At 41.6% G+C, this 562,048-nt stretch overlaps 4 protein-coding genes and 3 long non-coding RNA genes across 15 annotated transcripts; 5 read left to right on the top strand and 2 right to left on the bottom strand.

The window, feature by feature from the left end:
- Positions 1 to 35,211: 35,211 nt before the first annotated feature.
- On the bottom strand, positions 35,212 to 40,014 carry LOC104636548 (putative G-protein coupled receptor 141). The gene is made up of 2 exons (XM_010303737.2): positions 39,915 to 40,014; positions 35,212 to 37,098 (listed from the first exon to the last, which is right to left on the bottom strand). Exon 2 carries the CDS (start codon positions 37,077 to 37,079, stop codon positions 36,216 to 36,218), a length of 864 nt encoding a protein of 287 aa, XP_010302039.2. The 5' UTR covers positions 37,080 to 37,098; positions 39,915 to 40,014; the 3' UTR covers positions 35,212 to 36,215.
- Positions 40,015 to 54,780: 14,766 nt separating this feature from the next.
- GPR141 (G protein-coupled receptor 141) lies at positions 54,781 to 74,640 on the bottom strand. 2 transcript variants are annotated; one of them, XM_010300489.2, is made up of 4 exons: positions 74,563 to 74,633; positions 64,156 to 64,256; positions 60,485 to 60,673; positions 56,411 to 58,083 (listed from the first exon to the last, which is right to left on the bottom strand). In XM_010300489.2, exon 4 carries the CDS (start codon positions 58,078 to 58,080, stop codon positions 57,136 to 57,138), a length of 945 nt encoding a protein of 314 aa, XP_010298791.1. In that variant the 5' UTR covers positions 58,081 to 58,083; positions 60,485 to 60,673; positions 64,156 to 64,256; positions 74,563 to 74,633; the 3' UTR covers positions 56,411 to 57,135. The 2 variants fall into 2 exon arrangements, with proteins under 2 accessions (XP_075601578.1, XP_010298791.1); XM_075745463.1 differs by lacking the exon at positions 60,485 to 60,673 and having other exon boundaries at positions 54,781 to 58,083; positions 74,563 to 74,640.
- A 453-nt stretch (positions 74,641 to 75,093) lies between these two features.
- LOC142600773 (uncharacterized) lies at positions 75,094 to 85,321 on the top strand. Its single transcript, XR_012834333.1, has 3 exons — positions 75,094 to 75,186; positions 84,518 to 84,638; positions 85,216 to 85,321. It is a non-coding gene; the product is annotated as an uncharacterized LOC142600773 (long non-coding RNA).
- Positions 85,322 to 86,863: 1,542 nt separating this feature from the next.
- LOC142600508 (uncharacterized) lies at positions 86,864 to 89,574 on the top strand. Its single transcript, XR_012834030.1, has 3 exons — positions 86,864 to 86,906; positions 88,960 to 89,019; positions 89,513 to 89,574. It is a non-coding gene; the product is annotated as an uncharacterized LOC142600508 (long non-coding RNA).
- A 2,243-nt stretch (positions 89,575 to 91,817) lies between these two features.
- On the top strand, positions 91,818 to 93,694 carry LOC142600772 (uncharacterized). The gene is made up of 3 exons (XR_012834332.1): positions 91,818 to 91,880; positions 92,165 to 92,214; positions 93,632 to 93,694. It is a non-coding gene; the product is annotated as an uncharacterized LOC142600772 (long non-coding RNA).
- Positions 93,695 to 144,740: 51,046 nt separating this feature from the next.
- On the top strand, positions 144,741 to 457,920 carry ELMO1 (engulfment and cell motility 1). Of its 8 annotated transcripts, none has more exons than XM_075745465.1 (23): positions 144,741 to 144,914; positions 146,014 to 146,084; positions 194,366 to 194,515; positions 207,399 to 207,439; positions 208,501 to 208,573; positions 224,247 to 224,297; positions 233,859 to 234,028; positions 247,467 to 247,502; positions 255,207 to 255,306; positions 260,915 to 261,066; positions 261,933 to 262,011; positions 265,885 to 265,935; positions 267,459 to 267,581; positions 268,933 to 269,064; positions 292,369 to 292,473; positions 306,401 to 306,509; positions 351,660 to 351,796; positions 428,763 to 428,926; positions 434,507 to 434,619; positions 442,567 to 442,674; positions 446,251 to 446,333; positions 451,931 to 452,008; positions 456,593 to 457,920. In XM_075745465.1, exons 3-23 carry the CDS (start codon positions 194,438 to 194,440, stop codon positions 456,791 to 456,793), a joined length of 2,184 nt encoding a protein of 727 aa, XP_075601580.1. In that variant the 5' UTR covers positions 144,741 to 144,914; positions 146,014 to 146,084; positions 194,366 to 194,437; the 3' UTR covers positions 456,794 to 457,920. The 8 variants fall into 8 exon arrangements, with proteins under 8 accessions (XP_075601580.1, XP_075601586.1, XP_075601581.1 ...); XM_075745466.1 differs by lacking the exon at positions 144,741 to 144,914 and adding an exon at positions 145,159 to 145,458; XM_075745468.1 differs by lacking the exon at positions 144,741 to 144,914 and adding an exon at positions 145,250 to 145,413.
- Positions 457,921 to 478,826: 20,906 nt separating this feature from the next.
- Positions 478,827 to 560,916, top strand: AOAH (acyloxyacyl hydrolase). Its single transcript, XM_075745462.1, has 22 exons — positions 478,827 to 479,001; positions 479,432 to 479,586; positions 493,717 to 493,812; positions 498,310 to 498,370; positions 499,480 to 499,579; positions 508,346 to 508,405; positions 514,303 to 514,373; positions 516,681 to 516,741; positions 517,247 to 517,317; positions 518,545 to 518,593; positions 519,028 to 519,076; positions 520,231 to 520,325; positions 528,904 to 528,995; positions 531,390 to 531,472; positions 538,041 to 538,077; positions 539,103 to 539,177; positions 545,530 to 545,702; positions 548,478 to 548,536; positions 548,620 to 548,679; positions 550,289 to 550,385; positions 554,117 to 554,193; positions 560,278 to 560,916. Exons 1-22 carry the CDS (start codon positions 478,877 to 478,879, stop codon positions 560,404 to 560,406), a joined length of 1,875 nt encoding a protein of 624 aa, XP_075601577.1. The 5' UTR covers positions 478,827 to 478,876; the 3' UTR covers positions 560,407 to 560,916.
- The last annotated feature ends 1,132 nt before the right edge of the window (positions 560,917 to 562,048 follow it).

Here is a 562,048-nt window from a genome sequence, read left to right as displayed (position 1 = left end):
AGCGCAGGTCTGTGACCACACCAGTTCAGAACAGAGTGTCATTTTTCAGATACAAGCTTGTATCTCAGCAGCCCCAAAAATTCACAGAAGGTGAAGGTGATGTTCATTTACACAGGTAGAAAGCACAATTGGTCCAGAATATGGTGTGGATATTTTCATATATAGATAAACTCTTAAAGGCATCCCAGCTGCTGAGAATTTCCTGTTGCTCCTGATTTATAAATCGCCTGTGCTTCCAATTTACTTCTGAAACCCTGCCCAGGCATACTAAGCGCTCTTATGTGCATCTGAAGATAATTTGGTTTCAGTGAATTTCTTGTCACCTTTCTTAAGCTTTCTGGGACTGCTCACCAAAGCATGACTTGCAAAGCCCCTACTAAAGAGTTAATTTTGTTTCCTGAAACTAATATGAAGAAAGAAGTAGGGCAGCAGCACTTAAAGGAGCTAGAATAGATGTTCTTTCTTGCTGTTAAATCATCCCAAGTCAATGGATGTTCATTCTGCAGCAGCGTGAATGAGGCAATGTTTCCACAGAGCTGCAGCAGTTTTCAACACTGAGATTGTGCTATGCCCTAGCAGCTTGGATTAGATTGATTAGGTGGCAAGGCAGATCAGAATCTTCTTTCAGATCAGAAATAATGCATTTATATAGCTAACACTAGATCACTTCCTACACTTTTTTACTGGAAAACTCTAGCTTTGGAACTGGTATAAACTCTGCATTGGCCTGCTTGGAAGTAGGGGAGTACTCTTGAATAATCTTTCTTTTCCTGCATGAAGTAGGAAAACAATTTTCGAAACCTTAATAGGCTTACAAAGTTAGAAAGAGCTACAAAAGATATTTAACCCACCCGCCACATGGAAGTTAAAGCCCCAAAACATAGGCTATGTTTTTGGGGTTTCCTTTGCAGACTGCTAAATTCTTTATCCAGACTACTTTCTTCACAAACACCCACTTTTTTATATATTGGGGGGGGGGGGGGGGGGGGGGGGGGGGGGAAGTCTTGAAGAGAAACACTAGAATGAGGTAATGCTTATGTATCAAATATTAAAAGGCTGACACAGCCTGTTCTTTAACCGCTCTGCTAGAATGGGTTAGATGTATGCTTTAGATATCACAAAATATTTAGTGTAAAGGGATCTCATTCATAAATTTGGTATTTTAAAATATTGGACTTAAAAGAAGAGGTTGATTTTCACTGCACCCGTCCCCATCAACACATTTGAAAAATTTAGAAGCAAGTAGTAAATGAAGATTGGAGTTGTGTCATCTGTCTGCTAATCTTCTTTTTCTGCGGTTTCATGCTGTGCGTCCCTCTTTTTTTTTTTTTTGATCGTCAAAATTTCAGTGAGGAATTAGGTCTACCTATTACTCTCTAGCAATTGTTGGGTAAAGGTATATACCTGATTGGGGGTGGAGTAGGAAGGAAGGGAAATTAAGTAGTAAGAGCCTTGAATAGCGAAAAATATTTTATCCAGCTTTTTATCTTTAACCTCTTCCTTTCTATATGCTTGATCACATTGTACTAGTGTGAAGTTATTTGGGGAGTAACAGTCAATGACTCTTGGTCCCTGGGATGATGTTTGACACTTCGTATCTAGAGAGACATGAAAGCAAGACCTTGATTGGAGGTTGTACCTGATTTCCATGTCGCCTTTTTTCCTCCCAAAGAAAGGACTTTCTTCTCTCAGAGTGTTTTAGCTGCCAACTTAGGCAGTTTCAGTGCAGCTTGTTGATTTTATATGATGTTCTTCAATAATATATACTATCAAAAACCTCTGCAAGTCTGCACTTTCAGTGGAACAAGTATAACAAAAAGATGATTAATATAGAGCATATAGTTTTGTAAAATTCTTAATTAATTTAATGATGACATACCTAGCTTATCCAGACCAGAACTTTTGGTGGTCATTATAAAAGGCATTAGATTAGGAATTTACTGTTGTTTTTTTTTTTTTCTAAATCAAAACAATTCTGTAAGTATACTGAAAATATGCAACAGATATACCAAAATGGGTTCATGATGAATGACTACATAATTTTTCTGAGTAACTTTAAAACTATTTCACTCTATTTTGTGCATACCACTTGATTTCAGTTCTGCTTTTTGTCATGAGTTGTTAATGCCCAGAGCAACTTTGTTTCAAATGACTAACACTCTTTCACAAAGTAATGAAAACCAGTTGTAGACATTGCTGAGACTTGTAACCCTTGAGACAAACCTAGAGATGAGTTTTCCCTGCAAGCCGGTCTTTTTATGTGCCCTAGTATGAGCTCAGATGCCAGTGCCTATGTAGCTGTGATAACTACCTGCTAGTAAACACACTGGAGACCTTAATCACCTTAATTTATAATCTCTTGTGATCTTTTCTGTAGCTGTACAGTCCACATGCATGCTGGTGCTGCAGTTTATTCAATCTGTGCCTTTTGCTTGCTAGATTTCCTGGTTGTGTCCTGGTGTTCCTCCTGCCTCTCTGCCTGCATTCACTCTAGGATTGCTCATGATGAGAGAACGTCTGACCTTCCCAGCTCTTCTGCAGAACTGTTCTCAGCCTGGCAGTGTAGCCGTCTGTGTAACCTGAAAGCTGTGTATGTGTGTCAGCCGTAAGTAGACTATGGATCTGACAGCAGTGGAAGACCTTTCTGATTTCTTGTATCATTGTGGGAAAACAGAAAGAAACTATGTGAAACGGTGGACATTTTCATTTCTTGAAAACAAAAATAGCTGTTATGGTTCAGAAAGTTACAAAACTGAAGAACGTGGTGCTTGCTGCTGCAAGTGCAGATCTCCATTGCACAGACTTGCTGATGCACTAGTTCTGTGTGGTAGAACTACATTGATAAACAAAGAAACAGCATAAAATAAACTAATAATCTAAGAAATTTCCCATAAGGACTTAATGTGTCACACGAGCACGTGTGCTCTCAAGGTGAGAGCAGATGACTCCAAAAACAGGCAGTTAGCTTCTAGGTGGCAGTCCAAGACTACTACAGGTTACAGTTGTGGAGGTTTGAGGAATAACTAATATTAGTTTTGCCCATAAATGGTAACTAACATAATTTAATTGACAGCTTGCTTTCAGAGAATGACCTGGTTCTGTCAGTGGCAGGTATGTCGCCTTAATTTGCCCTACATGAATGATAACCCTAAAGGATGTTACTAATTAATACATAAATTTTGGCACATTTTGTACCACAAAAGAAAGGTTCATGAATGCTAGCATAGAATATTTAGAAAATGTGCAGATGAAAAGGAACTGAGATAATCCAGTGTTTTAGAAGTCTTGATAAATATGAGCATTAATCCTTCCAAGCAACGTGGCTATCACCTCTGGGACTTGGTGCCCTAGAGCAAGAAAAATCAGGGATGTTTTATTCTACCTTACTCTAGGATGTCAAAAAGATGTGAATGACAGCATGGTTAATAGTTGTGGATATAGTACACATGATGATATATTTTTCTAATTCCTGCCTTTGTTAAAGTTTTATTTGAGTTTGGTAATTTGTGTATAAATATTTCCATGTATTTGTCATTCCTTGTCCGTATATTAGTCTGCCTTTTGGGTCTATGAAATATATTCAGCATCTTACATACTGATTTATAGAATACTAGAGTATAACATTGGGTTCATCCCTTGTAGCTATATAATATGTGCCCACCCATGAACACAAGAGTTCAATGAGATATAATAAGTGTTTTTCAACAGCTCAAGTAGTCCTCATTAAAGAAACTAGTAATTCTGATCTGGATCATATCTAGACCAGCTGAAAACAGACGTAGTTTACTCTCTGGCAGTCTCAAATACACTGATTCACCAGATCCATGTACAGTTTTCCATTAGTCACGTAACCTGGTTAGGACTCTACTAAGAGAGATATAGAGAAGATTGGTCTTTGCAATGGGATCTGGAAAGTGTAGGAAAGTAAAGATAAATTGACTTGAAGCAACTTCCTGCATACTGAAGAACAAAACCCATGATACCAGGTAACAAAGATAGATTGCAACTGAGGTTCACATAAGTATTTTAAATCAAAGTTAACTGGTAAAGATACAGAGGTGGTTTCTAGTTTATCAAATCTAAAGATCTTCAGAGGCTAGTTTAAGGACCTCCAGAATAGTTAACATGGCTGGACTGAACTGACCTCTATATTTTATGAACTCCAACTCGTAAAATCTTGTTGCATGTTTCTGTTTTGGGAGATCTTCATCTGCAGAGACAATCTGAACAGGTATATGTGAAAAGCTTTAGTATATTCATGCTAGTACATCCCAGCAGGGCAGAAAAAATAGGGGATCAGACAATTGCGTCATCTTGATACATTAAGGCAAGCACCAAAATATGCTTGAGGAAAGGTTTAGGGTTTTAGAGAATACCAGACCTGAAAATATGATGGAAAACTACAAAAATACTTGAATTGTGATGTAGTCCAAGCAGAATATGTTGTTAAATTCCAGTCACGGGACAGGATAGTATCTGCACAGCCGTATTGGTTCGAAAATTTTGTAGTATATGAATTACTGTTTCTTGCTAAGATAGGAGCGGAAATTAAACAGCACAGTAAAATAGCCACTAAAAACTTTGCCAGAGACTAATTAAGGTATGTTTTTATGGCCATAATTAGTAAAATAGTCCAGCAGTTGGAGCACGATTTGGCTGCTGTAAGAGTTTGTTTTCATTTTGTATTTAAATTCCCTACTAATTGGCACTATGTGGTCATTTAGAAGAAAAAGTAAGAAAGATAGTGGGTAGTTTATTAACAGGAAGAACACACAAGGCAGAGACAGTTGAACAGATCACATTGAGAAGGCTAAATCTAAACAAAATTTTGTTCACTTGTTGTGACTCTAAAGAATGTACCAAAGCAGTTGAAACTTTTTCAAGCTGCACTCATTCAAGCTTATGTAGGAAAAAAATTATGCTGATTTATTCTCTTTATTGACTCGTTCAGACACTGATCCAATTGTTGCAAATAAAAAAGACTTTATCTTTCTAAACAATTTGCTGTATATCTGTTCTAAGATAATAAAATTATTAGGAACAGAAAACAGGTCTTGATATAACGTCTGCAGTCATTATAACATTTACCCAAGCATAGCTTTCAAAAATGTACCCCAGTCCTTAGAAGACTGCTGGTTAGAAATGGTGAATGCCGGTGTCATATTTGGAGACATTTTAAATGTTTGATTGTGTTTCAGGTGTGGCTTTAACATTCAAGGCTTTATGCTGGTTCAGCTTGTTTAATGGATGCCAAGTCCTGGCTTGTACGCAGCATGTGTCTGCATATAGAAGTACTGTACAGTCCAGCAGCAGCCAAGCTTTCATCTGGCATAAGCCAGGCAACACTTTTTTACTAAGGGCTTTGAGTGGTTAAATGACATGTGCCTCCCCAGTATATGAAAGAAGCATGAGATAAACCACAAGTGATCATTTCTGTCATATATTCCTGTGGATGGGAATAGATGAAGGGTCCTACTGGAAAAGGGTGATATGAGACGAGCCATCCTTCATGATGACTTATTCAGTTTGTGAGCTGCATCTTGGGTTTCTCCTGGGTTTTCCAATATAACATGTGCTAGAGGATCAGAAATCACCTCTGAGTCATCTCAAAACCAGATTCGCCTCTGCAGTCATGGTTTCCTTCCTGTGCTCCAGCCGTACACAGTGCATACGTCCACTTCATGTGCACAGGAGTTGCTCTTGGTTGTAAACATCGCTATTGCACGCAGCCAAAGTGCCAAACGCCCTGCCAGTCCCACGGGCCCGACACAGCAGTTGGAGGGATAACAAACTTGGTTCCCCTATACTGGTCTTGAATACAAAGATAGATAGGAAACATGTATACATGCATTTGTATATATACTGCAAACCCAGTATGTGAAAATGTACAAAGTAATTCCTTGTTCACAGATTGCTAACAGCTATGCCATCACATATGCTGTTCCTAGTACGGTGGTAACATGTCCTAACAATTTTTTCCTGAAAAAAGATTTCCTGGGGGAAGATGGTCCAACAGTAAAATAAAGTAGCTGGAGATCCATTAGGGAACCAGGGATTTATATTTCAGAAATACTGAGAAAAGCTTATTTTAACTGCTTCCTGCTTTTTTTTTAACACTGTAGTTTCTATTCACCACTTCCCTTTTCATTTCCTTTTTTTAACAAAAAGTCAGCTGTTAATCCCAGTGAGTTATCCTTACTGATCAAATTTGATGGACTTCCAGACTGAAGATGATGAATTTCAGTCTGAAGCCCAACTGAGTTTATAACCTTTTCTCTTTCAATGCATGTTTTAGTTCCAGAGCCCCATGTGTTACTGATAACACAGTACAGAAATATATAAATGCAATGATATGGTCATCGTACCTAGCTGGGAGAGTTTTGCTGATAATTCATTTTAAGTTATTCCCTCTCCTCTTCTATACGTACAAAATTATCATGCTGCAGGCAGCTGTTTGATCCTTAAATAAGAGCAGTTCTAGCTTTATTTAAATTATGAAACAGACTATAAAAATGGTAATCTTGTTAAGAATAAGTAAATGATCTTTAAGGTATTCCCAAGCTGACATATTAGTTTCAGGTTTTTCCTCTGTAAAACAGTACAGTACTGTTATACTGTACATGTGTGTCTAAATTCAGTATTTTATAACTACATGTTAAACAGAACAGATCTATTTGTTTTACAGAAGTAGCCATAAATCTAGTTTTACCTTCAACTTTGAGTGCATACACAGATAAAATTAGTTTTAAAATCTGATTGCACACATATTTCACCTAAATTTGTTCAATGTTCTCAATTATGTCCAGTTAATATATCTCATAGCTACTTGATAAGTTTTCATTAACTCAAGTTCAAAACTTCAAAACTTTTCCATATAAGTCTACTGCTAATTCTACTTTCACCACTTTGCCTAAAGTTTCAGCGTCTGAAACACACAAAGAAGCAGACAGGCACTTTGGTTTCAAATGGCAGAAGTAGATTTGTCTCTTGTATAAAAATTCCGATAGCTTTTTCTTTTTAATGCAAGTCAAGTGGTGTATATAGAACAATAGAGCCATCAACATACCTAGAATTTTAAGCAACACACTTTCTGGAGCCAGAATATTTTTTCTTCTGTGTTTCAAATTAATTTATAATTACCATGTTAAAATATAAATGCTGTATTCCAAAGTAATAATATGTAATGTCATCTACAGACCTAGTGTCCTATCACATCACTCAGCTTCACGTGTTTTGCTTCACTTGTATGATCCACATCAGACAAGAGTGGTGGCAATGACCTGATAAGTTCAACACACCTTAATCTTGGATGGTTGCTTGAAAGAGAATATTTGATGTCAAAAACAGCTGCCTGAAGAAGAATCTGAATTACAGAAATTTCTCTTTGTTGAAGGCTTCCCAGTGACTTGGCCACATAGCTAAACTGAAATGTTCCGTACGAGTTTTAAAATGTTTTGTCTGCGTGTGCGGAGGAAACCCAGCAGTAAAACACGACCATAGCAGCAAGTTACAGTCATACTGAGCAAAAACACACAGAGACGTCTGCTCAAGCCAAGGGAAAGCTCTCAGATTTTCTTGTTTTCCTTGTAATGTCTGTCCAGCATCAATTCTATATCATCACACTCTGGTTGCATTTATACTGCTGAATTGAACCGTGCACATGAATAATCCCTAGCATTGGGCTTGATTAGTAAACCTGTAAACTCTTAGAATCATCTGTAAATTTGGTGAATGGTCTCAGGAAAGTATTTATCCCTGGCAGCCAGCACTTTCCCTAAACATCTCCTGTGCATGCTGTGAAAGTTGGGGTGTGCTAGGGACCACTGCTGGTTACTACTATGGACGTGGCCATGCTCGCTTTGACATGGTACCCTGGCAATGTCTCAACAAGCCTCAGTTCATCCTCTAGGTTCTGCTGGACATAATAATGACATGCTACAAAACACCCAGGCCTTTCTTTTTCAACCTCAAGCTGAAGAAAGGCATGGGGCTGGGAGGATGGCTGCATTTCTCCCAGCCAAAGAGGGTCTGAGACAAGAGTGAAAGGAGTTCAGCTCCAGCTGAGACCCCCTTGGGGACCACAGGAGTGGAGGTTCTGAGTACCATGTCCTGTTTTCTCAAGACACTGAAGACAGCAATGGTGACGTTCAGGAGAGCGGAGGGCTAAAACCTCAGTCAACTGCAGGGTGGCATATATGAAGTCACTGTGTTGGTTTGCAGCAGGTCTTCAAGTCTGAGGCCTGGTTCGGGAGGAGGGGTTCCCAAATACGTAGTTTCCAGCCCCCCTTTTGGCTGTGTGTCATCCTTCTCCAGCAGCATAATGCCAACGTCCGAGAATGACCCAGGTGAGGGGCCTTTCTCTCACGTGCTGACATCCTGCTCAGACCATCCTGCTCAACAAAAGGAAAGCCTGAGGCTTCCTCTGATATGGGAAAATTGAGGTTTACACCTTAATTTTTCTTGTGGGAGAGAGAGGGGCTGAATACTGAGGAGGTTTAGAGACAGCTGCCTTTAGATGTGAGGCAGTATATGCAGAGGCAGGGAAAGTGCTGTAGCAGATGGGAGGGTGGAAAGGGGGAAGTCAGCAGCTCCTCCTCAACTGAGAGTCTCCTATGGCAACAGCAGCAGATAAAATAGCATAGCCAGAGCTTGCCTGCTGACAGCCAGCCGTGGTCCCCACTGGGACCTCTGCTCCCTATCATGCTTCACATCAGGATGGCAAGCACAATAAAGTGGTTACAGCTGCCAGCTGAGATTGACTTTTGGCAGGCACATAAACTGTGCATGGGTACATGCTACCCCTGAGGCAGTAACTTTCATAGCCTTGCTTTGCATGTGGGGCTTCCAGGGCTCTGCCACACTCTGGCACCCACCACAGACCACATCCTTGATCATAAAAGGCATAAAAGGCATAAAGAGACCAGGACATAACAAAATAAGGAATACAGCCTGGCTTCATTTGTAGAGTAAAGCCTGGTTGCCTAGGGAATGTCCATCTGTCATGTGCAGTGCTGAAGAATGGTTCACAGGTAGAGGAGATGCAGGTACAGGTCTACACTTTGAGAAGGTCTGTATGTACAAGGTCTGCTAAGGCGGAAAGCCAAATCTAATCATTTGCAAAAATGTGAGCAGGATGGTTGCAAAGCTTTGATGGTTTGGTGCAGTAATTTATTTGAGTGCTGTGGTGAACTAGCTCTACCCCTGAACCAACTGCACCAGATGGCCTCATTTCCTTTTCTGTCACTAGGTCTTGGGAGGTCAGTGGGGCTGGGATGTCTATGCAGGTGTTGGAGGTCCCAGATTCTCCACTGTCATTTTTCTAGAAGTGTGGTGATGGTACACAGTCTTCACCACACTGTTGTCCAACCTGTGCCTCAGAACTTATCACTTCATGGTTATGCAGCCAAAGCAGTGTCCTGCTGCACCAGTAAAAGTAGAATCATGTGAAGCAGGATTTAATTAACACCAGCTTGTTTTCAGCTCAAATATCGGCACACTAATATAACAGAATTGGTAATAACATATAAGCATTTCTGAACCCAGTGGCCCAGTAAAAAGTCCTACTGCAACCGCTAGAAGCAGGTGTTAGTGTGTCTTATGCTAACTGCACAAGGGTCCAGTCCTAGTCTGTTAGTTTTGTTGTCAAAATGTTATGAAAACTTCCTGTGTGAACCAGAGTTAGATATCAAATGTCCCATGTTATGACATACAGTCTAAGCTTGGAATAGGAGCAAAGTTTAAAAGTGGCCCCATGTATCATTCTTCTAAGCATTCCTACCATGGAAATCTCTAATTTCCTAAATTATATACCTATATTCAATCACACCAGTTATTTACCCAGATGTGTATTCCTCTGAGACCCTGGAAATCTGCATACTGTGACCACGTGGCACAGGATCACAGTGGATAAGCAGCATCTGCTATAAAGTGGCTCTCAGACCTCACACACACAGATGTCTGTGGGTGAGGAGAGGATGCCATTTGAGCCTTTGGAGAGTGTTGCACTCTGCTTGCAGCAGAATGGTGGGTATAGCTGCTGACAGTGTCCATGAATCTTCCCTGACGGTCCTTGAGGCGTGCATTTAATGTTTGACAGATTCCTTGCAGAGAGCACCAAAAGGAAACAGGAATTACACTGCACAGTTGGAGAGGCTACAATGAGCAAAAGACTGGTCAGCCTTGACAGCGTGGACTTGAGTGATACCCTCTGTTGTGATGTGGTCTGTTGGAATTATCCACTAACCAGTTGCACACTCACCAAAAAGAAACAGGGGTAACAAGAGGCCATCAAGTTATCACAACACTGTTCTCCACCAGGATGGGCTCCCAGAAGGTGGTGTTTTGGCATGCAGTGATTCACATGTGGAGGTCAGCATGGAGTTACTGGCAGGAACAGCTAAATTTGCATTTTATGTAGAACTCACTTTTGCTAATCCAAAAGTAAAATGATTTATTTTACTAGTAAAAAAAAAAAAAATCCCATTAAATTTAAAATTTACTCAACAAATGCATTACCACATGGCACAAAAGCACATAATGGAATGATCTGCAAGATACTGGAAACTGCATCTGCCATTAAAAAAATAAGCCACCTACCATGGATCAGCGAGATCATTTTCTTCCCTCCTAGCTGGTGGGACAGTCAGAGAACTCACTGCACAAGCCATCTTCACCTGCACTCAGTTTTAGAAAGCCAGGAAGTCTGTTAAGCAGCTTGATTTAGGCATGAAATAATTTCAATGACTGAAAGAAAAATAATTCCAGGAGCTCTATTGGTTGCTTAAAAGTCTTTGCCTCTTCTCCCCTCTCCCCTCACTTTTCTGGGTCTCTTATTCATCTGGTAACAAACAATTTCTTTTTATTTTTCTGTCAGCTGGATTTTGACATGATATCAAAAAGTTTTATGTATTCTTTGAATCCTTTACAGGGAAAAAGCTTGGCTTCTGAAAGGTAGATAAGACAGAATGCACAAAGTAAATGCACAGCTTGGGATAATGTCAGTCTTTTACCTCCATCCATGACCAGAAAAAGGAGGTAATTCCGTATCATTCACTCACTGTCTGATTCACCAGTGTGCAAGAAATATAACTTAACAGCGTGGTCATTCAGTAGAGACCTTAGCAACCTCAGCAGAGCAGCTTATCTAATCAGCACACACCCTCCCTCCCCCTATTTCTGCAGAAATTCAAAACATCATCTAGGAAATTTCACTTCCTCTGCACATCATGAAAATATTAATTCTTTCTAACCTGTTGTTGATAGGGTTTGTAATTCTTAGCAATTAATGAGCAATTTATTATTAATTAGTATGTGTTAATTGTGTAATCTTCCTTGCAAAAAAATAAGTGTTTCGAGCAGGTTTTTGCAGTATTGTATAAAAATCTGACAGTGACAGTTAGGGTGCATCATCTGTAGAAGTCACTGATGGGTTCCAGGTTGCTTTAGGCACTAACTTTCTTCATGCCCGGTGGAGGCTTATTTACTGCAACAACTAAATGTCTTGAAAAAGAATCTGATGATTCATCTGGCTGTTCAAAACAATCCAAAGGACGTCATTTGTACCTCTTCTCAACCACAAAAGAATGAGTAGACAGAGGGCAGATTACAACTGAAGTACTCATTTCTTGTCTTGAGGTCTGCTTTCCATCATCTTAAATTGATTAGGATAATTTTATAAATGTTTGTTTGTTTGTTTTGATGAATTTTAAAAATGTACATGTTTATAAACTCAAGTAACTCAAGGTTACATTATCTTTTTAGTTTGTGATTTGCTACAAGTCTTGCCTTAGGTATTTGTTTTTTCAAAATCACATAAAAGTATGCTTCTGTTTCATTATTTTTCTTACTTTTTAAAAAAAATGCTACTGTGGAATTTTTTTTCCTAATGGAGACATTTCTGTTGAGTTTGCAAATTCAGAAATTAAGGTTAAAGCTGACACTTTGGGCAGCAAGCTGTGGAAAAAATGCATAGCCAGTTGTTGCAATTGTTAAATGGTCTTTTGAGACATTCCCAAGGTAAACTTGCTGTGTGCTTTTGGTTTTAAAGTTCCTTATGAATAATGGGTTGTCTTCTAAAAATACATAGAATTGAGTATCGCAAACATTGAAACTCCCAGTTTGGTGAATTAAGAAAGTTATGTTTACTCAATTTATCCTGGAAACAGGAATCTGTGGTAACTATTTGTTCTGTGTTTTCTTATTGGTCAGTTGTTTCTGACTCTAGAATTGCTATACAAATAAATATAGTAATATATAACAATACATATTTTCAATCCATACATAGCTGCCAGGGAAAGTAAGTGAATCCCAAATGAGATCTTGAAAAGTACTGATTTACTTGAAATAAAGTTCTCACCGCAAAACAAGAATGCCAGTTTAACTATAACCAAAATTCACGAGAATATGGGGTACTGCCTATCTAATATGTATCTTGCATAAATGAAAGATGTACATGTAATCCTCTTTAACATGAATAACACTCAGGACTGGACCAACTTACAAAACTGATGCTTCTTTTCCTACGCACATTTGTGTTAAAGTCTGGACAAATCCAAGAACCTCAACAGATGAAATTAAGAGCAGTTAAGAAAGGTGAATAAGTGCTCACTACTGCCCAGTGAACGCTGGCCACTCTGATTTCATACCACGTATTGGGTCTGGCTGAGATGGCGCTAATTGTCCCCACGGCAGCCCTCGTCACGCTGTGCTGTACTGGCAGCCAGCGAGGTGTTGGTAACACACCAGGGTTTGGTCACAGCACCAAGGCTTCTCTCCAACATCCCCCCTCAGCAGCAGGCTGGGGGTGGGCAAGAGCTTGGGAGGGGACACAGCCAGGACAGCGGACCCAAACTGACCAAAGGGGTATTCCATACCGTATGACGTCTGCTCAGCAAGAAAAGCTAAGAGAAAGGAGGAGAAAGGGGGGGCATTCATTATTATGATGTGGGTTTTCCGGAGCAACTGCTATGTGTACTGAAGGCCTGCTTCCTGGGAACTGGCCAGACATTGCCTGCTGATGGAAAGTAGAGAATAAATCTTTTGGTTTTCCTTTACTTCTGTACACGACCTTTGCTTTTGCTCTATTAAACTGCCTTTATCTTGACCCACAAGGTTTTTTCCATATTATTTTCTGCCCCCTCCCAGTCCTGCTGCAGAGGGGGGTGATAGAGTGTCTTGGCGGGCACCTGGTGTCCAGCCAAGGTCAACCCACTACATACCAGAAGAGGCAAATTATGTTTTTTCATGGAAAATTGCATACTTTTTTACTTTTGTATGAGACTCGAAAGATTTAGTAGTGGATTGATTATTCACCACTTTTCATGTCTCTTCTTTTTCACCCGACTCTGCGTACAAAGCAAACATAAATTTTTGTGGCATAGACAGCTATACCATCAGCATCTTTGACCTGCTTTTGATTAAATTTGCCAGCAGGTACGACTACAGATTAATTTAAGGTGACCTGGAAACATCCAACACTGAATTCTTATACGATGTGGTAATGCTGTAAATCCTGTATCATACATTTAAAAAAGGCAAATTAATTTTTTCACTGGCAAGCGGCATACCTGTGGTTAAAACTGAGGGAAGATACATTGTGAAAGGTGTAGCATAATATGAATGTAGCATTCCCAATATTGATACAGAGGAAGATTGTATATGAAATTTGTATATATGTGTACCCAGTCAGAATGTAAACCTACAGTAAGGAAGCCATATTATTTTTCAACATTTGAAATTAATTCAGAAAAGCAGCCTTGAATTTTCTACATTTTTCAGTTATGTCATGTTCTTCCTTCCTGTTGCTAATTGATAGCTTTCATCCCCGCCCCCCCCCCCCCCCCCCCCCCCCCCAGTCCTTTGCTGGAGTTGAAATACAAATTATTGCTTTAATGAAATCGTTTATCCTGCAGGTTTCACAAGTGTGTTCTTTGAAATGATTAGAGAATTCAAATGTATACACTTTAAAATAACTGCTACAACATTGTCCCTTGCAAACAAAAAGGATAAACTTGCCAACAAATGCTAACAAATGCTAACAAATCCTGAAAAGGAATCGTTTGTAATTTCATAATGTAGAGTCAACATTCATACACTTTTAAGAACAAACATCTTGGAAAACCTGTGTTCATGTTTCAAACTATATGCATATCAGGAGTCAAAAGTAATTATCATGAACACTCTATTATATAAACGAAATAGAACTATTTGCAATCCATTAGAATCATGATTAGCACCACTTGCAAGCTTTCTCTGTACTGAATCCATCAATCATTTTCAGATAATTGAGATTTTCATCAATGTCATCTTAACAACAGATGAAGTAACTAAACCAATTAAATGAGCCTGCTATGTCTCAGAATGAAGGTAGATATGTTTTGATCATCTGCTGCCACAATAGTTGCCAGAATTGCTAGAGATGCCTGGACCATCATGCAGCAATTCAGCTGTGCAACGCGTGCATCATAAGTCCATTTCAAAGGTGAAAAGGTGTCTTTTGAGGGCAGCTTTATGGGTATGCAGCTTATTAGCACCACAAGTTCATCACAAAGTTCAGCTGCATCACCATTAAAACCCCATAAAGGCATGCTTGGAAAACATCTCTTTTTCTTGGTGCTGAAATGTCATGTAGAAATCCTAGAAGTGTTACTCAAGCATTAGATTGATTAAACAGTGGATGGGCTAAGCAAAGTTGTGCCAACCACAGCAAGAAAGCTTTTGCACCTAAAGATATGTTGCCTGATATTCTTGTCCTTTAAATGGTAAATGTCTGTCTCTGGTATATATTCAGACCTGCCTGAGCTCCTCAAAATAGTTTCAAACCAATCGGAGATTTCATTCACTATTTGAACACTGTTTCAAGATGCTCGTGCAACTCTGGGAATTAGTTCTCAGCTGTAATGGAGTACAGCACTGAAGCTGACTCTATTACTGTGCCATAACATGCTTCTCACCATGGTTTTTGTAAGGATACTGTGACATGCGGAAAGCAGACTCCACAACTGGGAAAGTTGTAAAGTAGGTATGTTTATTCAGTGCTGGGCAGCACGGGGGGTCATCCCACCAACATCGTGCGTGCCTAGCCCAGTGATTTGCTCTGAATTTATACGCTTATATGATTGCATAATTACAAGATTTCATAATATACTTATACATATTCATGATACATTTCCGTCTCATATTAAAATTAGCTTTTCCCCGACTCCTCCTCCTGGCGCATGCGTAGTGTCGTCTAGTCAGGGTGGGCAGGGGTCTCTGACGATGAAGTAAATATCATCCCCTTCATAATCTTTCGACCTTCTCTTACGCAGGTGCAGTACTTTCCCTGATCCTTTTCCAGACCGCAAGGTTAGTTTGTCTTGTAAGATGTTTCCAACTGCGTCAGGGATTCTGTCCTTGGTTCTTCCTCTCATCATTGTGATATGTGTAAACTATTCTTTAATCACCCTGTTTATTTTAAGTTTACTTGTGTGGGAACAAAGTTCGTGCCTCCCTTATCTCAACTGCACCAGCTCAAAAGTAGTAAGACTGACTTGTCATCCAGAATCTGGGGTAAGACAATAATTCCCTTTGAGTTAGGGATCTGTTGAAGATCCTGTCAAGGATGATCAGCTTCTATGTTCTTTGTGTGTGTTCAATATTGGCTTCTCTGTGGCATTAGCATGGGAGGTAAGACTTTACCACTATGGAGAACAAATAGAAAGACAAGAATATATTCTCAGTAAAGAAATAAAGCAGAAAATTATAAAAGGGCAGAAAGACAAATTTACTCCTGTAGATTTTCCAATTAAAAAATCCTTTCATCAGCTCTGCTGCCTTCATTTACTGCATAGCAAGAATGAGAGTGCTTTACCAAGTTTGTTTTGCATGGACTAATACTTGACTGATTTCAGACATTTCAATATCTTTGTGTTTTCAACTACTAATTGCTTCTCTTAGTTCTGTGTGATCATCCTTGTATCACGCTAGGAGGCTTCGTGTTTACACTCATGCTGTACGCATGTTCTCATGCATTAAGGTCTCAGATTTAACAGTAAGTTGTAGACCCAAAAGGTTCCTTTATACAAGCAGGAAAGTTTACCTGATGTTCCATGAAACTCAATGTGGGGAATTTTTAAATACTATATTATATTATAAAGTTCCCCCTGTGCCAAAATTGAAGTGATTGCTGATGTTGGCCATGCAAGGGGGTGCGGTCAGACAGGCTCTGTCAGATCCTGAGCCACTTCTGCATGCTAACCCAATGGTCTTGGGGCAGTTCCTGGTCCTTTAAACCAGAGTGGTCATGAGTGGAATATGGATGGTATACCTCAAAATTACGTGATAGTGAGACACAAGCCTGGGTCTGGCAAAGAAGAAATAAACCAGTTACTGTTCCTTTAATCTGTCTCTCTCCCTGCTATTCAAAACCTACTTGTATGATGTTCATTGTATGAAGCTTCTTTCCTGATTTGATCTTTCCTTTAGAAAAAATTCAGTTGTGAAAATGGACTAATGTAGGGCTCCCATAAACAACTCAACAATTCCTGAGGGGAATAGCACCTGCGAACTTTCTGCCACTATCTCACTAAAATGGTGACTTACAGTCTCATGAGTCCTTCCCCAACATCAGGCACCCTGGCTTTGTGAGTTCTTCTTCCATGGGGAGGAAGGTGAGTAGATTTCTTCTACGCATGTCATTCAGAATGTTAAACATTTCCAAACAAAAACACATTATTTTTTAAAAATTCATTGGACAAAATGAAATATTTCACCTATGGCTGCCCCAGTTCATCCTGCTCAGTGTTTGTACTCTTTTTTATTTATTTTTTTTATTATTTTTTTTGTTATTGTAAAAGTAGGAAACAGTAAGAACAGAGAGTTATGTGATGTGGTTAATACCAAAGTCTTGTGGTTATGAATCATTTCAGAAGTTCTAAAAAATTGATATAGTCTATCCTGGTCTGCTTGTAAATTGTGTTAGTACCTCAGCAGAATTGGATCCTGAAGAGAAATATGAATGGTGGAGGAGTGGAGTGAGGAAATGGTGACAGCTGACAGAACAGTAATGAGTTTGTACAAAAACTTCACACTTACTTTCTCCTACTGTTCTGAAGTGATAGACATGTGATATCATATAAACAGCCCAGCAGCAGTGCAGTTATCACTGCTTCTCTCTTCCTGCACTCACTCAGATTCTTTCTTTAGAGATGTTTTGTCCTTAAAATAAGAACCAACTGGAAAAAGGAAGGAATAAACCCTTTGGGGTTTTTTGGTTGGTTGGTTGGTTCGGTTGTTTGTTTGGGTCTGGTTTTTGGTTGGGTTTTTTTTGTTTGGTTTGGTTTGGTTTGGTTTAGTTTGCACTGTTTAGGTGGATTCTTCAGATATACCTCAGGCATTGTGTTAAAAATCTTTATTACATGGTATATAATTAACATACACTTCGGAATAATGTCCTTAATAGAACTTTCTCTTGGATTTTTGTGTTCTATGATGCTTCCTTCTGTCATACTCATATTTTCCTACAAGAGTAGGGATTTTGTACTAGCACATTTAAGACAACACTTGTACAACCGGTTAGAGTGGTTTAATGCAAAACTAGCCTGCCTGCAAATTGCCACCACACCGTGTGTCGAACCTTACCGCCAGGCTGTCTATTGCCCGAATTGGTAGATTTTATGTTAAAGTAATGTTTCTCCGGAGCTTTAGTTTTATGCTAACCTTAACTTCTGCGTTTACCGAACTGAGTGGGATGTCCTGAGTTTATTCCCCAGAGCTGAGTGCGGTATGGAAACCTGTACTGGCAGCAGAAAGCCAGCAGGTGGCATTAACTGCATTGGGAGAGTGTCGGAGAGGGCGACCTCACAGCGGTTTCATACATACGTCATGGATGTCACTCCCTTCTATGGCAGGACTGAAATTATCCTTTAAACAAAAGACATCTGAGGTCAAAAAGTAATAGTGTTAATAGTAAGAGGAAATTCGTAATCATTTTTTTCCCTGTAAGCTAAGGTAATTTATATATTTATCTTTCAGATGATAACACAGTAATTTCAACATAAATAAAACCAAAATAAAATAACAAAATGTAACTACCGTGTAAACTCACACATTTCTCACCATTCCTTTTTCTGTCCCAGAAGAAACTTATTTTCAAATGTTGTTTAAAAAGGTGTCACAGAGTGGCAGAGTCTCTTGTTTTTGTGGGGGAAACATTTCTTCTCCCTTTCTGCCTTTTTTTTTCTTTTTTTTTTAAGACTGTATGTTAAATTTTGCTTTTCTCATTTCTTGATCTCTTTCTCTTTTGAGTTTGGATTGTATTTTTATCATCCTTTCTTGTCTTTCAGGTTCTAGAAACTATGTTGCCTCACTGGATTTCAAGCTGGGTAGTTATAGTTCATGTCCACATACTTCTTCTGAAGTTTTGTTTCAAGTCAAAGAATAAATTATAACTGAAAGGAGGGTTTGCTTTTTAAAGAAAATTGATCTATAGCCTGTTTTTAACTATAGGTTCCGGTTTCCATTTAAATCTTTATTCAAGACTCACTGAAATGCTTCTTTTACTAGTAACTACTTTCTGCATAACCATGTTTTCTGTCATCAATCATATTGTCTGTTCAGCCAGAAGGGAAAAATGTAAAGAATTATAATATTGCAGTAGCATTGATGTGCATTCTCCAAGCTTTAATAGGGTAAGTGTCAGCACTGCTGCACTTAAACATCATCTATTGCAGCAGTACTGAAAAGTGGAGGAAGACGACAGCCAAGTTAGTTGACATTTATGTATGTATCTTATGCATGATCAACTTAGTATTTGCTCCCAACTGAAAGCAAATGTATATAAAGGAGAGCATTATGTAAAGTGAAGATTACTACTCTAAACACATCACTTACTAATCTAAAATTATGAATGGAAGGCTACCTTTCTGTGAGGAAGGATAGAAAGACATGTAGACATGAGAATTCGCTGTGTACTTTTCTGGCTGATTAACTTATCATTTTGAAGGAGACATGGGGCAGGGAAGAAAGAAGTTCATGAAGCAGCTCAACGAAGCAGCTCAATTACAACTCACCTCTGAAATGGGAAGCAGCTCAATTACAACCCATCTCAGATTCTCATCTCTGGGTTTGGCATTTGCTTTTATTTTTAAATATAGCGATGTCAGTAGCAGACTGGTTTCAAGCATACTCTGCCTCTACCTGCTATGCAACTTGTTCTGTGTTGTGATTAATGATTAATATTGGAGAACCTGAGACTAAATTACTTCTCTCCACCAGCTTTGCTGGTACTTGATTAATACCAGTTATGAATTCTGCATAGCTCCTTTCAAAGAGCTTGAGTAACTCAGATCATTCCCCACAAATTAATCAGCATTGTACTGCCCAGTGTGGCTCACCTATTGTAAATATTTCCAAAAGAATATAAAAAGATCTAACAAGGCCATGAAAACTGAATTGTAAAGCACTGGAAATTAGATCAGTTAGGTACTTTACAATATTATAGAGTCATAGAATCATTTAGGTTGGAAAAGACCCTTAAGATCATCAAGTCCAACTGTTAACCTAACACTGCCAAGTCCACCACTAAACTATGTCCCTAAGCACCACATCTACGCGTGTTTTAAAGACCTCCAGGGATGGTGACTCAATCACTTCCCTGGGCTGCCTGTTCCAAGGCTTGACAATCCTTTTGGTGAAGAAATTTTTCCTAACATCCAATCTAAACCTCCCCTGGCGCAACTTGAGGCTGTTTCCTCTTGTCCTATCGCTTGTTACTTGAGAGAAGAGACCAACACCCACCTGGCTACAACCTCCTTTCAGGCAGTTGTAGAGAGGACTAAGGTCTCCCCTTGGCCTCCTTTTCCGCAGGCTAAACAACCCCAGTTCCCTCAGCCGCTCCCCATAAGACTTGTGCTCTAGACCCTTCACCAGCTTCAATTGCCCTTCTCTGGACACTTTCCAGCACCTCAATGTCCTTCTTGTAGTGAGGCGCCCAAAACTGAACACAGTACTCGAGGTACGGCCTCACCAGTGCCACGTACAGGGGGACAATCACTTCCCTAGTCCTGCTGGCCACACTATTGCTGATACAAGCCAGGATGTTGCTGGCCTTCTTGGCCACCTGGGCACACTGCCGACTCATATTCAGCTGGCTGTCGATCAATACGCCCCAGGTCCTTTTCCACTGAGGAGCTTTCCAGCCACTCTTCCCCAAGCCTGCAGCATTGCATGGGGTTGTTGTGACCCAAGTGCAGGACCCAGCACCTGGTCTTGTTGAACATCATACAGTTGGCCCTGGGCCATCAGTCCAGCCTGTCCAGACCCCTCTGTAGAGCCTTTCTACCCTCAAGCAGATCAACACTCCCACACAACTTGGTGTTCCCTGCAAACTTACTGAGGGTGCACTCAGTCCCTCTTGCCCAGATCATTATAAAGATATTAAACAGAACCGGCCCCAGTACTGAGCCCTGAAGAACACCACTTGTGACCAGCTGCCAACTAGATTTAACTCCATTCACCACAACTCTCTGGACTCGGCCATGCAGCCAGTTTTTTTACCCAGTGAAGAGTACACCTGTCCAAGCCATGAGCAGCCAGTTTCTCCTGAAGAATGCTGTGGGAAACAGTGTCAAAGGCTTTACTAAAGTCCAGGTACACAACATCCACAGCCTTTCCCTCATCCACTAAGCAGGTCACCTTCTCATAGGAGATCAGGTTGGTCAAGTAGGATTTGCCTTTCATAAACCCATGCTGACTGGCCCTGATCTCCTGGTTGTCCTGTACGTGTCACATGATGGCACTCAAGATGATTTGGTCCATAACCTTTCCTGGCACTGAGGTCAGACTGACAGGCCTGTAGTTCCCTAGATCCTCCTTCTTGCCCTTCTTATAGATGGGCATCACATTTGCTAACCTCCAGTGATAGGATGATAGAATCATAGAATGGTTTGGGTTGGAAGGGACCTCAAAGATCATCTAGCTCCAACCCCCCTGCCACGGGCAGGGACACCCTCCACTAGACCATGTTGCCCAAAGCCTCATCCAACCTGGTCTTAAACACTTCCAGGGATGGGGCCTCCACAACCTCTCTGGGCAACCTGTTCCAGTGCCTCACCACCCCCACAGTAAAGAATTTCTTCCTAACATCCAATCTAAATCGACCCTCCTTCAGCTTCAATCCACTACCCCTTGTCCTGTCACCACACTCCCTGATAAACAGTCCCTCACCAGCTTTCCTGTAGGCCCCTTCAGGTACTGGAAGGCTGCAATTAGATCTCCCTGGAGCCGCCTTTTCTCCAGGCTGAACAACCCCAACTCTCTCAGCCTGTCCTCATAGGAGAGGTGCTCCAGCCCTCCGATCAGCTTCGTGGCCCTCCTCTGGACTCTCTCCAACAGCTCCATGTCTCTCCTGTACTGGGGCCCCCAGAGCTGGACGCAGTACTCCAGGTGGGGTCTCACAAGAGCAGAGTAGAGGGGCAGGATCACCTCCCTCGACCTGCTGGTCCCACCTCTTTTGATGCAGCCCAGGACACGGTTGGCTTTCTGGGCTGCAAGTGCACACTGCCAGCTCATGTTGAGCTTTTCATCAATCAATACCCCCAAGTCCTTCTCCTCGGGGCTGCAACTGGGACCTCCCTGGTTTAGCCAGAACTGCGGGTAAATGATGGAAAGTAGCTTGGTGAGCACTTCCACCATCTCCCTCAGTACACCAATATGCATAACGGGAAGTGCAGAAAGCGTGGGTGTTTAATCTGGGAGTATCAGAGGGGTGACTTACCAGTTTGGTTGTTGACCCAAGTATGGATGGAGATCAGGTGGGCAAAATATTTCCCTTATATTGCCAGAGGTATATGTATTTTCCTCATACTGGGTTCCAGAAGTCAGACAGGATAAGGCAGATATCTGGACTCTCTGAGTAGTGATAAAGACAGATCGGTGAGTTCAAATGTTAATTCTCCTATTTATCTTAAACACCTATTTTTGAAAGGGATGGACTGCCTGCTGAAAGTACCCATCTCTTCAAGATGACTGGCTTAGACTATACAGATATCTTTTGGGTGGCCACAGCAGCAATGAGTGACTTTGTGACGAACGGGAAGTTTAAACAGTGGAAACACAAGGAGAGATAACACCAACCGCAGAGTGATTCATTACAGCCAAGTGGAAAAAAAAATTTGTAACCTTCTCTAATCTTCTTTAAAAACACTCTGTTAAATGTTATGCACTGCTACTGTTTTTCAGTGTGTGTTTTTCAAATAGTAGATTACCTGACACAATTGGTTTATGGTAGCTCCACTGGTCTGAGGGATATTCTCAATTCCAGGTGTTTTTTAGTGGTGTGTTTGTCTGAGGAAGTGCCCAGGTGTCTGTGAGGCATAGCGAGAGGCAATCTGTTCAGAGGCAAGCTCAACTCATGGTGAGGAACCTGAAAGACCTGGGTGCTCTTTAAGAGGGACTAAAAATGTAGGAAGCACAGAAACTATCCAGACAAGTTCAAGAATGTGACTTGGTGGCTAGGCTATTGCCGAGGAAGAAACACATAGGAAAGTGTATAAGAGGCTTTCTGAGAGGCTGAAAAGTGAGCAGGCACATCTGAGCATGGTGAAGAAGGAAGGGAAGACAGTGCTGATGAGTAATCCCACTTGAATCCCGCTTGAGTCTTTCATGGCACCAAAACCAACAAAAAACATCACGATACCACCAAGTACCACAGTTCTGTTAGATTTGAAAAGAATTCTGTCAAGAAGGCTTCTAATGATGGCACATTTTGAGTCATCTAACATAAATGATTACGGTATCAAACATACAAAGAGGTTATTGGAAAATGTGTCTGAATGACTTAATAATTACATTGTTATGAAAGCTTCATAATGTGGTGCTCTTCATGCTGTCACAGCTATTGCCTATGCACATACAACATTCTGCACAATAAAACTAGTGTTAGAGTGACAAAGCTGAAGACTTTTCTTCATGTGACATTACGGGAAAAGCTACTTGATAAAACAGAAGTTGAGTCAAAAGAAAGAAGTGGTTATGTCCCTGGGTTTCCAGTTGCTACAGTGGTTGTGCTCAACCTAGGTACCTTTTTAGTGAAAGAATAGGTGTCATCAGGTGCTTAAGAGAAAGATGGCTGCATGCTGGACTACAGATAAATCCAGAAATGTTACACTGTATCTGCTGGAGATTTGCTGCAGGGCAGCAGATATTTCTTCGCTACTGAAATTATTGTGGTGGGAGAATTTGTTGCTAGCTTTCCTCCTCATCACTGAATCAAGTTGTGCTTGCTCCACTTCTACATTACTGCCAGCTGCGTTCAAATTGACAGAAATTAAATCTTTTAAGACATATCTGTGAGCTTGTAATTTCCAGCAAGATCACCAAACTGCCCATATTTTCCTTAGACAAACTTTGTTTCAGCATCTGGTTGACTCAGTCAATCTTCAGCCAAAGTTGGTTGGCTGAATTTTTTTGTCTAGTTGTCTGAACTTGCTTCAAAGGAGATGCAAAGTCGGAATCAGACATACCATCATGACACTGGCAGTTTTAGAACTAGTGACTAGCTATGTTCGTGTTAGAGACCTAACAGCCTTCTGTTCCAGATCAGATTTGATCCTTGCAACAGCATGTTTCATTTACTGTGCAAGGTGAGCACACATCTGAGAAGCTTATAGTACAGTCAGTATCTTCCACAGCACAGATCCTACAGCACAGAAGTCCTTGTGATGTTCTCTCTGCTGCTGTCACCAGCCATGTCTGACAGAACTGTGAGGACATCTTGCTTTTTCCAGTCTCAGTGGGTCAATATTAACCAATAACCTTGACAGTTTCAACATGCCTTGCACTCACCATTGCCTGTTCTTCCAATACACAGTCCCCTGGGGTTGACTGGGGCATGAAACAGTATGAAACACTATCAGCCCAAAGCAAGAGGTTGACCTACAGATGGCCCTAAAACTCTTCTAAAAAAAACCTTTGTATGGGCTTTTGGAGGTGGTTGTTGATGTGGTCTGCTCATGTAATCTACACTAGTTCAGGATGTTCAATAATGCTGCCTGCTTCACATCCTGAACAGCATCACTTCTCTCCCTGTAACAACTAAGTGATCAACAGTCACTGCCACGAGTAGGTCTATAGTCTGCTGGCCACTATACGTGAAAGATGAAAAGAAACTAAAGACAAAGACTGATCGGGTTGCTGCGAGAAACTCTGGGGCTTCAATTCCTGGTGAGAATTTGCTGGTAGGTATTTGATTTCTCTGTAGCTCTCGGAAAGTTCTGAAATCATTTTCTCTACAACAAAAATAGGGATTTTGTTCTTGCCAGTAAACTATAGTGGTGTCTTGGGAGTCAGTGAGATAAGCAGTGTTAATACTTTGTGCCATTTACTCATTGCTGACACCATCACACTTACCAGGAAGATTGGCTGATCACTTCCTTCCTGATGTAGAAGACATGAGATCCAGTCCACCCAGCTTGCACCTGTGCTATACACTTAGTGAAACAGTCTTGCAAAAGGTCTACCTTCCCTGAACAATGAGTGGGGAGAGGTATGTGCTTTGGTACACGATGGGTAAAACTTCTCCACCTCAGAGCAGATACTAGCAAATTAACTGATTGGCATATTCTGCTTTACTTCTTTCAAGACATAGGTCTCCTTTCTGAGACCCACCAACTTCACATGTAGAGGATCTCTATTGGGTCCTGGCATTTTGATGAACAGGAAGAGGAGCTCTAAGCATTAGAGAGGAAAAATTAAGAGCATTAGAATAGGACATGGATCATTACTGGCCGCTTCTTCCCATTGCTGGAACAGAACAATCATGCAGCTAGAACTGCTGAGACTTTGGTTCATACTGAGGCAGCGCTGAGCTATGCAAGGCAGAACAGTGTGATACTAGTACTGCACATGTATCAGTAATATCCATGCCTAATAATAGTTGTTTTCCTCAGTATCATTTAGAATCAAACTACTACCATAATGCTGATACACAACACAAGAGAGTTTGGCAAGAGAAGAGGGGAAGTTCTCTACAGCTCTGATGGATGGGGGCAAGTGATGTTAATCCTGTAAAAAAGTTTGCACCATTAATTCCATTGAGTGTCCTGAAGACTTTTTTTTAATGTGCATTTCCATGGTGCCCACTGGTTTATTTAAGGACATGTAGTAGCATACTCTTTTTAAGAGTAATGCATCACAAAGTGACAGGACATTCTCACGGTATTGTGGTGTGACACAATTACACCTCAGTTCAGAGGTTAATGCGTTCTTTCCTCTGAAACCTTACACCGCTTTCAAGAGGCATACCCCAGAGCAAATAACATGGTGTTTTAATGATTGCAAAACTGAGTCCTTGCATCATTGTCAGGTCTATTCGAGATATGCCACCAGTGCTGATATCTATAAAGTAGAATTTTCCACTTCACAGGGACAGAAATGTGTTTGGGTTGGTGCTTAGATACTGCTTAACTTAGGGTTAAATGCACTACTTTGCTTTGCTAACGACTATATCTTTGAAGAAGAGCCGAAAGCCTGATAAAAAGCATGCTTTGCTAAAGAGCATCCTTGAAGAAGAGCTGAAAAACTGATAAAAAGGAAACATCCTGCCCCAGAAGGCACCAAGAGCTGGGTGATTGCCAGAGAGGCCTGAAGTCAACAAGAATCAGCAGTAACCAGGGGAAGGGAAAGGTGGCTGGGGGAGTTCATGTCCACCCACCCAATTAGACTATGCAAATTGCCCCCCCCACCCTCAAGGAGCATGCGTACTAATTTAAATATGCTTGACCAATAATAGATGATGCAGTAATTAATCACCAATTAGTGTAAATGTAGGTGAGTTTTTCTAATCCTGTAACAAGATAAACGGGTGGTAGAGTCTGTGTGTAGTGTGCTAGGTTTGTGGAATTACCACCTAGCACCCATCTCCGCACAGACATGAAATAAATAAAATACCTCTGCTCTGTGTGTATATAGGCATACTGCACACTGGCTAAAAGATCCCACTTTTGGGACAACAGTGCCTCTTCTAAATCTGTGTAGAAAAGGTTTTTCAGGTTACCAAATATATTAATGGCATATCTTGGCTGCTTGAAGTCCTATCATATTTTTTTAATATGCATTCACATAATTATTTTTCTGATTGGATAGCATCCATCTCATTTAACTCTCTGAAAGTGTATTTTGTTGGTTCTGCTAGCTGCTTATTAACTCATATTGAAGTTTTGTGTAACTTTGATAGATGGGAAGCCCTATGGACTCTCTTCTGTCTTAGAAACTTAGCAGAAAATACCAAACTCTAGCTCACCTATGTGCTAGAAGAGTGTTTCTAAAGTCCAAAGATCATGGCTTTACTGACTGGTAGCTGGCAGAACCTGCACATATTAGGTGACTTTTCTTTGGTCAGATGACATCCAAGGCCCTTACCCCTCCCTGGTGCTTCACGTTGCTCCCATACCATGATCCCCCTTCCCAACCCGGCACATCGCTGCGCTCTGTGGCTGGATTACAGAGTGATATTGCTGGGGTGGAAGTGCCTCCATGATACTTCAGCTGTAGCCTTCTCTGATGGCAGCAGCTCAGGGAAACGTCGGCATGATGAGACGGTCCGGTGGCTGACAGCCTGTTACCTGCTGGCAGAAAAGCCAGGATGCTTTGATCAGACTCCCACTGGCTCATGCAGTGTGGGTGTGCAGGAAAAGAGGTGAGCTCAGAGCTTTTTCCCAGGAGATAGCCACTGCAGAAATAGGTGTAGAGGATGTATTGCTTTCTTATTCGATTATTATTCTCTCTGATCAGACAGGATCTGATTAAACAGATTTTATTCTGTCTGATAAAAACAGAAGAGCATTCCTTTTAACTGAATTCCTTTTCAAGCTCTGTGAGCAGTAGTAAAAGAATAATTCCAGAAGAAAACTAACAGAATTGGATATTGTTATACTTAATAATAGAGATATTCTGATTTGGGGTGACTTCAGAGAGAAATTCTAGTTCTGCAAGTGCCATCCATGGTTTTGGTCTAGTAAGACTCTCCTAAAAATGCCTTTCATTTTTCCCTAGCATTTCATCTTCACCATTACTCTGTGTTCCTTCTTATTTCAGCCACCTCTGTTTATCAGCCAGCAATGGTTGTTTTTCTTTGACACATCAAATTTTGTTAGCTTGCTTCAGAGACACCTTTTTGAGCTGCCTCTTTTCTCTGTCTTTTTATCTATTTCTCTCCTACAATGTCTTAACTTCTTTGTCATTTTAAATAATAAATAAGCAAATCATTATGAGTTACACATTTCCTTCTTCTCCCATTCTTCCTTGCATTGTTTTATCTTGATTTATAATGGCCTGAGTTTTGCAATCGAGCTGTTTCTTTTTTATAAAACCTAAGATTGTATTGTTGTCTCAGTTTTGCAGACTTCTCAGAGTTCTTTCATTTCCTCTATGTGGTTCTAATCTTTGCTCTACTGCTTTACAAGCAGATACTTCAGTTGTGAGATTATTTCATAAATGGTTCTTCTATTTATACAGAATGTGCTGTCAGAGGAAGCCACCACCAACATTGCTCAGATATTTCAACAAAAAGCCCCTCCTTTGGCACAAAGATTGTCTCGTGAATCAGAGTGCTGTGTCCATTCCATGTATACAATACGGGTCTTAGAACGAGGCTATCGAGGTGAGGTGGTTGCATGGTCAGAGCCTTCTTAAACTGTAGATGCCCTGTCTGTGGGCAGGCACCAGGTTTTGTAAGAGTTTTTGTTACCTAAATAAGCTTTACAGCTGTTTAAAGCTTCTGGAAATTAATTGTAATAATTGTGGCATAACTTTGGCTTAAATCAGTGGTTTTCAAACCTTATACTCTCTAGCCCCCTCTAGATGGCAACACGTCAAATAAGTCAAGCCTTAGGGTCATCAATAACAGACTAGCTCAAGTCTAGAAACCTAGAAAAATTACACTAAACTTTCTGGTGCTCAGTGAGTTAGTTTTCCCACCCACGCACATAAAAACAGTATTTCACTAAACAGATGAAAAAAACCAGACAATGAGGAGATGAAACATGTGCCATATGATACCAAACTGCTCCTTCCTTAAAGGGGAGCAAGAGCTACCTGCGAAGAGGTCTTCATTCAGCTATTGCTGAGGAGCCACACACTAAATCCATGGTAAGTCATCAGTTGTGACCATCTATTGTCACACAAAAGGTGTGATGTAAATTGTACAGAGATATTTTGATCATCAGTTTATGTGTTGCCTAAAATTTTAGGAAGTTGTAACTAACTCAGTAGTAACTTTTGTGGATGTGAATTTCAAAGAAAGGGGAAAGTTTGAGATAAAAAAGACTGGCAGTTTCAAGAGCCATTTGTCTGAAAATATATTTCTCCTTTGAAGAGTTCTAGGAGTTAGGAGGAAAGATTATTAGGAAAAGTGCTTTTTTACAGATAGAAATGTTTTTAGGGCAACTTTAGAGGGTAGCAGTAGAGCTAAAGCAGGAGAGCGTGTGCTGGTTTTGGTTGGGATAGAGTTAATTTTCTTCATAGTAGCTGGTATGGGGCTGTGTTTTGGATTTGTGCTGAAAACAGTGTTGATAACACAGAGATGTTTTCGTTACTGCTGAGCAGTGCTCACGCAGAGCCAAGGCCTTTTCTGCTCCTCACACCACCCCACCAGCAAGGAGGCTGGGAATGCACAAGGAGTTGGGAGGGGACACAGCCAGGACAGCTGACCCCAACTGACCCAAGGGATATTCCACACCATATGATGTCATGCTCAGCATATAAGGGGCTGGGGAAGAGGAAGGAACGGCAGAACGTTTGGAGTGATGGCATTTGTCTTCCCAAGTGACCGTTACGCATGCTGGAGCCCTGCTTTCCTGGGGATGGCTGAACACCTGCCTGCCCATGGGAAGTGGTGAATGAATTCCTTGTTTTGCTTTGCTTGTGCATGCGGCTTTTGCTTTACCTATTAAACTGTCTTTATCTCAACCCATGAGTTTTCTCACTTCCACTCTTCTGATTCTCTCCCCCATCCCACCGGAGGGGAATGAGTGAGCGGCTGCATGGTGCTCAATTGCCAGCCGGGGCTAAACCACAACAGAGTGTCTGGTGACTTACTTTGCACAGCCTGTTTACGGGACAGGCTCCACCAGCCTGTGCACATCCTGAATTTGTTTCTTCATTTCCTCCATCCATGATACACAGGCAATCACCTGGTTAGGTTAAGCTTTGGGAAAGGAGACTGGTATGACAATGCCAGGGAGAAAATAAAGTGTGGAGCTTGTGAAGGTTCCCCTTTATTTCCAATTGCTTTTGTAATTTGGGGGAGAGGAAATTTTATTTCAGTGGGTAGCCTTTTCAGATGAATCTGCTGGTTTTCACACTGCAAAATTTTAAAAGGGGTTTCCACAGAGAGAGGATATGAAGATGAAAGAGGAAGAATTGCTATAGGAAGAAGTTTTATTAAAAACTATGGCTGAAGGATTGTTTATCACATCTTTGAGTAAACGTTAGTGGTGTACTGACAGAAAATGTGTCACTGGATTTATTTAGCATGCGATACTTCTGCCAAGCAGAGTATGAAATGAAAGCAGCATGTATTTTTATGCTCTTGTTTAATATCATATAAAGACTCTACCTTATCATAGTGTTTTTTTAATTTTCTTGTTCGATAGATTAATACAATTTATTGTCATGGGGTATTAGAACTTACACTATGTTTACGCAATGATAGCATGTCTTGGGTAACACAAATCAGCCTTCCCAAGTATTCAAGAGAAATCGTGAATGAAAGAATCAGCATGCAGGGCAAATGTCTTCTAGTCTGTGTCCTGCAGCCTTCTTTCCTCGGGAACATTCATCATCTCCCTCCTTGTTTGCTAGAACCTAAAAGCAGGCAACTACTTTCTTGTTAGTGCTAAGGCAGAGCACTGAGAACCACCATCACAACCTTCCTTGGCAGAGAGAAAATTACTTCATGTGGAGCCCAACTTTCCCCTCTTCTGCCATGTATAAGTCTGGTGCTTCACAAGCAACATTCACTGGTTTGTATGTTTCTACATGTACCTTAGTGCTCCTGTGTGGTTTTCCATAAATGATTATATACATCTACTTGTTGTGGGAGAGCCTCTGCAGGTGAGGGGGCCATCTCAGTCCCAAGTGGGTCAGAGACTGGGATATGAGGGGTGTGCTTGAGGGTCTAAAGAAGCACAGGGAAGATCAAGGCTACCAAGGAGCTGATTTCACTGAGTGCACAATGAATGTGTTTGCTGAGGATTTCACATCCTTTTGGAGAGAAGTTCCTGAGATTGTTTGGGAGCATATCTGACAGATCAAAACATGAACCCTTTCAAGAGTCCAGGTAGAAGTTGTAGAGTCTAAAGATTCAGAAATGGGGTTGATCAGTGCACCTGATTTTGTGCTGTCAAGACTTTTTCTCTTTCTTCCCTAGAACTCCCAAGAGTTTGTATTCTCTATCTGTTCAACACAAGAAATCTTACAACTGAGGAATAGGTGAAGCAGTTCACTGGCAGGTCCTTGCCTTGCCTGTTGTTCCGTTAAGATAATGATAGGGAGTAGATGACCATGAGCAATTACACTCATCAATGACAGCATTTAGAAATTACATTTTTTGCTATTAACTTGCCATTACATCTATGGTTTCTGTAACGCAGCTCTTTCATGTTGTACAACATCAGCGACTTCCTCCTGAGCTATTGCTCCTGCCCTTTGATTGTCAGTTTGGTCACAAAATTGTCAGCTGATGAACGAAATATCTCTGTACAATTTATGTCAGACCCTTTGTGTGACAGCATATGGTCATGACTTACCATGGGTTTAGTATGTGACTCATCACCAACAGCTGACAACAGTGTGGTAAAGAAGACATGAAGAAATTGTGGGGTTTGCTGGCCATTTGTAGCTTTATTGTTGGGTTTTTTTAATTCTTTTTTTTTCATGTTTCTGTGGGTTTAATTTTGGCTGATATTTATTCTTTGTGTGACAATCATTGCTATAAATGCTGCCCTCCTGTAGCTTTTCTGCAATGTTTTCATCCATGTGCTTACGAATAAAGTAATTTTCAACACAAACCTCCTTTCCTAAGTTTACCCACATGTGGTTCTGCTCTGTATGCCAGAGAGCTGCTCCATGGCTCATGGTGGCTCTCAAAACCCCAAACTGGAGCGTATATGATAAAAGGCAGTGTGGTTTTATGTTTAGGATTGCAGTGGAAAAAATCAAGAGACAGTTGTGAAAATTGCTGTTCAGAACAAGGACACCCTGATGCGCGTGAATCCTAGGCTTAGGGACTGACCCCTTCTTAGCAAAGTGCCACCCTGAAACTCAGGGTATCAGGATAGCCAGGACAAGGCATTCAGGCTCAAACAGTGAAAATACAAGACAGATTACAGCTTTAACCCTGATTTCTGAGCAGAGTACGTGACCTGAACAATTTCATTATTCATGGTGACAAAGTTGGTCTGTCTGTATGCCACACGCACTCTCCAAGTGTGCCATCCCCACACCATTCTCTCTGCGACCTCTCACAGATCACTTTCTTTAGTTCATACTTCTGTAACTGCAAAGGAAATGATCTTCAGCTATTGCAGACAGGAGAATGGGGATTGTAAATTGTAATGAGCTTCCTGCTATGTATGGGTTTGGCAGCTTGAACCATCTGAGGCAAATAGCATTACTTGATCATCCTTTCTTTTTCCCCACCAAAATCTGTTAGTGCTCAGAATGCCAGTGCTTGAGTAGAGAAGAAAAAAAAGGGAGGGGGAGTGTGTCTTTGTGTCCTAGTGATGCATCCGTTCCTTCTGCTTGCTTACAGTGAGGGGCATGCCCATCTGACAGCATCATCAATATGACCTTTCTCTATAAGGAGGCAGAAGGAACAGATGCATCAGAAGGAAATGGAGACCTTTTTTGCCATTTAAGCATTGCTGTTCTTGATACTAGCAGATATGAATTAAAAAAGTTATGCCCCTTGTGCATTTTGCCTCTGCGTGGGCTCACATCACCCTCAGCACTGTTTAAAAGGATATGCCTGAATTAGGTAGAAACAGGCCACCTATAGTAGCACCGTAGTTGTGACAGCACTGAACACACTAGTTTTTCATGGTTAGAATCCTCTTGCTCCACCTATAGCTTTCTATTATCAAACTAGCTTAGGAAGTCAGGTGTGCAAATGGGATTTTGCTTTTGTTTTGTTTGCCTGCTCTTTTTATGCTGGACTTCATGTAGAGAACAACAGCGGAAGACACATTTAGCAGTTTGATATTCTTTTCCTCAGAATGTCTGGGGATTTTCCCAGTGTTCATTTGATGGCATTAAAAATGAATGGGATGACTAAATGGTTTACAACTTTACATATTCAGTTAACGTGAAAGCAATTACTAATGTGTATAATTATCTCCAGAATTACTTGGATCATGCAAATGGCATTCAAACTAACCATTTTTAACTGTTTTTCCAGGGGATGTGTCATTACATAATTCACAGTAAGAATAGTACCCTACAATCTGAGCTCAATATTATTGCCCTTTCAGAATTTACTTCTCAGATTATCCTCCTGGAGAGTTATAACCTTCTATTTTAACCAGCTTTTAGAGTGCTTCCAGACCTCAGCAGGGGTCTGGGTATTGAATACAGCTTATTTCTATCACTTTAATGTGAGTCTTAGATGTAACAACACTGGGATCAATGCTCAATCCATTATCCTCTGAATTAAGAGAACCATACCAAGACCAGTGAGTGGTTTGACCTCACACGACTGAGCCCTACTCAGTGAGAGAAGTTACAGAGAAAATGGTGAAGCATAAAAATTAAAAAAAAAAAAAAAAAAACCAAGGAGCTTAGATTAAAATACAGGAAAGACAGATCAGTGGTGAAGGCCAAGCGGCAGAGAGGAGTGTGGTTCATAGGTAGCGTTAACAAAAGTGACTGCTGGGTGGAAGAAGGAATGGGGATGAGGTACGACCTGGATGGTACAGCAAGCACTAGAATGAAGTTCTACCAGAACCCTTGGTGCAAAAACTGTTGTAGTTTTTAATAACTGTGAGAAGAAGCTGAAGCATAAGATGCACTTCACTTTCCATATTTTCCCTCATTGCAATGATTAATAACAAAGGTTGTTGGCTGTGGCTGCAAGGAAAGTCCACCACTGATGCAAATTTCAGCTACATACAATTTTCTGACAGCAGAGGTGCAGGGGTCTCACCGACAAGGGGTGTGTGGTGGGCTGACCCTGGCCTGCAGCTGAGCACCCACACAACTGCTCTCTCAGTTCCTCCACTCCCAGCAGGACAGGGCAGAGAATAGGAAGAAAAAAAGCAAAATTCATGAGTCGAGACACAAACAGTTTAATAGGTGAAGGAAAGAGAAAAAGGCAAACAACAAGCAGGACATCGCTTATCTCCTATCTTCTTCTACCTTAGTTTGCACTGCTGAGCACACAGTCACATGGTATGGAATATCCCTTTGGCCATTTCAGATGAGTTGTCCTGCCTGTGTCCCCCACCGGTGTTTTTCCCACCCCCAGCCTACTCACTGTGGGGCAGAGTGGGAAAGAGAAAAGCTTTGATGCCATGCAAGCAGTAGTCAAAACACTATGTGTTAGTAGTCAAAACTCTGCATGTTATTAGCACTGTTTTAGCCACAAATCCAGATCACAGCACTGTATGGGCTGCTACGAAGAAAGTTCACTCCACCCCAGCCAGACCCAGTGCAGCGTGCAATCCTGTGGTACCCAAGCAAGGCAAGCAGAGCAGGTCCAGTGACAGCCAACAGTCAGTGGTTACCAGACAACCGTGAAGGGCAACACAGCTTCAGCATCACACCAGAAAGTCAAATCAGTGAGTCAGGGTTATTTCAGCAAGGTACACAGCCAGGCACAGGTGAAAAATGTCAGGCAAAAGCCAAAGGCAAGGCCAAGGCATGATTTGTTACCACAGCTGAGCACATGCATGTAATTTCCCTTTCCCTCTCCCAAACTTGCACACCATGTTGCTGGACTGCCAGATTATCAGCAGACTCATAAGCAACACCAGATGACTATGATGTTTAACAGGGAAGTCATCTTGGAAACACTGGTCAGCGAGAATAGGCAGTGACATAGGACACCTCTTCAATTAACAGATTTTAAGTAGCCACAGGAGTCCGGTAACAAGAAGGAAAAAACAGTGTACTTGTTGCCCCACCTACAGCTTGGCCAGTTTTCCTAAAGACTTTGGTGGATCCAACTTACACCGACTCTTTCTGGTGTCAGAGGTGCAAATGGCTTCTTTGCAGGCCCTGCATCTTCCCTTGTTTTTCTTAAAACTCTCCTGAAGTACCAGAGCTTTATTTAAGCTTTTTCACTTTGAGGGGCCCGGGGCTCTCTTATCAGCTACGTATGCTGCATCCTACCTGGAGAAGGATTTTAAAAGCTGCTGGTTTGGGAGCTATTCACCCATTTTAGAATCTGTCCTTTTGCATTTCATCTCTGCTGTACTGTATTGTATCTCTAGCTGCTGTCTTTGAAAATCATGGGCTGAGCAGACTGTACTGTATGAATAGGAGCAGACCTGGTAACACCAGAGGCAGCCATAAGGGCAGGATTTTCAGAAGACTTTAGGACTTGCTGCTGGTCCCCTGTACACCTCCCACTTTTTAAAAGAGGCAGAAAGAATCCTGGAACCGTAGGGAGTTTTCAGCAACGTTTTTTTACAGAAATGGAAAGGCAAAAACATTTATTCAGGATTGACAAAGTAGGTGTAAGCTCTTTTGTTCAAAGAAATACTGTCAATCTGAGGCATCACTAGCATTAATTTATAGGTATAACTTTTTAACCCTCCCAAAACAACTTTTGACCTGTTTGAATGCAGGGATCACAGCAATTCTGTAGCAAAGATTGCCAGAATAAAAAATATGGCAACTTATGGGGCTATGAAGGAGGAAGCATACCCTTGTGTGCCTCCTGGGAGTCTGGGGTGGGATAAATCTGGCCTCAAGCTGTTGGGATGCAGTAAATGGAAGTGGGGCCTTTGGCAGAAAGGTTAGAGACCTTCTGCACTCAGCAGAACAGGCAGAATGTGATCATTAAAAAAACCTTTTACATAATGAAGATAAAACAGAGATTCCCAGAACGGATGTGGTTCCCAAAGAATATAATCTGTATAATGGAGAAAATACATCCTCCAGCACAAGTTTGTATACACATACATGAGCATATGTTGAACTGTTTAAACACAGTTCAGTTAGTTTATTCTAGTTTTGCTTTGTTACATGTGCAAATGGAAAAAATATGGCATCTGATAATAAATCAACGGGCAACTGAAAGTGACCAGACATCAAAGGGGTTTTGAAGGCTGATAAAATATTTCCCTCTCCCAGAGAGCGGCTGATCCTTCATTAAAGGACCAGACCCCTCAATTTGAATTCCAGATCCAGTTATGGGACCACAGTAACTTGTACTTCTTTGGCTGCAACGAACCTAAGGGATAACAGCCACAGATCCAGTCCTGATGGAAGAGTGACATAAGGCAGAAGTTTTGAAACTTACGGCTTGTTCTGCTCTCACTCACTCTAAATGTGTAATTACCACAATTCAGTGAGCTGCTTGTGGTTTTGGAATGAAGCAAGTAAAGGTGAAGTTGTCAGAATGATAAGTGTTTTCATATCATTTAATTTAATATACACTTTGTGTAAGTGAAGAAAAGAAGGATTCTGCTGAATTATGCTACTACAATATTCATACCCTGTTTCATACCTTGAATACTTTTTATTTGAATAGAGATTATGTCCTTTCTATCTAAAATCACTGGTACAAAAATCCCGTAAAGGAATTTCTTTCTCCCCTCTCTTCCCTCCAGTATCACAATTGCCAGAAGTTGCTAGACCTTCAGAGTGGGCACCTTATTGGCCACAGTGGGTTGTTGTTACTGAGACACTTTGAAGAAAAAATAGAAAGGAATGGATACTCATGCTGTAATTGTTAGAGAGGGACAGCTGAGGAAAATCTTAATGAAGCTGCAGAATATGACTCTTAGGTCAAAGAGGAGAGTAACACTCATGAGTCTGCCTTCAAGAGAGACGATAAAATCCAGTAGCTTCTGAAAGATGGATCTTGCTGGTCTGCAGAAGGCAAACAGCTCTACAGACCTATACAGCCATGCTGAAAACTTAGCAGTCTCCCTAGCTCAGCAAAGTCCCGACACTGTTTCCTGCCAAAAGCCAGTATTGGCACACTGCAGCTGGATTGCCTGGTAGTTCATGGTTCAGTGGGCTATTCCTGCTATGAAGCACAACATATCCAAGCAGCACATTGTTGTTAAAGCTAAAAAAACTTCGTTGTATGGGAGTAGTTTCTGGTCTTTATCCAGGTTGTAGTTTTGGATGTAGTATGCTCTGAATACATGATGAGGCATAAAGCACGCTAATGTTACCAAGATGAAGAAGAAACTCTTTGCCTGAGCCCTGAATTCCACGTGGGAGTTGATGTCAGGCCAGTATTTCACAGCCAGTCTATAGATCACAGACAACTGGATTACTGTGAGAACAGCACAAACTGTCACCAAAATCCCAACCAAGCAGTAGTTTATGATCACCATGGGCGGCTCCTGTATCTCCTTGTGGAACTGAAAGCATTCGGAGGAGTTATATGTCTTAGAGGTGCCATAGTACGAGAGAAAAACAGGTGTGATCACCAGCACTCCCACCAGCCAGACAGCAGCCACCCAGGTTGTAGTGTAGCACTTCCTAAGCTCGAGTTGGAAGAGGCGTATTATGATGATAGCCACGTAAAACGCAAAGGTGGTGTACATGTGGAGGTAGATGATGGCGCTTGCTAACTTGCAGGCGAACCTCCCAAATTTCCACTCCCGTAAAATGTAATAGCTGAGGCGGAAGGGGATGCTGAGTAGCAGAAAGGTGTGCAGCACCAGGAGGTTGATGATGATAATGGTCATCATAGATTGTGATCTCCTTTGAAACAACTGATGGGACATCATGATGACCCCGAGGGTGCCGCCAGCCAGGTTGATGATGTACAGGGCCATAAGAACATTGTGGAACCTGTCTGAGGTGTACGGCAGCATCTCGTTGGAGGAATGGTTCTGCTGGGTTATGCTGCTGTTAGGCATCCTCCTCTTTCAAAGGTTACTGAAAGTGAAAAATAGGAATTTTTAAAATAGACATGTTTTCTTTGTTGCTTCCTTTATTGTTAACTATAGAATTAATGAAGGGACATTTTACTGAATTGTGTTTGAAATGGTGTTATCCCATGTAGTATACAACCTCATATCTGTTGTCATACTGTATATGACAGCAATAACCCATGCCTCTCAGTGTTAAAACCACATTTTATATAATTATGAATGACTTCTTAATTTACTAAACTGCATTCTAGGATTTTTTTTCAATTATTTGCCTTTAGATTCATCCGTTTGAAATAGCCAAGACACTGTTTGTAAATTATACAAGTTTAATCTGCACTCATGTTATAAAGCTAAAATTGAAGGTGGGAAAAATACTGAAATGTGAACAGGTTGTATCTATAATGTCTGGATACTTTATGAAGACACCTGAGTGATCTTTTTAGCATCTTGCTGGATGGGTGCAGAACACCCATCAGAAAGCAACAGTTTCAGTTTCTAAATGCATAGAGCACATTGAAAATAAAAATATGCAGATGAAAATTCAATTTCTTCTTGCTTAAGCTCCAAGTCTTTTTGCTACAGAATTTCACCTGACCTACTCTACTAGGAAAAGCTAAAAATTAATTCAGGAACAATCTTCTGAAAGATATGCTACTACTGACATTTGTTGAACATAGCCACATACCACTGCATTCTTTTTTTTTAGATTTAAGGCAAGATGTGGACTGTTCAGTTGTTTGGGCTTGCATTCAGATTTCTGTACAAGTATACAGGGATAGCATGCAAGGGTACATGCATACTTTGCTAATGAAATCTGACCTTACCTTACAAAGAGCTTCAAAAGAACAAAATAAGAGCTGAAAAAGGGTCTCAAAAAAGAAGCATTTTCTCTCTGATTCCTTTGAAGTTTGAAATCAGTAAACTTATTTTAATCAGCAGTTATTAATTTTGTTGTGTTCATCTGTAAAATGATAGACTGCAACTGCAAAACATTTTCAGACAACCTTCTTATTTATGAAGCATCAAGCAAAGCATATTTACAAGGCCATTGGAGTGTTATGTCCAAGACTGATATAAACCAGTTCACTTGCTTTTAAAATGCATAATCTTAGAAACATTTAAATGGTTAAAATTGTATACCTGCCTAATATTCCTGAGACAGGCATGAGAAATTTTCTTGCCCAGAAACTTTGCTGTAAGAAAAGTTTCACAAGCTTTAAGAAGATGACTTTCTGCTCTTGACACATTTTCTAATGTATGCTGTTAATATTCAAACTGGCTTTAAGAAGGTACAATCTTTTTGTTGTTATAAACAGCATAATTACAGCCTAGATGCCAACATTTTATATTACTCAGAAACAGATTATGTTTTTTCACTATTTACAGAAATAAAATACTTAATTTTTACCTTATAATCTCTTATTTTTGTGACTTCCCCCTTCTTTTCTTCCATTTCATACATCCTTAGCATACAACACATATAACCAGCGTGAAAAAAGAGCCTTTGGTGTTACTGTTTGACTGAGAATGGTCGAGGGTTTTCTCAGCCCACATACAGGAAGGCACAAGCCTTTTTATCTTCCTTCACTGCGATAGCAATCATCGCACACGTTCAACATCTAACGCTATTTTGTTCATGCAGAGACAACTGCCAAAAAGCTGCTGATCTGTCAGAGACCATTGCTGTGTTCAGACACGTGGTTGAGATCCACTCATCAAGACTACTTCTGTCCACAACTTGGTCAGTCTTAAAACTCAGATGGGCAGTGATTCCCTGAGTTGTACAACTACTGCAAGTTACTGGGTTTTGCTACTAAGCAAGCAAGAAGTGCCACTGGTCAAGTGAAGAAACATGCAGCTGAGCAGAGGATTTTTGATTATAAATGTACTTTTCCCCTGAACTTGTTTTATCTTTAGTAATTAAGCTAAATGTGCCAGAATAACAAAGTGTTTAGCAGAGTTAACAAAAGATTTCACTCTAACATGCTATCTTCAAGAATTCAGAGGAGATTATTCACTGTTTAAACATTATAAGTAAAATCAGCTTCAGACATATGTGAAAAGCAACTTAAGGGTTCCTGCTGTTAAAAAATGACATGCAGAGGCCAGTGGCACTTGAAGATTACGCCTGAACTGCAGGCATGAATGCTGCCCCCAAACCATGTCATTAGTATAAGGTAGCTTACTAAGAAGAGGAAAACATTGAGTCAAGACTCTTCTAGAGACATTAAAAATCAGTTTCTTGACTAGAAATTAAACAGAAAAATGTTAGCCCAGTTTATTTTTCAATTAGAGTTCTAGACCACAGTCAGAGTCATCAGTACTCAAGCACAAAAGGACAACGCACAAGGTTTTGTGAGCCATAACATAAAAACAATATTCCAGCAGGGCTGAACTAGCATTGCTCCTGCCACCCTGCAGTCATCCTCTGCTGTGTATATGAGGATGGTTCCCTCCAAGAGGCTTCTCTCCTATTATTAAGTACAGTCATTAGGATGAACTAGATGTGAAAGAGAACTACTAGAAGTAAATAAATACAAAGACTGAAAAAAACAAGGGTGCTAAAAGTCAGGGAGAGAAACAGAAAGGGTTGTGAGGGTGAGCAAGAGGGTAGAGACAGCAGTCTCTGAGACATTCTCAGGATAAACTCTGAAAGCTTTGAGGCAGCAGTGACCATCTCATCTAGACCAGGATTCAGAACAGGAAGGATGTCCATTTTGGAAACTGCACATACTTGTGGGCTTGGGGTAAGAGAAATAGGCGATTGCTCCATCAGACAGAGCACTGAAGGAAAACTGCTGCATGAACAATGGTACTTACCAGGTGTAGTTCCAGCGTCACTTAATCCCACATAAGGACAGGCGGCTGCCTGACATGGTAGCAATGGTGTTTGGATGGCAAAATGATCAGCTGGTTCTGCAGAAGTGCACAGGAAGCTGGGGAACACCCTGGGTGTCAGATGCCAATGGTTTCAGTGGGTTAAAGTGAAACTACATCCACAGCCTCTGAGTAAAGCAGGGAAATGTCTGCACCCTTGTGCTCTCTCCACAGGACTTGAAGTGATCCACAGAGCCAGAACCACCAAGTAATATTGCAGAAGACACGTGAAGAAATTGAATTCCTGAAATGGCTGCTGTGTGACAGGCAGCACTCCAGACAGAGTCGAATCAGGCTATGAGATTAAGAGCTTTGCACACTATTATTTCTTGAGTCCAGTCTTTCTTCAGCTGTAAAGTGATGCCAAAACCCCTTCAAAGGTGTTGCATAGATAATTTTCTTGTTACCTTGGGGACAGTGTGGTTGGCAGACGCCAAAACTGCTGGGGCTCAGGAATGTCTCAATGTTTCATACCTCTGAATCACTTTGGCCTTGAAATGTTCTTTGCAGGTTGTATGTTGAAGCTGTTCAGTATGTTAACCTTTCATCTTCACGTTCTTCTGTAATCTAGGACATAAGCTTTAGGTTAGTTTCTCATTTGCGTACAAAAGGAAACTGAATCACATCAACCTGTTCAAATGAACTTTTAGATCTTGCTTTTGCTTCTTACTTCATCAGCACATAGTTCACCTTGACCAGTGGTGAAAATAAAGGTTGAAAGAGAAATGCATATGTACACATTCAGGTCAAGACTAGCATCACAAATAGATTTTCAGCAAGGAAAGAACCTGGCATGTCTGGTTCAACATTAGAGGAAACAGAAGACAATGAAGAAAGATGAAGGTTTAGATTATCGAGAACAGAAAATGAAACACAAGAAGTAATAGCTAAGAGAAGAGGAACAAGGATGTTCGAAGATGGGATGAGTCTCTCTGGAAGTGTCACTGACTGTGCCTGTGCATGAGTGTAGCAGAGTTCATTTAAGCAGGGGCTAGATCTGCATTAGAACTCTAAGTTCTTTATTTCATTTTATTTCTGCATGTTTTCCTCTGCTTTCTGTGTCACTTTGTAAGAAAATGTTATGCTTACCGGCCAGTATAATGGCAACCAAAGTTTTGCATATGAGCTTGAGACCTCTTTTCTATCTAGGAACAGCCATAAAACTGCGCTACCTTGTGTTACTGGATAGGTTTTCAATTTTAGCTACTTCCTACCTAGGGTCATAATTGCTGATAATGTCAATTATTTTTTAATATTAAACCCTTTATTCCTAGTTACTTATAAGAACTGAGCTACATATAGGCCAGAGTCGTAAACAACAGTAAGACAGGGAATATCTGTGTTATGTTTTAACATACTGCTTTTTCTGTGATTGCAGATGCAATCACAGTTCTTGCAGTTTCACTCCCACTCTTTTGGACATGAGTCACAGGTACTGGAAAGTGAGCAAATCATAGTCCATGGTTAGTGAACTTGCAGGATAATCCCTTTAATTTACCAATCCCACTCACCCATGCAGCATGAAGAATTTAGTAACTTCAGCCAGTAAATGATCAACAAGGTAAGCAGGAGATTTGAAATTCTTGGACTAATCTTCTACTTGGTTGCAGATTTGCTGAGAGGTTTCTCAGGCTTTGTTTGTCAGGATGGAAGAGGCTATCATCTGGCTTCTCTGTTTATTAGAAATAATAATATACAGTTGCCTCAGTCACACCTACTTAATATGCCTCAAAATTAGACATTATGCTTTATATAAGTAGAAGTAATATATACAGATTTCTGTAGAGGAATTTGGCAGAGTATATTACAGGCAGGCTATGACTTCCCTTTTGAAAAAAAAACCAAACCTGTTATTTCTTGGGTTTGGTGCAAGGAGATGAGATTTATTATTACAAGTTCAGGAACTTGTCATTATTCTCCTGTACTGGTACATACCAGTTTGGTAGTAAGTTAGAAGATATATGAAGTAGTTATGTCCTATTATTGGTCTAGTTGCCCTCCAACACCTGTAGAGGCAATTAAAGTTGTTGCTGCTTTAGGTTGTTCCAGAAAATTGGTAATGCTGGCTTTAAAGTGCCGTTGTACTTGGGAACAGCTGCAGAGAACAATATGTGAGCCAAGGATCTGGCAGTGACAGCATAACCTTTTCCTGATCCAAAACGCTTCCCTTTCTGCTTGAACACACAGCCACCCATCCTCCTTGTCAAACTTAATTCCCTTTGTTTTCAATCCCACAGCCTTTCTCACAAGTCTCCATTTCTAGGGATAGCCCTACACAATGCTAATTTACCCCGTTTGTCACATTCTTCTGCTTGATAAAAACAGTCACAGCCACAGAGCCCGAATTCTTCTTTTCTGATACTAATATGCAGAATCAACAAGCCTCTGCAAGAATGAGATCCTTGCAACACACGTTTACTTGACGCAGAGTTGGGCAAGGCTTAATGTTTATTAAACTAAAAAGCAATTAGAAAGCAAACACATAAGCAAAATACCTTATGCAGGAAAGCAGAGATCCTCATTGCATAGACAGCGGTTTTCAATGAATTACGGAAAGCACAGAGGGTGCCCAAAACACAGAGGTGGTACTTTCAAGGTGGGGTAGGGGAGTTGGTTTTGGGTTGTTTTTTTGTTTTGGGTTGTTTTTCCGAATTCTCATGGATCTTAAACTCCTAGAGATCTTGCAGCTGGATGTTTGTGACCATGTCCCACAAAAATGAGCCTTACCTTTACTGAGGAGTGTTTCCTATTTTTCAGGAAGAAAGGTGGGTGCTCATGTTCTCGGTGGAGTTACAGAGAGAGCACTAGAAGGCAGGGACTAGGACTCTGAAAATAAAACGTGTTTGCATTTGTCAGGAAATTAGTTTACAATTTGATGATGCTGGTGTCTAGAGGCCTATTGCCCACTTTTGTCAAAACACACACTGCCAAAAGCACACCTACTAAAAAATTAATGACAAAAGAGGATTTTGAACTATTGAGAACTTGAAGTGTCAGAGATCAGCTTTCTAGAAACCAAACACATGAGCAAATCTGAAAAAAAATGTGTTATCATTTATCCTATGGGATATCCTATTTATCCTGGGGAAATCAGTATCAATAGTGTGAATTCTGAGATATAAAAGAAATTAAATATCAGTATAAACCAGAGGACCTACAGCATGTCCAATATATAGTGGCAATATATCATGCTGATCTCAGTGGCGAAAACTGCATTGGTTTTGAAACTAGAATATTTTTTAGCTCCTATCACTAAATAGAGATTTGAATACAAAATCTATGCTGCAGACTACCAGCCTTTTCCGATTTAATTTCCTGTGGGATTTCCAAAGACGCTTAGAGAAGCAAGAGTGAGTTTGAAATTTGAATATTTCAGCTAGTGGATTCCACCACAGAAGCTGCTTCCTTCAAGTCTCTGGAAGAAAAGACAGGGTTTGGAAAAACCCCACAGTGGGGCAAATCCACAAGCAGAGGAAACTCCAAAGCTGAGGTCATTTGTGCAGTGAACTAAGTCCTGTATTTACAAAAACTGACTCTCTCACCCTCAAAGTGCCTTGTCCATAGCATGGCCATCATTTGCAGAAGAAAATACAGCAGAGAAGAAAGCAGTTCTGCAACATTCACTGACAGAAGTGGTTTGGGAAGCAAAACATTGTGCGGACAAGAATAACCTGGAGGGATTTAAAAAGAGATGCTCTTCATGTATTTAAAGTACACCCCCTCTCTGCCCTGCCTTGGAAAAAGTTCTGTTGACGTCTTCAGAGATGCCAGTAGCAGCCGGGAACAAATCGATGTGCTGGCTAGTCCATCACCCGTGGTAAGACCAGCAGTTCCAGCAGACCCGTACGTTTCTCAGGGCAGAGTTGTCATTTTATATTCTAATCGCAAATATCACTGGCATCTTCAGATCTGGAAACTCAGTGGTTTAATAAAAGACTGTCACAGTTACCAAGAAAACACCATCTCTGTTGGGGTCTCTGTGATTATACTCTCTCTAGGCCTCAGGTTTCTTTCGGGTCCAAAGGACCCAGTTCTTCCTGTTTTCAGGAGGAGGTTGCAGACCCCTTGAATGACAACAGTGATTACACCAGCTGCTCTGACTTACATCCAGGCCAGCACTTCTAGTGTTATGATAATATGGTAAGTAGTGACTGCAGCTTCCTTACAGAAGGGTATTTCTTTACAGGAAACAAAAAATGGCCTTTAAAACGACACACATTTAAAAAGCAGACTCTATGCCCAAAGCAACTCAGAAAGGCTTTTTGCTCACTATATCAGATAATATCTTTAAAATTCTATATATATTATATACATATTATTAAATAATTTAGCCACATTCCGCATTTGGAAAATGAAATAACAATGTCATTTCTGTTGCCTTTTTGCTAATTGGGAAATCTCTGTGCTTCCATTATACATGCTGTTTGCAGGAATGAAATAAAATGAATGCCATGCCGTATGTCTGTTTATACCCCATACTCTCAACACATGGTAAAGAGAATATGTGCAACCAATCAAAATGCTCTCATACTAAAATGATCATGATCCTAAGTACCATCAAACTGTCTACATCAATTCATTCAATAGCTTTCACTGTTTCTTTGTTTTCTCAGTTCAAGGATTTGAGCAATTACTGTAATTGTAAGAACATTTCTACCCTAAAGCAGAGATAGGCCATGCAGCTAATTAACATACTTTAAGCTAACTCTATGAAAATGAAATATGTGATAGGTTCCAAATGAACCGTTTAGCAGAGTCCTGTTGGACTTATCTTTCCATTGTAACAAAAATAGATTGTAGAACAAGAGAATAGGATGGAGGGGAACATTTAAAATGAAGTGATTAACTTAATTGCTTTTCTTTGAACCACCAGCAGTTCTTAGAAATGAAGGATGGGAGAAGACTTTGTTAATGCAGAAGACACAAGGAGGAAATTATTTCTGTATGTGCAACACAAGGTTACTTTATAAAATCTTGTACTCAACCACTAATCATTTTTGAATGCCTGAAACTCAAATGAGTAGAAAGTGTCACAAACTTGAAGCCTGAATTATGCTAATACATCAGTGGCCAACTGAAAAGAGGCATGGAGAAAGGGAGCCTAGAGCAATGACCAAATCCTTCCATTCCTAATATTGTCCCACTGTAGGCGATCATTCTTGGCTTCAGAGAGATAGGAGAGGGCTGCTTCTAAAAGCAGAAGGGAGTCTCTAGGATTCAGCAGTTATCTCCCTTTGGGGGTGGAGGCAGCTCTGCTTCTGGTGCTTTTTCCCCACTTTCCATAGGAGTGTGCAGGGGTTATTGGGTGGCCAGTGTTCCTGAGCTCCAACAAGCCTCTTCTCTCTCTGCTTCTGGCTTGAAAGTCTCTGAGCAAATATGGTGGAGAAGACATTAAGAACCTGCTGCTTTTCATCCAAAAATTTGGTAGGGGAGCATCCCCAGATCCAAAAAACCCTTTAAATCCATGCAATCCAGCACAAATATAACACTTGCTAGTGATGTGAAGGTAAGACAGAGGCCTGTAGATGCAGAGGACAGACTGCTAGAAGCACCATAGATCTTGAGCCCAACATGAGGAATCAAAACCCCAACATGCTTAGACTTGGAGGGGAATGCTCAGCCCCAGAGATAAGGCCTAAAATTGGACGTAGAAATGTTCTTAGCGTTAGATAAGACAGCTGAGAAACACTCGCCAATTTAAAAAAAAGGAAAAGGTAAATCAGAATAAAGTTGAATAGCAGGGGTAGGAAGAGCGAGTTTGCTGTTGCTCAGTAAAGCAAGTGAAAGGAAACGAGAACTTTGTCTCTTTCATACCTCCATACAGCAGGAGGCAGGGTTTGACAGCACACGCGTTGGACTGATGCATGGCTGAACAGGCTTCTGTGACAGTACTTGTATGGAGGCTCATCCGGGGGGTAGATATACATTCTGGCAAGAATTAAAAGGTGAAGTTAGCGTCCTACAGCTGCCTTCCAAGGATGACGGGGCAGGCGGCTGTTTCCCCAGGGTTATCACTGACCCACGCTACAGATTTGCTCCCCAAAGTGTTTTACCTGCAGGATAACTACAGCCGCACATGCTTGCATGAGGAGATTTTTCCATGGTGCAAGTACCACACTCATTTATGTACTCCAACCACATGTAACATCCCTTCAGTGGCTATTTACTCACTATGAGAAATAAGCTCAGGGGGGAAGATTTTCTTTTCAAGAGGTCATACATTTCCTCTAAGCAAATTCTGACCTCCTTGGAGATTTATTTTATTTAAATCTGAGAGAGAAAAAGTTGCCTCGAATATGATTAATAATTTGATCTAAAGTGCAAATTAAAATCAGGGAGGGAGTTTACCTACACATTTCAAAAGTACATAGATTTATGTGTTTCAATTGTACATTTTCAATGTACAAAATAGCGGAAATAAGTTTAGTAGCAATAAGTGTCTTTAAAAACATTATATTTATCTGTAAAGCTGAAAGCCTAATTCATCTAAAAATTTGAAGTTAAGTTCCTTTGCAGCAGAATGTGTAAACTCTCAAAAATAAATCCAGGGATTATGTCCTTAGTTCAAAGGAGGACAGTGAAAGAGGCAATTAATTATCTTATTTCTTCTTCTTTTTCACTAAACATGGTTTTAGGCATGACTTTCAAACTGTTGTTAGCCAGGATCAATCAGCTGTTACCTTTGAGAAGCTAAAAATGAATTGATTTAAAAGTTGCTTGATAGATTGTCCTGATACTTGAAAATCCTCCTGATTAAAAAAATGAATAAATAACATAGGTTTTTCCTGTTTGAGCCTTGGGGATTTTTTGCTTTTTCATGTTCAAATTTAACAATTTGAATAAAAATAAAGTTGTATCAAAATTCAATTTTATTTTCTAAACTAAAACTCCTTGGTGCAATCCAAAACAGCAATTTAAAGATTTTTACAGTCTTTTAACTTCTTCTTTAAAAATGTTGCTTAAATTTGGAAGTGTGGTGGGTTGACCCCTGCTGGCAGCTAAGCCCCCACCCAATTGCCACCCCCCAGATGGCAGAGAAGGCCTTGGTCCTATGCAAGCACGACTCAGCAAGAGCTAAAATGCTGGTGTGTTATCAACACTGCTTTGGTCACTAATGTAAAGCACAGCACCATACGGGCTGTTACGAAAAAAATTACCTTCATCCCAGCCAGACCCAGTACAGAAAAGAAAAATGCAGGTTTGAAGCATACAGTTGAAATATTTGGAAAATGTAATAAAATATGAGTCTTTTCAAAATGAAAGCTTTTGTTTGGAAAACTTAAATATATATATATATTCAGAAAGCTTTTCTGGAATATGGATTACGCCAGAAAAAAACATTTTTTTTGTGGTGCAGTTTTCATCTGAATGGACCATACAGGCCTATTGTTGTCTGAAGAACTATTTACTTAATATTTTCCCAAAAGCATCTGTCTCTAGTGGCAAAAATCCCTCTTACTGTTTGTAGAGGAAGTCAGAGGCAGAGCAGGGTGAGTTATGATGACCTGAAATGGCTTGGTCACTGTAAGATGGGGCATATGAGGTGAGCGAGGACCTCAAGTGTGAGAGTCAAACACAGCATTGAAAGACCAGAGAAGAAGATCTGGCAGGAATAGGTGGCAGTCAGCTGGAAGCAAAGCTCCTCAGTGGTGGATCTGATACCTTTCAACATCCTCACCACGACCTGCGTGACAGGGCAGAGCTTTGCGGGTAACACCAAGACGGGGGAGCAGCAATAGGCTGGAGGGCAGGGCTGTGGTTCAGAGGGACCTCAGCAGACTAAGGGGATGGCCAGCAGGAATCTTATGAGGATATTAATAATAATTTAAGAGTGGAGCAGCTGTGGGCCGGGAGAGTCCAGAGAAGGTGTTTGGATTCTCCATCCTTAAAGATTTTCAAAGTGCAGCAAGACAGAGTCATGGGCAGCCTCATCTAACTTTGAATTTAGCCATGCTTTGAGTAGGAAACAGGACGAGATGACCTCTAGAGATCTCTTACAATCTATTTTTCCCTATGATTCTGTGATTTTAACTCGTCTTAATACCACAGAGCTGAACATCCCTTCCACATCTTTACTTCCTGTTCACAGCTTTGTGAAGGTTCAAGTTACTAAATCTGGTTACTAAATATAGTAACTAACTTGCAGCAGTTATTAATGTGGAACATTTAGTAACACAAATCTAAATTACCATTCGATCTTACATACATCCTGACCTCCAGAACAAGATTTTGTCCTTGCTTTTATTTTATCAGCTCAGGGGTTTTCTGTTATAGCAAAAGTACCCTTTGACATTAAAATAAGTGAAACCACTTTGGTCCAACATAATTATTTTTTTTTTTATTTTCACTTCACCAATAACTGCAGTGGTTTCACACTCCTACACACTTTTGTAAAAGGTGTTGTTATGGTGATGTATTTCAGATGTTGTATTTTTCCACATGCCTCTCTTACCACTTTTTTTTTGTGTCCCTTGTATAGTTCAATATGCTCACAAGTGACCAGTTTGGGGTATTTAACCAAGGAAGAGCTGATATTTTTCTTGCAGATTCATTTTTGTCTCACAGCTTGGCTTTACTTATTAGTCTGTGAACTAACTGCTTACTGTCTAATTTCACTTGTCATGTTTTTTATCTGTTCTTGTAATTCTGCTGCTTCCTGTACTTCACATTCATTGGGGTGAAAAGTTTGCTGGTGCTGTTTTCCAACCTTGTTTATCCTCCACACTCCACTGTTGCATTATAAAGAGCTCCATCTCTCCTAAAGCACCCGAAGAAGGCTCAGCCTTTCAAATTGCTTTATTGACTCAACATTAATACTGCTCAGTGAAAGAGGTATCGTCTTGGGTTTGCAGTCTGCTGTTAGTTGCGGACAGAATGAGAACTCCACTTTCACATGTGATTATTTTTTGGTTATTTTATTCGTGACTGAGTTTCCCAGTTGATTATTGTTGAGACAACGTAAAATGCATGAAAGTGTGCAATATCCACTCAGCAGCCCTGAAAGGAGCATATTCTTGAATATCAGAGCAGTGCTACTGTAAATTGCCTCTTTATTTATTTTAAGATTGCATACAGAGGAGATAACAGCAGAACTGAGACTGTGCATATATGTGGGTTAGATCAGTAATGAGAAACAGCTGCACTAATTAACTCTGCTCCCTAATGAAATGGAATTAATGCAGTAAAAGACATTTATAATAAAGTCTATACAAACCCAAAGCATATCAGTTTCTAATTCCTTCACTATAGCAGGGGGACATAAACAATATCATGATTATATGTTATCATGGAACAGTAATCATTGACAGGGAGGAAAAGGGACTTTGTGTTGGCAGGCTGAGGTTCTTCCAGTTTCCACCAAAGAAAACCATAACTTCCTTCTCTCACCCCTTCCTCTCCTCCAGACATGCAAACTTGTAAATTAGTGAACTATTATTTCTCACTTTTTAAGTTAATTTTAGAAAAATACTTGATACATTAATTTGCATGTGTAAATTCCTTAAAATAAATTTAAGCTTAAAATGTAAGCTTAAGTAGAAGGCATAAAGCAGTATTTTTTCCCACTGAGCTCACAATTATTTTCGTGGTTGAGACAATGGTGACAAGGGCTGTTGACACTTCCATTTTGCCCTGTAACATTTCAATCAACTTACTTGCTGGTCCATCTCAGGGACAGTCACATCGTCTCCATTGTTGCCAGCTGAATGTTGACTTGACCATGCCTTCTTGTCTCAGATGTAAACCCACATTGTTCTACCTGTCCGGCCTGGGCTGCCCATGTTTCTTCATCCTGCTGGTGAAAACAGAGGTCAGCTTTGGGGTCTGGGGTAGCTATTGGTTGTCCACTGACCATGGACTCTGGCGACAAAAGGCTATGTGTCTGTACAGTCTATGTGGGTGAAGGTTTCTGAGGTTGTGGGTGAATCTCATGTAATGGAGACCCAAGTGCAGGCTTTGTTGCAGCCTCAGCTGTAGTGGCAGTTCTCTGGAGCTGCATGTGCTGTGGGAATGGGTGGTGCAGCAGGAATGGTCAGCAAAGAGACCAGGTCCTCCTCAGTCATTGGGCAGTTGATGATATCTGATGGAAGAGAGGTTGAGGTGAGCCCACACCTGGGATCTGTCCCAAACAGAGCTGAGTACAGTGTACATTTTTTTCCCAAGTGGTGAGCTGAATTCTTAGCAAACTGCACAAAGCAGATTCCCATAAACTAGTCCCATGAATTGTTGTCTGCCATACACTCCATGAGCATCTCCTTAATATTTCCATTTGGATGCTTTGCTAGCTCTTGGCTTTTGGAGTGTCCTGGTTTTCCATGCATCAAGCTGAGCTGAGATCACAAATACTTTAGTTCTTGCATGACTTCAGTAATGAATTCCATTCCATCATGACCCTGCAATACAACAGGGACTCCAAAAATGAGAAAGATGTCAAGAAGCTGTAAAGCCACCTCAGCTGCTTTTTTTGACGTAAGTGGATGGAGAACACAAGATTTGATTATGCAGTCCTGGTACACCATTATCCACTTCAAGCTGCCTAGACACATGGTTTGCATATTGATAAAGTCAATTTGCTCCCCATGCTAAGTGGTCCTTGTTCAGAACAGACCGGCCAGCAAACTGTTCCAAGTGGTGCCTTCTTTTTTCCTGGAACACTACGCAGAACGATTTGAAGAGCTCAGCATCATCTCTGGTGATGTTTGGATACTTAGATGACAAGTGTTTCATGACATGGTTGCGGCCACCGTGGCCAGTAGCCATATGTGCTTTTTTGATGATAATTACATGTATCCTCGATGCTCACATAATATGTGGGAGATTCCTCTTTCATCTGCCTCCTCTTAATCAGCTTCTCAGTGTCTCCACATTGTAGAATTTTGTATCTGAAATGAGGGAAATATCAAGCGGTTTATTAGCAATAACATTGTGTATCTAAATTTGGAAAGCAGCGATGTAGAGCTAAAAAACCAGAAAGAGCAGGTTTTCCATACTTACTTTGTAAGCAGAGAGCATTCATCTTTTGACTTTGACTTGGTATTCTGTTTTGTCTTCTTTATTTCAGCAATTTCAGCAATTTAGTTGCACAATACTCTGCCTTTGGGATCATTTACTTGGAGCATTTATTATACTTTTTGTATAGTCCTTCTTTAAATTTAACTTCAAAGTCCTGAGGAATCTTCAGGAATGATTACTTAGCAAGTAGAGAAATCTGATTGAATTTCCTCCTTTTATGTGCAATGCTCTGGCGCCAATTTCTGATGTATGCTACAGTCATATTGTGTAACCAGTCATTTTGCAAAATTACTAAAATCTTCAGCCATTTTTCAAAATTATTTCCAGTTATTTTGCAAAATGATAGAAAATAGTAGACAGGTATTATGCAAAATACCTAATCTCTAGTTTTTTTAACTTACTGGCTTAAAAGACAACAGAAAGAGCTGGTTTATTTTCGAAACTGTTCAAAACCACACAATCTATTGCAGAACAAGCTGCATGTTATATTTTCTAAAATAGAGACTCATATGAGGTCAACTTTATTTTGTAAAATTTGCAGCTGTTTTTAATTTTCTTCCCATTGGATTGGTATTTGAAACACTTGACCTTTCCTACCAGAACAATAGTGACAATAGTTCACATTTTGTGAAATGCTAGAAGCCATTAGCGTTTCACGTGATGTCCAAGTAAAGAATGCAGTCCAATGGTGTAATAAAATGGCCATTATTTTCTGAAATGCCTAAACCCAGTCATTTTACGTGGCTGAAACAGTCATTTCATGAAAGAACTGCAAATTTCCAATCTTTTTTTTTTTTTTTTCCTGCCCAAAATATCTCCTTTCACAGTATCATCACAACATATACAGATTCTATGCTGTTTGAGTTTAAACTTCTGAAGGCCAGTTACCTGTAGAGGTAGTTTTAGCTTACAAACTTTCATTATGTGAAACTTCATGATGTCTTGAGGAGATCCTGATTCAGCTGCTCTTTCTGTAGCAGAGGACAGAAACTGGGGTCTGTCTCCATGCATGTGGAGTTCTCCCCCATTCATGTTTCTCCGCAAGCAGCCCCCAGACTGGTGAGGCTTTTCTGCTCTCCAAGGGTAAGATTCAAGGTTGTCTGCCACAGGATTTTCCACCAATGCAGATACAGTTTGTATTGCCCTTTCTTATTTTCTTATTTGCTCCTGTGCTTTTGTAGCATCTGACTAGTGGAGTCTCTGTAAGGTCTCACATCCGCTGAGGAAAAGCATTGGGGAGACAAAGTCCTACCTGCAATTCTTACATGTCTCTGTTGGAGACCATGGTGCCACCACTAGTGTATGCCTCCCCCCTCAGCCACAGGCAGGTTGTTGTGTTCCTCTGTGCTGTAGACCTCCAAAACAGATGAGAGGCTGTGAGCTCTTTCCCAAGAGTCTCCTTCCCTTAGCGTGCAGCCTCTGTCAAGCACAAGTCAGGGTCTTGCTTCCCAGGTTCAGATGAAGCATTTGGACATGCCATTAAATTTCTGTGCTAACATCTGTCTTGCCTCTTTTGTTGTCATTGGGCATGTGTCCCTTCCTGACCATGACCCTGCTATGGATGGGGTTGGCTGTGGATTTGATAGCTGAGCCCTCAGTTGGTTGTGTGTTACCCTTCCCAGCTATGGGACTTGCACCGTTTCCATCAGCAAGACCTCAGAGTCAGGTGAGCCCCAGCCACCACATGGGTAGCACACAATTCATTGAGGGCAGAGCTACCAGAGCTGAAGAGCAAAACCAGCCAGGTACTCCCAAACTGGAGGCATTACTGGGAGAAATGGAAATATTACTGGTTGAGAGACAAAGCAGCCAGCTGGCCTCGCCAAAGGAAAGAGGATTATATATTACATACAGGTATACTTCAAGGAACGGATACTGTATATTATCTTTATTGGTATTTTTCTTTTCAGCAAAAATCTGGCTTATTAAGCAACTGTTTGCAAGTGAGGAAAATTACCTCCCTGAGTACCAGAAAGTTTAATTTATTTCTTTGAAGTTTCTGGCTGGGAGGCCACACTGGTGTTTTATTAATGACCCCTTGCCTTTTGAAACCAGACTTTGTTTGCAATTAGGTCCTAGCCATGGGGTTTACGTACAGGGGAAAGTGCACATAAAGTCCTATTTCCCTGAGAACAGCAGAAATGAGTGGCTGTATGGGTCAGAAATGTCCAGTCCTGCAACTCCATTGAGGTTTCTGTTCAGGAACTGCTGCCTCTGCGACCTTCTGGGGTTGCCATGCCCATCTCTGCCCATCCCTGGAGAGAGCATCAAGTGCCTGAATCCCTTTTCCTGGCCTGAAGCTGTGGAGGTCCCTCCTTCCTCTACCAGCACTTCTAGTCTAAGGCACCCTGGACCTTTTGGGAGCACGTGGAAATGGAAATGAGAAGTGATGTGGAACCATGGAAAACTGCCTGGAAAGGAAAGATCTGGATCCTAAGGGGAATTAGATGGGTAGGTTTACAGCCTGATAAATGCCCTAAATGAGCATTGCTGCAAAAAGCAATCTTGCTGTATTTATCCTTGCATTGGTTCAATTTTGCATGGCTCCCTAGTGAGCCAGAGAGGGAGGTGATACAGATGAAAACTATTCAGTGGAAGAATCCCAAATGTATGGAAAGAGCAATGTGGGAGAGGGAACAAGCAGTGGTGGAGGGCAAGTTTGCGCCCGTCAGAGTGCCACTTTTTGGCAACTTTAAGAGTTCAATAAGCAACATGACGTGAAGGCGAGAGACATGGTCTATGTCATCTTGCCACTATGTGGCAGAAACACACTGATATTCTGCTCTCCTATCCTCATCCCCTGTCACATTGTCCAGGTCCTATCCTCTCCATGTCCTGCTGTAATACAGCTTTTTGTGTTCTCAGGTGGTTGTTTTCTAATCCAGAACTATCCAGAGCCAACAAACTCAGGGTCTCCTTTAAGCCCATGGTGCCTCTGACCAAGCAGATGATGGTAACTAGAAATTCCCCCTTCCTCTATAGATCATCTCTCACATGTCAGCAGCTCCCCATCACTGCCTCTGCCATCCCCACTCGCAGGAGCCACTTGGCTACATTTTGGATGCTGCTATGGCCTTTACGATTTTGTTATCAGGAGTTACTTGGGCTCTTCTCCTTCTGTGGCACTGCCTGGCAGCACCTCCACCCCTCCTCAGCCCTCCTGGGGGAAACGAGCAGGGAGGGTGCCTGGGAGGGTGGGAGAGAGCAAGAAGCCAGGGAGGGGCACCGGCTGGAGGGAGCAGCAACTGGTCCTCCCTGCAAGCCCTGTCAGCACCCTCGCAGGAAGCATCACCTGTGTCACCACCTGGCAGGGCAATTCCTGTAAAAGCCAGTGTTAACTGAGCCTTCGTTCTCTGGCAGACGCTGACACTCACACAGTGAGACAAGTGGCAGATGTAAAGTTTGCACAGATAGTCCCGTAAAAAGCATCACCTGGTGCTGAATAGTGTCACCAACTTAAAGCATGGGATTCCGACCCCCTAATTCTGCTCATTATCATCCTGAGTTAGCGTTAACATCATTGGCATCAATTTTAATTAGGGAGAAAAACCACTATCTAGTATTTTTTGTGATGCTATGGTGCAGTATATTGTGAATGTGTACATTTTTATAAGAATTAAACAACTCGTGATTTTAACACATACATTAACAGCATTGGTTAAGCTGTATGATCAGGAGGTACTGTGTGTAAACACATGGTTAATTTTTCAAAAGTCTTGACAAATTCAGATACAAAATGCTTTTCATTTATACGCACGTTTGCAGGAAGGACTTGCTTAACTTTTTCAGCACATAGTCATTTTGTTTGTTAACAACTTTATTATGACAGAAGGGTTATAATATAGTGTTACAAAGGTATGCAGTGCCTACAGAACACATGCAAGGTATTTTCTTTCACTAACAATGTTGTTATAGAAGGAAACAAAAATGTTGTGCCATTTTCCATTTTCTCTTCTGCTGCAAGGAAAATCTGGTTTGCTTGTGTGATTTTAAAACAAATCTGGATCAGAGAAGTTTATTACTTTCTTAACAACATATAATTAACTAGTAATGAACTACACATTCAAGTTGACTCCTTCCATGTTATGAAAGTCTCCGTAGTTCCATGACTACTGTGGAATCTGGCTGGTAGTCGTCTTCATCTTTACTGTGATCCTTTTGGGGCAAATGCCTTCTTGGATAGTTTTTTCTCAGATCCACACACCCTGCAAGCTCTAACATTTCTATGTTAACAGATGTTGTGATCCAGACTATTTGCCAAGGGTGGGCCATGTGAGCACCCCCACATCTCACTTGTGTTATGAATTTCAGTGATTTCCAACTTTTGGTGTTATATAGCATTACTCAGGCTCTGACCTGAAAAAACTTTCTTGCAATCATCAGACCTCCCAAGAGATATACAGGAGCTTGAAGCAAGAAGGAAGTCAGGAAAAAAAGGCTATAGAAGAGACAGGATCCTTTAAAGTAACCATCTTGGTGGGACCAAAAGCAACGAGCATAGCGCCAAGATTGTACAGGTACAGCAAGGTCAACCAATCCTTATTCGATTGCTGTCTGATGTGCAAGAAGTGTTGACGGTGAAGTAGAAAGGGATGGAAAGATTCAGAAGAATGAAAAGGTGGACTTCAACAGCATCATGAGGAGAGACTATCACTGGAATTCTACCCGCTGATAACCTCTAATTTGTCAAATGATTAAAATATTATCCTACTGACTCTAGATGAAAAAATGTGACCTTATGCAGATGGCAAGAAGAAGAAAGATATGTTAGCCATTGCTGTCTTGGGTTATAGTAGTCAGAGATTTATACTCTTTTTTTTGGGGGACAGGTGTAAAGCAGCTGAGCTATGAAAGCCTGAATATCTTTCACAGAATTATTTTGCTGAATTTTTCCTCTTTTCTAGTGGAATTCAATTCTTTCTTCAGAGATAGCAACTGACAATACCTCACTGAGATATAATAAGCTTTTTAACTACACCAGGTTTATTAGCTTTTTCCATCCCTCCAATCCAAGCAGTAACATTTTAATTTCTTCTACCAGTACAGGCTACTAAATTTATAGAATTGATTTCAAGCTAAAGATACTGTAATTAGTTATAAACTTCAGAATTGCACACAATCAACACAGGATAAAGAAAAAAACATTGTTGCCTTGGAGATCTAAAAAATTTTACTTTTTAAAAGAAGACAACTGCTGTCTGAATGATCTAAATAAAATGATCTTCACTATTATTTTTTTTTAATTCAACAATTCTGTAAATAAAAATACAGGCTTTTGTCTGAACTTACAATGTTCATTTCAGTAACAATGTGTGATTTTTGTTGTTAGAGACATTTTCATAATGTGGGAAAGAGAACAAAACTCTTTTCTGCTGCAGTGATACCATCTCCAAAAGATGATTTTGAGTAAATAGTTCAAGAAACAACTATTTATTGTTGGTTTATTTTTAAAGAGTTAGAAAGTTACGCTTGTCTTTAAGTGCTGGTTTTGGCTGGGGGAGAGTTCATTTTATTCATAGCAGGTAGTATGGGGCTATGGTTTAGATTTGTGCTGGAAACAGTGTTGGTAATTCAGGGATGTTTTAGTTATTGCTGAGCAGTGCTTACACAGAGCCAAGGCCTTTTCTGCCTCCTCAGTGGAGGAACAGACCTCCTCAGGAGGAACAATAGGTTCCCTGCTATTTTATGAGAGCTTGTGAGGAATAAATAAGAAATGTACGTGGAAAATTATATAGATCTTTATGTTTCAAAAATCTGTACCTTATTCTGTAAGAAAAACTGCTTTTCTATCTGTGTTTCTACATACTTTTCAAATTCTCTTGAGTCTCCTCCTAGTGCCTTCCACTTGACAAACCGTGATGTAACAAGAGTAAGACAGAAGAGCCCATGCCCTTTCCTCCCTCTCCTCCAGGTGCATCCGCAAGTCACTAGGTAGCACCGTGAAGAAATCCCAGAGGTAACCTTCCAGTTGACCAGCTGAGACACTGGAGGCAGTTCACCCCATTATTTTGAGGAGCAGGCATGCAGAGCCCTGCACGAGTGCGTTGCGCTGTTTCCAGCGCCCACCGTGACTTGCTGAGGAGGGGGTTTGCCCTGCCTGCCCAGCGCTGTGCTTTGCCAGGTCCAGATCCACGCGTGCTGCAGGAGGCTGATGCTAGCAGCAAGACAACCTGCTGCGCAGCATGCCCACCTTTTGCTTGAAGAGACGGCTTCCGCTTAGCACGAATGACAGCAGGTCCAGGCAGCTGAGGGCAGTCAGACTCAAAAAAACTTCATTGTAACTTTCTAACTGGTCAAAATCACTCACGTGCTGTATGTAGTAGGCCCTAAAGAGGTGATAGGGAAGGAAGCAAACTATGATGACGCAGATGAAAATCAAGTTTTTCACCTGGGCCCAGAACTCTTGGTGTGACCAGACGGAGGTGGAAAGTTTTCTTGCCACTTTTACCAGGATGAAAAACTGCAGGCCCAAGAGGACACAAGTAATGCAGGCGACAGCTACAATTATGGTGTAGTTCAGGGCTTTCACGCTCTCCTGCTGTAGTTCTTTGTGGAACTTAAAGCATGTTGTATCATTGTATGAGCCTGAGCGTCCGTACTCAAAGCACAAGACTGGCACCACAAAGACCATGACAAAGACCCACACGGCAGCACTGGCCGCAATGGCGTGCAGCTTCCTGTAAAACTCCACCTTGTCCTTCCATTGAAAGAAGATGAGCCACCGGATCACCAGCGTGATCACGTAGAATAGGAAAGTCAGGTACATGTGGATGTGCACCATTGCACTCACTATTTTGCAAAATGGCATCTTAAATACCCACTTCTTGTTGACATAGTAGTGCAGGCGAAAGGGCACCGTGAAGAGGAGGAGGCTGTGCACAACGACCAGGTTAATGATGGCTGTAGTCGTCACAGACAAAGTGTTCATCTTGACCAGCACAAACAACATTGTGATGGACCCGATCCCACCTCCAGCAAAGGCAACTGAGTAGGCAGTAATCAGTATGGCACTCGTGGTGTTGGTGTGAGTGAAGGCAGACGAGGAGTCATTGCTGTTCCTGTTCTCTTCAATCATGTTCCGGAAATCTTCCTTGAACATATTCTGGAAATGAAAGAATACATAAAAGCTAAGATAAGGTAGGAATGAGAGGGCCCAACTGAAAACCCAGAAAAGCTTTCCACCTGGATCTTGCTTGAGGGATAATCCACAAATCTCACAGCTGGCACAGGCTGTAACCAGTAGTTTTACCCAAACTCCTCCAGCCTAGAGAAAAAAGGTTGAGCAGAGAAGCTGCATTAAGACATTGCTAGTCATACCCTTAAGAACAAGCATGAGTTAGTAATATGTGGGAAGAAGAGATCCTTAGGGAAATGACATGATTGTGGTGGTTTTGAGCTATCTGTGTCATTAGTTCTGCTCTCTTCTGAGCATCTGCATGGCTTTGCAGTGAAGATCAGAGTGATTGTTCAGATTCTGCTACTCATTCATCAGTTTGTTTACTTGCAACATAAATCTGCCCTTCCCAGAGCCAGATAATAACCATATGTTGCTCTATCAAAGCTACAAATTTTGTTTGTTACTGAGAGCTGTTTTGCACACATTACAGTCAACTCCTTCTTCTCTGTGGACAGTTTATCCGAGTAAGGGATTAAACACCATGGATACCCAGGCTCCATGGAGATCCTGCTCGGATCCTGCCAGACCGAGTAGCGTGGGCAGTGCTGTCCTGGTGCTTAGGGCCATTTCACATCTAATATGTGGTAACTGGGTGTTACAAAATTGGCTGTTAGAAAACTTTAGGAAAGGACATCCTGGGTTAGTGCAAATAAGCCTGCCTGGCCTGAGCTGAGGCTAGATGAAAGTTAATAGCAAGTTCAGTAAGTATGCTATACATTCTTAATATATTACTGTTTCAAAGAGAGATTAAATATAATTCTTATAATTCTAAATGTAACTTCTGGTAGGATTTTTAAGTACTACAAGATGATGTGGGAGGGGAAGAGTTCAGGTGGGTTGTTATCCTGAAGCATGTTTGCATCTATGAAAGTATCAAGAGGATGTCCACACTGCAGTCACAGGAAAGAAGCGGGGAAAATTGAATAGTGCTGGGCTCTGTACTATCCCAGTTATACTGCTACTGCTACCTGAACTGTAATTTAAAACTGACTCTGATACGTCATTCATTCCACCGGTGAATCCCACAACACAAGAGGGGAGTTTCTCCTCAGTGAGTTTTTGCAATTTTTCTTTTAATACTGCAGTGTTGTTAACTTCACAAATAGTTCCTCTCTTTGTACAACAGGTTTGTTAGCTTATTTTCATTTTTAGGTAGCACATACTACCAAAAGTTGGGAGGGGAAAAAAGTTCTTTAGCAGTTCTCTCTTTTGTGGAAAAGAGGAAATACCTATAATAGCTTTATAAACCAGTTTTGCTTACAGTGGGGAATGACTATCTGTGATGCATCTCAGATATTTTTTGTTACTTAGCAATATTTCTAAGCATTTTTCCCTATAGTAATCAAGATCTCTTTATACATTGAAAAGTCATTTATTCTCTAGCTATCCCAAAGCATCTAAGACTCCAGATATTTTACTGTAATTGACATAAATATAACTGCCATATGTCAAATTGACGTGTTGGTTGTTGGCACTTACTGAACTTTTCTATTTGAAACTGCATTTCAGAGTTATATGGACAACTAATTCCAGTGCATTATGAGAAGAAAAATGGGTTGTGATGAAAGAGCTTTTTCTCAAAGGCTCTGCTGATTGGCACACTGCAGGTCTTGCATCAGAAACCATGCAAGTTCCTTCCAGTTCTGTTCTCATTTCTGAGACATTGCGTTTCAGCCTCACAACCGTGCAAGCTAGAAGGGATTAGTGGTCATCGCTAAATCCCTTCATTGTAAGATTATGCAGGAAACCTTTTTTTCATTAATCTTCAAAAAAAAAAAAAAAAAAAAGCTACTGGCAGCTACGATATGAGTTTATCAGCTCCCCAATACTACAGGCATCCCACTGAAATGTCATTGCATGATGAATACAGAGTATAGCATGACACAGGGTGTGTTTCACAGAGGAAATGCTGCTTTCTCATGAAATGAGGTTTCCTATTGTACTGACATTCACATAGCTGTAACCTACCGACCTCAAATACAACTAGCAAGTCCTCTGGTCAGCATTTAACAGGGGGCACATGGAATGAGAATGAATGCAGGTCTTACAAGAGACTAATTATACGACATAAGACTATATACTGAACCTCACTGGAAATGTGAGCTATAGAAATCTCCAAGAGCTGGAAAATATCTTGCAGCAGAGGAGGAACAACAAAAAAAACCACTGAGACTGTTATCAAGCTATCTAAGAAATGGTCTTCCCCCATGCTGCTTAGTCCCTTGCCAACGTCAGCTGGTATAAGCTCTTGCCAGCTGTAACAGCATTGCTTCAGTACTGAATCCAGCTTGCCTAAATCTAGCTCTTTAAACTATATTATCATTACCTTGCATTTTACAGAGTGGCTGTACCCTGGTCACAGAGTTACAGTTCAGTTTCATCCTTTCTTGCCTCCTCCCCACGCACACCCCAAACCACGTCTGAAGCACCAAGTTGCTCCTTCAGGACAGTACTTTGCAGCTTTGCCTCACCCAGGCCCCTTCCCTTCATGCACAATAATGTTAGCTCTTGACATCTGTAAGAGCATAAGAAGCGTGGAGACGACTTACCTCATTGCACATCCAAAGGCAGAGAGTTTCTCCTCAAGGAGGTGTTCTTGTTGCCATGCCTTCCTACCCCCTCTAGCTACTGCCAGTTCAGTGATGTTGCTCAAGTTTTGGAGCAAGCTTTGGTCTTCCTCTGTGTTAAACCTCTCATCGTTTGGCTAAACTTCTGCCTGACATGTACTTTGTACAGCAGTGAGGCAATGATGGACAACCACTTCATTTGAATGCCATAGCAGTTAAAGATACACCTGCTGGTGCCAAGGGTTTGGGGGCAATTGCCAAAATAGCTGTGTTTTACTTTGACAAAGGAGGTAGATTGCCAAGAGGCCAGATGCTGGGTTCTTTCAGAAATATGATCAGCAGAAAGATTCTCATGCATTCAAGATTCATCAGTTATCACTGTGGATAAGGCCATCACATTCATTTCTTGTGACTTTCTGTGCAGGACAGCCCACTGGACTTCCCTGGACTGCTCTCTTCAGACCAGAGCATGTAATTTACGAAAACAATTCAGTCTCTCAAAATTTTCCTGATAAAAGAATATTCATTCTAACCTTCAGGAACTTGTTTCTCTTTTATCGTACTGTTAATTATCCTACTGTTTGTTTGTTTGTTTGTTTTGTTTTGTTTTGTTTTGTTTTTTAAAAAAGGGTGAACAATGTTTCTGACAGAATTTGTACAACCTTAGCTTCCAGGCATAGTATGTGCTTCTGGTTTTGCCTTCAGATTCAAAAACCCTTTGTCAAATTTTGACTTTCCCTATAGATACCTGGAAATAAGTAGAGATAAGAAAAGATACTTATTTTCTCTTCATTCCAGTCTTGTGGCTCCTCCCTGAACTGCCTCCACCAGCATTGTGCTCCTATTTGGTTCTTAGATGAAAAACTTTGCATTTGGCACTGGTAAAATGCATGTTGCTAGTTTCCACCTGATTTAGCAATCCAGATTAGCCTGTCACTGGCTTGTTCCCTTCATTGCTTACTATTTTCCCAACCAGGTTCATCATCCTCCATTATGTTACATCAATATTATATCAACTTATTAAAAAGCCTGAAAAAACTCATTTGTGAAAAACAATTACACTCTTCCAATCTCTGTCAAACAGTGAGCTCTACTCTCTGTATAAGAAGTATTTGCAAAATTTATAAGCCCTATATACATCTGCTGAGGGACTGGCAAGCTTCACACAGATTTTCATATGCGTCCTGGTTTTGACTGGGATAGAGTTAATTTTCTTCCTAGCAGCTGGTACAGTGCTGTGGTTTGGATTTAGGAGGAGAAAAATGTTGATAACACACTGATGTTTTAGTTGTCGCCTAAAAGTCCTGAAAAGGGCTTTTCAGCTTCTCATACTGCCCTGCCAACGAGAAGGCAGGGGTGCCCAAGAAGCTGGGAGGGGACACAGCCAGGACAGCTGACCCAAAGTGGCCAAAGGGATATTCCATACCATATGACATCATGTTCCCTATATAACTGGGGGGGAGAAGGGGGAGAGGTAGAGGAGCTAGGGGTCTTGCAGAGGATCAACTTTGGGTGGTGAGAAATTGTGCTGTTCATCACTTGTTTTATATATTATTTTTGTTGTTGTTATTATCATCATCATCATAATCTTCCTTTTCTGTCCTATTGAACTGTCTTTATCTCAACCAACAAGTTTTACTTTTTTTTCCATTTTCAATTCTCTCCCCCATCACTGGGTGGCAGGGAGTGAGCGAACGGCTGTGTGGTTGTTTTAGCTGCTGGCCGGGTTAAACCATGACAATGTGTTCCAACAGATGGGTTCTGCAGAAGAACCATTTGCAACCTGCATGCACCCAACTGAGAAGTTTCATTTGAATTTGGAGGGGGAAAAAAAGTTCAATTCAAATGAAAGATTTTTAATTTTGACAGACTTAATGAAATGGAAAAATGAGTGTTTGTCAGAATTGACATTTCTGCATTGAACTATCCTAGGTTGGAGGCAGTGCAAAATACAAATATTTTTTAACGAAAGGCTGTTTAAAATGTGCATTTGTTTCACAAACATCCTCATTTAGTCTCAGAGATGCTTTCTGTTGAGGGCATTGTAACTGCTTTTCAATTTGCTCTAATTCCATGCTGTGTTATGGTAATGTAGGCTATGCCACTAGAGTAATTGCAGAATTCTCTTCATTTCAAAATAACCATACACACCTGAAGTTTGAAGTATAAATGTCTGCTTAAAGGAAAACATTACAAATTAAGAATATGAAATATCAAGTGTGTGTTTACATTTAGATATTAACTTTTTTCCAAACAACTTTCAGTGATTCCTCTAAGTAAGTCATTCACTAGCTCATTGACTCCTGTCTTGCAGGCTGTGTCATCATTATACCGATACTTTTTAATTTAAATCCAGTCTGTTGAAGAACAAATGGGATGGAAAAACATGCTGAGTTAGTCCTCTTTTGTTTGAGATTTTCGCTGCTTTTACACAAAAATGGAAACCATGGAACCTTCCTAAAAAAAAATTATTTACGATCCTACCTGCATCTTATCAAAGAGAACAAATTTACCCTTCTGGTCTTTACAGAGATTGTATGAGACAAAACACACACACGAAGATGGATGAAAACAAAATGAACAGCCTCCCAATTTTAGGAGGCAGTGGAGAACTGCAGGATAGCAATATGAAAAAGGATGAAGCAATGTTTTCCTGTACTAGGAAATCACAAACAACAATGATGAAAACAGTTCTGCAGAAAAGCTTTAAAACATGTTCAGAATAAAACAACTTGACAATTGGATACTTTTTTTTCTAAAGTTGCAAACCTTTTTTTTAAAAGCATTGCAAACCAAGGCTTTTGTTCATTCTGTGTGTACTTATAGAGTTTATCTCCACTCTTCAAGTGTTGTTTTCTTGGCTCTTCATTTTATGTAAGCTCTAAGAACAAAAAGCAAAACACCTTGCATTTTAGAGTCATTGCCTTACTTCCTCCTTCGAGCCTATGCTGAAGCAACAACCACGAGCCTCAGCTGCGTGAGGGCAGAGCTGCCCATAAGCACACAACCTCAGGAAGATTTTTAGTTGCATTCCCAGTGAGGAGTTCATGGGGAGAAGAAATGCCCCCTTGGCTTCTATGTTACTATCCCCTACCAGTCATCTGATGTCCCGTCAGAACAGCTCATTGGTGAATTTAACACGGGATCCCCTAATCTATTTCTTAGCCATAGGATGTCTTCAAAGCCTCCCATTTCTGAACAGTCACATTCTTGTACTGCCTAAACTGATCAAGATATAAACCCCACGGATCACAAAGACAGTCGTTTGGAAAGGTTATTCCCCAGAGTAGAAGGGATCATTTGAAAGAGCGTTTTGAGAAAACAGGGTAGGACAGGAGCAAAATATAATTTATATTGTAACTGGCTAAGCGCGGGTTTGGATATGGTTAAAGTATAGACATCAAAATGTATGGGACAGAACAAAGCTCACCCTAAAGCTCCGCACGGTGTCTCAGCCCTGCTTTCTGCCAGGATGGTAGCTCAGCATCTCGATCTCTTGGGACTCAATGCCATTGCTTCATTTGTACAGTGCTAGGCAAAACGAAAGTAGATTTTATTAAAAAAACATTAGCCATGTCAGTATCAAAGGATCATCAGTGGCAATGGTTACTGTGTGGTGTGTGTGGTAAAAGTTGTCTTACGGAAGGACTGAGTCTCTGTCAGGAGTCTGTGCAAGGTCAGTTTTGCCCTCCTGCAGGCTTAACTCATTTCTGTCAGAACACACAGTTATGTTTGAGTATAATAGTTTTGAAAGCAATGGTATTAACATTCAACATTTACATTTAATCTTACATAAGAACTTTTTAACTGACTACATCCTGTTGCCTCACATTTGGTTAAAAAAACACAATGGACATACTGTTCTGTGGTACTTCACAACGGATTGGTATGTGATGGAGATCGTCTTTTTGCATTTTGCAATTCTAACAGTGGCTAACAGCTAAAGAGCTGTTCAGTAATAACGTTTAGCTCTTACCTAGTACCTTTCTGCAGTTGATCTCAAAGCTCTGTTAAAAGGCATACATATCGGTCTCCCCATGTTACAGCTAAAAAGGTGAAATCTCTGTGGCAAAGTCAGATATAAAGCTAAGATATCCTTAAATGAAGTCTGGTACCTTCTCAAAGTAGTCATGTTGTCTTGGCTTCTTGTAGGTCTTTTTCTAGAATAAATATATCCCAATTAATAGTGGGAAGAAAGCTAAGATATGTTAAAGACCTGCAGGTAGCATCTGAATGTGTTGGGGTTTTTTAAAGTTATATAATATCATTGATACATATAATAATTCATATGTTAATATGTGTAATATTGTTGATATATATTGTTGATACCTATAATAATTATATAACATAGAAGTTATATAATACTGTTGATTAATAATAATGTTCACAAATAGGGCTTTCCAGGCTGACTTCTTCCCATATGTTTGCATTCTGCAAATTTTCAATCCTTGCCCTGACCCAGGATTAAAACAGATATTGAATTCCCAGAATATGGTCTGGGACAGACATCCTCACTATCTTTGTTCAGCTCTAAGCTGTAGTTAGTGTCAAGCTCTAGATAGGTATAGAAAGCTTAATACACACAATTGCAATTCATTTTCACTGCTAAATTGATGCAATTTTGCCCAAGATTTAGCAACAGTGTGTATAATCTCTGGAGTATGTTTCTCTCACTGCAGTTCAAATAATAGATTCCAGACTGGAATATTTAGATATTCACCAAGAACGTACTGAGGTGGTGGCAGAATGTGATTATTTTAGAACATCACACACCAGCTGAATTTAAACACAGGTTCTAGAAGTGTACATATTTTGTAAGTTTTGAGTAATTGCTGATGGTCTTAGCAATACCCCAAAATCTAGAAGAAGTATGATAGTGGATTTGCACAGTACCATTTTATTGCCTGGATCAGACCTTCACCTAGTTCAAATTTTCATTATAGCAACAGTTTTGTGGGCCAAGGCTATTTAATAATGATTGAGAGTCTGGCCTAGATTTCAAGGACTACTTGTCCTGAGATCTGAGTAGCATCGAGACTCGTTTACTCTGGATTGCATGAAAGGTCCTTGAGAAAAGAGAACTGTGTCCTTTATGCTCAGGCATAATACATGCTGTTAGTGATTTTTCAGCTGTTCCAAACTCAGATATGTACACAGAATAACCATGGCAACCCAGGTGTTTTGGTTTTCTACATTTATTGCACCAGGACTCAAGGATTTGGAGTGCTAATTCACATGTGGACCATATAGAGTGGTAGGAGGTATGCAGGTATGGTGGTTGGGTCTTCTGGAAAGCTGCTCTTCTCTTTCACTTACGTAGGTGGCAGAAAGTAAAAATTAAGATCCACCTGAGCACCTTAAATTCACTGTGGATAACCTGAGGGTAAAGCTGGAGTGACGTTCCTGAAAACACAAAGGTGGTGCTGGTAGCAGAGAATCAGGCCCCCAGAGGGGTCTCTAAACCTGTGATTGCTAAGGCTGAGCTTTGAAATATCCCCCAAAGTGCGAGGGGCAGTTACCTGAATAAATCAGCTTTGCTGGACAGTTGGTCAGACTTCTGCCAGAGATAAAACTCTGTTAGAAGTAGCAAAGTATTCCTTAATTATCTAAGTTTCTTTTACACTGGAAGAGTTAGACCTTGCTCTCCATTACATTCCTGAAAGAATCAAGACTTGAATTATTGAAAAACTACTTCAGTGATGGTTTTTAGCCTTCTTTGTTCCTTGTATCGATCACGTAAACTTCTTTTATATTAAAAAATATAAACCTGTTTATACCAGCCAAGGCATTGTCCCATAGTTGTGCATTAGTCTTGCAGTAAGCCATGAGCCTGATTCCCCACTCTAGTGTATAATTTTAATACTGTCCAGTTCCAGTCTCCCCAGTGACACCTCTGAGTCTGGTGGAACAGCAGACCAAGGCCCTGCTTTTTCGATTTTCCCTTTGATTTGTGCCTGAATATAAAGCAGCCAATAGCAACTATGGCATGAAGACAGGTTCATCTGAAACTGCCTTCCAAAATCCTGCAGTAGAGATTATCAGGGGGCTGGTCAGACTAAACAAGGTTCAGTTTCTTGACCACTGATCTGATATAATCTATCCTTGCCTAAACTAGGGAAAATCCCATATTGCCATGTATGTTTGACTGTGAAAGAGATGGTTTTAGTAGATGTACCTGTGGGCTGACCAACACCTGTTCCTCAGGCCTTTCCTTAGGATGGGTCAGAGCAGTCTCCTCAAGCAAGGGCAATGTCTGCTTCCTAGGTAAAAGGATGAGATATAGGGAGAGCATCATCTGCTACATCTTGTGCTCCTTACACAAAGCCCAGATCTGCTCAGAGTCCTTCCCAGTGCCAGCTGTAGGCCTAGTCCTAGTATGTAAGACTGGCTGGATCAGTTATTAAGCTGTAATTGTGACAGGTTGACTGCAATTTATCAGTAAGCAAAAGATATCAGCTGCTAATATGAATTGCTAAAAGGTAGTATGTAGTTAGAGTGAGTAACTTTTAGCTGCTACCAACAAAATCATATTTTTGACTCATATTTCTAATGTGCCTTACTATTTCAAGGACCTGAAGAGAAAGATATTAATTACCTACAAAAGGAAAAATGGTTGGTATCAACAACAGTTAAAAACATTTTGGAGATAATAGGTTTCTTAAAATGTCTCTCTCTCGGTTCTGAAGCAGTTGTGATTTGTGGCTGTCACCCAGGCAGTGCAAGACATCCTATGAGTGAGAAATACTGCCTGTGACACATCTGAATGAACATTTTCAAAAAGTATAGGGAGGAAAATGTGACTTGTAATTCCTCGTTTCACACGTCTTTGCCCAGCAGAGATATAAATTCAAGCTCCTCTGAAAAGTGGAAATACATGTGGTGGCCTCCTCCTAGTTCCCTTTTCTAATTTAGGGGGAAAAATACCCACTTTGCAAGTTGCTGTCCCTGGGCATTATTACTCAAGAGAAATTTGCTTAAAAGTACCTGAGGCAGAGTGGTGTGGAAAAAGTCTGTTGCTCCTTCAGTCTGTCTCACTACCTTTCTCTCCTTGGGAAGCATCAAAAATCGCACCTCATTCCATGCTGAAGTATAGTATATCAATAAAACCACCTCAAATTTCTATTCACCTCTTACCATAATCCAGATTTCACCAGAGAAGTACTTCAAACAAAACCTAAATCCACATCAGAATCTGCTGTACTACTTCTTTAATAGTGTGTGTGGGAGGAATCACAAATCTAGAAAACAACTGTTCTAACATTAGTAATTTACCCAACTTTCCCCATACCTACTTCTGTTTTCTACTGGCACTCTGCTTTGGCCTCAGCGTTTGTCACTGAGGGTGGGAGCAGCAATCAGAACCACGTACCAAAGATATCCAGGTAGACTCCAGTCTAAATGGACCTTTCTGAGAAGGTGTCTTACTTATTTTTAACTACTGTACATTTCCAGCGGTCTGTTACCAGCTTTCATATTATCTTGTTCTGCAAGATTTTACTAGTTCACATCTGTCGCATGCCAGTAGGTTTCTCAGGAGATAAGTCTGTCATCAGGAATCCAGCACACCAATTCACTCGTTATCAGAGCTTGTTCTCACTAGGATAAAAAAATGGATAGGGGAGCTGATTGACAAGGAGATGCATTACTCCTGCCATAAGGATGACATTAGACTGCAGAGAATGAAATCATATATGTGGTACCACACCGATCCTACATGCGTATATGCCTTTCAGAAAAGAAAGAGCCCTCCCCTTCACCTGACAAGGCAGTGCTCATCCTAAAATTTGTTTGAAGTCTGTACTAGCCTCTCACTAATTGCCTGCTGAGGCAGGCAGCATGTTGCAAGGAAGAATATTTTTTTAAAAAAGATTACACCACGTCTATTGCAACTCGCCCTCAAAATGTTTACTGCAATTGGTAGTACTGTTTTATTCTCAGACTGTTTATTTCATTTGATTTCTGACTGCAGAGGTAATATAAACGCTATCATTAGATGCATGGAAAAAATAATTTTCCTAATGATCATTTTCATGCTGAATATACACATACAGATATTTATGAAATTTAGTATGCTGAAATGTGTTGTCTGTGTTGGCAGAGGAACAAACCTCCCTGCGTTAATCTAAGAGTGTCTGCCTAGGAGCAGTACAGAAAGCAAAGCTTAATACCAGTACTGCTAGACTGATAATGAAAATGCTTTCCTACCTCAGTATAAACACAATGAAATATATGACTTCTCTACTACAGTTGGGTTAGACAGGAATTTAGGATTCCTCCTATCTCTTTCAGAAATGAGGAATTTACTGCAAGGGAATCGTTCCACACTGGATTCATAAAGTACATTGATTTGCAAGAGCCTTTCCTGATCAGCACAGCTAAAGATTGCATATTGGAGTGAGGCGCTGTATGCGTGTGGGTGCTCTATTCCATCAAATTCTTTGGGCTGAAATGGTTCATTTTGCTGTTAAATCTGGAGGGTTTTTTTTCTGAGCTAATGATAAGCATTTGTGTTAAATTAATATCTTCAGTGCATTTGCCAAAGTGTGAAGCTAATTGTGTTAGGAACAAGCTCATTACTGATGCATTTTTTATGACTTTTGCCTATTTGAATTTCCACTGAAACATTTAAGGATGCAGCTAGCGAGTCCAGCCAGGAACAGCTGTAGAAACACAGGGTAAGGGCTGCTATTCTGGGCTGTGGGAAGAGCACCCACACCTGCCCTTTGTCCCACCGTCCTAACTTGCTTTCTCTTAGCCTCTCTCCCCGTTTTGTCGACACAGGACTCCCCAGAAAATCTTGGGCCATGCTACTTGTGGCCATAATGCTGTTTTGCCAGTTCAAATCTGCTTATTTGGTTCTGAAGTGCCCTGTGCTGTGGTGTTGCACAGGACACCATGCCACTGGGCCCCTATTCTTCATTGGTCTTTAGACCTCTCTATAAAAAATAGAATCGAAAACAATAAACTATCAATTAGCTTCCCTGCTTCCTTCTTTTCATTTCATCCAGGTTATTTGATGTTCTGTACATCTTTCAAATCACTGGAAAGCATAAGCGCCAAATATTTTACATCATTATTCACTGTAGCTCTTATGAGCTCTTCTTAGCTGAAACCAGACTGACAGGACATTCCCATATGATATTATGAGACCTACAAGACAGATGCATAGAGGGAAAAAAAGAAAAAAAAAGAAAAAAGGAAAAAAAAGAGTAAAAGCTATCTGGAGTCAGTGCAGCACAGTGGGGAGCACCAACATAAGTTGGTACAACAGTGTGTGATGTAGGAGGTACTCTGTGCAGGTATGAGCTCTGGTCCCAAAGCAAAATAGCCACAGTAGGACAGTGACGTGCCCTTTAGCTTCTCAGCAGGATTTCTTAGACTGGCCATAGTAATATGCCTCTTTAGCCCCATTGCTTCTGGTTCTCAAGTTAGCACATTAAGCACTAACTCAAATACATCTTCACAGGAAAGATATCTCCAAAATAGCTTTCCTGTTGATATCAGTGATGTTAAGAATTTGGGGAGATTAAGAAAATAAAGCACACAGTTAATGTGTTTAATTGTGCTAATGAAGTGAAAAAAATGCATCAACTCATTGAGAGATTCCCATTGCTAGCTTTCTTTTCTCTCTGCACCATCAAATCAGGACTGTCACTGAAAGTGACTCAATGATTTCTACAGCCCTCATGGTGAGACATCTCACCTTTCACTGCTAAGTATCTTTACCACAATGAAAAGTGCAGAGAAAGCAATGCCTATAGGGTATCCACTCCAGATTTTCCCTTATGCCTCTTACTTTGGTTAAAACTCTTTTCTCCTTAATTTCACTTAAGAAGAAAGATTTCACTGTGTTCAGTGAGCTGACAGTAAAATAATGCATTCTCCAGAGCTCTTCCAAAGCTAGTTTCGGTACCTCTGCATGGCACTGCAGAAAGCCATATGCACATCCCAGTTTGCTTCTATTGTGGCTGTTGAATCATAAAAACATCCAGGTCAGCAGGGACCTCCAGAGATTTTACAGTCAAACCTCCTGTTGAAAGGAGGGCCTTAGGCTGGCTTGTTCAGTGTCACATCAAACCGAGTCTTGAATATTTCCAGCAAAGAATATTCTGCCACTCTGAATTTTTCAGTGTCTGTCTCGGACCAGGAAGCCCAAAGCTGGACACAATTTCCCAGTGTGGCCTAACGGGTGCTAAGCAGAGTGCAATAATCACTCCCTTGACCTGCTGGCTGTAGTTCTTGACCTGCTGGCAGTACTCTTGCTGATGCAGCCCATGACAAGGTTCCCTTTCATTGCTGTAAGGGCACACTTCTGGCACACACCCCAGGCAGTCAGACATCCCACACACACCACCGCTGCATGGGATTACTCTGTCCCAGGTGCGGGATTTAACAGTTACCTTTGCTAAACTTCATGCAGTTCTTGTTTGCCCAATCTTCCAGTCTGTTGCAGTCTCTGTTTGATGGCCCTTCCTTTCAGCATCTTTCTCCTCCCACTTTGTTGTCATCTGCAAACTTGCTGAGGGTGCATTCAGTCCTGTCATCCAAATTTTTTATAAAGCTATTGAATAGTATCAGGCCCAGTACTGACCCCCAAGGAACTCCACTTGTGAATGGCTGTTGGTTCAACTTTGAGCCATTAGCCACCACCCTTTCAGCATTTTAGCCAGGTCTCCACCTGTCTTGTGGTCCATATGTCCAGTTTGTATCTTGCCAGCTTGTCAACAAGTTATTAAGATGACCATGTCAAATGCCTTGCTAAAATCAAAGTACATGATGTCCACAGCTCGCTCTCCACCCATTGAGCAAATTGTTCCATGAAGGAAGGCATCACAGAATGGCAAATAAAGTAATTGCAATGCTCTTTGTAGGATGACAAGTACTTTTCTGCTAAATAAACCGCCTTTACACCAGCCTCTTCATCACCTGACAGCTGCTGGCCTCAGAATTTCCTTTAGACAATGCCACCTATACTGCTAGCACCTTAATATATGCTCAAAATAATCCTGATTGCGAAAACAAATACCTGGAATGAATTCTTTCTACCCTTCTTCCAAAAACTTCTTCACCTGTTTATCCTTTCCTGTAGGAGGCCAGTGAATGAAAAGAGGCAAGCTTTGGGAAATGCACAGCTCAAGTTGAGAGGCCTCATGCCATCTGCTGCAGCAGAAACTACACACCTACAATCACTTGCTTCTGCCAGGATGCAGCAGGAAGGCAAGTGTCCCACCACCAAGCCAAGAGCTTCCAGGTGCCTCAGCTTCTGAGATACAAGGCTGGGAGAGAGCAAACTGGTCAGGCCCACGTAACGCCACCTCTACTTATCCACGCCAATATATTTGTCATCTTTTGATGTAAATTGAGATGTAAAACCTCCCATCATCTGTGACTGCCTGGAAGGCAGACATGATGATGGTCTGTTCTCTGTCCATGACAGCTGCATGGCTGCTGCACATATTTCTGGGACATGACGTTTAGGCAGCTCCAGCTGATGTGGATGGCTGCAGTGCAGCAGCCCATGCCACAAGAGGCTCCTCTACCTCAACACCAACTTCCCACAGAAGATCAGTACCCCGTTTCTTCTCTTCAGGATCCTCTACAGCCCAGCCTTGTTTTTCAAAGCAGCTACTCCCAGTTTCGGGATGAAGATCACAATGAGCAACTGCACTTCCCAGAGGCTCTTTAAGATTAGGATAAAGTGATTGAGATGGTCCCTCTCTGGGATGGCTCTGGGGCTGAGAACCATGAACTAAGAACCACGAGCTAAGAACCACCACAGAGCTGCAAATGCGGTGCAATCTCTCTGTCCAAGCTATTGCCTCTCTCACCTCTTACAGAAACTCATAGCAGCGTATTTATTAAAAAAAAAATGAACACAACAACTTACCAAAATAAAATATCGTGCTGCAAAAGTTTCTGCATTTGAGTAAGGAGAAGATGGGGTACGAAACAATCCAGGGCAACTGGTTAATATAGTCACTTTATTCAATCTAGCTTTGAAAGACTTTCCGATACTTTGTGAAGATCAGCTAGATGTTGTGACAATGTCATCGTTATATGAACCTATACATAATGGTAACAGGACTCCCAACTATTTTATCCAGTTATTGGTACAGCTAGCTTTTTCACTTACAAAATGGCGAGCAGAATCTTCTCGGAATCTAGTTGCTTCTGTCAATGTATTTGTAAGGCTGGTTCCTTTACATATCAAAATGAAGCACAACCCTATAGCATATAATCATGCACTAAAGCAATGCAAAATACCCATCACACTTTTTACTGCCCTAAGCATCACTTCTGAATAATGTGTGATTTTTGCAGCAGTTCTCTTAAAAAGATGAGCCTGTGTTTGGCTCACCACATGAAGAGCAGCAGATACCCCTTTTCTAGGGGCCAGACATAAACAGCATACTCAAAGGAGCAATGGCTTTCCAGGGGTGCTAAGAAGAGGAGGAGGTTTAAGCTCTGGTCTTGCTCCTGATCAGCAGCAAGTGTATGGACAGTTCTTGTGGAGAATCTGGTGCTCTTCAAATGTGCAGCCTAGTTTTCCCTGCTATAAGTAGTTTTTGTGCTTCAAATGATAATGTTGTCACAAAGATGAGAACTGCAATGGTACAGCTCAAACTGGAAGGTGAGAAAACAATTCTGCTACTGTCTTCTCAGAAGGAGTGGCCTGTGGGTTCACAACAGGGGGAGAAAAAAGCTGCCACTGCTGCTACAGAGATAAAAACAATGCATCTGGTACACAACCACACAGCAAAGTTAAGGAGTCCAAACAGAACACCACTGCGTAGTTACTTGAATACTACATACGTACACCAGTCTGCATTTGGTGACACAGGTCATTTTTGCTGGTGTACCTTCTGATGACTTTTCTCTGTCCTCCAGCCACAGCTCTGTCTTGTCTGGTTTATCTGTATTACTCCGTTCATGCTTTTCTTTTCCCTCTCACTGAGAAAGGCACTCAGCTGCTATTCCTGACTAACGAAGGAAAGCTCTGCTACGTTAATAAAATGAAAAAACCTGTCACCTAGGATTCCTTTTTTGCCTTCCTAATGACCTCCTTCATGCACTGAGCAGCAGGAGGACAAGGATGTAAAATTCCATATCGGAGCAGATAACCAGTGGCTAAGCCAGCCATTCAAAGCCCCTCAATAAGCGGACACCAAAGCGCTTGCCAGCCATCCTCGCTGAGCTGTGCAAGCATCTGAGAGCGTCAGGGAAGGTGCCCAACAGCACTGAAGTGAAGGCAGAGCTGGCGACTCCCTGACTATCGGGGGGACTTGTGATCCTCAAGCATCTGAGGTGATTTTGAAAAATTTACTCTTCATGAAAGAGTGTCAAAGGCTATGAGGAAGCTAGTAGAAGCATTATGGAAATTTCCTCCTTATTCTTTGTTTAAAGATTGACTATCAAAACTAATAACGATATTCCTTCTGGTTTACATTTTCTTTTAATAAATTAATTTTCAGAAAGAATTATGAAAGTGAAAGCTATTGTAAAACAAGCCCAGGTGCCCTTCCTCCAATGCTGACTCCCACAACACACTTTTAACTGCCTTCTACTTTGCTTCCACAGATTTCACAAAATCTGACATTCACAACTGCTGCAGTGAACTAAAAACCCAAAGCACTTTCAACTTCCATCCTGTGATGTTTCCTCCCAGCTTTGCTTTAAGCTTACTTCCCACCAGGAATCATTAAGCTCCATCCAGATCCGCAGCCTTCTCATTAGTATTTAATAAAATTTCCCTCCGCCTCTCCAAGGCGAGGGGTAAAATACTCCTTTCCGCATGCCTGCCCCCAGTACCTCTGCCGAGTACCTTTGCAGCACTTACCCCCCAGACTTTCCAGCGGCACAGCAGGAGACTCGCCTCGCTCTGTACGGCTCCTCAACTTTGCAGAGAAGCGCTGCTGAGGAACTGCAACTGCAGCCCAGCTCTGTCTGCTTCCTGAAATGTCGCCCATTGCCCAGAAACCACAAACAGCTGACAACTGTGATTGGACGAGTTGTTATCTTCTTATGCATCAAATCTATTGATATGTTTGGGGGTTTTATTTATTCTTGTTCTGCTCAATACATATTAAATATTTGCAGTTTTTGCAAAATGTATCTGCTTGTAAGATGTGCAAGAAAGAAAGAGGACTAATTGGATCGAAAGCAAAAAAGCACATGTGGGAGTGTGCGTTTATAGTCACACATATGGATATACAGATACAGGTATGTCTCTCCTGTGGTACGAAGGACACTCAGCCTCTCAGCAGCATTTGCTCAGCTGCTCAGATAACACCTCAGAGGTGAATACATTGATCTGAGAGCCATTGCAGGCACTTTCTTCATGATGCAATGGCAAAACATACGTAGTAATCCTGAAGTAGGGCAGCACGCAAGACTGAATGCTTTCTGGCACTCCTGAAATGCTTCTGTCTCTTTATCAGACAGTAGAGTCTTCCAAAGAGATGTGAGTACCTGCTCTGCATGTGTTGTGTATACACTACAGTCTTTTTATAAATGAAAAGTATTGACTCAGTGTTTTTATAAATGAGGAGGATAAGGCATGTGAAATGAAGAAAGTTTTGGCAGGGATTTGCTATGACATTATCATGATCCTCTTCATTATACACTGTTGGCTGTATTCTTAATCGTATCCAATTTATATATCTGCTACCAGAAATCTGGCAGAGCAGCAGAGGTACACGCGATGCTATTCCTTCACCCCCTTTCATTTCTAAATGTTGTTCTTTATCAGTGGCGTAGCAGAATAGCTGCAAAACCTGGCCATGCAAGAAGCAGCAGGACAAACTCATTTCTCTTCAAAACCTTGGAAGATACAATCCCAGGAGTTTCAGTATGAATAATAAAAGTGTTCAGAATAAGGATGTTCTCTTTCTTCCAAATTAAGGTGATATGCTTGGGGACTTTTAAATCCAAAAGCTCATTAAATGCTCTGTTCTATCCCTATGTTAAGATTCTATGAGATAAAAAGCAATAGATGGAGAAAATATAATACTATCCCTAGCAATGTGTAACTGCTCTTTTTCAGGTTTAATAAGGAAACTATTGCTCCAATTACTGGTTGAGCTTAGAAAATATTCTTGTAAGATTTTAGTGATCTGCGGTTTAAAACTGACAACCAGTTCAATGTTAAAAAGACATAGTAATATCTTTCATAAAATAAAAAGTACAGCAATATTTTCCACTACACCCAAATGCAAAAATTAAAAGCAGTGTTGAATTTGTCTCAACTATGTAATAGCCTACTAGTCCTATATTACATGCTATCAAGGTAAGTCATGAAAGAGTTCAGAAGATTTCTTCAAAGTCACTTAGCAAGTCTGCTACTGAATCAGAATTAGACTATTTTTCTCCTAATGTTGTGTCGTACGCTTTAACCTGTAGGCTGTATTTTGCCTTTCACTAACAGTGAGGAAGGCTCCCAGAAGTAAACTTTTCACATTAACCTGTGAAATCTGGTAACCTCACTGTTGCCTCAAGCCAAAAGCAGCTGAAAGTTTTTAAGGAGCTACTCATCCTCAGCATTTATATGGAACATTAAATATCCCTGAGACTTTGCTTCTTAGAGGATTAAAGTTTGCACTTCCTCTGGGAGTGTAGCTTTATCCATGGCTCTTAATGATTGATCTACTTGCAGAGTCCTCAGGTAATATAGATATGGACTTCTGGTAGTCACCTGTTTTAGCTTGTCACTCAAAGCAGGGCCAGCTTACATCTGGTTGCTCAGTGCCTGGTCTAGTGGAGTTCAAATGTCTCCAAGGATGGAGTTCCCATTGTCTATGGGCCTTATGTTCCAATGTTTGACCACCCTCATAGTCAAAATATTTTTTTCCTAACATCTAGCTGGAATTTCCCATGCTGCAGCTTATATGCATTCTGTCTTGTCCTATAGCTATGTACCTCTGAGAAGCATCAATCTCCATTTTTTTCTGCTGCCTCTCATGAGGCAGTTGGAGAGAGTGATAAGATCTGCCTTTTGGTAACGCAGCCCAGGATGTAGCTGGCCTTCTTGGCTGCCAGGTCTCATGTTCAGCTTCTCTACCAGGTACCCCCTGGTCCTTTTCTTCAAACCTGTTTTCTAGACAGGCGGTGCCCAGCCCATACTGTTTCATGAGCTTATTCTCTCCCAGGTGCAGGGCTTTGCATTTGCCTTTGCTGACTCTCATGGGGTTCCTGTCAGCCTATTTTTCCAGCTTGTTCAGGTCCTCCTGAAAGCTCTTGATCCGTGCCCTTGAGCGTACCAGCCACTTGCCCTAATTTGGCATCATCCTCAAACTTTCTGGGGGTGTACTCCGTCCCATCAGACAGGTCATTAATACAGACGTTAAACAGTATTGACCTCACTATCAAATGAGAAATGCTGCTACTAGCTGGTTGCCAGTCAAACTTCATACCATAGATCCCAATCCCTTGAGCCTAGTTAGCCAGCTAATTTTCTGCCCAACTTACTGTCATCCATCCAAGCCATATCTCACGAATTTGGCTATAAAGATACTATGGAAAATTGTGTCAAAGGCCTTGCTAAAGTCAAAGTATACAACATCACTGTTCCCCCCTCATCTACAGATCCAGGCATCACATCATAGAAGGAAATCAGGCTGGTCAGGAAGGATTTTCCCTCAGTCAATCCTTCCTGACTGTTCTCAATCCCCTCTACTTTTATGAACATGGATATTATTTCCAGACAGATTTGCCCCATAACCAGTTGGCACAGCCTTCCAACGATGATTGAGAGTATCCTTGTAACAGTAACAGCAGCTCTCAGCAACCTTGGATGAACATCAGATCCCTGTGGAATGTGGGCTGTGAGCAGTTGATGGTGGGTGTTGGTGGCCACTGGTAAAGGTGTAGACAAGGCTGGAATCAGGCATGGAACCTCCCCACCATGCCCACTGTTTGCATCACAAGGGCTGGCAGCGTCTTCCAAGGCTGGATCCCAGCAGGCACAGACATGTCCATGCTTCTGCCAGAGTAAAACATCCCTCAGGTAGGCAGTAAATAATATAGCAGTAAGCCAACACCTGTTGCTCATCTGCTTGATTTTGGGAGTCATTTGTCCTGATGGCTTGACCATCGACAAATCACACCAGAAACATGAATGCCTTCAACTGTCTCCTTAATCTTTACAAGAGAAAACTGCCTGATTCATACTATCACTTTCAGAGAAAAGCAACAGGACTGTACGAAGTTTCCCACTAACTACAGAACCAGAAAGAGACAGAAAAAAGCTTAAGCAAATGTGTAGTCAAGACAGCATTTAACTTGCACGGCTTTTCTCTTCTATCTGCTGTCCAGTTCTTTTCTCTTGTGTATAAATAGTGTCTTACAGCATAGCAAGGTGAGGATTAAGGATAAAGGGTGGATAAAGGGTAGATAAAGGGTAGCAATGCAGCAAAATGGGACAGGGAAAGGGTGTAGGGGCAGATGTGAAGACAAGGACATCGTCACCAGAAGAATAGACCACACCTCCTGACCACCTGCCTTTCTTCCTCTTTCTCACTTTTCCCCAATCTTTTTTCTTACTGTTTCAGATGAGAAATACTTCACTCTTTTTCAGCTCAACAGTAGCAATCTTTGAAGGGTCAAAAGCATACGAACATGATAATGCATTCTCCCAATTCCTAGATGGCTTCAGAAAGTTATTATAATCAGAACAACATCAGAGCTTGGCGGTTGCCACTTGACTCATCATGGCCTTTCTCTAGCATTCAGAAACTACATATTAAGGATCCAGAAGTTCAACCAATTATCTATTCTATGTACTGCACCACACCTGAGGCTGAAAAACCCTTTCAACCTCCTATAATAAATATCTGATGCACTGCGAAGAAGAAAATACTGGCAGCATCAAAATGCTGCTGGACACAAGTGGCTTGAGCAAGCAAGTCTGCAGCCAAGTGTTGTTTCTTACTCTGTGCAGTACAACTCCTCTGTGAGGACTACAGTTGCATCTGATGAAAATGGGAGTTGTAAACATATATCCTTGGTGTGTCGCTGAGAGCAGATCAGAAGACATCTCTTCATTGCTTCTGAGTATCTCTTTGAGCAATGAAGAGGAGGATAGAGCATAAGCCATTGAGAGACAGAAACAGAAATGGCCCCTTGTGACTTTTATCATTCCAGGAATGTTGTGCAAGTGAGTGAGCGATACAGCATGGTCTAGACTGAGGAAGGTTGCAAATAGACTGAAAATTTAAGTGTTGCCCCAGCTTACAAGGAGATGTCTTCAGTAATTTGTACAAATTTTTTCTATGTTCATAGACTTGACCAGAAGTATTCAGTAAACATGGTAGATGCTTGTTGTTTGCATTGAGTTTTTACTATTTGTCCAATGTTTTTCTCTTGGAACCAAAGTTTAGTGATACAGTGATAACTATTAAGGTCTCTCATGTGTAGACTGTTTGAACACCGAAAAGATTGTCGAACTTCTTCAGAAAAGCCAATGAATTGCTGTCTTAGAGGAAAAAGTGAATAATTTCTGCTAGAATAGGGAACAGTTGATTTTAGCTGACCTTTACTAGCCAGAAGAGGCATGGATCTGTCTTACAAATATTTCTTGTATCTTCCACAAGACAGAAGAGCAGCAGGCAGTGGTCAGGATCAGTTGCTGAAGCCTTGAGTTATCAGCCTTGGCAATCAATTCTCTGGATGGTTTATCTTTCCCGTAGTGCAGGATGACATGGTTTTTGCTGCAACATCTGAAGATCAAAGTTGGTTGGTTGTGCTGTGCAATGCCGTGCAGAGGATGAGATAGAAATCATCCTTTGCTTCTGACATTGTGGTGGCCACATTTGGGAACAAGTTTGTCTATGGGCAGACAGAACTGGTTTTCAGGCAACAACATTCTATATTCTTTCATTTGGGTTTTCCAGTGCAGTTTATCAGTGAAATGTGGTCAAAGTCTTTGCTCAGCAAGGAGAAGGAAGCAGCTTAGACACAAGAGAGGTAGATTAGATACTAGAAGCAGTGAAATCACTAGGAGCAAGAGAGATGTCCTGAAATTTTACAGCATGTCAGCTCTTTTGCTACAGAAGCATGTGACTTACTTTTGAAAAGCAAACTGTAAATACAAGGAACTCCAAAGTTTTCTGTGTTGGAGTCACCTTTTGTCTGTCTCCTCTCCTGGATCAAGCACAGAAGTATTGGTCTGCTGGGAGGGTTCCCAGCCTTAAGCAATGGGCCATGCCTCTGGGAACTGTCTGAGGTGAAAAGCTAATCCAACTAAGGCATAAAAATATCCCTATTTTTATCCCAGTTCCAATGCTGGCATGTGGTTGTCATGGTTGCCAAATCTAGATTAAAAAAAAAAAGCAAACAGGAAAATCAAGTCTTTCCAACCACATGGGAAGAGAAGCCGAAGTATTTTAAGCACGGTGTCTACTAAAAACAAGATGCAGGCACCCACTCTCTGAGCATTCATGACAGACATCCTTCTCTGAGCAATCAGACTTGGAAATAACAGAGGATTAAAAAAAAAATAAAAACCAAAACATTGAATAAACAATGAAATTGCACTTTGAAAACTTATGATGGATGCAGAGCAGTGATGAAATCAGATGTGGGGATTTTTACCCATATACAAGCAAGAAATCTCTGGATAAATGAAATATAAATGATTATTCAGCTGCCCAAATAGGACAGACATCTGTACCACAGAACAGTCAAAACCCTCACCTTGTTCAAGTGAGGCCCTCTGTATCTGGTGACCACGAGATTTCACCTTTCTCTGCAGGATGGGAGAGTTGTCTTGTGAGTGACTGCGAGCAATAGCCCAGTACTTTCACAGGGTGAAGTACATGGTCTGTGAAGAGCCAGTGATGTCGCAAAGAAAGAAGACAGCCATAACGTGTAAAGGAGCACAAGCAGAAAAAAAAGAAATTAGAAGTAAAGGCATGAAGTCATGAACATGACACCACTGTGACTGCAAAGTCAGGCACTTAAAAGTCAGGGAATGAGGAAATTTGAGCAGAACAAAGCCAAGTCTCTCTGTCTAGGTTTTTCTCAGAGCCAGCTTCCCCCATTTGGGAGGCAGCATTTTCAATTTGCTAAATGCTGGGAGGATGGACGGGGGAGAGTGCTGGCATTACAGATGCCAGCAAGCTGCTGGGTTTAACCAGATCTGTCTGGGATGCTCAGCCTGAAGACTGTGCCTCCCTCATTTGCCTCAGTCACACTGTTTTGGTGATATTTCTAGGAGATCTGATGAACGAGACGACCAGGATGATACTTTCTATTGAATCAGCTGGACATTGAACCTAAACGTATCTCATTTGAGCCACAGCTGCTAAAATTGAAATCGTTATGGATGTGCTTGGGGGCTGGCGTTCAGCGTGAGATCCCCTTAGTGCTGGCTGCGTTTCGCACATTGCTGGGAGACGATCACTGCCTGACTGAGCTCACAGTCTGAGCTGGCAGTTCAGGTAAAGCTTCTTCAAGGAAATAGCTCTCACTGTTTTAAATTGAGCCAAGCCAACATCCTCCTAATTCCCTTGCCCTCTTGTCTCACCTCCTACACCATTAGTGCTTCAGTCAGTGACCCTCTGTACTACCCTGCCTATGGGAAGAGTCTTAAGGCTTCACTCCCACTCCCTCTATACGCAACATATGGCTTCTTCCTGGAAGGCTGGATGCTGTTCCCATCTCTAGGTCTTCTCAGAAGTGGACACAAAGACAAAAGTATCTAATTTAAGGCAGATATTGTGGGGTTTTTTCTTCCTATCCTTCTACATGCACATATTCACCCACATGTGCATACACAAATGCAGCAATGTCTTGGTTTAGACAGACTTGTTTCATAGTCCATATCTGAATACAGTTGAATACAGGTTGTAGATGTCTGAACTAAAAATAGACACTCCTTGCTAACACATCACACACCTACACAACTAAAACTGCATGCTAATTATCATAACAGTCAGCTTTCTAGTTCCCGTTTTGCAGTCATGGCAGCGGACTTCCAAAGAAGACTTCAGTGCACTACATTAACCCATCCCTAGAGGCTGACGCAGAGAAGAACATCTCTAAAAGGCAAAGAGGCACAAAAACAAACTACATGATGAATATAAAACAACAACAGCAAAATCATTCTTCTGTTTAAAATTAAACTGAGAAATTCACTTGGGGACTAGTGGAAATAATGCCAGCTCCAGCTGGCCAGACATAGACTGCAGCAATAATTTGGTCCAGGTTATTGAATCCTGTACATTAACATGTAGCACCACATTTACCTTTACCATCTGTAGTTCCTCAGAGACTATGTCCGAAAAATGACAGCCTAGCTGGGCTGCCCACCACAAACCTCAATAATAGCATGGCAAGCAAAAATGTCGTGAGCCAGTAGCATGCTGTATGAACCGCTCCAACCACAGCTGCATCACAGGTTTTGTCCATCACACAAGTTTTTGTTGAAAGAGTTGAAAGTTTTGACATTGTAGTCTTCTCCTACAGAGGTATGTGGTTTAATCGATAAACTCATCAGTTTATTTAAGTTAGGATGTCTTTGTGGTTAGTCAAAGTGCAGTTGTACAGCTTAAGATACCATCTGCTGGTAAGCAAGAGGTTTGAGGTGGTTTGTTTCATGAGCTGCTTGTAGCCTATGCTCATGTGAGAATATATCTGGCTTCACAACAGTGTATCACTTCTAATCACTATCTTCAGCTCTATCTGTGTAACCTTGCAGATAGCATCCTGGCTTTCCCGCTGTTCCCTGCACAATTAATCCTTCTGACACTCAGACATACTTTTTGGTGGGCCTACTGTGATGCATACCAGAAAGCTCAAAAATCATACAGTGTCAAAAAATACTTAGTTCTCAGATTCCACTGAGACTGCCTTAAGGAAAGAGAAAAACTCCCTGTTTGGCATTTAATATATAGTCCATTTGTTCATTAAAGCATTTGTCTGATTGTTTCTAAAGTGCTGGCACATTGCATTTTCTGGTTGGTAAGAATTAGCGAGGAGGAAGCCAACGCATTTTTAGTCTTTGCTATGTTACTACTGAATGTTGATAGCTTTTTCAAGGCCCTATCTGCATCTGTTTCCCCTTTTGAGGAAAGAAAGTCTAGGGCATGTATTTGTTAGCTGGAACTTGTAATTGAGTAGATTAATGATTTGATTGGCATGATATAAGGCCCAATTTTAAAAGCACACAATTAACTTTAAGCACTAATATTCCCATTCAAGTCAGTCATTATTCCTTTGCTTAAGTGCTTTGTTGAACCGAGTCCTGAATATGAAGCAGCCCTGTGTTACAAAATTAATTGCCTCTCTGCCCCAGGAGCTTAGTTGCTTTGCTGCCAGAACCAGCACAGGGAAATTATATACACTGTTTGCAATAAGAATTAATAGCACCGCTGATGTGACCATTACCTGAGAAAATGACCATCAGGAGAAAGATCTCAAAGCAAACTTGAAAAATAACAAGCCAAAATCAATGAGTCTTACATCTTGCTGAGGTGCACGGTTGGTTCAGGTCCCGTGAGCTGCCAAAGGATGTGACCCCTTGAGAGCAAAATCCTGTAGCCAGGAGCCATCAGACAGTGGTGTGGGATGTCATCCTCCCTAGGACAAAGCGTGAGTGTCCGGATTAGCTGGGATGATCCTGCATTTTAGAGACGATATCTAAGAGTAGTGTTGCACAAATCCTCCTTAATCTTTGTTGTCATGTGCTCTATTCAGTAAAAGTTTGGTTCATGTCAGAGTTTTCACACTGCCAGACTGAGATGCCTGCATTTCCCCTGTCGCCCTGCACACATCCCCACCTCCTGACTCTCACCCCGGAGATACTCTTGTTCGTTCAGAGCGAGCAGAGGGATTTTGGTGCTGCGCCCAGCCGAGGGGTGCGGGCATGTCCCTGAGGCCGTGCAGCCACCAGTCCTGCCATAGACCCTCATGGGGCTGCAGGCTGCATCCGTGGCAGTGGCCAGGCAGTTGCAGCATTCAGAAGGGCAGCTGTCCTAAATCTGTCCCTCAGTTTATATCTGTGATCCTTGCCGTGAATGCCAGAGGAAGAGCTCGATCCCTTCGCTGTATAAATAGCACGGCAGAGCCATCCACGGGAAACGCCTCCAAAAGCTCCCTTCCTGCAGCCTGTTTTGTCCCTGAAAGCTTGCACAGAATTTCAGCAGAGCTTTTTGTGCTTGAAATCAAGAAAAAAAATGCCAAACAAATGAAAATAGTATTGTGGCCTCACCCAGTACTTCTTTCTACAGAGCAGGGGCTGAGTGAGCTGCCACAGCCCCCTCCCTTGTTGCAGCATCCCTCAGGGCATGGGTACATAGTCCTATGCCTCTTGGGTCCTCCTAGCCAAAACCTGGATGGGGCCTGCTCTTGCTAGCTGAGTCACTTATATCCTGTATGATGGCCTCGAGCCTATTTGTGCCCAAATGCCCTGTCTAAAAAGGGAAGTAGGGATAAATTCAGCAGTTACAGTACTAAAATTAAAATTAGACTTACTATGGCTTAAAAAAAAAAAGGAGTCAAGGGATTTTGTGTTTGCCTTTTTGCAGTTTTATGGCAGTTTTATTCTCACTGCTGTGAAATAAATTGTATTGCTCTGTTAGATGATTGGTTTTCTACCAGTCTGTCTCAAAACCTGAAAAAATCTGGTATTACAAGCATATAAGAGACAACCCACTGTGAGGTCTGTCGGACATGAAGAATTTGGTAGAGCAAATTATATAGTCCACCTGAGCATCTTGTTCCAGCTCTGCAGGAGATGGGACATGACAAAGTGTTTAGTGCAAAACAACAGATTTTTCTGTGCAATGTTTTTGTAGGAAGATACCGTTTTCAGATGTGACCTTATCTACAGAGTGTGAAGAAAGATCTTAGCAAGATGGTTTCCAAACTTCATGATGAAAACAAGGAGTCCCTCAGTGAAAACAGACATTTCAAGAGGTGAGTGCAGTCTGAACATATTCCAATGTTATTGTGCCTTCTAGATCAAGCAGAAACCAAACAACTTTTGGAGTATTTAGCATAATAACGTTATGGGCTGGACATTTTCTGATGTCATGTAGGCCTGACCAGAAGTATTGGCCCACTCAAAACTCACCAGGAAAACAGTTTCTTTCTGAGATTTTGCCAACTTCCTTTTTCTTGTTAGGCTAAAATAAACACGAGATAAGGTTGTTCCCTATATATTTTGGTGCACTTACTTCTTGGTCAAGTCAGACAATGAAAAAGTGCAGAAAAAGATGAATGCAATAAAATATTTTGCGGAGTTCGTCAAAGCCGTTCATTGGTCAAAAGTGGGATTAAGTTGGTGTTATACAAAAAGGCTTGATTCAGTTATTTTATAATCATCTCATGTAGCAAGAAAAAAAACATGCACGGGGGGAGGAAAGAAATGCAAAAGGAGTAAGGTGAAATTTGAGTTTAGGTTTTAATGCTCTCACTCCTGCCTTGCCTGTTTTCACGTAACCAGAACAGCGGCCCAGGCTGTGATCCTTCACGTCACACTGTAATTCTGTAGTTTTCAGACATTGCCTGTGCCTCCAAGGACTGAGATGAGACAGAAAGATGCCGCAGGCTTTGCTTCTGGAATGGTCAAGAAAGAACCGGAGTGGCAGACGGAGGAGGTAGGGCAGGGGCTGCAGATGGGTCTGCAGTCAAGGACCCGCAACCATCTCGTAGTGCCTGGACCTGATTCATGGTGAGACCGTGGGCAAGTCGCTTGTAACTCCCTCGGTCTCACTGCAGTCAGCAGAGTCTTTCCGGGTGATTCAAAATGGCTTTCACCCTCTGTTTCATGTGCTTTTGGGCAGAGACGGTGAAGGAGCATGCATACAATCACATACTAAAATATTTACTGACAGCATCATGGTAAAAGAAAACTTGTGAGGTCAGGCGATATTCTACTTCATCTAGTTGCAAAGAAGGCAAAAAACCAGGTTTAATTTGAGTGCTTTCCATATACTGTGAACTTCCTGACAATTAAAGACAACTGGAAGCTATGGCCAAAATACATTTTAAGGTACTTGAGGACTTACCTTGAAAATAACCTTCATCTTACCAGTGTTCTTAAGTGCCACCTATTGTTATCTTTGTATTTCAGGCATGTTTTGAAAATTGTTATGTCCTTCATGGGAAGCATAACTAAAATGGCTGTTCCTGCGAAGACACATCTTTAGAAATTTTTACATTTTTGTGCCAGGCAATTTCATAACTAGGCCTTACAGGGAAACTTTTTGTCATCTTCAGCAGAAACACATGGGTCTGAAGAATCAAGAACCCTTGTATAAGAAGAATGGTGAAACTCCCCCCTTACTTCCCACCACATTGTTGCTTGTTCATAACATAACTTTGTTTTTAATTTTCAGATTTCTGTGTTCCATGAATATAAACTTCTTAAGCATCAACAGGTTCCATGTTTAGAAGACATAAGTAATTTGAAGGCAAGTAGTCAAACACTAACATATCAATGATTTGATAAAATCTATACTATACACACTTTACACATTTTGACTTGATGCACAGAAATGTCCAGATACCCTGTGTCCCAAGGGCTGGTTAACATGAGCAAGAGAGTCTTTTCTGAGGAAGAATGCAGGTAAAAGACACACCAGCTGGTGATAAAAGCCAGAACTAACCTGTGGTCCTTAACCAGGGATAGTGTTTGGTATACCAGGTATTTTACACGCATAAGGAAAAATCCAGTTCCCCATATAAAGGCTTTACAATTCAGGCACATGCAGAAGAATACTTGAGAACCAGAGTTGCTGGTATTGACAAAACAAGCAAGAGGATTTAACTTTTTTTCTGTTCAGCTGGCTCTTCCACCAATTCCTACGTATAACTGCAGTAAGGAATGGGTTCTAGGATGAACGCACAAACACACACATGCATGCACACACTTCCTCCATCATCTTCCTTGTAAAAAAACCCCCATAAATAACTGACACAGGAAGGATTCAATTCATTATTTTCTAATAGGATTAAAACTAAATGGCATAGTTAGCGCATTAAGAATGCCTATGGGTAAGTATTGAGAAATGCAAAGCTTTCAGTAAGATTCGTGTTTGGTCTCCCATCTCACCAACCCCGTGACTTCTCCCTGTGCCTCTTTCTGCCCACCCTCACCCACTGCTAACGCTTTTCCTGTGACAGACATGTTTGCAGAACCTGGCGAGAAGGTTGGAAGAAATGGAAAAGGAACTTCTAAAGGTATTGAAATGCCCTTGTGAAGAAAGAAATAGGCATGACATGTGAAGAAAGACTGTGAGAGCTGACCATAAGATTATCAAAAATAGATTGTAAGTTTGGACTTGCCCCAGAGCAATGAAGATCATGTCAAGGTAGCTCTGTGATGTCTAACTCTGCCCAGATGTGAGCCCACCAAAGATTTTGCTGGCTGTCATTGGCATGACAAAGCTCCCCTGTCATTGCTGCCTCTGAGTGCAGGGATGGCCTGAAAAGCAGGCTTTTGGATGAACCAGAGCGACTGTGAGTTCATGGCTTACGGAGTCTTTGTGGTCTCTTCTGATGCTTCCCAAAGTGGAACATAAATTATTTGCTCCTGAGGTGTGCAGTTATCCATGGAGAGATGTATGTGGTCCACCTTTCTTTCACAAATGTCAGCTGGTTACTGACCAATTTTCAAATGTACATTTTCCTAATCTATTTCGTGGGGCCAATAGTGGCCTTGTGGTAACAGCCTTCTCCTGTTTGTTTTACCACAGGAGCAAATACAAGCATGTGGCTTGCTGACACCTTGGTTTGTCCCTCCAGTGGAAGGGGCTGTGGGTTTCTAAACACACAGCTGGGATTTAAATAAGCCTTCTGGAAATAAAATCTTCCATAGTCCATCAATCATCATAAGACTTTGAAAAAGCACAGTGCTGAACAAAATAGACTGCTTTGACTTACAAATTCCTTTTCCTGCCTCGCCCCAACTTGACTAGCTGATAGCTTCTTTTTGTTCAGTACAAATAAAGACAACTTTTTTTTTTCCCCAGCAAAACAATTAAATGCAAGCACTTGTCATAACAAAGTCCCCAGCAAAGTTTTGAAATGGTGCGTATGTCTGTGATTTCATGCTAAGCTACAGAAAAGCAACACTTTTGTTTAGGAGAGGCCTCCATAATCCAAGTCGACTTGATTTATGAGCCAGCAGAGTCATGGGATCACAGAATAATTCAGGTGGGAAGGGACCGTGGGGGGGGCTCTGGTCTGACCACCCGCTCAAAGCTCAGACCAGGATGCTCAGGGCTGCATCCAGCCCAGCTGTAAAACCTCCAGGGACGGAGCCCGCTCAGCCTCCTGCGCACCTGCACAGCCACCCTGGGGACCTCCCCTGAACTCACTGCAGTTCATGGGCATCCATCATGTACTGGGGGGGATGCAGTATCCACGCCTGGTCTAACGAGTGCCAAGTAGAGGGAGATACTCCCTTACCTCAATCTACTGGCCACGCTCCTGCTCACAGGGGTGGGATGCTGCTGGTCTCCATCACTGCCAGGGCACGCTGGGGGCTCACGCTCAGCTCCTGTCCCACCACCCCCAGGCCTTTCCTGCACTACCCAACTGCTGAGGATACTTTCCTGCTGAGGGCGTTCTGCATCCCACAAGCCACTGAGCTCCCCAGCCATATGTTTGCAGTGGCGGAAAAGCCAGGACGCTTGGCCAATGTACGGCATCTTGCCTGAGTCCGCGACTGCACGCGCAGTGTCCCCCCCATCATCCCCTCTGCATGAGGTCACACAGCCGTGGCTAAGCAGGGCTGCGGATGACTTGCTGCATCACCATCCCCGGTGAGCTGCCTGTCAGAGCAGTCTGACACGTAACGCGGGCACTGCAGGTGGGAGTTAGTTTCTCCTGGTAATGAAAAAAAGCCATCCTGGTGGTCACAAGCAGCTTGCTTCTGTAGATCCTCTGATAAAATAGTTATAACAACCCTCAAAGCATTTATCTCAGCGTGGACACCAGCTTCAGCTTCTGTCTTCTATCCCACTGCTTATTTTTACCAAACAGATAGGAATTTCATTTCTGTAAGATTTCCCTTCACTGCTGATATCAGCCACAGTTTCTGGGGCTAGAAAGACTGTCAAACACACTGTGTGATCACATAATCCTCAGTTCTGATAAACATTTGATGGATAGCAAGTGCTGATTTGTAGCTTTTCACTAGTCCTTTTACACTGAAAGTTTAACCAATACTTCCATTTTAATATTAATACTTTCCCTCTAACAAGTTATATTTCATTTTGTTGATTTTTAGGAAAAAAATGAAATATTGGAAGAAAGAGGATTAGTCATACAACAGGACAAAATCTTAGAGGTACAACATCCTATTGTATATCACAGTACATGCTCTTTGTTTAGATCAGCACCATTCTATAACAGGTTTTACGAAGGTAATTACAAGGGTGTCAAATAGTGAAGCTATAGAGTAAAATATAATACAGGTAAGAGTGCAGGGAGCAGGTCTGCCTGTAGTCTCAGGAATACAAAAATAATACAACACTGAGAAGTTTTGGGTTAGAACTTTTGCAGACCATAGTCTGCAAACCAGCAAGTACGCCTTTAAAATGAGTAATCTTGTGTTATTTGGAACATAATTCATCCAGAAAGTTACTGCAATATAAAACTAATACCAGTAGGGCAGATTCCTGTAGATTTCTATCAGAGCCAATTTGGGAGAACAGAATATAATATCTGCAAGGGCAGCACTGGTGCTGATCTCATGCTAATAAGCTCTGACTTGACTCTTATTGCACACCAGGCTGATGGACTAATATTAAAATTGTTTGCTTTTCTTTTGAACTTTTAAGGACATGCAGATAAAAATAAGCCACTTAGAAGAGCAGCTCAAGCACCCTGAACTAATTGGGTTGTAAGTATTAGCAATATGCCCTCTATTCCAGGTTACTTATTTTAGAGATATAAAATATCCAGAATATTTCCACATCAGCCATATCTGAAGCATGTGCTATTGATTGTAAGTTAATATGGTTTATGCGGCATCAAACAAGCATCTCATATTTATGTAGAACAGCTGCTTTTTCTGTCATGTAATCACCCAACCACAGAAATGCAAATGAAATTTAGATGTGGGAAGTCTCATCTCACTCTTAGCAGATTCCAGGAGTAGCTTATCTTTTGCTTAGAAGACTAAAGTTGTGGGGCATATCCTGGATAAAAATTTCAATTCTCTTTCTTAATAATCTGCACCAGGTTCGTATTATTACTTTGCAGAATAAAAAGCAAAAGCAGCAGCTTGAACAGCAGCCACCGCAGCAGCAGCAGCAGCAGCAGCAGCAAAGCCTGCAGCTACACAGTTATTTTCAGAGCAACTGCTCTCTTTTCCTGGCCAGAGTTCAAGTGCCATTAAAAATATCTCCCCCCCACCCCCCCACCCCCATCACTACTGGACTGTAGTTTTCTTTAAGTAACAAGGTTACATAGAATCTCTGAATTTCAAAACACCACATCTAGGTACAGAGCCCAGCCCATGTGGCTCCAAACACCAGATTTCTCACTCTCACTCTTCCCTTTCTCAGCTGCTCCGCAATGCAGAAATCCTCTAACTTCAGTAAACATGAGGGGTTAAGTATTCCTTCTAGCAGTCACTCCCAAATTAAGCACCAAGTATGAAGTGCCAGCAGTAAGTATAAGCCCTGTTTAAAAACTCCTCTTTCAATTCTATGAAGTGATTTGAGATTCGGTTTTGTGCTCTCTGTGTCCTGGAGAGAAGAGCTGTGCAATGACTACATGAACTGTAACAACGGAGGCTGAAATGTAATACAAAGTTTAAAATAACAAGAATTTTGGAGGAAACCTGCTGTTTGCAATAGTAGGGCTATCCCCACACCTGAAGGGCACTACGGATCCTCTATTTTAATTACTGTAGTGTCTCTATCAGGCAAAGTTGGAGGGCATCATAGAAGACAATACCAGACCCTTTTTCCTACCTTGCTACCATGGTAGCACATGTTTGATGGGAGAAACCCAGCAATACTAATGTTTTCCTGCAATAAAATAACCTAAACAGTGTTAGCTCTGTGCTGTTAGTATGCTATCTTACCCCTGTGTGGCTGCTTCAGGATTGCCTAGTTTTACCTGTTATCCAAGGCTGGATGAACCCATGAATTCAGTTGTTCCATGTAGTAATTACTATGACCGTGCACCAAGTAAAAGGGGTTATTAATCTAGATGCTTACAAACACATGAGAAGGTACAATATCCCATTAGAAGATGTTTGAAGATCTATGAAATTGGTTGTATAGCATGCCACAGGGGGATGTACAGTGCAGCAGCCCTGAAATGATCGTGAGCACAACTAAGTAGATGGCAATCATTATTTTTCTTTCTGTTTACAGAAAATTCTCAAAGCAATTGCGGAATCAGATAGAAGCCTTGGGAGCAGGCAGCAGGTAAAAGAGAGGGGAAGATGAAAAAGAATACACAAGATAAAAGACATGTTTTGGTGGAGAGAGGAGTTTGAGCAGCCTGGCAATAAAAGCTGGCAAGAAACAAAATCCTGATTTCAGCCTGTTAGCACAGTCAAGTGATATCAGTGCTTGGCCTGGAAATTCAGCATGTGCCCCTCATTGTCCCTGCTGTTGCTTCCGAAGACTGACTCCATCCTGGTGATCCTTATTGGGTCTCCATTGCCTAGGTGGTTGCTGGAGACAGGTCCTTTTTCGAAGCAGACACCATGCTCTTGAGGTCCTTGCTCATGCCTAGTGAAAGCAAAGTAACTATAGGTTCAAAATGAAACAGCAACACGTACTTTTAGAAAGAAGAAACCAAAATATGATCAATCTAGAAATGTGGAATTTAAGATGGGGAGAAACGGGAAGGAGGGAGAAATTAAATACTTCTTACAAAGTTCTCAAAGGAGCTGCTTGGCTTTGCCATCAATCTAGTCTTTACCCATTATGGTGTTGCTGTGTTTTAATGCAATTGCCTTTGTAATGAAAAGCAGTACGAAACTCTTCTCCACGACCCAGGCATCTCTTAGGTTGCAGCTCTTCCTCATGCTGTAGCTTTGTTGTCTTTATTAATGAGCACTGCTTGCAATTGAGCCGAGTCAGCTGCAACCTCTGTTGGTGTTTCTTTTTGCTCCACAGCCAACAAGGAAAGAAGGTCGACAACTGCCCAAGCTCTCCCACTCAGGAGATAGCCGTGGCAAAACCGGTAAAAGAGAACTGCACTGCTCCCCTTACACCCACGCTTGCAGGGCCTCCTCCATCTCTCTTTGTTCCAAGCTGGAAACCTCCTTGTTTCATCATATGTGACTCAGCTTTGAGGTTTTCAGCCCTAGTGGTTCCGTATATCTCTCAGCTCCTGTGTCTCAGGCTCACCACTTCTTGCTCGGTTTCATTAGTTTGTAAGCCATTTTTAATTCTGTAGTGTTTGTTGTCCTAGAAGTGAGAAAACTTCATTTCAAAGTGATTCATGTCTCTTCTTTCCCTTTCTAGACTCAGAAATCAATGGCTGGCTACCTAAAAAAATTCTGTTTCTACCTTGGGTAGGTAAAATGTTGTCATTGCATGCACACTTGGTTAGTTACACCTGGACCACCAGGCAGTCAAGATTATTCTGACTAATGCTGGATCAGGGAAGAGAAATGTGGTGCAAGTGTAGAGCTGTGTGTGTGTGCAAACTTAGTGGGGCAGCAGACTGAAGTAATCAGGGTGCAAACTCTGTTCTGGCCCTCGGGTACGTTCCTTTACGAATCGGCTCACCTGACACCTCTGAAAATGCAGAGTTTACGTGCGTGCTGGCAAATGTCTCCCTCTTCCCTCCTCATGGGGAACAGGAGGATGGCCTAAGGTCTGAGCACATGGTTCTCTCCTCCTGGGTGCTCTGTTATCAGCCCTCCATTAAACCACCTCTCTGCCATACTCCCCTCACCAAATGTATACCGAGAGGTTGCTGGTGGGCATTCACCTGCCAGAACCAAAGTAGCATGGACTCACTGAGCGCCATGGCAAGTGATGCCGTTTCTCTATTTTCTTAGCTTTGGCTGAATATGGTTTGAAGAAAAGGAGATATTTAGGGATAAATTCTTCAGTTAGTCACTTAGTGGTCAGGGTAGAACTGCTGCTGAAGCTATTCATAGATTATTTCACAAAGGCTGTTGGTGTTAGAGTCACCAACCATTGCTCATTTGCTTCATCCCCTGCTACCAATCCGGCATCAGCAGGAGTGTCTCCTGAGACACATTTGCCTTTCTGTGATAGTCTTGTGTGCCTTCATCAAAGGAAAACAACCTGCAGTTTGCTTCTGCATGGTAGGAAGCTTTGGAATGGATCTTGCAGACAGTCATCCAGAAAATGGATCAATTGTTGTTTCCCCTCCTGAGGACAGAGAAGCATTTTTACTCTTGCACAACCAAACACAATTAGCAAGTGTTTATGGCTTGTTTCATTTGTGGAGCTTCATTGCCATTTAAATCTGTGCATTTGAATGTCAGGAAGCTGTTCCTGCTAACCCAGGTCATTCATCTGGGGGAAAATCTTCCAAAAGGAACAGGTAGAAGCATTGCAGGATTTCTCTGAACAAAGTAATGGAGAAGCCATATTGACCGAGAGCATGGTTGGGCTCACAATGAACACTACACACTCTCTACATAACCTCAGATTTCTTCCCTCCAGGCTTCAGTTGCCTGCCTATAAAATGACAATAGTATTTATTTTCTCCACTTTGTGTCCTTCTCATGTGTTCACACCACAATGTCTTTGGTGGCAAAAGCTGTCGTTAAGTATTAAACACTTGCCAGTGTTGGACTCCATTGGTAATATTGCCAGCAACAGGAAGGAAGGATCCTGCTTTGACCAGAGCATTGAAATACAAGATTAGATGCTTCAATAGTTTTTAATATTAATAGAGCTGGTTTATTGTTTCATTTTTCTCTGTGCATTTGTCTTTCTCTCTTGTTGCAGGAGTTCTCTGTGGCTGTTTGGCAGATTCTTACTGCACACTGGCTGCTCGTGCATAACACTGGCCTTGTTTTATAAACACTTACCTGATGCTACCTGGATATGTTGGCTACTGAACAGAATCTGCCACCACTACTACAAACCCTGCCTGTGGCCGTATTATTAACCCTAGATGATTTTAAAGACCTCAGACTGGTTTCTGTAGGGCTAGTGTATTGCTTCTGGGAAGACCTTGCAATTTAAAATAAAGCATTCCTGAATGCTAAAAGCCTGTGATAGTGTCTGCCTTTCCTATGAGAACTGCATTAGCTCCTCAGAGGAAGAAACTAAAGCCCATGTATCCTAGCAAGAGACAGTATACTTAAAAGCATTCAGTTTGCTGGAGGTGGGTCTGAGATGCAAAAATTGCTTCAATTTCCACATGCTGATCTACTCCCCAAATCCTTGAATGTCCTGCCCCCATCAGCACAGGCATGAGTGTAAGGAAATCTGTAATTAAATCTAAATAGGATCTTCTGTTAATGCAAATTGAAATGACCCCATTATCAGCAGAGAAGTGATGACTGATAGGAGCTGAAGCTTTGTCCTAAAAAATGCCTCTTGGTAAACTCAGGACCAGTCAGCTCTGTGGTTTATTATGTCAGCCGACCACCTTCCTGCCTAATGACAGAAGTCCTGTAAATGGGCTCCCTTGTACACACAGAGCAGTATTACTGCACATCCACAGCAAGCCCCTCCTGAAGAATATGGGGTTGCTGCCTTTGCTCACAGCGTAGGGACTATCTGCAGGCTGTGGCAAGCCCTGGTGTACCTTGGAGGAACCTGTCTTGCACAGACCACACATGTGACAACAGGGCTGCAGATTTCAGATACCCTGCATAGGCAGAGGTCGTCAATATTTCTTCTGTGTGCTCCACTGAGCAGTCAGGCCTTCCTCATCCACCGCAGCATGGAAAAGACCTTGTTCAAGCTCTCACTGGTCACGCAGGACAGCTCTTTGTGGATGCTTAAGAAGACTTTGTTGCAACCTGCCTTCTGGGCTTGGCTGCCCTAAGAGCCCTCTGCATCTTAATTTTCTGTCCTCTAGAAGGGCATTATGCACCCTCCGTCCTTGAATCAGTTTTGGAAGTAGACTGTCTTCGATCATGACGGAAAACACGCTACCTCACAATGTCATACCCAAGCGTCACAGGACACACAGCTTGCTTGTCCTACTTACAAATTTCCATGCCTAGTCTCTGAAAGGAGATCAGGATAGTCTCCACACAGAAGCTGTGTCTGCTTCTCGGTTTGAAAAAGGTATCTCAGTGCTTCAGCAAGTATTAGCTGGTGTCTGTGTTTCCACGTCTTGGCGACAGGATGTTTTTCCCTGCATCTTCCGAATTCACCACCCATCAGCTGCACAAGAGCAGCGAGAAAGAGTCCTGCCTGGCTGTTGTTGCTAAGTCATGCAGCAACATGAATTAGAGCTGTTGAAGATCAAAATAACCCAGAAAATGGTTTTAACTTCCTTCTCATGTTATCTCCTGCTCCAGATATTTTTGCTCTTCTTCACAGATTAGGCAGAGCATGAAAACCACTCTCTAGTGAGACAGTACCTTGCAGGGCTGTGTTGTCATATGCCCAGTTGCCTTTCATGGTAAGTACCTGATGTGAAAAAGGAGCTGAAACACCAAAAGTTGGGAAAGCAAACACACATAAAACATTTATGATGGAGCAAAAATGTGCTGAAAGCAAAGCAAGGTAGCAAAATGTCTTGTTTCTATGTAGAAAATGGAGCTTTCAAATTTGAAAAAGAAAATTCACTAAAGCTACGAAGAGGGCATACAATTGTAGAAAGCCCATCTTATGAGACAGAACATTTGTAGGAACTCATTTAAAAAACCTTATCATATTACAAACAACCATGAAAACCTGTGAAAGTATCATCTAACTGATGTGAGGTGTTGCGTGGTACATCTGCTGCTGCTGCCTGCTTTCCTGCATCCAGCTCAGGACTGTCCTGGGTCTGGCAAGGACAGAGTTAATTTCCCAAGGAGCCAGGACAGGTGACCCAAGCTGGCCGGGGGCTATTCCATACCATGTGACGTCATGGTCACCATAAAAGGGGGGTAGGCGGGCAGGGGAGGTGTTGGCAGGGTTCCGGGATGGGTTGAGCGATCGGTCGCATCGGTCAATCGTTCTCTGTTATCCCCCATTGTTACTCTCTGTTATCAGCACTGTTGTCGATTGTTTCCCTCTCCCTTGCTGTCCCAGTAACCTGCCCTTATCCCAACCCTCGAGGCTTTGCCGTTGTTTTTCCATTCTCCTCCCCATCCTGCCGGGGGAGGGGTGAGCGAGCGGCTCGTGGTGCTCAGCTGCCGGCTGGGCCTAAACCACGTCAAGGACACACTTCTAACACCAGTGCTCCATGTCCGAGCCCCCACACTGCATGTGAGGCTGGGCTTATGTAGCCTGGAGGGAAATTTGGAAGTGCGCTCTGAGATGAACATCTGTGCTTATTGCTCTGTCTCCATTAAAAAAAAAAAAATCTCCTAAACAATCTCCATTATTCCCTGTAATTGCCACAACCCACAGGTTCTGATCCTTGTGATAGAAGCCTTTAGCAGAAGAAAGCAAAGTGGGGAATGATTTTAGTACTGTTATTCAGCTCTCTGAGTGCAAATCTTTGTGGGCAACTTGACCGTTGAGTTTAAAAGACAAGATAAAGCAGTGTGAGGCTTGATGGTGGTGTGAAAGAAAAGAAAACTGATTGAACAGCCCAGTTTGCAGCTGCGCCTGGTGGAGTGGGTGAGAGTTGCTGTAAGGAGGGCATGTGGGGGCAACAGTAGAAGTTTGGTAGAAATCAGCTCCTTTTTTCTGCTAGAAGTAAAATTTTCCTGACTTGCCAGCTACAGCTCCTCCTTCTCTCCCTGGGCAGGAGGAAGGGCACTTTCTGTTCAGCCCCTCTGGTGAAGTGCTGGATGGGACGCGGAAGGGGTCTCGAGGGGAGCTGCAGTGGAGCGGCCTTTCAAACCAAAAAACATGCTGTGCAAGACTTTAAAAAGGGTGACAATTGGCCATTGCTTATTTGCTTCCTTTACACATCCTAAATCTTACTTTTTTACTTCTGACTCAATTTATATGTCCCAGGCATACAGTGTGTTTAGTGACATTAGATGGGTTTGTGGTAGCTTTCTCTCTTTGGTTTTGCCTAGTCAGGTTTATCTCACTCACTAGTACCCTCTCCTCCGATGGGACTGGATTAAATCATCACATTTGTAAAGGAAGTCAATTAATTCCCATGTCAGCTCTTCACTTCTCTCTACTCCCCAAGTGCGCCTGATTTTAGGGGAAAAAACGTGTCCAGTTTTGATTATAATTTTTTCTTGTAGCTTTTCTTACTTTGATCTCCAAGCCAATGAAAGGCGGTTTTGGATGCAGCTCAGCCACATGTCTCTCCTCATCCTCCGCAGGGAGGAGGGAGGCCTCAGGGTAGGACAGTAGGTCCCTCCACCAGACCCATCAGTCAGTGGTTCAGAGTTGCCTTGCTGCATCTAAGTCAAGTTTTCTAATGTCTGTCTTCATTTACTGGATCTGCCAGGAGGGCTCATTTGGCTGCACCATGAAATACTGTCATTTCATGTATTGTTGCCTCTGTGCTGGATGGGATTTTCAGGTGCACTCCTTCCTGCTGTAAGCCTGCTTCCACTGGCATCAGCAGCAGCTTCGCTTTGAGGGGTCTACAGCATTGATCAAGTGTTCAGCATGCTCTGAGTGATGGTGGGGCACTGGCATTTGTGATCTCCTTTCTAAGGTTTTGTCCTTGCTCAGCTTTTTTCTCTCTCAGGTGGAGAAAAGATGGATGCTGAAACCAGACCTCAATATCCCGAGGGGCCATGCGGTCATTTGGGTTCAGACTGAATTGCCTGACAAATCCTTCCAAATTTCTGCAGCTGTTTCTCTCTGAACCAGGAAAAGGTATTTAAGGGATATATATATATATCCCTTATATATAACTTAGAAACACAATAGTGTTATAACTTAGAAACACAATAGTGTTGAATACTCACAGTCCCTCCTGCAAGTGTCTGGAGCAGGTGAGGGAGGGCACCAATGTATAATCAGGCATGCTGCAGAGCAGGGCACCTTTCCTCAGTGCAGGAGAACCACTGACCATTGACACTCTCTGGGGAACCCTTTCCTCACTCTTGCAGACCCCAGCTCTGAAGACAGCTTGGCGTTGCCCTAGATGGGTTAAAAAAATTCCAATGCAATGAAATTTGTCACCTTAGGCAAGTGCATGCGTAGTTCCTATTTTTGCATAACCCATTCCCTAGCACAACACTGCCCCCACTGAATGGCCTTCCTATTCTTCACCCCACAAAGGATTGAGTGATGTGGATGCAAAAGTTTTCAGTAGATTCACATCTGAAATCCTGAATAAGGAGTTGGAAGAGAAATCTTTTGAAGGTGACTAAATAGGCAAACTGCATTAGGCTCAGGAAATCCTCTGAGCTGAAAATAGCTAGAGGTGGGGGCAGTACTCAGGGGAAGTGCCATATATCTTTCTCCTATTCTTACTTTTCCCTGGATGTCTGCTTATGGACACCATTTTTATACATTCTACATATTAAACATATTTATCAGTCTGGTCCTAAAAAACCTAAATACATTTCCTTCCAACACCCAAAAAAATTAGTTCCCAGGAAAAAAATAAATGAGAGGTGGGGGGTAGAGCAGGGGAACAATAGGAAAAATGGAGAGAGGTGAAAGCTCAGTAGTCCAAAATCAAGTGGTTTGTGTCACCCTAGCTCCACTGGCCTGAGAAGGGAGAATAGGGTCTGACTATGGCTTTATGGCACGGTCACGAGGGATGGGGTGCCCAATGGGAGTGTACAAGACACCCCTAGAAGGGAAAATAAACTCTCAGAGCCAGCAAAAGGGGAGAAAAAGGCCAGGGCAGGGCCTGCAGCAGTTGCATTGCTGCAGCAGTAGGACTCCATGGCCCCAACCCTACTGGGAGGTGCTGCGGAGGCAAGGCTGCGTTTCAGCCCCATGGGCACTTTGGGAAGCCTTTGCCCACCTCTGGGGGTGCTGCACACACACTGCCAGGGGTACACGTGTAAGCAGCGGTAGTCTTGCTGCAGCTCCTTTTGCTAGATCTTATAGCATTAGCGGTGACAAACAAGTCAAGGTGGCCCTCAGGACAGCACATTAGTCAGCAAATGAGCCTGCTGACGGGTAGTGTGGTGGTAATGCAGCATTTTCATTTATTCTGGTGTGTCTAAGCAGATATGCTGATGGCCACCAGTTTAGATATTCATGTACGTTGTCCGTAATGGTACCTGCATGCCAGTCTTTCCTGGGAGAATGAGCAGCAGTGATTTATCTGGTCTTGTACAAATGCAGACCTTGTGCTGGCAGGCAGAGATATTCGGCTATTGCCAGAGAGTCCAAAGAGGAACAGTCCAAAGAGGAACAGGAAGCGTGTTCCTCCGTGATTTCAGTGGGCTACAGGTCCAGGTATTTGCATGCATTATCTGAATTACCGGGGAGAAGCTTGCGGCTGCAAGAGTTAACACCAATGATTTCCATATCAAAGGGCTTTCCAAATAAGTGTCAGAACAGACATTTTCCTCTCTGAGTGTTTTGGGCGCACTTTTTTTTCCCTTCCAGAGATCAGAAAGAGTAACAGCTTCATCTTCTTAAAGAAGCCTTGATAATTTGTTAAGCAGAAATCTAGCTCTGGGACGAGGTTCATAACTTATATGTATAGATGGCCAATCTTGAGCAAGCAAGAAACATCTAGATTCAGAAAAAGGAGAAGATGAAATAATTTCTGTCAATTTCAGGGAAAAAATGCATAATGTTTTCTCAAATATATTATACATCCAGTGTGCATTAATGTAATTGGTTAAAATTCAGAGAACTGTACCTTAAAGTCTGAGCCACGCCATCTGGTTCTGTCCCTGCTCAGTGCCCTAAGCATATGGCCAGAGAGAGCATATTTCTTTATCCCTTCTCTTCTGTCTCCTTTTTTATTCTGCCTAGCCTCTTTACCTTAGATTTCCTTACACTGAATTTATGTGCATAAGCCATATATTGGCCTTCTCTTTTAATCTAGCTGTGTGATTCTAAACATTATTTAGGCTGGACTGGCAACTCCACATTTCGCCTTGTCAGAAAAATTGTTCACCTTAATGCATATTCATTCTCCTAAATCATGATATATAGGGAATTGAATTAGTCCTAAGGATGCTCTTTGTGTCACTTTACTGCCTGTTTCCCGTCACCAAGGACCACTTTCATGTCAATTCACTCTGCTGTTTCCAAGCTCCCATGTACAGAGAAATTGTGGTCATAAGGTAAAGCTGTTATCTGCTGATAGAAATGGCTTTGAGCAGCCCTTGTATGCACTATGTTCTTTTTAACTACATGGTTCTTCACTTAAGTGAAACTCCTTAAATAAGACCTTTTTCATGCTAAATAACTCAAAAAGAACTCTGAAGAGCTTTTTTTTTTTTTTCTTTCTAAGACCCCATTAGCTGTGTTGGTCTTCAGGAGTGGATCTCTAGTGGGCATATCTCTCTGTCTTAGCATATATATTAACTTTAGCAAGAAGAAGATACTGCTTCACCCATTCTTGCCTCTAGGCAGTCTGACTGCAGCGCCATTTTTCTGACTGGAAAACTTCTTAAGCTACGAAGATACAAAACTTAATGAAGGTCCAGCTGTCTGATTTTTGCAGCGGTCATAGTCATGAAAACATTGCCAGCGCTGTGCAACATGCACTTCCATTAAATCTCTTCCCTGAACTTGTTCCTTTCTGCAAAGACCACACTGAGGCAATGGGTTTGGTTAATACTTCCCCCTCCCTTGAGCCGTGCAGAGCTTCCACCTAGGTTTGTGTTCAAAGCATGAGGCATCGCTGCCACAAGATATTTTTCCACTGCAGGTCTGCTGGGTGTTGCTCATGGCTATTTATACAGAAACTGCAGAATTGGTGCCCACAGAGGCATATCGGAGCAGGGCTACTCACAGATTACCGTGTTTCTATGCGAAGCAATTCAGTTTCAGGAAGACAGACGGGTCCTGCACAACCAGCTCTCCAGCAGAAACTGAATATCCTCAGTTCTATTTCCATATATGATCCCTGCCTAAGGGACAAAAGGGGCTTTCCATAGCCCATTATAGCCTTTGTTACAGTGATGTGTCCAAAATACAGAATGGCATTTGGATCATTGTTTATGCTTCAAGGGAGCTCCTGTGGTGGTATTTCAGTTTTACTGTTAACCAATACAGCACCGCAAAAATTAACAGCATGTGCTGATGTCCTTAACAGGACTTTCTTGATAAAGGGATGTTTAACCTTAATTGACTTATCCAGATGCAGCAAGGTTTCATAAAATAACAAATGCATCAACATATGGTACAGACTTGATGTTTTCATTTGAGTTTCATTGGTGACACAATCCTACAGTAAAGATTCGGAAGAGAAATTAACCACCCCAGTTTGGAAAGAAAATACAGTACAACTGCTTAGCAGGAAAACTACAGAGACAGCCTTCTGTTTTCAGGGATGAGATCAATTTTGCTGCCTTTCACCAGCAGAATGCGGAAAACTGAGTGCTGCTGGGAAACAATTGACATTACTGCCTAATATCTGTGGAGCATTTTGCACACAGTAGAGAACAATATGACCAAAGCTGATGCCCAGCATAACAGCCAGGAGTATTTTATATCTCTGGTATGGGAAATGCTGTGTTAAACACAGCTATTAGAAATGTTTATTTGAAGGAAAGATGACCTTTATAAAGGTTATGGCTTTGGCTTGACACTTGGGATATGTCAAGTGTCTTTCCTACTTCTGCCCAGTGTCATGGACAAATCATTTAGTATCTATACCTATGGACAAACCATTTCATATCTATAAAATTCAGGTCCTAATTATTTCTTCTACTCTGTCTTTTGAAGTGGGCAGAACTTTCAAAGCCTAAAATGGACAGGTGAGCCACAGAATCACTGTGTGTCTGAGGTGTGCCCAATGCCACCGCCCCGCATACACCAGGTATCAGACAAAAAGCCCGGGCAATAGGTCACTCCATCTGCCACCCAGAGATGGCAAAATGCTTGCCAGGGGCTATCCTCACTCCCCGAGCATTCCAGTGAGCAGCTGAGGTTCAAACAAAAGACCAAGGCCATGAAAAAACCAGCAGATGCGAAATGCCTTCGTTTCAGTCAATTTTGTAAATTGCTTCTGTTTCGGTGGCCCTGAAAAATATCTTTCTTTTTATGTTCAAAAATTGTTAACTGAGTTGTGAGTTGCCATGGATGCGGCATTTGGTTTATTGCAGGCTTTGTCTCTTACCGTGCAGGACTTCATTCTCAGTGCTCTCCTGGGCTTATAAATATTGAATAAATTGGCCCACTTTTTCTCAGAAGTCAGAAGCAAAATTGCCACTAATTTAAAGGTGTGGGCTCAGGCCTATTATATCGTGTTATATTTTTTATAGCATTGATCACCTCTGTTTTGGCAGTCTCCTGATTCTGCCTAGCAAGTCAGTCTTCCACTAAGGTATAAATAAAACTTCAAAACAATAAAGAAAAAAAAAAATCCCTTTCCTTCTATAAGGCAACATAGGAGACTGTTTGTCCCTGGGAATGGTTTTGGCTGGGACTCCATGGCAAGTGTTCTCATGAGCACACAGAAAACCATAGAGAAAATGCCTCTGCATTGCAGCAAGGTATTTGAAGAAATCAAAGTGATCTGCATATAGTATGTTGTTTAGCTGCAGTAGTTTTCCAGCCGGCCACAGTGTCAGGGACTGAGTGAATAGTGCTGACAGATAAACATTTGAGAATTGCTTGGACTGACTATAGCTGCAATTACTATAATGAAACGAAATTTGTCTCTGGCCTTCTCAGAAGTTATTTGCAAAGAAATGGGTAGGGATAGGGTCTAAGTTTTCAAAGCCAGTTGGCAATATTGCTAAAAAAAAATTATGGAAATTGCCTTATACTCAGTTGTTCATTCTTCTTCCGCTCTAAACCATTATCTTTCTTTTCAGAGGAAGGAGCTCTGCAGATGCACGGATGTCTGTATAAATATTTTTTTCTCTATAGTTAAATCTTAAGCATTTCTTCAGTGATTAAAAAAAAAAAAAGAGAGAGAGTCTCGACATTTCAGGGCCACCCTTGAATTTGAAGTTGAATTTTCTGGGCTCTGATGCAAACCATCAGACTTTCATCTTCCTATTCATCCACCTATGCAATTCAAGCCACAACAGGACAGCTTGGACTGCCATGGAGCACAGAGTCTCACCAGAGCAGGATCTACTCTGTGAGATGTTCTACACTCATAGAGCCTGGGGCAGTTTTCATGCAGGCTTGCTTCCATGCATTTAATAAGGTGTCTTGTGATACTTCTGGTGGTAAAAATCTCCCAACAGACTTCCTCATTTTCTCAAAAACTTTGAAGCTGTCTGCAGTCGGTGACCCCCATCCTGCTCAAGTGACTTTTGCATGCAAAACAAGATGCCTAGAGAACAAGGATAATGTAATGGCTTGGTCAAAGTTACTTTAAATAGTGGTATCCATCATTATTATTATTTATTCAATGCTGACAGCTTATTTCACTTGTTTTAAACAAGCAAAGAGGGGAAAACATGGAACTTCTCCCCCCTTAGGACTCATTACATCCACCTCACTCACCCTGATGTTGGCAGTGTTGATTCAGGGCAGCATAAGTAAAGGGAGAATTAGTCCCAGTCACCTTCCCGGCGAGGACAAACAGCTGGGCTGGTCAGGAGACACTTTTTAGTTTGCCAGGTTGATTAAACTGGTCCTCCTTTCCTCCTCACTCCCCGCACCCATTTTACACTCCCAGCCCAGGGGGTGCCTGTGTGTTCCCACGGCTCAGCCCCAGTCTCAGCTGGGACAAAGAGTTAGGCAGGGATGCGGCAAAAGCTGGGGTGCTCCTGTGTAGCCTGAGAAGACTTGGGGCTACAGCACTGGGATGGACGGATACATCCTCAGGCATCTTTCTCATGCTTACCTGCAGAGGAGAATAGCCTGATAACCATCATTGGGATACACTGTGTGTAGGGTCAGCATACAATTCACGATTCACAAGGGACCTATGTAAGGTATAGGTTTGTCTTTTCTATGTAAGGTAAGGTGTAGGTTTGTCTTTCCTCTGCAGCCACCCAGGTTGTAGCCTCACATCTTAATTTTTCTCCATTCAAGTAATCTCTGTCCTGACACTAGGATGTCTATGCTTCATCTAAGTAAGTGCAAGTGCCAAGAAGTACCTACCTATGCCCTGTCCCATCCTATATCCTAAAGACTATATCCTAAAGACTATATCCTAAAGACTCTCTCTGTCGCAGCAGGATGCCCTTCACAGGAGTCAGGATGGGGGCACTGGACTCTCAGCTTCATGCAATTAGGGTTTTAACCCTTCAAATCCTGCTCCCCCCCCCCAAATGATATCCTTGCAAAGTCATGTTTTTACTGCAAACAAGTTCTCTGGGACAGAGAGAAAGAGACAGAGAGAGCAGCGCTCAGGGCTGCTCCTTGCTTCTTGGCTGCTGAACAAAATTAAAAAATCTTTGCAAACTAAGAGCTTTTTGTCTTGCACTGACCAAAGTTTTTCAATAGTTATGGAAAATCAGGGTGGAGAAAAAGTAAATTCTGGAAGAAAACTGCAACAACACACAAAGGACATTCTGAGGATTACTGGACCATACTGGGCTCAAGGTGGTTGGAAATACTGTAGATGAAGAGCAAATGCCACTTGACAAAAAAAATGGTATGAGTTTGACTTTAAATAAGAGTTCATAAATCCAGGCTTTGAGAAGTGAGAGGGGACTGGGAGAATGAATCATCCCAAGCAATTTCAGGGTAGTTTACATAGTCTGACACTTTACGTCAAGCCACCCAGCTCTTCTATTTTTAGTACAACTAGAGATGGGTCCAGAATGTGAGGATTAGAGGTAATACTTCCCAGCATTTGCAGATCTTTGGATAGAGATTTTTGGCTTGAGTGTCAGCAAAGATTAGGTGCATCTGCAGAGTTTGGAAGTAGAATTATATATGGTTTTTTTTCCAAGGTTGAGGTTGCATTGTGTTGCAAGGCTTTGGATTAGGAATGTTTTGACAAATCAAAACCAGAAGTATCTGAATTGTGAACACAAGAAAGGAAACAAAGATTTCAACCTGATGATACGTTTTCTGTTACTCAGGAAAACATGCTGTCGAGATTGCAGCTACCATATGAAGTCCAGGGTAAAGAAGCTATTGGCAGTACACTGTTGTTCTCATTTCATAATTAGGCTATACAATAGCTACACTGAAAGTTTGGAAGTACAGAAGAACTTTAATAAGTACTACCAGTTTATTAAAATACAATTTGATTTTATTTCTGTAAATGTTCAATTGCTCAAATCCCCATCATGTTTTCTTATATTTACTTGGATTTGGAGGGAGATTTCAAATTCCCCAAGGAATATTGATTCTTCCATCAGTAAGACCTTGGCTTTGCCATGCATGGCTGATAGCTATGACTGTTTTCTCTGTTATGTCTCTGAAGTGAAAATACCTTACCTGTATAAATGAGATATCCATATGTGAAGATGAGTTCTGGGAGAAACACGTTTTGTTTGTTTTCCCACAAAGACTGTACATACGCTTGTTTTCCCTTGGTTGGTCTGTGGTTTTTTATTTCTGTGATGGATGTTTTTCTGACAGCATAAAATAAGGGCTGGTGCTCCTGACACTAAGGCGATTCGTGTCAGCCAAGGATTTTGCCTAGGGGCATTTTCTGTTCCACTTGCTGCGCCGAGGTGGGACAGCATGAATACCGTCCCCACCAAGGCGGTCACCTTTTCCAGCTTTTCCATGTTAGCCATGGGAAGCCAGGCTGCTCTTGCAGCCGCTGCAGGGAACAGTACAGGGCAGCAGCTACTTCTGGGGTCCCTGAACCCAAATGACTGGCTTTCCTCTATGTACTACACCAGAAAAGAGAGCATTATGGGATGAGATAATCTTACAGCATTTTTTGACAGACCAGTCCAAAAAGTGAGTATTTCCTGTGAGGCTTTCATTCACATGATTTTACAGCCATTTCAAGTAAAACCGAAGCTACACGAACCTTGGCTTGATTCGATGATTTCACTTCACTGAAACTACACTCTTAACGAGCGTATGTGTCAGAGCTGCTTATGTTCATGCCCACAAAGTGAAGAATAAGTTCAAATTTATGGAAGTTAATAACTCTCCAGTTAATCAAAAGGCAGGCCGGGGGGGGGGGGGGGAATAACAGAGAAAGCAAAAAGGGGGAAAAAACTGTTTTAAGTTCTTTAAGTTCCAGTTCTTGGTTTTGTCTGAGAGTCACAGGATCTTGTACGTTCATATGTCTAAAACAGTAAAGACTTGGTTTCTATAGTATTTTGGCTTTTGTTTATGGTTAGTGCAGGGGGAGGGACTGTTTTGTTTTGAGAGGGGGAATCTATTTTATTGTATACTGTGAGGCATGGGAGACTTTAGTGAGAATTTGCCAGTTTAACAACCGATGGACATGAGTGTCTTTCCAGTACACAGAGGAAAGGTAGATGTAAAAGATATCTTCCTCAGTGAGTTATTCATCCTGTTAGAGAGCTGAGTTGCCCACAGAACAGGCAGCATTGGATTCATGCTGGGTGCTGTACAGCATGTAAAAACTTCAACTGTTATTAAAAGATTTGTTTATTTTGATAAATAAGCTACTTCCAGGGCAGTTCTTCAGAAGGGTCAGCTCCAGGAGTTTGCCTGGAAGTCGCCACGAGGAATTTGCAGAGTTTCTCCAGATGATTTCTGTGCGCGTGAAGGGATAGAGGGAGGTGCTTCTTGCAAGTCACAACATGAAGGTCTAGGGGAAAACTCAGGAGCAAACTCTCCATGTGGCTGTTATCATTTCACCTCCAGCAGCAACAGCACAAAGCCCTCAGACGGTATTCATTGTACCTGTCTCTCCAGCAAAAGATTTCCCATGGGCATTTAGCTGTAGTTATGGATGGACCTTCAGGATCATACAGGTGGCATGCATCTTTACCTTCCCCTGATGCACATGCTGTGGTGATCTTTGGCTTATCTTCTAGCACTATACAAAAATATCAGGATCACAAAATCACAGAGTGGTTGAGATTAGAGCGGACCTCTGGAGGTCATCTAATCCAACCCCCTGCTCAAGCAGGGCCACCTAGAGCTGGTTACCCAGGACCATGTCTAGATGGCTTTTGAATATCTCCAAGGATGAAGACTCCACAACATCCCTGAGTAGCCTGTGCCAGTGCTTGGTCACCTCACAATAAAAAGTGTTTCTTCATGTTCAGATGGAGCCTCCTGTGTTTCAGTGTGTGCACATCACCTCTGGACCTGTCACTGGGCACCACTGAAAAGAACCTGGCTTAATCTTCTTCGCACCTAGTGCCCTTCCAATATTTATATACATAGATAAGATCCCCTCCTAGCCTTCTCTTCTCTAGGCTAAACAGTTCGAGCTCTCAGTCTTTTCTTGTACATGAGATGCTCCAGTTCCTTAATCATCTTTGTGGCCCTTTGCTGGATTCTCTTCAGTACATCCATGTCTCTCTTGCACTGAGGAGCCCAGAATTGGACCCAGCACTCCAGGTGTGTCCTCACCAGTGCTGTGTAGAAGGGAAGGATAACCTCCTTCAACCTACTGGCAATGCTTTGTCTAATGCAGACCAGGATGCTATTCGCCGCCTTTGCCACAAGGGCACATTGCTGGCTCATGCTCAACCTGGTGTCCACTGGGACCCTCACGTCCTTTTCTGTCAAGCTGCTTTCCAGTTGGGTGGACCCCAGGATTCATGAGGAGAAGCCATAAGCAGAAGAACCTGCTTCCTTCTCTGATGCCAAGCACAGGTCCTCTCTTGCCCTAGGCTACAGTACCAAGTAACTCCTCCATCCGCCTGCAGGACCTCCTCCCCTGATCTGCCATGCTGTGCAACTGCTAACTCACCCCCAACCTCTCACTTGGAGTGAACCGATTAGTCCCATCCAAAACTGAATGAGCTGTTCTGGGAATACATCTCCCTGGGGACCTCTCCTACAACGCAGCTTGGAAGAATTTATGCTAGATTTGGCCCTCTGCATTTTACACTCCCCCAAGGCTACCCCAGCAAAATTTTCACAGATAACGAACAGCTAACCTGTGTTTTGTGCTACAAAAATCTCCCCTTTAGTAAATAACAGTGCAGCCCTCATATTCTCACGGATGCTTCAACTGGAAGAAAAGTCTAGATCCAAAATAATAATTGTGTGTCCTGCTTTTGGCTGCGATAGAGTTAATTTTCTTCCTAACAGCTGGTATAGTGCTGTGTTTTGGATTTAGGGGGAGAATAATGGTGATAACACACTGATGCTTTTAGCTGTTGCCAAGCAGTTAAGGACTTTTCAGCTTCTCATACCACCCTGTCAACAAGAAGGTGTGGGTGCCCAAGAAGCTGGGAGGAGACACAGCCAGGACAGCTGACCCAAAGTGGCCAAAGGGATGTTCCATACCATATGACGTCATGCTCCATATATAACTGGGGAAGTTGGCCAGGAGGAGGTGCAGCTCAGGAACTAGCTGAGCATCAGCTCTGGGTGGTAAGCAATTGTGCTGTACATCTCTTGTTTTGTAAATTATTATTATGACTATTATTATTATTACTATTAATATGAATATCTTCCTTTTCTGTCCTATTAAACTGTCTTTATTTACCTTTTTATTTTCGATTCCCTCCCCCATCCCACCAGGGGGAGTGAGTGAGCAGCTGTGTGGTTGTTGTAGCTGCCTGCTGGGTTAAACCATGACCATTGTGTCTCAGAGCTGCAGAGGTATCATATGGGGCCCAGAGAAGCTGCATGGCCAAGTACTACCCATGTGGACAGTGCTGCTTGCTCTGAAGGACCCATCTGCTCCTCTTGGCCTGGAGGCCAGGACCTATATGCTGAAGCAATTGCAGTTAGCAAGGTAGCTTAAATAGTAGGAGACCACATAGTCTTTTATTATAATAGCAGTTATTAGTGTTATTATTACCAGTTATTCTCCAACTGAGCAAAGAGAATTGAACTGATTTCTGTCCTTCAGCATCTATTAGGAGAGGTTTGGCACATTTGATGGCAAGGATCTATTCTCTTACTCTATTTGCCAGCCAAAATATAATGAGGATGATGATAGTTAAAACCAAGCATGTAAAACAACCATCATATGTCTAAATTTAAAGTATAGGTATATTATGTAGTAAATATTTACAATCAGTGGATATGAATCCTTGAAACTGAATCTGCTATCTTCTTTTCCTGCTCCACAAGATGACTCTAGTACAAATATAAGGCTCAGCCAATAAAAGGCAGCAGGACATATTCCTTGTCAGTAAATATAGGAAAGACCATGCACTAGCAATCCTGTAGCTGAGGTTTGGCATGCTGAAATAAGTCAGGATAATTCAAGGTTATGGTTCCCTCAGCAACTATATTTCAGTCACAGTGCATGTATATAATAAGACATAAAAGTTAGCATCACATACAAAATGTTACACATGCCCAAGGGGCTTTAAGTTATGATTTTTGCAGGAGTTAATTTGGTGCTGTTAGTGGAGTGATTCCTTTAAAGATGCAGTCAAGGTAACATTTTACATTTAATTTTCCCATTGCCATTTTCTTTGGCCTTGTCAGCTGTAAGAAAAAATCAATGGTGCATAAATCTCTGCTCATGTAACTAGGTAGTAACAGTGGAAGATGCACAGTAGGGAGGGCACAGACATGACTGTACCTACTTAAAACTTCTTGGAGCTTGATGATGTGCTGTCTTAAGGATCTGTTTCCTTTCCAGATGCTCGCCCTCCATCAGTAGAAAGGCACCAATAGATAATTATGGCTCAAAATAGAGGCAAGACAGTTATTTGCCAAGTCTAATCATTGTTTTTTTCTGTTGTTGTCTGACCGTATAACTGATTCACCTTCAAACAGTTTTCCTCTAGAACTCTTCACTCTAGCAAGATATTGTCCATACATAAGCTAATACAGAAATACTCTTCAGGTACTGTAATTCATTATATGGCTTAACAAAGTGTTCCCTCTAGGGGTTTCTCCTGGAAAAAATACATAACAATAAAGCCAGGGGGAAGTATTTCCCTATCACTAACATAGCAAGCATTATTGTCCCACATGTGGAATGTCATAGACTGGTTTCTCACCGAGTGGTAGATCTCTTCTTCTTGCTCCCTCCTTCCTTTCCTCTTTAATGTAACTCCAATAGTAAGTAGAATCAGGAAAATCAAGTGTTGTTTGTAAGAATGTGTAGCAATAGCCTGAGAAATCCTACTTAATTATGCCCTTCTGATTAGTTATTTTATACATGATGGATGTACCCAGAGTAGTGACCCAGACATGAGCACATTTCTCAAAAAAGCAACCAGATCCATGCAGTTTCATTAGCAGAGACACAACAGATGTGCTGTGAAATTTAGATGTTGAAAAGCAACTGGGATTTGTTGGTAAAGCTCATGTTTCCAACTGATAGAAGAGGATAGCAAACCTCCTATCACTACTGTACAATCCTTCATCTGTTGCTAACCGTAACGGCTGGTGTTTTACATATTGCATTTCATCTGCCAAGCCAAACGGCAGCGGGTATGAGTTACTCGCAGTAGTCCCAATTCTATGCATGCAGCAACTGAAGTGCAGAAAGTTTGTAAAACTGAAGATGGAAGCCTGGTTTTGTGGACTTTTCACTGGGACAAAATATCATGCCCTAGTTAAAGAGCTGCAGCTATATTTTCACATGTGATTGTAAAGACACCTGGTTTTTTGTTTCCAAAAGGAGTGAGTTCACACAGACCTACTGGGAGCTGCAAGCACTTGACGTCTTTGGAAAGTAGGTCATTACTATGTTTGTGCCTAATTTGAGGTAGCCAAAGCTTCAGCGCTGCCCTGATTGCCACAGAAAATGATATGCAGCAGAAGAGCGAGATATTTGAGAATACAGACTGCGTATCCTACCTTCCAGTCCTGGCCATTGGTCACACCGTGCTTTCCGCTGGATACTGATGGAGAGAAAGCCTGAACTAATCCTGTTTTATTTTGCTGTGAATCAATTCATGTATTCTTCTTACAGAAGAGCCTAAGCATTTCTGCATCCATATTTTAGGAGATAATCTTTATTGTGTTTCTGCTCTAGACACTATCACAGCCACAGAAAAGGGGAACATTCTTTTTTGTAATGAGGATTTTATGACTTCTTTGTCCTCCCCTGTGCCTGTCCTAGCAAATCATACCCTTGTTATCTGCAGTGGCAGGCCTTAGCTGATGTAGCACTTGCTCTGTGGGTCTACCCTCACCCCTTTTTCTCAGGAGGATCGTTACTCTGCATCCGCATCCCTCCTCTGTGAGACATCGGCTGCTCACAGCTTGGGGAATTCCTGTTCCACAACAGCCCCGAGGCAGAGATGTATGAAAAACACACAAACTCCAGAATGAGGAACCCATGCGGTGGTACAGCATTTCTGGACCAGAGCATCAAAATGAGCAGGGGAGGAGGACAAGGAAGACTGGGACTATTCAGCCATATGGCCATGCCCACATGTGTGTGAGATGAAGAAATGCTGCTGCAACCTCCTTAACTCTCCACTTGCTGAACATCTGTGCGGGAGCCAGAGGACAAGGTGAGCTCCTTGCATCTCTGATGGCCTTTGATCCACCCCAGGTCAGCAGGAAGACCTGCGACGTCCTGGATCAGCCACTTCAACCAGCTTCATCCCATGTTATAGAATGAGTACATTGAACAATATAACAAAATATAAACAAAATATAAACAAAATATAAACAAAATATAACAAAATAGGGACAGTGGAGATACTTTCCATGCCATGGGGAAAGCACATTCAGCAGCTTGAGGAAGCTGCCTGCCTGCCTGTCGTGCTCAGTTGATGCCAAGGTGAGGCATTTAATAGTCTAAGGGGTTAAGAGGCTGCGAATTATCCGCATCCAGACGGATGAGCTTTGCAAGCCAACGTTGCTAATGCTGCCAACGACAGGTGCATGAACCCAATCAGAGAGTTTGTGCACTTCATTTGCTAATGAGCAATGATGGAAGAAGGGCCGGCAGACCAAAGAGTTCCCGTTTGCCATCAGTGACTAATGCTGTACTGTCATCTCGGGATTGCTTTAAGCTCATGCAGCGGCGGTACTGACCAGTAAAACTCTCTGTATTTGTACAATTTTAGATTGGGAAATTGTTTAAGAGTGAATAAATCCAATGCACAGCAGGTTTTCATGCAGTGGTGTTTTTCCATAGTTAATTACATTTTGCTTAGTGAAATTTGAGCCGAGAAACGAATGCTTAGCACCAACTTCATTTATCACTGAATATGCAGCCAAAAGCTAAAAGTAACCAACAAACACAAGTTAAACAATACTATGACATGCAAAACAATACCTATCCCATGCAAGTTACTTGATGGGAAGTGTTTCCTCTGAGTCCTTAGTGACATCTAAAACTATCAGATGAGCAGGAGGCAGTGCCACATGAAGGACAGGAATCCACGGGACAGACCCACAGAGCAAAGAACAATTTACAGGGAGCTTCTGACAGCTGTCAGGGCGTAATTGCAGAAAGCAGGAAGGTGCTTGTTAGAAAATCCCGCCACAACATCGAATGCTCTCCCTCATATGGTATGTTGCCCACTTGCCTATCCATCCAGGCACCTTCCACGTAAAATTGCTATTTTGCCACTGGTCTGCAATTCTGAGCTTCACCCCTCTGCGACCTGCCAGCATTGTTGGTAACCTGAATGGTGAGCAGGAGGGACAGACGAGTGTATTACAGAAGCATCTGATTTTGGAAGAGCAAAGAAAACACTGTGGGTTCACCCTGGAATTCAGAACCGTTTTGTAAAGGTGTGTTGAAATGGGACTGGAAACACTGTGGGTTTCTTCATATTGTAGCCAGCCACTTGTCCAGAGCCTGCTGCAGGCAGACTGCCGGCAGTCCTGAAGCAAGTTAGGTGAAAGACAGTTGAGTCATCTCTGCTCCGCAGTGTGGTTGATAGAGACGTGGATATAATCCTTGAAGTCAGAGACGCTGTTTCTGTCAGCCTTTCTATGACACATAAAAGGAAAGGAGTTCAAGGACGTAAGGGACAACATAATTGAAAGTAACAATATTTGAGAGCTCGCTGCAGCTAGAAGAAAACAGAGAGGGCTGTTTGCTGTCATTCCTCATTAAAATGCAAAGCAATGTCTTTGTGCACTCTGTAAACATGACTATTTCTTCTTTTCTGCCTGTGAACTTCAAACACACGTAAAACTTGGGTATATCAGGTTCCAGAGGAGATAGAGTCTAAAGTAATTTTCCAAGAAACATAAAAAATTATATCTTTACTATCTGTCTTTCGTGATGCATATATATGTAGTGGGAGCTGGGATGTAAAAAGCAGGGGGAGGGGAATTTAGCTCAAGTGTTTATCCTGCCCATTTTGGAAAATACCATGGCTTAAAAAATGCCTGAGCATTCTGCAATAGAGCTCTAACAGTGTTCCTCACCATATTTATTCACCACCTGAACCACCAGTAAACGTGCAATAGCAGAGTCTGCAGTGACTCTGCCTGCTGCTGTTTCTCTCTCCTGGAAAGCTTGTTGCTCTTCTGTTAAGAAATACTCCAGCAGAAATTGTTCCTCCAGATATATTGCTCACTCTTGTTGCTCTGCCTTTATTAAGTCTAACCTGTAGTTTGCAGTGGGCTGTGTGAAGCTGGGACCGACAGAAAGTGCTATTCAGGCGCTGCTCTGCAGCCAGCATCCCTGGGAGACCTTTTGGTGTCACTGACCATCTATCTCCTACTCTAGCTGCACAAGATCACAGAGGAGGCCACCAAACACTTGAAGCTGGAATGCACCAGACCACAAAACTTAGTGTGAAATCTCCGTATCTGGCTTTAAAATCCAGGTGCTGCTCTAAAGTACACGCCTATCACGGATGGTTTGGTGCAACACTTAACTTTTTTCTGCTGAACTAATGATGCACCATGCAGGGGCAAGAGGATTTTAATTTCCTTACTCCTGCACCTTGCCTCACCCTCTGCTTTGGGTCCTATAATGGTATGCTATGATTAGCTTGATCGTATTTTCCTTCCAGTTTGTACCAGTTTAAATGACAATGGCCCCTGTAAACTCTGAGAGCTGTGAACATTCCCACTGGTTTTAGTAACACAGCTGAAAGACCGAGCCCGCTTTTGAAAATGCAGTGTCACCTTCTACTTTCAGCATCAGTGACACCGTTTAGGAACAGAGCATGACATGTATCCAACCAAGCGGAAGTGGGATAGAGCAAAAATGAGAAATTAATGTAACACATATGGCTTTATTTTCCCTGCAAATCATGTTCAGTTTAGGCCATAGTGATTTATTCTAAAAGCACATTTAACTCCAATTTGGTTCTATATAACAGAACAGATGGGGGAAATCCACAGAGCTGTACTTTTCTGCATAAATAAGAATGATTGCATTCATATCCTGATTCTTTTTTCTTTTTCTCCCCCCCTCCATCTTCAGCTGTTTGATTTTTACACTTAAAATAAAATACGTTGACAAATAATTTATGTACTGGATTTATATCCTCTTATCTGGGGGAGAGGGGTGAGTCCTCAAACTAGGGTGTAGCCATTGCTGTGCAAAACAACTTTGTCATTCTGCTGTTCCCCCTTCCTCCCCTTGTCCTATATTCACACACAAATACCATCGTTAATATAGGGCCTACATTGTTTTGAGTTCTGCTTGTGAAGAACACACCGAGCAGCAGAGAGAGAGGGATTACGTGTATTCCCACAGCTGTGCTGGCACAAATGGAGATGCTGGTGCATCAACATGGGAGCTATCAAAACAAAGGCAAACAAGGCTGTATTGTTTTGGTTTCATTGAGGAAAACAAGAGAGAATATTTTCTTTTCCACTCTTGAAAAAGGAGGAAAATAGTATGATTGGCCTTATATTATTTCCAGTTTGAGAAATCAGCATCTTAAGGAATTTGTAGGAAAAGAAAAATCTCGTCTTGAAAAATTAAGACCACATCAAATGCAGTGAGGCTTCCTATTGCTTTTCTTTCTGTTTGCCAGGCTTGCTTCCCAGGTCAGCAGCTTCCAGCCGAAGCAGGGGCTAACAGCCATTGCCTTTGCCGGGTCAGCCAGAGCCGAGGCTGGACTGCCAGCCCAGCGCGGAACCACTCTGAGCCAGCATCCCGCTCTGACTCTTTCCAGCAAACAATTTTACAACCCTGGAAATGACTCTGGGCTGGCAAATGACATTATTTTTATGGGCCATTGCCTCATTGCAGCACTTTGCTCCATCCACTTTAGCATAATGTGTCTTTTTTATGCACTATTTTACCACTCTGTTATCTCAGCTCCTTACAGAAGCATCCTGCCGTAACACACACCAGCAATGTGCCTTCAGAGCACTGTGCATTAGCCGCAGCATCGCTCACCTGGGCTTGGCAGGCCAAAGACCATCATTGCCCAAGGAATGGACCATTCACGGACCTCTGCAAGGGCTTTGCTTCCCCCACGTACTTTTACACCCCTGCCCAGTAAATATTAGCGCTACACTTTTGGCTAATGCCCGCACTCTCACAAGCCTTGCGCCATCTCTGGTGATCCCTCAGGCTCTCCTTCCACCCAGGGCAAAATGTAGCCTTATTCTGAGGGGTCTTGGGTCGGACTGGAAACGTGCAGGAGAGAAACGTGAGAGTGAGGATAGTTGGATTTGGTACAGCTAGCACTGTTGTTGTGGCCTGTAGGGCTCAGGGAGCTGAATCTGACTTTATTCTTGTCTTCAGAAGGAGGAATCTGAAGGCCAAAAGATCCATGGTTAAGTTGCATCTCTTCTTTATAGAGACCATAAATTCTTGAGAGCGTCAACAATCTCATATAGCTGAAAACTACCTCACCAGGAACCCGACTTTTGGGACAATAGTGAACTATATAAACCCTATATGTGTTTTATATATAACTAGTACAATCACAATGGTACACTTTGAAAGTTCAAATCAGTTACCTTTAGATCCCTTTGAAAGGTCATCACTGAAAACAACCAGGAACTCAGAGGAGAGGACAATCATTTTCTGGAAGAGAAGGTCTACTGTTGCAAAGTTTGGAAGGTGCAAACACTAAACACCCCTCCGACACTCTTGTACCTGCCCTGGCCCTAAGTCAATGACTTTGTATGGCAAGAACCCACATTGGTGGTAGTTCATTAACCATGCCTCCAAAGTTATGCCATGCCAAGCCTTGCTGATAAATTACCAGCTGTGGCTGGTAACTCTTTCCAAAAGCCCATAAGCAAATTAGAAGTCCAGAAGTACTTTTTCAGGAGTCCCAGGAGTTCTTCTTTAGGAGTCCAGGAGTTCTTCTTTCTAGAAGTTGATCCATTAATCCCAAAGAATAAACTTTTCAGAGGTATAAAAGTGAAAGACAATGTCAAATGCTTTTTTTAAACTAGAAAGATTAACAACAATTAAACCAATAAAAGCTCCATAGGATTATTGATGGTCTAGCCATGGACCAGAGGTCAGGACGTGAGAGCTCTCTTCTATATATTAATTGATCTTTTGTTACAATGAGCTTTCTAAGCATTCAGAGGTCTTTCTGCATTTTTTACTTGGTATTTTCAAACCTGTCCCAGCTGGTTTTTTTTCTCCATCTGCTTCCTCAGCATCCTTGGTCTCAATTTTAATCTACTTTTCTTCCTTACCTCTCTTACCCTCCTTTTCTTTCCCTTTCACTGTTCTCCTCATAATTAACCAGCTCCACCTGCTCTCCCCATCCTAATTTCACAAACAGCGTGACCTGGCCTGTTCTGGGTCCCTTTGAGCTACCTCCCCTACTGCTCGGCCATCACTAAGCTTGTCTTTGTTGCCCAGCCTCACAGAGGACCACGAGATGGTGGCTTCTATGCAGATGAAAATGTCACTTTGGTTTATAAGCTGCAGGATTCAGACAGTTATGGGAAGTGGTAAATATATCCTGGGTACAAACAGGCTTCAAAAATGATCTGACAGAAAAAAACCAAGATGGTCATCCTAGCCAACAGCTCTTCTGAGAAAAGCAAAGATTGACTCTAACATGGCAAAGACTGCTGTGCACCATGGTGGCACTCACATCACCAGGAAAAGTCAGTGGGAAGCAAATGCTGTAAAGCATTTCATTCTGCCATAAAACTTGTCATAGATCAGGTTTGTGTATATATATAAAAAAAGTCTCCTTTCTTTTGCACAGCTGTGCAATGCACATATTTTTCATAAAAGAAATGTAAAGTAAATCTAAAGTAGAAGTAATAATGATTTTTATTCTGTTAATTTCCACTGGTGTTTTTCCTTTAAGGTTCCCTGCCTATAAGGTACCTATTATAAACTTCTGTGGCTCTGGCCCCTTCTCCAGCCCCAAAGTGACATGGCTGCTCACCTTGATCCATGGGTAGGACCAGACAACCTGCTGGCAACTTCACAGCCAGAGGGAGACCTGACATATTTCTTACCTGCCCCAGTCCTTCCTCTGGATGATTACATATGAAAACAGCAGCATGTTTTGCTCTAATTCACTCCTGATTTGGGGAGCTGAGAGGAGGTATACAGGCGTTCCTCAAGACTAAGAAAACAAAACAAGACTGTCCGTGAGACTCGTATTTTCAAGCCATCAGAAACCAAAGGCCAGACACTGAACACTTTACCTTGTGCATTTGCATGTGTTTATAGCTGGGGGTGTGTTTAATTGCTAATTTCCAGAAACAAGGCTCTGTTTGTATTCAGTTGCAGATGGACTACCAAATTAGGGACTTGACCGTGCCCTGTTCACATGCGCCAAACTAACTTTGCCATCCCCGGAGTCCCATTTTGATCCTGCACCCTGGAAAAAGGATGCGGCTACTTGCACCCCCCCTGGGGCAAATGTATTCCAGTGGAGGAGGGGGGCCTTTACACCTTTACTCCTGCCAGCTGTGGCTGGTAGGAGGTGTGCCTGAGAGCTAAGCAGGAAGCTGTGAAGGGAACACCATATCTTCCTATGAAGCTGATGCTCCAAACATGTATAGCAAAAGGCTAGAAAGGCTAAAGTTCTTTACCACTTAGGAAAGGATTTGGGGGTTTAGTAATTGTTGATTTTTTTTAGCTTTTTTTTTTTTTTCTTTTGGAAAAAGTAAAGCTTGCAAACAGTAAGGTAAGTACTGAGATAAATCCAGTATTTGAATCTTTATATTTGTGAGCTTTTTATACAGAATTTGAAATATTCAATGTATTTATAAATGGAAGGACTCAAATCCAGAAAGAGATGTAAAAATGTCTGTCTTGAGTACCAAGGGGATTGTCCTGTGATTTGCTGTCCCTCGTATATTCCATTTGGACCATTCATATTAGTTTATGAACTTCCTTAGCTATCAGAAATGACGATTTCTGCAAATTGTTAGGAATCCAAGACTCTCGTTTCCTGTCAAACATCTGCATAGACCTTTGTTCAGCTTCAAAGCTTAAGTCAACTGCGTTTAATATCCGAATTTGTCTCTGAAGCAGCAGCAACAGCAACTGACAGTAATAAAACCCTACAGGAAATAAACTCGTAGTAGAGCATATGTGAGCCAGGTCTTGGTTAAATCTATCTTAAAAGTCAGGATAAAAGGCAAAGCCAAGAGGACTTTGCATCAGCAGGTTAAAGCATGGTTGCCAATTGCTTGTTGGAGTTAAAGAATCTTATAGAACTGTTCTATCCATCCCCCCTCATACAGAGACTGCTAGGTGTTAAGTCAGCCAAGGGTCTTATATTTCTAGCTATTTTGGTGCATTCTGAAATTGTTTCTATTCTTAATACTCTGTAGTCATTAAATTACAGCCAGCTGTGTCCTGTCATTGACATTTTTTGCAAACTGTTTTTAAAATGTAGTGCTTGCAGTTCATGATGTTTGGTTATCTGAGAGCTGAATGACAAAACAGCATATAACAGAGCAGAGAGCAACCCAGGAGCTTGTCTTGCAATATTTCACAGTTAATATGAAATGCAGTCAAAATGTAGAAGGGACTGGACACTGAGGAAAACTGATCATGAAAGGGGTTTAAGGCATAAAGGAAATTAAAGCACAAACTGACTTTGCTTGAATGAACAGGAGTGATATTTTGACATGTCATTCAACATTTCCCATATGGTTTCAACTAGAGTTGATTTGAAACCTTTCAAAACATTTTCCTTGTGTGCAAAATGACCCTTTACAACAAACGAGAAAAAAATAATCCATAAACCATTTGACTGTTAAAGCCATTTTAATTAAACAATTGAACTGACCTGTGTGTCTCCCAGGTGGGGAAGTCTGGGATGCTGCTTTTAAACAGCAGCTGCTGGTCGAGGTATGTTTGCTGCAGGGAAAGGAGAAGAGGTGAGAAGAAACACACCCCACACACACACACCCCCCCCCCCCCCCCCAAACCTGTTCCTGGGCTTCAGTGGGACTCAGTCAGTTCTGGCCACATAAATCTCCTTCCTGGTGTGTGGCTGACCACATGAAGGTAAGGTTTTATTTTTAAATAGCATCCCATAGTGAGGCTGTCAAAGTACTTGTGCATAGGGCTGCTATGGGGAATGTGATTTTCCAGCAGCAGGGAGCTCTGTACTTTTAGAAGGTATGGCTCAGAAATGGTATGGCACATCTGGCAGTCAAAAACACCCAGCTGCCTTTGAAAATGAGGACCCCAAATATGTGATGGTGAGGTCCCAAAATCTATTTCCTTTCTCTTTCTAGCCCAAGTTTCCACTCAGATTGCAGAACAGTGTTATTTGCTCTGTGCCACCGTACGGCTCCCTTGGGAGCCAGGAGCTGCGATAGGAGCTGTGCACAATCCAGACGCTGGCTGGTGTTTATCTGAAAGAGTTAGTAAGCAGAAAGGGAAAAAAAGGGGGGGGGGGATAAAACAAAAAAATCCACAAGAAGTCAGGATACTTCTGCAAAACGGTAGTGAAAGAAAGAAGAACTGTGTACAAAAAATTATTTGCAACAAGTAGGCTGAGCTGCTTGCCGGGTGACCTTCATCTGCCTTGCAGGGGAACTGTGAGCCCTAATTAGCCCTTGAAAAGCACCCAGCTTTGCTGAGGAACAGTGCTACCGAGGGGCAGGGGAATGAGAAGAGAGGTATTTTGCTGTAGGCTTGCTGTGCTCCGTCAGTACTGTTCAAGGGAGCTGTGAGCTGGAATTTCAAAGGTCCTCTTTCCACCACTGTGTGCTCTAAGTCAGGGTTTTCTATTCAAGGAACAAAGGCAGAGCTAAATCCACTGAGGCCAGAAATCCTTTGGGGGGGGTGTGTGTGTGTATGTGTTCCACCACTTTGCAAAGCAAATTGATTTTTGAAGTGTACGGTGTAAAATCCTCAGAGGCCTGCTTCTTCTTTGCCATAAAAATACTGCTCCTATGTGGCTCTTGACAGAAGTTAATGTCTGCCTCCGTACATGCGGCAGGGGCAGGTCCACGTGCTCAGGGCTCTTCCACAGCATTCATTTCTGCACCTCTTCTCTGGCTCTGAGGACAGTTGAGTCAATTGCCCAGCACTGCCAAATAACACCTGGCAAGTAACACTTTCATTTCATCCTTTTTTTTTTTTTTTTGGAGTTGTCTCATTTAAAAAGATTACCTGATAACCCCCTGAAGAGCATGGAATGCTCTGAATCCCAGTGGGATAAGAAGCAGCATAGCTAATTTCTTCTTTTACAAACTGTCTAATTTTCAAGCAACTGTTGTTGCCAAGTGCTTTGGCAAATAAGCTGAGGCAGTTTGGGCTGGAAAAAAGACAGACAGTGACCAACATCCTTGTATTCCTTATTTTCAGTGGAGAAAACAAATGAATATGCTCCTTCAGAAAACAGAAGCTAGGGGAGGAAAAGCAGTGATTTGTTGTTTTTTTTTTTTTTAAAAAAATTGCAATGATTTTTAAATGTGGATGGGATTGCAGTCAAGGTCATGACAGTCTCCTCAAGGAGAGTAATAGCCCATGTTACAAACATGCGCTTCTATCAGGAAAAAAACCTGCAAAACCACAGGATCTTCACACTGAAGGGGGTGGAGGGGGGCATAAATCCATATACTTCTAACCATGAATCATCAGTTTACATAAATTCTAATGAGTAGATGAAAAAGCAGCTATGAAACAACCATATGGGTGATAAATCAACTTTGCCATGACCAAGTCGCCTCCAGTGTCAGAGGCTTCCCTAATGTGGATATTTGCCTGGTTTTGCTCTTCTGTGAGTCATGGCTTGGCATCCTTTCCTCCTTGCTCCTCCACACGCGCTGCAGCAGCAGAAGTCTGTCCCTGGCCAAACGCAGGGTGGGCTCAGTGCCAGCGGCAAGTGCGGCTCATCAGCCGGGCTGTGGCCAGAGGACTTCTTGCCGGAGGGTGTTTCACCAACAAATGGGTCTCAGTTGACTGACTCCAAAGGGTTGATGTCTTATTCCCTTCATTGCAGGCACAGCACAAGCTCCCTTGCTTAGGATGAACCCCCTACACCAGTGTGGAACTGGTCCCAGAGCATCCCTAATGCAGCTTCTGTGACCCTTGCTCTATTGATGGAGCCTCTGCTGCTTCCCTTGAGATATTATGAGCCCTTTTAGCCTTTTGCAGGACGTGTTTCTGAACAGCATCCTCTCTGATGGGCATGCAACTGCTTTCCTCTGCACTAACGTATTCAGGGTTGTGGAGAATATGGGCTGCTTTTGCAATTATTTTTTTTATGAATAGGCTGCAGGATTTGCACTATACATTGTATGAATCATGTTTGGGTGTGAAAGCATTGCTTTCTGCTTAGGAATAGGGGAATAAGAGAGCAAGTGTCTGAAATCCCATCAGGCTGTGAGAGCGTGTTCTTAGCAGTTACCAGGCATCATGTGTCCAGGTTTTGAGTATGGCTTGTTTAGGTGGGAACAGTGGCTTGGGAGTTAGGAGGAAAGAACTTTTTTTGGGAGCAAAATTGCAGAGGCACAGCCTCAGTCCAGTCATCATGTGGATGTCAGGCTTGTTTGCTGGGCATGAGCCCTGTGCCTGTTTTCACCCAAGCCCTAAGGATGTCCTGGGGTTGCAGTGCCCTGGGAGGGTTATAACTCTGCACTTTGTGCTCAACACCAGGCATTTGTGTTCTCCTTAGCTCCCTTACCTTGCTAAAGCTGCAGCAGCACAGAATATTACTTGGAGGAGTAGCAGGAAACAAGGCTGAAGCTTTCAAGTCACATATTGACCATGGGGGTCAAGTTACAGGACAACAAAACCCCCTTAAGGCTGTTATTGCTGACAGAAACTTAAATTTAGCTTGAATATACTAATGTAAGGACTAGTAATGGGCAGAACTACTAGATACTCTTCCCCTACATCCATTAACCTCCCAGGACCTGCTCCTACCCATCCTACAGCAGGAGGAGACAGGCTGCAAGGGACCTGGTCATGGGAGGATGGAGGTGGGAGGTGGTGCAGCTGGGGCTTTGGCGCATCATGCAGAGCTGTGCATGAAGGGGCACAAGTTTAGTATCTAAGGTACCATGGCGGCACCTGGTGACTTTGATCTTGTCTGGAATTGGAGGCACCTTCATATCATGGTATTAGCAGGGTAGCAGTGTGTCACCCACCACCGATACATGTGCTCTGTACTTGGGTCCAGCTGACTTCTTTGGAAAAGCCATGTGCATCAGCCACAGCCACTTCTGTTGATGTTGCTCACCTGTTGGCACAGTCCTCATGAGCAGCTGAGCTCATTTAGACTCAAGGACAGACAACAACAAGCAAAGGGTACTGAAAAGCAAAGGTGAGACTCCATTCTTTGAAGACTTTTCAGCTGCAGTGGCTTTCTGGGGATATTTAGAGGAACTACACCTAGAGCTGAGATTTCAAGCAACAACTAAGTCCGTGACTAGAGTAACATCAAAAGAAGCAAAAGTATTCCTCCTGGTGATGTTTCTTACAAATCCAGGATAATCCAGTGTTGGAGGCAGGATACAGGACAGTGCATGGATGAATGGGTCTGAGTTGGTGATGGCAGTTCCTGCATCCTTACAAGAAAGAATAATATAACAGAGCCAGAGGAAGCTGAGCAGTGGAGAGAGCCAGCAAAGGCCTCTGGAATTTATTACTACTTAGTTGACTGCAAAAAATGTGCAGTCTTGCACAAATGCAAATAGAAGGCAGGCAGCTCAGCATAAGCTATGGTAAGAATGGAAAGCAGGCAGGGTATTAAATAAGAGACGAGAAATGTTGATAATTTATTATTATGGCTTTAAGGGAAATATATGACTTCTCTGAAGTGATTTTAATGAGCAAGTTAGGAGACAGAAGTAATTCTGGAAACACTGGTCAGAGATTTGTATTGGGAATCACTGAAATGCACCCACCAAACCAGCCTGGGGCTGCTAAGGAAGTTTGAGTGGGTATCAATAAAATATTTGGAGAGAAAGAGCTAGCCTGAAAGTGCTGACCCACTCCCAGCACCCCTTGGGATCAGGCAGCTGGTCACGTGGGGCTGTTCTCCTTTGCCCGGTGCAGTGGTTGTGTACACCAGGTAAAATAAGATATGAGATCCACTCTGGGATGGAGAGTGCGGGTCGCATCACTGGGACCTGGCAGGCTTTACTCACAGCCTGCCCACATCTGCTGGTACAGAGAGAGCGCTGAAGCCCTGTGTCAGCTGCCCACATCCCCACAACAGGGAACCTAAAGCAGCTATAGGAACTTCTGAGACCTCTTTCTAGCCAGCTTCCTCCTTTGCCGTGCCTCCCCCATGCTCAGCTTCATCCACAGGGTCCTGTGTGTCAAAGAGCAGCTTTACAGCTCCTTTGCAGTTCAGGCACTAATCCTCTTGCCTCCATGAGGGGGAAACACTTTGTCCAGCTAAGGCTCCAGCATCTCCTAGCACGGCTTTGATGCACTCACTGAGTTTCTGAAGTCTGCCTCATTGCATGGGGTGGATGTTCTGCACCAGAGAGGTTCAGAAAAGAAAACTGCTTTTCTGATGGTTTCATATGGCACCCACAGCCTGTGCAAAACCAGAGACATCTGCAGACTCACACTTTTACTGCACCTTTCTTTTCAGTCCTCCCATCTGTGGCCCCTTTACTGGGCAGAAGATCTGAGCATCTTGGAAAACAGCCTGCTTGATCATTCATTTGTGGATCCTCATCATATACTGAGCAGGAAGGACTGCTCACTTGATCCAAGGAGCACTTCAGGACATCATACAGACTGTGTTTGTTGCTTCTCAGGATATGTTGACCTTTTAAAGAAAAAGAATTCAGAATGCAGCTGGGTTGTAAGAATTACTCTGCTTCTCTTCACCACTTCTGTTTGCTAACAATGGGTTGCCTGTTTTTAGATAAACACTAATTTAAAAAAAAAAATTAGCAAACAAGGGTATGTGTGATTTGCTGCAATGCATGAATGTGTAAGTGGGATGCTGATAATCCTGGGACTGGAGGCAGATACTAGATGAATAGTTGTTAGGGCTACTAACAGCTGAAATGTGAACCTAGACCCATTCCCCTACAAACAGGCAAATTATAGTCTGTGATAACCAGTAACCTGATGACTCATCATTAAAAGAGCAGGATTTGCAGGGGTTTTTTTAGTCATAAGCAAGGACAGAGTTGGTTCACAGTGATCCCCACAGGCAGAGGGTTCCTGGAGGAAGATGTCCTGTTCTGCAAGGGCTGTTTTGCTCTGGAGGAGATTGCATGCTAGGTAGAAGGTGGCCTTCTATTTGCTACTGATGTTTTATTGAAGACAGCAGTCTTTTTGCGGGAGAGCAGCAAATCCTGTTGATGCCTCACTAAAAAGCCATGGCAGTTCATGGGCTGTTTTGGGACAGGCTCCACCAGCTGCATTTGGGAGCTTGTTTGAGACCTGGAGCTCCAGTCTGCCTTTCAGCTGCAGTGCAAAGTAGAGCAAGCAAAGCTGCTCTGGTCAGGGACTGCTTCCTTCCAGACGGAGCCCACAGGGACCGAAAGAGATGCTTTCAGTGCAGCTCTCGGGGAGCACATCCAGAGCAGCCTGGCTCAACCATGTGCAGCAAGATAAACGCATGGGGTGAGTTTCCCTTTCCTAAGGGCTGTGTGCTTTATAGGTGTCTGTAGGGCAGGCACTCGTGCTGACAGCCTGCCACTCAAACTGCAAACAGGCGAGCTCCAAAGGTCACCAAGTCAGTTATAGGAAGTGAACCAGAATAAACAGCCTCTTTATCAGGCTTTATTTTTTTTTTTCTAGCAGACTTGCAGAATGCTCCAGCTTTGCTCTCTGAGGGAAGTTGCCTGTGGTGAGACGCCTGGGGATTTATCTGGCTGCGGCTCAGCTAACTTACACGCTTGGTCTCCTCTCCCACATCTGCTTCCTCTTCCACCTCACACTTGGCACCTTTCTCTGGCAGGCAAGCACAGAGGCTCTGTGAGAGCCAGTTCGCTGCTCTCTGGGTTCAGGTAAAGACTGTACCAGTGATGTTATTCTATATTGAATTTTTCCAGCGTTTTCCTCCTGGGAAATTAACCTGTTAAGGTTAAGGCTTGCACTTCCATGAGCTAATGGGAACCCCCTGCCTGGGTTGCTGTGTACAGCACGTCTCTGATTTCAGCTGGAGGTTTTTCAGCAAAAGCTGGGCTCCGGGCTTTGCAGAGGGGAGCAGGCTGTTAGGTTCGCGCTCGCTCTGCAGCCAAGGTAAGCGTGGTGCTGCTCGCCCCAGCCCTGAGAGCGCAGTGACTTTCCTCGTGCCGGGCCATCTGAACAGGAAAGGAAACAGGCGCTTTTCTCACTTCCCACTCACTAAAACAAAGGCTTCTTCACAAGGTCTCATGCTTTTTTCCCAAAGTCTGTTTCTCCATGGACCACTGCGGCAGATCAGCACGTACTGATAGCATCAAAGTTTTCCTTGGAAACCCTCCAAGGGATTCAGCTTGGTGGGACCACACAGTTGTTATTCATACACAGTTTGGGAACTACCGATCTGCCTGAATCCAACTAGACTTTTTCCTTTGTGCTATTGATCTCATACTTCTTTTCAACTACCAGAATGCAGTTAGCATTTCCCATCTCTCTAGCAGCTAAATTTTATTCCTTGGGCTTTGTGCATTATTTGGTATGCCTGCACCCACCCACCCCCAGTTATGAACCTCTTGGAGCAATACTGGCCCCATCCTCCATGATTAAGCTTACTTAATTTCTTGGGTTTAAATTTTACTTAACAGTTGCATATGCCTAAGCAAGAATGGAACGTTTAGTGAGATGAGAGCCCAATACACATCTTCTAGACTCGCTGCAGGTGCAATCATCCGAACCCAGAAAGGTGGGACAGAAACACCCAGTGGTTAAACACAGTCCTTGAAGAATAGACTTCAAGATGTCCTTGCTATCGAGTTGCAACAAACCTCTTCATGGTGGCTCCCAACTTAGAACTTCCCCCAAGATTTTCATGGGTCTTAATTATGTGAGCATGGGGTGGCTTGCTGGGTAAACATCTTGGCATATTCTTCTGCTGGTGTTATTTGAAACCTCCCCAAAGAACTAACCATGATGATGTGGGGCCCAGAAGAGGGATTTAGCCTTTTCAGTGTACCATTTTTTTGGCCCTATGCTCAAGTTACTGGTCTGTGATCTCACCCCTTTCTGCATGTAATTCACAGGGCAGCATCTGCTGAAAAACAAAAGGGAAGCTTTCCTAATTGGCCTCAGGCTGTGAAGCAGGAGGCTTTGTGGTCCAGCACAGATACAACCTGTACTTTCTCATGCTCAAGCTGTAAGAAAAATCTCTGCATGATTTCTACCCCTGCATGATTTTATCCTAATGGGTTTGCTATCAGAAGAATCCACTTGTCCTGCAGGATCTTTATTTGACACTTTGTGTGTTTACTTTTTGGGATAAGCTCACAGCCTGAGAAATGGTTTGGTGAGCCCATGTTCGGTGCCCAAGCTTCAGGTTGGGACCTTTGCCAGCTGTCTGCCACACAGAGTGTGAAGCAGCAGCAGCTGCTGGAGGGGACAGGCAGTGGGGACAGCACAGGTCTGGGGGGGTAGGGGTGTGGGTGGGTCATGCTGGGGCACTGCCACCCCAGCGCATCTGCAGGGCAATTCCATAGGGCTTTTCCTTGGGAAACTGCTGCAATCCTATTTCTGTATTTGGGGAGGGAAAACAGGCTGGAAGTGGTGCTCCTTCCAAAATTGTGAGCTTGTTCCTATCAAGCTTTACTCCAGCTTGGCTTACGCTGCATTAAAAAAAACTGTATATTTTCATGATGCTTAAGGCATCATGGACAATAGGCTTAAACAAGTCTAATTGCAGTTAAGATCACAGCATAAATGACTCAGAAAAGCTGCTTGTTAGGAAAGGATTATTCTGTATGGACAGCTTGTATAGCAAAATGTCTCTTTGAGGAGTACCTCTGGCAGAAGTAACTCAAAAGCAGTATCTTGTGGGGAATAGGTGCCCTTCGGTGCTCTCCTGGATTGGAGCTTACAGAGTAACATATTTACATTCATGCAGTCTGAATAAGTCATAATTTAAAAGTGTGACCCTAGGATGTGACTGTCACTACCATTGTTCCGGTTTCTAAAAGTATTTGTTGGCAAAATAAAGCATGAGCATCTGATTTGAGCTGTGGGAGCTGCCATCTACCCTCCGCCACTGCCTCATTGTGTGGCCTTGGGCAAGTCCTGTAATTACACTGGGACCTTGTTTCCCAGCCCAGGAACTCATGTAATAAACATCCTCCCCTCACACTAGGTTTTCTGCGACACTTAAAGCCAGCCACTGATTCTGCCTTTCTCCTTCATGCCTTCCTCAGCAAGAAGCCGCATTAATTTCAGTGAAGTTGCTCATTGTAATAAGGGCTTCTCTGGATAAGAGCAGCAGTGGAGGCTGCAGTGACCAGCCAGAACTCGGAGATGTGCGGTGGAAAGACATTGTGTCATTACAAACAACTAATTACATTATTATTAAGTTCATTACTGTTTCCTGCTGTGAAAGGATCAGTATTTGGAGCCTGATGTGTTCTCACAACAAATCAATGGGATACAGGGTTTGTATTCATTTCTCTGGGAGCTCAGTAGATCCTTAGCGAAGACAGTGAACGGCATAAAATGTTATTTAAAAAGTAATTACTGTGTCTGTATAGGAACAAATGTGAACTATAGCATGGAATTTTGGGAAAATGTATCTTTTTAAACAGCAAGGTTTTATTTCTCTTAAGTAATAGAAGCTTACAGCTGTGTTTTTCCCTAATAGGTAATTTTAGAATGGCTTAAATATACTTGTGTCTTACCTCTGTGTGAACTGCTCTTTGTTGCCTCTTTAGGCTGCAGTGAGCATCTTCCCCAATTGTATTCTCACTCTCTCTTACTCTTCTTTGACTCTTGTTGAAATAAGCCATTCTTGACAACATCATGGTCTGCACAGATTTTGACATTTTATTAACACACAGGGATGCAGATTAACATTTTGGTTATTCATCAAAGATGATTCCAGTATTGAATAGTCACTACTATTTCAGCTGCCCTGCAATAGGAACACCAAGTTCTCAGATAAACAGAAGGAAAGCTGCCTAATTTCACTCTAGCAGTAGTACATGCCACTACGTATTTCTTGCCCTTCCTACTGCGGTTGAATAACTCCAAGTATGCTCCATACCCCAGTCACTGGCAATGTATGCTGCTGAACTGAGTTGGTAGTGCTCCAGTGATGAAAAACTCCAGGACTGTAGCAAATGATTACTGAAGTACTCTGGAGGTACAGGATCAATAGGTATAGCAAAGGAGTTTCTCACTGTGGCAAAGCACTACTTGCTACTCCAATGCATTATGCAGTTTTGCCATTTTCTTCTAAAGCATCCGTACTGGTCAGTGCTAAGGGGAAGATGCTGGATACAAGGATGGTATCATCTGTTATAACATCTCATGTTTTCTGAAATATCAAAACCAAAGTATCTCTCTTGTGCTCCAGCTCCCCTATGCTATTTTTTTTGTAACGTGCCCACAAATTGACAAATAGTACATACGCATTCAGCAAACTCGTGAGACCGGAGGAAACAGTGTTAGGTGTCTTTATTGATGTGCTGCTGGTTTGCAGTTGATTCTCCCTGGGAAGAAAGTAAACAGAGACAAAATACTATCTGCTTTATTTTCTTCCTTTTCCAGACAGCTACATTTTTCCAGGGATAGGGATTCCCGGATTTTCCTGAACCATCCTGCAGATCCTAGCTGGCATAGTATGAAACTTGGACAAGCTGCTGATACAGTCATTTATATCGGTACTCCTTAAGCTGGGACACAGGCAAATAACCTTTGTTATCTGTGAACTATTAGTGCTCAGGTATAAAAGAGCACCTAAAACCACCACAGACCAAAAGATGATACAGATGATCTTCTAGGCAGAACTATGGATTAGTCTATCAGCTCTGTGTGATAGGAAACCTACTATTTCTCCGTAAATTTTTGTTTAGAGAAGAGATACTGTACTAATCCTTTCAGGATTAAATAAGCAATGGAGAATTTCATACAATTTCCCCAAGTAAGACCTGCAAATAGGTGTTATAAAGGTATATTTATTTCTGTTCTGTTCCCCAAGATGATGGATGAGTAATGGTGGTATGTGCTTTGTTAGTGTACATGTCTGTGTTTGTTCATTTAAAAAAAAAACAAAACAAAAAAAACCACACACCCCCCCAAAAAACAACCAAAAAAAACCCCCAAGACTTAAAATTTTAGTATAAAATAAGCTAAAGGAGGGACAGAAGAGAAAAGTAGCTAGCCCTCTCACTTGGTGCCTAAAGTGGACTTCTAACTCGTGTTGAGGACAAACCTCCAGCTCAGCAGCCAGAAACTTATTATTCCAACAGGTTTATTATCACACTGGTTCTACAGTGAAAGATGGTATGAAAACAAGAGTTGCCCAGGGGCATTGTGCTTTGCTGGAACAAAACAAGAAAACTCTCGGAGAGGGCTTCTCATTGTGCAATCCAGCACACTGGATTTGTAATGCACTGTGCACTCATCCAAGCATTAACAAAAGAAAAAATTCCAGTAATCGTAAATTTGCCACAGCTCATATGAGAAGTGTAACGACACCAGACCAAATTCTTCTCCTGCCTGAAGATGAGAGACATCCAGAAAAATACCCCTCTCTCCCAGTGGAGGGACTCTGGATTTACATGAGAGCAAATCAGTGCCAAATTCAGCCCATTGTGTTCTGGTTTGTTCTTGTTTGTTAGACACAAAAGACAACTGCATTAAGTTCTGTCCGAGCAGCAGCCCCCAACCGAGGTATTGTAAAGGGCTGCCCCGTTCTCAGGACATGTGATTGACACTCTGAGGTTTCTCCTCAGTCAGACATCAAAAATTACAAGCAACTTTTAAAAATGCAGGCCTCCAGATGACATTACCGAATTCTTGTTGAGATTATTAAATGAAAAGGCATTTTCATTAAGATGGAAATTCTGGCCCTGCTGAAATCAATGGCAAGATTTCTACTGGGTTGGTTGGAGCCTGGGTTCCCTCATCCATATTTTAACAGCATCATTGCTCATTCTCCAGGGGAAAAAAACAAAAAAAAAAAAAAAAAGAAACTTCAGGGGAAGATTAAATTTGTCTTTCCAAGTGATTCTTGTCCCCTCTAGCTAGTGGAAAATCTGAGTGGAGATCCCGTTTGTGGGTTATGCTCTTACCTAAGGAAATAAATGGGGAAAAGAAGGGAAAGAAATCCCTTCCTATTGCTTAATAATCAGTTACATTTCCAGAGGCAGCAAAGCCAGTAGTCTTAACTGAATGAATAATGTTTTCCACTATTCCTGATCTTCTGTAAATTAATTACTAGTTGTTTTCAGTAGCACCCATCTGTGACAAGCATGATTAGGAGATTGAGCCAATTATGAGATCACTCTGAATTTACACCAAATGCAACAAGACTGAGGGAACAGCTGCCTCAAATGAGAGGTGAAAAGGTTTTGAAGCTACTTCATGTCCCCAGGTAAGCAGACATACAGTGTGAATCCTTTTCCTATGCATCACATTGTGCTTATCAATTGGGGGTTTTTTGTGATTTGCTTTGCAGAAAAAAAATCAAGCTTGCTTAGGCTCTTTTGTCCCCAGTAACCTTGCTAAAACTATATAGCCACTTCTGGCTTTTAGGACCCCTACTTTCAGATCCTGAGGGTTGGGTTTTTTTTTTTTTTCCTGCCTTTTCCAGAACTCTCCTCAAGGGTATTCTTTCATTTAAGGTCTCCTTTCTATCTCACACAAAGAGATGACTAAATGCAGCACCTCAAAAGGAACTAGTTCTGAACTGCTCATCACCTAGGGAAAACATACTAAAAGGCTCTTGAGAACAAGCTGTAGAGAGAAATTGGTAACTGTAGAGCTACAGGTTTGGGAAAACGTACAGCATACTGCTTTCAGAAATTCCAGAAATGAACTGCTGCAAAAATGTGATACTTTTGATTACATATTGCATGGTTTAGGTCAATGGTGTGCTCTGTAATTCTTTCATCCTGATAAAAGACCCCAGAGGTTGTTCAGTCAATAGGCTTGGTTGGGAATAATACAGTTTCTCTGATCCTGTGGAAGTGTACTGGTGTTCTGTTTTTCTTGCAAGCATGTACGACATCCCACATCAGACAGGTCTGTTTAAGATCCATGATTGCAGCAGGCAGCCAAGGACCAGACCCCCAGCTGGAGAAAACCAATTGAGGCCTCTTGATTTTAATGGGTGGCTGCTGAGCCACACCACTCCAGCATCCGGCCCCTTCATCTTGGGATGCAACTAATTACAGCAAATAATTAGGTTTCCTCATCCTCACCAGATCCATTCTGTAATCTATTTTTAGCACTCCTTCAACAGGCTGTCTGCACCCTCAAAAACTATCCAGAAGCCCCTTCCCCATAGTGTTCCTATCAAGCTATAGTCATTCTTATTTTCGGTCTCACCATCTGGCTAAAAAAAAAAAAAAAAAATCCCCATGGTTTTATTTATAAATTCTTTGGAGGGGAAGAAAATAGATCTTTCAACACCTTCGTATTTCACAGAGAGCCTTCAGGCTCCCTCTTTATCTTTATGAAGGTCCACCTTGCAATGAGTGAAAAACCTGTAACAAAGCATGCTAATAATGGGACTTCACAAAAGAACAAAAGTCCAGTAACTGTTTGCTTAGTCCATCTCTGGGGAAAAAACCCCAATGATTTCCAAGAACGAGTGACCGCCTTCTCTGCGCCAGGCACTCTGTGTTAATTACAGCACAGCTGGCATCATTCAGGTTCACAAGCAATCTGTAACACACAGTACATCAAACTGCGTGATACAGAGCAGCGTGAACACTTTCTTCCCACCTCTCTTGAGATGCCTGTGTTTTTAACATACGTTGTGAGCTCCTCATTTTGATATTGTGATTAGAGAAAGCAAGAAGAGCCAGAAAGCTATTCTCTGGAAAAATATTTTTTAAAGTGCTTCAGCAACTTGCTTGTTTGCAAACTACAGCTCGTAATGGGCTTTAGTGACAGCTTAGAAAAGGACCATTTTGAATGCACTGAACTCAGGGCTGGTCTTTAGAATTGTCTGCTGGTGCTGGAAAGCATAGACATGGTCTTTTTTTTGGTGGGTTTAATCTTAAAAGACATACTGGGGAGAGAGGGCTTGCAATATAAAGCCTCTTCTGTTTTTCTGCAAATGCATTTCTGGTTTCTTCTGCTCATGTGCCTGGGGCCTTATTCTAAACTGTATGTGGGGTGGATCCCTCTGAGGGGACTGTTAGGATTTTCTGGACACAAAGCAGTAGATTTTTGTTTATTTCCAGTTGAGAATAACGGGGAGTGAGGGAATGAAGCTGTGTGTATGACAGATACAGTCCCATGTAAGCTGCTTTTCTGTTTTGGTTAGAGCAGCTGATTCCTCCAGAGCCATCATGGGCAGGATGTCAAGGTGAGGCGGTGGGAGGACACGGTGCCCACATTGCACGGCGTGGTAGCTCCAGAGGTGGGCGGTAACAGAAGAAGGGGCGGAAGGGAGGGAGGCAGGGTGCGAGGGGAGCGAGCGCCCACAGAAGCTGCCCTAGAGCTGCTGGTGCTTCCCTCTCCCTGGGCTCCTGGGCACAGAGGGGAACTGATGCTGCAGGGACCTGCACCCCCAGCAAGCCCCAGATAGCAGAGATGCAGTGATAGAGTGCGGACTTTGGGCTGGCAGGTGGATTCCTCACGCTACAGACAGCTCATGGTAGTTTTAATTCCTCTTTTGTGCTCGCTGAGGGAATAGCTAAAGAAGAGATACAGGGTGGCCTGGGATCATGAGTCTCATCCAGTGGACATCAGAGGAGTTGACCTAGTGTAGGAAAGTCCTAGCAATGAAATGCAGGTTGCTCCACAACTGCCAGGAAGCAATGTTTGCAGTGGTTGATGGTGCAAAGAAGCCATCTAAAGGGAATTATCTACTACTCCAGGTAGACACAGCAGTCCTGTGAGTGTGCAAGCTGGCCAGAAGAGCAAACAATCGATGATCTTTCATAAAGCACCAAGTGCCAGGAGGCATCCCTGACTGGGATAACTGATTTGATCTCCTGTGGAAGAACTGTCCACAGCACTGAAAAACCAAGCTGCTGCCAGCAGAGATGGCTGGATTCCCATAAAAGAAAGAATTTGCACTGCAATATCCAAATGGCAGCATGGAGAGTTCATTGCCACTGAGCGAAAGCTACTACTGATGTGTAGGATGAGCACAACGATGCATTTTATCAGCTGTGTAAAAAGAACTCAGTTGGATTTTGTGCTGTGATCTTGCTGTTTTATTGATGAGTGTCAGTGTCAGAATCCATGAACTGATGTAATGGGAGGGCAGCAAGTCACTGGAAGGAAGAGCCTGGGAGAAAAACAAAGAAATAAAATTGTCTGGCTCTTGTCAAAACAAGTCATTGATTATGAGATAGGGGACAAAAGATGGGCCAGAAGGACGCGATAGCGCTGCTGCCTTTTTGAGATAAAATAAGCCCCCTCACCATTATTCTAAAAACATAAAGTCTTGAACAAATGTGGCTACCAAGGAAGAGAGTAAGATGATCTAATGGCTGGTAAAGCAGCAAGATAAACAGTTCAGATAAACATGGGGAACAAAATAGTGAGAGGAAAAATATTTAGGGATGTGTGCTTGAGAAAAAGGGAAAACAGCCACTGGCGCAACTAGGAATAATGCCACCAAGGCAGCGGGACAATCTACTGCAAAAGAATGAGGTTCATCTGGTTTGGGGGACTCTCAAAGCGGATTTAATTTAATGCATTAGGAGACCACAGTGCTGCTTTGGAAATTGTCCTTTGCCCTTCTCAGGCAGCACCAGAGAAACCCACAGCAGAGGAGAAAGGGGGGAAAAATGAAGCAGGAACGTGTTTAAATAATCTCAGTGATGAAACAGACCTTTAAAATACTGAGAACCAGCTACAGGACAGTTAAGCCGTGACTAGTGAGCACCAAATATTGTTGCACTAGATCAACTTTAACAGGCTGGCTTCACTCTGTCCATCTCTTCCATCTGAGGAGATTTCCAGGGGTAAAGAATGGAAGAAGAGGGGATGGCATTGAGGCATTCACTGCAGGAGAGTTAAGCGTACAAAAAGCGGGACACATCAGAGAAGTAGTGACAGAAAAGCCCAAGCAACATAGTTGGAACATGCACTGAGAAAAAGGTACAGAGAAAACTTTTGGACTAAGTATAGATGAACAAAGTTGTTTAGTCCATCAATTTGTATTTTTTTATTGACTGATTTCTATTATACTAAAGGAAATGCAATTTAGTTACATTCTCTGTAAATTGATAAGTCTGCATCAAAGGTACCAGACTCCGCTGTAATATCTCTTTCTAATGAAAAAAAACCCCAACTGTGAGGTCTGAAATATTTGACTAATGATACAGGACCGAGCATGAAGTCAGAGCTAACAGTAAGATGTAGATGATAAAACCAGCATCAGGACAAATAAGATATGGACAGAGACCTTATGTGATAGCTCAAATCCAGTTAAAATCACAGCAAAGCAGGTTAGGTTTCTTTTGATTGTCAGTATTTTTTCCAAACAACCAACTGCCTAGCTTCTCCCTTGGAGCAATGGGGAAGTGGGTAGGTACAGGGGAAATTTCAGCCACACGAAAATTCTCAGTCTAGAGAAGTATTTCAGGCTAAGGCTTGAGCACCCGTGTCTGTAGCGTGACCTGATATTGGAGTGTGGGGACTGCCACCTGAGAAAGTCCCTTTTGAGGCATGGCAGACCCTACCTGCTACTGAGGAGGAGGATGAGCATTCATCAGAAAGAAACGCAGAGGTCAGAAGAGTCCAGCTTCCTGCTGAAGCAAAGCAGCGAGTCTCCGCAGCAGTACCGAGACCAACTGCCTCTCCAAATAGGTGGCCTCACATCGTACGGTTGCTTACTTCATGCTTCTTGCAGAAAGATCCTCATCCTTTCTCTGCTATACTCCACACCAGTTCTTTAGGCCCCGTTTCCCCATGGAAAGAGAAGGAAATCAAAAAGGAGTCAGGATCACACTCACGTCAGGTCAGCTGCCACCCCCCAAATGCCAGGGAGTGCATCTAACTCAACAGTATAGCAATGACTGAGAGCTGTTCTCAACGTGTATGTACCTAATGTGCATATATAAGGACAAAAACTGTGGGGGAGAAGGGAAGAAAACCAAACCAAAAACCAGATCATGTCTGGCATGATCAAGCTTTCTGTAATTTAGCTAACTTAGAAGTCTGGGAGGGGGGGAAATTCCCCAGACAACAGCACCATCGAAAACATGTTTGAGGGAGGAGGGCGAGTGATCTTATTTATGAGCTTTTTTAAAAAAAATATTTAGCTCTGTTGGTAGGAAACATCTTCATTGCTTCCCTTAGAAAGTTTATCTTAGTCTTTATCAATGAGTGTACTGTACTGATGTCTGTAGGAGTGATCTGGACTCTACAATATCGTCCCTTTGAAAGTGCTGTTGTTCTGAGCAGTTCTGGTGGGCAGGCTTGATGTGGTTAGCAAGTTCAGCCTACAAAATCCTCCCTGTATTTGTTGTATTCCCTTCTTCTGGGTTCTTCCATAAATCACACACTGTATATATGCATGAGACTATCTTTCCTGAGGACTGGATCAGAATTGATAAGCCAATTAACAAAAGCTTGAGAGCTGTCTTCTTGCTGTTTCTACACCACACCAATTTTTGCAGCAGAGGATCACAGTGCTGATTATATCATAAATCATTAGTCATTATTTCTTTCAGCAAAGCCTTTGACAGTTTGCTTTGTGTAGAGTAGCATAGTGGAATATTCCACAGGATGACGAAGCAAGCATATGTTCCAGGCTCTGTGCAAGATGCTAATTGCAACAGGGCATGAGGACAGGTGTGGGAACACGGTGTAGTACGCTACTTTCAGTGACACGTAGACCATTCAATTCCCCGTGGGTCTTGCACTTCATTTACTTTTGGGAAGGTATTCTGTAATACTATCACAGACGGGAAGGAGAAGAGAAAGCAGAATTGGCAGTGTTTTATATTTTACACTACCGCAAGACAGTAGGGAACTCTGGTTCGTAAAGTCAATCAATATTAAAGTTTCTTCTCTTTGAATGCTCACAGCTGGAGCAGAGGTTTTGCCATCCTGTTCCTCCATCTGTACATGAGTTCAAAATGAATCATCTGCACTAGTGGACAGTGAGGAGAGTAAGTGCTTCCACAAAACAGCTTTTTTAAAGAAAATCTTTAAAGATAAACCATAGCCATCTGTCATGGTAAAGCACAGATACACTTTTCACCTTCAGAGAGCTTTACAGGCATCGACTAATTAGTCCTTGGGACATAAGAGGACTGCTTTTTTTCCCAATTTAGATTGGGAAGCCAGCAGGGGCATCTTATATCCTGGGGCAGGAGTTTAGGCTCCCTGCAAGGCAGGAGAATTGCAATCCTTTTGTAGTAGTAAACATTTTCAAGTGGGGGGCGTAAAGTTGAGCACTTCTACCCCTACTTATGCACTTGTGACAAATTAAAGGCTTGGATTTTTATTTTTATTTTTTTCTTCACAACTAGTGCACATACAGACACTCAATTGATTTATAAATACTAAATGTCCAATTTGAATAGGAGCTGCAGGTGCTCAGTCCTTTGCATATTAAGCCATTAAAAAGGGTGTGAATTAGACTTACACAAGTAAAGTGTCCATTGATTTGTAAGCTGAACTGGAAAATATTTGCCATGCTCTAAATGTTCTTGAGTTGGTTTGAAAAAATGTTTTATTTTTAACTAAAATGACCTTCTTCCACCACACTTTTTTCTTTTAATTTTGTGCTGAATAAAATGTTTTATTTCATTTTCTACATTGGTTTAAAGAATGAGAACTGTAGGTAGCTTAAGTCTGGAAAGGTCATGAGCTTTGCTCTGTTCTGTCATTTAGAAATGCCAGATTAAAGACTTCCACTTTTTAAAAATGAATACTTTCGGTGAAAAAATGATTCATCAAGTTTGATACAAATCCATGAACAGTTTTTTGTTGACTCAGAACTTCACGTTTCAGCAAATTCTTCTGTCTCTAACTTCAGGCTTTGGGAACTGAATTTATGATATTCACAGAGTGATGGTAGCTCTTCAAATGAAAACCTTGGATTCAAACTCTGCTGGTTCAGGCTAGGGCATTTCAGGGACCGCAGCCCCCAGGCATCTGCCTTGCCCCTTTGCCCAAGGTTACAAGCTCCACGGCAAAAACAATTTGCCGCAGACCTACGGCAGCTCACGAGTTACTGTGAATACGGGTTTGCAGTTTATCTTTAAATGCCAGGCTGTGAATCAAGGTTGCTGCTTCATGGTGTGCGCCATTCTGACTGACTGAGCCCTAACCAACCCTTGTCCTCCTCTCTGCCCTTATCACCGTCATCTGGGAAGGAAACCTGCTCCAAAGCCTTGCCAAAGGATGGCCCTACTTAGAGCAGGAAAGGCGGGGAGGGGAAAGGATCACTGAAAACAGAGGTGAGAAGTATTGAAAAATGGTAAGTAGGAGGAATGCAATGCAGTGATTGCAATATGTTAGCAATGAAAAATATATATGTAATGGCCATAACTTTCTCAAGGCCTCGACATAAAGAAGCAGGCGGTACTTTGATGTATTGAATAAAAGGAGGATGGCAAAAGGGAAAAACCAAAAGGAGGCATGAAAAATGGATGCTGCAAGTGCATGAGAGGAAACACATTAGAATGTAGGGGTGTGAGAATGGTGAATCATCTCCATTGAGTTATAATGGGACAGGATGTTACCTATAAGACCTTTGCCTCAGCTTTTCAGAGTTCCCATAAATCAATACCTAGTCCAGCAATAATGTGAATAAAACATCGTATTTAAGGCCTTTCAATTTTTCTGAAGAGTTACGTACATTGAAGTGGGCTGTTTAAAAAATTGCAGCCCAATTTTTGTGTATGTTTGTTCAAATGAACGTTATTTAGGATACTGTACTAGGTAAGGATGCATGTTCAAAGGTTAGGAAGTTTTGAACAGTTCTTTATAACCAACTCTGAAGCCTCATGATTTTTTTTGGCATGGACAGTCATTTTCAGCCATGAGCATTATACTCCTCAAGAAAGATGCAAACTAAAATGTGACAGCAGGGCAAAAGTATTTTACAGGCAAAGTGATTTTCCATAATAATGGAATAATAAATGCAGAAGAGGGAAAGGCCAAGTGCAAATGCTGAAATACATTCACAAGTGCATTTGTGCCTCTTCTGCAGCTGCTGGAGTGCCACTTGCTCGTGTGGATTCATTCAGTGAAGCATTAGAAGTTAATCACCTCATTAGGAAAGTGGGCTTCCAGCATACCTGCGAGCAGTGAGCTTGTACTCTTTATTGCTACTTTGCTGCCAGCAGCTACTGTTGATCGATTAATATTATGAAAGGATTAAAATGGATGATAGACAGAACAGTCTGTTATTTCCAGCAAGAAAGTCACAAATCTGTCAAAAGACTTGTGAGTAAGTCCTAGGGAGGGTTTACCAGTGCAGCGGTATTTGTCGTGCTGCGATTTCGGACAGGAGGATTTGACCTTGATCGGTAGTGAATTGTGCCGGGATGTTGCTGGAGACAGATGTTGCGTTACTTCTGTGACTTTCTCTGTACCTGCTTGTTTTCCCTGTGTTAAACTCTGTGTTTTGGAGAAAGGTTGGCATTTACCATGAGTTTGGGCAGCATTTAGTTTTCTGGCTCGTTGAAGTCTCTGTAGCTTATTGCCATATAAATAACACTGCTGCTGCCCAGAAAAGATGGAGCTGGTCTTTAATATTAAAGATCTGTAGTTGTACTTGACATGGCTTAGCACCCTTCAAACCTCAACTGCACATACAGCACAGCTGCTAAATTGATAAAAATAGGCCACTTTTATCAAATATTAATCTGTTTAGAACACAAGGTGACTAGAAAATGGCTGAATGTTAAAGAAGGTTTGCAGCCTGCTGAAGGAGCGAGCAGCCCCTAAGTTTTGGAGCTTTTCTTGTTTAAGTTTTCTATGGTTTGTGCACTGGCCAGTTACGCTATTACCTACAAATCAAATAGGATAGCAGACTGGGTAAAGAAGTAGAAACCTCAATCAAAATGCAGTGAATTTCTTCAGAAGGCTAGGATTATTAATAATAACTTTGCTGTGGTTGTATCAGGAGACCTCAAATGAAATTGGACCTGAAATATATTGGTTATCTACAAATACATAGAGAAAAAAAAATCTGTTTTGGAGAACTTACAGCTTAAACTGACAAGGTTAAAAACCAAACAAACAAGCAAACACCCCATCCCACCCCCCCCCCAAACAAACCAACAACACAACAAAAGGAAGGAAAAGAAACAGACAGGGTAGGAAATGAATTCCCAAAGCTGATACAGTTCACCAACAGTTGTTTGGTGGATTAAGGACTCACAGTTGAGGCAAAACTCAGGAGTCCCAATTCTGACTGCCCAGCTCTATCCTTTCAAGAAGAGGGAAACAAAACAAAGGCTAAAATGAGTAGAAAGGATGTTGATCCTTAAATGTGGTTGATACAAGTAGGAGGTTTTATCATAAAATGTTAATCTGATGGCAGATAGAGGGAACATCACTGTGTGGTGGTGAAGAAAACATGTCATGCAGCAAACAACTCTGTTATGGCTTGGAAGGGCGATTAAAATTCCTCTAGTGTCTTCTCCAAGGACTTCTTTTAGTGTCTTTTCTCTCAGCCAGGCATCTGAACTTAGAGCTGCGAAGAAATCAAGTTCTCTTGTTGCCTCTGCGATAAATGGCTGGTGTTAGGCAGAGCCAACAGCCACAGAGCCAGCAGCCGGCGATGGTGGGGAACCTGCCCTGTTTCATGTCGATGTTGGCCATCTCTTATTAAGGTGCACAGTTGGATGTCATGGTCTGTACCTTAAAATGATTGATAATCAACTTTCCATTCCCTAGGTCAACCACTTTTTTTCATTATTTCAGGGTGATCCAATGGTGTTTCTACCAAAAGAGCAATTTCTGCTCATTTCCATGAGAGGTGAATTAAGCCCTGGGAATGGAGGGTGAAAACCACGCTTACTATTGGTGGCAATGCTGTGGTAAGCTTTCCTCTCTGGTAAATTATTCTGCCACAGATTCAAGAGTGAACATAGTGGGAACTGCCCAGGTTCCTTGTTATTTAAATAGACGTGCACAACTTCTTGTCCAAGTCAGTGAGAGTTACTAGGGCTTACATGAAAGCTGCGAAAGCACTGCATTCGTTACATATTGCAGATCGTAGGGCTCCCTTGAATTCCTGCCTGAAGTTTTAAAAGTGAGATTTAGCTTGCATCAATGTCTCAGCAAAATGCCTGGTTTGATTTAAACTTTTCTGGTCAGGACCAACTTACAACCACTACTGGGCAGTTCCAGCCATGAATTGTTTTCAACGCAACAGAAGAGAAGCTCCTCTCAAGTTCAGAGCTTGTAGAACATTAAACTCTTTTGGGTTTTTTTTAAACTTTTTTAGCTCTTCCCAAGTTTTTGTTCATGAACTCCTGAAGAGGTCCTTCATAAGCATGGTAAAACATAGAAGAACAAGTAAATGGCAGTAAAAACAGTTTGCAGAGGTGTGTTTTTCTTTGTAGAAACACAATAGGTTAATGGCATGAAAACTCTGAGAGTCATTCCTGACCTCTTTGCTTTCCTGCTTGTTCATGCTTGGATTTCATAACTGGTGTGATGATCATAAATCATATATATATGTGTGTATGTAAAATATATATTATAATTTCACAACCTTAACTTTTAATGATTTATTTTATTGTAAATCTATGTCTGGATAAGATGTAAATGAGTCCATAAACAGACCTAAACTACTTTTTAGAATGGGGTTTTTTTTGTAGGTTATCTAAAACATGTCTTACATGAGATTTATTTATTTCTTCATTAAGGTGGCTATTCTGCAAAGGTCATCATCTTCTCCACATACGTTATATACAAATGTATATACGGCAGCAGATTTACAGCCTGAATAGGTATACTAAAACTGAGTCGTAATAACCCTCAGATCATATTGACCTTGTTTAATCATCCCACATCAAATGTTCATCTATATGTATATATGAATATAAAATTCATACATGTGTAAGTCTATAACAGCAAATGGCCAACTATAATTTAAGGACTGGAGTAGGGAGATCCACAAGCATACTGCAGCTAAGAAAAAATGAGCTTGAAGTTTCTGATTCAGTCCATTTTTATTGATGTGATTGTTCGTGAATTTAGGACAGATCTTCAGGACCTATTTAAAAATATCTCACAGACTATCATGCACATGCATGCGTGTATGCACAGACAAAATGTTTTCATTCAAACACAATAGATAGTAAGCATTGTCAAAATAAAGAAAAATTTATCTGTGACTTCTAAAAAGTCAAAATGCAATAATAATCTTGTATTTTGTTTCTACACCACAGGGTATGCTTTAATGGTTACGAACAAGATTCAGTAGGTAACTACTCATATACGATTAAAATACTGATATTATTAAAGGCCATTCATAAAGCTATAAGCACAGTAAAATCCAGCCATCTTTGTCAGTGGGCAGAACAAAGCTATCTTGGGTAATCTGTTCCTCAGGAAGGTTTTGGCCAGAAGCGCTATGACAAAACCCAACTTCTTCAAAACTTGTCAGGAGCTGTTTCATCTCACCATCTAAGGTTTTCACTGTCAAAAGTAATTAGTGGCTTTGATGCTTCCTACAGTTTTGGGGCAGTCAAGTTGAGATTTCTACAGGCTGGGTTTCAACAGGTGATTAGCACCTACTGGACTAACCTGAAACATCCTTCTTGTCAGCAGAGCCAAGCAAGTGGTCCTTTCTGGATTTTTTTTTTTTTTTTAATTTTTGTTTTTAAGTTTGTAGCTGAAATAGCCACATAAATTAAAATGCTTAATTCATGGTGATTTCTGTTCCTGCACTCCCTCTTCTGGCTTTCTAGAATTATTTAGCAAACATCTCATGTCCACATCATAAGAACAATTCCAGTATCAGTTGTAAAAGCATCAGTTGTAATGATAACGCGCTTTGGTAGCAGACGCCACAGAAAGGACTACTACTAAATAAATCAGGAAATGGCCATAGCAGTGAAGCACTTCTGTACATATGTATTCTGAGTAATGGTTCCCTGGGTTTTTGGAGACCAAAAATAATCCTACTATAGGTGCAATAGTTGCAATACTGTGGATTTTAGATATGGATAAACAGAAGGTTTGACTGGAGTATGCTCTCCAGATTTCCAGTTTGCTCTCTCTCATGAACATTGCAATAGAATGGTGTGCTTAAATTTGTCCCCATAAACTAGTAGAATTTTTTTCACAAATTTTCTTCTAAATTGTGTAACAATAGCATTGTTAAATAAACATTCTCCTGCACTGTTTAAAATCCAGCTATTGTGGTAATGTATAGCTGAAATCAATTTTAATAATTTTCATTGCTGCGCCTGAAAGAAAAACAAAAACATGGTGAACAAAATTTTGCATTTAAAGTATTGTTCATTCTTAATATTCTTCCAAACATCTTTCTTACCACTGTTTATCTTCACGAATGAAGCCAGTTCCCCATGTATGTATAGTGGGAAACTGGTCCTGAGCTTATAGTGGAAAATGAGGTAAACAGAAATTTCTTGCACATCTTATGTTACATTTAGAATGCCCTTTTCTAACTTGTAAACACTTTTGCTTTCATTTCAAGCACCAAACTCCAGATACACATAGAAAAAAAATCTCAGTATTACAGAAATAGTTCAAATCAAACTGAACAGCCGTTTACTTGGTGTTGATATTGTTCCTCTTTCAATAAACTCTGTGTAGCTGTAAGAAATTCTTAAGATGATTTACTAAGTGTTTTCAGTGTATATAATAAGAATTATCTTACATATGCACCTCATATTTTCAGTTTTGGAGTCCTACCTTAATAAAGCAGGATGAAAAGGTGCTTCAAAATGTATACTAAACACGGGACCAACACATCCCAGTTCAATGCGCGAAGTCCAGCTTTTCCATGGATTTTACCATTTCAGGAGGTCCTAAAACTCAGTGGCTTTACAGAAACGTTCCTTGATTGTGGGGAATTCCTGCTGTGGAGAAGTTTCAGATGTTATGCAAGACTGTGATGTTTCCTGCCCCAGCTCTCTGGGTTCTCATTGCTGTCACCCATGCCATGCACCAACCTGTGAGGTGCTGAAGAAAGAGCGAGCAAGCAGGCAATTGCCCTCTATTTCTGCATGTATGAAAAAGGAGCTTCCACGTTTCTGAGGTGCATTATTAGCTCCTGTCATTTGGTAGAGTTTGCGCTCTAGTCCTATAAATATAGTAATGTGTGACTCAGGTGAGTCATGCCATTTATTGCCTCACACCAGAGTATTTGCTCAGATCTAGCGTATAATTGACATGCCTAAGGGGAGAATCAAGTCCTGCTTCCTCTTCTGGAAAGCCCCCAGCAATTCTGCTAGGTATAAAATCCTAGTAAGTGGCTGTGGTACTTTCAGGGCAATGAGCTTCATAAATATCAGCTGATGCATAATAGCATTATTATGGTCTGAGGACCTGGGTGTTGCAAGAAAGGAGTTTTATAGGAAATCACTGGGAATTATTAACCTGCATAAAGATACTTTTATGTGTAATTATTTGCAAGATTAGAGCCAGTAATTTTGCAAGTTTTAGCCCTCATATCTCTTGTGATAGCTCACAGAAGAGTAAATTTTGTTATATCAGAGAATGAAAGTTGCTGTACCACAGCAAGGCTTCATGGCTACGCTATCAGTTCTTATCAAAGTAAAATGTACAGGACTTAAACACACACCTCGCTATCTGTAGTATTAGAAGATAAGATTTGATGGCTTGTAGTGCCACATATCACATGTAGTACATACAGTAGCTGTGTTAAGGCATTTAATAATAATAATTAAAAAAACCTTACTGACCGCTTTTCTTTTAAGGAGAGTGAGAACAAAAAGCAGAGATCTGGTATTTTACTTTTCCACGAGTTAGGCACTCATCTCCCACCGGCTTTAAAGGGCCGCCAGGATGCTCGAACCGCCAGGCCGGGCGGGAGCCGGGCCCCGGAGGCGGCAGCTCAGCGGGGCCGGAGCGGAGCGCGGGCGCTGCCGCCCTCTCCCGGCCGGGCCCGGTCCGGGGTACGGAACGGAGCATCCCAGGCTCGGCTCGGCTCGGCTCGGCTCGGCTGGGCTGGGCTCCCCTTACTGCTCGCTTGCTTGCTTGGGAGGGGAAATATATGTACGCCGCAGCGGCCAGCTGTGAGGCTACTCAGCGGCAGTGGCTCTCTGGGAAGAAAAACAACAATAAATAGTTATTCTAAAGGCAACGAGGAAGCCCCAAATCCCTCATTAGAAACTGCAGGAGGAGGGACATCAGTAGCACCGGGCGGGGGAAGAGGCGCTCCCGGGCGGCGCAGGAGCAGGTAGAAGCGGGAGGCGGGTGGGCGGGTGCTGCCCCCGCAGGTGCTGCCGACCCGCGGGACCCCCTCGGCGGCGGCCGGCCTGGGGCTGCACGTCGCGGCCCGGCCAGCAGGCGGAAGGAAGAGGAAGTGAGAGCGGCAGCAGCGGGGAGCCGCTGAGTGCCTCTGTGAGCCCCGGGATGGGATAGCGCCGGGGGCAGCGCAGCGAGGCGGCGGCGCGGTGTCCGGCTCCCGCGGCGGTGGGCGGCCAGGCGGCTCCGCTGGTCCCGCTCTGGGTGGGCGGTGCTGCCCGCCCTTGGGAGGTAGGCGAGTCTCGGGGTGGCCGGGGCAAGCTGCGACGCTGGCCGAACGGTGAAGGGGATCGCGGGGGGGGACGCGAAGAGCAGCCAGGGAGGAGGGACGAGCCGGGGCAGGCGGCGGGCGAGCCCCGCACCTGCCCGCGGCGGCAGCCGGTCCCCCGCAGGGGGAGGTGCCGGGCGGGGGGCGGCCGGAGGGAGCGGCCGCCGTTGCTGTGAGGAAGAGGAAGCGCAGCCTCGTGCTTGTCAGTCCGGCGGGGCCTCGGCCAGCGGCTGCTGGCGAGGGGGGGCGGCCCGGCCCGCCTCGCATAGCGGCTCCTCCCGCCGCCCTGCCCTCTCCACTGGCCCGCGGCCGCTCCTTCCACAGCCGCCCGGCTCTGCCCGGCGCGACTTCGCCGGCGCCTCCTCCTCCGCCACCGCCTCCTTCCCGCTCCTCCTCAGCCCCCTCCCGTGCCCCGGGCGGCCCTGCCCGCCCCCAGCTGCGCCTGGTGGTCGGAGGCCGCTGGTGAGGGGCAGCGGGCGGGGGCCGCGCACCTCCGGGCTCCGGGGGGTGAGTGGTGGCGGGGCCTCGCCTGAGCCGGCGGGACCGGCGCGTCGCTTCGCGGTGGCGGGTGGCCGGGAGGGCGGGCGGTTTGCGGGGCACCGGCCTCAGCATGTCCTGCGTGGGTTAACGCGGGGGTCGGGGTCGGGCGGAGGCTCCGACCGCAGCAAGTGTCCGCACAGCCGCGGGCGCCGCTCGGGAGGAGAAACCAGAACTTTGAAGCAAGTGCATCCCTGCACGCAGCCAGGCTCTCGGCTCGGCGTTGGTACCCAGCCGCCGTCTCTGAGGGCATGCCTCCCCCTCGACCTGGCCTTCCAGAACTTTTGGTGGGGTAGGGAGGGTCTGTGCGTGCACCTCTTCCTAAGTTTGCGCTTATACAAGTGATCAAACCGCTGATGAATTTCAGGTGAAATGATTGTTCTGAAATGTGGGTGGTGATTATGCAAAGCCACAGTGCGCAGCCTTGTGTAAAGCAAGTGGGTATTGGGTCCAGAAAGTTCAGTTTTTAAAGTTTCTTGGCTCGAAGCCTTTGCAAAGTTTATTTTGAACATCTTTTCCTTGCAGAACTAATACAACTGTCCAGCTCTCCCCTGGGAATGGTATAAAGTAAATATAGGAGTTCCTGAAAAATAACAGTGAGTACATTTCAAATCAGCAACATTTTGTTGTTAACTTTATAAGAATACCTCTTAACCTGCCAAGGCTCAAAATGTGCAACAAACGCATTGAGAGCGCCAACGATAATAATAGTGCAGGAAATGTGCCGTGTGTTAATTGCTTTAGTATAAACATGGTTGCCTGTGAGCTGTATTTCATGATACAGCAGTTACAGTGCAAGTTTAGCAAGGGATGTTTTGAAGTATGTTCGTAAGCAAATGGGTTCTTTTGCTTTTGTCCCTCAGCTGCCTGATTGCCCCTGGTTAAAATATTTATCTTTTGAGAAGAGGGGGAAATTGAGTAAGAACTGTGCGGAGTCCTATATCTGTGACTGAGGACGTTGTTTCCTCCTCTTCCCCTTAGCTCTTTCTCTTTCTTTCCCCCAAATGCACACACAGACACACACACATGCTGTCTCATCCTCAGTTATATAATCTTGTAGACATTTATGGATCATTCATTGTTCGTGTTAGTCCCATTCTTTCCATGTCATTCCTGCTTGATTGAGTGACGTATGCAGAATATTACACAGTAAAGAAAAATATATTTGAATTTTCATAAAGTTCTTCCAGCTTGAGCTGCAAGTTTGCTTTCTTTGAAGTTTTTCTTTCCCTGATTTCCCCCCCTCCCTTTTTTTTTGAGCAGTATAAGTAGGTGGTAGGGATCTAGTCTGATGACCGGTAACTAGATAAGAAGGAGGAAGAACAGTGGTGACAGTTTGCTGGTAAAAGTCCCTCTCGTGCACTGTTAGGAAGATATCTATTAACACACATGTCGTGAAGCTATTAAAAGTACTGTAGCAACTTTTAAAAACTCACGAGTCTGAGAAAATAAAGATTAATATGGTTAAAACATTGACATGATGTGAAATGGGTGCTACTGAAAGATACTGTCAGTGCAGTCTGTGGATCTGAGTGTGTGATTTGACCAGTCTAGAAGTGTATCCGATTTTCAGTTTATTCATGCTGGGGAGGTTGCATAAGGGTAGTTGACTTTCTTTTGTCTCTTTTTGTAATCTGTTTGAAACTCACTGTGCAGTACAATGCACTTGCCTTCTCTGTAGCTTGCAACTTTGCTATGAGTGTCATTGTCTGAGGATTTTTTTTTAAATGAAGAATGGGGTGGGGGAAGAGAACTGGTTTCTATACTTACCGTTTTGATATTTTTCCTTATATTCACTGTATGCCAGGAAAAAGTTAGTTAGGTATACAATTCAGATGGATTTTGATGAGGGGATAGGAAAAATTCTTACCTACTTATTCTGTGGCAGACTTACGTGGTCACTGAAAGTATCTGCGGTTTGGTAGTCATTATTATATAATCTGACCATGTGTGTTCTTAAAAGCAAGTACTTCTGTTTCCTCACTGTTCATATACAACATATTGCATACGTTGTCCTAAGAAGTGATTTTTTTATTTAATGCCCCTTCACGCTAGTACTCACAAAAAAAGCTTATTATGCTCTATAAAGGTGTAACTGTCGCTAAAACGCTGCTGTGTGCTTCGTACTTCCTGACAGCAATGCTGTTCTGCAGCAAATTGCAGATCAAGAGTAACATGGTGTTCCACCCTTCCTTCCGTTCTTTGTTTTTTCTACCTAGTAGAAGTCTCTTTGATTTTAAGGTTGGGGCTCAGAGACGTGCTTTCTGACAGTGTCCAGCCTACAGTGTGGTGGTGGACTATGATCTCACGTTTTCCGTGTTGATACACAGGGAGCCAGAGGTCCCATGTTCACGCATAAGACGTGTGGCTTTATTCTTGTGACACTCTAGATGGGTTCAGTATGTGATGGAGTGAGAGGCTAATGTCTATGGATTTAACTGTAACTAGGAAAAGGTTTCCATAGATCTCTGCCAGTGCACCTGCACACTAACATGCAGTGTCCTCCTGTTCCAATGACAAGCTGCTTTTTTGCATATATTGCTAACTACAATGTTTCTGATTCTGTGATTTTTAGATAAGAATTTGCTTGGGACTTAGATTAGGCTATCAAGTACAATTTTCCTCATGAGTTGTGACTCTGCTATCACTTGATTTTCAGTTTCCTTGAAGTAAATGATTTCTTTAAAGTTTAGGAGCAGTCTTTGTCATCCTGTGGTGCGAAGGTGCAGTATGTCCTTGTACTAAAAAAATGTTTCTAGAAGGTGATGGGATTTTGGGAACCCTGGAGAGTAGAAAACATCATACTCCCTTGGAGCAAGCAAAAGTACTGCTGTCTTTTCTGGTTTACTTCTCTGCACAGCTATGCCTGGGTCTAGTAGACTCTCTCCTCTGCTGTATCCCTGCACGGTCTTGAAGGTACAGCTTTGAGGGAGAATGAGTTAGTTGGATTTACCTCCCTGTTCAGCCATTATCCTATTAAAAAGGAAATTTCAAAAAGAGGTCTTATGGTTTTGAAGTCTTTTGTGGTTTGAACACTTGTGACTAGAAATGGCTTTGGAACAGCCATTAAACCACCGTTCAGTAAGGTCTGTGCTGTATCTTTAAAAGATTTCCCTGCTTTGAGTCAGTTTTTTTTGAAAAAGGTTCTTGTATTCGTGGCAAGAGGAATGTGCCAAGTACACGTTGTTAAACTTGTGTCAATTTAACAGAGCAACTGTTTAAAGGATTTAGGATAATTTTCCTTCTACTTGAGTCAGTTACCTTTTTTTTTTTTTTTCCTCTTTTTTTCCCCTCTCTCCAAATACAACAGTGGAAAATGAGAGAAAGAGAAACTAAAAGCAGTTGGCAGAAGCCACTATGTTGGCAGGCATTTGATAGTACGGATCATAAGAGGTGATAATATATATGTGACACTTAAAATAAACATAAAATAAACTGCATACAGATGGTGTTACAGAGATGAATGGGAGAATAATCACAAAATTGTGAAGCTGTCTTTTAGTCAGCATTTTTACATCAAGCTCTTTGCAAGGATTTGGTTTTGTGGTGTGATCTTTCATTATTGCAAATGTTGTGAGACATAAAAGAGAAATTGAAGGATAATGTCACAAACTCTCTGCTAGTTCCCTTGGTTTTCCGATCACTGTTAACATTGAAGAGGAATATTAATGAGAAGTCTGTGCCACAGGGGATAGCTAACGCATTTCCTCTTCTCTCCGTTTCAGATCTGACAGAGGTAAACTTCTGTGTTATGGGCAGACACTGAGTTACTGGTGCCACGTGTGTAGTACCCATCAGTAAGCTACTGATTTCTCAAGCTGCTGAGCAGATTGATTTGTAAAGCGTACGCTTGTGCTTAAGAGCAAGGTGAACAGTGATTCACATGGTGCTCGTTTGCAAACTCTTGAAAACACATTGATACATTTCACCTAGTGGCAGGTTTCTGTTGGGAGTGAGAGTGATTTGACTGTAGTAGGCTTGTTTTCAATGGCTGCTGGGGGGGTGAGGTTACTTGTGAGAGAGTGGAAGTGTTGGACAAGCCATTTTTCTGTTCAGCAGCAAATTGTGCTATGAAGAAGACTCTAAGCCACTGCTGTTAGGGGTCCCCTTAGAAAAGTGTTTTTGTTTACGTACAAATGAACTTACTTTGGTACATTTCTAGTGAGCAGCCTTTGGAGTTCTTCAGAAAGCTGAATATACAGCCTGGAGATGTTATGCAAATGTGATAAGCGACCCATTCTTACTGCTTTTGAGAACATAAGTCTACTTACTCGTGCTTCTGCTGTGTTCCATTTATAGTCAAATAACACTGCAAAACTCCACAGGAGCTAACACTAGCACAAGGGGGGTAGTGGGAACTACCAGTCAGTGCTGAGGGAAAAGATTTCCCCTTTCAGATTGAATTTGATTGATTTAGAGTTTCTGTGAAACATCATCTTCAGTAAAGAGGCTGCCGGGTTGTGTGTGTGGTGTCCCAAACAGATCTATTACAAAATAATAGCTGTGTCCTAGCTGTGTGTGTTTTCTTGTCTTTTGCTTCTGCTTTCCTTCTTTTTTTTTATTTCTTAAACTCTTCTCATAATTTCTTCTTGCATGTTTACCACCTCTACCTTGGTACCTTATACTTTGGTCTTTGACATACTTTTTTATCCCAACTCTCATGGTTTCACCAATTTTGTCCAGTTCTTAAATTCTTTCCTGGGCATCCCTTAGATTATTACTCAGTTAAATAATTTTATTTAAGATTTGCAAGAAGAACTGTGGACTGCAGTGTGTATAACCTTGTATGTTTTTTCCAAGTCTCTAGCTCAAAGTGTTTATTGTACAGCCCTAATTTATGGGGGGCATATGAAGTGTAAAACTGTCTCTGAGGTATTGTGTCATCAGGGACCGAGTAATTATTTTATCAGCTACATGAATACATATATGATAATCTAGCTTTTTTTCCTTGTTGAGCTTGCTTCAGCTGAAAGGGAGGATGGGTCACTGCTTCTAAGAGAACTTCAGGTTCTGGAGATGTGGTGGCTTTAAACTCCCATTCTTTAAAACAGAAGAGGATGCTTGCTTGAAGACGATCAGTTTTCCCAGAGCTTTTTGCAAATCGGAGAGTGTGCATGAACATGGACAAAATGCTCCATGTGGACCTTTTTTTCCTTAATGTACGAAGCTGACAACCTGTAGATCAAATACATCCAACATTTTGAAGTTAAACAAAAGGAGGTGAATGCGGGGTATGACAGTGGGCTCAAATAATGCTGTCAGCATGTCAACCTTCCTCCTTCAGTTGACATTTTATGTACGGTTCCTGGGACTAGATGGCTGGTGCTATGCAGAGGTGTTTTTCTTCTAGCTCATTGTCAGCTTGATAGTAAGAATTGGAAGAGTCAGGGCTCCTAATTTAATCTGTTAGAAACTTCCGCAAAATTAAGCATATAGTTGCCTTTTCCTGTGACTGTGCACATGCTGTAAGTAAAAAGTATACTTTGTGTATTTGTTTACTGACCTGAAGACCATGTCTGTTTCTTCTGATGCATAAATGTTGTGAAAATAGGAGAGTGATTTTTAATTTTTTTAAAAATGTAGTTAAAATTATTTTTGCTATATTTTGGAGTGATGTTTAGCAAAACCAATATTTCAATAAACTTCTACAAAATGCGATTGTTTTAACACTTTCTTCCATAGGTATAGAGCTGTCTTAGCTAACTATTAATATATTCTTAGTACATGCATGAATTCGTAGCCAAAGTAAAAATATTACTTGCCTATTTTTCTTTCTCTTCAGTAAACGTACATGTGTTGTATAATCCAGCAGAAGTGTGAAGGATATGTGGGTCTTGGCAAAGATACCTCACGTGAACAGTTTAGGCTTTTTTCTGAGTAGACTTGCAATCTGTTGTATACTTCATTGAAACTTGCTGGAGTGACCATAGTGGGCGTAACGCTTTAAATTGCTGCTTCATATTTTAAGAGAGATGGTAACCTGTTGAGGTAGGGTGATGAGGAATTTATAAGTATTCACATAATACCCTCTGGCCAGACAATAAAGTTGATTTGCACATTTCATCTCTAATAATAAGAGAAGAAAAATGATTATGGCACAGGTTGGTATAATACAATTTTACTCTTAGTGCCAGTGAATGTATTTGTTGCATTCCAGCACAGTCTTTTCCATCACTTTGCTTTCTGGAATACAATTGCATATTAGTTTTCATAGCAACGCTCGTGGCATCAGCTGGAAATTGAAACCTGGTAAATGTTGGCATGGACTTCTCGGACAAACTTTTTCAATAACACTGAGCCAAACCAACTAAAAAAAAAAAATTTTCCCCAAATGTGAGTACTGGTCCTTGCATTCTGGATAGGATATCTGGTATACCCTTTGGTTGCTAGGCTTTTAAAATGCTGGAGTATTGGTGTTTGTATTTTTATTTTTTTTTCCTCCCAAGTTTTCTCCCCCCCCCTTAAGCACCAGGGCACTCATCTGTTGAAACTCCTACCCCCTGTGGTTCAAGTACATTCCTCCTATCAACCTTTTCACCCCACCTCCCACTGTTCCTGTTCACACATCTCTTCTGCTCACCAGACTCACAAAATTCAGTTCTAAATGTGGGATTTAACTGAGCTACACTTTATGTAGGTCAATAATCTCTTTTTCTTCCTATAGATATGCATACAAGTTTCTTGTGCTTAATCTTCTTTTCCTGAAAAAAAACCCACAACAAAAAAAACAAACAGAAATTTTAAACAAATGAGAACTTCCATTGGAGAGCAAAAGACACGCATTTGGTGTGGTGGTGAACTACTCGGGAGAAGATTGTAAAAGGGGGGAAAAAAGATCCAACCAACCAAAAAGCCTGCAAAGCCAAAAGAAAATCTAAGGTGTTTTCCACTTTGGACCACTTAATGCAATTTTAACCATAGCTATCTCAAGTTATTAAAGATTTGACAGCTAGTGCCAGTTCCAGAAGAGGAAGGAAAGGGCATGAAAAATGGTCCATATCTTGAACAAAAATACCAGGTTGTTTTTTTAAAAATTGTAACTAATGTTCAAAGCAGGTCAGTTTATGCTGTCTTTTTTGAAAAGGCTAATTTTCATATTTTGTATCCAAAAGTGAAATTTTTACAAAAGTAGAATTGTGGAAAGCAATGTATGAATTTTGGAAAAATCATTTTTCTGCTCTGAGCCTTTCTCTGTCCTGGCTTTCTTCTCTGATATATTTGGACTTACCTATTGAAACTCCTGCATCTGTTCTTCCCTCTCTATAAAATGCTAGTGATTTTAGTCTGTATTTCTTGGGTTAGCCTTAGGAAGTTACATGTATGGCACCTTTCGTAAACTTTTCTAATGTGCATTGACCTGGGCTTTCATTTCTTGACCTCACAAAAATAACTCATTTTTTTTCCTTCAGCTACCTTAGGAAATTAGCTCGTTGGAAGAGTGTGTATAATGTGTTTGTGTAACAAGAGTTGGTAGTGTTGTGCTGAATTGGGATGGTTTTCTGGAAGGCAGAGGTTTCAGACACTTCATCCGCTGCGGCTGCCAGTGAGTCAGAAAACACATGATAAAGGAGAGATGTGTGCAGAGGGAGAAGGGAAGAAAATAATCTACATAATTTAAAATCCAAGTTAGAATTTGAGTTCTATTTTTAAAACAAACACAAATAAAATGGTCTTGCGCTATTTGCACTGGAATTTTAAATTGATTTGCTGGCTCATATGCCAGATGGATCAAAACATCCATGGTTTGATGGTGGTGGTGTGTGAATTCAAAATAAACCAGCAGGTTTATTTTTTTTTTGTTATATTCCAAACTGCTTAAATTTTGTAAAAATATTCACCTCAATCTAGATATGGCGAGGCTTTTAGCTTTGAATTGATTTTGTGTAATATATGAAGGTTGAGAAAACAACTGTGCTGGCTTATGGGCTACTCTTCTGTAATTAGAGGAATGACGCCATAAGGGAGAAAGCAGTCAGACCTCCCTCCCCTAAATCGGTAGAGAACCACCAAACTAGACTAGAAAATCAAATGTAAGTCAACCTGCAGATCCTTTGTTTCCAACTAATTGTTCTTGCTGTGTTCACTGGTCCCCATAAGCTTGACTAAGGGGATAAGCCTTGCTTTCCTGTCTTGAGGCTTTTCTCTCTTGATCTATTGAAATTCAGAGTGGAGGGCCCCCTTTAGAGAATGTCCTGTAACAAAGAGGCTCCAGCTGAGGATTTGGATTGGAGAGAGAGGTAGCCTTTCAGGCAAGCAATTTGGAGTCATTTAGGAAACCAGTAGTTTTAATTTAATTTAGAAGTGGTAAGCCTGAGTCAGTGCAGTTTTTGGACTGCTAATGTCCTGCGCTTGAATTCGGACAGTACCTGGGCAGGCCCAGTGTGTTCTGTTACAGGTACTGTTTCTGAGATCTGTAATTGTGATGGAATTAGTTTGTGCAGCTACGTAGTTTTAAAGTGACAGAAGAGACATTGTAAGTCACTGGTGAGACATTGGAAGGATGTAGTTTCAGTCTTTACATTGGGTAAAGACTGGTGTCCTAAGTGAGTGCATCCTCAGGACAGCTGCTCTCTGATGTTTCAACACTAGCAGTGTTCCCACAGGAAGGAGAGGAGAAGTCAGATGTGTCACGTGGTGTGAATTCTGGTAAGAAGCTGTAGGCGTAATTCCAGTTAGAAGGGCTCATAAAATGTTTTCTGCATCTTCTAGCTTCTTCATCCCAGTCTGCTTTCAGCAGCCTCATCTGTGTCGAGATACCGGGACATTAGTTAAGCGTATATAATTACAGCTACTTAATAATTACAGTGTATTTAACTGCATTATCAGTATTAGCTAAAGGGAGAGAGTTCTGTGTTTTAAGTATGGTAGTCCATGTGTGTTGTCATTTCATATGCATACTAAATGAGACAGAAGGCACTACTTAAAGAGAAGCCTTGAGTGAAAAGTATCTTTTTAAAAAAAAATCTTGACAAAAGTAGTACCACTGAAAAAGAATAATCACTTGTAATACCGTTAGCTTGAGAGCTGCAGCAAGATCTCTTAATCCACAGTATTTATTGAAAGGGGTGGATAAGTCTGGTATGGTCAGCAGGGGTACTTGATCTTTATCCATTCTATGGAGAAGTTACAAGTGGGAGCAAGGCATCGATGTGTTCTGTGTTGATAAAGATAACATGAAGCAGTTAGAAAACTTGGAGGTTGTTCTGAGCATCTTCTCAATGATAATTTAAAAATACAAGGGTAGATAGTTAGCAGAATGTAGACATAAAGGGATATATTTGCGAGCTGTTTTCTCAATAAAAACTGGGGAGTTGCCTTCCCTAGGGACAGCATGGACATCGTGCATCAGCAGTGGGAACTCTTGTTCTCTCCTGCTGTTTTTCAAATTGTAATATGAAGTTACTGCTGTAGCTATAGTGCCTTGGTGAGCTGATCCAGCTGATTCTCAGGCAGAGAAGATCTACGATCAATTCTTTTCAGATACAGGCAAAATTGAACTGCTCCATCTACTGAATAATGGTAGAGGAGCTCCCACCAAACACTGGGAGGAGCTCAGGGCAGCTCCATTTAGGTCTGACTGTCCAGTATTTGTCCTGAATAAATCTATATATCAGCTGTGGTTAGAAATTCTGGAACTCTTTTAGTAAATGCTGAAAGCTAAGAAAAAGGTATTTGGTTGGATTCAGTTTAAGATACCTGCTATTGTTTGTTTTCATTTCTTAATCTGATGCTGGCACAAAGCCTCGTGAACATGAAGTCAAAGAAAAGGGGGCTTTTTTAGAAGGCACTTTGTCAACAGATGTGAACAAAGGTGGTTTTAAAGTGTTACTGAACTACTGACACAAGCTCTTAAAGGAATGTACTGAGAGACTTTCTGGAAATATCTAGATTTCATGAAGGGAAGGACTATCAGCTCTGTCTTTCCTCACTGAGAGTGAGTTGATTGTTCCAGTAATTCTGTAGGCAACAGCTCTGTCTCTTGGGCACTAGTTGCTGTGTGTGACTGAAGGTTGTCCATAGATGAAAATCGTGAAGTAGCAATATGATTCAGTTGAAAAATACTAATCCTTGGCATTCTCCATAATTTTTGTTTTATATTCATACTGATTTCATATCTACGTCATATCAAGACTTAAAACTGTAAAAAAAATGGAGGGTGGGTTTTTTTGGTGGTTTTTTGTTTTGCTTTGTTTTTCCCCCCAGAAGAACTCAATCTGTAACTTTTTGCTGGCTTCATGGAGACAGCTGTGGTTATCTTGGTCTCAGACAATGAAGGTGGTAATAATTTCCCATAATATTTCTAAAAAAATGTTAACCAAATAATCCTGAACTGCTGGCGTAACTCAGTTCCTTCTGCTAATATAACACCATTCAGTTGAGTGGTGCTAAACCACTAGAGAGTTTGGCCTTTAGAAGAGGAAGAAAGAGAATTATCTCAGAAACACAGTGCTGTAAATGTTGACTCTTAAGTTGTGACCAGTGTGTAACCTCTTTGTGCAAAGAATCAGTCCACGAGTTGACAGTTCAGCACTTAAGTGTTGAATTAAATAATGAGTTAAAAGAAAGGAATGCGCCTTCCTTGAATTGTATGAGAAATTGATATAGACTGTTAAAATATTCAAAGCTATTTTTTCCTTTCTAAGGTCTAACACAGGTCTTCAGCTACTTCTGGTCCCATTGAAGAATTCAGGAAATGAGTGAAAGTTGAGAGCGATATGTGTGATAATTGCAAAGGCTTTTGCTATTTACAGAAGAATTTGGTTGCCATAAGGGAAGAAGTTGTCTGTTGCTTTCTGACTGGTGTGCTACTAAAGCAGAATAATTGTTTTTAGGAAGATTTTGTGTTAGTAGAGCAACTATGTCTTAGGAGCAGCAATTTCCCCACCATGACCCTTGTACACGATGAGATTGGGTTGCTGAAACATTTGCATAAAATAATGCGTCTTTCTGCAGTAATTCTTTTAAACTATTTCCAACAAAAAATACCATCTTTATGCAGTTGTCCATGGCTTGCCTTGTACAATTGTCAAAAGAAGAGCAAGACTCTGTTGGGAAGAACCAGCATAAATTTGTAGCATTTGGCTTCACCATTTGCTTCTTGCAGAAACAGGGTAGAATTACTAGAGTGTTATTTATGTCTGTGTGCATATGAGATCCACAATGTAATGTCTTTTCCTGCTTTTCTGCAGAGCATTTTTATGCAGGTGCTCATTGCTGGTAAAAGCCATTGTATCCTACCTGCCCCTTTGGAAGGGAAAATTTTGTGTGTTTTTATTTAAAAACTGCTGATGCCAGCAGCGGCTTTTTTTTTTTTTTTTTTTTTTTTAATTCTCCTTTTAAAAACCATGTCTTGGACTTCCTTATCTCCTCTCACAAAAAAAGAGATTGTTCAGTTTTGGGCTCTTTGTTGGAGCTGTACTGCCAGGAGCCTTCCTGGCCTCTGGCACTATCAACAGAAAATGCTGCTCTTGAAAGAATGGAGTATAGTTTAGGAAGGGAAGGGGGGAGATACCAAGACTGGTAGCGAAAGGCAGAACTTGGCATTGCAAAGAAATGGCTGAAAAAAAAAGTTCATGTTCCTTGAAACTTTTGAGAATGGTAGAATAAGGTTAAATGAAGGAGGAGAAAAGAAATAAAGCAAGCAGAGGGAAGAGCGTTAGCAGGCCCAAAAAGAGGAGGGGACGGTATTGTCAAGTTAATATAGGCATTGTTTTTTTCACAAGATAAGCCTGGAAAAGGGAATTGATGATCCCTAGTGTTTTAGTTTAGTAATTTAAATTAGGTATTTTTGGTTTTTTCCCCCTGACTCAGCCACACAAGCTTAGTCTGTCAGGGGTATTGAAATTGAGTTTGAATATTGCTGGGCCGTTGTATAACTTGTAACTGATTCTGAAGAATGGAAGAGTGATATATAATGGCACATTCTTCAGGTAAATATTCCTCAGTAACACCTCACCCCCCCAGCTTTAATACATGCTTGTTTTTATGTAATATACTGTCCAACTGGGTGCAAAATCTCTAGCTGGTGGCAGGGCAGGACCATAAAATGCTCATAAACAACCTTTGCATCCTCTGAGTTGAATGATGAAGTGCTGTTACAACTCAGATTATCCTGTGGGGTCAGCAGCCATACAAACTGGCTGCTCTCTTGGAACGGTCACTTGGGGCTTTCTCCTTTTATTTTTTTCCCTTTTTTCTTTTTTTTTTTTTAATAAGTTTTTTTCCCTGTCCCCATCCTTTCCGTCTGCTGTTGCAGAGCTGGTATGAGTCCTCAGCAGACAGCATTATGGGTTGTCTACCATAAGGCTGCAGTGGGAGGAAGGAAACTCTTGAGCTAGGAAGCTCTTGAGTATTTAAGGCCAATCCTAGATTATTCTGGTTCTTTTAAGGTGGGTGGGTGTGAAGACGGGAAGGATTCTTATTCCTATTAAATTACAATTAAACATGCACTTAGGTAATCCTGTTGATTCTGTACAAACCAAGACAGATATGGGTCATTTTTTTGCGATACAGGCATGAATAATGATGGAGAGAATAAATGCATGGGTCAGATCAGCTGAGTGGGAAGCACCCATCTTATGCAGCTATGCTTCTGACAATAGCTACTTACTAAACAGCTTGGAAAGTCTTCCTATGAAGATCTTTGCTATTTAGGAGACAAGATACTGTAATTTGTATTCAGGAAGCATTCTTTTGATCAAAATATTTGGCTTTTCTATCCGTGCTCACGTGTGCATGTGTGGAAACACACAGTATGACAGTGCAGTAGGGTCTTTGCCTTTTTTTTTAATGGTTGTGAATGTTAAGAGATAAGCCATTAAACGGTAGATGGAAACAGTTCTGCAAGTTTAATGGGAACTGTGGTTGGATAAAGGACATGGGCATATGGCTGTGTTCTTTATCAAAAGAGCCTGAAGTCTCCTGGATTAATGATTTTCATCTCATTTCACTGACCTTTCACCCTGAGAATTTTGTATAGCTAATAAATTAAGCCACTAGTGGATTATTTGCTATTCATTTCAGAAATCCACTATGCTACAAAAATTGTAATGTCTGTCTTGTAGTAAGGATGAGTGTTATGTTGCAGCAGTTGGGTGTCTCGAGTGTGTAGTGAGGCACGGAGCCAAAGCCAGACTGCTCCTCGGTGCTGTAAGCGCACCGTTGGCTTCCAGTTGTTGGAGCATGATTGCTTGGATTGTATTGTTGCTATTAGAAAATGTTGGGATTTGTTTCCTAAGTATCTGTTAGAGGGTTCCCTTTTAAGGGTTGAATATCATTTGTAATTAAGGGATCATGGTGTATTTTCTTAAAAGCTGAAAATGAATGAAATTAACCAGTCCTTCATGCTGTTCTGACTTCTGCATTAGAAAAGGATGCTGGGTGTCAGGGGTAATAGGCAACACATTTAAAAATTTTCTCTAAATGTTGTTACAAGACCTGTGGAAATGAGTGGATCTCCAGAGTGTTAAAAGAGAATAAAGTTTTATTGCTCGCTGTAAAGCTACTGGTGGAGGGAGTAGTTACACTAAAGTAAGATGAAGTTTAAATTTAAACCAGCCTGCCTGTGCTGGTCCATGTCGATAGATCCACATAGATATACTTCCTCTGAAATAAGCACCTTTTTAGAAGGTCTTTGAGAGGGAAGGCAGTGAGTTACTGTTTAGATTAGCTTAGGGGCTTTTGGATTAATTTAGATTCTTTCCTTACACTCGCTCCTGAAGAAGAACCATACTGACTTAAGCACGTAGCATTTTGCTCTAACTACAAATTTTAACATGGAGGCAGTCAAAATGAGGAGAAAGAAATAAATGTTTGCAGCTATAATTTGTTGTTCTGACTATTCTGGCGATTCTAAATATCAGCAGTGCATGGAGAGTTGCTGGCAGGCCCTTTACATAGTGTGCAGCTTCAGCAGCGTGGCTGCCAGTGAAGCCAGCAGCTTACTAATAACTGACTAATCGTTTCTGTCACACCTGCACAAGCCTTTCTATCTCTCTGAAACACATTAGCATTCATGAGAAGTTATTGAACCATGATGAATCACAAACATGTTTTAAGTAATTCTTTTGTCATTCTCCTTGGGCCAAGTATACCTTTCCCCAAACAATACCTTATTCTTCTACCCCGTAAAATGTTTTATTTTTTAGTTAGAGAACCGAAAATCAGAGAAATGAAACCTTCTCTCTGTATTCAAGCTTAGCTTTTAATGGGGACTTTGTACCCCCACTTCTCACTTTTTACCTCTGAGCCCTATCATGTGATTTGAATAAAATGCTATGGTCTATGCTGGTTTTATTAATGCAGTAATATGGCTAGATCATATAATGTGACACATTATTTGTGAAGCTTTGGATGCCAATTCTGTCACCTCCCTGGGTGTTCACCCGGTTAACAGCCGGTTTCTACAGAGGGCTGTGTCCGTCTCAGTATTGCTCATTGGGTCAGATGATGGTTACTTGAACTGCATGGGAAGTCCACAAGCCTTTTCCATACGAGAGAGCCTGTGCTATTCCAGGATCTTGCTGTGATCTCACCAATACGTGCCTGCCAAACGCTTAGTTTGATTTACTGTTCTCATTTTCTGTGTAGACTTAGGCAATCATGAAAGGAAAGATTAAATCAGAGTGGGAATGACTATGCAAATAACTGATGGAAATGTAAGAATTAACAGAACCAGCTATAGAGTTGTTTAACTTTGGATATTTATTTGGAAAGTTCAGTAATGATAAGGTTGATCAAAAATGCTGTGTTTCACTGGGACTGGAAGGAGATCTTGTATGAAATGAAAGTATTAACTGAAATCCTGTATAAAAGAGAACCTCAGGTGTAATTGTTATTTGATGTTTCCAGCATTTGTAAGCCGAAGCTTTAGGATGGATTTCTGCTGACAAAATGTTGTATTAGGTGTGGAGAGCAAGAAGGGCTCCTATTTGAAAAGTTGGGTCATTCCTCCCACCCTCTCAATTTTAGCTTGGTACCCTTAGAAACAGCAACAGATTTTGTTGCTTGTATGTATGGGATCTCTGTCTCTTTCCCCCTTTCCTCTCTGCAGTAACTTTTAAATTGTCAGCTGATTCAAGCCAACTCAGCAGAGTGATAGAAGTCCCAAAGATACAAAGTTCAGGCAGGTTTTGTGAAAGTAGAAAACTGGATGGAGCAGAAATTGTAAGGGGAAGACTCCAGTGTGAGCCTTATTAAACAGCTGGAAACCTGCACCAGGGATTCAGATGGGTTTGCCTTAGCCCTGCTGCTCACAGGGAAGCTGTTTGCTTTGCTTGTTAGACAAATGTATGAGAAAAGGAATCTCTCGCTTTTCTAAGGAAAAATGAAATGAAAGGCCCGAAAACTGAAATTTGTGCTGAACCAGATTGCCATCTCATAACTTACCTAGCTTCTACTCTGAAACATGTAGAGTGTGATTTTACTCTACAGAAAGCCTCACTGTCAGAGTAGTTATAAAGGGTCTTCTAGATAAGTGATGTTCAGGCTGCTCTAATGTTTTCATCAAAGTGTTTAAGTAAAAATATTTGGGAGCAGTTACCTTAAACATAAAAACTTCAAAACTTTAATGAAGCACTATATTTTGTTTACTTTTGGGCAATCTTATGCTGATCGTACAATGAAAGAACAGAATTTGGGCGTAATATTGCTAACAAAGGAGGCTTAACAAAAACGTAAAAAAATGTACTGTGTGTCCATATGGGATAGTGCTCTGCAGATGGTGGACAAATACAGATGAAGAGTTACAAAATCTTGCTTTACTGGGGAGCTCAACTAAAGAAACTTTTTACTGCCCAATAAGGATGGATTACAAGTTAATTTTATGTGTTTGATAGGGAATCTTTTGGAGTTTAAAAACATCCTAAAACATGAACCGATGCTAGTTAGTTTTGCTGTAACTGTAAAGTCCACAGCTGATTTTTTGTGTCTCTATAAATATTTTAAATTCCACAGGGATGCAGAAAGGAAGTAAACACTTCCCTGAACATGATTATTAATGAAAATAGGATGTTAATTGTTTACAAATGCTGTCTTGCTCATTAGGTAGAATGTATTACTCATCTCCAATTGGAGGAGCTCTGTAAATTCAGATGGCCAGTGAAGCTAAGGAGGCACCAGGTCTGGTGAAGTCATCTTAGAGCTGGTCTGATAGTAGCTTCTGCCATGGCTTTCCTCAGATGGTGGCTTAGTTCTTCCTTTTGTCCTGCAGCTAGCCAAGGGCCTGACCAGGCTGTTTTTTCCAGATGGAACTGGGAGAAAAAAATTGTGAACTTTGTTATTCCTTCCGGCCAATAGTACCATTGCTTGCTTCTGGTACCTGTTCATAGAGGAAATGAATAGGTGCTGTAACTCAGCATTTTTAATTTTTTTTTTTAAATCATTAGTTCCGGTCCTCATGCTTAGCATAATTCCCTCTTCAGTTTGAGGAAAGCAAGCTTCCTCGAGTTTGTTATGTGTCTCTCCATTCTAACAGGTTTATTACGTACCTTTTTTTCGGTGATACTGTTCTCTTCTAAGCCCTTGTGGCATCAAGACCCATGGACTGTTGTAAAATACATCCACTGATTGAATTATAGCTGTCACTGTTGCTGTAGTTTTTTGAGTCCACTCCAGTCCTGGCTGCCTTTTTTTGCTCTAGTCTCTGAGGTTTTGGTCTTTTCTGCCCTAAGTGTTTAAATTCTCACATGTCTATTTCATTTACAGTTCTTAAAATGAGATTTATTTTCAGAGTCCTTTTTGAGAAGGAATGTGTGGGAATGTGTGTGTATAAACCATAAAAAAAAAATGTTAGTCCTTTGGGAACCACATCGTTTTACAGTTTGTGTTCCTACCTACTGATATCTTTAACTAGGCCATGCTTTTTTTTTTTTTCTTTCCTCCCCCCTGCTCAGGGAACACTATTTGAGGTGAACTTTCTTCCTTTAGGATTTTGAATCCCAGTCAGAGCAGGATTATTCATCTTTTACAGACATTAATTCTGAATTACTGCTTCTGTAGCAGTCCTGAATATTATATGCCTCTTCTGGGTTTGTGGGTTAATATTAATTTAATGCAATTATTTTCAGCTGCTGTCTTTTCCCTTTAAATCCTATACTCTGCTATGCTAAGCTAATGAAACACAGCTATTGTGGCATGCTCGGCTGCTCTGCTTACTAAAGGCAGTCGTAATGTGGAATGCACTAACTGAAAGAGATTTTCCCGTCTGCAGTACATGACAGTTCATAAAAGGCTGCAAGATTTTTTTTGCCCTTCTAAATACTTTTTTTGGCTTAGTCTTTTGCCACTTCCTTCCATTTGGAATTTTCTTCTTTCTTATGTGTCTTGGTTTGAAAAAAGGAATAGAAAAATCTTAAAGTCAGTTGGTGATGGTATGAGAGGAAGGAGAGTAAAAGCCTCTGGTCTGCTGGTTCACCTTTCGCACTAATGCAGATGCATCTCGAGTGTCTTTCATGTGTTTGAAGAACCAGATGTCTGGAATGGTGGAAGTTATGCTGGTTCTTTAACCTGTGGCATCTGGATGATGTGTTTCAGGATACTTGTGAGGGTAGAGCGCCTGGTAGCTTATTGCAGTAAGAATCATTGTGCTCTCAGGGCTGGACTGCTTTCCAGATCCAAATGGAAATGCCCACTTACTTGAGAGGGTGCAGGATTCAGCTTGAAGTCAGCAAGATGACTTCACTGCTGTATCATGTAGGAGGAGAGGATTCACTGCAAGGGAGGCAACATATGTTTAAACTTAAATATCATATAATTAGCCAAACTGGCAAAGGAAACTGTGAACAACATAAGGAATATGTATTAAGTCCATTTTATGATGTTTAAAGAGTTCCCCAGTGTGAGAACCCCTACTCCAATATTAATCTTTTAAAAACATTCCTATCCTACTAATGGATACGTTCATCTTTGTCAGCAATAATTGCAGCTTGGTTTGTTCCGCTTCTTCCTCAGGTGTGTTGATACACCTGTTGTGGTGGGGAATAAGCTCAGTCAGGGAACCCATCAAGGTTAAAAATAAATTGTTTGGTTTTCTTCAGATTATTTTTCTGCTCACTTGAGGTTTGGATCAGTTCCCCATGTCACACCACAAATAGTTTGCCTAGTGTGACTGAGGGGCTCTGCTAGAGGAGGGGATAAAGCAGGAGAGACGGGGGAAGAAAGGACACGAACAGAAAACTTGGACCGTGGGAGAAATGTCTCTGTAAATAGACCTTTAGGGGAAATTGTAGGCGTCAGTAAGGATACAGCAAACTTGTGAATGAGAGCAACATGCCACTCATCCAGCTGTACATATTTTTAAAGAATATTAACAGGTTTAACTGTGTGGGTATTTTTCATTATTTAAGTGAAAAGATGGTTTTATTCTTGACATGGCAGATCCTAGTAAAATCAGCCCCCTTTTTTACTAAGGTATTATTCAAGCCTATAGGCTGTTTCTCACCAAAAGTAGTGAGAGGCAGTCACTGCCTTGAAGATATTGACCTAATTGCATAAGGTCATATGGAGTCTGGAAGAGGAGCAGTGGCACCAAGAAGCAGTTTGGCCAAGTTCATAAAGTGGGTCAGAAGCTGAGGCAGGTCTCTGTGTCTGTTAGACTTCCTATTCCTAGCCCCGTCACACTGCCAATCTCTTCGGCTTTCTGCGGTAATCCCCTTCATCCCCTAGAGCTGGACCTGGAGCTGCTGACATGGGGGAGAGAAGGGGGGAAGAAACAAGGACGTTTACTTAGAAACTTTTTTCTGTGTAGCGTATGGTGTCTTGAAATTCACTCATTCTGGATGTGACATCCGTTTGTCATAAAATCACAAGCATGTGTTTTTTCAGGCTGATGGTGCCAGCAACAGCTACTTACTTTGAGTGTGCGCATGTGAGGTCTTGGGATGAAAATCCTTTAGGAGGGTGATGCTTTACATGCACTAAGTGAGAGCACTTCTGTTGCCTGACTTAAACCCCTTGCTGTACTAGTGTTTGAACCAGGCTAGCTATCAAATCCTTCTGTCCTTAGTGCAAACTGTACCACGTGTGTGCATGTTATCAACCGTCTGTACTGTAGCCAAACTTAGGCGGAAACAGCGATTTGTACTTGCAGTGAAAGTGTTGCTACCATAATAGATTTTATGCTTGTTTGCATCTTCCTTTTCTTAATGCAAAAAAGCCAATTAATTATCTGAAACTTTTCAAACTCTTCCTACTTTCATATGGTTTCAGTGAAACTATCTGATATCTCTTACTCTGTGTGTGTGCGTGAGCTGCCATGAGGGCACAGTTCTGTTCGACTAGCTTCATGCTGGACCTTCATGCTTCATGGTAAGAGGGATTCTTTTGTTGCTAGAAGAGGCTTGGGTTTTGGGTTTTTTTCCCCAGCAACTGTTAAGTACTGAAGAGCTGGAAAAAGAGCTTTGCAAAAATCCAGGAAAGAATTTTCATTTGAAGGTATAAGGATGGCCTCTTCAGTAGCCATGTACCACCTTATTCTTTGGAATAACAACATTGTGTATGAATCACATTTTCATATGGGTCTGATTTATTTATTAACTGCACTCTGCTGTCATCTGTCAGAAAAAGTGTATTATTTCTGAGGTTACTCAGAAAGCTGGCACAGTGAAGTGTTTTATGGAAAAACAAAAAAACCACTCTGTACGGTTGCCAAGAGTGTATCTGCTGTCCTTTTCACTTGGAGTACCACCAAACTGGAGAAAAACTGGTCTCCTATCAAGTAAAGAAAACAAACAAACAATGTCTTACTCTCCCTTATGTACGTAAGTGATGAGAAAGGGGAAAAGAAATTTGAAGGCTGGTATAGGTTGAGGTTTTTGGGAAAAAGAAAAAAAGGACGCTTATTAATAAAACAAAACCCTATTTGTATGAAGCCCATCTGTGACAGCAGTGTATTTACACTGCCAAAGGAACTCTTGGCTAGTTCACTCACAAACTTAATAAAGAAATGTGACATGTTGGACCTCTACTAATGAACATGTTCCCAAGGCTGTGAGGTTAGCCATAAAAATTACTCATCTTTTTTTTTCCTTTTTCCTAACTGTATAACTACTTGTATCACACTAAACAGCTGATACTGAACTCCATCATCACCTTCCTTCATCAGATTGGTCTCCTGAATAGCCATGTTGGTTTTTCTGACAGTTCTGTAAAGCAGGGTTGCTCTAGTCTATTTTTCTAGTATTTTATTAGCTTCAGCTGCAATTTCTTAGAGCATCTCTGCCTTAACTTCATGTTCTAAGTATCAGGTCCCTGCAGTTTTCTTTCCTCATCTTCAACTCTTTTCACATTACTTAAGGCATCCGTCGTGCTTCTCCCCCCTGCACTAATAGTGATTCCAAACTGGTCTCTTTTGTTTCATCTTGACTTTAGATTTCTCTGTGCTACTTCTGTGTCTCAAATGCCTTACCAATACTCTGCTCCACCACACTTGCCCACGTGTCAGGAAATCTAGCAAGAACTCTAGCTCAGAGGTGCTGACAGGAAGCAATCAAATTTAAAACACAATCAAAATATTCCTCATTCATCACTGGCTTCTCGCTGCACCTTGTCTATTCCCTTTTGTCATTTAGATTGTCAGTTTCTTAAAGCAGAAGACAATTTTCTTTGCAACTTGGATAATACTGAGCACTTTACAGGTACTTAATAAATAGCAAATCAAATAATTTATATCTATGTAATAGCCTGTTGTTACACAAATCGCATACACTTGTCTTTTATATTGCCTACCTCCTGTTTTTTTATCTACCTTGCAAAGCAGCATTTACACAGTGCAGTCTAGCACTGGAAAACGGCTTTGACTCAGACTTACAGGTAGATTTTCTTGTAGTTCTATGGGTGGTTTTTTTGTCATGCTTGCCTTTTTTTTTTTTTTTTTTTTTTTTTTTTTTTACCGGTTATTCCATTGAGGTTAAAGATATGTTTTCATTCCAGTGCTGCTTGCATGGCACTATACCTTACATTACCTAGCTCATTAAAACTATGAAGCCATCTGGTCAGTGTGGATAAACTCAGTCCCTTCAGGATAGTTGCTGTTGGGGAGCTGACTGATCTCCCTACTCTTATCTTCCGTACAGCTCTGAATCCAGGCAGTGCTAGGCATTTCTGCTGCTTTCCAATTGATTTGCTATTGCTATCTGCTTTCTTTCTGCTGGAGCCTGGGTCAGCAGCATTCATTGTAAAGAGCCTGTGGGGAGGAAGGTCAGTCCACACTGAACTGGGAAACTCATTAGGACACTACAACTACATCCAAGTTGTGCGGCAAGTGTACGTCACAGTCACATCTTGGTTGGCATCTGGAGGGATGGCCAGCCTGCACACGTGAGTTTTCTTCTAGTGGCTTAACCTCAGAAGGTGATGGCCATATTTCACAGGCTGAAGGTGAAATCACAATGTAACTGGGCTTAGGTAGACGATATTTAGGCGAAGATCTAGCTAAGGGTCTTTAAGAGGCGTCTGTGCCTTGTCAGGCCACCTGTGCTCATGGCTATTTCATCCCATGTGAACTTTCTGTGGTTCCCCACCACATACACTATTTTTACCTTGGAAGACCCTTCAAATGCCATCTCATATGGTCAGAGAGTGAATGTGCTCCAAGTTTAATCCTGAAGCATCATATCAGGAAAGAGGGGGTGGCTTGTAGTTGCAGCGGGAATGCAATTCATCACATTCAAAAGATGTTCTTGTACCTCTTGATGTGGCAGAAATATTTACAAATACTTTGTGTTCTGTGCAGTGAACGGTCCTGGTTGCATCTGCTACACATTATACTGTATGCACCCCATTAGCTGTGTGAGTTACTCATCTCTGTTTCACTACAGTTTATTCCAGGCATATGATGGAAAAAAAGAATCAGTTTCTCTGGGTTATCACCTTGCATATATTCAGTTAAGTTGCATGTGCTTATCCTCATTTCACCCTAGATTTTGTTCCCAGTTCTGTTTAATAGGTACAAAGTGAACGCACTTAACGTCACATTTATGTTACCTGCACGTTTGTATCTTTCTGACCTTTCCAACTCAAAGTTATTCTTATGAGAACAACTGACGTTCAGCCTTATACGTCAGAGGAAAAGATTCTGGGTTTTGTTTCTTGCTCCTAAAGTTGAGTAAACTTATATCATGGTTCCATTCACATGCTGATATTGCTTCTATATTCTCTGCTTTTTGTATGGGTCTGGTTTACATGATTTACCTACTAGTTTTTATTGATTTAGTAGCTAATGCTGTCTAGTACTGCTGTTTGAGAGAGACATTGTGAGAATAAATGCATGAAGAGTTGTGAGGCATTTAGTTCTGTAATAATGACCCACATAAGAACTTAGAAGGAAAAAGATTATTTGCATGTATGCAGTTAAGATATTCAGGAATTCTGTTTCTTGCAAACAGTAGAGAATGCTTGGATAATGGGGCTGTAGCAAAATCAACTACATAGCTACAGAATATTTTACTGGTATTCAGAATAAATTTACAATTTCAAATACATTATTTGACCAAATACCTTAAATCTATGATTACACATTTGTGTCTCTAAGATGTATCCTAATGTTTGGGAGATGTAGTGTGAATTATCAAGTAAATAACAAAGCGGCGATGATGCATTTTAGAATGCCTTTAAGTTAATGAGGTATTTATTTAAATTAAATGATACTTCATAGAATATTGCTCTCTGTTCTAGATTACACATCTCTGCTATTTAAATATTTTTCTGTGGGGGTTGGTGATAGGAGTGGGAGGAGATGCATTTCTAATTTCATCTATATCCTTGAATTAACTATGAAAAAGGTATGTTCTTAATTTAACTAACTTAAGCTAAAATCTTAGTGAAAACACAGTTTACAGTCTTCTGCACAAGCTTCCACAACTTGTTTTAATTTTATAAGTGTTTTACTTTCATTAGTTGGTCATATTGGGAATGTAGGATTTTCACAGCAAGACCAAGACTGCAAATAACAACCTGCTGTGCATTAGTTCCTGCCACTTTAATAGCTGAGCCTCCGTGCCTTCCCCTCCAACTTTGGCCGCTGACCCATTTTCCCCCTTGCATAGGGCAGGGCGTTTCTTTCTTCCCCTATTTGGGGGACCAGCGATGAAGCCTGGCAGAACTTATTTGCTTAGTTCCAGGTCTTGTCTCACCTGTGCCTGCTAGTGCTGGCTTTTTCTGAGGCCCACCTCACTGTAAGGTGGTGAGTGGGTTTGGTGGGGTGGTTGCCCATGGACTGCATGCAAGAACAGTTTCTATAACTTTGCTGTGGAGTAGCAGCTGTCATCAGAAGATGAGTTTAGGAAGAAATACATCTCCAGCTGTGGTTGTGCACTGCCAAATGTTCAGAACCGCAAGCCAGAGTCCTGCATTCTACAAAGAAGTTTGTAAGCTGGTGTCTGCCTCTCATACAGAGAGAACTGGGTCGTCGTGGTGAAAGGTTTTACACATATGGCCTTTATATACATGAGGGAGCTTTGCACTCAGAAGTCAGACTGCTTCTCATGCCCTCCAAAAACCTCCTGCAAGATATCGTTGAGTCTCAAGAAATTCTGGAAAACTCTGATTGTGAAGGAGGTGCATTTCATTTGACTGAATTTAAGACAGCTACGTGAAGTTAAATGAAACAGGCTATATCAACCCGTCTGTAGGCAACCGTCAGTCTAGACAATGGTAGATAAAAGATTAGATGCCGTATGTGAAATATTCCTTTTGGATTTAAGGGACAATAAAACTGAGAGATCTGGTTGAGACTGTATTTGAAACTTTTTTGCTACAAGCTCAAAAATATTTAATTTCCAGTAGATGGGAAACATTCAACCTCAGATTATCTGGATTCTAGTACTTAAGGGCATGTAAGTGGGATATTAGTGTGTCATAAGGTGAATCTGTAAGTCACTAGCAACTCACCAGTAATCTCAGTCTATTATGCTAAGTATAAGGTAGTTTATCTTCTTTGAGAAAGCGGCCTATGCATTTAGCATATACTGAGGGTTTGTCTACATAGGGACACTTGGAAAAATTAGTCTGGATTAAGATATGCTTTGGAAGTGGATTAAATGACATAGTACTCCTATACAAGGACTTCTAAGCAGAATTTAAGTGGCTTTAGTTTTAGTTTCTTTACTTCCTCAGTTAAGTACATTAAATCAAATTAAAGATGTTTAAATTTTACTCAAATGCTTGTAGAAGTTTAATGTAATCTTACTAACCTGCTTTTAGTAAAGTTTATCTGCATTTACTTTCATTATTTTCTTGCATGCAAATTGGAAGCATGTTCAAACGAGCAGTAGATGAGCTTCGTCAGTTTAGTGTAAATTCGTAGTTTTTTATTTCTTGTACACTAACATTCTCAGGTTGACCAACTCTTGTCTCTCTGCTTGCTGATGCTACCCAACTCAGTCTTCTGGTTCTTGGATCCCTCATTTGCCAGTTGTCAGTAATGATTTTGGTATCCTTGAAGGGACTAAGAGACCTCCGTATGAGAAATGCTAAGTAACAGCTGTGTGGTGGTATTTGATTATCATACAAATGAAATCTGAAGTTTATCTTTGTTCATTAGTGTAAAGGTGAGGGTGGAGTTGGGGAAAATGAATGATTTACAGGAACTTTACTCATGAGTATAGTTATTTTTCTGTAAAATTATGACACACAAGCGAACTGTGTTTTTAATGTAACATAGAGTTCAGGCATCTACATCTGCTTTTACTGCACCTGGCTTAGTATGTTTGTGCAAGATAAGATGTGCTCTGCCTTTTGCAGACTCTTACATGAAGGATATATACACATTTAATCAACAGATGGTAAATATGGAATTTTTTCCTCTTGCAGAAGCAGAGACAAAATATGAGAGAAACCTTGCTTTGGCTGACCAGAACCTAACATTGTAGAAGTTGGTTTGCAAAATGGAAGCAGCAACTTTGAACCTTTCAAAAGACACTGCTGTTTCTTCGTTGTTCAAGGCTTGATATAAATCCAGTGACATGGGGTACTTGAGAATAGTAAATATTGTTATGCACAAGTAAGAATGAATGGCTTGAAAGTTTCATGACAAATTACTCACGTTGGCATTGCAGCATGAGGACTATATAATGCTGCTATATGAGGAGACAGACCATGATTGTAAGAGCTGCCTCTGAATATGCAGAATGGTGATCTCTGGCATATATTTTTCCTGTACGTGGCAGCATCTAGCAGTGGGCAGTTGTAGCATCTGATGATTTGAATTGCCAAGTGATGCCTTTACACTCAAATCCATAAGAAACCAACCTTTTCCTCTCCCACCCACAGCCCCATTGAGAAGTGAAACAGTTGCAAAAAGTATGTCAAATATGCATTTAAATGCCTTGATTCTCTGACGTTTCATTTGATATGTGCTACATGTGACTTTGAAGCATAATAGCACATTGTCCTAAACTGATGGAGTTAGACAGTGTTTGATCTCTTCAGCTGAACAAATGTATTGTTTTAATGCTAAGCAAAAGACCTTTTAAATAGGAGGATTGGTTTTTATATATTTTTAAAGAGAAACCAGGATATAGTCGTGGTTGCTTTTTTCTTTTGGATTTACAGCAGTATGACAATAGATAAGTAATGTTCCCTCAGGCTGAGGTTGAATACATAAAAGATGGTAAATTCTGTGGTAATGTTAAGCCCCTTAGAAACCAGTTATTTTAACTATGCAGTATGTGTAATAAGGTTTTTTTATAAGTTTTTTGTTTCATTTCTAAAAGTTATCAACAGCTTTGGAAATTAAGATCTTTAAAATACACATATTCTAATGACAATATTGGAAGAGTTGTAACTGTTGACCTGCTGATGTTCATGAAACATCTAGACAGTGTACTTGTAAAGGAAGGAGATCATAGTTTTACTTACTAAAGTCATGTTTCTGTGAATATAGCACAGATGAGAGAGAAAGAAAGAATTCTAAAAAGCATACTTAGCAAATACTGATTTGTGCTAATAGCCTTTTGTGGTGGTTTAACCTTGGCTGGATCCCGGGTGTCCACCAAACCGCTCTGTCACTTCCCTCCTCAGCAGAACAGGGAAAGGAGAAAAATAAGATGGAAGAAAACCAACCCCAAACTCGTGGGTCAAGATAAAGGCAGTTTAATACAGCAAAAGGCCACGCACGGAAGCAAAGCAAAAGATTTATTCTCTACTTCCCATCAGCAGGCAATGTCTCTCCACTTCCTAGGAAGCAGGCCTTCAGTACATGTAGCGGTTGCTCTGGAAGACAAACCGTCAAAAAATGAATGCCCCCCAGTTCCACCCCCTATCTCACAGCTTCTTATTGCTGAGCAGGTGTCATGTGGTATGGTATATCCCTTTGGTCAGTTTGGGTCAGCTGTCCTGGCTGTGTCCCCTCCCAAGATCTTGCCCACCCCCAGCCTGCTGCTGAGGGGGGGAAGAAATGTTGGAGAGACAGCTTGATGTGTGCTGGCACTGCTCAGTAGTAGCCAAAACACTGATGTGTTACCAACACCTTGCTAGCTACCAACACACAGCACTATGAGGGCTGCTATGGGGAGAATTAACTCCATCTCAGCCAGACCCAATACACCTTTCTTGCATCTTGTAGCAGCACTTTTGAGACACCAGGTTTTAAATCATGAGGCATCAGCTGTGGGTGCAGGTCAGTCAGCGATGACTGGTTTGAATACAAGTAGATCTAACACATGCTGTACTTAGCCAGCATTTTTTTTTTTTAAATATTGCTAAAACTGGCTCTGTGCAGATCTGCAGCTCATGTGAATTGGAGGTTAAATCTGTTGGATAGCTCTGAAATAAGAATTTTGCCCTAAGATTGTTTTTAAAATTAACCTTCCTTTTGCTTCTTGCCCCCCCCCCCCCCCCCCCCCCGTTTGAAATAACACTACATTTTGAGATAACAAATTGGCTAGTGTACCTTGTGTATGGTTCCTGCCTATACACAGTTACGTAAGAGCATGAGCAAAATGTAAATTCTCTGGTAACTCGGCAGAAGATACTATTTCATCACAATTGCTATTTAATTTTTGCAAAAGAACCTCCCACACTGAATGTTCTTTGAGTTATTTGGGGTTGATTTTTCATGAATAAAGTTCTTAGTCATCTTCAGAATCTATGTAATATCTTAAAGAAATACTTTGCAGATTTCAGTAGTTAGCTGGTCTCCTTTTGTATCTCTCTTGATTCCTGTACCCCTTGCTGTATATGTGAGAAGCTGCTCTTAGGGCTGTAGCACAAGCTTTGAGTTTGGGAGTTGAGTGGTGAAAGCCTTCTGTTGTGGAAACCAATGGCAAAGAAATTACTTTTATTTTCTACTTTAAGCTCTGACAGTAACTTTCTGTGTGACCTCGGTGAAGATAGTTTCAGCAGAGTTTTTGCAGATAGTCTGCATCTGGATCTACAAAGCAGGAATGTGTTGTGGGCTGCCACGTTGCAAAGTTGCGTGCAAGTAAATGGTTCGTTGGGCAGTTGATATATTCCTCTTCCTATGTAGTAGGACTCTTGAGGATGCATGAGGTCCTTCACAGTGTATCAGAATGTAGATAGACTACCAACCAAGAGACTTCTTTACCTCTGCTATAGTCTGTGCCCTGAACCTCTGCTCCCCAGCTGCACAGCTTATATCCGTTTATATCATGAACAGTCCTGGACCAGTAATTTTGTGGAGGGGAGTCCTGGAATGTTGTGCAAACTGGCCCTTTAATTGCTGCAGTGAACGCAAGCCCATGGACAAGTCCCAGAACTTGTTTGTACCTTGGTAATAATATATATTTGCATACCTAATAGTGTATGCCTATAATATGTAAACTGAGAAGTTCCAGAATGTATTTATGAAGGACTTTGAGGTCACTAAAAGTTAGCAGTGAAACCAGCTCCTGTGGTTTTATTGCAAATATCAACTCTTGATGCTATTCTAAAAGCCTGAGCTCATGAAGCTAAATGACTGCATTAAAAAAAGGTTTGTTCATGGGGGGGTAATAACTCTCATTAGTCTAATTGGTATAGCTGGAGAAGGTCTGAGTTGCAAAAATCTGTTTTCTGTCATGAACTTCAAGCAGCAGACTTCAAAGCTAAATTCAAGTTAGAGAACACATGCTTTGGACTTGCTTGGGTCTGTATCAGTCTGACAGAAAAGGATAGTTGGTATCTGCAGAGTAAAGGACATGATAAGGCGAAAGAAGGAAGAAGGCTGTCATCTATGGGGAGGAGTGAGTGTAACAATGAAACTATTGTCTCTGAATCTCATCTTTCCTTATGTATCACAGCTATGATCTGAGGCTTGTTTCTGGAATGCTGGTGGTCGTTTATGCAGGGTGTTTTTTGAGCATTTTTTGTTTGTGGGTGTGTTTTATTTTTTTTATTTTTAATCTCTAGTGATAAATGGTTGTTTCTTTCAGGTTTTATTTGTTTTAATTGGTTACCCATGTGAGTTTGCTCTGGTGCATAGCAGTGTGCATTTAACAATAGGTATTTAAATTTGTGACGTAAAACTAATTAATGAAACAATAGCTTTTTTTTTTTTTGAAGCAGCAAGATTAAATAGTCACCTTAGTAGTGGAGAGAATGAACACCAGCTGAGAAAGGTAGTTCTTGACTGATGTTTAGATACTAGGGGTAGCAAACTTTGGGATTAGGTGCCTTTAGAATACACCTGTCACAGCAGAAAGGCAAGAGAAAGACGAAGTCTGAAAGCACTCTGTCTTGCACAGTTAATTTCAAAAGACCCTCTAGGAAAACTTGCAAGAACCATTCTGAAGATTGCTGAAAAGTTTGAAACACTTGCTCTTTCCAACTTTGCTGCTGCTACGCTTACTGTTTGTTTAAGCCTCAGGAAAACTTGTGGAGGTCCAGCAAACTTGGGGGACATGCCTCAATACTTTGTAATGCCGTGTGCCCTGTATGTACTGAATGTATTAATGTTGCTGTCTTCTATTGCATTTATACATTATTCTGCGTGTTGGAAAGATACAATCCCTCTTTAGGTTTTGGGTTTGTGGGTTTTTTTTTAAAGTGGTCCAGATTAAAAGAGGATTGAAGTTAACTAGACCAGCAAATCTTTTTTTATGGCTAGAGGGAGGAAACAAAAACTAGCTTTAGGCTTTCCTGGGGAAGGTGTTGGGCACTCCTGGTGTGAGTGGTGAGCTCTGGTTCTTTGATCCAGGCTTTGCTCTGTGGCTTTGGTGTTTGGGGGGAAATAACCAACCTGTTCTTTAGCTCCTTCTTAGTCCTGCAGACAAGCCGAGGGGAAGAAGAAATGCTTTCATAGATTGGGTGGAGTAGTATTATCTTCAGATCTCAAGACAGATTTGAAGGTCAGGGTCCAGGTTAACATTGTGATGGAGGGTAGAGCATACCACTTGGGAAAGGATGGTGCAATGGCCTCAGGCCAAGGGAGGGGTGCTGTGTGCAAGGTTGAACATCTCTGCCTTCTTAACCCATGCTGCCTGGCCTTTAGATTATGTCTTGTAGGTCACTATGCCAGCAAAATTGCATGTTTGTTTTCCTGTGCTGGCCCTTACATGAAGGGATGTGTGCCATATTTAGGCTCTCTCCTTTTGCAGGGTTTGTATTCTGAGGTCACTCTTAAATGACTGAGCTTCTTGAGTGGTACAGCTGACATACATGCATGCGATGTTTAATTACTTTACGAAATGCAGTTTTATTTTGGAAGTAGCATGTTCCTTCTTAGACACCTGCCTGGTGTGCTAGTTTTATTGCTAAGTGGAATATCAAAGTGTTTTTGTCCTATGCTCCGTATGGAATATGAGTGAACTAGTACGAACTGTACTTGCTTCCAAGAGGAGAGAGTGGAACTGAATAAGCTTAGTGAATAAAAGTTCAAATAAAATCATGGTGGCTTTAATGTGAATTTCCTTTTTTGATTAAAAACTTACTCATTTCAAGTTTAAAATAATTTTTACTTTGAAGTGAAGTTTCTTTTTATGATGTAACTAGGAAGTGTTACTCCAGCTGATGAATGTTATTTTAATATTGGGTGGAGTTGTTAAAGGCATTGACTTCTTTTGCAACTGAAAGGAAGAAAACCTTTTTTCTTGATATGAAAAGCCAATTACTGTATTATCAGGAAAAGGCTTTAATGACTGTAGCTCACTTAATGAGGGCATTATCAAATGAACCCCTTATTCACAGATTTATAGGGTGATATTTCTTAGATTGAATTGTCTTTGAAGCTGCCATTTAATCTTAAATACTTTGTAGTGATATAGTTGGTGCGTGGTTTTGTGTTGGGTTTGGTTTTTGGTTTTTTTTGTTCAGGTCAATATAAAAACATTTCAGAAAGTTTTATTTTTGTTTTGACCATAGGAGAAGAGAAATATTTTTTTTTTTCCAAGTCCTTGTAGAAAGTTATTAGCTAATAGTGTAGTTTAGGTGCTAATGTGAAGTTACTGCTTCAGATTATATCAGTATCCTTTCACCATATGAATAAAAATAATTTCTGACAAAGGTCCCAGCTTTTAAATGCTGAAGTTGCAGGAGTTTTCTTTAAATTATGCAAAAGTTGGGTAGGGCCGGGACTGAATTTGTTTTATTTTCAGATTGTGATATGTTACAGTTTTATTTTAATGAGATAGGCTGGAAGAGGCAAATTAATTGCTGTTGTGGTGTAGAGGCATGTCAGAGTTTGAGGAATTATGGAGTTTGTGTTGTGTTGAATTGGAGTGATGAAGCACAGATAACAGGCCACAGCTGTGGCCACAGATTAGGCGTCTCCAATTTGATGCTGAAAATATTGCATTAGCGTTGCTCTTCTAGGATTACTGTGTGGGAAGTCTGATGAATAAAACCAAATCTGAAATGGGGAAGCTAGAAATGCATGCTGCTGCAAATGCTTCTTGGGGCTTCATTGTTGTAAAACTAAGGTGACCCCTTGGCTAAGCGAGAGCAGTGCTCAGCAGCTTACTGTTCTTCAAGAACTTCCACTGGGTTTTTTCCATCTTAGTGTTTCCTTAAAGAATTAGGGTTCTCAGTTGTTCCTTCCTCTTACAGCCAGCACAGCTTAGGGGAGGATGAGAGTTGTGGTCCCACAGCACCTGTCCTTATGTGGAATCCATCAAGAGTTGTGAGTGTCGGGTTTACCAGGAGGTGTTTCAGGAAGGTGCATAAGCTTTGATCCAACTGGTGTACTGTGCAAAGGCCTTCCTATATAGGAAGGATCCAGTGAGGAGGTCAGTACCGCCTTATGAACGCCTGTGGGTATGGGAAACTTCAACATATAGGTATTGCTGTTGCCTTTTATGGAGCTGTCCTATTGCTGTGGGAATATTAGTGCTCCAGGTATTTCCAGGCACAGCACAGTAGTGTAGTAATGGATCAGATCTAACTACAGGCGTAATTCTGAGCAGTGGCAATTTTCCTCTGGCATATGAAAAATGTTTAGATAGCACAAATACTGTCTAAATTAGATATGTAGATTGTCCCCCCCAAAATGTAACTACATAGAATTTTACTTTTGACACCTTTTTAACTTTTCCTTTAATAGGAGCACTTATAAGATGTAATCTCTTAATTTTCCTTTGTTGTCCTCAGCAGTTTTATGTTGTCATAAACACAGTTAAGTGACTGTGTTTTGTTAGCAGAAATGTTCAAAAAAAAAAAAACAAACCCCAAAACAACCCCAGAACTACAGGCCTGTAGTCCTGTGTTCAGGCTGACTGGCAGACAAGTCAATGCTAGGCTCACAGATGGTCCAAGAGCATCAGCTGGGGTGGACTGGCTGAAGCTGTCATAGCTCTCATGGTTGCCAGGGTCCTATAAAGTTGGCTGGGGCAGTGAATTCGTATAAAACCAAGGGACAGCTCTGGCCAAGCAAGGGCTGCATGCAAACTTTGCTTATCCCACGAATACAAACTCTGTAAGGTATAGGGGCTGGAACCAAGAAGATCCAGAGTAATAAAAGACTGTGCAAGGTGTCCCCCCACCCTGCTTCCTCAAATGTTCTCATTCAGTGAGTGTAGCTCTATCCTGATCTGCAACATCCCGTTCATTGTTTTTGTGCTAGGAGTTTCCTGAATGCCCATGGAAAATGTGACACTCTTTGTAATGTAGAACAAATACGTTCTAGAACGAGACTCAACTGAAAGGATAAAACCTCATTCTGCGTTGTGACTTTAATCCAGATTTGCATTCCAGTGAAGGACTCTGCAGTGGGGAATGTGTCTGGAACGTAAGATACTGCAATGTAAAGCACACGGTCGTTCCTTGGATTTGAGGATTTATGTATGCGTGAATCAGAATTGGTAAATCTCTGACCTTTTTAAAGGACTCTTCCTTTTTTCTTGTTGATACTTTAATATCTTTTAAATGCATTTGACATTTTAGTGGATTGACAGATGACCAACTGATATCTATGTACAGTAGCAGAGGTTATGTTACATTTGGGATGTAGTATTTTATTGTTTGCATCGGCCTACTCTGATTTTCAAACTAGAATTCCCATCTGGTCCTTCAAAACTATAAATACATGTTTTTGAGAGAGGAAGTAAGATTGATGGCTATTCTAATATTTGGTATATACCACTTTCATGATGAATTGTTTTCTTCTAACTCTTCTGTTCACACTTACTTTCATAATCTTGAAAACCAAAAACATTAATAAATCAAAGTGGGTTAAAGATCAGACACGTGGTTTTATTTTAATAAGGGATAAAGCTGAAATCTCACTGAGTGTACATTGTTCAGCACTTGTTCTCTGGGGCATATGAATCAGTCCCTTCATTACTGATCTGTAAGCATTTCCTTTTGTGATTAGAGTGTATTTTCATAGAAAAAACAATGCAAGATAATACTCAGTGTGTTACTTTTGGTGCTTATGCTCATGTGCAAAGTTAATGTTTCAAAAAAAGAAGGGGGGGGGCAAACCTTTTGTGGCCACGTGAAGTTTTGACTTCAGAGTGAGTCTGTTTGCTTGATTTATATCTGTCAGCAGGAAGGGGATTTTGAGAAAAGGCATAGTAAGCCTGCAAGCTTGAGAAAAAGGTGTAACTTTCATGGTTATGCCTTGTGTGTCTGGAACATGTTTTCCCAAAGGATTCAGGGTAAAATGTGCTTTGGGAACTGTTTGTTCTGTGTGTGTGGGGAGGAAGACAGCAGGAAATGTGTGTTTCTCCTAGCTTTTTCTCATTGCTGGTAGTTAGTATTTGGGATGCTGTCCCCTGAAGAGGGTAAGGTTAGAACCTGGTGGAAGAGTCATAAATAAGAGAATTAAAAACTTTGAGACCCATCCTTTAATCCCCTTACTGCCATACCTACATATCCGCTCGCTCTTTGGTATCTTTTTATCAGAATTGTTGAAAGAGGCTGCTAAATGAAGAAACCAGCTTTCCTTTTGAACTTTTAACCTTCATGAAAGCTACAGTAATTGGCTTCTGCAGAACATAGATTGTTTGAATCTGACATTTAAAAAAAAAAAAAACAACCCAGGAAGAATGAAATATCAACGTGCACTTCTGAAATTCCCAAATTGCCGGTGAAGGTCTTGCTTCTCTGTGCTTTAAAAGCTTCAAAAGTGCAGAGAGAGACTGGGGAGGGGTGAAGTGTCCCTGTTGCATCTCAGCCGGGATGTGCTTTGGCTGAGATGAAAGTGCAGCGGTTGGTACAAAACCTCCACCTGGGGAGAAACGGTCGGGGTGTGTGTGAATGTAATCTCTTTGAAGGGAGTGGAAGAAGGCTTGAAGAGTGGGTAAAGGGAAATAAAACACTGTCAGAAAAGAAAAGGGGAGGGGGAGAAATGCCAAAACTGAGGGATGAATTGTACTGCCTAGGCTAAAGGTGAGTGTTATGCTTAGATTTCTTATATGAATGAATGTCCTATTTAAAAATAAATAAATAAATGTTTCCCCACTTCATCCTTGTTAAAAAGAACACAGTAAAACTCTTGACAATTGCTATTCTTTCTGAGAGTTGCTCACGTGAAACTTTTATATACTAAAAGCAAGGGAAGCACATTAAAGTCTAATCCCTGCTTACTCTAGTGGGTCTTAAAGCTGTCATCACTTAAATGTCGTACAAAAGCAAAAACAGTATCTTAAATACAAATGATTTTTTTGCCTCCAATGATTTTTAATGCACATATAATAAGTCAATAATTAAAAAAATCTAAAAGCAAATCCAGGTCAAATCATGCTTTAGATGACATTTAATCTAAAATGCTTGAAAGCAGCTTTCATGGGTATCATTGCTAGCTTTTTCATCTATATAAAAATGTAATACGTTTTTGCAAACTTGAAAATGAAAATTTAGTGGGACACAGCCTGACAGCAGAGACCTGTAGCCCTTCCTTCCCACACACAAGCTAATAGCTGCGCTGCATACATCATCACACGTGTAGCTGCTCAAAAGGAAAACGTGCTCAACGAGGCTTTTTACTTCTCGGCTGCTAGAAGAAACTGCTGACCTTTGGCATAGTTGAGTTTCTCTTAACAGAAAGCAGCAACACATGTCATAGTTGACTAGTGGCACGCAAAACTACCTTGCTGCCTTCGTCCTTTTAAGCTATGATTCTTCTTTCTTAAATAAGGTTGGTTAATGAACCAGGAGAAATAGTGACGGATTTAAGACAGGAACTGTTAAAACAGGCAGGTCCTCAATTTACTGGGAATAGTTCAGTTTGATTTTGTTAGAGATGAAGTGATTTTATGCAAGATGCTTTGAGCATCTTACTTGGAGAAAATCAGGATCCTTTGTAGCTGTGGGATTTTTCATTTTGCTGTTGCCTTACATGTCCTCAAAGCAAGAGGCAAGTGTTTTCTGTCATGTGCCTGTCTCTTAACATCTGTATTTCCACTTCAGCAATTAAATGATTAAAAGCAAAGGCAGGAGAGTAGGGTAGCTAGCAGCCATGCATTAATTTCACTGTGTAAAACTACAGAAAGAGGTAGCTGTCACAGGACAGTGGTCTCTTCCTGTCATGTGCATGCTGAAAATAAGGCAGTTGCCAGGAATGACTGAACCAAGGAGCCAGATGACAGGTTATTTCTAAGTTGAGAACAGCTTAAACTTTCAGGGCTCTGAAACCCAAAGCGCATGGTGTTTTGCAAAGTCACCCATATTAAATGATGAAAGCCTGAGTAGAAAGAAGAACGTGGTAGAGAGGTGAGCAGTAGTTGCTCATTGGGCTGTTTCAGAGTATTTGCATTTTGATAGGCTCCACAGACATTAGTGCGTGCCTCAGGGATGCTTAATGTAAGGAAAAACAGTTTTATATGTAAAGAAAAATAGCAATGAGACTTCAGACTTGGTCTTTATAGCGTGTTCTGTATGCTCTTTCATCTTGACTTAAATGAATATAATGGTGATGCTTTCATTTTGCCTGGGAAATTAGTTTCCCTTGCTGATTTGTTTTAAAGTATGTAATCCACCTAGAAATGTATTTGTCATTTTGTGCTGGTAATGAATGTTTTAATTTGGCAGAGTAAGCAAATTAGAAGACATTGGCCCATAAAAATAGCCACAAAATGATTTATTCCTTTCTGTCCCATCCCAAAGTCCATACCAGGGATTTTTGTGAGAAGCCCCGTCTGATGGATAACTGCAGCAATGTGCTCTGAGGTGCTAAAAAGAGCACAGACTGTTTCCGGCAGACACTGAAGCTGCATCCGCTGCTTCTACCTCTCTAGTTTTTAATGGCAGGTGTGGTATTCAAACTAAGGATGGTAGCAAGAAATAGGTAAGCCAGTCTCTGCTTTCAGGACCTTGAGGGTTGGGAAGGATAAAATGCAGGAAGAATTGGGCAAGTAGTCTGTCTGAGCACGTGAATAACTAAGGTGGCTGCCCATTTTGGGTAATCTGTCAGCCAGATTTAGATACAACCCTCCATAGCCTCTAAATGCCTCTCAACTTCTCTGAGAAAGTGTGGTGCCCCATTTTATAGCTGGTGATTGGAGGCACAGAGGGCCGAAGGGCAAGTACGTGGCCGCACACAAAGTCTTTGCATAAAAGAAAATGAAACATAAGTGTTCTTGGTTCTAAGTTTAACATCCTTGTATTTGAAGCAGGCTTTCTGTTCATTTAAACAGTATGATTACTACGTGTGGTAAGGAGTTCTCTTTAATCAGCGCTGTGGGCAAAACTTGGTAGATATAAGGTCTATTTGCAGGGGTTTTTTTTTCAGTTTATTTTTCTCTGGTGTATCTTATACTAGCTGCTAATGATTACATTCTCTCAATGACACCAAGGTCAAATAAGAATCTGGGGCTTTTGTGTCTCAAGAGGTTTGTTTTGCAAATCCAAGAATACATTTTTCTGTCTTGTTTAAATGGGAGCATTAGACTTTGTCCTGGGCATTGATGCAGCAGGTTTACCTATTGGCTCTGCTACTTCAAAATTTCCTTCAAGTGCTTTAAGTGGAATTAATGTCATCATTTTTTTTCCCCCAATCCTAGTTAAAGTTGTTGGTGTAGTAGATGAGACCAGCAAGGTAAGAGATGTGGCTGAAATCTGTCTAATTCTTTAACGCCCCAAGAAGAGAGCTTGTGAAGATGTTGTGGCTGGAAGGAATCTGCTCCAGAGTTTGGAGAATGGCACATGTGAAAAGGATACCTCAAAAAATCCTCAACGTCTTTTCCTTTATTCCTCATATGCACTGACTTCTTAAGTTTCGCATGCCTAGATCAAGAAGCAGCAATTGGCAACTGCATGTTGTGGAGAACGTGTCTTTGTGAGCCCTATATGCTGGAGTAATCTTCCAGGCAAGGTAGAAGGAAGTCACATCCAGCTCTGACAGAACAGCAAAATCCCCTGTTGGGAGTAGAAGACTGGAATTGAAATGGATTTCAAGTCCTGGTCTTCAGAGATGTGGAGTCTGCTTACTTGTGACAGGGCAAGTTGTCTGGCGGCTTTGGAAACAGAATGTCTCTTTCCTGATCATAGTCTTTACTCCAAGTTAAGACCTTCTGATGGGCTGTGGCTGTGGTTCTGTGAATGCAGCATGAAGACTGCAAAAACAGTAACCTGAAGCATCAATGTGCTGTGGGATGGGGTGGGGGGAGAGAAAAAAAAAATGGAGCATTCTTTTAGTAGAGATATGCACTGCAGCTTTTTGGCAGTGCTTATACTTTTAGTGTACAACCTGTGAATATTGCTTAATATATCATAAAATGAGAGTGGGTAAGGCTTTGTGTTTACTGTTGTCGCCATGCTGCCAAACCAGTAAAGCTGTGTTTTAGTCCTCACAGCAGAGTAGAAGTGCTTTACTGAAGGGCAGAAAGAGGACTCCATTCTGTTTTAAAGAGATTAATAGCTAAGTCGCACTTACTACTTGAACATTAGAGATCTGCTGATGTTAAATTATTGCTGAAAGCAGATGAAAAGTGCCACGGAGTTACTGTGTTGTGCTTTGTTTTAGTGTTGCCATTTTCACACAAAGGGCTTTTCAGCCAGGTGTTAGCCCTCTAGGAAGTTCAAAATGGTCAACTTCAGTTTGACAGAAGTGTTTCCAAATAAAGCTGTCAACTGAACTAGACAGTTAACCGAACAGTGATTTGCCACCCCTCACCCTGGAGTGCAACAGGAAAATTTAATTTGGGAACACTAAGTCTGAAAGCAAGAAAGATAAACAGTGGTTACTCTCATGGGGGAATTGGTGAAGGGATGTTACTTTATATTTCTGAAGATGTGAACTCTGGCAATCATCAGAGCACTAAAAATGTACTTGGATTTTATCCAAATACTTTAATCTTTTAATGTCTGTTACAATTACGAAGGAGCTCATTGGGTTAATGAAACATACTGTAATGAATTTAGTAGTTGCATATTTTTACATCGTTCTCTATGGAGTTGAATCTCAGCTGTGTGCCATGAACATTGCACAGGTGAAATAAATCCTTTTTTTTTTTTTTTTGGCTCAGGGCATGTTTCCATGATGGTTTAAGATGAGCAGGTTATATTCCTGCTTTCCTCTTTGCCCCTACCTATTCTATATGGTGGTCCTGATGCTTGTGTGAGTGAGTGGTGAATGTGTTCAAGGGACTAATCTGGCTGAAGGTGTGTCTTTGTTTCTGTTTGGTGGGGTTAGTTTTTGGACAGTCCATCTCCCTAAACTGGCACGCTGAAGGAGTGCCACTGCTGGCCATGACATTCGGGAAGCAGAGACATCACATCTGATGTGGAACTGGACTTTGGATGGCAGAAGCCTGAGGTTTTTGGAGTAGAAAGATTTCATTGTAGCAGAGAACATAAGGATCGCACCTCAGGATTATGTATGTATTACAGTATTTTTAACATAAAACAGTTATGAGGATCCATTTTTGGCTAATAATAAGTTAGAGGCATGCATGTTGTTATGTAGCAAAGGCATAGTATCCTTTTGCCTGTTGCTGCCAGCCTCTCCCTGTTCTGTAGTAAGCATTTGTAAGTTCTTAGCAGGTAGAATACTTGGCAATATCTCCTGGTTGGAATCAGTAGAGTATTAAATATTTGAGGTACTCTGTTTTTAGGATAATCGAGAAAAGCATCACACAGCAAGTGCTGGTTCATTTTGAATGGGTGTTTTGGTAGAAGTTGATTGAGTTGCAGCAGCAATTGGTGACAGTTGAAGTTCTGGCTCCTGAAGAGGAAACAGCTACGAATTGTCTTGCAGAATAATGTGGCTGGCAGAGTTCAGTCCTCGGTGTGCAGACAGCACTGCTTGCGTTGTCTAGATGCGTGTATTGTGGGACGGTTAAGCACTCAGTTTGTTGATTAGCCAATTTGGAAACAGTGAGCGTTTTGCTCATTCTTGGCATAACTATGTAAGTTCCCAGAGAGGCTGGAGCAGGAGCTTCAGCCGGAGCATGGAGATGGGGAAACACAGCTTTGCCGTCACCAGCTTTTGACAGTGGGTATTAGCTGTAGCCATTTGAGGAGTCTTAGAGAACATTTGTAATTATAGTTACTGATGAGATGGAAGATACATGGAGAAGCAGATCATATATACTACAAAAGGTGGCTTTTTAATTGATAATGACTTTTTGCCTGAGCATTGAAGTAAACATATTTACTAAATTAGCTAGTATTTTTCATGAGTCGGGTTTCTTTGTTAAAGTATTTCCACTTTTTTCTGGTAGTAAAATGAGACGATCATAACACCTCTCCCTAGCTTTAACTGCAGTGGCTGCTTTTGTGGCGGCTTCCTCCTCCCCCTTCTCTTTTTTTTTTTTTTTTTTTTTTTTATATACCCCAACATAATAGCATATATTAGATTTGGTGGGGTTTTAAGTTCACACATGGGTTGTAGGTTTAGAGTAACATATCACCTGTCCTGCTGTCCCTGCTAAAAGGGAGAGACAGTAAGCTTTTAAACTTGTCTGCTGCTTAAACGGCATGACTGTCTAGACCTTATGATTCAAACCAGTGGAAAGATGATGTTTGCCTCACTTTTTCCTCCTTCCCTGGGCCATGTGGATTTTAATGTTGAATAAAGTATGCAGTAAAATTGTGGGGCGACCACAAATTATAGCGAGTGCTTGAATGTGATGTATTAGACTAACAGAAAAGCAATTTACAGTAGTTTTCCTGTCAGAAGTAAAGTTTCATCTTGATCTTTAAAATCTTAGTTCAAGTTATGGAAGACTGGGATCTTTTTGAATGAGTGCTCTTGGATGCCAGCTGGGAAGAGTTATGGAGATAGTTGTTCCTAAGTTGTAACCAAGGGCTGGTTTTAGTGAGCTTAGAGAATCTTGTTATAGCGTAGAAGGAAACCTGCCACAAAATCAGCTCTTTTTGCTCATTATGTGCGCAGGTGAGTACACAAAAGGCACAATATTTGAACACAGGTGAGCAGGCTAAGACTTCAGGAGTGCTTACAGTCATTATATCGGTGTACTCGGAGTCACAGAATGGTTGAGGCTGGAAGGGATTACTGGAAGTCATCTTGTCCAACCCTCCCCTGCAACCAGCAGTGTCATCTGCTACTCCTGGTTGGTTTTGCAATACAGAGATGAGCAAGGGATAGTCCCCTGTTAAAATACCCAGATCTCCTGTTACCAAGTGTCACGCTTAATGCAGTTTACCAAGCTTTACACAGGACACATCTCCTCTGGAAATGGGCTGAGTGAGCAGAGTGCTCTGTTATCTTGTAGTAGTTTCTTCTGAAAGGTTTCTAGCATTCCTCCAAAATACCCTCTTGTGTTCTAGTTGTATGAACTTAGAACTTGCCCTCGTTTTGGACTCTTCAGTATCTTTTTGCTTGTATTTTACCTTACAGTGATCTTAGGGTTAGCCTGGCTGGATAATTGAGAAGATTGCTGAGGTATGCAAGCTCTTCCTGATCTAGAATTACAAATGATGGCCCCAAGGTATGTGTCAGCATTGAAAGGGGTTGTGATATCTGGTTGGAATGTCCCAGGAACAGTGGTTCCAGACTGAGCAGTACTCAGCAAAGCAGGGTGGGATCAGCGTAAGGACAGGCATATGCACAGTAGGTTTTTTGGAACGTGACTCTGTCCACATTTGTTTCCTTAGCGTCTCTGTATTCCTGTTTCCAAAGTGGGTTTAATAATGTCCATTAAAATGCCAGATTAGTCTCAACAACTGATATTGTTTGGAGATACAGTCTCTCTAATGCAGAATAGCTCGTGTTATTCCACAAGTTTTAGCTCTGTAGACAAGGTTTCTAATATTAACTCTGCTGTACTTTTTTTTTTCTTCCCCTGGGTGGCCATCACTGTGTTTCCCGTTTTCAGTCTCATTTTGCTCGCTGTCCTTCAGAGAGCAGGCACTGGGAAGTCCACAAGTGTTAATGGCAAATTTGCTCTTTGTGAATATAAGAGTGTGAACTGTCTACAGGGGTGGATTCAGAGACTGTATAGTGCTGAGAAGTCAGGAAAACATGGGGTGTTTTGACTGTTAGCTGTTTGGATGCACTGATTTCAATAAGTGTAAGAGAAACAGTGCTGGTAGAAACACCTCTGTAGATGGAGCTGCTTTCTGCTGCAAGATTACAGACACATGCGGTTTTTTTCCTTCTCTTGATTTTTGTCCTCTTTGAAAAGTGGTGTCAGTGCCTGAAGCAAAAGGCTGGTGTCCTCATTAGATTCATAAATGGTATCCAGTCTTTCTTTTTTGCTTTTTCTTTTACTCCTGATGAGCATGATCAGGCTCTGCTTATTCACTGTGGAGTATCAACATGTCTCTCTCTTCCACAGTACTTTCCTTTGCAGAATGGTTTCTTTAGAAAATAATTCTGTTTGTTTCAACCTTCGACATCCTGTCTGTGCTGTCAGTTAACTAAGTTATTTCCTTCAGCATTCACTTGTTTCTGTTGCCCTGTCTTCCTCCATTTGACTGTTAACTTCCTGGCTGTACCATTAGTTCCTCTGTATGTCTTAAGCATTGATAGGTTAAAAAAAGTCTAAGTCTCTCTCTCTCTTTTTCTTTTTTTTTTTTTTTTTTTTTTTTTTAATACTGCTGCTTGGTCTTGCTTCTAGCAGGAAGTTTAGAGTTTCTCCCAACCTTGAGCTTATCTTCTTGTATCTGTTACCTCCTTTGGGATATAGCTAATCATCAATATCTTGATTTGGCTTCTGCTGAAGCGCAGCAATAAAGTGTTATTTTGACTCAGGATGCTCTTTTGTGTGTTCTTTCTAGCCCCCAATTTATCCAAATGGCCAGAAAAATCCCAAGTACCATAGCTAGATCATGCTAGTGCTAGAAAAGGGGACTGTGACCTTTTGTTATTTCTTTATTCTTATTTGAATTCTATTAAAAATTGCTTTCCTGATGAACTTTCTCTGTTTCTCTTCGGCATGTTTTCAACCACCCTCTAATAAACTTATTCCATTTCCTTTGGAGTGTTCTTAGCTTAAGCATTAAAAAGCACTTTAAATACATAAAATAAATGACACCCATCCTTTTATGTTTTAATATTTACCATTGTTTATTTATTTCACAGTACCAGTTTCCTTTTCCCTTGCTTCTCCCCTCCAACTTTCTTACTGCTGCAAGGCTTCATCTTTTTCCTATTACTTCCCTCCTACATCTCAGGTTCTGTTGGACTACCCTGAGAGGTACAAAAAAAAAATGTATTCAGCTGGATTTTAAGGGATATTTTTTGCTGCTTGCTTCAGTTTAGAAACATCTGGAATACAATCCAATGATGAGAAATGACCTCAAATGAAGCAGCAAGCCCTGATAAACTGTGAAAAGTTTAAGTGGATTCTAATGTTTTATTCAGGGTAGTGTTTGATTTTGTTTCTTTACTCGATACCTGCCATGGTCTTTAAATTCCATGTGCTAGGCAGGTACTTAGTACCTTTGAAAAATCATGCTTTTTTTTTGTGAAGCCAGATAGACCTTACCTCTTTGACTGCTGGGTTATTGTTGGTGTGGTGGTTGTTGTAGGGGCGGGGGAGTTTGGGTGGGGTTTTTTTTGTTTGGTTGGTTTGGGGTTTTTTATTTTGTTTATTTCTTGGAATAGTCTTCTGAATACTTCAGTTTGGTACTTTCCTGATCTCTTGTTTGAAGAGCTCAGATATTAACATCTTTCATAAACAGAGCATCTTTATCTGACTGGATGGTATATGAGCGTTAATTAACTTGCTACAAAGTTTCAGATAAATCGAATGATCAAACCCAAGTTTTTAGTCCTTCCGAATGATAGATGTGTAACTAGAAGTTCCTTAGTAGAAGGAGCACAATCTTCCAAGAAGCAGGGGAGTTGAAGTTAAGTACCTGAATTTTTCTGTTATGCTTCAGTATGTGCTGTAGAAGCAAGACCAGACAGCCTGCTTGCCTGTGTTCTGAGTACATGCAGTCTGTTGTGTTTTCCTCCACCTTTTCTTTTCAAGCACCCTTTAAAGCCTATTTTTCTCTCCAGTTTTGAAGAGTGCTTTTTTTGAAAGTGGGCCTGTCAATGATAGTGAAACCTCAACCACATAAAACGCTTCCTAAGAAACGGAACAACAAGATGACTGTGGGAAAGGTAAAATACTTGGAATAAAGTTGTAGAGAAAGGTTATGGGTATGTGAGAATGAGACGTAATAACCACACAAATATTCACCATCTTTCTTCTGTGGCTTTGCCAGTGGCAAAAGCTGTCCTGTTCTGTAGATTTCACACCCATATTCCTAAAATCTCCTCCAATACTAGGTTTCTCGGTATTTCGGAGAGGAAAAAGTGGTGTATTTAAACCCAGACGGTCCCAGGCTCTTTTTATCACAATAGTAAATAGTGTGTTCCTGGGATAATGATGCCTTATTGATCAGATCATGCGGGTTTAGCATCAAAGAAACGTTCCTGTTGAGAAGCTGATGGACTGCTCTGAACCGTGGAAGACTGTTGAGTAGGGTCAGGTCTTCCTGCAGTGTGGATGGCTGCTGCAGAGGGGGTAGCAGCCCCCCTGGGTTGTCTGCTCTCTGAGATGGCCCCCTCTTTTCCATCACTTACTAGAATATAGCTCATAGCTCCCACAGAGCTTTATCTTCCATTTGTGGCAAAGTATCTCTGTATTTTATTGACATGGGTCTGCTGGGCCTTTGATTCCTGTTTAGCGTAGGGGTGAGTAGCACCGAATGCATAACGAAAGGGAAAAAAGCAACATGAAAGCCTTTTTATGTACACAAAGTGTACATTCAGCCCCCTGGCTTCTGTGCCCTGTTTTTATTTTTTGTGGAGATGGTAGAGTGTGTTTACAGTTCCTTAGACTCGGCTGTTCAGTCATGCAGTTTAACTCCAAAAATAACTCTCTTGGGGGATATTAATCCAACGCTGGATTATCTTTCTAAAATCGTTAATCAGACTTGGTCCCCGAGGGACCTTCCAGCTGAACTTGCCAGTTAGTTTCTGTCTGCTGGGGCGGCGGGAGCCGAGCGGAGGAAGCTGATGAGGTTTGACAAGAAGCGGTTACTTACGTAAGGTGCTGAGCGGAGGGACCCGTGTCCCTCTCCTCCTGCTGCGGGTCCTGGCACGGCCGGCCGGGGCTCAGCTCTCTGCCAGCACCTGTTAGGTTCTGCCTTGTTCTGCCTTATCCTGGCTGCGCTACTGCCCTTCCCTCCATTCGTATTGTTTCGCCTTGAAAAAATGCCATGGGAAAACCTGCCTGTGATGGGGGGAGTGGGGAGATCTGTGCCAGCTCCAGGTGATGCCTGTATATAATGCCTTTTGTCCAGGGAGCAGAAACACATGCTTTGTTTTATTAAATTCTCAAATGCACACGGCATTCCTTCAGTCATTTTTTAATCATTAACTTCCTTATTCGAGCTGTTCTTGAAATGACCTGGCCTGCTGTTTGAACCTCTCTTCTGTAAAAGAAGAAATGAGCTGTTGTCGGCTGCTGTTTTCATAGACGACTAGAACTGCTAGTCACATAACTCCTATTAGCCTTCATGTTTTTCCCTGTCTACAGAGTAAGAATACAGCTTATTTCTTGAGAGATGTGCTCTGATAGCTATCAGTTAAAGTACTTTGAGATCCTTGTATGGAAAGTGCCAGGGAAAGTGAAATTGCAAAACAAGTTTAAAAAAAAAAAAAAGAGTTATACTGAGAACTCATTTCATACATGAATAAAATCCTGTTTTCCACATGCAATGCATGGGTAGAAGGGGAAAATTCGATATGTTTTACTGACATATGTGCTGAATTAATCTCTCAGACCCAGGTAGGTAAATTGAGAGTTTCTGTGTCTGTGCTGATGCATTTTTGTATTGCAAAACATAGTCTGATTTCCAACTTGGGCGTTTATTACTCTTAGACCACTGGAAGCACTGCAGAGCATGGTTGAAATATGCAGAAATATACCGTATGTGGTAATAATAATAACTTGCAGAATTTGCACTTTAGTAGGCTAATCTGTCATAGTTCTAAAAACCCTATTGATGTAAGAAAGTGTACTCAAGTGGTAGAGATGTTTTGGTTGTGGCTTTTTTCCCTCAAATTATAAAATAGTGTACTGCTTAGCATGGAAGTTGGTTAAACCTTCTCCAGGTTACAGCTGCATGCATGCATTAGGGAAAATAATGGAAAGTTGCCTTCCTTTTCCTCACACCCCTCCTCTGCTTCATACACTCGTGCCTGCACAGGCATCCTGTTGCCTTCAGGTTCTGCCTTCAAAATAAACATTGTAAAAATGAGTTGCAAAGTTGCTCTTACATGTCAGTGCTTCTGGGATCCCACTGGGAGAGAAAAAAGAATTGCACTTGAGAAAACTCCATAACTAGACCCTTTAGCGACGTCTGTACCCTTTTCACTGCTTGACTGCTACTGGCATAACAAAAAGCAGTTGAAATCAGTTCTTCATTCACATAATGAGAATTGCTTACTAAATTGGAAGCGTTTCACACCAGGGATTGTGCCTTCCTTATTTTACTGGGCAGTGTCTAACACGCTACATACCACTGGAATAAATAGTAAGTAATTTGTAGTTGTCAGCACTGTAGAGTGCAGAATTTTCTTTGCAATCATAATTTTATGATGACAGCTAAACATCTGTTTTGGCCTTTAACAAAAAACCCAACAAAAACCCCCGTTTGTTTCTGACATTACCACATTACCACAAAGGTAGAACAAAACTGGGTTACCTTTTGGATCCTGCATTGGTTACATCCAATTATTAACTAGGGGGAAAAAAAATCAGCACATTTGACTATGATGCCCACTGAGAAACAGAAAGAAATTTGTAGTGATGATTTTATGTATGCTTTTCAGTGTTCAGACCACACTGATGTCTCTGAGTTGGTCTTCTCCTGGTGGGAGAAGTCGAACTACAGCCATTTGTATTAGTTAAAGATCTGTCACTTTGCTTTGTGTTTTATGACCATATAAGCATATGTATATTAATAATTATAATTATGTAGGAGATCTGTGCTAGCCTGCATTAAAACTAGTCACATTAAAATTGTCTTCTGAATGCTGTGGCAGACTTCTCTTGCACCTTGCTTTGGAATGCAAATGCTTATTTTCCATAGCTGAATTTGATTAACTTATTGTCAGCTTTCCTTGACTCTTCTTTCTTAAACTGTTTGCTTTCTTCCTGTGTGACTTGTTAAGACGGACCACAACTCACTAAAGCAAAATGAGGGTTAATGCCCACATTCGTATGTAAGAGTGAAAGTTTTCTGGAAATTTTATTGCTGCGTCATGTCATTTTGCTTTCGTAGTAATGGTCAGTGGTCATGAATCAACATTTTTTTCTCCAGCGTTCATTGTGAGCTGTGGAGTTAGCTAACCTCCTAGGGGAGGTACTGGGCTGTGAGTTACCTTCCCTTTGCCTCTCACGGTGAGAGGCAACAGTCCTCTCAGTTACTTCTGTCCATCATCCAAAAGAAAGTGTGCTGCCTGTGCATTAGGGGGATCTGTGGATTGGGTAGGTCTCCCTTCTCTATATGTCTATATGTGACCTACAGATTTTTTTTTATTTTTTTTTTTTCATTAAAACTGTAGAAGAAACATGATGGGGGAGGAATAAAACTGTTGAAAATAAGGATTTACTCAGCTGAAGCTATCCTCAGTCAAGTTTGTCTGGCAGGAACTGCTGCTGCTCTTTTTGTGTTGCGGCCAGTAAACTCAGGCTCTGGCTGAGGCCCCGGCCGGCTTCCAGCATCCCTCCTGCCAGGGATGCGGTGCCGTGCCAGGGCGCGCGGGGAGAAGCCTGTCGGTCAGGCACGGGGTCAGCCAGCTCCGCTTAAGCACTGCATGCGGTTTAATACCAAAATGTCACCAGGCTGAGACTACTGAGGACTGCTCTGCTGAGGAAACACCGTCACTGTGAGTGTGGGAGCAAAAAGGCGCCAAGATCTCGGTTTCATTTGACTGTCGAGATGGATTAACAGCTCATTGCTGCAAAAAGTCTTGCTTCTCCTTCCCCCCACCTCGCCACGTCGTGCCACCTCTGGGAAGCTGTTTGACTTGAATGTGGTAAAAACTAGATGACAGCAAATATTTTTGTGCTGGTTAGTTGAGTCAGTGCACTACACAGCAAGGGAAGCACTCACGGGAGATGCAAATGGCAGGAGTGTGAGGTGTCAGGGGAGAAATGGCAGGAACTTTGCATCTGCTCGGGCTCTCTGGGGGGAAAAGACAGCCAAAAGTGAATGTCTGGCTATTCTTAATGACTAGCAAGCCAGTTCCATGCTTTAGTCATGTTTAATCCTGGTCCCTGTAACATCTACAAAAAGTAGACAATACCACTGTGTTTCTTAATCACGTTGTTTAGTCTTTCAAGGTGCTTCCTGCAATCCAGTCTTATTTATAGACCGTCCATTGTCTTGTTTACTGCCTTGCACTTTGCTTTGTGGTGATGTGTGATCCTGTCAGTGTCAGAACTGCCATTGTTGGAGATAAACTGCTGGGGTGTTAAAGTTTGTAAATAGCTTTTATAGCATGTGTTGAGAACCCTATGTAGAATGTAACAGGGCTTGCAAACACTGAGGACTGAGCCTTTTCAGAGTAGAGCGGAAGACACACCAGAAAAAAAAAAAGATAGAGCTGCATACGTGAAGGCTGGATGAACTCCCACTTCTAAATAGTATGAGACGAAGGTACAAAATTTCTTGATAAAGGGACTGTTTCATGATTTTGTTCAGGCTAATCCGAGTTCATGCTTCTGCTGTGATTGGAGAAGGGTTGTTAGACTGGGTTAGTTGAATCAGCCACTGAAGTTGATCAGAGCCCTTTTTTCCTGTACCTCTTTGCGGCTTTTGGATGTCTGCTATATTCTGTCAGCTCATCTCTTGCCTTAGCTCTTTCAAAGCGTGTATGTGCAACCATGTGTCCATGCTTTCACCACTTCCTTCTCTTTTCTGCTAAGAAGTCGTCGAACTGCACCTCTGGGGATTTCTGCAGCTTCTCTCGTTTTGTTGTATGTGATGGCATTTTGTCGGCAGAGCGCGCGGGGAAGCGCTGTGGTCGGCAGGGAGGACTTGGCAAAGCAAGCAGGAACCTCGCAGTCTGCAGGAGGGTGCGCACGTTGCTGTGTCGTAGAATTGCTGAGCTTTGCTACTTCAGTGGCTGTCCTGCTGTACCTGCTGGGAGAGGGGTGCGTAAGGTTTGTTTGCAAGCCCAGAGAGGCACTACACCTGCTTGAAAAATGTTTGTTGTTGTTTTGAGGTTACAAAGTTTGAGCCAAAAGAGGTAGAATTTAAATTCTGCAAAACCTGAGGATTTGGTTCTTCCCCTTTCCTCTCCTTCCCCAAAATTCACAGCCTGCACTATTTCATTCACATGAAAATGTGACATGAGATCCTATTGATGTCATAGTTCTGCAAGAATATGAATATTTTATGTAGCTGATTATATCGTTGTGAATGTATACTACATCCTTGTGTATTCATGTGTCTGAGAGTTACCATAAAGAAGTATTTATATATGGGTATCTCTGGATCTCTTAGGTGAGGATATATATGTGCATGTGTGCATGTATATGTGGAAACTGCTGTGTGTTCTGCCTTCCTCCTGACATCCTGGTTGCTATAGTGCAGTGATCTATTTGTGAACACCCAGAAGATCATTGCTATAGTTAAAAGAAACAGTGTTTCCTGGCCATAACTTCCTGGGCAATCTCTTCTCCTGGAGCGCCAGCTTTAACCGATTCAGTCACATTCCCTGGGACTCCAGGAGTGACACTGTAACAGGAGCTTCCTCTAGTTTGTCGCTTTTCCCCACCAGCATATTTAATAATATTTAAAAATAGTTTCTCTATTTAAATCTAATGCATGCCTATTATTCACTGTACATTTCAGTGCTTCAGCCATCTTTCTAACAGACTGTCGAGCTGTGCAGCGTGTTGTGGCGTTGTGTCCTGTGTTTGCTTCTGTAATATGTGCCATTCTTCTGCTCTTGCACATACATACACACATACGTTTTTATCCACCTGCCCAGCCAGGCAAAATGTAGGAGGTGAAGCGGCAGTGCTGGAGTTCTGTCTGAACTGCTGTATTATTATATTTTTTTATTTTTTTTCCCCCCTTCTCCCTGCAGGTGTGAATGAGAGAGACTCTCTGCAGTATTTAGTGTCCAGTTGTACTGGCTCCGAAGAACAGCAGCGTCGCAATGCCCCCTCCTGCTGATATAGTGAAGGTGGCGATCGAATGGCCAGGTGCCTTCCCCAAGTTAATGGAAATAGATCAAGTAAGTGCCTGTGTATGTGTGCTAGCCCGGCCCTGTGCATAAGTTTGTTCTTCTCTGTGCGTGTGTGTCTCTGCATCTATGTTTACTTAGATGCACACATATGTTTCTGCGAGTGCATGTGTGGTAGAAGGTGGGTTGTTTTTTTTTTATAAGGGGTGTAACCTGCTTCCTCTCTTACTGCTTAATGTTTTTGATGTGTTTAGCTGTTGTTTTTTTAATTTGTTTTTTTCCTTTTAAACAGCTGCTTAAATAAGGCATTTACTGCTTGTGTGACCCATTTAACACTTTTGTGCCTTAGTTTGTTCAACTGTAAAATTATGGAAATTCTGTTACCCCTGGGTGGAAAGTCTTCAAATTTTTAGTCAGTGTTTTGCATTTGGAGTAGGATCATACTGAATGACTGCAGCAAGTGCAGATTTTGGAACTTAAGTAGTGGTGCACTGTGAGCAGGAGGATCTGTGCTGTTCCATACAGGAGTCTCAGGGTTTGTCCTGTTTAGCTGGTTATTTCTAGTGCAGTGGCCCCACAAACTGATTGGAGGCAATGTACAGAAGCTAACAAATTCAAAATTATGAATTAAAGACTCTCTGTAGTAAATTTGGGGAGGGGGCATTGGGCGAGAAACAAACCAAATCTAGTTATACAAGTGCTGTGTTTTACATTCTAGACCTCTCTGAGATTTGTTTTTGTGGCACATGTATTAATATTAAAAGGAACCTCTTTAATATTTAACAGCTTACCCATAACATTTTGAAATCATACAGCATGTTACCTGTTTAGAATAATTAATTACTTCTGTAAATAGTATTCAGAGTGAAGAAAAGCATTTCATAATGTGCTTTAGACCCTAGTGTATCTGGGGACCAAGTAGTTTATAAAGTTCTGTCAGAGAGGAGAAAATTTGAATTCATGCTGCAAATGTTTTACTGAAATGGGATCCTAATTTCTTCATGCAGTGCAATCAGTTTCACTTCTAGTTAACCCTTTTGTGGCATATGCTTGGGAAATTTCTGTATGAACTTTGGAGAAACATGGTACTAAAGGGTGGCTGGAATAACAGCAGTATGATTTTTGGCACTCTGAAAGCCCCTTTAGAGGAAAGGGGAGTTCTGAAGCAGTTAACACTTTGTGGTTTGATTTCCAGACCTGTCAAGCTTCTGCATTTTCATTTGCTGATTTTTTTTTTTTTTTTTGTAAATATATATCTACAGATACAAATCTCTTGCCTTCTGGAATGAAGAATGTTTTACTTTTTTCTTCTTATATAACAAATGATAGACACTGTGCACACTGTGTTCAAAGAAAGGTGCATGTTAGTCATGATGAAGAACAGCTTATTGCTACCAAGTACAGTGGGGACAAAAATGAACAAATATGCAATCTCCTTCCAAGCAGCAGTAAAATAATACCAAAATGATTGGTTTTAATTTACAAAATGGCTTAAAGTGAGTCTCAAAAAACCCTGATACCTTATCTGTGTTAGTTTACTGTCCTAGAACCTTGTTTTTACCTTTATTATATAAGATTTAGAGTGGACAAGAAGGATCAGCACTGAGTTATATCTGGTACAACTCTTCCAACCCAGTCTGCCAAGTTGTCCACAAGCTTCCTCATGACACTTTGTGGGGAAGAGGAGGAAGAAGAGGGGAAAATAAGGTTGAAAGGGAGAAGGCTAACAGCAGCCTGCTCCTGATGCAGGGGCACATGGGGGAATGAAGTTTGAGGGTCTCGTCCCTCACCTTTCTGGCATGGAAAATACAGGTGAGGTGACAAGAAATGAAGATGGGAAAGAAACATCCTTTCCTAATACCCACACATTTACTTTTTTCAGGGATGGGAGCAATGTGGGAATGAGCCCTGAAAACATACAGGGTGATACATGCTTCTAAACACACAGCTCTGCCTTTGGTTCACTTAATGCTAACTTTTCCCCAGTCTGTTTCCTTTAAAACATCTATTTACTTGAAGAGCTGTAGTGGAGGAGATGATTCATACCTCAGATGGCTAGCTGTTGGAGATATTAAAGGCAACGAGGGAAAAGGAAGGCAGAAAAGAGAAGTGAGTTGCCCATTGACCAGACATTGCAGCCAGTGCCTGTCTCCCAGGTAGGATCTGCTCAATCAAGCACCATTTGACATGTATTCAAAAAATCCTAAAGACTCTGCCTTACCAGTTTCTTCCCTCTCTTGATACCTTTACCAGTAAGAAAAACAGTATGTAAAAGAACAGTGCTGTATTATTACTTTAAAAAGAACAACAAAAAACCCTCACTGTAGTATGATGCAAGTTCTTTATCTTTCGGGATACTGAGGCTATTTCAGATATTGAAGTGAAAAATACCATATAAGAGATCAGAGGAAAATCTGGATATTATTTTTTAGGTTGCTTGTTGTATACATTTGGTAGCATTTATTTATATTCAGTTGCACAGTATCCCAATTCACCAGCTGTGTATATGCATATTTTGCTTAGTGATGAAGAGAATAATGTCACTGTGAAACCACAGTGTATGACAGTGGTGTACTGGAAGGTGTTGGGCCTGAAAAGAGCTCGTGAGTATTTTTTCCACCACATGTTATTAAACTTTACATGAGGAAAACCTCCCCTTCAGGGACATGACTTCTGACATCCTGGACTTCATGTGCCACAGAGCTTTTTCTAGTTGATGCTTCCCGCTATGTTTCTGTGAGTTTGTCACCTGGGTTCATCAATGACGGTCTTAACTTCAGTCATACAAGTTAGTCTCACTGAGTTAGAGAGACTTTTTGCCTGCACAATTAATATATAATTAAGTGCTTTTCAGAACCAGCCTCTGTGGCTAACCTTTCTTCTCATTCATTTAAACGTACTATTTGATGCTAGGGTTTTACTGCTTTTTTCCTGGAAAGTTGCTTTAAACAAGGAGGGCAAAACTGCATATTATTTACTGCCCTCTTTCTTACCAGGTGGGGACTAATTAAGATGCAGTAAACCTAGCAACTGGTTGTTACCTGTATGCGTTAAAGCTGATTTTAAAGCATGTGCAAGCTACTGTACTTTCCTGCTTTCTCCTTGGGAGGTGGACTTGACTGAATTCCATTACTCTCTTCCAGAATACTTGATTTTTTTTTTTTTCATTTCAGTTTCCCCCAATTTCCATCACTTTCCTCAATTATAAATTTGAAAAATAACATCTAGACTCTCCCCCCTCCAGGATAAATCCCTACTGGCAATATTAGTATCTTCATCAAAATTAATTTTTAAAGAAAATATTTTATTATGATTAGAGCTGGATATAGGGATGATCTTCCACTTTTAAGCCTTCCTGTCATGTAAGGGGAGGAATGGAAATGAGTTGGTGTCTGAATTTGCATTGGGATCTTTTTGTGGACTTTTTAGTGGTGCAGTTTGGGGAAGAAATGAATGGTAGATGATGACTGCCTGTTCTCCTCTCCCAATCTTCTGGCTGATTATTCTGGAAGATGCTAAGCATAGGGCCGTATGGGCTCACTACAGGTGAACCAGGATGCTGGCTACTCTCTCTCTTTATTTGTCCCAGAAATAGCCATTTCATAAGAGGCTGTTATTTCTTGTGTTCAGATGGAAATTTGCATGCTATAATTTGTGCCCATTATGTATAACTCATTCTCAACTGCTAGGATATTTTTTTACAGAGCAGATTATTTTAGGTAAGCCAGTGCTGGTTTTAGGTTACCTGGATACTTTGTTCTGTGGATTTACAGCTTCACTGTTCCTGCTGCAGGGGAAGCAGCTTCCAGAAGAGGCAAAGGATGGATATTTGGGAACGATAACTATTTCGGCTTATCCCATTCAAATCCACTCTTGCGTGTTAACACAAGTGGTACTAAAACCAGATTTCTTTATACTCAGGGATGAACTTCTTCACCGTTGGAGGTGAACATTGTTCCTACAGAAGGGAATGATTTGTAATTAAATTTGGCTGTACAGTCTCTTCCTCCAGGTTTACTTTTATCTATGAGATCATTAAATATAGATGAAATTAGCACATGTAAATTTTAACATTAGCCAAAAAAAAAGGGGAAAAACCCAAACAAACCGTGTTTTCTTTTCAAAGCACAGATCTGGTAGAGTGAACAAAATTTACAGGAGCACTGTCAAATGACAATTTCATGTTAATACAGTGCAGTGCAGCACATGGGAGGAACCATGGGCTGCTTTACATTAATGTTTTCTCTAAGGTTTAGATTTAGTCAGCAAATTTATCTTTTAAGAGTGTCTTTCAAGTTGTCTCTTCTCTTCTGCCAGTGTATGCTATAAATGTCATTTTAATTTTTAATTTTTTTTCTTCAGAGAAGTCATTGTACTTCACTGCATATTAAAAGGAAACCAGTAAGATTTTTTTCTTAAGGGAACTTTCAAATCGTTTTGGGTTTCAGACCTAAAATCTGGACCCTTGGGGTTTTTTAATTGATTTAGTCCAGTGTTTCTCAAACTGTGGGGAGAAATGTAGTTCAAAAGGGATTGTGAAATGCTTAATTAGAGAAAAGAAAGTGGCACATCGGTTCTGCCATGTGTGTGGACTAAGAATAGCTGTAGTTTCTGCAAGCGCTGTCACTAGTAATAGCAGTATATGGATACAATCCTAGCATCACAAGTCTAAATGTATGCAATATTAGTGAGCACCAGCAACGTTCAAGTGGTGAAGAAGAAAGGGATACTGATGTCTCTCTGCACCAGAGGCTGTATTGTGAAGTGTCAGTCCCTGTGTTTAGTTCTGGGTTCGGTCTCATTCTCTCAAAATCAAGGTTTAGTGCTGAGGGGATGAAGGAGGAGAAGGGCTCTTACCTCCTTCCCACAAACCTGCAAAATTATACGAACTCTTATCCAAAAAATGTAATAGTGTTGCAGTGGCTGGAGCTACTGATGCGTTTTGGTATGAATATTGTGAAGATTTCCAACGTTATTACGCGTCGTAGTTTAAAGTAGCTAAGGGAAATGTCAGTGTCTTTAACAACTGACAAGATCTCAGTTTCTTGAAGATAGATGACTAGGAAGCAGCTTGTGGGGAGAGGGAAAAAAAAAAAAAATCTTGCACTGACTTACAGAAGTGTTCCCTGCCTGCATCTGCTAGGAGCAGGTCCTTTCTGTCAGGTCGGAGAAGGGAGTTAGTGCTTGAGGCTGGCCACTGCAGCTGTATCTCAGCCATTCTGAAGGAGGACCTTGGTTATGGCTCATAGAAAACTTACTTGAAGACAGATGAGCCAAAAGGTGGCTGCATCTTCAAAAAGATTGAATAACACTCTGCTAGCTTAAGACAGGTTGCTAAAGGTAGGGCTTGCTTAAAATCAACTTTTAGGTGATAAACAGATGCTAACAATAATTTAATGAGTTTTATTGCTCGTTGTTGTACCTGTCAGTATTTCAGCTTCACAAAACCAAAAAATGAAATTGTTCATAAAGCAGATACTAACCAGCATATAAACATAGTGAAAATATTTAACACTTTCATAATCTTTTCAGTTTTGTTACCATTGGAGGGTTATTAATAGAACTGGTAAGGAAATCATATCCACTAACCTAACGTGCCCTTTTCTTCATTGGACTAATGAAAGGTCTCATTTATTTTTTTGGGGAGGAAGCTATTCAGCAACAAGATTAACCTTGGAAACAATAATACTGATGTTTTAATACATTGAATAGAATTCAATGCACTAACACATGCATATACATAGTGCTTTGTTAACATAGTGAACCAATCATTGTTAATTACAATGAGTGTCAAAAATATAATTTCTTTTCTTATAGGACTGGGGTTGGAGTAGTCATCATTAGAGCTCTGGTTCTTTGCCATGGTGGCAGCCAGTCATCCTGGATAAAAGGACAATGTTGTTATCACATGTTATGTTTTATGAGTCTGGCTTGTCCAAATCCACATTCCCACAGGTTGGTTGGAATCTTTCAAGGCTGCGAAGCGATGTCTCATGGTGTGTGGCTGGGACTTCCTCACTGAAAAATACATAGAAACTTTGTCTTATGCGGTTGAATACAGAGACACTAGCAAAACTTAATAGATTGAAGAGGTAATAGCTATGGAGAAGGGTTAGAAATTGTAAAAGAAATGGGGGGGGGAGAAATAGAAATATTTAATGAGTTACAGTCTAATGGATGCTGTTTATGCTTTCTACTTGGTGCTGTCTTCTATGATAGGAAACATTAGTTAAATGCAGTAGACAGTTAAATACTTTTTTTATAGAAGTGTAAATAGAGCCAGGAGGTACTTGAGGTCCTACAGAAATAGTGTCCCAGCGTTTCTGATATCCAACGTGAGATGAAACGCTTTATTAATTCTCTCCTTGGTTGCTTGTTGGGTGTTTATTTGGAGTTTGTTTGTTTGTTTGTTTTTTCTGGCTCTGGTTTTCGTTGCCCCATACTGCTAGCCAGAACCTCCGTACTGGAGCCTGAATCTTGCTGCCTGCAACTGATGGCATTTTCAAGATGAAGGCTGAATGTGACTGTAATATTGTTGCATCTGCACAATTTTTAAAGAAACAGCAGGAGTCTCATCTCTTAAAAGTTAATTCTGCTATATTTAAAGGAAATGTGTAATGGTGAGATTCCTGGAGTTACACGGCACTGAATTAATTACAAAGTACTTCATTCACATTCTGGCCAGCTGGAGTATCCAGGCACACTTTATGATTCAATTATCTTCTCCTTATAGACCGCCAAGATTGTAGTACAAAAGAAAGTAATACTAAAAATCCCACAGTATAAATTTTTTGTGCCTTCATGTAGAGACTTTCCTACCTGGGTAGACCAGCAATGTGTCAGTCATGAGCTCTGGGTTTGGGGTTTCTTCATTCAGTTTTCAAAGGTATGGTCACCTAATAAAGTGGTTCTGTGAAGAGCCACATCTTAAAGCTCTGCTTTGTAACTCTTTAGATCCTCCGAGAACTGTATTTTTAACTATGTGGTGCAAGTATGTTGCAGGCAAACATGCTGTAATCCACAACTGTAGGTCCCTAGGTGTTTTGTAACCCTTCAGTACTCTTGACCAGGAGTTTTTGGTGTGTCCCTTTTTGCAAAGTTCTTGAGGAAACAGGGTATGTTATGGCTTGTTAGGGCAGCAGACATGGAGTAAGGAGTTCCTGTAAAATTCTGGTTGTTTTTTTTTTTTATTGTTTTGTTTTAATGTTATGGTTTCACTGCTTCCTTGTTGTACAGTCACTTTGTCATCCTAAACTTATGATCTGTGGGGCAATGTTTAGATCTGGTGAAATGCGGACTTAGGAATGAGGATGTCATTGGGGGAGGGAAGGGAGTAACTGAAGAAGCTGCAGCTGAGGATGAAGGCATAGAGAACACGAACAACCAGATTGCCCCAAGTCTTGTGTGCTCTGCAGAACCCCTACTGCTATATTTATACCAAAGTGTTTCTACTAACATGTTAAAACTGCCACTTGAAGGGCTGTGAACTGAGCCAACACAAGCTCTCTCCCATCAGTGAGCTGTGCTTTGTTGAAGGGTTTTTCCTGTCAGCTCTGGGGTATGAATGTTTCCTGCCTTGGGTTGTGCTGCTGCACCGACAGAACTGTGTGGTGTTGACCTGGCCTTGGCTGGGTTTTGTAGTCTCTGTTACTGCAGTGCTGGGGTGTCCCAGTTTTTCAGATATTCACACCCTCCAGTGCTCCCCTGAGTTAGGGAAATCTTCCTTTACAGATGCCTGACACCTAATTAATGAGTCTGGTCTTACTAATATTCCATTGTAGTAAATGGAGAGAGTTGATTCCTAAAGTGGTTCAGAGCAGGTTGAGGAGGCTGAAGCCCAAAGCTCTCCTGTACCGTCCCCTTATGGGAGAAGACCTTGCCTCTTACATCATGAGAAACCAGTGGCAAAGTAGTGACTCGAGGACCTGGCATCTGGTGTTTGCCACCGGACGGTCCTGCTTCTGTTTCTGTAGCCCCTGATGTGTGACAGTAACAGATGAAGCTTCCGCTGATTGTGAAAAGAGGTGTTTTTCTGTTTTTTAATAGCCATGAAAATGACTTTTGCACTAAAAGATTTGTCAGTAGAATGGTAGCATTAATTATAGACAGAATGGTGTATTTGCTGGCTTGAGATTCTGTTTTTTGACAGATGCACAGATCAGCAATAAAAGTTTCTGGTTTTTTTTTTTTTAATGCAGAGTGTTTTCCACTAACAGATGTGCTGCATCTGCTGTTTTTCTGTGATAGGTTTAACGACAGCAAGGGTTAAGGGTTTTCTTGTTAATTTTCTGATTAAAAGGTATCAGCCAGGGAAAGTGATATCCCAAGCACTGCCAGGGGGGGAAAAAAAAAAAAATCATTGAATCTCTGCTAGTTATTTGAAAAGGAAAGATATTCAGCCTTGGCCTAAAAGAAACCCATCTACAATTCCCTTGTATATCACAATCAAAGTATATCTGAACTGCACGTACAACACAGGTTTCTACCCAGATTTAGGCTTCTGTCCTCTTCACAATTCATACATGCACATACACATGCACACACTATTTGATTTGGAAGTGCTTTAAACCCAGGTTAGTGTACTGGTGGCTTGAACTGGACCTAGGGCTTGGTCAGCACTGGTGTATTGAACGTTCTTTCTTTTGCTCATCCCATGATTTCCCTGGAACAAAACAGTGGCCTGGACTCCCCAGCCTATTCTTGCGTGACTGTGCTTAGTTGTTCCTGGTGACTGTGAGGAACCCAAGGTGTAAGCATGAAAGGATGAAACTGGTGAGGAAATTGGAGTGGGGAATCTCAGTCTGTGTTCTGCAAGTTACTTTAGAAGTGTTACAAAATATTGTACAAGTAGTGAGGGCATGTACTCAAGAAGACTAAGTTAGGGATCTGTGTGCATCTCAGCACACACAACCTGGAGATGTGACATGAGAGAGATGCAGGTGAGCACAGAAGTGGTGACTGGGTATTACTGCATGGTGGATGTCACTAGGGCTAGACTTAGCCAGCACCTCAGACACCTGTACTAACCAGTGAATGCATATAAAGCTTTACCCGGTGTGTAAATTCGTGTTGGCTCTAGTGCTGCCTGTGCTTGATATCAATGGCAGGATTCTCCCCATGTGTGCAGATTGATAAGTCACGAGACCATAATGCCCCATTATTGTTTCCCACTGGATTTCAGATATCAATTTAATACCTACCCTGGGAAAATACTTCTATACTAACTGATGTGTTCAGTGCAGATGGCTGTGATACATTAGCTGAAGGGGTTATCTCCTATAGGGAGTGTAAGATTTACTTTGAACTGTGTTATTTCATGCATTAAAGCTACAGTTTCATCTTCTTAGAGCTTTAAATGAGCATCTCAGCATGTGTAAAAACACACTTCATTCGTGTGAGTGTAGGGGAGGACATAGAGGCAAAAAAACAAAACTAAAATGCACTAGCACAAAAATACTCATTTCAATGAAGGAAAAACTGACATGTTTTTGGACTGTCTGATTGTAATGAATTCTTTGAAGTACATTGACTACTACGGTAAATTTGACTTTTCAGAACTGTAAATGCAGCAAAGATATTATGTAAATTGCCATCAACATAATTTTATGAAGATTAAAATAACAAAAACATCCAGTCCATTCTCTTTGACATCAGGCAAATATTTACAGCCAGGCAAAAAAATAAAAATGTCTTTGGCCTGCTGACTGGATTTAGTCTGCAGAGAATGGAAATAAGCTTTTACCTCATCTTGCATGGCTCCCAAAGAAAAAAAAATGTAATAGCTCACTTTGTCTTCTAGTACTGCTGCATTCCTATACATAAACAGTCGTGTCCCAACACTGTTACCGAAGAATAGATATGTCTCTTACATCCTTCAGTAGCAGGACTGCCAGGGGATTCTGGACACCGCTGCGAGCTGTCTGGGAAGGGGCCGCGGGAGCTGGTCGCTCGCCTGGCTGTCACTTCCAGAGCAAATAAAGGTTTTGTTGGCGCGGAGGCCTGGCCGTGCACAGGCGAGGCGGCAGGACTGCTGCCGCTGCCCGGTCGGCGTGCCGCCTGCCCGGCGTGCTGCCGCCAGAGCCTTCCCGCAGCCCACGCTTACGGGACCCCACCTGAGTGGTTGCACAGAGGGAGCTCTGGCAGCCCTAGCCTGCTTTCGGCCACGTCCCGCTTACAGCTGTGAACGGGGTGCTGGTGACAATTTATCCACTTGGTAGGGAGCGGGAAAGAATTTTGCCTGGAGACTTGTATGCAGAGGGAAAGCTGCACAAGGGATGCTTAGGAGCAGCAGCTTATTAGGATTGCAGTGGTATTTATTTTTACACTTATTAATTTCTAAAGTGCTATCAAATTACTAATTGCAAACTCTGTATCCCAGAAGAGTTCTGCTTTTTTTTCATCCTGTTGCTGTTAACTGAGATGTACGTAGTCACATCAGTGCTGTAGCGGTACTGCCGCAGGAGGACAAAGCTGTACTGTGAAAGGCTGTTTGTATTAATAATTTTTATTATTAAAGATCTATTTTGTTTTTCTTTCTTAGCTGTCCCTTACAGGTTCTAGCTGATGTGGGGTTTTGTCCAAGTTTTTAATTTTAAATAATGTCATGTAAAGGTGGTATAGAATAGGAAAAGGGAGAGGGAGATGAGTGGGATTGAGAAGGGACATAAAAGCTGATGGTGTAGAGGACTTGGAAGTCCAGAATAGTGATTTGGAAATTAATTGTATACAACCTTCCCAGTGCTTAATATTCCCAGTTGGATTATTAAAGTGTCTTTTTGTCATGGCTTCCAATGGGAAGCTATAGCTTCTATGAGAAATAATGGGGAGGAAAGGCAGCTACTCTTTTTGTTCTCCATTGTATTCAATCTGTTAGCTGATATCAGTTAACTTTGTAAAAGGAATTAATATCCCAGATACCACTGTTGTCAAAACAGAGAAATAAAGGAGTGGGACCCGCAGTAGCATCCTGAGGAGAGAAGGGGAGGCAGTGTGCAGAGCTGTCCTGTCTGCTTGGCAGCAGCTCACCAACAGGCTGGCACACGTGTGCTGGATGGCAAACTGGCGTTACCCCACTCCAGACAAACCTGGCTCCTCTCTCTTCCCTCCATCCCTCCTGAAAAATGGGGGTTTATTTTTTGGGGAAGGATAAAGGGAAGAGAGCAGTTGGAAGCAGTGATTGCTTTCACAGGATTGCAGAAGCTACAAAACCCCTCTGGGAGGAGGACAGCAGATTACAGCAGCCGTGCATAAATGACAGTAATCCAGACTGAGGAACTGATCAGGCTAAAAAATTGTGGGGGAGAAAACACACTTTTTCTTTCTCGTGTGGTCTGCCTGATCCCCTTCGCAGCTTTTGCTGAGCCAGCACAGTGGAGAAAAGCTGCTGTGGAGAGGGGACGCTGGCTGCTGCAGAAGGGAGCAGGGTCACTCTTCTGGCCTTTTCTCCCATGTGCTGGTATTTGCTTATCTTTCAGGTGTGTAGCAAGTCAGATGAGGCGATCCAGATGAAAACTATTTCTTTCCTTTTTACTGGGCCAATTTTTAGTTTGAGCAAGTTCCCTGATGGGGCTCATCTGGGTGTTCATGTGAAAATAGTAATGGCAGTGAAAGAGGAAGGATGGAAACCAAGAACTGAGAGGGTATGGCACGGGGGGACAGGATCCTTTCAGCAGATGCTTTCATTCATGTTTGATTAAAATGATCTTGTGTTACATTTTTCTCTGTTTATAAACTGGCTTAGTTGACTTGGCTGTTGAAATAACAAACCCTTCCCCGAATCTGACCTGATGAGGGATTCCGGTCTCTGGTTTTCTGCCTATGCAGTGATGCAGTTCAGAAAACAAATCAAAGAGAAAACTAGTTCTCTCTCCCCATCTTGTACCCTGCTACTGAGTTAATTCTTAGCCTAATCCATTTTCCATAAACACTAAAAGGATGCTACTTCTTTTGGCAACAGTCTTGGTTTATGAGTTGCTGTATGGTGGATTTTTTGGTTTTTGTTTGGTTTGTTTGCTTTTAAGAATTGAGTGAACTGTGATTATTGGGAGTAAGTAGAGAGTAGCAGACTCCTGTGCTGTTTAGGTCGTTTGGGGAATTTTCAGGAAGCAACAGATCTGTGTGACATTGGTCACCCAGTATGGGAGAAAAAAAGGTTCAGTAGTCACCCAAAGGTGAAATTTGTTTCTTCTTGCCATGCAACTTTGTCTATGTTTTGGGTTATAAAGATGCATTTTCTTTTAGCCAGCAATCTTCTGAAAACGCTTGCGTGTGCACCCTGTGTTTAGACGAATGTTCAGAGCGTTGCAACATCACCAGGCTAGACTGTTCCTTCTATTTTGGGACCCAGAGCAACAGGGCTGTTTTTAGTCTGTCCAAATGCTCGTGCTTGCAGATGTAGAGAGTAAAGTAGAACTGATACATCTGGTATCTTAACACCTTCCAGCTGGTGTTTTATCAGAGGGGAACCTGCATATTTGTACTTAGGAGAGAGGATTACTGTCATCATATGACCGTATCTGAAAGGGACAAAAGAAAGTTTGAAAATATTGAATGTCGTCTTGCTTCAGATGTCATTCCTGGAAAATGCTCGTGTTGATATCTAAATCCTCTGTTTCTGTTGGGTAATGAGATGCAGTGTACACAAAAGGCCCTTTGATTTCTCAGTTGAGAAGCTGGAGTTGATGCCGTATGGGTTAATGTTGACAAAAAGGACTGGTAATGTCATCGTGCGTATGTGTAGAATCGCTGTCTTTATAAATTGTCAGACCAAAACAGCAGAAAATTTTTGGGTCCTATCAAGCTTGATATTAAACAAAAAATGAAATACTATTAACTTGGTTTGTTCTTTGCAGTTACTGGTTTTTGAATCACATTTTAAGAGCTCAAGACTTTTCAAATTCAGTGATTTATTTTTTTTTCTTTTTTTCTTAACCAGAAAAAACCACTGTCCTCAATTATAAAAGAAGTCTGTGATGGGTAAGTTTATATAGTACATATTAGATACTATGCTTCTTGAGTTATTAAACCAACCAGGAGGTAGTTTTTTCTGAAGAAACTTTAGATAACCTGTATGACTAGTCATTAGCTTCTGAAATCTTGTAGTTGTTTTATCTTCAGATTTTGAATTTGCGGTGTATTTTGGATCAATTACTTGCAAGATGAGATTCCTAACAAAGCATCTCCATCATGTGGGTGGCTCTCATTTAGACTGTTTGTTGCCCTTCTGCACAGAGATGTGTTTTACTCGCTTTACATTTGTGGTCCCTGCAGTTTGTGAGTTAAGAACTGAAGCATTGACTGTGGCTTTGATTTTTAAGCACTGGGTCTAGTGACTGCTGTAAGCTGGCCCAGTTGATGTGACTGCTCACACGAAACTGAAATGTTAATCACAAGTCCTGCAGTATGAGCTAATACTTGGCTAAGAGATATATCTTCCTTTAGTTTTAGTATGTTAATATTTGGGGAAAGAAATGCTGTTTTAAGCAAGTGCTGCCACACAGGAGAAACTAGTTTATATTCATCAGATTGCTGCTGAGTTAAAAAGGGGGCATTTTATGCATAATGTAATATATAAACTTAATACTATATGTGTTGGATATTGTATAAGCTAGCATAAAGTCCTTGTACAATGAATTTTTTGGGGTCTGATTCAGTGATCTTGCTTACTGCAAGCAAAAATTATGCTTGCTATTTTTTTATAGATCTGGAATGAATATCAGATCATTATCAACTTATTTTTGGAGCACTGAAGTGTCACTGCAGAGGCAAAGTAGTTTCTCTTTCTCCCCCCTCCCCCTTCTTTTTATCTTTGCCTTGGAAGGAAGGTATTTGTTATGTAATTTCTTTCTGAGCCATGGTCAAGTTTAGGGCTTTGTTTCAGATATGCAAAGGGAAAACCTTATCATTGAAAGATATGGAAAAGTATGAGAAATGCATGGGAATGACAGGCACTTGTTTGATCAGAGTAAAATTATATAAAGGTTACTTTTGAGTTTTTAAAGTTTTGTTTGTGATTAATTTATTTTCTTATTTCTAAGGTGGTCTCTTGCAAATCATGATCAATTTGCACTGCAGCATGCTGATAGTTCTAATTTCTACATCACAGAGAAGGTAGGTAAATCATTGAACACAATTCTTGCATAGCCTGTTAAAATACTTGCCACAATAATTTATTTTGAATTAAAATATATAAAACTAAAGAGTATTTTCAATGAAAGGGTAGGTACTGGGAGACCTGGTTTAATAATTTTGCACTGATTTTTTTTTCTGTTTGGAAAGGTAAATAAAAGTTTGAATGTGCAAAGGCCTCCACATCTGTTGAGTTTGAGACTTCAGCACTGAGCCCTTCAGCTTTGGTATTCGTGCATGTTTTGTATTCTGCTGACAAGTGGTGTACAGGAAATTGATATATGTAAAACATGAAGGGCTCTTTGAAGTCTGAGGAGACCTTCAGTGCATGTCACTTCCCTCTTTTGGCTGATCGGGTAGAAAGAAATAAGTTTCAGTGACTGTGTAATATTTGCTACTCCTTCCCGCCTGCTGCCTTGTCCTTTTGTAGTTATGTATGTTATGTTGGCGTATTTTTTTGGTCCCCAGATCGTGTGGCAATAGGTGATTCATAAAGTGATGCAATGATTTCAGGACAAAGTAATGAAATGGCTGTAGCTGTAATAAAAATGGAATGTCTAGTCTAAATAAATGGGACATGCTCATCTGAATGAGACCAAGTAGTACATTCATTCCTAGCCTTACTGATAGAATTGCTGAAATTATGGAAAAAAAAAAAAATAATTTGCTTGGAAGACTGTACATGTTAGTGCTACAGAGGTACAATTTCTAAGCAACGGGAAAAGAGCAGTATTCAAAAATTCCTGAAGTCCGCATGCAGATGCCCTAACCTCAGTGGATTTTGAGCTAAATATACTTGAGCTTAGCTGCATAGACATAGATGCCTCTTGCTTACCTTTTTATCAGTTTAGTTTAGCTTACTCTGAAGTGGTAAGATCTCTTGGTTTTGTTTAGCATTCCACGGTTGTTTAGGATCTGCTAAACACAACTGAGACATGAACTAACTTTTCTCTTGCTGTAATTCTTACCCCCACCCAAGAAATCAAGGGAACTTGGGCACAGTTAAGCATTTAGAAAGGCTAAATTTAGAAAGGCAGATAGACTAGTTGATCATAAGATAGTGCTGTGGGGTTGGGTTTTTTTTTGGTGGGGGGATGTTGGTTTTTCGGGTTTCGGTGGGGTTTGGTGTTTTTTTTTTTTTTTTTTTGTTTGTTTGTTGTTTTTTTTTTTTTAGCAGACCAGTTTCAGTTTTTCATTTAACTGTTTGTCATCCCAGACAACCTTCTCAATGTGTCACAGTTTGTTTTGGGATCTTCCCTTTTTTGCTTGTGTTTTTTATCTTCCTTCTTTTCAAGTTTCAATTGACAGACACTTCAAAGGCCACCACAAGGAAAACTGTTGAAGTAATTATTGGCTGCTGTGTTTTGCCTCCACGCAAATGAAATAATGAGACTATTTTGCTAATTACCCTGAATTGTGACACAACATTTTCCAATAACCCAGACACAATCGAACTTGCCTGTTGGCATTTAAATTCTGATTTTAAATACAGTGAGTATTTCCAAGAAGCCAGGATAGAGTGAATACTTGGGATTGTTGAAGGAATTTGTCCTGATACAATTGGAGGAATCTTCCAGGCTTTGCCTTCACCTTTGGGTAGGATCCTGCAGCTTTGGAGCAGAGAAGTGTTTTCTGTTCTACATAAAAGGACATCTGATGGCTTTTGGCTGCCTTTAACTTGAAATAAGGGTGGAAAATGATGCTCTTCTATAACGTTTTGGATTGTTCTGCAGAGGGGACTTTGAGTTTGTTTATTCCCTACTGAAAATATGCAGTGTGTCTGACTGAGTCACATAAATAAGAGAGAAGAGCTCTAAATGCCACCAGTATTACTCAGATGTCTGTGACTTTTATTAGATATTGTTCACTGTTTATCACTGCTTATTGGATAGTGGCTATAAAGAGAGGCTTATATAGGCCATCACCCCTTCTACATACTTTGCCTCATTTGTGTGCAGTAGGATATTGTGGCTTTCTGAATTAAAATGTGAAAAACACCAGGCGTGAGGACAAACGCATGCACTTCAATGAACCTACCACACTAATTGTTAAAGCCCAAATTGCTTTAACCTGCCTCTTACTAGCATGTGAGCAGAGCTCTTTTGCGACAGTGACAGTTTCTGATAAGTAAATATTTTTCACTGCTCTTGAAGATTAATTGTATGTCTGTACATATGCAGAAAACATTATGTTTAGGTCATGTTTCTGCAGAACCTGGGTGACTGCTGATTTATGGCCTTCCAGGTAGAGATGCCTTTTTAAAATATCACTGTGTTTAAAGTCACTGGAAAGAAAAGCAATTAATGAATTCTTGTACAAAGTAACAAGAAACTTTGAAGTGAAAATGTTACAAATGTGGGACTGTCAACACATGGCTTACAATTATATTTTTGCTTTTGGGTGGCAAACAGCGCATCTGTGTTTTGGTTGTCATATGCAGAACTCTTTATCTTTTGTAGCTGACCTATATTTCCTGATTATACCGTACATAAATAAAAACAACGCCCAAGCAGTACTTTCTCTCTTTTTTTTTTTTTTTCCCTGGCTATATTATTTGGAAAAATGCCTCTACAGGAGTAGCAGTAACTCCTTCAGACAGTATAAGGGTGGTCGTTTAACAAATCTCGAGTCAGCCAGAGTTCCTAGTAGAGGTAGGGCTTGTCACAGCAGATGTGGTTTGGACTGCTGCCTCCAGGGTTCTGGTTGGGCTATATCTGTGCCCCTGAAAGTGCAGTGGAAATTATTATTTATGTATTTTAGTAGGGTTTTTTTTTTAAAAAAAAAACAAACCAACAAACAGGAGAAATAAGAGGTTATATGAACAAGAAAACCAAGCAGGAATAGTGCATAAGCTCAAGCCTGGCTGGTGTTTTGATCACAATGTATTTGATTTTAATTACATTAATAGGTGTGTCTTTTTTTAAAAGGCCTTTCTTATCATGGAGGGCGATTTTCTTTGTAGGCCAAACATCTAAAAGCCTGGCTTCTGAATCAAGATCTCATTGTGCTACATACTATGTAATAGAGAACAAATAAGTCTCACCTTTGCTTCAATCTGTTCAGGTTGTACCTGAGTAGATGCTTGTGTACATCAGGCATAATAACTCAGAAACACTATAGCCTGGATGAGCTTGGGTTTAGAACAGAAAATGCTATATGAAGAGTAGGAAATGGCTGTATAATTTTCTGTGCTATGTGTGTTCCTGGGCTGAAAACCGCAGCTCGGATGTCTGTCCACTGTGTTCCTCTCTGGCAGTACTGGGAATCCAGGGACAGACATCTGAGTGGCTGATGCAGCACATTGGTGGGCATGCAGGCCCTTTATTGCTGCTCATTCTTGGCCTTGCGGACATGGTCTAGTTCCTCTAGATCCATTTGTGCATCTGCACTGCCCACCGTGGGCGCTGGGTCTGGGAGGGATCGTTACTAGCTCAAACTCAGTCTCTAAAACCAAAAACATGGTGAAGGATCTGGATCACTGCAGCTGTTCAGATTATAGTACAGCCTCAAAAATGGTTGTTTTGTCACAGCTGAAGGTGTGATAAACCACAACGTTTATCAACCGGGAGTGTGGGATTGGGGAAGAATAGTGTTCAAGCTGGCTTCAGTGCTGCAGGCAGAACATGGTGGCTTTTAACCATGCATCAGGAATAAAAGGCTGGTTCGCTCTTGCTGAGGGGCTTTGTGAGCCAGCTCTGAGCTATGTTCAGCACAAAGTGGTGATATTGGTGCCATTTTATATTATCTTTTAAATGGAAGGACATTTCATTCATCTGTTTATTGACTGCAGTACATTTTTACTCAGTCACAATTTCATTGTGTTCAGTTTTTTACATCTGATGCCTGTGAAAACTCCTTGTGTTTTTCTCCTTCATTCCTGACTCCCACATTTCCCTTTCATTCTTACATGTTACTGCATGAAGTGGAGGAGAGCAGACACACTGAGTTCCGTCCATTAATTTCAAGAGACTTTTGTGCTATTTTGCAAAGGGAGCTGCTCCCACCTTGCTTTCGTTGCCATTACTCAGCTATTTGCTGTGTTTGTAGGCAGGACATCTTTCTACCCGCTGCCTTCCCTGAGCTGGGAACCTGGGTAGAGTCCCTGGTGCTTGTTCTCTCTCAAAGGTGCTTTTGCTTGTGACCTATTTTTTTGCTGAATACAACCTGTAATTGTATATTCATGTGAAATTCTGCCATGCCATTACAGGCTCCTTGCGTGGGAGTGTCTGCAAATGACAGGACAAGAAGAAAGACGCTTGTAGGGTTGGGGGTTTTTTTGGAGGTTTTTTCTTTCACGTTTTTAGTATTTATCTGTTTTCAGTGACCTAATTGAACTTCAGTGAGTTGGAAGTAAACATTCTCAATAATGAAGGTTTCTGATTCACTGAAGGACCTGGTGCTTTGTAAGCAGCTGAGAATGAGAAGGGGCATGAAGGCTGGGAACTAGAAAACTTAAGTGATCTGTTCCTCTCATTTTCCATTTTGCATTACATTTGTTAGTAACACTACATAAATGGCAGATTCCAATCCAGACTTGACCTGGACCAAACTATGCCTGACTTTTTCTTTTCTCTGCCACCGATAGGACATGTGATATTTCCCTTATATTCACAAATTTCTTACTATGTTGGGGCATCTGCACAGCCCTGCAAAAATTCGTAACAATAAGGGCAGCACATGGAGTCAGAGTGGCTGTGCTCCTGCCTGCTTGATGGATTATGATAACACTGCCCTGCAGACTCCAGTAAGAACTAGTGGACACTACTGTATTTCTCTGGTGAACAGAAGTAAAACTTGAGTATCTGTACACTAAATCACTTTTGATCCTGCTTCGTTCAGGCTGATTTCAAGAACAGTGGTCATCCTTCTCTTAGCAAAGTAGTCCTAGTTCGTAGACTTATTTTGTAGGAATTTAGGTTTATGCTGAATTTTCCAAAGAAAATAATTCTGTTCGGTCAACCTGTTACACTTTCTGGCCCCAGCATGAACAGCTTAATTCTACTGCTTGCCTCCTTTTTAAATATTTGGTATGATGATATCTTCTATTTAGTTCCTTCATTTCACATCAAGGCGGATGAGATGGATCAAGTATTTTTTTAAAAAGCTGCGAAGATATTTATTTTTCTTGAATTTAGTTTGTAATTTTGCCTTGCAAGTAATCACTAGAGAGGAAAGGCTCTGAAAAGGTGTCGTGGTTCTGGCAAGGATAGAGTTAATTTCCCAAGGAGCCAGGACAGGTGAGCCAAGCTGTTTTGGAGCCGGGGATATAGAGGATCCGAGGCCCGCTACACTCCAACGGAAAAGGAGATATTGGCAGCCTACGAAGAGGTTCGAGCTGCTTCAGAGGTGATTGGCACTGAAGCACAGCTCCTCTTGGCACCCCGACTCCCAGTGCTGGGTTGGATGTTCAAAGAGAGGGCTTCTTCTACACATCATGTAACCGATGCTATGTGGAGTAAGTGGGTTGCACTGATCACACAACGGGCTAGAATAGGAAGCCCCAGTCGTCCAGGAATTCTGGAAGTGATCACAGACTGGCCAGAAGGGAAAGATTTCGGAATGTCGCCAGAGGAGGAGGTGACACGTGCTGAAGAAGCCCCACCGTATAATAAACTAACAGAAGATGAGAAACCATATGCCCTCTTCACTGATGGGTCCTGTCGCATCGTGGGAAAGCATCGAAGGTGGAAGGCCGCTGTATGGAGTCCTACGCGGCGAGTTGTGGAAGCTGCTGAAGGAGAAGGTGAATCGAGCCAGTTTGCAGAGGTGAAAGCCATCCAGCTGGCTTTAGATATTGCTGAAAGAGAAAAGTGGCCAACGCTGTACCTCTACGCTGACTCATGGATGGTGGCCAATGCCCTGTGGGAGTGGTTACAGCAGTGGAAGCGGAGCAACTGGCAGCGTAGAGGCAAACCCATCTGGGCTGCCCCACTGTGGCAAGATATTGCTGCCCGGCTGGAGAAGCTGGTTGTAAAGGTACGTCATGTAGATGCCCATGTACCCAAGAGTTGGGCCACTGAGGAACATCAGAACAACCAGCAGGTAGATCAGGCTGCCAAGATTGAAGTGGCTCAGGTGGATTTGGACTGGCAGCGTAAGGGTGAATTATTTCTAGCTCGGTGGGCCCATGACACCTCGGGTCATCAAGGAAGAGATGCGACATATAGATGGGCCCGTGATCGAGAGGTGGACTTGAGCATGGACGCCATCTCACAGGTCATCCATCAATGTGAAACGTGTGCTGCAATCAAGCAAGCCAAGCGGGTAAAGCCTCTGTGGTATGGAGGCCGATGGTTGAAATATAAATATGGGGAAGCATGGCAAATCGACTACATCACGCTCCCACAAACCTGCCAAGGCAAGCGTTACGTTCTTACAATGGTGGAAGCAACCACTGGGTGGCTGGAAACATATCCTGTGCCCCATGCCACTGCCCGGAACGCTATTCTGGGTCTTGAAAAGCAAGTCCTGTGGTGACATGGCACCCCAGAGAGAACTGAGTCAGACAACGGGACTCATTTTTGGAACAACCTCATAGACACCTGGGCCAAAGAGCATGGTATTGAGTGGGTGTATCACATCCCCTATCATGCGCCAGCCTCTGGGAAAGTTGAAAGGTGCAATGGGCTGCTAAAAACCACCCTGAGGGCAATGGGTGGTGGGACCCTCAAACACTGGGATACGCATTTAGCAAAGGCCACCTGGTTAGTTAACACTAGGGGATCTGCCAATCGAGCTGGCCCTGCCCAGTCAAAATTCCCATGCCCAGTAGAAGGGGATAAAGTTCCTGTAGTGCACATGAAAAATATGTTGGGTAAAACAGTTTGGGTTATCCCTGCTTCAGGCAAAGGCAAGCCCATCTGCGGGATTGCTTTTGCTCAGGGACCAGGGTGCACTTGGTGGGTGATGAGAAAAGATGGGGAAGTCCGGTGTGTACCCCAAGGGGATTTGATTTTGGGTGAAAATAGCCAACAAATTAAATTGCATGATATTAATAGCGATATACTGTATCAATGGTATGACCATAAGAATCACCCAAAACTAATGAAGGATGGACTTTGAAACTGAACAAAGTGCTACGATGATGGAACTAGAACTGCCTTCAACTGGTGCCCATCTTTGGCATCCAGACTGTGAGCATGGACCATACCAGATACACCGGCTGTGAAGACTCCGGACGCAGCGTGCAACAATCCAGCAGCATGCACCATTGCTCCTGCTCTGAGAGACTGTAATGGCAGATGGAACCCAAAGCCATGGACTAAATGAACTCGACAGACATTTTAGAGCGATAGCCCATAGAGTAAGGCAATGAGTTCTGTAAAATAATCTGGGCACGACGTAGATGGTATGGAATAAGGGGTGGATAATGTCCTGGTTCTGGCAAGGATAGAGTTAATTTCCCAAGGAGCCAGGACAGGTGACCCAAGCTGGCCGGGGGCTATTCCATACCATGTGACGTCATGCTCACCATAAAAGGGGGCCAGTCGGGCAGGGGCGGGTTTGGCGTGTCGGTGTGGCTCTGGGACGGTCGAGCGTCCAGTCGGTCGTCGGATCGGTAAAATCGTTCTCTGTTATCACCCATCCTTACTCTCTGTTATCAGCACTGTTGTTGATTGTTTCCCTCTCCCTTGCTGTCCCAGTAACCTGCCCTTATCCCAACCCTCGAGGCTTTGCCGTTGTTTTTCCGTTCTCCTCCCCATCCCGCCGGGGGAGGGGTGAGCGAGCGGCGCGTGGCACTTAGCTACCGGCTGGGGATAAACCACGTCAAAAGGTTTGTCTTTCTGTTACAGCACTTGAAGATAGGTATGGTATACCACAGGCACGGTGCAACATTTTGGGTCCAGCTGACAGCGAACAGTTCTGTTTAAGATCTGGCTGACAGAAGAGTGCTCTTTAAATTGCCTTCATACTTGAAGAACAACCTGTTTAGATAGATGGGTAGTTTTACAAGCATTGGTGAACAGACATCACAGCTCACTGCTGAAAGGGGACAGTTCTGATTTCTTCTTCCCTTCCACATGAGATCCTGCCACTTCATTTCTGCTGGCTACAGCATTTTTTTTTTACTGTTTTTGGAGGTGGTGGCAAGGGGGGATCATTTTGTGCCACTTCATTAAATTTGCTTAATAAAAAGTCTGCCTGATCTGATGTAAGGGTGGGGCAGGACCCTGGAATCGTGTCCAGGAATGGGCTGCAGGGAAGAAAGAAGTTAAAGGAAGGATAGGAAGAGGGATGAAACTTTTCTCTTTTTAACAGCCGTGAGCTGTTACGTCCCTCAGTTGCTTGTGGAACTGGCTTAGGCTGATGTGGAATGAACTTGTTGGCAAATTCTGACTGTAGTCACAAATGGGGAAGGGATATTTTACCTACAGTCTCTCTGTGTCTGAGAGGAAGGGCTCAGGCAAGGGAGTAGGACTAGGATGTACATGTTAGAGAAGCACAAGCACCTGCAGGCTTCTCCTTAAACAAGTCCTAGTGTGGTTCCAAATGTGATGCTTGTAAAATGAGCTGGCCCTCTTTTCCTGCTTATTCTATGGTGCTTATTCCTGTCTTTTTGCCTTGCAAACTGGGCAAAACCCAAAATGATAAAATTTTCAGCTTTTTGTTCCCTTGTTGATTGATCAAGTAGTTATACAATTGTTTATGCCACATAAAAACGATAGCAGGAATGAGCAAGAGACTGACAAGCAAAACTGCTTTATGGTAGCAAGCTGTGCTTTGATTTGACAAAGTGACTGTGAACCACAGTCTTGGCTTGGGTCTTCAGCTATTTCTCTTAGTAGCAGCATCTGCTCAAGAAGCTACTGCTCCTGCACTGACCCCTCAGTGGTACTGTGGGTGAATGTGTTGGGTGAACTGCATCAAAGTACTGACTTCAATTTGACAATCCTTATTGGTTTGTTGGGTTTTTTTTGGTGTCCATACCAGTTCCCTGTTCTGATTTCCCCACGTGATCTCACCAATAACAGTATGAGCCCAGTTAAGTTTGTCATTTCCTGATGTTTATTTTGCAGGGTGCAGCTCTTATGTTCCAGCTTATCAGAGGACGATGGGGCTGCTTGTTATCTGCCCACCCCTTCTGTGTTACTGGTACAACTGTGTGTTTGCTTTGAATTGGGGAACTGGTCCAGGTTAAAAATAACTTGTGTATAACTTCTTTTAATGCATCAGAAGGATGTCTGCCCACAGTGTAGTACCGCTGCTGCTCTGCAGAGCAAGTGGTACCTCATAATGTTGTCCACGTAGATCACTCCACCTAAAGATGAGTAAATTGTGCAAAGTATGGACCTTTTCTTAGGATGTGGTTTCAGTGGTATTCAAGCCGGTATAACTGTTGGTTGCTGGAGAAAAAGGTAGTTCTTTTTTCCCTCCCTTGCTTCATTCCCTTCACTTCTCTAGCATCCTAGTGACTGTAGTGCTGGAAGGTGAGTTGGTTCAAGTCTGACAGAAGAAAACTCTGGATATTTTTTTTCCTCCCTCCTTTTTGTGAATGAATAGGAGAGGAAGAAGTAAATTTTTAAGGTTGGGTGGTTGACTGTGCTGCTGCATGTTGGTAGATCCGATGTAAGGAAAGTGTTGGGAGCCCACGCACTAGAAGGATGCGCGCAGAATTGTGCCTCCAGTGGGCTGTAGAGTTGCACTGGATTAGATATACCCTGAAACTGCACCACTGATGTAACTTGGTTTATTGACTAGCTTCTGTAATCCTTGAATAGGCATAAATAAACAGCATGCAGAAAACTTGCTCTCTTCAGAAACTTCAGCCAAACTACCAACACTTAATTTTCTTAAGGAAAATGCTATCATCAAATTCTAACATGAAAACTAGAAGACATTCTCCCTGTTTACAGCAGCTTCCCAGAAAGTAATTTTATCACAAGATTAATTGCCTGTGTGTTTCTTCTAAAACAGTACAGTCCTGTCATGCCAAGTAGTACAATTTTGATAATTACCTATATCTCTTAACTCTCATCTTACTAAAGTTTTCGGTGACTAAAAATGAACTTAAGAAATTTCCTACCAAATCAACCAAATGTTCTATCTGGTCTATCTCCAGCTGTAATTGTAGCAAATGCCATTCAGTTTTATGACCTGGTGATGGCTTTCACTCCCTGCTTCATCAGCATTCACATTTGTTGTGCTACAGGTGTCGGAGGCTACATCTACACTTAGTCCATTTAATGTCCGTATAAGGGCCATGAATTTCTTTTGTCTCTTCTTGAACCTGCTGATACTGCCTGCTTTCACAACCTCTTGTGACAGCAAGCTCAAGAAGCTCACTGCCTGCTGAATGAAGAGGTACATTGTTCATCTGCTTTAAACTGATCCCTTACTGCTTTCATGAAGTTACCTCCTAGTTGTCACACTGCAGGGTTTGATAACAACAGTTCTGCATTCAGCTTGTCCGCTACTTTCCCTCCTCTGGCCTTTGTCCCTTCAAATTGAGGAGACCTTGCCTTGTGAGGCAGCTGCTCAATGAGATTGAGCATTTCACTCGCGTTTCTCTGCGTTTTCCCTGACGCTACTGTGTCCTCCTTAAGATGTGTGAAGATCAGGACTGCATGCAGTGCCCTGTGTATGGGTGCATGAAGTTCTTGTGTCGTGGCAAAATGATGCCCTCTGTCTAGTTGATGGTACTTCTGATGACTCCTGATGTTTACTGGCTGCTGTAGCACATTGAATCAGTGCTTTTAGGGAGACCTGCCAACAAGGACTTTGCTTCTCTTTCCTGAGTTGTTGACTTAGAAATGAACTCTATTAAGTATCGTTTTTTCTTATTTACTACTTGCCCGAACTCATCCTCGTGAAAATGTTATGGAGTCACTAACTTAAAGTATATTTCATAGCTCTATTTTTTGTTGTTCTGTCAATTTGGAGGAAGGTATAATAACTAGTGGTATGGAAATAGGGAAGAATCTAGTACTTAATGATATAAACACGTGAAGAATTTTAGATTTCTTGGCTGTTATTCTTTAGGCCAGTTAAAGAAGTTTGAAGGAAGCTGTTTGGTCAAGGTTAAAGAATAGTGCTGAGCGAGCTATAACCATGGGAACCAATGCTTCTAGGTCTTCCTCAAATATGTTAAAAAAACATTCCATTCCAACCAGTTACAGTGAGCTGAATCTTGAGGCATTTTGCTGGGTATAACAGATTATTAAATGATAAGACAAATACATGGCAAAATAAACTTTAATTTTGCTTGATAAATTTTCCAAAGTGTGTCTCCAGCAAAGCTCCGAATAAACAGCTTGACTGTTTTGATAGGGTTTCTTGAAAGCGAGTTCACATACCTTCATTCCCTTTTCCATGGTTTGATGGACTCTGTTAATGCTTGGGGTCTGCTTTTTCGATGCAAGTCTATGGAAGTCTCCTGTGTGTGTTTTGTGGAAAGTAGCCTATGGCACTGTAAAGGCAGAGCTTTGAGAAGGAACAGAATCTGGTGGCAGATAACGTAGGTTCATGTTGCTCCAGCTGGTGGAGCTAGAAGACAGAGGGCCCTAAGACATGAACACAAGGTGAACTGTCCAGGTGTCCTCTACTTCCTGCTATGCTTTGTTGTTTATTTGTTTTCATGATAGTACTTGTCTGTCCGATTGAAAACTCGGCTTGGAAAGTGTCGTGCAGCAGTATGATGCTTGGAAGTACTACCTGCTCAATTAGAATGAAATTGTCTAGCGAGTATAGGCTCTTGCTAGACATAATATTGCAAATAGGACTTATTTGTATCCCTAATATAACTGCTGTCTTAGTCCTAGGTAATATTTATAACAAATCTATTTTCTTGTTTCAGAGGGTTTTTAGGGGCATTTTGGCCAGTGCTGTTTCACTAGTTTCCTCTCTGCCCAGGAATAAGCTTCTCTAATACAGATCAACAACATGAACAATATCTACAGACCTGATGTACACTTAAGAAACAGATCAGAAATGTCGTGGAAGAGGTTTTTGGTGGTGATGCACTCTGTCCCGAGTAGCAGTGGTGCTTATGAGTATGATTGCCAAAGCCAGGCTGCTGTGTTGGGATGACATTCTGTTATCCTGGAAAAGAAATCCACAAGATGCTGTCCCTAATACTAAGCAGATTAACTGTGTGTAAATGTTGCAATTGAAATTAACTGGCATGCCGACTACTGCATCACACAGTTAATGTAGGAAATCCTCTTGGCTTAATTGTACACTTACATGCTGTTTCTTGGTAGGTGCTTAAGTCATTATTTAGAATGAATAAACAAAATTGGATTTTTGATTGGGGAGCAGCTAACCCTTTCCAAGTTTTGGCTAGCCTGCTGTGTTAGAGACTTGATGCTTTGAATACATTCAGAGGGAAGACATGAGCAGTTTTCCTTAAGTCTTTGTCTCAATCAGGAGTTGAAGATGAACTCTCTATCTCTTGTGATAGCAGCGACTGAATTTACGGTATAGGGCAGACTTAGGCACTTTGCTCTGAGCCAGGCATGACAAGACAAAGGTCTTTGTGCTTTGTGTGGTGTGGGCTCCAACAGGCATCGCGACTTTGAGTCTGAAAGCTTTGGTGTTTCAGACTCTGCTTGATAAATGAACAGTGATGCTTTTATGTACTCTGTGTGTTCTTTTTCCTCTGCTATTTTATATATAACCTGCTGACATACTGTCACTCTGAAGAATAGTACTACTTTTGTTTATCTGTATGTGGTATCTGAACTTCAGCCAGGTTATCACCTTCCCTTTTTCCACTTGTTTTTAAATTCTTCTGACTATAGAGAAATAGTATATTTTTAACAAGATATTTTTCACTTGCTAGATTGGTTGTATATTCAATTTATGCAATCTGTAAGTGTCCTTATGTAATTAGAGGTTTATTTTTTAACCTGCATGCATGACACTATAGAGAGTATATCAAGTTAAGCCAAACTTTTTATGGGTTAGGGTTTCAGCTTGTGACAAAGCTATTGTAATTGAACAAACGTGGAGCGTGGTGTCAGCCTGAAGCAACTGCGAATTAACATAAGTCGGGATGTTGTTGACAGCTTGCTGCTCCTAAAAGGGGAAGGTATAATTCCTCCTCATGCTTCCCTTGTTCTCTTTTTCTCTCACCTCTTACCTGCTCCCAAAGGCGTGGTTCCACCATCTTTCCTGGGTTAGCACTGGTGCTCAACCCTTGCAGAGCTTGTTTCTGTTTATTAACCTGACAGAAAACTATTCTCTCTTTCCAGCAAAAGGCTGCTTTGCACCAGGTTAGTGAGATCCTGCGATTGACCCCTCAAACAGGTCTGTCCCGTGTCAGTGCTGGTGCGAGGTAGAAAAGGGAGCGTGCAGCAGGAGGGTGATGAGGGAGGCACCCTGCCTTGCAGTAGTACTCCGCTGTTCAGCAAACTCCTTGGACCTTCTGAGACCATAGGGTAGCCTTCTCACACAAAGCCTGGTACCTCATGTTTGCAGTGGGCCAAGAGTGTTTGCACAGATGCTTATTGTGGCCCAGATGAAGTGCGTTAGCTTGCTAAAACATGAACTAATTTGTACATCTGATTTGGTAGTTCATGTTAATTAGAGCAGGAAACATGAGAAACTTCGAGCTTAAAGTTAGGCTGCTGAAAAAAAATAAGCCTGTATGGGTGCTCCTACTTATGTTTAAGAACAGTCTACTTACTTGGCTCTAATATTTTCATAAATTTATCAGTGAACTTTCACTTCTGAATGTGATTGGTACAGTTTAAGTTGTTTAATTGTTGTCTGATTCCCTAACCGGTTTTTATATTGTTGCATGCTGGGATTTGCTACCTTCCAAGTAAAAGTGATGATACCGTGTGTGTGTCTGCGCACGCGCACCCTGGCCTAATGCAGCTGAGGTCCAGTGCCTCAGCCTACGCTGTTGATGGAGGTAGATTTGGCCTATGCTGACTGTCTGTCCGAAGGCAATTACTTGCATTCAGTTCCACTAATCCAGGAGGTGGTAGCAGTTTAAGTCACCACAAGTGTTTGCAAAGTGATTTTGTTTCAGCACTGATTTAGATTAAACCACACAAATGCGCTATTGCCACTTCATACAGATTCCTTAGACATGATGAGACGTAGCTGAGTCTGGTGCTGTTTTACTACGAGAGGAGAAAATCTGGCACTTCGTTAGTCCTATGGGAAGTCACCCTGTACTGAGCTGCTCACCCTTGTTTGCCTCTCTCTTAAGTCTTGTCTGGCTGGCCTCCCTGGGGCTGTACTGGCAGGAGGAGACTGCTGAAGAAGGCTAAGATGAGTTTATGCATATGTAAGCAAAGATGCTTTACTGTAAAAAAGCTTCTCCCTTGTACCCCCTGTGTTGTCTGGCACTTCAATTATTTCAGTTAGAATGAAGAAGTGTTGGTGGGTGGAGGATGATCTTGTGTATAACTAGAACCAATCCCACAGAGGACTTGGGTACTGAGAAAGAGACGATGTACTAGAGCTTTATTTTGGAACTACTTGACCTGGTTTCAGGCAAGATTTATCCTGTTTTTAGCATTTTAGATTTGAGGTGTATCAGAATGGGAGCAAGAAGGATGAAATGAATTTGAGAAAAATTGCCTGAGAAGAAAAACACCTTTTTTTTTTTTTTGGCTAAACACCAGTCTGCAGAAAGCCTGCAATATGTGGTCTTTAGAACAAAATTAGCTCTTGTCTCTCAAACTGTTAGGGATTCCTCTGATTCTTTTGGTTAATTAGGGTAACAGCTGATGAACAGGCTATTGAACCATGAGCGAAGTTATGACTGTTCGTTGCGCTGTGCGTACCTGTTAGTATGTTCATTGTGCTAGGTAATGTATTCTTTTAACCTAGGTAATGTATTCTTTTAACCTGTGGCGAACAGGAGGTAGCTTGTTGGAAGAGGGGCAGGCTCCCCTGTGCTTACCACAGGGGAAGACCACGCACATGGGCATTGACCACAAAGTTGTGAGGATACTGTAAGCGTACGCCATAGCTTATGCCTTGGCAGCTTTTTTATCTCCCCATAGCTTTAGTTTAATTGAACAAGTTATGTGAGCTTAACCAAAAGAAAGTGTTTAATGCCACCTCTTTCTGCCAGCTGGGTAGGGAGAATGACTTACTGCATGTTTGAACTTTACTTACCGCTAACAGCAGTGGGGGTTTTTTTGTTGGGGTTTTTTGGGGGGGGGTTTTTTGGTTTTGTTTTTTTTTTTTGCTGTGAGGGAGTATGCAAAGTCGTGGTGGCAGAGCTCAGCGGGTTGGTTCCAGTGGTTTAAGTCAGCATGTTCTTGTTATAGAAAATGGAGAGCCAGTGGCATAACTTTTAAATCCTGCAGATGTTTAATGACAGGTTTCAGCAAACTTACGAACCCCTCAACTATGTAGTGCAATCCCAGAGCCAGACACCATGGACAGTATATTTCAAAAAAATATTTAGAAGTTGCCAGTGAAAGCTAAACTTTGAAAAACATGAAGTCATTCTTGAAAGGGTTCAGATTTATTAAATATCATGTGAACAGCCACCTATTTTTTGAAGCTAATGTTAGTATGCCTCGATGAGAAAAATGCTGTATAGATGTTAGCTCGCATATGAAAGAGGCAAGCTTTTGCACACAGACAGGGGAAAGTACTGTTGCTGGTTTAGTGTAACATTCTGTTCAACGCATGTTTTGTCTTTTTGTGAGTCTTAAATAAAACCTTTTGGATTTTTCTCTTGCAGAATCGTAATGAAATAAAAAATGGAGCCATCCTTCGATTAACAACATCTCCAGTGAGTTATTGTTATGTTCTCTCCCTTCAAAGTGAAGATTTGATTAGTAAAGCATTGTGAACTGATGTATGTATTTTTAAGCTTTAGCTACATTGTATCCCACAATATCCCTGCAAAGGAGTATGATGGTGTGGTCACAGGTACCTGCTGTTCTCTTTTTTGAGTTACAGGGGCAGGGATATCTGAGTGACATTTGCTGATAGGGTTGGCACAACTGGGTGGTTTTTGTCTCTCGCTTCTCTCCCACTGAGAACAGCTTTCATGTCCAAGATACCTCTGCTTCCTTGTTGTCATTGCAGCCTCACTCAGGTGCTCCTTTTCTGCCCCAGAGCTCAGAGCCAAGAGAAAAGGCTGGGAGTTGAATCATGGAGAGCTCTGCTGGGCAGCTCAGGTCAGAGCTTTCCTGCTCTCTGGGTTTTATTGAGTGAGTAGTGACTGTAATGTTGAGATTTTACTGTTCTGGGGGGGGGAGGTTTCTTGTTTTTTTTTTCCCCAACACCACCTCCTTGTGAGCTCCTCAAGAAGCACGGCAGAGTTGCTGGTTGTCTTGTAATGGCCTGTTTTCCTGCTGAGTTGAGCAGTACTGTTGCCACATGCTGAAAGCCACTGTTAGTCCCAGAAGATGTATGTCTAAGGCAACAGCAATCCCATTTCCTTGCTGACAAATGTAGTGTGCCATTAAAATGGTTTACCTCTTCGTGGCGGTGTTCTAGCTTCTGCACATTCAAAGCATTCTTATGGCCGACTTCTGACACCCTGTACTGCAGCTCATTTGAACAGGCAAGACGGAACTGTGGTGGTTTTGGCCTCTGTGGAACCTGTTAAGAGTGGGGTCATTTACTGCCATAAAATGAGAAAACTTCTATCTAGAAGTCACACAGATATTATTGATACATTTTTGGATGGATCACTTTTCATCTAGCGGGGACTAGGCTCAGAGTAAAGAAACAGAGAAGTGTATGTTGTTACTAACTTCCCAGGTTCTCCAAGCATCATGTGTGTTTCCACTCCTCCCCCAGCCTGCTTAACCTGATGATGGCTTATATGGGACTTGGGAGGTGTCTGAATTTGTACGCAGGTTTGTACAGTATAAGTGGAAATTGAAGAAGTCAATATGGAAGCATATACATGCCTTAAGTTTTTTAATAAGTGACTGCATTATTAATCTACAGGAGTGTACTAATCTTCTTAACAGACAGCACTTCTAAGCAGCAGCCAGCTGGGCAAAGACAAGGGATTTCCATTATCTTTCATCATCTTTTTCAGTGATCGTCATATACAGAGCTTTACAGTCATAAGAATAAACAGCATTTTAAGACCAAGCCTCTGTTAGAGTCTATGTGACTCTAGACTGTCTTGCCATATGTTATCAGAACAGCCTTGTACACGGGGAAACCACTTGCTGGCAGAGTAAACCCTGTTTGGAACTTACTCAGAGACAGACGGCCCCAGCACCAGCTTCTCCTGACCTTTGGGACTTCTTAAGAGCAAATATCCACTACATTGAAATAGGGCTATCTACTGCCCAGACTTGTGATCTCATGAAATCAAAACAACATCTGTGGTTCATCAAGAGCCAATGTGGTCCAAGCACACTGCATCATTCTTTTGTGTAACCACAGCATGGAGTGACAGCATGAGACGACTCATGGAATCCTTCCCTGTCTCAAAATCCACAACCAGTTGCACCATACAAAACTGAAGAGAGGCTGTACTGCGACTGGTCTGTGGAAATGGCTGTCTGTCTGTCTTCATGGTAACTTGTGCAGTTGGAAATGTGACCTAAGATCACAAAAGACAAATTTTGGATTATAACACTTTCTGCTAATACCTATGGGCAGGAAGGTGGGGCTTTGTATAAGACGCTCTCCTGCTTGTTTTGTTTCTTTGGTGATTTGCCTTAGGGCCAGTCAGCCAAGAGAAGGGTCCTTACCTACCAAGTTGTGGACCACTCTGGCACTGGCCTGCAGTTAGGAGTGATTCAGCCATCCTGTTATAAGATAGAAGGCCAGTCTACTTTCTAGTCTTCAGTATTTATATTTATCCTTGAACCAGGGCTTATTTTCAAATTTTCTGATGTTTTTAAAAAGTTTTTGTTAACTTTTTTCCCAGAATTAGGGAGGTGGCTTAGAAGGAGGTTTTGAAGGACTAGATTGGGTTTTGTCAGATTAGGGGGTATTTGTATTCTTAAAATAGATATAAAGTGAAGTTCTGCCTGTTCCCACCCTACAACAGTATCTTTGCTTTTAAGGTATTGTCTAAGTGGTCATCGTAGAGGTACCTAAAATAGACAGATTAAAGGCTTCCAAGCTGTGGTTTTAGACTGGTGACCCACACAATGCTTGTCATTTACCCTGAAAAGCTAACAGGCCATCTGTTTCCATTTTTTCCTCTGATATTCTATATGAGAGTAACAGTAGTTAGAGGAGATAATGTGAAGAACAGACTGCATGATATACTCCTGCAAAATGGGAAGGATGCTTTCCTAGCTGCTAGAGCTGGGTGGGAAATGTTTTTCTCATCCTGTGAAAATATTAAGATTCTAAAAAATGTTCCCCCTCTTTTATCTAACCTGCATCATTATAAAGCTGAAAGTATCTCCTCCTTCCCCCAGAAAAAGAAAATCATACCAAAAATGCTTTTTGAAGAGGTGGGGGAATTAGAAAAGGAGGAGAGGAAGATTGAGAGGAGCCACATACAGATTATGCAGTGTCTGGGATGTGTCCAGAGGCCTGAGTTGCCTACTTCCTGACTATTGGGGGGGGGGGGGGGGGGGGGGGGGGGAATCTGTCCTGAACTTCAGAAGCCTTTTCAGGAAACTTTTTTCCTTGAAGAGTTGAGAGGAATCATTTTGACCAGTTCTGAAGGCTGCATAAGCTTAAAATGCTTTTCTAGTTCTTAATTTTTGTGCAACTTATTACCATGACAGCCAGTAGTCTGGCTATGCCCATTCACAGTTGCAGGCCGTGAGTCATTGAAAATTGAGTGAGAAGGATGAGATACCATCTTTTTGATTTCTGTTGTCATTAGCCTCAAATTGTGTATTGCTTATGTACCCAGAGCAGATACGATTAAAGCTTGAAAGGAGGCAGGGAAAAAGGTAGTTTTATCTAAAAGTAGTAAACCAGCATTTTTGGGTTGGCTTTTTAAAATTAGGATTGGAAATCTAACTCCCCAGATCTAAATGATAAATACTGTCTCTCCTTTAATCTCAGATTTATGTTATTTTGTGTGCATATATAGGGATATTTTTCTAAAAATCATTGCTAATATTGCAAGGGCAAAACTGCAGTTATGGTGTGCTGCTAAATCCATTATAAATGCTTGCCTTCAGAGATTTACAACGTGTCTATTTTAAACTTCTTTGAGTTAAAACTTTGCAAACGCCAGTCATTAGGCCCGGTGGGAATTTGAACTGCCTCTTTGTTTCCGTAGGTCTGTTTGCTAAGTTTGTGCGATTCTCTGAAAGGCTGTTTTTTCTAAACAATGCTATTTTTTTCCTCTATAAACCACTCACCACACAGACACTCTGTTTCCTAGGTAACTTGAGTACAGATTGAATTTCGCTCATATTATCTTTGTTCCTATATCATCTTTCTTATTTATTTTTATCCTCTATCATCTTTCTTAACAATTCTTTGTGCCGTTGTGTGTTTTTTGCAGTTTTCCATGAGCTGTTTTCCCCCTTTGTCCATTTGCATTTCTGAAGGGACTCATCAGAAGTTTCTTATGCAACATTTCTTTGTATTTAAACATATGTGGCAGTTGAAATGCCAGATTGCTATTGTCTATTTTGTGATACCCATATTCCAGTAGATGGTGGGTAGGTGTATAAATGAGCTGTAATTGCTCCCAAGTGTGAGACTGTTCCGGAAGGACAGTTGTGTCCTGCAATGCAGCAAGGAGGGTCCAGCCTTTTAGTGCATGCAATTGCAGGATTCCTTTGATTGGATCCTGCAAATCGTTGTTCAAATGACTAATCATTTGAAAGGATGCTAAAATACTGGAAAATTAAACTGAAGGAACTGCCCTCTTTGTTTTATTTAATCATTTTCAGAATTGATTGAGCACTCACTGTTGATGTGAAAGTAGCTTCTTGGGCACTTAAAAACTTGACTTGCTCATGAGTATATGGCTTAAAAGTTGAGTTAATGGGTGGTATTTATTCTAATGTGGTATTCATGGTGCCTGATCATTTGCTTTTGTGTACGTTTTTCTTTGACCCCCTGGTTGGAGATTGGTTGAGGTCTCAAACCTGTAAGTTGTTTGTAGGAAGCTGTATTAGCATTTCTAGCATGAGCAATCATGTAAATAGGGGTGTTCATGAATAGTCATCATAGTGTTTTCCCTGAATGCTTTTACAGATGCGAGCAACATGGTTTTTTATTTATATGTGATCTACACAGTCAAAGAAGTGTAGAGGGTTTTTTAACCTATTTCTGCTTACACATCTGAATCCTCTATCTTTGAGTGAAAGTTTTTGGGGATCTGATCTATAATCTTTGATCTATAGTTGCTTTAATATGTGCTCAGCTGACTTAATGTTCTTGAAGTTCAGTAAATGCATAAATATTTGCAGGTCCAGGCTATGACTGTGATTATGTTTATCCTGTAATGGTGAATTAGTTATTATTGCACCCAATACCAGGAGCACTGAGCATAGAATTCAATAAGCCACTTTTATATTTGTCTGCTCATAGTACAAGAGGAAGATTTAGGAAGTGGGGTTGGTTGTTGTCTTTTTATAGCTAAAGGTTTAATCTCATGTTTTCATGTTTCCAAAGGCATATTTTGAATAGTAAGCAAAAAAGATGTTTCAAATGCAGCAAGAGGAAAAATTGCTCTTCAAGCATTCATAAGCGACTACTGATTGCATAAACTTATTTTAGGCGTATTTACATAATACATATGGCTATGCATCTGTAATGCTTTTATCACTGATTTAGTATGTGACTCTAGACATGACCATTTCCCTGTTCCTCCCTTTCTGCCCCCTTAATTGTGTATAGTGATAGCATAGGACTGCTCTGTGTATTATATTTGCACAGAGCTTTAGATGTAGAAATTGTGTTTGAGTATTAATGTAAAAATGTTAACAATTAACATCTTTACTAATTAAAATGTAATCTCATTGCTTACCTGGCATCAGATGCTAGTCAGCCTTGCTGGGTCTGTTGAATCTGGTTTGCGTGTAATGGTGATTGTGTAACGTATCCACTCCTCCATTGCTTCCTGACATGTATGCAGTTGTAGGTGAAGTGGCAGTAACAAACCAGGAAAAGGCAGCAGTTTAAACTACCATGGTGTTTCAACACTGAGTGATTTTAAATTAAGTCACAGAAATGCACCTGTGTGGTTAGTACAAAACTGTATTTGGTAGTTACTGATTGTATGCCCTTTTTGTAGCAAAAAGTTGAATAATGTGACTAACTTATCTACAGGGAAGACCAAAACGCTCGTAATTTATTTTATTTGCTTTTTCTAAAGGATAAAGAAGGAAACAGATTACATAGTGGCAAAACAGCAATTTAAATCAATGGTCCAACTTTCTTCTATAGCACATTAGTATTTGACAGTGGTTGTATTTGAAGTCTGTGTTCTCCCTCCTGCCCTGGCTCACTGTATTTTGCATTCTGTACAGAAACCCTGTGTGTGCCTGGATAATAAGTTGCTTTCAAAGTTTGCACAAAGTATTCGGTGGCAAAGAAATGATAATTTGATCAGTAGAATCCCTTGTTAGGATGATCTTGGGTTTCCTAACCTCCAAATGGCTATTTGAGTCGCTAACCGAGTCACATCTTGGATTTAGGTCATTAGTTTTCTTTTTAAGCTGACAATCTCATCAAGCAGCTCCTTTTAAGCACTGCTACTCCCTAAGGGCAACCTTTCTGGCTGTCCTTGGAGCAAGTCATTTAAGACTAGATATGCAGCTTATGCCTCTTGACAGCCTTTTGAAATGCTGGGGCTTCAAACAGCACACATTTTGCAAGATTCCTGTCTTCCTTCCTCTTTAACCAGGAGAGCAGTTAATGCTGTCTTTCATTTACTTGAACAGCCGTGTTTCTGTTAATTCCCTTATAACGGTTCTCAGTTGGGCAGATTCTATATATTTATTTATTCTTACCTGAATGGTATTTCAATAAGAACAGAGACATGGCAGCTAGCTCTACTGTTGCTTTAATGAGCTGTGCTCTCTGTCCATCCACTGATGGATTGTAAATCATTAAAATAGCTCCCTGGTAAGCACTTGGAGCATATTTCATCTGGGTTTCATTTTTTAATGCAGTCATAAGTGAGCTGTACATTCCATAAGCACGTATGAGTGCTATGGCAACAAGAACTAGGAGGCTTGTGAGAATTGCATGGTATTCACTGAAACAATATTTTCACCCATCAGGCAGTTGTGATGACAACAGCCAACATTACTTTTGGCCATGTTTCCAGTGACACATGTACCAGTACGCTTGCTGAGACAAATATTTGTTTATTCCTTTAATCAAGATAATCTCTGCCAATATCAGTTCTTTGCTCTTCCAGTAATAGGAGTAAGATTTATTGGATGCAGTGTCTTGCAAAACTTGTTTAATGTAAGACAAGTACAGCTGTGTAGAAACTTTGCTGATGGGACATAGCATTGGCATAGCCAGGTAAAGCCTATGATGTTAGTAAGCTCTCTTTTATTTGCTTAAAACAGGGCTGAACCACTTTTGTATCAGAGAGACACTGCTTTATAGATTTTTGTGCTCTGTAGAGGGGACCAAGCTGTCTCTGATCTAAGATTATATTTTGGGTTTAGTGTGGTGAATTTCAAAGCTCTCGCTGACTTCAGAGGAAACAGGATTAAGGTATCTCTGTCAATAGGTTGGTCCCGCTCATGCTGCTGTTCTGCAGCATAGGTGAGCTGTTAATGCACATCCCTGTACTGGTGGTCTCAGTTTTGGTGAGAGGTAGGGTTAGCTCTTTCCATGCTTGGTATTGATTCATGTGCAAGGGAAGTCTAACTGGGATGGCTGCAGCAGTTCACCAGCCCCACATGTTTGTGCTGGGAGCAGGAATCTTCCCTCAAGAAGAAGGGTGAACTTGGCCATTAATAGTCTGTTGTTAATGTGTGCGAACATGAGGTGGTGTTTACACAGCAGTTGTAGGTATGATGTGAAAGGGTTTGGAGGAAGATGTTCTCGTGGCTCTACTTACGTGTTCTTTCTTGCTTGCTACTGTGCTACACAGGTCATTACAGTCCCCATCTGTCTGGCCACAGCTCTGCTGCCCAAGTTCTGCCCACTCAGGCTTACTAGTTGAGCAGCTTGGAGAGTTGCTCAGTCACACTGAACCAGGTAGAAGAACTGTATCCTTCAGCAGGCAGATAGTGGGGGTGGTAACTTCCCAGAACCATGGCAGGTGGAAGAATGCAGGTGCACAGATCTTAATGAGCTTAAGGTTAAATTTGAACAACCATTTCCAAAGTCAGGGGAATGGACCTGCCATGGTGGTATTGAAGATTTTCTGAAGTGTTTCTTTTCTGAGATGGGCAGCAATTCAGATATTGCATGTGTTCTGAGAAAGAGTAATGTTTTGAGGATGCTTTTAATCTCTCAGTCTTCCTGAGTTCTTGTAGTGGGGAGTCTACAGTAGAGGTCATTTGGTGAGGTAGGAGTTGGCTGTTGAACTTCTGGTTCAGGTAATAAAGGTGGTTGCTCTGAATTTTTGTAGCAAAACTTCCTTCACCCACTCTGATGAAGGGAAAGGGTTGGAGGAAGTATTCTGTGGTTATCCTGGAAGTTGAAAGTTAGTGGGATCTATTTTTATTTCTTCCACAGGCAAATGTTTTAGCCTACCAGCTGCTTAAGACTGAGAGCATATTCTTTTAGTAGCATTCAGACAGATGTTGCTGTTACAGAGAGAGTGTATAAGCCATTGTTTCCCATTACAGCTCAAACCTATTGATGGAGTAGGTAAATTAGGGTGGCAGAAAGACTTTTTGAATGACAGGATTCTGCCTTTTTATAGATAATGTAACTGGTAAGGCTGCACCACCCAATACTTAATGCATAGAAAAGCTCAGGACTAAAGATACTCTGTTTCTTTCAGTGCTATCTTAACTGAAGATGTTGAACACAGTCATACTAACTAGAAGATATTTCTTCCCCATACATGCTCCTCACCACATAGGTTCTGGCCAAAAGCTGATTGGAGACCATGTATTAATTTTACTTTGTAAAAATGGGAAGTAACAAACGTTGTTGATCTTGGAGGATATTGGGACATTTAATTTATTAATGTTTGTGAAGCAAAGTTAGGAAGATAGGAAGCTGTATCTGTAACGACATGGTGGTGGTTTTTCCTGCGTTCCTTGTTTAAATGTTCACTTGCACCAAAAATGTCTACTGTCACAGGGATGGTCATCTCTGCAGATCAAGATTCTGAGAAGAGTATATTCATTACTTGAACAGAAAAGGAATTGTCTGTCAGCACAAACTTTTTTTATTTTTCTTCTCCAGCTGAGAAAGAATAAGCATAATCTTACAGAAAATAACTCTCAGCAGAATTTACCATTAATTTAGTTTCCTAATGATACATAGCTTCTCATTCGCCTTTCATTCGGTGCAGGTAAGAAGTGAATTATAGGAAATTGAATTTTTACAAGTATCTGTATACCATGAGGAGGATTATTTTTCTAAGAAAAGTATTGGCTGACTAGCTATTAACTGAAACTTTTGAGTATTGTGTTCAGGTAAGTGAAAGCGTCAAATTGAAAACATGAGATGTATTTTACAGTATTTGTACAGTTAGAGAGAGACACAATTTAATATGCATTATTTAAATATCCCTTTACCTTTTTATTATCAGTGTTCATTTGGATTTCACTGTCTCATCCAGTATTGGAATCATTAGCAGGTAGAATAGCCTAATATATGTGGATATTGAACTTACATAAAGACGTATGAGTGCTAATATCATAGTATTATGTGGGAAGTAATTATTCCTATGCTCCTTGTAAGAGAGTATGTGAATTTTTGAATTGATTGTGAACAAAAGGAAGAGGGGGAGGAAGGAGCAGGCGGCCTGAAGTTGGTCTCTGCTGATATAACCTGATTAGGACAGTATATGGTCTTTGTTGTTAAAGGTCATGAGAAGTGTGTAAACTGAGTAGGCATTGACAGGGAAAAAAAGTGCTGCCATTATTATACTGAGATTGTCTGATGCAATTTGTTTTATTTTCATTTCTGCTTTTATTGATATGACACATAAGCTCTTCAAGCCAAAGGCTGTCTTTTGTACTGCTTACATTTTGCCGGAGACAATGAGATATCTATCCATTGCTCAGCTTCTGATTCTGCAACAATCCAAATAATTGTAGGTAATAATGCACTAATACATGAGTAATGTACTTTTACGAAAGTAATTTGTATGTGAGCTACTTAATCATTTCCGAGCATGCAAGCGTTAAGTATCATTAATATTAAATATGGCCATTGTTCCTGCTTGCGGTAATGTTTTATTCATTATTGTAATGAAAGCTTTTTTTCTATTTTTGTTTTGTATGTTTTGTTTCTCTCTTAGGCTCAAAATGCACAGCAGCTCCATGAGAGGATTCAGTCTTCTAGTATGGATGCGAAGTTAGAAGCACTGAAAGACTTAGCCAACTACTCACGGGATGTTACATTTGCCCAAGAATTTATAAACCTAGATGGTATTTCCCTCCTAACACAAATGGTTGAAAGCGGCACAGAGTAAGTATTCTGCTTAAACTCTGACATTGCTCCCATATGGGGTGCTTTCATGCTCTCTCTCCTAGTGTCTGAAGTATTTCTGTATACAACTTCTAAGATTATATAAAATAAAACATCTGAAGAGTTGCGGACTGTTAGGATAGCGTACCCATTATCAATGAGAATATTTTTTTAATTTCCCCTAACAGTGGGCTGGTGGGGATTGGAGGTGAGCAAAGTAGGAAGTCACAAGTACCCTCTGTGTCATAAAGTTTTGGGGAGACCATGGTCCTAGTTTCTTCTGTACCCACTGGAGTTTAGATAAATCATTGATAGTATATTTAAAGGCTGATATTTAAATGATGTAATCTGAAAACTGTGTTTTAAATTTCATGTTACTGAGAACATGTGGAGCAAAACCCAGTGCTTGCTTTATTTCCATTTTTATTGTTTTAATTCAGGCTGGTGTTTTTCAAATGATAATGGCTTTTTGATATGAAATTGAAAGCTGACCTCTGAAAATATATTTATTCTTTATCAGAACATCTTAGCAATTTTTCACCGCTGGTGAAATTCAGGACCACGGTCCTGAGTAAGTGTCTGTTGGCTTCATGTGCAGCGTACTACAGAAAAGTATCAACTGGATTGTTGCATTATTTAATTATGTTCTAACAGTTACTATTTCAAGGAGGCTTTTGTTTTCAAGTGAGCATTTTAGTGCTTTGCAGTCAGTGTCAACCTCTACTATGCATGAAGAAATCAACAATACCCACACCCTTTCCTGAGATAAAGAAAATGCTCTGAACGTGGCTTTCTTACTCCTTGGGAGAGTTCTGTCTTGTGGACCAAACTTCAGAAGTCAATTGCTCAAATCAATTCAACTCCCCTCTCAAACGTGCTTGTGTTCCCTTGGATTCAACGAAGTAAATAGTGTTAGACGGTAAAGCAAAAGTAGTTAAGTGGGCTTTGAAATGATGGAACGCAAATTGTCTCTGGTGGTCCCACGCAAGATATACTGAGAATTTTCCACAGAAAAATTAAGTACTTTTTAGAATCCAGTAGTTCTTAGATTGGGAAATGTAAAAGCACACTCTCACTGATCCCTGCATGTTATGTGGTCAGTAGTTTATTGGACTTTGAATCCCTGTTGCCTAGCTTTACCTCTGTACTGGATTTCCAATAGTCCATGGTTTCATCTTCGGTGTTTTGGGGTTATGGTCTTTATTTTTTTTGCAGCAATGTGGTCTGTGGCACATTATGTCACTTAAAAAAAATACAAGAAAATACAAGAAAATGCTTCTAGTTCTCAAATTTGTCAACTTGTCTTATATTCGTATAATATTTGTTACTAAAGACAGGCTTAAGTTGATGTAAACATATGCACACACTGCATACTGTATGAATTAAAAAATACACTGAATGGGCAGGCTCACATGTGCCTATGAAGATCAGAACACAAGCAAATTAAAAGTCACTGCCTCTTTAGTAGTTTATTTTGTCATGAATTTAAGTTAAATGGTTTAACTTACTGTACTGCAGAAGGTATTTAAACTAAAGCACTTTATTTTCTATTGAAACAAGGAACAGTCACATTTTTTACAAGCATTTCTTTTAGCTGCATCAAAGCTAAAGCAAGTGCCCTCCTCACCCTTCAGATGTGTCTGTACTACTGTTTTGTAGCTGTGGGATGGGCCAAGCTGTAGCAGACTGGTCTGGATTAAAAATAACTACTTGGGAGGGAAACTACTTAAGCCAGCACCACTGTTGAAAGAACTGCTCAACAAATTACACCCTAGTAGTAATTCCTGGCTAAGGGTATAAGTTTTCAAACCACACAGCAGGCTTGCAGACTGGACATATAAGCAGAGTCTATTGCATGCTTTTTTTAAGTGGCTTGCATTTGGAGCGATTTCAGAATTTTCTTCTTAGCTGGTGTAATGTATCACCAAAGATGCATTGATCGATCTACCTGTCCAATCTATTTATCAGTGTTTCTGCCTGTGGGGAGAAACACTATCTAGTCTGGACATTGAACAAAGACTCAGACTGTAAGAGTTTCCAGCAGCTTCACATGTTGATGAACTCTCAGTACTCACTGCAGTCTTTTTCATGTTCAGCAGCCGAGACGTTCTGCAGCTTCTGAGGGAGTCTGCAGGTCAGGTTTTTCCAAGTCTGGCTTTGCAAAGGGACTTGTAAAGCAAGGACAACTGTGCTACGCTGTACATTCCCTTCTGCTTTTGTACTGTGCATTGCTGATTGATAAGTGCATATTTAACAGAATTTGAGATTTAATAAAAGGAGTGAATCCTAATATACACGGACTCAGCAGCCTAAGCCTGCCATGGTGTTGCTGTTTTCCTTTCTCGTCTGACTTCAAGCTATTGATCCTGTTCTCCCACTTCAGGGTCTGTCACTCAGTGCGATTTCTGCACACTAAGCGAATGGACAAGCTGCTTCCACAGAAGCAGCATTTTTTTGGTTTGGTTTGGTTTTTGATTTTATTATGACAATAAACCGGCTTCCTAAAATGGCCTGTGAGTGAACAGGGTGTGTGTAGGAGGCAAAGAAAGGTAATATATGGAGGAGAGAGTGGGACAAGGACAGCCAGCTGTTTGAGCGCCCTAGGCTGTCAAGGAAAAGCAACTGGAGTCTGTCACTTGTCCTCTTTATGTTCTCTCTTCCTGTTTTCACTTGGACCCTCTGCAGTACCGTTAATAAGAGGGTTAATAAGGCCTCTTTGCCATTAGCTCCCACCCTGGGCTGTGCACCCTCGGCTCTGTGACCTTGTGGGCTGTACTGCTGACAAGGTCACCCAAATGCTTCGAACCAAAAAGGTCTTTTCCCTCCTTTTCCCTGTCCCAATACCTGCCACTTTCTTTTCCCCAATGGTATTTTTAACTCTAATCATTTCAGTATCTGTAGGTGGACCTAACCAAACAATTATATTAGCATTAGAAAGGAGGGCGGTATTAGAGGAGGAATGAGCAGACAGAAGTTTCAGGGAAGGGCAGAAACTTCTTTGATGGCCCTGTTTTAGAAGGCAATATATTTTTTAAAGATACCTTTAAGATGTATCTTCACTGTGGAGTTCTTACCCACCTTTGAGTTACTGTTTTTTCAGCCAGCCTTGCTTGAATGATGCTACGACTCAGCCACACAGCTGAGAGAACCCTGGTGGCTTGGTGCTGCTAAGAGGTGGTTCAGCTCCCTGCCCTCTTCTCCAGGTCCTTGTCTGTTAACACCCACCCTCCAGCCCAGTCCTGCTTCCTTCCTGGAGTTGTTTCTGGTGTCTGGATGCTTGGCAAAGCCAATCCAGCTTGTTAACTTGGCTGAAAAGTATCCACGCCTGTTTTGTGGAGTAGTTTGCTGAGTTTGAGGCTTGGAGAAGCAAGAGAGGAAATGGGCATGAGTGGATGCAGAAAACGCCCTTTTTTGTGGCAACAGACCACTACATTGGCATAGGCATGTCACTGAGCCACAACCTGAGAGCAGGCATGTTGTGAAATAGCACGAGAGTGGCTGTCTCTGCTCCAGTATCACAACCCAGAGACTGGTACTAAGACTCTAGGGGGATCAGAGGGGATGGGACGTACCCCCTGGGGTGGCTGCTGCTGCTCTGCAGGGAGCCCCTCTGTGCTTTCCCAGCTGCCCGTGGGTTAATGCAGCCGAGGACAGCCCTGCATCAGTAAGCCCAGGCTGAGTGGCGCCTCTGTTCACGGTGTACTGCAGCTGTGCTAGAAATTGATGAATTTTGTTAATTCAAGCTTTATTCACTGTTTTCCCCCAAAGCGGCAGACGCTGTTCATTAAAAGTACCGTCATGCTCAGTGTAAGGTTGCTCTGAGGTTTTCTTTGCACGTGGAACTCATGTTAGGGGTAGCTCTTAAGTTATAATTTGAGTGTGTAATTAAGTTTTAGTGGGCAGCCTCTGGAAAGCAAGACTCCAGCTTTTTATATAACTTTCACCGAGGAAGGGGCCTATGCTTTATTTATAGTTGGCTTTATTTATTGTGCTACTTACTCATTATTTCAGTGGAGTTGATGACTATAAAAGTACAGTGACCAGAGTAAAAGAATGTAAATCCCTGGGTTTCTAGTTACCTCTGCTTCATTTTCTGGTGATGAAAAGAAGCAGTAATACAAAAAGTTGACAAGGACTAACAGTGTTTCCTAGTTAATTTTCCGTATGTTATATTCCTGAATATCAATGAAAATTAGAATGCATTAGAGAATAGCCTTTCCAGTTCCTTGCTGTTAATATAGCTTGAAAAATAACAAATTGAGAGAGGATTTTTCTATTTTGGGTATGTTTTCAAAAGTGGTTTTAATACTATGTGTAGTTACCATAATTTGGGCCAGATTTCCTAGAGTGTTTGCTGCTTAGAGCATGTGAACTGTAGACGTGGTATGTGCTGGGACAAAGCCATAGGGGTCGGTGGTAGGCAGATTGTAGGGTGCATGGGGCCCTAGTGAAGCTGAGAGTGCATCTTGTCAATATGAATATATTTATATCGGCAGAAATGCAACATATCTTAGAAACTGTCCACATGTATACCAATCCTGTTGATTGAGATGGCTCATCTTTGGTTTTCTTTCAGGCTTATTCTTGCTTCCAGAGCATGCTGTGAGTCTCTTATTAACTGAAGAAAAAAAAAACAACTGGTTTTATGTTTATTTTTATGGTTTGGGTGACCTATAAATTATAGCAGAGACTGCAAGACAAGTTAGGTCATGAAGAACAAGTAAATGCTGATTCCATTTTATAATTATCCATGATGTCCAATCATTTTTTGGACTCTGTGCATCTGTGTCCCCAAAGGAGGGGTGTACATGTGTGCACACAGTTATTTTCCTTTTCATAGACTTTTCAGAAGGAGATTTCCATGGCAGTTCGAATACTTTTTTTTTTTTTGTCTGAAGCCCAGTTCGTGCGTAGTAAAGAGGAGTTGAATATGCAGTCCATCTGATGAATGTACAGACAATGTAAAAGTGAAGTTAAGGATGTGCTATTTCTGGTCCCCCCCTAGCCCCCCAGAATGCAGTGCACTAAAATGAGGCAGAAGGAGAGCGATGTTAGAGTCTTCTAGTTCGTAGGATAGGATATCCCAAGTTGGAAGGGACCCATAAGGATCATCGAGTCCAACTCCTGGCTCCTCACAGGACTAGCCGAATCAGAGCGTATGACTGAGAGCATTGTCCAGATGCTTCTTGAACTCAGTCAAGCTCGGTGCTGTGACCACTTCCCTGGGGAGCCTGTTCCAGTGCCTGACCACCCTCTCAGTGAAGAACCTTTTCCTGATATCCAACCTAAACCTCCCCTGTTGCAGCTTCATTCCATTCCCACGGGTTGTATCACTGGTCACCAGAAGGAGGAGATCAGCGCCTGCCTGCTCACTCCCCCTCGTGAGGAAGCTGTAGGCCGCGATGAGGTCTCCCCTCAGTCTCCTCTTCTCTAGGCTGAACAAGCCAAGGGACTTCAGCCTCTCCTCGTACGTCTTCCCCTCTAGACCCTTCACCATCTTTGTGGCCCTCCTTTGGACACTCTCCAATAGTTTTATGTCCTTTTTATACTGTGGCGCCCAAAACTGCATGCAGTACTCGAGGTGAGGCCGCACCAGCGCAGTGTAGAGTGATCTCTTCCCTAGACCGGCTAGCAATGCTGTGCTTGATGCACCCCAGGATACAATTGGCCTTCCTGGCAGCCTGGGCACACTGTTGACTCATGTTCAACTTGGTGTCGACCAAGACCCCCAAGTCCCTTTCAGCATGGCTGGTCTCCAGCGTCTCATCACCCAGTCTGTATGTATAGCCAGGGTTGCCCCTTTGCAAGTGCAGAATCCAGCACTTGCCCTTGTTAAACCTCATGCAGTTGGTGATTGCCCAGTTCTCCAACCTGTCCAGATCTCTCTGCAAGGCCTCTCCACCCTCGATGGAATCAACAGCTCCTCCCAATTTGGTGTCATCCACAAACTTGCTCACATCACCTTCTAGTCCTACATCCAAGTCATTTATGAAAACATTAAAAAGAACTGGCCCTAAAATGGAGCCCTGGGGAACCCCACTAGTGACTGGCCACCAGCCTGATGTAACCCCATTTACCCTAACTCTTTGGGCCCGACCCGTCAGTTGCCATAATACTGATGAAAAATGTGTTCAGGAACCAAACTGGAAGAAACAATCATGTCTCCTGGCTACCTTGTCTGAGATAATGTAGTTCACTCAGAGCTGTATTCCATAGTCTAGTCCAGAATTAATATTTCAGAAAATTATAGCTGTATAGATAGTCTTTCTGTAGCAGAAGATTGGTAAAGATGTGGTGAGTATTTTTTTCCTTGATGTATCAAATGAGCTCTATGACTGGGACAGACTCTCAGCCTTTCTTAAAAGGAAAAAAACCCTCATAGTCTCTATAAAGTAAGAAAAGGAAAATATAAGTCACAAGCCATGCATATTGAAAGATCAAAGAGTTAATAAAAAGAATCTAAATTTATTTTGTCATCACCAGTAATAACAGTAATCTCATGACTGGGAGGAAAAAGAGGAAGGCCTAGGTAGAATTTTCAGTAATTTTTTATTGGCAGTATCCCAGTCTTTGTCACTTGTCATTTGGCTGAAATAACATGCAGTTGTTGCCAAACAAACCCGAGACTGTGCTAAGCCTAGCTGTCTTGACAGTAACCAGAATTGTTTCTGCTGCTGAGGTTGTTCTTCAGAGGTCTGCTTCATAGATATGGCTGTGCTGAGCAGGTTTATTGTAGTACAGCCGTGGCACAGGAGCATGCTAGTGGATGCTGCTCAGACATGGTTGCCGATAGCCTGGTTTTAATTTTAAGGGAGTTGTAATTGCTTAGTGCACAGATTGGAGAGGAAAACTTGCTTTAAATTGGGGTGGTGTTAAATTTTGTCATCTTCCTATTGGCAATAATAAATGTAGCTAGATTGGGTTCATATAAGCTTCTAAATAAATGTGTATTTGTGTGTTTTTTTGACTCTCAACTAAGAGGAGTCTTCTATTCAACGCGTGTAGTTGTAGAGTTGGCTGCTGTACAGCTGGAAGTCTCTGAGACGGCAATTGTGCATACTTTAAATGGACAAATTGTATTGTTCAGTGAAATTCCAGCTCCTGGCTTGTCTTACAGAGATAATACTGTATACCAGCCCAATGGAAAACTGAAGACAGATTGGTTTGGAGTTATTCCGACTTTAACACACTTTTTGGGACAGTTGCTCACATACCTGCTAATGTTTTTTTCCATCCCAGTCTGATGAGTATTTCAGTAGTGCTGTCAAAACACTTAAGCAGCCCTTGCTCATGGCCATTTGTTCCTGTCCTGCTTCATCTGAAGAGTTATGCCAGTACTGTTTGTAGCAAGCTGAACTGGAAAACTGATGTAGATTATTAAAAGTGACAATAAAGGCTACTTTTAATAGAATATTCCTTAACACAGTTCAGTTCCTTGATTGAACTCACAGTGTTGCCCCAGAAAACAGTTGTGCCAGCACAACTCACTGGGTAAGCGGCAATTTTCAGAAGATACGAACAATGCTAAGCTAGTAGTAGGTCTTTGCCACTAACTAAAGTAGTTCTTTTCCACCCTTGCTGGCTACTGGTTGTGTAGTACCTACTGTCTCTCTCTTGGTCAGCTCCAATGTTCATCTGACTCCTTAGAGATGCAATTCAGTTTGCTAATCCAGCAGAAAATAAGCCAGTTGATGGAGGGAGGAAAATAATGTGTATTTTTGACAGCACTGGGCTGTTAGACAGGCTCAGCCATTCCTGTGAAGCTTCACCTGGAAGCATAGATTACTTAATCTGACATTGCTGCCAAAATCAATTCTTGTCCAACGGGGGCTTTATGCAATCTTCATTTCTTAGTGCTTCTGTAATGTCGGGAGAAGGTGAATATTGTCTATGAGGCAAAAATCCAAAAGAGTATATAAAATCAGGTTATCCATTTATACCAGTGTGGAGATGGTAACAGCAGGAGAATGAGAAAGGGCTGCAGCCCAATCTTTCAGTGCAGTGCCTATAAAGGAAGAAAGTGGGGTGGATTTTCTTTGCAGGTGGATTTTTTTTTTTTTTTTTTTTTTTTTTTGTTGGTTTGTATTTATCCTGCTTGCTCTGTTTTGGGTTGGTTTCCTCATCAGTCTTCAGGCCTGGATTCCACCCTCCCTCTCAACTCACACACGAGCACAATTTCTTGTATATCCTTAATGTCATGTACATAGTGCACACCGTACATTTTAGATAAAAGCCTTATCTGAAGATTGAACCATCAAAGATCACATCTTTGGAGAGAAGGGGATAGTTGCTGCTCCTTGCACTCCTTCCATCTTAAATGCCTTTTTCCAGGGATGTTTTTCTTACTTAAGCCTATGCTTAAGAATATTAGCATTTAAATGACCCCTGCTAAGTGGTGATATCAACACCTTGTTGACAGCAACGGGGAAGAAGAGAGGAGACAGTTTTACTGGGTTTTGTTTGGCAACCACTTTTGTAAAATGTTGACTGGTTCAGCCCCAGCCGGCAGCTGAGCACCACGCACCGCTCACTCACCCCTCCCCCGGCGGGATGGGGAGGAGAACGGAAAAACAACGGCAAAGCCTCGAGGGTTGGGATAAGGGCAGGTTACTGGGACAGCAAGGGAGAGGGAAGCAATCGACAGCAGTGCTGATAACAGATATTCACAGTGGGGGATAACAGAGAATGATTTACCGATCCGACCGATCGCTCAACCCATCCCGGAATCGTGCCGCCCCCTCCCCTGCCCGACTGGCCCCCTTTTATGGTGACCATGACGTCACATGGTATGGAATAGCCCCCGGCCAGCTTTGGGTCACCTGTCCTGGCTCCTTGGGAAATTAACTCTGTCCTTGCCAGAACCAGGACAAGATGCAAAGAGTAATTCCAGCAGTGGATTTATATTTCCAAATGTTCTTCTAGAGTACCAAGCTGGGCAGAACTAATTTGTGTTGGGTTTTTTTGGTGGTGTTTTCGTTTTTAACTCCAGACAAAAGTGTAGTAAAACCAGCAAAAAAAGGAGCTTAAAATCTCCACTTGTGCAACTTTCCAGGATGTTTTTGTCTCTTGGACTGTGGTGGCTGTGGGATGTTGTGGTGGCTGTGAGGAGTGGGAGTGCTGCTGCATAACTTAATAGTCATTTTGCAGATTTATTTCAACCTCCTGGCCAGAGTGTTTCCTAGACTTCATTTATATGTGATAGCCACAGCTGATACAGACAGAAACCAGACATATGTACTCCTGTGTATTTATTTGTCTTGTCATATTTCTAAATGCTGGCTGGCATCCAGAATGTGGCCTATCTTTGTGTTTGCCTGAAAAGCAGTAGCCAAATACCAATTTGTGTGGCTAGCAGGTCGTTCATCCATCATCCCATCAGTTTATCTGTAAAGGAGGAAGTTTTTGTCAACATCTTCCACCTTTGCTAATAATGGCCTTCTCCAGGGTGATACTTCCTGAAAAGCTTTTATCCTCAGTGGTAATTTTATCCTGCTGAACACGTGTTTAAACAGTGCAGGCTCAGAAACGCTGGTTGCAGTGAAGTAGTGTGGCTGCTTCAGCTCTTGGCATTGTTAACTCCACTGAGTCTGCCCCGGCTTCCGCAATGGGACAGCATTTTAGTTGTTCTCCCTGGTGCAGACAAGCCCTTACTGCACTATGTGTTACCCTAGCTGGGGTTTAGATTTGGGGTATCTTTGGTCCTTGTATAGAAATTTTTGCACAGGAACAGGTAGGAGTTGATCCAGTCAGGTCCTTGCTAAGCTGATCTTCTCTGGAAGCTGCTTGTGATGTAACCTGCGGTATTTGAGCAAGTATTAAGTCTGTATGGCTTGGGAAGGTCCAAAGGGAACTGCTGCTCCTTGGAATTCAGCTGGAAGTGTATCACAAAGTTTCTTTGAGGCCAAACAGGGAACATATTATGTTAGTGAAATGTCTAAACCAGTAACTTGTCGTTAATGTTTATTTTGCATTATGTTGGCATTTGTTTTGAGACTTCTCCCTGTATAAAAATTGCTGTCTGTTTTTGTCTTTCATGACTATAGTATCTGAACCTTCACAAATGCTATTTAATTTACCCTCATAACATTTGTGTTTTGGCCATGGTTTTGTTCCTGTCTGTGCAAGTGCAACTGAGGGATGGTTTCTTAAAAAAAAAAAAAAAAAAAAAAAAAGAAAAAGGTATTGAGCTAATTACAGTGTCTAGATCAGTAAGGCTTTCAGCATTTTTGACCGTACCTGTGGTAACTCACCCAGGATGCGTTTTACAGAACCGTCTGGTTGCTACAACAGACTCAGCCCTCTGGAAGAAACAACAGTTGTGTATATATAGAAAGAGGAAAGTTGACGGAGGTGGTAGACTGTACTTGCTCCTTTCCAGGCTGACTTGCTGGAAGAGTTAGCTTGATTAGTCCTTCAGTGGTAACTTTAGCATGGTCTGTGGGTAAATGAGAGGAACTCCTGCTCATGCCAGGTCCTTCTGTATGAGTGTTTTGGTTGGATGATGACGTGAAAATAGTATGCACGCCTTTAGATAACAGCATCCACTTGTTCAGTGGTGAAAGTCTGTCTATAATCATCCTGAACCATGTTGCTGCAACATTTGATGTCCTAGAGATTGCTACTCTTATCACACTTTCCAAAGCAACAGAGATTAGTAGAAATTGTTTGGTCTAATACAATGGTTATCTTTCCTTTCAAGTAAAAATTTGCTGTCTTTGTATTGCTTCATGATTCAATTATTTTTCTCTATTATTCTGAATTTATATTTTCTTTTACATTGCACGTCTTCTGACCTTAAGTTAACTCATTGCCAGTTACCTCAAGATGGATCAGAGTTCTGTAAAGGCTAAGAGAGTTGCTATCTAAATGTTTTGTCTAGCACTCAGATGTTTGTTCTTTAATCCCTGGGCTCAGTCATGGAGAAAATGCACCTGATTATAGCCTGTTGTGAAAAATCTCTGGCAAAACCGAGCCTGCCCCTTGAAGTGCTGCTAGTTTGCAAACACCACACTTGTATCTCTTTGATGTCAGACAGGCACAGCACCAATTTCAAGTTTACTTGCTGCTTAGCCGAAGTCAGCACCTGGAAAAGCAGCTGTTACAAAAACTGGGCTCAGAAGGATGCTATGAAGTTTTGCTGGCATGCACTATATATAACCTGTATAAAGTTGCTTGGATCCACGCACATTTGGGAGATGATAAAATCCATTTGTGGTGGTGGCCAGAGTTTAGCAGAGTCTCCCGCAGCAAGGAAGCACTCCGTTTTCAGAAGCACAGCAATGACATTCTACTGAAGTTGGGATCTCCTACTGTGAGAAATGCTTTGAACTTTTCTGCTCCTAAGAGCATGTAAAGGGTAATTTTCTCCCCTTTTGAAGGCTGTCTGATCATCAGGATACTTTTTGTTTGCTTGTTACTACTGGCTACACATATAGCTGTTGTAGCTTAAAAGAACCAAAGCCATGAAATCCAAGAACATCATCTTGTCACTTTTCTAATTTGAGCTAGGTTGTAGCCCAATCTGTGCTTGGATACGTGGTAAACTGTGCCATAGTTATCTTCAGGCATGAGTATTGCAGCTCACAGATAGCAAAGCAGCATTTCAAACCACTGTTCCTGTGATGTACTCTCAGTGTTTTTTCCTCCGATGGTTGTACAAGCCATCCCAAAAGCTGCCCTCCCTCAGACTGGTCCTTCTTGAAATGTCTGTACGTAGTCTCATGCAGTCTCTGTAGAATGCACAGCATCAGTAACATAAGTATATGCATAAACAGAATGGAAAATGCAAGGTGTGAGGAGTTACTGCTGTACCAAAAGAGAATAAATAATAATAATAATAATAATAAAAATAATACATAAATAATAATAAATAAAATAAATAATAAAATCTAGCCAAGTTCTGGGAGAGATTTGAATCAGTAGTTGGAGAGCTTGGAGTCCTAGAGTTGTTGTGGGCTGAGTGGCATGGCAGCAAGTGCAGCGAGGAAGACTTGGGGAGAAGGGAACAGGGAGGAAGGAGGGACCTCTTTGTTCTGCTTTTGAGCAGTAGTCTGCCCAGTGTGGAGCTGCAGCCAACCCTCAGAAATTAAACTGTGAAATAGATTTAGGAGGCACAAGAAGGGGTTATCTAGGAGATGGATTTTTTTTCTTCTTTTTTGGGAAGGGGGTTTAAGTGGTATTTAAAAAAGTTATTTATCTTGGATGTAATTTTTACCATTGATAGTGTCTGTCTTCAGCTTGCTTAGTAGCATAATCAGCAGTTCTGAAGCCAGTTATTAGCAGGAGGATGACTTGCAAATCGTGATTAGTGGGCTACAGCTTTCAAATGCACTTCTTATGCACTTCCACACACCACCCCCCCGCCCTTAATATTTGGCTTCCAGTTTCCTGAATATCATAATATGATGCCATAGCTTTTGGTTCACCAGTGAGATACAACAGTGTATGTCTTGGAGGAAAAATAGGAAATGCCCAAATAGAAAAATCTCTTGGGGTATGTTGAACCTCTTGCTGCAACTAGGAACCAAGTGTTTTGGAAGCTACTAGGAAAACAGTAGCATCACACTGAAGGTTGGGTGTGTAGCTTGGCCTCTTAGAATCTCACTCAGTACATGACATTCTTAATCAGGTCGTTGTCTTCCTCAAGTGGGTTGATTCAGCACCTTGAGTCTAGGCATATCCATCAGTGTGTGAATTTTAAGAGCAAAAGAGCTACAGGTGAGCTTACACATTCTGTCGGAGTAAGACTGCTGCACTGTATTTATGTATCACAGAGCTGGTGCAAGATGGTTTTAAATTGCTGAGTAAATGCAACTCTGGTTAAAAACCCAGGGTAAATTCTTTGTCTCCCTTTGAATTCAACAGAAAACTTGTCTCTGACTTCAGAAGGTCAAGATTTTGGTCTGTTTTGATCCTAGTTACACAACAACTTTCAACCATGCTGACAACTCTGACATCAGTATTAATAATGGACACTGGAAGTAAATAAGAGTTTGTCAGGACTATATGTCATAGCAACGAGACAGGAAACGCTTAATGTGTAAACCTTTGTTGTTTTGTACCAAAGACTTTTTTTGCACAAATACTTAACTAATTTAGGATGCCTAGACATGGTTTAATGGTCAAGAGAAACATGTTTTAGAGAAATCTGATACATTTCCCCTTTCAACTGTCTTTTCTCTTCTGCTTTTTTTCCTAACAGAAGTTAATGCAAGTATTCTGAACAAATATTTGAAATTAACTTTGAATGTTCTTTAACAGTTACTGAACTGTTTTTATTCACAGCGAATTGTTAGTAATTTACTGCCTCTTACTGTGTGTCTGTCTTTGAATTTTATGAATCAAGTATGGGTATGTGGGGGTGTGTGTGTATGCATAGGTAAATAGAGTACAGATGTTTTAAAGTGTGTCTCCTCACGTGCAAGTTTTAATTTTGCAGACGATATCAGAAATTGCAGAAGATAATGAAGCCCTGGTAAGAACCTGATTAGATCATCACCTTGCACACTTCCTCTTCTTTTGCATGACTGAGTTCAGGCCCTTGCGCTAATCTTTATATGTAAATACAACTGTGCATATTCATTCAGTCTTCAACATTCTCTGTTTTCTGCTCTTTGCCTGTTAAAATTTTCTGATGAAGCTTTGCTTGTGGAATGGGTGCTTCATTTCTGTAACTTCTCCCGGGCCTTCTACTATTTCCTAAGTAAGGCTTTTGTTTTGTTTTTCAGTTTGAGCAAACAAATCATTTCCTTGCCTTCCCCAATACCTCTCTTAAATTTGTCTGGCTTACATGATTGATAGTAGGCAATTTTAATTGTTGGTGTTAGTGAGATGAAAGTAAGAGTCATTGTGCCAGTTTGAATTCCTATTATTTGCTGGTACAAGGTAGTGCTAGTTGTTGCAGATAACTGCATAAAGGAAAACTGTAATGTAGTAAAGGGCCTCATCTCAGAAAGTTCAGAAGCATGCTTATTGCCCTGATGATTTTGAGTGGGACTCTTCTGTATGCTTCAAATTAAGCACAGGCTTCAGAGGCTGGGAGAAATTGGGACTCCAAGAGATATTCTAATATCTTGATTGGCTTGCGAGTTTGACATGTCAAGTATAGCTAAAACGCAAGCAAGGAAAAGAATAATAAATCAATTAGCTGCGCATCTGTCACTCTGAGAGCTTGATGTGGTTTACGACACAGTAGATGCAGCTCCCCATCTGAATCCATGCTAAATCATACTTTCACAAATCTGCTGTAAACCACTTTCCGAAACATTTATTATTAAATCATTGGCTAATAAATAAATTAGTAAGAATAAATTTGGCAGGAAACTTAAATCCTTCCTCTACGTTTGCTTTCTCAACCTAATACAGAGTAACTTTTGTTTCATAATAGAAAAGTTTAGATTCTGAGGAAAATGATTAAAAGGGCATGAAGCTTTCAGAATTCTTGGCATCACCACCCCTGGCGAGACAAGGTACCTCCTGTGCATTTAGGTAGTGGGTTTTTCCTCACTGCTGTGAAAATAGTTCTTTCTGGAAGAATAGTTACATTCCTTCAGCATCTCTCTGATTCCAAATTCTTTTGTCCTGTAGGCTTCTTTACGTTAAATTATGTGTCCTCAGGACAGTACTAAAATATGACTTATATTTGCATTGCACTCTGGTTTTAGGACCTGATCATACTGATGATCTGAATTTTTTTTTTTTTTTTACACAATTTAGTTTTGTTTACTCATGGAAACAAGGCATTACCCACTTTAAGAGGATTCTTATTGATCAATGTAGATACAGAGGTAAAGAAAGTGTATGTGACTAAAGTTTATTCTAACTTTGGAAGACAAATCCTGCCAGTAGAAGCTTCAGGTTACATCGGGGCACACAGTTTAATATTTTGATTTCTATGTAGTACACGAAATGATATAATTAAAATAACACAAATTCTTGAGTTTGGGACTTGCACTAAAAAAGATACCAGAGCCATTGGTCAAAACCAGTAGGTTGGGAAGCTAACCTGTTTGTGCATTTTGAAGGTAAAGCGTATACACTAGTGTTCTGTAAGCATAGTTATTGAACATCTTGACTATTTTTCACCTATGTACTAATTAGAAAAGGTCAAATAAAACAAGAACTGAAAAAAAAAAAACCCAACCAACACTTCAGAGCTTCATATAATGAACTAAACTAAACTTTAGAACTTTGCAGCCTCCACCTGCTGTCTTCTTGACTAAAGAAACTTAAAGAAACCAAATGCTAATTCAAAAAAACCCAAACCAGTTAATTTTGATTTACAGAATGACATAATTCATAAAGTGCTGGTATTTCATTTTATCTCTGGTAGCTTGCACATGCTAGCTCAACTTAATTAAAACCTGATTTTCACAGAGAGGCCTTGTTTAATAGCATTCTCCATTCAAGGAAGTGCTTCTAAAATGCGAGTTTCTTTTTCTCTCTTTCCAGTTTTTGAGGTTCCCATTTTGTTTTAGGATTTTATTTATCCTGTGTTGGCTAATACTTAGATTTAAAAAGAATAATAATAATAAAAAATTCTTATGAAACAGCTCTATCAATTGACCTTTGCATTGCAGTACTGAATTGTAATCAAATCACGCTGATTAGAGTGTGATGTTTTTCCTGTGTAGTTAGTTATTCCTTTTAAGAAAGTTTTCTTTTAAGAAAACGTAGTCCGTTTAAGGAAATTACCATGAAATGAGCAAAACCAGGAATTTAAAAGATGGAGAATAAGAGAAAAGGTAATTCTAATCACATCTTCGTGAAGAACCAGTGTGTAATAGTTCCTCTGGGCTAGTTTTCCATGTAAACAAATTCTTAATGTACCTCCAAGTAGATTTAGTCATACTCCAGAATAAGAGTATCTACACCTGGATTTATTCAAGAATAGTTACAGTTCTGTTTAAAATTCTCAGCTTGTTTTCTTTAATCAGAGTTAATTTTCAAGCTTAAAGAAGTCCTGATACCAGGGATACAAAGCTATTTCAGGTTTTTGGAATGCAAGTGGTTTAAAGTAAGTAGGACTGATCCCTTGTAATGAAAGCGGTGAAACTGAATCACAAATATTTCAGTGGTGCTTGGCACAATGCAAAAAAAAAAAAAAATCTGTGTCAATTGCAGTGTAGCAGTTAAGTGCATTTTCTGTAATCACCTAGAAATATAGGGGCAGCTTCCCCACAGATTGCTCAGTCATTTTCAGCTGTACAGAGTAAGCACCAAGTAGGTGTGAATTGCTCCTTGTTTGATTTGATGGTGGCTTTGCTTCACCCTTGGAAGGGTTACTTGAAGAAACAAGGCAGTGTAGAAGCAATGAAGAAGAGCCATAGCAATAAAAAAGGTACTTGTTCACACTGCTTACAAAGCATCCTGCTGCATCATCAGTCTTCATTTTAGACTTGGTTAGGTTCTTGCCCTCATGGCTTTTCCAGAGCTCTTGTCCTCTGATGATTAGATATATTCTGCTCCCCTGTTTAAATTTATTCATGGCCATTTATACTTGACAACTCTAACTGAAAAAGCTGTTCTTACTCTTTGATGTTGACCTCAGTGATGTCAGGCCTTTCTGCTGCCCAGTGTTAGGCTGTGAGCACAGTTGCTGAATGATAAGGGACTTAGTTAACTGCTTCTTTAGCTCCTGCATTGGGTATTAGGCTGCAACTCTTTTGTTGCCTCCTGCCCAGTTAAAGTTGTTTCTTTGCTGCCTTTCCTCTTCACAATTTGAGATCAGATTTGGTTCTAGTTTGCCCATGAAAAATGCTTTGTGTAAAGATGTACTGTCTTTGGCTTCTAGTCCTAATGGGCTGGCGGATGTATCCTGATAGTGACGGATGAGCAACAGTTAATTTCCAGGTTCTCCTGTACAACTTTTATCATACAAAACAGGAGATAGTTCACTGAGCTTTATAAAAGCTTATAGTGCTTTTTGTGTGTGTGTGTGTGTGTGTTACCTGATGACAGCTAAGCCTGACTAATTATCTCGATTTAAAGAATTATTTGAACAGCTGAATATTTTCCCTTCCTCAATAGAATAAAATGTTCATTTTGGTATATATGTTAAACATGGATTGAGATTTTTTTTTTCCCCCAAAAAAACATCTAGGGGTTTGAGTGCTCAAGTCCCATTAATTTATTTTGATAAGAAATCCAAATTGCTTTAGGCATCTTTCAAAATACCAGATGTAGTTCTGTATATACATCTGAGGATTACTTAGCACGCATGATAAGAAGATAGTTTAGCATGTAGAAATGATACTAGGAAGGCAGGTGAGAGATGTGATGGTCAGGGTCACATGCACATTCCTGTCATTTTTAGGAAAGAAAAGCTAATACCAAAAATGCATGGAGGTTTTTTTTTCTTCAGAGTTTCTTAAGGTCAGAATGCAGGTTTTGTTAGGAACCTAAATTAGCAGACTTTGACCCAATATTTCTCTAAAACCTAGAAATGTGAAATGCAACTGTTGACTTACTCTTCAGTCAAGTTTGCCGGAGGGGTTGAGGTGCAGAGGCTGTGGCTCAGAGCATGGCCATCCATCCGCACTGGAACGGCTCATGCTGGGACAGCAATGGTGTTACAGACCACAGCTTTCTCCTGCTTAAGAGGCTTTTTGTGAGAGCTGCTGTGGGTGAGGAGATGCTTCATCGGCAGCTCGCCCATCCTCTCAACGTGGGTTAGAAGTGGGGAGTCAGACAACAAAGAATGGAGAAACTTTATCAGCTGTCCCAGCGTGAGGTGCCCCACCTAAGAGCCAGAGCCCTGACAGCGCTCGGGAGCGATTGTACAAGTAGCTTGCCTGAGAGCATAAATCATTAAAATGTCAGTGTTAGTGAGATATGAAATTGCAATTACACAGTGCATCTTTCTGATTGTTTTTCCCCTCTTGCTGCGATGACACACATTAAAAAGCACCTTCATGAGGAATTACCATAAAACTATTAAGTCATTTTGCCAAAGCAGCAAGAGTTTGATATTAACAGAACTGTTGTGCCTTGTGCTGTGGATTAGTCTAAAAAGATTTTATGAAGAAAGAGGCCCCATCATTTTTCAGACTTTTTATATGACTAAAACACTGAGACTTCGGGTTAAACAGCTCCTATCATGTATTTTCTAAGATTACTACTTTTATGAACAAGCTTTGATTCCCTTGAAATTTCTAGCATCTACTCTGCTGCTCTTAATGGTACGAGTGTGTGCGCGCCCGTGTGTGTCTTGAAATGAATTGCTCGGAAGTCTATTTCTACTTATTAGCTTGTGTTTAAACATGTAACTGATCAACACCACTCCCTTCCCCTTCCAGATACTTCTAATCCTTATCTTGCTCTAGTTGCCCTGGAGATTGCTTTCAACTCTAGCTGTGCTATTCCTAATGCTTATCCTTCAAGCCTGGCTTTTGACTTTTGCAACGCCGCTTAGTGTACACGTCTGCGTGCAGGTGCATATGTATAGCTATATATTTAAAAAATACCTGCTACGTATTTGTGGTGCTGCGTGGTGTAGAGAGTTGGGAGTATTTCTTGCTGCTTGATTAGTCCCAGTGTTGCACCTCTTCACTCATTAATTATTTGAAGCAGCGTCACTGGAGTGACACCTGGTGGGGTGTCTGATCATTTTAAGTTGAAAAGTCCTTTCACCTTCTGGATCTCGAAGGGCTGTATCATCGTCACATCTACTAAACCAGGTTTATGCATTAATACTAGTATTTTTAACTCCATTAACCCAGTTTTCCCTCCAAAGCTGTGGAGGAGGTTGGATTAATTGGCAGTTTTGGTGAGAAGAATAAATGAGACTGTTGAATGTAAAGGAATTAAACTAACTGGAATTCCTGCCGCTGCTGTTCCGAAGGTGAATATCCATATGCAGGTTTAATGCAGTTTAAGTAATTCCTCTAAATTATACCCCTTGTTAATGGGGCTTAACTGTCATGTACGATTAGTTTATAGAAGAGAATTTGTGTACTGAATACAGGTTAATTGACTAAATTTTGAAACAGCTTATGAGCAAATCTAGGGGAGATAATTTATCTGCTTAGTTTAATGCTGGAAGAGATATTTTTATCTACTTTTCAACCTATATGGCCTATCTTTTTGTAAATTTTTTGTCTTTTTATTTAGATCTAATTTAGTCTGGCTTCTTAAAATACCAGAAATCCATATATTTGTGGAAGTATTCTGTCATGAAGATGCATGAGAACTTGGTACAAGTTTTTAGAAGCAGGCCTTTCCGAGGAGTACTGTTGTATTTATGGATTCATAAATAACCATTTTAAGCAAAAGGAATGGATTGGGGAAAAGGATGTGACTGGAGCTGACTAAATTTCCTGCAAAGTCTTCTGTCATCTTGTTATGAAATCCTTGGTTGTTTGGAATGCCAGTGATGACATTAAAATCTAATTTAATTCTTAAAAGATTTGCAATATTAAAAAACAAGCAAACAAAACTAAGCTTCGTACTCCCCAAAACAAAAATTTCCAGACCATGTATTTGCTGAACAGAATACTCCTTGCAGAATTACAGTGGATTTTTTAAAGACACTGGATTTTTCTTGTTTGGTGTAGTTTTTTTTCATTTTGTCATAAATAATCAAAGCCACTGTGGATACCCTTACTTACTATGGAAGAGAAAGGTGTGTTTTGGTTGGGTTTTTTTTTGGGGGGGGAGGGGGGGGGGGGTTGTTTGGGGTTTTCTGTTTACTCACAAAATGTCAAGAATGGCAAATTTCTTTTTAGTGGAGGGCACCTGTGGAGTTTTGATGAACAAGAGCTCCTATCTTAAATTAAGGGGCCACTCAAGGCTGCATTTCACCCTCAGAAATCCCTAAATGGCAGATTATATCAAATCCAGTAAACTGGCTGTTGGAGTTTCTACATTAAAACTGATTTTCTGCCTTATTCCTCTGTACTGCAGTATATCTCTTCCATCTGAATGGATCTTCGCTTATTTGTGTGGGGTTGGTGCAGCATGGTAGGGGAGCAAATCACACAATAGGGATTCCCAATTACATTGCTTAACTGTGGCTATAGTATTATACTCAGGTTTTCAACATACTGAGCATTGTAGTTCCAATCTGACAGAGTTTTTTTTAATTTTCTCTTTTTATTAGGGAAGCTGTTGCATTAAAATCAGTGGGACTATTCATGCTGCTTTAGATTGATTGTATGCTTATGCTTGTTAATGGCTTAGTGGCAGAGTACCTTGCAGGTTTGGCATGCCCTTGAAGGTAATACGCTGCTTCTTTTCGGGCTCTGTGCACTGCTGCTTGTATTGAGTAGTTACCTCACTGAGCTGCTTCATTGAAATCATTATGGTTGCTGACTCTTCGGTACCCTGACTGTATATAGAAATCAAGCTAATCTTTAAAAGCTGGTTTTTAACATGGAAAATTCCTGTGCAGCTGGTCAGGTTAGAGCATATTCTTTATGTTGAGTTTAAACCCGTTTTGAATTAAGTTGAGTTCATACAAAGATGCATTGAATCTTGGATTTACAAGTGTAAATTTACAGGTGTAAAATACAGTGTAGTGGCCTGCAAACCCTAACCAATTTGAGCTGCATGCTTGGATAAACCATGGGAACTTTGCAATTTGCTTGACCTGGTTGCCCACAGATAAACAAAAGGAGATGCATCTTCAGGTTCAAAGAAAGAAATTGAGGCATTAACTATTGGAAAATTGCTGCTCAATATAGAGTCTCTGCTGGTGCATTTTTAAAGTATATTTCCTTCCTTGTAAGAGAAGGAACAAACAATCCACTAACTTTCTGCCAATCTGCTTCATGCAGAGGTACCAAAATGTGGCACCTCTGTATGACCCGCAATTAGGAGCATTTCTATAAATTGCTAAGAAAAAGCTCCCTTCTTTTCTTCTCTTAGATCTAAAACTCTGAATTTAAAAGAGAAGTTTAATTTGGACTATCTGATTTCCTTGAGCATTGCGTGTGGTGTTCTCCGGGGTATTAGTTCTTCTCTTACAAAATTGCTTTCTTCCAGGTGACTATTCTTGATGTCCATGCTAAATTGTTTTGGAGACTGACTGTTGCACGGCCTCTCTTGCTCTTCTGCTACCTCTTAGTCCATAATTGGCTTCATTTTCCTACCTTTCTGAAAGCTTCCTGCTGCTTTATGCCCTCGGTCATTGCCCTGCTGCATTACTGGTAAATGTTGTCATGACTCCTGTCTCTTGCAGCTTTGGAGATATGTTGTCCTTTACACTGACTGCATTTGTTGAGCTGATGGATCATGGGATTGTATCGTGGGATACATTCTCTGTGGCATTCATTAAAAAGGTAATTTTGTAATCAATGCTATGTGTTTTATATCGGTTTGCATCTACATTTTTAAATTTTTGAGGTGAGTTGTGGTTTGGTTGTTTTTTCTCCCCAGATACCTTTTTGACCAATGAACTAAATAATATATGTGAAAATGGGATTAAAGTGTTATTTCGAACTATAAATATTTGTAGTTGCAGGATCTGGCCCAACTTCAACTGAAATCAATGGGAGTGAAATGGGATCAACACTGCTATCGGCTTGTTACACGAGAAATTGCTTGCTCAATTATAGTGTGACCTCCTTGTGCAGATACTAGGTGGTTAAAGCAAAAATTAGTATTTTGTTTTAATGAAAACTAAAATGAGTAATACCATATTTCTTCAAACAAAACCAGCACTGAAATGTTTCCTCTGGGCGTATGGGAGGAAGAGAAATGAGTTAGTTCACAAATTGAAATTAAGCTGATATCTGCTGAGTTTATCAGGTTGAACTCTGGCCACCTGTGAATCTTGCAGCTGAGGTCTGTGGTTTTGAAACACTTCTTTCCGTGATTTGCAACATTTTTTTCCTTCTTTTCTTACATGTAGGAGGTGTACAAAAGCAGCAGAAACACAGGAGTACAGAGATTTAACAGGCTTCAGAAAAAAGTTTGTGACTGATTTAACCCTTTTTGCTTACTGTGGAGGGAAAAAAATCCCCCACCTCTTTACAAAGAATTTTTAAACCTGATTGAACTCAGAACTTATGTTAAAGTGCATCAGTACAAGTTTGATAGGTGTTAGAGTTACTTCACTGAAATTAGAGCAGGAGCAGGAATGGAACTAATATAACCCATGGCAAAGATCTCTTTGTTTTAACAACACGTCAGAGAACCAACTTTTAATTTAAATTTGGTTTAGAGCATTGCCGCCACCAAAGGAAAGTACAAATTTACTTTTGTTGCCGAAAGAGAAAGAAGAAACAATTATGAAAAGAGTATTAGATTTTGAAGCTCAGTATTGGTAATTAAAAATGATGGTTACTATTTATAAGAAAAATTAATATAATTGGTCTGATTTTTGGACTCTTTTTTGCTAATCTTGCAGGCTAGGTAGATTATAATGATTATTATCTTTCCATGGCAAATAAAATAGTACATCTGTTTTTTAACAGACTTTGTGAGGTACAAGGTCAAGCCCAGAATGCCTTATTTGCTATGGGAGCCTACTTAGAAGTGTGTGAAGAACCTTGATAAAATGAGTTTAAATCAATCTACTTTGGTATTCACTCAGAATTCTTGTCTTTGCCTAATCCCATTAACATCTTATGCCCTGTGGGTTCTATAGTAACTACTGAAGAAAGGTTATGTGCAACCCTGATAATGGCTCATCTCTTCTGTCTGGCACTTCCATGGGTTTCCCTGGACACTGAACCAATTTAAAAAAAACCCCAAAACAAAAGACACAAACAAAAGTATTCTCACAAAATACCTATGAAAACCAAAAGTGGCCAGTAAAAAACAAAAGTGGAACTGTTGGACAAGAAAGGGACCAAGGAGAAGAATAGGATAGTTAGCAGAGAAACAGAAGGACAAAGAATGACCAAAGGAGAGGAAAGAGGAAGAGCAGAGCCCCGTGGGCAAGGTGCAAACCTAAAGCAGCACCTTTGGACCATCCGCCTCTCTGGCGGCAGTCTGCAGCTTTATTTGCGCTTGCTTCTCTGACCTTGGCTTTTGACAGGCCACTTGAGGTTGCTGATGGGCTAACTCAAGTGGTTGACAGGATGGATAAGGGAGCTGATAAGTTTCTGCTAGCCGGAGGGGCAACTTTGCAATCCTACTTCAAGTACTTCTGCCCTTTGAAGCTGTCTTTCATGTTAAATGGAAGCCAAACCGGAATAGGGAGGAATTAATCTGAACTTTTTTTCTTGAATAGTTTTCTAATTTAAAATGTAGAAGCTGGAGGTGACCCCAAAGGGAAGCTCTAACTGCTTCTAATGACTAAGTGCTTGATGTTGCATGCAGTCTCCCTCCCATCCTTTGGGTACATAAAGACTGCTGTTCCAACTGCTGCAAATAAGAACTGACACTTTCAAGGAGAGCTTGGTTCCTTATAATAAGGGAAAATAGATTAATTTGAAAAAACTTCCTTATGATATGCAAGATTCTTTCAAGACCTTTTTCTTCCTTATGACAATAAAGTTTATTTCTAGCTTCCATAGCTGTGTAAAGGATTTGGATGCCTAGTTCTTAGAAAATGTGGTGGTAACTGGGTATCAAAATACACTCTACAAATTTGGTACTCCCATCTTCAGTTCCTATGGAGAGATAAAATTTGTGGTATTGGTTGAGATAGTTAAAAATACCTCTTAGAATAATTTATGTAATTGCTGTTTCATAACTGTGTGATGCAGAGTCTTAACCTTGATGAATTGTTTACTCTGCCTTCTAAAATGTACTGTGCAGGAAAAGGGAATGGCAGTAGGGGAGGTATCTCTGTGTCTCACAACTCTGGATTGGTGTTTCTGTAGTCAAGTGCAACTCTAGTTCCTAACTTGAAAATGAGATGCGCACTTGAAAATCTTGCTATACGTTAGTACTTAACAGAGAACAAAACTTTGTTAGATTTTTCTGTACGTTTCTGACATCAAAATGGCCCAGGCAAATAACTAATGAACATACCACTGCTGAGAAGATCAGATCTGTTTCCTTCGCAATTCTTTCTCTGTGTGGTTTTTGTTAGTGACAGGGTTTATTTTGTTTGGGTTATTAATTTTTTTTTTTATTTTTGGTTTTTAACTTTTGAATTTTCTCCTGTGTTTTAAGTGATGCTGAAACAGGGAGAGGACTCAGATGATGTTGTTTAGCTTGCTGTAGGTTTATTATCTACCGTCATTTTACTTGTTTAGCTCCTGTTTCAGCAGAGCACTGGGGCTGAACGTGTAAAGGCATTCTGATTCCTAACTTCTCTTGAAATCGATTGGAAGTTAAACACCCAGCCACTTCTTTTCTATGTGGCTATATATATCCTAATAGGACTATGCAAATATGAAGGTTACAGGTATTTCAGTGAACAAACAGTTTTATTCTTAATGAGGCATACCCATGTGACAGGTTTTCATGGCAAAGTGCAAAGCAATGAAGTTGCTTATTTCTGGAGAGATGGTATTTCTCTGAGCTTGCATTATTTTTATCATCAGAATTTTTGTTAAATGAGTGCAGGGTTATTTTTGGATGTTGAAAGTCCTCCCTGCGCGTGGTGCTCGATAAGCAGAGAACAGCATATAACGCAAATTTGACCTCCTGTTGATTCTTGTCTCTTTTCAAGAAGGGTCCTTTTTTTCCACATCCAGAACTTCAAGTATGGTAATAGAATTTCTTTTTAATCTAACCTTCCTCCCTCTGGAACTAGCATGCCTTACTTATCAGGGTAGACAAGCCTATTACTTCTGGCCAGACTTCATGCTTCAACAAGGTGGTTATGAATATACGTAGCTTGATATGCAAGTTACCTAGCGGATGCTTTGCATGTATGTTCAGTGTGGTATGTCACAGCTTTTTAAACACACAACCTAGCCTCATACCTTGGGTTTGTGTTTATGATTACAAGATGTTATGGTGCATGATCAGAAGAATAAATATGTCTAAGGCAGCCTGTCCTAGACTGAGGGTTCAGTTATCTATACTGTTAGATTTCTGCAGGCCCCTGACACGAATGTGTTATAACCCAGTGAAGCATTTACACTGCCACTTGAAATATCATTGGAAGGAGCTGCTGCAGCAAGAATAATTCATACATGTCAAGGCTTCTAAACAGGACAGTGACAGCAGTCTGACAAGTTGGGACACAGCCTGGACATATTGTGTTCCTGCTGCACAATCAATCCATGGATGCCTGATGAGTGTGAGGCATCCAGAACGCATTTGATTTATGGTGCGAGCTGTGCAGAGTTGCTCTGTGCATACGCTGTCTGTATTGTGGGCCTTCTGGACATGTGACAGCTCTGGCTGCAGTGCATCGGAAAACAACTGGATTATCATTGAGAGAGGTAGAGTCATACAGTGTTTCTGAGATACAGCTTGTTACTCTAAACAGCACAATGTGCATCGTATATTGATGTAAATATTACTTGGGCTCAGGACTTGCAGGCAACAGATACTGAAAGCCCAGAGTAGAAAAGGCTAATTGAGTTGCTTCTCTCCTCGTATTCTCTATGCATGCATGGGTTGGTTCTTTATTTTCTGTAAAGTCGATGTGTATTTTCTGAATTGAGTTATATTCAGCATAGCATGTTCCTATTATAATGCAAACCAAGTAGCAGAGCAAACAGCAGTGCTGCCATAGATTAGAAGAAGAAAAATCTGTCCCTCTTTCTTTGTTGTCTGTAACCAAAGTTGCAGAAAGGGTGTTTTGCTCCTTCAGCACTACCCAAAATGTCACAAGTGCAACACAATGTGCTTGTCCACATGTCCATATTTAACCGTGATTTTACAGGCAGCTAGGCATCTTTCCCAAGCACAGGGCATGCCTTTCTTCCTCCAAAAGGAAAATGATGCCAAGGTCTAAGCAAGCATCTACAATCAGAAACAATTTAATTACATTAGTGCTTGTAGCGTGAGCACTGAAGAAGCGTGTGGACTTGAAGTTTTCTGGAAGGAACGTGTCAAACTTGAGATGGCCACTGTAGTCTGTTACTTGGCTGTGAAGAGCAAATAACTGTGGTCACATGACATTTCTTCTGTCTGTCTGCTTCCTCGGGTACCTTTCAACTTGATTGTGCTGGTATCGGTGCATTCAAGGAAAACCCAGGCATCAGCAGAAGGCAAGCTTCTTCCCGGGAAACCGGGCCCAAGGACTGGGCAGCATGCAGAAGAACACATGTTGCTGCATCTCACTGCACAGTTGTGTTGGCTCTGCAGATGAGTGCGAATCAGGTCGTTAGCACGGTGCAGAAAAGCAGAGGTCGGACCTGGTTTTGATTAACATGCCATTTGTTTGTGGCAGCTTGCAGTAAAAGTGAAGGTTGTTAATGCACGAACACTTAGCAAGACCGGACTCTAGACAGAGTTATGGAACCAGTTGTGCTGAGAAGTGATCATCAACAGGGTTTTAATTTGTAACCTGGAGAGAGCTTTCAGTGTTGTTGGTAACAGCAAGAGGGAAAAAAAAATGCTTCATTTGCCAGAGTCTTTTGCCAGAGACCTAGATATAAATGTCTCTCTTGCAACACTTGCCTTGAGCCTAGATATTTTTTAGAGAAAACTAGCTGCACGGATTTCTGCTGGAGAGAATGAGAAGTATTCTCCTTGTCCATTCCAAAGTTTTCCTCACAAAAAAAATGTAACTGTTCCAGTTCTTTAATGTTGATTTATTATGTTCATAATGTAATGCTGAAGAATATATTTCGGTGGTATGAATATTGACATAAATCTGTGGTAATTTGTGCCAGCTGAAGAATCTGTGCCACTGTGTCCAGTGAAGGTATCTGCAGTGCCTCGTTGATTGCTTTCAGGTATTCACTGATACCTGGCATGTGGACAAGACTACTTTTACTCTAATACCTTTGAGTCACATCCACATTTTTCTTTCTTCCCTTTCTCCTTTTCGTGATAAGATGTATATTCTCTAAATGTTTGAATTTGTAGATAGCAAGCTACGTGAACAAATTTGCCTCGGACATCTCCATCTTACAACGGTCTCTAGCAATCCTGGAATCGATGGTGCTCAATAGCCATGACCTGTACCAGAAGGTGGCACAGGAGATCACAATTGGGCAGCTAATCCCACATCTGCAGGGGTGAGTGTCTGATATGGTGGATTTTCCACCCCCCCACCCCCCGCAAATGAGCATAGCATTTGGAAAAAGAGTGGTATAAAGACTGGCAACCTCCTGTATGACTCCTGCATCCACTATAACAGGATGGATGACTGGTAACCAGCTTTCTGGCTTTGCTTGATCCTTGATTATTTTTTTTAATTATTTTTTTTTCCACGCTAAGCTGCCTGTGTAGTTGGAAGTGGGGAACGAAGAGAAGAGCACCCCATAGTAATAAAATGTGTAATGCCATTAGTGTACAGATGGGGTTGTTTTGCTTGCCAGCCTCTGGGAAGTGTGTAAGACAAAAATTGGTCAATGCTTGCTGAAGGTGTATTTGAAAAGGGACAGGTGTTCTCTTAAACAGTAATGTGCAGTGGTTAAATGGATGGAAACTGCCTCTTGTAGCGTAGGGTAATGTGTTGTGAACTGTAGTTGTGCTTGCCTCCCAGCTGGGACATTTGCCACTCACCTGAAAAGCTTTTAATACCAGCAGGTTCATCTCCAGAACCCTTTAGGGGAGATTCCTTGTCCTACCTCTAGCTGGTGGGCATCTGGCAGAAACTAATTGTCTGAGCTCCTGATATGATCAGTGGAGGGTCAATGGCACGTCAAGGGTGTGATTCATTCCACCTTTCTTGAATGCTGAGTCTCCCTCTGGAACATCTTGTCTCTCTTGATAATAGAGACAACCTGGTCATGACCAACTTTGCCTAACTTTACATGGTTAGCACTAAGAACAAACAGTCCCTCCACTTCTACATGCAGTAATGCAACTGGAAAATCAGTTTCTACAGCTGATGTGTATTAACCTTCTTCTGTCATGTTTATAATTTTGTCCCAAACAGGACAGACCAAGAAATCCAAACGTATACCATAGCGGTAATAAATGCACTTTTCCTTAAAGCACCGGATGACAAGAGGCAGGTAAGTTGTTGGGTCTTGTGGTATATCTGTATATACCTGTAGAAAAAATGTGTCATATTCATACCTGCAGTTGTCCCAGTCACACTTTTTCTGCAGTTAATTCAAACTGAAACTTGTTCTGTTGTTTCAGGCTGTTATAATATCATTCATTTTAATGGCGCTACTTCCATCTTGTACCATTATTAGTAGGGATTAAGCATTCTTCTGTGCTTTTTTGGTTCCCTGTAACCTCACATGAACTATATTGTCTGTGGTTGGCTGTAGTTACTGTACTGAACTCTTTGCCAGCACAGCTTGTAGAACCAGGCTATTTTTTGGTAAACTGTCACGTCTCCCCCCGATTTTTTAATAAAATTGTGTTCCTTTCTAAAATGGAAATATCTTGCCATGTAAGCATTTCATGACTTTTATACTATGCTATTTTAAGTTAACTTTAGTGCCAGAAATCAGAAATCTCAAAAGGAAATATTTCAAGATTGCTAGTTGGTGTTAAATGAGGATGGAATGCAATGTGTTGTGAAATAGAGATGTTTTATCCATGTTTGTCAAGTCATTAGCTTGTGTCAAAACATATTTAGTCATTTATTTATTTAACATTTCTGTCACCAAGAATGGTGATGATAATTCTTGTGGTGACATACTGTTAGTGTCCAGAACAAGTTCATTGAGAGCTGCTGATCAATTCTGACAAGGACTTTCTTTAGATTTAGTTACATTTTAAAATGCTGGAGTTTGTTTAAAGAAACGTCAAAGCTCTAATGGGAATTTTTTTCTTTTTCCTTGAAAAATATTTTTAAAATGACAAGCAGGGGAAAGTAAAACAATGGTTTAATTTCAAAAAAAGCCTTTTTCCCTCATTGCTTGAGGGAAAACAAAGATTTCACTTTTTACACTTGTAAATAATTGCTACTGCTTTGTTTTTGTGAAAAGTATGCTTTAGTCATATTTGAAGTTGAGAGACAACGTCAGATGTAGATAAGACCTTAATAGTAATCAGTGGGCACGTGCTCCCAAAGATGACAGAACCACAGGGTCTTCCCAGCAAGTAAATCTGTATTTCACTGACAGCGTAACCACCTAGTGAGGCTGGCAGTGGACCATGCAGACTTCACTTCACCTGTAGCACCCGCTGTTGTGACACAAAATTGTTAGTCATGTAGTTTAAGATCATTAGAACATAATGACCTGATTTGGTGTCAAGGCTGATAACTATGACACTTGCAGAAAATTTCCTTCACCTTTTAAAATAACCTACAGTAAGTGTTCAGAATCTGTTAGGTTTCTCTTTATATCTGTCTTCTGGTTACTTAGTGAACCGTACACAGAAGAAGGTAGATGTCCATTAGCTTCAAGGTAGTGATAACTGATAGTATTTATTTAATTCTGTCTTTCTAAGACAAACTGAGGTGATGCAGTCTCATGTAATTATCTGACTGCAGGTCCTCAAAAGTTACAGTTCAGCACTCGCCACTAGTATGGTTAGGAGTGAGAAACTACACCAAACCCCGTATGACTCTGGGAGCTTTGGCATCCTCCCTGCTGCCATCTTACAGGGACTGGCATGATTTAGATGACTGCACTCCAGTTAAGGAAAGGATTTAAATTGATGCTGGTATCTGAATTCCTTCCCCTGCTTTTTTTCCCCCACCCTATTTCTGTAATGCAAAAAGCCAAGAGTTCAGGGTTTTTCTTTTTTAATGAGGACTCCCTTGTTGCTTTGCTTCCTATGCCACTGTCAAGGACAAAATCATCTAAAAAAAACCCTAGGTTATTTAAAAAAAAATCTTTATCAGAAGAGAACTGTGAATTTGAGCATTGAAATGATACTGTGAATGTTTGAAACACTTTTTTGGCAATTGTCTGCATTTTTACAGGGATATGTTGCTATGGAAAATGAAATGGCAAATTTTGTCAAAAAGTTCCTGTTCTCATCTGTTAGTACAATACTTATTTTTTGAAGAGGCAGCTCATCAGCCCCTAATAGCCATATAGCCTTCTCAGAGACAAAGTTGCTGCTGTTGCAATAATCAGTTTTGTGAATGCTTGTTGCTCCTATTGGTTTTTGGTCCAGTGACAAAAAGCAGTATCCCAATAAAGGCTTTTTAAATTGCAGCTATAAGAGAGAAGTGACAATTTGATAATCTTCTCCAAAAAATAAAATAAAAAATTCCCATTTTTTTACCCCGAATGCAGAAAAGACTACCTCATATTCTTTACCTGTCCATCTTTTGGCAGTGGAAATACTTTGACAAAACCAGCCAGTCTGTTCCCTGTAACGTGAAGTGTATGGTGTGCCTGGCACTCCCCCTGCAGCTCAGTTGTGCATTTCCAAAAGAGATGGAAGCAGCTGTATCATTCGTTCCTTTGCTGTTAAGTGCAACCGAAACCTGCCTAGCCAGAAAAGACTTAAAAACTAAAGCTTGAGCCTCTCTTGTCTTTGGTCTCTTCTTCCTTCCTTATCGTTCCTGTGTTCTGTTGCAGCACCCTTTATCTGATATAAAGAAAACAGTAAACATCTGTGACTGCCTCCTGTCTCAAAATGAGAATTATTTTCTTGTTGCAAGCAAGTTCTCACCCTAACGCTTGCTTTATTTACATTGTTTCTGCAGCCATGTTTCAGCACTCCAACTCTTCGAATGTTTTATGTAATAATCTCAGTTTTCCTGTTTTCTAGTTTCTTGTTTGTTATATAAAACTCACCAGTATGTACTCTATATTGCTCTTCAACTCTCACAAAGATCAGCAGGAATTTTTAAGAAATTTTATTTCTTCTGAACACGAACAATATTTTTGATATGGTGCCAGCTGCGCAGAATCACAATGCATCCTAAGAATGTCCTTAAGCATGTGTCAGCATTGATGTGATTTGTTGTGCTGTATTATGTAAGGCTGTGAGCTCTGTTTCCAATCAATGATCTAAATTCCAAACATTACCCCTTTGTGTACATATAAACAGTGTCTAAATAGCAGTGTGCAATATGTTATCCAAATCCTTAAATAGTACATTTTGAAAACAAGAATTTAAAAATGATGATAATTACTGTAAGTTGCATGCATTGCATATGCTAGCATATGTCCACACACACACACATTTCTATTTTGATGGAAGAGATCATGGAACTGAAAAATGAGGTATAGACTTGTAGGTATGGTTAAGATTAGACTTTCATGCTTGGTAAGTATAAAATATTTCCTCCTGTGCATTGTGGGACAGTTTGTAGCATGGACAGCTGGAATCAGCTGCTTAAAAATGAAAGTAAAAGCATATTCACCTTGCTTGTGACTTCAGACAGACCTAGAAAAAGAAGTTAATACAAAATAATGGCCCAATGTCAACACTGCTACCAAAATAACAGGAGAGAAGTATTACTTGCTATGATGAAACGGTAATAAGCTGTAGGCTGATTTATTGAGTGAAAGTTAGAGCACTTGACTTTAGAACAGTCAAAATATTAATATAAATAAGCATGTTGTTTGACATCTTGTTTTAAAGTCCTGGCTGGCTTCCATTCATTCTGTGCTTCCTTCTGTGTTCTTTGCGGAGGTGAGGGTTGTGCTTGAACAAGTGTGCATAAATACTCTGTTTAACCCACAGAGGTCTCTTCTGAGGTCTTTCATTGCTGGTTTTGGATCGCCAAAGCCCTCAGCTTCTGACCTACTTTTCACTTTCTTTGCCCCTTTTCTCATAGTAGAGTAATATGAGTTTCTGACCCTCACAATAATGCATACAATCATACAACTGTACGTGGCTTCATTTCATTTATAAGTAACACCGCAGAAACACTAAGACCTTTTAAGTCAGTGTTCTTCTAGGTATGGCACTAAAATACCTGCTTTGGCTAATTTTTTTATTTTTTTTTTAAACTAAATCAGGAAATGGCAAACATTTTGGCACAAAAGCAGCTTCGCTCCATCATCTTAACTGTAAGTATATAATTTTCAAAGTTATTTTTCACTAGCAGAGAGAAAAGGTGACTCCAGTTTTGTCATTCATAGGTTTTATCTCAGTATATTTTAATTGCGCTTGTATTTTGATATGTTTTGAAGCCTTGTGACATACAAGATAAAGGTTTGGTTGTTGAATGGGTTCAAAACTGATTATCAAAAGGTGTATTTTCTAAGTCCAATAAATAATGGTTTCTTCATGAAAATATAATACTGAATAAAAGAATAATACCTCAAGCATTTTCACAAGGAGAATGTGAGCTTTATTGTGCAGATGAGTGGTTGTCTGAGGAATTTATAGCAAGTCCTCTGTGTTAAGGTTTGGAGCTGATGACAGCTGAGCATGCCACACAGGGCTTTCCATCTTGCAAAATGAACCTCTGCGTTTTTCAGTTCTACAGATTATTCTGTCTTGATATAAAGTTGCACACAATTTGTCACCGCTTGCACAAAAGAATCATGAAATGTAGCTCAGAATGAAGTTAATGAATGTAATATAAAAGACTTGTATCTGCTATCATGAAAAATCAGAGGGATTTTGCCTTTGACTTTAGAGTACATTACATCTTCAAGGAAACAAGGGAAAGCACTCTTTCTCTGTTATGAGATACTAGACAGTGTAAAACAAACCAAACAACTCCTCGCTCTCTTATTCACTGTCATAATTTCAATGGTACATACAAAAACCCCCAGAATTTGTTTCAGAAGGCATTTTACACTGCTTTTGTTCAGAGGAAATTTGGTATAAGCACATAGGTGATATTCTTAGGTGTTCATTTATTATTGTAAAATGCTCCAGTGCCTTTTGGCAGATTCTTTTATTCTCTGGAGCTGTACAATATCAGTTGCTGTATCCATGTCCTACTTGATGACTTTTTCCTTATGTATGCTCTGCTGTGTTCAGTGACCTGGATCTGTTTCCCATATAGAACCACTTGGTGATTTTTGGCACACCAGGGATTTTTAAATTGTCCATCAATTTGGTATCTGCTTTCTGAACAGGATAATTCTGCACATTTGGGGCATTGTATGCTGATGTATTTCTAAGCAGTCTTCCTCGTACAGAACGGAATTGTCTGGTAGAGGTAGGATTGTGGTGCAATGTTGACTCCTGCAGCAGCAAACCTGTTACATCGCTGTATTTGCTGGTTGTGTTTATAGCCTGAATACTTTTCTGCTCAGGCAGCTACTCTTTTAAATATTTTCTTAATATACTCTCTTTTTTTTTTTTTTTTTTTTTAATGACACTTCTCAACATATGCACAGGCTCTCTAGTGGCTAGAAGGAGAAAGCTTCGGTGCATTGTTATTGTAAAGTCCTGTCCCTTAAAGTTACTTATGTAGTACCTAAATCAGTACCATTAGTGCTAGTTTGATTTTCTTTTTTCTGGAGTGTACATACACTATTGCACAGCAAACACATACAGAAATGGAAACACCTGAGTGTACCATATATAATTTTCTGATAAGGTGGCATTCACTGGAGTTTCTCTTTCTTTGCAGCATGTTATCAGGGCACAAAGGGCCATCAATAATGAAATGGCACACCAGCTTTATGTTCTGCAAGTACTTACCTTTAACCTTCTGGAAGACAGAATGATGACAAAAATGGATCCACAGGATCAGGTAAGCATCTGGCATGATCTGGTCAGAACAGGAAGAGGACAACTGCTCATTGCTGTGCCTAAAGTTCTTTATAGAGGAAAAGAGAGTGCTGGGAACACTTACACCATTCATGCATTCTCTGTGAAGCCGGGTTATATTTTCTGGTTGTTAGAAGATGTACTGGTATTGCATTCCTTGTGGAAAAGTAGAATAAAATGGCCAGGCCTTTCTCCTTAGCATGTAGTTCCATGAACTGAATTTGTTGTCATCCTGAGCTAAAACTCCAAGCAGCAGTCCAGTATTTGTTTCTTTTGTGTACTTCTCAGAAGCGACAGAGATGTGTGGTCCTTCCTAAAACTACTTCTGTAGAGCTAAAATGAATGTTTACATGAAAACTGTCTGACATGCTAGAGTCGAAGGTAATTTGTGTTACAGTAAAACCCATTTTGTTACCGGGAACCTATCTAGTAGTTGTTCATTTGTTTCTTGCTTGCTGCTTCCAAACACCAGCTTTAATATTGCTCATTGTGAAAAGAGAGACACTTACTCCCCTAAGAAATTCAAGTTTAAAGTTAGAGTCAATGAGCCATAGAGAAGATGCATTCTGTTTCTTTATTTTTTGTGGCCTTTTTTAGGCCCTGTACAAGGAGAAACCTAATTTCATTTTTAAGAGGGAATGTGGTAAGACTTGTTGATAATTTGGAGAAGAGGAGATGGGAGAGCAAGCTGGTTGTAAACATAAGAAACATGCTGTAGGATTTTACCCTTGCTGTTTCTTAAGTTTGAGGCAGGAAAGTTTGACTCTAATGTACACACAGGTACCTAGTCCATATCGCCATAGAGAGTGACTAACACAGCATTGCTAGTATTGATGGTAGGATGGTTATCACTAGGTTGAGACGTTTCTAGTGATGTGTAACTACAGCAATTCCGTTCTTGCCCATTCCTGTGCTAGCAAAAATGGACAGTTACCGAAAGGATTGCATACTGCTGTGAGCCTTTTTGATTTCAGCCAGTAAAGTGCTTAAGTACCAGCTTAATTTGAAATGTGTGTGATCTCTTGGCTTCTGTGGTTTCATGCCTGTGGTTAAAATTAAGTGTGTAGTTAGTGGCCTTGCTAACATGGGTCCAGCTTCTGTAAGTCAGCACTTAAGTGTCTGCACGTGAACTCCACAAATGTGAGGACTTTGGGAAATGGGAACCACAAAGTCATTCTTGCTGACTGTCTCTCTGAGTATGAAGTAGGGAATTTAGACAAAGAAAGGTTGGAAAGTGGAGGGAGCACAGTGTTTTGAAACAGCTTTTGTTGTATTGGCCATTAAAGTGAGAGGTAAATTATTTTAACCAATTTTTTAACCTTGTTTTAACATAGGCTCAACGGGATATCATATTTGAACTCCGAAGAATTGCCTTTGATGCAGAATCTGAACCTAACAACAGTAGTGGCAGCATTGAGAAACGCAAATCTATGTATACTCGTGACTATAAAAAACTTGGATTTATTGTGAGTATTTTTGTGTGGTGGTACACTGAAAGTGGGTGAGTGCATCTGTTGTAGTGCATCCTATAATCAGACGCTTCTCTTAGTTCATCTTCTGGCTGTTTCCTACAAAGGAATATCATAATTTCGGTGGTGGTGGTGGGTTTTTGTTTCTTTTGGTTTGATTTGGTGGTGTGGTTTTGTTTGTTTGTGTGTTTCGTTGTTGTTTGTTTTTTTTTCTCAAATCCCGTTAATGCCACATGATTGCTTTGGCAGAAGTTAGGGTTAATTGGAAGAAATAACTGTCTGAGGTTGAAGCACATAGTTTTGCATGACATGCCATAATGAAAATCTAACTTTTAATGATATCTTGGATGAACAAGCATTGTCTAATGGATCTGTGGCAGATCTGTAAAGTCATTGTACTCTGTTAGTAATAAAGTGGACTGATGAGCTCAATAAATCCAAGGTAAGACTCTATGGTATTTCCTTGTAGGGCCCTGTGTTTTGGTTCTTGAAGTCCTTTCATCGGTGAGTAGGGGATGCAGAATCTCTTACCCTGACTTAAGCAGACCAACTGGAATTCCGGTCTTGGCTGAAGCTGTGTTGGGGAAACAAGCGCAATCTGGCTAAACTGTTGCATACATTTATATTAATGAATAATGTGTATTGCACCCCCTTTGGAAACAGAGCATGCACACATACACTGCAATCAGTATCTTGATTTATTGTTCACTTTAGGTTAGTATGCAATTTTCTTTCTCCTTCTCCTTAGGTAAAATTGTATGCTTCATATCTTGTGTGATTCATTTCTTTGCTGTTGGCCTGGCAAACACACCCTGAACATAGTACAGTAGCCACAGTTATAGACAGGGTGGTTTTAAACACTGTTGGCGCAAGCTGGAGCTCGCTGTGCAGTTTGAGTGCTCAGCTCAGCTCTGTGGCATAGGGCTCAGCATTACCCAGTTCCCTGGTGGTTTGGGAGGAGGCTTTCTGGGTTCTGATACTTGTTTTCATTACTGATGAATGAGGAGAAATTACTGCTGTATCAGTGCTGTTACATCTGTAAGGAATCGTAAGTAAATAGATGGGAAGGGAGGAATGTATTCTAAAGGACGATAGTAAAATTAGGGCTTTGAAGAAGTTTTTGAAACTCAATGTGGTTTTTCATTGTCTATAAATCTATTCTTAGTTCTATGCAATAGAAGACCATTGCTATTCCAACTTCTGAACTGGCAGCTCCTACAGTGAGATGAGCAGAGGACTTTGTGCCCTCAAGGCCAGAACCAAAAGAAAATGCAGACCCTGGCTTAGAGACTTGTCAATGAGAACAGAGGTGGGTGGTCACTGTCATAGGAGAAGGAAAAGTAGCTGGTGACAAAGAAAGAAATGGTGACAAACACAGAGGGAGTGATGGGGTATGCTAAAGTCATGTCGGGGCTGTACATATAGAGATATGGAAGCACATAGAAGAATCAAAGAAGTCAGACTTAAAACGATTGTTCCCTAATTCAAGCTGATTACTTTCACGTATCTGCTGCTCGCTCTAGTTTTATGAGATGTTGAAGTCTCTCAGCTCCCACAGGCATCACTGACACCTAAGTATCTTGCACCTCTGAAAATCTGATCTTGTGTTCTTAAAAGTGGAGTTGGAAAATCTAAGCATGTAATTGCATCCAACAGAAGCTGAACTGGCACTAGTGCACAGACCTGAAATCCAATCCTGTTTTTCTGCTGCTTAACAAGGACTAGAGATGACTAGTTGTGCAAGCTGGCACTAGTTCTTCCAATGCTTTTGTTTGTCCCACAGGATATATTTTGATTCTGCAGAGCTGAAATTATTAACAGCAGCATGTTTTAGCTGATAGGGTTGCAAGGAAGACACTCGCTGTGAATCAAAATGTGTTACTGTCTTGTCTGGGTTTGCATAAACTCTCTTGCTATGCCTGTGCAGCAGGGACTTATCCATTATCTTCATTACTCTCATTTAGACTACTACTAAAAACACTCCCAACAGTTGTCAAGGGTAACTGCAGCACTGCTTACTAATTAATTCTGATAGCCTTCCACAAGGGAACGGGGAGCAAAGTCTAGGAGGGAATGGGAACTGGGATCAAAGCAACGAAGAAAATGTGGGAAAGGCATAATGGGAGATAAGAAGAAATATGGGAAAGTGAACTGTGAAAGGAGCACCATAGCAAGGGGTCCCAATGGGAGGCAGGTTATCCCTCTAACAGTATAATGAGGTAATGTACAAATAATAAAAATGTCAGTTGTAAGCTGTGAGAGGAGTTATTCTGCTCCAGTACAGAGGCTTTACTTTGAGCTAAGAGTACAGGTGACCCTGCACGTACAACTTTTCTCACAGCTTGAAAAGGAATTCGACCTTCCTCACAGAGCAGGGGAAGGAAGCAGGACCTGTTGTGAAATCTGACTGGTGATCTCCAGCCTCGCACGTGGGCTGTGCTCTGACTGGACTCCAGTTAGCATGGCTGTCTTCACCCCATATACTTATTTTCAGTCCGTCATTAAAGTGTCTTTTGTTTCATAGGCTGCAGGAAGAGGGATGCATTAGCAAACAACTGATCTATGCCCTGAGTAATGGGAGGTTTCTCTTCCCCCTGTTTTGGCTGTGTGGCACAAGAAGAAACCCAGCCAAATAGGAGGCTGCATTTGAATGCTGTCTTTATTCCACTGGTGTTGGTGGTCAGGATGCTAATTTCTTGAACTGATTAAACATTCTTTCCGAGGGGTAGAGCAAAACTGTATCTAGCCTTCAAGTTGTTCCTGGACTGCTTGTTCTGTTTCTGTATGTGAAATGCAAGAATTCTGTTCATTTCTTTTGGCCACATCAAAAACCTTTGCCCCACTACAAATTTAATGTCAACAAGAGACAAAGTCCAGACACAGTTTCAGAAGTTATGATACCATTTGTAAAACTACATAGTTAGAAACCTACATCCAGTTAAAGAAACCATAAGGCCGTTCCAGATGGTTGTGATGACCCATGTGAAGTTTATTATAGGCGAAGAGATTTTCAGATGAGACAGTCTTGCGGAGATTTATTAAAATGCTGATGAGCACCACAAAAGATGACCCAGTTAGGAGATCTAAGATACATTCCACCCTATTGAATTATTTTCTGAGTCAATCGCAAATTAAGTAGCCTGAATTTCTTCTTCCCCATCCTTTTTAAAATCTCTTTTGGCAGGGAAATCCCAACCAACGTTTATTCCTGTCAGTTCTTGTAGTAGAAGTAGAGTTTTTGTAGACTTTCAAATAATAAGGTAATTCAGTGTTAGAGAAAAGATAAAGCCCCATATTGGTAAGAATAAAATCAACCCTAAAATTCCTGATTTTTAAAAATGATTTAATTTTGTAGAGCTCATTTAATATGAAGCTTTTAAAGTTTTCTTGCATTTGAGTAAACTTAATTCCCATAACCAAGGCAGGCAATAGATACAAGTCAAGAAACTGATATCCTGTGTATTTTCATCGTAATTTTATAAACAACACTAACTGTCATTGAGAAGTTATAGTGAATGTGTTTAAAGTTGGAGGCAGATCTGACCAAATTCTAAGAAACTTAAATAGCGTTGGGAAAAAAATAAATCACATCCTAGAACAGTTTTTCTTTGCATGCGTAGAGCTTCAGGGGTTTTTTGTTTGACTTTTCATCAATGGAATATAAATGGTTTGTAAGAGTGCAAAAAGTCAACATGGAAAGTGACTTCACAATTCTGCCATGCCGCACTGGAATTTCTTAGTGTAGCAGAATAAAATGTGGGTTAGTACAGGAGATACAAAGTAAGTAAGGAACTGTCTGATAAAAGGTGACAATTAAAAGGGAAATTGAGAATGGTGGGATGTTTTTCAAAAGGCAGGCATGGGCTTGACTTTCAAAATATTAGTGGTGGTGACATAAAAGAGTGAACATATGCTGATGAAATCTTCTGATGGAACAAATTTGTGAGGCATCAATGAAAGTATCACCGTGTCATTCACAAATTAGATGACCTTTTAGATTAAAGAAATAGAAATGTGATCTTATTCAGTGATACAAAGTGCAATGGTGTTCATTTAGGACCACTGGCAAGAATTTCTTCTGTAGGCAAATATCTAATCTATGAGAAAAGATGAGAGATTGTGCAATGTAGCCATAAAAAAATAAAATGTTAAGCTAGGATATATCTGGAAAGATATTTTCAGAGCAGCTAAATTGTTAAGGCCATCTTCTGCATTTCTGAGACATCGTCTAGAACACTGTATAATTGTAGTTGCCTATGCAGTGACTTGTGGACTGATTGAATGTAGGATGAGTGCAGAGGGTGAGGCCTGTGCAGTGATGAGGGAGATGTCTTACAAGAGATGACTTCAAAAGGTTGGCTTGTTTAGCTCACCAGGCTAAAGGTTGTGGAAATATCAAGCATGTGAATGCTGAGAGGAAGGAAGTATACGTAAGCTAAAATGCAGTGATGGCAATCAGTTTATGGAAAAGATTTTTTTTTTTTTTTAATTGGAATGATGGGGACAAAATTCATTACTAGTTTAAAGATGGACCCTGTATGAAAAGGTTTATATTTATATATATTTGACAATGGTGGATCCAGGAAACAAAACACATGAGAACTATATGGGAAAAAACCCAGAGTGGCTTTCAGAAGTCTGAAGGTAGACATGAATAATTAGATGGATAATGGCTTAAATGACAGCATAGCTGATTTGTTAGATTTTGGAAAAACTCTCTAATGTGAGGAGAAGCAGCATCAGAATAGATAGTTTGGAGGATGTGTCTTAGAGATCTCTGGAAAGAAACTTAAAAAATAGTTGGGAGTAACTGAAGCATGCCTTAGACAGAACATAGACCTGATGAGCTTCTTGAGGTTTCTTCCAGACTTTTTTTTTTCCCCTCTTCTTCATATCCCAGATGAGCAGCTACTTATCTTTTGATGTTATTCTTCAAAAGTCTCTTGTTTCACAGCACAATATCCAAGTAGCACTCTGAAAATAAAAACTATTCATTTTTCTCATGGGTTCTTCTGTGGTACTTCTCATTGTCTCTTTGAATAGTTCACTAGCTGACGCCTAGGGATAGTGTTGGCCATATAGAGACGAAGGGAAGGGTTTTTTTCCCCTTGACGTTTCTGGCTAAGGAAAGATGCTCAGGATTTTATTTTGCAGAACACTTTCTCCTTCCCTTAATGTGTGGTTTCTGTTACACTTATGTGAGTTACTGTCTGCAGACTGTATCAAGTCGGGCATTTGGATAAATGAAGAACATACAGTTAGTGCCTGTCTTGCATGTTACAGTCTTTTGTAAGTCCCCTTCTTGTCTCTAGGCACAGCTTTATCACCAGGCCAAGTCTGAGGCTGTCTTAACTGAGAGGTTTGGGCTGAAATTTAGGTTGTCTCTGTTCCACCAGCAAATGGGAAGTACTTGTTTGGGACATTACCTTTGCAGGCATGAGCCATCTCTGTGTCAGAGTGACTGTAGTGAGTCAGGGTTTTTCCCCCAGAGCAGGTGAAACTTAGTCATTCACCATATGGAATGGAGAGTCCTTAGGTTGCTGTGGCCAAAAATAACTTAAGACAAAGTCAGTAGCTGCCTGGATAACTATCCAGCATGACTTACTCCCTTGGATCCATTTTGCTTCTTCCTGTATGTTTATTCCTGCAGCCGTCTCAAATAGAAAAACCCCTCTCAGGCTGTCCTCTGTATAACTTTTATCTCCTTCAACAAATTAGAATGATTGGGCACAGTAACCTCCTTCATGTCATTATATATTCTCCAGAGGAAGACCCTTCTCTGTACTGAAAGGAGGAGGTTGTCAGGGAAATAATTTGTAATCATGTAATTAATACTTTATGATTACCTGCAAGTGTGGCAAACTCAGATGACTGCCGCAAGTGTGGACGTATTCCAGCCTTTAGTTGCTGTCCTTTTCAACCTATCTGGAAGAGCTCTGGTGTGTATAGTTTCCTCATGCTCACTTGGAAGCTGCTCATCCCCCCAGCTCATTTTCATGTCATGCCCTATCTGTGTCCCCACCCCTGCCCCAGGATTTGCAAATGAAGGAGTGAAGGTAAGCATTGGAAGAGAGTGGGGGGAAGGTGTCGTTTTAATGTTTGCTTTTCACTACCCTAATTATTTTAATTGGCAATGAATTAAAGTGGCTTTCCCCAAGTTAAGTCTGTTTTGCCCATGATGGTAACTGGTAAGCAGTCTCCTTATCCGAATCTCAACCCACAAGATTTTTCATCCTTTTTCTCTCCCTCCTCTGTTGAGGAGGGGAGTAAACAAGCAGCCTGGGTATGTGTGTGGCTGCTGGCTGTGCATTGACCTGCTGGCTGTGTGGCTGAGGTTCACACCCCACACCTTTCTGGGTTTTTCTAACTCTGTCTTTAGGTGGCTTCTGGGCTCACTCCCTGAGCTGTGGTAGCTCAGAGGCTCCCTCTTTTCTGTATTCTGTTGCAGTCTCCTTGCTGCGCTATCTCACTTTCCTTTTTGACTCCTTATGTCCTCTGGTCTTTCTCTCTCCATTTCTTACCCTAGTGTTTGATTTTGATTTCCCACTCCCCTCGGGTTCTTTGTTCCATTTTTATTTCAGGTTGGATCTGTCTCCTTCCAGCATGTCTGATCACTGATCCCCATTACCTCATTCATTCATTCAATCTCCCTGAATTTCCTCTTTTCCCACCCCCACTCTCTCCTTGTGGCGTGGTTCTGCTCTGGGTTTTCTCTTGCCTTTCTCTCTCCGTGTCCTCCTCCCACCTCGTTTGTTCCTCCATCAGTGTAAAGCCTGCTCAGTCAGTTGGCTCACATTTACAGCCTTTGCACTGAAAATTGTCAGGGCTTTCAAAAGTCAGACCCAAATTGCATTTTTCATGTGTTTTATTTTCAGAAATTGATGGACTGAGTTTAGCTGCAATGTTCCAAAGATTAATGTTTGCCTCAGCGTGGAAAATTTCAGTTGCTGTGATAAGTGCTGTCCAAGCTATTAACAACTGAGAACAAGATCTAGTAATGGGAAGTGTTGGGCAACCGTAATAATAGTCAGCACTAGAGACTCTCCTCTGACCTGTAGACAAAATGCTTTTCTCCTCATTTTTTTAACATAAAGTGGGAGGTTCTGACTTGAATGGCTCAACCATAGTTAGATTATTTTTTTCTAAAGATACGGTGTTACTTTTTGCTTACTACGTTGGACTGTGAAATAGTTGCATCCTAGTTGTGAAGAATATAACTGTTTATTGTAACATAATATTAATGATAAATTATATGACCACAGATTTGAGGCATGGGTTTACTTGGAATGGTGTGTGTGTGTTAAAGGAAAGTTCACATTTCTATTGATGGAAAGGCAGTAGATAAATACTTAGATGGCTGTGTGATAATCATTCAGTATTTATTCTGATTCTGATAGAGGTGAAGATTCAGAGTGAAATTGTGCAGTGAAAGGGCAGTGCACAATTCTAGGTAATTTGCATGGTGTGGGTTAGTGGTAGTCAGTTAAGCAGTAGATTGAGATGGGCTCTAAAAAGGAAAAACTGAGCAAGACTGAGGTGGGGTTGGGATGCATGCCCTGCAGGAGTATTAACAGTCCTTAAATTCTCTGTAGTTATTAATGTCAGCTAAATCTCTGAAGCCCTTTCGTTCCAGCTGGGCATCTGGATTAATGGTAGCAGTCTGCCAGGCTAGAGAGGGTAAGACTTTCCAAGGAGAGAGGGTGAGAGGGGAGATGGACAGAAGCAGACCCCATGTGATGCATTTACTTAGCTATTCTTGTTGAAGACCTGAGCATGAACATCCTTTTTCTTCGGGGAAAAAAAGGAAAGCCTGAGTGTTTGAAATCTTAAGATCTTATTATGAGTTCTAGGAGTGGGAAAGCCTGGAACAGGGGACTCGAATATGGAACTGGTGTAAAATGCTGAAAAACTCATCTGAAGTGTCTTGAGTAGTCATATTCAGCTGTTCTGTTCCCAGGTCTCTGATGTTTCCTTCTGTTGGTGACACTCTGCAGTGATGGGAAGTGTTGCATTGTTTATCATTTGGGGAAACTTTTCAACTATATTAAAAGTAATGTTTTCTTATACTCAGATTATCTTGTTGGCTTGGCTTTGGCAGTGGCAGAGGAACAGTTTTAGAATGATACTGTCTGTGAGCCACTCTAGATCTGATCCTTTTTTGAATTTTAAATTGATAAGATTTAATTGTTGGCTTAATGATAGAAAAGCATAGATGACAGGTGGTCTGCACTACTGAAAAGGATTTGTAGTTTTCCATCCTCCCGTACTCCCTCTACTTCCACAACCCTCTTTTCTTATTTCAAAACTTTTGAAATCACTTGTTGCTGGAAAAATAATCAGTTGGAGAAGATTTCCTTTTGCTGAACTATTCAGACATGCAGTGGTTGAGGCTGCTTTGCCTCGAGACAGAAGTGCCTGACCCTCAGTTTGGTTGCCATATTTCTATATGTAACAATGACCCACTTTAAAGTAAAATTCTTTGTCATTAATTAATAATAGCTAATAATTAAGCACCACGTAGGAAAGCAGAAACCATGTCTAGTGGCACTCCACCAGAAAGGAGGTTTTTCTTCTTATCTTTCATCATAGTACATGGTTCATAGATTTATTTATTTACCAGAATTAAATTTGCAAATGCTATGACCAGAAAAAATACATGGTCTGCTCTTTTGCCTCTGAAATTTCCTTTAACTTTGAACCAGTGGGCTAAGACAGGAATGTATATAGCATTTCTTCTCCCGTTTTTACCCTTATGACCACTAGAGGTAGCTCTTCTCCGTTGTTTGCAAGCTTCACTCTCCATTCTGTCGTTATGGTTTGAAGCTGAATTTTTTTCAGCAGATGCTTTAGAAATAAGCTATTGCTGATTTATTCCTCAGGGTAAGTTTTGGAAGGTGAAGGCTAGTGATACATACGTATTTGTAGGTGTTATGAGAGAGTTGTATAGTGACTGTTACTTGCAGTATTTAATCATCTTTTTAATCAAAAGACATAGATTCATATGACAGTATTTGCTTTCTTAAACACTTATTTGGAAGTACTTGAGACAAAACAGAATTTGAGGACCAGTTCCATCATTCCTGTTTTCAGAGAGTGACATTTATCTGTACAATCCTGTTGCTGTGCATAGGAATATCACATGAACAAGAGCTAATCACTGAGAATAACAGCCCAGGATGTCATGTAACATTGATCTTAAACCAATGAAAACATCTAAACTGATGTTAATATTTGAAATGCTTGTGTATTTCATTAGTATTCTCTGCATCAGAAGTGCAGCACCACCTTGTACTAGAAGAACAGCAGAGTTGTATGTTTTTAGGAAAAAGTAGAAAATAAGCCTTTACTGCTATAGTAATTCCTATAACATGCAACTCAAATCATGGGTTACAACAATTTAAAGGTATATCCATTACAGTCTCCATCCCTTTGGGCCAGGTTATAGGGTTTAAAATTGCAATGAACTCCTCCCCTTGCCCCTGCTCCGGCTTGGACTTACCCACAGACTTCAGTCCCTTTGTACCTGCTCTGAGCCACAGTCACTCCAGCAGTAGACCTGCTGCAGCATAGACTTGTCCACAGCCACAGTCACTTTGAGGTGCACCTGTTCCAGTGTGGCCTTATCCACGGACCTCAATGCCTTCAGAGATGTACTTGCTCCAGCATGGCCTTACCCACAGCCCCAGTCCCTTCAGAAGTAAACCTGCTCCAGCGTCGCCTTACCCATGGCTGCGGTCCAGGGGTGTAGCTGCTCTGTCGTGGGCTTATCCATGGCCACACGCTTTGAGGTGCTCCAGCATGACCTCTTGCATAGCCACTGATGCTTCAAGGTGTACCTGCTGCAGCATGGACTTAACCACAGCCACAGGTGCTTTGAGGTGTACTGTCTCCAGCATGGACTTACTATTATCTTGTGCCACAATCCTTTCAGAGGTATACCTGCTGTGGCACAGACATAACCATGGCCACAGATTCTTTGAGAGTTAAATCTCCTGAATCTATATGGAGATAATGTCAGTCTCAAAAAGGATTTTTTATTTTGTTTCCTAATTAAAGAATAAAAAGTCTCCATTTCACTGTTGAAAAACAAAAGAGTGTTTTAATTTTATTAGCTTAATATTTTAGGTTATTTTACAGTATGCAGCTCCACATGGTAGTCTCACAGAATGTTTTCTAAGTGAATACTTAGATCCTCTCTTTACAGTAATACTGAATGTCTGTCAAGATTGTTCTTCTTTAATATGTACCTGAAGATACAAATCCTTGATTTACTGTGTTTATATGGCTTGATATTATTTGGACTACAGCTGAACCTCATTTTAAAAGAAAGCTGCTAACTAATTTGTAGTATTGCACAGCAGAGGGCACTAGCATCATACCCGATGTAGGTTGTTCACAAAAGTTGTTCAACTCACTTGCATGGGTACGTAATCATTTCAGCCTTAGAAATAGTAGAAATAACTGTTCTGGGCTGTAAATTCCCATTTCTCAGTTGAATGCTAGCAGATGTTTGATATTTAGGCTAAATGATACCTCTGGGAGCAATAAAAAGTTACTTCATTTGGCTTGCTACAGGTTGTTATACAGTACACTGTAAGTAGAGTTTCATTTTTGCCTGGCACTTACTGGTGAGATATTTTTTTTCCCCTCTGAAATAGTAGGTTGTTCCTGTGTCTGAGTGTTTTTCAGCCTTGTGTAGGCTCTTTGACAGGGATGCTTTTTTACAATCTGGATTTTTTAGTTTGGGGTTTGTTTATTTTTTCCAACAGTCTCTGCAAATCTGTAAAATATGAGATTTTGTAAATGTAGTTAAAGATCTAATCAGAAAAACTTACGTTTGATTGCCAATTCAGGCCATATTCTGCAAATGTGAGCAATAGCAGCAAAGCATCAATCTTTTTCCAAACCTGAGAGCACAAATACAGAAATCATGGAGGTGCCACACAAGCTTACTCTCGTAGCCATCCTGTGCTTGGCACTGTTAGGAGCCCATAGGTATATGACCTACTGCGTTCTTTCCCATAAGCATAATTTCATAGTTTTAAGTTACTGTCTGCCATAAACGAAGTATTCCGTGGTTTCGTGTCATGCTATGTATTTGGTGCTAGGTTGTGGAAACGTGGGACTGTGTTGGAAATAGGATTGCTGCACGTGGAATGAAGCACTGCACACTGATGTTTGCAACTTAGCAAAATTCATGCTGAAAGTCCACTGTCCACACTGACATCTGCATTTGCCGAGACGTTCAAGTCAATGTGTGGCTGTGGGGGAGATCTCCTCTGGTATAACTTGGAGGAGGTTAGCCCCCAGGGTTAGCATTTGATCCACAAATCTCTTCCATTGAGCCTGTGAACCAGTTTGGGCAGTGTAAGGAAGCATGGGTAGATGCCTGCTGAGCACAAGCAGGGGATGGCTTGGTTGCCTTTCATATATGTGAGTGGGGCAGAGCTGGTGAGGATGGCTTGGGGTGCAGCCCCCCAAGGGAGAGGGGTGATCTCCACTGGCCTCAGGGGCAGATGCTGTCAGGTGACTCCATAGCTTCTCAGCCAAATGTGGCAGCAGTGTGGAGTATATACTGAAGAATGACAAAAAATGAGATGAGTCATGAAAACCATGAATTGATCAGTAAATCCGAAGAAAGATAATGCATTTGTTTCTTCATCATCAGACTGTTGTCTACTGACCGTGAGTGCTAACAGAGGGGTGGAAGGGAATTACTGCTGTTTGGAGGCATGAGGTTTAAAATGGCTGAGAGAAAACCTGAGAAACTTTATTAACAAAAAATTGGTCAGTTACAACCAGCAAAACCTGAACTTATGACATGCGCGGTGGATGATATCTATGTATTAGAGGAGCTATTAAGTTTTATATAAACTTGGTACTGTTGGTCTGAGCCAGTAATTGTACAGAAAGAGGTGCCTGGTCAGATGCATCACTACAGTGACCAACAACTGCGGCCAGCAAGTCCGTATTTTAAAGCTGCTGTGCTTGTTTACCATGCGGCTGCATGTGATTTAGCAGGATTGTTTGTCAGGAGCTACGGGTGTCTAACAATTTGCACGTTGTTAAAATGAATACACCAGCCTTTTACTGTATGCTATTGAATTCCTCTTAGCTTTAGTCCTTCCACAGGAGAACAGATTTAAAAGAATTAAAAAAAAAAAAAAAAAAAAAATCCCATTTTGATGGGCTACCAACCTTCTTTGACTTTTCACTGTCACTTTAAGAATGAACTTAAAACTAATAAAAATGAAATATCTGTGGTTGTGTGTCTGTGGGAATGAACTGACTCTGCATAATCTCAATCTTTCCATGTTTTGATTTTTAATACTTTTTGATAATTTTGTGTTTATTATAAATATTAACTGAAGAGGAATCATCATTTAAATCAGTTTCTTAATGACAGGATAAGACCTATTATTTTGCAGAGGGAGGATAAAAGGGGTTTTAGTTTTTTTATACCTTTCCAATATTATTCATTGTGAACTTGTAAAATCTTAAACTCCTTGTGATTTTAAAAAAATATGCCTCTTTTGAAGAAAACTTACTATAACGAATGTAAATGTGCTAATGTAAAATTAGGGGCAATGCAGCATTGTATTTGGCATATTTTTTTTATATACTATCTATGTTTTCTGGTTTGCTGCTTGTTCACTGTGTGCATCCCAGTTCTAAACTCGTGGGGGCAGGCAAGCTCCATGGATTTGGATGTAGTAGGGCTGAGTAGTTTGTTTCGAGTGTGTCATAACAGCAGAGTTCTTTTACTGCTAATTGTTTTCTCACCCCTTCTCCTAGAGATGGGTCTTGGGCATCTTTCTCTGGATATTATGTACTGCACATGCCTCAGAATTTGCGTACAAAAAAAAAAAAAGGTAAAGAAACAGGCCCCCCAAAACTAACTGGTCAGACATAATGACTTTTTTTTTTTTTTTTTTAGCGTGGGCTTCATCTGTTTCACACGGCTTAGCTTGGATAGCTGGTTCTACACAAACCGTTGCTTGATATTGAAGTGATGGTAGCTTTGTGAAACGGTGTAAATTCAAGTTAATGTTAATTACCGCAAATAGTTGGGGTTTTTTTAAGCCTATGCAAATTTCGAGTGTATGCATGCATGCACACAGATGTGTATGTTACTTAAATGTACATATCAGTCTGTTCCCCCTCCTCCCATTCCTCTGGTGGGTTTTTTTTTGCCTGTTGTAAGATTTACAGGACAGTAAATAGCATAGCACATGAAGTACTCCAGGTTTTCTTCATTTACAAAGAATTACAGACATTCTCTTTGAATATGTGATTTCATTAACTTAGGCCTGTGACTGAATTAAAAGGGGGAGAAAAGCATCTTATTTGTGAATAACTGCATTATCTCCCCAAATTAAAAACACCTTCATATCTGAATTCTGAATATTTTTATTGTTTGATGTAGTCAGGTTGTTACACAGCTCCTACATGAGTGTCAATGGTATGTGTTCTTTTAGAAGTTCCTTAGTTTTCTTAAATCCTCACGCATTTTGCTGCAGCTCCATCCTCTTTTTGATGTCTGGAGGAAACTGGAGGCAGAGCAGAACAATGCCCAGACATTCAAAACGTATCTGCATTTCGCAGAGCACAGCTCTAGTCACAAAAGCTTCACATTCCTGTAGAGGGAGGCAAAGAAAAATGGAAGTCAAGCGAGCTGAAATTCCCCAATAAATGGATTCTGTGGGTTTTTGTCTCTATTTTTTTATTACCTCACTACCAAGGACAGATGAGGGTATGGTATAGGATGGACATAGGCTATTGATGACTTAAGACAGATGTAGGAACTCAAAGATTTTAGGAGGGGTTGGTCCTTTTTTCCAAACCCATGTCTGACATCTACAAAGCTTGGCTGTTTCTACTCAAGCAGGGGGAAGATTTGACCATAGAACTAGTCATTTTGTATGTGGAAACTTACATCCAAAGGTCGCTAAAATATCATATATGCTGACAGTTCCTTTACTGTAGATTAGTTTTCAGCTTGTCCTCTGTGGTTACTAGAAGGTTGACCTGGTCACAGGTAATAAAAGTAGTGTCAGTATGTGAACCACAGAGCTCCGCGGTGGCAGCAGGGTTTTTTACCTAGGACTGTGAGTCCGTATGCCTAGCCACAGATGACATTTCAGCTCAATTCCCCGGTTTTAAATTTTGACAGCTGTTATATCTAGCTGCCAGGCAGCCAGTAGATTCACATGGCTGATTCATTTTGAAGTGGAGTTTTCTCAGATACGGGGCTGACTTCTCTCTACTCTTTATTTGAACTAAACACAGCCTGGCCCTTTCCTTTTGCACATGACAGCCATTTTAGCTAGCTTGCTTGGAAGAGAAAAATGTGAAACCTTTCTATGGAAATATCTAAAAGAAGAACAAGATCTATCACAATTTACCTTCGTAATACTTGGCACTGGGTTTAGGTTCCTTGCAAAGCTCACTGTTCTCAAAGCAATGTGCCTTGTAAGGATGCAAGCATGCCCCCAGCCACCACAGTCATCGTTATTAATGAATTTCCAAGGGAAGTATAATTCACCGCACAAAAGGAGTTCCAGCCTTCTTGTTCTGTGGTTGTGCCATGCCTACCATAGTATGTAAACATCATATCCTTTACCAGAGCTGATAGTTGTTACAGCAGGAAGGATGCCATTAGGGGTTTCACTGAAGTCTTCTGAGTGATGATGTATGGCAGAGGCAACTGCGGCAATTAAGTGGGCTGCTTTGCATGTGGGTTCCCTGTAGATACACATTTTTGTGAAAATTCTGATGATTGTTTTTACCCTGATTTTACTCGCTTGCTTGTAATTTAAGTATTTTTTCTTTAAAAGAAATGATGCCTGAAAGGTGTTTTAATTAATGCACCTTCATTACAGAAGCAAATATTATGTCAAAAAGGTTAAGCTTAGATAAAACCACTTGAAGTGGAACTAAAATAATCAAAAAGATGCTCTACTAGTAGTCTTATGCTTTGAAGACTGATTCAAGCAGTGCAAGATTTGGCAGAACTTGGTTTTGAACCTTTCATTTTACTTAATAAAAAGATCTAGAGATTCTTTTTTTTTGTTGTCGATAAGCTATAAAACTAGGGTCTTTCATCCATATGATAAATTATATACGTATGTATATTTCTTAAGGAAATGATACAAAATAGTTAACTTTTACACAAAATCCCTGTTCAAGAGCTCTGAATTTCTCCTTAATAAGTAGTCATTGAACTTTCAGTCAGGACCATTAATGCTTGTACACCAATATACCAACAGTGCCAGCCATTATGCTTAAATAATGAGTAGAAGTCACAGTGTACCCTTACTCAACAGCCATTAAGCTTACCTGAACTCAAAAAAGGCTTTTCATGCCACAATTGGACTTAGGAACACGAAGTTTAACTAATTTATGCATCTGATAAGATTCACAAACAGAGATAAAATTACTCAGGTAGATTTTGATTCTGCCATGTCTGACTTCCATCTAGCTGCAAACGTGTAATCTGTGTTTGTTTACAATATTCAAGTTTAGATGGATTGATTTTTGTGGCTTGTTGTTCCTGCTAATGCTTTTCACATGGTTTTCTCACATGACTGTCGTCTTGCTAGCTTGATAATTATCCTGCTGGGCAGGATGAGAATTTGTGCCTTAGATCCTATCTATGTAGAAAAGGCAAACTGCTTTAATGAGACTGGTAAAATTAAACCAGTCGATCTCCTGACATGTTCCAAGGTCATAAAAAGGCCTGTATTTATAACATTATTTGTTTTTAGGCTGGGGATACTCCATGCCAGTTTATCCTGGTGTACTTCTTGACTGCTGTAGTTCAAGTAACACAAAAATTGCTTGCTGGCCAGGACATGGTTAATAGACTTCCATCATGATTTTGGAAAAGCTGGAGCTATCTGAAAAACTGTAGCCCTTGGTTGCTCTCCAGCTGCCCTTTCAGTTGAGCCTCTAGAAAGTCTCCTGGGGACGGTCCCTAATTCCCTGCAGTGAAAGCCATCTGGATTAGCTCATGCGTCATCCAACACTGGTTTCATCTAAAGAGGACTGACTTTGCCCAAAAGTGTGGAATAGGAAATCTGGCACGGTCTGCTGACGTGATTGTTAAATGAACTGGTAATCTCAAGTGAGGAGCAGTAATAAACTAGTATGGCTTTTAATTTCTCAACCCATTCTGGCTAGATCTAGTGGATGTTTGACTGCTTATTCAGTTATTCTGTAAACTTAGTGGATATCTGGTAGTATTTTTGCAAGCTGAAAAAATGTAATTGAAATGAGCATGTCCCATTGATTCATTATCAATATCCCTGAGAGAGTACATGACTTGTTATTGCTTGATAACTTCATTTGCCTAGAAAACATTGCTTCAATAATAAGTCAACAATTTGTGAAGTGCTAAACGTGTATCCAAATTTAAAGTATGTCCTTATTAAATAAAAATGGCCTTCTATACTTCCAGCGTTGGTGGATAAGGGAAGGGCAACTGACATCATCTACCTGGACTTGTGCAAGTCATTTGACACTGTGCCACGTGACATCCTTGTCTCTAAATTGGAGAGGCATGGATTCGATGGATGGACCACTCAGTGGATAAGGAATTGGCTGGATGGTCACATTCAGAGTTGTGGTCAGCAGCTCAATGTCCAAGTGGAGAACGGTGACGAGTGGCGTTCTTCAGGGGTCAGTACTGGGACCGGCACTGTTCAACATCTTTGTCGGTGACATGGATTGAGCGCACCCTCAGCAAGTTTGCCGATGACACCAAGCTGTGTGGTGTGGTCGACACGCTGGAGGGAAGGGATGCCATCCAGAGGGACCTTGACAGGCTGGAGAGGTGGACCCGTGCAAACCACATGAAGTTCAACAAGGCCAAGTGCAAGGTCCTGCATGTGGGTCGGCGCAATCCCAAGCATGACTATGGGCTGGGCGAGGAATGGATTGAAAGCAGCCCCCAGGAGAAGGACTTGCGGGTGTTGGTTGATGAGAAGCTCAGCATGAGCCGGCAGTGTGTGCTTGCAGCCCAGAAAGCCAACCGTGTCCTGGGCTGCATCAAAAGAGGCGTGACCAGCAGGTCGAGGGAGGTGATCCTGCCCCTCTACTCCGCTCTCGTGAGACCCCACCTGGAGTACTGCGTCCAGCTCTGGGGGCCCCAGTACAGGAGAGACATGGACCTGTTGGAGCAAGTCCAGAGGAGGGCCACGAAGCTGATCAGAGGGCTGGAGCACCTCTCCTATGAGGACAGGTTGAGGGAGTTGGGATTGTTCAGCCTAGAGAAAAGAAGGCTCTGGGGAGATCTAATTGTGGCTTACCAGTACCTGAAGGGAGCCTACAGGAAAGCTGGTGAGGGACTGTTTATCCGGGAGTGTAGTGACAGGACAAGGGGTAATGGGTTGAAGCTGAAGGAGGGTTGATTTAGATTAGATGTTAGAAAGAAATTCTTTACTGTTAGAGTGGTGAGGCACTGGAACAGGTTGCCCAGAGAGGTTGTGGAGGCCCCATCCCTGGAAGTGTTTAAGGCCAGGTTGGATGAGGCTTTGGGCAACGTGGTCTAGTGGAGGGTGTCCCTGCCCGTAGCAGGGGGGTTGGAACTAGATGATCTTCAAGGTCCCTTCCAACCCAAACTATTCTGTGATTCTATGAAATAAAACTGAAAGGTGGTTCATAGTTGTTGTGCGATGGACAAGATGTGATCACTTGAAGTTACAGCACTCATTTTAGATTCTTTTAGACTTTCAAACTAGTGGCAGTCCCTAGGGCTTAAGATCTTGAAATCCAAAGCATTACCTTCATGTAATTGTAAAACTGTAATATAGTTATGTATAAAACACTAAGAATTATGCAAGAGCTTTAGGTCTTGCTTTACAATGTGTAATTTATTCATGGCTGAAAGTACACAGTGCTTGTCTTTTGACGTGCCCTGTTATGTTTTTATCTGATGATATTACCTGATTGAGTTACGCCACCATAACGTAGTTTTGCAATTCTGACTACTGTTGTATCCATTCATGATTGGGACAGACTTCTGGTGGTGATTTATGTAGAGTTCTGTGGTGCTTTACATTAGATTACACAGTAGCTTAGTGAATCAAGGGAATACAGTAGTCAAATTACAAATTTGTAATTTTTTTTTTTTGTAAGGCAAATTGTGCAGGTTGTGCTTATGATTTTTTTTGCTACTAAGAAGGTCAATTTTATATTGGTGAGTTCAAACTTGATCCAGAAAGGCTGTTGCTTAATATGTTATGTCAATTGTAGTGAGTTTTATTACTGGAGGATAACATTTGCAGTCTACTAATAAGTATTGCAAAGCTGTCATTAAAAAAGAAATGTTAAGCAGGTAGAAATGGCCAAGTATTTGCTGAAACATGAAGCTGGAAAAAGCTAGAAATATATTAAAGGAAAAGCTACCATCGTTGTATGCAAACATAGTTTGTAAGTCTTTATGAAAACTGTATCTACTAGAGATATACTGGAATTGTTTGTTTGTGGTGGGGTAGCGGGGATCAGATTTAAATGACTTGCACTTAAAGTATCTTAAAAGATTTTCTGCATGTTCGTTCAAAGATATAACTGTTGCTGAGCTTGGATAGTTCTGACTTGAGGTAGATAATGTTTTTATTATTATTGTTATTTTAAATTCAGGGATCCTCCAGATACACTTTCATTCTATCACAGAGTTCTGTTGGAAAATTAAAAAAAAAAAAAAAGCTTTGGAAGAAAAAAAATGCATATTTGCATATTTAAAGAGTTATCAAGGGAAAAACAAATCTGTTTGTAGTTCTTGCTTTCATTGAATACACAGAGGTTGAAAATTCCCAAGTCACTGTTACATCTCATTAAATTGGATGGTGGAAGTTGTGTGCATCATCATCTCTTTGAATGTAGCGCTGTTAAATAAAAAGACAAGATTACTTCCTCATTAAGAATTTTAGCTGACTATCTCTGCACAAATGTGAGGTTTTTTAATGTAGCATTTTTTCATATTTGTAATTCTTGTATAAATGAACAGATGGGAACATTTAAAACTTCAGGATTATTTAGGGAAGGGGTAAGTGGTGAGGTTGTGTGCTCATTGATACTTCCAATATAAGCTTATCAATTCATAATTCGCTGTGAATATCACTTAAAAGGTTCCCACTCTCCAGATCCTGAGGTCTTACGAACAAACATCCATGTATGCACTATTGTGATTTCCTCATTTGACCCAGGGAAGGTTTTTGCGTAGGTGCTGTAGAACCGGCTGATTGCTTTCCTTCCTAGCCCACAGAACTGTGGCTTAGATTTAAAAGAAAGAAGAAAATGAGTAAGTGCAAGTAATTGAAGATGGGAGAAAGTGATTACTGTCCTTGGCACTATCTTCGTGGACAGATTGTTCCTTTTTCTGTAAGAAAAAATATGACCAGTTTTGAGAGGGTTCATTTTACATCGACACCATTTAAATTGGACTCTTCCTTCTCAGATGTTCTGAACTTGTTCTATCATCAGTTCCTTTACAGTCCTAATTCTTTCCTGCACTATTCTGTAGTGTTTTTGTCGTACAAACCTACAGAAGGGAGGCATACACAGAATAGCGTTTCACCTGAGCTGCTTTGAGGTTGGGAAAACAGAAGTTTGCTCTTCTGTGTAGAACAGCTATTACTGGGTGTAGCACCTACTGCAAGCAGCTTTCAGGACAAACTAGCGTGACTTGGCAACTGATTTACATAGCTGAACATGGCACTGATGCAAAATCTGTGATGGGCTGTCAATATCTGTCAAGACAGAAATAAAAAGTTTGTACCTTAATAGGCTAGGAATGCAGGGAAATAAATTGTTTCTATGCTTCAGCAATTCATGAGGAAGATACTGTTGTTAGGAATAATATAATGAACGAGTGGTGCTTATTCCATTAGCAGTTATCTACAGACGGTGCACCGTTACTGTGATCAGGCATCTCGGTGTGAGGATACATTCTTACAACTGAAATCTATACATCCCTCAGAGATTGCCTTGGAAGCCAAAAGCAGAGACAGTGGAGCCATTCAGAACAGAGAAGAAAGCTTTACACAGCTACGGCTACATGAGAATGCTCAGTTATCTGAATATACTTACTGTACTGGAATTTATCCAGAATAGCTGCAATCTTGTGAAGCATGCCATGTGACTATTTTTTTTTTAATGGCATAAGCAGACATGATTTTGGGTATACGTCTTATCCAAAAGAATGAATTTTCATTTCCACAGAACCCTACCAAACTGGCTAACAAATTCTTGATGCTCTTGGTATGTTAACATGCATGGTATAAAAGCATAAGCTGTTAAATACCGCCCAGGCACTGAAGCTGAAAGATGCATAGATATTACTCAGTCTAGTGGAAAAAAAATCAAAAATTATCTGAAAAATTGGAGGTAACAAATCTGTTTCATTTGTATTTCTTACTCTTGGCTTTTTATAAAGAGAAACATGCAATAGACTTTATACTAAACAGATGCAACTAATACGCCTGAAGCATTGTGTTCCATATATTTAATAAATTATGTTGTAGGTGGGGATGTTTGCATACTTTTGAATTATTCACTACAGCATTTTAGATAATTTAGCTTTGTATCTCATTTCTAAACCCACTCTCAATAAGTTAATATTTCAACCACAAACATTCAATATGTTAAGAAAACAATGATTTTAGGGGGAAAGAGGAGGAAGGAAGGGAACAAAGCTGCTGGCATTCCTTTTGAATTTGAAGAATAATTGAAGATAATGTATTGTCTCACACATGCCAGACTGTCTTCAGCTATTATCAGCTGGCATATCTCCAGTTATTTGACTTAACAAAGCTGAAGGTCAAGCCCTAGTTACCCTGGGATCCAAAGTGACAGAAACTTTTGAAAGAAACAATTGAAAATAGCTGGGTTTATAGGCTTGACTTGGAGAAAAAGTAGTAAGTGATGGAGAGATGGCTTTTCTGATTGAACATGGAACTAGTATTGATGGTAAGAGACAAAATGAGTCATCCTTACTAAATGTTGTGAGGTTTCTCATGTCCTTGTTTTTTGTCAATGTTTCTATAGAATTTGATATGTAAAATGGGATGAAGGAAAGAATTATTCAAACAACAGTAGGTCTACCTTTTTATTTCAGTGTCCTGCTTTTATTTACATTATTTGTAAATAACAGTGAAATGAGTGCTGGCATTTTAATAGCTGGAGAAGGGTAGCTGGGTCTTGATACTCTCTGCTTGCCAGGTATTTATCCAGGTATACTCTGCCTGTGTTATAGCAGGGGGGTGAAGAGAGCTTATGCAGCCCAATGCCGAAGTTCTATTTCCCTGTTGACAGCCTCCCAACAGCTTTCCCAAGGAAACATGCCTCATGGCAAGGCTGAGTATCAAGTGGTGTTCCCCAGGAATTGTACTTTACACCCAGAATGAAGGTGGCTTCAAATGCATAGAAGGTCCTGCTAAGATATTCATGCTGGGGAGGCGGCATCATTTGTGAGTCTGCCAGCCTCGGCCTTTCTTAAAATGCGCTTTGTGGAATGGTTGAAAATTGTAGGAACGGAAGTTATCTCCTCCCAGAAGCTGAAGTCTGTTGGGCTTGCGATGTGTGTGAAGCAGTCTTGTACTGATTTTAAATGTTCGGATACATGTATCACATGTGGAAGATGGAAGGTTGTGTTGGGGAAATAGCTATGAAGGGCTTTTGTTCGTCATTCAGATGAACTTATGAAAGTGGTGTTGGTTTTGGTTGATTTTTTTTGGTTTTTTTTTGTTTTTTTAAAGTTTTAGCAAGATGAAGTTTTGGAAACCACAACTCAGTAAGCCTTTGTTTTCCCGCCCTAGACTACTACCTTTCTGCAATATCTACTGCATAGGTATTTCCATATAAAATCTAGGATTCCAGACATCCTCTTGATTCCCTATTGCAAAATGATGAGCCTATGACTGTTTTGCTTGTGCACCATTTCTCCTAAGTCAAAGATGTAAAATGAACAGGTTGTGCCCAAAATATTTGTCTGCTTTTAAAGTTGCAGCAATTACATTGATGTATAATTTTTGCTTTCTAATATTTCTAATTCTTTCATGTGACTATGAATTATTGACTGGGTAAACCAACCTATCATACATCTAAAGGTATGACAGGCAAGAGAGTGGAATCTCACGTTTCTGACAGACTCAACAGGAGGAAAAGTAGTAAAACCCATGCTTTTCTCAGTGAGGTGGGTGGATCAGACCCTGAGCACACAGCAGAAACAGACTGATGGAAGAAGAAATCTGTGCTGATCTTTGCCAGTCAGTTTTATGCTAGTAAATGCACTTTTAAAGTCTCTGTCAGATGGATCTTGCAGAATAGAAATGCCATCGCAAAGCAACTAGGGAAATCTTTCAGTGTCAGAATGATGAGTGGAGCTGAAGACATTGCAAAGGTGATACTGATAAAAGAGCATAGCAGACGATAGGCATTTTTGATGGAGACATACTCTTGGGTCTTTGTTTTTCTGAGCAACTTCTGTGGTGTTTTCAAGCCTGTCTGTAGCCAGGCAAATGTTCATATCTAAACCATGAACTATATGAAACTTATTCAAATGTACATTTAATTCCATCCAATCAGAAGATGGATTGGGTTAATGAATACCTGAGCAAATGTAATTTTTCCTGTAGCATGTGAAAGTGAACATTTAAAATTTGTAGATGCATGTGGAAGCTAACAAGTTTTGCTTATATTTGGTATATTCATTCATTCATTCCACAGATGAAATTTATAGATTCAGAACGTAACAAAAAATTTACCTGAATTCCACAAGGTGAATCTGTTTAATTTCATACACTTTTGTCTGACGCCCTTTGTGTTCAGGACTGCACAAGATCCAATAGACTTAATATAGCTTTTGAATCTAGTAGATTTTTTTCCCCTTTTCACGGTTTATTTGAAATCCTTCCATAGCAGTAGTATAAATAGGTGTTTTGGTGGCTGTTTGCATACATATCTGCATTTTCACATAAATACTATTGGCCTCTAGTACCACTGAGGAGTCTATCTGCTGTGAAAGACTTGGAGACCTGTGCTTCTAAAGCTCTCAACCTTTGGGGAACTCCATTCTGTAGCTACAGAAGTGAATGACTGACATGCCAACCTCGTAGTGTTTGCATTTGGCTTTAAAGTTGTTTGAGGCATCAGCCATTTCCTTGTTAAGAGTTTTTTGCTCAGCAAAAAGAGCTCTGTTGGCAGACTTTTTGGCACAGCATGCTGACACGGTGCACATCACTGGGGAGCTGATAGCTTTTGGAAAGATGGTAATTGAGTGATCTTGTTATCTTTTTACAGAATCACGTAAACCCAGCAATGGATTTTACACAGACCCCTCCAGGAATGTTAGCCCTCGACAACATGCTGTACTTTGCTAAACATCACCAGGATGCTTATATACGGGTAAGGCTTCTTCTCATCTTTGAGATCTGTGTGGTTGCCTGTTCACACTGGTCGTTTCCTGTTTACAGTTGACTTTGAAGAGGAGGTTCAAAATCCTGCTATCATTAACAACAAACTCTAGGAAGGCAAACCACCTAACACTAAAACATAAGTCTGTAAAAGCTTTGGGGAAAAGCTGTACAGCTGTCTAGTCTGACATTGCTGAGTCAAATATTATAGATATTACTTTTTTGAAAATGTTACTTTTTTGCTTAGGCCTGCAAAGAAAAGGAAGATGAGCTTGTGCATTTTTCAGATGCATGATGGATGTCCATAAGCTCAGAAATGAATAATTGTCCAGAATTCTCTGCCCTGCTCTAAGTCTACCAAAAGTTGTCAGGGTTTTCTGTGGAAAGGAGGCTTTGATGAGCAAATGCCTCGATAAGTGACTGAGTTGGCAGTGTCCTGAGAGTTAAGATACTCCCACTAAAACTACTGCTGTAGGTGAGGTAATGCTTGGAGAAAAATAGGTAAAAAGCATCATGATTCACTTGCACAACCTGTTCCTGCCCCCTGCCCACTCCACTTCCTACATTTATTTCAAGGGTAGTTAAAGCAAGTTATGTGTTGCATCCTTACAAGAAGAGGCATACAGCTGAATAATACCTGCTTCTGAATACAGCAGCTTTTTCTGGCCTATACTGAAGTCGAATAGTTGCCAAGCGTAAACCTAGTGAGCACAGATGGGAGTAGAGGACAGTCTAGAAAGTAAATGTCTTGAGATAGGGATGGTTTAACTCCCCAAGAAAAAGTGCACATGCAGACCTGTTTAAAGAAGGTTGTGTATAGCAAGGAGACAGTAGACACACCCATCATCTCTACTAAAAAGTGAAGAGTGAACTTTTAATATGCATTATTGTCTCATTTTTGCTCAAAGTAGGATAGTGTCAAAGCTCTGATGGGTTTGTAAAGCACATGCCGATATCCAGGCCAGGATGATTCATGGACATAATAGGAGACTGCAAGATTGTCAGATCTGTTCTTTAAATATATCTTTCTGCCTCAGTCTGAATCGAGCAATAACTGTTAAAAGAAACTGTGGTAGCATGCAATACAGCAATATTTATCAAACCGTGTAAACCCCTGAAATTAAGGGTTATTTCATATACTGGGCAATGAGTATGTTATGTGGATAAACTATGCTGAAATGTGGTTTTGATTATAAAAAGAAAATAGGTTACTCTTTCTCATTAAAATTTGGTAAGATCTGGATGGTGCTACTTCATAGGCTTCTTTTGAAAATTCTAAATTCAGAGAATATGCTTAGTAGGGGTAGTCAGTGCTCCAAATTATATAGCTGTGTTTTAAAGAAGTCTGAAAGAATTTAAAGAGGACAGAAATTCTCTTGAAATAGAGCCTTCACTGACATCTCTCAACTTTTTCTTATTTTTCTTTGTCACGTTGCAAATGCTGTTTTAAAAATTGAGTTCAGTGTAGCATGTAATTAGCCATTCTTTAGAAAGGACTTTGGTGCTGGCTCAGCTTTGTTTCTATAATGCAGTATTTTGGCTGCTACGTTACTGAGAATATTTGCTGTTATTTTGAGATGCCAGTTTTTATTCTTGTATGGTTCCTGCTAGGAGAGCGTCTGGGTGCCTTGTATCTGTACTCTTTCTCAAGTGGGAAATACACTAGAAATGCGATACTGAGGCATGCTTAGATTAAATTGCTTGCTCAAAGCTGCTTTAGGAACTGTTAACGTACCTTGGTAGTACGTTAGCCTACCCATCTTTCCTGAGTAGTTCTACTTAGTGTTTATACTAACATCACTGGCACAGTAACTCACTCTTCTGCGGTGGTCCGCCTTGTCATGTCAACAGCGTGCTGAACACCTCTGAGATGAACAATGTTGTGCTATTCCTACAGCGTTGCTAGTCTTCAATTGCAAAAACTATCTACTTTCTATTTTTTTTCATCTCCTTGATCTACTAGCTGGTGTACAGCAGTTTCCTGTGGGCCCTGACATGCCTGTTTCCTTCTCATTTTGAGTGCCTTATTTCACATCTAACACTACCTTTTCTTCATGGCCTTTGGCTCCCAAAGCTTCCACCAGACCAATTTGCTCTATTTGTACAGCCTGTTGACCTTGCTCATTTTTTCAGATATATTTCTTCTCCTATACCCTAACAAAACTTCTGTCTGTGGTCGAGGTTAAGTTTCCACCAGAAATTGTTAGCTATACAAATAATACTTGCATACTGAACAACTTGTTTGATAGGAGCTCTTCTCTTTTTTTTTCATTGTTGATACTAGGAAATGATTTGGTTCCTAGGAGGAGAGATTATTTTCAACTTGGCCCTTTGCAATACAGTTGATTGCTGTACTGTGGATTAATTCCTAAGCCCCCAAATGAGATAATATCTGTGCTGTACAGTAATTAAAAATTGAGACTGGAAACCAGAGTTGATTTGAAATGAACCTGAAAAATAGGAGGTTTCTCCTGACAGAATGTGATGTATTAGGGAAAGACACTATCAGGAAATCACGATGGTTTCGCTGAGTCTATTGGCAGTGCTGCATTTTAATGGGCAGCACGAATCACTGCGGTCTGACCTGACGCTTTCTTAGGATGGCCCTTAGTAAGGTATCTTCTTCTATTACTGAAAAAAAATGGATAAGGAGAAGTTAAAAGACAGGCAATAAGTAATCTCTGCCCTTTTCATTTCTTGTTCTGCCTCTAACAAGTGATTCTGCTTAGAAGTGATTTGCATAATAAATAAATTAGGTGGTAAGGATGTCAGAAACAGAAATGCCCTTCAGGGGGGCAGCAGTGGGACTTCAAAGACCAGTACCAAACAAAAGTACTCAGGAAGAGTAAATACAACTGCAGCGTGTTGAAGAACATAGGTATGAATGCAGTGGAGCAGATGGGTAAGTCTGCATCTTGAAAGCAGAAAGCATTTCAAGGTGAAAACATGGTTGTCACACAGTGAAGGAGGAAACAAAAATAACCAAACTTTTTTCCTTGTTTGATTCTTTCTTACCTAGTTCCCCACAATCCATTTCTTTCATTCACCTTTTTCCTGTTGGATACTTATTCCTGAAATTACAGTAGTGTGTTTTCTTTACTTGCTGTCTTCCATCACATAAAGACAGTGTTGTTTTTCTTTATTTAGACTTTGAGTTAATTGTTTTTGAAACACTGTTTTTGTTTACTCTACAATATGACTGGAGCCTCCTGAAGAAGGCTTGTTTAGTGGAGGGGAAAAAAATGTGTTCTTTGATTGTCTCCTTGGCTATCATTTGGACTTTTTAAAAAGTTTCCTATTGAATTAGTTTCAATAAGGTAACTTTTGAGTTACCTTTTCTTTCTCTTTTTTATTAACTGTCTGGTGCTATCAGTGACTGATATGCACTGCATTTTTTTTTTCATGTTCTGCTTAAATAATCAATTGCTATCGTCAGAGACTTTGCTTTTAAAAGGTGGTGACATAGTATATGGGATGCATTGATGAAAGTAATGTTGAATCTCTGCAAGAAATTTTAAAAGTTTCCACTGGAAATAATTGGCAGCTTCCCAAGCTACATAATTATAGGACAGTCAGAGTGTATAATTAAAGTTAACAGTGAAGAAAATGATTGGAATAAAGCTTTCTGACAGATAATTTTTTTTTGTTCCTTTGGAGCAGACAAGTCTCCCCTCACCCCAGTTCCAATTTGCCCCTTTCCAGAACTACTTCAGCTTCATGTTCTTCTAATTTTAAAAATAAAATTATAAGTTACCATTTAAAACAGACTTTATTCAGTGCAGACATCTTGAGATTTTTCTTAGTGGTAACTTGTAGCAGCATGCCTTCAAAACTTTCCTGAGGGTAAAAAGGGTCTGAGGAAAATCTCTTCCATGGAAATACTGTTATGCCACCATTGCTATTAGTATCTCCATGTGTCGGTGGTTTGTCATTCATTTGTTTGGGGATTTGTGGTGCAAGACTATTCAGATCCATTTTGTTTTCAAGATACAATGAGGAGAGAGGTATAAATATATGAAACTGAAATATTTTGTATGCATATGTGTTTGTAGGTGTGTATTCGTGTGCCTGATTTTATTTTTTGTATGCATGCACTTCAGTGATTGCTAATATTGATGTAAAAGAATGATGTTTACTTAATTTGGTGTAAAGTGCAAGCTAAAGGAACCAAAATGGAGCGCTCCTTTTATTTGTAACCCAAAAAGAGAAATCAGATAGTTATTGCCCTGTGTTTAAATGTGCCATGTTTGTGCCTGGGATGCTTCTATAGAAACACTAGCTTTGCCATCTTGGTAAGTTGACCCATATATGTGCAGTCAATGTTCCTTCAGGTGTTCTTGATAGCAGGCAGCAAAATCAAAGCTACTGCTCTACTTGTGAGTGGTCTGCCATTCATTTTGCATCTTGTCTAATTTAACAGTGTTTCCAGACAGAAAGAGAAGATGCCATTGGGTAAACTGAATTTATAGCAACTACACCTTAGCTTCTCATGCACTACCATTGAAACATTCCCTTATTTTACATTTTCCTCACAGTCATCTAACTATAGTTATTCATCTGGAAGGAAGTGTAGGATTTTACTTAGAGGTTATTGTATTTCACAGTAAGTCAGCTGAGTCACAAAAGCCCTATACAATATTGTCTCTGGTGGGGTCCACATTTCTCATGCTAATGAATTTACTTTTGATGGCTGACAAGTTGGTGACTTGTCTATATTTTTCTTCTGCACTTATGACCAGCCATATTCTAGCAGGTCTCACTGCTTCTTTGGGGAGAGATTCTGCCTTGAGAAGACATGCTGTGTCTCCTCATTTTGTTTAAGCACAAGAGAGTGGTGCTTCAGGCAGAAACTGCAAAACAACTTAGCAGCTCAGTGTCTGAGCATTAGCTATCCACCTATTTGGACTCTCCCCAGCTGCCTACCCAAGTTTATGCCCAATTCTTTGCCATTTATTAGATTAGTAGGTTCTTCCTATGTTTAGGGAAAAGTAAGTGTTCTTTGGAAAGAGATCATTTTACTGTAGCCTGAAATTTAAGTCTCTGCTCTGTAGAAGAGAAGGTTTATCCTTTTTTCCCACTGATTTTTATCTGTTTCATGCAAATATTTGTTACATACTGAATGTAAAATTTTCACTATAAAATACTGTTACCAGGGTGGAAAACCAGTGTTGAAATCCATGCTGAAAAGTTGGGCTTATTAATCCCTTGATATGTTTTATGATGGCTCCATTGCTACTACGTTTTTGTGAATGATGTGTAAGATATTTAGTGGTATGCCTCTAAATTTTCTGTTCTTGTATTTAAAAAAAATTTTAAAAGTTTTAAAATGCTCCAAATCAAAACAATGTTTGGACTTTTGTCGAGCCAAGAGTTATTTTGATTACCTGACAATTAAAAATGTAGCTGCTTTAGGGTCAGTAGTAGAAAATCCCCTTTCCCCTGCATCTGCTGAGCTGGAAAATCAGTTATTCACACAGCTGCGATGCAGAGACACTTCTTCCCCCGCAGCTACTTGAGTTCCTGCTTTTGGCGGGGGCGGGGTGGTGTGGTGTTGAGGAGGGAGTTCTTTTCCTTTTGAAGCCTTCAGAAGCCACAGTGGAGGAACAGGTTCTGTTTGCAAGTGCTGGTGATGCAGGCAGGAAGATTGCTGGCATCCTGCAGAGGCCTTTCAGAACTTTAATGGGTTGAGTCACAGTCAAACTGTCTGCCGTATACTTCCTAACCCATGCAGTTGTGGTATAGGAGGCTGCCTACACATCCTTCCGTCAATTCACAAAGTCTCCTCATGCCTACTCATTCTAGCCTGATCAGATATGAGTAGTCCAACATATAATTTCAGCATTTTCTGAAATAAAACTCAGCCTGATTTCTGCCATGCCTTTTTTTTTTTTTTTTTTTTTTTTTCCCTCCCAGCAATGATAGGAAAAGGGATTTAAGTTATTTCTATTCTGCTAAAGGTAGAAAGAAAAGTGAGCTTTGTTACATGTGTCTTCCTGGTGTGTCTCATGAAGGATGAGTTTTCCACATAAGACCTAATTGCCTAAGCCCAGTGGTTCCCAGCCTGATAATGTGTTCTTGCCTTCTCTTTTCTCTGTCAGTCTTTCCATTCTCTGTTCTTACCTTCCACTCAGATATCTAGCTGTTCTTCTGCCTGTCTTTTGGTTTTTTTCCCCAAATATCACTCACTGTCTCTGCTTTCCATACCAACATACCAGGAAGTTGTGTGGTTTTGCTCCAAGATCCTCCATCACTGATGGCAGAATTGAGGTGGGTCCCCTACAGCAAAGAGGCAAAAGCCTGGAGTGGCTGGTTGCAGCATAAACACGAGTTCAGCAAGTACTGAGGGAGGAAGAGAATTGCAAGGGAGTCATGGCATCCTCTGTACAGCCCTGTGTGGTATGTGCTATGGGATACATACGACGCTTACAGTCTTGCATATGTTCAGATCACTTCTTGCCATTCATAGCACACCTAAACTTTCCCATGTATATGGAAGCTGTTGGCTAAATGAGGTCCTGATCCAAAGGGCCCAGAAGTTGTTGCAAGTCTAGCTATTGTCTTCAGAAGGTTTTGAATCATACCATCAGTCGCAGCAGTAGCACAGAAAGATTTGGCTGGTTTTTGTGGAGCCATGATCCCTCCACCTGCAAAGCCGAGATGTTTATACATGGGGAGAGAAGGCGACTAAGTTTTGGAGTCTCAGGTTTTCCCATTTACTCTCTGCCAGGAGCTTTTGTGAGGTGCTCTGGCAGCCAGTCTCACTGATGTGCAATAAATGTTGATTCTTTGCTAATATATCCATACCACAACACATTAGGGCACTAGTAGGGCCTGTTTCACATTATGAAAGAAAAGAAAATTAAAAAACTTGCTATATTCTGCAGGTACTGCAGTTTTCTGCCTTCCTGCACTTCCACAGGTGAGCAAGGAGAGGATTGCAGGGAAAGCATTGCCTTCTTACATTTGTGTGGGACACAGAGGGAGAAGGAATACCTGGCCCATGGTTTTCAAACTGGACCAGGTCAACACCAAATCACTTCACTACCCACAGGCAGGGGGAAGAGCACATCCTGGTGCTGCTTCTGAAGATGACATGGCAGCTGGGCCATGTCTCATCTTGGGTCTTACCACCATGCTTTACAGGGATTCGGTTGGTTCTGCCGGGAGTGGCAAAGAAAGGAAGAAGATAATATTTCAAGATAAACCACTGTGTATTTAGCTTTTTCCTGTTAGCAGCTCTCCCCAGGAGCAGCATGTTACAGTGCACTTCTCACACGATGGGCTGGTTGGCCCCCAGGTGCTTACTCATAGTTGTGCATGACAAAGCACGTGTTGGACTCCTAGCATCTGATCCTTAACATGGTCTTATAACTAGATGTCCCTCCAATAAGGCACGGCTTTGTATCTGTGTTTCTCCTATCAGTGGCTCCTTTCTTTTTCTTTGGTGTCTGTAGTAGGTCTCAGGTCTTCTCTCAAATCTAGGCTTAAATTGCAATTCTAGCACCTTCCTGAGGAAGGCAGACATAACTGAGGCTTTATTTTTGTTTTGCTGTGAGGAATTTCTGTAATGTGTCAGGAATGTGAAGGAACACTGAGATAGGAGAGAGGGGAAGCATGGGAAATTGAAAATAAAATAATGAACATAAAAGGACAGGTTAGAGGGGACAGTGCTGAGTGAAGGATCTGGGAAGAACACTGATGCTAATGTTGAGGCAAATGACAAACTGCCTTAGGAAGAAAGCAAAATTGTTGAAGAGGGTGAAAGGAAATCGAGTCTGTCTGCAGTAGAGTCCCACATCCTTCTCAGGTAGTATTCGTTTTAGGACTTGCTTCCTAGAGTTACTTAAAGCATCTAAATGAAAAGGGAATGGTGAAGTCTACCATATGTGATAAGGAGGCTTAGGAAAAGGAAAAGTAGTGTCAAGAAAAGAAAGAGCATCACTGCAACTTTTGGATATTAAAATGTTGTGTGACTTTTCATTTTGGGTCTAAGGAGGTTTTTACCATCTTTACGAACCAACTCTCTGAACCTCTTGCCATATTAACCTACAGCAGCCTGCTAGAAAACTTGGTATCTATTAACGTAGGATCATTTTAGATAGTACTACAAAATAGGTCTGAGGAAATGCTCCTTTTTAATAGAGCAGCAGTGCTTCTTGAACTGTCTGCCATGGGAGTTGTTATCAGTTTTGATGCAGCTATAGTGGGTCTTGCCTTTCATTTCTGTATTTACTTCCTAATCATAATGAATCTCTATTCTGTTGCCAAGCTCTGAGGTCGGTTCGGGAATCTGAGAATTACATCTGCATTTGCTGTGGGCAGTGTACTTTGAGCCAATTTAATCTTTAATGTGAGGGATTAAGGGATTGGCTAAATTGATATTCCTTCCCAGTGAAGGAGGAATATGTCTGTCTGGTGGTTTCATCCTCCTGGATTTTGATGAGGAAGCTTTTGAATATACCTGTCTTCAAAACTTTGCCTTTTGTCAGTCATTAACTCTTAGTTGCACGTATAAGCTTCATTATTTAAGCTGATGCAGATTTTCAAGCCCATCATAGTCAAATGTGGAAAATTCTTAATTTAGTCTGCTGCCTCCCTGAGGGTCTGTTTTGTGCTCCTGAGGTAGTGATGGACTTGAATAATTCAATGGAAGATCATAAAGGAACACTGCCATAAAGTCAGAAAATCTTTTGATTTTGGTTTGGTGGTGGGTTTTTTTGGTTTCGTTTGGAGTTTGGTTGGTTTTAGTTTAGTTTCTTATCTACTACTGGAGATTTTGCATTATTTTTCTGTGATCTTGGCATGACACTTGCATTTATTTTATGTTGTTGTCCATGCTGTTGGTAGCATATCTTGTAAAGGCAGGTGAGCCTTCTTTGGATGATGCTGAGCACCATTGATAATAACGCAAGGGAAAGTACAAAAGATCTTGCACTTAAAAACAACAACCTAACGTATTCTGTAAGGAGGAGTGTTCCTTCCTGTATCTCTCTAAATGCCTTGTTGGACACCTGGATGTTGGAGGGCTGCCTTCCACTTCTTCTAAAGACTTTTGGCTTCAGAGGAAGCAGGGTACATCAGACAATTCATATGGCTAAATCCCAGAAGAAATTCAGCTCTCACCAGTTGCTGACCAACACTGCCTGAAATGTCTACCTTGAGAAACACAATCAAGCCTTCATTTCTCTTTCTGATCACTCATTAGTTTTGTTTGGCAATTGGGAAATGTTTCTCTTCCATTTACAGCAGGAATTTGTAAATAAGAGGGGATATATATACACAGTAGGTAATTTAAAAATAGTAAAACTTGTATAGATCTGTATTCTGCTACAGATACTATCAAATTCCCATGCCTTAACAGGCTACAGTTTCATCTGTAGAAATGTCAAGAAAATGGATAACACTGGTTTCCTAAAAATTTCACCTCCTTGCATTTTTAAAAACATTTTTAAACCTCTTCCTTTCTCCTCTTCTGCTAGTCATTTCATCTCATTCTTCTTGTGATATAATTTTGTTCTTATTCTATGCTTCTCTCACTTTCTCTTTTTTCCTCCCTTTTTCTGAGCTGTAGTTGTAGTGGGGTTTTTTGTCATTGTTTTATTTTTTTTAAGGAACAATCTACTTTTTAAAAAAAAACAAAACCAAACACAACTCTCTCTCCTGTCTTGCTTGTCAATGTCATTTCATCACTCAAACTCTTCTTGGCTGCCCTCTCTTGGTAATTTTTTTTTTCCTTTTCTTTTTCTTGAGATTTTTCTCTGGATTTTTTACTTTTCTCTAAAGAAAAAAGTATGTTGTTGTTGCGTGTTACACATCATGGTGGTTTTCTGCTTTGCCTCATGGTAATGGGCAGTATTGATCGAAGGAACAGAGGAAGAGAAGAGGTTCTGCAGCATTTAGTACTCCCGTACTGTGAGCTGGTTTTGCGTTTTGTCTGTATAATATCTAACGTATTAGAAGCCACATTTCCATGTTGGACCTTCCAATTGTGTAGCTCTGCAAGGACTGAAGAACGGAAAAACTGGCAGAAGTAGATTCCTAATAGTAAAGTAAATGGCAGCCAAGCAGACCAGAGTCGAGGTAGGACGGAAAGAAGATGGTATATGGGCCAGCAGCGTGCCCAGGTGGCCAAGAAAGGCCAGCAACATCCTGGCTTGTATCAGCAATAGTGTGGCCAGCAGGACTGGGGAAGTGATCGTCCTCCTGTACTCAGCACTGGTGAGGCTGCACCTTCCGTTTTGGTCCCCTCACTACAAGAAGGACATTGAGGTGCTGGAGCATGTCCAAAGAAGGGCAACAAAGCTGGTGAAGGGCACAAGTATTGTGAGGAGCAGCCGAGGGAACTGGGGTTGTTTAGCCTGGGGAAAAGGAGGCTGAGGGGAGACCTGATCACTCTTTACAACTACCTGAAAGGAGGTTGTAGCCAGGTGGGTGTTGGTCTCTTCTCTCAAGTAACAGGACAAGAGGAAGCAGTCTTAAGTTGTGCCAGGGGAGGTTTAGATTGGATATTAGGAGAAATTTCTTCACCAAAAGGGTTGTCAAGCCTTGGAACAGGCAGCCCAGAGAAGTGATTGAGTCACCATCCCTGGAGGTCTTTAAAACACATGTAGATATGGTGCTTAGGGACATAGTTTAGTGGTGGACTTGGCAGTGTTAGGTTAACAGTTGGACTTGATGATATTAAGTATCTTTTCCAACCCAAATGATTCTGTGATTCTATGGTGCCAAGAGTTCTCCTGCAATGTCCATGGTTTCTGCCTTTAAATATTTGTTTCCCCCAACCAAAATTTAACCACTGTACCTGCTGATTGTGAAATGTCTGGTGGATCTGCAACTCGCTGTGAATTTGTGAGGGGGAGGAAGAGGAAGATAACAGGGTGCAGCCACTTCGTGAGCATTAATGATAGACCTCCACTCGAATGAAGGTTGTGTGGGCTTCATGACTTCCTCACTACTTTCCTTTCCTTGGTAAAATAACTGTTGTGACAGAAACGTGAATCAAGTCAGCTTCAAGTATGCTCTGCAGACATATAGAAGTACTTTCAGGCTAGAGCTGTGTGTTATGTTTTTTTCCCCTCTTATTGTTTTCAGGGGTTTATGAAGTAAACATGTCCATTCCCTGCTTATTTCTCCTCCATAACCAGAGTGATAAAGGAAATAACATTAAAATCATACCCTTATCAGCTGTATTTATAGCATTTTACTTTGGAACAGGATATGAGTTGCAAGTCGTGAAAAGAGTATTACAAATATAATAATGAATGTTGTAAATCTGTTGCCAAGATTAGGAATGATTTCTCTTTGGGTATTTATAACAACTCCTTTTTTTTTTTTTTTTTCTTTCCCTTTTTACCATTGCTGTTTCTTACAGAAGATCTGTATCTGTCAAATTTGCCTACAGATATTTAGATGTAGTAAAGGGCCTTCCATCTTCCTTTCTTACAGAAATGTAGCATGTCAGCCCTGCCTTATTTTGCACTGCAAATGCTAAAAGATGATGCTTGCAGAGAGTGTGTCTGAGGATCATTTGAAGGCTGCTTTACATATTGATTACTCAAATTGCCATTTAATTTGCTGTATAGCAATACACAGTGCCTTAACTATTTCTCTGGCATTCTTATTGATTGCTGTAATTCTGCCTTACATTATATGCATATATGGTGTCACTATTAAATATTTATGTGCTCATGAAATGTTAATATGTCAGGTTAATGTGAAACTCAACAAAATGCATTTGCCAGAAGCGAGCAGGAATGCTGATCTGAGTGCTTCCCTTCCCCTCCCCCTTACCCTTTCATTTTGCCTCTCCATTGATTTTATTACCACTGTTTCTCTGCTGTATCTAAATCTGTGTCAAAGCAGCCCCCTGCTCCAGTATGCAGATTTTATGTTTTATTATGCGAGAGATAAAACACAGTAATAATAAAACAAGAGAAGTGATCTCAGGGAGGTGTTGAGACACAGCTTTACATTGCACTTGTGCTACGCTATCATCGCTCCTGCATTTGGGTATGGAAATACAGCTCTGTCCTCCATGAAAGAGACTGAAGCAGTATGACTCATCCAGAATGCAAAGTCATATTCACATGTTCCTTGAACAGTGGCTGCAGCAACGTAAAACAAAAATTGCAGGGATGTTTTTTTGATTTGGTACAGCTGTTATCCAGAGATGACATGGAACAATTAGATGTAATTTAAGCTGAAAATTTTAGAAGGAAAGTAACTCCTCTTGGCAGACTGGTAAACACGATTTGGACACTGTCCTGTTGGAAAAGCCCAGTAAAAATGTATAGGGGCCAAATATTTATCATATTCCTAATGACTTTCTAAGCTTTGGTGGGAAGTCTAGGCAATTTTAAAAAAACCCACAATACTGGAAAAAAAAAAAGAAAGTGATCATCCACTCTCATAACACAGAGAGCAACCATCCTTTTACATGCCTGGGTGATGGGTTGGGAGCAGAGTATCAGCTGGAGGCTGCCCTTTGTACAGTAGGACTAAAATAGATGCTTGGTGAAGAGTCTTTGCCATGCTATGTGAAACATGTAACTTTCCTGCTTGCTTCTGGGTTCTCATTCTTTTCCCACTTTTACCTTTAACTGCTTCACAGAGCAAGCTTCTGCATGTGAGAGAGAATGAAACAGTCACAACTAAGATCTAGGGAGGGAGGGAAAGGTTTTGCTGACATCCAGCGTTGCATTGGTTGTCTCATCCACCACACTGTTTTGAGTGAAGCTGCAGCCCTGGAGCCTTTTGTAAAGCATTCTTTGCTGCCAAAATTGAAAGATTTAAAACAAACAACCAATCAAAAGCCAAACAAAAAAAACAACCACTGAAAAAGCCAAAGAAACAAAAAACATGATGAAGATGGGGGCTAAGGAGACAAGAGGAATGCAAAGCAGAGACCAATGTGTAAACACCTGTTTCTGAAGAAAATTTAGAGAGCCTCTGAGGTTCTCTGGTGCTTGGCAAAATCTTTTACCTTTGAAATTAATTTTCTTCCTCTGTCCTTTGCCCCCAGGCTATGCAGCAGCTGTTTAGGATGTGTTTTGTTTCTTTTTTTAAAGCTGGTGGCAAAGTTTGTTACTACAAAGACAATTTTTACTGCAAATCTGTTTTCACCATTTCTTTTTTTTTTTTATTTCCCCCGCCCCTATTTTACTCTCTTTTCAGACTCTCAGCTTCAATGAAATCTGTAGTATTTTTATAACCGATTTTTTTCATCTGTAGTGAAATAATGTGTCTGATATGGCAGAGTTTAATAGGTATAAAAATGTCCGAGGAATTGTTTTCTTTCATTTATTTTGCAGTGTCACTCAACAGAGAGTATAAAGGCTCTCCTTGAGTCGTTTTTGCAGCATTCATAGACTTGATGCAAGAGTGATCCCTGAAATGTTTTGCACACAAGCACAACTCTCTTCCATAATAGAGAAAATGCACACATGTTCTTCCTTTGTGGACTTCAGTTTGATTTTTTGACACTTGGACCTTTTTTGGAGCCTGAATCCAAAATGCAATTTCGGTCCCACTTTTTTTTAATTTATTTTCTAGTTCTTTCTAGGTCTGTTCATGTCTATAAATGTTCTAATTTTCTTTAACTGACAAATTTGAATTGAAACTCACTCTTTCTCTTTGGCTTCTACTGCAGTTTCTCCAAGCCAGGGGTGGTGCAGAACAGCAACAGTGCGTAGGAATGGTAAAGCTTCCCAGTTGGTCATGGAGCAGGACTGTGTCTGTGTTGCTGACTGCCTCAGACATAGGTCATATTTAGCTGGAGAGAGGGCTAAAGTTTATGAAAACAGAGCCTCCGTGTAGAGTTTCCTAAACTCAGCTTGGTATATCTTGTAAGTGTTGGCAGACAGTGCTTCAACTCACTGGTTCTTCAGACTGATTATTTTCCATTTTGATTCCTTCTTCAGATTGTCCTGGAGAACAGCAGTCGAGAAGACAAGCATGAGTGCCCATTTGGCCGAAGTAGCATTGAGCTGACAAAGATGCTGTGTGAAATACTGAAAGTAGGAGAGCTACGTAAGTTGACCTGTTTGTTTGACCTTTAAGAACCATGGCGTGAGTGCAGTGATACCTAAAATCTGTCTCAATGCAAGAATTTTCTTCTGAAAATTGTTTCTCTTTATGGTTACATATTGCGACTATGCCTTTTTTTCTGTGTCTCTTATTAGTTTGTGGACATACCAGGGATGAGAGTGAAGTAGGGGAAATAGAGAGCCAGTCTATATGAAACAGGGCAGTTGCATCATTTCCAGAGCGGTCAGTTAATTTCCTGTCGGGTGATTTGGTGTAGTAGACTTCATGGTCTTGCCATTCCACAGGCTTGTCCATAGGTTGTTTTTATGTGAGTATCATAGTCATTCTTTGTGGGATTGCTCATCTAAACTGACGCATCCTGATTTCTCTTAGATATCTAAAGCTCTATCTAAATACCAGATGATATATGTATCATTTTCTTTAACAGTGTGATATGAAATATTGTATTTTAATACAGAGTAAACAAGCTGTCTTTGGCTTCAATTACAGTCCTTGACAAATTGTTAGATACTATCAAATGGAAGAGCATGTCTGTATCTTCATTAGTCTAGAGTGTTGGTGTTTAACTCTATCAATGTATATAAACTTCAGTTACCCATCAATAATGTTTTGGATCCAGCTGCAGTCTGTTTTGGCAAGCACTGCCACAAGCTTCATTTTCTTCTTGCACAAGCAGGGGGCACAACTGAGATGCTTTGTTTCCTTCAGAGACATTTTCTTCCTTTTGAATTTTTTCCCTAATAAAAGATTTTTCTTTTACCTTTACACCCAAGTCTATGAAATGTAATGAGAGAAGAGCAATATAAAAGGCAGCAAGAAAGCCTATAGGTGTCATTCGTTCTTGTTCCTACTAGCTCTGCAATAGACATGAAAAGCTGCCGTTCTAAAAGTATGATTTGGCATTAATACATCTAAAGGTTTTAAATGTGGCGTCTTGAGGGAATTTGTTGACCTAAGGAAAACTCTGTGTCTGTGCAATAGGCCAGGATAAAACCTGTGCATTGCTTGCAGCCTCCAAATTTACACTCAATATTTGACAGACCCGGACGAATGATAGGATGTTTACTTTTGAATACCATCCTAAGTAAACCAGAGTTATTAAGGAACGCATTCACTACATCTATAAATATACAGTTTAGCAACTATTTTAGATGTATGGTAATGTGTTGCATAAGGTTCAAACTGCAGGAGATAGGTGTCCCTTAAAATAACCTTACTGCTGCAGTTTGAGGTATCTAATGCCAAATCATGCATGATAGGTCTGTCTGAATTTTTCTGCTGGTAAATGTAGGAGGGACGTATCATCTCAACAAAGCTGTGGACCTATATGAGTTAAGTGTTAAAGATCGATTTTATTTTTACAAATGCACAGAAAAATATCTGAAATCCGAGGTACGGCTTTGTACAGGGTGGTTTTGTGTATATCCCATCACTCCATGGGACTTGCACTGCACTTTTCTTCTAAGAAGGGTGATTGATCTAGAGGTTAGCCAGGTGTCTCAGACTTCTTCCTTGCTGTGTCATAAGAAGTCATTCGATAAATAATTTTTTTTTCAACAGACGTGTTTGTTGTCCACATGCAAGGGGCTATTAGTATGTAGATGATTTGTCATGTATAGTATTGTTTCTTCCAATTGCTTCTGACTTCTGCAGATAGCTCCTTTCTTGTTTTAACTTTTTCATTATCTGGTCTTCTAAAGTGGGCACTGTGAATATAAAAAGAGGATTTGGGGTGGGGGCTCAGTTACCATCTGAAGAAAATATGAAAGAAAAGATCTCTCTGCTATCTTAGCTTTAGAAAACAATGAATTGTCATATTTTGGGGAGGTTTTTGGTTGGTGTTTGGTTTTGGGTTTTTGTTTGGGTTTTTTTTTTGTTAGAGTAGCCATATGGTTTGGAAGTGTAGGGTTAGAAAGAAAACTGAAAAATTCTCCAGGGATAGCTGTGGCGAAGGGATGTTACCTTTTAATGTTCTAAAGCCACTTGCTTTGGTGTTATTGAAGCTGCAGGTCACTGGGATGCTAGGTGTGCTGGTTCGCAGCAGGCTCCCGTGGCGTTCTTTCATAGGCGCGTGATGTTGTGCAGAGACGAGTTGACGCTGAGGAGAAGTGCGCTGGTGCTTCTCTTGACAGAAACCAGATGTAGCATGACTGACTTCTGTAAAGTCATGCTAATATACACCCACAGAGCATCTGTCTCTGGATGTGGCAGTAAGATTGCGTCATAGCCTTATATTCACAGGGGACAGAGCTAAGGTTACCTCTAACTCATCTTGACGATTCACCTGTTCACCAGTATGTTTTCTTAATGGTTTTGTTTATGTGGAACTCTAATTGTCATTTTAAAAGGCTGTAATAAAATACGCCTTTAAAATAATGTACAGAAAGCAGATTTCTTGAAAATGGCTGTCACAGATGTGCATCTTTAATGACCTGTGATCAGCTGTAGATTTTGTTGAGAAGTGCAAACTAGAACTGACATCTTAGGAAAATGTACATTCAGGTTTATTCTTCGCTTGAAAATAAATACTGTATCACTGAATAGGATTGGACATCTTAAAAATCAGTCATTAGAGTTTAGGGCAAAGGTGTCACTGGTAGTTTTTGTGTGTTAGGTTTCAAAATATGTATTTAGGCTCCCAGTGTTTCTTCAGAAATTCAAAACTAGTCATTATTGTATTGGAAAATACAACTTTTTTCCTAACAGTTTCTGAATTGTATAATTTAAAAGCCACAATAAATTACCTTTTGCTCATGAAATATTCAGCAGTAGAAACTTTCTTAAAGTGCAAAGTAGATAAAAGCTGCTAGACTGTCCATTATTTATGAAGAGCACTTTAATGCTGATTATATTCCCCTTGTTCCACTGTATTAAATACCTTCAGGCAACAAGAAGACATCTTACCATTTCTTTTTGGTCCTTTCAAGCACACACACACCCCCAGCAAGGACTCACAAGAAAGTTTTAAAGTCATGCCACTTCTCCTGCTTTTGTATTTCCCCAAATCCAGGTACTGGACTTTTTAATTCTTTGAATTTGGTTTCAAAATGCTCATGACTTGGAAATTAATCTTTTCTTCAGCAAAGCATTTAAGCATATGTTTAAATCTTGTGTAAGTAAAGAAAGCTCGAGTGCAAGCTGTGAGTTGAGCATATGGTAACTGTTTTACAGAGGTGGACTGCGGAGTAGAGGAACTACAACTTAAGAGAAAGATTGGTGCAGTGTTTAAGTAACATGGAAGTTAGAATGAAGCATGTCTATAAGCCTCTTCAATGAAATCTCTGAATCAGGAACGAGTGCAATATTTGACTATAAATCTTTAAATCTTATGCTACTGGTGCTGTTTAAAAAGGCACTGAAGAGAATGGCTTTGCTAAGTACTTGCCAAGGCACTCCTCTTGGCAAACACTATGGTAATTCTGATTTTTCCAGTAATAGTTTCTTTTGTCTATCTTGACTAACAAGATGATTTGCTTCTCATCCTCTGTGTCTTGGAGCTAACATCAGCCAGTAACACGTATCCCAGTGAGCAATCCTCCTCCCCCTGTAGGGTAGGACACTTTGACATTCCACATTCCTGGTACACTGACAAGTTTACAAAGAGCAGAACAGATCAGGCCATTCATATTTCCTCCTCAGCAGCTATGAAAGCTAAGGTAGCCTTTATCTTCCCTCTTCCTTCCAGTTTCAGCACATGATATGTAGGAGTACCCACGTAACAGGCTCCTGGCTTTGCTGGGAGGCAGTAATGTTGCAGATAAATATAAAAATTAAAAACAAGATCAAAAAGACCTTCCAGAACTGGAATTAGTCAATTTAATGGGAAATTTGGAGTTCATTAAAACTTAGTATTTGTCATAAGTGAGAATTTGAGTGCTCAGCATTTTGCATAAGTAGCCCTAATCCTTTCTGATCTGTGCCTACAATGTCCAGTTCTCTGTACCTCTGCTCAGCATGTGACACTGTTCCTACCCTCAAAACTCATTCAGGCTCTCAGTCCTGGTGGAAAATGGTGCTTGACTGCGTTACCTGATTTATGCAGAACTGGTACAGCTTCCCAGGCTTCTTTCCTTATTTCCATACGGGTTCAACTTGAAATTGTTTAGCGTTGAAGCTGGGGAGGGGGTTTGTAGCTGATAGAGGAACGATAAATTAATGCTGTGTGCACTGGGGAAAGACAGTGCTATCGATGGAGCAGTAGTCTAAAGATGTTCGTAGACCAGTATCATTGCATGCCTGAAGCTATTCTGTAGTTAAGGCATGTCAGACTTAAAGTATTTTTCAGTGTATTTTTGAGCAGAACACAGATGTTCAACTGTCAATGTTCCTATTTGATTGTTTTGATGGGTGGTGTTTAGGGCCTTTTGCAAAAATCTGCACTCAAGCTTTATGACAGACCACAGGGGTATATGCCACATGTCAGATATATGTGTTGTCCTAAAGCTTCTATCGGATAAACAACTTTTTCACTGGGTTTTATTGCTTTTCTGTTGTGGGGAATTTAATTGTCATGAGGTTTTGTTAGACTTGATTAATTCATAGGATTTTTTTCTTGAAAGAGAAGATCTAAATGCCAATGTATTATAATGCCCTTGATTCTGTTTATACATGTTCTTGCTATAGATTTCTCATTGCAATTATTGCCCAGGTTGCAGAATAGAAGTGGTCTAGAAATTCTTACTTTATTGTCCCTTTATCAAATAGAATGTGCTGGGCATTGGAAAGTATACAGTGATATTCATGGCTGTGCCCGCCGAGATGAAGGTAATCAAATCTCATGCTTCAAGGAGTAAGCTGATTGCTGCAAGGGTCAGGAAGCACTTTTTCCTCTTTGCACAATTTTTCCTCTGTATTGCACAATCCGTAGTGTGCAGTGTAGTTTGTTTCTGTTGGTCTTTCCCTGAAAGCATATTGGTCACTGCAGGATCAGCATTCCAGACCTCAGGGCTCGCCTGGTTTGATTTTCCTTTTGCTACAGCAAATTCAATATTTTTATAACTGAATGTCATATTTTACAATTTTTTCCCCTTGCTTGAAAGCTAATTGCCTTTTCACCCTCCTCTTCCTCCTCCTCCTCTTAAATAGAATAAAGCCCCAGAAATAGTAAATAAAATTAGATAAGGGAATTTTTCCTTTTCTCACATGTCTTCTTCGAATTTCATTTTCTGGAGACTGAAGCATTTTACGAGTCAGGAAATGTTTGTTAGGAAGTTAAAAAACTTCTGGCCAAAAAGATAGTTAGTGAAAGGTAGCAATTTTCTGTTTCTTCCTAAACTTTCTTCCTAGCTTTAGAATATAATAAAATAATTAAAAGGAAATTCTAACCTCCTTTGTCTTAATTTTTTTACTGCGTTCATACTTACATATCCATCTTTTTATCCTCTTGCCCAAACTGTCACCACATCAGATAATTCCCAGTCACAGCAATAATTAAGCAAATCTTGAGCAAAGGCTAGAAGATAAGCAACATTTAAAAACAATTTCACCAGCAGTGAAGGAGGGAAAAAAAATCTAAAATAATCCATATTGATCTTGAGTTTTAAGGGTTCCTTTGAAAACATTACTAGCAAATTAACCATTCCTGACTATAGGGACATTAAATATGTTTGTCCTTCTTGAGGCAAAGCTAATAACTTGCTAAGTAGTCTAAATTGTACTTTTCTTTTGTATGATAGCAGAATCTTACTTTATTGAACAGTCCTCTCTTCCTGTTTGCTGGCACAGTCCCGCGGGAGAGACAGAATGAAACTTTCTAGGGAGATGCTAATTTTTTTGCAGTTAACCCCTTCTTGCTCTAAAAAGTCCCAATCTCTTCATGCTTATGGCAAACTGAGAAGTCTCTACAAAATGTGTACTGTAATCTATAAGAATACGAGCAACAGAGCTGCAGACACCTTTTGAGCAAGATGTTTCATTTTTACCTGACAGACCAATTTTGGAATATTATTTTCTACACACGGTACTGTTGGCTTCAAAGTCGGTACAATGTTGGCTTCTGGGTCAGTTAGCTAGACACCCTGGTCTGTCTAGTATCCTCTTGTGGGTTTTTCTATTGTCTACAGCCATATGTCTGCTCTTTGATCTCTTGGGAGCACAGATCACAACTTGTTTTGTATCTGCAAAGTGCTTAACCTTATTGTGTACTGGGTGCAGGATTCTTTAGCTTCTTTAAAATTACCTTTACTCAATTTTCAATGTTGTTAATAATAATAAAATGCATGGGGTGTGTGGGGGAACTCAAAAAACACTTAAGGGCAAGAAAGAGATGTGGATGTAAGGGATTTTTTTAGAAATTGATTAATGTATCCAGAAGACAGCAAAGAGGTAACTTGATTAAGCATGAAGAGCTCTTTCATCTGGTAACGAAAGAGATAGCAAGAATCAAGGCCTAGAAGTTAAAGCCTGATAGATTCAAACTGGGAATAAGGTATAGACATTAGCTGTGAGGGTGCTGAACTACAGAACTAGCAGAAGAGAAAGCTGAAGAATGATAAGAGAAGGAAAAAAAAACACAACGTGATGTTGATTTCCTGTGATTACTGGAAGCTATAGCTTTGGCAAATTTGACAGTGTGGTAGAATAACAGCTGTAACTTGTTCTAATGTGGTTACTGGAACCCAATTTTAGGATTTTTTTAAAATTTTTTTTATTGGAACTGCATATGGACAAAGTAGTAACTTAAAAGTCTGGGCAGATGTGACAGCAAACAAGAAATAGTAAAATATTTTTGATTATTGCCATAGGAATAAATTGCCATACATTAAAATAGTTTGGATTATTGCCATAGGAAAAGGTATGGCTGAAATAAAAGCTTCAAAATATCTCCCATTTTGAAAACCCTGCATGTCTTCTGAGCACGGAGAACTTTGTTAGCTGTTCATCCTGTGTGTTCCATGGCACTTCTTGGTTTCCCAAGAAGATAAAAGTGAACACTGAAAAATGCAACAACAAACTTCCCTCTTGCACTGTCAAGTACTGGAACAGGCGGCCTGGGCAAGTGACTGAGTCACCATCCCTGGAGATATTTAAAAGACGCGTAAACGTGGTGCTTAGTGGACCTGGCAGTGCTAGGTTAACAGCTGTACTTGACGATCTTAAGGGTCTTTTCCAACCTAAATGATTCTGTGATTCTAATGGCGTATACCTTGAAGAAGGAAGCAATAGGCAAAATCTTGTAACAAAATTCAGACTTTAAAAGTTCACTTGCAAACCTGCAGAAAGAAGGACAACTAAGATGTAGTTTATTGCTTATCTGGAACATTTCCTGTACATTTTAAGGGTTGGTCATTGTTCAGAGACAGTTTAATGCTGAGCAGGTTGAAATTAGGAGAAAAATCGTCCTGGAATCCATTCTGGATCTTCTTATTTCATTTCTGTGTTAATATTTTATAAATACAGATTTATTAAAAGTAGCCAAAGTCTCTTGTATTTTGCAGCAAGCTGTGCTTCAAATCTGCAGTAAGCTCTCAAGGTTTCACAGCACTGCTGTGCAGCAGACTGGAAATTTTGCAGCTGCTCCTTTTAAAAGAGGCATGGAGTTGCTTAATGAATTGCACACAGAATTGAACAATGTATAGAAGCCCAATGTTGCTTTAATGGCAACTTTCAGTGTATTTTAATGTTGCTTTGTATATTCCAGAAATGTTTGGGTTGGCAAAGCTAAAGGATTTTCAGGGTGGAAGTAAGACATGTTGTAGATGAAGAGGTGCACTTGAAATTTTGGTATCTGGAAAAAGCAGAATGATTTTGGGGTTTGAGGACAGTTGCGTTAGCAGGATGTCTGCAGAAATGAGAATGGCAAGAGTGTTTTCTCAAGGAGTTGGTGAAAACAACAATGAAAACAGAGTAATGAGAGTCTGAGATCTTAATAGATTTTCTTTAAATTATTTGTCATTCACGAGCTGTATTTAATTGTAAAACATGATCAAACTGCCCTTAGTGTACTTTGTTGTAAATCTTTACCAGTCAAGCTCTGTCTTTGCAAGTAAAATAACAGTAATGGTGAGTAACCTGAATGGCTGGACCTGTGCTGTAAAAGCAACACAGATTTTTAACGTTGGGTTACTAATGTTATGTACGTGTCAAAATAACATCCATCACTTTCATTTCTGTTGAAACACTTGCTAATGAAAAGCTTAAGAAAATTAGCTTCTAACAATTAAACTTCACTTGCCCTTCTTGAAGAAGCATAGATTAGCTGGAACTGTGACAGGAGAAAGCTATAGACCCTCAGGCCTCTTACAGACCTTAGAGATGTTCACATTTAGCAAGAACTTTTAATAGTGCTGGCTAAGTAAAATAAAAACAGGAGTCTGCGGGGGTAGATTTTGCTGTGTTCCATGAAGAAGAATTCAAAAAGTGAGTATAGCCACTCTTGAAACTGCCCTTTCAGCGTTACTTCTTTGCTCCTCCTGTGGCGTTCTCTCTTCCTGGATTAGCAGAATCTTTGCATAAATGTTTAAATGTTGTGAATGTCTTTTTGTGGCATATTTCTTTGTATGTAACAAGGAATTTAATTTCTTGTTTAATAACATTTCTGGTCTTTGTGCCGAAGTTTCACCATGGCTATCTTTTGTGAATTGAAAAATAACTTCAGTGTGATTTTTTTAAATGTAAAGCTTAAATACCTGCAAGTAAGGGAGAGGAAGGTGGATTCTTAATTTTGGGAGAGGAATTCCAGAAAGCCTGGAGAATTGGCTTACAGCATTAAAACAACAGCAAATGTCATGTAGTGTTGTGGGGTGGAGCCAGGAGGTGAAATCGTGACCTCCTAGAAAACTTTACATTAGGATCTTCCACCCCTCCTATAGGGCATTGGGAGCACAAGTGTTGGTACGCCTGGTCTGTTCTTTGGCTAGCATAGCTAGACTTTCCATTTTCGTTCTTTCATGGGAATTTTGAAAAAAGTCGGCCCTAGTTCTTCTTGGGGGCGTACAATTGCTCTCACGTTTCTTTAGCTCAGTGTGTCAGGAGGTCAGCAGAGTCTCCTGTAATTCCTGCCTACTAGTTCTTGGACAAATCAGAGCTGCGCTCTTTGTATGCACTGCTTGTGTGCCTATATATGCTTATAAGTCATTAGAGGAATATAATTATATGCTGCCGACTCCAAGAGCTCATCACAGTAGGCAGTTTATTAATAGGGAGACACACACGCTTGCACCCATACAGACTCCTGGTCTTTGTCTTTGAAGCCATGTTGTCATAGGAATTTAGGCTCCCATAATTTTTTATTTCACGTGTTGGGGATATCAGAATAAAATGGAGCTCTCTATGAGGAGTTACTAGATACATAAATACTTTCTGATGGAACAGTTGTTAGCTGTCCCCAAACACATTTCAATGTACTGTGCCCCTTTGGCATGGAGAGCTGTGACTCGGTTCTGGATCTTTCCAAGTTGGTTTTGAAGGAAAAATTCATGGCTCAAGTTAGAGATGTCTCTCTTTTTTCCCTTAAGTCTTGTCTGTTACTGAAGCTTGTAAGGACTTTATTCTTGCTGTTTCAAATGCTGTGTATTTACAGACCTCTGGCCTCCAGCAGTTCTAGTTTCCAAGTCTTTCAGGCTCAAGCTATCTGCTTATTTTTCATGGGCCTTTGTGTTTTATATGTGCACAGCTTGCTAAGTTACTTGCTAATAATCCCCCAACTGGCTGGTGGCTCTATTTTCTTCCCTAATTACCACTACAGAGCATCAGTTTAATTATTCTATCCAGCCTCTGAGAAAGGACTTAAAACATCCATCAGCTCTATCCAGATTTGTTGTCTCTTCACATCAAAGACCCACTTGATGACACTTAAAAAACCATAACATAATAATATTAGCTATAGGCATGTATGAAGTGACTGATAAGGAGCTAAGGGAAAGTGTTGGACTCTTCATTCATCTGAAGTAGGTTATCGAGAGACAAAAAATAATTGGTTGGTTGTGTAAATATGAGTGTGAAAGAGCTTGTTGGTGTGACACTGACTTTCTTAAGCTTTTTGCAATGAGTTTTCTTATAGTGGATAATAGGCCCTTTGGTCATTTGGGTTGCTCTTTGGGTATATTTAATTTTTAAGTTTATAGCCTCTCAACTCAAAATATAGTTGGTATTTGCATAGTAAAATTCTAAGACGAGATCTCTGATAGTTTGTTCTTTGAGCCTCTTCAAGGACTCAATGAGAATTAAGCACATAACTGACCAAATCAGAAAGCAAAGGTAATCGCCTTATAACCTTACATATTTCACTTGTGTTCGTCTTAACATTGAAAATATATTTTGTCCTTCACGTGTTCAGCTGTCCATAGTTTTTGGTGTCTGGTGCAGAATACAATTTTTTCATCCTCATCAGTGACAGAACATTGTTTAGATGAACAAAATAGCACTGAACACAGCAGAATTCAGCATAGGTTTATTGCAGGGTGGAGCGGAGCTCACAGGACCAAGTTGTAGGCTGCGCAGTATCTCAGCAAATAGTTCAGTTGCTCTTCTTCTGGGGTTTTTAGAGTAGATGGCAAACCTCACCTCAGACATTTCAAGGCATACACCTAAGCAGGAAAAGTTACCTTAAGTCTTAAATAGGCAAAAAATTGACTGAGTGATAACACAGGAGTGTTACTGCTAAATGTGTTTTGCTACAGCCAGAGACTGCTATCAAAATAGATGAAACCATTTTGGAAGAGGAAAAAATTATCAGAGCCAGTGCCAATGAAAAGAAGCCATGAGGGCGTGAATGATTTTCCATAGAAAAAAGGTTGAGTGTGTCTGTCTAGGCCCTAAATTCATTAGTTATTCAGGCTACAATTAGTTTTAATTTAGGCTTTTTATTTTTATGCTTTGCAATAGAAAAAATTCTCATGATTCTTGACTTTTAAAACAAAAACATAAGGAAAAAAACCACCCCACCACCTCCGCGGTGTTTTTTTATAAAACAAATGCTTGGGATTTGAGAGGTGACAGTATTGCAGGTATCAAAGCTTTGGTGAGTATTACCATGAAAAATAGTGAATCTTTTGTTCTAAAAAGACTTCAAACTTTAAGGACAGTGGAGCTCTCAGCTTTTTAGTTTTATTGCCTGCTTTTCCCATATCACTATTTTTCAGGCATGTTTTGTGAGGGACTTGTGATCAGGCTGGAGCAATTTCTGCAGTGACCATCTGCAGATGCTGTTAGAACTTGTGGCCCTGGTACCAGCTAAGGGCTTAGATGATCAGGATTGTCATAAGCCTGTCATCTGGAAGGACAAGAGGATCACTGATCTACAGTAGTATTTTGTTGATGTGCTATAGTTAAAGGCATTAAAAGTCTTGAAGATTATTTGTGAGGTATTCTTGAGCTTTACAGGCAGATGTTTGGAAGCTTGTCCTGGAATTCTTCTCTTCCTTCAACTTTCAACAGTGGAGCCATCAGCCACCCCTTCCATTTTCTTCCCCTTCCATGTAGTGAAGCGTAGTTCTAATAATTTTTTCTTTGTGTTTGAAAATTATACATTTTTGTGTTTTGTGAACACCGAGAACATCTACAGGATTTGTAGTGTAGCTGGTATAAAACTCAACCTGTAGTGTTCTCTGGCTGTGCTTTATTTGTGTGATGATAAGGTTCCATTTGATTCCCCCCCCCTCCTGTTTTTAAATAGCACATCATCATGGTTTAGGAACATTTGAGTTGCATTTTCAATCTTTCCCCTAATATTTGCATATTAATAAGTCATTGAAAAACATTATGTAAATTTTATATCACGGTGAATACATTATCAAATCAGATGGCCTTTAAGGGTAATTGTCGAATGCTACTATCAGCTAGGGAGATGAAATTTGACTGTATTTAACTTTTTTCCCCGTACAGTTAAGTATCAAGACTTGGAATTGATACAGGCATTTCCGAACTGCCACTGAAATGTTAGAAAGGAGGCATACCTTGTTGGGCTTTTTGGGGGTTTGGTTTTTGTTTGTTTGTGGTTTGGGCTTTTTTCTGTGAAGTCACAGTTGGATTTTTAAAACTGTTTTGCCTTTGGTGTGGTTTAGCCCCAGCCGGCAGCTGAGCACCACGAGCGGATCGCTCACCCCTCCCCCGGCGGGATGGGGAGGAGAACGGAAAAACAACGGCAAAGCCTCGAGGGTTGGGATAAGGGCAGGTTACTGGGACAGCAAGGGAGAGGGAAGCAATCAACAACAGTGCTGATAACAGATAGTAACAATGGGGGATAACAGAGAACGATTTACCGATCCAACGACCGAATGCTCAGCCAGTCCCAGAACCACACTGCAACCGCGCCGCCCCTGCCCGCCCAGCCCTCTTTTATGGTGAGCATGGTATGGAATAGCCCCCGGCCAGCTTGGGTCACCTGTCCTGGCTCCTTGTGAAATTAACTCTGTCCTTGCCAGAACCAGGACAGCCTTAAAGGTCTATTTTGTTTGCTCAAGTTGAGGACATAAAGCTGTTCCAATTTCTGCATCTGCAGCTTTTTTTTGTATGTAAAAAGTGTTCGCTTTACCAGGCAATTGAGAGCAAGGGGGAGAGATAGTCTCTTTCCATTTTAAATTAGGAATGGACATCCCAAGACTGACTTAAAAATCACAAGATCTCTCTTATTTGACCCTTTTTGCCATCTGTTTTTTGAGATGGCTTTCTCTGCATCTGTCAGAGTAACCTTAGAAATAAACAGTAAAAGTATGATTCTTTTGATCTCAGAGTTTCAGGATGACACCAAATATGGTGTGACATGAGAAAAACTCAATTTTTTTATAACTTCTAGATTAGTTAGATGGAGCACTTGGTAATGACAGATGTGTTAGGATGAAATTTTCAGGGACCTTCATGAGAGTTAGGATTTAAAATCTCATTGAATTTATATCCTTTAAACTTCCCAGTTAGCTGCAGTAGCAGCAGCATCTTGCATTACGTAGCTTTGAAAAAGCTGAGCTGACCCTCAGATGAACAAATTTACACATCATCTCAGCACACTGGAAGAGCTATTTCTGTCCCTGCTCACTGACAATGAACAAATAACCGAGCATTTCCATCATCAGCAGTTCCTTTCCTCCTCCTTTTCCACCCCCAGATTCCAGGGGTGGGTGGTGACAGCTTGAAGTGATTAGATATATTTTCAGACACCTATTCATTTTGAAAATTAAAAAAAAAAAAGTGCTTTTCCTTGTCACTCCTAAATTATGAATTTTTCAATGTTTTTGTAGATGCTTTGGCAAAGCTGCCACAGTTATTTTCTATTATTCACTCCAGTTTAAAACTTCCTCTGCAGTGTGCGTGTTCCTTTTGTTTTCCCATTAAATGAACTTCTGCAAAATCCAATATTACCGTACAAGTATTAATGAAAAGCAAATCTTCACACGCATGGACAGTCACACCACAAGCAGTGTGTTTCATTGGGGATTGGATTTCACTTAGTACGACAGGGGACAATATTCCCAAAATGCCTTGCCGGACCATTGGCATAGAGTCGGTTGTAAAGGCTGGAGAAAGGGTCTGATGTCACCCTCCACAGTAGGGTGTGCACAGTACATGTACATAGGCAAAACGTCCCTTTGCATAACAGCTAATTTACTTTAGATACTAATTCTCACTTCCCTGTGAAATTCAAAGTTGCAGTAATCTTCTGTAGGATTTCTGACCTCCCCCAGCACAGACAGCTTTTACAGAAGTGGCTATAATATTACCAGGTTTTGTAGCCAAATGAAAAGTTTGTACCTTAACTCTTACCAACTTTCACAACTTGCTGTAGATAGTGAACAGTTGTGTGAAGATTTGCTGTCCTGTGTCTTCTTCCAGTATCAGTTTCACAGGAAGGACCACAGGTTTGCAAACAGGTTAAAAGCTAGGTAATTAATCTGCTTTTCTTCCAGCTGAAATAAAGAATTAAGCAAAGCTGATGTGAAGTTTAAAACACATATGCTACCTGAGAAAAGGTATGTTCCAAATAAATTTTTGAGGATTTGTCCTTGTACCTAACTGAACCGAGACATGATCCCAGCTCCTTTCCAAATTTGCAGTACAAGTTTGGCTTCCCTATATCACCGTCTAGGTCTGATTCACAGAATACTGCCCCTCTGTAGCAATTAATGATTATATACCTGTCAGGAGCCTCAAAACACATCAGAAAGCAGAAGAGGAGGCCATAACTCCATCCCACTGACAGTTTCAGGGAACCCTACAACCTGTCACATTTGGTATAGCTATTCCTTTAAAAAACAAAAATAAAAATTCCTCCTGGTACAGTTGTATTGGGAAAAAAAAATTAGTATGTGGAGCAAGCATGTTTTATTTCCTTTTTATCAAGCATTCATTTTGAAGGGTAGGCTTTTGTAAATCATCTCATTAGTGGGAGCCCATCTGCTCACATTTCTTCCAAGATAGTCCAACGTGTGTGTGTTGTGTGTATGCATGCACGCACAAAGGTTTCCAGTTCTAGTCAGTATTGATTCCCATTAGGCTTCAGGCAGGAGAAGAAAGATTAATGGTTCAGGAAGAGGAGAGGAAGTTGCATGCACTTGAAAACTTGTCTGGAATGGTCTAACTCTTCTCCCTCAAATAAGAGCAATGTATGAATAATGAGAAATTTTCTCATTTAAGCTATGGTAATGATGGTTCTTATTGATTGTACCTGTGCCCTGATGTGAAGCAGAGCAAGATTTGTTTGTCATGTGCTTATATATCACAGACTTTTTCCATCCTGTTTTCAAGTTGTGCCCTGCTTAGTATGGAGTGAAACCCTCCATACGGAGTGTTTCAAAGAAATATTTGTTCCAGTATCTTGAGTCTCGCAGTATTTCCATCCAGACAAGCCTTATTACAGGACCTGGTGTGGCGGTGTCCGTTTTGTTGCAAATGAAAGATCTGATGGAGGAAGCATTCATCTCTCACTCCTCGCACTCCTGTCTGAGAAATGAAAAGAATCATACAGCAATAGGACTTCTGTTTTCTGACTTCTGTTTTATTACTTAGACATTTCAGAGCTGATTTGAGCTATGATTTGAGAATTCCCAGGAGCAAGACTGCAGGTTTTTCCCCTTTACCACCTGCGTTTCTCAAGTGCCACAGGCTTTTATTATAGCTCTATCCAAAATCTCAGGAGTGCCATTCACTCAGAACAGATTGATGGTGTTTTGAATCTTGTGGTCTTAAGAATGTACATCCAGTCTTATTTTGGTGCATGTATAAAAAGCTGATCATGTTTTTATGATGCAGAAGGATCTATTTAGTGACAAACTTTTAATGCTGATGAACAGCCTACTTGCATTTCTCGCAGATGTGTTATCTTTTTATTAAAACCTCTTTCATCTGTCATTCATGAAACCTTGAATTTCTAAGGTCAGATCAAAGATGTGTTTAATGTTCATTGATATTACTGTGCTCTGAAGAGAGAAAAAAAAAAGTATGGCATATATGGAACGTACTTCTACAAAAAATTAGATCTCTGCCTCATTTGTCAGAAATGAGAATGATGGCTGTCAGTCCTGTTCTGGCTGATACATCTTCATATTGTGTAATTGTGTTTCCAGGAGCTCTGCAGTGGGTTACACCATGCTTTCTTGAGAAGATTTCATCTGCAGTCTCATGTGCTGGAAGTTATTTTTTTAAGTGGAAGCTTAAAAGTTACATACACTAGGGGATGCCTTTTAAGTGTTGTAGAAACGGATACATCACAGCAAAATAGCTAGGAATTAGGCAGTGGCTGAGGCTTTCTCCACCAGTGACTAGTAGCTTTGAATTCTTCAGTTCTGGAGCACTTTAAGCCCAAAGTCCATGGGGTTCAATTTTCAGAGGGCCGAATCACCTTTTCAGAAATCAAGGCCTTTGCTAGTCTTTACCACCCAGGTAGAAGCCCCAGAAATGAACTTTTGAAAGCCAAGATCAGTGTAGTCAGAGATTTTTCTACTCTTAAGACATTCACAGTCTCTTTGAAATACATTAGGTTTGAGTGCAGTTTTTTCATCTAGGAAAAATGTAACACTGGCAGTATTAAATATGATGGAGTCATTACTTCTGGAGATGAAATATCACTGTTGTACTAAATTGAAATCTTTGTGCTGAGACATCACTTTCAAGGAAAATGCACGAGCCTGTCAGTATCTCATTTCATCTTGCCTAGTGGGGAATGCAGATGGGAATATCCCAAGTAACCGTACGAGCCGTGTGTTATAAGGAAGAAGGATTACAGGGAGAAGAGAAACAGAACGAGGGTGTTAGGTATATGATGTAAATGGATGCTGACTGCATGTTACAATATGAAGAAGTCAACTTTCCATGAAAGTTTAAGGTTTTCTGTATTTTTTTTCCCACCTCCTACTTTTAAAGGCATCCTGTTTCACAGTGTGGATTGGTCAGTTGGCTTTGAGATAATTGATTTCAGGCAAGCCAGTTTAGCTTTTGTGTTGAATGAAAATGGATTTGAGTAGATAGATGTGTGTGGCTAGAAAAGGGAAGAACTGATGGATTTTGTGATGGTAGGAGCAAAATCAGATTGACCTGTGCCACTCAGAACAACGGCGATGAGCAGGTGTGACAGTGGCACAGCTGGATCAGTAACTAATGCAAATGTGGCTAACATGGCAAAGGGGAAGAGCTGCTTTGTCTGAAAATGGGTTGAGTCTTCCTAATGTTGAATGCTTGTAGGCTCACGCTGATTTATTAAATGATGTAGATTTGCCAGCTTGAGCTCGCAAATTCCATTCCACTAATGAAATTTAATTTTTCGGTGTGTGACTTCTAATTGGCAGGTTTATAGCCTGCCTGAAATTGGCACTCGACGGCAGGAGCCAGATGTTGCTGAGGCAGGTGTCACAAAAGATTCTTTAAATTAAATCTTGGTGGTTGGGGGCCTGCTTGTAGTCCAACTTTCACTGAATTGAGGCACGTTTAAGAGAGGTGCAGTGAAGGTTATAGTTGCCTAAATTTTCTTCTAGTAAGTCCTATCATTTCCACCGTTTTTGGAAGCTTTTTACTTTTGATGTGAAATCTTTCAAGTGATTAATCAGTGGAGGTTTCAGTCTCTTTTCTTAGGGCTTTTAGTAAGACATAACTTAATGCCATTTAACCCAGTTACTCCAGAGTGACTCAGGGCCAGGGCAGTAACCTTCCCAATGTCCTGTGAATTTAGTGGCATGGGAGATGAGGCCAGGCTTGGGTACAAAGCTGGCTAGGGTCATTTAAACCAAGTTTAGCAGTCTCAGGAGAAGATTGATGATGTCATCATAAATGCTTGATACTGGAGCTGTACATCTGCAGAATGGTGTCAGCGCAGGCAGGCTCATGCTATCTCATTCCTAGGCTGCTGAAGGCTCTATCTGATGTTACATACGGATTGATGGCACAGAGTCACCATCCCAAACAACTGGAGCCCACGTCTTCCTTTCAGCTCTTGTGTCAGTGGCTCTTTGAAGTGACTAATGATGTTTCTTCACAGTTGGTGTTTTTGTGGTGAATATCTATATTGGTTGAATATGTTCAAGGTTTTCATTTACTTCCCTGTTAAAATCTGGATTTTTTTTTTTGGTGTGAATTTTTCTATTCTTATCCAATTCTTTTTCTTAGGATGGGTAAATCAACTTACCATGAGCAGGACTGTATTGAGATTAATTAGTATAATAATGGCCATTGTTATTACCACGATAACATTATGTATTGCACTTTATATCATTAAATTTCAAAGCTTTATTTAAGGAAAGGTCAGTATTGTTATTGTGATCTTGTAGATCACTCTGCTGGCATAGTAGAGCTAATAATAACATCTAGGCAATAATCCCTTAACACAGCCAGCTAAAGTCTAAATGGATTACATTATGCATAGACTTTCTGATGATGCACAGTGGAGAGAGAGGTCACAGGTGCTTTTCCCTGCTCTTGAAAGCCCGGCTCTATTGCCATATTTGCAGAGGCATTGGTACTAGAATAAAAAGATACTGTGGATCTCTCTCCCTCCCTTTTACTGACTTTTAAAGGACAGTCAATACACAGGGATTGCACAGGGCTCCATCAGCAAAGACTTTGTCTGTGCAAGTGCCCTGACTCTGCACCAGGCAACTTTTAGCGCATGGTTTCCATGCTTTGACCAGGTCTGAAAGGCACAATTGAGCCTGGGATGTAGAAGAAAACTAGTGTAGATTAGATGTGATGTTGATCAGAGGAAACATGTCTTTGGTAACTGGAGTTAGAAGCATTTCTCAACACACAGAATCCCTTGGCTCTCCAAGGGTCTCTGAGAATGAAGGCTCTGTGCAAAAGAGGACGGGGATGTGTTGGGGATCTTACGCTAGATTTTTACCTTGAATTAGGAAGTTTTTTCTCTTCCCTCCCTCTTCCTTAAAGAACAGAAGACAAAAAGGAAAAAGCATGTGAATAAACAATTTTGGGAAAATATTTCAGTAAGCAGAAGCCTACAAGATGGAGTCTAATAAATAATTATTTAAATATAGAGTCATTGGTGAGAGTAAACAATGATCTTCTAGCAGTGGGAATGACCTATGGCACAGATTATCGAAAGACCAATCTTTGGTCGAATCTCAAACTAGATCGGGGAGTTTGGCTTGTTTTAAGGCCCAGCAAGATTCACAGCTGTGAGGAAGGATGGGTAAACATAAAAGGGCATGTTCTGCTTATAGGTTTTTTTTTTCCTTTCCCATGGATTAATCTGCCTCAGTAGTGAGGTAAGAGGAGGATTTGGAAATAAAACTATGAATTGTTATGAAAATTATTTGTTTGGCTACACTTTGTAAGTATGTTTGGAATACTATTTATTTCTTTGCAGGCATCTTGTAAGGAAAAGAACTGAATAACAACTTGCTCTCACTGGTGATACTACTGTGAATCATTTATTTGAGTCTGCAGCTGAAATGAGATGAAGCAATTGCAAATACACTGTATTTTCAAAGGCAGGAAAGGAAAGAATTTTTTCCCTGGATGTTAAAAAAATTTAGCTGTTTCATGCTTAATTTCATCTCCTTTTCTTATAGAGGTTTTTTTTTGTGTTCCAAGAACTATCCTAACTAGTTAGGGAGGGCAAATTCCCTGAAGCTGCTGTGTTTGCTTTCTGGTATGAATGCAAAAAGCATCTCTTAATCTGCCCTGCTAAAAGAAACTTGAGAGCGCTAATTCAGCAAAGGTATCTTGCCTCATTGTCCAACTGAATTCAGGAGGAGTGTTTCTTAAGCAAAAGCAGCATTAGAGTGTATTTTCCTAATCCAGTGCTAGCTTACATTTTTGAAAGTTGTGGGGCTTGTAAAACAGTTACCTATAGCATGCCAAATTTAGGCACTTACTGACACCTAAACCTTATGTACCTTCCAATTGCTTCATTAACCTATATAACAAATAGAGCACATAGGTTGTTAGGTTCTTTGAAAGGCCTCCAGGGAGAATTTCTACCTCTTTACCTCAGGCTCAAAGCTGAGGCAGACACACTTGCCCTTCAGGAAACAAAGGCGTTAGTTCACCTTTTCATTTAAACATGGGGGAAGCATACACAATTATTTTAGGAGGACTGCTTTAGTAAGCACTGAAAACGTAGGTGCAAATGAGTGGATTCAAGTGTTTAATTTCAGTATCTGGTATTCTTCAAGTTTGTTTTCTTTTTTCTTTCTTTTCTCTTGCATGGCTGTTTCTATCTTCACTAAGTTTCAAGGAAAATGCTACTCTGAAGCTGTTAAAGTTGTCACTGCAGTATGCCTTCTGCTTTGCATGAAGATTGAACTTGCTCTAGCGGAGGCAAATTGTCTTAGTAGCCAGGCCAGAGCCATCCACTCAATCACGAGGCAGAGTAAGCTCAGGTGGAGGTGCCCTTTAAATTGCACCTCTCATTAATGTCTAAAGATCTAAATCTTATCTAGGGAATCTGATTGATTGATGTGAAGTTGAGCAGTGCTGACAGTCAGGAACGTGCAAAATTGTCCGTGAATCCATAATTAGGAGAAAAAATGGTTGCAAATCTAGTGGTTCTCCAGGTGGTTTAAAATGTAGAGGAAAATGGTGACTAATGTAACCCTCATTTTCAATGAAATCACAGTCCACTTGAGTTTTGTCTCGCGGCTTCTTGTTAGAAATGCTTTTAAGAGGCAACATTACATAAGTAAGAATTGCTTATCATTGTTGAGAAAATGCTAAACTACAACAACAGGCCATGAACTCGTTGGTATTCTGTACTTGGAACGCTTGTAAGATAGTCCCGTGGGCTGCATTGTTAGATTTCAGTTCAGTTATTTATCTTCATGTTAGGTGTCATAGGAGAGTTTGAAAGAGTGTATTATTATTATTATTATCATTATTATTATTATTATGCATGGCTATTACTCTTCAATATATCTTCTATAATGTTTATATATTACACGCAGAATTTAATCACCTGTTTTGTTAATATTCGTTTAGTACAAGGATCAAAATAACTTAAGAGAAACTGATGTGTCGTTTTGGACTTTAGAGCTCACTACTGGCACCAACAGATGCCCTTCTACTTTATTATGTTAAATCTTATGTTTCAAGGGAGCAAAAAGAAGTGAACAAAAGAAAATCTTTCTTAAATCAAAAGGCAACGTAAATCACTACAGGCCAGGTTCTGCCACTTGTTAGTGTGCCTGACAACTGATGCACAGCAGACCCGTTGCATGTTGTCTTCATCATGGCCTAAAATTGGGGTAGTGGTGCAGACAGAAAAGGAAGCTCAGGGCAGTCTCTTACACTTAATGGCAAAGGAATCAACGCAGCATATGTGTCATATGCAGGAAAGGTGATGTAGAGTTTAACTGTCCTTTACAGCCTTTTCTTCCAACCACAAAGTCAGGAGCACTGCTCTCCAGCCACTGTAGGAAAACACGTGTTGAGTCTGAAATACTTGTCTACAGAGCAGCAACAGATGGACTCCGAGAGTCAGTGCCTCTCGTTTGCAATGGCACCGTGGTGCCCCAAATGCAGACTTAGGAGAAAACCATGGGGGCTCAAAGGAGAGTACTTGTTTAAGCATATGGACCTTGGAACGTAGTCTTTCGTTACTCCCCCGTATACCCTGGAGCTACAAAAATCTGGCATCTTTCCCACAGAATGAGTATGTTCACTCTCTAAAATGCGTGATGCTGTGTGTCAGAGACTGTCACCATTTGCACACAAACAGAAGTGGAGAGAGAAGTGTGTGAATGTAGACGCAGTGTAAAATGTAAAGACACAGCCTGTGTTTCCTACAAATGCTGGGGGATTTGTGTTGGGTGAGTAGTGCAGAAATCTGGATGCCTAGCTCTGAATGCTGTATCTAAGCAAGATTTGAAATAGCAATTGAGAGATGAACATAATCAGCATACTAGACAATCATATTAGTTCATTGAACTTCTGTCTTCATTAAATTTGTAGTTCATTGTTTATGCTTCTGACAGGGAAGCGTGGATGTATGCAGCCTACTTTTGATAAGTGGTTTTGTGTGTTAACCTTTTGCCAAATAACTATTACTATTTTAAAATATTTATTAAAGAAGTGGTTCGTGTCTTTTTCAGGCTTGTTTGAATGAGTCAGCTCAGACATTTTAGAGCTGCTCCCAAGTTATGTTGTGGTTTTAATTGTCTGCTTATGAGAAATGAAAATTAAGCCAGCAACTGAATTGTTTAAATTTGTAGGTAGTGGGAATACAAATATGGAAGGCCTGAGGAGAGTGTTAGTAATTTATTTGGTATTCTATGCAGCTTCTATGCATTTTAATGAATTGATCCTTCTCTCTTTTGGTATGAGGGTCTGAGAAAATCAAAGACCAAATGTGTATCTAATGATTTTACAGCACACAGCAGTGAAATGAGATTCAGGCTACATCCTGAGGCTCTGGAAAAGCTCAAACTGGAATTCTGGAAAAATACAATGAATACTTTAAAAGCAATTTGGCTGAACATTATAGCATATGAGCTATCTTTTAAAACAGTGGTATAAGAAATGTTCCTTGAGGTCTGTTTTGTGTTGTCCCATATATTACAGAAGGAAAACAAATGTTGTAGAAACTACAGGGTTTATTTTACAGGGAAAAGAGGTGCCACTCAGACTTTCAGTTGTTGCAGTCCTGGAAAACTCAAGGACTACTTGCCTGGTTTAGGGTTTGATTTAGTGTTTATCCCTGAGACCTCTAGGATGGGCTATCTGAATTATGCAGAAGACAGCCCTCTTTAATGGCAAAATACAGTTTCCCTGTTTGAATTGTAAAGTTGTTCTGCTGTATCAATGGAGATTGCAGTCTGTTTACTTTTATGTTTCTGGATGTGTCTTATTATGTCTGAAGGAAGAACAGGCATGCTCCTCTTTCCTGTTTATCTGTTAAAAGAATGGCTTGCTGATACTAAATCAGGGAAGAACCTGCAATACACTAAGTTGCTTTCTTCCATTAGTCTACTGAAGAATCTTATTTGCAATTAACCAATGTGAGGTTTAAAACAGTTTTTATGTCATAATACCCTGGTTTTACTGTATTTTAAGCAGACTATGAAATTTTAAAAAATAATTTGCACAGACCGGGGACTCCCAGCTATACAGAATGTGTTTTAATAGCTCAGTGAGCATATGTGTCAAATCATGTCTGGTTTTACCTATCAGAATGGTAGCTTTCTCTGCCATCTCCAACTTAAAAATAACCTTTTCTTTTCAGTATAAAAAGACACTGCCTTACTAAAGGTGTAGGATAGGAGGTGGCATGAACTGTGAGAGTATCAGCATATGTAAAAAGTAAGATTCTTGTAGATGAAGAAAGCAACCAGAATAAGGGGCAGCTGTTTTCTGCAGTGAAAGTATGCTTCTACTGTTTTTTGTTCTGTGTAGTCATTGGTGTTGTTGCATTTACCAGCTTCTCTTTGACAACCCATAGAAACAACTCCAAGATTGATGATTTTCATCAACTGAGTCTGCTTCATTGGCATATCATAATCAACTTCACTCCATGTGGTGGTATTTTAGATACTCAACACAACACAAATTCATGTCTCATGCTACTTGTTTTGTTTGCTTTAAGATATGAGGCTGCTTTAACTCCATGATTTTTTTAATATAATTCTTTATGTTGGCATTAGGATTTGCTTTTTCTTTAGATTTTTTGCCTTTTTGTATTTCAGCCTTTTGAGATCCTATTTTTCAATTTTATTCCGCACTTAGAAAGACAAAGGGGGCGTTTTGTTATTTTCTGTCTGTTTTTTTAAAAAAAACAAACCAGATGTGATCAGATTGTCTATGTGTGCCTGTCCTTCCCAATAATTTGGGCACACAAGTCTATTTCAACCCAATTTAACACAGGGAGGTATGAAGTCCTGAAAAATCTGGTGAAAATTGTTTCTGAATACAGTAGGTCTCTTCCTTTACTGTGAGGAACATCTTTGCAGTGATATTGCACTTTATTAGTCATCAACAGATCCCTGTGGGATCTTGGGGATTTCAATGGAGACCTAAATCCACAAGACGACAATTCTTGTTTATCCTACTGTTCACTGGAAAACGAAATAATATCTTCCACAATGGTTATTTCTCTTGTGTTATTGATATTTTATTTTTGGCTTCAGGTGAAAGCTTAATGTTGCTGCCATCACAGACCAAAAAGCGCCGCTGGCATTTACTATTTATTATATATACACATTGACAGTAGGTGACACGAATGACTCCATGGTAGATACAAAGTGCACATGAAGGCAGGGAACTTGATGGCCCAGTGGAATCTCTGGCAGGTACCATACACCCTGTCTATGAGCTCAATTTCATGAGCCTCCAGGTCCAATGGACATAGTTTCAACAAAAAAGGATGTGAATAGGAAAGTGCATGAGACACAAATATGACTGTAAGTCCTTTGTGTGGAAGCAATGGAATTGAGAGATGTCCTGAAATGGAGGCTGTCAAAGGAGGCAGGGTCAGCACATTTAGGGTTAATGGGGAATATCAGAGTTAGTAGATGCTATAATAGGATAATCGTCTCCCACTGGCATATCAATGTGGAGACATTTGTGGGTAATTAATGTCAAAGCCAGACAAAGATGTTTGTGTTTGAAGGAGGTATCCTCTGGTACTGTACCAGCATATAATGACTTTATTTCCCTTATGTCAATTGATTGAGGCACTATCAGTTATTTTATCTGATGGATGTTGGTGCAATAGTGTGACAGTTGCTTGCTATAACATTGATCACTTCAGTTGGTTTATACCTGTTGTATATTATAGCCAACCATGGAGTGCCACCTATACAATGTACAATTTTTATTATTAGAGGTTTAAAGTAATACTTCCAGGAAAAAAAGAAAATGAATCTGATCACTGATGAGATTTCACCCTTGCATTCAGTGCAATGCAGAGGAAAGCACGGATTCCCTTGGGAAAAGCACAGAGTCCAGCCTAACTTTGCATCCATAGAAAATTGTCGATGTAGGGTCACAGGAATGCAACACCCTTGTAAATCTGAACTGCCAAAATGATTCATGAGAACTCTGGCAAGTACAGCAATAAGCCTGAGCAACACTGGCTAAAGTCTGGAAGAACTGACCTGCCAGGCACTCTCCTTCGATGGTGAGGTACCAGTTGAACCCTACTTAGACTTCAAAGCCCTTCCCTCCTGAGGTGCTGTCCCTCAGGAGGTGGTTTGACCTTTAAGGTGGTGTGAAGTGCAGTGGGCTTTTTCCTGTGAGAAGTATACCTTCTGGAAATGAGATCTAGAGACCACATCTTCCACTTACAGGTTTATGATAGATCCTGAATATACACAGGTTTTGTTTGTTTTTTGTTTTTTATATGGAAGGCATACTTTTGGAAGGCTTCGAGGCCAGGTCAACCTGTGATAAATAAGGTCTTCATGCAGCCCAAGTTTATGGCTACATATTGACAAATTACCCTCATCAGCTTTTGTATTCTTATCTTCCTCTCAGACACAGGCTAGGTCAGGTGCACAGAGTGGTCAGAGATTTCTCACATCCTCTCTTCCATCACTGAGTGCTGCTGGGCTCTTTCTGATGCTCCCTCACATCACATCAACCTTCCATGTCCAGAAGAAAATCTACCCTTTGTCTGTTTAAAAAAAAACAATAACACAAAAACAAACAAACAAAAAACACAGAAAAAAATCCAACTAAAAAAAAAAAGCCAACAAACAAACACCCCAGCTCAGCAACAGCGACATTTGTAGTCTTAAGCAAATGGTAATTAGGTAATTACAAGCAATTTGAAATATTTGTTTTGCATGCTTTTATTCTGTGAAAACAACCTTCCTTCCCCTTTCAAATATTTTACCTGAAATACAATGGTATCGTTTATATTTAACAAAAGTTTACCACAATATTTATGTTATGTGGAGCAATAGAAAGGGCTAGATGTGTTTTGCTCAGGGAAATCTGCTTTGGTGTTTTGTGGGGGTTTTTTTTCCCCCCAGAAAAGATCTAAAAATTTGTGAAAAGCTTTGAAAAAAAGAAAAATTAGATCAATTTTTTTTTTTATGATAGAAGAAGTAAGTCATGGAAAATGAAAAGTAAATTTAAGTAATTCTTACCCTGAAAATAGCATCCTGACCAATTCTGCTCGGATCATAACCTAGGATGTTCTCAGAAGTTATTCTTTAACCTTCTTTCACATGTTAACTCAGATATCACTTACTGAGTCTCTATATAATTTCATCTTTTCTCTGCACACCAGATCATGGAATTTCCCTTGCATCAATCTTAGTGAAACTTTTTCCTTCATGAACAAGTGAATCCAAAATCTAAGCCTGTATAATTTGACTTGGATTGGTACAATTAGTCCCACACATTTAAGAAAGACCTCCAAAAGTACTACAATACATGAAGGGCTCAAATTATCTGACTGCTGTCTGCAAGAGTGCTTCATCTTCTTTAGCCTTTACAAGACACTTAATCAAAACTGAATATGCAGAGGGGAAAAAAGCCAGTACATAAAGAAATGCATTAAGGCTGTTCTTCAGACACTGTTGCCAAAGACTTCTTGACGCTTGTCTGTTTGAATATATGTACAAGAACAAAGTTTTTCTGTGAATAGTCTCTTTGGCTTTGGATACTAGCTCTTCAAATGAATTAGAAGAAATTTCCTCTAGAAATGTTTGCAAGATATACTCCGTCTTGAGATATATTAATGCTAGTAGAACTGGAGAAAGTATTTCTCACTTTGCCTTGCCTTGTTCTATCATTAAAATGGTTTGTTTTGATGTTTTGGGACCCTGACCACAAATGCTCACACATGCCATGTGGTGTTTCTTTCCGTTCACTGTGTCAAGCAATACTCTACCTTTCTGTGTGAATAATTCTGTTGTGCCTGCTAGGAGAGCAGTGTAATTATTTTTTCAGTTTCTTAAGCAAGAGGGGTTTGAGTCATAAGAACGGCTTGTATCCAGTGAATACGCAAATAACTGTTTTCTAAAGTGGAGGAAAAAAGTTTAAAAAATAAAAACAAACACACACACACCACCTCCCTCTAACTGCTTCCCCTATCCACCCCCATCGAATTCTTACCACAAAATGTGCGCTCTGGACTCCCTCTGGGTTTTTTCTTTCTGCCTATTGAATCTTGTGCTTAGTAGTAGTGGGTAAGCCCAAATTCTCTCTTGCATGACTTGGGAAGTACCTGGTCTACTTTCATAAAAACCATCCCTCGCTTGTGACAATGCTGCACTATTCAACCAGACCAGCTAGCTACCTCCTCTGCATGTGTAGGATGTAAGGGAGTTTTCCCTACATGTAACTGAGAGACTTTCTATTTTGGCTGTGATAGGTACCACAACTGTCACAAAGCATTACCTGTTACTTGTTCTGTGCCTTCAGAGCACTTGCAAAGTTGCTGATACCAGTACTAATGCAATTCAAGAGCCTGTGGGTGGTTCTGCGCTTGGCTTGAGATGATGTTCATGCTAGAACATAATTGCTGTAATCTCTCGGGAGAAGAGGAGGTCAAGCACAGAGGCTTGGGATGAGCATCAGGAGCCCTGCCAGTGGGTTCCTCCTGTGGAAATGGGCACAGTGCAATGGAGATCCTGATGGCGAGGCCTAATTTATCATGTCCATATGGGTCACTGCAAACTCCTGTGCTTTTACTTATGTCTTCTGCTATTATGAATAGATTAATACTGCTATTCTAGGGAGTAGAGTTTATCATTATATTCTACATCACGTGAGTTTCATTTCATCTCATTGAAAGGGAGCTGTGATGATCTGACAGGAAGTCTGCGTTCTGGGGGTCTTTGCAGTTTGTTTTAAATTGTGTGACCTGTATGTCATTTTGGGGGAAGGACCTCTTGCCACCTTTGAACTTTGTAAGTCCTTTGAGAGCTTACTGTCCTTTTCTAGCCATCCTGATAGGATTCATACAATTAAGTAAAATGCACTGGTAAATATTTAACTTTTGAACAATATTTGGTCATGTGTATCTATTTGAAAATAGAAAAAAAAACCCAAAAAACAAAACTGTAGAAAGGTCGACAGCCAGTTCATCTCTCTCTGAAGGGACTCTAGCTCTTCTCAGTCAAGTCCAGAAGGGCTCATTCCAGGATATTGCTGGCTATTTGGTTTTGTATTCCCCACAGGTAAGATGCTACTTTATAGATGTTATTCTAAAAGAGGCAAAATTTGTTAGAAGTAGTAAATTTTTTTAGGCTATATGATACAATGGCAGAGAAAGTTTTTACAAAATAATAAGTTACGCTTTTAGCAAAAAACTTACCACATTTTTCTGATTGTATGAGAAACAGAAAGGATATGCTGTCAAGTGTGCAAGCTCTTCCTTAACCTGGAAGTTGGTTGTTAATCTTTGACAGATACCAGTTGGTCTAATACAATTGTCCCACAGCTCTTCCTCTGCTTGAATATTAGACCTCTGACAGCCTATTAGTGCAGGTTGGAAGATACCACTTTGAGAAGTCAATAATGAGAAAGAAAGGCACGCACACATACGCACACATTCATTATTGTGTGTCATAATGGTAAAGCTTGAGTCATTATGCCTGGCTCATTATTATCAACAAAGTGTACTAAATTGCAGGCATAATAATAGAACATCTCTGCCATGATTCATGCAAAATGGGGATCAGAACCATTCATAATCAAAAACAGCCTAGAAGATATTTCAAAACAATAAATAGTCTTCTCTTATGATATAGTCCTTTTTTTTTTTGCCTCACCAATAAACCTATCATGGCTAAAATACTTCTCATGGAGAGGTGGGTGTACAATAAAATAGGGAGATTTATCACATAGGGATGCTTTGGACTACTCTCCTTAGCTCTGCCTTTGAATCAGAGTTAGTTTGCTCACCTTATAGCTCTTCTGGAAATGTTCAGATTAAGCAGGTGTTATTTTACACTCTCTTAAAAAACAAGTTTCCTATTTCTGGGTTTTTATAAAGTTGTTTTCCATAAGGTGAAATTTGGGTAACTCCCAGCTTAGGTTGACAAAAATTTTAGGGCAGTCGGAGACCTGTAATGACCCTCAGCAGCAACATTGTTTAGCAGGGGGAAGGTGGAGGTTTTAGGCAGTGAACAATATATTCACAGCACAATTAAAGAATCTTGTTTCTGGTAGATTCAGCACTAGATATGGCACCATCCATCATTATGATGTGGTGCATGACTGGGGTTAACATTTCCCTGTGTTTATGTAATTTAGAGATTTACTTTCAAAAATAAAGCACCGACTTTCAAAATCTGGTATTTAAATGAGAGATGACTATTAAGACTTTCTGCAATGATTTATCAGAGAGGTAATCTCTTTAATAGGAAAATCTCAGTCATCTATTCAGTAATACTGAGTAATCATTTTAATAATAAAAACTATTGTGCCTCATTTCTAAAGCCTGTTCTTTTTCTGCTGGTGGGAGTCTAAGATGGAGTTGACTTTTACACCATCTTACTGGAGCAATGGAGAGCCTATTTGTTAGAATAGCTGAGTGTTCCTCCTCCCATCAATGCTGAATTGAATTATGGTTGCCCAGGGCAAAGTTGTTTCTAACATACTGGTAGATTTGCCATGAAGAGAGCTATGTATTAGAGCATCTAAACAATCACTCTTGAAGGAAAAAAAAAGAAGTATTAACCCCATTGTATACTCAAGGAAACTGAGTTGTGTGGTGTGATTCTTGTGCTAGCAAAAAGACCTTGAATCAGTTCAGTCCCAGTTGGTATATCCTGGTCCATAGCTGATGAGCAGATCTTACTGAAGACGATGCTACTTTTGGTCCATTTCTACAGTAGTGGCATTGCAGAGGAGGTGTGGGCTTTGTTACTAAAGGGTATGGTAGAGTTCACCTGAAATTCCAGCCACTTCAACTGAGAGCACAACTAAGATTTCTAGAAATAAGAAATCTTTACGTATTGGAAGCTTCAAAGGTGAGCATCCAAGGAAAGTGGTTAAAACTTTTTCTCCTTTCCCAGTAACAATGCAATATTTGTATTAGTTATGATACTGTTGGAAAGAGTGTTTGTATGAGTGCAGGGCACATTCCTTCATTTACTTTCTCATTTTGTGCATTTATGAGTATAAGCAATTATCATTCATTAAGACAGCCATGTCATAATGATTGTTGAAATATTTTGAATTGTCCCTGAGTTCTCTAATGCTTGCTCTGACCGATGATGTAACACCATCATTAGTGCTGTTTAGTTTCCAGTAAAGAATTACAAAGTTTGAAGAAAAAGAATTTCTGGCATTGTGCAGAATGAATAACTTCTGTTTCTTGAAAGGTAGATTTTTTTTTTTTGTGTATACCTGTATGGTCAGTAAATTTTCTTACTGTACATTCAGTAAGTCAACATTAGTCAAATTAAGGTAGAAAAAATTAATGCTGTAGTTCCATAATAGCCAGTCACTAAAAGGGTAGCTGGCCTAGGCTTAATGATGTAAATGCAGAAAGCAGCACTTCTACAGAACTGAAAATGAAGGGTTAGAACTGGATCATTGCAGTTCATGTATATCCCAATTCGTGGATTTATTGAACTACATCCTTATACTAATTACTGCTCTTCTCATGTGTGCAAGGGTTGGAAACCTTTTAATTTCCAGCCTAAATATATTCAGAATTATTTTAAACCTGTTTATCTTTGTGCCAACTTTCTTCTTTATTTAATAGCTCTCCTCCTTCCGTTTCTCTCCCGTCCCCCATGTATTTATATTATTTCATTTCAGCCTTCATCCTGCTAGATTAAATCAGCATAGTCATTTCAGTCTGTTCCAATACTGTTCTTCATTCGCTGACCATTTTCGGAGCCCTTCCTTACTTGCACTTTGTTCTTAGTTAAGTCCCCATGTCTGGCATATGGGTGACCAGAATTGCGGGTGTTACTCTGGTTTGTGTACTACCATGCCTTGCATCATCTTCTTGATACTCTACTACCTGTGCTAGAAATTTCTCACTAATTGTGTTTTAGGATTATGGCTGCTTTTCTTGAGATTATTGTCACAGTGGTGGCTCTGTAAACAAGATGTCTTTTTCTCTGGTGTTTTATAACTGTTGAGTCTCAGATTAGAGCAGAAATCCTTTTTATTACTCAAAATCTTTCACACTACTAAGTGTCATATCATTCTGATTTCTCCAGGTCTCAAAGTCCTTCCTTTATGACACTGTGGTCTTCCCTTAGGATACCATCAGCTGTGCCACCAGCTTTGGGCTCCAGCAAATTTTGTGGAGGTACTCCTAGATTTTGTGCCAACGTCCTTAATGAAAATCCAGAGTCCAAGACTGACTGTAGAGAAATTCGAGTAGTGGTACTCCTAGCTTGATAGCTCCCGTTTCCTTTTTGTCGTTTCCATATGTGGCCAGTATCTCACCCACCTCACTGATTCTTGTCCCAAATCCCATTTTCTCCAGGTGAATTACTGATTTTCTGTCTGGCACACAGTGTTATATCAAAATATTTTTCTTAAAACAAGTCAGATGTAGGAGAACTAATCTGTCTGCTGTGCAGATAAAGTCCACCACATTTCACCCATGAGAAACAATAGTTACTTTGTTAAAGAAGATTAGATGAATCAGACTTGATCCCTGCTTGCTAAGCCTGTGCAATATTTATTCCAGTCTCTATTCACCTTGGTATGTTTTTACTTACTTTTCTTCAAAATTTGTTCTGAAGCTTTGCCTGCTATTGAGAACAGCCCTGACAATAACCAATTTCACCTTTTCCATCCTCCGTTTTTTGAAGTATAAGCTTTGTGTTTGCTTTCCTATTCCCTTTACATGACAAATTTATTAAAAATCTACCCTACTTGCAAGGCCACGTGTAGGACAGAGGAGGAGGACTTCCTGGAGAAGGAAGTGCCCTTTACGATGAAGGAAGGGGCATGATTTCAAAAAAGCGATGTTTAATATAAAGCAGATTGTCTTACAGATTTTATAGAAGTAACTTCGACACGTAATTTGGGGTACCTTCACATGGGTAGTTGTGAAAATTTAAGCTTCTTTAAGACTTAAAGCCTTTATGAAAGCGAGAAGCAACTGTGGCTATTTACGTGTTTAAACACCAAAAGCATCGACTGGGGCCAAACTGTCAGCGTACGGCGCAGAGACGCGCCATCACCTACATGGCTTTATGTCCCAAATTGCACCATTGCGGTGGGAGCAGGAATGGTGCTAATGTTATGTTTGGACAGCAAGAGGCAGAAACTCCTAAGAAAAGAGAAGTAAAGCTCTCTTGCCCTGTTCTCGATAAGTCTGTGTGCCCTGCCAGATACACGCACGCACATCAGTGCCGTGAGACACACCACCGATGCTATCAGCATAGGCACAACTTGCAGGTGATTTTTGTGGTAAAACTAGAGTAATTCTCGTTTGGAGAAACAAGAAATCAGAGCTATGACCTGCCAGCGCCTGTGCGGGCTGTTTGGCTGCAGGTTACCTCCAGCAGGAGCAGAAATATTTGCACTGACCACATTTTAGTTCATTATGCTTGACAAGTCCTGACCAGGATCAGAGGGCTTCCATTCTTAGTTGAGCACTTACTCTGAGCTGCCAACAGCAATGCATCTTCTGAGTCGGTGCCACTTCTTTGGGCTCAACAGAAATTTCTGAATAATGAGCCAGGTTGGGATCCAGTTTTAAAAAAAACAAAACCAACCACAAAACCACAATCACTAAGGTTTAGAATGACTTCAATTCAGACTCTCTTTAATTCCTTGCTGGGAAAATTTTCTTGCAGCTAAATTTTAATCTACTATAAGAAAAGTTTCTACTACTTTTCTCAAGTTTAAATGGGAAGGGCTTGATGTTTATTTGTTTCATAAAGCCAATCTTCTTTTGTGTTAGTAATTTAGCTATTTCTCAAAAAAAAGCATTTGAAATCTGAATTGTTTCTTGTTGGTTTGTTTGGAAATGTTATTTCTCTAGCTTGTCATAGTAGATTGGGAAACACTTTCCTTTTCCGGAGGTATTGCTTCATAATTTTTAAATAGATGCTAATAATGTGTACATACAGATGTCACAGCTGATCAGTCAAGAGAGGATTGAAGAATGCTTTCTGAGGGCATGATGGTATTTTTTCAAATGAATTTATATTGTTTAGCTTGTGTTATGAACCAGTTTATTTTAACAGAAGCAAGGCTAGTACAATTGGCTCTTATGCGATGTCTCTTGAGACATGACTGGGATAATGGTTTGTAGAAAACCTGCCAAGCAATAATCCTAAATTTTGAGAACTAATTTTAAACTGAAATGCAGAAGCAGAGAAAGGTCTTTTCTGAGATGACTTTCATTTTTCCTGTCTGAAATTGCTAAGTGTCTGCAATGGGAATAATAGCAGAGAATTTCTGAGCAGGTGAGCTTAGCTCCTTTTTCAAATACAGTTATAGTCCAACAGAGAAATTGCAGCTGAAGGGTTCTGCCTGCTTTTTTGTTGTTGTTTTTGTAGCTGGTTCTGAGAAATCATTATTTTCATCTTTGTATATCACTGTTCTGTGATCCTCATGCATACAGACGTATTTCTGGAGTGATAATACACTTGGGAAAATAAGGCCCTCAAGGATAAATTAAGACAATTACTCATGGTCAGGGTAGAATAAAGTGATAGAGAAGATATAACTGTCTTCAGGAACCTCAAGGCATGATGTAAAAATTACTTTATTCAGTTCTCGTAGTCAACAAGGACAAAACAAATAACGGATTTACAATACAAAAGAGAAAATGTATATCAAATAACAATGACAACAACAAAGCTGGAGACAAGATAAGTAATGGAACAAGCTGAAAGGGAATACTGTGCGGTTATTAACACCAGAGACATTATAGTTTAGACAAAATTTTCTCCTTATTGTCCTGATTCTGATAGTTTACAAAGATGTGACCTCAGCAAGCCTTAATGTGTTTTCTGGGCCTCTTTCCTCTCCCAGTCTCCCACACGTTCACTTCATTTATACTCAAGGGCTTTTTACACCAAACGTCACGAGGAGAGAACCTGCACTACTTCACTTATCCCTGATCTAGGTGATTGTCTAAGCTTCTTTATAATCTAAAAGGTTTGGGGTTATAATGAATTATGTCTGTTAATGTACAATGCAAATGCCCTAGGATATAGAGCAGGAATTAATTTTAAAATGTTTGCACTCTCTGAAATAGTTTTAAGCAAGAGATCTGTTTCCCCAACTAAAATACAATGCTTTAGCATTGTGTTTTGTTGGGGTTTTTTTACAGTGGTGTGACTGAAATGCTGATTTAATGTTTCAGCCTATAAGGAAGAGCAATAACATAAAGTAGGGTAATACTATGGCCTAATTAAACATTTCTAAAACATAACTTTTGATGACAGTAGTCTTACCTATCCAAAACTATGCTCTGGCAGCCGTAGCATCGAACAGCTCTGTTCATGTTAGTGTGTATGAAGTGAAAAACTCCACTGAAGTAGCTTATGGGCTGAATGTGCCGCTTGGAAATGTGTTGTTTAAATAGCTTCTCTTGTTAAGCCTGTGGTCTAATTAACTTGATTTTCTGCTTGCCTTTCAAGAGGTTAGGTTTGACATCTGAAGAGTTAATGTTAACGAATGTCCTTTAGAAATTGATTAAATTTCCCAAAGCCATTTGAAGATGCTTGGCACTTATGCAGTGCATTATGGTGATGATCTCAGATAAATACACTAACAATCACTGAGGTTCAATGTTTCCTGAGCAGCTTGCACCCTACCACATCACTGTTTTCCTTTTTTGTGAGTAGCAATTACTTGGTTTGGTCTGTGTTAAAAGAGTATGCTTCAGCAGTTTTATTTTTGTTCTGCCAGTCTGACTTTGGGACTCTAGCCCAGATAGTTAAAAACATAATTTACAGATTAAGACAATTTGTAGGGGGAGAAAGCAATTTAGGCAGTTGTGGTTAGATAACTAAGATACATTTTTCAGAGTGAGCTAACAACCTTCACCTCAGTAAGTCCAACTGGGTTCCAATAGCGATTGAGTTCGTGAGGAGAGGGAAGATTTGCATTTCCCCACATATCACTGGGTTGTCGCTGCCTCGCTTAGCACTGCTGGTTGCCCATGGCAGGCTGAGAATGGAATAGCAGGTGGCTATAGCCATGCTAGGGTGCTGCTAGCCGAGGGTATGTTGCACACGATTTTGCCTGTGCAAAATTGTATCCAGTGGCCAGTTTCTTCTTTCTCGCATTTTCCTTCACAAAGGAGGAAAGCAAAAAAAAAGATTATTTGGCAATTTGGCACATATGTGTATAAATACACATATTTTAAAGGAGGTACATAATTCAGAGCGATGCAAAAGGGGAGGAAGGAGAGATGTCATTGCTAAGGTGAGTTGTCCTAAATGGAACTGTAGTAGTGGTGGTACTGCATATATTTTCAAAGAAGTCGAGGAGAGCTAGTGGGTGTGCATCTCCTGGTTCTTGAGGAAGCAGTGTAGTTTCAGCACAGTTCAGAACCAGATCTGAAATGAAAGATGAGCTGCCATCGGTATAGGATGTGTGATACAGTGAATTCCCTCACCTTAATCACAGGCAATAGTTTTTTTTAATTGATATTGATATCATCTTTCCCTGTGTCTCATTCTGTTACCTTGTTTGGCATTTTGAGTATATCCGGGATTGATTCAAAGCAGGTGGTTGAATTTAGAGAGCTTTTCTTCTGTTGCCTTTTCTGCGATGGCAGAGGAGCTAGTGTAACTTTAGCTATGTTACTCACTTTCTAGATAACTGGTCATTTGTCCTCCCAGCTTTTGCACTTCAGGAGCTGGCCTGACTGGTCAGGCAGGGGTAGCAGGCAGCCAGCCTGCCTCATACCCCACCATGGGGGTATGGAAGGTAGCCCAACAAAGGAGGCACCTCATGTACGGATGCCTCTAATGGTAAGTACAGAGGATTTGTGGCTGGTCTGTGCCAGGTCTGCATGGGTTACTCAGTTGTAACTTTTTTTTCTAATAGGGGAATGACTTGGTACCAGGAAAAATATTCTTTTCCTTCCTGGCTCGACTACTGGTTTGTTGGCTTCTCCATCTGCTCATTTGTTTTTCTTCCTTGCAGTTCTCCTGCTGTTGCTCACTTGTAAGATCAAGTACCAAAAAAAAAAAAAAAAAAAGAAAGTTTTTTCCACTAGCTGTCTTACACAATGACGACATAATTTCTTTGGACTATAATTTTAAACGTGATTTTAATGAGGACATCCATGTGAGGGAAGGGGGAACAGAAGCTGCTTAGGTAGCAAGGGGACACCTAAAAAAATCTGTAGACTTCCCAGACACTATTTGCAGTGGTTTTCCTGCAGGTTTTCATAGGCTCTTTTAAGTTTTGCTTACAGATGGAGCCCTAGCCAGCCTATTTAAAGCAGAATTAATTTTCAGTGACAGCTTCTCTCTTGTGAATCGAAACAGCACAGTCTGTATTTCAAATGGTAACCAGAGTGTATTCTTGATGAAGTATCTCACAGAAGGTCTTTGGAGAGGCATGAGCTATAACCTGTAATGCAGTCTGTGTAACTTCCTAATAAAGAAAATGGGTAATTAGAGGTAAGACTGTGGCTTTTTAGCAGGAATCCCTTCAGGAGGAGAAGCAATAAGCCGGTGCTCTCTAGAACAGTCAGAGCAAGAAGTGCAAAGTCAGCAATCCTGCCATGAAAGGCAGTTTCTCGGTGTACTGCTCGTGGGAGGGGACATCAAGGAGATGCACAAGCAAACACAGAGCAAATGCCCGCTTCTTCTGCACCTGGGAACTTCTGACTCCAGCCCACAGTGCTCTGGGTTTGTGGTGTTACAACAGTTAATAGAAAATGTGCCAGAGTATAGCGTTGAGGAATAAACTTTGCCAATGGGTGTTGTAGGGCTAAAAAGAGTGGTTGTGCAGTGTAAGTGACTGCCTTTATGCTGCTCTTTATAAATGCTGAGAATATCTACCTCCCCCATTGCTACTGTCATTCTTCCTGATTTGTGTGGAGATATGGGTAAGGCTAGTTTCCCTGAGAGCTTAGGAAAGAAAGGATGCAACAGGAAAGGGACTAGGGTATCAGTGTGTAACAGATGTGATAAGGTGTTTCCCTTGATAGGTCTGAGTTTAGCTGGACTTCTGTCAATGCCACTATCTGTGTCAGTTGGACTTCAAGTAGACAGACAGTCTGTGGGCTTAAAAATTGTCAGAAATGCTTTTCTATATGTTTGTGGTGTTTTGGTGTTTTTTTAAGCTTTCATGTAGCCATCATTGCCTTGTGTGCTTTGCAAGGTGTCACGAGCCTGACAGAGCAGCAGTGTCATCTTTTGTAAGGAGGTTTTGCATAGTATGTTTACTTGTTAAACAAGCTTCTGGATATTCTGCTTTATATGTGTAATTCCTTATTCGATATGTTTATGAAAAGACCGTAAAGAGTTCACAGTCCCTAAGCAAATTTATCACATTAATCAACTAACATTCTGATGATCTTAAAGGTCTTTTCCAACCTAAGTGATTCTATGATTCTATATTGTTATTCAGGGATACTGTAAATATGATGGAGCATAATTGCAGATCTGTGCTTGCAGATCTATGTCTTTTTTTCTCTTTTTTTTTTTTTCCACAGAAGACATTCCTTTTTGATATGACAAATACAAGCCCTTGTTTTTTCGTAGCATTTCCACTCTCAAGGAGTTTTCTCGTAGAAGCGCGTGACTAATTCAAATGAAGTGCTCCCTCACCTCTGAAAACGATACTCTAATTTATCCATCAGGTTTTAAAACTGCATTTTCTTATTGTTATTGATTACTTTTTTTTTTTTTTTTTGGTGTGCTGGGAGTAGTGGAGGAGTGAGGAGGGAAGCAGAGTACTTTCCTGTTTGCCCAACAGTGTGCTGTGACACATTGTAGAGGCAGTTCAGAGTTACTCATATCTGGCACCTGTTTTATCAGAAATAAAAATAGGCTGCTTTTGAAAGAGCACAATGCTGACTCCTTGTAATCTTTTTCATTTCCTTGTTCCATGCAAGAGCCTTTTTAGTAACTCTCCTCTCTTTGCACTTTGGCTTTCTGTTTGCGTTTCCAAACCACATTGTTCGGTGTTCAGGTCCGTTCTAAGTAGGAGAGGTGCTATGAAGTCTCCACGTTTACTGAGAGTTGCAAAAGGAGTTATCTTTACAGAGTCAGCCTGCTTGTGTGGAAACTACTGACTTCATTGGTTTCTTTCAGTCCACCATCAGCTCTGGATGTGGCAGGGTGAGTCTGCCCGGATATAGTTCCTCAGCAGTCTCCTCATGGACGTAGCACAGATGCCACCTCTGAACTGCCAGATCCGTTGGTAGTGATGAGTGCGGGGCTTTACTGACTTGTAGTGCAAAAGTCAGGGTTGTTCTTCCACCACTTTTATTTGGCACAGTGAGAGAGATGGATTTTTAATTAGTGGCTCCTTTATTTAATGATATCTTGGGGAGGGGAGGTGTGTTTCTGGCGCAGCAGCAGCCACCTTCAAAGCGAATCTGGGTAAGTTAGTGTAGAGCTTGGGGCTGCATGTGCATAAACATCCTAGTCCTGCCTGGCTCGTCAGGCTTGAGGCTTCGTGGAATCCTTGTTTTTTATTGCATAATGAAATTTATTCTCAGCCTTGAAAAAGGAAAGCTTACAGACTGTAGGAAGCCTTTTATGTGTACTTTTCTTCCAGTTTCTCTCTATAGCTCCCCTAATGAGAAGTCTCATTGGTTCAGAGAAAAGCTGTTGCCTTATGTCTTTATGAGGAGTTTGAGTTGGTAGTTTTGATGCATGTTTAGCAATTTCATATTGTTTCTCTTCCAACTAAATATCTGATTAGGTAAGTTAAGTTGTTGAAAGTCTCTTGCAGCTATGTATTACTGGGTAATTCTGGTGCTCTGGAAATGGTACATACCATTTTTGCCCTACTTTACATGATCAGCTCATTGCTTTCCTGAGTAATTGTGCATATGCTCCTTTGGTGCTGAAATTTTGGATTTGGATTCGCTCCTGATATCCTTGTCTGGGATGACATTTTCTGAGACACACACATGCACCCACACCCCTGGGGAAACCAGTGGCACATCTTGCACAGTTCAGTGGTGCAGTGCGCTTCCTAATCCCCTTTTTGTTTCAAAGCAGGCGAAACAAAACCCTCACATGAGTCACCTAGATTTGGAATTTAACAAACACAGCTTAACTTTTTGCATTATTTTGCTGTGTCTTGAAGCTTAGTTGCTTGTATCTTACTCTGTCCGTCAAATAAAAAGGATAAGTGCCTTTTGTTCTAATACCAGTTGAGCCTTCTAAACAGCAGTGTTCCCTAGGAAAGAGAATTACACGATTGGCAGCAATATTACTACTTCATTACTGCACTGCCATTGCTAGTGACCTTCCTTGTCTTAAATTACACTGTTTCCCTATCATGTGCCACAAAGGTAGCCAAAGGTTTTCTCTCAAATTATTGCCAGCAGACTACAGGGATCAGTGGTGTAGATAACTTGGCAATCGCTGTATTTCTGCAGTATTAGGTGTGCTTTTTCTTATGTACTCTGTGTGTTACTGAGAGAGTTTTTTGATTGCGTATATAAAAATGGTCATGGCAGTAGTTATTTTTACTGTATCACATCTTCAGGGAGAAGCAGAAATTACAGTGCTGCTTCTCCTGAGAGCTAGTGAGAATTAGTTGCTCTTTGGTTGTCTTCTGTTATTGGCAAATAATAATCCCAGAGGAGGCCATGCCAAGTGGAGATGGTATTTCCAAGGTCCATATTGCACCCTTCACTTGTGGATCTTGCTGCACTTCAGAAAGTGCAATGGATCTTTCCATCCGCCTCCTCTCTGATCGAATATTATCATCTCCATTCTGTGAAACTGGGGAAAACAAGAGAGGGGATAAATGACTCACCCAGAATTAAGCAGCGGCTCAGTAATAGAAAACGTGGATGTCTCTGAAGATTGGATTGCATGGATCCCAGGTACCTTTCAGACAGGGAGATGTTTTTGAACCTCTCTCTCCCTGGGACTTTGCAAACCAGTTTCCCAGGGCTCTGCATCACTGCTTCCCTCATCTCAAAAATTGTGCTGATGCAATTTCAGGATTTTTTTTTCATGAGTTTGATGGTGCGCAGGATCCGTTAATACCACCCCCAGCACAGAGGCTTACTCCTCACCGCAGGTGTCTGTCTGTCCCTTTATGTGTGACAGCATTAACGCCAGGTGACCGTATTTATATGCCTGACTGAATAATTTGATTGATTTGAGCTGACTGCCTGCTCTTGAAATATTTGAAAATACACAGCAGCATTACCACTTTTATTTATTATCTACTTAATCAAATCTAGTTGTATTTTGTAGGCCAATTGGACAGGGCTGACATCCACGAATGAGGTGCCTCATTTGTGATTTGTAAATTGTCTTTGCTATACATTCCCACTGTGATGGGTCCAAGCCTTAAATTTACAGAAAAAAATGACTTTTTAAATCACCTCAGTTTGTCTCCCCATAGCATCATGAATGGATTTTGAAAATAATGAGTTGGGCAGTTCTGAATTTCAAATGTCCCTCTTCATGGTAGATACGACTATTTATTATTTTGCTTTCACACCAGTACAACCTTTTTCATTTCTTGAACTCAAGAACTTCACAATGGAGGTCAGAATGACCATATGACATTTTATAGACATGGTGCAGGATGAGCATTTAGTATCAACATAGCAGTTTAGCAGAGTCAGGAAGAAAGCAGAGGTTTAAGATCAAGGGCAGTACCTTGCCTAGGTCTCCGTCTGCTGTTGTAGCTTTGGGAGGAGGAAGGGGTTATCTCTGTGTTACTTCCAAGTATTGCAAAAAATAAATTCGAAGATAAAAAAATTGTATTCATATTTTTTTCCCCCTTTCCAAATTGAAACTAGTTACAGATACAGTTGGAAGCTGGTATCTAGTGGTGTGCCCCAAGGGTCAGTGCTTGGTCTGGTCTTATTCAACATACTTATCAATGATCTGGATGAGGGGACAGAGTGTACCCTCAGCAAATTTGCTGATGATACTAAGCTGGGAGGAGTGGCCGATACACGAGAAGGCTGTGCTGCCATTCAGCAAGACCTGGACAGGCTGGAGAGCTAGGCAGAGAGGAACCATATGAAATTCAATAAGGGCGAGCGTAGGGTCCTGCACCTAGGGAAGAACAACCCCAAGCACCAGTACAGGTTAGGGATTGACCTGCTGGGAAGCAGCACTGCAGAGAAGGACCTGGGAATCCTGGTGGACAACAAGGTCTCCATAAGCCAGCAGTGTGCCCTCACGGCCAAGAAGGCCAATGGTATCCTGGGGTGCAGTAAGAAGAGCGTGGCCAGCAGGTCGAGGGAGGTTCTCCTCCCCCTCTACTCTGCCCTGGTGAGGCCACATCTGGAGTTCTGTGTCCAGTTCTGGGCACACCAGTACAAGAAAGACAGGGAACTACTGGAGAGAGTCCAGTGGAGGGCTACAAAGATGATGAGGGGACTGGAGCATCTCTCATGTGAGGAAAGGCTGAGAGAGCTGGGCCTGTTTAGCCTGGAGAAGACTGAGAGGGGATCTTATTAATGCTTATAAATATCTAAAGGGTGGATGTCTAGAGGAAGGGACCAGACTCTTCTCAATGGTGCCTAGTGACAGGACAAGGGGCAATGGGCACAAACTAGAACACAGGAAGTTCCGTCTGAAAATAAGGAAAAACTTCTTCACTGTGAGGGTGACCGAGCACTGGAACAGGCTGCCCAGAGATGTTGTGGAGTCTCCTTCTCTGGAGATATTCAAAACCCACCTGGACGCGATCCTGTGCAACATGCTCTAAGTGATCTTGCTCTAGCAGGGGTGTTGGAATAGATGTTCTCCAGAGGTCCCTTCCAACCCTTACCAATCTGTGAATCTACACATAGCCTACTTTTTAAGGTGCGAGAAAGATGTAATCAGCACTTCCAACTATCAACCAGTTGAACTGATGGCCTTTTGTTCATACTGGTTTGGACAGTGTGATGACACACCAGCCTGGTGTCTGGTCTGGTGCACTTGTCCTTTCTTGGAATCTGTCTTGCATGCAGAAATCCCTATTGTCTGTATTCAGTTCACCACAGCAACTTTGAAATTTGAATTTCTGCTGTACTTCAAGTCAAACATCATCATGTAATCTGTGCCCATCCAAGACAAGCTTATGCAAGTATGCAAATACCTAACTGTTCTCGACACAGCTAGAAAAAATTTGGCCCTGATGATGTTTCTCATGGCATTTAGAGGCATTTAGAGATGGGGTAAAAAATGAAGTATAACTCTTTTCTTCTTAATTCGTTTTCTTTTTCCTGATGTTTTCTACTAATCCACAGGGGAACAACATAGCATATCAAATCTGTTTACCACTCAAACAGCCTGGGATGCTTGAATGTCTTTGTTGTAATTTAGGAAATTAACTGACAGACAAAATTGTGTTGGGTGGACACTAAAAATATACACTGAAGGAACCATGTAAACTCCCAGGTAGAAATTAGCTCTTTTTTTGCCAGTGCAATTTATCATGAGAAATGAACTAAGCTTCTTCCTCAAAGTCACAGCTATAGATCAGCAAGAAGCTTGAAGGACTACTTGAATCCTGAGAGGTGGCACATTGATCTACAGTTCCGAGAATTGTGCCAAGAAAGGAAAATCAACAAGATCTTCACCTGATTTATGTAGGCCAGACATCTGTGACTTGCCTTTCGAAGGTGATCTCACAGAGGCGTAATTAAAACTTGATGATGTTATTAAATAATCATGATGATTTGTGTCCCTGCGTTGGAGCCGTGTGTGTGTTTTTGTGTGGTTATAAATGTGGTTAGTCCCTACTCGTGAAAATGAAGGTTAGAGAGTGCTGGGCTTAAGGGCAGGAATTTTGTGCACAGCTCTTATGTAGAAAGTCTCCAAATTATTCTGAATATGCTGAACCTCTGTTTCAGTTTACAGCTAGTCAAATTGGAAGTTAGTGAAGAAATAAATCCAGGAAGGTTTTAATTAGTAAAATTGAGCAGCCTCTAAATTTGCCCACTCCACAGAGACAGGCAGTGCTCCAATATTGGAGCTGCTGAGTTGGGGCTGGAGAGTGGGGTAAGACCGCAGGTTGTGATTTGGTCTTAATCTGGTCTGGAAACCACTAGTAACACAGTATTGCCTTTTCCTTTGTCCTCATCTTACTTGTCAAAAGGAGAAAGAAAGTATTGGGGAAAAAGTTTGTCTTTCATTAGGTATTTAAACACTTTGAGCAAAACATAGACGTGACCTGAGCTGCAGCCTCTAGATATGCTGTAATGTAAACACTGCTGATGTGCTTCATTTGTGATTTTTCCATTGAATTGCATTATTTTGGATAGAATTTTTGAGACATACAAAAAGGTACCTTTGAAGTCGAGTATGGATTTTTTTTTTTTTTTCTACTATCTGGATGCTGGTGGGAATTTTGAGAAAGCTGTTTATCATTTGGTTTTGAATTTTTCTTAGGATTTGTGTTGTGCTTTAAGATATTGATCCTACTTTCTAACAGGCCTAACTTTCTCCATTTATATCAATAACAGTGATTTTTACTCTTTCATTTTCAGACTGAAAAGGCATAAAATACAGTATGTTGCCTACTTATAAAAAAAAAAAAAGGTGGGGGGAGGTGGCACCTCTGATTCTGCATGCAGAACTGTCAACATAGTAGATATAGTTTGGGGCTGATTATCATAAGGACCATCAGTTAGAAATTATGATCAAGTTTCTGAGAATCCCTAGCCTTTCCATTAATTTTGATTGATTGATTTTTATGAGCAGGAGCAGTGATAAGCTCAGGCTCTGAGGAGGATCAGAAAGGCCAGTGCATGTCGAGGGTTATTGCCTTGTTTCGTGCTGTGATTTATACAGCGAAGGTACTGGCTGCATTCTTCTGCTTGGTGTTATTTTATTTCTTCTCATCATTATAGTATTTCATGACTTAAAGACAAGTACCCTCCAAGAATCTGTTCTGTTGTACCTCTGACATTATAACAGACTGTAGGTCTGATTATTGGAAGTGCTGAGCCCTTGCAGCTGCAGTGGAATGAATGGAAGCTGAACGTGCTCTGAAAATCATGCCGGAGGCATTTTATTCTTTTAAAGGAATTGAGTCGTGCCTCATAAATATAGGTCTCTGCTTTGACTAATTCCCCCTTGACTGCACATCCTTTGAAGTAAATGGAGTTTATTTGATTAGAATGAAACCTGTGCTCCAAAATTAACTCTCATCCTCGCTACGTAGCTGAGGAATTGATTAGATCTTAGTAAATCTGATGTTAAAATTAAGCTTCAAATTTACAATTAAGCTTCAGAGTTTTCCTTTATATTTGGAATACTGCATGTTGGGAAAGATCAGAACCTCTTTTCCTTTGAGTGTTCAGGTGATTCTAAGCACAACTCAGGTTTCTAGGGGAGAGCTACTGGTGCGGCAGAGGTAACTAAAGACGCTGAAATGTTGTTTTGCGACTGGAAGAGGTACTGGGACCAAGTGTTTGCAGCTGACGCAGGGAGTCAGCCTGCCTGAGCCATTCATCTTCTCCTGCAAAGTCTTAATTCTAATTTCTCCAGTTCCACTGAGAGAAAGCAGATATCAGACAGTGATCCAGCCTCAGGAAAAGGATGATTTATCCCAGTGCTTGATAATTCTGCTGTTCTTGCAGAGGAGGAAGCTTGTGGCTGTTTGATCCTGAAGTAAAGGAAGGTGCTGCTGTATAGGCATGTGAGGGACTGCTGGAAAAGTCCAAAGGAACACTCATGCAGAGGTGAAAGCTGAAGCTGAGAGATTTGGGGACTGGGTGTATGAAGAAAGGCTTAGTCAACTTGACTTTTTTTGTTAGTTTTTTAAGAACGTAAGTATCCAACCTACTGAGGTGACCCTGCAAATCATAACAGAGGTTAAGGATCCTTTTCAGTCCTTCATTACAGCTCCTTCTGTTCCCAGGTTGCTCAGATGTGCCTAGAGGTAAGCATTGCTTCAGCCCTTATTTATTGAAAATCCATCCTTCACTCAAGGAGATTCACAGTAGTCTTGCCAAACTGCACTTTTCCTTTTTGGGATCATCATTGTAGTATTCCTTTATTTTTTCCTTCCTTAAAGCCAATATTTGATTACAGAAAAGGAAGTGTGGGTTTGGGATTTTTTTTTCTCCGTTTCAGATAAGGGACAGGTGACAGAAGATCCATTTGTTTCCAGTTATTTTCAAAGAACAAATTTAATCAGTTACATTCTCATCTACGTGTCTGTCTAGATTTCTCTGGTTACCTCTGTGGTATATCCATGTACAATATGGTAGATCATCTGCTATGTCAGGAGAGCTTCACATTTCAATATGTACATTGATCTAATACTATTTTGTGATTGATGGGGTTTGGTGTTTGGTTCTCAGCGGGCAATATGGTACATGCTGTTAGCAGTGGGGAAGGTTGTTGTTTTCATGAGGAGACCTGTGCTTCTTCCCTGTGTCTCTCTGTCCCGGCCTGAACAACAAAACTTGGCACAAACAAAACACCCATTGAGAGAATATTCAGGCGATCACGTAGTTGTTTCCTCTTGTTCTTGCTGCAGGTCTCCTGCAAACAGGCTCTATTTGGTGTTTCATTATCTTTAAGACTGTAGACCAAGCCTAGCTTTTCAGGATATTTTTTTTTTACATTCTTTGCTACTAGAACTGGAATTCTTCTCAATTACAATGTTTTCTAAATTTTCTGCTAATTGTATTTTATGGTTATTTTTGAAGCTCCTGCCTGCACACGTTTTATTCCACCCTCCTTGTTTTTCTGTTTTTAGCCAGTGAGACCTGCAACGATTTCCATCCCATGTTCTTCACCCATGACAGATCATTTGAGGAGTTCTTCTGTATCTGCATTCAGCTCTTGAACAAGACATGGAAGGAAATGAGGGCAACTTCAGAGGACTTTAACAAGGCAAGAAAAAGGGTGGGGTGGGAATAACAGGGCAGGATGGTGAAACAAGGCCATGTATTCTTCCCTAGATGCACATGGCTTTACTGATTGTGCTTCTGCTGAATGCTGTTGAGTTTTCATCTGTTCAGATTCTTTGCACACCAGAGGGCCAAGATTCGGAAAGTTGGGGGTAGGGGATGGGATGTGTAAGAGAGGTTCATAGACCTTTTTCCATCATGTTGCACTGCAGACTGTGAAACTAAAAACCTGGCGTGAGGGGAAAGTCTGCCTTTTTATGTTAGCAATTATGCTGAAGTGCTGCAGCCTCTAAGGTTGTAAATAATGCAAAGAGAGTACTGCAGTGATAATTCTGTGCATCCCTTTCATTTCATATGAGCACTAAAGTGATAAAATATTCAAGAGTGGACACAATCCTGACAAAATGCTGTGCAGTTTAGCCTGCTAAAACAGAAAAACCAAACCAAACAAAAAAAAGCCAACAAAAAACCCCCTCAGTGTTGCACCCTTTTTGTTGTAAGACGGAGTTCTGAAAGTTTCAGCCAATCTCCTGACTATCAGCAAAGCTATGGAGAACAGGGCTGGCTGGCTGAATGGTCCCTAGACATCCTATTTTAACTGCCTACCTTACTAGGAGACTGAAAAGTATCTTTGGCATTTTGTAAGAATGACAAACTTGTGCTTTTGTGGCCAGCTGGCATCCTGATTTTTGTTGGGATCCTTTGACTGGGTCTTGAGCCTCTCACTCAGACTAGATGTTGGTTTTAGAGCTGTTGGTTGAGAATGAAAGGTGAGACTGTTGCACTGTGTCAGCATGTGCCATACAAGTAGTGCTCTGACGTCACCAAACTGAAATGTTATGTGAGAGCTAGTAAGAACGATTGTGCCTAACTTCTAATTGGAACTGTCTATTATTGAAGTGGTCTAAATGTCCATTTTCCACTCCAGAGCAAAGGGGAATCTTTAGGGCAACAGTGTTGAATAACCTTTGTTGAATTCTTTTAGGTAAGATAGTTGGCAGCAGTACCAGGGAAGTCCAAAATGCATGCCGTTGTAGCTAGATGACCTAGAGGCTTGTCCTTGCATAGAACTTCTGACACGCTTCTCCAGGAGCGCAGCAGGAGCAATAGCAAGATAATTCACTGAACAGTATAGAAAACTAAAATTCAAGGGCTTAAAAAAGCAACAACTTTTTTGAGACTACTTCATAATATGTAGGGTTTTTAAACAAATGTATTAACAATTGTCTATTAATTGCAGTTGTCTCAGTAGAAGAAAAACTTTTGTACATAATTTCCCACAACTTGAGTTGGAATATTATTAGTAATTCTAGGGGATTCAGGAAAAGAATGGTCCTGTTTCTGGCAACAGCCCAGATCGCCTTAAAAGGAAAATGAAGAAATTTACTTTTTAGTGTTAGGCATTACTGTGGAGCTTCATGGAAGATCAGGTGGTTTCTTCTCTGATCCAACTGGTTTGCTATGTTTGTGTTTTCTGTACTGAAAATCCTGCGACTTCATCCAGCAGCTCTTTCAGGTTCAGCAAGGTGGGCAGTAGATCCCGCTGCATGTGTCACTGAAGACGTAGGTGATCCTTAACTCCATAGGGCAAATCTGAAACATTTGCCATCGTGCTACCAGGATTTGTGTCTGGTGGCGGCACTATGGTGCACAAGAGATGAGCCCAGGATTTCTGCCTGCAGAAATCAGCCTTGTTTTTGTAAAGGGGAGTGACTACTAAACTCTTGCAACTCTCATTTCTAACAGTTCAGTAATTATGTTCTGCTTATCTAAATCCTTTCTTTTAGTCATAAGGAGATTTTTCTGCTCTTATCCACTTCAAATGACATGTGGAGATGATGTGCATTACTCAGCTGATAAATGTCTAAAGGGATCTGTGAGTGAAGCAAAACAGTATTGTTGCGTGGGCTTGTGAAGCACTTCTGGATTTGTGGGGGCTGATACGTTATGTAGTGGTACCCAAGGTTTACCCATCTGGTTGGTGGGTGACAGCTGCCGGTGCTCACAGCTTTACCAAACACCACCATTTTTAATTGTTGCCTGGCAAGAGGCTTTGGTGATCCTGGCGTGTTAGTATTCTTTCTGCATCTTTCCTGTGTGTTAAGGGTACCTGTTTCTATGCAGTTACTTTTGAAAACTTGGCAGGTGAAGGCCATATGGACCCAGGGAGCATTCAGCCCCCTACTTTCAGGAGTGAATGGAAAGAAGGCAGGCCTCACAAGATGCAGTAGCATTGTTACTGTGGAAAAATTTCCTTTTATCCTCTCTTTGCATTACTGTTTTTCAGTTTCAATAACTTGATTGTCATGGTAATGTATGGAACACCACTTTTCTATGGTTTACTACCCACCTGGCTGATGGGATCATTCGTTTTCTTCCTTCTTCCCTTTCTCCCCCAAAATCTCCATGACAAAATTGGGCACTCTCAGTATATTCGATAGTAAGTCTTGAGACCTGGAGATTCTGCTAAAAAGCTAATGCACTTCCTTTGATCTTTAATCATAATTGAAGAAAAGGAGCTTTTTGTTTAATTTTAAACTTTTGATTAATCGCAATAGCTTGTACATTGAGGAGCTGTAGGAGGTCTGTGTGCACATATAGAGATTTATTTCCTCCCCTCTTGCATTGGAGAATGATAGGCGCTGAAAGAATTGAGATGATTGAATACTTCCCCTCAGGTTTCAGTGCCAGTTCTCAAGGGGTTTTTAAGCATCAGATTAAGTGTTTCTTTTGATGACAAAATGGCATACTGCGGCATCGTGGTTCCTCAATCCATGTTATGGAGATTTCATATAGATTTGTTCATTTTTAAAGCTTCAAAAAATAATTAAAACAGCCCTTTGCTCATAGTTGGAAGAATTTTATGGTGTTTTAGTGAAACATTTATGATCTCATGCTTTGTCTCTCTGATTCTCATTCATTAAAACAGACCCCTTTTGTGAACTCTTGCATTAGAAAAACTCCTTGGATCTCTATGGTGATAGTGTGATACTGTCAGACCTAAAACCTTTTTTACAGTCTCTCAGTATACTGGTAGATGTCTGAATAGAGTAATTCAGCCAGGCAGCTCAGCTTATATTATGCCTTTATAACATTTTAAGACATACATAATTCATGTCTGGTGAGTTTTCTAGAGAAATTAAGATGCAGTTGGATAGGCAGACATACAAGTGGCAACAATTCCATTTGAAACCTTTTTGTTTTTCTTTGAGCCTACAGATGATCAAAGGACACGTTACAAGCTGAGTCCTCCACAATCATTTATGAGCAGACAGCATGGTTTATGACTTCAAAAATATAATCTTGTCTCCGAGCTTTACATAATTCTATGTGTTTTATTGCAGCAGAAGGAAAGCATTGTGTATTATTGTTTTTTTGAGTCAGCGCTGACTGGAAGAAAGCTGGACTGAGTTATCTCATACTCCAGCATCTAGAAACCTGCATCACCAGCCTGTCCATTTAAATATGTGCCCATCAGTCAGTTTTCCCTCATGTAGAGACCACCTACACTCTGCTCAGGGTAATCAGCCCTGCTGCCACACAGGCTAAGATGTACTTAAATTGGTTGAGGGTTTTTTGTTTATTTTTAACATGATGGTAGGTGGAATTCAAGGTAACTGCCCCACTGTAAAATTCCTTCCATGGGGCCAAATGAAAGCATACTCCTAATGGAAAATTTTTTTTGATCCCCGCTAGTTGTACTTTAAATAAATGCACCTGTGTTGCTCTAATGATGATTTACATTGAGATTGCTATCTTGGTAGTGATCATCTTTTAAAATACACAAATTATTTCTGATGAGACAAGGAGACCACAAACAGGACATTATGTAGGGGACAAGATTATCCTCTTACCTCTGTTCTCCAGAGATTTCAGTCTGCTACTTTTTGTAGGTTTGAAGTTCACATGCTAATCGGAAGAAGGGTGAGCAAATGAATTATTTTAATTGCAGGGCCAGCCATAGCTTGTCTTATTAGACCTGCAGAGCAATATGAACAATTTGCTAATTCTATGTCTAGTGTAGTATCATCTTCAAAAAAATGAAGAATAAAAATTACTGCTCCCAGTACCAGTCTGGAAGGAAAAAGATGAATTTATTTGATTCACCTACCAAGGTTTTGAAGCTGCTTTGTAGAGAATGGGCAAAATGATAGCTGCTTTTAGGATTTTAGTTGACCAGAAATGACTAGTCATAACAAGATACAGATTATCATGTCAACATGGCTAAAGTTGAGTAAGGGATGCCAAAACTGAAAAACTTTGAAAGTCCTGAGCTGTATAGCACTTGAAATCAAAATCTACTGTATTCACTGACACTATAGGTTTAAGCAATAGGAAAGTGGGATGAGGTTGGCTAATGATGCTACCGATGCATTTTTCTCAGTAATGAGAACTGTAGATAATTTATTTTACCCACTGGCCATGTGGTTGAGATCATCATAGTATAAACCACCAGCTTTTAAATGCTCTATGAAAATTTATTTTGTAACAAGAAGAACATTCTCAGAAACCCCAGAAACCTCTGGTTTCAGCATTTTGGTAAAGCTAACATTCGTTTCACAGTGGCAGACCTGGGTGCCCTGAGCAACTGCGCTTGTGGTATTTGGCTATTTCAGCAACGCACCAAGCTGCAGCACTGGATCCTTGTGCGGGAGTGGGGTCTGCTCAGCAGGATGCTAATATATGTTTCTGACAGGTATACACATAACAAACTGTCTTGTGTGGTATCAGTAGAGGAGACATTGTTCACGGTGGCAGCAGATGCAAACAATAAATGCCCTACGTGAGCCCTGTAATTAAATATCAAAGCAAACACTGAGCCATTTGATAACCACAAAAGATGTTTATTGCTCATGCTCAGACCCTGTGAACATTCTTCCTTGCTCTGTGACAAGATAACAGAAAAGGTAACCAAGCATAACATAAAAATGAAAAATACCATTTCCTTGCTCACTGACGGTTTGGAAATGCCATGCCACAGGTTTCTTAGCTTCTCTAGTGTTGTCACGCTTTTGGCAGCTGTAGGATGAATAATTGTGTAAGGCTAGGTTCAAAATACGACTAAATGTTCAAGGACAGGCTTTTAAGGAGCATACTTGTGTCAGTGGTGTTTTGCATAGAAACGTGTTGTGGGCCAACACCACCATCAGATAATGCAAGTTACTCATAGGGAAGCAAAGATGTAGAGGGTCACTTGGAAAGGGTCAGAGCAGCAGTGTGGCAGAGGAGCTGTCTCCAGCTTTGCCGGGTCCTCTGCAAATCGAGGAGACTCCAGATCCTGGATCAGATCCTGTCTGGAATGCCCCCCTGGCTGCAACCTTGCCCTAGTGCTGTCAGCTCCCTGCCTGACCTGAAAGCGGCAGGGCTTTGCCGCACACCTGAAGGAGGAGCGGGTCTCCTAGCATGCTCAAGTGATCCCCTCTAGTGGCACTAACAATATTCTGCACTTTTCTGCTCATTGCAGAGTTGGCTGAGTCTTGATAAACCTGGTTTTACAGGAAGGAGGCAAAGGCACCCAGAGCTCAAGTGCCTTGGCAGTGAAGCAGCGGCAGGGCCAAAAGCAGAACCGGGGTGTCTGGCCGTTTGCTCCAGCCTCCTCCATCACCCCGTCACAGCTCCGGGCTGCAGCAGCAGCTCCAGCCCCAAAGGTGGTTCTTTCCTCTGTGTCTGAGCCTCTCCTTCCCAACCCTTAACAAGGATGCTTGGAGGAGGGATGGCAAATGATAGCTCGAGGAGTGTGAAAGTACCGTTACCTCAAACAGGAGAAAAAAACATTTTGAACAGACTTGAAAGTAAAATCCTTTGGTCAATCTGTGTATGTGTCTGTCACCTCCTTTTCCTTTCAATGATAAGGAGGGAAAGGGATGATAAATAGCTCTTTACAGAAGCTCTCTAAAGCATTTTTTTTCCTTATGGGTGTTTTTTGACCAGTCTGAAGCAGATGAATTTAACTTCTTTTGAGAGAAGCTTTGGAAGGCTGTTCTGTTTGCATTTTACCTGTGGGAAACGCTGGGCTAGTGGAATGATTGCACCTCTCTGTTAGCTTTATTGCACCTTCCCTTGGCAATGCTTTGTTTATATCAGTCAGGGATACCGCAAATAAATTATTCTCACATAGAGTGAATTCAGTATTCCCCAGGCTTAGGCAGATTAGCACAAATTAAATTCCACATTTTCACACCTGAGGCCATTAGCACTTTATTAAGTTTTATTGGAAACAGATAATTGTGATAAATATATTGTATCATTAATTGTGCAATGCATGAATTTATAAAAAAAAAAAGTATAGCAATTAGCATTTTGCAAGTCTGCTGCCTAGCTTATATAGAAAATGTGACTTTTTAATTGAAGGAAAAAAATACCCTCCAAATACAATGGGAATCTCCTAGAAGAGCATAATTTGAGTGCAGGAAGGTTGTCAGGTCTATTCATTAGCACCCGCTTGCTTAAGAAGGGTCTATTTTAAGCAGTGCGATTTCATGTGATGTAGGGAGAGCCTGTTTAAGACCCTTCCTCAGCATTTGGTCAGTGTTCCCTCTGTGTTTTTTGTGGCCTGGATATTGCAAGTTTATTCATTCATCGGTTGCTCATTTAGGAATTGCTCTGTTTACTCTTCTCCATCTCTCTGCATTTATCTATACCTGTCAGATCTCCAAATGTGTCCCACTGCATTTGTCAAAGCCAGTTTATTACTTGTCTGCTGCTTCTGGCTGCAGGAACCTGAGAAGGGGTGCTTAAGACACTAGAGATGCGGTGATCCACTTTCTAAGGCATCAGTCTGTAAAAATCAGATCTAAATCAAAATATTCATACCCCAAAGGTTGGGATTGTCAAGCTCAAAGGAATTGAACAAAAGTGTTGCATTTTTAAATCGAGTTGGTTGCTTCCTTTTGAAAATTTTTTAGTCCTTACTAGCGTTCATTGTCAAGAATGCAAATACATTTTTAAAAAATTAATTTGTGAAATACAAGTACTTAGACTGGATAATGAAGCAGTAAGGAGCAACACTTGCCCTTTCTCTGCCCTTTGTAATTTATGAACCATTTTTCTAGTTCAAAGATTATTTTTTTTTTTCGTTAAAAATAATATCTTTACTATTTTCCATCTTTGCCAGAAGGCTTCGAAAGTCTTTAGTAGCAGGGTCACGTCTAGTTATTATCCTAGCTGAACTATCCTTCTCCAGTGATCACATATGCAATGATTTTATGGAGTGCATAGGCTGAAAAGGAAAAGCATTTTAAAGCTGAAATTCTGTCCATTTATATGCCAGGATGGGTACAGTAAGAAAGAGATGGATTCTTCAAGCGAAAAGCAAGGAAAGGAAGGGGTGTCTCAGCAAAACATCTGTTATTTAAAAAAGGAAATGACTATTTTAGTATAATCTGTTCCTTGGTCAGAAACTTGTTTGTCTTATCCTTTCCCTAGTGATGAAAGTCACTGTTGGTTTCAGCAGCAAAATCTCTTATTTGTGAAAAACCTAGCTGTCATTGGCAGAGTGGATTTTATCCTCCAGCTTTCTAATGAAGTCTGTGTGTTACTGTAGAATGCGTACGGGTCTGCTTAACACCCTGGAGATGGCAATTTTTAAAACTGTTGGTACTTCATATTTTCAAAGCACTCTTCATTTTCATCTCTGTGGGTGCTAATCAAACCAATAAACATCTCAACCTTCAAAAAGATGATGGAGTGGAAAGCCTGATAACCAGAGGAGAAACACTTGAGTGTAGGTTATCTGTGCTAACCGCGGGTTTTTTCGTACTCTCTAGAAACCTTTTGCACTGGGCAAGAATTCCTCACTTGCATGTAGAGTGTGTTAGTCGCTAAGGGAAAATGATATAACCTAACTGGAACTGTCACCAAAATGGCATATTTTGTGCTATTGCCCCTGTCATTCCTGTCTTAAAGTGTGGATAATAATTGGATCCCGGGAACCACTCTTGTCTCTGTATTTTTATTTCTTCTTTCTAGGATATGTTTTTGTAGTACAGTTAAATCAGAGGTGCATGGCATATGGCTTTTTGCTGCATGAATTGCTGCCGATGTGAATGTCAGTGGGCATATAATACCAGATTTTCATTTTGTGAATCACAATGCATGGAATTCAGCCTGAGAGCTCCCCAGACTATAGACCTTATTATAGGCAAATAAAAAAGGGAAGGGAAGAGGGGGGAGGTGATGTCTCAGAGATTTTGTTTCAGTTGAAATGAGGTTATCATGATGAATGATGCAGCTGACAATGAGATTTTTATAGCTTCTCTTAGAGTAGCAGAAGAGCTCGTATTATTGTTGGTTCGCTTTAAGTAATTGTAATCTAAATAGCACCGTGGTTGAAAGGAGCAGCAGAAATCTTTCATATGTATCTCGTAAGCAAAGCCAGGGCACTTTGTTGTTTTCATCTCATCTGTCCTTATACAACTGTCCTTCATTGTTTGCAATTTACATCTCATGTATTGTCTTGATCGAATACGTCAGTCACCATTAAAAAGGTGTTTGCCAGTCAGTCGCTGCTGCTGCTGCGTGTCTCTATTTTTAGCACATGAGGTAACTGGCCAGCATCTGACAAAATGATCCGATGTACCGGTGTAAATTGAGACTGGCTGTGGTAGAGGCATGAGCGAGGGGAGGGCTGCTGGAAGCCGGAGTGAGAGGAAGAGACGGTGCGGATGGGCTCTCCTCTGCTTTCTGCACACCGGCTATTTCCAGCCATGTCTGCACCACGCACACGGGGTGATGGGTTACCCGCCGCTACCTTGGGCACCGACGGCAGGGCAGCTACCGTGGAGTTAGTCCTACGTGGGCTGCCCCAAGCTTTCTTAAGTGACCGCAGGTTAAACTGGGCCTTGGTGTGCTAATGTGAACTGTCCTCAAGTTTCCAGAGACTGGGTGAGTGGGAAAATGGAGGAGGATGGGAGGTGAGGGATTTAGCGTGTACTTTCTGAAGGAAGTGTTAGGTTTTGCCTCGCAGAATATTTGGGCTTGAGAGCACAGCAGTTGTTACTTGGGAATGGTAGCGAAGCTGAGACGTGTGAACTTGGGTTCTGCCACTTTTCCATTGAGAACAATATAGTTTACTGGAGGATGGAGTGTGCCTCTGAAAGTGGCAATGCCCTTTCTTCTTTGCCCTTTCACCTCTACGCTGTCAATTTGAAAAGCCATACAAAAAATATTGTGGATTTATTGATGAGTGAAAGACAACTTATTGATAGGCTCCCTCCCAGTTCCTCAAGATACCTTTATATGTTGGTCAAGGCAAGCAGAGAAGCAAGGGCCTCAGTAATACATACGAAAGCTGAGGAATATCTATCACCTTAGAAGTTGAGTTCAGGAATGGAGAGAGATGTGATACCATGTAAGTATATTAACCCAAATGCCAGAGACATGTGAAGAAACAAATACCAAATTCTGTGTCAGAATCCTTGAAAAAGACATTAGTGCAGCTGATTAAAGATCTTGCCACGTCAGTTGAAGATATTCATGCCATGACCGTGAAACTGAAATGCTCGAGAACCATCCTTGCGTCAAGTATATCAAGTCTGCATCTAGAAGAGTGGAAGCATCTGGGGAATAGCTTCCACACACGCTTTGAATTTTATGGTGATTTTGCTCCCTGGAGATGTATCTTCAGATTTCAAGCATCAGTTTTCTGTCTCAGGGGAACTGGCTGATCTTTGTTGTGTTGCTGCTATGAGAACCTCAGCAGGAAGAGCTTAAAAATTGCAGTTGTATCCATTTTGCTTCAATAGTAAAGGCTGCCTAGAACTTTTTGTTGTACTTAACCAAGAGTCCAAAGGAAACTACAGATCTCACTGTATCATTGTTACACTGTCAGCCTCTTCAGAAGCAATTGATCAGCCTTTCATAGTGAAAATAATGTCTCAAAAGTCACCAAGTAGGAAAATGAAACATCGTTATTTTTGTAAAATCAGATGTGTGAGATGAAGGATGCAATCTCATAGCTGTCATGATTTTCAGAAGCCTTCCAAGAACTCTTTTCTATGTAAGCTAGGGATTTGGAAGTTGTTAAAGGGCTGTTTTCTTCCTGGTGAATTTTTTTTTTTTTAAATCTGAATTGATCTGATTGTCATATAACTGATACTTATTCTGCATTTTAAGGCCTGTGTGTGATTTTTTAAAAGCACATGTATAAACTAGTGACTAGATGTAGAAATCTTACTGGATTTATCTCTCTTTTCTGAGTGAAGCTTCCTTTAGCCTCTCTCCCTGTTTAATACTCTGACCTCCAACAGGATTTATTCCCCCAGTCTTTCCTTCTGCCTGTCCCCTTTCTGTGGAGCAATGGCATTGCTCGTACAGTCCTTCCACCTGTCTTAAGGAGGGTATTAATGACTTTTCTCACTTTCTATAGATGGAGTCCCTGCTGACTACTTTGCACAGCCACATCTCCTGTCAAGAGATCAGAAAAGACCTTTTGAAGTCGTAGAATATTGGAAGTCAGTTTGTTTAGCCAGGATGGGGGTTACTGGCAGCTATGTATTTTCAGCAGTCATAGAAATCTGAAGGACATGGGAAATTTTAAAGTCAAAATTACATGCACAAATTTGTTTCTTATTCCTTAAAATGCAGCTATATGGACAAAAAAAAAGTCTTCCCTCATCAGTAACGGTGTAAATACAACATTTTAATAACGATGGCAGAGAACTGGATATTCTTTTATGTAGCCTAATTCCACGTACAGTGGGCTGCAAAATTTAATTTACTTAGAGAAAAGAACTATCTCCACCAATCTGGGAGATAAACCTCAGGTAGAAGGTTTTGTATGTGTGCAGCTTGCAAATGGCTTCAGTTATATACATGGCCTAAATGGCCCTTCACTGTGTAAAATCTTTAAGGTATCAGCTAAAGCAAAATCTTTAAACTGGTGGTTGTACTTCATGAGGGAAAAAAAAATCTCTCCATAAAACTTATTTAGCTTTGCATGGGTTAGGGGTTTTTTTATTGCCTTGTTGCTTTTAAGCTCCAGAGAACAGGATGTTTCATAGCTGCTCAATTTGCTTTAGTTATTATCATTTGAAAGAATTTGATTATTCTAATCTCCTTCTCTACGCTTCTTGATTTTAGTACTAGAGTAACACTTCAGTATCTAGTATTGATTTTGATGATGGCCCAGGCTTTGATATTAATTTCTGCACCACAGCAAGCCAAGAATGGGTGATTGCCAATGCAAACTGAGGACTCAGAAAGACTAATTTCATGTGTGACAAATATGATTGTAGGTGTTTGCTTGTAGGATGGTCACTGTGTTTATGAATCAGCAGGGCACCCATGTGTGATATGGACTAACTGCATCCTGGGTTGCATTAGCTAAAGCATAGCTAGCAGGTCAAAGGGAGGGATTATTCCTCCCAACTTGGCACTTGTGAGGCAGTAGCTGGAGGACTGTGTCCAGTTTTGTTCCCCAGTAATGGGGAGAGATTGATGAAATGGAGCTAGTCCAGCAAAGGACCACCAAGATGATTAAGAGGGATGGAGCACATGGTGTTAAAGGGGAATGTGAAGGAACTGGATTTGATCATCCCGGAAGACGCTGGGCAGAGAAGGGTGGATCTAGTTGTATCTTCTTCTGTCTGAACAAGAAGCTGTAGAGAAGATGCATACCCTTCTCAGAAGTACGCAGTGAAAGAAGAGAAGTTGCAGTGAAGGAAACTGGTAGGACGTAAGGATAACATACCCTCTGGTGCAGCACTGGACCAGGTTGCACAGAGAGATTATGGAATCTTCATCTTTGGAGAGACACAAAACTCACCCAGGCAACACCCTGAGCAACCTGACGTAAGCTTGAGGTCAGCTCTGTTGCATCTGCCGGACTTGATGATGCCTATAGCTTTCTAGCAACCTGAATTATTCTGTAGTTTTATGTGTAAAATCTACTTTCTTATCCAGTATGAAACAGGGAGAAATACTAATCATCATTAAAACAAACACAGATGCAGCATCAACCAGTATCATAATTTTTTTCTAATGTTGAAGTGCAAAAGATCCTTGTGATGGATGCAGTAGCCACTTTCAAGAAATCAGGCTTTCCCCATTAACTGCAGTGACCCCTTTAAAGCAGTTTTAACTTGTTTTAGCTCTGACAGCTGTTATGACTCAGGGGCATTCAAACTCCTTCAGAAATGTGAGGTCAAAAGCATTTCCTCAAAATGTTCTTGTTAACATTTAGGTAAGTATGTTTTACTAAATATTTACCACTGGCTACTACTGCAGCTTGGCTGATGTGGTAAGTTGTCCAACCACTGTTAGAGTGTTTGAGCCCTCATGCTTAGAGCAGGCAATGTGTGTAGCAATTGCAGAGCGATGTTTGTCTACTAGTGGATTGGTTTTGGGGATGGTTGTTGGTTTGGGTTTTTTTTTTGTGTTGTCTTTTTGTTTGGGGTTTTTTTTTTAAGTGATTGTCTTGTACACAGACCTCTGTTTTAGCTAAAGCTCCCTTGCTTACAGGTTCTAGCTCCATGTGCAAGCTGTCTCTCCACCATGCTGGGAAGTTTCAGGTTTCTCTTTTAAGCATGGGTTTCTTACCAAAGGAGATTGCCATTTAAATTGACAGAATATACAAAGGGTAAAAAAGGAGAAAGGAAAGGTGATGTTAACTAATTTGGATAACAAGAATATGTAAATTATGTTTTGCAGCACGTTGCCTGGAAAATCAGTGGTAGAGATGGGAACTTAGCCCCCACCTCACTTGTCAGTGCTTTAATGACAGGACAACCCTATCTTGGTTTCTTTTCTCTTGTCCTGATACACGATTCTGTTAGCAAGGAGATGTGGTTTTTTTCCTGTGATGGAAGCACCTTCCGCATTTAAGCAAAATATTTTCCCTTTGTTTGCATCCTTTAAAGGTTAAACTAATGAAGTGGTTAGATACAGTGTTTGCTGTATTTTTCATGTAAATGTCTGAAATGAAGATGTGTTACAATTTGGGACAGTAATAAGAAGGATGAGGAAAAAGGAAGAGATGGCATTGACACTGTCTTTCTGTGCACAATCTCTCATGCATAGCTTTAATAAGCAGTAAAAATTAAAGAGCAATGACAACAGAGCCAGAGCTATCAGAAATTAAAATTCTCTTTTTCTCTCTTCAAGTGACCAGGAAGACTGTAGTCATAAATGACAAATTTAATAATTAACCAGCATTTATCAGTGTGTGCGTACGTGAACACAGCATATGCAATGCTGGTTGTGATTACCAAGGCAAACTAGGACAAACGGTACTTGCGGCAAGCCTGGCACTGCAGCTGGCTTTGGATGGGTGGGCTTCTGCAGCTGCCACAGATGTTACAGATGTGTTGGGCAGGAGATCTATGTGTGAGACTGGGACCTTGAACGTAGAAACCTGTACATTCACGTTGCCTGGCTTTGGTACAAACAGCAGTGCTGTTATTGCCAAGAGAGACTATGCTGTAGCCTTTCTGCAATAAAGTTCCCCGCTGTCCAGATGTGAAAATTAGTTTCAGGCTAACACAGAAATATTGAGCACCACTAGGTAGAACAACAGCTCAGGTGTGGAAGGCAGCCAGACCTCACCGTGGGCTGTGGCTCCAATAAGAAGGTTGTCTACAGTGACCATATCAACAAAGAGTGATGTTGGAAGCTTTGCATACTACAAAGCAAAGCTATTCTGATTAAACTGATAATTCTAAAATAAAAAGGCTGCAGAGGAACCAAGATAACCAGCAAATCACTTCTATTTCTCCAAATGGTACAAAGTGTTATTAAAAAAAAAAAAGAGTGGCTGTTAAAAATATATTCAGGAATCAAAGGAAGAAAAGCAGGCAGAAAAATTGTGCAAGCACCATTAAGCTGCGGAAATTTTCCTTGGACAAGTTGCAGTACCTTTTCAAAGCAGCATATGGGGTTTATTCTGGTGACTCTAATTTTAACATGAATGGGAGTCACGTGGAATACTCCTGGCATACAGCTTTGAAAATATATCCCTGCATGATTAAGGAAGACTGAAATCTTTTTAAACCTCTTTTTTTTTTTTTTTAAACTAATTCTGAAATGTTTTTAAAGGAAAGCATTAATGGAATGAAAATGGTCCAACCCTGAGTAAACCGGTAATGTAACAGGTAGAAATACTACTGGCTTAGCACTCTAAATATGTTTGTGCTTCAGAGGCTGGGGAATGAAGGGAGAAGAAAACTTGGAGTTTGTACCCACTGTTGCAACTGCCTCTGCATTGCGTGACCTTTACGAATTTGTCTCTTCACTTGGAAGATGAAGTAATCATTCCACCTACCATGTGCAAAGAGGAGAGCGTTCAATGAAGAGAGCGAGTACAGGGTGGGATTTGCCTCTGAGATGGCAAGTGTGGCCATGCTGCAGTACTGACAGCATCTTTAGCTCATGGATGATTGAGACTGAAGAAATATGCACTCTGAAGATCAATTAGAAAGAGACTCATTAGTGGGCAGGAAGTCTGAGCAGATGCAACAGCCCTGACAAAATGAGCCAGAACACTGATAGAGCTGGGCCTGGTGTGTGGGCTGAATGTGAAGTAGGGTTGCTGGAGGGAGGTTTAGGGAGTCCTTTCTGACAGCCAATCCTTCCTACCCATCTTCAGAGAAAACATCTTAACAGTTTCTTGAAATGTTTTGGAAAGGGTAAGACAGAAAATGTCCATAAAAACATATTGATGAATACAGACATGAGCATAGTGAAGATTATGGACAGTCATCTGGTGTCCTTCCAGAGATGCAGAGAAAGAGGGGAAAGTTACTTTTCCCCTTCCAATACTTTTTACTTTTTTTTTTTTTTTTTGCAACTGAGAATGTAAGGTTTATTCTTATAACTTTGGTTTTGTGTGGGCTGCTGCTTTAGCGCTCGAGGATCTCCTCTGATTGTTTGCAATTTCTTATTGCCTGTCTTACTAATATTTATCTTCCTTGGTATCACAGAGACAGACAGAAAAAAAAATGTTGCCTGCCTTTTCTCCTTTTCACGAAATCTTCACCAGTGATCTGTTACATCAGGATGCTGAGCTCCCCTGTCCTTCATATCTGTTGACTTTCAGAGTTGGGTGTTAATATGCTTTGCTGGGGTTTCTCCAGTTCTTCCAACATGGTTGCCACTTCCAGACTTAAACATGAGAGGCAACAGGCAGCATAAAAGAAAGAGTATCTGTGTCAGCCTTATTTAAGCAAGAGACTTCGTTTAAGCAAGCCTATTTATGTAGCGAGGTTATTTATACTACATTTGGCTGTGAATGGGTGTGTGTGGGCACGCTTCTGTTGTGCATGCGACACGTGTTTGGGGTATGTATATTTGGCTGCACGTTTTCATGTACACGGATTGAAAAAGTGGCTGCTAATGTCTTTGAGGAGGGGGTGTTTGCAAAGCCAGCTTAACCTTAGGAGGTTCTGAAGCCCATGGGAACAGATGTGCGCTGCCAGAGACTTACACAGAATAGGAATGTCAGTAGCTCATTCTGTGTGCTCGGAATTGCCCTATGAGGGTCTGGAGCATATTGCCCTTTCTAGCTAACGCTAAATGTCCGCTCAATAAACTGCTCCTATTAGAGCATACTTGCAAAAAAAACCCCAAACCTATGTGGTAAACAGTCCTAACTGTTCATTCAGCTTATGTGAGCATTAATTTGTCTTTCATGCCTGTATGAGGTAGAAGCAGACAGAGCTTGGTCTTCTCAAGAAAGTTTGTTGTCCACTTGCTGGACCTGGAGACTAGACTCGTGTTTTCTGGTCTTCTCATTGACTGTAGTCTTGGCAATCCCTTTCTGCATCCTCCAGAGCCTTCTGACACTTACCCATCCCTGCAAGCCTGTGATGCCAAAGTACTGTGAAATAAATGTGATAAATGGTGGATGCGCCCCCATCAACAGCTATTAAAATAATGGTCTGGAGGTCCTTCAACAGCAGCTGCGAAGGTGAACCAAGGCAAAGATAACTCTGTAATTGAGCTGTTTTCAGTACAGTCTTTCTAAACATCATCAACCAGCATTGTCATTCTGGTCTTAAAGATGCATTATCACACTAATGCTGCTGTGTGTCTGGTTGTTACTCTTAAATAACACAGAGCAGAAGCTTTTGAAACTACAACACACTCGTAGAAAACTCCCCTAAATAAAAATCCCATTTCTTTTTCCAGTATGCCTAGGCAAGTATATACAGGGTTTTTAGAAATCCAGGTATGTTTGCGAATGTCATCCATTGTGCCAGTCTTAAGGACCTCTTGGATAAAACCCAAAGTTCCTGCTTCAGGTCTCACACTACTAACCTCTTCCCCATTAGCAAGAGAGAGCGTGAGTTTTGTGTGAACAGATTTAATCTTCCTGTGCAGCAGATGTGCTGACACATGGGCTTCTACAGTCAATGGGGTAAATAATCTCCCGTTTAAGTAGTTCCTAAGTACCTATTTATGTAATTAACATATTAAAAAAATCATGCATCATTATTTAAACGGTGAACCATGACAGCATCAGAGTAAATTCAGATACCTGAGAGAGATTACTTTCTTCTTTATTTTGTCCCTCCTATTGTTCTTTGGTTTTGTTAAAAGCAGAAAAGTAAAATAAATCATTCTATTGCCATTTCATATGACCAAGTAGAGATTTAATCTGCATGTTCCAGAAGAAGAAAACTGCAGCGCACTAATGAATAAGATGGAGGAGAGCGTGCATGCATGCAAGAGAGGCAAGACCAAATATGTACATGGCATAATCTGTTTCAACAGTATTAGTAGTACAATGTACATTCCTCAGTTCCCCTCCTATGGAGACCAAGCATTAAAGGAAAGTCTCAGACTGTTTGGATTGCAGATAAATCCAGCTTGTGTTGCTTGTTTGGCAGTCAGTGCAAAGCATGAGCTTTAGAAGTAGCTAAAGGTTGAAGAATATTGCAGGTAAAATGCTGCAGTTATTTGAAGTTGTTCTGTCCTGGCCATGTGTACTCCAAACCAGGTGAGTGAATGGGAAAACTGAGATTAAGGTGACATGACTGAAAATTCTTTCAGCATATTGCAAAGGGGTTTTGATCAAAATTATGATACGTGTTTGAACAAAGTGGGCAAAGGAAGGAGCGGGGAAATCCTAGCCCCAGCTGCAGATGATGAATATGTGCTAGATTTGACAGTGCTCATAGAGGGTTGTAAAACTCACATGGTGGATTCTGTGGCCCTTGCAGTTGTGTACTTAGGAGGGCTACGTAAAGAATCTTGAAGTCAATGATGTCTACTGTGAAACCTTTTTCTGTCTGCTGTCTGGATTTATTATAATTGATTTGAAATTCTTCAGTGCCCTCTCATGCTATATGACTGCTATGTATGTTTGAAATGGCAAGATTTAAAGGTTGCAGACAGCTGCAGGGGCTTGTGTATTTTAAGGGGTTTTTTTTATACAATAGCTATACAAAGACAAACTAACTATGATTGTATAGGACACTGCCTCCAAACCTAAACATCACTTGAGGTTGTTTGTCGGATAGGGCTCTGCTGTTTCCAGTGTCAAGGTTAGAAATAATTTTCTTTTTTTTTTTGTGCGTGTGTATCAAAATCTATCCAACTTCAAATCTATTCACTGTGACAGAGTAGTCTTCCTCTAAGCAACCCAGTTTCTTTTTCTTCCTTTTTTTAACACCAGGTTTCATATGTGTGGTTGTGGTGGTTTTCTTCTTTTTGTTTGGTTTTGTTTTTTTTTTTTAAGATGGGGATATTTTGGGTCTGCATTAAACATGAGGCATTTTAGATCTTCTTGAAGTTAACATTGGAGGTGGAAATGGAGCCTACAGTCGTGCTGTCTAGACTAGGAAGTCTCCTTTCACCACTCAGACTACGTGTAATCATTTAGCAATAGGAAAACTGAGAAATATTCATGTCAGTTCCTGTAGCCAATTTCAGGATTGTTTGTAGGCTGTCTTTGGCTTAGCTGAAGAACTTCAGTTGTCAAAGAAGATGAAGAAGTATTGCAGATTCAACACCCCTAGACAGTCATCATCCACACTGCTGTTGTCTTTGTTCAAGACTGTTGTATGAAACTCTACAAAGCTCTAATTTCATTTATGTAAGACGAGTGGAGATTTTCTTTAATGCACCTCCCTGCATCTCAAAGGCTTTTAACATACGTATGCGTCCTCAGAAGAGGGGCAACTTGCCTGGTGGTGCAGGAAGAGATTTGAATGCTCCCTGTGCTCGAAGTACAGGAGAAGGTAGTGAATATTGAACATGCACATTGGTGCTTGGAGGTTGGAAATCAAATCCGCTTGTGCTTTGCAGAATGAAAGGTTCTGTGGTTTTTGTAATTCATATAGACCTTCCTGGGTGCTATGGTGGCAGATCACCTCTGAAGGTCATGCCTAATCTGATTTGCAAAGCTATGTTCCTGACAGTGTTTTCAGCAGCTTATATATCACTTGGTGTTCCTAGTCAGATAAGCTCTGTGGTTTGTAGTAGGGCTGTCTTAAGTGGCAGAGAGGATAGATATCTCTTGGTGCTGTGGCCTAGCATTTTCATTTTAATTGGGGTTTTGTGTTGCTATCCAAAAACTTCTTTCAGATGCATTAATAGTAAAAAAACAACCAACCAAAAACACCTGCTTGTTTGAAATAAAGTGTGGGGACACCTGGTGAAGGAGGCATAAGGTTTTCTGATATTGGGATTTGGGGGAAACCAAACTAAATGTGAAATGTGGCCTTGAAAGTTTGTGAAATAGTTGTTTGTGTTTTGTTGTATGTATCTACAGCCTAAGTCCTAATTGTCGCTTGAAGAATATGGATGTGAAAGGGAAATCTGTAGGTATTGCTGGAATAAATGAGTAAGACTAGCTGTTCCTGGTGCTATTCAACCACTTCTACAAATGGACTTTTGAAAGGGCAGGAAAGTTTACTGAGAATTGGCAGATAATTTAAGACAGTGGAAGAGGAGTCACTGGGAGCCAACCAGTGAGTCTGTGACTTGGGAAGTGTTAGGAGGTTAACCATCTTCCCCATGTAGGTATCTAGGCTAAAAAAAGTAAAACCCATGATCTGGAAGGATGAGTAAGCATTATATCACTGTCGATTGTTCCTCAGCTCCCACATACAAACAGGTCTTAGCCCGTGACAGCATACTGCCGAGAGCTGCTGTCGCATTGGCAAGTAGCAGCTTTGGTGTGAAGCTTTCCTGGAAATCTTTGATCCTTTTAGTTGAACAACATCATTTTATCCTGCTGTCTTAGAAGATTTTTCACAAATCTAGTTTATTATGTTGCTTTGAAATTGCCTGGAGTTTTCTAGCCTTGAATTTTTCATCTCCCTTAAAAGCGTTCTTAGGTATTTGTGCCCTGTCCTGCTTTAGAGTGCAGCAAATTTCTTAGTCTGTTTATTCTCGCACCACAACCTTGGGAGGAAAAGAAATGCAATTTACAGAGGAGATTGCTAAGAAAAGAGAGTGACAAGGGGTGAGGTTTCTTAAAGTTAAGTCTTAACAGCTTGCTGCCGTCAGAAGCAGTGATCTCTGTCACTTCTGTTCCTTTCCTATGGCAGGAAAAGACCTTAAAATGGGTCTTCTGAGTTGCTGACTGGTTGCCCTAATCTGGGACGCGGTCTTCTCCTCGTCAGTGGGTGAGATGCAGATGAAGAGTTTTGGAAACTGGGCCAAGGTTTCTCCAGACACTTCAAAGTTGCACTGATAATCATTATGTTTGCTTGCAACAGTGCGTTGTTTAACAAAGCACAGCCTAGTGAAGAGTTTTGAACTCTGTGTATCATGCAACAGAAAGGAACAATTAATTTGATTAGGAAGCTCTGCAATTTAATATTGGCTTAAAAACAAATTTCAGTACAGAGACCCACTAAGAATGTCACAGTTGTTTCTTGTTGTCCAGTAGCATTTTTACATATTTATTTATGGTTTGCGTGACTATTTTAAGCTCTACATATTGTCAATACTTCCAGTCCACAAGACATGACAATAACAGCTAGCAAAACGAATGTTGGAACTGCTGAGCTGCTTCATCATTCACACACAAATGATGGGGTATGCTCCACACCCTCAGAGCAGCCTCTCCCCTGTGTGATTTAGGTGGAAGGAGGGGTGAGAGAGGGATGGAACTGGATAGATTGCTTTTTTCCCCAGCAAGTGCTGTCAGCAAATCTAGGCTTTTTAATTACACACACACACCCTTCTCCTAAAATGCATGTTGAACATCTTTCCACAGTTTAATGTTTCAGAACTAAAAGAGTGACCCCAAAAGCCTGCAAGTTCAGGGTAATGATTATAGCGATGGTGCTGCAGGAAGTAGGAGGTGGTGCTGCTCTAAAGGAAAATGAAAAGCCGGAATAAGTACAGCATTGCAAGAAGTGAATCCGTATGGCATCCTGAGCCATTAAAAAATACAGTTCTCTTAAAAGCTCATTTCTCTGTCAAAATGATGATGGAGTGACAGATGCCTTGAAAAGCCAGATCTTCTGGCGTAGCTCTCTGTTCTTGGCCTTGCTCTTGAGCAGTAGACCAATGGGCTTCAAAGACCTTCCTAGACTCTGAATTAGGCCCACAGGAGGCTAGTAGAAGACATTTAACAAGGAGTGGCCTTTATTATACAAGATCTGGGAATCTACCTGCAAGACTCTGTCACGATGCGTTTTAAAGCACCACTGTTTACAATGGCTAATGCAGTGGCTGTCTGTTATTAGAGCAATACAGAAATGGTTTTTTTTCAGAGGGACTTCATTTTTTATTCTTTTAGTTAAATGAAAGTAAGTGTACATGGAAAAGGAATGTGTCCTTTTTTTCATCTGAAATTCTTCTCTAACACCATTATAATAGTGTGTCAGTGTCTCAAAGTCTGTCTGGGCTTATCTTTGTAATATAAATGGATGCACTTAGGTATTCTCCCCATTCTGCAGTTTCAGTAACAGAAGCATGGAGAGGATGAAAGATTTTTTTCAGGTGTCCCAAAGAAAGTCTGAGGAGCAGCCAGAAATTGCCCCAAATTGCCAAGTCCTTTTGCTTTCTTTCCTCTTCTGATGTAGTCATCTCTCTTTTCTTATCTTGTCAGAGAGCAGCACAGAGATTCATACCCATGGATAACAACCCTTTTGTGCATGCAGTTTTCCTGGTGGCATGTTTCGTCAGGCCCTGGGCAGAATAGGGAGCATCCAGTGTAGAATTAGTTGCCTGAAGACTCAGATGTGTGGGTGCCAGATATAATTTTGGAAGCTCACTAGCAAAACAGCAGATTGCTTGGGAAGTTTCACAATAGTCGTGTCAGATCTGACCCCGTTTTGGACAGATGCAGTTTATGGAACTGGAAAGTGAAATGTAGTATTTTGACAGCCGATACAGTGGTCCTGTCTTGTGCTAGTCCATTACTCAAACTTGAAATACATACAATGTGTATTACTTGGGTACACAGGGAGTGTACCTCCTTAGCAAATGCATGCATACAAGTGAGTACTTCTCATGTACATATGTTCATACACATACATGTGGTATGTTTGCGCAGGGAGAAAGTCAGCGTGTGCACAGCTCTGTCTGCATGTACTTTCCCAGCATGTATGAAAAGAGAAAGCAAACTCACAATCAAATAAGCAGCAAGAGCAGAGGAAAAAAAGATGAGATTGCAGTTGACTATGAGCCTGGCAGCAGATGTGCTACACAAATCCAGCCCGCTGCATCCAGGCTGTTTCCATGGCGATGGAGCGAGTAATTGTGGAGCTCCGGCACGCTCCCCCGCGGCCCCCGCCAAGGTGGACGCGGGCGCTGGGTCCCCATCGGTGCTGCCTCGCTCCCTCCGGGCGAGCGCCGGGCCCTGGGAAAAAACTAGCAGGCAGAGAAGGGGAGACCCAGAGATGGGGAGCTCTGATTTATTTATTTCCCCCCTCTGTCTGATGGTAGGATGCTAGGGGAGCGGTGCTCTTCCTCTGAAATATGGTCTCCCAAGATGCTAAATAAATGGGCAGGAGTTTCCCCGAAACAGGAGCGGGCTGCGATTGGCTGCCGCCGCCCGGCCGTGCCAATGGGAACCCGACTGGCCGTTGGGTACCCGCAACATAAGCAAAGCTACACGCTCGCCCCGGCAGCGCGGGGACCGGAGAGCAGGCAAAGGTGTGCAAAGGAGGGGGTCTGCTCCTCTCACATGGCTACGCCGAGGACGGATCTCGTTAGAGAGCTTCGTCGGAGACCATCTGCCACTCGCACGCATTGTACCTTCCGCAAAAAGCAGCATTAAGTCATCCGCTCGCTGTCGTGTGGGAGGCAAATTTGTCACTGGGAACGATGGAGCTACGGGATCTCTGTAAGTAAATCTGCGTACTTTATCCTGCTATTTCAGCCCGGGCACAGATCAATAAGTGGTGTTGAGGAATGGAAAAAGCAAATTAGTAGCAACTGTAAATAGCGCGAAGGATTTCTCAGTTTTGTTTTGCACGTAGCGAGACGTGTTGTTCCTAATGGTTTCAGGCATTGGACAAACTAGTTAGCTGCTTGCGTTGCCTTGGGTGGTTGTTTAGCCTAATTAAGATTAGTCTGTGGAAGGATGCTGTATTCTCCGAGGCATTTCAGAACACCGCTGTGTTTGCAAAGGCAGGCGAACCACATGGAGCAGAATATCGCAAGCACAAAAGTCCAAGGTGCCCATATGGAGTCACCAGCATTTGCAGTGTCGGTATAATAACAGGCATGTTATTTCAATGGTTTGTAAAACACTAGTTCAGACACTGAGCCAAGAAAACATGAGTTGCTCGTCATCCATCACTGTGCTCAGCACAGAGAATCATTGCTTTTCCTGCCCTCTCTGTTAGTTTTTTCTTTTTTTTTTTTCTTTTTTTCTTTTTTGATTAATTTCTCCTTTGGAAGAGGCTTTAAAAAAAAAAGATCTAATTCAAAAGCATTCTTGTTTGTTCATGAAACAGGTGAGTGCATGCATGATAAGTGGAGAGAGTTTCCTTTTTCACCGTTGCGGGGCATGAGTTAGAAGTTGATTCCTTTGCCTGTCGGGACTCTGCTCTTGATTCTGTAAAGCAGAAACGGTATATTTAGAAGTGGCAGGGAGGGGAGGAGAGGGTGCAAATCTGTCCCTCTGTAACCCTCTGGGGTTACTTGAGTTACTCCAGCCATGAATTTGGCCTAGCATTGTTTGTGTTTTATCAGGTATTTGCTGTTAAACGGAGAGCTTTGCTGCACGGAGCTCGTGGATGACTCTGCTTAACCCTCTCAGAGGCTGTAGTCATCTTATCTGGCTTGTGAAAATACATAGGAGAGAGGGCAGAAATAGGAATAAAAAGATTTAGAAAAAACTTTCTGTATTCTTACTCTCTGCCTGAGGTAGTCATGTGTATCAGGAATTTTATAGTAACCAAACTAGGTGCAAACATCAGTGAAGCTGGCTGCTTTTTAGGGATCCATTTTTGGTGTCTTGTATTCGTTTTAGAACTAAACGCACAACTTCCCAGCAGCTCCCAACAGTGGGAAAGGAAGTCACATTGCTGCCTGGGAATCTCAGGCTGAGGGTGTGATTTGTAGATACGGCTTAACTGGTCAGCTTTGCTTTTGAGATACCGCCTTGCAAGTTGTGGCAGGAAGGTATGTCTGTGGAGCTTATCCCTTCAGTTAAAGGAATCAGCATCGTTTCAGATGTTGATGCCAAAAAGAATTGTCAGTGTTTTCACAATCTCTGTGATCAAAATAAATTAGAAAGATAATGGAACATAGAACTCCGTGCATCAGTACAGTGGGAGTGTCTGTTGGTAAAGGCTATAGTAAGCTCCTCTGTGAACTTTTGAGTGTTTAACCCAATGTATCACTAATGCAGGAGGACCCCTCGTTAAGTTTGAATTATTGCCCTTTCTGAAGACATGGACATAAGTAATTTTCCCTGTGTTTTTCAGGGATGTTTGGGCCACCTTTTATTGAAATGATGTCCCCGGGCATCCTAGGCACTGGGCTTGAAAACATAATTTTCCTAATCTGTGCAAAAGAGATAACTGTTAGCTCTTAGTGCAAAACTTGCGTTTGTTTAGCAGTGATGCAAGTGCCAAGAATGAAATTTTTAAAATGTAGCAGATATTTAGCTGCCATGTCACCTTCCCCTGGGGCTCGTATCATTCATCTGTATTTACTTAGCACTGATGTAGCTGAAAATCCCATCATGTACGGCAGTCTCTGTAAAGAGAGGTGCCCACTCCCCATCTTGGAGGTGGATGCTTTGATCTAGGCTGAGATATTCCATAAAAAGCTGAGGGAGAGCTTGGACTCTTGCACACCTGGGTATGGTTTGTTCCTGGCTCCAGACTGGTCATTTTGAACACCTCTGGGATGCATTAAAATGAAGCTCTCTTGCACCTTTGGGTTTTTTTAATTCTATACCTACTACCTTCTGCTTTATTTTCTGATTGATAATGTGAAAGCCTAGGAGAACATTATCTTTTAAGGTCACTGCAACTCTTAAGATGATATTTTAGTTCTTGTTAGCGCTCCAGGGATATAGTTCAAACAACATAAACCTCTCAAGTTTAGTCACTAGCATTAAGCAAATACTGTGTGACTGATAGAGTTCCTATATCTCCCATAACCTTGTTTGAAGGGATTTGTTTGCTTGTCTATCCTCGTGCATTAGCAGATAAAAGGAGGGGGACGGGGAGGGGGAGAGACAGCCTGTAACTGCTAAGCTTTGGATAGTGCATTGGATCAGTCTGAGGGCTTCAAACCACAGTGGTGCCTGAGGTATAAAAAAAAAAATTGTGTTGCAGTCAAAGGCACACTTGCATTAGATTTTTTTGACCTGATGGTGCAGAGAACAGTTGCTTGTCATTAGTGCTTGGGGGTGATCTATGTGGGAGAGGCATTTCAGAATCCCAGGCTATAAGAGTTCCAGCAACAGAGGAGTGAGTGGGCTTCAGTGAGAGCTGTGGCATGCTGGCAGCAGTTGGGAGGATGCAGAAGCTGAAAAGTGCTATCTTGGGGTAGCTTTAATTGGTTGCATTGGAAAACACTTGGTTTGATAGGCTCATATGTCTTCTGAAACGCTTGGTGCCAGACCAAATTGGCATACCTCCATTGACTTACACGAGAAGCCACCAGACATTGATCTGAACTTCAGTCTTATGCTTACGTTTTTCTTGGAAGAGCAGGATTTTTACAAAGGCAGCAGTTGTTTTTCCTCTCCATTTGCCTCAGCAAGAATTGTAATATTGAAAACCTGAGCGGAACGGGCATTCTACAGCTTTTGACTTATTTCTGTGGGCTTGAAACTTAATAGGTTATCCTTTGTCTGCTTGCAGAGCCTCGTTCTCATATGTTAGCCTATACTGGAAGCCTGGAGCAGAAATCCAGAAGGGTGCCTTTATACGCATCTAGAAATACTAAATTTGAACCTTTCATTCTTTCCCTGGATCTTAACCCTCCTTCAGTTTCAGTAGAAACATTGTGGTCAATCATGTTCTAGGTAAACAGATGCTAAAGCCACCAGTCTTCAGTTTTGCCTCAGTTGTATGCTTGTTTTCACCCCATTATTCAAGTAAGTAGGTACAGCTTTTACACTAACCAAATACTCTTCTTTAGGTGGCTCTGATGTGTTTACATCCAAATGAATTGCAGACTGTCATAACTCCAAATGAGACTAACAGCTCAAATGAGAACAGTTCCTTATTTTCGTGTCAGAAAAAAAAAAAAATTGAGGAAAAGTTACTACATGCTAGGACTTGGCTTACATAGAGCATCATGCCAAGTCGCACAAAGCTCTCACTCCCTCTTCAGTGCATGCACACTCGCATCTCAAACGGCAAGTGCACACAACAAAGCAACACCAAGCACAGAACAAAAAGGGAACAGCAGTAAAACAAAGGCGAGTGAATCGTGAAAAGCCCATTGATTTGCCTGACACCCATTTTGTTTAACATTGTGCAGTGCTAATCTGAAAACTCCTGCGCGTCACAAAAAGTTTTCAGAACAATAAGAACTGTCAGTTCCAGCAGATTTTACAGACCTGTCATTATTCTTCCATTGTCTTGAAGCACTAAGTGGTGTACAGAGGGATTTTTGGCAGGAGTTCAGGAGTGGTCTCGTAAAGAGGAATCGCGTGTCACTACCTCACGTATGTTATCATTTGCAATTAGAGTTTAGCCCAGTGCAGGCCCCTAGACCCTAGAAGCATGTCTGCCCCCATCTGAGTGTGCTACTTCTATGGTGCTCATCTATTTTGTCTGTTAAAAAAACCCCACAACTACCAACCACCACTTTTTACTGTTCTTACTTGCAAAAATGTAAAAACAAGAAATTACAGATGTCTTTCTACGTTTTGACTTGATGTCTTCCAGAGAACTAGAATGCTCTAATAAATTAATATCCTGCCCCACCCGCTGCTCCTTCAAAAAGGTGGGAACAGCAGCAGTGGTGGCTACAAGCAGAATTTTTTTATTAACTCCCTTTCTCTTGAGATGGTATCACTGATACTTCTCTTGGAGCATCTGGGTCCTCCCCAGCTCTAGTGAAGCAAAATTCCTTCTGCTGTGCCCTGTGTTCTTTCACTCCAAATGCTTTGCCCCCCACTTGAGAAAAAGAAGCACACACACCTCCCCGATCATTAGGAACTACAGCCCCTCCTCAGGACATGATCCTGTGAGGAGAAACATGATGGGAAGTAAGATTGGCTTTGTATCAGGGAGACTCAATTTTAAGTTCTTTATGCAGAATCAGAGACCATATAACTGGACAGTGTTTTGTCTTCTATACTTTTTCTTCCCAGTGTAGCATCATCTGCATACATACCTCGCCCAAATTAAGGTTCCAATACAATAAGGTCATGACTTTCACTCTGAAAATGAAATATGAATTGAGTTATGTATCCTTGATAGCAGTAACTTGCAGAACCCATACATATTGCAATAAATCTGCAGCATTTTGAAAAGTCTGCGGGGCATAGATCCCTTTTTTGTGGACTTCACACAAATTCTGGCAGGTTTTGCTACTTAAGAATTTAGTGGCTTCAAAAAAACATGTGAAAGTCAGACTTCAGAGGACACATAGGACCTTCATATAAACTGGAACTTTGATTAGCTGTAGTCTGGGCATTTTACACTCCTCTGTAATGCACAAGATGAATCTTGTAATGGGGTGAAAAAGCAGATCTTCGTATTAATGCTAGCACACTGTCAAATTAATACGTCAAATAACATACTCTTATCCTGAATTGGTGGACTGCTTTTATCAGCGCTTTTGATGTGGCAAAGAAAGTACTTGTTCCATAGCTACAAACCCAACTCGCTTAGTCTTCCCTTCTCTTTGAACTTCAATTTTCTTAAGACTTGGAACATCGTGATGCAGAGAGCAGCTTTCACAGCTAGGTATTTCAAGATTCACATCCAAAGGCATATTAGAAGCCACACAAAGGGATTTTCTTTTAAACGAGTTTTTCAAATATATGTAACCTTCTGGTTTGACCTCTGGATCCACTCCCAGTCTGCATTTCAGGAAAAAGAATCTACCCACATATGGTTATTTCCAGTAAGATCAAAGCTGTCACTGTATTCTGACACCTGTGAGAATGAAATGGATATAAAAAAAAAAAGTGGGGGAAATGGTGAAAAGATTTGAATGAGTTCACATTTATAAAAGACACGCACCCACGGATCTTGGAAACGAAGGGAAGACCTTCAGGATTAGCTGCAGCTCTTCTGTTCATAAGCAGCAGAACGTTTCTTTATTTGTTAGCCTCACCAAGGTAATTAAACAGACTTGAAAACATAAACAAAAATAGATTTTCTAGATCCCTACAAATATAGCTCTGTGAGTGCTTTGCCGTCAAAGTTAATAAGGTTCTAACTTTAGACTGGGTTTTCTGCTGGGTGCCTAACAGAAGCCACTGCAAAGGAGGAATGTTATTTTATGCTGCCTTTGGAGCCCCTCATCAAGGTGTGGTGTCTTTCCCAGTTTCCACCCTTCTCTGGCAAAGGTGTAAATTGTCATAGGTTTATCCCAGCTCCAGTGAATACTTCCTGAAGGACTGCCATGACTGTCCCAATGAATATCTGCTGAATAAGAAAAGCAGCGCTGTTCATCTGCTTGTGTTTCCTGCTGTCCTACGTGAAAGCAGCAGAGTGACTTTGCCGAGCTTGTCTGCCCACCACATAGATGGATCATGAGTGTAAGGCACAGGGGAGTCAAGGTGTGCGTTTTGCTGTGTTCTGCCCTTGTCTCAGCACAGGACGCCACAGCAGAGCCCTTGGCTTTGAGCTAGCTGGGATGTGCCAGAATGTGCTGGAGCTACTGCCCTGCACCCCCTCCAAAGGAAGCATGTTCCAGTTTTTGTCACCCCCACAGGGTTATCACTTCTGTATTTGATAATTCAGCGTGATGCTGAGGAACATTGTGGCTGGAAGAACCTTGCTCTTCAAGAAAACTAATTCAGAGCCCCTGTATTCAAGACAAGGGGTTAAACTGTACCTGTGACACTAGCCCCAGGGAAGGAAAGGACCATGGGTCAAACGGTCTTGTCTCCTGACTCACTCTGTGCCTTCACAAGGGACCTTCTCCTCTTCTCTCTTCCTCCCCATACTCACCTTTTGTAGGGTGGAGTGAATCCAGTTGGCTGACAGAAGGTCCGTTCAGCTTTCAGAAAGAGAAGCCTCCCTGATGTGGGACACCAAAGGGAGCTGTGGAAGCTCTCGGGGTCACGTTTTGAAACAGCTACAGCTGAAAAGAGGTACATGATGCCTGTGAAACTTCTCACTTTTACACCACCAGCTGCTTTGGTGCATAGAGTAAATAGGCAAAAGCTTAAGTTAGAAATACTTCTGATGCTTTATAACTGCAATGAGAAGTTGGATTTTATTTATATGTTAATAGTTGGTCTTGAATTTTTCTGCCTTTAAATGCTATAGTAACCCAGTTAAAATTTTAATAGAAGAGTAGAGAGTCTATTCACAGTTGTTTCACAGATATATTCCTCTGTTCTTACTTCCCAACTTACCTTTTTAAATCCCCTGTTCAAATTAACACCCTATCTCAAACAGCAGCACAGTGTTTTGGGGTTATGCTTAGAATGTCTCGAGTCCCATTTTCAATTGCAAGTGGAATTATGCTCATTTCTAATGGTACAGAAAAGGTACAAGTGAATCTCGGAATAAGTTCTGATTGCTCATGCACGAAATTATATATCAACCCACCTTTGCATGCCGGATTTCCACCATTTGAAAAGTCATGGGCCTCTACTCCAGACTGAACTTTGCACCAATCCCAATAACAGTTTTCAGTGCTAAAGGTTCTAGCCCAGTGAATTTCAAGGGTTTGAATTTTTATTATATATTTAAGGTATAAGCTGGAAACTTCTAACCAAGCATTTCTTTGGTGGAGTAAATATCAAGAGCAGATCTGAGTATTAGCGTTTGTCATTGATTTGGTAGGACAAACAAATGCTGGATGTGTGTCAGATTTTTTGGATTATAAAGCACTTTGCTGTCAGGTTTCAACCAAGAATGAAATAGTCACCTTTCTAATTCTCGTAAGTGTTATTGGGTATTGGTAATTGAATGAAACTCATTTTTTTTCAGTCAAAGAGATACATGACGGATTTGTAATGTGAAAAGTATAGGAAGGCCCCACAGCTAATTATATGATTTTAAACTTAAACACCAGAGCTGGGTTGCTGCTTCTTCCAGAAGTTTGCCTGGGCTATGATTTAAACGCTTTATTGCACCGAAATCCCAGAGGTTGTTGCAGTTTGCAATAGTGGGCTGCCAAAAGATAATCACAGTGTGTAGCTCTTATGATTGTAAAGAAATGTGCACATTTCATCGTGATCTTCTGCACAGGCAGACACCTGGGCCTGAATCCAGATCCTTTCGGATCATGCCCTTGATCTGGTATCCCCATCATTGCCTCGGCATCATTAGTGCTGGCAAACTGTATAACCTAACAAGGGTATTGTGCATCTCTGATGCCACAGCCCATTTGGAGCACCAATCTGTAGCCGATGCCAGAGAGCACCCACAAAAGGTGAATTCAGAAGGTTGTGTGGAAGTTTTGGTGCAGAGCGCAGCGGTCCTGCTTTGCAATTCCAGTTGCCTCAGCAGTATTTGTTGCTCAGATGAACATTGTGCAAACTCAGGAGCTGCTTAAAAGGAAGACCAGTGTAGAAGGCAAAACCTCGGCTGTGTTGAAACAAATGCTGAGACTCCCTTCAGTTTCAGGCTGGTCCCCAGAATCAAGGGGTTGTCTTTCTTCTGGAGTGAAGTGGTCATATTGTACCGGAAAGTAAGTCGAAAGGCACCTCCTCCTAAGCAAAATGAAAGATGTCAAAGAACTCTGACTCAGTCGCAAAACAAGCAACTGATTTTGATTACCAGTATATAAAAAAGAATGTTTGTTCCACCAGGCATGACAGCTTGTTACTTGCTTTGCTCTCAGGATGCAGGGAGAAAGGAAGAGAAAGTACTTGTAGCCAAGTTCGCTGTTACAGTCCAGCAGCACAGTCAATCAAATTGTTTCATCAGTCCAAGTCATTCTGTAATAGCACCGATTTATCTGCTGCCATGCAATTGTCCCCTGTTGATAATTCCAGTTTTGTCAAGAGGTGGCAGAGATTTTGCTGAAAACCTGCAAGCTCCTCTCACCTGCAGCGAACAGTAGGAGAGCAAAGACTTCCTCCTTTTCATTGATGCCTATAAATAGTCCATGCTAACCCTAACAGACTTAAAGATGTAGGAAATCTTTTTTCAAGAAAGAATCCACTATTTTTAAAACCACATTGACTCAGCAGAAGTAGACGTGTGCGTTTTAGATCATGATAGGTTGATACTCAAGCCCTGCTGCAACTGCTTAGCTCATCAATTCTTGCTGTGACATTTTACATTTATTTTAACTCTGCAGTGGACTGGTGCAAATCTTGATATAATGGCCAGAAAGGAGACTGCTACATTATTGTATATATTAAAAAAATGTCTTGGTTGCAGTTTTTACAATTTAGTTTTCTTTTTCTTCAGTTTTCTATGTGTTTGTGAGAAAGAGAGGAGATAATTAAACATAGTGTATTTAATTTATATCTAGGAACAGGTTGCTTAATAACAAATTCTGTAGTTCTCTGTTGTGCTAAGCAGAACTAGTCACAGGAGCCATTTTATGGATTTCAGTGGGATTACTCCAATATGAAAATGTTATCTGAACATGATTTGAGCTACTTCAAAAAATAGATGAGGTTTCTTAGGAAAGCTGAGTCCCTTGGTCTTGGGGATAAGGGCACTTTTTTTTTTTTTTTTAATTTTTTTAAATATGACACTAGTATGTGAGAATCTAATTATTAGAAATTACTGGAAAATCCAGTTTTATGAAGTAGGAGGAGATAACCAGGATGCTTGGCGTTGCTGATGTAAGAAGAAAAATGTTTTGATCTGTTACAAGTAATCTGGAAATACTTCACCTTTTGGCTTGCCCTCTAAGACCTAGACGACTTCTTGCTAATACAATTCACAGGCTTATCACTGGAAACGTAAATTTCTACAGAACATGCAGATCTCTGTATTGCCAGGTTATTTTTTTATTTTTGCTGTGATTCTAGGCAGACTTAAAAGGCATCTTCAAAAAAAGTAGCTAAATTAATACGTATACCATACTGACAAATGTATAAGTTAAACAAGGCTATACAACAGCCTAAAGATGTTACCTACTATTCAAGTTATTTTCTTGCTGGTATCAGTCTTGAGGAAGAATTGAGTTCTGAAAATATTTTACCCGTAAAAAGGTTTTTGGTATGAGTTTGAAAAGGAAGAAAAAGAGCAGATTTCTACTATTTTATGCAGATTTTCAGGTTTGATAGAGAGGAAGATTAAACTGGGTGTGTTTGACAGCAGCCTTTGATCACTTGAGTGAGATTCTGTCTGCTTTGCTCTTAATCCTGTGGTAATTCAGGATCCTTAACCACCGATTTCTAAATGTGATAATCCAAACCCCCTGCAGTCAGTTGTGGTGTTCTCATCAAGAGCCACACTGGACTTTCTGGTCTTTAAATAGAAAGTAGCTTAACCTAGCAGCCAGTTAAGTGTTGTTGGATTTTCTTTTAAATAAGAGTTTCACTGGTCTAGGAGTTGGTTTCAGTGTCATGCTTAGATGTCATTCTTCTCTTTGGGTCTTTTGAGGATGCCCTTAGCTGCAGTAATGATGAAAATTATCCCTGCTTAGGAATCCCACCTCTGGTGAAACTTCAGTTAGCATCATGAAAAGGAGCTTTTCTGTACAGGCTGTTTGCTTTGCTCACTGATCTGGCAGTCCACCGTTTCCCTGAGCGCTTTGCTTTAGTTAGGCTTGCCTTGCCACAGGCTAAGTGAGAGAGAATACCTCACAGTACCCGTCAAAGATTTCATTGAAATATCAGGATGAGCTGGCTGCAACACCTCCAGTGTAGCTATCTGTTCTAGATTGCTATTAGAAAGAAAGAGAAGGGGAGCCGTTTCTTAGGCATATCACAGTGCAAAACACACCCTCCACCCCAAATGCTGTTAATGAACCATCAGAATTAGGTGAATCTCTATTTAAACACTAAATCGTATTCTTCTCAGTTTTATTTTAGAAAATAATTCCTAAGATAAAGAAATTTAGAAGCATAAATACTAGGAAAATGCTGTAAAACCAGTGCTCCTGTTTTTAACAGTACAAGTATTAGGAGATAGACTGTAGATGTTTACAGATGCCATCTAGTAGCTTTTCATGACACCAGTGGATGCTCAGGTTTGCTCCAGCTTACTATTAGAGAGGCATTATAAATTCTGCATTGGCCAAATTGATCTTCTGTCCGAAGCTACCCTCTAAGCATAACATAGGAATAAGCTGCAGGCCACACATGATAGTAGCTAGCAGGCTGGCTACCTATTGGATGTATACGATAAATTAGCATACAGGCTATATAATCTCTGTTCTCTTTTATCACGTTGAGTGGCAAGAAGGTCACGTCTTCTGGACATTTTCAATATACTTACTTAAAACCAAGAAAACTAAAAAAGGGACTTATCTCTAAAGCTCTGGAAAGGTGAAGTCAAAGTCACTCACTCTGTGTGTTACCAGAGCAGAATGATGGCCAGAAAGCACTCAGCAAAACCCAAAAGAGGAAAGCAAGGTGCAAGCCCTTGCAGTGTTTGAGGGCAAAGGAGAGTTAACAATGGGAAAAGCAGAACTGTAAGCCAAGATTTGTTGTAGCTGGCAGTCTGTGTTGTGAAGGGAAGAGAGAACATTCATGCTGTATCCAGAATGGAAATACCAAGACCAGCCTTGAACGAGAAGGTATTGGTATTTGGCAGGCATGCTATCTCTGAGAAGCAGCAAGGGAGAAAGCGCTGTCTCCTGGTGTGGTTGGTGACTAAGACCGACAGTCTGCTTCAGTTCCTCCATCCCCCACAAATTTGTTGTGCCATGCTGAACCAAGCAAAAGAACTTCACTCTTGCTCCCTGGCTTTCTGCCTCTGACACATGTGAGCAACAACACTGTCCTGACTTAATGGGATGTTGGAGGTATAAAATGCACTGAAGATTCAATGCCGTGGTTCAGAGCAAGCAAAAATAGACTTGAGCCCATAGGATTAAGATTTCCTTGCAAAAGGTCTGCAATAAAGTTTACCGATGTAAACCCATGTTATTAGCCAAGGACACTTTTGTAATTAAAGCACTATGATTCTAGTTTCTTAAAGGAGATGTGAAATTTCCTTTAACAAAAGTAGTTTTGTAGAGAAGCAAGAATAACCAGTGCTATGTGCTAACCCTGAAATTGTTGCTGATGTTGTTAAACTTATTTCTGGCTCACTGGGTCCAAATGAGGGCTATCTTTTTAAAAACTCAAATTTGTCAGTGTTAGAGCCATGTTTGAGTCTGAAAGAGCTAAAATGTGAATAAGTGTACTTCATAATGTGTGAAAATATATGATAGGCCATAGCTGGGTACTGTTAAGGTTTAGCCTAGACCAGCAATGCCAGTTTGTTTGTTGGTTGAGTAGCATTAGGTCAAGTAAAAGCTCGAGGTCATGGGCTGCTTCACTGTTACATGATTGGGGTAGTCCCGCACCATGACCAGAGCCAACGTGTCCTCCTCCTGTGTATGTATCCTTTCTCAGAACAAGATGTAGGCCTGCTGTGTCGTGAGAAGGCTTGCAGGTTGACTTCTTGGGGAGGGAGGAATGAGAGAAGCCTCAAGAAAAGAGGGAGGGAAGAAGAGAGAGAGAACAGACCATATTAATTGTTTTGAAGACACTAGGTAGGTCACCTTCTATTAGGTGTCTATTACAGAGGTCTTTTCCACCTTGTTTCTATATATGATGGGGTTGGAAAAAGTATTTGAGTAATTTCTGTATCATTTACATTTTCCAGTGCTTCCAGTTACATTGGGAGGCTTTAGTTCATCGAAACAAATAAAAGACAATGTAGCATCTTCACCGTGTTGGCCAAATAACAATCATCTTCAAGTAAGAAAAGATTGGAAATGTAAGAATAAGCTAACAAAAATGTGCCCCTGAGTATAAAAAAATGCTGAGTCCTAGGATGTTTCTGCTGTTAATACTTTGCCTCTCCACCCCCTTTTTTCTTTTTCTAGCTTAATAGTGGCAGCTGATACAATAATGGGCTACTGCACAATTTTACACCTAAGGTACAGAGTCACATTTAGAACCTGACAGCGTTCTCTTTCTGGAATAGGAACACTGCTTGCAGCCCACAACTGAAACAATTAGCTATAAAACAGAAAGCAGCTTCATTTAAAAAAAAAAAAAATTGTTCTCTGGCTTACAGATACATTTTAAGAATTTGTTAAAAGAAAGCAAAAGAAAAAAATGGAAGTAGACAGGTGAACAAGCCTCAGAGTACTTAACCAGATCTTACGGGTTTTGAGAATATAAATGATTTAAATTAAAAGTCATTTGAGAATATATAATAGAAGAAAGGGCTCTGACAACAGCAGAGGGAGCAGAATAGAAATGGTAATGTTACTATATGTACCCACTTGCACTAAAATCATCAACTGAAAGGATCATCAACTAAACTCTTTGAACATGTATCCTTATAGCTCTTATTAATGTGTTGTTCAGTTCCTCTCCCAGTTTCTCTTGACCCTTTTCTGAGGGTTAAATTAATCCCTTGTGCAGCTCAGCTGAGGATAATGAAGTTGCCCCGGGGTATGAATGTAGCCCTTGGGTTTGACCTGCAGAAGGCTGAGCCTCTATTCTTCACTATATTTTCAGGCAGTTTTGTTTATATTGGATTAATTAAAAACACCCTCTCTGTTCCCCAGGCTTATGCACTCTTCTGCGCAGAATAAAGGAGATCCTAGTGCCTGGCCTCTCTCCGCCTGTCCATGCCTATGCAGAGACATAGTGGAAAATGCTGCTAATGAGGGGAACTTAATGACCCTGATCATGCTCGTGAGGACAAAGGTGCATGGTCTGATAGAGCCGTTTGTGATGTGAGGGACAATTTGGATTCCTACAGGGTCTTGTTTGTGTTTCTAGAGCCATAGGTATTGCTTGCATTTGGCCAGTAAGGCAGCGTCTTGTTTGCTGGAGATAAAAGCAAGGCATTAAACCATGTGGTCATGTGGAATTTGATCTAGGGTAGATAGACTGAAATGCCTCTTCCAGTTCCTATGTATTAGATTTTTAAAAGGCTTCAAAACAGATGCTTTTTCTCTTAACATTTAAATACATCACTGTCCATGAATAGGACCAGTTTTGAGTCCAAAATCTGGCTTTATCCGGTGTGAGACAGATGAATCTGGTCCAACGTTGCCAAGTGTTCTCAGAATTTTGACTGCCATAACTTTCTTTTCTTCCTTTGACACACTTTTCTAGCTCGCTTATCTTTTATTCCCACATCCTCCTTTCTGTCATGCCAGCATGCAGGTACCACATAGTGGCTAAGCAGAGGCTGGTGCTTTGCTGCAAGGCATCAAAAGCAAAATAGCACTGAGAGGGAGGCAAGTTGCCCTCATAAGAGCAGAGCAAGAAAGCGTTCCACTCCTTTACCTCAGTGCCATGAAAGCTAGGTCGAGCCAGCCAAATCTGCCCTTCCCCTCCCCTTTTTCTTCTTCTAAATTGTCTGTGAATTGGGGTTTAAGCTGGATTTAGAATAGTCTCTGTGTATTAGTTTATTCCTTCACAAATCAGGAGACTTGGCACATCTGTCTTAGTAGAAGCATTTCATTTCAGTGTTCAGTAACAGCAGAGACAGACAGGGTTTTTCTGGCATGGACAACAATGGATGGCTTCTGACAACTCGAAACTCTCCAGAGGTATTGAGAGCACCATTGTACTGAAATTTGAGAAAGGTTACGTTTTCCTTATGGTCAAAACCAACCTGTGGACACCAAAAGGGAATTTACAGGAGGTGCTTAACACATACCAGTGACGTTTCTGATGGCCAGGCTGTGTGCTGGTCCTTTGCTGCTGTATATGTTTGATTACTTGGCTACCATCTGTCAAGAGGGTATTTTCAGACAAAGGAAAGAGTGGTGGGCTAAGAAAGGCTTCTTTCAAGGTCTGTAGTTGTGTTGGATTTGTTTTGCACTGATTCAGGAGAATGCTGATTAATATAAATCATCTTGTATTGCGACACTTGACCAAGGCCTATAATCATGCCACTACTTCAGCTGTGTCTGATTGAGAAGTCCCCAGATTAAGCAGAGTACTTAACGGTGAGGAGTCCCCTCTTTGCCAGCTGGGAGGTTGAAACCAGCTGCATTCTGAAATTTGAAAAAAAAGAGAGAAAGAATCTGTGAATTGCTTTATAAAATTGTCTCTTCCTCATTACCCTAATCACATAAGTATGCTGAAGGCTGCAATCAGCTTTTTTCCTTTTTGTCTTTTAAATCAGGCACAAGAAAGGAAAAGATTAATGAACGCTGAACTGAAAAGGATCACTTGGGTCATCCAGGTCCCATCCCTGGAACTCAGTAATAGACATTAGAGCAGAGGAGACCATTAAACTTCTATCCCATCTATCTTGTTGCATGCTTCAGGACACAACATTTTGCAGTGCCCTTTAAAGCCACCTAAGAACTATGTGGCCTGTATAAGGTGCTATAGTATAGATCAAGGGGACTGCTTACCTCAGGATTTAATTTCTTAAATGAAATAGTCTTATATCTGAAATTTACATTTCTTAGATGAACTTCCTATGGAATGCAGGGGAAAGCAAAAACACCCAACATTTTCAGTTGATCTACTAGATCTTGTTCTCTTAGCCCGAAGTGGCATTTTTTTAAACCCTGTGTGAGCCAGGCCCATCAATGAGAACATGAGAGATATTGATACTACCCGTAGCATTAGCTTCTCCTGTCTACTCTCTTAGATGTAGTAGCTGCCAGTCTTCAGTACTGGGGAGTAAGATAAAAGGAGAATAAACACGCAGAAGGATTAAATGATGTGTCCAAGGTCATACAAAGGCACCTGTGGCAGTCAGCAATTAGATCTATGGGACTTAAATATTAAAATGGCGAATAAATTGAAGGGGTGGCCTTCTTTCAGTTGTTTTTTTGGTATTTTAAGTGAGAAAAGAACCTTCAGGTAGTGTCCAGACTATGGTCCTTGCCAAGTTTTTAATTCAGCTTTATTAAGTAGTGCAAATTGGTAATATCGTGCCACCTGTACTTAAGCAGAATTTCTGGGTATCCATGAACATGCCAAACTCCAGTCTAGTACTAAAACTCAGCCTGTATTTTCTCATTACTATTTCCATGGGATTTCGCTTCTTTTTAAGGACTGTGCTTATTGCTGTGACTTCTGTCAAAGCTTAACAAATGAGGCATGGCTTCACCAGCAAAGATTTGGGATAGGGGCACTGTTTGCTTTCTGGTAGCATAGGACAAACGTTCATCTGATCAACATGGAGCAATAGCACAGTGGTAGCTAGACCAGATCTGGCAAAGCACAACAGAAGCATTGATATTGCAAATATAAAACTTGTTTAATAATAAAGTGGAATGAAAAGCACCATGTTCCGGCTATGGACTGATCTGAGTGCAGAAGAACTTGGAGCCCTAGAGGTCCTGTAGTATGCTCCAGATGTATGTGCTAAGGAAAAGAAGAATTATGCAGTTGCAGATGACGAGTTACATATGACGAGCCTTTTTTCACCAGTAGATTGATCCTGTGAGATCCTGAGCATTATCAGCTCTCAACCATTTTGTTGTCAGTTGTAAAGAATAAAAATGGACTCCTAGTGCAGGAGACAAGACCAGAAAATTCTCCTCCGCAAAAAAAATTAAAAAACAAAATAAAATCTAGGAGCCTTTTGTTTCTGAGGAATGTCTGTATTAAAAATGATATTTTTCACAACTGGGTATCTCTGCCTTGCATGTAATATCCTGGCTTTGCGCACCAGATGAAAGTCACATCTGTGGCTCCATTTGTCTAACAAGCAGTTTTTCTGCAGGCTCTCTAATAGTTACCCTGGGGGGAGTTTGTAGACCTTATCTAAGAGGAGAAATTACTTTCTTGCAGCTTTGACATGCTCTTTAAACAATATTCAAAAACCATCTGAAACCACATTATATAGAGAGGATCCTTTTTGTGAGTCTCAGTGGAAAAAACAAGAGTGAGAAATTTCCCTGTTCCATTTTCTGGCTTTACTCTGTTTCCTAGCCAAGGGCTAGGAAGCTGTTTAAGTCATAGGGCTGAGTAATTAATATTAAAACAAACAAAAGCAAATCTAAAAGACTTTCTGCTGCTCTTCAGTGCCTTTATTCACCTGTTCCCCTCAGCATTTATATGGCTCCCAGCCTGGCATGTATTTAAGTGATGTCCTACTTCCATTGGTATTTGTTCTACAGATCACAGAATACATTCCTCATCTGAGAGAATAATTTAATCCTTGTTCTTTAAACAACTTACTGAAAAAATGCTTCTACTGTTCCTGCTTTAAGCCCTGCTCTGCTTTCTCCAGCCCTGTGTGGTGAGCTTGCAGGATACGTAAGGTTTCTAGCCGGCGATGTGGCAGAGTGCTGACCTACTGGGAGCTGACAGCTCGTCTGGAGGTGACCCAAGGTGCTCTCAGGAGCTGGTTTTGAACCCTGAGCCTCTCGGTGATTTCTGACAGCAGTTACATTCTTGCATTAGCTGAAATGGAAAGTGATACAGGTTTATGATGCTGGGTTTGATTGCCATTTTCAACAGGACTTTATCTCTGATTATGGGAGAACTCTTATTTTCAGAAAATTGACCATCAAAAGCTCTGTAAGAGTAGTCCTAGGGAGTGTCAACCTTTGAGTAGCCACCCAAAGGTACTGGCAGAAGCCAGTGCTACTACCTCGCACTGTCCTAGCAGTGCAACCCAGCCTCTGACCTGAAGAAACTGCGACAGAAACCAGAGGTTAGTTCCTCCTTCTTGTCTCCTTCGGGTATGCCTGTAGTTTGGTGATGTAAATGTCAGCCTGCAAGGAGCCAGGCTTGAGGTCATCCGTGCATTTCATTCCTGGGACTTAGCTGTAGAATTTGAGTTCACTTTTAAAGGCAAATACACTGAAATTTCATGTTAAAACTTCTCCCCTGCTTGAAAATAATGGTTATGTTTACAACAGTAAGAGCAGCAGCCAAATTTTCAAAAAGGAAACCTTTTTGTTGTTTTGGGGGGTGGGGATGATTGGCTTTTTGTAACATTAAATCTCAGCTTGGCCTTGGCAGGGAAATGCCGTGCTGCTAGAACAAGACAGAGAAATGGGCTCTTTAGGTTTGACATCCCTTTAGCTTTCCGGCATTCTGGAGGATCCCCAAGGCCCCATGGAAACCAGATGCATTCCCACTGCAACAATTAACGTAACCGACCCTTGCAGGAAGGGAACGTTTGGGTGGGGGGGGAAACATTACAGTATTTTCTTTTGGAAAATGCCACTATTGACATGAAAAACAGCAGGGTAGCAGCAAAGATAGATTGCAAATTTTGACAGCACCGACAGGTAAATATTGGCTTTGTGCAAACAAGTTTCTATAAATAACCCGTCTGCTCCAGAAATTCCGCAGATGGCAGCAGGGCTGCCGGGGTATTGATTTACCCACTGTGCTCAGTGCAGAAAAGCACAGCTGTCAGCTTTGCTGTTCTTCTCGTTCTGAGTGTTGCTTCTGCTCCTGCTGAGAGCTGCGTGCCTTGTTCACCATTTTTCTTTGGCAAGTAGAGATGAAGATTAAGAGCCCAAAAGAAATAATTTGAAAGAAAAACCTGCCAAAACAATGAAGAATAAATGAACAAGTGCAGAGCAGAGAGTAACTACAGAGAATGCTGTATATATGTGTTCCACACCCCAAAAGCCAGTAAGAACCTGTCTCTCTTGCTCAGTCTGTATCAGGTAATTGAATATAGCTTACAGAAGTGGTCTGTAGAGGTCCAGGAGACCATGGGGGGCTTGAACAGAAAGGAAAGCTTATGAGGAAACAGTGAAGAGTTTGTACATCATGGGGAGTAACAGGCAGAGAGAGCTTAGAGTTGAGGAGTAGAACCTGTTACTGTCTTTTGGGAGGCCTTTCATGCAAATGGAGGTTCTGTCAAAACTCTCTAGCAGCTGGAGGTGACTTACAAATAAATGCCAGCCAAATAGGCAAACGCTTAAAATTGTTGTGATTAGGTTTTTGGCTTGTATGACCCATTTGAGGGAAGTCTAAATCTCAGGATTACGATTTTCAGACAGTAGAGTCAGCCAGTGCAACCACCGTCTCATTAACAAAAATGTTGATTTACAGGGATAATATCTAGAATTGCTTTTTAAAGAACTATCTTAGATAAGACTTCATAATCTCAGTTCCATAAAAATGTTTGCCTGTGGTGCAGGTTCGCTCTAAGGGTTCATCAGTAGCAGAACTGCCTGTCTCCTGGGACAGACACAGCCATTTGAAGGCATTTTTCTGCTGGTTTTCTGTGTAATGTCTGTGTAGTTACACAATCAACCCAGACAATGAAAATTCCTTTGTTGTTATAGCTACATCTGCATCAGGGATTTTGCCCAGAATTACTGGGTGCAACTTTTGGTTGTCATTTTGTCTTGTGTGGTGGCTTTGGGCATTTTTGTTTGATTTGTTTGGTTTTGGGGTTTGGTTGTTTTTTTTTTTTTTTTTTACAGTTAGCTTGCATAACTAAGATGGCAAAAAAATTAAGTAGTAGAGATCTGGACCAGTTGAAATAGATGGTTATGTTGGGGAGGGGTGGGAGGGGGTTGTTTGATTATTTGTTTCATTTTGTGGATTTAAGTTTGGGTAGGGAGAGGGGTGGATTTCAGTTCTTCTGAACATGCTGTGAACCCTACAGGAGAGCTGCCCAGCGGTTTTCCGCAGAGTTCCTCCCGGTGCTTGTAGTTAACGGCACCTTTAAGTGCTTGGCTGGATGGAGGCCTGGATCGGTTCATTTGTCCTATTTCTGCCTGGGTTTTAAATGATTACAGGAAAAGAATTCAGTCAACGAAAAGTATAAATCAAGAGTTATGTGCTTACATAAAATTCAGACTTGATGCAATTCTGTCTCAATTTTGGAAAAAAACGAGAGTTGCCAAACGAGAAAGCATCTTTCCCAAGATAGACGAAGAATCTTTTACGGGAGAAGAACATAAAAAATCAGGGCTGTGAAAAGGACCATGCAAATACCTTAGAATTTTTTTGAGATAAATGACATGAACTATTATTCAAAGTAATTACTATTCAAACTAGATAATTCATAAGTAGTAGGGCATAAGAACTTGTCAAGAGGAGACTTCTGTCTGTGTAACAGAATGTTACTGGGCTGAAGGAGCTAGATGCTGGCCATTTCTGGAAAGGCTGCATATCTATTGCTTTCATTATTTTTAAAGTATTTTTGAGTATTGAGTAAGAAATCTCATGTGTATCTTTTAGAAGAAGTTACGTTGTTCCATCCAAAGCTGTTCTTTTCCCATACTGAAATTCTACCTTGATTTGCTGAAACAGCAGGCAGAAAGAATCTTGGCTTCTGAGCTGTAGGTCAATAAATTCACCAAGACAGGTCAACAAGCTTGCTTTGTGTGTGTGGGTGTGTGTGCGTGCTGTTGCCCATTGGGGTTGTAACTGAGCCCCACACAACTCATGCTGACGACACGAAGATACCAGTGTCCTACTACCATCCCTGTCAGCTTCTCCAGACCTTTCTGAGTTTACACGCTGCATTCTTCATCCTTCACAGCTAGATGCATGTGATAAGATACTCAAACTACAAACTGATCTGAATATGCTGTGCTAGAGGTTTCAATGCTGAATACATTTTGAGAGTCTTGTTAGATTTTTCTCTCTCATGTTACATAAATATATTGTTTTAATATAAATACTTAATCGCAAGCTGTCCCCGAAATCAGAGTCCACTGTCTATTTTGAAATCTCATTTCTCATGTCACAGATTCAACAGAGGAATAAAATACCAATTTGTGTCTGCTCAGAGAAGGAGGAGGTGAAAAAAGGGCATCCTGTAAGAGTATAATACAATGTGATGTCAGCTGCCACTGCCTTGTACTACTTAGAGGTTTAGTGACCTGTGAGCTACCGTTTCCTTGCTCTCTCATTTGAAGTGCAGTTCACTATTTTTTCATTGTACTGTTATTGCACTCTTTTTTCTTAAACTTGACCTGGGGGAAGAGAGGGAAGAGTTGTGTGTTCAAAGAAAGCAATATCAAAGTATTCCCAGCAGCCAGTCAAAACTTCAGCTGGTGTTAATTTTAATAACTCCGTGGTTGGTGATGTGCACTGTTTACATGGGCTAGCACCTGCCTCTCTCAGGACATGAATGGATAATTGCAGACTTCTCTGAGGTCTTTTTTTTTCTGCTTTTTTTTTTTTTCCTTCTTTTTGTTAGGAGATGTGTTTGTGTTTTCTAGTAGATGTTAGTCAACAATACAGAGCCAGCAATGTTGAATGCAGTGTTATCGTAATAGCTGTATCAGGGGTCATTTGGAATTACAACAGAAAGGCTGATAGGAGCCTTGGAAATGTTGGGCGAGAGCATTAAATAGAACTAAAAGGTAGAAAGTGATCTTCTTCACTGGATGCAGTCACCTAAGAAATCTTAAAAGCCTGTCTGCAATATATGTGCCTACACTAGTGCAGAGCAGTTAGTAGATTTTAAATTAGTGTCATTGTTCCTTTCAGCATTATGTTCCTTTTTTAAGTCACTAAAGTTGCTCCTAGTTTATGATTGTGAGATCAGAATAACTAAAAGAGAAAAAAGTGGATAATTTTCACTGATTAATTTTAAGTCAAACTCTCACAATTAAAGGGAATGTCTGAATTGCCAGTTAAAAAAAATACAAATATTATCCATTGATAATACAAGCAAGCATATTGCATGAATGAAGGTTTAAATTGCAGTGTGTACTGAGTCTACATGTATGTGCAGTAGTGTACATGTATATACATTAGCAGCAGACCTGTACCTCTCGGTAGTATTTTCTTGGGACAATCAGTTTTCATCTCTCTGTCAAAACATGTCATGCGTTACAGTAAGCTAATGTTTTCCTAGGTTAATCACTAATCCGCCTGTGTATCGGTAAATATGTTGCCATGGGCACTGTAATAGCAGAACTGAGAGATGAGCTTTCGCCTGGTTGGAGCTGAAAAATGCCTATTTTTACTTTCGATACCCACTTGCTCAATCATAAATGAGGATAAAAGGATGAAGAAGCATGTTCCACCGCCTCGTTAAAATTTAATTATAGAAACATTTCTCATATGTGCTTCTCAATATGCAGATAATATTTACTATATGTTCATTACTTGTAGTGTTTGGACAAAGCTGGTTTTTTTGTTGGGCTTCACATTTCTTCACCAGATTGTTTTACAAAGTGCAGTCTCCTACATACGATCAGCAAGGAGAAATCACGTACCTTTCCTCACTCCAACATGAGCAACACCCATTTTGGGTATTGCCAAGTCCCATTATTTAACATTTAATTCCTTCTCTAAAGTACACCATCCTTCTAGAGTGCTGCATAATAAATTAGTTGTGCAGATTTAAATCCCAGACCGACTCTTGTCCCCTATTTTTTTTTTTTTTTTTTTGAAAGAAGATTAAACTATGGAACATCATTATGGTTTATTTTGTTAGCATGTGCGGTGATAAGTCTTTGACCTACATTTCTGGTGTGTGGTGTGCTCTTGCCCTGTATCTGGCTAATGAATGACAAAAACATTGGTGTGGGTTGACCTCTTTTTGACATAGTTTTTGGTCTGTTTTTTATACGTAAGGGAAATAATGAGATGAATCTTCAGCTGAATCCTAATAAAATCCAAAAGAAAAAAAAAACACTAAAGAAAAGATTTAGGCACAAAGTCTGATACATAAAGTTATTTGGAAAGTACATAAAGGGCAAATCTGAAGTCTGCTTTTAAGTCTTCTGGGCTTTTTATGTAATATATGCTCATGGACAAGATTATGCAACTAGAAGTTGCATCCTACCGTCTGTATCTTTTTCAGAAGGTGTTTTTATCAAATTTGAGCTAAGTTAACAAATCATCCTCAGATGCTGACTTTCTCTGGATGCTCCAGAAAGTCAAGCCTAAGTCTCTATGCTCGAGTCTTCAGCCTATTAATGTTCTGAAGATGCTGACCTCCCAGGAACGCATACGAAAACATCCGCTCCTTCGTGATGGCCTTCCATTCCCTGACAGTGATGCTGTATTGATGTGATTATGGAAGTGTACGTATGTAGCCTCTAATAATACTAATGGTCTTCACAGTTCAATAGGAAAATATAAGCCTGTAGGACTCAGTGGCGTAGTTTGGCTCACCAATATTACTGTCAAAACTACACATTTCCCCCCTTGAAAATTACTGCCCAGATAGATATTGGAGAAAGCTTATCTAAACTAAAATAAATGACTGCTGATTATTTTAAAGTAGTTTGCTACACAGTAGGTCCAGGCACTGTAAGCGCACAGAAGAAGAAAAAATTGAAGATATTTAACATTGAAACCAATATGATACTTTAATTCCATTATTTCTTTGAAAGTCTGATGTCAATAGTGATATATAATTAAAAAAAAAAAATTAAAGAGGAAGCCTTTCTAGAGGAGGAAATAGCAATGTCCCTTTGTCCTTCAGCAATCTGTTTTCAAATGGCTGTTCAACCAAGCTCTGAGGTTTTAATATTTCTAGAAACACCTACTGTGTATAACTTACTCTAAATTGGCACATATATCAACAGTATGAAAAAAGTGTTCACACCTCTAAAAGGTCACTTTTTCAACAGATTCATAAGCTGGCAAAAACGAACCTAGCTTTCCTTTGAATTTTTAATAGCATTCCTTTTTCTATGTGAAGTCCAGAGGGCAATATTCCATAGCACAAAGGCACTATCTGAATGATCCGGTGAGTGTTTCACACAGATTGGCGTGCACTTGTGCATCTGCTTAAGTTTAGGTTTGTTGGAATTTGCATGTCATGGATTTGATAGGTATGTTCAGCAGCTTTATTATTTTTAATCCCCAGTCATTTGTATGGTATTTGAAGGCTTTCAGGGAGGCTTTCATTCTACAAGAGGAAAGTGCCTTGAAGGGCTTCAGTTAAAGACTGAAAACATTAGGAAAAGCAGTGGGAAATACATATTTGGATGGCAATATGGGGCCTCAGGAAAAGTTATTTAAAAAAAAAAAATTCAGCTGAGAGGCAGCTAATAGGAATTTTAGCATAACTGGAAACCAATGTAAGTTATCACCCAGGTGTCAGAGAACTTTTGTCCCTTTGTTCATAGGAAAACGTGTAACTCAAATTTTTTCTTTCAGTTCTAAGTACAATGTTTTCAAAACTCCTTGAACAGTAAATTATATAGCCATACATAAGTCACAAAGACTTTTTCCTGTGCTGCAGCATGGAGAGGTTAACAGGTGATCAGACATTTCTTTCAGCTTTTCTTTTCCTCTTTGTTTCTAGTACAGCCTTTGTGAAAAGCATTGAGGTGCTAATACATGATTTTTTAGGACATCCTGAAAAACCTGCTGTGTTCAATAACCTCTCTGGATGGATGACTGTAATCAGTGTTCTCTGGCCTCACTTTGTCTCTTGATCATACTCTTTCTGAGGCGTGGGGAGAGGACTTTCAGATTGGTCTTTCAGAAGCTAGGTCCTAGCTTATAGAGGGCTTTAACTACCAGGACCAGGATTTCAGATGGGTGAAGCTTTAAATCGGGAGCTGAGACCATTCAGCTGATTCTTGTCTACCAGCTTCTTTGAGAAGCCAGGTGAATGGTGCACAACTTTAATACTCATTTCTTCCTGCTGCAGCCAGCAGACCTCATACTGGTGGAAAGTAAAGATGGTCCTTCCCTCTCCTCCACCTCCTTTTTTTTTTTTTTTTTTTAATACGGCTGCTTTTTGGAGAAATAATTGGAAATTGAGAAATGTGTTATTTCAGTGTTAATTTTCTTGATTGAACTTGGCATGCTTGGAAGCTCAAAGCAAAACTGTGTGGGGTTTTCACAAGGACATACCTTATTTTTGTGTTGACTGTAATTGCTTGAAGCCTAAGGGAGGCCTGGATGGAGGTAATTCTTCACAATATTGTTGAAAGTGAAAATACAGATTTGTGGTTTTATTCAAAGTTTAAATAAGAGAGTCATGGATAAAGCCAGCAGGCAGGTTAAATTATTTGATTTCAAATAATAATTCCAGGTACTGTTTCCAGTTCTGCTGCATCCATTAAATTATTTTTGCCCAAGATACTGATAGTACAATAATGGAAACAGGTTTATAATAGAAACAGTTGAAAACATTTTGGTTTATTTTAAATACACCTCACAGTATGGTTCCTCATGTTTCTCTCTGCAGTGACTAACTTCCTATTTACCAGGATATGTGATTTTTTGAGGGATGAGTAAATCATCTGTTCAGGGTTCTCATGGCATGGGGTTTAAATATTCTCTCAGTTTATACAAGTATGACCACACATACACATGTGCACATGCACACTTTCTCCCTCGTTAAAAAGTAATTGTAAAAGTATTTCATTATTACAATTTTAAAGGCAGTTGTTTTCAGGATGTATTTAATCACATCTGGATAAACCCATGATTTTTCAGCCATAGTCTTTAATTAAAATGTAATAAGATTTTAAAGAATTAAATGCTTACCAGAAGCTATGTCCTAAACCTCATAATCTCACGTATCATGAGCTGATTGAATATTTATATAAATATACTGTTAAAGATTCATCACATTGCTTTGGAAAATAATTGTGAAAAATGAAATGCTAAAGTTATAATAGAGACTCAGCAGATAGAAACCTGTCAGAAGCTAAGTGGTAAAAATATAGACTAGGAGAGTTGTTTATAACACTAAAGCAAAATTCAGATTTTCCTAGGTTTGTACACTTAAAGGTAGGCTTTTAAATGTGAACTCAGGCATTTGAATTAAAATGGTTTGATGGAACTAAAATGGCTTAAAGATGGCCAGTTAGCTGCTCTGCATTTCTGGTAAACTGAGCCATATTTTTCATATATATTCTTAAATGGACTGGGGAGCAGGGTCTTTGGCACTTGACATCTGTTGCTTCTGACCTATTGCTGTGTGCTGCGAGTTATCATAATTTTCATGCATGGAAAGAAACAGGTGAATACAGAATTCAGTGCTTAATAATACTCATTACAATCAGTGAAAACCAGGTTGGGATGGAGCCTGTATGCACTTGTGCCAAATTAATTATTTAGCTGCTGTGATTTTCTACTGATTCAGTTAAATGGTTCCATTTCCTACTTTGAACTTTTAAATGGCATACACTGATACTAGAAATTCTTGTCCCATGTGGGATGGTATTAAATTACCGCTATAGATTCCCTTTATATCTGTATACCTTCCCCCCACTTACTTAACCTACTCATTATACCTATTTTTCTTTAGCAATATGGTAGCCAACCATTCAGTCTATGGGCAACCAAGGTAGATGATGAGATTTCTTTTCAATCACCTAGAGCGAGGAGGTGCTTGAAATACTATAGTATCTGGTGGATAAGAAATCCCAGAATAAGATGACTCTTGGGATAGGATTGTTTTGGAGATGTTTGTATTTTTGCAGGATACCTCATGTGCAGTGGGATCCTTTTTTTTTAGGGTTACTTTCAAGTGAGAGTGTTTGTATTACACTTTTATAAGATGAGGAAATTTGTAGTACTGTGTCATGCTGCCATACTCTGCTTTGGTTCTGGGTTTTCAAAGGGCTGGTAGGCTTCTGTGGAAGCCACTTTTATTGCAGAGGATGAGTCTCTTTTCTAGACCCCCTGAGTACCGTTGGAGTCACTGTGGGAGTTACTTAGGTGCCTAAACTTTGGTGTCCATCATCAACAGCAATTCCACAACATCTGCACGGGCCTGGCAGATGTGACATAGGTTCTGCAGGTGCTCCCGGTCCTCCCATGGTGGCAGCTGGAAGTCACAGGCACATTATGTGAGTCCTATAAACTCCTGAAACCTAACCTCTTTTAGCAGTATATTCTTCTTCAGGAGAAAAGATGGATGATGTATTTCGTGTCTTTTCTCTGTAGAGATGCATACTCCTGGCAACATGAGTATTTGTTTATGCTGTCCTTAGTACATCTGGTCTCCAGACTCACCTGGCATTATCATCAACAAGATCATCTCTGGAGCACTATTACTACTGCTCCTATGATCACTCTGGAGGACTAATACGGGTTTATTCAACAGTAAAGCAATATCATAGATTGTTGTCTGCTGTAGTCACTCATAGAGTGACCTGCTGGCTGCCATATTCTTGAAGAAGAAGAAGAGGTACAAAAATTAGATTAACAATTGACGTGTTGACCACTAAAAGTTAACTGTAGGGAATCTGTCACTGCCAGGCTGCAGAGAATTAGCTGTCCACATCTAAGATTAGAAGAAAACTTTCCTATAATTACTTAGAGCATGATGAACTTTTCCATCAAGGATTGGCTTAGGAGACAGGTTACAGACTATACAGACTCCCTGGCACATGGCTTGCTCTATATGGTGACTTTATGAGGTAAGAAGTCATTTTGAATTAATGCTTTTCTGTGCTATTTATAAGTATGTTGTGATGATTACTGCCTGAGTCATTCTTGCAGTAACATGCTTCTGCATGTTCTAGATCATCTATTCTTAACGGACCGCTTGTACCCTTTAACAAAGTCTGGACCTCTTCTTTCACCTACAGAAAATAGTAGCATTTGTCCACATCTTCAGGCTGACAGATTAATTTTTGGATGGCTCTTTCATCTTGCCGAGGAGCAGGAAAATCTGGAAAATGTGATAAGGTCATTTTCCGTAATTTAGCGAGGATTACTGGAAGCAATTGTATCAGATTCTAAATGCTTCTGGGAGATTGCTGAAGTGCGGTAGCCATCCACAACCTCGTTTCTAGCCCAACGTGATAACAAGGCATGGGTTTCTATATGGTAGTAGAACAGTACTTAAAAGTACTTGGAAAGCTGCTCATTCTGATAAGTACCCATACCAACTAAGTGAAGAGACCATTAAAAACAAGATTTAAAAAGACCTCAAATGGCAACAGAATATGATAGCAATGAAAAATGTACCACTGCGCTTAAAACCACCCATTCTGTTGGTCAGGTATTTCATATATGCACTTTTCCTGTAGTCTCATTTAGTGGTTATAAAACTTCAGGATTGTAGAATTTTGCTGTGATGTAGCACAATTACTTGGTCTTAGCTAAATGTGTCCCTATTAAGTTGAATTTATGCTAATTCTGTCCCAGTTAAACAGCAGACAATGTTATTGGCTGTACCACTAAATTGCTTTCCTAGGAGACATCCCATTAAATAAGCAGTGCACCCAAAGTGGAATATAATGAATTACATTTCTACTTAAGCTTAATATGTTTTACATCTGTAATCAGGATAGAATTACGTGCACCGTGGATGACAAAAGACTTCTTGGGTCATGTTGTCCAGTCCTTAGTGAGCATGGAACTTACCATGTGATTTGTCCAGCTAATGTCTAAATAGCCTAGGCTATTTCTTCCATTTCTGTTGGAAGGTGATTCCACAGCCTGACATTATTTTTCTAATATTTAGCTGAAATGTTGCTTTCTCCTGTTTTCGCTTATATCCTCCCAATTATTCTCCTCACAGACTGCTTACATTCCAGGAGCATTTGGGCACCAATCCATTCAAATAAACTCCTTTATTCATCTGTATAGTCTCACTAAAATCAGAACGGCTAGGCGAATTTGACTGCAAAATTTGCCCTTTTGTTTGTTATGGACTTTAGTTGGTTGTTCCAGGTTACATGTTCCCTCTGTTCTATGACAGCTGTTTATGCCAGCTGGATCCAGGAGGGGTATTGTCCTTTACTCACATTTTAGGTATTGGCAGCACTCATTGGGAGGAGAAGGAAGCAGAAGGCCTTTTACCAATGTGAAGGCTGCCCTCCAGCGTGATGTATTGTCTGTGTTCAGTGACATTTGAAGTAGATCGGCATCTCAACCCGGATATGAAAAATACTCCATTTCCCAGCAGGCTGATCTTGGTTATAATTCATGGAAAAATAGGGTGAATTATAATGATGATGCTTTTAGGGACAAAGGTTTAGTTCTTCCGGAGTTCTGTTGATCTGCTTTTGTAAGCTAACAGCTTACAAATGTGTTCATATGTTTGACTGCAGGCTATGCAGTCGTGGGGACCTACGCAAAGCCAGGAAGTGTGGCTTAGAGACCAGAGAGCTGCAGGGCAGAACTCCTCAAATTGGCAAATAAGGAGTGTTTGCTTATCTGCTTCATATGCCAAAAAAGATGGGCAGTGTGGAGCCACTAGATTGGGTATCAGGCTATGTCAAGGATTTTGAATAAGATATTCATTGTCTGTGAAGAAAGGAAAAAGTTTTCAAGCCACTTGTACCCTAGTCACTGAGAAAGAAACATAGCCATCAGCTACAGAACCAGCATGTGCTTTCCATTCGTGCTGTCTGAAGAGGAGTCAAACAAGTATTCCCAGGGATCCTAGAACTGGGAGCACAATAGAAAGCCATCATATGCAATCCATGTCAATTGTAAGCTCGATCCACAAAATCTTTTCAAGAGTAGCAAGAAACGTAGTGATGCTTACTTGGTTTCTGGAGTGTGACAGTAGGGATCTTCCGTAGTGAAACTGAAAGTAATGGAAGTTTAGTAAGCAACAATTCTTCAAGAAGATAAATAAGAAAGATTTCTTTGCATCTCATCTTCCCACTATATGAGATTGTAATCCTCCATAGCAATTTGGAAAGTTGACCATTTGAAAGGCTAGTTGTTGGCCTTGAGAGGTGATTCACTAGAGGCAAAGCTGTATTGTAGTGATTGATGGGTGGCAGCATGTGCTACACTGAGTGTGGGCAAGAACAGCGGTTCAAGGGCTCTCCTCACCTGTTTGCCCAAATATGTACATTTTTGATAGCTGGTATTCTCTAGTTTCCATATTTTCATAAACTGAAACCTATTCACTTCAATATTTGTAATGAGTTTATGTGCAAAACTAGCAGGACTCCACAGAATTCAGTCTTCTGAGTGGTAGAACATTTGCTGGGCTCCATTTACGCTATGAGACAGCAGCTTCTATAATAACACCACACGTAGGAGAGGCATAATAGTCAAGAGGTCAGGACCAAGGACTGTGCCTTAGGGAGCTGCTGTACAGCCTTGTGAGTTCTCTTTCCTCATAAGCATGTTCCGCTTTATTGTTTACCTTATCCAAACTACAAGTCTTGGCAGCGAGGAAGTATTTTGCTTGCTTACATAGTGATCAGCACCTGTGGCAACGTACCATTGCATAAATAACAAGATGATGGCTGGGAGAGTTCTCTCATTCTCATGTGTTTAGTCTAGATGGCAGAAACAGAATTGTGGAGTGGTGGGATAGGAAGAGAGATTGTGCACCCATCTTCCTGGGAAGCTTGTGGAATAGACTTTAAGCTGTTAGATACATGTCTGAAAACATCAAGCAGTGAGTTTCTTCACAGCGCAGCATGGCATTCTTTTGGATTCTGTCAGCTTCAGAAACAGTCTTGAAAAGCTTAAATAAGGAAGAAAGGGTGAGTTTATAGACAGTAGGTTTGATAGCTGAAGAATGAAAAACACATTGCAAAAGTAATAATAGAAAAAAGAAAACCAAAAGACAACTAGAGTAAGTATGACAAGAGCAGATGCAGGGATAGCATATTTTAATGTGGCAGATTGGACGTCACACTTGCATTAGGGAATTCAAATACGTATGCACCTTTTTTGTTTCTGGGCGTTTTAAGCATTTGACAAATCATGGCTGGGAATTGGCAAGAGCCTTCATTGTTTTGTTGTCTTGTTAGTTTTCAGGGAAGGAAGTCAGCATTCATTCAAGCTCTGTCTAAACAGCACCACAGTTCAAGCACATCATTATACCATCAAGCTGAGGACCTACATTCTTCCATATGCAATTCCAAATGTCCTCTGCCAGTCATGTTATTAACATTCTCTGACTTGGCTCACACCACCACTTAATGCATTTGCAGATGGGTAGAGAAAAAGTGCGGCTAGCTCAGTTTTGGATATTGAACTTTATTTTACAGTCCTCCAAAACCCCAGTAACTAGTTAACCTGAGAAAACATACCTTGTCACTGTTGTGGCAAAGACTAGGGAGAAGAATGTTGCAGGGCAGGCTTGGAGCCAACATAAGAAGCATGTGTGAGCCTGCGTTACACTATTTCAGCACCTTACATCCATGCAGATTGATCCAAGTGTTGGCAAAGAAGGATTTGCGTGGGAAGAAAGGCTGCCTAAGGCAGCATCTGTATCTGGAATATGTTCCCACAGTAATACCACGCTTTCAGCATGAATGCAGTCCCACCTATGGCTAAGACTTAAAAGCGTCTAAATTGGGCCCTGTATATTATATGTGCATGTGTCTAGGTATGCATCAGTTCCTTTCAGATGATCATTTCTGTAATTTGTATTGCAGGCAAATATCTTTATCTGGACGTATTTCCTACATTCAGAATAAAAATTAATGAGTTTCAATAGCCAACAGTACAGTCTGGCATTGTCTTTTTTTTTTTATTTAAACTCTGCCCAATAATCACTTTTAAGATGATTTCAGATCATTTAGTTATACTATTGCGCATATGGTAAGGAAAGTGATATTTTAAATAAGGCCTGTTGCAGTTATGTTGCCACAAAATGATGCACCTTTTCTCAGAGAAGATGAACTCTGTTCTTCTTGCAGGCAGTTATGACTAGGAAGGAGGGAATTCTTCAGAAACTGCCTCCTGTACAGTTTAGGACGTGCAGCCAGATATAAGATAGAATAGCTATTGTTTTGACCTTGTCTAGTGGAGGATATATGAGTCTATCTGTAGATCTATACAGATGAGAGATGGATCTTAAACAGAGAAAGAGGAAATTTTGGTTAGGAGCATTAGACCTCTTCCCCAGTCCTTTAGCAAGAATGTTTGTGAGAAGTTCTATTTTGTTACAATTTCCCCAATTTTCATGCATTTTTGCCAATTTGCTTCTGTTGAATACAGTTGCTGAAGATCCATTATAGGTTGTTAAGGGTTATTTCTAAAATCAAATTAATGAAGACTGATAAATTTGTCACCCTGAGAGATGGATTCCCTACATCTCACTGTCCGCCAGTCTTAGCCAGCCGCTAGTCTGAGATGTTTAGAGATCTGTAACTTACTGAGATTAGTGCACATGTAACTCTGCAGAATATAGTGACCTTTGCTGCAGAGTGGTTCAGACTAGTTGATCTAATGGTCCCATCTGAACTGAAAGGCTCTGAATTTTGCAGGTCAAATTGCTAAGACTGAAGAAAGTGAAATGAGGTTATGGCAGCTGTTATAATACCTAAAAAAAGAAAATTCAGTAAAAAAATTTTAGTAGGCATTGCACTCTGTTTTTCTCAAGCTAGAGAGCAAAATTTGGACACTGTCCTGTAATAGAGATGGACAATTGTCCTTTGGCCACAGCACTCTGCAACATTGGCCATAGCTGGACAATCATAGTAGCTGCGAAAGGAGATGCTCACCTCATTCATCTGTCAGGAACAATCTCAGTTCAGACGAGCACAAGAAAAAAAAGAATGCTTATGACAAGCTATATTTGATGCGGCATTCCTGTTAAAAACATAAAGATAAAACATAGTTCTGAGGCCTATTCCCTAGAGTTTTCCCTCAGCATGGTTGCTCATAATGCAACAAAACCTCTACAAAGTAGATCACATATAACTTTCAGTTAATCCAGATAGAAGCTGGCCAAAACTTTGTTGGAATAAATTAATGTCATTAATTGTACTCAATGGAGCTAAGCTTATTTACCCCAAAAGAGAGTTTTGCCAGATGTATTACAGCACTTGCAGCAGAAAATGTTAGCAATTAGAGCAGTCCTGCTCTGAAATGTGCTTTAACATTGCACCATCTTACTCAGTGAATATCTGTCTGTGCTGTGGGTACTTGTTTACCAATGTGATTTTCCTTTTCATTTTACTCCTGTTTCTGTGCTTATGGGTGAGAAGACTGCGCAATTCTGGTTTGTATATAATGTGTATAGTAGCTAGTGAGCATCAGATTTTGGGCCTTCTGTCTCAGTAGCAAATCTGCTCCACTCAGGAGAGATTTCAGAACATGAAAGCAGGGGAATCAACCAGAGCTAAGTGCCCCTACCAGTGCCCACTGATATGTTTGTTAATGTGACCTTTGCAATGATAAGTATATAGACTCTTCCGAGCTACCTGTCACATTTACAAAGCCACGCTCACAAGTCCCAGATTAGCTGCTATTTGAATGGAACTATTTTTGCTATTGGAGATATTGCTGGTGACCGCAATAAAATAAGCATGTCTACAAAATACCTGAGATGATAAATACCGTCATCACTGGGCAAAAATCCATGTGTGCTACTGGTTATAGAAAGTGTAACAGAACCTTTAACGATGGTGGTTTGCATTTCCTGTTTTACCAAACTGCTGGGAACTACCAAAAATAGTACAACACGTTATGCCTGAAATAGCATCATTTATTTCACTGCTCTCACACATTTGAGGTTGCACAGAAAGAACTGCTCCATGCATTCCTTTCCTTCCTGAGGAGCTCTAACAGCTTTCTCACAGTAAAAATGGCTGTACAATCCTTTTTGAATTAGAGTGCTCTGGACATGTCTGAAAAATACCTCATTTTTATTTAAATGATAGTTGTGTGAAAGGTAGTTCTTTTAAAAAAAACAACAAACCAAAACCAAAGATAGAGGCAGAGCAAACTGGCAGATGAATATTGTAAAAGCCCACAGGATGGGTTCTGTATTGACAAACAAGCATTTCTATTTCCACCATCAGCTGTGAACAGCTATTTAGCAAGTTGTGAATCCTCATCAATCTCATCTTCCTTGCTCAAAAAGAAAAAAAATAAAAAGCAGCAAGAACCTTTCTTTTCTGAGCTGTGTGTACTGTGATCCTCTCTGTCCAGCCCCAGGTTCTTTCTGTTATTTGGAGGATTGAGAAGGATACGTCTTTTTGTTAATACTTTTCTTAACACCCAGTGAAGAGCAAAGTCCATTTCTCTTTTAACAGCAAAATAATTACTTAGCTGTCAACTAGAAGTCAAGCAGAATTCATCACCAATCTCACTGTGATAGTTTTGTGTAGCAGCGCCTGTCAGGGAGTATTCTGCAACCAAATTAGCCAGTTGTCACACTCTCCAGATCTCTTGCCAAATGGGTATCCCAAAGAGTATAGGGAAAACCCTTTTAATTAGCTTTTCCCTGAGTAGGTCTTCCTTGATTAGTCTTATTTGAACATCATGTTTTAGAAAGAGAAATCTATTCTAGACTATATATACTATATAATGAATATACTATAATATACAATTAATATATAAGTACAATATATAATTAATATAATATGAAATTCATAACTATCCTTTGCATCCAAGTGAGAGTTCAGCTCACAAAAGGCCGGTATGAACCCAGATGATGTACTATCAGCCAGATTGCAAAAGGCATGGTGGGAATCTTGATACTGATGAGGTAAATTTGTTTATGTAGTGTGGAAGAAAAGGAAAAAAAAAAAATCATGCTGACCTATCTAAGGCAGTACTTATATGTATGTGTATTTGTGTGGCAGGGGACAGCAGTGGGAGGAAAGCTGAGGAGGAAGCAAGAATAAGTAAAACAAGATTGATTTATCGGCTCTGAATTGTTCATCTGTATTCCATTCTTCACTGTGCTGCAGAGGAGGAGAGCGGCTCTGGCACTGTGGTTGGGGAACAGAGCAAGAGAGGGGGAGGAAGGTGATATCTATCACAGGCACCAAAAGTGTTTAATTTTCCAGAGGCTCTGATTAAACAAATGTTGCTACTGCCTGGCAGCCCTTGCAGACGTTTGTTGGGACAGAATTAATCAGGAGGTAATTTGTCTGTTGCCATGAGCAGGGTGGCTTAGTGGCACAGTCTTGATGGAGACTTTTTTTTTTTCCTGGGAACAGCTGTATTTCCCAAACTTCCTTCTGTGCCCAAGGTAATGCCACTAGCTTTCCTTAGGATAGGGATGTGCTATTGATGGGCCCAGGTGGGGTAAATGATGGCCACAAACAGTGATGTATGACCATTGTTAACTTGATTGTGGAGCCCTGGTAATTACGAGGGAGAAGGTCAAAGGAGTGACCCGTGGGACTGATGTAAGGATTGCTCTTGTGCAGACCTACATGGTGCTGAAAGGGGTTAGGCTCTGCCCCATGCGTGAATGGGGAAACGATTTCACTGCTGATGCCACTTCACATAAACGGGAGCTGAGGGGGCCAAGAGAGAAATACCTTGCACTTCAGAACAGTGCCTGGTGGCATGGTGTCTGGGCAGGAGCAAGGTAGGAACTGGTAACCCGCATAGGCATAGCACTACTGGGCACAGACAAGGTTGTCTGTGTTTCATCTGTTCACCTAATTGACGTTTACCTGTACTTTTAATCACCTTTAAACGGTAATTATCCCTTTTAGTGACCTTTTCAGTTCACTCTTGTGCAACTACAAGGGCCTCGGTCACAACACAGCAGAGTGCAAATTGCCCCAGCTGGTGGGGGGAAGCTCTGGCACAGATGAAGATGGAAGCTGCTCTTCCATGTGGTGTTTTTTGAACTTCCTGAGCACATGGAAAAGTTGTGAAACGATTACTGTGTCCTGCAAGGTATAAACCTGCCTGTATTTATTGAATTTTGTTCTCAGGATATATAGTGGCTGAATGGGCCCCATAGCAGTGGTGCAGCTATAGGTGAGCAAGCAGATCAGCACATAAATTAGCTGCACTCGCTTTGCCCTTTTCCTTTTATCTCCTCTTTCCTTACATATTCTGTGTGATTCTACCTTCTACTGTTTGTGTGTTGTGGGCATAAAAGATAAGTGAGAGTACAGCAAATAAGTGGTCTGTATGAGTTTGCAATGGCCCCGCTGTCCAGGAGGGACGAAGGCACAGTTTAATTATGCAGGCTACTCATGGGAGTGATTATAAAATCTTAATACCGCTCTTTGAAGAGCACAAGTATTATAAAAATCTTATTCCTGTGGTGAATTAGGAAGTTTAAAAATACATTCCTGCAACTAAAAGGCAGTCTGCCTGATTAACCTTTAGTCCAAATGTCCAGGGCTCATGGGGAAAGAAGGATTAATTCTAACTGATGTAAAACAGCTACAAGAAAGACTTATCATTCCTAACGGTGAAACTGTTGTCATTTTAACACCTTTTGACTCTGCATGACTTGAGGTAAGCACTGTCAGCCTTTAAAAGGTAGGAATCTCACTCTTGGATGTCCTTGACCTCCTTGTCTCCAGGCCTGTGGAGCTGTAAGATAAGAGAGGACTTTAAATCTCTGATATTCTGTTGTCTAGGAAACCTGTTCCTAGCCCAAAACTGAGTCTTTGCCTCTCTTGGGATCGACTTAGGCTTGATGTCCAATTCTGTTTGGAGGTTCCACTCCTTTCTAGTGGGAGTGAAGGAAAATATTATTGTTTATTGTTTCAGTAAAGGTACTGGGGATATTGCTTCACCAGTTGTCTTCATAAAATAAACCTGGAGTTGCTTGTGGCGGTACCTGTGGAATTGGGATGGACGGATGGGTAAAGTCACATAGATTTATGAGTAGGGGACAAGTGATATCATCAAAGCTGATTTTTCTTGTGCCTCTCACATAGCTACCATCTCGGCTTCTGTAGGGCACAGCTACAAATATGGAGAGAAATGTGCTTGCACAGAACAGATTTCCCTCTCAGCTGTACTTAGACACATTTGCATTGTACTCAGAAGTCTAAAGTAAGAAGTGGTCTCAGCTGGCCAAATCTTTGAGCATCTCAGGAGTGGAAAAGCTTTTCTCTTGCTTTTGATAAGATGGAAACTGGAAATTTAACATCTGCTCCTTCCAATGCGTGAATTTAGTAAGTCTGAAAGAGATGTCTTTAGATATGCAGGTTTATCACCTTTTTGAAATGGAAAGCCCTCTGTCCTGTCTAGCATTCTGTTTTCTGTCCAGTGGAGCCTAAAACTTGTTTTACTCTGTCAGGGAAATGTAAACTGAAGGAGAAAAATCCGCAGCAAAATCTGCTGATCTCATTTGGTAGGATAAGACATTTTGCAGTCCTTAGGAACGAAACATTCTCTGTATACCAAAGAGAACCTCCTTTTTGGATAGGGGTTCTCCAACAGGGCATCCACATGTGCATCAGGGGTGTTAGTGCTGCAGCCACATTTGTTCTGTACAGCCAACATGTGTGCCAAGTCTTGGGTTTTGCACTTGAAAACGGGCTTCCTGATGGTTTAGGAGGAAAAAATTACACATCTTTGTAACATCTACTTACGCTACAGTCGTTCAGAATAGCCGCTTGCCTTTTCTGATATTAAAGAAGGAGAAAAGAACAACAGGAAGGAGAATTATAGGGGCACCATTATTATACGTGTGCCGTGTTTCAAGTGTGGCTCTTGCTTGAGGATAAGCGAAGTATCTCTGGAAAAGCGCAGTGCCAAAGGAGGACAAGGCAAGTAAAAGGGCTCAACAAACACAGCTAGCTTTAGATAGCAGGTGATGTTAGGCTGGCCTGCATAAAGGAGGGCTGCTTGTGGGACCCCATGGATGAAAGGCTCTGCCTTGGCCCACTGGCAGAAGTTGACCCGCAGTGCCACCATGCTCTGCTGTTCTGCAAGAAGCACGTGCTGCCTGCAAGCGTGTGGGTGCTTTTCCGTTCCTTTGAGGCAAAGCCTCCGTTGCAATGGGGAACATGCGGCAATCCCTTTGCTCCAGCTGACAGCCAACCCTTTCACCCCTCAAGCCTTCAGCATCCTTGTGAGCAGTGGAAAGTCCTTCTCCCTCTTTTCCCAGGGGAAAGTGTTGAGGGAACAGAGTTTTATTAGGCAGTTGCAATAAAAACAGTGGTCTGGGAAGAGTGAAGTTGATAGACAGAGGTGCTGGAAGGGCTTACTGTAATATCTTACATCCTTGGAGTGGGAGAAGGGGGTTGGGACTGTGGGAGAAGCTGTGAGTAGCGGCAGTTTGATCGGGCAGGCTGAGTAGCGGCAGGAGGAGGTTGACCTTGGGTTTTATCTCTGACTAAGGGGGAGTGGTTGCCAGGTGCCCCCTTAGAAATGCTGGCAGTCACAGCGCTGGGAAGAAATGTATGGAAGAGCGCCTGCCGGCTCTGCTGCTGCCTGACCAATTCCGGATGTAAATGATCCGAGGGCTGGCGAGGCGTAGGGGGATGCTACAGCTGCGGCACCCCAACTCTTGCAGGCTTGCTTTGCACTGGCACTGGAAAGGATGCGCTTCCTGAAGAGGAACCCTGCCCTAATAATAATAGTAATATTCCTCGGTGATAAAAACACACTTGTTTTATGTACTCGGAGCCTGAGATTAGTCTGACCCAGTAATACCCTCCACCAGCAGGCTTCTTAAATCAGACACAATGAACGTAGAGGGAAAAGTATGATAATTTACATCCTCTATATTCCCCACCATAGGCACATCACAATAGGGCTCCTGTTCCCTCTCGTCGCCTTCCCTTCCCCGAGCAAAGCGAGGTTCCTCCCACCTGCCCACAGCCCTTCAGCGAGCGTGAGCACAACTCCCACACGAGTCTCCCTGCCAGAGTTTCAGCTGCTGATGCTGCTGCCATGCACAGGCTGCTCTGGTTGCTGGGCTTGGAGGGTTGATTTTTAAGCTGTCTGTTGAGATTTTTTTTTTCTTTTTTCCCCCCCTCTTGCTTAGCAGCATTTGACTATTGATTTGTGCTCCCTCCTCAGCACCCGGCTCCCAGTTTGGGGTGGCAAGTGATGCCTAACCACAGAGGGAAGCTGAAAGCAGAAGGAGCTTCTTGGTGGGGTGAGAAGTTTGCATGATTGGTGGCCTCTGTCCCCCATCCCAGGGCCCACATTCACTTTCCTGCCAGATTGTCCTTTGGTGGGCATCCCACACCCACCTAGTCCGAACCGACACCCGAGTGCCCACCACTCCCTAAAGCCTATAGGAAGCTGAGGGCATTTTAACTTCACGGGTTTGCGTATCGTGGATATCTTTGGCGGGTATCACCTGTCACTCTGGAGACGTTTCCTACCGTAGGAAGTTTCTTACCCATTCGCGGATTTTGCTACTCAGTTTCACCTCTTTTCACTACTTGCCACAATTAATAATAAATAGGATATGCATGAAAGTGTTGTCATTGGCAGCTCTCTGCTCATTTGCCTATAAAACCCATTAGAAACTGATTTTTTGGATTATTAATTTTTTCCAGGGCAGGCTATATCTGATGTTCTGCTGTTAATTTGTTACTGACTCTCTAAGAGGCTCTAGCCTTCAGATGAGGAAACATTCCTGATGCCTTCTTTTTTACTGATGGTTCCTTGTTGGTGGCTTCCTTTATTTTAAGGAGTCTGGAGGCACAAGCAGGAAAAGAGAAAGGATTAAAATGACACATTGACCAAAAAGATGAAAATGACAAATATTATGTGGGCTGCAGTCTTCCAAAAATCCAAGAATAAATAAAGCTTCTGTTAAAGTGCTTTGAGGAGGAGGTTGATGTTAATTTTTTTATCTATTTTTTTCAAAGTGAGATCTCTAACTTGTTTAGATAAATGTTTTAAATGTCCTCAAAATCTAGCCCATGTTAACAAAAGCAAAATAGATTTTACTGGACTAATTTTGTGAAGGGAGGTTGAGAGAAATAAAAAAAAAATCCAAATTAATTTATAGTACCTGTGGTAGATATATTATTGCAATAACAATCCATATTCAAGCCTCTTGCATGCTAGACCTATACTTAGATGTAGAAAGGCTTGTTTGCAATAGTCCCTGCTGATCAATGGTTTTTTGGCTACTGCCTCCTGTCTCTCAGAATATACTGATTTTTGAACAGAGCAGTTACCAGGTTCTTAAGTAGAGTCCAGTGTTCAGTGGGACTTCTCAGATGTTTCTGTCTAGACAGAAGTACTTCTTTTCAGTCCTTTGATCTGTTTCTGTCTCCTCAAGTTTTATCCTACCTCGTGGAGGGGGCAGGAAGAGCTTGAATTTTGGGGAACCTGAAGTGTTTCCCAATATTACTCAGCTTGATTATGGTGACACCGGGGTCAGTTTGGGCCCCTGTCTTCTCTTTTTGTTATCTCTGTATGATAGTCACCCTACGGCAGTGGAAAGCAGTTCTGAAAATGGGTGTAAACTAGGGAATTTTTGTTGATCAAGGACGTTTGTGAACATACGCGCAGATGAAGACTCTTGGCATGCACAGGGAGCTGTATGGTTCTTCTCTCGCTCGGTGAAGTTAGGCTTGCGTTGCTGCCTGAGCATCTCAGCTAATAGAGGTGTTTTCCTAACGAGCACCTCCATCAGTTGTATTTTTAACATCCTATTAGGAAAGTGCTCGTATCCAGACTTGCTATCTCTGTCAGTGATGCGAGCTGATAATTTGGAGAAATGTTTAATTGCCACCTGTTTGTTTTGTTTTTTTACGTGGGTACCACCGATTTGGGATCTGTGAGGTTTGTGAGCCATGTACTGCAGACGCACGAAGAGCACTGCTTCAGGGAGGATGGGCGGCTGGTCATTTGGGAAGGGAAGGACCTTGACGTTGTACCCAGCAACTGAAGGACCCTCCATCAGTTGTCCTTGTTGCAATGCAGGCCTGAATCTATATCAAGAGCTATACTAGGTATAGTTGCTGTGAACGCTCAGTAAAAAACCCTGTAATTTTGTTTTCATTGGGAAATATTTACCTATCTTTGGGTTCTATCCTGCTCTTTGTGGAGATGTCTGTGTCAAATAGCAATTCTGAGGACTTGGATTTACATGGATGTCAACAAGCAATTTGCTGACTTTTGTACTTTCACCTCAAGTATCTTTTCTTTTAAAAACGATGCTACTTAGCCCAGATTTCTTTTGGAATAGCTTACTGCCTTCCCAAGGAGCTCTAATAGGTAGCTTTCCCCCCCCTCATTTCCCTCTGACAACTTTGAAAAAATGGGAACAAAGCTAATAATAGTGTTTTGCACCTACATAAGTCCTTTTATCAGATGAACTCAGGTGTCCATTATAAATGTTGGAAGGGTCTTGTAGTCTGACCGTAAGCTAAATAAAATAAATACTCTTCTACCAATTCTACAGCAGAAACAATGTGACACGAGGCAGGTGTGCACTGCTTTCCCGGGAGCAAACATCAGTTTATATCGTGCAAGGGAGCCTTGTGATGTTTCAGAATTAACTTCGTTCCAATAATATTCTAATGCGGAGCAAATATGTGCACCGCTTACACGTTGATGCAGGACTCGGATATGGTGATGTCGATCAGTACTGGATCAGGATAGCAGCTTCTTATTTTTACCTGTACAAAATATAATAGTAATGGGCTGAATTACTCTCTGTAGGCTGCGTCTCCAGCAACCATCACTTTTCTCTGCTTGGTAGGTACTGGCTGTGAGTTGCAACACCAACTCTGCTAGGGTCACGTTTAGTTTGGCAAAAATTCATGATATGCAGAAGGAGTTTGTAGAGCCTCTGTGCAGAACTGAGGGTGCCAAAAGCCACAGATCAGTCCGCTTTGAGCTCGTGTTGCTTTGCTGGATTTTTTAGTTAGGTATTTTAAGCTCAACCCCAGCATTTTGTGTTCCTGTAAATCACTGAAACCCCCCCAAACAAGACACAGCACAGCATATCCTGAGCTGTGGTCCTCCCCCAGAAGAGATGGGACGGAGGGAAGCGGAAGCTGTAAGCAGATTTGCACCGAGCCCCCTAAAGCGGGCGGTGATGGCAGGTGAAATAACGGGAGGTATTTCTCCTCCTCACGCCAGCGGCCAGCAGCGGTGCCTCCCACGAGCCATCTCTCCTGCCTCCCTGGCTCACTCTTCCATGGAAACCAGACGTCCGGCGCTCACTCCCCCTCGCCACTGGGCCCCTGGGCACCTTGCCCGGATCACAGCTGCTGTGGGGAGCTGCTATTTTTCTCTCTCCTACTATAATAGCATCCTTATGAGGCTTCTCCCAGCCTGTCTCTCCTCTGCAATAGAAAGTTCCATGTTTCCACGTGTGGCTTATGCTGTGATATTTGGGTTCATTTAGTATGCTCCTGGGAGCGCATCTTAACTCTAGAAAGACAAAAATAGGAAGGGGGGGGGGGAAGAAGGGAAGAAGGGCAGGGGAAGAAAAAAGGAAAGAAAGAAAAAAAAAAGGAAGGTCAGGGAAATCGTAGCCTGTATCAGGAGTTAGACAGAAGATGATAAAAACAAGAAGTGGTTTTGTATGGGAGAATTGCTCTCACTGAACTGGCTGTGCGGTGGTGTGGGGCAGTGACAGTGCAGATAGGTGTGTGCCTTCTGCTGCGCAGACTTGGGAGTAGTTGGGAAAACACTGGGAAATGTCTTTTTTTTTTCAGTGGAAAGCCAGTGATAAGTGTAGTCTATTTAGAGAAAATGCCAGAGATTGATGACTGTTCTCAACAGTCTTTGGACTTGATGCAAGAGAGGGTATGGGGGTTTTCAAAAGACTCTGGTGTTTAAATATTGGGTGTATCTTATTTTACAGAAAATACCTGCTCTATGTTGGTGCAGGGTTCATCCAGGCTTATGCCTTTTATCCTAAAAATTAGGCAGATTTTTATTCCAGATGTGTTTTACACAGTCATTTCCACGTTAGACCATCATCACCTTTCCCTCCCCAAATCTTTATTACCTTCCCCTGACTTTAGAGCCTCGATAATACCGGCCCCCTCCCACCTGCTGTGCCTTGCCTCTACCCAGCAGTTTCCCCTTGACTTTTATCGCATGGTCTCTGCAAGGACATCATACACAAAACCAAAGGTTGCATTGTTCCCACCAATCTTTGCCTTACAGGAATTTCCTCCCCCTTTCTGCCCGACTTCCAGTAGTATAAACCAGAAGGTTTTTAGAGAAATTTGTGCTTTCGTTGCCTCACGTGATCCTACTGCACTCTGATTAGACAATACAGCAGAAGATTCAAAAGCGGGAATAGCGTCCTCATATCTTCAGCCTCAGTTCTAGACTCCTTGATACCCACATGTGAAACGGGTGTCTGGACACGCTATGTCTGTGCCCCCAGACCATGTTCACTGTAGCATGACATCTCCCATTTGGTTTCTTTATGGACCTGAGTAAATTTACCAAAGCAAATCCTTTGTGTAATCACATGTGAGGCAGGGGAATTTCAGAATGAGTCTGATACTTGTTTGTTTGTTTGTTTGTTTGTTTGTTTTGTGGGGTTTTTTTTTTGATGGCTGCTGCAATCTGCAACCTTTCAAAAGAAAACAAATAGCTTGCATTTAATTCTAAATATATCTTCTTCCCCAAAACACAAAGTAAATACTCATGGAGTTGAAGGAAAGGAGGAGTTTGCTGCCTTATTAGAAATGTAGATTAATGGCAATATGGAAAGTAGTGCAGTGATTTATGACAGTGTGGAAAGAAGTGCAGTGATAGCTTTCAAGACACCAGAGAAAGGGTCTTTCATCACCAGAAGATTGTAAACCTTTCTCCATCATCCATAACTCACTAGTTGGTTACAGGAAATAACATTATTTTAGGACATTATTTACCCTCCTAGGCAGTATCGATATGTTTCTGGAGATGCGTGTGTTTCTGTGTATATCATTGGTAGTTTCAAATCGATAGAGGGAAGTAAACTTGAAGCCAAATACTGCAATCTTGTCTTAATCCTTCTGTGAGAAAATTTTCTTTGGCTCTGATTTAATATGAGTAAAAGGAACATGGGAAAAAAAACCCAAAACTGAGAATGTGGTATTGACATAGTATTCACTGGAGGGAAAAAAGTGTGATTTTTTTTTTTTTTCAGGTGCTTCCTATGCACGTAGTAAAGGGGATGGAGCAATGGAACCAGTCTGCACAGGTCTGATAGTCACTGATATGTCTTTAGTTCAGATTTCAGGTAGCGGTAGGTGACTTGCTCTGTGCTTGTGGAAGTGTATCCTGTTCCTGAAGCAAAAAATTGGGTAACCTAATTGGTTTGTTCCATTCCTAATTTCTCTGGCTAGCAGATCAGTTTTGTAATCAAAGTGAGGTGATTGAATGCTTTTGAATTGTTGATGTTAGTATTAGGTGTCAGATAAATCATTGCCATCTGTCCTGGGGAGTAGTTTATTTTCCTGTACTGCATACAGATCCCAAAAAAGCTTCCCTTTGATCTGAGGGAGAAAAGATTGCTCCTTTGCAGCAATCGAAAATATAAGTCTCTGAAGCCATAAACCTTTTCACTGCGGTTTTTAGAATGAGGTATGGCAAAAGATGTCATCTATGTTTTTTCTTCTTCTAAGAATAGTCTAGTTGAATTCCTTATATGCTTGGTTACGTGCCGCAACTCAAGGAGAAAAATAATATGTGTTGTTCTTTTTTATATGACCAGCACAGCGATGATATAGCTACCTGACACAGTTTAGTCTCATTGGACTAGACTGCACAAATTCAGAATTTTCCAAAGGTATTATTCAATAATTTGAGAACATTTTAAAATGGTCATGAAATATTTTTTTTTTTCCTTTTTCTTTTTCTTGGACATAGACATTTTGTGTATGTTTGGCAGTTCCAAGCAGATCTTGGATTGTAATAGTCCTGACAGCACTTACTATGATCTGTCAAGTCAGTAATTTGTGAAGCTCCGGATTTACAGAATAATTTTTGTAGCTAGCATCTAACAAGTCACGACAGATTTAATCTTTTCATTGCTTCGTGTATTTTTGTGAATCATTCAGTTAATTCATGCAACTATTTTTATTCTTGTGACACTGACTGGACTCTCTGATATCAATACAACTTGAAACTGTTATTAATATGAGATATGCTAAAAAAATTGTTTTACTGTAGACATGTTTTTCAGCTCACTGCTTTCTTCAGTGACATGAATGTGAAAATAAAGGTTTACCTAAAAATTATTACAGCTTATTTGTTATAAATTATGATGCATAATAACACGTAGGTTCATTCAGAAGCTTAGCACATCTGCACAGCTGCCTTTTTGCGTGGTTCCTAGAGGTTCAGCCCAATCATTTGCCTTAACTGGAAGGATGTGCAATAATGGGATTGAATGAAATAGTCACAACACCAGTGTACTGAACATTTGGTTTGTGCATTCATCAGAAAAACCAAAATGTGTAATCTAGTTCTGTAATTCGGAGAACTGAATCCAAAACCTCAGTCTTTCTAGTCATTTTTGTTAGGTAGAAACTTTGTAAGATTTGGGGTTTTTTTTAGAAAATGGAATGTCAAAAAAAAAAAAAGTGACATTGAAGTGGTGAATGCCATTTAACTAAAGTCCAGAAAAACAAAAGCTGAAGCTTCCAAATTCTAATCATTTTATTTTCCTTTGTTCATGGGAGTAACACAAAAAAAGTGAGCTGGTACTTTAAGCAACCAAATAAGGAATTTTATTGTTTGAGTGGTGGGCCAACTTTTGGACTTGCTGGAAAAACATGTAAGTATTAGCAAAGCTGGGCAAAATTACAGAGCTTTTGCACATACAGAGTTTAATCAATGAGAACATTTTTCATAGGCAAATCTCCTTCTCTGTCAAAAACATACACAGGAAAAATTGAAATACTTCCATTCTCAGATTCCTAAACAGAGACTCATTTTTGGGGTACCGTAAGAATGTTTTAAACAGCTAAATCCTAAGCAGTTTATTTTATTCCATAGAAGCTTTCAGTATTTCAACTTCTGTTCCATATCAGGGAAAAAGTAAACATCAAAACAATTACTCAGTATGAAAAGTTTGTTTCATTGGGTGAGATTCTTACTTTATAAAAGTAAAAGCAACTGTCGTTGAGAATAGTATGTGGTTCTGCAGCTCCCTGAACCCACTTTTAATGTCCATTTTTGCCTACAACCTCTGTTGTGTCCAAGCAGAGCAATACCTTACTGACAGCCCACAATCCTGGGCAGCTAACCAACCCCTGCAAGGCATTCCCTGCGTCTCATCTCAGGGCCCATGCATCTCTTTTATTAATATGCCTATCAGAATTAAGGAAATAAGTAGGTGATAAAGCTGCAGAATTTGCTACTCTGAGCAAGTGGAGTTCATTATAGACACAGTAGATGGACTTTAAGGTCGCTATGGTTTGGGAGAAGAAGATTAACAAAGAGGAGAAGAGTGAAGGGGAGAGGTAGAGAAGCTGTCCCCATGTTGCCTGGTGCTTTGTGCTAGCTGTTGTGTTTGTGGTTCACCTGGATGATTAGGGATCTCCATTTCTCTTGGTATTAAAAAGACACGAACCTGGTGCACTGGCTCCCCTTCCATTTAGAGGTGGAGCTGGAGAGTCCTTGGAGTTGACTGGAGACAAGGAAAGGGACAACGCAAGCAGGGACAGTGGCAGGCTTGGACCACGTGAAATTCCATGTGGCTGTTCATACCTCAGGCAGGTCAGACCTCAACACATTGGTTTGCACTGGTAAAAGAGCCTGGAGATCTTCTCAGAAAGGCAACTGGTCACATCTTTTTTTTGGTTTTATCTCAGCTAAAGGAGATAAGAGGATGTGAAGCTGTAAGGCAGTGTTGTTCTTACATTCTTAACCATTTACTGGATGTGCTGAGCAATGTTTCCAGCTCTTTCTGTTCCTCTTTTTTCAAAAATTCGCTCCCCCTCTTTTCCTGTTTTTCTACACAAAGAGTCTTTTTTATTCCTTAATACCCAGAACTTGAGTTCTTTGATTTTTTTACACTTTCCTATGGGGAAGAACTACCTATTAGAATCTTGTCCTTGCTTTCCTTCTGTAGAACGAGCTGTTTGCCAATTTATTTCATTTAGTATATGCCATTTAATGTAATTGTGTATTTTAAGGGAAGCAGCACCCAAATGTATGTTCCTAATCATGGCTAACTGTCATATTATTTTCCTCTAGAATTCACAAGCATGTTATTTCACATGTTAATTATTACATTGGTATATGACTAAGGATACAAATATCTCCTCATTTTCCCCCTCCCCTCACTTAACATTTTGTTTGAAAAGATCAGTACATTTTGTCTGTGAAAAGCCCTGGATTAAATGCCACCCACAAATGATCTTCTGCATGTTTTATTTTGCCAACGGAGGTTGTCAGACATTGGGGGAAATAATGTAATATTGGCTGACCTAAGACTTCAATTAACTAACAAGGAAGTTTACAAAAACTGTCATACTAACTTTGCACATCATTTTACTGGGGCAGAAACACTTTGTCACACAGCACTTATTTCTTGCTTTGCTCACCTCAAGGCACAAAACACAGACAGGAAAGAAATTTATTCCTTATTTCTGATGCAAATAGTATTCCGCAAGTATTAAATGTGGGGAAGAGGTTTCCTGTCTATCGGTCATTCCCGTTTCAGCCCAATACAACCCAAATAAGTGGTATTTGACTTGTATGTTTAGATTAGCATTATTTTCAAGGGAACTCTTGGATTTGAGGGTAGCATCTGGTTTTAGCCCTGCAAGCAGCCAGTGGACTGCTTTCACGTTGTCTTCTACCAAAATGGTTGAAAATGTTATGGACTTTGTTTACGTGGTTTTCTTGATGATGATTCTAAATTCACATGCACTTCAAGCATGTGAAGGACTGCTGTCCACTTCCCTTTCTATTACTATCAATTTACCCTCCACTTCCTCAGGCCAGTCCTTAAGGAAGATTCCCATTCAGTCAGCTACTTTCCGAGCCATAATTTGATAATAATTATATCACTTCCCCCCATATTTTACCCTTTCTTTTCCTATTTCCTTTTAACTGATCTTCTACCACAATCTCATTTCTTCTTTTCCTTCAGCCTTAATTTTCTATTGAAATGGCATCTATCAGATCCACAGTCTCTTTTTTTTCCTTCAAACTTTTCCATCCTTTCATTTATTTTGTTGCAAGATGTCAACCAGATGCCTTCTTCCACATGCTGATACTCCCCGCTGGAACCTCTGTTCCTGCTCTGGTCACTTCTCCATGTTTATAACATCCTTCCTACTAGCTGCCTTTCTTTTTCCTTTGTCTGCTCCAATCTGTTAACATTCATTGTCAGAATCATCTTCTTGTCCATCCCTTTAAACATATTACCCTTCAGTGGAATTTTTTTGGTGGCCTTTTGTCTTTTTCTTAATCAAGTTCAAGCTGCTTTTTGCTCCCAGCTAAAGCCTCTGCCATTGTTCCTGTCTTTAATTGAGCAAATGAATAGTAATGTTGAAGAAGAACTGGAGGCCTCCCTGTATCCAGTGTTTCTCCATCAGGATCTGTGTATCCAAGGGAAAAATAATCAATGTAGCTGACAGAATTCTGGGAGCTTCTTTGGAAAGCGCCGTGTCAAGCTGTGGCCACAGGCTCTTCCTGCAGAGGTGGAGATGCCCAGGGATGTAATATAACAGAGTGCAGCACTTAGTGGTCCGTTTCCACTGAACACAGTGTACAGAATGCTTGCATCCAATAGCTGGATGAGCCAGGAATTTTTTGCGGGAACTCAGCTTTTTTACATCATCTCCTTCAGAGGCGGTCACTCCTCAGACCCCTCCCTTGCTTTTTCTCAGCCTCCCTTTCACACCTTGTTTCATGGTGCTCACCAGTCTCGTGTCCATGGCCCTGGGGCTGTTATTCCTCCCTTCTTACAAGAATGTAATGAATCCTCCATCCCCTCTCTCATAGTCTTGGATTAACAACAGTCTCAGCCCATCAGTTCCCAGGAACCGTGCAATTTCAGTCTGGTTTCCCTCACCTGTGATTCATTCGTCAAGGGAACATAAAAAGCTGAAAAAATCAAGAACTTCTCTGAAATGTAAAACAGTTGTGGGCCTCGCTTCATTTTCAGCCTTTTCTTTCTTCACCACTCGACTTTCTGGATCTGAGGATCCAGTGCAAGGTCAGGCTCCTTCAGGTTCTCTTCCCTCTTTTCCTCACCAGAGGGCAGGCAATTTATTTGAGTCCTGAGGCTCTGAACAAGGTTTCACATTGAAGAGATCTATTAGTACAGCATTAAGTTTCAAGACACCTGCTATGGACCTTTGAAACATCTTGTGTGGAACTGCTGTCACATCTCCTACCTCTCAGCTCCATCGTCACGTCTGCTAGGTGTGCTCATTTGTTCATGCTAGGTATTCCTGCAAAATGATAGTCACTGCTGAACTGGATAATGATATTGATACTGATACCACATGGAAACAGACTCCTCAGCTTGATCAAAACCATTGCACTGTTTCAAGTCTCTTCTCTGCAGACTGGAAGATACCTTGATTCATACTAGAAAAATATAATCACAAGCAAAAGAGCTTTTAAAAAAAAAAAAACAGAAAGGAAAGCCAAAACCCCAGCAACACAAACTTTTTTTCACAATGGGTTTTAAATTCTGCAGAAAATGAAGAGATAAAATGTATCAGAGCTTATACCTGCTAAATCCTCTGACAGCAGCTTTCTCATCCTGTTGCCTGAAAATGAATCAACTTAATTATTCCTATGGCTGTGCACATCCAGACGGCTTAGAGTTGCCTCTTTATCACTGGCTACAGTAACTGTCCTTGTGTTCTGGAACACAAGAAGATTGAAAACTGGGGGGTTTTTTGTCATTCCAGAGTACACAGACTATAATAGAAGAAATGGTCTGGAATTTTGGAGTCTCTTGTCAATGGTTAGATTGTGCCAGCACTGAGTTTAAATTCGCTTGTGTAGTATGGCATGTTTGGATTAATGTTCTAAAGTAATGTGGAGTGAAGGCTTGATACAGGCTGTGACTGAGAGACTAGTGTAGTGAATTCACAGTATGTGGAGATAGGGGGGGAAAAACAGCATTAAATTCTCTTTTGAGGATCTTGAAGTCTCTCAGGATGACTCTTCTGAGTACTCTGAAAGTATAACAATTTATCTAGTTAAGACAATTTATCCTTTGGAACAGTCTAAAAAATTGTCTTGAATTACCTGGTGCACACGTTAAACATGTAAAGTTTTCATTAAAGGGGTTGACAGGTTGCTTGTAAACTGAAGTCATTTCCTTTCCCTTCAGAATTAGATTTTCTTTATGGCCTCCTTTGTCAGTAAGCACTGTTCATTAAGAATGATTTGGCCATTTCATTCTACAACTTTATTTTTGCCTGCTCTGTGGATTTAACTGAAGGAAATCCCTTTGTGACTGAAATGATCAAGCTCAATTTCAATCACCAAATGATGTTTTCTCCTTCATTTTTTACCCTGTATAAACCAAGCTTCTTCTTTTCAGGAACGTTTAGATAGGAAGGAAACTAGGTATGAATTTCTTGACAACCAATTTGCAAAGAGATGCCTTTCCTCCAGTTTTCTGTGTGTTGGCTTGTTGATTTTTGAATGGTCACATGGAAAAGCTAGTGAATGCAGCCTTAAAACTTATGACATCTCAAATGCTTCAAGTCTGGTTGTAGAGGGGGTCTCTGGATATAGCGCAGTCCAGTGGCTTCTTTTTTATTGTGTGCTGCAGCAAGATAGGGGAATCTTGCCTTGCAGTACTTGCTAATTTTGAGCCAAATTAGAAAAGCACTGAACGAAGCACATCATTGTAATGTGGGCTCGGGATTTATACTTGTCTGCACAGAAGAAAGGTGGACTGTCAAGATTAATGGCAATCAGTCAGCATAACATACCGACACACAAAACCCCCTGAGTTAGTCACCAAGCAGCAATCAGTGTAACACGTGCTCCAAGATACTCGAGGTACAACTTAGTGGCTTCTGTGACGGTCTCTGGATGTGTTCTTGCTGCTGTGAGAAGGTCATTACATGTGAAAGGGCATGCTTGTTCAGGAGAAACACTGATATTGTGGGGAAAATATGAGGAGGGTTCATCTCCTATCTAGTGCCCCACAGATGGGTTGTTGTGAATGTCCAGCCCTTCAGGCTGTTCTGGGGGAAGTTTCTGAGAAGATTGATGCTGTAAGTTCATACAAATAGTGTGTCTGGTGAGTGGAAGGCTCAGACTTAATTTTCCAGAAGCTTGCAGGCAATGGTTAGGTGTCTGAGGTGGCAGCCTGTCTTCTCCAGTCAGTGCCAAGAACTGGTATGGGTTAAGTAGAGAGGTTTGTGCTTTCTGTAGTTGCAAACAAGCCACTGAGATGCAGTCAGTGGGAAGGTTGCTGTAGAGTTTGGCCCTGATAAACTCCTCTTTCTGACATCGACAACTTCTTTTTATTTTGTCCCCTTGTTGTAGAGCCCAAGTGTTCAGACCTCTGCTCCATCCTGAAAGGAAGAGACTTTATTTGCTTAGGTGAAAGTTGTCATGGCGAGAGAAGGAAGAATAAAAGAAGGGGTAAATGTTGGAAAGGCAAAGTAGTCAGAATGCGATATGACAGACGTGAGGTCAAATAAGCTGAACATAATGCTAGACTAAAACAGCATAATGAAAAATACATAATCTAATGTTATGGTGATACTAACCATAGAAATAAAGACGTGTTAGATGGATACAAAATAAAGGGAATAAGGTTCTATGTGATTAAACAAAAAAAAAGTATTATTTTTTTCCTACTGTCTTTCTCTTCATGTCTTCAGTGAATTTACCCTAGTCGTAATGCAGAACTCAGGATTTGCTTATGATACAAGAGGTCATCAGATAAAAAGGATATGATTTAAAGCAAATGAGCCCTCTGCAACACTCATTTCTCAGTAAGAGTAGCAAAGCATAATATAATTAAAACGACTGTCTACAGTGTTTACATACAATCCCATTGAGTAGAAAATACCTTTAATTTCATTGTAAGATCAGACACATGGGGAGGAAGGGTTGATGCTGTCTCTCAGACAGCAGTAATCAAGGGCTGGCAACTCAGCTTTGGAAATTGAACAGATTAGAAGTTCTTGGCAGTGATTCCCAAATGCTCAGGAGACTCAATGCAATCAACAGCTTTGACATTTTGGCCAGCTAGTTAAATAGTGTTGGCTATAAACATTACAAGGCGAGTGATCGCCCCCTTATGTGCTGGGCCTAGGGCGTACGCGTCCTGCCTTGTGTCTCCAGAGCAAGGGGAGCCTCTAAACCAAGGAGCTCTTTGATGATACCCTGTGAATAACTTTCCAGATCATAGCAAAGAAGAGGAATTTGCATCGTTTGCACGTTAAACACAACAGTGAGTACCAGAGAAAGGAGACAAGGCTTTATACAGGATTTTGCAACTGAGTATAAATGACAGCACCCTAAGTCTGCTGAACCTGAACCTCATTTGTGTTGTTTAGCCAAGAATGAGCGCTGCTTCATATAGATGGTTCAGAGATCAGACCAAAAAGCAGCTTCACATACATGCAACTCCCTAAAATACAGTATTTATTTATTGTTTGTTTGTCCATTTATTTTATGGGAAAAGCTACTCATGGAGGCAGTTTCCCCAGTGTGAGAGCCTGAATTTAGTAAACTAAATCTATATATAAGCAACAAAACACCAGATCTGTACAGATATTTGAATGAATGCATGAAACTGGAACTGCATGCATGCATAAGTGATTGCAGGACTATATTTAGTTGCAAATCTGGTTTAGTGCTGCAAAATCAAGGTGATATGGTAGTGATAGTTAATATAGCAGTATACTATGGTTAGTTCAGCAGTTATACTATTCCTGTCTGTTTGAAAGTGCAGTAATTTGTTGCTTTGTAATGGCCAGAGAATTTGATCCCATGAGCAGCGCTGGGACTTACAGGTTTGAATTAAAGCCACGTGGTTTTGCATGCTTCTTTTGCATGATACTGCAGAAATGGTGACTGCAGGCTGAATGTAAAACCATGTGTAATACAGTAGTGTGGCACAACTTCTCAGTGGGCCTGAGAAAGCAGAAGTGAGGCCAGCAGCTGGGTGTCACGTTCTGTGTGAGGGTGAAAAGTTAAGCCCGTTTCTCTGGGAGCCTGGACAGTAGTGTTAGGGGGTACCAATAGCTGAATACATTTTCAATGGGCATGGTTAGTTTCCTGTCTCTCCCCTCTTCTCCATTCCTGGTAGTTAATAATAATTAGTCCTAATTAATAATATATAAATATATAAAATATAAATTAAAATTAATTGGCAGCAATAAGAAGTCATTGCCAAGAAGGCAGAAAGAGGAACAGAAGATATTTTTAAACATCCAACTTGTCGCTGGGATTGTCTGCTTCATTTTTTTCCCACCATTGCTTTGAGGACGTTTCCTTTGTTACATTTCCTAAGCCCTTTTAGTTATTAAACCAAACCCTAGTGAAATAAATCAGTAGGAGTATGCCACTCGCCTTGTTGGGCGGTGGAGCAATCATTAGCGTTCAGGAGTTACGGTTGTTTGGCCTTCCAGTTTGGCATTTCCGAGGTGCGACAGCACATTTCTTACTTGCACTGGTGTGGTCTAGCGAGCGCGCTCTGAATGCGGCCAAGGAGGCATTAATCCCGCTAAGCAGTCGGATGGCGGTCAGGAGTTCGTCTTTCAGATGGGGAAGTAGCTGATTCCCACTGGCAGACGAGCTAAGTGATTCTTCAGAGGGATTTAGCCGCACATGGCCACCATCTGAAAACAAGTAATTCTGTATATGAAATGAAGAGTGTGCAGGTGTAGAGTACAGAATTCAACGTTGCTTTTTACCATCAAACTAAGTTTTAGAAGACTTCCTCAAATACATAGCAGCGTACCTATTGGATTTGTAGGAGTGGATGGAGCGGAGCTCAGCTCTGCTGGGCCAGGTTTGCAAGATTTACCAAGAGGAGGATCTTAACTGCAAGGATGATTTCAAAGCAAAGCCCCAGCCAAGTGGGTGTAGGTAGGCTGCCTCATCCAGGGGGTGGAAATGTGGCAAAGGCATTTGCTGCTCACCTGAGCATCTCACTCCTCTTGAAGTAGATGTCTGGGATGGTTGTAGTCCCTGTAGTAAGGAAGGAGATTATCTTCAGTTCTTTAATTGCTTAGTTTCACCTGCTGGACACAGCTAAAATGAGTGGTTTAGATCACATCTGAGACAGAAGTCACATCTCGGGAAGCAAAAATAGAAAACATAGTGCAGGCAACGAATTAGAAGACTGAGGCAACACATGTGAAGCAATGAAATATTCATGTGAAAAGAGAAATTTTCAGAATGATTAGGGAACCTCTGAGGGGCTGAGCTTCTGTTTTAAGATAGGTGGTAAAGATTAAAGAATAAAGGAACATTAACAGTGCAGAAAAAGCTTTTGCCCTCTGTTTGTGTAGCTGTTAATTTCTGTCACACCCGCTTTGATACCAGGGGGGTGTTACCATTTCCTACTGGTTTTTAGCTGTTGTATTTGGGTGGGATGGACCTTTCTACGTCTGATAAATTGTTCTTTTTAGCCAACTTAATCACAGCATCAGATAAATATTTCAAAGTGTGTGATTTGCACCAGCACCAAGAAAATGAGTCTAGGATTGTGGAGAGACAGACAGTAATCTGTGATATGTATTTATTTGAACTGGAGCCAAGCAATTCCCCTTAGTTAACTGTGTCTCAGCAGTTTTCTCCAGATAAAATAATTAATATGCAGATAGATGGCTGTTTCCCAGCCATCCTTCATTCTCATTTTTTGGTTTGCATTGTTTATGGCATTGCTTCAAAAGCAATCCTATCATATCCTTGGCAAATTGATCTCTCTCTCTCTTCCCCTGACTAATGGTCTCTCTTAACAAGTTCTCTTTCCTTCACTGTGTACAGCCATAATGTGCCTGCAGCATAAGGGTCTCACAAAATCACAGACGGGTTGATGTTGGATGGGACCTCTGGAGGTCAAATGGTCCAACCACCCTGCTCAAGCAGGGCCACCTAGAGCCAGTTGCCCAGGACCGTGTCCAGATGGCTTTTGAATATCTCTCCAAGGATAGAGACTCTACAATCTCCCTGGGCAACCTGTGCCAGTGCTCAGTCACCCTGACAGTGAAAAAGTGTTTCCTGATGTTCAGAGGGAACCTCCTGTGTTTCAGTGTGAGCCCATCACCTCTGGACATAAGGAACAAGGGAAGTAACGGACCACAGTTAGCTTTGTGCTACTGCCTTCTGGTCAGGAGAGCAGCTCTAAGACCCAGCAGGAGAGCTGTAAGACCTGAAAAACTCTCTACAGTCTCTCTTGTGGGCTGTTAGACGTGTCCCTGCGGCTTGTGCACTTCGCCTGGGTTGAGCTGGCAGAAGCCAGGATGTGCATCTGCGCTCTCAGTCAGCTCCTTAGGACTTCACAGCTTTTTTCTGCTCTTACGAGTCTGGTGGTGTATGTGTGCCTGTCCCCAACATGACGGGAGCATCAGCTCAGAATGCAGAGGAGCCAGGCTACTGCTACCATGGGGACACAAGCCACGGACAGAGCAGGACTTAAAATCCTGTAACCAGCAACTGTAATTTCGCTGTGTAGGGAGACAGCCAAGCAATAAATGACACCCTCCTCACCACACCCCAAAAATAATAATTTTCTTGTTACAGCGTGGATGAGCTTTTGCTGTAAGCTGTGATTCCCTGTCAGAAGTTGGCTTATTTTCTGGTTATGCTGCTGAGAAATTATCTTGAGACCACATAGTACTAATCATCTTCTATACCTAGAAACCTTACTGTGACCAGAATCAGATTTGAAACAAAACTACAGAAAGTGTTAACACAGGTTTTCTTTTCCTTTCCTTGTCAATCACAGGTAATGCAGGTAGTGAAAGAACAAATAATGAGAGCGCTCACTACCAAGCCTAGCTCTCTGGATCAGTTCAAGAGCAAACTTCAGAATCTCAGTTACACAGAAATACTGAAAATACGCCAGTCTGAAAGAATGAACCAGGAAGATTTCCAGTCTCGTCCCATTCTGTAAGTACCGTCTCCCCACTCATTTTTGCATGGAAGGATTAACAAATGTGAATGACGTTTTTGAGCTCGTCAGGGGGAACCCAAAGAGGAAAGCTGTCCAGGGAGCCATGCTCAAAAGCAGTAGTGTGGCATCTGCTTGAAGTGCGTATGTTTTCCGCTGCTGGGAATCATAACTTTTCTTTGAGTGCAGTTAAACCAGATTCAGCAAATCTCTATAGGGTCTCACATGGCTTATTTTTATGAAACAATGCTTTGATATTTCCTAGCTTTGCATGATTGTGCATGTGAGCCTGTTTCTGGTGCTGGTGGTGGCTTTTTTAAGAAAACACAACAAACCACCACAGCTTTGTCTTCTGTCCAAGGACCTTTGAAAATTCCAGATGTCACTTCTCTGACCAAGACAGGGAGAAGCCCAGAAGAAAAGGAACCAATACACACTGGCTCCGCAGAAGAGTGGTGTTGTGTATGACTGTGTTTATGGCATTATCTTTGGTGTTAATGACAAGCAGTTACTTATTTGAAATTATAACGTTCTGGCAGCTAGCCAGTGGGATTCTGAGTTCCGTGTTGTTTACTGCAAAGTATCGAATGCTAATATTGCCACCACAGCTCCTTCCTGTTTCTCAGAATACCCTTTGTTCTGTAATTAGAAAAATGGAGGCTGTACTTGGCTCTGGACCAAGTCCGGGCTTGTGGCTGAACTGATGGCACAGGACAGATGCAAACTCAGTGGTGTACAAACGATGTGCTGAGAATAGCAGGAACCTTTTGAGATCAGCAGAGAAATGGTGAAGGACTCCAGAAGCATCAGCTGAAATGTCAGGAAATCCTGACTGTGTTTTCAAGTGGAACAGCTCGTGATTTTCCAAATCTCCTTTCCAAGGCAAAGGTGTAGAGAAGAGTTTGGACCAGGACATTTCAGGATTCAGATGCAGGATGTTCATTTTGATTTGTTTCTAAAGGATACAGATGTCTTAAGTACAAGCTCTGGGGACACATTCCTTCAGGGGCAGCAGGGCAACAGCGAAAGTATAAGCTAAGTAGAATTAGGCACTTAAATTTTAATCATACCAATGTGGATCAAAGGGGGAATGCTTCTTTTATGTTTCCAGTGTATTAGAAGATAGGACCTAATGCCCAATTAGAACTGATGTCACTCACAGTAATGCATCAATTAAAAAGCTACAAATGGTTCCAGTCAGTTTTGCATCATTACACTGCTCAGAAATCCCCTGCCAATCCCCTGTAACATTTAGTGGTTCAAAGCTGCTCAGTACTGCTAAAGCTTGTCACCAAAGCTTCTCGTTTTCCTTGCTTTCCCTATGAGTCAACTGTTTAAGTATGATACAGGTCAACTATTTATATTATCTTGCACCATCACCTAGCCTAGTGAAACTTGCCAGTGCCCTCTGCAAGCTCTTTATTTCCAGTACCACTCTGGCTAGTTGCTGCCACGGTGCAGAGTCTCCTTCCCCATCATGGAATGACTGAAACAGCCAACACGAATAGTTAAAAGCAACTGAAGTGTTACCAGAGACTCATTTCAGATTCAGGACAAAGGCTAAGCCTAAAGGCTATAAAGGCTATGTAAATCGATAAGGTGTTTAAGCAATCACAACTGCATTTGCAGAGATTTAACTCTATGCATTTGCATTTTGATTGCATCCATGATCACTTATTCTTGACTGTGAAAAGAAACTGTTCTTTCATTTTTCCCTTTGATTTGATTCCCTGTACCGAACTCTCTCAAATTGCATAGATAGTACAATTGATAGAAGTACAGAATCACGGCCTCATTGTAGGGAAAGAGACTGAGTGAAGAGAGCAATCGTGGCTCTGCTGTATATTTTAAAGCCTTGCAGATATGCTAAAAGAGATTGTGCTGAAGGGTGAATGTAAAGTCAGCAGGCCTTGTTTAATTCTGCGTGAGAATATGGCAGTCACATGGTGGTTTTTCCTGCCTTGAACATGATAGAAGTCCTTCTTCTGCTGTTCATGGTGTGAAGCACTGAAGTTTTAAGTTTTCAAGCTGCTGGGTGAGAGAAGCTTCAGTTAAGTTGGATTTGAATGTAAGCTGGAAAGTGTTGCCTTAGATCCTCCTAACTACCACAACCTTACTTTGCAAGGATTAGTTGTTTCTTTTATGTGAGCGTTGTTGTATCACGTGAGGTGAAGTTTTTTCCATTGCTACTTTTGATTAGGGAAAATAAAAAGTCCTTCAGAACAGAATCAATTCAAGATTCTGGGATCGTTATTGATCATCTAAGCTGCCATTCCACAATGAAATGGCAGCTTAGATGATCACTGGTTCACTTTGAATAGCTGCCGAAGAAGGTGTCCGGGAATCCTGTGGGCCTGTAGAGGACCGGAGTTCTCTTTGACACGTTAGATGGCAACAAGAGAGATGGGTTAATGTTGGGTAAAGCTCTGACATCCAAGTGGAGGCTTGCTGGTTAAAGGAGAATTAACGTCAGCTAGTGAGCCATCACTAAGTAACATCTGTGTGAAAATCAGCAACATGCAGGCAAATGCAGGGATGTGGATGCTTTTCCGCTTTTCATCTTGTAGATTTCTCTGCAACGTTAGAAAGAGTCACTAATGCCTGTTCTGAATGCGTTGAAGTGATTAGGAGAGGGCATAGCTACAAGCCGCAAAGATAAAAGGACAAAACACATGAAAGCAGTTCTGGGATTACTCTTCTGTTGTGTTGTAATGATTTAAATGGCTGTAATATGCCCCGTCCTGGAAGGAAAACAGCTAACAAGAAAGAGTCTTAACTATAAGCTGGAAAGGTAGAAGCTGGGGATAGATATAACTGGTGCTGAAGAAGAACTAGTATCATTTGAATAATTTAAAAATAATTTCTATTGATTTTCAGATTTGCAGACAATTCAAGTCTGTTTTTTTTAAAAGCAAGTAACTGATGTCAGTTTTGCCTATAGTGCCAGTGAGATCAGAAAATTAGCAATTATATATATATTACTGTGCCATCTCCTCAAGCCTTCTGTCTTACCACCCCACTAACTTTTGCCATTCTTATGTGACAGGAACACAGTAGGAAACTAATAGCAATTTTGAAATCCACTGTCTCCTTAGACTTTCCAAGTTTGTTCTCTCTCTCTTTGCAAGGCACAAACTGTTAGGGTGATGTCATCTGAAGAACAATAAATAAAATTTTCACAAAACATATTTGCATTTATGATCTTCCTTTAGCTCGTTGCTCCTGTTTGATTTTAAAATTAGGCAGGAGGACCTATTTTTTTGTACAGAGATATTTTTTCTAACCCTCCTGTCTTTTAGACCTTGACCCTCAGGAACTGAAGTCCCTTGCCTTCAGATGGCTTGCTGAAGGAAGTATAAAGATTCAAAGCAGCATATCTTTTGTTTAACTGTGTGCCATGGTTTGATTGTTCTGCCCCATTTCTGTCACCTTGAAATGATGGAACAGAAACCTTGACAGTGAGGAGCACTAAGTGGCAGGATCACCTTGCAAAAATGTATCCAGAGTCATGGTATCTGAAAAACAGCTGAAAACCATCCAAGTCAGAGTAACCATGTGTTGGCATGAGGTGCTAAGGACAGTAAGTGCAGGTGACCATGGCAAGGGATGGATGGGCTTATGGGGTGTCACTGAAGTCCAAAGTCACTGAAGACTGTTTCCCCATGGAGTACTGAGTTGTGTCTATGACCTCTGTGTGTTCAAGTAAGGGGACTGTAAAACAGAAGAGAGTACTACCTTTGAGCTTCACAGTTGTGAGAGCAAACATATGCACATGTGTAGAGGGCAGATGGGGCTTTAGAGGACGGAAGAGGGAATACTATGAGCAAACAGTCAGATGTTAATGGGGTGACCCATTCATTTGTGTTTTTTCAGTAGTGTCTTACAACTATGATGTTATGATATCTTTAACACCTATTTAATGATAACCATCCAATTTCTAAATTAAACTACCTAAATACCAAGCTGATGTTTATACCAGTCTTGAATGTTTGAAATCAGTCCAGCTGGAGCTTTAGTCTGCAGCCTGCACTGTTGAGTAATCCGCACTGTGTTTTAACACACTTCTCCTCAGCCCCTGCTTCCAGCTCTTACCTGAGGAGTGGGGAAGCTCATCAGCTCAGTAAAGGCAAGACATTTATTCAGGCACAAAATTCTTTTAATCACAGTATTTAACCATTCAGCATATTCATATCTTAGTTCCCAATGAGAAAACAACAGTGCTTGAAAATTATCCTAAAGGACTAGTAATACATTTCCAAAAGGTGGCCTGTTTCTATAGTTACAATGCTTCCTTGATTTTTGACCAGCTAGATTTTCACAGCTTGTAAATATGCATCAAGAACTCCAACCCTTTTGTTAGTACCTGGGGGAAGGATGGCATTTTTGTTTAAAGGCCTGATCTTTCTTGCAGAGAGCTTCCAGTTGTTTTCTGTAGGGGTCTGGCAGATCAAAGGTGTAGGATCCAAATGAATGTGGAAATCAGGAGAGACTGGGATCCCGAAGTTTTCAAGAAGAGAGAAATTTTTGTTGTCTCTATGGGATACCACAGCTTTGCTTCCTTTTGATGATGATTGCTGGAACGTACTGCCAGACAGAATGATTTTTGGTATTACCTAATTTGCACAGCAATGCAAAATTATGGTTCTGACACACTTCATATTTTAGAAATCCTCTACACATTCAGTTATTTTTTAATCTTACTAGGCTTGCTGTCGAGTTGATGTTTAAACCTGTCTTTTATGTATTCTTAATGAATCTAAGTGAGGATGTAACTGATGAATTCAGACATCTGTGAATCCATGTGATGGTGTATGAAATCAAACTTTAAATATTATGTGCATACGTTTTCTGCCTAGTTCGTGACATGTTGAACTCTTATCAAAGTAGGATGTAGAAAATGGATTTTCTGAAGGATGTATAATATTATTTCTAAATGCTCTGCGGGTTTCTGCATTCCTGAGCAAGGGTAAAATTTGATCCTTGAGCAATCTCTAGCCGTGGGTTAGTCTTCCACAAAATTCTGCTGATAATGAATTAATTGAATGACCTGGAGTTACGAACAAGCATATAGCGCTGGTCATTATTTTAGCTCATTGGCATTGCTCGCATTTTTTAATCATTGTTTCAAAATGTGTTTTTAGCCTTCTTGTGTTGTTCTAAGTAATACTGCTAGTAAAGTGTACCAGCAGAGAATCATGCCACAAAAGGTGACAGACCTCAAATAAGCTTCACAGTGCTCCTGCGATGAAAGAGCATTAATTGCTGCAGAAAAACCTTGTTGATGCATCATAGCAAGTGTTATTTTTAGATGGGTAAAGTAAGAAAGAAGTGAGTGAGTCAGGTGAGTCAGACACTGATGTCGTAGCAGGGAGATGTCTACAACAGAGATACTCTGGCTCCCATTCTTTGTTATAAGAAAAAGGTATTTTTCTGGAGCAGACTAGATTCTGACCTGGGCTTGCCTGTGACTGTTGTCCCCTTCAAACTCCTTGCAGAAACATCTTGTGAGACTGTGTCTCAGAGGAAAGAGGATGGTCTTTGATTGAATTTAACAAGTGCCTACTTTCTCTCTTCCCAAGGGAACTAAAAGAGAAGATTCAGCCTGAGATCTTAGAACTGATCAAGCAGCAACGTCTCAATCGACTTGTGGAGGGCACCTGCTTTAGGAAACTCAACAGTCGGCGTCGGCAAGGTACAGCTCATGCTGCCTGGTCTGGCTTTTTCTTGTCACTTTTGTCTAAAAAACTCAGATGAGGAATACTACTTTAACTGGCAAGTTCCTTGGTTATAGTGCTGTCTTGACTGCTTTTACCAGGGAGCATCTGAAAGCATCTCCTAGTTACAGTTGTAGGATTTCCTGTGTTTCCCTGGAACTGGTTTTGGCTTCATCACACAGATCATCTGGAACAAGTCCAGTATTTGACAAAAATCTTAAGCAGCAGTCTTGCACTCTGAACTGAATATTTTGATTTCTGCCTGCATGTCCAGGCTTCTTGTTCATCTCAAAATAAAATCTCTGCCTATGCGGGAATAGCACATGAAACTTGGTGTAGCCAGAATTTGAATCTTCTAGACTTGGACCACCTTTATATATGCGATGAGCTCATTCTGCAGCCCTCTGTCTAGTACTGCCTGTCCTTGGTTTTTGTCTTCTATTACCATATACATTAAATATATTCTAGTGTTTAAATATGCTTTTAAAAAGCACTTAGATCAGTAATTTGTGTACCTACAGATGAATACTTGATTGACATGAGGAGATTATTGTCTCAATCCTATGAGTCATTGCTCAGTGCTAGATTTACAGCTCATTTTATACAGTCAAACTCTCTGTTGTTTTTTTACCCTCAGAGAGGCACACTTCTTTCTCAGGACAACGTAACAGGCACATGGTGTAAATTCAGCAGATTAATTAGAAGTTGTATCTAAAAATTTCCCTTGAAAACCCCCATTTTTTGAGGATTCAGATTGCCATTTGTTTTCCACTGTAAATACAATACAAATTAGAAAGTTACAAATGCTGAGAGTAAGAACTGACAAAGATAAATATTTGAGACCTTCAGATCAATTGAGGGAAACTGCTTTCTTCACAGAGAGAAGCATTCCTGCAATGTCTCCTTCCTTAGAAACAAGCACGCAATTTTCCTTAATGTGGGGAGGTTATTTTGGAAAATTTCAAAGCCTTTATGAAATGATTGAGTTGCAGAAAAATGTGATGCATCCTTTCTGTCAAGCGTACAAACACCTATGAAGCCCACTGCACAGAGTTTGGGGAAAAGAGCATTAATATTCCACTGTGACTTTCTATACAGATTTCAGAGGGACGCATGATACCTGTTTTCTCTTCAGCAGCATATTCACAGAGTGAAAGTAGCTAAAGTAATGCGTAGTTTGGTTTGGCTATCAATAGTGAGGGTTATTATTTTATTCCTCTCGGAGCCTTAATCTGACTGACTGAAATTCTAGGGAAGGAGCAGAGTTTGTGGCAAAGAGTCTTCTATTGAGAGATCTTCAAGAGGAAGATAGACTATTTATTTTACCTTAAACTGTTGTTATTTGATGATTTGTAGGATCAGAAGCCTTAGGGAGTATAAATTGGTTCATCTTACATAAGTTGAAGTTTAAAAAAAAAATTAAAAAAATCAATGTAGTCTTTTGGTTCACAGTTGAGCAGGTTGCTACGTATCATGCCTTGGAGTGAATTGTATAGACCACCAGATTAATTGCTTTGATGTCATATTTATACAGGGCCAAAAAAGTTCACGATTCTTTGGAAACGAGTAAAATACATGATCATGCCTCAAAGAACTTGATCTTCTCTGCAATATATTGGGTTTTGTCACACACAAGCCCATTTAGAAGGGCATGTTTCTGCATGCCCCTAAGAATTGTGTGTGCTTTATGTAAGACTCCCTGTATTCCCTGAAACAGAAGTATAAATTATCCACCTGACAGGGAGAAGGCCCAGCCATTACAGAAGGTGGTGATTTAGGGCACCAGGACTAAACTCAGTAAGATCTAACGCTGTGCAATATAATGAAGAAGCAAAGTATGGTTTGTAAACACAAGCATGTTTTGGCATATAAACCATTCAATTGGGATCCTTTTTTAGGTATATACAGTGCCTGGCACAGTCCAAATAGCAAACAGTGACAGCTGGCACAAAGCAGAAGCAGCTCTCTTGAAATCAGCCTTTATCCTTCAGGGTCTCCTGTACCCCAGGGAGAGCAAGCTGTAAGACCAAGGCTGTCACGGTGTCAAGAACTATGAGCTGAAATAAAGTGAACGGAGGACCAGAAGTTTAGCTAGTGATATTAAACATCAGGACAGTCAAGCTTTCAGACAATTCCTCTGAATGTCCTGATAAAAATAGTACAAGTCCCAAATTCCTGAGCTTGTCTTCTGTCAGCCTTACCCCACCTCCCCATCTCCTCTCCCCCAACCCACCTCCATGTACATGTGCCCTGTGCTACCTGAGGGTTCAGGAGCCCCATCACCTGCCCACTGCTCCAATGAAATTCACTTGCCACGGAGCATTACCAAGGCCCTCAAAGGGCCGTGGTCCATCCAGGTTAATAAGGAGCTGGAGGAAATAGGGAGTGCTGTGAGACATCACAATTTTCCTGTTAAGTGGCAGCCTACTTGTAAGGGTATTAAGATCAGGCAGGTGTTTTACTTTAGTATGTATACTGCTGCTTTTGCCTTTCCTATGGTTCTTTTTTTCCCCTGAGACAATCCTGGAACAAATGTCACAAATCTACAGATCGTAGAAGAACTTCAATATGCCCTACACAGGAGAAGCTGAAAGCATGAAATTGCCCATTTGAAAAATAATTAACAGGCATTATCCCACGATAAAGATTCCAGAGCAAACTTCTGTTAAGACTGTTGTTTGAACACCTGGTAGGACACACATGGTTAGTCACAGTAAGTTGAAAAAATTAACTTACAAAAAAATGAGCAGGGAGTTTACAGCCTCATACAGCCTTTTGAGAAGAGGTGATACACTTTCATATATACGTGGTATTGGAAAGCCTCCAATCCAACAGGTGATTCATGGGGAGATGCTGAAGATTAAGCTGTGAGGTATCTGTAGTCAGATCTCTGCTTTTTGTGTTTCAGCACAGGATTATCATATCAGCAAGATCTCTCTGTAGCCGAAATTCAGAAATAGCATTGTTGTCCCAGCAGGATCCTTAGCACTTTCAAAGAATACATGGCCTTTCCCTTGCAAGGTTTCATAGGAGAACTGCAGTACTAACTCCCGTTTTTATTAAGCATTCTTAATCAGTTGGAAATGAAACAGCAAAATCTAACCTGCCCTTCTGGTCATTGTTCAACAGCGGATCATGAAGCTCTGCAAATCCACACTTTGTTCCTTAACCGTGAACATCAGCTGACATACAGACCTCTTTAGCTTTCTCCTTCCTTAGTTAATTCCTTACAAAAAAGGGCAGAAGACTAAAGCGAAAGCCTGCAAAGCACTTTACAAACCCAAAAGTTATTATTTCCAGTAGAGCTAAGTAGCAGATAAAGGCATGTTATTGAGGATAATAGATACTTATGATGCTGTCATCCAGTACATTTGTAGTTTATGTTGCTGGGTGCACTCTTGGAAATAAATTTCCCCTTTAAGCTTTATAAAGATTATAGAGAAACTGTGTGTTATTGAAGTGGTTTTGCAGCCAAAGATGAGGTTTCTTGAACAGTCATTTTTGGAAGGGAAAGAAAACTTAGTGATACGCAGCATTAAATTAAATTCACAAGGCACCACGGAAGTAACCTGGAAGGAGAAAGCTTACATTAAAAGAAAAAAATCAAGTGAAGACAGGTTTTCCATCTCTTACTACAATAAACAACTCACACTTCTGAACAAGAACACACACTTTGTCTTTTTTCCTGCTGAGTCTTCTTTAGCGCTGCTATTGCGTTGCACCCTCTGTAGTCCCATAAAAAATAATATTCTGTGAGTGCATGACTTGCTGAGGGGAACCAGTTAACTAAATATACCTCCAGCATTGCCACAGGTCAGTTTGCAGGGCTTGCTGGCTTTCATCTAAGCAGTTAAGACCAGTTAGAATGAAAATCTGTCACTATAGTAAGTATCTTAGAGAAACACAGCACAACAAAAGCAAAAGGGTGAGTCCATGTACTTATACCTAAAATCTACACAAATATGTATGTTTTCATTGATATATTTAAAAGTATGTTCCTGTTGCTAAATCTGCGAAGATTTTCTTTGAACAAAAAACTTCTTTAGTAATCTGGAACATATCTTGTGACAAAATATATACTCTCAGACTTTTGTCCATGAATATCTGAGTTATTTTCTCCCCAGATTCTAACTATAGAGCACTTCTGTAATAACCACAGCGCTTCTTTACCTGGGATAGCGTTGTTGAGGGCATATGAGTCATTGGCCACTAATGCACTTGGAAACATGCTATGTGAATGGCCAAGCACTCTGTAGCCCATCAGCAAAATATTCTGTGCCCTACTATTTGGTCATAGTTTTGAGTATTGCTCTTCTAGCCAAATTGTAGCTGATTTTGTTATTTGGGATTTATTTTTTTTTAACCTCATCTATAATCTTTAATAATGCATTGCAATATATTTAACCCACTGCCTGCTCTAGCAATTATCTGAATATCAGAACAATTTGTTTGAAACCTTTTAGTTGAAAACCAGGAATGATTAATTCTGTTTCCCAGAGAAGAATCTCTAGCACCTTAATTTGCTTGCATCCGTAGTCAGTGAGCTGAAAGACATAAGGACTCACCGGAAAGCATAAATGATGTAGTGTCTGAAAATTGCGATGAAATCACAAGCCCATGCTGTCTCTAGACTCTCAGTGGTGAGCAACTGCCCCTCCCTACAGCTGCTTGCTCCAAGGAGGAGTTTTGCAGGGGCAGATGTAATAGCACCGAATGCAGAATAAGAGTTGTAGCTCACAGAAGGCACTTAGCCTTTGGGGGAAATTCGTAAGACTAGGCCTAAAACCAAACCAAACTCCACTCCTTCCTGAACCCATAGTTACCCCCCTCCGGCTGTGTGCATACATACAGATCTGCCAGCTAGGGACTGTGGGGTCTATTGAGAAATGCCTGTCCCATCTTTAAAGCCTCTTGTGGCACTTCAGCTCTGCGGACTTGGGTTTAAGAGCTCTGGGGGGTTTGGACGGTAGGGTTTTTTTGTTTTATAAACAGCACTTTCTAATCATGGTAGAAAAGAGCTTTTTCTTTTGCTTATTTTTTTTGTTTATCAGTTTAGAGCTGAAAGTAAATGCTGGCTGCTTTCCATGTGCTGTTCTGTAATTAAGGTTTCTTCACCATTTTTTCAGTGGAATATAATTTTTATTTGGACTGCAGCTTTATTTTAACAACTCCAACTCCAATAAAATTGTGTTCAGCACCTGCACTACAGTAAAATAACATGCATCCCGTTTAAAACTGTTCCCCTCCAAGGCACTGAGATCTCACATAAGTGGGATATTGTCTGATAAACTGTTTGTAACATCACGTACAGCTGAAAAAAACCGCATCCCAGCTGGCTAAGGCTGAGAGTAAAAGCAAGGGTTACTTCCCATCACTAACCTGCTGACCGCCCTCCTAAGCCTGGCTGGTGCAGTCATTTAGTGGCTGCGGCTGAGGGAACCTCATTAGTTCCATTTGTAGGTTTCATTTAAGGGTTTTCCCCTTGACAGCAAAGCTGTGGCACGATGGCGGTTATTAGTGAGCCCACAGGAGAATTGCGCCAGACATGGTTCAAGGTACAATCTATGGGATTAGTTCTTTAATTAACCTTGGGTTATGGGGAATTGCTGTAAAAGGCTCCACAAGCCTTCAGAGCTAGGGTTTCTTTCCATAAAACCACCCCTTCCTAAAAACGAAGACAGACGTTTTCATTGAGGGGTTTTTCCCTCTCTTATTATTGGAGCAGGGGGTTAAAACAGGACCAAAGTTACCAAAACACTAACCCCTAGGAGGTTAAAGAGCTAAACTTTTTCAAACCCTTGCTAACAGCACCAGCCACTAAATTGAAACCAATTGCTGGTATTTTTTTTCAGTTACACCATCTTCCTGGCCAGGTCATTGAGAAGGTAGTGAGACTATGTTGGCTTTTATTAGGAAAAAATTATTGGTTTAGTCTTAGAGCTGGAAAGGTATATTCCTTTGTATAGACTAATAAACAGCGAGGTTGCAGTTAAAGCTAGACATGAAAACCTTCTGCTACAGTTACTAGAGGCTTTTCTTTAGGTAGGTAAGGGGCACGATGACCCACTGTCAGATTCAACAGGGTGTATTTTTCAAGCATCAGGTTTTGATATGGTTCTGGTAGACTTCCCTTTAAAAGGTACAAATCTAGAAAAGTTTCACGTGCATCCTTCTGAGACACGCAAACTGTCCAACGAGTTGATTGTGTGTGTGGTCTTCAGATGAGAGCCTACTGAATGAGCACTCTAGTTTCAAATCTCTACAAAAGCTTTGCAAATGGGGTTTTCCTCTTGTCCCTGTACTGTGCAACATCATATGTACTGCTTACAGTCCAGGGATGCCTGTATTTCAGGAGCTCTTTTTGTCTGCATCAAAAAATCATAACCTCAGGCTCTCTACCATAAATCTTTTGGTGTTTTACATGCCTATGAAGTACGTAACTAGTATCTCTCCCTCCCATTGTCATCTTGAGCCTTTGCCAGCAGTTTGTAAGGTCTTTTGAAACTTTTCTGTAGAAGGGGCTACACACTTAGAAAGTGGTTTGAAGTGTGTGGGCTTTTTTACCCCAAAACATCTTTACCCACCATGACAGCGAAATTTAAAAGGCCATGTGGAAGCCCACTTTTGCCATTCAAAGCTGAATTTCCTTTCTCTGTGTTTTATTGCATTGTATTTTAAATGGCTGGCCAAGGGACTGGAGAGTGTCCTTTAGAAAGAAGTTGTGTCGATGAAGCCCATATTTTACTAACAGAGCCAAGAAGCCCTTCCTTCGCTAACACCCCAGACAAGCTCACATATGCTGGCTCTGGTGGTTGTACAGCTCCTCTGATGTTTTATCTGAACTCTTGCTCCGTTCGCTCCTGGTGATTGCAGCACCGCAGGGCTGTGTCAGTGCTAACGTCTCCTTTGAGTTGTCCCTTAGGCTGCTCCTCAGCACAGCATCAGTGCTGCCAGCAACTAGAGAAGCCCTCTACCCCCTCCACTGGCATTTTGACATCCAGCCTTGCTCTGACCGTTTGGAGATTTATAGCTTGGATGTAACAAGATTGTATTTTTGACAGCTTAACATTATGCGATCTATTTTTCAAGTAGAAAGTGCTCTGACAAGGAAGAGTAACCTCATTCTTGCCATTTCAGAAGGGGATTTGGCAAGCACCACCCTTGCACACTAGGCAGCTTAGTGGTCTGGCTCTGCAAAGCTAATGCTCCTCATGGGAGCAGATTTTCACAAATATTGATAAAGTGGAATTATACTCAGCAAAGCAGGAGGTGGCAGGAGATGTAAGTATACATCTCCTAGGAAGGGCTAAAATGCAAGCTGGAGTGGGACTGCATGGTCACATATATATTTGTGTATCTGCAGGACAAGGGAGTTAACGTCTGCTTTTTAAATCTTTGCATGTTCGTTATGTCCAGTCCCTCCATAAATATGGGGGTGTTCTCCCATGTCTATAAAAAGACATGAGTCATAATTTTCAAGTATGGGATATTTCAAATGTATCAGTTTTTGGGTGTCCCACACAAGACAGCTGGCAGGGCTTAATTTTCACGTAGTGGGTGCTAAAAATGAAGCTTTTATGGGTACATTAAAGTTAGCCACTCAAAACGATGGTTACTTATAGCCAGTCTTCTGGCCATAAAGGTCTAATATGTAAAACTAAGTCAATTGTTTCTTGCTAGTATGTATTTTTGGAGCCAGTGACTAAATCGATACAAAAATGGTGTATTAGTGCCGACTTCATTTAATCAAGTAAAATTACTGAGCAAAGTCCCTGTCCTACTTTCCATACACCCCACACATTCTTTCTTCTGAAAGAAAAAAGTCCTTCCCCGTAGTGCCTCATTTGAGTAAGGTTTCTCCTACGCTATTGATAGCGCTCATGAAGATATGTGAGTGACCTTGTTTAATGCATTTATTTTAACAGACAAATTTTGGTATTGTCGACTTTCGCCTAATCACAAGGTCTTGCACTACGGAGACTTGGAAGAAAGTCCCCAGGGAGAAGTCCCCCATGATTCCTTGCAAGATAAATGTAAGTCATGCACAAAGGTTGTGCTACTTTTGCTTCTTTTATGCTAATTCCTCTTTATAACTTGCAGTAGGTTTCTCTTAATATAGGACATGATCAACAGCTCTTTTTACAGAGATAAAGAGCACAGGACATTTCCTTCTGCATTCAAACACTGCTCTCCTGGTTTTGGCAAGTGTGCGTGAGGACCGAACTCATCTTTCCAATGAGTTTATAATTCCATTCAGCTTGGAAAGGTCATGCTTTTCATGGGGAGGAACACAGTTTATTTTCATTGCTCATCTAACTGCAGATGTCAAATAAAAACACTTGGGCATCTTCAGAAGCACTTCCTGTCCACAGAAGTGTTTGTCTGTGGCAAACAATCTAGTGATTGAAGGAGAACTCCGTGGCAGGCAGAGATCTTCTTCATTATTGTGGAGAGTGGACTTAAAGAGGACACATTGCTGTGAAGAGTATGGAGAGGACATCACAGTTACTGTGTGCCCAGCTGGGAGAAGACATGCCTTTGTGACATCTCCTGCCAGGCGATTTATCGGTTTTAGTAATTTGTGAGTCCTCAGAAAATCATACTCTTGTGAAAATTTCTTCTTAGTCCTTCAACATGAGTTGTAGACATTTAACCTGCAATCCTGGGAAAGTTTTTTGTGATGACTGAGATAATTACCAGTGTAGCGCTCTCACCAGAAAGTGACTCCAAGAAATCAAGCATTGAATAAGGAATCATTTCTTTTTGTTCTTTTCTGAACGTCCATTAGTAATAAATGCCATTCTTGGCATTATTAAATTAGACATGCTTGTACAAGTATTCCAGTTGGTAACTCCACTTCTTCCGTGGAATAGCAGAAAGACTCATTTTTCAGACACTGGAAATTTCTCTGTTGTTCTCCCCCAATCTATCTCCAGGCAGCACCTTTTTGAAATTTCTAAGTGCTCCCAGACACAGTGTGGGAGGGAAAGAGGAAGAGCCTGCCTGATGCTGGAGCCGTGGCAGTTCGCAGTCACGTTCCCTTGTTTTCATTGCCTTACAGATTGCCTCAAGGATGTTTCACTCTCTTACTGCAGTTTTGGCAGAATGTAGGACGGGGGTTCACATTGCTGCATTGGCACTGGAATAGGCTGTTTTTCTGGACGAGGCTTAGAGAAATAGCCCTTGAATGTTAAGAGTAGCGTCAGAATGACAGAAGAAGAATGAAGGTCACACTTGAGCTGCAGGCAGAGTTATGAGACCAGCAGTTCCCAGATTTGCTTGCTTTGAGCCCACTTCCATGATCAAACCCCTGACACTGGCCACAAGCTTCATCTTGCATTTGCATTTTCCACAGGCTCTTGAGTTTACTCGGGAATGTCATGGGAACAGAAGGCTCCTACTTCAGGAACCACTGGGCCAGACCTGCATGTTCCCTGTGCATGCCTGCTGGCAGAGCAGATACTGACGCAGTTTGCGAAAGATACGGTTATTTCATCAATATTTCAGGTTTTTGGGCAATGAAGGATACGAGTGCCACCCACATCAGAGTTTAATTAAACAGAGTTGAGAGTATTGCAAGATACAAGATTATAAAGCGATGCTATTGTTCAAAACGTGTCAGGCCAAAATGGCTTGGGAATTTTACAGAACATTTTCCAGAAATGTTCTGGTATTCTTTATATAGACTTGTATTGAATTTTGAACTATTAAGGTTTGAATATGACGACGAGATTGTCAGCATTTGGGAGCGGGTCAACAGATCAAAGAGAATAGGTGGGTAAGAAAATGGAGGACCAAGAGAAGTGACATAGGGCATTTCGTGTACTCCTTGCCAAGCTTGAATAAGTAGTGTCTATCTAAAAAAAAAAAAAAAAAAAAAAGGTGGGTTTTTTTTAACCCTTTCATTTCTGTGAATGTCAGCACTCTCTTCAGGCTGGCAGAGGTAACAAGCTGTGCAGACTCCAGCTGGAACAGAAGACAGCTGCCCTTTTTCTCAGGGCTCTATCTGTTGTGAGCACATCACATCTGTGCTCACACCATCCAGCATCTTGTAGGCAGCTTCTGGTACTATCTGAAGTCTTTGATTCTGTTTTTCCAAAGCAAGGAATAGGCCAAGTTCCAGATAAATAAAGATCACATCAGTCTTAAATAAATGTCACATCAGTCTGTGATCTCCCATAGTAACTGCATTCCATATCAGAATGGAGAGATTGAGTGTATGAAATTGTCTTGCTTCAGAGATCTACCTTGAGAAAACCCTACCTTATGCAATCAGAAAAACTGTTTTTTCTGAGCATCTTCAGCAAATGGCAGGAACTCTTTCTTCTAAAGATGACCTTTCTACCATAGTTGCAGTCGAGTATCTCCTTTACTTCCCAGTTTGTCCTAGCTCACTCTCTCCTCCCAAAAATAACAAAATAACATGTTTTCTTGACCAAAAAGTAGGGTAGTGTCAGAGACATAAAATTTCAGCAGGGCCACAGCATGAAATGCTGAGACTAAAGGCAGGAGAGTTTGAGTACTGAAGAGCCAAATAACTTCCATTTCTTTTAGTTTTCCATGCAAAGAAAGTCCTTTAAAAATGTCTGCTATATCCTATGCTACGTATTTGACCATAGTGCTGAGGTAATCTGTAATAAAATACATAGTGTTGCTATACCCAGTAGAAGAGAAAATGCATTTCTCCTCTCCAGTATTTCCATTAGAGTTTGTAAAGTACTGGGCAGTAACAGACTTTCATGTTATTTTGCTGTTCAATATATATGATGCTTTTTCGCAGCCACAAGGATAATGGATTATTTATAGATTGTAGAAACTGTCACTCACTGACCATATTGTATTGTGGAGCATATAGATTCTCCATAATGTAATTACTGTTAGAAAATTGACTTCCACTTGAAACTAAGAGAAATTTATCTTTAGGTTTCAGTGACCTCACTCTCTGAGTGAGTCTGAGTGGCAGGAGCTTCCAATACTTTTTTCTTACCTTTTTTTTTTTTTTTAAATGGTTTCTGATTATTTCACGTTTTAAAGGAATTGGAATGGGTCATTATAAGCCTTAGTAGTCCTTATTCCTGTTAATATCAGAAAGTGACTAAACTGCTGATGGGGGTGAAATAGAAAACTGTTTGACAAGTTCATAAAGGCATTAACAGAAGAACATTATTGAATGACTTAGGGTCCAACTTGCCCAGCATCCTCTCTCCAGCAGAGACTTTACCTGCATGCCTAGGAAAGAGCAACAGGGCAGGCATATTACATTAATAAGGCAGAAAATAGTATGTGTTTTCTAGATACATGAGTACAGACAAAAACTGTCCAGACAGAGGTACGCATCTGTATGAAACACTCTTAATCCAAAGTAGTCTCAACAGGCAAGAAGAAACATACTCTGATTTTTATCCAGATGCCTGAAATTTTGTCAAGGTTCACTGATTCCTATCATCTTAGATGTTTTCTTCTGGTTTTCTTTCTTACAACATGCTAGAAATGGCAAAGGAGGTGGCAATTTTAACACAATAGTCTGGCCTCTTTTTAGACTGTAGTTTTTACACACCTTGGTAATAACTCACTTTCTGGTTTTTTGCTTTTGTTTCTTTTTAATGCAGTGCCAGTGGCAGATATAAAAGCTGTTGTGACTGGGAAAGACTGCCCTCACATGAAGGAGAAAGGAGCTCTTAAACAAAATAAGGTATGGGTCTCAAATTGTTATGGACACACACTCTGCAGAATACAAAGCCTGTCAATTTGACCTTCCCTGAAGTAATACAGGTGTTTTTCATTCCAGCCTGCCACCTTTCTGTGTATGCACACGCACTTTGTTTTCACTGCAGACCGTTTGAGTTAAATTATTAGGACAGTCAACGCTCCTTTACTCAGATTTCATGGCAGATGTGCATTGTGATATGCCCAGAGCACATGAGGATAGTCTTTAGTAGTGGTGTCTTCTACCTCTCAAGCAAAGCAGCAATGACTGTTGGTACCTGCTCCTATATGGTCTCTGATAAATAACTGGTTTGTTCTAGCTGTATTCTCTGATGAACTCACATTCAGTGAAGACTGGCACATGCCAAATTTGCAATTAATGTCCAGCTGATGATAACTTCAGGTCCAGTCAGGTAGAAAAACAACTGCCAACAAAAAAGATGTAAGGTAGACGTTAGGCAATTAATGAGGTGTATAAGGATGTGTTCGATAGTCTGTTTGGGAAAAAATATGTAGCAGACAATGGTCAGCTTAAATTAGATTTCTGGTACCTTTCAGAGTTTCAGATCAAGAGCTATGAACTGACAGTAGGACTCAAATTGTACAGTGCCAGAATTTTGCAGAGTTTTTGTTAGTAAGAATTGCCGCTACAGCAAGAAGAAATTCAGTTACTAGCGAAGTCTGACATCTTCTGCAGTGATGGACTTCATACCATATTGTATGAGGTACGTTAATAAGTTTTCCATCAGGTCATGCTGTCTGATTTTACGAGAAGGAGTGAGACTTTAATGATGTTCTAGAACCACACTCTGAGGTCCAGGAACCAGATCAGAGGATTTGAATTGAAATTTCTAGTTACCTGAAACTGAGAAATTTTGAGTCCAACTAGAAGGATATTTTGATGTACAAAATAGTAAAGTTAAGAGTTCCTGCTTCAGCACAAGTTCCTGCGTGCATTTAGTGTTCAAATAAATATTGGAAAAAACAGTTCTGATAGGAACCACAGAAAATGAAAAAGCACTGTCAAAAATACATCACATAACTGTTGCAGCTTCGTAGCTGCAACTTTTCTTTCCTTAACTATACACAGATGTGCAGAGCATCTTGAGTATTCTTTGCATGTGTTTCTCATACATGAGCTGCTTTAAGTCTATCAGGATACCGTCATCTCCTTTCAGCATTGGCTCTACATGGTTGGAAATTAAAAAGTCAAGCCAAGCCAGGAAAAAAATCCCAGGAGTATTTTTCCTTGTCGATTTTCTGAATCAGGGCACTAACATGCACACAATAGATTGCATACAACTCCTACCTCATGTTACAGCTGAACCATCAACAGCATTTGGCTGGGGCATTTATATGATGCATGTAAAGTATTTTTAGTGCTTCCTTGTCTTAGCATTCATATGTCCACACAAAAAGGAAAAATGAGAAGAAGGAAAGCAGTGGGTGGCAGTGATGGAAATGTGTCATCTTTATGGAGCAGTAATTTCTAGATAGTATTTAATGCTAAATAACAATGCTGCAAATGCTGCAGATAAGTTTGTCCTCAGCTGTCAGCATTGCCCCATTTCCTCAGGTAAAATTGCTTTGGACTGGCATAAAGCTGCTGGCTGAGAATGTGAAGATCAGGAGTTGATAGGTAGCGTGGCTGCATCCATACCTGGAGCATTCCATTTGTGATCCTGGCAATAATAATTGTGATGGTTTTACTATTTCTGGTAAGATACGGGATTTGGGGGTTTGATTTTTTTTTTTTTTCATTCCTCAATTCCTTGGTTTTTTCCCCTGAGAATCACAGAATTTGTGAAATTAGTTGTCATCCTAATCAAAATGTCATGCACAATATTGCAACTACTTAATTGACCTCATCAGAATAACACGCCATTGTTTGTGGAGTACCAGGTTAATGATGTGGTCAACAAAATGAAAATTTAAAAAAAAAAAAAGCCAGACAGAGTGCAGTTTGGCTGAATTTGGTGTATGAAACCTTTCACTTCCTGAAATTTCACGATCGGTGATATATTTTTTAAGAGGCCTTTTCATCCTGTGCTTTCTTTGTACATATGTAACGACAACCTTAATGTTTATTCATTGGCAGAAAAAGAAAGTGAATGGCAGAATGCCACTGCCATGAACATAGCTGGAATTGGCAGAATGTCCATAACAAAGACTTCAGCGTCTCTTCATTTTGCCAGCACATGGCCATTATTCTTCCAGCAGGACCATTTAGAAATAAATAAGAGTTAAACTGAATTGGAATTTGCATGCATATGAAGCTGGAATGACTTGATAGGACCAGACCTGTATCCATTGTTGTTCATCTTGCTTGTGTTTTTATATTAGGTTTAATTTTAAAGCCCTTATTTCTGACTCTCAAGTAATATTAATGAATTTCAAGATAATTAAATATATTCGATTTAGCAGTCTTCAAAACAAAACATGAGAGAAGAATTTAGAGAAAACATTGCCATGTATTTCTAAGTGTTCTTCTATCAGCCTTTATTTGCTGATGTGGTAGGCTGCAGGTTTGGTGCCTTTTTAGTCAGCAGAAATGATTCTGCTCGTTTCCCTCTTCTTCTGCAGCTTCTCTTCTATTTCATGTTGGTTGAACAAGTTCCCTCCTGCCGCATGTATAGACAGCTGTCTGGGGAGGGCCTTCTGGCTCTGGCAAGCAAACTTAACATGGCTGTGGTCTCAACCTTCAGCAAAGACGTTTGGAGGCTGTTGATGATAGAGTAAACAGAGAGTAGCGAGGTCATTCCAGCTGCATGGGATTACTCAGTCATAGGCACCTAAAATGCCTCTTCATCAAAAATAGCTTGTCTCTGGCCCGCATCAGGGGCCAGCAGAGATTGCGGGAGAGAGAAGCTCTGGGCCTGGGAGAACAAGCTTCCCCTCGTACCACCTGCAACAGCTTCCCTGCAGAGTTGAAACCAAGGAGCGGGAAGTGTCCAGGCAGCAGGTGCAGAGTCTCTTGTTCCCTCTTTTCAGTGAAGCTCAAAAGAGAGGCACATCGTGGGTCCCAATACTGTTACCTTTGCCAAGCACCTAGGGAAGGGCAGAGGTCTGAAATGTGCAAGGGTGGAAAGAGTTAGGAGTGTCAAGGGAGTGACTTCAGCAAATTGAGGTGGGGGAGAAGGGAAGCAAAACAAAGAGGGAAGGAATGGGGGAGAAAAAAGACAGGAGTGCAAGAGAACTGGTGGAAAAAGCTGGAGTGGAAAATTACTTTGAGAAGGATTGAGAAGTAGGACAGAAAAGGGAGGAAAAAGCCACAGATGGCTGATGGAGACTGACCAGTTTCCTTTTAGAAATTTCCAGTTCCTCAAAATCACCTGTCATTGACGGGACTGTAACAAAACCAGGTGGGGGTTCCTGACAAGTCAGCCAGCTCAGCCACTGGGACCACCATCAGTGTGGAGGGCCAGCTGGCAACTCCACCTCCTTATGCTTTCATTTTCCTTGACAGTTTGCTGTGCATGAGGTGACAGAGATGCCAGCACCTGGAAGCCGTAATTCCTGGGCCTTTAGTCTCCAGAGCAGCCAGCAAAGAAGCTGAACTGGAGCCAAGGCTGCCAAACTCCCACTTTCCCCCATAAAGGGAAGCTTGGTGCCCTAAATGTAGCCCTTTCTCATTCTCTGCCTGACTGGGAATGACCAAACCCATGGCTCCCTGGGATATTCCTCTTTCAGGCAGGGTTTTTCTCTCCTTTTCCTTTCTTTGAGGTGAACAAAAACTTCAGTCCGTTGGAATTTCCCAAAGGACAAATATACAGGGACGAGGCCTATGGGATTGTTCTTGACCTTCATGAAATTCAGGAACATCATATTAGATCTGTGCAAGCCCTTTTTTTCAGTGACACATTTTATTTCCATAACCTCAGCTGCATGACTTGGCATGTGCTGTCAGTAATTTATAACACTCTGTGAGGACATAATGCCAGGTTTGTGTGGGCAGAGGTAAATTTGTTGCTGTAATGAGGGACATCACTCTTAATAAGGTGTGGCTGAGAAACATGCCTAAAACACAGAATGGCTATGTGAGCCATGAGACCTTTGTTTGCTGAATGCAACCAGTGCTATTAGTATCTGCAGCTTCTGTGGGGATTTAACACGGACTTGTCTCCTGTGGCCTGGCAATACAGCAAGTTGAACCTAATAACTAAACTCAAGGAAACCAAGAGCGTTTCCCATGAGAAGCCTGATCTCTGATCATCCAAGATTATCCCTTAGGATTGCATGTTTTATGAATCAGACTCTGCTCTTAATCACACAAGTTCAAAAATGAAATAACCCTTACTGAAATCCAAAGACCTACGTCTGTTTCAGACCAGGAGATCAGGGGTGGAAATCTAGAGCAATGCATATGCTGCAATCCCAGCAGTCAATTCTGCCATTTTAAAACAGCGTAGCAAATTTAAGCAGCCATGCTCTTGTGGCTGCTGGCAGCGTAGGGACTGTCGTCAGCTGAGAGTTAGCAAAGGCAATCAGTTTTATGGGGCTCAGGAAGCCAAGAGGCAAAAAGAACAGGACGTATGATACAGATCAAAGTAGTTCTGAGTCAGAACTCTCCTCTGTAGCCGGGTCCTTTTTCCACAGAGTTATTATATCCATATCAGGTAGCTTACAGTCTGTGAAATCCTTCTAATGATGCTTGTAGTCATGTGTGCAGTAACCATGATATCACAATATCTTTACATGCTCACTGCTGGCCAGTGGAAGTTCATTATTTATTCAAATTGAATGGCTTTTCCCATAGGAACCCAGGTCCAGGTGACTTTCAGGGAAGGTCAGTGCTTAATGAATTCACTTTGGCACCTTTGAAATTCCAGCTTCGATGCTGAGGGGGAAAAAGATTATAGGTTTTTTTCTTTCACAAGCAAGATTCATTTGGTTCTTCATGACTAAGTAACCCAGATAGTTCAGTTTGACTGAGACTGCTGATTCTGGTTCAGGTAGAGACAAAATGACAGAAATCGCTTGAGAATGAATAATTTAATAGATTTCCAGCAGTGAAAAGACCATAAGCATATAGCAGGAGATTAACTGTCCTGGCAAGATTTTTGACACAGAGAATCAAACCTTGCAGAACTTTGCAAGTTTAATCTGTACAAACTAAAGAAACTCTGGATCTTCATGAATATTTTGTTGCAAGTGTAATATTATGGGTTATATTGATTTTAGTCCTCACCGTTGCCTAGCTCAAATGCTAAAGTTATCCATGACCCAGTGAGCTGCAGTCAGCGCTGAGGGGGGTGAGTTTGTTTTGACTGAAGCATCTGTGTTGGGGTTCTTGCTGTGCCAGTTTGCGCAATGGTCTGGTACTGCTGCAGCTTCAGCCGGGCAGGAGGGTGTCATAACCTGGACAATGCTCTCAGTCATATGCTCTGATTCGGCTGGTCCTGTGTGGAGCCAGGAGTTGGACTTGATGATCTTCATGGGTCCCGTCCAACTCAGGATATCCTATGATCCTATGACCCTATTTTTTCACTTGTTTTGGGGAATAAGAGGTAAGAAACAGAGACAGACCTGAATGTATTAATGCCTCTCTCATGCAGCATTAAGATATGTTTCTTTGTATTCCAGGAGGTGCTAGAGCTTGCTTTCTCTATATTGTATGACTCGAGTGGCCAGTTGAATTTCATTGCTCCAGACAAGCATGAGGTAAGTCGAGTTCAGAGTACAGAAACTTCTTTGGAGCCCTCTTAGTTGCTTTATGGCAGCAGCCAGCTTTCTAAGAGAATGGTCATCCTGGCACAGAGTGCAGGTCCATCTAAAGCTGTGTCATGTCTCACAACAAAGCGAAAGCAGAGGGATTAGCATGGGTGCAAGACCTTCTGCAATTTTCATGCATATCCTGAGCCACAGAAGGAACATGTTTTCTATTTGTACATCATAGAGCATGTGTGGGCCCAAGTTCAAGATCAGTGTTTCTAAGCCCTACTGAAATATGAACCATCAGTAAGAAAAAGAAAAGATCTTGGGCAGACCTCACAGTTTCCACAGACCTTGCTCACCTTTTCCTGGTGTAGTATAGATTTCTCCTGGTCTGGTCTACCATGGATGATTTTTGCTGTGTGTCCACTTTAGTAAACTTCAGTTCACCTTAATAAACAAAGATTTGTACAGCCAGGCTCTTAAAGAATCACTGCCATCCTCAGGTCATCTTGATGATGCCAACATAATGAGGGGAGGTCATACCATTGTTCAGGTCTCAATTTCAGCCAAAGACTTGTGTTCTCAAGAGTAGCATATGCACTTATTCATAGTGTCACATTGCTTAAGCCCATTCATGACAGGTGATCATAGAAGGTCCTCCCTATGGCATCTCCATAGGGGGTTTTGCAAGGGGTCTCACTTGTATGAAGACGGTGTAAACACCAGTAGTAAAAAAGAATGACACCCTCCTCCCTGCTTCCTTGTCTTACTTGAAAACACAAGGACATAGCCAATGTCATTGCCTTTTGGAAGGTGATGGAACTAATTTGCCTAATTACATGGAAGCATTGGATGGCTTTCTCTCAGAGAACTTCCAAGTAAAGATTTAGCAGAATGCACTATATTAAAGAATAAAGAAGGAATAAAGTTTTTCCTTCTTATTTCTAAAGCAACAAGAGTTGGTGTTCCATTTGCACACTTATTTTGTGGTATCACATTGGTCTCAGTTCAGGACACTGTGTTAAGATGATGAAAGACAGAAAATTGCATTAAGCTGCGTTATACTGTAGTGTTATAAAAGTGCATGAAATTGCATTACAAGTGAAGTGTATTTAGTTACAGCTTCAACATTTGCAATTCTGGATTAAAACCTTCAAATAAGTGTTCATTTTAGGAGAGGAAATTAAGTTATGCTCATTTGGGTTTTCCTGGGGATTAATATTTGAGTGTCATTTTCAAGTACGTTCATTCCAGAGAAATACTTGCCGGTCAGTTTTGATCTAAGAGAAAGCAGCAATAGGATCCCAGGCACAATGTGCCATTAGAGCTGTAGGTCTAAGCAAAGCATGATTGTCTTCATCCTCTGAACTGAACATGTGTTAGATGCTTTCTGATATAAATTCTCCAAAAGCTGAATTCTAGTCTGTTTCAGCTCATAAGAGCAAATGGTCATGAAAATCGAGAATTTTTTCAGCCACTTGCATCTCAAATACAGCCTATGGCTGCAAGTGTATTTTAATGGTCTAAATGTTCAAAAACTGCTACTGTACCCCACTGACAGGCAGTGGCACTGTGAGATGCACTAACCCAATTGCTCATGAATGGTGTTAACACACCTATTATCTTTATTTCTCTTCATGATCTTGTGCAGCTTCTTTGAAACAAAATTAATATGTTCAAAAAAAATGGCCAGAGGCAGCAGTCTCTGCTGCTACTTGGCAGTTTCCAAGTGAATCTTTTCAAAAGGGCATCTCTCTCCCTCCGTACTGTTTCATGGCCTACAGAAGAATGAGTCGTAATTAAAGCAAAAAGTGGAAATTTTCAGAGGAAGCACCCACAAGGAAAAGTAAGTAGCTTGTTAGGAAGCCCATGACTCTGCATCAAAGTAACTGGGATGCTTGTCAATAGAAGTGCTCGTTTAGCAGCGTTGTCAGCTTGGGAGATTTGGTGGGTGACTTCTCAAGATGTAGGAAGCTTTGCGTGAAGCACCAGGAATGATGTTAGCACATGACAATTTCAGGTCAGACTTACAGGGTTTTTTTCAAGCACTTCTACAGTCCTCAAGATTGTAGAGCGAGATCTGGATGTGGGAATTGGGTGTGTCCTAAAAACAAAAATCGAGCGAGGGATTCAGGTTGTAAGGGACCTTGGGGGAGTCCCCAGTCTGACCTCCTTCTCAAAGCAGGTCAGCGATGAGCTCAGACCAAGCTGCTCAGGGCAGCATCCAGATGGATGAAGCCTGCTCAATCTTTCTGGTTGTCTGGTTCCACTGACTTGACTTCCAAGGTATTTATTTAATAAAATCTCATTACCGAACCAATATCATTGAGATTTGGACCTCATTCTTACACACTTAAGTTTGGCAATACCCTTAGCCATCTGTTGGAGCTTACTGCTAGCCAGAGGATTCAGCACTGTGAGATCACTCCATCGTATTTGTTTTTCATTTAAATACTAATAGCTGGTTTCAACTACATAGCAAAAAGGTGGATTAATCTTATCCTTGATTTTTGACAGAGAAACTGATGAGGGAGGCTATAATTAGGTTTCGCTGGAGTTTTATGAAAATGAATCTGTAGTAAATTAATTTTTCAGTGGCTCTTAGTCTGTTTTGCATATTAAAAAGAAAAAAGCTTCTGAATGAATGCCTCTGTTTTTTCCACCATCTCATTAGGATTTCTCTCTGCTCAAAATGTACAGGAGTTTAATCAGATGCACTTGCCAATATGGAGATTAGAGAGGAAGCCCCTTCTCCAGGCCATTGCACTCATCTGAATTATGGCCAGAATTTGGTTTCTGTGGGCCCTGAATGAGTTATATGTGGAAGAGGAGAGAAATGCAGTTCAGCTTTCTGGCTCGCTGGGATTCCTCCCTAGAGAAAGCGCTGACCGTACTCACTGAGCAGGTGATGGACGATTTACGTCAGGGGCTGCATCTGTTGAATGGATGCTCTGCGCTTCTGTAACCTGAGCAGAGCCTTTTGCCTTTCTGTTCCTTTCCTCAAAGTGAATTCTGGGAAAACTTTCCGAAAGAAAGCTTTCAAGTAGATCATAAAAAATTATAGTCTGTTCAAAAATAATTACATTTCTAGGATAGCTTCTTTCCTTTCCTGATGTTCTGCATACACTCCACAAAAATTGTGTGCTTTAAAAGTTGTTGGTGACACGCTTTGAGAGCCTAGAATAGGCAGGCTAAGTTGTTTCTTTAGTACTTGTTAGCAGGACAGCCTGAACCCTAAAGTCACTTCTGTGTAGCTAATCTCATATTAAAGCTGTGGCTTGGCTTACCAACACCCTGGGTGAAGTCCTAGCTCTGCTACTGTTTTGTTACTGACTTAAATGGGTTGGATTTCACTTTGGATGCTGAAGTGTGTTAACCATCCTATTTTAAAAATATGCCCTTTTTCTGGATGAAGACATACCCCAAGAGGGGGTTTTCTCTCTCTTCCTTAAAAATAATCCTAATTTCTGCTGTAGGATGAAGTCAACCATGGCTATCTTTAAACTTGGCAGTATCATATAGCAAATGGTCAGCTAAATTTAAAATCCGTTTTTTGGCATGAAATCTAGCAGAAGTATTTGTAAGATAAAAATGCAGTTACGGTTGATTTAATTTTCTCCTGCAAACTAGGACACAAGTTCATGATTGAAATCTTTATTTTTAGATGATAGCATTTGAGTACTTCTGTTCATAGTTGAATAAATGGCTTGTAGCAATAAATGGAAGTAACTTATTTGATAGAAGTTGACTCTAGATCACCAATCTCCCTTGGGTTTGTTCCTTATTTAAAATGGTTATTCAGCCCATGTTTATCTCAAGCTGTCAGCTGTTGAGAAAGATAGCATCTCCTATTAGGAAAAAGCTAACAATAAGGAACGGGGTTTAGACGCCAGTTCAGCATTTGTGGTATTTAGAATTACACCAGGTAGCTTGGCATTTAATTTTCATGAAAGACACAGCATTGATTGACTCTGTAGTTTTCACAATATGTTATTTCATGTAAAATAGTGGTAAAGTAGGCATAGATAGGTAAGTAGGAGCCTATCTTTGCGTAGGTCAATTGATACCACGTAATCTATAGGAAAGCAAACCACGATAAAACTAGATAGTTGATGCAGGATTTCTTACACGAAGAGTCAAAAAGGATTTTGGGTGGGATTCAGTTTGCCTAACATAGATATCTTGGAATTAAAAGTTGGGTGTGAGATAATCAAGCTCTTTCTGTAAGTATTGGGGAAAGAGAAAGGGTGAGGAGGAGATATCCCCGGAGGTTCATTGTCCTAAGTTGGGTATTGTTCTTCCCCCCATAACTATTGAAGAATATTCAACAAGAAGTTTGGAGGAGATACCTAACTATCAAATAACTACATGTTGCACTTTCTTCCCATTTTTAGGGAACTGTTTGCTCATTTTCTGAGCTGTTGAGTGGAACATGCCTTCTTCACGATACAAGCTAATAAAATGAATCAACCTCGTTTTAGGTCTCTTTATAAGTCCCTGTGGGAACAGTAACTGTAGAGGACCAGGACAGACAAGCAGTTTGTATATGGAAGGTCTGTTAATAATAGTTTTTATCTTTTCCCTGTGCAGTATTGTGTATGGACTGATGGGCTGAATGCCCTCCTTGGGAAGGACATGTTGAGTGATCTAACACGGAACGACTTAGACACACTGCTCAGCATGGAGATAAAGCTACGCCTCCTTGACTTGGAAAACATACAGATCCCAGATGCTCCCCCACCTATCCCAAAGGAGCCCAGCAACTATGACTTTGTTTATGACTGTAACTGAGGCTGCCACTGAAACTTGCTTCGAAACTGGAAATATTATAACTGGAGAGATATTAAAAAAAAAAAAAGAAGAGTGTGAGGAAAAAAAGACACCTACTTGTGCACCTTGGATTTTGGCTTTGGGGAGGGGTGTAGAAACACTTGCATTCCTTCCCATTCCCTGCATCCCTTCCTTCCCCATTCCCATCTTCCGCATTGCTCATCCAAATCCACATTGCTTTAATTAACTTGTAATTGCAGGCCATTGGCCTTGCTTAAGGCAAAGACTGCCACTAAGCAGCACCCTCCCGAGGACTTTTTTTACATTTTTAATACCGGAATAGACATTCTTAACTAAAGGATGATGTTATCAAACTGCATGCCTGTGAAACCCACTTGGCAGGGCAGAGGCTTTAACTGGAAGGAGGAGGGAGGTAGGGAGCAGAAGCAGCTACTGTAGGCAGAAGATTTCCCCAGACACTCCCAAGAGTCTGCTCACAACTGAATCCAGTGCAATGATGAAAATCGTTAACTGCTTCCCAGTGCTTGCACCATTCATCACTGTCATTATTCTTTCCACTGCATCTCGACTCTTGCCACCAGCCTTCACCCAACTGATCGGCTCCCAGAATGGAAAGTCTGCAGGTTTTTGCTGTACCATACGCTGCAATGCTGCAACAGCTTTTAACTTCTTTTCCTCCCAGCTCTTAAATAGCCCTACACTAGCAGATCACTCACACAAACTGCATATGAAGCCACTAGTGTGTCCCATCCCTGTGGTGTTCCCTAAACCTCAGTTGCCTCTAAAATTGGCTTGTTGCTACTCAAAGTGATTTTTATTTTCTTGGTCCAAAGTTCAACAGTAATTTCCACAAATTAATTACAACTGCCAAACATCCAGGTTTACATTGTTGTCATCGCTACAGTGTTAAGAATTTGCAAGGGATTTTTTTTGTACGGGTTCTAATTTTTTTATTTTATTTTGCCAAACAAATATATTTAATGAAAACTAATTTCATTCTGAGTACTTTTGGGGGGACAATATTTTTACTTAATTTCCATTTGGAACATTTGCCCTGAAGGGAAAAAGTAATATATCCCTTCAACTTCACTGTTGAATAAAAATCTGAGTTGTGATGATTTTTGGAACTCTGTTTTTCTTCTGAAGTTGTCATTTATTCTTTATGCTTCCTAGCAATTCTGAAGTGTTTGGTGCAAAGAGAAGAGGGAAGGGTGGAACAACCTTTCTTATCTGCATCTGATTTAATTTACTTGTAATTTGTGGTGACAAGGATGAGATGCATCCAGAGGTCTCCATTGCCATGGGTACACGAGCCTTCCTGTGAGAAGGATCCTTTGTGAAATCCAAAATCACAGCACACTGATGTGCTCATGGTCAATGTAAGGCTGCTGCCTTTACCGTGTTTGCTGGAGTAACTGTCTTCCTGTAGCTCCATTTCCTCCATTGAGAGTGTTTCTGGCTGCAGCAGATTGGTACTGGGGAAGTTTGGGCTTTGCAGGATGGATTCCCTCCCTCCTCATGTTCTTGTACAGATTTCACAAAGTTTAATATCTCTTACTCCAAAAGTGCTGGGTCTAGATCTAGAGGGACCTGCCAGCCCTTTCCCTCCCACCGCAGAGGCTGAAGACAGATGTTTATTTATGTGAGTTCCTCTCCTGCTCAGACCCAGCTGAAAAAGACTGTGAAGGGGTTTTATCAGAGCTTATGAGAGGTGGTTCCCAGTTTAGACAGATGCAGAAGACCTCAACTGAGGTGACCTTTGCTCCATCCAGCTGGCTCTGGGGCAAGCATCCTGACTGACCTCACACCAGGTGAGGGGAGAAATGACGTCCTGCAGGTGCGATGAAAAGAGCATGAGGAGAAGGTTGTATGAGTTCAAGCATGAAGGTCCTATGGAAGGTGCCTTCCTGAAGCTGTGTTTGCAGTATTTTATGAATGGCTTGATCTTACAGGAGATGTAAGTTAGTTTAGGTGGTAATGGATGGTAAAGTAAGGAAAAAAGAGACTGCGAGTTAAACGCTGGAGTAGGGAGTTGCAGTGGACTGTGGCCCAAGAGAAAATTCAGTCTGAATGAGAACAGGGGTGTACAATGTGAGATGTGGGAGTTTGAGATGTTTTATTCTCCGGAGCCTTGTCAGACTATAGCAAAGGTAGTCAGGGGTCAGGAATGAGTGGAAGCAAAGGTGCTGCCTGCCACAGGGGATTTTGGAGGGGTCCTGGGGGTGGGGGATGGAGGTAGGAACACGTTTCTTTACAAGATGCTGATGCTGCCTCTTGTCTGCGTGAAGACAAGACTCGGAGCAGAACAGAGAATCTGAGCTGTTTTATTAATCTCCCTGACCCAGCTGGATGGCTTGGCTGTGCATAACCTTTGCTTTTTATTTACAGACTGCAGAGCTGGTGCTTCAGATGGGTATTGCTTGTTGTCTGAAAGAAACACCTTTCAGTCCTAAGCGATAAGAGCCAAACGCTGCCGGCTCGGTGGCAATCCAGTGCCGTGATCTTAGCAGGTAGGTGTCTGTCTGCGTGACAGTCAGAAAGGAGCAAACAAAAACCCTCCTCCTCCGGGGGACAGCTTAAGCAGGAGGGAAAGGTTAGGCTTGCCTCCTCCACTAAGGTGAGTGCCCCAAGTTGCACACCAAGAACCCTGGGGGAAGTGGTGGGAGAAGAGCTGGCATGCCAGCCCTGTTTTTACCAACACCTATCACCCATCCACGTGACACCGAGGCACATTTACGCCGCGCGGGCAGCATGATGTACTGGTGGCTGGCTCTCTCCTTGCACCCCTCGGCCCTCGTGCAAGCCGGCGACGCAGCCCAGCGGCACCTCTCATGCCCTGGGACTCCGCAGGGCGGACGCAGCCTGACCGGGGGGGAGTCCAGGTCCGGGGCCAGACAGGTGCCGTGGCACTGCCTTGTGGCTCTAGCTCACAGCCTCCTGCAGCCTCCTGCATTACAGGAGCCCCATCTCCTCACGTGGGCCAGCTCTTTGTATGGGTTATGCATTGTGTGGGATGGTCATGTGAGCAGGCATGCTAAATTTGTCTTCCCCCCCCCCCCCCGTCCCACCGTGCCATAAGAAAGAAGAGGCTCCAGAGATGCGTTGGCGTAATAGCCCATGCTGCTATTTTAAAAGCGCTCCCACAGCAATACGAAGGGCCGTGGTGCAAACAAGAATCCTGCCTTCAGTTTCTAGAGCTGTCATACAGGCTCACTTCACCATTATGAAATTAAAAAAAAAAAAAAAATTTAATGATGAACAAGTATCCTGCTGCTTCCCATTCATTTAAAAAAAAAAAGAGAATGAAAATGGCAAATTCATTTGCTCATGCTGTTGTGTGTTCCGGAAAAGCTTTTAAGGCTTCACATTCAAGGAGCTGCAGCAGGAAAAAAAATTGCTATTGAAGTTTCTTTTATAATTTCAAAACATTAAGTGGGTAATTGCTTGTAAAAGCCATAAAGGGGAGAGAGAACAAAAAAAAAAAATCAGTCTAATTTTAGCTCCTGTTTTTGAAATGACTTTGCTTTTGCAAGTGAATATATTCTTTTACCAGAAAACTTGAATCAAGAAAAACATCTATCTTCTTAAGTCAACTGCTTGCCCTGCTTGTAAAGACAAGAAGAGCAGCAGTGCTAAGAAATCCTGCACAAAAGCAAGCTATGCGTCAGAGAAAGAGCTTGTGCTCTCTGGGCTTTCATTACCACTTTTCAGAAGCAATTCCTTTTTCAGTATGGAGAACTCTTTTATTAAACCTTACAACTTGCAGGGGAAAATAACATTCTTTTGCAAAGAGGCGGGTAGATGATGACTCTCTTTTGGGTTGCAAAATGACCATGCAGGACCCTGATTGCTTTATTTGTGAAATCCTCTCGTGTCTTCATGCCCTGCCCAGGATTGCATTTTGCTTGTCCAGGGTGCGTGTTACCGTTTCTCTCCCCTCCTGGCAGGGGAAGACCGAGGGCAAGGGGCATAGGCCTGAAACGCCCCTGAACGCCAGTCTGCTTTTTGGTTGTCATTGCATTGGACTGCAGTGATCAGAGGTGGCTCTGATGCATCCAGCGCTGCGGTGGTGCAAGCTGTTAATCCTGAGCAATAACCAGCGATGGAAGATGTTGGGAGTAGGAGGACGCACTCGTACTGCCATATTTCCCCTTTCTCTTGTTGCTGCTGCTGCACTGACAAGTAAATGCCATATGCGTCACTGTCATGTGAAAGTTGTTCTATCTAAGGAACATAATAAGATGAATGTAAGATTTTAATCCTTCTTGTTTCATTCTTCTTGAGGTTTAAAAACAAATAAAAATAATCTAGCCCTTAAATCTAGTCCTTACTGACCTCGGGATATCTTAGCTGTCAGAAGCAAGCCTGAAATACCAAGCATCTGATATAAGAAAAGAGCCCTTCCCCTTACAGCAGCATCAAGGAGCTGGAAGTGAAACGGCTTTCCCTTCAGACACAGTCCCACAACCTCTGCGTGCTGCTGAGGGTAAAATCCCTGCAAACTCTGAAGATGTTCATAGGACAGAGTTTTTGTCACCCCTGGCTGAGCTGTCATCGCTTTCCCCAGCGCTTGCTAAATCAGGACAAGACTCACTCAGTGCTCCCTCCCTCACCAGATGATAATTATGTTTGAATATTAAACATCCACATTGCTTACCCAAGTTCCCTGATTAACAAAGCACTTACTGATGCAGCAAAAGAGACTTGATTTCAGTTTGATAAACAGGCACGTAAATTTAAGTGGGTGCTTGTGGACCTTACTGGATCAGCACCTGTGTGAGCTGAAAGGCAATTTTACCTGTTACTGAGTTTTCACTACGTGTTTGGAGGTGATGCAAGTAATGACTTTTCTGTCTGAGGTGTAATTGGATTGGGTACCACTGGTACCTCAGGAGGGTGAACAAGATGTCGCCTGGTTATTCAACATCACTCCAGCTGCTTCACACATCTCTGGGACTTACGCAGAGGTAAAAGCATTGAAAAGGAAACCTCTTCCCGTATTAAGTCAGGCTGAAACTTGAGAGGAGAGTAGCATCAAAAGCATGAGTTTGTTGGGGCACGACCAGGTGTAAAAGGGATGTTGGAAGAGCCATGAATTTTTATATAGCAAGGTGATTTCAAAGTGCTGATTCAGGGAGTGCTGTCCTGCAGCAACCTCATGAGGGCAAGGTTAAAAAGAACTGGAGACGGTTTCAAACTAATTTAGTAGCATATATTTACATTGTATTTTCACTTCTGCCTGGGAGGCCGTGAAGGTCTATGAAGAGCAGAGCTGGTCTGATGATGCTTAGCTTGCGGGGACACACGTAGGGCAAAGGAAGCATTTCATCAGCCATCCTTCTGCAGGTGGAGAGGTTGCTATTGGAAATAGATGAGTTTTCTAAACTGCTGTGGTTTTTCAACAGATAATTTCTCAGCTTTACTGTAGCCACCTCACTGGACGTGTTATGCAGAGATCAGTAGCTGTTCATACTGTCTTGGAAGAGCCAAACAAGCCTCCTCATGCTGGGAGCCTCACCCAAACTCTCTCTCATCCTATTTGCCTCTTGCTTATAGACCATTTCCTCTAAGATGTGACCTATGGGACAGTCACGAAGCTGGGGGACCCAGTGGTGCCTGTCCCAAGCAGGACGCTGGCCTTGAGTTTCAGCCTGGGGAAGGTATGGCCATGAGGCAGCAGTGCATGTGGAGGCTGGGAGGGAAAAGAGATGCCCGATATAATTTTGCCAAGCGATGCAGCCAAGGGCAGGCTTTCTTTCCTGTGACATGTAAGGATGTGTCTTGAATGACTTTATTTCAATTGTCATTAGGGGATTTTGCAGCCTGATTGAGCACCGCAGTTAAACTCTCCCTTGATGAAACCTCGTGAGTCTAATTTTAATCTTGTAGGCAACATGGTGTTCGGCCTAAACTGATTATGTTTTGGGACTCCTCTGGGTTGTCGTGAGGGGGAGGGAGGCTGGTTGTCTTTTGCTTAATATGAGGCAGCGTTTTTTTACAAAGTGTGTATCTCAGTTACTCTTGAAATGCCTCAGGTTTGATATCCCATTCCCACCCACCTTCCCCCAAGGGGCAAAGACACCCCAGAGACCTCTGCCATCCCACCGGCAGGCCAGGCGTAGGTGGGGGGCTGAGACCATGGGACTTCATTCCCTGCTGATTAGCACGGAGTTTGCTGTGTTGGGGTAGTTTTTGGAGAGGTCATGAAAGGTAATGAAAGGAATCTGCCAGGCTTCAAAAAAAAAAGTTTTCTGTAAATGCCTAAAATAAGGACACCGTGGATGAGGGTGAGGTGCGTTGTGCAAAGCTGCTGACTGCTTACATCTTTCCCAGAGGAAAATGGCTCATCCACAGGGTTTTCCCAGGGCACAGCTCCCTCCTTTCCCCCCCAGCCCCCCAAGCAGCAGAAGCCTGGTGCATTTGAAAAGCTTGGATCTGTGAGCAGGGAAACATGTGAAAGGTTTCTCTGCCAGGAGTATGACATTTAAAGAGCACCAGTAGGATTATTTCAGCTGTTTTCCACCCATGCTGGTCCCTCTGCACATATTGCTTGACTCACCATAACCCTCTGCCAGTCTCTGACCTTTCTCAAAGCCCTGGGTTCCCCCTTTCTGTCCCCAGCCCAGGGTGGGTGCAGCGACACCTTACACCCATCCACCATTTCACCGATCGCAAATAGCCTGAGTGCAGCCCAGCCAAGCCAGCTTTCGTGTAAATGTCCATCTCACGCACTTGGTTCTCTCATTTCCAGTATGATTCGAGGTCCATTGAAAACTGAGGTTGAGGCATTAAAATGGGCTGGTTTGTGGATGGTGTCTCCAGCATCCAATAAGATTGTTTTCAGCCCAAGCTTTCCCTTCGATGAGGACCTTTACCAGTCCTCCACACTGATCTTCATAAAACCTGTAAAAGCTTACCATTTCTGAGCCCCCAACTTATCAAATCTGACATCTCCCAGGTGGATACATGCACACAAGCATACAAATGCACGCACACACAGGGTACAAGTGCCTCAGATCCGCTTCCCCAGAAAACCAGGCTGAAAACAGCACGTTTACAGCTGGGCAATGTCGGATGCTCCAGCGGGCAGCATCCAGATGAGAGGGGATGGAGGAAATCAGAGCTGGGAGCATCCTGATGGAGATGGCAGGTTAGCAGGGCTGCATGGGAGGGGATGTGGGGAGGCAAGGTTGGGGCAACGTGAACCTCACCACGAAAAATATCTTTTACCTGCAGCCATGCTCAGACACAAAGATGAAGTGAGGATAACAACTAAGAGCAGGTGACAACACTGAATTGCTAAGTTGTGAGTAGGGGACAGTGGGGACCAGAAAAAAAAAAACATTGCGCAAGACAAAGCAGCCTTTCTAAGGCCTTATTTTAGATTTTTATTATTATTTTTAACCACGGCTATTATGCCTTGTGGAAGTGCCCTGTTGGCATGGGTGTGCTGCATCACTGCGTTTTCACCTCCTTGAATCTGCTTCAAGAAGCAGCGCGGGGAGAGGAGCACTGCTGTGATGCTGAGCTGGCCAGGAAAGGGGCAGTGGAACAATCTCCCATTGGAAAATGCCACTGAAGGAAAATTAACACCCACACAAAAATCTGTGAATTTAGCTGAGTCACGATTTAGGAAGGGAAACCGAGAAGTTAAACTGGCTGAAACTTGCTGCTCAGATGGCTTTTGGACTGCCATGGGTCACGGTTCTTCTTCTGTGAAGAATTAGTGTTTCAGGACTTCTTTTTAGTTTGAAGATTTAAAGTGCCATACAAAGTTGTAACTGAAAGAATATGTGAATTTTTTTTTTTTAATTTTTCAGTTTCTATTAGAAATTGTGTTGCTTTTTTTTTTTTGCCTTTTTTTTTTTTTTATTTTTTTTTTTTTTTTGGTTTTTTTTCAGAAAAGAAGCCAAGTTGCAGCAGTCTGAATTCCTCTGATCAGAAATTCTGGTCCAGAACCTCCATCGTCAAATCTGCATTGCCTGAGGAAAACCATCCCGCTTGCCCATATAGCTGACTTGAAGTAAAAAAGGTACACCTAACCAGTCCATCAACAGTAATTCATGCAGAATGAATTGCAGGATTTTCATCCAAATATATTCCTGACAACTTGATTTGATGAAAAAAGCAGTCCAAGCCCCCAGCTTTTGTGGCATATGAAGGACTGGCTGCAGCCATGGATCAAAACTACACTCGTGGGGAAAAAGTAAAAGGAAAGCAAGCAGTTGCCTTCATTGGTTTGGTTTGGTTTTAATCAAACCCAAATCACTTTTAAATTCCCAGACTTCAGGAGGCTTCTCAGTGATGGGCTTCTGAAAACAGGTTTCTGAATTAAGCTTATTAGTCAAGTGACTGGCAAGTATTCATTCAGATCATCCTGGCTGGAAAAAAAAAGCAAGTATTGTGGGTTTAATAACTTTGTTCATGAGGACCAAAGAAATTAAACACAGCTGGCAGCGGTGCTGCGGTCAGCCCTGCGAGGTGTCCGTCTGCCCCAGGATGGACACCAAGCGCCTGCTGTGTCAGGCGAGCCCTCACCAGCAGGGAATTGCTGCCTGCAATTTTCTAGTGCTTTCCACAGTGTAGTTTCCCAGCGGTTTATGCAAGGAGGAGCAAGCCTGTCAAGCAGGCAGGAGGTGTAGCAGGGGAATTGCTTTCTTCTCCCATTTTGATGAAGCTTGATAGACTCTTGATGCTGAGTTTTGCAAGGACCGAGTGGGGTACCGGTACAGCAGCACTGCATGGCCTTTTAAAACTGATCCCCTCCCAAGCAGAGGCACTGATGGATGTTTTAGCACGGTGCCTTGCTGGAGGGGTGCTCCAGAGGAGGTGGTCTGAGTGGCTTTGCACCATCTGCCCAGTGCGTTAATTCCTCCACGAGAGCCGAAAAAAGTGGCTTTGCCTCCTGGAGGCCGTCCCCAGGTACCCGATGGCTCCCCACTCATGCTGCAGAGTGGGGCTGCTGTCTAGGAAAGTCATCTTGGGGGGAGCAAGTGGTTCCTGCTGCTGTCAGCCTCCCCGTGGTGTGCGAGCCCCGCACACCCCATGCCAGGTCCAGGAGCCCAAAGGTGGCTCCTTCAGGCCCCAGCATTCCTGGATGGAGCTGAAGCTGTGCTTCACGTGCTGTAAAGGGAGGGAAGGCATGTCTGTAACTGCCTGTTGGCCAAGTTCCTAACAGAAATTAGTACCTTAGTGCTGCTGAGACCATCTTATCTTTCTAATGGCATATCAGGGCACCCAAGATGCTGTAGGAGCATGATTTCATGCCGTGTATTGGAAAAGAAAAAAATTACAGTATGGTGAGATGAGAACTCATAGGTGCTCCCCATTTGTTAATGGACTCCTAATTCTCTTGCTGTCACATTAGCGCATTGAAAAGGCATTTTCCAGGCTCTTGAACATGTTAGTGAAGGCCCATTTCCATCAGCCTTCTTTACACTTTCCCAGCTTCTGACACCTGCTGATGCAGGCTCCGGTGGGCAAACCATCCCTGTCTCCCAGCCAGTTTGGTAACGCACCGTGTCTTCTTCCAGCACACCCTGACTGGTAAATGCAAAGGTAACCCGTAACCCATAACCCTATGGGGGCATTTTCTAACATGAGCCAGAAGTGCAGCACTGGGCATCGTTTGGTCTAGGATGTATTCGGATGCCCACATCCCAACTAGACATTAAATGTTGTTTCCCTTACTGCTGTGGTAAGAATTTGAGCTAGGCTGTAATTTATTCCTTGAAGTATCCTAGAATGAAAAAGAGAAGTTAATCTTTTTGGAAGATAGATATGCTCATCTTCAGGAAAGGAACTGCATTAGTAAAGTAACAGAGGATTTGATTCTACTGTTACAGTGAAGATAATAAATATTCATCTCTGAAAGACAGAGGTGGATGTGAGGATGATAAAACAGGTGTGCAAGCCCGGAGTGGCAGGTGCTGAATAACTCATGAAGAGAATCCTGGGATTTAGTGATGGCATCTGGAAATTTAATGTCTTGCATGAGCTGTTCCTTGCAAACACAGAGAATAAGGTCTGTTCTGTCCCGGCGATTCCCCCCGGTATGAGCACAAAGAATAGCTCCCAGCAGCCCGTCACACTTGGGACAAAAGCAGGATTAATAGTTTTTCATGTTGGCCTGTACCCTACCTGCCTCATTGTGGTCTGAATCTCCAGGGGATGGGAAGGTCTTATTAATTAATTCTCTTAATTCAAGTACCTGTAACTGATTTATATGCAGTCTAGGGCCTGATCCTGCAGGGCGTGAGATGACTTTGGTAAGACACACAGCTTTCCAAATCCCCAGCAGATGGGAATGACTGGATCTCATGCTGCAACACGAACAGCAAGGGTATTTGGGAAACCTCTGCTGGTTTTCCTCCAGTGCAGCTAATGCATGGTTTTTGTTGCGTATTGGTGCTGCAGACTCAGCTCAGCCAAAATTCACCTTTAGGGAGAGCTGCACGCTTGGTTTCGTCCATGGGCAGCAGCGCAGTCCGGAGAAAACGATGTCAGGAGGAGCAGGGGATTTCGCTGCTCAGGGATGCAAAGGATGAATCGTCCTTCTCGCCAGGGGAGGCAGAGACGTGGCTTCTAACACAGGAAACCATTTGTCCCGGGAATGGTCCTAGCAAGGGCGTGCGTGCCCGCTATGTGGGCAGGAGCTGACGCTGGGGTCTCATTGCTCTGTTTCAGGCAGTACCACGGTGCTGGGATACACCTGGGAAGCTGAGGGGCCGAGCAGTAGAAAGACAAGTGGTGCCAGCAGCCGAGGTTCGGCGGTCCCTGCCCTCCCCAGACGGCGAGACCAGTAGGCGTGATGGATAGGCCATTCAGTGGGTCACGGCACCTTTCCCACTCACGGCTGAATCACCAAAGAAATAAAGTACCCAAACAATCAGGCAATATTTTAAAATGAACGGTAACAATAAGCCTTCATCCTGCTGAGATTGCAGCTCCCGGGCTTGTTCTGCCACTTAACCTCTCCGCTGCCGACGGGGATGAGCCCACATCCAGGCAGGGTCCCTCCATCCCTGCACACACAGCTTCCCTGCAGGGATGGCTGCATCCTGCCTCTTCCACCCTGGGGCATGATCCTGCCCGGGCAGCTCACGAGCAAACCTTGGCAAAGACATTTGCTGGAGGAGCTGGTCCCGTGCTGCCCGGAGCCTCGCATCTCTGCCATGACTGATGTGCTCTGGGATGGATAGAAAAGTGCCCCTTGCATCTCTTAGGACATTGCCTGAAGTAAATAAACACATGTATTTATATTTTTCCATCTAATGTGTGAGAGAGACAGAAGTACAAACAGCCATGAAAAATGACATTTACTTATTAACAACAAAATTACCTTTTAAAACTGAGAGAGACCAATCCCGTCAAGGCCCTCAAATTGAAGACTTGCTCCTTGAAATGCACAATAAAGCATTTCAAGATTAATTGTCCTTTTGAATATGTATTGAATCTTTCCTTCCCCTTGTATTGCGGAGATGCCAAAAAAAGCCCTTGAAAGCCCTTGAATTAACTATTGCAGATAGATAAACTAACAGATAGTATTTTTTTTCTTTAGTCAAGGGGAAAAAGAATTTGCTTCCTCTTTTTTTTTCTTGCTCTGTGAATGTGACAGAAGAAATGTCTTTCCAGATAGGAGTCTTTTCTCCCAGGATGTATCCGGCGTGTGCGCACACATGCGTACGTGTGGAGTCTTCCTTTGGCAAAACCAGACGGTAATTCTGCCTGTCTCACTGCACACCTCTAAAAATGCTGAAAGCACATATTTATGTTACGGTGGTATTGCTCTGTGGTATGTCCCAAGTGCCCCAAACAGAAGCAAGCAGCTTTAAGAAATGATGAAAGCCTGTGTACAGGGAAAATGAACTGTTAGGACAAATACAGTAAGTGGCTTCTGTTGGAGGGTTTATTCTCTCTCGGAAATGCCTTAGGAGAGAGCTGTGATGCTGTAAAGGTGAGAATGGAAAGAATGTGTAACTTCATAAGCAGCGCAATTAGCAGATCAAGTTTGAGTGACTGAGATCTTGTGTTGAGGTATCCCAGCAATTCAGTATTTTAAAATTTGCCAGATTTTTTTGGGGAGGATACAGCTAGATATCTTGCTGGTTATCATTCCTATTGCAAATCCAAAGCAGCACTTCAGACAGCCCGTATTCACAGTGTGTTCTGCTTTATCTTCTGAGAGGAAGGGAATGATTCATTTTCACCTGGGTACCGTAATCTCCCACTATCAGGTAAGCTTTCCTGGCGTATCAGCATGCTTTCCTACGGCCTGCTTGCTCACCAGCTGCACTGGGGGGAGTGAAAACTACCTTCAGAGAGCCTGACAGCAGTGTGTAGGAGACACACCAAACAGCCCACACCTCTAGGGCAAGGGAATACCCCTCTGAATTTGTCTCCTGATGTTCTCCTGAGAGCTACAGCTAAACATGGAGGAGCTGTTGTGGTCCAGAGCATCCTCCCTCCTGCATCCCGGGTAGAAATGTTTAGCATCCTCTGCTGAACTCAAGCCCACCGTGCTAGGGGAGCCCTTTAGGGAGGTGGATCCTCCTCAGGGGTGCGGGGGAGCACCAAGGATGCCATCCTAGGTACTGTGCACAGGCAAAGTAGGGGCTGGGGAGCCCACGGAGCAGCTGGCATTCTTGGCAGGAGCAGGATTGGGTCACCTCTCTTTAAACACAAGCAGTCGCCTGTTAAATATAGCCAGAGAGTTTTAGAGAGAAGTTACAGTTTAACTTCATCTGCAGTGACTTTAGTTATTTTTGCTAGTCATCAAGGAAACTGCTGGATGTAGGATTCAAGCAAAGGAATGATGTAGACACATGAATTATGAATTTTGCGTCACGAATTATTGCCTAAAATAGCATGATGCACCAAATACATTTAGGGCAAGTGTTCTCTAGCTTCGAAGGGCTGGAAATGACACCAGCTTCAGGGAAAAGAAATAGTTTCCTTGTATATCCTACACAAAATCAGGCAACTTTCTTTTACCTGTTTGGCATCCAATAGTTCCTAATGTCTGTATACAACTTTTGCCACAACGATGCTTCTGGATTTTGGCTGCTCATCTTGAAAGGCTTCACTAGGATCTGATTTTCAGAAGATCAGTGCTGAGCATTTGCCAAAACCCAGCTGTCAGAAGGGCATCAAAGAACCAAATACTGAGACGCCCAAACCCCGATGGTCACCAAGAACACAACTCTCTCTCTCTTTCCTACCTCTTTTCACTTCCTCATCACTAAGTGCCCAGGAACTTGCAACATGGGATCATTAAAATTTCTTAACCAACTTTCACGGTTTCCACATCAGAGCTTTGGGGAAGAAGATTTACTTTCCGGAGGACTCTCAAGGCAGGAATTTGGTTACAGAGGGCTACAGAAAATGAAAAGGGGAGAGGCTTAGGTAGTAGAAAAACACCAGTGAGACCTAGATAACCAGGTGACTAGACAGCTGCGTAAATAACTTTGTTTATTGAGGCTAGGGCTCCCGGGCTTACCCATCTCAGTGTTAACCACAGCCATGCTATTGGGACGCCCTGCCGATACGCTGTGCTCCACTTCTGCCCCAGCCCAAAAGAAACTTTGGTCTACTGCCTGCCCAGCTCCTAATACGAAATGAAATTCCCTGTCTTGTACTTTATCTTTTATCTGGACTTTTACCAACACGGCTATTGCTGTATCACTTGGAGGCAAGATTATTCAGACTCCCTGCTGGGAATCTGCAGCATCACAGAAAGAAGCGCACCCATAAACCGCAGAGATGTTTCCGCTATGCGTGGAATAGATTTGGGCATACCCAGCTATATAATGACTAATGTTTCTGCTTCCAGGAAAACATTTCTTGGCATCTGATTGCTGCTAGAAGCAGCTGCTGGTTTGTGTTCAGTTCAGGGCCCGGAGATCTCCAGAACATACCTGTTTTCTTCCTCGGCTTTATGTGATGGGAATTCGGTGAAGAGTGGCAGACTTGCAGCTGGGGTGTCTGTCTGACACCTTGTCGTGAGACTGAAAGACCCTCTTTGGTCCCCAAAATGCATTTCCACTTACTCGTCCTTCCAGAAGCGATGGAGAAGCTCCCTTTTCCTTCTGGTGGTGAAGTTCAGAGGGTGAAAGTCGCTCAGTCCCCACTTCGTTGACCTTCTGGGCAGAGTGTTAGACCAAGACGTTTACTCAGGTATTTTCATTTTGAGAAATAACTCCAATGAGGGGAAGGAGTTTTATTGGAGGTTATTTAACACCTTCAAGCTTTGTTGTTAATTTATGTTGGTTGCTTTAAATATACACAAACACTGAGTTTAAGTGATGAATGGTGGTGAACAAGCGACTGGGAATCAAAATCCACAAATACTCCAGTGTTAATTTGTTTTCTAAGCCAGGAAGACGGAGGAGACACTGCTTCTGTGTCACGCTTCAGTAAAACCCTGGTAACGCTCCTGAGTCCTCCTCTCTCTACTTATCAGCTGGTTGTATGGCATTCACCCTACACTATTTAGGCAAAGAAAAGAGAATCCCTGCTGTGGTGTCCGGCAGCTTTATTAAAAAAAAAAAAAAAAAGGTCAGGAAAGCCCGAACCATACTTTTTTGTGGCTGTGGACGTATCTTTGCAGAAGAAGGAAGTGGGTCCAGCATCAGCGGGCTTGGAGCACTTTATCATGGCAGACGGATTGATTTGCAAGGCTGAAGATTGCCTGTTCATTTTGTCTGAACAATTTAGTCGGCTAGACTTTGCTAATGCGTATGCCTATACCCCTCATATTTAATAAACCTTGTACTGAGAATATATCAGGGTTCGAAAAGGATTCAGTAATTCATTGAAAGATATTACAGCTCTTTTATATGTATCCAGAGTGAGAGCAGAAAGATGTCGGAAAGGTATTATAAGAGAGTTGAACGTTTATCTGAAACGCTATTTATATTTCATTGAATTGGCTGAAAAGGACCGCAGAAGGCCAATAATGAGTGACGGAGTCAGGCAGGCAGGCAGCCATCCCACCGCGCACAAAAGACGGTGTCTTGATGGATGATTTAATGACTCCAGTGTGTGCAGAGGGGCCAGAGACCAGGTGGAAATATCCCACGCTAAGGGCTAGAGTGGGGAAAAAAAAAGTGATGCGGTGCCTGCTTTCTCCCTCGCTTACATTTTGATGGTCCTTGTGCTGCTGGGTTTGATTCCCACGGGGCCAGTCCTCGTTGTGACGGCAGGAGTCATGCCTGCCTTCTCCAGGTCCAGGGCTCCTTTGGGACGAATTAATTCATCAGATTTGCATCGAGCCCCAGCCGCTCACCTACCACGGTTCCCTCAGAACAAGCCTGACCACGTGCTGTTGTGTTTCACCAAGTATTTTCCTTAATGCCCTGGTTTCTGGAATGAGCCAGGGGGAAAAGAAAAAAAAAAAAAAAGGAAAATAGAGCACTGAGTCTGAAGCCAGGAAGAAGTAAATCTGGGAGATGCCCAGCTAGGGTGTGGAAGCAGAAAGAAGGAAGAAATGTTTTCTGAATCCAGGGCCGTTTTGGAGAGGCATGTTTCTGCTTTATGGTGAGGTGACTACGGACGGTGATAATTAAAACCAGCTGCCTGGGTCTTCTTCTCATATATATGCAAGACTAAACCATCAATGTCAGACATCAGCATAAAATCTGCTGCAAGTGAACAGACAAGTGCAAATAAGCCCTCCATGAATTTTCAGTGACAGATCTGAAAGATCAAGTGTTAGGGGCTGACCTCATGCCTGAGTTTGGCTTGTCTGTGTAAGACCGGATTATCAGTGAGGTCAATGCAATCTTTACAACCTCAGCTTGTTTGAGTTAGTGGATATATAGTCCTCCAAGTGCTTTCAGTACTCTCATACAGCCTGACTTCCCCATAGAGCATGAAAACTCTGTACATGGCTGGCTGACCAGTGACTTGCTTAATTAATATTTGAAAAATCGGCTTGCGCTGCCTTTGCATATGCATCTATGGATGATGGATGCTATCTCTGCAGGGCCATTTTGCTGATGGAAATTGTCCAGCTCACCTGCAGGTCTTTTATTATCGAAGCAAATCAGTGAAATGTCTCTTTGAAAAGAGAAGAAAAAAAAATAATTCCCCACCCTATTATTGAACTGTGCAGTGCCTTTAACAGTACATATGTTGTCCGGGTCCCATTTCTAAACACAGAAGTCCCAGTACAAGCCTCAAATGATACATTTAAATAATCTTGCAAACTTTGGTATGTGCTAAAAATGCCTCTGATGACATTTACCACTGTTCCCTAACCCAAACACTGGGAATAATTATCTCTTATTGGCACATGTTCTGTGTTGAGATCAAGAGGCTGTCGAGCTGCATTTCTTTTATTTGCATTACTGGAGGAAAGATCAAATGGAACAAATGTAATCAAACATTTATTTTTCTTCTCCTTTGATGTTGTGGCTCTCCCCTTGTAAACACTTATAACCTGACAGCATCTGGGGCAAGCTTTTCCCCCTCTGCCATAGCTTCAGTCAGCGCTAAACCGGGAGCCTAATAGGGGGTTACATTTCTGACAAAAAACCCCCATGCAATAGCGATAGCTCTGCAGGAATCGATGCAGGAGACCGGATTTTGGGCTGCCTAGCAGGCTACTAGCTATTTATGGCAAGGCAATAATGGGAGAAAAACGCCATCACGCTGAGTTGGTAATGCTTGGCTCTTCTTCGGGATTTAAATGAGTACCCAAACTGCAGGGCAGCGCGGAGTCCGTCCCAGGCTTCCTGACTTGTATTTACAGCTGGCTCTGAGTGACTCTGTTATTGGAGGGCTCTAACTAAGCCCTTCTAATTAGTCCTTTCTCAGTAATATTGCCACACCCTTTTGCTCCTTAATTGCCAGAGTTCTTTCTTTTGTCTAGATAATAGCAAGAATTAGGTCTTCTTTAGATGTGAAAAGGCCCACAGTTGTGCCCACACAACTCAAACTGTAAAATCTATGTTGGTAAGGTTACTTCTGAATTTGTAGTGTCATCTGCATGTAGTAAGAACACAACAGCCAGATTTGTTTTTCTGCACTAAAACCGATCAACGAAGGAAAGGTACTGCATTGCCAGTAATGCAGCTGTATTTTTCATGGGTTCCCTATTTGAAAGCCCTAAGAGTCTTGTTCCCACGGGTTTTTTTATACCCAAAACTGAAGTAAGTCATGTCAGTGATTTACATTTCCAAGAGCACAGATATCAACAGCTCTTGCAAGCTGGGACAGTTAATTTCATTAAAGGTTGCAAAATAAAGGATAATCATCTCAGCTACAGCTTGGCAATAGCTTGGAACAAATCTTCAGATGTGAGTGTAGGAAAATATTGGTTTAAATGCTTTCCCTGCAGCTTTGAATGACAATGAGATGGAGAGAGAGTCTGAAATAGATGCATAACTTGAACTGCAAGCAGCAACTGATAAGGAATCTGGGGCAGAGGGAATGACTCAGTTGGCTGTGGTGCAGTAGCAAATCCACATGGGGCTTTGGAAATGTTCATCCATGCCAGTGATAATGCACCAACCACAGAGATGATTATGACAGCCAGAGAAATTCAGAGAGCAGTAATGAAAAATAACCAACGCAATGAACCAGTGGGAACTTCAGAGTCAAAGGGCACAAAGGACGATGTTTTGAAAATAAAAGCAAGAAAAGGGACTGAGAGGATCTTTGATCTAAAGGCTTCTTCCTGCAGGTTTTCTCTCTCCAGACACAAAAATACAAGGCTTATGGCTATTCCCTTAAGAACTGAACAACACGTCAAAAAGGAGAGAGAGGGAGAGAAAGCCTTCCAAGATAACATTTAATCATCATAAAAATGCGTGCGTGAATGTAACAAAGAGAAAAAAATGCATATATCTTAAAAAATAAATATGTAACAGAAATCTAACCAAATAGTAAAAAAAAAAAAAGTGCAGTAATGTGTGCGGTGACTTGGACAGAATAGGATAGATAAATATACACTGCCAGCTGATCTCCTTTCATAAGATGACTATTCCATATTTCAAGGGAGTGTCTCCATTTTTCAACCAAGTGGTCCCTAATCCTGACAGATGACATATTGATGCTTACACGTCCTGTTTTGGGCCTTCATGCAAGTATTTTCTGTTGTCTCTTATTCTGAGGGCTTTTTTCAATGCATTTGCTATATACATAAGCAGGTCTTTAGGGACCCATTATAGAAAGCAGTGTTGAGAATCGCTCCATCCTCGCATCTCATTTCACACTTCTAGTGGCAATCACATGAAAGCGTCCCCTTTGGGGAAAGGGTGACTCTCAAATTGTGTTTAAGCCCTTATTCAAAAAATCAGAAACCCTACCTCAGTTCCATTGCATCTCTATCAGGGGCAGCAAAGGTGTAGGCTGAAACCTTACCTGTCCCCTAGCTTATTTGTCACCACCACCCAAGCCAATGTACATTAGGTGCCAAGAACTAATATGGAAGTACAAGAAATGTAGGAATGTTGTGGGTCCTTCAAACCCCAGCAATCACACTCTTCCTCTTGGATTCAGCTGCGGTGATAGTACACTAGCCGTGCACGTGCCCTGCTGCCGTCTGCTCTGCCTTCATGGAAATTCAAGTTAGGTTCTGCTCGGCTTCGTCTGCTTTACCTCAGGTTTTTGGCAGCCACACGTGTGCAAGTTTCTCTTGGCTCTGCCTAAACTGAGAGAGGCTTGAGGGTGCGGCTGGAGAGCTTGGGTTGGGAGTTACCAAGTGGGGCACGTCATGGTCCATTGGCCCCTGCAGCCCTCTGGTGACCCCCAACCAAAGCCCTGCCTTGCGTGGTGTGTCCCCCATGCCTCACACTTGCTACTGGCCTGCATGTGGGAATACGGTAACTGGCATTTAGCTCTGTGGACCCAAACTCCCCAAGAAACATAAACTGGAAGGATGTCTTAATCTTTTGCATCAAGCAGGGTGAGACGAGCAAGCTCCTCAGCGTGTCCTGGCATCTTGAGAGCAAATTGCAGAGAGCTGTAGGACTTTCCTTCAGGGCAGCATTTTACCAAAACCCTACAGAGAATGCAGTGTACATCCCTCCTCGTCTGTGTGCTGAATTGGGGGAGCTGCAGGCCCCCCCATTTCCTTGATAAGAAGCGGCAGTGTGTGTTTGTGGGGGGGGAACGTGTATTTGATGTATATGTGCACGTTTTTTTTTGTTTATGTACTTATTATCACTAGTCCAAATTCAGCCTCGAAAAAATTCAATTGAGCCTACATCTTCTGTCTAGCAGTGTGCAAATGACCTGCGCGTCTGCAGAGCTGGGTCATTGCCATAGCACTGAGGGCTTCCTGTCTGCAAGAGGTGGTGTCCTCACCGCACCTACACAGTCCTCACCCCCTCTTCAGAAGTGACACATGGAGGCCCGGATAGAGAGACAAAATGTTGATTGCATTCTCAACTCTATTTAGGAGTGTAATGCTGCAGGCAGGTACTTGGTGGGGTTTCCTGGAACATCTCTGCAGAGTTCATTCCTGCAGCTCACCGGGCTCTCGTGGTCCCCCAAGGCAAGTGTCATGGGCCTGGGGCACCCATGGGCCATAGCAGCCCTGACCAGCCCCACCTGGGACCCCCACCCAGGCACCTGGTGCAAGCCCAGGTTGCAAACACATTGAAAAAACGAGAGCTGAGGAGACAAAGGTGCTTACAAGCTGTAGGGTCACCCTGCAAAACCTTTTTTGGCAAGGAACATCCCAGGCATCTCCCCCATGTCCTGGTGCTTTGCAGAGGGCAGAGCTCTGGTCTCCCATCACTTCTCCTGCTATACTCTTTATTTCTAGGTAGGCAGCATCTCCCGAGTCATCCTTGTCCCAGGTCTGCTTCCTCTGCTTAAACGTTGTACACAAGCCTAATGGCAACATTTATGATCAAATCCCTTCCTTGGGACAGATCTAATGTGGTTTTTTTACCTCCTATTAACATCATTCATGCACTTACGAAGATTAAGAGACAACGTCATGTGCTCCTTTGCTGCTGTACCAAGATGGCTTTATGTCTTACTGCCTTAAGGACTTGGAAATATTATAAAATCTACTTGGCAAAAGGCAAAGCTTGCTCCCTGATTTGAGTGGGAAGGAGAAAGATTTAATACTGGGAGGAGGGTGGGGGGGTCACCTTCCCAGCTGGCCTCCAAATCTTCGCATGCAAATCCCTCATTTGTCTGATCGGACCGCATATTTTAAAAGCTTTGGGGTTTTTCTTTAATTGGTTTAAGGGCTTGGCTAATGCATAAGGTATAGCGAAAACCGGCTCTGTGTTACACACGGTTCTGGGTTATCTCACCACTCTTTCCACAGCCTGAAATGAAAGAAAATAACACAGTCGATTACAGGCTAGAGCTGTATGCTTTGCAGGTTTACATGCCTGGGAGCAGCTTGGGATCTATCTATATAGTTTATAAGTGCCGTTGTTTAGATTTGTATTTTGCTATAGATATAAAGTGGAAACCATTCCAAAGACCTTTCTGCTAGGAAGATTTTTCTTGCCTATTATTAGCACTCTGCTTTTGCAGCAAGCGCTCATGAGCCAATATGCAGAGTTTTAAAGGACTTCAAAGTGTCATTGGGAACCAAGTGATATGTGTGTTAAAAAGGGTTTAATGGAGCTGCAGTCACTGTAGCACAGTGTCTTTTTATAGCAAGTTTTTACAGCGTTAAGAAAAACATCCTGCAGATTTCAGTAGGATTGGCATATGGATAAGGTACTTTGCACTATGATTTTTGTTTATCTGCTATTAAAAAAAAAAGAAAACCAGCATTGCTTGCTATAGGGAGAATGATAAGCAGGAACAGGTCTGCAAAACTCAGGCAACAGCTATTACTTCTATTTTGGATTTAATTTTATTTTCTTTTTTAGAAGAAAAACATACATTTGGAAGCCAATGGCTTGGTTTAGAGAATGGAGATATGGAGTGATTTGTATTCACATTGAAGCTTCTAACAGTCTCTTTTTTTTTTTTTATTTAAGAGCCACAGGATTATAGTATCATTATCACAAGGCAAATCCTGCTTATCAAAGTTGAGGCAAACTTTCCGGGACTGTCTTTAAAAATGTCATAGGTCAGGCTCCCACAGAAAAGAAATGGTTTGCAAAAACCACATCAAATATTAAACCTGACGTGATCCCTGTGCGGCCATGTTGATCTGCAGGAATGTCTGAAGATTTGGCAGGGAATCAGTGATTTGAATACATTCTCGATTTTTCCTTTTACAACACCATTTATGAATCTCCTTTAATTATGCCCGGGAAGCATGTAGGGATGCCAAATGAGACAGGCTCCTCGTTGCCCTTTAGCAACCCACATCAACAGCCTGCCCACATCTGAAAGAGCCAGGCAAGGAGTGAAAAGGGAAGACGAGTACCCGTGGCCCGCTGTGGGGGTAGGAGACTTGCCCAGGGTTATACAAAAAGGCAGCGGTAGAGCTGCGACATAGCTTTGGGTCTCCGGTGCCTCAGTCCTACATCCCTATAGCCATGCTTGCATCCACAGCGTCTGGGATTTAGCTGTTTGGACTTGTTCCACCTTGGCATTTGCATCAGGCTGGGAACAACTGGTTTCTGCCTTATCTGGGGGAATTAAAAAAAAAAAAAAAAAAAAGATACAAGGAAACCTTTAGTTGTTGTGACTGCTAAAGCAGGAAAAGTTCAGGATTTTTCAAGCCTTGCAGGCAGCTGTGGGCTGCAAACGAATGTGCTGAAAGCTGATGAGAGCACGGGTTCAGCTCCTGCTGCTGCCCTTACGCCGGCAGCTGCCTCCCGTCCCCCCTGGCTCGACCCCAGCGGAACCAAAGCCCTGGCAAAATCCTGGCGTGGGAGCCCCATCCTTCCCACCCCCCGCCACTCCAGCCCGAGCGGCCTCTTTCTTTTATCTTTCATGTCTGGTCCTCCCAAACGGAAACCCTGGTCGAAAATCTTACAGAAGCAAACGGAGATATATATTTTTTTTTTTCTTATCTGCGGAGGATGGCAGAGGAGTGACGGCAGGGGGGAGGGAAGTGTTTGTGGAGTTGGTTTTGGTGTTGTTTTTTTTTTTCTTTCTTCTTTTTCTTTTTGCAACACTAGTTGTTGAGGGGAGTGTCTTGCGTTATTAATGCTGAGTGGCTCCGGCAACTACTGTGGTTTAAGGTCGTTAGTCATCCGCTGCTACCGCAGGAGAGACGGGAGCGCTGAGCCAGAGCTGTTCAGGCAACCCTCTTGGTCCTCCCAGGCCAGCAGGTTGGGAAGAGCCGCAAACGGGGCAGCGCGGGCGCGTGGGGGGTGCGGAGAGAGGCCCCGGGGCCATGGGGACACCCTGCCAGCCCGGTCATGGGGTGCACACGTGTGGGGCAATAACCGGGTTGTGGTGGTGGGAGGCTGCACAGCCACCCCGAATGGCCTGAGAGGGGCCGAGTGGTGTGCGAAGGGCAGGGAAAGCACCTGTGATGTGCGAGCGCGGGATCCTCCGTGCACCCCGTGCGAGGGCAGGCGTGTGTGCCCCTGCCTGGGAAGCAGTCCTTGCATTACACATAGCTACACAGGCGCACGAGTCTCCTGTCACCTCAAGCTGCTAATGACACAGGGATGCAGGATGCTCCCTGAGCATTAAGGGAATACGGGTCCATGTGCGCCCTTCCCACCTGATTTCTTCCTTTTTTTCCTTCCTTAGGATGAGGGGCTCTAGGCAAACATTCCTTAATTTATTCTGCATCCTCTGGCTCCCGTTTCTGCTGAAGGCTGCCTCTTCCTCCCCTCTGCCCCATGGAAATGACCCACCACCCCCTTCGCTCCCCTCCGGGCTGCACAAAGGACAGACCTGCATCGGTATGTATTCAGGTTTTGTTTGCCTGCTGGACTCGTTCATTTGTTACTCCACCGGTGACCTGAGAATTGCTATGCACATCGTAAATCACTCCTTTATCTGTTTCAACAGCTGTACTGCAAAATACTTGTAGTCTTTGGTGAAATAATCAGTGAAGATTTTGCAAGGCCAGCATGGGGTCTGGAGTTATTTTATGATTTTGTTTTTGAGTGGCTGCTTCCCAAAGTTCATGTTTTTGCTCTGTGGGGAATGGCGTCTGAAAAGCTGGCTTTAACGTCTGTAGGTCTCAGACCTGGAAAGAAGGTGTTATGGGGTCCTAGTATTTGTTAGGGTTCACGATGCATTTTGCTTAATTGCAGGAAGGCACAGTTTCCCTCAGGCTTGCCCAGGGTGTCCTCCTTGATTTCCTTGCCTGGGAAGCTATTCTTATGAATAGTTGGTCCATACATGGGCCAGATAGCTTTGTGGTCCGGGTGGTCGTCTCTGGATAGCCAAATTGTGAGGACTGTTTCCTGCCTCACATTTCCTTTCCTTTTCACGAGTGCACGCGTCTGCGCGACCCATACTTAAAATGGGGCGAGCGTGTTTTGGCAACCCCTCTCTCGTGTGACTTTGGTGACTGTGGTGATCTCCACAGCACCTATAGCTGGGGGTATCCTATAGCCTCAGCTGACTGACTGATTACCAAAGCAAGACCAGTAACACCAAATTCAACATGAACTGTCAGTATCTCTGCACCAGAAATGCCCTTGGCATGAGACTCTGTATACCTAGAGAGATGTGGTAGCTTATATTTTTTATGTGAGCACATGTCAAATGATGGATATGTCTTATGCATTATGGTCAAATGTTTTATTTTGTCTTTTTTTAGCTTTTCAGGGCACTTTTGTGCTGTAAACATAAACCCTGTCATGGTTCTCAATCCTTCAGAAGGAAATATTTCCTATCAGCCCCAAATTATTTTCACTGTGGCTCAAGGAACACAATTAGAAAAAATAATCCTAACGTTGATAAAAAGAGGGTTTTTTTGCCTCATTTATGAACTGTCCACAGTGCCCCTGCAGATTTTGGCACCAGAGAGGCTGGGTGAACCGAAGGCGGAGCGAAATCAGGGTGATGAGGCTTGCGCAGCCCCTGCCAGGGCTCAGCCGCCAGCCGGAAAATGAAAGTGAGTTGTGAAAAGCAGAAATGGCTGTCAGGGTCTGGCCTTGTTTTGGGCCGGCAGTCACAGAAGTGGTGACCGAGCAGCTGCCAGAGCGAGAGGGAAGTGATGGTTTTTGATGGCGAGATCTTTAGGCATCTATGGTTTCAATGGCGCAGGAAAGGCGGTGAGCATGCTCGCCTGTAGGATTTTTACACTGGTGCTTTTTAAATGTCAGATGTGAGCGTTGTCTGCTTTTTTTATCCTATTGACCCAGCAAGGCTCTAAATTGCTAAAGTGACTGCACATTGCATTCAAGTTGCCTTGCACAAGATAAATTGTGGGGTTTTTTTCCCTCCTAAAGGGAGGAAAGCTGCACCAGTCCCGTTGCTGGGACCACCGAGCATCTCCCTGGCATGTTTGTTCAGTGGGAAGACACCAAAAAAACCTGCCTCCCACACCATTTGCTCTCTCTGAGGTGTCCCTTCAGCTAAAAGCATCCACGTGAGCGCGACTCAGGATGAAAACAGACTGTCCACACCTCTGTAAACCACAAGCTAAAAACGAAACGTGCAGAGCATTAAACCTGCACAGGCCAGACCTGGCTGGGAGGGCTAGTGAGTGACCACGGGCAGGCTGCTGCCTGCTAGCCCAGATGGCCACCTCTGGGGTTTCACTGATTAGCTGCTCTCTCGACTAACTCTTGAAAACACTGACAAGCCGTCTGTGGCTCTTCCTTTTCACAAGCAGGAAAGGGAAATCACGGAGGAGACGATGGTTACACTCGCCGCGGTGCGGAGCAGGGGTAACGTCAGTTCTTGCAGCTGATTCGGTCAGCAGCCTTATTAGGAACAGAAATTAAGCTGAGATCAGCTTCATTTGTAGGAGGAAGGTGTGATTTCCTTTCAACAGCTCGACCCCAGACCCTGCCAGCACAGTTTGCTGTCTGGGAAGGCACTGGGAGGGAGCCATGAGAACTTCCTCTGTGTCTTCTTGGCCTTATAGATCGAGTCAGCACTTTTAACGTGAGAAATGCCCGCTGCCAAATGTATGGGAGATTTTTCTTTAAGAAACGGATGTTTTCAGGCAAGTTAAATGTGTGGTCAGGTGTCTAATCTTTCAAAGTTATTTGCTTCTCTTTTCTGAGGGAAACAAGGTGGCTGCACATCATATAGTCATTTTTTGATCGCTTCTCTGTGTGTGTGTAACACCTGCATGATCAAGATTGCTATGTCAGTAGCCAAATTCAGTCAGAGAATGGATGCTCTTTCAGTAACAAAACAAAATATTTTCCATGAAACCTTTCCACTGAAAGTATCACCCTTCTTGAAGAAATATGTAGAAATGATATGACAGGAGAGTGAAATGGAGCTCTGGTACCTCGGATGAATGCAATACGACTTTGTTGCTTCTTTCTTCTGTTCCCCTTGCTAGCAGTGCTCCCTGGGTAGGCACCATCTCCCCCAGTATATTCTGGTCATGCTGGGAAGGTGGCTGGATGCCTTAAGGGACTCCCCTGCCCTTAGCACATCCTGGGAAATGTATTTTGGGTAGGCATCTATATGCCAATACAGAATAGGGCTGAAGGAGAGGAGGAAGTGCGTCCAGCGAGGTGCCACAGAAGAGGAATTTTCCCAACATCTGACAGTCTCTTTTCTCCATCAGCGTTTCCTGCCTCCTCAGGCTGGAAAAATCCCCCCCTCTTTGCATACTGTGAAATCAGCTCAAGCCCTTCCTCTGTGCCTCTCGCATGCTTTGCACGTGATATAGTCTTCTGCTTTTTCCTTATGGTAAATGAAAGGGCTTTAGTAAGTTTTCTTACATGCAAAGACCCATGAAACTTTTTCCTCAAGTAAAGACAGTGAGCTTTTGCTCTGTGCACTGGTTTGGGAGCTGAATGCTAGGTCTGGTTTTCCTTTCTGGGTTTGTTACCGCCTGGCAGTATGGCTTACGGGATTTATTCAGGATGAGACCCAGAAACCCTTTTGCTAGGTGCAGCCTGACAATTTCAGTGGGGCATCCTGAGAACAAGATGCTGTGTATTTTTCTCTCAAAAATTAACTATGAATGAGCCCTTCAGATACTCAGGTCTTTGACTTTCCCCATGAGGAAAGTTAAATGAGGAAAATACTGCCCATTTCACAGGGCAAGCAAAGTTTTACTTAAGTTAATGTTAAGGTACTCAAAGACAGTACAGTAACGCTGGTAACTGTTGACATCGGTGTTAATGTTTCATCATACCTAAAATCACGTTCTTTATTTTTCTACTGTTTCTGATTAATTTTAAAGGTTTTATTCCACACCTCCCACCACCCAGAATTACAACAGAGCCCTTAAAGGGTCTTTGCAAATTGTCCTGTTCTCTAGCAAAGGTGACTTCATCCAGAAGTATCTGAAGCAACCTCAGGAAAGGCAGAAACTGCCCCGGAGGATGCAGAAAGCAGGGGAGACACTGAAAAACAGGAGGGAACTGCCTATTTATCTCTGTCCAACATGGTGAAGAAAGGAAATTTGGGGAATTGTAGATCAGTCAGTTAAACAACAATTCCTGGAAAAAGTCCTGCAATAGCTAATAAAACTTTATAAAAGCACCTTTTGAAACTGAATATGAGTAAGAAAGAGCCTCACTGGATTTATCAAGGAGAAACAGTGTCGGATCAATCTCGTTTTCTTTGCTGATCGGATAATGGCATGTAGACACAGAAGTAGTAGATGCTACAGCTTGACTTGAGTAAAGGCTTTTGGCACCACCTCAGCACTAATCTAATGGCCAAGCGATATGTGACATTGATTAAGCTTCATTAAGGGCAGGACAAAACTGGTGGCTGGCCTTGTTCGGAAAGCAATTATTAGTGGCTCACTCCCTAAGTGGAAGGATGTGAAAAATGAGGTCTTTCCTGGACCTCTGTTTTGAACATAGTATCATTCCATGTTTTCATTAGCCAGGATAATGAAATAGTATGCTATTAACTCAGCAGCTCATATAAAAAGCTGAAAAGATTTGCAAGTACAATGGAGGGCAGGATTAAATTCCAAACAATCTTAAAAAATTGGAGTACTTGCTCCCAAAAAAGATCATTTCAATATGGGTGTGCTGAAGGCACTTCAGCAGAAATAGTTGATGACACACGTAGTGGATGAGGAACGACCGGCTGGGTAGCATCCCTAGGGAAGATCATCTGGGCTTGTAGTGGCACAATGATGGCATGCTGTCAAGAAGAACACACACACTGCGTACGCCGAGACGTGTGAACAGAAGTTAGCTTGCAAGACACGTGAAGTAACCCGCTACCTTTCTCAGCACTGACAAAGCCTCAGAGGAATTTCCGCCTTCCCTTTTGGGGCTGTGCATCAAGGATGATGCAGAGTGACAGGATGTTTCAGAGAAAAACAAACGTAAGCTATAAAGAAAGACTGAATAAATTAGAGTTAATTAGTCTAGAGAAGAAAAACGTGAGAAAAAGCATGATATCTGTTCTAAAAAACATTAAAGGGGTGATCCATTCTCCAAGTTCATAACAGCTATGGAAAGAAATAACAAAACCAGATACCAGTAGGGACATTCAGGTTATGAAGAAAATTTTCTAACGGTAGTGATAAGTGAGCACTGTAGTCAGTTCCTGAGAAGGCTGTAGAAGACCTCATTAGAGATCTTAACAGACCAGTGTACCTTCAGAACAGCATAGATGCTGTGGATCAGCTGCTAGGGCAGAGGTTTGTGTAAGATGACTTCTTCCAAGCCGGCTTTTCGGGGGTTCTGAGCTGTGACCACGAGAACCATTTGCAAATAGCAGGGTTTATTTATTTTCTCCCCGGCAGCAGAGCTGCCCTGCTCTTTTGGAGATTAACTTTGGCTGCCCTTTTTGGAATGAGGCAATTAGTCAGGGAGTGCTCAATACAGCTGGACAGCGGTGCTTTCCATCTTCCTCGCTTGCGAGTGGAGATCCTGTGGGTCAGCAGCCGGGGAAGCAAATTTCCCCATCTTTGTGCTCGATATAATGCCATTCTCAGTAACCTTTGCGGGTCACCTCTTCCATCCACCCATGAGCACGTAATTCCTAGTGTATGAAGAAGCATGGTTTTGAAACGTATTTTCAGCACTGATTACATTAAAGAACGGATGTTTCCGAGCTTCCCAGCATCGTAAAACGCCGACCTCTACCTGTGTTGATTTGTGTGATAGTCAATGTCCTCAATGGTTCGCCTCCGTCTAGCTGTGCATGAGTGCAGGGATGAAATATGCCCTGCGGAGTGGCAGCAGGACCGGTGCCGTTTGGAGTTCCCAATAACTTCACACAATGCAACATTGCAAATGGAGTTGGAGGCTTTTAATAACTGCGCTCAGACAAAGTGGTCGTGCACATATTGTCCGGGGAGGCACCATGACAGAACGTATAATTTACAGCTCAATGAGTTCTGTAAAAAGTCCATGCCAAATATCAATGTATTTTACTCTGAAAGGCTGGGATTGACTTTGATTACAGCTAAACCGGTGCCAAGCCGCAGCACCTCTGTTCACTTCACCGACATTGCTCAGTTTGCTTAGTGGCAAAACTTGGCCTGGTGACCACTAATAAATACCAAATTTGACCGTAACATTTTTCTTTCTATGATTATACTTTGGATAGAAAAAAACCACAGGCATGTGAGTAGTATGGTACAGATACTAAAGCAAGTTTTAAATGGGAATATTTTCTACAGGGATTCATATTTTTCAACAACTGATGGTAAAAATTTCATTTTCAAGGTCACCTCAAGTCTTACTGAAAATTTATGGCTGTAAAATGCAAATATATATATAGATCACAATAAAAAGGTATGCTTAGCATACCTACATGTATGTGGGTGTACATACACACTCGTATATATTTGTATGTGCACTTGTATACATGGGTAGTCTTGTACGTTTTACATCACTGATGCTGGCTGTTAGTTTTCTTTTATAATCTTATTTATTTAGTATTGATTGTCTGTTTGTTTGCTGATTGCCTTAACATGTGTGCCTCACATTCCTGTTCATACGTTAGCCCTATACAGAACTTCAGAAAAACCTGCTTATGTTTGAGGCAATCACTTTCAATGGTTTTAGGAACTGTATATCTGAAACAAGTTTTGTGCATCCAGAATTTTAAAATGGTCAAACTTTTGTGACAAGGATGAAGTTACCCAGTTACATTAACTCCCTCTGCCACCATTCAAGCTTCAGTAAATGTTTAACACCCTTTCCTGATTTGGAAAAGAAAAATATGTTAATGGCACAAATACACACACGTTTTTTCTATTAATTAATGCAGAAAGCATTTCCATTGGAAACGCCTGGGGTTATAGATTTTGTTAAATAGGGCTCTTTAAAGTGTAATGTAGGAAACACTGGGGATACATTTGGCTGGCAGGTATGGATACCAGAGTCTTCCACTAGATGGAAATTGAATTTTCTGTACCAGCATAAATCTACCAGAGTCCTCATTGAGCGTCTTAAGAAAACAGTAATGAACTAATAGAGCTCTGAAGTTAGGCGATCCGAAGTGTCTTACTGCTATTGTGTGAACTGCAGAGGCATGAGCAACAAAAATGATAATTGATATTCCAGGATGTGCTGGTTTTGTTACAGAGCTACAATGCACTCAAAAGGCCGTTATACTGATAATATTTTAAAATGTCTTTAGACAGTATACTATATGTAATTTTATGCCCAGTGATGGGTTTGGTAATAGCATACCATTTAGGATTTCCAAGATATTTGACGACACTTAGCAAATCTAGGGAGAAAAGGTCTTGTATATGCCAAATTTTTTAATATGGATACCTATTATTATATTCCATTACTTCAGTATCTCTATGAAATACATTAACATTGTATTATGGAATAGGAAACAAAGTCTGAGTGAAAAGACTTTACCACGCAGATCCCTTTCTATATTAGCTTTCAAAGCAACAAATATAGAAAATAACTACCCTAACGTTGCATATACAGATATGTCATTTGAGCTGAATATTTCCATGCTGCAATGAAATCTTGAGGTTATAAAGGGCTGTTCTTTGAAAGTATCAGCTCAGTGCTGAGAAGCAGTGAAAGAAGGCAAAGTGATTATTGGGAAGTATTAGGAAGGGAATATATAGTGAAAAAGAAAATATTCCTGTATTGTAACATTGCATATCCATGGTCTGCCTGCACCTAGAATACCCATGTGCATGTCTCCATCTCAGAGGAGAAAACCTTACTTCTTCTTAGAACCCCATATGAATGCTCATATTTCAAGCAGGAATGTCTTGTTCCAGGTTGAACTGGATTAGACAAATTTGGGAAGAGGTGTTTTTACTCCAGACCAACAGCGCCTGCACGAGGAGTCGCAGTATCTGAGCCCAGACAGGCTCTGGGCACTGCTCATCTGTGGGCTTTAAGAGACGCACTGGAGCCTATGATCATCTATAAATGGAAGAAGCAAAGAGTGTGTTTTGGGGAAAGCTTCATCTCCTATATAAAACCAGGAATCGGACAGATGAGTTCATTTTTGCAGGGGCTTTGCTGCTGCAGACAGATATTTGAGGCAGAGGTTTGCCGCTTCGCTAGGCGAGGGTGCAAGCAGGGTGACCACAGCCTGGCCGGCAGGGTTTGCGGAGAGCTATTTGTGTCCAAGGCCACATTTTTGGCTTATTTCCTCCAGGCTCTTCAGGGGGTATGTTTAATTTATGTCTGGGGAACAGCGATATGGCTGGAGGGGCGAGAAAGTTCTCCAGCACACAGGAAAAGGAGTAAAGAATGACAAAGGAGGATGCACCAGGTGCCAGAAATCCCATTTAACAGAGTTTTACTCAGACAAATATATCTACAAATCTGAAACTTAGAGAGGCAGCTTTCACTATCCAGACACTTCTTGACATCCCTAGGTATAATTCTAATTATAGAGCCTTTCAAACGTGTGCGGCAGAAGTGGATTAAGTTAAATAGTCTGCTCAAACTGCCAGAGGCTTCACGGCTAAGAAATGCATTTCTCTAGCTCTGATTTTATTATTGGGGTATGATTTTTTTTTTTTTTTCTCGAGCTTATTGGAAATGTCATTTTATTATTACACGCTATTTTCAAATACATGGAGAGAAGTACTTCCTGACGTGTGAGTTTTCGGATTACTCTGCTGCGTAAAATGGTTATAGTTTTCTCTTATCTCTTCAGAAATTAATAGCAGATGGGACAAACTATTGCTAAAAGAGACAGGCATTTTATTAATACCAGAGTCTAGTTTCTAATGGCTGATAGGCATTATAACACCATTTAATGTCTTCCAGAGAAAACATCCTTCAGCCTGTCAAGACATTGAAACCTATTATTGAAGTGCGACAGCAAAGCCAATTTCTTGAAACTTGTTTCTGAAGAAAATCATGTGCAACTATAAAGAATTAGAGCTTTTTTTAACCTTTAATTATGAAACCTACCTACATTGCCTTAAATGTGCCCAGCTCATGACGAGAAATGATGAGAAATAAATCACACCTAAATATCTACTACATTAAAAGCAAGCAATAGTTGCTAATGACTGTCCAGATCTGGAAGTGCTTCTCTTCTGATGCCAGAGTATTAAAAAGTTTATGTTCTCGCACACATCATAAGTAATTAAAGCCATGAGATTTCTACAGTCAAGATAGCTGATTTTCCCCTGTCCTATTTAGCTAACTAATTATTTTCCATTTTTAGCCAGCAGAATTAAGACCCATTAAAGGCTAGGATAACTGGTTAGCATTTCTGATGATATTCATTTGTGCAAGGAGATTTCTGTTGATTTTGTTAGAAGGTGGTGGCTTCTTATGCTGCAGCCAACAATAAATTATTTTTCTGCCACTAAATCCAGAGGAAGAAGATATATATGATTAGAAAGGAGAGTAGGTTTGTAGTAGGAGCAAGAATAGTCCGAGTTGACTTCAGTTTATAGATGCTAACCTCTTGAGGTTTTACCTATAGCCTAACACAGGAGCTACGTTCTCCTAGAGGATAAATCTGAATTACTTTCTGGGGAGAAGCACATCTTTATCCAAAAAAGCAAGGAAGCTGGGTGGGTTAGACTCCCTGGACTACAGTGAGTCCCCTTAGACATTCCTCCTCCCTCCTCCCAGGGTTCAACCCTTTTCCTGAGTAATTTACAATCTCCATCCCAAAAGCTGCTCCTGATGACATCAGTCTAAATGAAGGGCTTTGAGGCCAGCAGAGCCTGAACAGAAGCGGGCGTCCCCTGGGCCATGGCCCATGGCGGGGCAATGAGAGGTGCCAGCAGACCACGAGCAGTAAAGAGAGGTGGATCAAGGACACCTGATAAAAGCCCAGGTAGATAAGGGAAACAGAGAGCAGATCGGCTGATGGTACGTGTTCCCGGGGGGCACCTTTCCCACCGGAGGGCAGGAAGAGTCCCCAAATTCAGGTCCTGAGACTTCAGCCACGGTGCCTGCAGCTGAGGATGCCCCAAATAGAACCCCAGACACCTTTGAAAATCATTCAAGACTTTCTTTATCGACTTGTCCCACGTTTCGTCTGGAATAGGTGCATTTGCAGGGGAGCATTTGAACAACCGAGGTGTGGTCTGTGGGTGCCTGAGGCAGGGAGGGTGTAATACCGTGGTCAGAAGCATCCTCTCCGTGACAGTAAAGACTAGGTTATGAGAGCAAACACTTTGAAGTTTGGCTCTGTGGGCTTTTCCCAAGTAGTCAGGCTATTATTATTGTTGTTTATATTCATACAGCATCTAGTAGCCCAAGGTACTGCATTAAGTACTGCACAAACCCAGCGATGGCTCTGTTAATTCTCACGTGAAGCGAATCTCCCTTTGGGCCTGGTTCGCTAGACACAAAAGTGTCTAACTGACTTAATCAACATGAAAAATTTCCATTTAATTGCCAGGAGACCGCTCCATGAATAAGGTTACCTGGATGATTGTTTTTGTGATTAAGAATTCTGTTTCTGTTTGGCAGAGCTGAACCAAAAATAGCTTTCCCCCCCCTCCCTGTGGTACTTTGACAAAGATGAAAGAGAAACTCACATCTTCAGTGGAGACTTTTCTTGTAGATCAGAGGAAATGGAAACACTGGGGGTATTTTTATCCTCAGCCCTACTTTTCAGATTTCTGAAAAGTGTTTGTCCGTAACTTACTGTTTGTCCGTAAGCATCTACTCTACCACAGGCGAGAAGACCTCGCGGCGATAACGAAAATGAGAGTCATGGGGGCAACATCTGAGTCAGAGAGAGAGAGGAGCCTCTTTGCACCCCTGCCCCAAGACGAATCATTAGGCAGGCTGCTGAGCCTGCGCTTGGGGTGAGTAGCTCTATTTCAGTCTAAAAGCGGTGCACTGAGGTGCGGCAGGGCTGAGCTGCAGTCAGAGGCAAGCTCTTTCCTCATCTGCCGGGGAAGGTGCGAGGCTACGTCATGCGCCGGTCTCTCCCGGTGCAAGCGAGAGGGTCAACTCATTGCATCGATGTTTTTATCATCAGGCCAGCTTTTACGCTGAAATAAAATCTCTCCTTGCAGCACTGGAGCTGACATTTTGGCACCTGAGGATGCCGTAACTGAAAGCAGAGACATTGCGGAGGTTGATTTCTGCTCGAGGTGGGAGCAGGCCTGCCACAACACGGGAAGCATGAGCTGCGATGCCGGTGGCCGGGGGGGAGGCAGACAGTGTTCCACTCCCACTGGCAGCAGTTTGCAAGCTTCATCACGGCGGCACACCCCTGCAGTCCTGGTGGAGGAAGAGGGGATGCCAGAGGTGGGAGACAGATTTTTAGAAAGCTGGACCGAGCCCGAGCCCCCATTCCTGTGCCATTCGGCAGGGATGCCCAGCAAGTGGGGCGGGTGGAAGAGGCAGCTGGGCAGGACAGGGGAGCAGGGGACCAAGAGATAAGGACTCTGTTCTCTCTGCAAAATGTGCTGGCAGGCCCTGGGTGAAGGTGCAGGAGCAAAATGACTGTCATTTCTCTCTGCTGCAGTTGGTGACACAGTCAGCTCCCTGGCGTGACGGGAGCCTCATGGACATGACGTTCCAGATCCTTCCAGTTTTCACCTGCCCCCCTGTGTCTGAGCTCACGCCTGTGTTTGCAAGGGGGGGCGTTTTCCCTCACTTTGCATCCAGGCTTGCAATTGCAGAGTCTGGTCAGGCTCTCCTACTCCTCAACCCATGCTGGCGTCCGCTCCACCGCTGTTGCCCACTTGCCCCTGTGCTCAGTTCTGCTTCAGCCTGTGTTTTGGGGGCTGCCTGCTCTCCCAGCCCTTCTGCCTGCTGAAGCATTTTCCTCTGCTAACATTCCTAACTAACTTCAGTGTCTCCTAAGTTTCTTTCTCTCCTTATCTTCACCCCTCACAGACTCCTGGACCCATGTCTGCTAAGCTCTGGCATATGCTCATTCATAGCTTCCTCAAGCTCCTGGTGCAAAAGAAAGAGGTAAAACAATAAAAGTTGTCTCCTTTAGAAAGTATCAAAGGATTAGCTCCTTTCTGTCTTTCTGCTTGGGCTCCTTTTTCTCTTTCTAACTGCTAGACAGGAATATTATTAGATGCAGGCCTGACCTTGGTAAGAGAAGAAAGGAAGGCACAGAAAGAATATGTGGTTTTGTGGTTAAGGCATCAATTTTGGTAATTTACTTTTTCTGAGCCTCCATCCTCATGAATATAGCAGACATAGAAGGCAGGGGAAGGGTAGTTTTAGTTGTCTGTAGGTTGCTCTTGTGTGTTAATAATATGGCCTTGTAAGAACCAAGTTATGAAATGCCTTTCAGGTGTGTTTCCAGCGTATTTCAAGGATGTGCACCGCCGTCTCCGTGCTAAGCGATGGAGTCGTTCCAGTGTGGTCCTTATTTGCCCATGCTGCCCTTGCAAATAAGCCAGGGTCTGTTTTCTGTCTCGGGGGCCGGTTCAGGGCGTGGCTTGCACCCAAACAGCTGACATCTCTTGCACCCCTCAACTTCCCTTCCCTTGACCGGGTGTCCTTGTCCAAATGTGCGCTGGGGACTGGTCCCTAATACGATCCCTGCCTGGGGCACGGCACGGGACAAGGCTGTGCTAAGGCGCCTGCTTGTGCTTAAAATCCACCCCAAGTCCTGAGCACGCTTTACCCTCCAGCTTGAATGTCCCCTTTGGTTTTAGTTTTCATCTTTACTATTCCATTTTTTTTTTTCTCTTTATGGGCTATTCTGTTGTAATTAGCTGTTAATTCCTTGGGCTAGTGTGTGGCTATTTGGGGAAGACGGGGAGGAGAAGGAATTACTTGCTTCAGGGTTTTTTCTTGGTTGTATCTGTCTCCATTTATTCTCCTATTCTTTTAGGCTGACTGGAGGTAATGTCTTTTAGCATGCTCTATAAATCATTCTGCAGAGGACTTTGAGTGAGCATTTTATTTAATAAGTATGGAGAAGTGGGCTTTTATCCCTGCAAAAGAGGTGGCAAGTTCACTGTAATTTCCACTGGATTACTGTATTTGGGATAGAAGAAGTAATAGAAGACTCAAAGGCATTGGTCTTAGAACAAGTTTGAATTGTATTACCTCCTCTTTGACTTGCCACTTGATCCATAGGAGCATTCAAGTTATTTACATTGAAAAACATCACTTTGATTTAATAGCACATAGGCAGAGGTACTTGGAAGGAATTTAAAAGCTCACTTTGAAGAGTTGTGCCAGTCTGAAAACCCTAAACATTAATGCCTTGAGCTTTGGAAAAAAGATGGATCTGCATCCACATCCTGCTGCAGCTTACCTCAATTACTAGCCTGTATCAGAGCAAATCGTGAGAGCTGAGATTTCTTGCAGCAGGGAGGAAACAGGGTTCAGCTACAGGGATTTCAACGATAAATCTTTATTCAGGCTGCTGGAAACTGGTGTCCTGGCTCCTTGTCCCCTGGCTGCCCGGGATACCTACCTCAGTTACACAGGCTCTCAGTCCAGGCTGGGACCTTACTTTGGCTGCCAAACCTATTTTGGCAAGGCTTTGCATCACCAAATGTGGTTTCTTTATAAAATGGTGAAGCCACTGCAGAAAGAGAGAGCACAGTGCTGGCCTGCAGCAGTTTAAAATCATCTTAAAATGAACCACTTATGGTCATCACATGGATTCTGAATGATTGCTATATGGGGATCACATTGAACCTATTTCATCCTAAAAATGTCAGAAGAGTGCTGTAAATCTCAAGAAATGCTTCACTATGGTGTGCAAGACCTCGGATCTCAGCCACAGCTAGTCCAAGGAGCAACTAGGCTTTAGCCTTCTGCTTGCACCCAGATTAGTGGTGAGAAATAACCACCTTCGTAAGTCATAGGAAATGGTTTCTTTCCGACCACAGAAGGAGGGCAGAATAAACTCAGAAGACATTTTGGCTTTGGCAAATGTGTAGCTGGGCCCAGCAGCCCCGTGCATGCCAAGCACCGCTGGGCTTCCGAGGAAAACGTGAAGAAATGATGCCGTGGATGCTTTGTGGTGGTCAGCACATATGTCTGCTTCATGAGGTCTCTTCTGCAGGCAGCCACACCCTTTTTTTTTTTTTTTTTTTTTTTTTTTTTTTTTTTTTTTTTTTTCCTTCCTGTTTCAGTAGCTCTCTGTGTGGGTTGTGTGGAGAGGTGCAGAAGTCCCATCAGGTACAGACCTGTGCCTTTTTTCTTGTAAGAAATAACAAGAGAGTAGGTGGCCAAGCAGGCAGTTGTAACAGTGGCTGTCCCCCTGGCTCCTTGATTTTCATCCTTGAAAGGATGGAAAATCATTTTTTCAGGAGCAACATCCAGCGCTGTAAAAGCCAGGCTGTTCTGAGTGCTCCTCTGGCATCAGCATCCTCTCTGTGATAACTTACAGGTTTTGAATAAAGACAGAAATTCGCAGATATTTTTTCCCCTTGAACACTCATCTGCCATGGAGCACCTCAAGAAATGAAATGCTCAACAATGCCTGAAATTCTTCTACGGTACGGGGTGCTTCGTCACACTTTGCAGATAACCGTATTCGCTCTTTTTTGTTTGTTTGTTTGTTTGAAGGATGCGTGCTCGTGGTCTCTGTAATTGAACAGCTTGCACAGTGGCACAACAGTACAGTAAAGGCAGCCGTGGAGACACTGTGCAACTACATACCTGGTAAGTACCACATAATACACCATATGTTATGTTGGTACTGCTGTAATTTTCTGTTAATTAAAAATTCACACGTGGAGTCTGGAAAAGTTTTATCTGCTTCTCATGCAGCATCTCAAATGAATGTAGCTGAAAGATAGCAAGGTGTTCTCTGCAGGGAAGTCGGTGGCGTGGCACACTTGGCTTCAGAGCTGGGATTTTGTCCCAAAGTTAGCATGAATGGGGTTGTATTAAGCCACGTGCATGTGAGCACCAACGCACGCTGACCCCTTCCCTCCCTTTTTCTCCACTTTATCTTTTTGTTAGCAGCTTAAGAAAAGATTCGCTCTATGCCCAGCCACTCCTCTTTCTTGTTGATATGGGTCTTTATAGCAACTGTGAAGATGAAAATATTTTCAGCAGATGTAAGAAGCTGCTATTGTAAAATCCCAAAAATGAGCTGAGGTTGACTGGTGTAAGATGTGAACATTTGGTCTGCACAGACAAGCTATTGAAATGTAACTGATGATACAAATTTCAAAAGTGATAGCTATTCCATATGAATATATGTAGACTCCCCTTTTTCTGCCCCTTATCTGCCCAAAGGAGCTTAGCTGTCTGAATGCACATCTAGAGAAAGTTTGAATGCCAGAATAGCTTTGTGCCTCACAGACCAATCCTACAACTATTTAAGTGACTAGATCTTACATTCATGATATCTTTGTAATGTTACGAATGTGAAAAGATGGCTTAAGATTCTTCATTAAAAAGTCATTTATATAGGATTCCATGAACTGTATCTCTGAGAAACCATCTTGCTCTGTAGACCCTAGTTTCACAGAAGACGCATGTAGAATATTAATTCCCTCCTTTCCAAGACAGGATTTCCTGATGCAGGAAGGGGCAGGGAGGTAATTGCTGGCATTCACTCATTGATAGAATGATGCTTATCTGATTTCTATTCCATAAGTCATATCTTCAGTGTTTTAAATTACAGGCACATAACCGTGAAGTTACAATTAGAAGCGCTGATCCTGCTATTAAAATACAATTTTCTTCTTTAAAATATGACATGCTAGTTCTATGTTCATGATTCACTTAGTGGACCTTGTTCCGCTGACATGTCAAGATATTTCTTTTCAGCTGCCATTCTTTACACACATAAAACCCCATTATCCCTTTAGTTAAAGCTGTGTAATCCAGTTACCTTCTATGAGATGCATGGATACCCCCAAGTGAAAAAAAATGACCCTGAACTTGAAAGGAATGAAAAATCCTATGGATTGTGCAGGAGTTACAATGTAACCCAATTTATCCTGTCCCACGAGGTGAACGCTGCAGCCCAGCGGGAGTCAACAGATTCCTCTTGCTACGTGAAACAATAGAAAAGCTTTGGATGCTCATGAGGAGCAAACCTACTAAAGCAAGGCCGTGCCATTTCACCTGGAGGAACAATTTCATTATTGTACACATGCCTACAATTGATTGCAACAATAACAGCAACAAATTAATGGTAGTGGGGCTTTTCCTAGGGCCAAAGAGGGAATAAGAACTCGTGTTTTTTCTTAAAAGGGCCTCCTATAATTTTGATTACAATCAAGTTTGGGTTGGATCAAGCCTTCAGTGAAGTTATATGATGTTCAAGAACAAAAATGTTTAGAGAAAAAGAGAAAAATTCAGTACTCATCAATCCCATTCAATCCCATAGGCTGTGTAGAAAACGCAATCGCAACCTTAGTTATATGGAAATATTTGCAATGCGTGTGATTCAAGCGACATGGCCAATAAACCTATGAAAATAAGAACTGTAACACCGTGAGTGAAGGAGGCTCTTGAGCAGACAGAAATGCCAGGTCTGGGGGAATGGGCAGTATATACGGTGTAAGGGATTTTGTTAGGAAGAATGTATGTTTACCTGGATAGTGGCTGTCTGCCTGATGAAACAGAGGTGTCTGATACCCGAAATGTGCTTTGAGACCGTCTGCCTCCAGCGTTGCCTCTGAGTCATGCTCTGTTTCTGTGTTGACCACTGCTGTGTAAACACCTTAGAGCTCGAGTGGAAATGGCAACATGATTAATACCATCTTTCTTGCAAATATTTATCTTCTGGGATTCAGCCAGAATTTGTGTTTCTAGGACTACAAAGCTATAGAGGAAAACCCTCTGGATTTTCAGCATGGAATAACAAGGCAGTTTAGGGATCTCTGTTACCTAAAGCAGGGCAAAAGAAAGTATACTCTACATTTTCTCTATATTTTCCAGCATTTAGTTTGGTTTAAGCTCTTCTCTTGCCCCTGAACACTCAAATTTATTCATCATCATCTTTCTCTCTCCCGCTCCTTTCTGACTTACGCAAGTTCTTCCTAACAGCTTTCTCTCTGCGGTAGCCTCTCTTTGTGTCTGTCAGCAGAGCCGGAGGTTTGTGAACACATGAATGCGGGCTGCCTCGGAGGGCAAGTCCTGTAAACCCTGCCCGTGGCTTGCATCTGTTTTGCTGGAAGCCAAAGCCTGAATGACATCCGTATCTTCCAAAAGGACTCTATGTGCCTAACAATAATTCTATGTTATTGCTGTTCTTTTTGCCACCCATCGCTCTTCCTCTTGTTACCCCATGGGGTAATTACGTGTCAAGACTCCTATATGTGTAAGGAAATCAGCGCCTAGAAATCAGTGTGACCAGCAGACCCCCAACATCAGCTCCCCAGAGCTGATGGCCAGCCAAACCCTCCCCTCCTCACAGCCACCACTATGGGTTACAGCAACCAGCTTGCTCCTCAAGGGCCAGAAACATTACAGAAAACAGCTGGTTTGGGAAACCTATCAGACGACCACTGCCTGTGATGCACCAGGGAAGTGCTGGGGAGGGCAACCACCTTTTCCTGTTGGCTGCTATGGAGAGCCAGGTGCCCCGCTGGCAAGCCTTATCAGAGGGTGTTTTAATCGGCAATGATACCAAACGCAGGGTTATGGATGTCTGTGATGTTTTTCCTTTTAGGTGAACAAGAATAAAATCTAATTCTAGCCAGGAGACCAATTTTTAACTTGCAGATTGCTTCTAAAGAGCCAATAGAGAGGAGTTATGTGGCAAAGGAGGCAAAGAAATGAAGCTAATAACTTGATTGAAATAAAACACCTGGCATGGGATAAGAAAAATCAGCTATTGTAGTTATAGAAGCTGCCTGCAACACCCTATGAGTAGGAGGGTGTTGAGGAAATTATCTTGTTATTCCCTGCTATGCTTTTCTGGTCCCAGTCCTCCTTTCTCGGGGCACAGGTTGCCAGCCAGGGTGTCTGCAGTCCTGGCAGGAGAGCAGCCACCTTCCCCGGCTCTCACGGGAGTGAGAACATACCCGTGCTTGCTGACGGAGTCAGTGCTGCGACGTTTTGTACCCTCCCCGGGGCAAAACTACCCACTTTGTATGCAGCAGACCCCCATCCCTGGGCATGTCCAGCCTGACGCTGGTTAAAATAGAATATTCAGCCCAAAGTTGGAGGAAAGCGGCTGCTTTGGGGGTTCTAAGGCTTTTCTTTGGGAAAGATGAGGATACTCTGTGTTTTCTTCCACAAGTACAGATACTTATCTGTCTGTCTAATGGAGGTGCAAGAGAAAACGACATCTCTCTGGAATTTCAGGAGCTGCAAGTTTGTTGTCGCTGCACTTGTATGAACCTGCCTCTTCATGACTTTTCACACCACCACCCATGCCGAAACAAGGCCTGACACCTCCTTTGCAGGATACGTACATGGTTAACCAGTTCTCATCTGTTCAGGCCAAGAAACAGTCACTTTTCCTCCGTGGGAACTTGCAGACCGGTGCTGCCATCATGGCCTACCTGTATTCAAACCCCTAGTCTCTCCCATCAGTGTCTTTGCTCGGGTGCGGGGACCACTTTTATTTACAACGGTATCTTAAAGAAATCTCTGATGAGCTGTCTTCTGGCGGGCATGGAGGGCATGCTTCACCCAGATTAAAGAAAGCCACCTGAGCCAGCATCCCAAAAAGGCACACAGCTGCAGACTGTGAAAGGAAGCCAAACGAAAAGCGTCAAATATTTGTTTGAATGCAATTACTCCTGTGCAACTCCTGCTCTACACAAAACGCATTCTCTTGACTCGCACAAACCCCCAGAAGCTCTGAGGCAGCTCTTGCAGTAGCATCAAGCCCTACATGACTTGCTGCACTTTGATTTATGTATTTGTTTTCTTTCTTCTTGCAAACCTACTGAGCTCTTTGTTTAAACAGCTTAGAAGATGCTGCAGCATGTATGATTTCTTTTGACTTTTCTGTGATGCCTTACTCAGAACGCTTAACAAATACTAGTTATCATTTTTAGTCTTTATCTAAGGGCTTTAGGCAAGGTTAGAAATTCAGGTTTTCCGATTCTCTGGTGCTATGCTGAGGTCATAGATTCACACGCCTTCCCCTAATATAAATCAGCATTCACCTGAATGAACCAACTCCTGTTGTATTTTGACCAGCTTCACCATGCTGAATTACTTTAAAAAAATTATTTTTTCTAGAAAATCTGCAAGGTTTCTGTTACGTATTTGCTGAACTTTATGGACCACACATAGCTGAACTGTAAGTATTGCTGTGTCCTCTCAGGTCTTCACTTAGTTTGTTCTTGACATGTACAGACGTGCTGTCGGATTGAAGAGCAGGGGTTTCATTCTTAAAATCACATTATTATTAAAGCAGAGATGCTTGAGAGTGATTCTGGTTTGGCATTTGGCATAGCTATTCCTGAGTGAATAAACACAGGCTGCCACAGGTAACTGTTTTCATACTCCATTTGAATCTCAGATCAGGCCCACCTGATGTAATTACCTTTTGAAATTCAGCTCGTTTGGCTGAGGGAGGAATTTGAATAACCCGTGTGTGCGAGACAGGTTCTACAGAGTCACACTGCTGTAATACTCGACTCTTGCTTTCCCTTCTACCTTTAATCAAGCTTTCTAATTGTCAGCCCCTACATGCTCTCAGCCCCGACCTTGATACACACTCTTGGGGAAGCCTACTAAGTAATGTAAGTGATTAAAAAAATAAAATGCAGGTCATTTTCTTCTTCTTTGAAAGTTCTTAGTTTCATTAACAGCACTTTTGCTAGACCTTCTTCCTCCCTAGGGTTTTTATTTTTATTTTTAAAACTTCACAAGGGACTGCAAAGTGCTTACAGGACTAAGTAGTGCTATAATCAAACATTTTAATTTAATTCCTGATTAGCCCAGAGGTGTGTCCCAAAAAGAAAGAAACAATCCTAGCTCTTGTGCTTGGTGATTAAAGGTTAAGGATCTTTGAAGGATTTCTGGTTATTTTCTTGAGTTAATGATTGAACATTCATATGTGCCACATTGCATATGCATTAACTTTAACCTTTAAATCTTTGTCAGACTTATGATTGATTAAAAAACAGAACAGTCATAATGTATTTGATTCAGGTGCTGCATATAAAGCACAGTGGTTTTTCATCATCCTGGGATCCAATTTTATATGCTGAATAGGATGCCGTGGCAGAAAATCGTTAGGACCCAGCACTGTACTGAGCAGCGATTATGGGCCACAGTGAAGGGAGCTGAGGTTATTGTTTGGTGATAGAGACATTTAACTTCCCATGGAAATAGCTTCTACTTTCAAGCACCCAGAAGGGTGTAATAGTCTTTTTTTTTTTTTTTTTTCACCATTTCCTTCAGTATAGACAGGGAAATGAATGCCGATGTGGTCTGCCATTCCTTGAAGCTGTGTAAACAGGATCCAGGACAACCGCTTTGTCATCTCTACCCTCCTCCAAAGGTGAGTTGGCTTACGCTACACATCGTGGAAGGTCTTTTAAGCTGGAGCTGAACAGTTCGGAGTCTTTCAGTGCACGTGCATTGTCTGGGAAATAAACTTCAACTTTTTGAGCATGGACACTTTTAGAAAATGTCTGTTTGAATGAAAGATACATAACACACTTTAGCTGTGGGGGAGCATCAACAACACGGTTGTCAGAGAGTTGGAATTACAGGGCTAAATTCTCTCGTACCAGTCTGGGTCAGAGAAGAAGAGTAGGGAAAATAAAATCTCACTTTCTCGAGACTTTATTGTTATGCAGTACAGTAACTCCAAACATTACCATGGCGTGACAAATTATCCCCACGTTGCCTGATCTACTGCGGCAGCCCATGTAAGCGCTAGTTACCCGCTGCAAACGCAGGGCTGTCTGACTTGGAGTGGTCTGCAGTGCAAGAGCTTTAAGCTAACGTGCATAATCTTTTGCCACAGGCTGGAAACATATTCAGTTGCCATCGCTTTTGTCATGTACGGTTACTTGCTACGCCACGGTAACTTGACTGCGTGTCCTGGACCTTTGCTACTCAGACACATACATACCTGCATACGTGTCTAAACAGATACAGTTTGTGTTGGGATTTTTTTGGTTGTGTTTTATGATTCACTTAGGCATCTATTTTTGGAAATCTTTTTCCCTGCGTCTGGATGGATAGACATTTTTTATTTCTAAAGATTTGCGTAAGATGTTTTACACAGGCCTCATCCAACAGCCATTGAAATCAGTCAGGGTGTTTTTGTGGGTTTCGGTGAGCTGTGGTTCATCCCCAAGATGGATTTAGTTCTGGCAAAATTAAAACCGGGAGAAACATTTGCCTTCCAAGAATGGCAGTAACATTTGTTTTATAGCAGGTGTGTGCCCCGTACGACTACTATGCTCCATGCTATGCCAACATAGAGATATATGGGTGTGCAACAAGGCAGGGGTGAAAGAATATGAGTGCAGGCAGCAGAGAGAGCCCAGACTAACTTGACTCAATCAGGATGTTGCTCAAACTTTATCAGATGGGTTCCTTCAGAAATTCTGCATCTGAACTGGTAAAACAGTTCATGGGTCCCTTCCCCAAGGTACATCAGAGATACCTATTGCAACCTCTCCCATAATAATTGCCAGGTCTTTACTTGCCCCACAAACATTTGTGAGTGTCTAGCAATTTCTGCCCTGGTAATTGCACATTTTTTCCCTCCTCTGCACTTGTAACCAGCAGAGACTCTGTCAGTGACTGTGGGGCCTGGTTGTTTGTTGTTTGTTTTTTATTTTTTTTAAATTAAGAGTCCTGAAGGTAAAGGTGAGAATACAGCAAAGGCTGGCAGGCTTCCCCAGCCCCAGTGCAGCAGGTCACCCAGGAGGACAGCAGGAACTGTAGCAGTGGTGGCTGCGTGTGCACCGCGCTGCCAGCCAGAGAGTTAGATTTACATATGGACTTACTTGCTTGTCTGTGGGGATAAAGAGAAGTAGAAACCACCCTGCACCCCAACTGCTGGTGGTGGCAGAAGTGCAAGGTACCTTTTTGGAGAGAAAGAGGATGCAGGCAACGAACTGCGCTTAAAGAGAGGGATGGACTCTTCGCGGCTGCACAGTGAGCTAGGCTAACGAGTCTGGAGAGAGGGGCTATTTAAACTGAGATGGCTCCCAAGCAGAAATTAGAAGATCTGTGATGAAATGCTTGGCCTATCAACCAGAGGGGAAAGGCTGCCACTCATGGGGTTGCTGTCCAATCTTTGGTTAGCGCTTCCCATCTCTCAGAGCAGGTGTGGGACCAAGGTGTTGACTCCTTCCACCTCCAGCGACAGCTCCAGCGACTGCATTTTCTGCAAGGAAAACAACTGAAGATGAATTTTTGTTTGTTTTGTTTTTTTAAACAGAATTTGGAATCTTATTTGCACGGCCTGGAGACTGTCCCTCTGAATGAGTGGCTCAAGCAAACCCTCTCTCTTCTGTGGTAGTTAAATCCCTTTCTGTCAAGGTGTATTTGTTTCTCACCAGGAATAAGGAAACTCTACCAACAAAATGATTTTTCTGCCCTAACTGTGCCCTCCTTTTTAGCTCTCCTGGTGCCCTGAGACAGCATGGGGAGGCTGGGGGAGATGGGAGGAGAAGACCAGTGCTTAGACTTCATGCTCAAGTGGTTGATAAATTGCCCACAGTAACTCTGTGACAAGTCAGACTGAGTAAAGATGAATTATGGGTGAAAAAAATTAATATATAGTCAGAGACACAGATGCATAAAATGCAGTTTACCTCACATTTGCTTCTTTGGTTTCTAATTTGATTGATCACTTCAGTTATATGAGCCTGCAAATGTTGGCTCAGTCCCCTGCCAAGTGTTTGAACAAGACTTTAATACTAATGACTGTTTTGTTCAACTCTATTGATTTTCAGGTACTTCATTTATTCATTTAGACTTTTGGATGCCTGTTTTCCCAGAATTAGTATCATATTTGTACTGGCAAAGGGAGTAAAATAATTATAGAGTTACTTGCCCTTATAAGGCAGTATAAGGTTCACTTTTTAATTGCCTTTAAGGTGGCAAATATCAATGTGTAGCTGCTTTTTCAGTCAATAGTTTATTTTATTCTGTTTCTGTGATGTTGCTCTGGTAAGATCGTGTGTCTCAAGGAAGGAAGAGCTGTTGCTTCAGAGGCCTTGCAAACTATCTGCATAATGGAGACACTGCAAGCAGAGTAAATGATACGTGCATTATATTACATACTTCCCTGGTCTCTGACAAATTAGCCCAAATTAATTTTTTTTCCAACCTGCCTGGAGCCATTAGCACTCTGCGATTATTCTAGGAGACGTGGCTCTAATTATGAATAAAAAATATTGCTCCATTGACACAGAGCACAATGCTGTCAGCGCGGAGCTGGAGGAGGAGAGCATCTATCCTGGGCGAGGGCGGCTCTGTTACGGGGGCTCCCCGGGGGCTTGGGCAAGGTGGGCTGCCCTGGTGGTGGGCAGTTTCAGGAGCAGACCCCTGATGTTGGTGGGGAAGAGTGGAAGGGGCACTTGCAGCTCCTGGATCACCATCACGGCCGTGCGAGCAGATGTTGCTTGTAGTGGGATCCTGTGAGCCCCTAACTGCCACCAGTGGGACCTGTAGAGAAGACCCTGGGCCAGGGCTGGAAGTGCAGGTAGATGTGCATGCGTAGGCTCTCCTGCTGCACGTTTCTTGCCCAACAAGAGGTTCTCCTCTAGCCTCAGTGTGAGGGTAGTAGCACTGGGGACTCCTTCAAGTCAGGGTGCAAAATAATACAGTGCATCAGAAGTGTAGGCTTACCATAGGTAGCTGAAAACTGGGCAGTATCTAAAGCTGCCCTAATATGCCTTGTGATTTAAGCTACATCAACACAGATACTCTAATATTCGCTGCAGCATCTCTCCAAAACGCTGATAGTGGGTACAGGTATCCAAGCTAGTTGGTTTAGGATGACTGGATTTTTTTTTTAGTCAAAAAAGTTTTATCAGTTCACATGGTAGAGGACTTTCTGCACCAGGCCCTATGATATAGAGACGTTCCTCTAGTGAGCGAAAAGGGCTGAAATAAGGTGAGGGGGTTTAGGGACTGCCTACAAACGATCAGGTCTGCAAGAGATTATTTTCAGCTTGTCTCTAGATTGTTTTAAGCCAGCTGGCCTGTTTAGTTAAATGGCAATACTTTAATTGATTCTGTTGAGGCCAGAATAATGGCTTGACTTCAGCTCTGGAGTCCTGCTGCTGGCAAACTTAAACAGTCTGTGTTGGAAGGAGCTTGTACTCTTCCTTCTGCCTTTCAGAGTGCCTCTTCTGCTCCCCATCACTTTTCTGCTCCAGATTATTAGAGACCTTGTGGCTGCAGATTTTAGCTTAATCTCCAGTAGTAGGATTTTGCTGGGAGTCATCTTATGTCAGCAAAAATATACATATTTATGCTAATGTCATTTTATCTTAACAAAATAAGCCTCATTGCCACAAGCACTCATGCTGGTTCATGTCCCTTCTATCAGGTCTTTCACTGACTGTAAAAAGCAAAAGCCACATCCCTCATAGACGTCACTGCTGCCAGCCTGCTCTTTCACAAAGTAAGAACCAACCAATTCTGGCTGGAAAAAAGCAACCCTTTGGGGTTTCATAAAATAAAAATACTCCCACTATTTTCTCTCGTTCCTCTCTCTCTTTCGGTTAAAATGTGAACTGCTTCCCAGGATGTGAAGCAGAACCAAACTCCGGGGTGGGAGTGCTTCTGCATTCCCAGTAAGAGCAGGCTGCCAGCCAAAAGTAGACCCTGTGGCTGGGACCTGTTTCCTTCTTTTGAGACCACAGACCATAAAGCAAGCATCTGGGAGGCAGGCTAGGTTCTGGGGAGAAAGATGCCCTCCTTTTAGACTTTATTTTTGGAAATAGGTAAAATCTACTGAAATGTCTGTTGTTTCTGTTGCAGTCAGAACTGAGCCCTGAAGAAACAACCTATGGATGAGCGATAGCAAAAGGCACAGTTTGAGCACTAGTTCTTCCTCTTTCAATTGTTTCTCACAATTTCCCATTCTCCTCTTCATTGGCAGAACATAAAATGCAAAAAAAAAACAACCCTCAAAAACCTCCAAAGAACCCCCAAAAGCAAACCACACAACCCCAACCTTCCGCCAAATAAACCCAAAGAAAACAGGGTGGTGTGGGGTTTGCAGAGTGCTGCGTGCACCTGTGTTGTACCAATGCAGAAGTTCAGGCAGGACTCCTGAAAACAAGTCTCAGGCGACCCATGGGCACAGCGGCATTTGGGATGGGAGGCTGGCAGACAAAAGCGTGAGGACAAGGAAGCGTTGCTCATGGATGCTGACTGTTTTGCAGAGGCAAGCTAGACAAAGTAAATCAAAATATTTCATCCAGAACACACAGAGTCCAAGTCCGAAAGAAACAAGTGGCATAAAATGAGCAGAAGTCATATTAATTGCCCTGGGAGGAGAAAGGACCAAGTCAGGCCTTGTGTGTTTTAGATTTGGGCTTACAGTGAAGGTCCCTGTTTTGCATCCAGAGCACATATCATTTGGTTTGGCTGTCTTGTGCAATCGTAAAGATTCCCCCTACGGCCTCTGGAGGAGGAAAGGTGGGAGTTGTAGAACAAATCCCGTTTTTCCCAGTGCTGTTTAACAAACTCTGCAGCGTTTTGGTACCTTGGTACACATACTCGTAGTAAAAGGATGATGAAAATGAGTTAGAAGGGAAACTGTTGGAGTGTTTTGCAAATATCTGCTCTCCTGGGAAAGAGCTGGCTAACAAGGATGATAAATGACAGACAATTAAAGTTGGTTCGTGCATTTGTTTGTGATGAGAAATAGATCTGTTTGTTTCTTTGCAAAAAATTCATTACTGGGAATACACGGGCTCTGTGGAGAGCACTGATAGAAGGCAGTGGATGAAATCCCAGTGACCCCCTCCGACCCCAGCCCCATCCACGGCATGGGTATCTTGTGTGCTGCTGCAGGGCCGCATGGATTCGGGCGGATGGGGCTGGGTGCACCCCAGGACCTCCGCGAACCCTCCGGGCAGCGGCTGCGATTTCGACCATCAGCTGCTGGAGCCTAGGGATCCCCTTCCTCGGTGGCGTTTTCATGCCGTGGGACAGAGAGGGAGGCTGCTTGCTAGACAAGCTGCAGCAAAAGAGGTTGTGTGGGCTGTGTGGGTGTTTGGTGGCAGGCTTGACATGCTGGTGTCAACCAGGGATTACAGGCGACCCATGAAACAAAGAGTGTTTTCTCCCGGATGGGTTTTTCGGCTGCCGGTCCTCGACAGCCCACCCTGGAGTCCTGGCTGAAGTAACTTCTGCAGTGGGAGGAAATCTCATCCTTAGCATTTCAGAGAAAGCATTTTCTACACGCGGGGGGCAATTCAGCATTTCCTCCCTTGTTTTCTGCTTTCTGTGTGCAATATTGCTGTAGCTGTCTGAAGCGTGGGCTTCTCATGCAGTTCTTCTGAGAGCAAGAAAGGTTTCTCCTCTCCTGCCCAGGAGAAAGGCACGGATGAATCTTACCTCTCTGGAAATTTTTCATGCATTGTATTCAATTTTAAGCCATTTTCCTGATCTGAGTCTTGAGTTACTTTATAGCAGAAATTACAGCAGCTGGTAATGTACAACATAATTTTGGCAAATGCAAGATGAGTGTTTGTTTTTTGGGGACAGCAGTTGCCCAGAGGGAAAAAACTAGGAAACAGTGTCTTGGCTCCTTCCTAGCATCTCTCATCTATTTGTGACATCTAGATTTTTATAAGACTATAGACACAATGAATTAAACATATATTAAACACATATATTAATGTGACACATATATTAAAAAACAATAACTTAGAAGTCAGTGTTCCTTGCTTCTTATTTTTATTCTTCCTTATCCCTTTATATTGTTCGCTATAAATTTTTGACCTTTGAATATCACAGTTAATTAATTTGCTTTGATCACTGCCTAAATCAATTATAATGACATGCTAAATTTTATCCCCAGTTAAAAAATGTTGGTAATGGTTGCTTTAAATGCAAATATATGCTGCTTTAATACTCCAAGCTGGCATGCCCGCTGTTCAGTAAGGTGCTACCACTTGAGGGATATTTTCTTTTTTTTCCAAATGCTTTAATAATATCAATTGGCGGAGCATACTTTTTTCCCCCGTGTTGAGTTCCTGTAGCTCCAGCTAGATAAATATAAACTTGTGCTGAACTTTACCTCGGAGCCCTCAGACCCGGTTGGTGTGAAGCTAGCAGTTACGTCCTTAGGCTGGACTGTAGGAGAGGCTGATGGCCAGGTCGTCGTCAGACAGAACAGTTTGTCCTCGCTAACCGTTCTGATCAGAAACAAATGTTTGTGATACACTGGATTTTTCTTTCCATTTGGAACATTTTAAAAAGTGATTGATTTTTATCTCTTTTTTATTTTATTTTTTTTTTAAACAATCCTCAAAGCCTACAGAACAAAAGCAGTTATTCCTTCTGAAAGAGGGCAAATGGGCAGTATTTTCAGCCTTCTTCATGCTGAATGCTGAAGGAAAGGACAAAGGCCATCGCAAAGATACTGCTTCACAGATACGACTGTTTGCAAAGGTGACCTAATAAAAGCAGGGCACCGTGTGGGAATTATCATCACTGAGATGGAACAATATTGTCCAAAAGTGAAAATGGAGCAGCAGGAGGGAGCATGTTGGTGTTACCCTGCCAAAACCAAATGCTTTTGCCTGAAGTTTGCACCCAAGTCTGCAAGCTGAGCTCATCTCAGGAGCAGTTAGCAACTGGCTGTCTCACGAGCAGGGTACCCGTAGCACAAACTTAAACCACCCTCCCGGACCCCTGTGACTAGCTTTTTTTTTTTTTTTTTCTCATTGGAGTTTTGGGATCTTCTCTTCCTGCAGGAAGATACGGCTGAATTTAGAAAGTGCTGTTCATCGGGGTTGTTAAACAGTTGTTAAATATTTTGGATTGCATGAGCATACCTGGGGCATCTCCTCACCTCCATGACTGAGTAGAGTCCTTGTAGCAGGAAAATCAGTGTGGTCCTTCTGTGCTGTGGTACGGGCCACATTTCTAAAGGCCAGGGTAAGCTTAACAGCATGGTTCAGAAACAGTCCCTGCTTACTCCCTGTGCCCCAGCATTCAGCCAGGCAGGACTCAGGGCTGTGGACCAGGTGGGCTGCAAAAATATGTATCTCTTGAGATTTTTGCAATGGGAGAACCTAGAGGAAGGCTTGAGAGCAGGACCTCAGCAGTGCTTGGTAGTTCCTGGCTGGGGTAAGTGCCTTTGATCACAGCCCTGCTGCACCACACATGGCACGTCCATCCTCCTGCACCAGCAGCACTGGTCCCCGGCTGTCACTCACACTCACGGTTGGTGCCCCTCGCACAAAATTTGCTCTCCTCCTTTGAGCAGCATGCGTATAAAGGGGAAGGCATTTGGGGAATTATTAAGGTATCACCAGTAGTTGTAACCTGTGTGTTTATGATGGCCAACCTGTCCTCCTTTGGTGAGGATGCCTTTCCAAGGTCTTTTCTTGCAATAGTTTCCCACTCTTCCTTTCTATTTAGGTATAAGTACCTAATTTTGGAAGAATCTCAAAGTGCTTCTTCAGCACAAATTTGCATGAACCCAATAGAAAAAACAGTCTTGCCACTGTCTGTGAGAACTTGCCCTCCAAGGCAGGTATTAATAAAAAGCTAACCTTCCTAGTTCCCAAGCAGGAGATTTGCCTTCCAAACTCTATTCCCTGTTTTGTACCTTCCCATGCACCAGCTGTTCCCCTGCCAAGATGAACCTTAACCAAGAATAACCCTTATCCATGCAAGGCCAAATATTTCCTCTGTACCCTTCCACAGCAAGTCAGACCAGCATCGCACGTATGACCCTCTTTTGACCATCTAATGGTCTAGCAGGAGTCACTGGAGAAGTCTGTCCTCTGCAGCTCACACAGTGCAGTCAGGAAATGAATCTCAGCTCTTTAACTGATCTGGACTTTTCCGTAGGAAATAAATGATGCCCTGGAGCAAAATAAATGAACTCTTGCAACTGGAGTGTCATAGGGGGTGATCGGATAATTGATTGTTAGTCCAATAAAAAGTAACTGATGATGAGTTAGTGGACTCATACATCATTTTTGTGCTGTGACTGATATATTATAAAATAAAAAAAGGTAGAAAATGGGAACAAAAATTGGCAGAACACTAAGAGGCTGATCTGTTTGGGTCTTTTTGTTTTGTTTTGTTCTTGCTCTCCTAGGTGGGGCTGAGTGCTGCAATAAGGAAAGCAAAAAGGATTATGAAGACTTCCAAGGATCTGGTAAGAAATCAGTGGCATTAGGGAGTTTTACACTGTACTTGCATTTTATCAGGAGTGAGTCCTCGTTTATTTTGCCTGTGAACCCACCTGATCATCATTGAATTGAATGCTGACTCACTGCTACCCGCTGTAGGATCTGCTGTATCAAGGTGACACTGGGAAGAAGGAGAGGGAGATAATAGAGAGGAAATATGAAAGTATAGGAAGAGCAGGAAAAAAAACCTCTTGAAAAATGTGGGCTGCTTGTAGAGTAGGGATAACTGTCTATATCCATCCAAGACATAAATTTGTGTCTGAAATTCGTGCAGCAGCTGAGGATATTATCTGTGAGCTCCATAGTGCAGCTCCACGCTGAGACGCTCGCTCGTACTAGCCCAACTCACTTTTGGTGGGGCAGCCAGCCTTAAAATACAAGCAGATACAGATTTTGTTTAGATATTCTTTACAAAAGCAGGAATTTCTCGCTCAGCCTTGCCCTGAACTTTTCCATCCAGAGAAGCTTACTTCCTTCAAACTTCTTGCAGTGTTTATTATTGCTCCTCCTTGTTCCACAGTTCTTCCTTGTCCCTTGTCATCCCTGCCTTGACCTTGTAGCCATATGTGAGAGGGATCCTCATGAACTGAGCCCCTGCCTCAGAGCACAGTGACTGACTGCACTTTGGGGTTGTCTGAAACTCAAGCAATGGCCCGAATGCAAATCCTGCTTATTTTTCTTTTATTTTTGAGAGGCTGCTTTTGCCTCTAAACTTGAAAACCAGGATTTGAAATCTTTCCACCTCCACCAGTTTTCAGATTTGTAGAGGATCTTTAAAGGGTAGCAGAGAAGGGAAGGGCAGCTTTTATTCTGCTGGGTTCACTTATATGAGTCAGCTCAGCCATAGAGTTTGCTTCCAGTTGTCTTCAGGCACTTAATGCAGAGCAAATGTTTTTGCTGTTTGTGAAGAAATTATTGATATTGCCTCTTCCTGAATCCTCACTGTGGTGCTACTCACAAAAGTGAAAATTGAGGTGCCTAATTAGCCTTTGGGCAATTGCCAAATTGCCAAGCCAGGGAAATAAACAATGCGCTGGAGAGATGGGTCTGAGCTCCCGCAGAACAGCAACCAGCAGGATCTTATTTATTTTCCTTCCTATTCAGCACTGTGCTACTGATGGCCGGAGATTTCCGCTCAAATTACACAAATTTTCTAATTCTCTTTCCCTGAGTGCAAGTCCCTGCGTTAACACCTGCAGCGAGATGCTCTGAGCCAAGGAGGTCCTCTCTGTTAGCCTGAGCCCGGGCGTAAATTTGGGGATGAAGAGGGTTCAGCATACAGCCGCTGCCTCCCAGAACGCAGGGCTCCTTTGCTCCCTCGTGCGTGCTTCTACCCTGAGCATCTCAGGCTCTGTCCCTTGTGTGTCCAGCCCTGTCTGACCTCTGAGGTCCATGCATGCCACATCCTTTCAGGCTGTCCTGGGTAGGGTGGCATGGTTGGCATCAATTTTTGGGTGTAATGGGTTCCAGCTTGTCTCCACTCTCCTGTATCCTCAAAGCTGCTTGATGCCCCTATATCTCACCTGCTTTCTATCATGGTGCTCTTGGCCTCCTCCTGCTCCTACTTGCCTATTTAGCAGCAGGAGGGACAAGCAGACTCTGCCTCAGCAAGAAGCAGCAAGGCCTTGGTTATAGTTGGGTTTCTCCAGTCAATGTATTTCTAAACCCACAACACAAGGTCAGCTCAAATTAAAAGGAGTATCATGTGGTTGGTTGGGCTTCTCCTGCAGTTATTCCTAGCATGTTTCCTGTAATGACCCTTGCTGAAACTTATTTTAAACCTAGAAAATTTAAAATAACAACATTTCTAGAGGCATTACTGTCTCTCAAAACTTCCCCTTCAGCAGGGTTGCGGTTAATTTCATTTCCAATCCAGAAAAACAATGTAGGAACAAACACAAAGGAAGATCTCCAGGAGAGAGCACAGCGTGTATCACGCCTGCACAAGCCCCATATCCCAGAGCAGCAGCATGTGATGAAATGGTAAGAAAATCACCTGCACAAACTGAACGCTGCCAAATCACGGTCTGTTCACCTGCCCAGGCACGCAAATGTGCCAGTGAGCAAGGGCCAAAGCAGCTGAGGTGCTCTCGCTGCTCGGGAAGAGGGTTGCGTGGCTGAATGTGTGGGTGAGGATCCAGAAACACCCTGTCTGTGGGTAGGTCATCTCTGCATCCACACCGGTGGAGAGAGAAACACATTCATCTGGCCTCTTTTATGCTCTGGCTCATGCTGGACAGAAATATCAAATTATATCTGCTCATTCTTCCCATAGCTGCTGTTTTGGTTGCTTTTGCCCCATTGCATGTTTGGGGAAAGCCTTCTGAAGATGTTCTTGCAAGTTAGCTGTCCCCATCTTTGCTTGGCCGCTGTGTGTGACTGTGCATAAAAAAGAGACATGGTTATGGCTGTTGGTAATGAGAATGAGAGGTCTGGCTGGCTTCCACGGGGGCTGCATTTACTGGGCATTTCTTAGGATCATTGTGGATTTGGGAAAAAGAAAAGGTATTTTCCAGATGTAGAGAGGCAGTGAAAGTGGCTACAACCCAAAAAAACCTAATAAATGTCTCCATTCATTAAAAGTAGTGAGCCATCTGTGAACGACTGGCTTAAGCCAAACACCAACAAGCATTAGGGGCTCATTATTATTCTTTTTTGTAAAACCAATTAAAATAATTACAGAAATGTCATTAGGGAATGTTAACAGGCAATGAATAAAATATTGGTGTTATCAATCACTGTGAGCACCTCTAGTCCTAACTTTTCTTATGGGTGGAGAAGATACTAAGAGGCATCTTTGAGCAATAGCAGTGAAAGAACGACAAACAGAGTCACGGCTGTAGCATTTAACGAGAGCAAGCACCATGCGTACAATCCTGTCATTACTATGCGTTGCCTGCAACTCACAGCCTGGCAGCAGGAGAAGTGGGAAGCCATGGAGGGAACCAAAAGGAATTGCAAGACAGAGGGGGGTAATGAACCAGTCTCCTGCCCACCAACTCATGTTATGCAGGGGCAAGGAACCTGTCTTCTCCCAAAAATACATACTGCAATCACAGCCTGGCTCTGCTGGGAAGTGCCCTGTAGTGCCTGCTCCCCTGTGCTCTCCGGCTCTCTTGCTGACACATGCACATGCAAAGTTTATCCTTTTTCTTAACCCTATGCTCCTTGCTGCCTTTTGAGAGTAGCCCAAGACACCCTCAAAGAGTAGATGAGCGGCTCTCCAGCACATCCCCAAGCAGAGCCAAAGCATTACGTCTGGACCTCACTGTCCCACGTGCTCTGGGGACACGTCGGCTGGGGAGCCAGAGGCTGCTGTGCTCTGGGACGCTGCTGCAGCTGGTCCTCAAAGCCTAACTTGACATCACCCATACCACTTCCAGGACACCATCAAGCCAACCGTTCCCACCAAAGTTAGTCAGTCTCTGAGGCTGCAGGGTAGTCTTCCTTTGAAACTAATGGAGATCCAGTCAGTAACAATTTTCAAATTATTAGCTGAGAAAAAGTCAGGAAAGATTTTATTCTACTTACAGCAAAGGGTAGAATTTAAATGCAGCCTGGAAGCAGAATGAAGGGAAGGTAGCGTGGTTTGTTTATGTATGTATGTATGTATGTATTTATTTATTGCAAGTCCTGTAGTTTGTCTTTCTAGTTCAGTTTCGGCTTCATATACCTTAACTTCAAAGGCTTTGCATGCTGTGACTTAGGCTGAAGTGAAAAGCCAACAGCTCAAATGAAGACTCAGCAAATCTTAACCTGACTGAAAGCTTTAAGAGCTTCTAGTGCTTTTGTAGGCAGCGCTGAGATTAATCCTATGTGGAGGAGGTGGGGATAGTGGTTTCTTTCCTTTTTTCAGGAAGGCGTACATAGGTTTGCAAAGCTCTTTGAGGAAAGCTGGCATCCTACTTGTGTGCCTCCCACATTTTCTGCCTACCTGCCCATACCTGCATATGCACACACAGAGAGCAAAGAGGAGGTCTGCATCCCTGCCGTGCTGCAGGATGTAGTCCCAAGGCAGCCAGACTGGCAGGGAGATTAAATACAGGGATATGGATGGATGGGAAAGAGTGTGGGGCGGCTGGAGCTACAGCAGTGGGACCAGGTTAGTCTTTCAGCTCATGGAAGGGCCTCACTCCCTGCTGCTTTTGGCCATTTCTATCCATTTCTTTTGCAGTTGTGTTGTGGTTTCTCCTTTGACTCCACTGATGCCCCACCCACTTCATGGCACCCTCCAATGACATTTGAGTCTGTTGGACTGAGCTGAAGAGGGGGCGGACAGGAGGGGGTTGCAGGTTTCTTGTCTCTTGTGCCCCTGACTTTCCTCCTTTTTTTTCCCCTCTCTATTGCATCCTTCAGAAAATCATGGCTCCACCTCCGGCACTGCAAGGCTCCCCTACAAGGCACCACTCTTGTTCAGCTTCACCTTGGTCCCTTCAGCCACCAGTGCAATCATTAGCTGCCATCTTTGTACCAAGGGCTCTCTCCCAGCCCTCCTCTCCACATTGAGATCCTGGCCATGACATATTGCTGTGGCTGACCTCCTGCTCTGGGCAGTGGGAGACCCTCATGTACATCACCCCTTGTTACATGTCCAGGCAAACACCTTCCTGCCTTCCCTGGAGCCGCAGGGCAGTGCCCTACGCCCCACAGCAGCACTGCCCTGCGGTGCCACTTCAAAGTGCTCCTTCGTCACTCAAAGCTTTATATGCTGCGGTTGCTGACCCTCATGGTGATTAATAGCCTTTCATTGTCCTCTCCTGAGCTGAATCCAACTTTTATCTTCTGTTTTATGTTAGATTTGGGTTGTAATCTCATTAGGGCAAGGACTGTCTTTTTTTTTCTTTTTCCCTGTGTATATAAAGTGTGTAACACAAGGGAGTTAGTCCAAGGATAGAGCTCTTAAGTGCTATGGCAATATAAATAATTACCCTTCTTTGCATAAAGTCATGAGTATGTCCATCTGCTCATCTGCTCCATATTTACATGCTGAATGCACCCCTAGTGAATACAGTTAATTAGACTATGTACTGACTAGCCCTCCGTATTTATACACCACCTGAATACCCCTGGTGTTTAAAGACTTCCTGAACTTAGAATGGAGCCACATTAGCAGCATGTTTTGAGGCTGATCATCGATGCAGCACAATGTTTCCATAACTTGAGCATTCACAAGCAAGGTCTCTTTCAGCTTCTGAAGCTTCCTGGTTACCTGGGACCTCAACTGTTTTGGGCCATGGTTATGGTCTACCAATGTTGAAAGAGTTTATCCTGCAACAGCTGTCTTTTACAGCTTGTAGGTCTGACTAAAATAAAGTCTGGTTTTGAGATTTCCAGGTAAAAATCTCATTAAAAATCAAGGACATTCTAGGCACATACTGGATCCACCCATTTCTCCTCTCTTTGGGATTGTTCCTGACCTTCGGCCACCCCTCCCTGAGCACGCGGAAACCAGCCTTATGGCCCACAATGTGTTGCTTTCACTAGTTTTGCACTAAGTGTCAGATACCACCATGTTAATCGAACATGAGAACAGTAACTTTTACAAAGAGAGTGAAAAAAAACCCACTTTGGTACGTGAGAGGAGAAAGTTTCACAGGAGCTTCTTCCTTCCTTTTTAATTTTACAGCTCTTTGAAAGCAGGCGTAGTTGGTTTATAAAATGTTCAGTCGAAATCCCTAAGTTAACTGCTATGTCAGGTCTAAATCCTCTGGCATGTAGCATCCTTAATGGAGTCATTGGAGTTTTCAGATGTTTCTAGGCAGAAAATACATTATTTAGTTCTGGACTTTACTGACACTGAATATCCTAAGCCACACTGCCTCTGTGAACTAATGCATCCATCTTTTATTTTCTTCCCTTCCAGAAGAGCTTCACAGGGTTCTCAAGTGTATGTGCATTTCCTCCTCTGGCTAACCTGTGTGAGAAGATTAAATAGTATGTAAAAAGTTTTCAGTCCTTAATCAGAAACAGAATATGGCACATTTGTTTCTTTCAAAAATTATCCTCAGTTAACAAAGCTTCCTATACTTTATTTCTGTTGGTTTTCTTCATAAAACCACTGTCCAGGTAGCGTAGAGGGAGGTCGCAGAGAGTTCAGGTAAGTAAGATTCCTCGGAGGGATCCCTTTGTTTTTTCAATACTTAAAATATTTGCATAATTTTAGCGGGTCCCAGAGGTCAAATATACAACACACTCAAAGGTATGACACCTCCTGAGATTTCCTGTGCCCAAGAGACTTCTCCATTTCAGTTGCTCACCCAGTTGTGGTGCCCACAGCTCAGTGCAGAAAGGCCACCAGCACCTATATAACTCTGTGAGGAACGTGAATTAAGTGGCGGTTGCAAAGTGCGGGAGAATCTCAAGGTATTGAAGAAAGCTGGGTGGATAGCGGGCAGGAAAAACAACTTACAGCAGTGCTGAGTTTCTGAGAAAGGCCAAGGACATCAGCTGGTCTATTAGTCCTAAAGTATATTTGCCAATGTACTGCAATGATTTGGAGGAGGAGTCCAACAAATCTAAGAATAAGTCAGTATTATCAGCAGTATATTTTGACTGATTTGACTCCCAAGATTAACTTGCTCACCTATTTCTGCTCATTTAATTGATACTGCAAATATCATGAGTTTATTGGGAATGGATTGATTAATGTGAAACATCTCGTAAGTGCTTTTGAAATGTAAGTCAGGACAAATAATCTGAAATAATCCGAGCCTTGTGAGTTCAGACAATACAAGCAGGATCAAATTGTATATTATATGTTGGATCAAATATGTTGAACTCTCCTGATCTCTCTTTCTCTCATGCACTCTCACCCTTTTTCTTTTTTTTCTTTCTTCTTTCTGTAGCTGCAAAAAAACATGTTTGGCAGTTGGACTTTTTTAGCTGGTCTGGATCTGTGCCAGTTCCTTGCAACTGAACCTTACTACAGAGAAGAAGTAGCCCAAAGCACCACATGGAAATTATTGATTACAGACAGAATAAGTGTTACAAGCCCCACCAGGAGTGCATGTCACCTCTCTCCTCTGTATTTTTTTTCTTATCCTGATGCTCATGCAGTCTGAGAAATCCACCCTCATTGCACCTATTTGCTGTCTGAGCCAGGTTCAACATATCTTATGAGTTCAAAAGGTTGGAAGAATTCAGAAAGAAAACTTTCCAAGGAAAGGCTGACAAGCATGTCATTCAAAGAGTGCTGCCCGCTGGGCCAAATAGGAAAGTCTGATCAATGTAGGTGAGCTAAGCTGTGTCCCGTAGCCAAAGACGGGTGCCACGCTTGGGCAGCACCATGTGAAATCTAGCACGTGCCCAAGCTAAAAAGGAAGGGGCACAGAGCTGACACCATCATTTTAACACCTGCTTCAGGTACTGCTAAAACCTATAGGGTTGCTGGAAACAAAAGCCACAATGAAAAAAAAAAAAAAAAGACATAATTTTCAAAGGTTAATGTAATTAAGCACAGTGGGGGATCACTGAGAGCTCAGATCTCCATTGCTCAAATCAAGGTAAAATACTTTTCTCAAATACGTTGAAGCATGGCCACAAGTTTGTGGGATTAGATACAGAAATTGCAAGATGAGATTCTAATCCTCAGTTAAAGCTTAAGGCCACCTGTGAATTCAGCATGTGTGGTCCTTCATATTAAATCCACTTATACCCTATAAAATAAGCATTTTGTGTGTGTGTGTGGCTGCAGCCTGGTATGCAAACTGCAAGTCTTCTAGACTGAACACAACAGGGGAGAGACAGTGTAAAGAATTGGGGGATGCATATGAGAAAAGGTATTTGCCATTTAACAAAAGAAGGTTAGTCTCCATCAGCATGAGGCCCCATTCTGCAGCTCTTTCCCAGGTAGAAGGACTTCCATTAGTATTTCATATCTGGCAGATTTGTAAGATCTCCCAGGCTGAATGTAGTATTTATTTCCAAAAAATTATAGTTATTTTTACCACAGTTTTGATGTCCTAGTTTGTTTTAGAGACTGAAGGTTCAACATAGCAGCCATACATGAGTCCATCAGCCTCACCTCCAGAGCTCAGTCAGCAGATGTTGAAAAAAATCAGAATTTGCTCCTTGGGACAGAATCACTTTGCTGAAGTACAAGCATGGAGCTAAAACTGAATATGGAGCCATGAACAACATGCCAGCTATTATCTATTCTGTATGCTTTACTGTGTTTTTTTCTTTCTGAATATGTTCCCTTCCATATGTTAATATGGTGTTTGTTGTTTTTGTTTTTTACAGTGTTATAAGAAATAAACTGCCTTTTGAAGATTTTGATGGAGATAAATTTAGTACTTTCCCAGTAAGCAAAGCCTTTCCTTTGGTACAGTAATCCCTTGATAATGAGAATGTCTATGGGATTCCTTCTACTTTCTGCAAAGCTTTATTCATTCATGTGAAAATAGGTATAGGAATTAACTGAATGGAGGGGGTTTTTGTCATAAAAGGTGTTGGGTTTTTTTCTGGATGAAAAAACAATCATTCATTTATGCCACCTGGGGAGATGCACACATAAAGCTATGCTCCTGGCAGAGGCAAATTGCTCTGCTGCTGAGTGTTCTGTTTACCAAATTAATAAGAGGTAAAGTCATATAAAAAAAACAAATTAAATTGCCAGCTTGTCTTATTTCTGCACCAAAGTGTGTAAGGTGTCATTTATTAAAGCTTAAGAAAGGGACTCTGGAATACAACCCATTTACTGGGTTTTATTCCTACACCTTGAGTTAGATTCTCATTTTAGATATTTTAAATTAAAAGCGCCAGAGTAACAATGACCATCCTATCTGTGTGCTTCTCCTGGCTTTTAGACGTTGAGAGGCTATCACTGGCGAGGCAGAGACTGCAACGACAAAAACACCACCGTGTACCCTGGCAGACGGTAAAGCTTTCAATTATTTTAAAGGCTTCCTAATAATTGTGGCTTCTTGAAGAACAAGATCCATATTTGGTTTTGGCCATGCTCTAGAGTGCACGTCACTGCTCGTTGCTGGATTTTACTGCGATGGAGACAACAGGGGATGATTGAGACCGGGGATGGGGTGCATTGGTAGAGGTGGTGCATTGGTTTCTTTCCTTTCTCTGAAGCATCTGCAACCAAAATGGTTCCGACAGACCAAAGGTGGGGAGGGAAACCAAGCGCCAAGGCTCACAAGCCTTATGCCACTTGAGGTAACGCGTGCTGTGCCTGCTTTAGGGAGCAGCAGGGCAAAACAGGGGTGCTCATGGCTGGCTGCTGAGCTCCGGCATCCAACACTCATGTTATCCTGGTGGAAATGTGGAGCCCTTCCAAGTGAATATCTTCTAGGTGAATACCTCCCAGCTGCCTGAGCATGGACCTCCATGCACAACTGAAACGGAGAGCACAGCCAGTCGTAGCAGCGTGGCCTTGAACAAGGTCCACCTGCTCTTGCTATTTCACCTGGTGCTCAAAATGCTCTTTCAAATCTAGAGCTCTCCTCTGCCATGGGTTTGTTGTGAAATTATTGACCAGGACTGTTTTTAAAACCTAGGCATTAACCGGCTTGTGACTAGATGAGCTGAGTTTAAGACTAGATAAGATGAGTTTAAGGGTATGGGCTTGGAAGAATTACATGCCATCAGCCTAGGCAGCACACCTGCATTAGCAGAAATCAGCTTATAGAGTCCATGTGTAGCGCCCGAGTGAATAGATGGAGTCTCCCTGTAAAAGACACCTCAACTAATTGTACTGTGTTATGGGACAGCCAAGTCCTCATTACCGCGCACTGAATTCGGAGTGAGGGCCTCGGTAGATTTCAGTGAACACTTAAAAGCAAGGAAAAGGGCAGGGGAAAAGGGTCCATCTTCTGCAAAAATCATCCCCGTTCACTTCACCTAAGTGAATATGCAGACTAAAAGGGTTCATTCAGCAAATTCCAGTACTAACTTTAAATTAATATTGCATTTTGCTAGGAAAAATTGCCTCTGCTAGATTCAAAGGGGCAAAAAGCCACCCTTCTGTGCAGAAAGGAATTTCTAATTATTTTGTATTCTTAGTGAAAAAAGGCAGAAAGAATCTGATTTCCTCAAAATCCCCTTTGCCTTTGTTTTCTGTAACACTGTATGTCCTTTTGTAACTCTATTTCAGTCCTGATAACTGGGATGTGAATAGTGACTCTAACTGCAATGGCATATGGGTAAGTAAATGAAGTTGCATCTTATACTTCCTTCCTGATCTCTGCTTCTCTTTTTTCCTCCTTTTGAATTAGTTTGCAAATGTTTTTTTATTTATTCTGGTTTATTAACTGATTTGGATTACTCCTATTTATGTACTGCCTTTGATATTCCAAGTAATAAAACTGTATTTATTAAAAACTAAGGAAACACAGGGGAAGCAGTTATGAGGGAAGTTTGTTTATTGATGCTTATCATTATTTAAATTACAGCTATTATAATTAATTTAAATGTACATATACTTATTAAAATAACGTAAAGGAAAGCATCGCTATTATGATGCAGTGCTTCCTGCAGGCAATCATTCAAGAAGAACTAAATCCTCAGCCTGTTTTGCACTGCCATTTTTCCAGGCACTAGATAGATATTGTCATCTGCCCCTTCTCTCCTCCAACAGGGCGTGGATCCAAAAGATGGAATTCCCTACGAGGAGAAATTCTGCAAAGGTAAATCCTTACAGTCGATACAAGAAACAATGTGTCTCTTGTATTCATTTCATAAATATTTTAATATTTTCATGGTCATTGCCAATGTAGGGGAAAGACAACGGGTTTCACAACTTCATGAGAAAGGTAAAATGGCAAAATACTTTTTTTTTTTCTTCTTTTTTTTAATCTTGAGGATGGGCAAAGATGAAACGTGGAAAGCACAGGCTGCTGGTAATTTCCTGGTGAAAACCACCTCAGTTATTAAGTTGAAACACGTGGATCGGGGACAGCAGCAAATGGAGATGTCACCTCTATGTCTTCTGTGGTGCCTGAAGCCTAACCCAGAGGGATGACCTTGGGATTCAGGAGAGCAGTTTAACATCCACGTTTGTCCAGTTTAACCTGTTGCCGTAAATACCGGCTATCATGCTGATACTTTTCTGGAGAAAGCCTTTAGGAGGTGAAGTGATGTCATCAGCTGATCTCCCTGACAGCGGTGCGGGTGCCTGTGTGTACACACACGTACAAATAACACCTTTACTAAACAGCCGTGGCTACAGTCGCTGCTCACCTTGCCTTGCATTTAAATCGGCGTCCTGGGGATGAACCGTTGCCTGGCAAGACTTTTCAACATTTTTAGATGAAAGGCGATCTACAAATGCTAAGTTACATTAATTATAAACCAGCCAGATTGTTCCAGCAGAAATACTCATATGAGTAGCACATCCACCACCCAGTTCAGTTATAAGGAGCTTTGAGCAATTTCCCAAGTAATCCGATTTCCCTGAATGTTTAAGTACTTTTTAATGCATATTCTACGGGTAGTAAAAATAAATGTTGGCTGCACAGCAGGGCCTCTGCTGAAATAACACATCCATCCTTGAATACAACCAGGATTTTTTCTGATTAGCAAGACCTCTCCCTGTTTTTCATGCCCGGTCCCCGGTTGTTTCTCTAGGATTCTTCGCACATGCCCGTTAGTCAGTTTTTGCTGCAGAGGGAGTGAAAATCCCATTGCAGGGTCTGAACGTTTCAGCCATGTGAAGGGTGGTGTAGCCAGCCACCCCGTGACTCCGTCAGCTGCCGTTGCTGTTGCTCTGTAAGGGTTGTTCTCCAGCCTCTCTTTCGGTTTGCTCTTTCTGCTCATGTGACTAATAAAATGCGTTAATTAGGTGCGGACTCGCAAGGGGTCATCCTGTTGGGAGATTCGGCTGGTGCTCACTTCCACATCCCTCCCGAGTGGATGACCGTCACGCAGATGTCAGCGGTGAGCAATCGTGTCCGGCTTGCCAACACCACCCTGCCGTGGGTTGCCGTTTGCTTTCTCCCCTGTGCCGCAGGTTGCCAAAGGGGAACAAGCACCAAATGCCTCATTGCACTGGAATTTATAGTCATGGTCTCACGTGTGTCAGTGCCCTCCCGCGGCTGCTTTTCTGAAGATAAAAAAGCATAGCCCTGTGCTACCACCGCTCCCCCGACATCTGTGCAATTGGGTCAGGGAAGAGTTTGGCTTCGGTGTCCCAGCGCTGTGCCAGAGACGCAAACCGGGACATCTGGCTTTCCACGCACGTAGCTGCAGCTCAAGGAGACCCGTGCTGTCTGTGGGATCAAGTCCTGCCGTTATCGGGCTTATTGGTACGGCTCCGTGCTGTGCTAGTGTTGCAGAACTGACCCTGCTGACAGTCCAGGAGCTTCTGGTTTAGGCATCTGGCTTTGAAATGACATGTCCTGGATTGTTTTCCCTCATCAGTGGCATATGTGAAATAGGTCTAGTAACTCCAGTGTTCAGGCTTTGAGGCTCGTGGCACAAATACATCTGCAGGTGTTCGGGGGGTCATCCAAGGGTTTATAATGGACTTGTCCTAAAGGGAAGAGTTTCTGTAGTGACCGTAAAATGTCACTACCATGCTGATGTCTATCTTTGGGCGGTATCCCAGCATTTCCCATTTTCAAACAACAACAAAATGAGCCTGACTGTGAATTACGCTGAGACTCAGCTGTGCAGTTCACTGGCGTGGAATGAAATAATTGAGGGGAAAACATCATTCCAGCAAACTGCGATTGGGGGGGGTGGAGATAAACGTGCAGGTGTGCACCTGTCCTTCGCTGCTGTTTCCTATCCCGAGCCGGTGTCACTCCCCAGCCAGGGAGGAGTGTCTGCTGTCCTTCTCTGCACGAGGGTCTGTTGCACAGGGGGTGAGCGGATAGATCGTCATTGCCCACCTCCCCTGGCAAAAACCTGCTACTCCTCCACTGGCCTCTGTAGAAGAAGGTTATAGACATTTTGTGGAGAACAATACTTATTCCCAAATGTCAGTAGTTACAGTGTTGTTGGAGGTCTGAGAGTTTCGTGTATTTTCCCACTTTTTGCTCCCAGAGCTGAGCTGATTTAAATGTTGCAGATTAGCAGTTGTTTTTCTGTGTTAAACGTTTATGAGCAACAATTAGACAAATGACACTGATGACAGAGCTGATGATGAGCATAATAAATTAGCACTAATGATAATTGAGATTATCTTGTCTAATAAAGATGGTAATAATACTGATGGTGATGATGATTCTGGCAGTAACACTGGTAACAGAGCCGTGTAGGCAAGAATAGTTTTAGACTATGTCAGCATTTTATTATCACTGTAATGTAGGTTTAGAAAGCATTTCTGTTGAAGCTTGCTGGTCCACTCACTGGTCCACTAGCTCGAGGGCTGCTAATGGCATGCAGAGGCAGAAGCTTCAAGGTTGGGAGCTGGAGTGCAGATTATAAAGTGAGTTTTGATGGCACCTTGTTACTGTCTGATGGGTGTAGAGCAACTTGCATGGGAAGGGAACTGGTGCTCTCTGTGTAAGGCCCAACAAATAATACACACTTTCAGTGCTCTCACTCCATCCAGTCAGCGTGTGGGGAAGATCAAGGACAGGTTGGAAAGGGAGAAGTGGGGCGCTTTCCTTTGCAGAAAGGGTGACTCCAGGTTAGAGCTAGTGCCCTGCACCGGGGCAAAGAGAGATGTCTTCACTCTCTGGCCTTTCGTAGTCACTCCACTCACAGTATATAAAATAAAAGAAGTTAAGACATCAATGGAAATGAAGCTAAATACAGTATATGAGTATGTAAAAATGAAGCCTGGACTTCACACGCAGACCCAGAGCCGCCGCAAGCCAGTTCCAGGAGAGACATCTCTTATGCGCCAGTGCGAGGCACCAGGGCTGGTGTCTGTTCTGAGCCCAGTAAGAAAGGTATACATTAAGGTATTGCTTAAAATACCACTTATCGGAGCTAGCAGAAGGTAAAAGAGGGTAGTATAGATAACCTTATGTCCCTTCAGACGCTGGGCACCCCGAGCTGGGCAGCTCCAGACAGACCTCTGACAGAGGTAGGCACAGTATGTTGGTAATAAAGAGGAACTTGGAAAAGTCAGTTACAGTTACCCAGGGCAGAGCAGGGCTGGGCTAAATACCTTGCAGGAAATGCAGCCCTCCTACAGCCACCTGACCCCTATGGTAGTGTGTTGCACAGCCGTCCCGGTGTCTGGGATATGTGAGATTCAGGATAGGAAAGAACAGGGGTTTTTTCTAGGACTATTTGCAAGCTTTCCTACTGACCTGGCAAAAATACAGCAGGTAAATATTAATGCAGAGATACAGGGAGTTCAGTCGTATAAAGAAACTAGTATCTGTGTTTAAACTCTAGCAACAGTAGAAAGTTTTTTTCGTTAGTAAATTTAATTATTAAATTTAATTAATATTTAAACTGAAAGAGGGTAGATTTAGATATTAGGAATAAATTCTTTACTGTGGGGGTGGTGAGGCACAGATTGCCCGGAGAGGTTGTGGATGCCCCATCCCTGGAAGTGTTCAAGGCCAGGTTGGATGAGGCTTTGGGCAACGTGGTCTAGTGGAGGGTGTCCCTGCCTGCAGCAGGGGCGTTGGAGCTAGATGATCTTTGAGGTCCCTTCCAACCCAAACCATTCTGTGATTCCATGAATTTGCAGCTCACCTTAAGGAAAAAAGTTGTTGCCTGCGCACAAAAGTGCTAGCAAAAAAATTTCTGAGCTAATTCAGACTTCGTCACTGCCTCTTCCTCTTGCTTGTCCTCTGTGTCTTGCTTTCTGTGTGTAGAATGGCAATAGCAGCAATTTAGCTGCCTCAGGGTTATGAAAGTGCAATACTCTTGATCTGTAGTATTAAACACCACTGGCAAATACCCTTCATCTGTAGGTTTAATTAAAAAATTATCTTGCTTCAATTCTTTTTTAGTGCAAGGCCTTCCTCAAGAATTTCTAAGCCCACTCAGGGATGGTTTTGTGACCAGAGAGAGTGCAGAGAGTCTATGTCCTAATCTCACAGAAGACATCCTTAATCTGGGACCACAGCAAGAATTTGAAGTTAGGGCTCTGAGAGGGGTGGACAAGGCATTAGCCTTGTGGACGCACTGTTCCCCTGTGCTGTCAAAGTCAAGACACTTCGCTTTGATTCTGCAAAAATTTCTTTGATAAGACACATAGAAAAATTAGTTGATCAAATGGTTTTCTCTACAGTCAATACTAGAGTCAGTTCAAAGCTTAAATTTCCATTTCAGTGGAATCTCAGTCCTCTATACGGAATTCCAAATAGGACTTCTCCCACACACCCTGCCCAGGATTTTTATCATGTGTACAAGGAAAAAGTTGTGTGCCTATTAATTCAGATTTATTAAGCGTATTATTTTATTACTTTAATGTTTTTCTATATTTTTACTTATCTATTTTATATAATTTATATATTTAATATATTTTTTATTTATATTTATCCTTATACATGTTCACATATACAAGTGTTTACATATAGAAGTGTAAAGTAAAACTTACATTTGGTAAAAATGCTGTGGGCCCTTCTGGTAATCAGCACCACATCAGTGGCAGCTGTTAGTTCCTGTTTTAAAGCTAATTAGGTGAGGAAACAGTTTTTCAGGATAGATGCTGAGAATTTAGTTAAGAGGCTCTGCAGAATGATTGCTTTCCCTGATTAAGCTGCACATAGCCTACCACACAAAGAAGCAGTAACGGTGAGTGAGGGAAGAAAGAGAATGTGAATGAGAAATTTCCTTACTGAAGCAGGCTCGGGACGTTGTTCGGGTAACCGGATGATTAGCATGGGGGTGACCAGATGCGTATTTGGGCTGAACAGCTTTGGAATTCAGATGCCCATGCCACCGTCTCGAACACCATTGTTGGGAAGCTGTTATATACTGAATTTTGGATTTCCTGGTCTAATCGGGAACTTACTACCCTCTTAGCATTGGCCTTTCACAGGGTAATAACCCCTTGTGTAATCCAGTGCAGGGGGACATGCTCCTGTCATACATTGACATTCCCTGTCAAGGAATGCGTCAAGGTGCATCATTCAAGTCCCCTAGTGCCTTCCTGGTCTTCCTGTTTTCTTAAACCTAAGTGACCAAATGCAGAGACCCGAATCATGTTCCTGCATTTGTCAAGGAGGCGGTTTTGGGCGGGGGGGGGGGGGGGGACACGACTTAGAAGCACCTAAGTGCCAGCCTGCTGGCATTGACACAGCTGCAGGGACTCCCTCCCCATTTTGTCCAGCACCGAGCTTGAGACGTGCACTGCGTTGGAGTGGGGACTCGTGCTTTCAAGTGCTATTTCCAAAGCCTTTACCTGCAACACAGAGACATATACAGTTCTCATCCCTCTTAGAGCGTGTTCTTCCCACAAAGAGCATTAGAGACACTGCTCGGTGTGGAAAATGCCCATCGCAAAGTGGACGCATCTTTGAAAGCTATAGCTCGGTCATGCTATTTCTCCAGTTTAAAAAAACCCAACAAACCCAAAAAACCAAAAAAACCCAAACAACCTATGTAGCACTAAGGGAAGTCACAGGTACCTTGATTTTGAAGTTTTTGGCCAGCCTGGTACTCCTAAGTCCCAAAGTCTACCCTACAGGGATCTAGCTGAGATGCGGCAACACAGAGAGAATGATGTTGGGGCCATCACTGAGGATACCTGCCTGCCTGTTCCTGCAGAGGCAGCCAAGCACATGGCTCTGTCCTTAACCTGCCATCGCTCCAGTAAATCCCCAAACACCCAGAGTGCAATTACAGGAAGAGAATTATACATCTGTAAGAAGGGGATGAGTCAACTTTATTTTGCCTTGCTGCTTGTCAATAGGTTTTGGGTTTGCCAGGCTTTTCTTCTTTTGAAAGGTGCAACAAGAATTGAGCTGGATGTTCATTCCTTTGACCTGAAAATTCAGACACTAAAAATGAAGTGTAATGCAGTAGACATGCACTTGATGAAGTTTAGCAAAGCAGAAGAAATGCAGTTGTGGGTTTTTTTGAGGTGGATATTTTTTGTGGAAAGCTAATGTTGAAAACACTGGTGTGTCTAGCGATGGATATTGTGCTCCTGCTGCTCTGTCCATCTGCTTACAATTGACTTCCAAATAGCTACTAAATGCAGCATTTTTCTGTAATATGTCTAGGATAGAAGCTTACTTTTAAATCTCATCTTAGAGACAATTTTATCTGGAGATAAAAGCACTGTATTTATAAATGTGCTGGAAATGATACCCTTTCTAGGAAGATGCATTTTAAAACTCTTGGCTCTCTATTTCATGCTGAATAAAGAGAAAAATAAATCCCATGTCTATCTGTAATCCAGTAGATATCTATTTGTCCACAAACTCAAGGGGTACTCCGGTTTCAGTAAAGTACTATGCTATATATTTCCTATTAAAAGCATTCAGCATTTCTTCAAATGTGGGTTCAGGATGTCCTAAACACTTATCTCACTGACTTCTTTTTTTGCACCACTAGAAAAAACAGGAGTTTGATTTGTGAAAAACTTATTAAAAACATTCTCTAGCTTCCCTCTAAATCCACTTAATTGCAATCAAGTTTGTCCCAGCTAGTATTGTGATGACTAAGATGCTGCATTTTGGGGGAAATAAGGTAAAAATTTGGCTAATTTCAAACCTATATGTGCCTTGCAGCTTTACAGAGTCGAAAAGCCACACATGCTTTTTAAAAAGATAGGCTGTGCTTTCCTCAAGAGCTCTAAGGCTTGCTTATTTGTATACTTAGAATAAGAAAGTCATCTGCGGTACTTAATGCAATCAGTCACAAGGATTTGAACATCATTAAAATCAGTATGAAAACAAATATTCAATTCCCCTTCAAATGAAGGGATACTTTAGTGCTTTCAGGATTTCTGCAACCGCCATTTCTAAAGGCTCATATGAGTGTTAGGTTTCCAATGCCCTTTTATGTCCTGATTTTGAAAATCTCCTGCCATAGCAATCCTGTTCCATTTAAGCTAACTTGGTCCAGTGCAGCTCGGTGTGTGTGCATTTAGCATCAGCCATGGCTTTGGCTGCCCAGTGCAAGACAAGCGGGAGGGTTTGGGGAGACGTATTTCAAGGAAGGACACATCCAGGAGGTGAGGATGTTCCTTTGAAATGAGACCCACTAGAGCATTTGAGGCTAAAATACGGCATTTGAAGCTTGGCTGGAATAACTTTCTAATCATTCTCTGATAAAATCTGGCATGTAGGCTGAAGCATGGTTTCTCAGCCAGAGTAGTCTAGAAAATGGTATTTAAACAAGGCTGTGCTCAGTTTAAAGCTAAAAGTCAACATAGATCCACCTCTAGAGTGGGACGCATTTGCATCTGAGACTAAGTGAAACGCAGCTTGTTAGACGATGCTTTCCATACTACATCCCTGCAGAGTTCAAGGTCTAGCATTCTCCTGAAATTTCCATCAGCTACTCATCTTCACCCTTTGGTCCTGAAATATCTTCAAAAGTCTGGCTTTAAGTGCTTTGCTGGAACATTGTCAATGCTAAACATATATATGGTTTTCAAATGCAACTATAATTCTGGGCTCAAATGTTCCTTTCCAAATCAATTTGCAACTCAATTAGGTTCTGGCTAATTCATATTTAAGCTAAGTTTGCAGGGGAAAAAAAACCCAGTTAAAAATTATTGGAATTTGTCCAATGAAAATATTATCTTGGAGTGCTAATGGGAAATAATGAGAGAACTGGTCATAGAAGGATTTGTTTTTAAAATATTTAATCACTTTTGGGCTCCTTTTATACTCTTGTATGCTGTGACTTATAAGAGATCATATCTATAATTTGTTCCATGTTAAGTGACTATTTCAATATTTCTGTCACCTTTAATGCAAAGCTACAACGAGGCAAATATTGCAAATGGCCAAGCCATACTGTACCCCTCCACTTCTGCTTGTAGCTGTGCCCTTGGACTAAGTGCCTGTTTGCACACAAAAATATCAGGTTTGAAGAACGCAGGCTTTGGAAATTCCTTCCAGTCTTAAAATAATAAAAAAAAATTAAAAATGTCTGTATAGGTATATACAGATAGACACAAGGACACACACATACGTGTGTATATATATGTGAGAGAGAGAACCAGCTGAAAGATAATTAAGCCAGACCCATTTTCACCTTGGTAACTAATGCAGATCTACTGTAAGTAGGTCAAATACGCTGTTACATGCTTTAAACTGGCATCTGCTGTGCATTAGGCTGCTCAGAGCTTGGCTTCAGGATTTCTCCCCCCCAGCCTCAATCCCCCTTTTCTCGCCTCTCCTCCACTTTCCCTGCATCTTCCCCCATCCCGTGACAGACAAAACCTGTAGTCATATACTCAAGTGTAGCTCCCATTCACCTAAAGAATAGTTTTGTGGGAGCGAGGACTTGGTGGGGACTACAAGAATTAGCTCTTCTCTGGCTCCTCAGTTACCCCTGACCCTCCTGGAAAAAGAGTTAGTTGCCTGCTTGCTGTTTATAGCAGTGAGGGTTTAAGGAAACCCCACAATTGCTTGAAAGGAAAATGAAGCTAATAAATTACATGGATTAAACCAGCCTGTAAGTCTTCTGATTTTATGTTTTGACCTTCTTTTGGTTATTACCTTTTTCATCAACAGTTTTTTCAGTATGAGCACACTGGATTTATGCATTTGTCTTTGTGAGCATATCCCGGACTAGGAAAAGCTGAAAATTTACTCCATGGTCTTGTCCTTCTGAGGTGGCACAATTTCTCGAGGCCACTTTTCTCGCCTTTCACTATTTTTGACATATTCACAAATCAAAGTGGAAATGAACAGGGCACTGTGTTTTGAATGTGCAACACCGCTTGCATCTGCATAGAGGCTTTCGCAGAGGCAGTCACTTTAAAAAAAAGCGTTAGGGACTAATACCAACAAAAGCAGAGAGAGGTAAAGGTTGCATCTATTTGCATGGGAAGGTTATGTGGCAGAGCATGCATTTTTCTCCCTGGTCCCCACCATGCTTAGGGGCCTTTCTGACTCTTGCTTCAGTGACAACTCTGAAATTTGCAGTGAGGACCATGAATTTTTAAGGGGTCAGATACTTGCAGGTCAGGCTGCTGGAGAGGACAAGGGAGCTTCGAGTGAGTTTGACATTATCCCTCTGTCATATATGCTGGGAACATTATGCTGTCCTCTCTCCGGGTGCCCAAGGAGACCCATCTTTGGACAGGATGGATGCTGCAGCAAACAGCTGCCACGTTGGTGGTCTGCACCTGCAGTTCATGCTCCACCTGAGGAGGAGTTTTGGGCTCTTCCAGAATTAAAGGGTACCAGGAGATGCAGTTCAGATTGCTCTTCTGTTTTCCTTTCTCTGTCTCTTGATATGCCCGTCTTACAAAAGTCAACTTTTTAAGTATATGCATAAATAATTACCGCTACAGCTATAGTTACAATTGCTGCCATCCGGCTAATGCTCCAGCTAGGAAGTGCTCAAATTTGCTGAAAGGATTTTTTTTGTCTGTGAGGGTGAAACCGTGTTGATTTAAAAATTTCTCTTTCAGAAATCATTTGCTAATCTCCCAATGGCTTTCACCGATGAGCTTGACTGGCCCCAGTTCTCAGAGATCACTGGATTTCTGAACTCCACCATCGGGTAAGCCAACAGGCAGGGTGGTCAAGTCGTAGCAAGTCTCAAGATTCCTCAAAGCACAGCAAGAAAAGAAAAACAGTGCTTGAAAGGAAAGATGAAAATGCTAGTCAGCTCTGCTTCTGCTCTTTCTAAGATCAAGATCGACACTGGATCTAGGGATTTTTAAAAATCTTTTAAATATATAGAAAATGCACAATACTCTATCCCAGTCTTCCTGAAATTCAGAGCAGGTTTTAGAGCTGGTTAAACTGTAATCTAGAAGGAGAAAAAACCCCAAAGAAATAAAAACAAAGCTTGCTTTTTTCAAAATTCTGGGGCAGGGAGAAGGGGAGCATTGCTGAAATCAACAAAAATCAGCTTTTTCCTTTTCTTAGTTTTTTTTTTTTTCCTCTTTCCCTCTTCCTCTTCTTTCCTTTATACTGCTGAAACAGTGGAATAAATGTTATTTACCCCTGTTAACCCCAGGGTTATTTCATGGTGTTCCCCTTTTGGGGGCATCTTTCTCCCCCCCCCCCCTTTTTTTTTTAGAGGGAAGTAGCAAAAGAATTGGAAGCACTTGTGACCTAATTTGCTGTGTTACATTGGCTCATGTGGATGGGAAAGGATGCAGGGATAGACAGAAAAAAAGAAGTCTCTGCCAGAAGGGAAGGAAAATAAAGTCCTTGAAATGCCTGCAGTTTTAACTGTGAAGTTAAAAAAAAAATTTCATAATTTTGTTAATCATCTTTCTGGGTATCATTAAGAAGCCCTTGACTCCTGCCAGAACTGAAGGATACAATCATCAGCAGTCCACGGTCTGGCCTGAGTTTCATATAATTTTTATTTTATATGTCTAAGATAGGTCATGAATACAGTGAAATGACAAACCAAGCATGAGTCAAGCCTAAAGAGGCTTTTCTACCAACAGAATTAAAAAGTTGGCAGGATATATTCTTTTTCCAGGAAAAATATCCATTGCACCATACACTTGTACTTTTGCTCGTTTTTTTTCTCCCTGTGCAAAAAACAGGCTCCCAGCCTCAGCTACATTTGCACAGTGTGTGCTGTAAGGAGGTATACTACTTGACAAGCCAACAGAGAAGATCTATGCAGCCTTCTCTTCCAGAGTCAGTGGCAAAACCAACCTTTAAAAATCTATTACAATGTCCAGCTACTCAATACACAGTATTGAACTGGGCTGCAAAGAATCTGAAGTTCACAAACGACCAGAGCTTAGTATTGACCCTGAAGTTGTCAGCCATAGGCCTTGGCTCAGTGTTCAGTTTTCAATCTCTTTCTTAATCTTTTCCACATCTGGAAGAAAAAAAAAGAAGGACTATTTGCAATTTCAAGGCATTTTTAAGAGAAGTAGCTCAAAATCCCATGCCACGATGACCAGCCGTGGTGGAGACTGGTAAGCAACGTGCAGTGGGAGGCTCCCATTTACTCCGAGCCTGCAGAAATAGAGACGCAATCTGATGCGGTCCGTGCCCATCATTCCCATCCCTGATGGGTGAACAGGGACACCACTGATTAACTAATACCCTCTGACCGAGAAGGTCTGTTTGCTTCTCCTCGTCTGTTCACCTGCTATGCTGAAAACCAAAGAGCTTGGGTGCTTCTTGTGTAGCCCACTGCATGGTGACCGGTTGATGTTACCATGTGTTTCTGTGTAGGTGGTTACTTTTTATTGCTGCTTGCAAAACTTATGGTTGTCTTCTGTTTCTCTGCACTCGTCTAAGTTTGCTGTTCTTAAGCCAAGGTATTTAAGTTATCCGATTCCTTCGGTGTCTAAATTCAAACACAAAATCATCAGCCCCGTTAGAGATGACCATGTAATTGTGGCTGGGAGCATGGTCTTCCCATGAGCTTCCCTTTGGGCTGTTATCCTTTTCATTTGCATTTTCATTTTTTTCAACCGTACAAAGTAAAGGACAGAACTAACCACAATCAAGCATAACCTGGTTTTAGATTAATCCATCCAAGATTTGTGGCATTGGGAAATGAATGCCCTGCCAATATTTCTTCTCTTTTATTTACTGTTCCATAACAACCAATTGAAAAGTCAATTAGTGAGCAATCAACAGGATTGTTTTGATAAATGATGTATAACAGAAAGTTTTTTAAACACCTTATCTGAAAGACCAGGATAAAAGCATCCTGGATGGAACAATTTCAAAGAAATTCTCCATCAATTTATAGTTTCTGAGAGGTTATCTTGGCTGCCATTTTAGGTCACCCTGTTCAAGAGGAAAAAGATTTATGACCACAAAAAAGAGAGATGGTGAAATAGAAGTATATACATAACTGGGGCACAGAGCTGTTCAGAGAGAGAAACATATTTCATTTTTAATATCAGCTGTGTTTTCATCAGTATCATATGAGTTTAGCAGCTTGCATTTTCTCAATTTATTTCAGAGGCTGGACAGACTCTCTGTATCTACGTTTACGCAGGAGAAATCGCTGTAATCACAGAGACTTACAGAACATTTCCCAAAATGGTATGTTAAGTTTTTTCACTTTTTTTTTTTTTTAAGCCTTACTAGTCTGATACTTGATGCTGCATTAATGAACATTGTTCAGAAACAAAGAGGAAACCCCTTTCTAATTGCATGGTTTCTTATGGAAAAATAGAGAACAGCACTTACTTAACTCAGCGTCTTTTCTTCTGGCTCTGAGTAGGGAGGTGTGTGCCTTGATCGCTTTTATCCACACATTAAGAATTTCCACTGGGCTAAAAAGCAGTGTACCCCACTGTAACTCTATGGGGATTTTTTGGCCATGGCCAAAAGAGGGGATTTAGAGGGATGTTGCTAGCAGTAATGGAGCTAAAAGGTCTGCCCTCCATCTCCTCTGGAGGCTGTGGCAGGGTCCCCTGCTCTGCACTCCCAAGGGTGATGCTGGGAGGGCCCTGCACTGCACAGGGGGCTCACAGGGCTGCCACACCGGCTGGCAAACAGGGCATAAAACAGGTGCCACTCTCATAGCAAGGGTGTCCGTGATGTCCTGCGACATCCTTTGGAGCTGGAGACCAGCAAACAGAAGTTCTCTTGCAAAACTGGGGAGGTCAATGGTGGAGGCATCTTAATGTGCTCTTAGAACAGGTTTTAAAGGAGTAATCAAGGACATACAGGTAAACCAAAATTGGGACAAAACTTAAAATTGTTAATTAATTAGTTAATTTGATGAGGCTGGCTGAACGTCTTCTTTCTATGAAATATCCTGAGTTGCCAAGGGTATATGCAGCAGATCTAATCTACTTAGAAGTAAGAAAAGTGTCTTGCATGGTACCTCACAGGAAATGTTTGTGTACAGTGAAGAAGAGGAAGATTAATACAACAAATGAGAGGTGGGTAGAGAACCAGCAAAGGAGGGAAGAGCAGTGGTTTTGAGAGAGGAGCCATGTCTCTCATGCATTTCTCCTGAGGTTAACACTGCTCAACATTTAGAGTGGTGACCTTAGAGTAGAGGAAGGCACATGTTTGACGACATCTGCGAATGGTGCAAAACTGCAAAGTATTAACCACCCTGAAGTGGGCCACATCCTTACACAGGAATAATTTAGATAAGCTTGGGAACAGCAGTGACAGTAATTGCAGCAAATACAGTTGTACAGGACGTGCATGTCAGAGCTAATGATGAGACTCTTTTCTGTAAACTAGTGGCTCGTCGGCCAGAGGTGGTGGAGGGAGAGAGGCATTGGGGTGCAAAGGGGAATTTCAAGAAACAGCCAGGAGTGCAGGATAGAGCTGGAAGGAGACTAAGGAGGTTGCAAGAAGCATCATGCACATCATTTTCTCTAGAGACAGGGAGGCAGTCCTTCCTCATGTAAGCCACTGATAAGACCTCAGAATTTGGTCCCCTTTGCATAGGGAGGACTGGCTGTGGTGGGAATAGATACAAAGAATGGCTTTGGGGAAGGTTAGGGGAATGGGACTTCTGAAGGCATGTTAAGAAACTTTGGCAATTGAGCAAAGCAAAAATTGAGAGAGATGACAATTTTGAATCCTTTTGAGGCGTAAATACCACAGAGTTGGAAGAATGGTTTAAACTGAAGGATAGTTCTGGTACAAGAACATGGGTTTTCATTAATCTTATCTCTGTTTGGAAGGGAAATTTTTAAAAAGGGTACTATCAAGGAGTGAAAGCCTAGAATAGCCCTCAAAACAGAGGAGTGGGGGCAAAAAAGAAACCCCAAGTCATTTCAGGACAGAGTTTGATTAAATTTATCAAAGGGGTTGTATGAAGGGATGACAGTAATCTCTCTTAGAAATTAAGGTTCATAATGTTAGCTTTTGTGTATTGGATTTTGTGTGATGTCCCCAACAGCAGGTTTGAAAGACACTTGATTATTCTGTGATTAGCACATTGTGTTTCTGTTGTATTTAATTAATTGTAATGCTTCAGAAAACTGGCTGCAGAAGCTTGGGAAAATGTATTCTCCTTGGGTAGATAATTTGGCTTTATGGGATGCTTTTCCTCTGTTACAGATGAGTTATGTCAGCCACAAGTGAGGAGCACTGCTGCCCCTAGTGCTACTTAGAAACTTGTTAAATGCTTGGGATTTCGTGCCTGATTTAGGATCAGAAAGGGTCTGCCCCAGCCCTCCAGCTCCGACAGCCATAGAGCTTACCAGGCAGAAGAGGTTGCTGGGACAGATAGTGTGATGTAAAGATCAATTCCAGGCTCAGGTGGGCATTTTTGCCTAAAAATTTACCTTCTGGTGCCAGTACTTATGCCACTGGCAATGCCTCTCATACGCTTTCCTGCTACCTGTGGCACACATGGTGTTTCTAAGGCTTTGGGTCTTCTGCACAAGTGTTTTACAATGTGTTTGGTGTCATGGGTCAGGCCATTCTGACTTTCTCATCTGGACATCACAGGACACTAGAGTTGGTAGCTCCCATTATCACGGTCCTGCAGATGTGCTTTCTGGTGAGAGAATGAAAAAAAGGCCAAACTAGATGGTATCAATGGCTCTTCTCATTTATATCCAGTTCATCTCTGTACCTGACACCCAATTACGTTGTTCTGCTCTCTTTACATTAATGGGGGTTGTACTTTCTGCTCTTCCTTTTTCCCAATTCCCTCACAGATTTTTTTTTTTTAAAAAAATCTCTCACTGTCTGCATCGTTCCTTTTTTCCTTTTTCTCTCCATGTATCTCCTTTACTCTTACACTACAGACACCCGCAGGATATAAAAGGAGGTGAGCCTGTGTCAGGGCAAAAGACTGAAGAAAATTGAGAAGGGAATTTAAAAAGGGGGAAAATTACAAGTGATGGAAAAATCTCAGGATATCTTCCCTTGGTATCTTCTCTTAATCATTGCACTGACACCGCATTGTAAAGGTTCACTTCTATTGCCTCATTTGACATAATAGTTTCCCTGAATGGGAGGATTTAAATGGCCACTCTCTGTGTCAGCAAAGCAAAAACCTGGCCCACCAACCTGACCTAGCCCCACCTGGGACAACTTAACCTTCCTCTGAAAATGATGTTTACAGCCACAGATATATGCAATGAGAGGAAGAGATGCTAGAGAGGCGGGTCTGACGAGGGAGGCATGCGGCCAAGAGCCAGAGCTCAGGGATGACAACACTTTTCTCCAGCTCCCTGCAGAAGCACCAGCACTGTCAGAGCTCAGCATGGAGGGACTTTCCCCCATTGTCCTTCTCGGGACATGCATCTTCTTCATCTTGAAGGAAGGCTTCCCCGGCCTCCATGCTAGCAGGATTTCTGCCTTCCCATTCTTAAAAAATCCCATTATCCCCTGGAGATGGTGGACCCTTCCTTCTTCTGTGGCTGGTTGGGGAGTACAGTGCTCAGCCCGAGCCAAGGAGGGTACCCCTCAGCTCTCCAGTTATGTTACCCATGACCCATGAATATATTGACATCAGAATTGCTGATGTTCATTTCAGGTGACCAACTCTGCTCACCGGGCACCCCACAAGAGGCTTGAGATATAGGTTAATAATAATTTGTAATAGATCTATTCTCTGTCATCATTACTGCTTTCAGCTTGTAGTTGCACAACAAGCAGCTCACAGTCCTGAACAACATTTTCCATGGAAGTGGCTTGCTGAACAGTTTTCTACAGATATTCTTTTATTGGTTCATTGTTTTCAGTATGGTTTTGGTGCCTTGCCTTCCAGCAGCTTCACACAGGTTGTAGGCCATGTGCTATTTCTGGTTTTTAACTGGGTGAGTGGGATCCTCTGGTGTGAGGGCTGGGCATGAATGCTCAGGTGTACAGTTAGAAAGTTGTTCTAAGTTCTTCTCCAGCACATGTTGAAGATCCCTTGTTTAGACAGAAGCATCCTGTTGCTAAAATATTCAAAAAATCATTAGATAACCACAGGGAAAATGAATATCCTCAGAATTTCTAAATAATTACAGAACAATCTTGCAATTGTCATCCATGTTTTGCCTGAGACATTTGGATAATGTATGCTATTTCAAAACATGGGTATTGTATATTCCTGTGCCATTTGTAGTTTGATCTGTCTCTTTGGGATTCTTGCCTTTGACCAGAAAAATTGGCCTTGTTAACCCATGCTGTGGCTCACTGAGCCATCATGCACCAGATACCTATATCTCACATTGGCTTCAAAGCCAGTTAAGAAATATTTAGTTATTTAGTTATTTATTTTATTTGTCTTTCTTGGAAATTCTAGTCCACCTGGAGTTCATCTGGGGAAAACCAGAGACTTTTTTCTTTGCATTGTTACATTTCCAATTGCTTTTACAGCATAAGGGAGCAAAAGATTAGAAGTCAATAAGCCATTTTTGTCCACACAGCACTTTTGGTGCTATTTGGACCTAGGCTCTTTCAATGCATGTTAGTGCTGCTTCTTGTCAGCCACACAAGGTCTAAGAGCAAGAAAATCAAGAAGTGCAGCTCAAGTATTCCACGGTTTATGAAATTTGGGGTTGCTCACAAGCAGAAGCAAACCCAATCCTGACTCCTCACCCAAAACTAAAAAAACCCAACGGTCTGAAAATATTTGGAAAGCAACAGAGAGAAGGGCAGGTGAGATGCCAGGACATTCAGCAGTGTAAGGGTAACTTTTCTGCTTCATCTCTTTTTCTCTCTTGAATGTTTTCATCACAGATTGCATTCTGTATCACACAAACTTCCTCAAAGACTCAATTTACCCATGAAAACAGTCCTCTCAAAAACCCCTTCATTTTCTTGATGTTTTTACTTGATTTGTAAGTGTGCTGATGCTTTCCACAGAGCTGCTTATAACTACCTACGCTTGTGGAGGTAATACATACCCAAGAACACCTTCTTACTCTGTTGTAAATAAGTTTTTAATTTCTAGAGATCCAAAGAGTTTATTTGTGCTGGAACTGCAGCCCCAGTCCAGGGAGCTACGCAGCAGAATGGCTTAACAGAGGGGTGTTGAACTCTAGCTGAAAGAAGGGCTATTAAACAGAAAAAAAAGAAAAAATCAACTGGTGGTAGTTATGTTCCAAGCCATATTTTCTAAGGATTTTGTGGGGTTCTTAATCTGCTGAAAAGAGCTTCTTGACATAAGGGCTGGATTTTGAATGGACCAGCAACCCTCAGGAGAGAAGTAGCAGACAGATATATTCATTTTTAGCTTGGAAGGACTGGATTATTTAAAACATAAAAGATTCCTTGATATATGCGGTTGTCATCACTGTGAGTGATAATAACAAAGGCACCACTATTAAAATGCAAAGTGTATTATTGCTACCTTAGGGGTTTATCTCTTAGATCTTTCCCCTATACCAATCCAGCAGGGATTTAATGATGTTCTGTCCACAAGTTTCCCCCCAAGAGCTGCGGGGAGGACAGGATTTTCTCCTCAAAGCAAGCTTCAGAGGCACAATGCAGAAAAGAGGAGAAGAGAGAGACCAGGGAAGAGCTGAGTGAAGAATAGAGGGAGCGTAATACAAGAGGGGAAGGAGCGAGAAAAGAGGAGAGAGTGAAAATACTGCAAAATAAAAGGAAGTACAACCTGTAGGGCCTGATTCTCTGAAGTTTATGTTTCTGTACGTTGCTCTGAGGTGAGCTTCTTGCAATCACAGTCCCAGTCTAATCTTGAACAAAGCATAAAGACTTTTTTGGCTTCTCGTTCGCTATCACTCTTGCACTGCATGTGATGGAGTTTGATTTGTGCTCTGTGGATAGTTGGGATGTATATGCACAGCCTTTAAAGACCTGCTAGTAAGTTTTATGCATAAAAGCTTTCCTAATTGGGAATGCTTTTCTCATTCAGGACATAAATGAAAGATTATAGACCTCACAGATGCTTAGGTGTAGCATGCTCTTTTTCCTGCAGGAGGAAAGATTTGCATCCAGCCATTTGGGTGAATTGCCATTGAAATGCAGAGCTTCTCAGGAGGGGTACAGCTGGCTTAATACTATTTTTCGTAAGTCTGCCACTCGTGGGGAGAGCAATGCAGATGCCCAAATCTTGGTGTCTAGTGCTATTTAAGATGCTTTACAGTATCTTTCCCACTTCCAGCTGCCTCTCCAGAAGTGCACAATTTCTCAGGCATCCTGTGTTGTATCTGCCAGCCCTGCTGCAGGTGTCTTGGATCTCTGGGATGTCAAAAATGGCACTTGGTGCCTATGTTTAGGACCTGAGTCAGTCCCAATGTGGTATAGCTGTGAGACGTTTACTCTCTCAGAAGAGTGAGAACAGTTCCCTTTGCAATTTATAGGGAAAGTTAAAAGTAGATCAACTGTTGACAAGTCAGGTTGGCTGGTTTACAAGAGACTACTGTGTTCAACAGATGGGAAGGAGCTGCCAGATCTGGATTAAAAGCCAGATCCAAACAACCCAGCACTTAAAAGTATTTGATTTTCTACACTCTGAAGTGTGGGACTCAGGTAAGAGGCAGCAGGTCCCTGGATATAGCTTTACTTCCTAATGCTGGCACCCTAAAAGGTTATAGAGATGACTTGTTCCATTTTTATTTTAAATGCTTCTACCTTCTTGGAAATATGCAATGAACTAGGGTCTTGCACTTCATTTTGTTTGTCACTATAACAATGTTGTACTATTTCTCTTATTCCCACTACGTGTGATCAGGTGGTTCTTCAGGAAACCTCCTCAATTTAATAAAAAGGTGAGTATTTAATGGGATTCAAATGCTGACTGGGGGTGCGGAAGTGTTGCTGGAGTCCTACTCCTTCAAAAGAAACGAGCAGCGCACTGTAAGGAATGTATTATCCACAAGTGTCCTAAAAAGCACAGCTTCCCTTGGTCACTGTGCTCTGAAGTGCTAGCTGTTTCTTCCCTGGTATGAACATCCATCAACAGAAGAAAAACTGTCTTAAAGTGTGGATGTCACCATCTCCAGGGCCTTGATCTTGGCCTAGTTAAGCCAATGGAGCATTTCCAATGATTTTTGGGAAAAGACTAAGCCTTTCCCTAAATCTGTGCTTTGTCCTAACTGCATTACTCCTGATTTGTAGCAAGGTAGACAGACATGGGTAGGTCCACTGTGTTATCTCCATGTGGATATGATTGAGTAGCTACTGGACAGTGTGAGGCAGCAACTCTCCTTTTCAGATTACTTTGGGTGGGCTGTGGGGCACTTGGGTTTGATTTAGTTTGCTTGATGCTGACATAGTTCACGTCCTAAGGGATTTACTGTTCTCTCTTCCAGAAAAAGTAGTAATGAATCCTTGCCCTCTAGCACTGAACTTCAAACCACATCCTGATTTGTTCTTGAGCCCAATCCTACTCATAAACTTAGTTGTCAGCCAAGCATAGTCGTCTTCTCACATCTCTGATTAAAAACTTCCCATCTTGATTTATGTCTTTGCCCTGAAATGAAATTACTTAATTTGGCTTCTGAATAATACAAAGGAGATAGAAAGCCAGCAGGAAAAAGACAAGTCCAAGACAAGAGGGGCAAAAGGGAGAAGTAACAAAAACTATATTTAAGAAACTTTACTAAACTATAAAACTACAGGGGAAAAAAACAAAACAAAAAAACCCCTCTCCCAAATGTAGAAGCATAGCCATCAGAGCATTGGCCAAATCTAAACAAGCTAACTCCAGATGTGATCTCATACAAGCATGGTGTGTGATTCAGACACTGAGAACGTATTTCCCCATTAATATAGCTGTGTATTTATCTTTTAGCTTGGCCAGAAACCAGCTGTTGGACAATCCAGCCATAGTTATTTACGCTACAATTGGGAATGATGTCTGCAATGGGTAAGGTGTAAACTGAATTAACATTTATAGTATCATAAATTTTACTTCTTTAGAGTACTTACATTTATGTCTCATTGCTTTGCACTTCCCCATGATGGCATTTTTCTTTGCTATTGGACTGTGCTTCATTCTTATTTTTCTGCTGAAAATATTTATTGTTGCCTTACCTATATTTGTCATAGCCACCTACCTGTCCTCATCTGGGGCTTGTCTTTTTTTCTTTCTTTTACAAGGCAGAGATAAAGTCACCAATGTGATGTCTGAAGTAGAATATTTCTCATTTAGCAGATGAAACAAAGTATAACAACAACAGAGGGGAAAAAAAGGAGTTTAAAAGCATGTGTATCTGTCTTACCCAGTGTGTCACCTCCTGTCAGGAGGCAGAGTGTGACTGGTTTACCTTTTCTGAAGAATGACAACGTAGTCCCCTGTCGAGGTCTATTTTCACCCTGCCTCTGCTGCACGCTGCCTGCAGTCTTTGCTGTGCTGTCCTGACGAGGTGTTTTGTCTTTCTGGCTTTACTCACGTCATAAGCTCAGCAGGAGAATGAACTGAAGCTTTCAAAACTAATAGTTCTGACATTACCCTTTAGCAATGCTCACAGGGACACCAAGAGGTCACTAGTTGGATGCTTACCTTCCTCCCGGTAGTGGGAAGGCAGAAAACACCTTGCAACCAGTCCAATGCACAGCACAACCAGTTTTGGTTTTGCAGGTGGTCCAAGTGCTGTTGTTAGTGTAACATTATTTTCACCATGATGAATCTTCAGGTTTTCTTTTAAGTGGAAGAAATAAATCTGACTTACGCAGAGACTTTCAAAACACTAATTTCAATAAATGACGCACGCTCAGCTAAGTCCCCTTCCGAAGCTTTTGAAAAGTCTCACCTGCAGGCTGTATAATGAAGTTGGAGCTGTTATGCTGTCATACTTTGCCATTAAAATATCCTGGGTTTGGTATCCTAAAACTTTGCTTAACAGCAAGTTGCTTGGGTTGAAACTTTGCACGTCGGGTGTTGTACTCCAGACAGGGATGGGCTAAGGTCAGGCAGGGCAGAAGTGGGACCACAGGGACCACCTTTGAGGTCCTTCCCTGGCACCACCATCTCCCTGGCCACATGCGGGCAGCATGCAGGAATAATGTCCCATGAAACCTTCACCCTTGGCATCTCCCTCTGGTGATGGTGCTCTGTCCATGCCCCTGCCCAGAACTGCCAAATCTGGCCTCAGCACCACCCTCCTGTTATGGGAAGAACGCACAAATCCTCAAAAGTAATGCCACCACCCTTCAACTGAGTGGGAAAAGCAGTCACAGACCTCCTGCTACTTGCTGACAAGACCGTCCTGGGCATCTGTTTATTGAGAAGCTTATGAAGGTATCATTACAACCACCCCCAGGATGATGAGTTCCCCCCCTCCCAAATAGCACCTTCGCTGAAGTCCATGGCTCCTGCTGCAGAGACTTTCGAGGTGTCTTGTCCCAATCTTGGCCCGGGGTCTGTTGTGTACATATTTCAACTCTGCTGTTTCACTGGCTTTGCTAAAAGCACTTCTTTTTCCTTATTTTTTTTTCCTCATTCTGCAGGTTATTCCTTTCACTTCCCCTGTCTCTAACACTGCTTTCTATTCTTGCCTGAAGTAAAAAGAAATTTTCCACAAATTTAAACCATTTTGGCCTTGCCTCGCCCATTTGTATGTTCCAAACCAGTATTTATTACTTGAAACTCTGCTGTCTTTTTATTCCAGCATCCATTACCTGGCAGACCCACTTTTGTCTGCTCAAATTCTCTCTACTGTCTGTTTTCTTCCAAAACATTTGCAACATCAAAAGAGGCTATCAGGCTGTAGTGATCCGTGTGACTCCAGCAAGGAAAGATGCTGCAGCTTCTGTAGCAGCATACTGTTTCCATGCTGTTTCCATCGAGTGGGATGTACAGCCAAGAGAGATTTTTTCAGCATCCGGTCACTGTGTGTAGCTGCCCTGGCTCTGATGTACCCACAGAGGTTATGGAGGATACAGAGCATCCAATGGGCTTGACTTCAAACCTAGGGCTTGACAAACAAAAACCTCTTCAAGGACAGTTTTTAACTGCAGTAATAGAGCCCTTCTGGCCTTATCCTGTATTTTACCTTCAAAAGAGAGCAGTGTGCGGAGCACATGGGAGACACAGCTCTTTTAGCCAAAGCATTGTTAAAATGACAGTATTTCATTCCATGCGAAGAGCGGGGCAATGAGTAATATGGATGTTTGTAGAGGAGAGAGATAATGAAATTGGCAGCCTGTGTTACACGTTCCCAGTAGTCTCCACACTGTGGTGTCCAAACGGGGGGGTTAGAAAAATAAAGACAGATGGCAATGGTATCTCTCAGCCCACTGAGGTGTAAAAGTGGGACACACAGACCTGGAACAAAAAAAATTCAGACAAGAAAATAATGAGCACCAGCCGTCTCAAATTCTGTACAATTATTGCACGTATTAGTTGCATTTGGGGTAAGGCACCATTTCTCCAGCCTCTCTTTCCCAGCTTTGCATCTGCAACAAACAGAAAGGTGACAGCAGCAAAGGGGGGGGTTAGCCGACAGCCACCGGGAAGGGAACTTGTACAAAGCAGCACTGGTGCCAGCGAGAGCATAACGCTACTGTCACCAAAGCCCTGCTGCACCCTTCTGGCCCTAAAAATAGTTTGTGAGTGTGCAACACCTCTAACCCTCATGTGTCGGGCATGCCACCCCTCTGCAGCAAGCTAGAGCTGAACTCCTGCACTGTGTATCCAGCTCTGCGTGTACGTGTACGTGCACGTGGCGTGTGCGAGTGTGTGCGTGTGGTGTGCTCGCTCACCAGCTGGCCCCGTATGCCAGTGGCCCAAACCCAGGGCATGTAACAGCATGCTGCTGGAAAGCAGACGTGTGGCTGAAACATTGGCTGGGGGGGCATATTTATTTGGGTTGGGGTCACGGGGAGGGAGGAACTGCTGCCTCGCAGGACATGGCAGTCCAGGCCCACAAGCCCCGTGCAGAAGGAGGGTGGAGAGCTGTGTTTGGACTATGCCAGACCCTGTTATACAGGACTGTAGGAGGTCTCTGTGGCAGAGGAGAGCTGGAAAAGCTTTGCACAGATTTTGCACGAGGCTGTCTGGTCCCTCTGTGTTATATGTGTGCACGGCTAGGGGTAACCCATGGTGTTAGGACAGCCAGGAGCTGTGTGCACATCCAAGGATATTACTGTGTATTTGTGCATTGTAGGGGGGCAGGGAGTCCTCCCTAAAATACCCAGGTCCAATGCAGCAAGAATCCTGACATTAACGTCTGCTTGCTATGCTCTGACACAATGAACCGTGGCCAACATCAGCTTCCAGAGGTCCCAGGTGGGCAAAGGCTGTCACTGGGGAGGAATATATGAGGGTACCACAACGGCCCCTGGTGTTCACCCAGGCACCTTGAAGTCCTGACGGCAGAGACCAAAACGAACGTGCCTGTAAGATGGCTTGCTTCTCCTTTGGTTTTAATTTCATAGCCTGGCACAGAAAGGAAATGTGAAGAAACGCACTGAAATATCTGCACAACTTCAGCAGAGAATGATGAGAGAAAGTGGAGTTACAAATGTCATTAATTTCGTCTCACACTGATGTGTTTACTCGCAGTAGAGGCCTTACATCAGAGCAGTATTTTGAAATCAAGTCCTGCAACACCTGTAGGCAAAATGAAGTAATTTAAGGGCAAAAAACACAGTCTTATCTCAAAAGTACCTTGCTTGCGTGGCTGTCCAAGGATAAGCCTGAATCTTAATGCTGTTTTTCAGTTCTCCCTAACCAGAAAGTCTGAAATGCATCAGCAACACATACTGCATTAAGATAAATTTCTGGGCCCAGGGCACTTGCCTAATTATTATTTTGCGTGCAAAACGCAGCCCACTGAAGAATCCCAAATCCTTGCCAGGGAATGCGGTTGTCCCACATGGGTCTCAGCACACACCCCCTCCCCACCCCAAGCACAAATGTTTCTAATGCCTCGAGATGGAACAGCAATGCTTTTGAAAGCTCCTGCTTCTACATTGCTCGCTGACAAGAAATCCTTCCTGATTGCCCCGCAGCTCACTTGGCACTGCAAGCATAGAGTTTGCCCTTCTCTTATCCCTGGGAAGCCATGGAAGAGATTAAGGGACTTTCCCAGGGAAAGGACCTGGATGGAGCCTCCTGGCTGCTAAGCTGATCGCTTCCCTACGAGCCCACGAGGAGAAAACATGGGAACCGCTAAAACAATAAGGATGGGTATTAGTGCAACCTTACGCACTACGTGGAAGGACATCCCCTGTCTTTTCGTCTTGAGCAACGAGATCAGCCCCTCAGCAGGTGTTGAGGCTTTTTCTCTGAAAGCCTTGGTCCAGCTGAGCTGCACCACCAAGGCAGGAACAAAACTGTCACGAGAGCCTGCTTCCCAAGGTGCACAGTCCATGCCATGCACGGCCGCACATGTTGATGTGCTGCAACGATGAACGCTTTTTCTGTACTAAAGCGGTTGTTCTGATAACATAACTAGAGCAGTGTTCTCTAGGCAGCCTGGGGTGGCTTTGCTTGTTTGTTTTTCTTTTATATAAGTTGAAATTTGTTTCAACTTCAGCATTTTATTTCCCCCCTACCCTGTGGCATTTACAGCTAAATGCAAGAGGGGAAGGATAAACCTGAGCCTGGGACTCTGGCTTGAAGAGGTTCAGGCCTGCCAGTGAGGCACAAAACATGGATGTTCAGTTCATGTGGGACACCAACACAGTTCCTGTACCCTAATGAACATTTCTGAGGACTATTTTATCTTAAATACCTCCTCCCTCCAGTCTTCCATGTTTGTCCAGACCCCTCGCTATTCTCCTGACCTTCTGCAGAGCTGTAGTAAGAAAGAGGCGTATGATTCACGAGAGACAAAGCTACCTTAGATATTTCTACCTGGCATAATCAAAGAGCATGTTGAATGTAGGCTACATGCAGCAGCCCATGGGGAAAGAAGCCCCCCTTTCATCTGTCTGTAGGGCATCCCACACCCTGAAGCCACGTGTGTGGAGCAGCACCATTTCTCCCTGTTCAGAGCCAAAAAATGGAGGCTTTTTAATCAGGTGCAGCAGCACCCTACATCCCCTGAGGGCGACGGATCCTTTTCCTGATGAAACTTGAGGTAGACATTAGATCAGTTGAATGTCAGACTGGAGTTTGATAAGTACACCAAGGGCAGTGTCTTTGCAGTCTCCAAAATCAGTGGACTTTTAAGGACTACAGCTAAGCAAGTTCCTGGGTTTATGTCAAAAGTCGCTTAAGATGCTCTGCAACAGCTACAAAGAGCAAGGCACCAGGGTTACCGGAGTAGTTTTACATGGATTTTTAACAGCACAGGAAACCAGTGTGGTCATAGTCTGCTCCATGGCTCTGATTCGGTTCGCTGCACCATAAATAAAGACTACCTCAGTTGCAAACTGTGGAATAAAACCAGCAGGAGAGCTAAGACTTTTTTCTTTATGGAGGTGTGCCGGGCCTGGCTAGGATAGAGTTAATTTTCTGCTTAGCAGCTTCTATGGTGCTGTGGTTTAGATTTTTGACCAAAACAATGCTGATAACACACTTTTTCAGCTGAGCAGTGTTTGTACAGTGTTGGGGCCTTCTCTGTTTATCACTCTGCCTCTCCAGTGAATGGACTGGGGATGCACAAGAGGTTGGGAAGGGACACAACCAGACAGATGACCCAAACTGACCAAAAGGATAGTCCGTGCTATGTAACATCATGGTCAGGAATAAAAAGGAAGAGGAGGGCATTTGGGGGGGGGGGGGGGGGGGGGGGTGTGTGTGGTGTGTGTGGTTAGCCAGTGTTTGTTCAGGAACTGGCTGGGCATTGGAGATGATGAGTGAGTGATTGCCTTTGCATCATTTCTTTTGCTTGCTTTCTCTCTTCTTCTAGTTCTCTTTTGCTTATTGAATAACTTTTTTTTTTTTTAATCTTGGTCCCCAAGTTTTCTTGCTTTTACTCTTCCTTTCCTCTTCCCCTGTCTCACTGGGGGGCAGGTGGGGGAGCGAGCGAGCAGCTGTGTGATGCTTAGCTGCCCACCAGGGTTAACGCACAACAGGAGGCCACTCTATAAAGAAAGGATGCATCTGTCTGTTTTTAGCATGGAGAAGGGTTACACCAAGGGAGGTTTCTATGTCACTTCTGATTTTGGGAGTAACAATGAGAGACTAAAACACATAGTGTCATTTTGATAAGGTTTTATTTAGCTAACTTAATGTGGAAGAAGAAAATTCCACTGTTTCAGGTGCCTCTTGGGGGGCACAATATTACCTGACATTTACCTGATGTTGGCATTCTCTTCTTCTGCAGGAACCGTGACACGCTGGCTCACATGACTACACCCAAAAAAATGCTTTCCAACGTGATGCAAGCTCTGCGATACCTGGACTCCCGTCTTCCAAATGGCAGCCATGTGATTTTAACAGGCTTGGTAGATGGCCGCTTTCTCTGGGATAACCTGCATGACAGATACCATCCTCTAGGTAAGTATGAGATGTTGTAGGGTCCTCCTGGTTATCTGACTGCTTGTGTTGCCTTCTCTCCCTGAGTAATTTATGAATCTATTGACAATTTCAAGCAAACCTGACAGAGTGGAGGAGATCTGAGAAATATGAGACAGATATTGGCTGTACAGTAGAAGTAGGAGAGCCAGCTTACCATTCCCAGTGCAGGACAGGGCAGTTAGATAGCAGACCCCCTAACCTGCCTGGTCTCCCCCAAGCTGGACCCTCTCAGCTCCAAACCAGGCTTCATATGTGCTGTGGATGTGGAAACAAGCTATTCTGCCTCAGTCTTTGCCCAAAATCGTGGCTGGCCGGCCTGCACTTCATCCTGGTTGTTGTTACAGGTGGAGCTGGACATTTGGTGAAGACTTCCACTCACTGACTGGTGGAGGTCTTGGTAAAACTGGATATTGTCCACAACAGAAGATTAAGTCAGGGGGTTGCAGAAGACTGGCTTAGGTATTAGAGAAATAAATTTTCCACAAGCGCTGGGTGCCTGCCATATCCTACCCTACCTACAGGTGTGATGACTGAAACCTCACACCATGTGCAGCCATGTTTTGGAGCATTCCCTCAGAGTGCAATTGCCGTAAGGTGCTTTGGGGCAGTGTTTTCAGAGATTTGGAGGCTGCCTTTGGGAACCTGTCATCTCAGCATGCACGAAATCATAGGTCTGACCATAATCAGACCACTTGCTCCTTGGCTTCATCCCATGCCAAGCAGCAAGGAGGAACATCATCGCATGGGGCTGCATTCACACGCAATGACGTGTGACCTCCTTGGTTAGTCCAATGGCGGTGCCTCTGGGGTCAGTGTGGAAACATTTCCCTGAGGATGTGGGAGGTTGTGGAGTGGGGAAGCTTGGAAGCTGGTTGCAGAACCTCTTCTCTGTAAGTTCATACCATCCAACAGCAGATAAAGAAGGTGAAATATTTTATGCAGGTAACAAAGAAATACAAAACATCTAGAGTAAGTCTCTTGTTCTCCAGTGAAATGTGTGTACAAGGAACCATCGTGGCCATTCTGCTGTCAAATTTTAGACCAAAATCATGCTCTCCTTTTTATTTGGGTAAAGGACACCATCCTGCATCTGAATGGGTGGAAAGTGGTTGTCATCTTAGTTCTCATCAGTAAAGAGAGAGAGAGAAGCTAAATCACATCATTACAATGGTAGATTACATCTTCAGATGATTTTGGCAACCTCTGGGTACTAGAGCTTTCAGCAGACTCTGTGCTGTGGTTTCCCCAAGGTTCCCCAATCACTGCCAGTGGCCCTGCAGCTTCTGCATTATGTACTACAGGTTATTTTACCCCTCAAAAGTACTTGCCTCTTCTCAGGAAGTCTGAGGTGTCCATTTCTATTTCTGATACCTTGTTACAGTTTTCTCTAATAAGCACTATACTACTATCAAGCGAAAGAAGAAAAAAGAAAAATAAAAGAAAAATTTTGTCCCTCTTGGGGCAGAGGGAGCATGTGATAATTATTTTTTAGTCACATAAATACATTTCTTCCCTTGAGTCACAGGGACTGTTCCTCTACTGGATATCTAATTATCAGAGAAAACATGTAGCATTTTTTGGCACAAGCCAAATCAGGAGTGATTAGCTATAGGACCAGTTGGAAATTTTTCAGAGGGGATGGTTTTGCCTTGGAGAGACTCAATTAATCCTAAGCAACACATTTTGCAGCAAGAGATCACTTCTGGCAGATCTTCCGGTGGATTGCGAGCAGGTTTCCCTGCTTGGCTTCCAATCAGGTGCAGCCAGACATCGGTCTGGCTTTCTGCCGAATCCCTGGTCCCCCTGACAGCCCATCCCAGGGCCTGATGCTTTCAGGGTACACGGGTCTGGGTCACCCCCCCATATCCATGGGTGACACTAGATCTTTGAGGTCCCCATCTTTTGCCCCCTAGGTAGGTGATACTGCTGCTGGGTGATGGGGCAGCCCGTGAGCGAGGCAGGAATCACATCTATATCAGGCAGCAGCAACCTGAGGAGCCTGTTTCACTTGGGAGAGATCATACTTTGCAGTTCCCAGAACAACAACAAAAGTCTCATATTTCAGCACTGCAAAAATAATGGAGCCTGATGGGATGATCAGTGCGCTACAAACTCAGAGAGCTGAGTGGCCATTTAGTTTCCATCTTGGTTGTAGCTACCAAAGCAGCAAAAAGGTCAAGAAAACACTTAATTTTCTCAGCAAGCCAGGCTATTGCATTGCACAGTGAATTTTAGGGAATGTCAGCTGGATGTTTGACTTGGTGCTTGAATTTGCTCACCCACACAAGCATATCCAATTCCCTCCATGACAGCAAAATTGTTCCTCCCTTTTTAAGGCTAACCTCTCCGAGGTAAATGTGAAACTCAGAGTATATACAGTCACCTTCAATCTTCCCTTCAGCTTTGCAACCCCCTGCATTTGTTGGAGGGTGAGAGACACGTTAACGGATAAACTATCAGTTGCGCCCTTCGGAGATGGGTGCAGGCTGTGATGACTAACCCCAAGCACACGAGATGAAGCACCCGTGAAAGGCTGGAGAGGGGTGCGGGAGGAGCGAAAGCGGCTCTGCGTGCTGCAGGGAAGGATGCGTTGGTGCCACCGGCTGCACCCCGACTCTGGTGGTGGGAGGGTAACCTGGGGGATGACAGGGGTCCCGGGGTGCCTCTCCCGACCGAGAGGTCTAATGCAGACCTGCAAAATGAAGTTACGTTTGGCCATCAGGCACATGAAGTTTCCCTCTCTGTGCTTTGCAGGGCAGCTGAACAAGGACGTCACGTACAGTCAACTTTATTCTTTCCTCGACTGCCTCCAGGTAAGGTCTCTGGCTTTAACTTACGAGCCCCCCCCCATTCCTCTCGGCCCACTGCTAAAGCCCTGCTCCCCATGCCTGCCCAGGTGAGCCCCTGCAGTGGCTGGCTGACCCCCAACGAGACCCTCAGGAATTTGACCTCAGAGGTAAGTCTCGACGAGGCTGCAACAGGACCGACATCTTGCACAGACGCTCCTCCAGTTTGTCCCTGTGTCTGAGGATATAAGCCTGATATCTCAAAGGCAAGACAGCGGCACACTTTTTTCTTCCAAAGGCGGGGAGAAGATGCGGAAACATCCGTAGCCATCCTTTCAAACACCTCTCAGGTTCTGGGAGGCAGCATGGTTGAGTTAAGGGATTTGTAAATGTATTCCCTTTCCAATCTCTCAGCTGCCCAAATTTATTCTCAAGGGATGCAATCTCCCTGAGATAAAACTGTTCAGGTTCATGTTCTTTAAGGGGAGAATGTACCCAATAAGAAAGGCAAGGCTTGTGAATCAAGTAGCTGTGAGTATGAAAAGCCAACTGCGTAGGCTTCCCTGGCAGTGGGAGCAGGTCCTGAAAGCAAGAGCCTTACCCTGTCTTTATTTGGGATTTGTGCTAATCTTCCTCAGACACATTTCTGTGGACTTAATCACCAGATGGTGTGACCAAGGAGCATCCAGGCTCAGCGCAGGAATGGGAACAGACAGAACAGAGATGTCTTAAAACTCACCCTAAAAATCTGGCTGCAGAAGTGAATGTCACATAATATCAGCCACTTATTCCCCTATAGTACAAGCTGATTTTTTAATCCCAGCACCCCCCTGCAGCCATGTAAAAGAGCCACTAACCAAATATCATCAAAGATGTCATCCCTCTGTATAGTTGTATTAAAGTTTGCATTCACTAAACAAAAAATACGGCCTTAATTTCACCAAGGCTTACATATGTGTTTCGTTTTATGTCCTGTCCTTCTTGACTTCAGAGAAGGCAATTAAGCACATTCCTAAATCTTTGCAGGCTTGCAGCTTATATATTTGTACCAACAATACAGAACATACAGTACACACAACTTCTGCCCATGAACAATTCATGTGTCTGCAGGGTATGAATTAATCTTCTTTCTGAGCCCCTGTCTGAAACTAATTGTCTATGTTATTATCCAAACTGCACAATTTAAATATTTAGGAGATCCTGATCTCTGTTACAGCTGTAGAAATCATGCTGGATATATCAGTTAGGTAGACGCTCAATGGAGGTAATTCACTCTGCTGAAAGTAAGAGCAGAATTTGGTCTGGCTAGATAAGCGTTAGCACCCACAACGCAGTAGTGGGAAGGATAATGGGAAAGGAGAACATTTTTCCTGCATTAAAAGTTTCAGCTTTCTTTAAGAGGAATGGAAATTACTGGGCTGCCACTCATCAAGAGGCCTCCGAAACTGAGAAATTCAGAATATTTATATAGGCACAGAGACACTACTAAAAGAGGTGTCCAGTAAAATAACCATATGCTGTATTAAACTTACTACATCGGCTGAGGCCTCAGTGCAACCTGCAATGATGTATTGCATGGTGAGCTGGGGAGCACGAAAGCTGGTGGTGCTCATGCAAGTCTATGTTATGATGAAGAACCCCATTTCACCTCCTTTCCCCCAGCTAAAAAGGCAACAATAGCTTTCAAATTCCTGACCAAGCATCAATGACAAAAGCTTGAATCCATGCAAAGCAGCATGAGTAGAAATGAATCGTCATTAAATCGCTTGATTTTTGCAGAGGGCTTTACAACTTTCCAATGTCCTGAAAGAAATAGCAAGATCTGAGAAATTTGCCAACTTTGATATTTTCTACATGGATTTCCCACTGAGACAAAGTAAGTTGCTTTTTTCCCTGTCTTTCTCATGAAGCGTTTAGTCAAGTGCTGGGCTTCTAATACACTCCTTATGTTTTAGCTCTGTACTGGGAGAAGGGCAGCATCGCCACCAGCCTAGGTGACCCAGCTGGCAGGGCTGGGGCCAAGTGGGGACCCTTAATGCCATCTCCCGGCTTCCCTGGTTGGGGTAACCGTGGACCTCTGCCGAGACAAGAGCCCACCACCAGCCTGGGGACCACAACCTCCCCGCTGCTCCCTGCACCCACAACCCTGGTGTGCAGCACACCGGCCATTTGCACTTGGGTGGCAGGGGGTGTTGGTGATGAGGCAACAGGGACAGCAGATGAGCATCTACTAAAAATGCCTCCTGCTTGTCCACTGCAGCTTCTCAGGCTGATGAACAAAAAAAGAAATCTCAAACCTATCTCAGTCCATAAGATTTCACTTTTATTTTTGATCATTGCTTTTATAGCGGGTCATCTAGGCTGGAGACGGCATATTTGCAACAGTGAAGGTGGTCTTCATGAGCTGTAGTGTACTACAGCACTGACTGGGCTTCGCATTGCCTCCTCTGGGATGAGCCATGCATCAGGAACTTTTCTCAGCCAGTTTTCCTGCCTGAATACCACAGCCACCCTCTCTTAACTCACTGTTTTCAAAAGTAGAAGTGCCTCTCCCAGGAAGAACTGGCTTCTTTCCTATGCTTCCTTAAGCACCTGCATACTACTGTAGCTTTTGACTTGAAGAGCTTACAAAACTCATCCTTCTGTGATCTTAAATGATATTAGGTAAGCACATTATACCTAAATCACTTCCTTCTGCAACCGACACTTAAAAAAAACCTAAAAGAACCAGAAACTTCTCCTCATTACTGTGAGCATGAGTGGACAGTGTCCTTGTGGGGCTGGGGACAGACGCCTGTCCCTGGATCCCTCTCAGCTCCAATTCCCTCACAAGATGTGCATGGGTCCAGCTTGAGGCATCACCCAGCTCCGTTACACTTTCTTTTTTAAAAAAAGGAGCAGCATGACATGAGGGATTGAGATAGGCAACAAATTCAAGTAGTTAGATAGTGATGGGAAGGTAAGAAAACAGCTTTTTCCACTGTGTCCAGCCTAAACCTCCCACATTTCAACTTATGCCTGTTGTCTCTCCCCTTCCCACTGCACTGCTGTGAAGAGACTGGCCCCATCCTCATCGCCTCCTCGTAGGCTCTTCCCCAGGATGGACCATCCCCATCCTTCAGCCTCCGTTCACGGGACAGGAGCTCGAGCCCTGGCCACCTGGGGGCCCTCCCTGATGGCATGAATTTTTATGTTCCAAAAATATTATATAAGAATTGGAAAAAAAACCCACCCTGATCTGCATTTCCTTGTTTTTATATTCACGTAGAGAGGTAGTTCCACATTGGTCCTTCTTGAAAAATTTTGCCTGGGGACTATATTTTAAATCCCAGCATGCAGACAGCTAAAGACGGAGCCATGAAGGGACAGAAACACCCTGGCAATACTTCAAAGGGTACATCTCTAACGCCTCTGCCCATCAGTGCCTGGCTGTCCTTGGAAGCACGAAGCTGCCAAGGCACCTAAGATTATTGCAAAAAATCTCATTTTGCAGCCAAATCCTATCAAAATTCATGAACTCATTTTATCTTATGTGACCCAATTCAGGAAGCTGGTTCTGGGTCTCATGCAGACCATATAGAGGAGGAGGTAAAGAAGGGGGGATGAGAGAGGGAGTCTTTCTGTCCAAAACTTTAGCTTAGAGAGGTGGGCTCCACTGTCAAGGTCGACATTGTAGCACAGAGTTTCAGGATGTCCAAGTTTCTTTGCGGCTTTTGCCTCAGCTACTTAATATTTAACAAGTCATTAGGATTTGGAACAAACTACCTGCTGGGTAGGCAAATTGCTTTAATAAGTTAAATGACTAACTTTAGGTAATTTATTTGCTTTCACGAAAAGAAACATCTTAATATAATTTGCTGTTCTTGATTACATCGCGTTAAATAAATGAGGTAAACAAAATCACACATGCACACACAAACATCAGCTCTGAAAGACACTTTGCAAAGTTTCCTGCAGCCCTGGAGCCAACAATTCAAGCTTGCCGTCAGGAAAGCTGTCAGTTCGTGAGTGTGCTCAAAAGCCAGCTAAGGCTGCTGACCTACTTTTCTGGTCTCTTTCTGAAGCAAGCACAAATCCTCCCCTAAACTCTCCAGACATCAAATATTTAGCAGTGGTTGCACACTGTGATGAGTACATTGATTTCAGCCTGGCCTGGGCATATATATACATAGCAGCTCCCAGCTTTCTTGGAGTAAAATTTGAGTATACTAGCCTTTATTCTAGATTTAGATGGATGTTCAAGCGCAGGGGTTGCCTTTGGCTGAAGAACGTAGTGGTTCCTTTAAGAAGCAGTGCAATAAACAGAAGCAAGCTCTAGTCTAGTCTAGCCAAGGACTTTTAAGACAAACTGTGGACATACTCGGTGGGTATTTGTTCAACTGCTCTAGGATTTTTGGAGGTCAAGTATAACACGCTACATTCACTCATTTTGATATAAACCTTACTTATCTTAGTTACTTCTCTGCTATTTCTGGCAATGGAACAGTAGTCTATCTACAAAGTAAAACACAATATATGGCCTCATACTCAACGTATAACATCATATGTAAGGAGTTAGGCAAGCTCAGTCTGCGCATCTATATGTGCACTCCGCGGTGTAATCTAAGGTGAATATGTGTTGTGCTCAACATATTGCAAATTTGAAACAAAGCTCCAAGCCCCGTGTCTTGAAACGGGTTACTCTGAGAAACATCTCTAGTAGGTTTCTATAGTCAAAGCGGGAATATCACCCTCCTGTGAATTCAGAAGTAGTATGGGGACCCAGACGTCACTTTTTGACCCAATAGCCAGGGTCCAACAAACAGCACTGGGTCTAGATCAGAACTGTGGTGCTTGGATGGAGAACATTTTCCTCCTGACAGGACGCCTGCATAATGCTATTAAGAATTCTTATTCTGTCATTATAAAAGAAATTATTGAATTTACAGTCTGTTAATGCCATATCCACTAGTCCCATGTTTGATCACTGCGCAGCCCTTTTGAAGAGAGAAAGCTTTTTACTTCTCTAATGGCTCTGGGGCTTACAGCACAGCATCATTTGCATTGACTGTCATGCTTATGTAATTCAAAAGGTTATTTTGTTGGAGTTGAAAAAGACCTCTCAGAAGAGAAGTAACTGAAAATGACAGTCTATTCCTGCAGATGTCAGCCCATGTGAATATTGTGTTACCATCCCTTTCTCTAAAAAGCACTGTTTTCTTTATCTCTTTATTTTCTTGCACCGCTGAAGATGCAACTAAAATGGGAAATGCAAAGGTATTAAATCAGTATTAAATAATTTACAGCTTTACTTGCTACAGCATCCATCTTAGTTGGGAGGGAAAGTGAATTGTTTTATGATCACTGATGTTCAAAGCACTTCCTCGCATAAATATCGCAGAGGAAAAAAAATTAACAATAAAGCCTTAAATACTGCCCCGAGGAGAGGCGATTGTACACAGTATTGGCTCTGACAACTTTATATGAATTATCATAATCTTCATGCAGAGCCATCCTGTGCTTAAAAATACCGTCGGTGCTTTGAGGAAGAGGGGGGTACATCTCCGGGCAGGCGCCTACGTGCTCACTGGTGATAACCCCTCTGCTTACGTTGCTCGTTGTTCGCAGCGGCTGAGGAGTGGCGCAAGATGGGAGGTGAGCCCTGGCAGCTGATCGAACCAGTCGATGGCTTCCACCCCAGCCAGGTAAAAACCCGTCCTCAGGAGACAGGGGGGAGCAGGGGGGATGCCAGAACCCGTTGCTGCCCACGGTACCCAGTCAGCACGCTACAGGGGATGTAGGTTTGGGGGATTTCTCTTTTAAAAGAGGCAATGGCTTTGACCTCAGTGCAGACAGCTCTGTTTCAGCCGGCTGCACTCTGCTGTAGCTCCTGGAAGATCTTCTGCTGCTTTCTTTCTCTCATTCACTGGTACCCTGGCCAAACAGGTCTTTAGCCACAAAACCAGATCCTTGCTGCGTAGGGTGGCTACCTGCCTGCTCAAACAGCAGCTTTGCAGGATTGGGGCAGCAGTGCAGCACTGCGAAAACTCAAGATGACCCTGCAGCCTCTGAGGCCATGGGTTTCCCCATCGCAGCCTGGAACAAAGCTTTCTTTTTGAAGCTATACATTTAAATTGCTTTATGCTCTGCGGCTACGCTGCAGCTACACATTATGAAGAAGTTTTCTCCCACTTGCTTGGCCTCCAAGGATTGGTGGCAAGGGAAGGTTTACAGTCAGAAATAAATGGAAGGGAAGGAGAAGCAGCTGCTCCGCTGTAAGTCCTTGCTTGGGTTCAATAACCTAGTGTGAGGTTGCCTGGTTCCCACCGTATTCACTTCAAAGTAGTTTTTTCTGACTCTGTAAAACACATGGAGAGAGCATGTTCGGCAATCAGCTACAAAGCAAGGCAATTGGTTTTCTATACACTAGCTTTGGATTTCAAACACATACACAAAGCAAAGCAGGAGCCAGTCTTCCCCATACCGCCCTGAGAAAAACTACACGTGAGCTGAAAGCTGGCGTGCAGCCTGTAGCAGCCCTGGCTCACACCGGTAGGCACAGCCTGACCAGGGCTCTCCTGCCAGCTGCAACACGGTCACCCCCACTTGCTAAGTCAACACGGGGCGGTGGGAAGGTCCCAAAACCAAAGACCACTCCTGTTTCCCATGCTTTTCAATCTTGACTCTTGGAGCAAGAATTAGGCTGGGCTAAATTATGAGGGGACAAATCACAGCAGAGGTGATTTTCTCCTCTCTGCCAGAGGGCTCTGCCTGACAGCAGCAGTGGCCGCTCTCCATCCCATATACTTAGCAATGAGTCCAGAAGGTTTTTGCTACCTGCTGCTACGAGGGAAACGTGCCCTCCAAGCAGCCAGCTCCACTCCCAACATCCCTGCCCTGCCCAGGGGTGCAGGTCTGGGCGGCAGCTGGGAGAAGGAGGAGTGACATTCCTCAGTGATGTTTTTGTGGGTGCGTGGTACCAGCTCTGTGCCATGGCGAGAGCAGTTTGGAGGAAGCTGTTGCCTAGGGCACTGCTGCCTCTGTCTGCACTCTTCCATTCTGGCATGACGAAGCCACACAAGTGAACCCCACTGTGCTGCCCAGCCACTGGCAGTGCCACTGGGCAGCTCCCCCTGCTCAAAAGCACGGGGTGAATTTATGGACCGGTTTTATGATGTGAGCTAACACCCCACATATATTGACTCCGACACCCCCATCACCAAATAACCTGACGCAATGCTGTCTGGCATGCTGGGAAAGAGCAGTCCATGGAGAAGAACTTCAACAGGTGTGCGTTGCAAGCACTGATGGATTCCAACATTTCAGCAGCTTACTCGTCGTCTGTGCTGTCAGTTCAGCCAGGGGAGACCTGCAGAGGGAAATCCAAAGGCAAAATATGTGCTTTAGTTGCTATCTTTTACACCCCTGCCAGTCAGCTGGAGCAATGCAGTGACTTGCTTGGCCTTGCCAAGTCAAAAAAGCCTGCTGTTCAAAGAGGGACTCCATCATAGTAGAAATTCCTGATGACTACCACGCAGTACCAGGAGATAGCTGCATGAAAGTATGAGTTTGCAGCCTGGGAGCATGGAGAAAGTGTGTCTGGATTTTTTGCTGCAGGACTTTTGCAAGGAAGCAATTAAGAGAAAACTTGGCAAATGAAATGAGGGTGGAAAGAATGATGAAACGAACCTCATTCTCAACCCTGCCATCTGGGGAAACTGTGCAATACGAACAGTCTGAAGTAAGGAAGAAAAGGTCTTTGCATTATTTTTATGTCTTACCCTGAGGCTGGCCTGAGGCTTCTTACAACCCCCAGCAACAGGCCACCGAAGGAGCCAGGCTCGCCGGATCACAGCTTTTCATCCAGGCTCTTGCCCATTACCCGCATCCCACCAGCAGCTGGAAGGTAGCACAGAATTGAAGGCAACAAGTATTTATCTTAAAGGGATCCTGCCTAAGCCAAAAGAAAATTACAAAAGGGTATTGAAGAACAGCTGCAAACCTACAAGCAACCCCCAGAAGTGCCAAGCTGCTGGATCCGGCCGAGCACTGCCATATTTCACTCCCTCTGGACCTGGCATCCTGCGGTGGTTATGATCTCCCCCTCCTGCTTTTAGGATGACGTTAATGCTTTTCTAGGTACATTTTCCCTTGCGCTTAAGGTGCCAGCTGTAGATATGCCTCACTTCAAGTGAGCTATTGCCCTTCTAGGATTTATTAATTAGCCTTATCCAAACATCCACTGCTTTAAATCATTTTTTCTTTTCCTGCTAGTATACAGAGGTCTGTTATCAACATACCACTATTTGGACTGAGATGTAGCACTCTGCTCCGAAAGAGTGGCTCTCTTAATAAAAAGAAGGGGAAGTGTGAGCAGAGAGTGATATTTAAGAGTACACTTGAGAGAGATGATAAACAATTCACTCACTCCTCATACTAGTTTTATTTAAAGTTTTACTTTCTACCAACGTGAATGCCTCTGGCCAGGTATGGTTTTCATACCATATAATGCTGCCTAGCTGGAGAGGATTGATGCCATGCAGCTTGTCAAGTGAATGGGAGCTCTTACTTCTATCTCTGAAGCTATTCCTCACGCCTCACGTACCACTTGAACAAATAAATACAACAGATAAGACCTAGCCTAGGCATTTCTACTGAATTTTCTCCCTGAAGATGTCAAAGCACTTGACAAATATTCACAAGTTTTTGAGTTCAGCAGCACTCCAAGACAAGCATAAACATTTTAGCTCTTGCCTTCAGATGCAGAGAAACTTTGGAGTTTGGGATACAAGAACTGCAGTGCCCCTCCCTGCTGAGGATGAGCTGGAAGGGTGCTGTCATCCCTAATCCTTATGATACAGCAGTAGGCAGGATAAGCCGGTGTCTGGTGCCTGCCCCTGGATTTCATCTGCCATTTATCTGCTCTTTCTTTGAGTAAAAAAAAACCTGTCGTGTTATAAACATGGCAGAAGCAGGTGTCAGGATGTATATCCAGCTATGCAGGAAGGAGGTGGAAGGGAATTAAACCTCCCTGAGAGTTGCGTATTTAGCATTGCAAGAAGAAGGAAAAATTAAATAAGGCAACACTCCCCTTTTCCCATTAAATCTATTCTGGTTTTTCATGCATTGGGAAAAGGGTAGGTTAGGAAAGTCAGGCGGGAAAAATTAGCCCCCATAATTCTCACTCCAGGTAATAGTTTATATTTTAAAACCCTTGAAGGAAGGGATAAACACCAAGTGGTCATTTGTTTAGCCAGGCTCAGAACTACATTCCCTTACTGCAAATTTCAGGGGGGGTGAAGCGGTTCTCTACATGGTTTTATTAAATTTCAAAGCAGAAGGCTGCAAACAAAACACTCATTCTTGGCATAACTGCATTCCTCTTAAGTAAAGCTAAAATTGGGCTCCATTAAGTTTTTTTCCAAAACACCCAACTCAGGCTGTAGGTAAAGGAAATTCACACCATTTACTTTTGACACCTAAAAGTTGAGTGCATCACTCAGTCCTCCTAAGTTCCCCCTAGAGCTGTTTCTGAGGCACCGTACCCCAAAATCCCGCTCAGTTGTCCTTGGAAGAAACCTGACTTTCTCTTCCTATTGACTATAGTGGAAACCCAGGGACTTTTTTTCAGCATCTCTCCCTTACTATGAAATCTCACTGCAAACCATTCTGAGTGCCAGATGGCTTCAAGGACATTACTTCTCTCTAGAACAGCTGATTGCTTTGTTTGGACGACAGAGCCATGCATTTCAACAGGATCCTGCATAAATGGCTTCGTTTCTTGCTTTTATGAAGTTACCAGAGAGAACGCGAAAGCCCTGAGCATCACAAACTGGAACCCGAGACGCTTGGAAGATTCTTAATGATTATGTACAGTCAGGAAAGCACAGCTTGAGCGTGATTAGATTCTCCCTTTTCTCTTTCCTTAAGACATAGCAAAGCACATTCCAGTCAGGGGAAAAAAGAGAAGAAGCTGAAGTGACGCATATCAGATCAGTTGGGTATTTGCACTTTGCTGAGAGGCACGCTCATCACCAGTTTGGTGCAGGAGGAGGAAATAGCCAAAAGCTGCTGAAATAACACAGCCACCTCCCAGTCGCAGTCACCCGGGGCTCTCTGAGGAATAGGTAATATTTCCTTTAAAATATTGCTTAAGGTTTGTCGTCCTCACAAAAAATTAATTGCAAAAAATGTACAAATTGTAGCAGGTCTCAAAGCACAAGAGCTTTGAATTTAAAAAAGACCTACAAGAAAAGCGATTCCTAGACTCATGAAGCCTTCTCTGTGCCATGCTGCTTATAGAGTAATTAACCAAAACCTTAGGACCACATGAAATGGTGTGTGAGTAGGACCTCCATAATTTAGGGCAGTCTAAGCAGATACACCATAAATTCCAATCAACAGTAATCTGAACACTGTAGAGCATACTTCTAGTGATACTTTTGCAGAGGGTTCACCATGCAAAGATAGTAGGATTTTTTTTTTTTTTTTAAACAAACCAACCAACTCTACTAAAACACATATGGAAGGCTTTGGAACTTGTAAAGAAGGTTTGGCAATGATCATGCCAGAATAGAGACTGGTCTCAGCCCTCTGGCAGCCATAGGACATCCCAGAAAAACCACATTTGGTCCATTAGAAATTTTGACCAGGAGAAAACACCCTGTTGCAAAATCTCCCCATCCCTCTCCCTTGTCCCAATTGCTCTGAATAAAAGAAAGTTTTTTGTCTCCTGGCCCATCATGGCAGCTTCTTTCAAAAAGCACAGGATTTTAAAAGAAGTGCATAAAAATTCTCCAAAGGCTCCAGTCTGTTCCCAAACTCTGAAACATCAGTATTCAAATAGTTTGATTCCGTAAACCCATCTTGGTCCTTAATAAAAATACTTTGTTAGCCTTATTTAAACCTCAAAATTAAAATCCATGTCAGATTGAGTTTTAAGATTGAAAGTAAAGTTACCATATAAGCAAAATATAACTGTGGGTCAGAAATTAAAACAAAAAAGCATTAAAAGGGTATGAAAACTTGGTTTAAAGGAGAATCATGCTGTTCTCCCTTCCCTTTTCTCCTACCCCTGAAGTTTTTCACCCTGGCAACAGAGTGGATACAATTTCTCTTCTGTACATAACCTCTAGGGCAAAAACTCTTCTGAAAGATAGAGTGATTCTGATAGCAAGGAGGAAAGCTATTTTACCACTTCTGCAGGTCTCATGGAAAAAAGCTGTGAAGACAACCAGCAGCAGGCCCAAACTTAGAGCATCAGAGCTGGGTAGTTTTGAACCTAGATATAATTGGACCTCTTTTTCCTCAACAACCGTGGTTTCCTTATCGGCTAGCAGAGAGAATACTTATTAGAAATATCAGAGGCATTTAGGAGCAGGAATTCCTTGGGGCTTGCAAGAGTTTTATGTGTTATATCCAAGCAGTGCCTTTGAAATACTTTCAAAATACCTTTGAGGGGGAAAAAAAAAAAAAAAATCAGACTCTAGGGCTTTTGCATAGAAGTTTATGGACCAGACATCATAGGCATCAGGAAGCGGTTGGAGACTATCAATAGTCTTGTGACGGGTCAGGGAGGTGCAGATATATGGTCCTCACCTCATTGTTACTGTTCGGAAGGATTTTTCCCCTTTCAAGCAGCTGGAGTGGGCTATTTTCTTTGGTTAGAGGTTGTGGTCCATGACATGGCTATACAGGGGAGTCATCTTTCTGGTGGGGTCTCCCAGGCGCTGGCATGAAACAGCTATATTAGAGGGACAAGAAATTGATAGTATTTGTGCTGTTTGCAGATTGCTGCAGCCCTTGGAACAAGCATTACCTGGCAGAAGGCGCTACGTGAATGGCCTCAAGTGCTTGGAAAGGAGAATCCGTTCAACGACCAGATTGAAGCGATATTCAAAGATCAAGGTGGACACTGACTTCCAAACTGCCGGAACCCTGACGCGTTTTTTTGGTGATGCTTCCCAGCGCATTCTACAAAACAAGATGATCAGACACAGACACACACACACAAGAAAGGGGGAGGGCGAGTTATCAGAGGCAGTAGCAGTGGACGTAACACAACAGTGTTCTTCTCTGTATCTCACCTGCACAAATAGGCTATGCTTTTTCTGTGGAGCTACAAAAATAAAAAATCAAAGGATACCTGCCAACTGGACCATTTATTGTACTGGTTTGTAAATCTGTATGATTATTTTCCATATATAGCAAACTCCTAGCCCTACCTTGTATTTTTTTTTTTTTCCCCCCTGCAGAATGTTCTTTCTGGGCTTTCCATTTGTACTGTTTCAACAGTTAATCTGATCCCAGAAGTGTGTGTGTGGGAACCCCAAACTCATTATGTTGCTATAAATTGTGCGTATGTAATTGCCCTGACTGTCAATACATTGTTTAGCTGCTATTTGCTTATTAAAATGTGCCAGGAATAACAAGGCGCTAGAATTTTGATTTGCCTGGCAGCATTAGTGCAGGCTGACTGAGCACAGGTTCTCTTTCCCTGCCATTAACAAGATAGTAACTTGACAACCCTTCACGTATTTAAAACAGGTTGCTTTTTCAAGCTTTAATACATCTTTACTCTTCTGCTTCCTAACAAGTATGATATACGCAGTCCCATGCCTTTTACGAGCATGACCAAGGGAATCACTGAAGATACTGGGCAGCTCTTGCCTGCTCTAATTCATACACAGACTTGAAGGTTGAGAGTTACTAGTAGGTTTTTCGCCAGCTTATCCAATGCTCTTAGCAAAATAAACGAATAAATAAGTAAATAGACAGCTCTGCTCTACCAACAGCCCTGCTGGTGATGAAGGGATCAGTTGGCATAAAACATCACTAATCATACACGGAAAAAATCTGGTAAATAGGCGGCGTTAACATGACATGGCTAAAAGCCCTCCAAGTCAGCCAAAGCTCAGGTAGAGTTGCTCTGCTCTCTGTTCTGACCAGGTTCCGTGCGTAAGGGGTCACCCCTGAGCCAGCTCTTGGGGTGCAGCCCAGCCCAAAGGAGATGTTCTGGCTGTGCGTGGACCTCAAGCACACTGGCTGCGGCTGTAGGAGATGCATCTGCTCAGTGTTTGGATTAGGTGGAGGATGACTTGGCTAATGCTATTTTGATGGAAGCATGTATTACTGCTATCCTAGATCCTCTTCCTTTTTTTAAAATACAGTCAATACCACATCTCTTATTAAGATAGAAATTCCTTTGGGACAACTCCTGACATTTAAAGAAATATTCAAGTCACCTACTTTAGGAAACCAAAAGGGAATACATTCCTTAATTAAATGATACTTACTAATGAGGCCCCAATTCATTCAAGGCATTTAGATGTTACCAAAATATCCGGTCTCCCAAGAAGCAGTTTCAACCCCACAGAGGCATGCCTGAGGAAGGCCGTTTAGATTTCCTTCTCCTTCTACTACTATCTGCTTCCTGTACAAATGCTCTCCACCAAAGAGCCTAACATTTGTTGCACACCGGCAAGGTAGAATACCTTCTAACTATTTTTCATTACCTATTCAGCCTTCCTATCTTTCTTTAAAAAACAATACAACAACAGA

The sequence above is a fragment of the Balearica regulorum genome, chromosome 2 (assembly GCF_011004875.1).
Source record: "Balearica regulorum gibbericeps isolate bBalReg1 chromosome 2, bBalReg1.pri, whole genome shotgun sequence".
Lineage (NCBI taxonomy): Eukaryota > Metazoa > Chordata > Aves > Gruiformes > Gruidae > Balearica > Balearica regulorum.
Note: the sequence above shows the minus strand (reverse complement) of the source record. Positions and strands in the feature narration are given on the sequence as shown.

Excerpts from the sequence above, each read along its gene's own strand:
- LOC104636548 (XM_010303737.2), bottom strand. The coding sequence starts at position 37,079 with ATGCCTAACAGCAGCATAACCCAGCAGAACCATTCCTCCAACGAGATG.
- GPR141 (XM_075745463.1), bottom strand. The coding sequence starts at position 58,080 with ATGTTCAAGGAAGATTTCCGGAACATGATTGAAGAGAACAGGAACAGC.
- ELMO1 (XM_075745465.1), top strand. The coding sequence starts at position 194,438 with ATGCCCCCTCCTGCTGATATAGTGAAGGTGGCGATCGAATGGCCAGGT. Across the intron at positions 255,307-260,914 it reads CTGTGGCATTCATTAAAAAG|ATAGCAAGCTACGTGAACAA; the intron begins GTAATTTTGTAA and ends TTGAATTTGTAG. Across the intron at positions 265,936-267,458 it reads TTCGCTCCATCATCTTAACT|CATGTTATCAGGGCACAAAG; the intron begins GTAAGTATATAA and ends CTTTCTTTGCAG.
- AOAH (XM_075745462.1), top strand. The coding sequence starts at position 478,877 with ATGCTGAGTGGCTCCGGCAACTACTGTGGTTTAAGGTCGTTAGTCATC. Across the intron at positions 545,703-548,477 it reads TGACAGATACCATCCTCTAG|GGCAGCTGAACAAGGACGTC; the intron begins GTAAGTATGAGA and ends TGTGCTTTGCAG. Across the intron at positions 548,680-550,288 it reads TCAGGAATTTGACCTCAGAG|AGGGCTTTACAACTTTCCAA; the intron begins GTAAGTCTCGAC and ends TGATTTTTGCAG.